The following is a 576,716-nucleotide window of genomic DNA, read 5'->3' as shown; positions in this document are numbered from 1 at the left end:
TTAATTGAGTTGAGAAAGACAGGAAGGGTGAGAGAGAGAGAGAGAGAAACCTCGATCAATTCATGGCCTCCCCTACACACACTGACCACGGATCAAACCTGCAACCTAGGCAGGTGCCCTGACAAGAGATCAAACCTGCAACCTGTTGGTGTTTGAGATGACACTCCAATCAACCTAGCAACTGGGCCAGGGGACTCCTTTAATTCTGTTCTTTGTCTCATCATCAGTGATACCACCTCAAGGCCAATATGAAAATATATTGATAGGTCCAGAACTGCACTAATATGGTAGCCAAGTGGCCAGTGAGCAGTTGAAAGGTTGTGCTCTAAGTGTAAATTACATATAGGATTTCAAAGTTTTAGTACAAATTTTAAAAAGTAAAATATCTCAGCGTTTAATATATTTAAGTTAAGCAAAATACAGGGTCTGGCAGAAGTAATGCCTTCTTGAGAGTGGTTGGTAGGGTAATAATTTGGGTATAATAATTTATAGTTTTAAATCAAACATTTTACCTAAAATGTAATATGGTGTGCTTCAGTGTGATTTTGTTATATTACAGAATTACATGCTTATGATTTTGTAACAAAAGATTTTATAATAAAAATCTTTTATTTAGGGTGTTATTTGTGCCAGCCACTGTATATTGTTAAAATTAATTTCACTTGCTAGGAAACAAAGTTACATATGCGGCTCACATTTCTGACTCACATTTGATTTCTATTGGGTGGTGGTGGTCTAGGAGACTGAGGCAAAAAAGTTTGTTTTCCTCTCAAGCCTTGGTATATAGAGGCAAAATGAGTGCTTGGTGTTCATACGTCTATAGTTCTGCTCAAATCACCAGGACCAGGGATTTCACATTTGGGGCCAGAGCTCTAGGCAAACAAACACCGTTCGTGCCTTGGCATGCCTCCCTAGGGAGACAGCAGTTGGCAGCTGGCTGCAGTCTGGGGCCTTGAGTCCAGGTCATTTCTGTATCTGCCACCAGAAGCAAGGCTAAAGCCACTCACATGATTTATATGTTACAGAAGGATAAGACAAAGGAAGTTCACAGTAGGTACCATTTCCAAGAGATACAAGGAAAGCTACAAATTCTGCTAGGCATTACGGTGGGCACTAAGGCAATGTCCTTGATCTAATCTCAGATTAGGAAATAGTATTTTTCATAAGATACCTACAAAGAAGTTTTCACTTTTCAGGCTGCTATTCGAGTAAGAGTAAGTCAGTAAAGAGGGTACTAAAACATAGACCCGGAGGAAGGATGGAAACTCTACCATGAAAATGACAAAATAGGATTATGAGATCCCGTGCAGTGGTTCGGGTTGAGCAGAACTGTACAAACTCTGTCTTGCATCTCATTCATCAGACCTCCAGATGCGTTAGGTCAATGCTCTCTCTTCTTAATTCTCTAAACATATTTATGTACTTTGAGAGAAATTTTATCCATGTGTTTCTGATTCATTTATACTTAACTAATCAAAATGCTGTTTTGTAAGAGCCATTTGCTGTCCAAAAATACTCTTGATCCTCATTGATAGTCCTTTTTCAACCTGAACGGCCTGTTGTGTCTACACAAAAACCTGGATTCAGGTCTAAGGCAGAACCCATCCAGTGCAAGTAGTTTTACAATTTGGCAAGATGAATTTTACTGATTTGGTTTTCAAGAGGTGTGCCACAATCCACACCTACCTGCTCATTCTTTTGGGTCTCACCTGCCTGGGTATATTGATCTTTGGTCTCACCAGCCTGGGCCATGTGTATGGATCTTTGCTGATTTTTGTTGTAGTTGTTCTTGTTAGTATCATCTTCATTCAGCGTCTCTCTTCCTTTGGCAATTAATTCCCTCTCTGTGTTTAAACCTTCTGTCTGCAGGCCCTCAGGCCCTCACTTCTGCTTTCAGTGTCCAAAGCTCTTGTTCTCTGCAACACCCGCCTCTCATCAAATTCAGCGTTCATTTCAAGTTGAACTCCCACTTGTAAACCTCTGCCATCATCCCAGGGTAGCTTTCCTTCTGCCTTGTTTTGTTGCCCAATGTTTTGCAAGTGTCTGTCAAGCTGTTCTTCCTTTCATTGCCCTCCATTCTATCCATGGTACTTCTGGGATGGAAACTCTACATAGGGTATCACTCACCTGTAACAGTTGGCACCCCTGCAGAAAGGGCTACGTGTTATTAGAAGTAGAGATGGTCTTGGACACATGATCACTGGACCCCACCGCAGAGCCAGCCTCTGACAACAACATCACTGCGGTTCAGGAGACAGGCAGCACCATTTCTTCAGGGTTCCAGTGAAGGACGTTGATTCTGGTTACTTCTCTACCCAGCTCAGGCCTGGTGCCAGGTCAGTTGCCAGTGACTAGCATAGGAAAGTGAATATTTGTGAGATAAATACAATACATGAATAGATGAATCCAATGGCACAAAGTCAACAGAAAGTCTAAGGCTAAAGCCAGTGATCCCAGCTTGATAACCACGCTGAGAGGAGATAGGGTGTAACCCAGGATGAGAGCTGACTAGGAAAGACACCATGCAATTGAATTCTAGATTCTCACCAGCCAAAAACCTTGAGATCCTCATGATGAAAAGAAAGAAGATGAGAGGACCAAAACAATCAGTGGGACCTGTGTATAGGTCAGACTAGGTGAAGTATCTCCTGGTTGTAAGACCAGAAGAAGCCAATGGCATTTAATCCATTCCACCTTCTCTTCCCAACAGGCTCCCCTGGGTGCCTTCCTTGTCCTGTTTGGAGCATTTTCCCTTGTCACTCTCATCCACAGGTCACGTGAACAAAGGGAGGCAAGTAAGAGAATCCCCCAGACCACTGGCTCTCCGAGCTTTAAGAAAATACCACTGCCCATATCCCACCCAAAATTTAGATTTAATTGGTCTGGGGGGACCTCGGCCACTGGTATTTTTTACAAGCTCCCCAGCTCATTTTAAAGTACAGCTAGGCCTGAGAGCCATCCTGGTCAAACATTAAACCCTCACTCTCCTCCAGAACGTCCCTACTTCTACACGTGCGTAGTTTTGGTGTCCATGAGCTGTCTTTTTTCCCTCCTTTGGGAAAGCTCAAGGGTTATGTTCTCGCTCACCCTACTCACCTTAAAGGATTGCAGGAGATTGCCTATCCAGAATGACTGAGGTCTGTCTTAATTGCTACTAAGGATTTGCCTGGGGTTTAGATAGCATAACTTCAAAAGAACTGTGATTTTACAATGATATTTTTGTGTCATTTTTTTTACACAGTTGTAAGTTAATGGTTTAAACCAGGTATTACTCTCCTCCCCAAACATAAACAGCAGCAAATAATAAGTGCCCAACACTAAAAAACAAAACAGCAAAAACTCACAAGGTTATCAGTGAGACGGCTGAGGCCTCACGGTGGAGTCAGCCACGACCCCCCCTGACCAGCCCAGAGATCACACTTTCATCCCACACCGCATCTGGCGTCAAATCATCCCTCAGTTATTTCAGTGGTGCGATTGTTTCGTACATGGTTGAACTCTTTAGAAATCCTATTAGAATAATTCTGTGGTTTGCATGTTTGGGGCATTTAGATTCTCAGAACTTACGTTGGTTTTCAAGGCAAGTTGAGAAAGTGGGGAGGAGGCTCTTTCTCCTGAGCAGTGAGAAAAAACCAACATTGATTAAGATACTTCCAGATCTTTTTGTGTAATTATCTTCCCACTGTGCCTTCATTTTCCCAAAATGAACAGCCTGCAGTCTTTTAGTTCATTAAAAACCTCTCATGTGCAGTTGTGTCATCCTTGAAGATCTTCCCTAAATTGTTAAATAGAGGAAGATCAAGTGGTAGGCTTTTTAAATTAGCATTTCCAAATAATACAGCCAAATTCTAAACATACACCTAAAGCAAGAAATGTGTACCCACATGAGAAACACAAAACTGATTGACCCAGGAAATTCTGGATGGGTTTATTCAAAAGATATAAGATGGAGAAAACATTCATCTTCTTTTGTAGCTGCAGATCCTGACTGTGTTCCTTGATGTAATATTTTTAGATGAGAGAGGGTTTGTTCAGAGAACACAACCTCCCTCGAGTGCATTTAGTAAAAGCTGGAGATCCACGGCTGGCCTCCAGGCCCTGCCTGGTTCACGGCTTCTTTGCCCATCTCTGTGTCCCACCTGCAAGATCAGTGCAGGGACAAGACTGAATGAGCCAACACCCCCCGGTACAACATTCAGTAGCATCACATTCCTCTTGTGACTGAATTATAATAATCATAGTTCTGCTTTGGTCCTCTTTATCTGAGTGTTGCCGAGATTGACCAACAAATCTGTTTCTTCTTCATCCTGGACACATCTAGATTTGCTGAGTAAATGTGGCTGTGTCATCAATTCCTGACCAATGGATTATAGGCAGAATAAGTGCAGCTTTCGGGCCTCGTGCAAGACAAGCCTCTCATGTGATTCCTTATGCTTTCTCACTCCTATCAGCGACCTTAAAAGTCACATTTAATGATGGAAGAGCCACAAGTTGGGTGGTGCATGGATCGCTGAGTCACTACTTGGAGGAGAGCTGCCTAAACAGGGGAGAATACTCAGTTTGAAATTTATTTGAGCAACAGAGAAACGTGCACAAGTTGAGGCACTATACTTGGGGGTTTTTCTATTACAGCAGCAAGAATTATCCTAACATTACATTCAATACTTTTTGCTACTCTACTGGATTTCTCCAAGTTCCTGAGGACTAGAGTCCTATGCTGCTCTTAGCAGTTGTCCCCTTGGGCTTAGAGCCCTTCCCTGCCCCCAGCTGGGTGTCTGGGGCCTTGATATCTTCTGTCTCCATGCTCTGCTCCTGCCTGGCCTGCCCTGAACTTCTTCCTTTGGATTTCCTCATCACTGGATTGAGCTGCTTTGGCAGATGTGGTATCTCAGTGTTTGTTCTCTTTCTTTTTGCTTCTCCGCTCCATCACGCTACGTATAAACCTGACGTCCCTTGTTTCCCTTGTTAGAGTCCCTTGGTGCATCTAACTCCAGGCTCCAACATTTCCCATCCTGCTTCCTTTGACTACTGACGGGCATTACCTGCCCAAGCTTTAGTCCAGTGGTTCTCAAAGTGTGGTCAGTATCAGCATCGCCTTGGGACTTGGTAAAAATCCAAATTCTCAGCCCCATCCCAGATCTGCTGAATAAGAAACTACAAAGGTGGGGCCCACAGTCTGGGTGTTAACCAGCTCTAGAGCCTTTACAGTCTGTGGCGCGGCCTTTACTCCCCTCCGCCACGAGCAGTGTTATGAAAAGGCTGCACTGTCAGGTTTTTACCAGCAGGCGAACATGTCTGGAGTTGATCCAGATAATCCTGGCCTTTTCATTCAGCGGGGATCTTTAGATATCTCTTTGGTATGAAACTTACAGTCTCTTGTACTAAAAGCATTTCAACTAAGTACATGGCCACAAGTTGAAGTGTTTTCCCAGTATGAAACAAGACTCTTAAAATCCTGTGTGTGTGCATGTGTGTGTGTTTTAATATAGCTGTCAGAATTAGATCACTGCTAGAAAGCCAAGAACAAGATGCACATTTTCTGGAACAATATGCTGAACTTAAATCTCAGTAGGTTGCCGATGAAGTCACTTTCCATCTCTAAAGGAGATTTGATGCTAAATAAAAAATGATGTTTAAGGTTGCAGAACTGACCCCGAAAACACCAATTTTCCTTTTTAAAATGTTTCGTCAAACAGTGGTCCCTGGGGATAACAATTCAATGATGAATATCTTGGTCCCTTCAAAAGGTCAGCATAGTAAAAACTGTAATGGGTTGTCTTTGAGACAAGTTTTCTTACAAGGGAGGTGACAACTGGGTAAAGATGAGATTCTACAAGTGAAATTGTTCTTCTCTCACAGTCTTAATTACCATGCAATGAATTTATTCAGAGTGCCTGCAAAATTAGAAGCTTGGGGAAAATGACATGTGAAAGCTAGCTAATCTTTGAAAGCAAGCTAAAAAGAAACTAAAAGCAAACATTTTTAAATATATGAAAAAAAATTGACAGTGTCAAAAGGGAGAAAACAATCCCACACTCTCACACATGTGGCAATAGTTGAGAGTTTTCAATTTGTATTTTAATGTTTGATTATAATTTCTAAAAGTTTCTAAAATTCAACAAGGCACAGAGCAACTGTTGCTGTGTTGTTCTGTGGGTTACAGCTAAGGTCCAAAGGGTAGCCAGCGCCTCCCCATGGAAGGTACAGCTCCGAACAAGCCCCAGCGCCCCCAGCCCCAGACACTGTCACTGCCAGCCTTTGTGGCTGGGGCAGCACTCGGCACGCAGGGATTTATAGCGTGTTTGGCCCTCGTTTCCAGGCTCTAACTGGATGATGAGAGCTGAGAAGTAAATATGTTTAGACCTGAGGGTGGGGTTCTTTTTTTCTGCACATGTTGGAGTGATGATACAGACTCATATGAAAAGAAATCAAATAAACAATAAAAATAAATAAAAGGAAAGGCAGATATTCAACTTCTTTAAGACCTGCTCAGAAGTCTCAACCAGCCTCTTTAGATTTCTTTTTGGACAAGAGCAAGATGCTAGTACTTATTTACATAATTATCTTCTAGCCTGTCCAAATGTGTTTATCTCCAAGAAGTGTTCAGATTTCTCAAAGTAAAAGATTGAAATCATCATCGTCAGCAGCATCATTGCCAATCAATTGGGATGTTTATACTCTTTTCTAGCTCAGTTGATCCCTTGGAAAGTGTGACCAAGTGTTTTCTTACTTTGTGCTTCTTTTGTCTGTTTCCAAAATGTCCACATGTCCTGAAGTAAGAAACTCTGGCAGTGAAGCAATCCTGCAACCTCTACGCTGTTCAAAGGCCAACTCAGTATCTGTCACTGAAGTGGCTGGTAAATTGTCTTCATCATACAAATTTGTTTTTTAAACTCCCTATTTGCATGAAGCTCTGTGCTATAAAATAGACAACCAAATTAGCAGACACAGTTTCATGAGGTCTGTCCAGAAGGTATCCAGCCATGTAATATGAAAAATAGAGACATTTATTGAAGATTTATTGTACATAGAACAATGACACCTCAATCACCTTCAAAATAGGCACCTTGGGACCTCACACAGTTCTCCCAATTGCTACCAGCTGCCCCACAGTATTTTCTTGAATCTCACTGAAGGTCTGAAATCTCTTCCCTCTCAAAGGTGATTTTAGTTTTGGGAAAAGCCAGAAGTTGCAGGGCGCCAAATCTGGGCTGTAGGGGGGCTGAGTCACCTGGGTGATTTGATGTTTCACCAAAAAACTCTGCAAGAGACGTGATGCATGAGCAGGCCCGTTGTTGTGATGAAGCTGCCAATCACCAGTTGCCCGTAGCTGTAGCCTCCTAAATCATCTGAACAATTTCCATGGAGGAATGTTCAAGCTTAATGCAAAATTTGATGTAGAATCATTGCCCTACTCACCCAGTCATTTTGAATGCGATAGCCACACAGTACACGTGCACACTCAACGGTGTCTACTGCCCCCACTGACTAGTATAGTGAAGTCATCAGTGTTCATGCATGTGTACTCCAGTCCACTCTCCTTGACTGCCAGGTTACATCAATGTCACACAAACTGTTCTCATTATATTAACTATGGCTGGACTTTTTCCGGGCAGACTTCATATTTCTAAAATCTTAAAACTTGAGATAGCACTCAAAAGAATGGGCATTAAAGAAGTATATACTGTTAGTCTAATCATATTTGGACACAAATGTAAATGAAACAAGCATTTCTACAGAATATTAATGTTATAAACAAGCAAAAGTTGTACATGATGTGGTATAAGCAGCAGTGGTAGGTATTACAAGCTTCAAAGGCACGACCCCTTTAATACACATACACACACACCTGGTCTTAGCACCACATGGACACCTTCTTTATAGGGGGGAAGGCTGCCCAAATGTTCCACATTTTTCCCCAGGAGGCTGGTCCTCACAGATACACTGCTCCCTTTCTAGTTCAAAGTCCAAGCAGAAAGCTTTTTTTCAACCAATGGGTAAAGGGTCCTCTCATGTGTGGAGCTTCAAGATGGTACCAAAGCAAAGGTGTTAATTTTTGCAAAACCACCATGAGCCCTTGAATTAGAGAAACAGACAGCTAACTAACTATATCGCTGGGTAACAGCCAAAATTTTGCAGAACATATTAGAAACAAAATCTGTAGAAATCAATTCACAAAGACATAGCTTCAAAACCTGCATTCAGACAAATTATAAGCCGAAAGTAAAATTTAATAATGAGGGCACTGAAGCAAGAAGCAGGCATTCGTACAGATGAGACTGCTTGATTCAAGATCACCATGGAGCATCTAAGAGGCTGCAGACCAGACTGACCCAGAGATGGCTCCTTTTAGCCTCATGGGTTAAGGGCTGTCTTGGCTTCAGTGAGAAAGGGTTCGAGGCTGATATGGAACTCAAGGCGTAGCTTTTATTAATTACCAGTAGTTAATATATAAATTATGTTGGTTTGTACTTCAGAGTATCTGTCCAATCACTCTCATCACATCCTTTTATTGTCTTCATAAAGTTCTAAGTTAAAGAAATAATTACTTATTTAACTATTTAAATTGTTACGGTGAGGTATGGCTCAGTTGGTTGGGAGTTGTCCTGAAAGGTGAAAGGTTGCTGGTTTGATTCCCAGTCAGGGGACACACCTGGGTTGTTGGTTGAATCCCAGTCCCTGGTTTGGGTGCACAGAAGAGGAAATTGATCAATGTTTCTTTCTCATATCGATGTTTCTCTCCCTCTCTTTCTCCCTCCCTTCCAGTCTCTAAAAACAAATAACTAAAATCTCTTAAAAAATGGTTACAGTAAGTATCCACCTACATAATTTTAAAAATTGAAAAAACAGTCTTAATCATAAACAAAAGAAGGGAAAAATTTAAAGAAATATCAAGGTTTAGGGGCCGCTTGACTACTACAATGAAGTTATGTGCCTCAGGGAAGACTTGAAGGTTTGGTGCACCATGTTAGTCAATGAGAATACATATGAAAAAATACAGATAAAACAAAATAGTGTCTTTTCAAGAAATACTGTTCAAATGACTGAACATCCACATACAAAGTAGTGAATCTAGACCCAAACCTTATACCTTTCATAAAAAGTAACTCAAAGTAAATCAAAGACATAAATGTCAAATGCAGAACTATAAAAATCCTAGAAAATAACATTGGAGAAAAACTATAAGACCTTGGGCATTGCAATGACTTTTTAGATATATCACGAAAGCACAAACTGTGAAAGAAATAAACTGGACATCATTAAACTGAAAAATTCTGCTTTGTGAAAAACAAAAGAAAGAAAATGAAAGAGCGAGCTATAGCCTGGTGGAAAATATTTGCAAAGGACTATTATCCAAAATATACAAAGAACTCATAAAACACAACAATAAAAAGCAAACAACCTTATTAAAAAATAGAACAAAGAATGTAAGATGTCTCACTTAAAAAGAGATACGGAAGGCAAATACACATATAAAAAGATGCTCCACATCATGTGTCAGCCAGGGAAATGCAAAGTAGAAGAGCAATGAGATACAACTGTACCTATTAGAACGGCCCAAATCTGAAACATTGACAACAGTAAATGCTAGAGAGGTGTGGGGCAGCAAGAACCCTCAGTCATCGCTGGAGGGAATGCAAAATGGCACAACCGCTTTGGAAGACAGTTTGGCAGCTTCTTATAAAACAAAACATACTCTTACCACATGATCCAGCAATTGAGCTATTTGGTATTTACCTAAAGAAGTTAAAAACATATGACCACACAAAACCTGCACATGGATGTTTATAGAAGCATTATTCATAACTGCTAAAATTTAAAAGCAACTAACACGTCCTTCAGTAGGATAAACAACCTGTGGTATATCCAGGCAATTGGGATGTTACTTAACATCAAAAGAAAATGAGCTAGCAATCCATGAAAAGGCATGCATATTAAATGCATTTTACAAAGCAAGAGAAGCCAACCTGAAAAAGATTACATACTATATGATTCCAACTTTATGACATCGCACAATAGAAAGGGTAAAACTATAGAGACAGTAAAAAGATCACTGGTTACCAAAGATTGTTATAGCTCAAACAGAGGCAATAGTTTCTTAATCCATTAAAGACTGATTAGACAAGAAAGCTGATGAACATAGAGAGGTTGGGAGATGGTCCAGGTGAAAATTCCCTGTGACCTTGACAAGTCACTCTTAGTCATTTTCTAATGTAATACACACAACAGATGGCATTCATAATGTGCTCTGACCAGGTACATATGACAGGATTAATTGTAACAGGAAACTCAAAGTAACAATAGCTTACAAAGACCTCTTTATCTCCATTTTGATCTATTCAATAGATCTCTATGTCTATTTCTGTAATTCAGGGCTAGAATGAAACTCCATGTTCATCATTAACCAAGAGTCCATCTACCTTTATACTCTACCGTCCCAGAATGTGTCTTCTACTCTAACGTCACCTCATGATCCCAAATGGCTTCTGGAGATCCAAACATTGCAGGCAATAGGAAGAAGAAATCCAAAGTAAGACTCAAGGTTCCTTCCCATTCATGTCAATTCCCTTTAAGCAACCTTTCTGGAAGTCCCAGGCCCTACTTCTCCTTCTATTTCATTAGCCAGAACTTAGTCATATGGCCATACTTAGCTGGAAGAAAGGCTGGGCATATTGCCACCCCAAATAAAAGAGAACTTTTGCTTGAAGGAGAGAGGTGGTCAGGGGAAGCAGCTAGGTTTGTTTCTGCCAGGGCCATATATTCCCAGCGCACTAACCCCTACTCCACCTCTTTCCCTCCCCCTCAGGTAAGTATATGAATCTGAGAGGGACAGCATTATAGGGCCAGCTTTGAAACTACTTTACTTGACTCTTTAAATATAATAAACCATTTGCGAACTTCGGGGTTTAAATGTACTCTTATCTGGACATACATCAATGCCCACTGTAATTTACCAAGGTGTTATGACATTAAGACTGAGAACACTACAGCTGTAAATGAGGTAGCTGCATCTATAAACAGAAAGAAGGGGCTGAGAAGACATGAGGGAAAAAGTGACAGGATGTTTTAGACATGAACAGAAATGAGAGTAAAAAATTATGTAGAGGCTTCTTCTAGGAATGTCAGCAATATGGTTGTGGTGGTTGTAGTGGAGAGCCTTCAGCTAACTACGTTTGGTTTTGGAGCCTCTCGCACATGTGAAACAGCCCCAGCCATGGGAGTTGGTTACTTTCTAGCCTCCAAGGGGCCATGCCTCCTGAAATTCATGCCTTTGGGCAGTCCCCTCCCTTGAATCTGCGCTGCCCTCAGACCACGTTAGCCAGAAGTGAGGCTGGGCTAGTGCCAGACTAGTTTTCAAAAGGACTGGCAGTTTCTATTTTTGCTTCTTGATGATCCTGCGCTGCCATGTAAGAAGTCTGGCTACTCTGCTGGCAAAACCACATGGAGAGATGCGGTGGAGAGGCCACACAGAGAAGGAGAAGCCCTGAGACGACATGGAGAGAAAGAGAGAGAGTGAGTCTGGAATCCTAGTACTCAGCAAAGTCCAGACCCCAGCCTCTCTGCCATCTGAATGCAGACACATGCTGACCATTGGCCAGCCTATGCATATTGAACAATCATGAACAAACTAAATGGTTGTTGTCTGCAACCACCATGTTTTGGGGTGGTTTGTACCTAGAAAAAAATAATCAAAAACACTACCATCCCCTGAAATGTGTCTATGGGCTTGAGCTGGGACCCTGGCTCATGTGGCTGCTGCGAAGCGCCAAGGAAGTCCGTGACCTCTGGATCACTCCATAACCCCACGGCCCCGAAGTTTACCCTCTTCCAGAGCCCTCCTCCTGACTCAGGCAGGCCTACTGGAAAGATTCCTGACAGGAGCACCCCTGGCCCTTCCTCCTCATTCCATCTTCCAACGGGAATTTGTGCCATCCCCTCCCTGCCCCTGGAACCCCATCAAGAAAGGCAGGCCAGTGTGTGTTTGTGTGTGTTTGGGTGCACACACAGGGGGAGTCCTAACCGCAAATGGGTCAAGTCCTGTCCTGGAACTGTGGCCAGAAAAATGAGTTGCTGGCATCTTCAGTTGGAATCTGGAACACATTTTCCCATAAAAGCAATTATTATAGATGATTTCAGTACTATTAGAACTATAGTTTGGTGACATTGCTGGTAAAATAGACATTTAGGGGCTACCCTGGGAACGTAATTACCTTTTATAACATGGTCCTAATGAGAAACAAGATCCAAACAACTGACTTAAGAATGAACTTTTGCAAACAACCTGATTATAATTTAGAAACTCTCATCCTATATGGAGCACCAATTATATAGTAGATGCTGTGGGCTAAACAGAAGAAACAAATAAGATTGTGGCCTCTTGCCAAGAAGTTATAGTTTGTTTGGGAGACAAAAATCCACAAGAAACAACCAGCAGGCAAGGCAGTCTATAAGTCAGTCCGAACTTGTGTAAGACTGACTGGTAAGTGCCTCCCAGTTGCAAAACGAAGCCAATAAGTAATCTTTTCCACTTAATATTCACATCAGCTTCCAGACACCTGTTGTGAGAGGTCTTGGGGACACACACTCTTCACAATTGCCCACATGCTGCTTCCTGTTCACGGAAAGGGCTGGGCAGGTGTAGGAGGCATCTGTGTTCACCTGGCTGTATAGTAACAAGAATAGGTGGGTTCCGGGGCTTAGAACTAACTACAGGTGTCTGGGGACAAACTCAGGATCCTTATCACTGGCGTCCTGGAGGGCCACCCAAGAGGCCCTACCACTGCGTTTCTCAACATGTTGTGTGGCAACACCCGGATCAGAAAGCACTGACTCTGGGCTTCACCCCACATCTTGGGGTGAGGCTTGGGACTCTGCATTGCTTATAGACTAGCCAGCTGATTCTTATGCTGTGAGAGTTTGAAATGACCATCCCAGGGATGGCAGAGTCCTGCTACAATACTCGAGTGCAATTTCCCCCAGAAAACTCTCAGGGGCCCAGACACAGGTCTTAGCCCCTTACACACTGCACTTTGGTAAGCATGCTGCCGCCAGCCAAGTTTCTAGGAGAAAACAAACATGTTCAAAGAGCCTGGCGTGGAGCAGAGGCTTTCACTCACTCTCCCAACACTTTTTGGCTCTGTTTCCATTCCAGCCAGAGCACCGTGCATGCACTGCAAACATGTCCGAGGCATCTGGACTGAAACCCAGCATCTGCTGTAAGAAAAATGAGGTTTTCAAGCAGGGCCTCTTTGGAGTGGGATGCCAAGCGGGATGGGGCCTCCCAGGTAGACTGCACCACGTGGAAATGTCCGAGCGAATTTCCCCAGGACTAGAAAATGTGCTCTGAGCCAGATTCCAGCACTCAAGGGAAGATAATGTTGCGCAGCTTGCCTGGGTGCCTTGCCTCTCAGACTCCTGCCATCAGGGCCACCAGCTCCCTCCAGCGCAGTGGGCTCCTTGCCACTGACCCCAGGCACTCAAGTTCAAGCATCATGGCAGCCTGGGCAGGGCACTGGTCTTACCACATGGGGTGAAATACTTGAGAACTAGTTTCCAGAGTGAAGTGTCCATGCCCACGTGGCAGGATAAATGTGCAGTACTAGTTGTTGCTCTGGGCTGTCCCACATTAATCCACCTTCACACCAGTTTGAGCACCTGGGCATTTTGTCTCTGTTGCCTATGGGAAGGGATGCTGTTGCCTAAGCAAGGAGGACAAAGGCATTAAACTCTTGGCTTCTCTCCATCAGAGGCGTAGGCCCAGGGCACAAAGAAATGATTGAGATAAACTTGTAACAAGTTAGAACTATTTTCCATTCTCTACAGTGCCACCCCTGATCCCTAGACTAGTGAGAAAGGTCATCCAGACCAAGGGAAAAAAAGTAACCAAGTCAGTGGTCACTGCTGGGGGTCCCTTCGCAATCACCTGTCAAGCCCCAGCTGAGTCTGAGGAATCTCAGTGGAGGTGGGACCTGTGCCTGGTCCAGTCCAGAGATAAGCAAAGGAAATAATGACAGGCCTTGAGCTGCCCCGCAATCTCCTCAGGCCCCCAAATATTGTGGGAGAACAGCCAAGTATTTCCAGGAGCAGGAAATGGCTAAGTAAACTGTTTGGATGGATGTAACATGTTTGGATGGGACAACAGAAAATGTCAGCCCGAGAAGATGACTCAGACTCACTCCTCCCCTCTCCCTGGGCCTTAGGGCCGTGTAATCACCTGGGGCTTGGATGCGATGCTGGGAAAGGGGGTCAGAAAACCTCAGCCGACTGAGATTTGGGTTTTTCCACTCAGTAAAAGAGGGGCTCAAAATGGAAATGGAGCTCAGTAGGTTCAAAAAGGTTCAAAAAACCCACCTTTCTTGCATACCTACATTTCTGTTATATTTTTTACTAGCTTTAGACGGTTTCTAAATGGTACTAGGTCATGCTGAAAAGTATTTAGGGCCAAAGCGCTGAGGTTGGAAAGCCCTCCCAGTTCAGAGCCCTCACCTGCCATTTCGCTTCTTAGAAGAGTCCAGAGAAGGAGCCGGACAGGCCCTCCCAGATTCCCGATGACATGTCACACGGTGGCAGGGCTGATTTGCCGAACTGTGGATGAGCTGAGTACCTATTTTGCCATGTATAATGCGCACCCACATTTTCAGCCTAAACTTTCAGGAAAAAAAATCTCATTTTAATTTTTTAATTCATTTTTTATTTATTTATATTTAGATACTTGTTTTTTGTATTTAGCATTTATTTTTGAACATATTATGGTGTAAGAAATTTTATGTAACAAATAATTACAAAACATGAGAAAAGATACAAGGTACTTTCAGGTACTACCCATGTATAATGAACACCCTTATTTTTCCCTCAAAAATTTGGGCAAAAAAGTGCTCATTATACATGGCAAAATACAGTAACTCTTCTACCCCTTCTCCCATCGGAAAAGGACTTACAGAACCTTGCTAAGATGAATATGGAAGGGCTTCATCCTACACCAACAATATATTTTTTTAAGATTTTATTTATTTATTTTTAGAGAGAGGGGAAGGAAGGGAGAAGGAGAGTGAGAGAAACATCAATATGCAAGAGAATCATTGATCAGTGCCTCTTGCACACCCCCAACTGGGGACCTGGCCCACAACACAGGCATGTGCCCTGACTAGGAATCGAACCAGCAAACTTTCGTTTTACAGGCCGGCACTCAGTCCACTGAGCCACACCAGCCAGGGCAAGGACATTTTGATTACTGCCTGAAGAACAGCATAGCATAAAAGGCCTTTTAAAATAGAAAACATTTATATATGTGCTATCAAGTGACTTACTGGAGTGTGATGTGGTAATCTCAGGATTCCAAAGCTACTTGCCAATCAAAGCCTAGGATTTCCTGTTGAAATTCAAGGTTTTGATCATGATATTCACATTGATTCTAAGATCTAAATATGTACATTGTCAAAACACATTCCAACCAGACATGAATACTCTAAAACTTGCCACGTATTTATAAAAAATATGGTTGGTTTATATTTTGATGAGATGACTTTAAAGTTGTGTATTATGTTTGCATTTTCCTTTTCTTTCATTGTTTTACTTGTATCTTTTTCAGTTTCACTGTGTATGTGATTTCTCTTTTCCTCTTATTTTCTCTCATTTTCTCTTCTTTTCCTATGTTTCCTACAGTTCCTTTTATGCCTATGTTACTTCTCTTCACATGAATCCTATTCTTCCTCACTTTCTTTTCATTCTCTTAACGGTCCCCTATATTTTTCATATTTAAAAATATATTTATATTTTCTTCTTCCCCTTTTGTTCATCCTTAATCCTATTGCTCCATAGTGGTAGCAGTTAGCCTCTGCTGGGAACTCAGTATATGCCATGCTCTCCGCAAAACACTTGTATCATGGTACCGTATTTTAAAACAGGAAAATGAGACTCAGAGAAATTGAACGATTTGCCCAAAGCTCATGGCTAGGAATAGGGGAGCCAGGGCTCAGATGGAAGCGTCTGCTTCCAGAGCCCAGGCGCCCCCATCTGTATCTCTTCCAATCACATCCCGGTCCTGTGTTCCACCTCCTACTTCCTGACCTCCATCAGCTGGGTTATCCCTGCCGGTACCCCCACCTCTCTCCTCTCACCCACCCCTTATGCCCCCCTACACATCTATTGTAGCCCTCCTCTGTCAAGGGTGTGGCTGAAAAAAATGACATACATCTCAGCTTTCTCATTCTCTTACCTCATATCTATCTAGGAAACATGCGCAGATGCCCCCTTTCAGGTCATTCTCTGGGCCAGCGACCTTCCTTTCTTCCCATGCTCTAGCAATTCAGAGCCAATTTGACTTCCAACGGTTATACATTTTGCACAGTGGTTTTCTGATCTTTCTCTCCTCCTCTGTGTATGATTGTGTGTGTGTGGGCGTGTGTGGTATTTCAGAAGCCTTCTCTGGAAGAAAATCATCACTTTGATTCTGGCTAAGTCTATTAAAACTGAGTGACTTCCACGGGCTCATTGTGCTGCTTGGCAGTTGTAATCTTTCCCCCTGGTCCTTTCATTCTCCGAGAGAATACACTCCTTCGCCATCCTCACCCTCAGCTGATGACCTTGCTTCTTAAGTAACTGAGCAAAGGGAAGCTCACAGAATAGAACTTCCAAGACCCTCACCACCACGTGCACCCACCACCTGCATCTGTCCTGCTCTGGCTCGGCAGCCCCCACCTCTGGGCACTTCATCCCACCTTCCCCACCTACTCAGCGACATTGCTCCCGCAAGCTGCTTTTCTTTCCTGAATTCTCACTTTCCTCCTCTGCACTGGATCAGTTCCAACGTCATGAAAATATGCTATTATAGCTCCCTTCTTTAAAAACAACAACAACAAAAAGCAGCTCTTTTTTAACTCCACCTCCCCTCTCCAGACACTGCCAGTTTTTTTCCTTACCATTGAGGCAAAACTCCTCCAGAGACCTATTTTCATGGTCTTGAATCCCCCTCAATTCCCCCCCATGAACATCATAGAGTCATCTAGTCAGGCGGTGTCCACACGTGACTTCAACAACACTTCACCTGCAGGCAACACCAATGGCCTCACATTGTTTGAGCCGCTGGACGGTGTTCAGGAGCTTGTGAGGAGTCACTTGTTTTGCACGTGACACTGGCGTGGTTTCCCACACACTGCCCCCTCGGCTCTGCTTCTCCATTCTGGTTGGTCCTTATCAGCCTCCTCTTATCTTCTTAATTTCTAAACGGGTGGTTCTCAGCATTTAGTAGGCAAAAGAATCACTCGTTAAAACCCGCAGTAAAGGGCCTTCTGCAGGAGTTTCCCATCCAACAGGTGGAGGTGGGCCCAAGCAGTTGCATATCTAACAAGTTCCCAGGTGATGCTGCTGTCGATCAGTGGATCGCATTTTGAGCAGCACTACCTACATTTTTCTATCATTATTCATTTTAGTGATGATAGTATGTACTTTCAGTTTCAAATATTTCTACATGCTGAAAACTACCAAATTTACATCTCCGGGCAGGGCTTCTGCCGTGATTTCCAGAGTCATACGTCTAACTGCCTAATTTACCTACTTGTTCAGATAGCTAAGAGCAACTCAGTGTTCATGTACTCAACCTTGAGCTCCTGAGAGTCCCTCCCAAAGTTTGCCCCTTCACGGTTTTCTCTTTCTCAATCAAGGGCAACTTCAAACTTTTGATTGCTCAGGTCCAAAACCTGGGACTCATTCAGGATTTCTCTTTTATTTTTATACCCCACTTCAACACTTCAAATAATCCTATTGACTTTAACATCAAAATGTATCTAGAAATCAACCACTTCTCATCATCTCCAATGTGGCCACCTTGGTCCAAGACAGCATTATAATAACCATTTCTTAACTAGTCTCTTACCTTCTACATTCTCTAGAATGCATTCCTTTTATTTTATTGTTTTATGTTTTTATTGCTCTATTACAGTTGTCCTAATTTTCCACAGGTGCCCTCCCCCACCCACCCCACCCCCACGTCCCCACCCACTGTCCACATCCATGGGTCATTTATACTTGTTCTTTTACTAGGCCCTTCCCCTTCTTCCCTCCCTTATCCCTCTCTACAACGCAGTCTTAATAAAGCAGTTGGTGGCCCCAAGCCCTTTCACAACATCATCCAAGGGCGCTCCTGACATGGGAGGAGGTACTTCCTGGTGCCTGGTGCCACAGCAGGAAACCTTATGTTCTGGCTTTAGCTTTTGCTGCCACTCTATTTGCATACAGCATTTTGTTTTTTTCAAAAAAAGAAAAGTGCCCAGTACATGAATAATGTATTAAGTATATAGAGGTAACACGCTTTACTGTAAAAAGACCAAAAGACCATCAAAGCACGATTCTTATGTCATTGTGGCTGGGAATACTCTTTAAATGAAACTTCTCCACCATCATAGAGTTTGAACTTGGGCCTCGTAGTTAAGACAGTGCACTCTGAAGACCACTGGAGGGTTCGAGTTTCTACTCTGCCGTCACCTTGGGAATGTTATTCTCAACTAGATTTCTCATCTGTTTGTGAGGTTGTGGGTTAATTCATTTAAAGGCCTTAGATAGTGGCTGGCACATAACAGGTATTGCTCAACCACAGTTGTGATGGTTAGCCATTGGTCAGTTCAGGATACTACAGAACGGCTTCTGCAGTTTTTACACTCACTGTTCTGCAGACCAGAAATTATTTGGCCTCCTTTAGTCATAAGGGATACTTGTAGTTGAACTGAATTAGGAAAAATGTCAGCTCAACAGACTGAGTTTACAGGGACAGAAAATTATTTTTAAGTGAGCTATTGGGGTTGGGAAAGGAAAGGTCTTTCCTCCTATCTGATGCCGTTTCCTATGTGTTTTCTAATGTTTCTTGATGTTTCACAGATTTTCTTCTCTGACAGTCCCTTTTATGCCTCCCTGCTTTCTGGACGTGGCAGGGCATCTTTCTGTCTGAGTGATAAGCAGTCACTTTACATCCTGGGCCAAACGTTCAAAAAGCCTTTGCAAACATACTCAGCACAGTCATGACCATGTGTGTATATATCTGTGTGCACAAAAAGGAGGGATAAAGCTTTCAAAGTGAACACCGCTGCCTAAATGACCCACATCTTCTTAGATGTGTTTAGAAGGAGCATGAACTCACTTTCACAGGCTAATGGGAAGCCGGACTCCATTAAAGCAGGACCTCAAAGTCCAGGGGCTTGGTGGTGCCTGGCTGGCACCTCACCTGGGGTCACTGCTTTTAGCAAAAATTTGATTCATAGCTACTGCCAAGATGGTTTGTACCCAGGTATATGTTTGCTGCATAGGTTAGCTGTTCAAAGTCACTTCACCCAGCACTGTCAAATGAAGCTGTAGAAATGATCAAGAAGATGCTGAACAGGCTTTGTTCAATCCCATGATGACTAGGCCTTCTTCTTATCACTGTTTTAAAAGAGTGACCAGAGGCTAAACTGAATTTAGCAGCTGACTTTTGATAACTCATTTTTCTCTACCTAAAATCTATACAGCTTCATTGGCATTTCCAAATCATACTAAACAATTGCAAATACCTGACTGACTGGTTGTTGTGTTGGCTCAGTCTGAGGCCATAGGCCTAGTGCTGGGATTGGTCAACAGCTCTCTGGGAAATGGAGTCACATCCTCCTAGGACTGAGCATTCTTTTAATTGTTACATTCTCAGACACCAATACATCCACATTCATAAACATGCCTGAGATATGTAATATATATTCCATTCCATACAGACCACTCAAATAATGATAAAAACAACTTATTTTGTTGGCTCTGTCTACTTCAGGCATTACCTCGAGGGCTGGCTCCTGGGTCCGCCACCAGGACAGTTATACAGGGTCCCTTGCTCAGAAGAGCACTGTTCTCGGGGTTTAATAATGTACAGTTCTTTGAAATTCTTAATAACTTTAAGTTTACATCTTTTGAGGTCAAATGAACAATGGAGCCTGCGCCAGGGTCTCCAAGTCCCATCTGAAATGTCTTTCTGCTCTTCCTCCTCGTCCACAGGTTCTCAGCCACTCACTGCTCTGTGCCCTGGTGCCCAGAACAATGTTTGGTCTCCCCACCCCCATACAACAGCCACTGAGGCCTCCACCTCTGGGCATGAGGAGGCGAGCCGTCAAGTGCGTGTGCCCATGGTGCCTTGGGGTAGGGCATGGCATGGCAGTAACTGTCCCCCTGGTCGGCAGGCAGCCCCACAAGCATTCATGTGCTGGGGAGAGTTTCTTGCCCACTCCTGATGCAGGTACTGAGTCCTTTTGAAGAGGTTACAATCTGTCTGCTATGGGTTGGACAGAGGCCCATGAGAAACAGAGATAACTAGTTTGATTTTGTTGCCTCCAGCTGACAGCTTGCAGGAGGGACAACCTGACAGCCAGGGGCCACGCTCAGGTGCCAAGTCACAGGGAGAGGCCCTCAGGCATCTGTGAGAGCACAGTCAGTCACCCAGCAAATATCCTGTACTCAAAACCACAGCAGAAAGAAACATTGTTTATATTTTAGTACCCTTAGTAGCACTTTTTTCCCTGCTTTTTGAATAAGGGATCCTGCATTTTCATTTTGCATGGAGCCCTACAAATTTTGTAGCCAGCCATGTTCCTTTTAATTTAATGTGATTCGTGGTCACAAAGCCACCAGTGATGGGGGTGATATTCAAACCCACATAGGTCCAGGGGGAACCTGCTGTTAATGACGCTGCGACCCCGCTTTCAAGTCAAGGCTTATCAGGTTTTACAATAGTCCCCTCAGTTGTCTTAACCCTGACTCTTTGCACAACTTGAAGTGTCTTCTCATTTATACACCACATAAAATCTATTCATGTATCCCTTGTAAATGGAGACTGGTTGAAGTGAGTATTTGGCAAGGTGGGAAAAGAAATAACACAACATTTAAGCCATAGGGATAGATGGGAGAATAATCAGAAAGGCACCATGATGTGCAGAAAGCAAGAGAGAAAGCTGCTTGGAAGTCGTGGGTCTTTCAAATTGCACCCAAGTGCATTGCCAACTGTCAGCAGCACTGCCTGAGCAGATGGGCAGGTGCAAAATCATGATGGTGAGGGACATAATGACAGCACCGCGCCAGCCATATTTTTCTCACAAAGTGCCTTATTCATCTGTTAAATAGCTATGCACTTTTATTAAGCATTTTAGAGATTTTCTAATCTATTTAAAGCATTAAGGTTTTACATTTCTGAACAGATGGGAAAAACATGGAGTGAATGTGTATGTTGCAGGGTATGTGTGGGGAGGCAGGACGCGGGGTGATGAAGCAAAGGAGATTTCATGATTTGAGCGCAAGAATGAGAGGGTGCATCAATGAATGACCAGCTTTTCTTACTCATCTCTGGCTTCAGTTATTCTTTAGCCGCATCTCTTTTTTTCAGCTTAGTGAAATACACATGAAGCATAAAAATCTGAGCTCTAAAAGTGGATTCACAAGACTATTAAATTCTCACTCTGTAGAACTGCTGAGGGAGGCAGGAATCCATGTCCTCTGGGTGCATGGCTTTCTGCTCCTTCACTGGGAAAGTGTGGGGTAGAAGGAAGGACAGGAGGCGGAAGGACTTGCTTGGTCTGTGCTATTTCATGGCAAGAATGTGAGGTTACTCTTGGGGAGATTTTGTGAAATTGGACAAAACTAAGTTAATAGGTATACTAGGTTCTTTCAGAAAGGAAAAATTCAGCGTGCTTTATTTTATAAACATGCTTATATTTATATGGGCTTCTGTTTATAAGTATTTAACAAAATTTGACATCTCTTTATAACCAAGCCTCTTAGCAAACTAAGAATAGAAGGAAATTTCCTCAACCTGATAAAGAGATCTACAAAATAATCTAGGATTAACATCAAACTTAAGGATGACATATAGTGAACGCTTCCTTCTAAGACCAAAACCAAGGCTATCCATCTTCATGACTTCATTCAAAATTGTACTAGAAAGCCTAGCCAATACAGAAGAAATAAAATACACATAGATCAGAAGAGAAAAAGTAAATCTCTCTTTCTTTTCAGATTACGTCATTGTTTCCATAGAAAAGCCAAAGATATTTATGAAACACCTACTAGAACTAAAAGGTGAATTTATCAGATTACAGACTATAAGATCAAAATGCAAGAATCAATTACATTTCTATGTAATAACAACAAACAAATGGAAAATGACATCTAATGGAATTATATTTATGATAGGTTCAAAACATTAAATATTAGTAAAAATTTAACAAAAGATATATAATACCTTTATGTAGAAAAGTATAAAATATGACTACAGAAAAATAAAGAAGACCTAAATTAATGGAGAGATTTAATATTTTCATGGATTGGAAGAATCAATAATTTAAGATATTTTTTCTCATATTATTCTATAATTCAATACAACCCAAGTCAAAATCCTGCAAGACTTTTGTAAAAATGGAAATGTTCTTTCTAAAGAGCAAAAGACCTAAAATAGCTAAAACTACCTTGAAGAAGACAAACAAAATTGAAGGGCTCACACTACATGATTTCCAGACTTACTACAAAGCTACAGTGATCAGGATATTCTAGTACTGACTTAAGGACAATCCAGAGATTAACTAAACAGAAGAAAAGATTTAGAATTAGACCCTCATATATATGGTCAATTGATTTTTACAAAATTAAGAAAGGAAGTATATGGGTAAAGATAAGGGTTTGGTTTTTTTTCCAACAAATATTACCGGGAAAACTGGATAAATATATGGAAAAAATAAAACATTTACTCCAACCTTATACCATCTTTCAAATTAATACAAGCTGAGTCACAGACTAAACCATAAAATTGAAATTATAAAACTTTTATAAGAAAATATTGGTGAGTATCTTCATGACTTAGGAGATCAGAAAATATTTATTACATGGACTGAAAAAGCACTAAATACTGATAAATTAGATTTTATCTCAAGTAACACTCCTGTTCATTGAAAACATAGCATGGACTTCTGGCCAAGATGGAGGCATAGGTAGATATGCTTTGCTTCCTCACACAACCAAAGAAGGACAACAACAAATTCAAAAATAAACAACAATCAGGACTGCCAGAAAATTGAATTTTATGGAAGCCTGACAACCAAGGAGTTAAAGAAAAAGCATTCATCCAGACCGTAGGAGCAGCAGAGATGGGCAGCTGGGATGGAGAGGATATGCAGCAAGGCGGAGGACTGGGCAGGCAAGGCGGCAGCTGGCAGACCAGCGGTCCCAGATTCATGTGCAGATAAACTGGGAGGAATGGCTGGGAAGCTAGACAGACTGCATAACCCAGGACTCCAGCGCAGGAAACTAAAGCCTCAAAACCCCTGGCTAAAAAATCTGTGGGGGTTGCAGGGGCAGGAGAAACTCTCAGCCTCACAGGAGAGTTTCTTGGAGAGACCCATGGGGTCCTAGAATGTACGTAAACCCACCCAGTCAGGGATCAGCACCAAAAGGGCCCAACTTACTTGTGGGTAGCAGAGAAAGTAACTGAAGGTGCAGTGAGAGCCGAGCAAGAGGTATTGTTCTCTCTCTGAACCCTCCCCAACAAACAGCACCATAACTCAGCAAAGCTAGTTGCTCTGTCCTGGAGAATACCTAAGGTTCTACCCCTTACAATGTACCAGGTACACAGAGACAAGGAAATATGGCCCATATCAAAGAACAGATCAAAATTCCAAAAATAGACTAAGCAACGAAGAGATAGGCAACATATCAGATGCAGAGTTCAAAACACTGGTACTCAGGATGCTCACAGAAATGGTGGAGTACAGATGCAAAATACAGGAAAAAATGAAGACTATGCAAAGTGAAATAAAGAAAAATATACAGGGAACCAACAGTGAAGGGAAGGAAACCAGGACTCAAGTCAATTATTTGGAACAGAAAGAAGAAATAAACATTCAACCAGAACAGAATGAAGAAACAAGAATTCAAAAAAATGAGGAGAGGCTTAGGGACCTCTGGGACAACATTAAACATTCTAACATCTGAATCATAGGGGTGGCAGAAGGAGAAGAGGAAGAGCAGGATATTGAAAACTTATTTGAAAAAATAATGAAGGAAAACTTCCTCAATCTGGAAAATGAAATAGGCTTCCAGGAAGCTCAGAGAGTCCAAACAAATTGGACCCAAGGAGGAACACACCAAAACACATCATAATTAAATGACCCAAGATTAAAGATAAGGAGAGAATCTTAAAAGCAGCACGAAAAAAGGAGACAGTTACCTACAAAGGAGTTCCCATAAGACTATTGTTGATTTCTCAAAAGAAACCTTGCAGGCAAGCAAGGGCTTGAAAGAAGTATTCAAAGTCATGAAAGGCAAGGACCTGCATTCAAGATTACTCTATCCACCAAAGCTATCATTTAGAATGGAAGGGCAGATAAAGTGCTTCCCAGATAAGGTTAAGTTAAAGGAGTTCATCGTCACCAACCCCTTATTATATGCAATGTTAAAGGGACTTATCTAAGAAAAAGAAGTAGATCAAAACTATGAACAGACCAAGGTCAGAGTGCCAATATGGGTAGGGTCTGGTGAGAACCCACTTTTGGGTTGCAGACTACTATTCTCATTGTATCTTCACATAGTGCAAAGAAAGTGAGAAAGGTCTTTTGAGGTCTTTTCTTACAAGGACACTAGTTGCATTTATGAGAGCTCTACCCTCATGACCTAACTACCTCTTAAAAGTCCTGTCTCTAATATCATTACATGGATTTCAACATATGACTTTGGGGGGACACAAATATTCAATGCATTGTATCACACAAGCACAGCCATAAACTGAGGTATGCCTTAACAACTCTTCAGAAAAATAAATAGAGGACACTTGCCCAAATGCCAGTCTAGGATCTATTTTCCAAGCCTGCTTTCTTGCAGTGCTAAGAAGAGATTGTGACTCTGAAATTCTATCTCTGTTGTTCCAGTATTGAAAGGGTAAATGCCTTTGACATTTTGGTTAGTAAGACTTTGTTTACACTATTCTAATAATTAACTAATTTATTTGTCCTGTTTCAAACAAGAAATTCATTCTAGGTCCAGAATGGGACTTTGATTTGGAATCAGGGTTGACTTCAGCCAATACTCAATGGAATACTTAAATGGAAGATTCTCTAGTAATTACCCTCTTCACTTGGCTCTCAGAAGAAAGTTTCCAAGTTAGTGACCCACTGACTTCAGAGGCATCACAGTCAAGCTACCCCAAGAAAATCAATGAACGGGAAATAGATATCATGTTAAAGATTCCGTCTATTGAATTAGACATGCACCTATAATAAACAATAATATCTAAAAGAATTCAGCATCCACTTTCTGCTTAGAAATAAAGTATCATACTCCAAAAAGGGAGAAAAGTTATTTAAAATCCTGCCTGCAATGTCATTGTGAACACTCTGTTACCTTACATGAGCATTGTATGTTTTATCTGAAATCATAAAGAGAGCCCCAACCTCTGCTAGTAAATATGAGATACACAATTAATACATAAATGTAAAAGCCAAAAATATTCAAAGGCAACATCAACTGTAAAAATGAGAGCTTATTAATACTAATTAATTATGAATTATGTAAATGTAACACAATTAACTTCTTTCCTGATAATAGATATTAGCTCAAGGTTCTCTGGAACACATAAGACTTTTTAAATATGTAAATTATAGTGTTCTATGTAATTATGATATGAGTTAACAAAATTATTTTTTAACCTGTATCAGGAAAGTTATGATTATTTGTATGAACAAAATAATAATAATATACTTTGAGTTTCTTTAAAGAGGAACTTGGTATAGAATTGCAAAAGATGATAAGAAAAAAAGCTGAAAAGAAAAGCACTATAAGCTTTTTAAGAAGAGACAGAATGAAAAAAGAAAGGAAGGGAGGGAGGGAGGGAGGGAGGAAGGAAGGGAGAGAGGGAAAAAAAAATAAAGAACCAAGTGCCAAAGGCAAGAATGGCTCAGTCATCTATAGAAATAGTAAACATCATTTTAAAAGCATTTGTTCAGACTTCCGGTCAAGATGGTGGCATAGGTAAACACAGCTTGCCTCCTCACAAAACCACATCAAAATTACAACTAAAATATAGAACAACCATTACTCATAACTGTCAGAAATGGAGCTGAATGGAAGTGTGACAACTACGGAATTAAATAAACCACATCCATCCAGACTGATAGGAGGGGCAAAGACGCGGAACAGACTGGTTCCACATCCACATGTGGTGGATTAAAATTCAGGGGGGATATCTCAGGAGGAAGGAGTCTAAGCCCCACACCAGGCCTCCAAGCCCAGGGTTCCAAGATAAGTCCCCATAACTTCTGGCTGCAAAAATCAGTGGAGGTTGAGTAAGTGGAAGAAAGTTCTGGAGCCCCAAGCAGTTCCCCTTAAAGAACCCACAAACAGACTTTTTCAGGTTTACTTTCTCTGTGGTCCAGCATTAGGGTAGCAGCTTAAAAGTAACCAGTGGCATACAGAGAGGAAATGAAGTGTCTGGCATCAAGGTGGGACCTGGGGAATAGCTTTCTCTCAAGCAGAAAGGTGGGCAGAGGCCATTGTCCCTTTTCTGAGCCCTCCCCCTACAGAGCCACAGAGTTGGCAGGCAGATGCCATATCTTAGATTCCATCAACCCGGCTAACACTGTTTGTCCCACCCTGGAGATCCCCTGAAACTCCATCCCACCCACTTACAGGCCCACCCAAACTGTTAATGGTGACTTTTCCATATGAATGACTGGTCTTAGCTCTTGCTTCACAACTTCCTAAATTCTATCAAAGAAACAACAGCCATCCTCAGTGAGTCCTCAGTCCCCATACCTCTTGCTCAATGGCCCCAGGCAGCAGCCAGCCTAGATTCGCAACTTGGCTTCACCTGGGAATCTCCAAGCCCAGCACAAGTAGCAACCATCTCAGATTGCTTCATAGCTCATGCAGGGTGGCCCCAGGCAGAACACAGGTGGGGGCTGACCTGGGCCTGCACCACCTGGGAAACTTCAGAGCCTGCATACACAGTGGACAGTTACAGACCACATAAGAGCACCACCACCTGCCCCTGCCCAGCTGATCTTCCATGGAGGGTGGAGGTTGGTGGTCAGTGGCCACAGCCAGTCCTTGCACCTGACTGGCTTAGGTAAATCCCTCCCATAGACCTACTAACAGCTATCAGGCTGAACTACAAGAGGAGGGTGTACTCAGCCCACACAAAGGGCACATCTCAAGTAGTCAGCTTGGGTGATAGGGGAGGCTGTGCCACTGGACCCTACAGGACACCTACTACAGTAAGCCATGATACCAAGACAGGGAGTCATAGCAGCTCTACCTAATATACAGATACAAACTCAGGGAGGCTGCCAAAAATAAGGAGACAAAGAAACATGAACTAAATGAAAGAATAGAACAAAACTCCAGAAAAATAACTAAACAAAATGGAGATAAGCAATCTGTCATATACAGAGTTCAAACACTGGTTATAAGGATGCTTGAGTAATTTAGTGAAGACCTCAGCAGCATAAAAAAGACCCAGTCAGAAACGAAGGATATACTCATTGAAATAAAGAACAATTTACAGGGAAACAACAGTAGAATGGATGAAGCCAAGAATCAAATCAATGATTTGGAACTTAAGGAAGCAAAAAACAATCAGAAAAAGAAGAAGAAAAAAGAATCCAAAAAAATGAGAATAGTATCAACAGCCCCTGGGACAACATCAAGAGGTCCAACATTTGCATCACAGGGGTGCCAGGAAAAGAAGAGAAAGAACAAGAAATTGGAAATCTATTTGAAAAAATAATGAAAGAAAATTTCCCTAATTTGGTGAAGGAGATAGAAATGCAAGTCCAGGAAGCACAGAGAGTCCCAAATAAGATGGATGCAAAAGCTGCACTCCAAGACACATCATAATTAAAATATCAAATGTTAAAGATAAAGACAGAATACTACATACAGCCAGAGAAAAGCAGTTAGTTACTTACAGGGGAGTGCCCATAAGTTTATCAGCTGATTTCTCAAAATAAACTTTGTAGGCTAGAAGTGACTGGCAAGAAATATTCAAAGTCACGCAGAGACCTACAGCCAAGATTGCTCTACTCAGCAAAGCTATCATTTAGAAACAAAGCACAGATAAAGAGCTTTTCAGACAAGAAAAAACTAAAGGAGTTCATCATCACCAAACCATTCTTATAAGAAATGTTAAAGGGACTTATTTATGTAAAAGAAGAAGATCAAAACTATGAACAATCAAATGGCAATAAATACATATCTATCAACAATTGAATCTAAAAACAAAGTAAGCAAACAAGAAGAACAGAAACAAAATCATGGATACAGAGAGCATTTTAATGGTATGGGAGGGGGTTGTGGGGGAATGGGTGAAGAAGTGGGGGGATTCAGAAGAACAAATAGGTAGTTACAGAATAGCCATGGGGATGTAAAGGACAGTATGGTAAATGGAGTGAGTAGCCAAAGAACTTATATGCATGACCCATGGACATGAACAGTGGTGTGGGGATGGCCTGAGGGAGTAGGAGGTGCTGGGTGGAGCAGGACAAAGGGGGAAAATTTGGACAACTGTGATAGCATGATCAACAAAAAATAATTTTAAAAAATAAAAACATTTGTTAAATACAATGCATAATTTGTAGATGTGTCTTGTTACGATCATAACAGTAGATAAACTGAAAATCTGGTTGGGCTAGGCAGAAGCTCTGCATAATGCCAGTTGTCCTTCCCAAGGAGATGCTCAGGGAAATAGTGAGATAGTGAATGGGTGCCCCAGTGAAATGGAAAGCAGTGGATGGAGCACTAGATTGGTACAGTTCTATGCAAAGTGAGTAGCTTAGTAGGTGCTTCCACAGGCATTATTTCATGTAGCTTTCACAGGAAGCATTAGCACTGGGTATTATTCTTATTTTTATGTGAGGTCTGGAGAAGTCGAGACTTGCAGACTCAAACAAGTGGCTCCACACGATTTGAACCCAGGTCTCTAGGACTCCAAAGTCCATGTTCCTTATAATGTTTCCATGCTACCTTTGCATTTGTTCCTTCATTCAATGTGTATTTGTTGGATACTAGAGGCACAACCCATAGAGTCTGTGCAGGGCTGGAGGCTGAGTTTGCAGTGAGGGAAAGCCCTCAACAAACATGCTGGGAGTGTGGAGTTCAACCTTGTATTTCCACGGAGTGGGATGTGTGGGATCATTATCTTGACCCAGAGCCTTTCTCCCAGGACCTCTTCGCCTGTTGTCCCTGGGGGCCCTGGGGATCTGCAAGTCAAATGCTCACCGGATCCCCACAAAAACTGCATCCTCAGGCCCCTGTTTCTGTGGCTGCTCTCATCACCCTCCCAGTTAACCAGAGCCAGGTTTGGCTCCTTCCTTTTCCAGCCCCAGGTACAGTTAGCCCCCCAGGTGCCTCCATTCCCCTTCACAAATGCCTCGCCTGCCTGCAGAGGAGGACAAATGAAATAGATTCTGACAGCTAAGCTATCTTTTCATTCAAGTGGGTACTTCCTCCCTGACAGCATTTCCTCTCTTCAGTGAAAATTCTATATCACCCTTAGGGAATATTCCCCTCTTATCAGTGCTTAAAGGGTGCAAAGATGGGAGCTAGGGGGTGCAGATGGGAAAGTGTTGAAACTTTGAACTTGAGCATCCAAGTTTACTGATGATGCCAGGGTTCAAATACGGGAGCAAAGCTTTTTCCACCCCGCCCTGGTCTGCCACAAGCTGGGCAGGATTTCCTTCACCTTGCTGACTCACTTTGGGCTGAGAAGAGCCACAGGTGCATTAGCATCAGTCTCCTCAAGCTTCGACACTCCTGGGCCTAACTCATATCCGGTGGGACTGGAGACCCCTGTCCTGCCATTTGATAAAAGGTTGGCCCAGATAAAAGATATATTGCCCAAATTCAGAACTGGTATTTGTCTTTGACACCTGAATTGTGTTTGTAGAGAAGTTGTGGACTCTTTCTCTTTTTAAGCCTTCAGAGGAAAAAGTCTCGTATCTTGTACTACGAAGTCTTATGGATTCAAAGGCCAGCTGGGAGTGGGGGCAGGGAGGGGGCGGTGGTCTTCCCATCCCTCCTGACAAGCTGTGAGTGCTGCTCAGCAACTTAGGTGCTGAAGAAAGAAAATAGGATCCCATGATTCCCCTCCCCTTGCCTTTCCATAATTAAAACCGTACATTCTCAGATTGTAGGATTACACTACATACTTTCTGGGAGGGAGGGGAACTGGTCATTTTTAATTACTTACAGGTAAATGGTTTAGAGAAATAGAACGTCATTTCTGGTGTGTGAGTGCCTTTACTTTTGACTCACTTTTTAGAGGTTCTGCTCACTTTCAAGACCTTCGATTTCATTTCAGTTTCTGTCTGAAGTCAACAATGTCTCCTTAAAGAGAACAACAACAACAAATCCAGTTTCTTCCATGGATGCAGAGTTGCCAAGAGGGTCTGAAAACCAGAGAGTACTTCTCTAAAAAAAGTGCGGCACGTCCAAAGTTTCCTGGTTGGAGTCCTTCTATGGAAATTCTGGCTCCGCTTTCTCTACACGTGTTGGAGGACAATTTATGGCAGTCAGTAAGGCAGCCAGGAAAAGATTCAGGCTTTCTCTCTCCCATGCCTGATCACTTGGATTAACTGAAGATTTTTTTTTCCTTTTGGCCAAACTTGAAGACATGAGAAAACCAAACAGATGAAAAAAAAAATCAGTGACCAAATCAGCAAAGAAAAACAGCCTTCAGGTGGCAGGTTGGCAAGCTGCCCTCTCCTGGGCTCTCTATATGTAGGGAGGGACCAGGTGGCAGCTGCCAGGCTGTTCCTCAACATGGGGAAAGGGTAAGGTTTTGGTCTGGGGGTCTGACTCTTCTCTCAGCTGAGCACAGGCATAGTTGGAGTGGAACTGGAAGGAGCCATTTCATTCTTTAACGTGTGTGCATTTTGATTCCATTTTGGAATTAATGCTCAGTACCAAACCAACTCAGAATGCACCAGCGGAGCAGGCTCCACGGTGCACCTCTTTTTATCATACATCCCACGAGTTCCGGTGACTATTAAGCAAAAAGTGAATAAGACATCATGTAATGTATCACTGTCCTTTTTCCATCGGGCAAGGGAGGGGAATGGTCCTCTCACAAAGCAAATTCATCTGAATCAAGTACAATGGCATTTATGCCAAAGGCACTGTCTCAAATGTTGGACCATCTGGCACACTGCTGAGAAACCAGAAGTCAGGGTTTTCAGTACCTAACAATTCGTATTAGGTAGCACATGCACTGAACTTCATGAGATGAGTCATGGACTAGACCCTTCCACCCTTGGTCAGAGCTTGTTTCCTCATGTTATAAAAACAATTCCATTTAGTTTTAAGGTCTGTTGGTTTGGAAGATGAGAAGAGGGCATGGAAAGGAGAGAAGACAGAGGAAGACAGGCAGGCATTAGCTGTCAGAATATGCACTCATGAGGGCAAAGCCTTGGTCTGTTTCATTCACTGCCAAGGTTTCAGTACCTAAAATAGTCCTGGGCTTAAAGTCAGTGCTAAATAACTATTGCTCAATTAATTAATGACAACAATGGAAAGTATTGGCTTTTAAGGACAGTCTGCTAGGGCAGTGATTTTCAACCTTTTTCATCTCATGGCACACATAAACTGATTACTAAAATTCTGCGGCACGCCAAAAAAATATGTATTTCTGGCTGATCTGACAAGAAAAATAGGTATAATTTTTATTCATTCACACTGGACAGCTATTGTTGTGCTGGTTATTGTAATTTTTTTAGTTGACAGTCTAAGGAAGAAGAGGTCAGTGCCCCTGACTAAATAGTCAGGTATTGCATGTTTTAAAAATTCTTATGGCATACCCGTTGAAAACTGCTGTGCTAGGGAATAGCAGGAAGAAGAAGAAGGGGAAGGGGAAAAAGAAGAAGGAAGAGAAGGAAGAAGAAGTGGGGGGAGAGGGAGGGAGGAAGGGAATGAGGGAAGAAGGGAGAAAATAGAAGGAGGGAACCTCACAGAGCACACTCACTGGTCTAAGATCAGTTCAAGGCATCATCAAACAACACTTTGAAAGTTCTTGAGAACATTGCTGTCTTATAGTTTTGATGATGGTGATGATATAATGGCTGTTTATCATGATAACCTTAAATCATTAAGACATCGAAATAAATAGAAATTAAAATATGCAGGAAAAAACTCAAAACATCTGGAAAATATTTTCCAATAATACAATTGTACTTGTTTTAAATTTTTTCTAAATTTTAAATTTCTACATTCAGAAATGTAGAATACAATTTACCCCAATGACAGCAGAATAACAAAGTTAATAGGAAAGTTACTAAGGCACACAGAGTATCTGTTACTCTCCTTCCATCTACTTGCACATAGCTAAAAGGATCACATGCTCTGACATCCACACACCCTGGTATTTTCTGATACATATTTATAATATGTTGATACAGCTCAACATAATATGACTGACCTCTAAGAGAGGTGAACAGCAATGTGTCCCACATGGGATTGAAGATTTCTCTGAATTTTGCATGTATAGAGAAACTCCCTGAATTTCTTTTAACCAAAATGAGAAATCATGTGGTTTCAAAGGCCATAGCCTTAAAAATGGGGGAGTCTACCCAAAGTTAAGCCGCAGGTTTGGCTGGTTTTATGATTGCTTTGGGCTCTGCTTGCTGAAAAATGCTGGGATATTTGCTTTCTGAGAAATGCTGAGATACTTAAAAGGAATTTTGAGGGAAAACTTTCAATGTTAAAAAGAATCTATGAATAATTTTGAGGTCCTGAAAAGAGTAAGTGGAAGCTGGAAACTAAGAAAAACCAGGATCTTTCATAGAACAGAAAAAGGCAGACACCACAAGTGTCTCTTGTCCTCTGTTTACCAACAAGCCTCTGTTGACACACTCTCTCCAGTGACTCTCTTCTGGGGAGTCAGCAACTAGTTTGGTGTCTCATAGAGTCACAGGGCAAAGTGAGGGAGAAGAGGCAGTATTTAAAAATTTCCTAAATAGCTAATCTCTTCTTAACTCTGTGTTCAGTGGCCTCATGTTGGGAGCTCCAAATCTGCCAGGATAAGAGTAAAAATTGCAAATGCTACAAATTAGGGCTTAATTTATTGCTTTGTCCATTATTTAGACTTAAGGATGTAATGAAAATATTAATAATGCTAATTAAACTTAAAAGTGTGTTGTGTCTGTGGCTATTACATTGTGAATAGCTAAAAAAAAAAAATCGGAAAGTGACCACTTGATTCAGCAAAAAAGTCCCTCATATCATTGACCAGAGTGAAGTTCTAATACATCGCTCTTGTTTGACTTTCATCATACTCAAATTCATGGGCTTATCGCCCAACATTCATGTAGGGCCCATTCTTATTTGTTAATTGCAACAATTAAAAAAAATGGTTATCACCGTAGGTTGACAGCAGATTTAATGAAAGCTCAGCAAAACTAAAAAGCCCTATGAGTGAACTGGCCTTATAAATTTAGAAAAAAAGAAGATTGCATGTTTTATTCTCCTCCTTAAATTCTATGCTACATATCCTTTATACCAGTGAAATTTAGAATAAACTTAAGAATATTGACACACACACGCATTCTTTCTGGAGAGCTGGTTGTTAACCACTGACCAGCGCACTGCTGGGGGCGGGATGCGGTGCCCTTCCCCAGCAGGCTCTCCACAGGGCCGGCAAAGGGAAAGGAGGCTGCTCACAAAGGGAGCTCCATTTCTGCCCAGCAGGAGTGAGTGTTTTTGCAGAAAAAGAACATGAAAGTACTTCCAATGCCTATATGAAAACCAGGATAGGTGAGAGACCTCAATGAATGCAGGACTAATTGCAGTAAAGGTTTGCCCCCTCTCCCCACCCCTAACGTTTGCATATTCCCCATCCTGTAGATTTTTCCTTTGTGCTTTTAATTCAAGTCACATGTGTAACTTGAGAACCTATAAATTACAAAATGTCTTTCAAACAATGTTAGTATGTAAATATAAAATATAACATTAAATTGCCGTCATTAATATTGAAGAGTAAGTCAATATTTGATAAAAATTGCCTCAGGGGAATGTGCCTTTCTGCCTGGTTTTATGCCTCGCAGACTTATTCAATTATTATTTAATTACCCGGTTAAATGTCATGGCTTACAAAGCAGGGATTATATTAATAATAACATGAGGTTTGTTTTAAACCAGCCCAAACATTAGATAGAGCTGATTTTCTTTTACCGTCTCACAGAGCACAGAATTGACATTATTCTTCTGCACCTGGTTTTGAAAAAAATTGATTCTGTTTAAGCTTTTCCCCTGTTCTCTTCCTTTTCAGAAAAAATCATCTTCCTATGCTTGCTTTATTTTCCCAGTCTTTTAGCTGTTCTCCACCCCACCTCTCCTCCCACCCTGGGAGTCTTAATTCCATAGTAAATCAAATACCTGAACAAAAGATTGCGTCTGAAACACTGTAACACCAAATAGATGCTGGGTCACAGAGAACAACCTACTTTCAAAAGAAGGTGGTGCCTCACGCAGAGCAGTTTCCGAGCCAACACCTTCCAACCGGTTTGCTGGTTAATTCGTGGCTACACAGTTGCTATAGCAACCGTTCTGTCAGAAGGATTTGTTGGCACCTAGATGGACTTTATTTCTCTGACATTTGAAGAGGAGGGTGAAGACAAAGTCTAATGAGAGCACTGAGTGACATTCAGTGGCTCCCCTTTCAGCTTGCCCACATTCGGGGCGTTCAGAGCATGGCCCTTTGTCGGTCTGAGGGAGGGAGAGAGGTGCGGGGCTCTCTGGAGAGCAGGCGTACAGGAGGGGGGCAGGGCGCGGACCCCCGAGGGCTGGGGAGGAGGATGGAGGCACAGCTGAAACGTGGTGGGCCACGCAGGCCTTTTGTTCTCCGCCATCTGTGTGCTGCGGTTTTGGGAGTGCAGCCAAAGGAGCGTTACCTGTATTGTGCCTCCCAGAGGTGGGGCGCGGCCGCCGGGCCTGCCTCAAACACAGGGCCTCGCACACGGTGACAGCGCCACAATAGCCTGGCACAGAAACTATTTGAACATTTGGCTTTATGAATATTGAGCAAAATTCTTCAAATAAATTATGAAAATGACATCTGAATCCCATTGCAAGCCTAGGGCCACTGATTTGTAATGCTAAGTATGATAATAATTGTATAAATGAGGTATACTTTTCAAAAGAACTGGTGAGCTTCAAAAACTGGGACGCTAGGGAAGTGCTAATTCTTATTGCTGTTAGAGAACGGCAGCGCCTAGGACGTCTAGCTCTGCAGGCATATTTGATAGAATGGAAACAATAACGTACTGCTGAGGAAAAAACAGATTACAAAGGAATAGGTATGGCTGGTTCCATTTTTAAGAACATATATACACTTAAAAACTGTTGAGATAGAATAAAATATTGATGGCTGTTATCTTCATGCAGTAGAATTACAGGTAATTTTATTATATTTATTATCCTTACTTACGTTTTTTGGCTTTTCAACAATGAATATGTTTTCCCGCTGCACTAAAACAAAGAAAATGGACTCTTGTTACATTTCTGTCCATTAATCACTTATGTAATTCTTACCCACGTTATTTTAGAAGGAGAAGGAAAATTCTAGCCAGACGCTCCAGCCCACGTGTCCCGCTAAGTTCACATCCACTCTGGGAATTAATGGGACACAGATGCCCAGGTTCCCCGGGATGCAGGGGGCGGTGGTAGCAGACCTCTGCGGTGGTAAGTCTCGGCCCTGAGATCGGTTCAGGGACTTCCCTGTTTTCTAGGAGGACCAAGTGGCTTGAAGCAGTGAGTTGGGAAGGGTCAGGGAGAAATGGGGGTGTTTCTACAAACAGGGCAGAGAATGACATAAATATAGTGCTAGGACAAAATAAGAAAATTGGTTCTATAGCTAGCTTGTAGAAAATAGCCTCTCCTATTTTATAGTCACACCTAATACAGTCCTGAAAGAGCCTACTGAAACCCCACAGGGCCTCACCTTGGGGCAGAAAGGTTCCTGAGAACTAGCTTCCTTCCCCTCTTTCATCCCCAGGAGCCGAGAATATTGCAAGGGATGTCGGTCTCACTGCCCTCCCATCTCAGCATAGGCGGTCCCTGACAGTCACTTGGAGTTTGCAAGAGAGCTGGGGCCGTTGTGCCATTCCTGACCACATTGAATTTTCCTGAATAACATTACAAAGGGCTGTATTTTTAATTTATCAGCCTTGCTCTCTAGTGTGACAAATATAATTCATAGACTCTGGAACACCTTTACAAGTCAGATGTTTAACACACACACACAAAATCAGTGCATCCATTGTATTTATTGTTCTCAGAACAAAAAGTCACATAATATGTTTATCCTCACTTCCTTCAACCCCTAAATAAGGAATGTAATACGTATCAAGCATTTTTAGTGGTTGCTATAGTGTGTTATACGTGCTTGTATTAACCTTGGCTGCACTTGCATAAACTTTACATTAATAGAATTACATGAATTTGACTTTAGAAAAAATAATCTATCCTTGGAAGGAGAGTGTCATCACCTCTAGGTACACGGTGTTCCTCTGTAAACAATGCCCTTCATTTTGGCAATGTGTCTTTCCTGCCATCTGCCTCACAAAGCACTTGCCAGAGTTGCAATAATAATTGAGTTACAGGGGGAATTAGGTGTAATGGAGGGGAAGAAAATTGATTGCTTAATTTTTATTAACAGAACGGGAGAAAATTGTGGTGCCCTGCTGTGCTCCAAAATGAAACAAAGGGAAGATACAGAGAGGTGACTCCAGGTGGCAGGGATGTTCCTGCACAAACAGTAGCCGTCCCATGGGGAGGCTCAGAAGAAGGGGACCAAACGGGCACCCGTGGCTCAAGGCTGAAATGGGGTGGCTCCACACACCAAGGAAGGGCCACAGTCACCTGGGGGACCACGTGCGTCTGCTGACTAGCTTAACTCTGACTGCACTCTGCCTGTGAGCACGTCAAGGATACACACCGTGGCCCAGTTGAGGTTAGAACTGGGGTGTGTGGAGGCCTGTGTGCAGAATAAGTGACTTCCGATTGTTGTCCTTCCCAGAGGCCGCTGTGCCTATACAGCATTGGGCAAGTTCATGGGGGTCAGTCAGACCTCATCGGGACTGGCCTGCACCCTCTGAGCGACCGTTCTGCACAGTCTGCCTGAGAGGAGTTGCGTTCCCTTCTCATCCTAGACAGAGGCATAGGCCAATTCCCCGAGAAGTCCGTTTCCTTCCTCTCGGGGGCAGCTGCTGGGCTGCTAACCTGCCCAGGACTCCCTGGAACTAACTCTCATCTGGGTATCAGTTTCACATGTTTGGGCTGCAGGCTGCGGGAAGGAAGTGGACCTCCTGGATGCTGGGTGAGAGGAGCGATGGGCTTGGGGAGAGAAGCTCAGATGATAATCGCATGCTATCGCTGTAGGTAATGCATTAGTCTGCTCCGTGCTCTCGCACGCTGTCAGCTGCACATACGACGTGGCGGTGTTCAGTTTCTCCTGTGAGCGATGCTCAGGAGAGTGGCATTGCATCCGGCCCCTCTGGATACCAACCCGCGATCTCCCTCCTGGCTGACAGCTTGACTCTGGGTAGCAAGTTCATGGGCTTTTTAACTGAGAATTCTGGCAAATAGATCTCACTATGATTGTGAGCAGATATGTTTGCTAAAGGAAAAGCCGCAAATTACAATTTTGCCCCCCTCAGAGAAAAGAAGAGAGTACACAGTCACATTTTAGACTAACTAATAAGAATAATTTTCATAGGTGTAAATTGGGAGAATCTAACTGATAAAGTGGAAACCGGAAAGCGGCAAGTTAGGTAATATTATCACCCATAATATGGGATGGGAAGAAGTTAAATACATTGGACACAGCCATATGATAAACACAAATTTTCAAGTCAGTTTAAATGGTATGTGAAGATATTCACCATCTAAAAGTAAGTTATAAAGAGGATTTAAATGACTATTACACAGTATAAACCCAAATTACAGATGCTCCTCAACTTAGGATAGAGTTATGCCCCAATAAGCCAATCATAAATTGAAAATCTCGTAAGTTGAAAATGTCTTCAATATCTATAAGCTCCTGAACATTACACCTTAGCCTCGCCCACCCTAAACATGCCCAGAACTCTTCCACCCGGCAGCGGCTGGGCGCGCCCGTCTCGCGGCCACAGCCACACCGCAGAGAGGGCTGTGGGGCCTATCACCAGCCTGGGAAGAGGTCAAAATTCAAAATTCAAACTATGGTTTCTCCTGAATGTGTGTCACTTTCACATCATCGAAAAGTTGAAAAATCGTAAGTCAAATTGTCATTAGACAGGGATCATATGTATAGACTCAGTGAGAGAGAGAGAGAGAGAGAGAGAGAGAAATGAAAAGTAAGACAACTGTGAAAAAGTTGCCAAAATGTTAAGAGGCTAACTGTAGAGGACAGGATTATGGTGTTTTTTACTTTCCTTTTTATACATTACTTATGATCCAATTTTGCTAAAATGATAATGTGCGACTTAAAAGTCAGAAGACAAAATTTTAATCCCATTAGGTCAGAGAAATTTTATATATATTACCAGTTTTATGAAAAGCAGTGTGGGGACAAGGAAAGAAAGGAAAAATTAACTTACGGAATGGCCAGAACTTCTGCTCCCGACAGCGGCACGGTGCAGAGCAAGCGGGCACCCTGGAGCCTCCGTTTATGGGGCTGGCCCCATGCGCTGTCTGCTGGGGTCAGGTCCTCTGGCTCCACTGGTTTCATTCTGCTTTTCTGAACACAGTCAGGTATGTGACTGGATATTTTCCAAAGACTAATGACCTTTAGAACATCTTTTGTTTATGTAGTTCTTTCTTGCAAAGCTATGCCATAACTTAAAATATGTAGTTTAAAATGCTGGTCATTCAAGGTTGCCTGCAGTCCAGCCTTCCCTGAAATGTTTACTGCAGAGAACAACACTGAATTTGTGGTCACAGAATCTTACCTCAATGTAATCTACAGACCCCAAGATCCCCATCCTCTAACTGTGTCATGAAATTTGAGTGATCTAGGCCAATAATTATAATGTTCCTAATTGTCTGAAAGACTTTTGGTTGTAACACAGTCTTCTCTGTGGTACAGAGAAGAGACCAGCAAGAATCTTTGGCACCAGAAGACCTTGGACTCCCACACTATATTTGGTAGCATCTCAGGACATGAGCTAACAACCCATATTCCTACCCACCTAGGATTGTTCATGCAGTAACTGCTTAAAATAAACTTGGCACTGTAGGCTTCCCAGTACTCGCTGACTCCCAGTACCTGCGAACCTCAAGCATCCAGGAAGCTAAATTGAGGGCATGAGTGATCATTCCAGAATCCTAATTACTCAGCACCTAAGGTGAGGCTTTACCAAATCCTTTTTTAAAATTAAGGCATGCCCTGGCTGGTGTGGCTCAGTGGATTGAGTGCCAGCCTGTGAACCAAAGGGTCGCTGGTTCAATTTCCAGTCAAGGCACATGACTGGGTTGTGGCCTGGGTCCCCAGTGGAGAGCATGCAGTAGGCAACCACAAATTGATGTTTCTCTCCCTCTCTCCTTCCCTTCCCCTCTCTCTCTTAAAAAAAAACAAAAAAAACAACTCCCCTTAAAAATTAAGGCATATGACTACCCACAACAGTCCCCAAAATGGAAACTCCAAAGTACATCAGCTTAAGAATGGATAAATAAATTGCTATATTCACACAATGAAACACTTCAATGGAATACTTGGTAGCAATGAGAATGAATGACATGCAACTTCATGCAACACTATGGGTGAACCTCACAAACACAGTGATGAGCAGGAGAAATCAGACATAAAGGAGCACCCATGTATTAATCTCCATATATCCTTAGAGTGCACTGACAAATTGCAAAAACAACCAACATTGTTCTATGGTGACGGAAGGCAGGATAGTGGTTATCTTTGTGGATGGGGTAGCAAATAGGGGTTTCTGAGGTGTTACTAACGTTCTGTTTCTCAGGCTGGGTGCTGAGAACAAGGGCATTCAGTTCGTTAACAAAGTCATCAAGCTGCTTACTTAGGGTGTGCACTTTTGCATATATATTATATATAATACTTTAGTTAAAAGCTACTTTAAAAAAATATGAAGACCAATGGGAAAATTTAAGACAGAGAAAGCAGAGTAGGGTAGCGAGCAGAGTAGGGTAAACGCTGTTTAACTCCTTCACAGGGCACTAGGCCCCAGCTCTGCAGGGGCTTTTTGCAGCCCCCTATTGGGGTATATTTGGATAACAGGGGAGCCCTTCCTACAGAAGAGAGGCGGCTTCGTTTGCAGGCCCCTTTCTTCTCCAGCCCTGGGCAGGGTTTAGCGGCCCTCACGTTACCCCAAATGGCAGCTCGATGAGTGCTTCCCGAGGTGAGTGCCCAGGGGAGCGAACAAGCAGTGTAGGGCACGGCCACATGCCCATGTAAGACAGCAGCTGTCCGTGAAAGACGACCCTCTGTGGTCCTTCTGGCTGCGGGGGTTGTTTGCTGAGTAAGCACCAGCCCCCGTCACTGGTACCTTTCCTTTTGGCTTTTGAGCTAGAGGTACCCTCGTTCAAATTTCAGGATTGCCACTTATGAGCTTTGTGGTCTTGCGAAAGGCATTCCTCCAGGTCTCTAGTTTTCTGATCCTTATAAATGATGATAACAACAGGCAAGTTTGACACATAAGATGCTCAACACACAAGATGCTCAAATAATAGTATTTTTATTGTTATTTCCATTCTCATTCCCTTTTCCCATCAGAAATTGATATATCCAGCTTGAATAGCTAAGTACATGGCCTCATAGGAGAGCTGGCTATTGGGAGGTCAGGAAAGTTGGAGTTTACTGGCCTTTGTAGGGGACTAAGAGGGATAAAGACCCAACCTTTAAAATCTCTGCAGAATTAGCCAGAGACTCCTCCTCAGAAACTCCAAGCACAAGGAAAGCAGAAGTTGGGACAATGGACCCAGACTTTCCATTTACTCCTTGGAGTATCTCCCTTATGGGTGTATTCATGGGAATGGTGGCACGTTACCCAAGCAACTCCAAGAGACAACCACGGGCACTGTCGGGGGTTAAGAGGATAGAAATGAGCCCCCATCATTTTCCAAGAACAGTGGAGTCGTTTTACAACATACAGTTAGATGCTACCTAAGCCAGCTGTACATTTGCCTGAGAGAGAAATGGAGGGAGGCCTTTGCTGAAAAGAACACTTGGAGCCAAACACTGGGCCAGGCGTCTATGCCATGAGCTCACTGGCTTTGGCAACTCTCAGACACAGGGCTCCCAGAGTAGCCACTGACAGGAAGCTCTGCAGAAAGCACTGCCCACAGCACCTGGATAAAGCGAAGAGGGTCAGGGTGGGCCCGGGATGGGATGCTCAGCCTTAACGCAGTTGAGACTTCCTCTTCTTGTTTGCCTTGTACTTCCTTTGGGTCTAAAGATGCCCAGAGCAGTACTCTGCTGTCATTTGCAGAGTTCAAAACTTATGTACTATTATTTAATAACAAAGAAGAAGATTGTGAAATTAAAATCTATTCTAATTTACTAAGATTTTAGGATCCTTATAAGGGGCCATGTCCTCTCTCCAAAAGCTTGAACCATGGAGTGTTCACACTGGAAAAAACTTCAAGATCGGCTCCGTGTAGCCCTGCATTGCACAGACATGGGGACGAGGGCTGGAAAGTTACGTGATTCTTAGTTCCCGTTCATGGGGGCGGGGGGGCGGGCATGGAAGGGACTAAAAGCCAAAGCTGAGTACCGGTCCAGTTTATGCTCTATGATTCCTCCAATGCTTCTTTCTCACTTAGCAAATAACATGCCTACAATGAAAACATTGACTTTAGGGAGCAGAAGTCTTCAGTGCAAGTGAAACCTCCAAGCGTGGTGGGCCACAGGGAGAAACCGCTGACTCGGCCACTCCCTCTCGGTCCCAGGTGAGGCACGTTATTTCACCTCTCGGGGCCTCCACTGGAAAGCAAATATGCCCTTGAACCGTAGAGGAATAACTGGAGGATTAATAAGCTCATGCAGAGGGCGATGAACGCTGCTGCGTGGTGTGTGGCTTTGTAAGTGAGCTAAATCAACATCAGCAGGCACTGCAACCGCAGAACAAGAACCCTGATGAGATAATTTCCTTCTTCACGGAGAAGGCCCTTCCACCTAATGAAAAGCTATATATCCCTCTTGGAGACAGCAGAGTCCACAAAAATGCTACAGCACTTATAAAATTTGTAGTGACTGTACACATTTACTGAGAACATTCCTTCTCCACCCCCGCCCACCACTCTGTTCAGAACAGCATGTCATATTTATTAAGCGCTATTATGTGTCAGGCGCTGCCCTAAGGGATTTACATGCATTATCTCATCTAATCCTCCCAACAGTCCTGCTAGGGAGGTAGTAGTTTTATGGCGATGTACAAATAGTGCAGTGGAAGGTCAGGAGGCAGAAGCAAATTCCCAAGGTCACTGAGCTGCTAAGTGGCAGCACCTGAATGCGGGCTCTCACCCCTGACTCTCCACTTCCTGTTGTCCGCCTCGCTGAGGATGGGTGACGCAGACAATGGAGCAGAAGCCCCACCGCATCTCATTTCTCCCCTGAGGGATGACCGCCAGGCAGAAAGGCTGAGGCCGCAAGTCCAATGGCAGGGGTTCGCAAATGACCTTTTATATTTGTAAAAAGCTTAAATGGGGGGGGTCAAAAGAGAAGACCAACTACATAAAATAATAACAGAACATGAGGACATGGGAGTTTTGAAATTTATGTCCTGTTTAAAGTCAATGCACTTCAAGCATATTTTGTGGTATTAAAGTTATAGGACATAAAATTCAATCACTGTTGTGGACAATTGAATGAAATGAACACAAACACAGCAAATTCCCTGAACAAACATTCCCCACATGGTGTGGTTCCTGTGGAAACAATAAAAATAATCCAATTCGGTTACGCAGGGTTCACCTTCCCCTGCCTGTAATTAGTGCCCCTACGATGCAGGAGACCGGGGTTGGGGGTGGGGACTGGATAAACTGCTGATACAGACTTACATGGAGTCCCCAATGGGGACCAACTCTCTGTCTTACCTTCCACTTCCAAATTGTCTTATGCAGATATTTACCCTCTGTCGCAGCTAACTAACCCTTTGATTCTTTTATCATCTTTGTTTCATAGTCTAGTGTGTGACGTAGGTGCTGACCTTTGTTTATTTGCCCATCAGGTAATTCATAGGAGGACTCTGTCTGGGAATAATGGCTGAGGCACCTCCATGCAGGTTCCACTAGTAGCTGGCGGAACGAGCCCTGCTGGCCCCAGTCAAGTGTCCCTCAGAGCCCATATAAAGGACCTGGGAAGGGAGAGAGTTGCTAGAAACCTAAACTGGGGCGGAAGGGGCATGGGTGTTTGACAGAGGCATCATTTCCCTTCCTTAATCCAAGGGGTGTGAGGGGAAGCCCCAAGAGCATTATCTGTAAAGACGTTGGAGCACCTACAAGGAGGGGTCACTGACATTTCATGTCCCAGACCGGACATCGACTTAGCCAGTGGGCCGAATGCCCTGTCCCTGTGCCATCGTGAGAGGGATGGCAAGGTGGGAGGAAGGAGCATTGCTGGAGCTCTGTGCACTCCCACCTGCGAAGTTCCTGGGGTCCTGGGCTTGACCTGCGCTGTCAATTTCTCATCTCTGAGGACTGTGTGCTCTCTAGGTGTTCTGGCAGCAAAAGGCTGACAGGCAGGATGCTGGTGTTGAGAGCTGGAGGAGGTGGAAGTGCTCAGCGTGGAGCTGGATCTTTCATGTCCTACAAAGGCCTCCCAGGCTTCCATGGAACTCGCTGTGCAGCTCCATGATGGAGCCAGCCTCTGGGCGCTGGCCATGGAGAGGATCGGTGGCAAACCTGTTGCTTCGTCTCCACCCCAGCTGAGGTGTATTACCGCCCAATTCTGCGACCAGCCACCCGCAGGTGTAAGGGCATGGTCCCCAATAAGACTGCCCTCACTTCTGGTACTACCAGCTGTATGTGGGGTCTCCAAGCCACCTACAATTCTTACTGATGGGCTGCAAATTCAGTGGTTCCCACAACCGCTTCAGGTTCAATAATTCATTAGCATGACTCACAGTATTCAAGAAAGCACTGTAATTATGACTATAGTTCTATATAAAGGGTACACACAGGGTGGGGCCTGGGAGGGAATGCGGAGATTTAGGTCCTCTCTGCATGGAAGCAGGACACACAACCCCGCCAGCACATCAGTGTATTCACCAATCACAAAGCTCCACTGAGCATTGGTGCCCTGAGTTCCTCCTGGGCTTTCACTGAACAGCCACGATTGATTGAATCATTGCCACATACTTTAACTCAATCTCCAGTTCCTCCCTCCTCCTCAGAAGTCAGGCTGGACAAAAGCCCCTGCTCTCTAATCATGTGATGGGTATTTCTGGTGACCAGCCTCCACCCTGAAGCTGTCTAGGAACCCACCAGAGTGACCTCTCTAGCAAACCAAAGATATTCCTAATATTCAGGACATTCCAAGGGTTTCTGAGGCTCTGTGCCAGGCTCTAGGGACAGAGATCAGATACATTCCTCATTATACCTCACCAGTGAGAGCTGGCAAAGCAGCCACCAACCAACAGGGGATGATTCTGAGCTCATATAACTTGACTAGCAAGATATTTAAAAACTCCTATCCCTCTTTTCTGTCCCCAAACCAGACCTACACAAGGGAAGAGAGAGTGGTCTGTAGAGAAGACCACATGCCTCTCTGCTCCAAGCCTCTTAAGCCACAAGACTCCTCTGGACGGAGGAAAAAGAGCTCTGAATCAGAAAGAGACTGAAATTTTAAAATGAGCCAAACTAAATTTTAAGAACTGAAAAGGACCTGAAAGTTACAGGATTTTCCCAAGGTACCAATAAGGGATGAGAAAGTTGGGTCTGACAGCATGATTTGAAAGTAGAGGCTAGAAGAATAAAATTGCTTAATGTTTAAACCACACTGAGCTTAACACTCATTTATAGCCATTTATAGCCACTAGGATGGCAAAGATGAAAACAATGGAAAATATCAGGTGTCAGCAAGGATGTGGAGCCATCAGAACTCTCATATACTTCTCAGGGGTGTAAATTGCTGCAGGCGCTTTGGAAAAATGTTTGGCAGCACCTATGAAAGCTAAGTACAAGCATACTATGTGACCCGGCCATTCCACCCAACAGAAATTTCAGTCATACATCTATCAGAATACATGTACCATAGAGTTCACAGCAACACTATCCATAATAACCTGAAACTAAAGATTACTCAAATGGCCATCAACAGTAGAACGGGTAAAAACTAACTTGTGGAATGTTCATAAATGGAATACTACACAGCAATGAGGGTAAATAATCTAGAACGACCTGCAACAATGTGGATGAATCTCACAAACATAATATCGGTATAGAGATCACTCAGCCTCAGAAGGTAGAGATAATGTCTCCCTCTGGGGCAAGGAGCACATTTGTTGGCAGCCCACTATAGGGATCCAGGTTTCCTAAGCTCAAGATTCCACTCCTGCAGAACAACCCACGGCACGTGCATGTAACTCGGGCCTCCACCTCTCACCCCTGGGTAACGTGGAGCTCAGGGAACTGACACAAGGAAATGATGACCCCCTAGATACAGCTTTTTCTCTAAGTAGTGTCTTTTGTCCTCTGCCACCCTTTATGAAACTGACAGGCTAACTCGATAGCTTATAAATAGGGCAAAATCTCAGACTCTTCACAGTTCTTGGCGTCATCATGCTTCCATGTGCGTCCATTAGAAGAATCATGCTTTTCGATTCAATCTATAGATAACATGGCGGGGGAGGGAGCGCTAACTACGGAGGTGCAAAAACCTCATTTATCAGCCTTCTTTACCCTGGCCCAGGTATACCCATGCATTTTCAATTTTCTCTGAATAAAAATACCTTAGATATTTGATCGTGTCAGTTGCTTTCATCTGATCACCCCCAGGTGAGGCCTGAACAGCCAAGCTAGTTTCCCCCCTCTGCCCCGTCCTTGCAGCAGCCCCCAGGGCACGCAACAGGGTTCACACGTGTCCGCCCGGCTCTCAGGCCTCCCTCAGGGCCCCGCCCACTGCTGCTCAGCTGGGAATCTGATTATCTTCATTAATGCTCTACAATTTGCCTCTTTGTCTCCTCAATTTACTGGTTTCAGCGTCCTGCTCTAATTCATCAGACTTAAGCTAGAGTTAACCTTTTCTTCCACTGTACAAGTCTCTCTCTTTCCAGCTAACTTCAGCGTCTCCGTGGGTTCTTTTCCCAGTTAGAGTTCTTGTTGTTTGCCATGACACTAACTGGGCTTTTGTAGGCTGCCATTTAATTCTCCTTTCCAGTTAATACCATATCACTACTGTCTTCCTGATCAGTTTTAACAGTCTTATTTCCTTATGAAGTTGTCAAAAGAACAAAGAGCCACCTTTACAATTCACATGATAGCTTGTATGAAATTGTACCAATGGAAAGTAGTTGATGTTTCCCCCCAAATCCCTGATCCTATTTTGCTGACCCTACTTTTTCTATACCACTTCCTAACAGCAATGTTTTAAATTATTTTTAAGGTGTCTTGCTGGTTATCAAGGTTCTTTTCAATGTAATTTTTTTCTGTTCCCACTATAATTTTACTCTTGAATTTCCCACTATACAAAAAGGTAACAAAATCAGGATGGTGACTTAGTTTCCCCTCAATAAAACAAGTGATTAATCTAACTATAATTCATACGAACTGACCTAATGCTTCTAAAAAAGTTTGAGGTTGAACTTTTTTTAGGCTGAGTCAGATAAATATAATTCTTCCCTTTAATAGCCTTTTCCAATACACAGAAAATATTTAATGTTAATTTCTGAGTTTTAGACATGAGTTATACCCTGTAGGTGTTAAAGAAATATGTACTTATAAAATTATAAATTATATCAGACTTCTATAAAAGATACAGCCCTTCCTCTTGCCTACCATCTCAGTAGCATTTCACTTGTATTTATTACATAACCCCATCCTTTTGAAATTCTCTTTTCAGGAAGTTAGTTTAATTAGCTGGTGGGCTTAAGAGACCTGGCTGCAGTGCATGGAGGGGTTCGGGCAAGCCAAGTCTGGGCTGCGCTCTGGAGTCCTGCAGCCAGTATACAGAACTAATTTATACCCAAGGGTAAAAACTGTCTAGCTCTTGGTGGCTGGCCAGACTATGCACAGGGTTAATCCTTCGGATGTGGATTGCAAAGCTGAAATATGCATAATGTGTTCTTCCTCTTCATGCTGTGTGGTATGGAAATTGCTTTCAGGGCCTCTCACCTGCACATTTGTCTCAACTGTGCTAATCATGTGACATTTTAAGCAAAAAGTATGATTATGAAAACAAGTATAAGTGACTATTGCGTTTGAGGTCCAAATTAATAGATACTTATTTATCCACTCAGTTACACAGGTCAATATACTGTGTATCTCATTTCTCTGTAAGGTTTATCTTTAACCAAAGTCACCAGTAGTTAGCTTTCACTATAACCTGATGGTACATCAGATCCCATGACAACATACTGAATCTCAAAGTAATCAAGCATCCAGCCTGAAAAAAGGGTGGAAGAATTTTCTTCTCTCATGCTTCTCCTAGTCTTTCTTGAGTCCAAGTTTCCGTTGCCCAACATCTCCTACACTATTCTTATCTCTTCATGTGAACTTGAGTAGGAGGAGGGTCCCCTGCAAGATATCTTTTTTTGGAAAGTCCTCTGGGTGCCCAAAGAGGCTCATTAAAGTCATGCTTCGTAGACCTGGATTATGAAGAGGTAGAGCCACATACACCAGCATGATGCGGTGATGTCCCTGTCATGTGGGAACATCATTACAGCAGCGCTGCGATTCCTTACCTGACTCACTGATAGCTGAACTAGTTGAAACCTCCTGCAACTCTGGACAACTATGGTGGCTACTGAGGCAACCCGGAGAGCTGACGAGGAAAACCCCATCTCGAAGATATGCCCAGCCTGCATATCAAAAATTTGTAATAACAACAAGAAACAAATTTGCTTATCGAAGAGGAACAAAGTATTAAAAATAACAAATGAATTAGCTCCTTTTCTTATTATGGGACAAGATACCCGCCAAAAATATTCCTATTAAATGGTTTCAACTCATTTGAAGGAAAAATAAAAGGGCATCCCAGTGGTGATTTGGTTACTATCCATGATATATAGTCTTGCAAAGTGTTTTCAGGAACAGAAAATAATTAATTAGTAATATTAATAGATATGCTGTAAGTAGGAAAATTTTGATGTTATGAAAAAGTATTCAGCCATGTAATATGAAAAATAGAGGCATTTATTGAGGAAGAGACAAGATACAAGAAAGATTGTACACAGGACAATGATGTCTCAGTCCCCTTCAGAAAAGGCATCTGGGGACCTCACACAGTTCCAATTGCCATCAGCTGCCATGTCATATTTTCCTGAATCTCATCAATAGTCTGAAATCTCTTCCCTTTCAAAGGTTGATTTTAGTTTTGGGAAAAGCCAGAAGTCACAGGGTGCCCAATCTGGACTGTAGGGGGGCTGAGTCACCTGGGTGATTTGATGTTTCACCAAAAAACCCCGCACGAGACGTGATACATGAGTAGGTACATTGTCGTGACGATGCTGCCAGTCACCAGTTATTCATAGTGTGGCCTTCCGAATCATCTGAATAGTTTCTGCAGAGGAATATTCAAGCTGCATGCAAAGTTTGATGAAGATTTGTTGTTCTACTTGCTCAGTCATTATGAATGCAACTTCCACACAGTACACATGCTCACTCAATGGCATCTACCACCCCCACCCACTAGTACAGTGAAGTCATCATTGTTTGTGCATGTGCACTCCAGTCCACACTCCTTGGCTGCCAGGTTACATCAATGTTGCGCAAACCATTCTCGTTATATTAACAATGGCTGGACTTTTTCCAGGTAGACCATATCATTATGTAGAAGATCATATACTACCAAGAGTTGCAGAGTGAGGGTTTCATTTTCCACAACTGGAAATATTGAGAAATAGCTGCTAACTAATTTATATGTCATGGCTATGAGTTATATCTGGCATGGAATGTATAGTCAATAAATATTTGTTGAATAAATCTAGAATAGGGAAACAAACAGAGGTCATCAAATATGGTAACAAATTACAACTACTGGTCTCCTCAGGGACTAACTTCCACATCAAACTTTTTTCCCTGCCCCCAAGAGTCTCACTGAGAGAGGACACCAAGGACTGCCTCTTAGCCGAGCTTCACACAATGGAGAAAAGAAGCAATTCTGAAGAATTTTTTTGAGGAGCAATAGTAGTAAGATATGAACACAAGAAAGATCAAGATCTTTCTGCATAACTAGAGCATATAATTGTATCATTGCAGGGTGGTGCTGATGGTGAATTTTTTCTGCATATATCTGAGTTGGAGAAGAAGGAATTTGTGACAAAACTGGCAGAGGAATTCCAAAATATACACTGAAATTGTCTTATGGTACTAGTACTACATCAAATAAAGATACAGAAATTTTTAAATGTGAGAAATAAAACTTCAGACATGATTCATGTTGCATACAGTACTGGACTGGATGATTTTAAATCTGCCATATATTTTTGTCAATATGTATATTCTCTGTAACTACATTATTTCTAACCATAATCTTTTACGTAGACTTAAATTTCTTACACTTAGTAGTATTACTCATTAATTGGAATTTTCTTCTGCCTGATTCTGTCCATTTTCTCCAACAGGAAATTGTAACTATTGGATTGACTCTTCTTTAAATTCTTTGTAGCTGTTGTTAAGAAAGCACTTGCTAGTAGAAACTGAGCTTTTCTGTACTCCATTGTGTGTTACCTAATTTTTATCTGCTGGTGGCTCTGACCATCATCATGCCAGGAAGGTGAATCTTGGCAAACTTTAGGCATTGACTTTTGTTTTCCAGCTTTGATTTCTACTGAAATCACATGTCAGCTTGACTTAAGTGCCCTAAATCTTAACCCTGAGGTTGTGGTACTCTTCTGCTTCATGGACCCATTCTAGGATGCAATTAGTGGCTATCAAATGAGTTATAGATGGACATATTGCATAGCTTTAGCTATTTTACTGGTTAGGAAGCAAATGTGAATAAGATAACCCTATTCTGAAATGACACCTTTTGCTTACAAATGTTACTTATTTGTGATGATGGGTTTGTACAGTGATTCAGGTATGCCTTCTAATCTCTTCTTATAATGAGCAGTTTATTTATGCAAGGTGGTTGGTTTGATTGCAAGAGTGTTTCCTGTGGTCAAACTATGTAACTGGTCCAGGTAATATTTGCTCTCATTATCTTGTCCTCCATAGGACAATGTCTAAGCCAGCCACAATTTTGGTCCAAAAGAACCAATTGCTACCTGTGTCCACCAAAAAGTCCAGGTAATAATTAAATACACCAATGAAATATGTAGCTCCCAATTCTCAGTGGCTGAAGATAGAACTTGGAGAAATAATTGTCACAGTTAATTCTATAATTTGATTTTAGTTTTCAATGGTCACCTTTTTCATCAGCTGAATCAAGAGCTGAAGTATTGAGCAGGATGTGGCTCCCTCTGGCTCTCCTGCCCCTTTGATGAAGGATCTATGAGCTACAAACGGAGAGCTGGGATCAAATGCTGGTAAGGCCAAGAACTTGCCTTTGAGAATTATTTAAACCTTGAATAATCCAGAGTTGATTTTTCATTTGAAGGACATAGAGCAGAAATGCTCCATATCTTTCTCGAGAAGAATGCAGTTTCAAAGGGTGTTATATTCTACGTCTATCCTTCAGTATGGATCACGGGTTCAAGGTCCGGGGTGGGGACAGGTGATGTGACCATTGAAAGGCCTCAAGAGGGGCTGGGCAAACTGGAGGTCTTGCTGTCCGCAGAAGCAGATCGGCCTTAGCTCCTGCTCAGGTCTTGCCGTGCAGCAGCTGCAGCCACTGCAGCCAGATTTTCTACTTGTCAAGAGAAACTAGAAATCTTTACTTTCTGATCACATCAACTGATGTTTAAATACTGGCAAATAATTCAAAGGCATTTGGAGTGTTCTCTGGGCCAAATAAAACACAAGTACTGAAGAGATTCAGCCATGGGCCATGAGCTTGCAACCTCCACCTTGACATGCCCTTGTAGTTTCTGCTGACACCCACATTTCACATTTTTTACTTTTCAGAGTTGCTATAATGTTGCTTTTAGTGCAAGAAAATGAAATCTATTGTTACCAGGGTAGCATTTTCAATAAGGAATAGAGATGGTTTGTATTTAAACACTGTTGGCTAATATGGAATTCTATGAGTTAAAAATATATAAAATTACTATGTTTTAGAAAAAGCAAACTATTCTGCTTTAATCTTATCCTGCACAGAATCAGCCTTAGAAACATTTTTGATTCAATAAAGTCAGAAACTCTATCTGTAAGCATTTTCCCTTTAATTTAAAACCCTGTGTACTTCTAAAGGAAACACAATATATCCATTTCTGGTTCATTTACATTAAATCATTAAAATTTTGTTTCATATAACCCTTTTGATGTCTAAGATGCTTTTGGAAGTCATTCAAAAAATGTTCTAATCCTTTTCCCCCTGTAGTCACATTTTTGACCAAAATAAGCAAGTTCAAACACCAGACGATTGATTCTACTTCTAGGCTAGAACCCAAAACCTGCATGTTCTGCAAATTCTACACAGAGAAAAATGAATAATTCTTTCCTTAATTACCCCTATCTCTATTTATTCCACCTGATAGAAATGATGAAATAAGAAACTCATCGAGCGAAGAATTCCAATTTACAATTGCTAGACATAGAATCTATCCATTTAGATAGGACTATGAGCTGAGGTCAAACGCTTAGATTCTTAAAATCACATGATCTTGGTCATGCAGCTCAAAGCTATTGCTTGTGAGTCCTCCAAATGCACACAACACAGGCTGAAAAGATGTGTCATATGAGAGAAGAATGTATACTTACATGATGATTCTTTATGCAGAGAGGACATATATTGCTTTGCACTTACATTCAAGCAGACAAAATAGATCTTCTGTGAAAGATAGAGCTATCCCCACATTACCAAGAGCTGTCACTTAGAATACAACTTTGATTAATATCATTTGCAAAGAGCACACTGACTCGGTTCCTTTCCTTCCAACAGGAAATACAGACCTGTAGGGATACAGGCAGAGAACATATGTAAACTCTTGGGAATGGACAATGATGAAATGACCCAAAACATGATTATTCCTTGCTACTTCCTGAAATCTGTTCCTCAAATCCCCAAACTAACAGTTCTCTGAATTTATGGTTCACAAAAGTGTTCAAGAGTTTTCAGACCCCTCACGCAACTCCGCAGGAAAAGTGCGGAAGGGAGGGATTTCAAAGATGTGCACAAGTAGGTCAGCCAGAGTTCATTCCTTGAGATCTTCCAGATATTTATTAGGAGTCCATGGGAGGCGATGTTCATTCCGTAGACACAGGATGGATTTTCCAAAACAAAAGGTGCAGGTACTTTTAAGTCTGCGGCTAGACTGAGATAAGCTTGTCTGCAGCTGAGGGGATTGCTCAAATGTAGCAGGTCTAGTTTACCCAGAGGCTGCCAAGCAGAGGAGGAAGGGAAGGGAAAGGCCCCTTAGGAAGCTCTAAATTGGAGGGACTTTCCCAGGCAAGAGAGGCAACAACCTGGCGAACCCCTCGTCCTTGTAAGGAGGGCGGCCTGACCAACATGAAGCTGAGCACTAAACTGAGAGAGAGGAGCTAACCTGAGCCCAGAACATGGCTCTGCACTGAATGGAGTAGTCAAACTCTAGGAGGTCTGTGAAACAAGCATGTGCACCTTCACACAGTTGTGCCCTTGGTTCCTTTGGCTTTAACAGAGTCAATCTGTTTATAAAGACTCAGTTAAAAGGTAGCAAATGTTTGTTTGCTATTGTATGTGTAAAGTACTATCTTGGGCACTGGGGCTCTACAGGGCAGTCTGACTGGGTTGTTTTTCTTTCTGCCTTGCACCACCTAGCCTGGTACATATATACGAGTATGTCTCTCCAGGTGTAGCAAAACAAGGGCAAATGTGGACTCTCTTTTATAGACTCCCTTACTTGTGGCCCTTCTCCCAGTCAGTCAGGGGTATACACATTTCTTGGAGAAGAATTAAAATTGTTATAAGAAAAAAAAAGAGACAGGAATATTTGATGTTTATCTTTTAAATATGTCAAATAGGCTCTTTTTCCATTCTTATTAAGTTAAGGGTGTAACATACCAACTTAAGTAAACTCATCTCAAGTACATGATTCAGTAGATTTTTACAAATGTATATAACCATATCAGGACATAATCATTCCCTCAAACTCCAGAAGCTTCCTTGGCCCCTTCCCAGTCAACACCTACCCTCACCTACTCTCAGGAAGATAACTTCTGTACTAACCTCTATCACCATAGACTTGTTTTCCTGTTTCTGAATTTTATATAAATGCAGTCTTAGAGTATATACTCTTTTTGTTGGCTTCTCACCCTCAATCTTATCTTATCTGTGTCATTTGGTAGAGCAATAGTTCATTTTTTAAATTGTTGTGTAGTATTTACCCTGTCATTAAAAATGTTTTATATGCACAACTGATGTCTTGTGAGATATATATATATATATATATCTCCTATCTATCCATTCTGTTTTGGGTATTTGAGTTATTTCCAGTTTCTGACTGTTACGAATAAAGAGTCTGTGGAACTTGTGCATGTTTATGCTGGATGTAAATATTTATTTCTCTTGATCGTATGTCTAGGAAAACAATGTATGTTTATCTTAAGTAGACATTTCCAAGTAGTTTCCAAAGTGATCACACCATTTCATACTCCCAGAAAAATGTATGAAAGTTCCACATGCTCACAGGCTTGCCAACACTTGGTTTTGTCCATCTTCTAAAAATCTTAGTATTCTGACAGGTGTGCAATGATATTACATTGTGGCTTTAATTTGTATTATCCTGATAACTAATATTATTGAATACCTTTCCATGTGGTTATTGACCCTCTGTATATTGCTTTCATATAGTGCCTGCTCAAGTCTCTCTTTATATTTTTAAACTCAGCTATTTTTCTTCATTGATTCATAGGAATTCTTTATATATTGCGGATGTCAATCTTTTGTCAGACATATGTATTGCACCCATCTTCTTTAACCTGCAGCTTACATTTTCACTCTCTTATTAGTGCTTTTGAAGAATATACGTTCTTAATTAAATGAAGTCCAACTTTGTAGCTTTTTCTTTTGTGGTTAGTCTTTTTTGTCCTGATTTTTAGGTATTTAAAAATTGTTGTCTGTGCCAAGGTCATGAAGATACTCTCCCATGTTTCTCTTATGCTATTTATTAATTTATTTCACACTTAAAGCTATTGTTCCTCCTGAATTAATATTTTAATGTGAGGTGGGAGTCAAGGTTAATTTTTTTCTTATAGGTATGTAGCTGTTCCAACATGACTTATGAAAAAAATAATCCTTTCCTCATTAAAATGTGCCTCTGTCATAAATCAAGTGGCTATAAATTGTGGGTCTTTTTCTAAAAATGTTTTTAGATAGAAATATTTGATGTGCAGTTTTGACTTCCAAAGTAAGCTTGTGCAGCCCATACCAAAAATAATTATTTTGAAAGCTAGCGATTTTTATTTGTCAGAGCCAGGTTTTGCTAAGAGAGAAAAAGCCCTAAGAACTGAAAGGAAGTTTGAAATTGGAAAGAAGATAGAGAGTCCCAGGCTAATGCCCCTATCTCTAGAGGTTTACATTGGACTGGGGGTGGGAGGAGGGAGGAGAGTGGGAATGTGCACATGCACATGACGACTGGGGGGCTGGACCAGAGCACCTGGGAGGGAGGAAAAAATTGGCATGAAGAGAGATCAGCACAAATTGCATGGGGTCTGGTGCCATTCCCAGGACTACAACCCGCCACCAGGGCTGAAGCCACATGAACAGGGCACAGTGTGAGGACTTTCCCTGGACTGCTACTCATAAATCACTCATGTATTTATCTGACACACATAGCAACATCCCAAACCCCAAGACCTTTTGAGAGTCAGATGGACATGCTCCATTCTATGGGCCCAACTATCCAAAAGCAGTATCCTCAAACAGCATCTGTGGGAGTTTTAATGCAGTAAGATGATGAGAAAGGGAAAATGTTCAGTTGGGTGGGACTAAATAATGGTGACACCCATCCTCATTAAACAACATTTAGTCTCCTGGATCTGAAGAAATGAACCATTGTCATCATTAGGCATTTTCCAAATCAATGGGAGGAATGCTGTGTAGCATGTATTGATACTCAGCACGATCCTTGCTCTTCTAAGTGTATTCCCTGTATCACAGAGCTGGAAGTTCAGAACCTACATTTGCCAGATTCCTTTGCCAATCGAGTCTTATTCAGATACAGCCAATGAAAGACACTGGTGTGAGATTTCTATGGCAGAAGAGGATCAGCCTTCATTACCACCGCTCTGGAAGCTGTAGGTAAACTTGTGGAGAGATACAAGTGAGCTTTGCAGTGACTTCCAGGTGAATTCCTGCGATGTGCCTGTTGTAGAACTACTAGAGGCACTTTGTAGTTTCCTAAAAGCAGGAGAGAATCTCTGTGACTTTTGCTCCCTTAGCCCTTCTAATAGTTTTATAGGCACAGAGTTCCTTGAATGAAATCCCTTCCTCCTAAAATGTTTAGAATAATTTTATAATTTTCTGACCAAACCCTAACTGATTTAGGTCACCTTCTTACAATTTTTTCTTTAAATAGTAAGTTGATTGAATCCATTATTCAACTTATGACAATTAAATTTTAAATATATGAAGTGTACAACTCTTGGGTAAATGGCTGTGATTTAGTTTGTCTCAAGTCTTTTTGCTGGTGGCTCTTTCTTCATCACACCCAATGTCACCTGTTTCAGTACCAAGTCAGTACTCAGCAAATATTGATTGAAGAGATCAATAAAAATTGAGGCAGCTACATATAATAGAAAGTGTATTAAATTTGGAGCAAAAGTCCTGAAATTTAAGTTTTCACTCTGTATTTACAAACTTTGTGATCTTAGACAAGTTATTAAATCTCTCTGAGTATCCTCTATTAGGTATAACAAAAACCTCTGCTTTGTCTATGTCAGAGGATTTCATGAAATTTTTGGATATACTGCCTTAAAATTGCACAGTGTTTAGCAAATGTTAACTATTGTTAAAAGCCCTCTCTTAGGAATGATGGAATTTAAATTGTGGTATAGATCACTGCAATGGAATGAATATCTTTCCAGTAATAACATTGTAATAGGTAACACATTATAGATCAAGCATTATTCTAAGTTCTTTATGTATATGAATTTATTTAAGTCCCATAATCTTACGATGGGATAAGTACTATTACTACTCCATTTTATTAGATAAGAAAACTGAGGCACAGAGAGGTTATGTAATTTGCCTAATGTTCATATAGCTTATAACATGGTGGAGATAAGATTTGAACTCACATAGTCTGCTCTCAAACTCTAAGAGAAATTTGGAAGTTGAAAGAATAATATATTTTTTAAAGTTAGGATAGTTCGGCTGCCCCCTAATACATTCCATTCAACAAAAATACAAAGACCCAGTCATTTTCAGCTGTCAGTCTACATTCCTGCTCTTGACATTGGCATGGAAAGAGCCCATGGAAACAGGCTGTGTGCAGCAGCAGCTGCAGCCTCCCGCTTGGGGGTACATGGGTGGGAGAAGCAAAGCATGGCCTGGAGAAGACCAGGCAGCAGAGAGCATGCTCAGACTTCAATAGAATGTGCTCTGGGCCAGCCAACTACAGTATCAGACCTGAGCCAGGTCATGAGCAAAATCCCAAGATGGACACTGCAGCAGCTGTGCACGGTGACATCATCTGCATTCTTAGCGCCCATCTGCATGTGGCCATGGTGTCTGGAAACACTGCATCACATCCAGGAGAGGTACCACACCCACGCCTTTCTCCCCTGGGATGCTGGGAATGTGGGCACAACGGCTTGAGACTGCTGACCTCATTCCGAAATGGCATCTGGTGCTGGAATCCTTGCCCCCTCAACTCATCACCTCGGCCAACGGAGGTGGCAGCTTCCTTCTTTCACACTTCCTCCTACAGCCACCATGTCCCTCTGCTTGCCACTCAGCTTTGTTTCTTCCTTCAGAAAAGCACTAGGATGAATGGAAATACTTCTACCTCAGTGACAGGGGGGGAAAGTTTTTTAAAAAGTCTCCCAGTTCTTTGAAAATGTTTTCATACAGTTACGAAAATTACAAAATAGAATGATAGACTGAAATGGACAAGTCTGGAAATAGATCTAGTTTGGGGAAAAAAAGAAATGAGTGAATTTGGCTTTAGACCTTGTGCTTTACACGAAGGGGGAAAGGACTGCTCAGGAGAGTTGCTATTCAGGGTTCGGTGCAGGTCAGGGCTGGGGACACACACCAAGGCAGCATTTTTGTGTGGGCGATAGTTGAAAACACAGGAGAAGATAAAACTTAAGGGCAAGATTGTAGCTGGCAAAACCAAAGAATCAAAGATAAAGTCTGGGTAACGCTTTCCATAGTTCCCTAAGCATAGAGAAAAGCTTTCTTTGAGGGGGAAGAGAGAGGGGTAGAGGAGAGGCTCAAAGACTTCAACTTAAAATGTTCTAGTCTCTCACTAATTATTTTTCTGTAATTAGTAATATAACATAATATTTATTACAATATTAACATAATATATAATATATTTTCTATAGCTCTCTTAGAATACTCTAAATACATATTTGGAAAATTGGAACAAACTTGGAATTAAGAGCCTTTAGAAAAATACAAAGAAACAAATTGTATTATTGTATTATTTTACATAATATATTACTCACTTTTTGGCCTTTGGAACTATTTGTACTAAACAGTAATCTCATATGAAAGTGTCATTTCTCATCATTTTCAATTTAAAAAAATATCCTCACTGTCTTAATAGAAAATATACACCTTACTTTTTCAAAATATTATCCTAATACACTTTGATTTTCTCTATTCATGCTCCTAGATTAGAAGTTTCTAAGTAGTTGAACTTATGAAGTACATGACCTCACCAATATAAACCAATTGATAAAAACACTAAAGTGAATCTATATATAACAAGAGCCTCGGCTGGCCAAAATCTGATACTGTTAAATATGTATTTGATTGTGGGATGTGCTGGATATCACCCCACCTTTTTTGTTCCCCCCATTTCATCCCCCCACCCCGCCAAACCTACTTGTAACAACTGATTAACATGTCGGGGTGGGGAGAGTTGCTGCCTGAACCGTATCTTACATGGGGCTCAAACGTGGACATATTTGAAGGGGAGATGACGGGGATGGGGGGGGGGCGGTGAGAAGAAGGCTCCTCAAAGGAGAATGTGCTACATGGAATAAAAAGATAAATATGGCCTGGCCAGCCAGACCCAGCAACAGGGTCTGCCGGCAGTTCAGCATGGCATACGTGTTCTTAGAACATGCAGCATGATATCTCGGTATGGAGTCCCCCCATCCTTGCTGCCCTGGTGGCATTTGTCCATTCCTTGAAGAATGGGAGTTGGATGTGTAAACAGGTGTTGCAATAAACCTGGTAATAACCCGAGGCCCAAGGAACCGTGCTGTGGGACCCCCCATCTGAAGGTGACGTGGAGGAAGTGACTGTTTTCCTTTCTAATTTACAGGAGACTGTGAAGCTGTCATGGACCTGTGGTGACTGATCACCCTGGTGGTGGCCAGGCTGAATTAGTTGGGCCTTGGCCGGGCAGAGGTCTGTTGGGAAAGATTCAGGTCAAAGGCAGGAATGTGACTCTGGAAGGCAGGTGTGCAGGCAGTGCAGCTGCAAGTGGCACAGGCCAAGGCGGGGTGGCTGGGGCCCAGGCCGGGGGCAGCGGGGCCTGGAGGCTGAGTGGGGGTAGCAGAGGCAGCGAGAGGCAATGTCTCTAAGCCAATTCACAGGTGGATAGAAGTCGCTCTTTGGCAAGTTCCACATACATGTCGGGGGGACTACGCAAGGTACTCTATGAGCAATTGGTTGCTTGAAGTTTCTAAGACATGAAGAGTAGCAGTCAAGTAATGTCATGTTTTGCTGAGAGTGTTTGAAATATAAATGAAACATGTGGGTCATAGAACAGTTAAAAAGCAGCTGCTTCTGTATTACAGCTATATATACAAATACACATACTTATATATATAGGTCAACAAAGCATGGCCTGGTAGAATAGGTATGATACGTTTGCAATTAATTTAAATTACTGAAGTATGAATGGATGTTTTTAAGATGATCGAACTCAGTTTGTCCACAGGCATTTTAACATTTAAACCACTCCTTGCCTGCCTCTAATCTTATTTGCACTGTTCATTTGCTTAGCAAATATTCTCTAGCTAATGTCATGTTTGTAAGTGCCCCTGACTTACGTAACTGTGGGAACTCAAGCTCTGCTCCAGGGTAAATACCAGACACCTGGAGACCAGAGGAGCAGGGCCATCTGGCCCCATGAAGGTCACAGTTTCTTAAAAGAAATAGAACGTTCATCTGCTAGAGACTGCCAAGGCACTTGGTTAAATGGGAACACAGCTCCTTTCGGAATGAGACCATTCTGAGCATCCAAGAGCCTTACTCTGTAGTTTGCAACCCTGATCATACATCAAAATCACTGTACAGCGTTAATATGTCTGGTCCTGTGTCAGGAACCCTGTGACATGCTGCTAGGTTAGCTGCAACATTACAATGCTTCCTTCTGTGAGCATGCAGCCTTGGTAACCTGCCATCAGAAGCACATGGTACTGCCAGCTTGGACCATTCTATGTGCAGTAGATCATTTAAATGTGGTGGGAAAAGGTGAAGAAATGAAATTATCACATGTTCTTCACTCTTTACATATTTAACCTCATGATAATTCTGGCATGCTGGCTCCTTTGTAATATTTCTGTTTATGAAAAGAGGAAGCCTGCCTCTCAGTGCCAAATGGAAAGAAAAGAGTTGTAATTGAGTGTCATTTCTGTCAGTCATCTTCATTATTGATAATGGAGGCTAGCCACCTTGCAGAGCAAGAAATTGTGCTGAGATTGGGTCCACAGAGCATTGGCCTTAAATGACTTATTTCCTGAAAACCTCCTTAGGAAGGAGGATTCTCCATTTCTGCCCAGAACTTTGAAATTTTTCAAAAAGAGGTGTTCCACCAACAGAACACAGCAATTTTACTGAATGGTGTCCTGAATAGAAATGCAATGGAAGAGAGTTTGCTGAAATTCATTCAGCCTAATCCCTGTTTCTTCGAATTCTGAATCTTTTCCATTTGTTACCTAATAAGAATCTGTTAGTTAATTTGGGGTCCAGTAAGGAGCAGGGAGTGTCTCCTGATCTTTGTTCAGGGTTTCTTTTACATCAGGTTCCTACCCTTGTTTCAGAACGTCTGGTATGATTCACTGCCCTAAGATGTGAAAGTGCAGTTAAAAGAATCAACAAAGGGGCATACTGTGTTTTAGATCTGAAACTGTCTGAAGCACTTACTCTATGTGAAATACCGTGTTACTGAGTTACCTGTGTATCTCCTTTGATTACCTAACAACTCCATTTTACCAACTGGAAAACAGCAACAGGGTAGTTTGCAACCCGCCCAAGGTCACGCAAGGCACTTAACCGGAGTCAAGCTAGGAGGCTGCTGCCCCTCCTGAGGTCGGGCTGTAACCACTCCTGAACTGCCTCCCTCAGCTACAGTCGCTCCCTGAGCCCACTCTCCTCCCATTGCACAGGTATTAGGCAACAGCCGTGTTTCAAACACTGTGCTGGGCATTTCCAAAACACTTGTCCTTTCCATTCTTAGAGAAATCTCCTGTGGGGATTACTAATCCCACTGTAAAGGTGAGAAAAGTGAAGCAAAGCTGTCCCTCAAATCCAGGTCTTTGTGACTCCAGGATCTGAAGTAACAACTGTGCTCAAAGTCAGGGCACCGCAGGCGCCCACCACACTCACAGTGCTGTCGTCCTCTCCGTCTGTGTTAGACCACTGCGCCTCGGCTTGTGATGGCGTAACTGGAGGAAACCTATAGGAGAGTGTAGGTCAGCAGAAGTAACTCCTTCCAGAGACACTCATGGGAGCCTCAGAAGACTCTCATAAATTCATACTGATGGGACAGGACAAAAATTAGCAATATTATCAAGATACATGTATTTATATCTATATATCTCTATTATATGTCAACTTAACTGGACCACAGGGTACCAGGCATTTGTTCAAACATTACTCTGGGTTTGTCTGTCAGGCTGTTTCTGGATGAGATCAATATTTAAATTAGTAACTGAGTAAAGCTGATTGTCCTTTCTAATGGGGGTGGGCCTCAACCAATCAGATGAAGGCCTAAATAGAACAAATGGCTGAATAAGAGGAGAATCCTCCCACCTGACTGTTGAGCTGAAACACTGGTCTTTTCTTGCCTTTGGACTTGAACAGAAAAATCAGCTCTTCTTGCATCTTGAGCATCTTGAGCCTTCCAGCTCTATGATTAGACTTACACCATCAGTTCTCCTAGCTTTCAGGCCTTGGGACTCAGACTAAACTTACATTGACTCTCCTGTGTCTCCAGATATCATAATGTAAATATTGGGACTTCTCAGCCTCCATAACTACATGAGACAATACCTCATTATCTATCTATCTATCTACCTATCTATACACACATATACATACTGGCCTTGTTCTTAAAGATTCTTATCTCTTGCTCACTTCAAGAAAAATTATTCTCAGGAAGGCTGGTTGTTTGTTTTTGTTTTTGTTTTTGTTTTTTGGCCTTTTATGACACAAAGTTGAAAGTAACTGGGGAGAAATACAAAAGGCCTCAGGGTTAAGGCTGGTGGAGGAATTGAGCGCATTTGCATCAAGAGAAGGAAGGAATGGGTATATATATGAACGAATGGGTATGTATACGTCCAGAAGGTATCCAGCCATGTAGTATGAAAAATAGAGACATTTACTGAAGAGAATACAAGATACAAGAAACATTGTACATAGGACAATGATGCCTCAGTCCCCTTCAAAGTAGGCACCTTGAGACCCCACACAGTTCTCCAAATCATCATCAGCTGCCCTGTTGTATTTTCCTGAATCTCATCAAGAGTCTGACATCTCTTCCTTTTCAAAGGTGATTTTAGTTTTGGGAAAAGCCAAAAGTCACAGGGCGCCAAATCTGGGCTGTAGGGGGATTGAATCACGTGGGTGATTTGGTGTTTAACAAAAAAACTCTGCATGAGATGTGAAACATGAGTGGGCACACTGTCATGATGAAGCTGCCAATCACCAGCTGCTCATAGCTGCAGTCTTTTGAGTCATCCAAATATTTTCTGTGGAGGAATGTTCAAGCTTAATGCAAAATTTGATGCAAATTTGTTGTTTTACTTGCTCAGTCATTTTGAATGTGACAGCCACACAGAACACATGCTCACTTGATGGTGTCTACCACCCCCACTGACTAGTACAGTGAAGTCATCATTGTTCATGCATGTGCATTCCAGTCCACTCTCCTTGGCTGTCAGGCTACATCGATGTCACACAGACCTTTCTCATCATGTTGAAAATGGCTGGACTTTTTCTGGACAGACATTGACAAAAGTTTTGTTTGTTTTCTTTTTCAAATATCGTTGTATTCTATTATCTCTTTCATGATGTTCAAGGAATTTAGGTACAGACCTTGAGTACATTTGGATGGCTGGACTGTGCTATATTGGCTGCAACTCTGTGTTAAGACTTGTCCACTAGAGCTGAAAAGCTCCTCTGAATATCCTCCAACTAAATACTCCATGCATTTTATAATTTTCTGTTTTCCAACAAGTTATTTAGTTAGCCCTCAAAGAGGGCTATAAAGTGCAAGCAATCATTTTAGATTCCTCTTTTCATGAAAGGGATGAAAGGAGAAGGAGGGAAGGAAGAAAGAGATGAAGACAGAGAGAAATCCAACTGTGAGATTTTTACTTCCCTTAGTCCCCAAAATAAGAAAGTAACACAACCAGCTATAACTCAGGACACTGGAAAAGAGTTAAGCCAGAATTTCTAAAGCATTCATTGTATGTAATTAATAAGCTTTATCTTTTATGCATCTAGTTTAGCACTAAGTATGTACCGCCTTTGGGAGAATTGGGAAAATAGTCAGACAAGTTATTTTCTGTGTTCTGTGGTTCAGATGAGAAATATTGTTGAGAAAGCCTAAATGAGAGTTTCTGGAAAGTGGTAATATTATCAGCTTGGGCTGGATAATTCTTTGTTGTGCAGGCTCTTCTGTGCATGATAAGATGTGTTGCAGCATCCCTGGTCTGAATCTATTAGATGCCAGTAGTAATCCCCCAGTCATAAAAACCAAAAATGTTTCTAGTCATTGCCAAATGTCCTCGGACAGCAAAATCAACCCCCAGTTAAGACCCACCAGTTTAGATCCTTGTTATTCAATGCATAGCAACATAAGCATCACTTGCAAGCTTGTTGAAACTGCAGAATCTCAGGACCCACTTAGATCTTCTTACTCACATTGTGTTTTAAAAAGATCCCCAGGTGATTTGCATGCACACCAAGATCTAAGAAGCTTAATCAGAGCATTATTGAACATATAACATGAGCAAGACATCATTTCTTGCCCTGGGAATAAACTGACAAATAACATAGGCATAATCCCAGGTTCACTGAGCACCGAGTCTACACCTATTTGGCTAAGCTAAATGTATTATACAATTATCTTTATTCATGTCTATATGATAGAATAAGATACAGCCAAAAATTATGATGCCAATCTGTATTTATTTACATATATTGATGTACATATCTTAAGTAAAAAAGCAAATAACAGAATAGTATATACCATATGGTATGATCTCAGTTTTGCAGACATAAAATAATTTAAATTATATGCACAAAAGAAATCTATCAGAGTACATGAACAAAAAAATTTTAGCATCTCTTAGGAAGAGAGATCATGGGTAGTTTTTATGTTCTTCCTTAAAATATTTTTGGCATTTTTCTGAATTTTTATAATTTACACATAATTTTATAATTAGAAAAGACAAGAATCCTTTTTCAGTTGTGTAAAAGATGATCTTAACAGCTACATCTGTTCAGCTTCACAGTCTGTCCTTGTAATTCAGGAGGTCCAAGATTCATAAAATATGTTTGGACTATGCCTCTTCTGACCAAAATTCATCCAATCATTCCCCTGGGGTGCAGGATTAGTATGGAGGGTAGATATGATTTTATTACAGTTCCTGTTCTGGAGGCCCTTATGATCTCTAGAGAGTGAGAATGAGGGATGCTACAAAGCTAAGTGTGAGGACTAGAGCTGAGGTGGCACAGAGACTAGCTCACGAGTCACAGTTCCATTTTCTCTTCCTCCTCTGTGGTTCTTTGTGGTTTAACTTAGTCTTATGACTAAAGCAATGTGAACAGATGTGGTATATGATGCTCCAGGCCCAACTCCCAAACATGTCCCAGATGTGATTTGTCATGCTCTTTCTTCTTGTCCTGGGTTAATACACAGGGCCTTGTGAGACAGATGACAGAGCCACCCTGGGCCTCTGTGTCGCATATAGAAGAAGTGCATGCTACAAATTGGGAACATAGCTTGGACTTTATTGAAGCAAGAAATAATAACCCTTCATCACATTGGAGCCATTATACAATTTGGGGTTGGTTTGTTACAGCATCTTTATGGTTGGTTTTGAATGAAATACTGTTAGTGTAACTGGACAACCTGGTTGAAAGGGATAAATTCCTAGAAACGTACAACCTTCCAAAACTAAATCAGAAAGAATCAGAGAATCTGAATAGACAGATTACACCTAGTGAAATTGAAGCAGTAATCAAAAAACTCCCAACAAACAAAAGCCCGGGACCAGATGGCTTCACAGGCAAACTTCACCGAACATTCTGAGAAAATCTATCACCTCTCTTTCTCAAACTATTTCATAAAATTCAAGAGGAGGGAGGACTCCCGAACTCTTTGTACAAGGCCAGGACTATCCTAATTCCAAAGCCTGATAAAGACACTACAAAGAAAATTATAGACCAATATCCCTGATGAACATAGATGCTAAGATCCTCAACAAAATATTAGCAAACTGAATACATCAATGCATCAAAAAGATCAAACACCACAATCAAGTGGGATTAATTCTAGGAATGCAAGTTTGGTACAACATTCACAAATCAATAAATGTGATTCACCACATAAACAAAATGAAAGATTAAAAACAATATGGTCATATCAATAGATGCTGAAAAAGCATTTGATAAAATCTAGCACCATTAAATGATTAATGATGCATGATTAAAACTCTCAGCAAAATGGGAAGAGAAGGAACATACCTAAACATAATAAAGACTATATACGACAAACCCAATGCCAGCATCATACTCAACACACAAAAACTATGAGCATTCCCCTTAATATTGGGAACAAGACAGGGATGTCCACTTTCACCTCTCTTATTCAACATGGTACTAGAAGTCCTAGCCAGAGTAATTGGACAAGAAGAAGAAATAAAAAGCATCCAAATTGGAAAGAAAGTAGTAAAACTGTCTTTATTTGCAGGTGACATGATACTGTACGTACAGAACCCCAAAGATTCCACCAAGAAACTATTACAACTGATAAATGAATTCAGCAAAGTAGCAGGATACAAAATTAATATCCAGAAATCAGTTGTATTTTTATATGCCAATAATGAACTAATAGAAACAGAAATTAAGAAAACAATGCCATTCACAATTGCTTCAAAAAGGATAAAATACCTAGGAATAAACCTAATCAAAGATGTAAAAGACCAGTATTCAGAAAATTATAATACACTGAAAAAGAAATTGAAGAAGGATACAAATAAGTGGGAGCACATACTATGCTCATGGATGGGAAGAATTAACATCATTAAAATGTCCATAATACCCAAGGCAATATATAGATTCAGTGTAATTCCTATCAAGATTCCAATGAAATATTTCACACAGCCAGAACAAATATTTCAAAAATGTATATGGAACACAAAAGGCCCCACATGGCAACAACAATTCTGAGAAAGAAGAACAAAGTTGAAGGAATCACACTACCTAATATCAAACCATACTATAAGGCTATAGTAATCAAAACAGCATGGTATTGGCATAAAAACAGATATGCAGATCAATGGGACAGAATAGAAAACCCAGAAATAAACCTACACCTTTATAGTCAATTAATATTCAACAAAGGTAGAGAGCACCTACAGTGGGCTAAATATAATTTATTCAACAAATGGTGTTGGGAAAATTGGACAGATACTGCAGAAAAATGAAACTAGACCACCTTCTTTCACCATACACAAGATGCTTCAAAATAGCCCTGGCTGGTGTGCCTTAGTGGATTGAGCACTAGCCTGAGAACCAAAGGGTCACTAGTTAGATTCCCAATGATGGCACATGCCTGGATTGCAGGCCAGGTCCCTAGTAGGGGCCACTAGAGGCAACCACACATTGATTCTTCTCTCCTTCTCTTTCTCCCTCCCTTCCCCTCTGTCTAAAAATAAATAAATAAAATCTTTTTTAAAAAAAGAATAAACTCAAAATGGATCAAAGCCTTAAATGTTAGACCTGAAACCATAAAAATTATAGAAGAAAACAGGCAGCAAAATCTCAGATATTGCTTATAGCAATATTTTATTTGGGTATATCTCCCCAGGCAAGGGAAACAAAATAAAAAATAAACAAAAGTGACTACATCAAATGAAAAAGTTTTTACATAGCAAGGGAAATCATCAACAAAATAAAGAGACAACACACAGAATGGGAGAATGTATTCACCAATAATCTGATAAGGGGTTAATATCCAAAATTTAGAAAGCACTTAAAAACTCAACACCAAAAAAAACCAAAAACAACCCAATTAAAAAATGGGCAAAGGACCTGAATAGACACTTCTACAAGGAAGACATACAGGGCCAATAGATATGAAAAGATGTTCAACATCACTAATCATCAGAGAAATGCAAAGTAAAACTACAATAAGATACCATCTCACACCTGTCAGAATGGCCATCCTCAATAAATTAACTAACAAGTGATGGCAAGGATGTGGAGAAAGGGCAACCCTTTTGCACTGTTCTTGGGAATGCAAATTGATGTAATCACTGTGGAAAGCAGTATGAAGATACCTCAAAAAATTAAAAATGGATCTGCCTTTTGACCCAGTGATCTCACTTCTGGGAATATATACAAAGAAAACCAAAACACTAATTTGAAAGAACATAAGCACCTTTATGTTCATTGTGGTGTTATTTACAATTGCCAAGAATATGGAAGCAGCTCAAGTGTCCATCAATAGATGAGTGGATAAAACAACTATAAGACATTTGCACAATGGAATACTACTTGGCTGTAAAAAAGAAGAAAATTTTACCCTTTGTGACAGTATGGATGGACCAGGAGAACAGTGTGCTAAGTGAAATAAGCCAGTCAGAGAAAGACAAACGTCATTAAGATTTCACTCATATGTGGAATATAATGAACAAACTGAACTAATAAGGAAAATGGGGACAGATTCACAGATGGAGACCATGATGATTAGGGGATGGAGGGATTAAGCAAAAAGGAAAAAGGACCCATGGACATGGAAAACAGTGCGGTGACTGCTGGAGGAGAGGGGTGTAAGGGGACTCAATGGTAATGGAAAAATACAATAAAGATTAAATTTTTAAAAAAAGAAATACTGTTGGTGTGCAGAGAAAAAAGAAGCAGAAGGAATTCGTATGGGAGCAAGAGCCCTCTGAAGGGCTTTACTGCTGTTGGCTTGAGCCTTATATCGGGCTATGGGAGCATTTATTGGCATAGATGATATAAATGGATGGGGCTGGCTATTTGGGCCCTGCCTGATGACTAACTGATGAGGAGTGAATTAAAGGTGATCTCTCTTCTCTAGGAGAATGGTGTGTAGCAGGAATCTGAGTTAATTGGTCACTAAGCAGAGCTATACCGTCATTATTGCAGCAAGTTGTGGGTGAAGGGCTATCAAGCAATTCCATTAGAAGCCTGAGTCGTCTAGCTTGCTTAAACATAATAGCTTACACATTTGAAATTGCATTAGGTTAAAATTTGGTACTAGGTTTGTCAGCTGAGATGTGAAATTTTATCGTCGAACAAACAGTCCACAAATTAAACAGGTTCCAGGGATCTCAGGTTGTTGTGGTTTAAGAGTTCTTTCACTGGAAAAATTGAGTCAATAGATAGAAACTTCCACTTGAATGTAAAATTTTACAGAGTTACTATATTAAAAAATATATGACTCTGTGTATACTCTTTAACAGCCAATAACATAAGAAAACAAATGTGCTTATTAATAAACTATTTGGGTGGCCGTGTGTGTTCTTTTCCTGTCTCACCACTAAAACAAAACCTTGATGTTGAATAACAAACTTTGACCTACAAATACTTTTTTCATTTTTCATTGTCCTTTTTTGGCCTTTTACTAGGCAAGAAAGTAGTACAGCCTGGATAATATCTTGATAACAACACCTGCCTTTAGAGGAGAAAAACAACTGTTATTAAAAGAGGAGAAACTTCTGAACAATGTCTCACCCAGGAACAGGGCTGAAATTCAGCATCACAGGATATATGTTAACTCAACGTCTGGATGAACCAGAGAAGCTAACATTTAGGAGTAAATGGCTTCTTTGACAGAACAAGAGAACACTCGGGCCACCTAATACCTTCAACAAGTTAGCATCGTGAAAACGAGGCACAGGGTGGGCATGGACAATGTCACGTGGGAAACAATTAGAATGGCATTAGATTCTGGCAAACCATGAGAAGATAGAGCATAAGTAAATTATAAATCCCTCCTGGAGCATAAGCAGAGACAAAGCTCTTGACGAAGCATGACTACTCCAGGAGACCAACCCACAGGCCCCTGGAAATCCACAGCAGACAACCAGGGAGGCCTGGACCACCCCTGGAGGGCCACTGAGCCGGCGGGTAACTCGGGGAGCACAAAGGCAACACTCTCTGTGGCCACAGCTCCTTTTATTGCCTAAAAGATACAATGCTACTTACAACCCGTTCTGGGAGTCTGTAGGGCTTAATAAGTTCATGTGCATAGCCACTGAGAAGCTGGAGAAAAGACTGAAATTATATTATTTCTGGCTGGGAACATTCTCTTTAAAATACCTTATAATTACAGTGCTACCCTTATAGACACAGGCCACTGTGAGGTCCTGAGCTGTATCATAAACTTATTCCCACCTAATAAACCTCCCCTCTTGGCATTTTCCTCCCTAAAGCATTTGCTCTCCCCCCCAAGCCTTCTCTGCCCTGGCCTACCAACCTCAGTGGGAATCTCAGAAGGCTAAACCTGGGTGAGGACCAACAAAGCTTCAAGTCTAATCACTCTGTGTTACAGAGGAAGAACTGAGCTCAGAGGAACAATGGTGCATGGATCTGGGGCTGCAAATAGCACTCAAGAGCTCACCTGAAGGACCTGGGGGTTCAGCCATTTTCTAGTGCTTTCAGACCCTGCTCCTTCAAAACACTGGTATGTCATGGACTGTGCCCACCACACATGAGCATGTCTGTAACATGGCCATTTTTTCAAAAACTGTCTCTCTCTCATACACACTTATACACACATATACGCATGCATACGCGCACAAATACAGTTAGCGAACTGAATTTCCTCCATTGTAAGGAGGGAAACATTCATGTATTTGATCAACAATATTTATTTAGACCAACAATGGATCAGGTACTGGAGATAAAATGATCACTAAAAAGACAAAGTCCCTTCACTTATAGAGTTTATTATCTCGTAGAATGCAGGAAACAGTGTATAAAAAAACACGTTAACACAGTATTTTGGAATAAAAGGTACTGAATAGACCCTTTTATCAGTAGTTTCCATTGCTAGTATTCCCATTAAGGCCATGAAGGACCTTAATTTCCATTAAGGCTCCGTGGACAGGAGCTCCATGACAGCAGGGCCCTGCATTTATTTTGCGCATTGCTAAATAGCACAGAGTGGGCAACCAAGAAACATTTGCTGAATGAACTAGTCCAAATATTTCTCATAGCCTTTAACAATCTTTCTTAACTCCTGCATAAGTAAACATGTTTTGAATTGCAAATGCATATATTTCCCCATATGCTGTAAAGGGCTGATTTTGTTAAAATGATATTTGCCTCTGAAATATTTTCCTTGAAACATTTACATACACATTAACACCTATTTACATATTCACACCTAACACTCCAGTTTAGTAATTGTTAATATACATTTTCCCTGCTCTCCAAGGACCAGAGTAAGCTCCACAACTAGGCAGAACCCACAGCGCAGGCTTCCACCTGCTCTCAGGGAGGAACATGTGCTCTCCCTTGGGCTCCATAGCTGCGAGTACTCTGCAGTACGTGTTGTTTGCTCCGCTGTGACACCCGTCAGCCACGCACCTTGTGTTCCGAGGACAGTTTCGATCCCAGATGGCTGACAGAAGATGCACAAGTCCTGGAGCTATAACAGACAAATGGCGGCAGAGAGTGTTCCACTGGGTGGTAAACTGCAGGTTTTATGGAAGCCCAAGGTGCCTTCAAGGCAATGGTGGTGGAAGTGGGAAGAAAGAGCAGAAGGCTGCTGGGGCCCGGTAGAAATCCTTAGACATTTACAAGGGAAATATCACAGCAGATGGAAGGCCTGACAAGGTGCTGTAGAGCTGGCAGCTTCAGAGACCATGGCCAGAGGCATGCCATGCCTGGAAGAGACTTGGAAGAAGGGAACAGCCAATATCAACAATGAGAAAGTGTCTTTCCATAGGGAGGGTATTCTAGTGGGCAATGTAGTGAGGATTCCCTAGTGTCCCCGCCACCTGGAATGTAACTGCCGAGGGTGTACAGAGAGTTGATAAATGTTTTAGAGTAGCTTACACCAGGAAAGAACTTATCCAACAGTGTTTCCAAAACCTCAAGGGAAGCATGCAGCAGGCATCCAAATAAACTAGAACCCGAGGTACAAAAGCCATTAAAGAACTACCTTTCCATCTCTTCCTCATGGTAAGTCCACTTTCTTCTCTCTGTTTAAACCCTGGTTTTCTCTGCTTCTGTGGGCAGCACCATTGAAAACGTAACCAATAATGGTATCTGTCTACCTGGGAAAGACAACTCTCCACTTCATTCCTAAAAAGATGTTTCCGTTGGCCCAGCCTGAGCCTGGTGCCTACTCTTTGACCTGTGGCTGGGGGTTGATTCATATCTAAGAACGTGGTCACCGACAACCATGATGGGGCGATCCGTAAGAATAGGGGGAGGGGATAGTTCCTAAAAAAGGCTGGGGTGAAATAGGGGTGACTTGCTGGACATACAACCCAATAGGTTTCCATGACAGTTCCTGATTTAGAACGTGGCCTATAAATATACCAATTTGTAGTTTGAAATTGGGTCATAGGTTCGTTGTTGGATATAGGATGAAGTAAATGGAAGTTGGCCTCACGGTTGGAGACCTGGGTTCTTATTTCTGCTTTGTGGCCTAGGACAAGTTCCGTCTTTTGGAAATTAGTTTCTTCTTTCTAAAAATAAAGAAATAACATTAGGCCAGTTCTACATAAATACTTATATCAAAAATATATTTGAAATTCTAATGTTTATTATCCATTGACAATAAGGCCGCTTGGCTTAAACTTTATATTAGAATGGCTTTACCATTTACCAGAGTTACAGCAACTGATTTCTCAGATGAGAAGTTTTGATGTTAGAGAGGGCAACTACATTACTAATTCATAAATGCAGTTTTCATTGGCAAACTCCTCCAAAATTGAATCCATTCAGGGGTGGATAATAATAACAAGAATAGCTACAATCTTCCTAGCTAATAATAATGTTTTCTGTTTGCCAGACTCTGTGCTAAGACTTGATTTGGTATTTCTTTGAGTTGCCACACTATCACTATGAGGTAGCACAATTTTTAATCCTCATGGTACAGATAAAGAGCCTGAGCTCCGGCCTAAAGAGGCTACCCAGTGTGAATGTGGCAGAGCCACGTTTCAAACCCACTTCTTCTGTAAAAGATTGAAAGCTGTTGCATTAGCTGATCTCTGCTCCTTAAATTAAAATTAAGTAAAATGTGGTAGGATTAATAAATTATAAAATTATTCAATATGATGTGTGTATTATATATCTTGTATGATCCCTTTCACCTCTGATATCCCACACTCCAGTGCAAGTGTCACAAAGGCATAGGTGCACGTGAGTATTTACATAGAACCTACTCCCTCATCTGAAAGGCATGGCAGCGTTTCGATCACAGAATCAAGCACATGGGGGATACTTTGTAAGCACAAGCTCAACTATACGAGGGCGCAAAGTTAAGTTTTTATTGGTCTGGGTAGAAAGATTCAAGCCTTGATGTTTTACTGCTCAGGCCATGTGGTTTGGGAGGTGCTGTTGCAGGGTGTGTGGGTTTGTGATTGCTCACGTGTGTGACTGCACGTGTGTGTGCATGGCTGGGTGTTTTCCAGAGTGGAACAAGAAGGATTAACTTTCAGCATTTGGCTCTCCCTAACCGATAGCAGATGGGCACTGGCTTTAAGTTCTCATAAAGTTAACCCCTGGAGACTTGTTAAATAATTTATCCTCAACTTTGGAAGAGCAAAGGAGTAAGGTGATTAAGAAAAAATGGAAAGCCACATGATAATGTGCCATTGATGGAGTGGGGTTGTCTTTCACTGGGGTACATGGTGGGCGTGGCAGTGACTGGATTTGAAAGGTCGGGGGAGCAGAGTGTTTGTTAGGGCTTGGATGGCGGAGCCCTCAGAGCGGACAGCTTCTGACCTTATCGCCAGCAGCTGCATCAGAGAAAGTGAGAAAAGCCTCCATTCTCTACTCACAGAATAGCCCCAACTTTAAAACATACAGACTCATGCTAATTTTAAGGTCTCCCAATATAACTATTTTATTTCATCCAGCTGTGGGGCCTGACTTTTGGCTAGAAAAGAGCCAGAGAGACAGGGAGGGCAGAGCTGGAAAAGTAAATCCACAGGATGCCTGTCAATACCTGTTTTTAAGTTGAGGATGTGGAAGCCATAGCATAGTCACGTGGGTGATTTAACATAGACCACCACCCCCTGCTGGCTTTAAGTGACCTCTCCTGTCCCTATTGCCAGCAGCTAGAGACGCAGATGTCCTTCAAGCCTCAGTCATGAAGCCCTCACACTCTCACTTCCTTTCATAAGATACCTTGGGCACAGCTCACTCCTTAAATGCTCACCTATCCATTCAAACAACTTGAAGGAGACTGGGCTAGTCAGGATTTGTGGGTGCAAACCACAGAAACTACTTCTAGCTTACTCAAACAGAAAAGGAGTTTATTGGAAGGAGATTGGATAACTCACAAAATTGATGAGAGGGCCGCCTGGAAAACTAGGCTTGGGCTACGTACAGGTGATAGAACACAGCCAGGGTCAGGCCACAGAAGAGGCTGGCTATTACAGCAGCTGCCCCCAAGATCCCCAGCATTAAGCAACCCGTAATGTTTCCGATACTGCCAGCATTCATCTTTACCCTGCCTTTCTCTGCAGCACTCACTCCAGACTTCAACGCGAGGACAATCGCATCCCACTCCGTACGCCAGCGGCCAGGTTGCTGAGGGGGGAACTATCAGACCTGCTCCTGCTTGGAGGTGGGAGACAAGCCCTGCCTCCAACATGTCTTGGGGGATTCAGGACCTGGGGAGGCAAAATTGCCAGGTATTTACAACAGGGCTTTCTCTAAAATTGAGAATTCCCTCTTCCCAGAGAGGGATAAAGAATGAGGAATTCCCAACATCATATGAGCCCACAGACTGGTGTAGATGGTTTGCATTTTGTACCTTCCAGAAGAAGGTTTATATTTCTCTGACCTGGGTTCCAATAAGAATCAGTTTTGAGGTTGTCTGTCCAGGAAAGTTAACATGAAGGTCCTCTGGCGCCTATAGGTATGGCCCCTGTTTCTATGACACCCTTTGAAGCAGAAAAGGGAACATGCATTAGAGAAGTTACATGCCTATAAAATGATAGTCCCCTCTTTACAAGTAGCCTGAGTGATTCGATCCTATGAAGAAAATCAAAAGCAAGTGTTTGTTTCTTTGAGCTCATCACCAGACATGGCATGTGTTAGGCTAGAGTTTTAAAAACAGAGCCCAGGGTGTGGTCTGCTTGGCGTCTCTGCTCAGCAAGTATTTATACTGAATCCGTGGCAGGCAAGAAAGGCCCCATAACCACTCCTTCCACCACTTTGGGATGGGGGGGGGCGCGGATATTTTCCAGCTGTTGGTCTTCTTTCTCTGTTACCATCTCTTGGGAAGCGCTGAGGATCTAGGGGAAAGAAAACTGCTCTAGGAATTGAAGAGTGTTCCCCTGATGAGCAGTGTGGTGGTAGGTGTATCACCAGACCGTTCAGAGTCTGGTTTGAGGAGTGGGAGGAGAGAAAAGCCTTTCTACTGTTAAAATTAACCAAAGAATGGAGCTTTAAGATACAGAGTAGATTCCACAATGGCTAAAAACTTCGGTAGCTTTAAAGGGAAAAAATGTAAACCCTAGGAGCATTGCCCTCTCGAGGCCTAAGGTTTCCCATCGGCAGGATGAACACACATTTGTTCTCAATTGCTGAAGTGTGTCTGACATGGCAAGTTCCCCCTGCGCTGCTCATTTGGAGCTAATTAATTCTGTGGGGGCATTTCTTCTCCTCCAGCCGAAATATTCGCAGGAGACGGTGCGTGTGCAATCAGCACACCCAGTGTGGCCCTGATTTAATAATAAAGATGAAAATCCAGTGAGGGAAGTAATAAGAAGAACTCACTGAGACAAGCGAGCTTCCCGTGTGACTAGGTGTAAGAGGAAGGTAAAGGAAGCACAGCCCAGCGGTCAGCCGAGGGCAGCAAACGGTGAACGAGGCAGCTCTCCTTCCCCACCATCCACTCCCCGCCCCCCGCCCCCAACCACCGCCGCCGCCTCCAGGCCTCCCAAAGCCAATCTACCTGCTTGTTCAGGAATACACCTGGGACTGACTGAATGGATATGATTCAGTTGAGAACATTCGCTGCCACCTCTCCATGTTTAGAAATGGGACCAAATAGCTGGCTGTTTGACTCAAGTGTTCAATTTTTGTGTCCTTGGGCAAGAGCCAATTTCTCCAAGTTCTTTATTAGCCTGTTATACGAAAAGAGAGTGGCAGGAAAACTTATCATTCGAATGCTTAATGTGCTTTGCAGAGCCTGTCCCTGGAGGCACTCAAGGCCTTGGCAGGGACCTTCCCCAGAGCAAGATCAGGGATTCCGTCTGCCCCTGCCCCTGCCCCTGCCCTGCCCTGCCCTCCCCTTTGGAGACTGTTTGACTGACGGTGACTCACAGAGGCGTGGCTGGGAAGGTGATGGGGAGTTTCGCTCTCCGGACAACAGTCTCCTCAGCCGGGGATCAAGAGGAGCCAGGCCTGCTGGCAGGGGGGCCTGTCTCCCCTGTGGTCACGGACCTCCTAGACCAGTTCTTATTGTTAATGCTCTGTCCCCTGAACTCATAAGAAACGTGCAGTTCTCCGTTCTGACTTCTAATGTGAAGACTGGGGCCACTGACCCATTCAGGTGGAAGGTTTTTTCTTTTTTTTTCCTTTTCCTTTTTTCATGTTAGTTGTTAACTAGGTTTTACTTGGTGGGGGTTCTGTTTCTGCCAATTAGCAGACTACATATTCTAAAAACTCCTCCTATTACATTACAAATACCTATAAATGTTTGGATAACATAACAAGCAAGAGAGTCAAGAAAATCCCTAGGGGCCAAAAATGAAGAGAGGGGTCTAGAGCCCATAGGGGGCTGCAGGCCTCAAGGCAGGTGGTGCTGAGGGTGTTGCACAATTTTGAATGCCCTTGGGTTTTAATGACAATGCAAAGGGCAGGATCTGTCAGGGAAGGGGGTGGAACTGAGACTCCTCTCAAAATCTGGAACTTCCAAAGTCAAAGTGTAGATTAAGGGGGAAATGGTATATAGGCCAAGGGGGATGAAAAGGAAATACACAGGACTTGATTTGGGTTTTGAGTGGTGAAAAAGAGATTTCAGGAAAATCTGCAGCTTGTGTTTGTCATTCTGTGGGTTGGGGGTTGGAGTGTATGCTACCTGCATGGTTGAAAACACCCTAAATTAATCTGAAGGTTTTCCAAATGAGGAACTCTCTCGAACATTTGGTTGGAACCAATGCAAATCCTTTGTGGAGAACGGCATCTCCCGTAGGCCTTAGAAGAATGTCATGAAAACAAAACCCAAAATAAACACTATTAATGTTAGTGAAAGCAAGGGACACAGAGTATCCTTTGGCCTGGTCTATGAGCCACCCCCACCTCCCACACAACACACATCCTCCCTAGGGTGCCCTTGATGTTTGAGGAACAATCATTCCTTGTTGTTCTTTGAGAAAACAAAATGTTGCAATTTTACAGGTAGCAAAACTTTAGTTAAGTCCTCCTCTCTAAGGAAGATCAAACTAGTTCTAATGGTCATTTGACAAGTTGGTGGTCTGGTTTAGAGCTGGGCTCCAGAGTCAGATAGATCTCATTCAAATTCTGGCTCATGCAGGCCACATGACCCTCTAGCCTCACAGAAATGAGAGTAATAATAGTATCTACTTTATACTACTGCAAAGAGTTTTAAATAAGTTAATACATGCCAAGTGTTTAGCATGATTTCCTGACACATAGTAAATACAATATTCACAAACATTTAAGTATTACAATTTCATAGTTGTTTATTTTTTTAATTTATTAATTTTTTAGACAGAGAGGGAGAAAGAGAGAGAAACATCATTGTGAGAGAGATACATCAAACATTTGCCTCTCGTATGTGCCCCGACTGGGGACCAAATCTGCAACCTAGGTATGTGGCCTGACCAGGAATTGAACTGGCTACCTTTCACTTTGCAGGACCACGCCCAACCAACTGAGCCACACCAGCCAGGGCATAACTGCTTATTTTTGTAATTGTATTCATTTTTATATTTTTATTCTGAGGCTAGTGAGCTAGTATTACAAAAGCCTGCACTATGAGTACAAAGACTTGCTTTACATAGAATAGCCAGGATCATACTTTTCTTTGCTCAAGTTTCGCTTAGATAATGATACCTAATAAGAGTGTGTGAGGAGCACTACACTATCTATAAAGCCCCTTTACATCCACTATCCCATTTTGCTCCATTACTTCACTAGTAAGATGGATAAATCAAAACCATTTTTGCTTTAAAAAAAAAAAAAGAATTTAGAGAAACTTAGTGTCGAGCCCATTGATAAACGGTAACGTGGGAATTCTGCGTGTCTTTTAAGTCTCAGTCCAGGGACCTTTCCAATATGGCAGCCCACTTCATTCCTAGACAAGACACCTTACTGAGCTCTCCTAAATTCAGGCTGCGGGCTGGGAACACTGGGCCACTGAGGGTGCAGTCTGCAACATCAAGAAGCTCACAGTGCCACAGGAAGGTCATACAAGAAAAAGGCAGGGGGATGAGCCGGAGGACTAAGAAGGAGGCCCTCTGAGGGCGTGTGGGAGGGACACCTAACCCAGAACTGGCGGAGTCAGAAAAGGCTTCCCAAGACCCAGAGCTCTCACACTGACCTCTGCTGACCTTAAGCCACAGCAGTCCTCCAGGTCTCTCCTCCAAAGCCTCACAGCCCAAAACTGACCTCTTCACTCCCCCAACACAATCACATCCCCACTGATTTTGACCCTTGCACAGGAAATCCAGTGATCTGATTTCACTGCTGCCTGAATCTCCAAAACGGATGGTAGACAGGAGTAGGAGGAGGAAAGGATTTTGAAGAGTAAGGCTGGGGGCTGGGGGGGAGGACAACTATGCACCCCCCCCCTTTCTCTCCTTCCCACATCAGCCTCTCTAGGAGCACAAGCTGCCATGGGGTCGGGGTGCGATCTGCTCTCTGATGGGAGAAGGGGTTGTTGAAAGACTTTTGGAATAAATGGAATCTGTGTGGAATGCTTTTTTCTTTCTCTCTGAACCTTGTCCTGCCCCGTAGCACCCCATCCCACCCAGCACACCCAAGTGGGGATATGTTGCAGGCAGATGGAGACAGATTAGGGCCATCATAGAGAACTAGAGAGTCTAAGGGGGTGGAGGATACAGAAAGTTAAAGGAGAGGTGTAGGGCCCATTATTTTCCCACCCACCCAGCCACTCCCAGCAAATCCCAGAAGCCCTCTCCATCCAGCTTCTGTGACCCCCAGTCCCTCCCAGAGCTTACCTCTGGGAGAACTAGGTAAGTGACTACGAACTGTAATTGTTTACTTTGTGATTCAGAGATGTAAAATGATATATACTGCAATTTCATTAAGGTGTAATTTTTGAGTAAATATTTTTAATAAAGGTCTTTAAATCTATAATATTTCAGTGTTTGGGTTTAAACCATCTCTTAAACTGAATATACATGATAAATTATAGTCACAAGTCCCTCAATTTTCCATAAGCCAAATGCTTCTAGCTACAGGGTTTTAAGTTACAGGACATTTTCGGCACTGGTTGGAGTTGGAATGCAATTTCATTTTACAGCTTGAGAAACATTTCTTATAGTAAATAATCTTCAAATATATGGGATGAATGAATGCTAGAAAAGCAAGGAGAGTTTTAAAAGGCAAGTGTGGTAGGGCGGGGGGAGAGATTTCTGGGGCTATCTGGGGAAGTGAGGGGAAGCTGGTGGGACAGACAGCCTTAATCTATCTGGGATGCTACAACAGAATACCATAGACATGTAGCTTAAACAACAGACATTGGTTCTTCACTTGTGGAGTTTTGTGCCAGCAGACCTACTGTCCTGCTTCGTAGATGGCCATCTTCTCAGTGTATCCTGGCGTGGCAGAAAGTGGGAAGAGCAATCAGGCGTGGTGTCTCTCTTTATAAGGGCACTAATCCCATTCCTGGGGAGTCCACCCTCATGACCTAATCACTTCCTAAAGGCCTCACCTCCTAATATCATCACGTTGGGTGTTGGGATTTCAACAGATGAATTTGTGGGCACCACAGCCGCAGGAGTCCAAGTCTCCCGAGAGAGAGAAGCCTTGAAGAAAGAAGTCAGGTACAGCCAGTGGGACCGGAGGCAAAGCCTCAGCTATCAAGAGGGAAGGGTATTCTGTGCACATGGGCGCCATCACTTAGTTTTGCTCCTAGTGTAGCGCTACTGGATTCTAGGTGGGACTCAATGGAGAGCAGCATGGGCAAGAAATACGATTTTTCTCTCAAACTCTGGAAATATAGGGCTGTTTTGCTGTGAATGCTCCAGCTGAGCATGATGCATATGGGAAGTAAGAGAAAACGTGGTGTGCAACTATGTTGTGCGTGTGGTGTCCAGGGCCTGACCTGGCGGAGGACAAAGGTGGTACCCAGGGAGGCGGCGGAGGCGTGGCAATACCCATTGACACAGACCAAAACACTGGAGGGGCATTTAACAGGAACCAGGCTCTTCAGGGACAAGTGGGATCAGGAAGTGGTGAACTCGGACAATTTTGCTGATGTGCCGTAGGCTTGCTAAACTGGACGCCAAGCTCCCGTCCCCAGCGCCCTATTTTCATTCTTTTCTCTCCCATACCCAAGAGCTATTGCTCAAGCTGATTTTACTTATCAGAATCACACACACAAAAGCTTATGAATATACAGACCATAAATTCATTCAAACTGAGAGCTCTTTGAGGTTGAGGATTATGTATTAACAATGCCCTTAAAAATGAGGACAGATCACAACTGCATGGAGCTTTGCAGTGGTTTTAAACGCCATTATACATGTCTCATTTGGTCTACATAACAAGCCGGTGAGGTAAGCACTGAGTGAGAGAGTTTGAAGTAAAACCAAACATAAGTATAGCCATGTAGTTGAAAATCTCTCCGTTCAGGGGTCTCAGCCTCCTGCTAGCAACTACCAGCTTCTTAACAAAACAAGGTCTAGGCTCCTCTTATGAGGCAGGCTGCTGTGGTTATTTGAGATCTTATCAGTTCTGGAAGGGGGAGAAGTGAAATTCATGTGGCCTTCTGGAAAGGATCAAGCACTTTTTTCTTCTACCTGGAGATTCGATTCTTCTTGACAAGGGAATAGACTTGATGAGCTAATGTAAGGAACTAGTTCTTACAGACTTGGTTTGTTTTGAATCGTATTTGTGAGGTTTGTTTTAAGATGTGTCTACCTGTCACAATGACATATGCCAGTGCATATGTGCTGAAGCAGCCCTTTTAAGAACCTCCCCCACCCAAAAACAGCCTGAAACTTTGTAATTAACCTCTGCCCTTACAGCTGGAGGTACTCCTCACTGTGCACCTCCAGCCCCGCCACCAACCACTGTCGCCCTGACTTTTTAATACGGGTGGCACAGTGTCCCAGAAGAATATTATCCTCTAGTCCCTGGAAGCCTCCTGAGCCCTCTGGGTCTAAATTTCCCACTTCTAAAGTGAATCCCATGATTTATAATGCCCCTTCCTCACACATTAATTCTGTCATTCAAGGGAGCTGGGTCTTAACCAGATTTCTAAGGAAAGGTCCCTTTGGGCAAAGGAGATGCTGAAAATCTCAGGAAGCCCAGAGATTTATGCACTTATCTGTGGTGGTCACCTGAATTCCTCCTGTTTTAGCACTTTTAGTAAATGTCTTTGTGTGTCAATCAGACCCATTTTGTGGTTTTGGACCTGTATTTGTGACTTCAATTCACAGGTTTAGCTACATCTCTTATTATTCATTCATTCATTTATTGGCTCAGTTCACACTTCTTTGAATAATTGTGTTCCACACACCATCTACTATTCACTAGATACTAATATTTACCATGTACTGTTAAGTGGCAGCTACTATGCTGAGCATTTTACCGATGTCATCCCATACTCCTCCTAACAAACTCTGCAGCAATGCCTATTACTATCCCCTTTTTATAGGTGAGAAAATAGAGGCTGAGGGAAGTTAGAAGAAGCACTAGAGCAGGTATCCCACGTTAGACGGTCTGACTCCAGAGACCAAGACCTTGATCAGGATACTGTACAGCCTCCAGGAACTTCAAAGGTGAGTCACGCATGGCCCATACCCTCATGAGCTCACAGTTCAGAAGAGGAAGAAGGATTGTAAAATAGGCACGATAAAAAATAAATGTTATCCTAAAACAGCATGGGAGCAAGAAGCATCTCAGTCCCACCTGGTCAAGAAGATGGGAATCAGGAGGATCCTGGGGAGGTAGATGGAAAACAAGCATTCAAGTTGAGATACAGACTTAAATTGCACTCAAAATTCCTCCAATAAAAGAAAAAGAAAAGTTGAAATCATTGTTAACAGGCCCGCATCTGTTGTGGAATAGGTCGGCCCTCATTGGCAAAAGAGTCATGAGCTGCTTGCTCCCTAAGAATTTGTAAATGAGAAAAACCTTCCCTCTGAGAGTTAAAGTGTCAGATATAAGTACCTGAATAGTGTCTCAGTCGATCTGGGCTGCTATAACAAAATTCCATGGGCGAAGTGGCTTATAAACAATGGAAATTTATTTCTCACTGTTCAGGAGCATGGGAAGTCAAGATTAAGGTGCCGGGAGACTGGGTGTCTGGTGAAGGCCCATTTCCTGGTTTATAGATGACAATCTTTTTGCCATAACGTCATATGCTGAAAGGGGCAAGGAAGCTCTTGGGGTGGGGGTGTCTCCTTTTTTTTTTCTTTTTAGAGAGAGGGTAAGGGAGGAAGAAAGAGAGGGAGAGGAACATCAATGTGTGGTGGCCTCTCACGTGCCCCCTACTGGGAACCTGGCCCACAACCCAGACATGTGCCCTGACTAGGAATCAAACCAGCAACACTTTGTTTTGCAGGCCACCACTCAATCAACTTGGTTTGAGCCACACCAGCCAGGACTGGGGCCGGGGGGAGGGGTGTCTCTTTTATAAGGGTACTAATCTTATTCATTGGGGCTCCACCCTCATGACCTAATCACTTACCAAAGGCCCCACCTCCTAAGACCATCACATTGGGGGTTAGTATTTCAACATATAAATTTAGGGGGACATAAACATTCAGTCTAAAACAAATAAAAATATACAATGTCCACGCAGCTCTAGTTCCCTTGCAGGACCAACCTATCTGAAAGTGTTAACATAGATAAATAAGGAGCACACTAACCTGGAAGACTGATCAGCCCTGTTTAATGATCTTAGACAAGAAGAGATTCAGAACTAAAGATTGGCATGACCTTTCTAGGCATTTTTAAGAAACAGTCTACCCTTTCCAGCCAAAGCTAGCGTCCCAGTGTGTCCACCCCCATCTGGCCGTCAATTCCTGAATACCACAGTAGAATCGACTCCCCTATTTCTAATCTTGCAATTTTGCTTCCCCAGGATCTTGTCTGTAAGGAGCAAGTGCTTTGGCCTGACGATTTGTATACCTGCTTGGGTTTGACAATAATATTTCTCAGTGTAAAATAATAAATAAGTCTTCTGACCTCAGTATAAAATAACTAGTTAGGTTTCTATGTCAACTAGTTGAGAAAACTGAGGCACAGAGAGGTACTACATACTCTTTGTCGCCCTTTTTTAATTAACATCATCAAAGTAAGATATTACCACAGGCGGGGCATTCCCGAGAATGCACTGTGTCCTTATGCACATAAACAATTGATAAAAGATATATTGCAAAATGCACAGATTCAAGTGAGGTACAGTAATTTATCAATGGAGATTCAGAATAATAGAAAAGAGGTTCTTATGCATTTGTTTATTGTTCAATAAATGAACATAAAGTTTCTTTATAATCTCCAAGCACCTACTCTTCCTGTTGAAACCCAAGAAGTAAACTATCTCTTTGTGTTCCTATTGTCAAATGCACTGCTTCCAGCTAATTTCTTACCTGGCACCACAAGAAAATGTTAGCAAGTCTGTTATTACTAACGATGCCGTGGCTCTCGAGAGCCTGTTTATATTGCAACAGTTTAGATCTGCTCCCCTCTGCCATTCCTATGACTACTGACTTCGTGCCAGTGACATCTTCATTCATGACACTGAATCACTCATTCCACTATTTGTGAATATTGGCTGCCCGTGACACTGTCGAATACTGTTGCTGGACTTCATTGATGATGACAATAAATGCAAGTCTTCCCTAGAGGGATTGGTAGGAATAAGTGAACAATAACTCTCTTTCTGGTCACATTGTTTACCATTTAGAATTTTATACTATCAACGTACAACAGCACGTCTTCCAAGTACTTCTCCTCTTGAACTCTAAAGGCCACAAGCAGTGACTTTATAGATTGTGATCTCTTCAGTGTGGACTGCACTCCTGCCTCCCACACGCCATCAGTAGGGAGGTTGGGTGTGGGGCTGGGGCAGCTAGAACACTGGTCCCATTCACACAAAGAAAGTCTACCATTTAACTGGCAGGGATTAAAACCTACCAGGGAGAGCATGAGGTCATTAGTTGGAAAGGTCTGTTGGCATCATAGAGCACGAGACTTGAAAGCCCTTATGGACACAGGTGTGACCACCCTGAAGAACCACCTGACCTGTGGCACAGAGTCTTTGGAGGAGTGGAGTGACTGCCCTGGGTGTCAGTAAAAAGTTGGCTGCCAACCCACAACCTCTGAGCGCTGCAGAACAGAGGCAACACCATGGTCAGAACACAGATGGTTGACAGCAGAAGCACGAGGGTTGATGGTGTACCTGTGGTAGCCCAGAGGGTGGAGCCCTCATGAATGGGATTAGTGCCCTTATACAAAGACACACAAGAGCTTGCTCTTGCTCTCTGCTCTACACCACATGAGGAAACAAGAAGACAGTCATCTACAAACCATGACGTGTCCCCTCACCAGACATCAGATATGCTGATGCCTTGACGCTGGGTTTTTCTAGCTTCCAGAAATGTGAGGAATAAATTTCCATTGTTTAAGCCACTACATCTAGTGTGTTATAGCAGCCCGACTAAGGCAGTTATGTTACATAAATGTAAACCTTAAGGATCTTAAAAAGATTTTGGTTCCTAAGTGTATTATGTAGCCTCTGGCCTAGGAGTCAGGAGTCCTGATTTTTTTTATGTTATACTACATTTTATTTTGTTTTAAATTTACAGAAAAGTGACAAAAACAGTACATAGAACTCTGTATACCCTTTATACAAGTTTGGCAATTGTTTGTATTTTGCCTCATTTGCTTATCATTTTATCCATCTATCTATAATATGTAGTATATATTATATAAATGCATTGTATATAAATACATATACATATTAATATGTATACATATACATATAAATGCATGTGTATATCTATACAGACACATATATATATTCTCCCCTAAACCATTTGAAAATGAATGGAGACATTATACCCCTAAATACTTTAATATGTATTTCCTAAGAAAAAAGATATTCTTACATTCATTCAATTATCAACATTGTTAAAAAGATTAATAGTGATAGAACACAAGTATCTAAACCACAGTCCATTTAAAGTTTTGTCAGTTTTCTCAACAACATCCTTTTTCACATTAATATCTTCTAAGAATACAAACGAGTTACTTTCTTGAGTGTCCCTCAGTTTGGGTTTGTCTGATGATTCCTTATACTTAGATTTTGGTTGTGCATTTTTGGCAGGAATGCCACAAAAGCAATATTATGTTCTTCTCAGTGGCTCAGATCAGGTGGAACATGATGTCAGTTCCTCCCAATATTGGTGATATTCATATTTGATATTTATTCCAACTTTAGTTATATGGTTATTGGTGCTCGCTAAGTTTCTTCATTATAAAATTACTTTTTCCCTTCATAATTAATAAGTAATTTATTGTGAAATCTTCTTAGGCTATGTAGATACTGTGTTCTCATCAAGACTTTCATTTTCTAATTTTAGCATCCATTGATAATTTTATAAACCAATCATTTTGTCTATTTTATTTTTTGTCATTCTAGCTAAAGAAGAAATTTTCCTTTTCATTTATTGTGTGTGTGTGTGCATATAAAATCAGGATTTTTATTTTATTCAATGGGTTATAAGGTAGTATGATCACTTATTTTGATATTCAACTTCTCCCAAATTTAGGAAACATGGAATTAATAACACGTCTGATGCTAAGAAGCTACGTGTATGTGAACTGGGGCAAGTTGCTTTGCTTTTTGAGTTCCAATTTCTCATTTTGCATAACAAGGGAACTACACTAGAAAACCTATAATTTCTTCTTCTTTGTTTAGGCTTAAAGAACCAAAAAACATAGTTTTCCTTTTCTTCCTTTTGAAAGGCCTTTTCTTTTTTATGATTGCTTTTGTTTTGAGAGTATTTTTTACTCAACTGCATTTTAAAAATCATTTAAATAGCCATAATAGTGGTTAATCAGTCCGAAGCAACGCATGGTTAGTTCATTCATTTATTCCATAGCATGATGGAGAAGGAGGAGTAGAGTATGGCCTTTTATATCAAAAAGGATGGAATAAATTGAAGACCTCTGACCCTCAGCAGGAAACATTTTCCACTTCCTCTGACAATGGCAGTTCTTCTCAGATGGGGCATTGTTCTTGGAACTAATGGCCAGAGAATTCTCACCCACCTCTTCAGCTTCCCTCACTCCCCCACCATTTCCCTGCCCACTGAGATGCCTAACACCTAAAGCCCTACTGTTCTCTCTCCCTTACTTGCTTTTATGACCAGGGTGGATTTGGTTTTATTAATGAGAATTGGGAAGGTGATTTGGAAAGGAAGAAGGTGCACATGAGGTCCATTTTGGGTTCTCCTATAACTATTACATATAACATAGGCAAGCAGGCCTATGACTCTGTTCACAACTGTATGGTTAAGGTGTCATGTAAGTTATATGTGTTTACAGACATGCTCATACACATACTCTGCAAGAAACACCAATTAATAACTAATTTTTAATTTGTTTTCAAAATTCTTAGATATTGTGGCATGTAATTTAATCGAATTATAATTTTATTCTTTCTTTGCAATGTTGATTAAACTATTAGGAACATTTTTAAATTAGAATTAAAGCCAAAGGAACAAAGGTTAAAAAAAAATGAGGAGTATCTATTTGGTCCTTTTAAAAATGTTCCTTTTGGTCATTTCCTATCAAGGATTTCTGGCAGTTTTGCATTGTCACTTTTGTATCTTGCATCCAGACCAATAATGAAGAAGACCAAATGGGAAGGGTTTCTTTCTTTCTCTCTGAAATATTCTTACCAGCTTCCTAGTGCAATGTCAATCTCATTATCAAAACAGCTTTTACCTTATCTCTTCAAAGACTATGATTTGGTGAAGGGAAGAAAGAACAATTATTTATAGACCTTTAACAATATTTCCAGACAAAAATAAGCCCAGTACAAATTTTCCTTCCACTAGATTTCTAGTTATTTGGAAATACAGACTTTCTGTTCTTTGAGGAATTCCATGGTAAAATCTATGTGAATCTAAATATCAATTGTATACAAGAGTTTAGGCTAATCTAAATCAGAAACTAACTACAAATGAGAAACCAAACAAAATCTCAAAAGGTTAAGAATAGGGCAAACACAGTTTTTATTCCATTCACTCAGCAGATTAGTGTAGCAGATCTTTTGACTGTGCAAGCAATCTGCAGAGGCCTTTATGAATGGAGAAACTTCTAGAGTAAAATGACTCTGAGGAAATGAGTTATTCTTGTTATCAATTGGAGACAGTTGCCATTCATTCTAGAAAAGAAAGCAGACCTATTGCAGAGCATGAAATTAAATTTTCCAGGTAGCAGCAAGTAATTGATACCGTGGGTGACCTTTGCCCACAGCAGCCAATTTCAATCTGCAGAGAACAGTGATAGGGCCAGCTACCAGGTTTGACCCCCACAAGCTAAGCTTGAAAAACAAGACACCCGAGTAACTTCGATTTCTTTCTCATAAATGCTCCCCATTTTTATTAGCTGTATTCCCTCTGTCTTTGTTCTAATTCAAATTTTCCTTATGGCCGTATTAATTTTTTATGAAATTATTAATTCACCCACCTGAGACACTGAGTGAGAAGCAGATCTATCCATTTACTCTGTGGTTCAGGTTTTTTTTGGTTTTTCTTTTTGTGTTTTTATTTTAGAGGTTTTTCAGAGGGAGAAGTTTGCAACCCAACATTAATTTTGGGAGGTTTTCAAATTCTACCTTTAAAAAATGTATTATCAGAAAGGTTTATGGAAAATAGAAAAAGGTAAGCCTAGAAAAGTTATATCACCTTTTTTACTTCCTGAATACTCACTTATATATTCAAAATTAATCAGTTTCTTCTGGATTGTAGCAGAGCATCTATCAACTAGAATTAGTGTTAGGAAGAGCATTGAATTTATTTAAATAACAAGTTAGGAGAAAAAAGGCAACCAACAACAAAGAAATTGTGTGCCTGTCTTTTGGAATTGCTCCAAAATTAAATGATTTTGGAAAATCACTCCATAAACTACTGCTAGTCTTGAGATTCTTGACATTGGGTATGCAATTGCTCCCAAATTAGGATTATTTGGTTCAAAGCTCCAGAACTTTTTAAACCCCTTAGGTAAGGAAAATGGACTTAAAGCACTAATGTAGCAATTTGGGTCATAAATTATGTAAGTGCAAGGAGCAGACCAGAAGATCATAGCTCCTTGGGGCAATTTAATTTTAATCAGATTTTTCGCTCCAAATTAAAGTGTTTGACTTAGAAAAATGGCTATTAGAAAAACTGACTGCCAGTAAAGCAAAAAAGAAAAGTTAATTGGAAAAAAATGTACCCTAACTTCTATGAAGATTCATAGCATATGCTAGGAAAGGGAGCAGAAGAATGCTTTAATGAACTATTATAACATATAATACTATTTCTCTCTTTTGTCTAGAGACATATGAAAAAAATGTATGTCATGTTTTTCTACTTCTATGCTGACTTAAGTAAAAATAACAAAAAATTCCTCTTTAAAAAAAAATTTTAAATCTAATGTCACCGTCTAACAGCCTATAGCTTTTCATTAATTTCTTCTGCCAGGTTTGGTTAGGCTCATTTCTGTAGCAATGAATCAATCAGCCAATATTTGTTGAGTCTTTGCTGGCCTGGGCACTAGGAGGATTACTGAAGAAGTATTAAACATGGTTCCTGCTCTTGGTTAGAAATCTTGTAGTGTTATTGAGGAGAGATGGGAAGAACCTAAGGCAATCAGATTCCAAGCCTAAGAAACTGGATGGCACATCTCTCATGCTTACAAACACCGAGATAAGGATTCATCTGTCTGGTTAAACAACTTGACTAGCATCTATGAAGCAGGACATTGAATGATGGACAGGATTTGGAGAGGTGCAGAGGTGTTCTAATTACTCCAATGCAAGGAACAGTTGAGCAGGCTCAGGCCAGAGAGAGGAACCATGTCTCAGCAGAATGGAGAGTTTGTACGGGCAAGGAAAGAGACAGGAGCTAGGCTGACCTAGACCCTGACTACCAGACAAAGACATTTACATCAGATATCATATATTTAACATTTATTCAGTGTCATTATTATTCTCTGTCTGAGTTTCATGAATTTATATTATTTCTATGCTCCACCACTTCTTTTCTATAGGTGCTGGAGATCTAGGCAAGAGAGGATGCCATTCTAAAAAGAGCAGCCGGTGGTTTATGCAGATTGCACTGTCAGAAGAAGACTGCAGCAGGGAGGCTAAGAGGCCACTGTCCCGTCCCGGGCTGAGATGGGCCTGTCTGGACTCAGGTAGATGCAACAATAATGGATGCAAAAAGGAGAGCGCAAACCACCTTCATCCAGCAAACATTGTTAAACACTTCCTATGGGACCATCTTGGGGATTAAAAAAAGAAAAAATCAGTAAGACTTGGTGGAGGAAGGGGAAACTCACAGTATCCAACTAACAAGAACACAGTGCCAGTACTCTAGGAAGCACGGATGCGGGCTCTATCACGTCTGGATGGAGGTAGCACAGGCAGGCACGGCAGGTGTGGGCAGAAGTGGGAGGAAGGCTTCACCCAGAAGACATTTGCCTGGGCTTGGCAGGGTAAGTCGCATTTTTTTCAAGTGGAGAAAAAAGAAAACACAAAGGCAGAGGATCAAAATTAATTAGAAAATTAGCCTAGCAAATTCAAGACAGAAATGCAAAAATTGAATTAAAGAGCTGCCATCATCTTCTTTAGTCTCATACATTTCATCTTTGGGATTTTCTGAAGAGAAAAAAAGAAGCAGCAGCGATCTCATACTTTGACAAACATCAAAACATTTACGGATGAAGAGGCAGAACACGTGGACCTGTGGGCCGAGGTGTGAGTGCTCATGCTTCCCTGGGAAGTACAACACAGGAAGCAAAACTGAGGAAAAGGCCATGAGGCCATGCATTACAGCATCAGCTGCTGTGTCACAGTAAGCCAAGAAGTGACACGCCAGTGGCTTGACAGGTACGGGATATCTCTGGACAAACCATGTGAAAAACTGCCCTCAGATGATACATCAGAGGGAGGGACAGAAAGTCCTGCTGCTGACTCCCTGCTGTCGACTCCCTGCTGTCTCTTCTTTTTCCCATTCATCAAAATGTGCCCCATGGGAAGTTCACCCCCGAATATTTCTGAGTTGGATCATCTGGCCTCTACTGGGGAAGCAGATCTTGTAATGGTGAGACGTTTCCTGGCTTCAGAAGTGGGGGAGGAGCTGACAACACAGGGGAGCCATGAGGCCCTGCATGGAGTTCTCTCCCTAAGCTGTCAGTCTAGGAGGTAAGGGTCCAGGCTACAGGGGAGGACGGAAGAATTTGACAAGGCCTATATGCTGCATCCTACACCAGATGTTATTATCATACATATATCTCATTATAATTGTGACCATTTCTTTCTTTATGCCAAGAAATTTCCAGACCCATTGCTTTTTTGATCTCTCCATTCTGTATCCTTACTGTGCCCAATTATTTAGATATTCTACAAGAGTAGCGTGAGGAAAGCAGAAGCAAAACCCATGTTGGCTAATGGTTTAAGTTAGATGCTCACGGGCGAAACTGGTTAAGCACGATGGAGATGAGTGAGGACAGATGGCATTAAATTGAGGGGTGAGGGGAAGTAAGTTTCTGAAATAGTTTGCTTAAGATTGGTTTTCAGCAAAATTTTTTCTTTTTTTTTAAATTGAGAGGATAGGGGACTGAATGTGTCCATTTCCTTAAAACTTGATCCTCTTCTCAGGGGAGGAGCAGGAAGAGAAGGATGAAGAGGCGCACAGGCACATAGGCACACACGTCCGCCGTCAGTGTCATCGGGAAGCCAGGCCCAAGGCTGCCCTGACACGAGTAGAACTGGAATTGGCAACGACCGCCCTCGCAGCCCGATCTGGCATATTCATAAACTTGAAAACTATTTTTGGACAAACATTTTAAAACAAAAGAGACGATAACAAAAAAAACGACGTATTAAGTTCATATACATAAATGGTCTAGATGGCATCCAGCCCATGGAAACAATCAAAGCCTTCCCTGGAAGGTTGCCATTAAAGTTGAACAAGATATTATCTGCAACTGACCCGAAGATGTGGGTCCATCTGAACCATGGCTCTGCTGGTTCCCCTAAACGGCCTCCGTGTAAGTCAGCGGGGGGCCTACACCTGTGCGTCTGTTGCCTCAGGCTTTCTGCTGACTAGAGCTAATCCTCACAGTGCTCTGCAAAGAATGAAAAGGAAAAGCTTAGCTGTACCTGAAGCTACAAAGGAGAAGGCTATGTGGGTAGAAGAAGAGAAAGTGCTGTTTTTCCCTCTCTGTTCGAGGCCGTTTTTTAAGCTGTCCAGTGCAACTAATTACCAGAGGGAATTCTGAATGCACCTTCTTGTCACACCTATAGTCAAACAACCAATTTAATATTTTTTGTCTAAGTACATTTGGTATTATGCAAAAATTTTACCTGACATCTAACACCTTTTTTTAAAAATTCACTCATTTTCATGCCATCTTTACCATTTTGCTGTGTGTCTGGGTCACTTCTAAATTGGCCGCCTTTGAAAAAAGCTGCTTTAGCCTTATCTAAACAACAATATTTGAAATTCCCATTTTGATGTGCTTTGTGTGTGTTTGTGCATATATCATTTTTAAAATGTATAGTCTCATCCAAATTTTCTAGGGAAAAACAAAGTATGGATGTGGTACTCTTTAATTAGAGCACTGAAACAATAAAATGGGAAGAAAACCAGTATCAGAGACCTTCTATCTTCCTGGAAATGTGTGAGTCTAAACTGATGTGCTTACTTGTTTCTGAAAGGAAAATATTGCAATATTTGCTACCTGTGTATTAAGAAGAATTCTCTCTATAAATCTATACCTATATTCACATTTGTTCCTCTTTTTATATAAATTTTTTCTAGTAAACCTATAAGTAGCCAAACAAAAAAAATATTAGTCATGGGTTGTATAAAACCACCCCATGTTCTATAATTAGTAAAAATGGTCTATTAATTTAGGTTAATTTGGAGGGAGTAGGGGAGAGCTCTTTGACAGCTGACTGTCAAAAGGGTTGCCAGCCTTCCTGCTGTTCCCTGGAGTTCGGTGGCTGAACAGGGCACAGCAGCAAGACTGTGCAGATAAGGCAGAGCCAGCCGGGTCGACTGCAGAACTTGGAGTCAGACCTCCTATCACTTTCTTTCTGTATGGAGTGTGGCCCCTGTTCACTTTTCTTAGAGACTGTCATATAGCAAATCTGGATTCATATCAAGATAGGGACTTTTAACACCCGGAAGTTCGTGAAAATAAAGACTTTTAACACCAGGAGCTCCATGGAGTCATTCTCCAGCAAAACATAACTAGGAAAATCTATTTTAAAAACTCCCTGGAAATCATCCTAAGGACAAACAGCAAATTTAGAAACATTTATTCAAGAAACTCTACTAAATCTGGGTAAAAACAGTAACAGTCTGTAGCACGTGAGCCACGAGCCCTGCTCCCCTCCTCCTGTGTTCCAGAAGCTCAGAGAGATGGAAACTCCCCTCTGGGATGATGTGGCCAAGAAAAAGGAAATTCCTCTTTCCTTCTCTGCCAGGCAAGGGATATAGTATCTCACTGGGAGGAAAGGGCCACTAGCATCTCTTACTTCCTTCAGCTCTGACTTGTCGGAAATAAGTTCCTGACAAGGGTGGCTAAACTGTTGCTTCCTTCCTTCCCCGAATCCTCCACCCATAAAGGAGAGGTCGTAACTCAGCAAGGCAGTCCAAGAATGTTACGTTCCCCGCTGTTCGAATTACTCCAGGACACAGGACTTTTCGCAAGCGCTTTATTAGTTGGCCAAATGAACCTGCGCAGGGGCAGACCCTCCATCTACGAAGGGCGCGCCGCTGCTAAGGCACTAGGGTTTTTATACATAAGCGGAGCAAGCAAGCAGGATACAAGGGTGAGAAGTGGCAGTTAGCGATAGGCTACTTTAGGCAGCTTCTTTTCTGCTGATTGGGTTCAAGGCTGTTACTGGGCCCCCCTACTCTGTCTTTCTCTGGTCAGGATGTTTATCTGAGGCAAGGCTCAACCGTTGCCCTATGCCTCCTCCTCATTCTTGTCAACTCTGGCCCAGCTGCATGGGGGCTGCACCCTGATATGTTTTTCTTGGTATTAGTTCCTCCCTTATCCTCAGCTTTGACCCTGCTCTCACGGCTCCCTCAAAGAACACTAGAGCCCCAACTACCCTTGCCTCAGCTTGCTGTGGAGGTTCCATGCTGTGGAGGAACAAACCAAGAATTCCAAAAGCTACCTCCCTGCCCAGCACCCTGCTCTTTAGGCAGGGGCATCACTCTCTTCCCAGCAGAGGCTCAGAGGTTTTGCCAGGGGGTAATGCAGACCACAAGAACAGAGAGCTCTGAATCTCCTCCCAAAGGAACTGACTTTCTATGAAACAGAGTGTGGGAAGTTCAAGCCTAAGGAGGTTCTCAAAAACACTGGAGGTGTTGGTGGCCGGTAGCTCCCTGAGAGCGACAAACTAAACTGTAGGTCAGCTTAGTTTACCAGAGAGAACAGGGGAAAGAGGTAGCCAAGAAAAGCTCACCTGGGGTCAGAACAAACTTCAAATGCTGGCTGGGCAAATGGGGGTGGATTTAATAGGATCAGAATAGGAGCAATTCATGCCCCAGGCAAAAAACAATAGTTCAATAAGCAGGCAATTAGAGGAAACTGTCATGGGAGTGGGACATCAAGTGAGACACAAATCTTTACAGATAAACCAAGGTGGGGGTGGGAGGGAGACACACTCAAAAAGAGTCCTGCTTAAACCCCTGTCATCCCAGGGTGAAGGTGTGCTGCTGAGCAAGTCCCCACCCGCTAAGAAGCAACATATTAAGTCTTACTGTGGAAGAAATAGACATCACTATAGTGGTCCAGCCAAATAAACAAGTAAATAACATCAAACACAGAGTGGGGAAAGAGATCAGTATCCAGAATTGCTACAATTATGTTTCCTAAAAATGTTCAGTTGTCAATAAAAAATTATGAGACATGGAAGGAAAACTGAAAGTAGGACCCATACACAGAGAACAAAGTAAGAAACAAAGTGAGAGAGCACAGATACTTGATTTAATACTCAAAGACCTCAAAACAGGAAACTGCACTTTTAAAAAGGAGAGAAAGCTACAGTGACAATGTCTCATCAATAGACAATATTAATAAATTATTTGGAATTCTTTTGCAATAAAGCTTAGTCTTTTCTCCTCAATTATGTATTTCATCATGTATTTACTTTTATATTGGTATGAATTCATGGGTATTTATTTTATTTTATACTTAGAGTTATAATCCAATACATCTTCATTTTGTCGCTCAAATTGTTTCAGCTTTGTTTATGGGGAGCTCTTTCCGTTGGCTCCCTTTGACGTGCCCCATGAATATAGTGTGGATGAAAAAGGGGGCACATACTACACCTGACAAGCTCAGAAGAGGCCTGCATGGTGGGCCTTACAAACTCGGGGACCGAAGGTAACCACGTAGGATGGTCTGAAATGAAAACTTCCTAACTAAAAGTGAGTCATGGCAGGTAGTCTTGTGTAGGCTAGTATCTTCCCTGACAAAGGTCAATCTTTACTTTCACTGAGCCTGTCTATTGTCTTTTTGCATTTATAATAACCTACCTTTGGAATGTCAGAGTAAGCCTCTTTTTTTCCAGACCCCTCAGGGCACACTCTCTCACCAGAGCACAAGAGGAGGAACCCCCAGAACCCCTCATTGTTACCTTGTTGCCCAAATAGCATGTCTATGAGGTCTGTACAGAGAGTATCCAGCCACATAGTATGAAAAATAAAGACATTTATTGAAGAAGATCCAAGATACAAAAAACATTGTACGTAGGACAATGATGCCTCAGTCCCCTTCAAAGTAGGCGCTTTGGGCCTCACATAGTTCTCCCAGCATCTCTTCCACTATTCAAAACACTCTGCAAAATCCTTTGCTGAAATTGCCATCAGCTGCCCAGTCATATTTTCCTAAATCTCATCGATGGTCTGAAATCTCTTACCTTTCAAAGGTGATTTTAGTTTTGGGAAAGGCCAAAAGTCGCAGGGCACCAAAAACTCTGCACAAGATGTGATGTATGAGCAGGCACATTTTCACAATGAAGCTGCCAATCACCAGTTGCCCATAGCTGTGACTGTTTTGGCCATACTGCACCTCTCAACTGATGAAGAACACTAAAGTAGTACTCCTTGTTAATTGTTTGGCCTGGAGGGGCATACTTGTGATGGAAAACACATTCCCAATCAAAAAACACAGTTAACGTGGTCTTGTTCTTGCTTCGACTTTTCCATGCCTTCTTCAGGAACGGAGAACCAGGTGCCAGGCAACTTCTGTTGGGATAACTGGATGTCTGTTTCCTGATCATAGCCGTAAACCCATGATTCATCACTGGTCATGACTTTTTTGAAGAAATCTGGTTCATTGGTAGCGGTTTGAATCAAGTCATGAGCAACTGCAGTATGATGTCTCTTCTGCTCTGGTAGCACAAGCCACGGAATGAATTTTGCCACGACATGTTTCATGCCAAGATCCTGCATCAAAATCTCAGACACAGTAATTTTTGGAATCCCCAGATCAGCTCCTAGTTCTCATGCTCTTAGTCGCCGATCTTTGTTGATTGCAACCCATACATGTTCAATGTTCTCAGGTGTTCTGCTTGTTGCAGGCCTTCCAGAACGTGGATCACTTTCAACAGATTCTTGACCATCTTTGGAGCGTTTGTGCCACACTTTTATTTGTGCTGCACTCATTGCATCGTCCCCGAAAGCCTTTGAATCATTCGAATAGTTTCTGCTGAGGAATATTCAAGCTTCAGCCAAAATTTGATGCCGATTCGTTGCTCTACTTACTCAGTCATTTTGAATGTGACGGCCACAGAGTACACATGCCCACTCAATGGTGTCTACTGCACCCATGGACTAGTACAAGGAGGCTGTCGTTGTTCACATATGCACATTCCAGTCCGTTCTGGTTGGCTGCTAGGTTACCTCGATGTCATGCAAACCATTCTTGTTATATTAACAATGGCTGGACTTTTTCCAGACAGACCTCATATGTGCTGTAAAGGCTAACTATCCTGTACTCACCAGTATAAAACAAGTATGTGTCTCTCCGTTTCACTTTTTATCCAATCTCAGAGGTCTCACCAGTTCACTTTCTTCTGCCTCCCTATCCTACCACCAATGGGTTTCATGCAACTGCCTTTATGTCTTCTGCTTTGATTCTGATGTATAAAATAAACCGTAAAACTGCCATTCTCCTCTGACCATTTTCTCAGTCGATTGAGATTTTGCTTCCAGGCAACTGTTGTCAGTTTGGCTCAAATAAACTCATAAAAATTCTCTACAGTTTTGGAGGTTTTGTACATTGACAATAGGATTTTATGGGTTTAAATATTTTGTTTTCTTTGTTTGTCTGCTTGTCTGTTTTACCACTTCTTTTCATTTGGGCCCTACAAGATGCTCCAGATTCATCTTCTGTATCTCCTGCCCAGTCCTAGAATCAGCCACTTTTCCCAAGGTTCCTTTTATGGCAGAATGGTGTTAGAAAACACAATCTGGGTCCTAGGTTTTGTTTTATTTTGTGTTTCAGAGTAATGAAGATGTTCTAAAATTGATTGGGGCGATGGTTGTACAACTTTGTGAATATGCTAAAAATCATTCAATTATATACTTTAAATGGGTGAATCAGAATAAAGCTCTCATTAAAATAGAAAAAAATATTCTGGGGAAGTACTCTTTCATAAAGCAAAGGAGAACTATATACACAAAATATACTGTACATAATAAATCCATTGCCAAGCAGAAGCAAACATGTGTCCTCAGGAAGGGAAAGAGTACATTTGGAATATCACCTACACATCAGGAATTACTACCAATAAGAAAGTCTTAAAAACTTGTGAGCACTATTTAAAGAAAATTAGACCATCCCAAGTCAAATTACCTCTTTCTTAAGGCCTTGGGGAATATTACATGTGGCATTGTTTAATTAGACCTCTGAAACAGTATTTTGGGGAAAAAACAGCACCCAAAACTCCTACATTCCTATAAATATTAGGGAGTCTAAACTAGCTTATTTGTCTTTAATGGGAAACATTGTAGTAGTTTCTACACAGCTGCCATGAACTTTTAATGCATTCTGGCTAGTAAGAAGTTCCCTCCACCCACCATACTCAAAACAAAGAATTATGGCCATATTTGTATATTGAGAGCTATCAGTAAACATAAGCCTAAATAGGTTGCTTATTTTTTGAACATATTCAGAAGCCCCCGGGCTCTCTTATTCCATATATGGGGGACTATTTATTGGTATGGAAAAGAGTAGGAGAAAGAAGAGGAGATGAGAATTCAGACTCAGCAGTTGAATAGCCACCTCTGGTGTTTGTTATCACAGCTCCCAGAGTGATGCCCTGTTGACCTCCTTTCTTGTCTTCACTTTGCAATTTGTTCAAGAGACAATGCATACTCTTGACTGTATGAGCACATGTGTAGATATAAGTACAGATATATAAAAAGTTAGATAAGAAAATATACACATACATATATGAAAATATGTGATAAAAGACTATAATGTAATGGTTAGGGTGCCTCTCTTGGGTGAGACTTGGTGGGTCCAAACTCTGGCTCTCTCATTTACAGCCAAGGCCATGAGGCTCCATGTGTGCCTTAGTTTCCTCATCTGTAAATGGGGGAGAAAATAATACCTCTGCAATCACTGTAATAATTAGATAATAAACAGGGTGTCATATTGCAAACACATATCTTAAATATTAATATCATAAATACATTATGTATGTGTCCTTAACATTCATTGGTGGTAGAATCAGCAGTGTCCAATTTCAAACGTGGACACTATGCCCAGAGGAAAACACTTCCAAGATGATTTTTAATTTCTTCTTAATACTTTCTTATTTTGTGATCTTACTCTTATTTGAAAATTTTTTAAAATATTTCTGGATTACAAAAAGTCATTCATGCTCAATAAGGGCATTTGGAAATAAAAGGATTAGAGAGAAACTAAAAATCACCATTATTTCATCATTCAGATGTAAGCAATAAAAATTCACATTTTTATATTTTCTTTCCTATATTTTTCTATCCATTATAACATGCTTGAAATCACACTATTGCTACAGCTTATCGGTCTTTTTTATACTAAGCATTATAAAATCATTAGCAAAATTACTTATAGACTTCTCATTAAATATGGCATATTGGCTACCTGTGTTTATATCATCTCCATTCCAAAACCCATTGAAAACAAGAGTAAAAGAATTTTATTTTTTAAATAGATTTTATTTATTTATTTTTAGAGAGGGGAAGGGAGGGAGAAAGAGAGGGAGAGAAACATCAATGTGTGGTTGCCTCTTGAACACCCCCTGCTGAGGACCTTGCCTGCAACCCAGGCATGTGCCCTGACTGGGAATCAAACTGGCAACCCTTTGGTTCACAGCCTAGCACTCAATTCATTGAGCCACATCAGCCAGAGCAAGAGTAACAGAATTTTAGAAGTATGCAATTATAGTGATAAAGAGGATGAGAGCTAGACAAGAACAAATAAGAGACTGAAACAAAATTTTTGGAGGATAGCAGATACAGAAGCAACGTAATGAATTTTCAGAGCCATAGGAGGCTACAAACCCAAGGACTGCTGTGGTAAATATCCCAAAGACCATTTACACTGCAAAACACAGGCAGGCCTGGACTCTGTGCCAGCAGGTATTACTGAAGGGCAGAGTGAGAGGCAGAGCTGGAAGCAGGAGGATTGATTGAGGTCTTAGCATGGAACTGTTGGATTCTCAGCTGTGCCTCTCAGCTTCTCCTCACTGCTACAAGCAAGCTGAGGTTTAGTCTCTGGATAAATTGAACCAGAGAATCTTGACTCAAGGATATCAGACACAGAATGGGTGGGAGTGAAGTATGAACATCAATTCAGGAGAATTAGTGAAATTCTGGGTATGAATTGTGAGAAGCCCCAAGCTGTCTTTTCCTTCTGCTTCAAAATGTGAATAACCAGGCATACATCCCCAAAGATAAGAATGAAGGATTCCTTCCTGCAAAACAAACTCCTGCCTCAGTGGTAAACAGCCTCAGACACTGATAGTTGAGGTTTCCCCAACAAGAAGGCCCGCTAGCTACTACATCATCTTCAGTTAAGAAAGGGCCTGTCTTGCCTCCACATAGAGAGCTTGCAGCAATTTTTTCAGTGCTTCACTATTAAAAATGAACAGAGAACCAGAGATCATCAGACAAAAAGGAAATCCTCTGTGAAAGAGGCTGCCAACATCCTCCTCTCTTCCTGGACATCCTGCTAGATTGCATTGTCCAGCTTCTTGCATCTCATGGAGCCCCATGACTAGTTTTTCCCAATGGAATGTGAGCAGAATAGCTGGTGTTGCTACCAAGCAAACCAGGGCTTGGCCACTTGGCTCCTTTACATATGACCCAGCAATTAGTGTAAAAGAAAACAAGTTTTTATTAACAGGGTTCTAACCTTGCAAGGGGGGCAAGAGCGTTCCTGCTCAGAGCCCTCCTTTCCCACAAGACTCAGAGCCTCCCTTGCTCCCCAAAAGGCTACAAACCAAAACCATGCCCAGGAGTTCCCCATATCCTCATCTATCCTTAAGCCAGCCACACAAACAGGTCTCCATCCCCTCTAGAATGTGCACTTGTGGGTCTCAAGAGTCACCATCCCCTTGCAGCCGCGTCCTCCTTCAGCATCTAGGGTGTGCTGTTCTCAACCTCCATGCAGTGGGTCAGGAAAATATGTGCTGTGTTTCACCGGATCATGGTGTAGTCCAGGGGGACACATGTCCCAAGAGAGTGGCTTCTCTTCCTTCAGAGAAGCCGAATTACTTCCTCTCTGACTTCGGACCATGTTGCTTCTCCTTCTCTTTCAGCCCGCACCCATTTAAATGCTTGGCCCAGAACTTTCTGTGTGACCTCATATCCAGCCCCTCCTATGATGTGCCATTTTTCTAGTTCCCCCCACATCTTTTACCTTCTTTTGTCTGCCGTCTTAAGTCAGGGCAAAAGTCCCCAGTGACGCATGGACATCTGGGGTGGGCATCCGCCCCCTGCCTCTCAAGCAGGTGCTAAGTGAGTTCCCCAGGCTATGGCATGAGTCACTGAGCATTCCCTCAGTCACGTACACAATTCACCCTGGGCGGCTGCCCTCTTCCCTTCAGACAGGCACAGATATTAACTTGCCATTGTTATGCAATGTATCTCAAACACTGTATCAGTCACTCCCCACTCCCCCGAATCAAGGATTGTGGGCATTGTTCTATTTTCAGGGGACCCTTGTTCTGCACCCCATTACAGTGTCACCTCCAAGCCTAAGAGTTAAAAGAGCCCCACATCAAGAAGATATGGCATCAGCAATCAGACAAGAGACAAGGGAAAGAGCAATCAAAGAACAAGTCTTGGAAATTAGAAATAGGAGAGCTGAAATGTAAAATTCAATAGAAGGGTTATACAATGAAGTGAAGACAACTGTTATGGGCTGAACATTTGTGTCACCACCTGCCCCCCAAAGTCCTATGTTGAAGTTCTAACACCCAATGTGATGTTATTAGGAGGTGGGGAATTTAGGAGGTAATTAGGGTTACATGTGGTCACAAGGAAGGAGCCCCCAGGATGGAATTAGTGCTCTTATAAGAAAAGGAAGAGGCATCCCAGTTTCCTCTCTCTGCCACATGAGGATACAGTGAGGAAGTAGCCAGTCATGTGCAAGCCAGGGATAGGGCCTTTGCCAGGGGCCTGAATAAGCTAGTACCTTAATCATGGACTTCTCAGCTTCTAGAACTGTGAGAAATAAGTTCCTATTATTTAAGCCACCTAGCTTATGGTATTTTGTGGTGGCTGCCTGAGCTAAGACAAGAATTTCCCAGAAATTTGCATTAAAAGGTGAATAAGCTGAAGAGGAGAGAAAGGAAGGAAGAAACGAACGAAAAAAAGAAGGAAGGAAGGAAGGAAGGAAGGAAGGAAGGGAGGGAGGGAGGGAGGGAGGGAGGGAGGGAGGGAGGAAGGAAGAAAGGAAGGAAAGAAAGAAAGAAAGAAAGAAAGAAAGAAAGAAAGAAAGAAAGAAAGAAAGAAAGAAAGAAAGAAAGAAAGAAAGAAAAAATTATAGCATCAACCTATGAGTTACAATGCTTAATTAGTCATATATTCAGAAAGATTAGTAAACCATACAGGTTGGGAGAATGTTCAAAGAAGGAAGTCTCCCAGGGGAAAAATGAACTAATATCAAATATTTGGGATGTTTGGAAAATAAAGTAATATTTGACAGATTGTTGAAATTTTAATTTTTAAAATATAGACATGGAAAACTAGGCAAAAGAAAAGCAATAAAATAACTAACTCAGAAAAAAGTTTCATGAATTCATAAATAAGGAAATGTTCACTGTAACTTTACAAAGAACTTAACAACTGAGAATAACAAGAATCAACTATTTTTAAATAATGTATTGTTTGATTTGGGCTTTAGAAAAATGGCATTGAACAGTATACAGTCTTATAAAACTTATTTTTTTCTTCTGCTTCACTCAATATTATTTGTGAGAGTCTGCATAATGTATATAGTTCTAATGCATTTATTTTCACTGCTCTAGAATACTCTACAATCACTATCTATTCTTAAATTTGCCTGTTGATGAACTTTTGGGTTGTTTGGGTAGCTTTTGTTTACAAATAGTGTGCTATGACCATTCTTGTAGATATGCCAGAAATTACTTAGGGGATACATCCAGGAAAAGACTTACCAGGTGAGTCAATAAAGCCTAATCTTTTCCAGTGTTGTGGTATCAACGTACACACGCTCCAGAGCGTATAAGCAATCCTGCCATCTGTATCCGCATCAGCACTTGATGTAGTCAGGCTTCTCAACTGTTTGCCAATCTGATGAGTATAAAATAGGTTTCCGTTTGGGTTTAATTTACATTTCCTGCCTACTTGTGAAATTGAGCATTTTTTCCTGTGTATGTCCATCATTCATGTTTCCCTTACCATAAGATGTCTATTTCTGTCACTGACCTAGTTTTTCTATTGGGTTATTTATTTTTCTTTTGTGGTTTCATGCCTTTTAATTCTTTATCTATTGTTGATACTAAACATTTGTTGGTTTACATTGGAAATCTCTTCTGTAAGTTTGGATCTTATCTCTTTGCTTTCTTTATTTCCATGGTCCCAGCTCTTTATTTCCGTTCTGTCTTTTCTGCATCATTACAACACAGAAATGACAACATAGACCAGTATTTCCATGACTGCGGCTCCCTGGGAGCAAACTACAGATAGCCCTCTGGTGGGAACACCATCCCAGCCTCAGTGCTGAGAGGGAAGGAGAACTTACTTGGCCCCATTTTACCAGAACAACAGAAAAACAGATTTCATTTTTAAATCAGATTAGCAAACCCAGCTGTGTAGCTACCTTTAAGGACCCCTCCCCTCCCAACCCCATCCTGTGTTAATCACCTAATTCTGCTTCCCCGGACTGGCTTTCTCATTCAGATTGCCCCCTGCCTCTCTCTGCCTGTGTGCCCACTCCCTCCAATCTTTTTCTTAGGGCTTTACTGATGAGAAATAAATCTGGTGAATCCAGCTCTTTTCACTTTTTAAAGTTCTTTATCATTGTTATGCCCATAAGCTTGTCACCATTAAGTTTTTCAGTGCTGAGGAAAAGGGCAACATTCTTTTTCACACTTAGGTAATCATAATTTACAGGCATTCTTCATATGTATGTGTTAAAAGGGGAAATTAGATTATTTTTCCACGTACCTGGTTTAAGGTTTTCCTAGAATTTATAAGCAAGCTGCCCTAAAAGAGAATTAAAAAGAGTTGGAGAGGTAGACAGGACAGAGGGAAGGATACCTGGGGCGGGGGAGGCACAGAGGCCCTTTACTTGTTATGATTCATCTCTTCCCATTTAATGGGGCTTATTAAGGCAGTTGTGGAAGCTGGTTTACGACCATTCCTCATACCTGGCAGATAGTTACTGTCTTCACAAAGGTGTGCAGACGAGTGTGTAAAATAGACTGAGAAAGTCCCTTAGTATTCCTGGACTTCAGTGGTTTGGAAAGATTTGTACATAGTACCAAGGACGTGGAGGAAGAAAAAGAACAAGTTCACCTTCTGGAAGAAAACCTGCTATCTGAGAGGGTGCTCCTTTTCGGGCTGGTTGGTGAGTCTGTGTATTTAGAGGCACAGCCCCTGTTTTGCAGAAGAATGAACCATCCCTAGTCCTCTAATAGCCTCTTATGTTGGGAACTCTTCTTTATGGTCTGATGTGTTGAAACAATAAACATGGGTGTGTGGCTGGAACTGTGAGTCGGGGGCGGGGCACGGAGGCCAGGAAAGGGGTTTCCCAGCCTTGTGTGAGAAGTGAAAATGAGGTGGCAGCTTTAGCAGACTCATTCTGGGCCCTCTTCTTCCTGCCAGAATGCAAGTGCCAGCTGAGGCCCAGACACCTTATTTTATTGTGTGAAGACAGGAAAGAAATCTCTCAATTATCTTCAAATTAACTGCCTCTTGCCATTATCTGTTCCCTGAGGACCAATCACAGAGTGGGTTAGAAAAAGCTGGGAGTCAGCCTATCACTTCACCCACTCTCTGGGATCTCTTCCCACCGGCCCCCTCCCATACGAACACCCAGCCAAAATCATCTGCGGCTGCCATTTTTCATGACAAACTTTAAAGCTTTAATTAGGAAGCATCTGCGTGTCCACTCTTCACAAACACCATATGGTGCTCAGTACAAAATATGTTTCATTTTCATGAAGCCAAAGCCTTAGGAAAGGGCAGCATTTTGAATATCAATTGTTGTTCTCGCATTGGGTGAAGAATAAATTTACTGTGCTTCAAAAGAGACTCCAGTGTTTGAAAGAATGAAGGGGTTTGTTCTCTACCTGGCAAAACTTGGAGGAAAGGATGTCTTATGTTAGAATAAAGCAGAATTCTACTTTGAAGCCTCAGAAATCGAAAGCCCTTTAGAAGTATATTCCAAGAATCTCTAAACGGTCTGAAGATTTAAGAAAAAGATGTCTTGTACTAACATTTCACATTTTAAACAGAATGGTAAAATTGCCATCTCTTACATGTCCAATCTAGAAAATCTGAGACCCAGTCTAAGAATGTTGAAAAGGCACCCACTCTCCAAGGCACCCTGCCTATCCTGCTCAGGAAAATGGCTTTTCAAGAACATGCTACATGGGGAAAATCAACTACTTTGCTTCTTTGACAGCCATGGACTGACTTGGGAAATATGGCCCAATGGGATACGGTCTTTGGGTTTGTTTTCCTTTGTAATAGTGTGTTCTTGAAATAACAAATCTAAGCTTTCCAAAGTTCACATTTCTTTAAAATTCAAGAGCTTAAATGAGGCCAAGTTTTGAGATCTTTTCTCCAGTGAGGATCAGGGGAGAAAAGGGCCAAATTCCAACATGGGCCTTTTCCTGCTTTTATGCAAATCACTCAGCATGCAAATGATTAAATAATTAAACTATTATGGTATTTAAATAAGCCATTTATATTTTCTTCATTGCCCAGGTCAGCTACCATTCTTTTATTGGAAGGCAATAGGAAAGGGTTAGGGAAAGTCCCTCTGGAGGATGAAGGATTGGACTGGAAGGGCTATAATTACTCATTTTTGTTTTAAAATAAATAAAGCAATGGAGGCTGCAGAGTGAACACCATCCCCCTGTTCCCAAACGAGCGACTGGTTTCTTTCTTTCTTGTCACCAGGGCTCCAGTCCTCACTCCAGCACGGGTGTCAGTCACCTCAGTTTCCTCTTAGACTCTACTACATAATTATGAGCTACCACATGTGGCTTCTGAGACACAACTTTAATTATCCAAACTCAGAGCACACAACAGACTCTGAACTGACTGAACAAAAGCCTATTAGAAGGTGATCCCCTGTGGTCGCATTGTAATTATTGTCAGGGGTGATGGCGGCTATGGAATTATTTCTGTAATATCTCGATAACCTTCTATCCTTGAGTCACGTGAATGTTGATCTGTGCCATAATCTCATTTCCTTTTATGATGCGACAGAGAAAATAAACGGGGAGGAGGGTTGCCTGACTCTGGCCTGAAACGCAATTCAGAAGGCCACCGCAGATGTGCAAACACAACACCTCCAGCAATTACTGCTATGATAGCCTCTATCTTTATACCCCGTGAGCCCGGAGCAGGAAACTGGGGGGTGTTTACCGCTCACAGTTAGTCACCGAGACACCCAGCCAGAGCAGCAGAAGGTCCCTGTAAATTGAAATAAATAGGAACCACCCAGCAAAGTGGTTCAATGCATTTTTTCCAAAGAAGATTTTCATAGAAACACAAAGAGTTACTCCACTGCAATGGGAAGTCTTGGAATAAAGGGCATTAATGTGATGTTCATGGGTGATTTCTTTCCTGTAACTAAGAATGCTTTGGCCCCATGAGCAGCTCATGTTTTATCCTTTGAATCTCTTGAGTAATTTTAATGCAATTCAGCAGATTTTTCACTTCTAACAGTATGAACTATAGACTGTTCAGCTTCTGTTCAAAAACCTCAGGTCAGCTTGATCATATAACTTTTAATGTAACATATAAAGAAAAAGCAAAGTTCAAAAGCTACTGTTATTTTCATTGCTTATTTAACAAAACTGCTTTAATGGTGTTCTTTGCATTTTATTGGCAGTACAGATAGTGATTTAAACATGGTAGAGACTTCTAGATTACAAACATAAGGAAATTCTGATTCCTCATCACAGAACTTAATGATAAATTATATCATCATATTATCACAAGTCCTTTTCTCTTTCCTGCACTTCCAATCTTTTCCTTAGACCAATTATGCTTTTGGAAGATATGCTGACACAAACCGATCTCACGGCTCCCACCCCAAGCCAGTTTCTCCCTGGATTTGTCTGTGTCTGTTATCACTTCCAAATGAGCAAATCCAGGCATTCAAGGATGCCCATAATGTGGACCCAGGCTGCGAAACTTGTTTCTTTTCCCTTACTCACATACACAGGCCATTTAAGTTATCAAAAATCAAACTCTTTATTCATAGTTTCCCTCCCACTTCGTTGTGTTCCTTCACTCTGTTCCCTCAAGCTGGGATGTCTTGGCTTATTCCCCATCCCTCTCCTGATTACCACATTCTATCCATCCTTTCTGGACAGTCTCAAGGACCGCTGACCTCTGATCATTTTCCCAGGAGTTGCGTTCTCACCTAAAACTATATAGCACTTTTTTTTAGTATATTGATCTCTAAGGGTCCTTCCTTCACTCCACCATGCATTACAATCATTTGTGTGCTCTATGCCTCTCTGTAGAATATAATCACCTTAAGAGCTATGATTAGGAATTACTCATCTATTGTCATTTATTCATTCATTCGACCACCTATCTATTCAATAATTATTGGTCCATTAATGACTCAATAACACTATTGAGCACCTACTAGATGCTGGATGACTGACTGTTTTAGGCTTTGAAACTATAAGGATAAGAGAGATTAAAACACAGTTCTCTCAGTCCCTATCATAAAGGAAATTCGAGTCTTGCAGATAGAGAGATGGGAACATCCTGCATATCAGTGTTCCCACAGGAGTGACCCTCAGAGCGTGCCTACTACAGTGCCAAATATAGGGCAGTTGCTCAAATTATATTCATTGAAAGTCAGTAGTTAACTGAGTAAACCCAATTCCCACTGAATGCATTTGAGAGCAAGGATAGCTTTCCCTAAATATGCTAAGATATATTATCCATGATGATTCTTAAACTATATATCTTTAGAAATACATAGCTCCCTTCCAATAATTCAAAAGGAAAAGGGCCCAATGCAAACTCTTCATGCATAAAACCTTCAGAAGGCCTTTCTGAAAGCACATTAGCTAACACAGATGGGGGTAGCAAGAAGCGAGGGAGGGAAAGCTACAATTGCTCCTTGAATGTTCACATCCCTTTCCCTCTTTCAGCTGGCATTTGAGTATCTCTTAGTGCAAGGCAATGCAATGTGGAAAGTGTTAGAGAGGTTTGTTCTCCAGTGTTACAACAGTAAGTACTGTGTAAGATGGGGAAGGCTTCAAAAGGAAGTGGTCTTTGATCTGACTTGAATAATAAAAGTTCATCTATGTGTCCGTGTGGGGAAGGTGAGTTCCTAGGTTGATGTCATCACTTTGTCTCTTGAGTCCTTCATTCCTATCACTCTTCCCTCCAAGATAGGCGTTATCTTGTTTTTTAAATAAAGATCAAAAGATGTTTTGATACGTTGATTTTTACACAGTTCTTCCTTCTGAGATTTTTATAAAAAATCAATGTAAATTCTGGAGTTTAGTTAATAGTAATGTACCAATGTGGATTCCATAGCTTTGACAAATGTACCTTGGTTACATAAGGGGAATTGGGTTAGGGTGTGTGAGAATTCTGTGTATTATATTTGCAACTCTTGATGTAAGAAACATCCAAACCTGTAAAGAATTTTTATGAGTTTATTTGGGCCAAACTGACAACAATTGCCGGAAGCAAAATCTCAACAGATTGAGAAAATGCTCCAGAAAATGGCAGTTATACCTCTTATTTTATTTATCAGGATCAAAGGGGAAGACGTAAGGGGATTTACATGAAATGGACTGGTGATAGATTAGGGAGGTGGGAAAAATCAAAGCAGGGAAATCTCTGAGACTGAATTAAAAGTAAAACAGACACATAGTTAACACTTAACATTTACAGCACACAGGTGATATGACAGAGCAAGATAACAATGAGGGATTCTGTGGTCTCCTGTTCTGGGGAGAGACTCTGCCCTGAGGGGTTTGGAAAAAGGGGATTACTCTGACATTCAGAAGGTATTTCTGTTATTGTAGACACAAAAGATAATATGCAGGCTCGGTGAAGGTAAAGATTGACCCTTGTCAAGGAAGATACTGGCCTAGAACATGGCTACCCGCCATGGCTCACTTTTTGTTAGAAAGTTTTCATTTCAGTCCATCCTATGTGGTTACCTTTGGTCCCTGAGTTTGTAAGGACCACCGGGCAGGCCTCCCATGATGCCCCCTTTTTCGTCCACACAACGCTTCTCTAACTCTAAAAGTATTCCAGAATAAAAATATATTTAAACAACAAACAAACAAATATGCCTCCTTAAAGTAATCAATGACCCAGAAAAATATCATTTGGAAGCTTCGCCCTGGCCCATATCAATCACCATTTATGCTCTCAAACATGCTTTTCTTATGCTGACATGATGATGCAAAGCGTGGACCCACTCACCCCATCTGTAACCTCTTGAGCTCTTGAACTCTCTGAATCCAATTATAGGTCAATGTCTTCTTGACTGGATTGGCTGCCATGGCCAGAGTGACATTTTGCCTTGAGGCTCTAATGGTGACACGGGCTGTCCCTGGGGTTCTGACCACAGCTCTGTCATTAGCCAGTGACCATTGTTTTGTTAATCTAATGAATGGTTCCATAGGAAATAACAGAGTAAAGGCTTATTAAAGGTGAAGGCTTCATCCATTAAAATGCCCTTTGTCCTTAATGAAGGTCAGTGGAAGACTGATTGCAGGAGGAAATCTTGCTTTAGCTCACCCATATGTCTCAATTAATCACCAGGGCAAGCAAGTCTTCAGACTGGATTTGTGTTTGCCTTTATTCTTTAAAAAATTGTCAAAGAGGGTAATGTTGAGACAATCTTAGTCTGTTCTGTCATCAGAAAACTGTGTGCGACATACAGTATTCTCCAAATTGCTTGGGTTTATTTTCTGAGATAAAATGTTTTCAAGTATATAATTTCCTTTTAATACTTAATTTCACTAAAACTTTTAGATTTGCAATATCTCATAAATTAACCACTAGTTACATGTAGTTACTGAGCACTTAAACTGTGGCTAGAATAAACTCAAATGTGCTATAAATGCAAAATTTACAGACTGGATTCCAGAGACTTAGTTAAAAAAAAAAAAAAGTAAAAGATCTCATTGATAATTTTTATATTGACTACATGTTGAAATGATATTTTTAATTATTGAGTTAAATAAAATATATTATTAAATTTTATTTCTCCTGCTTTTTCCTTTTTTAATGTGTCCAGTAGGAAATTGAAAAGTGCATATTTGGCTCAAATTGCATTTCTATCAGGTAGTGCTGCCTTAGAGAAGCAAAAAAAAAAAGGGGTTCAGTGAATGTCTGAGCCTACCTTCTCAAGTATATTTTAGATCTGACCTCCAGACAATGGTAAGGTGATGAAAATGTGATTTTCCTTGATATAATAAATTAATCAATTTAGGCCTAGCTGCTCTACTTTGCTTACAAATGAATTTTACATGTAATTGGAAATTTCCTGTCACTAAACTCTAACCAAGGACCAGGAACTGCCTGTAGGCATTAGGAATATACACATAAGATACCATCTTTGCTATGTAGTCAATTTGTTCCTGTCCCTGCTTGATCCTTTCTTCCTCTGTGAGGTCTGCTTGGAAATCCCACCCCCAACAGTTAATCACCATCCGCTTTGACAGTTGCTTCCTAGGCCTTTCCCTATTATCTTTATCTTTTAAAAAAGAGCCTCTGCAGCTTAAATGAAGCTCCCTGAGAACAAGACTCAATTTACTAATTGCCCTGCCTCATAGCTTCCTTAGCACTAGGCACACAGTATCTGCTCCATCAATACATACCTAATGAATAATAACCATAATAACTGCATTGTTTATTGAACACTGATAATATGCCTGATTCTTTTTCTAAGTGCTTTTCCCGTATTCTCTCATGGAACCCTCTCAGCAATCCTATGAGATAAATACCAAAATTACCTATAATTTACAGATGTGTGAAACCAAGACATAGAGGGGCCTAAAAACTTACTAGTTCTTATACAGATAGTAAGTGATAGAGGTAGATTGAAATCCAGGCAGCCACTGTGCAATCAGAGGGAGGTGGCATCAAGCAGTTTAAAAACTGACTAAGGCTGAAGATATGCTCAGCCTGAAGCGACAGTGTATAAACAGTGAAACCGACTGTGGAGTCTCCTCCTGATAAGAGCGCTAGATCCTAGAACAAAAAGTCACGTTCTAGCGTCTCCACCTGCTACTCTGACTCTGGGAAGATGGCCTGACGAACACTAAGTTATTCTGATTTGGATAACAGTCTCTCCCATACATCTACATCTCAGAAAACACACAGGAGTTGCTATCACGCTGTAGTGGAACCTCATGCTCTGTGGTGAGGACAGGCAGAGGCTCCACCCATGTTTGTGCCCAAAGTGCTAATTGGCCAGGTCGCTCATCGATCATCGTGACAGGAGAGCATCAAGACATTGTCCTTCAGGGAGTATAAGGACTTGGGCCTTTCTTTGCAGCTATAGGTTAATGCTTCCACAATTCATTTGGCACCGTAGAAGAACGTTTGGATAAGAGATACCTGGCATATTTTCTCTTTATTTTAAAGAGTTACAGGCAAAAAGTGGGTAGTGATGAAGGGTGGAACAGATTAATAAAAAGTCAGGATGAAAGGCAGGCAAAGCACATCAGGTGTAATGGAAAAACACCTAGCTGGTGTCCCAGGTGACTCTGATTCTAACTCTGTCGCTGATATTACTAGTTTTATGACCTTAGACAATTCACCTTACCTCTGGGCCGAGTCTGTTCATCATTAAAATGAGTAAGGTGATTTTGTCCCTAGTGCTTATCAAACAAAACATACTGGTATATTAAATGATATTGTAAACATATTTCCATTTTTTTAAAGGGCAAATGCATAAAATAAATTCACCTCTGCCAACCCCCCTCCCTAGAAATGATACACGGAGCAAGTAATTGCCAGGTAAAGTAACTGGAAGTTTAGAACAAGTAGTGTATACACGTTTATACTTCATCAACTGTCATAAGACACTAACACAGTGGCTGGTTCAATGTTCTCGAAAGGAGAAACGGTTTCCTGGTTGTGTTTAGTTATAGTGTGAAACAGTCTGCTAAATGATTCTGGGTCTCTGAGAGCTTGGCTTATCATTCACAAGACATACTAGCTTTTGAAAATTTCTTTCTCCAGTTCTGCAACTAAATCTTATGCTGCATCTTTTATGAGATATTTTCTTTTCATAGACAAATCCTACTAACCACAGAATGCAAAATGACCTTACTTGTCATGAGATCTGAAATAATGCAAGGCAGTTGTCCCAAACTTTAAAAAAATTGCTTGTAATTGGCATTTATACAACATTTCTTTCCCGTCTACATAAAGTTTTAATGTGAATTTTCTGGAAGAGTATACATTTCTAGGTCTCATGGGAGTAAAGATAAGTTTGGAGAATATGAAGCACTACATCTGACTTGTCTGGAGTAGTCAGTTCTTTCACAAAACATTGCTATTATTAGATGTTTGCATCTGTCTAACTTTAGACTTGTCTGTCTAATTTTTAAATAGTAAGCCCTTTAGACATCAACCATGACTAATTGTATGTTTTGAAGAGTACTTAGCACATGGTTGGTGCTCAATAAATGTTAAATAACTGAAAATGTTAACAATAATCATATTTGTAAGCACATTGAGCAAGATTGTTCCTAAATATGTTTCAGTGGAGAGCTCAGTGCATTGTTGGCAGGCAAACACCGCAGAATGATAATAACACCAAATGGTCCTCTTGTTTTTTTCCAGAAAATAAAAGGGAAATTTAGTGACAAACTGATTTTAGTACACAGAATAATGACCCCTTAAGACGTTGGTGTCCTAATTCGTGGAACCTGTAATTATGTGAGGTTACAACAGGAATTAAGGTTGCAGATGAAATTAAGGTTGCTCATCAGCTGGCCTTGATGGGCTGGAGATTATCCTAGGTTATCCAGGTAGGCCCAGTGAAATCACAAAGGGGGGGTTACATTTTCATTTCCTAATAAATGGAAAGAAAGAAGGGTGGGCAGGGAGAGAGGAACCAGAGTCAGAGGTTTGAAGATGCTACATTGCTGGCTTTGAAGATAAAGGAAGGGGCCATGAATCAAAGACTGCTGGTCGACTCTAGAAGCAAGAAAGAGATTCCTCCAGAAGGAATGCAGTCTTCCCAGCACCATGATCTTAGGACTCCTGGCATCCAAAACAGTAAAATAATTAAAAAATTTTAAGTCATGAATTTTGTGACAGTTTGTTATAGCAGCAAAATAAAACTAATACAGAGTCTCGTTAGTACAAACATTTGGGCTGACCATTGGTGATAAGTGGTTTGCATGTGCTCCTGGAATATTATCCAATATTACCTCAAAAAGATAACAACATGGAAAAAAAGGCAAAACACAAATCAGATCGTGTTCTCTATCTGCACTAATATGTTAGTCACAGTGAGCCACATGTGGCTATTGAGCACTTGTAGCTAATTGATGGGGAAGTAAATTTAACACTGTATTTAATTTAGTTTTAATTAATTTAAATTTAAATAGCCACTGGTGGCTAGTGGCTACCATATTTGACAGTGCAGATTTAAAGCCTTATAGATACAGGGAATAAGACAAATTTTCAATTCATATACATATTTTTCTGGTGGAAGAGTACAATGGAAAAATCAATAAAAGACTTAATACATTTTTATATAAAAATATTACATTTGAATAAAATCTTTGTGGGCAGTAGAATGGATATATAGAATCAAGGGGTGGAGGCAGGGAGATAAAATTTCCAAATGCTAAAGTAGATCTTGCTCATCTATATCTTTTAACTGGACCATGGTGAATATCCTATCCTTATAGTACTTCAATTCCTTAAATACATTTATAAGAAGAAGGTAGCACTTTATTTTTAAATGTCAATATCTACGATATGTAAAGTATTACATATGTGCTTGGTAATAACAGCATTTCAATAACTCTAAGAGACTACTTTTTTCACATTTTTCACACATCTGAAATTGGGGTGCATCTTACAATGGTGGCAGATCACAATTTGACAACATTTTACTTCCTTAGCTGTAGATAACATAAAGCAATAAGTATGATGCAGAACATCTTGCAATCAATTTACTTTTAGATTTTAGGGTATATCATATTGTGGGGCTTCAGAACAAACAACCCCAAGACGTGCCTCAGTAGTGTGAGGATTATTTTGAGGTCAAGGCAACCGAGACCCTGCAGGCTCAAGAGAAGTTTTTCTCTCCTCTTAACTATCTAGAGGACTTTAAATTAGAACCTTGGCCCTTGATGAGTGAAAATCAGAAATGACTTTTTACCTATCTGTATGGTAGGGCGAAGTAATAATTATCGAACCAGTGCTCTCTCCACACTCCACAATTACCTTCTGAAGCCCCAAGGTGCCTCATCCCTAGCTCAGAATGTCTTATACACCCATTTTCCCTTTCTGTCTCTGAACCTCCCATATACAATGCATACTGGGTCTCTGTTTTATGCATGCAGGGTTCCCATACATATCTATGTATTGAGTTTGGTAATTTTCTCTTATTAATCTGTTTCATGTCTATTTGATTATTCGAGCAACCCTGAGGGAAGAGGGAAGTTTCTTCCTCCCCAACAAAATAAAGATAAAACTTTTAAGATATCAACTTGAAAATGTATGGGGATACATAGGTTTACAGAATTCTGCAAGTACGTGAGCAAACATGTTTGTAGACCACTAATGTAGACCACTTCCTGCTGAAGTCCAGTGTTTTAATCGCAGCTTCACAGACAGCAACACGAAATAAAACAAAACACAAATCAGATAGTGTTCTTTATCTGCACTAATGTGGTAGTCTCGAGCCACACATGGCTACTGAGCACTTGTGGCTAATATGACAGGGATGGCTTAAACTCGTCAAAGCAGGGGTTGAGAATTGGAGGGTGACAGAGTAGGAATCTGGAGCGCTCACAGACGTTCAAGCACAGAATATTCAGCAGAGGCTGAGCTTAGGAACTCCAAGTCATTGAGAATTCTCATCATTTCTCATGGGTAATAGAATTTCTCCTCTCTGTTTTTTTCTCATCTGCCTCATTTTTCCACCTCTCTTAGCAGAAAAGTTTTTTCTATCCACCCACGAGGGCTTGGATAATGGCCTCAGACCTTTCAGGTCAGCAACCCATTGCTCACTGTTCCCAAACCAAGGAGAGGGTTGTGATAAGATGTCCACTCCTGATACTAACAACTGTGACTTGGAAGGATGATCCATTTATGTAATACAAACATCACTGGGAATAGAAGAAGTAGTGTGTGAAAGCAATTCCTAAAGATGGGGGCTGTGAATAGGCAGGCAGCCGCAAATGCATCATCTAGAATCAGCAATAATAACAACTAACACTTCCATAGTTCTTACCATTGCCAAGACCATGATAATTGCTTCAAGTACATTAACTCATTTAATCCTCAATGTAATGCTAGGGGGTAGGTATTGACATCTGTATTTTATAGGTGAGGAAACGAAGGCACAGAGAGTTTAAGTGAATTGTACAAGATCACACATTTGATAACTGGTACAGCCTGGATTCAAATCCATTGAACTAAACTGTCTGAGCAATTTCATCTCTTTGTGTCTAGACTTGCTGATGGCTGCACTAAACACTGAATTTCTGCATCAGGAATTTGCAACTAATAGGTAAATGGTAACAACTGATATCACATGACTAAAAATCATTGGATATTTTGGGAATTAGGTGACAAGGAAAGGGGAACTAAGGATTTTTAATACCTACTTCCTTCCAGGTACTTTGTATACATTATGATATTTTATACACACTGTAAACCAAAGAAGTAAGTATTAAAACCTCATTTTACTGTTAGAGAAAGGAGTTCAGAATATTGCATAACTTCCCCCAAGTCTCACCACGAGGAGGTGGCAAAGCCAGAGTCCTGACCCAGGCCTGACTCCTGGGCCTCTGGTCTTTCCTCAACGTCCCTCTGCCAAGTAAGTGTCAAAACAAATAAGGCAACGTGCAAGGTAGAGAACAATTCAGTCAGTCATGAAACAAACCGTAAGAGTCAACTCCCTTAAAGCAAAGTCATTTTTCAAAATTCACCTACAGATATGTGTCTGATTAATCTGATTAGATATATTTACTCTCTATTTCCATTTGCCTATACAAGCATTAATTTAGCTGTCCCCTAATTGTCTGTTGCAGGTATTAAAGTTTCTACTGAAACAAGGGAAAGTTCTGGCCAATTCTTTGCCTAAGATACATATGCATGATAAAGCTTATTTTTGTTCTGTTCTTCCTTGTAGCTATTTTTTTTTGCTTGCTGACTTAAAATGAATTCTCAGGAGCTCACAAAATAAGTATTTTAACTCTCCAAAAGCAGGAACACATCTTTATATTAGTTAACATTGATACACGGTAGAAGTTTGACATGACAAGTAGGTCCTATTAGGCCCCTTTCAGGGCTAAGAAACCACCTAGTAAAATTCAGCCCAGTAGCAACGGCAGAAATAACATGTCATCCTTGAAGGGGATAAGTACAAACCATCTGAACTCAAGATAATCTGAAAGCATCTCTGAAGTTTAGTTACATGTTGTTTGGTTTTTTTGTTCAGTTTTGCATTCACCCAGCTCATAGTACAACTACAATTGAGGCGATGTCTCACCAATAAAGGCAGGATGGAGATTCAAACATTGGGTTTTAATGTAAAATAAGAAAATGATTGGGCCCATCTGTTATAAAGAACCAAATGGCTCCTGACCCCCTGGACTCTTTCTGAACCAACTGCTTTAATGGAATTGCCTTAAAGTGGGGAGGGGGCTTATGTGTTCTGGGGCTTCCTGTGTGCCAGGGGCCATGCAAGGGTCTTTAGCTATGTCGTCTCATTCCAATGCCCTCTCTTAGCCATTGCTGAGGAAGCCTTATTATGCCACATGTTCCAGAGGAGCAAACTGAAACTGAGAAAATGAAGAATATTCTGTAGGGAGCAACACACCTAGGAAGTGACCTAGCTAAAAGTCAAAGCCAATCCTGAACTCCAAAACCCACATCCCTTTAAAAAAAAAAAAAATTATATTTTATTGATTAGACTATTACAGTTATCCTAATTTTTCCCTTTGCCCACCTCCACCAAGGCCCTTCTCCCCAGAATCCCCACACCATTGTCCATGTCCATGGGTCATAGATATATGTTCTCTGGTTACTCCATTTCTTATGATGTACTTTACATCCCCATGACTATTCTACAACTACCAATTTGTATTTCTTAATCCCTTCACCCCTTTTGCCCACCTATAACGCCCCCTCCCATCTGGCAATCATCAAAATGTTCCCTGCATATATGATTCTCTTTCTATTCTGTTTGTTAATTTTTTTAGATTCAATTATTGTTAGATATGTGCTTGTTGTCATTTTATTGTTCATATATTTTTTCTTCTTCTTAAAAAAGACCCATTAACATTTCATATAATACTGGTTTGGTGGTGATGAGCTCCTTTAGCTTTTTCTTGTTTGGAAAGCTCTTTATCTGCCCTTCAATTCTAAATGATAGCTCCGCTGGGTAGAGTAATTGTGGTTGTAGGTCCTTGCCTTTCATTACTTTGAATATTTCTTGCCAATCCCTTCGAGTCTGCAAAGTTTCTTTAGAGAAATCAGCTGACAGTCTTATGGGGGCTCCCTTGTAGGTAACTAACTGCTTTTCTCTTGCTGTTTTAAAGATTCTCTCTTTGTCTTTAACCTGTAGCATTTTAATTATGTGTCTTGGTGTGGGCCTTTTGGGTTCCTCTTATTTGGGACTCTCTGTGCTTCCTGGACTTGTATGTCTATCTTCTTCACCAAGTTAGGGAAGTTTTCTCTCATTATTTTTTCAAATAGGTTTCCAATTTCTTGCTCTTCCTCTTCTGGTAACTCCGTGATGTGAATGTTGGTGCACTTGAAGTTCTTCCAGAGGCTCCTTACATTATGCTCCTTTTTGGGGGGTGGGGGAGGGTATTTTTTTTTCTTCTTGCTGTTCTGGCTGGTTGTTTTTGCTTCCTTATATTCCAAATTGCTGATTTGATTCTTAGCTTCATCCACTCTACTGTTGATTCCCTATAAATTGTTCTTTATTTTAATTACAGTATCCTTCATTTCTGACTGGATCTTTTTTATGCAGTTGAGGTTCTTACTAAGTTCCTTGAGCATCCTTATACTCAGTGTTGTGAACTCTGCCTCTAATAGATTGCTATTGTCCAACTTATTTAGCTCTTTTTCTGAAGTGTAGATCTGTTCTTTAATTTGGGCCATGTTACTTAGTCTCCTCATTTTGGCAGACTCCCTGTGTTTGTTTCTACATATTAGGTAGAGCTACTAAAATATAATTTTGTGTCCTGGGCTTGGTAGAGTGGCCTAATATTGTAGGTGTCCTGTAATGTACAGTGGCACAGCCTTCCCTATCATCCAAGTTGGGTACCCAAGGTATGCCTACTATGTGGGCTGTGTATGCCCTCCTCTTATAGTTGAGCCTTGATTGCTGTTGGCATGCCCAAGGTCAGTTACCACCCATGTTCTGTCCGGGGTCACAGAGCATAAGCTACAAATCAATCTGCAGATGGCTGTTATTTGCGCTGGACTTGGAGGTACCCAGGTGAGGCCAAGCTCTGAACCAAGCTGGATGTTCCTAGTGCAGGGCATGAGGCTCGCTGAAGCCACATATTGCTTGCTTAAGAGAATTTAGGAAAGTCTGAAGCATGGGCCAAGATAACCCATTTGTATGGAAAAGCCACTGGAAATAGCTTGGGTGGGTCCAAAAGTTGGGTGGGGTAGGGGTGCAGGGAATCACCAGGGTGGGGCAAATAGTGTGGGTCAGGTTGATGGAGCCTCAGATACAGCACCTACCTGCTGGCTCTGAGGCTCTGTGGGGAGGCCAGCACTTCTGTCTGGAAGAACGCTGCCCGCTAGCTCTTGCCCTGATGCTAAACAATTCAATATCCCTGTATGTCTCTGATGCTTTTCAGTTTGCTGCCCTGGTGCTAGGGCTCAGAGGGAGTGAGTCTAAGTAAGTCTGTGAGCAGACTCTTTAAGAGGAACTGCCATGGATTCCCGCAGTTTCTGTCTTCCACAGCTTCAATCCCCACTGGTTTTTACTGCCCAAGGTTATGCAGACTTCTCTTCCTGGCACTGGAACTCTGTGCTGAAACCCACATCCCCTTTACTTCACCATGAGACTTTTACCAATGCAACCCTGATGAGCTGAACCGACTAACAAGCAAACAGGAGTTATTAATGAGGGCTTTCCAAAAGAACCCATTTATGATGTGTTAAATTGTATCTCACTAACTGAGATGCAAATCATTCTGACCCACGCCTAGATTCTCAAACTCATCTTGTACACAGTTGCTAGAGTATTCTTCCCAAAATGCCATTGTCACTGAGTTACTCTCCTAGAAAGACCCAGTCACCTATGATAGTATTCTAGAGCCTTATCCTACATAGGAGAGGAATGAGAATGAGTAGGCTTGAGAGAGAATCATTGAGTACAAGGATCTGTCAAGAAGGGTCAGGTCAAAAGTACAGGAAGGAAATCAACCTGAGAAAAGAGAAGGGGACTTTCTTTCTCTGAGATATGAAGGAAAGATAAGAAAATGAGTTTAAAGCTGGACTTTTGGAGGTGGAATGTTCTTAGAAGGGAATCTCATATGAGAGATAACATATGTGGAAACCTTTCAAAAAGATCCTCCACAGACATAGGATCTTTGGGCATCTTCCAAGAGTCATAAAAGGAAATCTGGCTCGAGAGATGAAAGTAACATTCTGCAATAATGAGAATACTCTGCCTGCTGGGCTCCTGTGCTGCCAAAACACTCATTTTGAAGTAATGTTCATGCGAGGACACTATGATATACCACCCAGATCTCCCTGAGATAAAAGACCTGCTGCCCCAGCTTCTGGGAGTCTGTCGGTGGACAGCCTTCAGCTGTCAGCCCCAAGGGAATGCCTCAGCTGCAGTGAGCCATCTCATCCAAGGTCATGTCCCCTCCTGGGCAGCTCATACCTGGTGTCTGAGCCATGATGGAGTATAAAGACCTGACCGTCTGGCTCAACTTGGGGCAACCTGAAAGACCATCTTAGCTCAACAGCTCCCCATGGGGCTGGCCAAGGCTTTCACAGGCTCTGCATTATGTCTCCACTTCTTCTTCCACCCAGGCCGGCTGCAGCCCCCTCCCTTTCACAGGTGTGGATAGCAAAGATACTCCTTCATAAATATCCTGCACACTAAGTACAATCTCAGAGTCTGCTTCTGCAGCAATCCAACCTGCGATAGAATATTTATGAGCAAGGAGCCAAAAACAAAACAGAAAATTGTTGTTTCTTTTGCCATACCCCAAATCCATTCATATGATCACACAATAGCATAGAACCTCTCATCTTGGGCCTTGGGTAACTGCTTAAGCAGATCTGTGGGTTGGCTGAATTAGTACAAAAACAACCTCCTGTGTTGGAATTTTCTTATTTTCAAAAAACTCACAATGATTTATTCTTATTCATAAAGCTTTGTATGGTTAGACACCTTCTTCTTCAGCATACACATATTCACTCAGATCAAGATTTATTAAACACCTATCCAGGCACTGTACTAGAAGCTGGAGATACAAAAATGAAACAAAGTTCTAGCCCATGCACGTGAGTAGAGGTCGCATCCTCTGAAATACTGGGCAGAGGGCTACTGGGGAGGCACAAACGCAATCCTATTCCAGTCCAGATGAGGATAAGATTGGAGTCTCAAAATGGCTGAAAGAGGAGTAGCTAGAACACATGGGAACTGTTGCCTTTATCATAGGGAGTCAACCTTGGTAGTGGGGAATGCAGACCCTGGAGTCAGACTTTGCAGGTTTTAATCCTGTCATTGTCTTTCTCGTTCTTACTAGATAAGTTACTTAACCTCTCTTGCTTTCAGTTTCCTCCTCTATAAAATGCTGATTGTGTTCATAAGCTCAGGCAGCCATAATAAAAATACCTTGGAGTGTGTGGCTTAAACAACAGGAATTCATTTCTCACAGTTCTAGAGGCTGGGATGTCCCAGATGAAGATGCTGGCCAATTTGATTTGCTGGCAAGGACTCTCCTTCTGGCTTGCAGATGATCACCTACCCTCTGTGCTCTCACAAGGTTGCAGTGGGTCGGGGAGAGGTGGTGTCTCTTCTTATAAAGACATTAATCCCATCATGAGGACACCACTCTCATGACCTCTAAATCTAATTACTTTCCAAAGGCCCCATTTCTAAATACTATCACATTGGGGGTTTGGGTTTCAATACCCGATTTGGGGGGGGGCACATAATTCAGTCCATAGCAACAACAGAAACAGTGATTTCCTCACGGGACTGTTGTGAGGATTAAATGAGCCAATATAGACAGTGTGTCTAGACCAGTGACTGCTTTATATTAAATGCTCTGTTTGTAAGGTCTAGCTGTTATTATTAAAGTCACAAAAGATGGGAAATGTCTAATGCATCGGGGCTCTCCTTCCTGGAGCTCAATTCCTTTGGTCATAATGTCTCTCAAAGGAAAAGAGAAAATGAGCTTATTCTTGGGAATTAAGAATGGCCTATTTTCATGCAAATATTGGTTCTGAGAGCCCTTAGCAATCAATTATTACTAAGGTGAAAATCTCCAACCTCTCTATTTTCTTCACTTTCATACCTCCCTCTCCTTTCTCTTCTTTTTTCTTTGTGCTCAAATGCCTAACAATCTCAGAAACATGTCCACTCAGGGGATTACTCTTGTTAAAGAGTATTTAGCTTTTAATCCCACAGGGTACAAGCAGGTTGAAATATAAGACATCATAGAAAAAGAAGAATTGAGCAGGGTTAATCTAGAGGTGAGAGGTGAAAAGGGGTGAAATGGAAGCCAAAGTAAACCCATCTTGATGAAAATGCCAGTTAACTTTAAAAGAGAAAGGCAATGGGTAGTTTTTCTGCCTATCAGTAGCTCTGGAATTGTGTTCAAAAATAGTTTTTATATGGCTTCCATACTTTCTTTATCTCCATAGGGTTTCAGTATATTTTCTACCAGAGCTGGATTAGGTTCTGCTTCTGAAGGTGTGGCATTAATGTTCTTAAGTAAGCAAAAGGAGATTTCAAAATCCTTTTGGCTGAGGGAAATGGGTTTTTCATACCTTTTTGGAATTTTTAAGGGAATCCTTAGATCCCTTTAGCTCTTCCTGTTTATTTCCTGCTTGGCCCTCCTTCTTTTATAATTAGAATGAATGGCAAAAAAAGTATGAACACAGACTGTCAAGGGTAAGGGGGAAATGAGTACCCTTATATTTAAAAAAAAATAACAGATTTATTGAGATATAATTCACATATCACATAAAATTCACTCTTTTAAAGTGTGCAACTCAGTGGGTTTTAATATATTTAAGTTGTGCAACGATCACCACTATCTAAGTTCAGAACATTTTCATCACTCCAAGAAGAAGAAATCTTATATCCATTAGCAGTAACTCCTTATTGTTACCTACCTCCAGCCCTGGCAATAACTAATCTACTTTCTATCTCTAAGGGTTTCCCTATTCTGGATATTTTAATATAAATGGAATTATATAATATGTGGCCTTTTAGTGACCTGTTTCTTTCATTTAACATAATATTTTCAAGGTCTTATGCATTCTTTTTTTAAAAAAGAAAAGATTATTTATTTATTTATTTTTAGACAAAGAGGAAGGGAGGGAGAAAGAAACATGAATGTGTGGTTGCCTATCACACCTCCCCCTACTGGGGACCTGGTCTGCAATCCAGGCATGTGTCCTGACTGGGATTCAAACCAGCAACCTTTTGGTTCACAGGTCAGCACTCAATCCACTGAGCCACACCAGCCAAGGAAGGCTCATACATTCTTGATAAGGTATAAATTGGCTCAGGATTTGGAGGAAAATGTGTCAACATCAATTAAAATAAAAAATGCATATATTCTGGCTCAGAAGTATTACATCCACAAATAATCCCTCAGAAATATTCCCATATAAAGATAGTTGTACTAAGATGTTTGTTGCAAAGTTGGGGAAAAACTAAAGCCAGTCAATTAGGGGCCTGGGTGGACACACTGTGGTTCAACCCTGTAGTGGAGTATTGTGCAGTCATTCACAGAGTGAGTCGAGTTCTGTATAGAATAATGTGGAAAGGTTCCAGAATCTATTGATAAGTGAGCATAAGAGAGCACGGCCGAGATAGAGAACAGTTGACTTTCACCTGTGTAAAAAAGTGTACATCTATCTTACATATTTACATATTTATATGTACACATACGTGTGTTTTATATACCAGGGTTAAAGGGAGAAGGAGAAGGAGAGAAGATCTATTTCTAGTAGAATGTCTAAAAAATAACTAACAGTGGTGGTCTCCAGGGAGGCAAATGGAAAAAGGGGGTCTAGGAGACAGAGAGGGGAAAAGAAAATGCCTTGCTCCTCATTTTCTACCTTTTGTTGTTGTTTGACTTATTTACCAAGTACATATACAAGGTCTGTCCAGAAGGTGTCCAGCCATACAATATGAAAAATAGAGACATTTATTGAAGATACAAGATACAAGAAACATTATATGCAGGACAATGATACCTCAGTCCTTTTCAAAGCAGGCATCTTGGGGCCTCACACAGTTCTCCCAATTGCCACCAGCTGTTCCATCATATTTTCCTGAATCTCATTGATGGTCTGAAATCACTTCCCTTTCAAAGGGGATTTTAGTTTTGGGAAAAGCTAGAAGTTGCACAGTGTGAAATTTTGGCTATAGCAGGGCTGACTCACCTGGGTGATTTGATGTTTCACCAAAAAACTCTTCATGAGATATGATGCACGAGCGGGTGCATTGTCTTAATAAAGCTGCCAATCACCAGTTGCCCATAGCTGCAGCCTTCTGAATCATCTGAGTAGTTTCTGTGGAGGAATGTCCAAGCTTCAGGCAATATTTGATGCAGATTCGTTACTCTGCTTTCTCAGTCATTTTGAATGATAGCCACACAGTACACATACTCACTCAATGGTGTCTACCACTCCCACAGACTAGTACAGTGAGGTTGTCATTGTTCACACACAAGCATTCCAGTCCACTCTCCTTGGCTGCCAGGTTACATTGATGTCCTGTAAAACATTCTTATTATATTAAGAATGGCTGGACTTTTTCTGGACAGACCTCATATCCTTAGGAATTAAAATGGAAATGATATCGAAAAAGTTTATTAAGTCACAGCATGGGCATATTAGGGTCTGTGGACCATACAGGGAATTCCACAGCCTCTATCCTCAGAGTTTTAGGGTCAGTTGCAGCTGGGACTGACACCCAGGTACAGGGGACCAGTTCGAGTGAAGCTTGTAGATCAGTGATTCGAAGAAACTCAGCAATTTCTGTTATGTTCCCAGAGGCCTGTTGTCACCTGCACTGCACTTTTACCTGCCAATTAGGTCAGATAAATGCACTTTGATGTTGAAGACCAGCTGGAAGGATAATTTCAGAGCTGTTCACCAAACGTCCCCGCCCCTCCTCACATTGTCTCTTTCCTAAATGCTCCTGACCTCACGGTGCCTTTTGGAACTGTTCTGAGTCCATATTTGCACCCCTGATCTCCTTTGAAGAGGGCTGTCAGCATTGGGTCTGGGATGCAGCCCGTTATCTTAATGCTCCCTTGACCTTTGGTGGAAGCACTGACACTTCCCATGCTGTTTCCCCAGCTTCTCTCGCATCTACTGAAACACTGACCCCAAGCGGGAGAGAAAATATAGTCAAGTTCCCCCCCTCCACACTGTTGCTTTGTGCAAAGTCAAGTCATTTAAAATTTGATTCCTACCAGAGCTCATTTACAACCACTTGCGCCGGGATAAAAGTCAAAGTTGAAGAGAAAGACAGAGTGTGTAACTTCTATTTTTAAAGAGGGTGTTTAATTATGGACGGCATGGCTAATATTTTAATACTGTTTATAATGGCTTTCATTTATTTTTTCAGCCAATAAGAAGGAAGAAACCCTGTCGCCATAGCCAGAATCTGATATAATTTCTCCCCAGTTACACAAAAGTCTCTCTGTTGCTGTATAGAGTAAAAATATCAATGCACACCATGTATTAAAATTCACCTGTATTTACTTGACAACTTTTAAGATATCTCTCCAAATTGCCTCAGTAACTTCTTCCATCAAAGACTGGTGAGAATATGTAGAGTTTTCCTTCCTGTTGAGTAACACCTATTAAGAAGGGTAGTAATTAAAAGAAAATCATAATTTTTAAAACTTAAGGGAAGCTGTTGCTGGAAACATTCAGTTATTGGCATGCGAGCCAACACCTCCATACACTACAATTAGTAATGAAACAGCAAACTCCAAAGAGCTTTAAAACAAAACTAAGAAAAATCGTCATATAAGCAACTGTCCCGTTCACACATGTACGTGAAATGTTGCCCTTTCTCTGCACTGTTCTAGCACTCTGCTTTGCCAGCACTACTGAGTGCTGACTGCTTCCAGGGCATGGGTGACTTGTTCCTGCAACCTGTGAGGTGAATGGGTGCAGTCCCAGTGCCACACGCCAGCTGCAGCTTGGCCCAGAGAGACCAATAGAGGTATTTTCCAGTGCCCTTGCATTCCTCAGCTAGCCACTTGACCTTGAAAGCTACACAGAATGAAAGGAAACCTGCTAAAGCTAGCTTCGTGGGTGTCTTAAGATTAAATCCTTTTCAGAGATCCCACCCACGAAACATCAAATCCTCTTCTCCTTTCCAACTGCCACTGCCCTAGAGCGGCGATTTTCAGCTGGTGTGCTGCAAGAATTTTTAAAACATGCAATACCTGACTATTCAGTCTGGGGTGCTGACCTCTTTTCCCTTAGACTGTCAAATTAATAAATGACAATAGCCAGCACAATAGCCATCTGGTGTGTATGAATGAAAATTATACCTTTTTTCTGTCCGATTGGCAAAAACCATATTTTTTGGTCTGCCAGAGAATTTCAGTAGTTTATGAGTGCCAAGAGATGAAAAAGGTTGAAAGTAGCTGCCCTGGGGTGCAGTGGTCTTATTTCTGGCTGCACATGTCAGTCACCTGGGGAGGGCAGGGGCGAAGGTGGGCGCACAGAGTTAAAATGCACCAGTGTCAAGGCCCACTCTAGAGACTCTAAATTAATTAGTTTGTATTATGCCTTGGGATTAGTATTTTTAATACTTCCCCCGGTGACTCTAAAGCACAGCCAGCGTGGGGAACCACTGGAGTCCAATACAATCCTTTCTCATTTTTCACCTGGGACAGCAAAGGCCTCCTAAGTAAGTGCACCAGAGATAGTCATCTTCATGTGTGGCAACAGTGATTTATTTCCTCTATTAATCTATGTTTGGTAAAAAAAAAAAAAAGAAATGAGAAAATAAATTTGGGCAGAATTTTAAAACATATCAATTAAAATCAGAAATAATAGCATTGGTTATTTTCTTTCCTGCCAGATTTTTTTTTATGCATGTGTACATAAAACATGTATTTACAAAAATAAGTTCCTGCCACAATTGTCCTCTATAATCTTCTATTCTTCTTTAACAATATATTGTGGGCAAATGTTCTTATCAGTAAATACAGAGCCATGTCCTTTCTCTTGGCTAAATGGCATCTAAGTAGCTGTGCCACTGTGTTTTTAAATAATCCTTTATTTAAAGGGTGGAGTGTTTACACTGTTTCCTCGATGGTTTTTGTTGTTGTTGCTGTTTGGGGTTTTTGTCTTGTTTTGTTTTGCTATTATAAACAACTTTGGAATGAACCAAAGATTTTTGTGAATTGACCTATTTTCTTAGAATATATTTCTACAAGTAAATTTGTTGAGTCAGTGTAGCTATCCATTCTGATACATATTATTAATTGCTCTCCTAAACCACATTTACATACCTGGTGCCTAATAGTGTCTGTCCTCTAGCTCTTCACTGACATTGGGCAGTAGCATTTTTTTAAAAAAAATCTTTGTTCAGTTTGGTAAATGAAAAATGATACATACTTATTATAATTTGTTTAGATTACTTGTGCAATTGAACATATTTTATCTTTTTAATTGGGTATTTGAATTCCTTCTTTTGCCCATTTTATAAAGGTGTTTTTTTTTCTTATTTATGTATATGAGCCATTTATATATCAAGGTTATTAAATTTTCCCCAATTTGTCTTTTTTAACTTCTTAAAAGCTTTTAAAAAACTTTTGTCTTTTTAACTTTTAATAGTTGTTTGGTGGTATACAACTTTTAAATCTTTACATTTTTAAATTTATTAGTTTTTTTCTATATAGTTTTAACTTTTTCACATTACATATGGAAAATTTTTCTCCAAGTCAAAATTATATAAATATTTACTTACGTATTTCTAGTACTTTTACGGTACCTTCTTTTTAAAATATATTATTAAATCTTTGTGGCTAATTAACTTTGAAAGTACAAATCTGATCATGCCACTCCCCTCCTTAAATCCTTCCTCATCTCTCCATTGCCTATAGGATTAAGCTCAAGTTCAAGTTCCTTCATGCTTCTCATATTATCTGGTCATTCTTTAGCTTCTATGCCCCTTTCATCTTTGCTTACAGCGTTCTTTTTTTTCTCTAGAATATACTTTAGGCATTCCTCTTTCCCTCTATACATAGCCTCTTACTTCAGCTTCCATGAGAATAAGGACCAAGATTGTTTTGATCACTCCAGCACGCAACCCAATGCCTGGAGAAAACAGACATTTATTAACTATTTGTTGAAAAATAAATAAATAAAAAGTTAGTTTTCCTGGGAATCCTCCTCCATGCCTCTGGGCAGAATTCTTCTATTATATTCCTAAAACACATTGCTCTGATCACTGTCCTAGTATATTATATTTTGTCATTATATTGTATTATAAGTCAATGGACCCACACCTATCTATCAATCAGGCTCAATTCACATCTTATTTCTTGCTCCTTGGCAAGGGTGGGGCATGCAGTAGGTACTCAATATATACTGTTGAAGTCAGATAAATGAATTCTAATGAGGTCTCCCTGGCTTGCAGTTCTGCCTTCAGTATGCCCAGACATGCCCTGTATTTAGAGGTAAAGACCTGGACAGTCTCTAAAGGCCACTCAATTATTAGGTGGCAACATATGCACCCAGGTAAAAGCTGTGACCATCAATATGGGTCAAAATAGTGCACCATGAAGATGGTGTCTCAGAATAATGGTGAAGCCATGGCAGAAATGTCTTCGAGCACCTTCTCTTTCCACCGCCTACTTCTCTGCGTGCCTCCCCTTCCCACCCCCTCCCAAGTCATTAAGGGTCAGAGCACCATTGCTGGCCCAGAGCCTTTCCCTGGGTGAATTAAAAAACAAAGAAGCAAAAACTCTAGAATCGGTGGGGAATGATAATAAACTAACCAACTAACTTTTCTCCAAGAATGTTGTCCCTGAAGAATTAGTATGTTTAAATAGATAATGAGAAATGAGTTACTCCTACTATTCCCTTTAGCTGCCTTTAACGAAGAAGTCTGATATAACTAGTCCCTGTTCTTTTACATATTTTTTTTATACTGTAATAGCTTTATTATATGCCTTCATTTCATTACAAGCCCCTGCAAATCCCTTAAGGCAAGTAGCAGAGTGCCCGTTATAAATAATAATTTTTAGAAAACCTTCCTCTGCTTCACTCCTTTTGCCCAAAGGGCTCCACGCATGAAAAACACATACTGAGGCTTTTTACCAAGATGTAGCCTTGAAGACCTTTAAGAAAGCTACATTACAAATTGGTTCCACTTAGTAGCTTGAAACAGAATTGGAATTTTCTTTGGATGACATCCATGATCATCATCTCTTTCATTTGACTGACCTTGGGCATGTCACTTTATCATTCCAAGGTTCAGTTTTCTTATCAGCAAAGCAACAGTGCGGGTGGGTCTATATGATCTCTAAGATTGCTTCCCACCCCAGAATTGTATCTAATCATCTTGTCTAGGAAGATAGGAACAAAGCTTTAGACCACCCAGGCAGAGAAGGAAGAGCATTTTCTCCTTCTGTCTGGCCCTGTAACCCTACCTTCTGTCAGTCACCCTGCTACAGATAAGAGATAGGAGAGTAAATTCCCAGCCCAGCCATACAAACACCCCAGGACTGCTGAGGGCACCTGGATTGTGCAGTCCCCTGCCTTCCCCCAGCAGAGAAGCCAGACTTCAAGCCAACTGGACTAAGTGTCGGCTAACTGGATAAACAGAGCGCCAGACTGCCTTTGAACAGCATTGTGCTTTCATTTATATGCTTAAGCCACTATTAGTGATGGGTTAATTTGATGCTTCTACAAAGTCTTTTTTTAACTTTTCCTTTAAAACCCCTTCTTTGGTTTTCATTGTTAATATGAGGTTTTTAAAGCACAAATGTTTTGGAGCTGGGGACCTCTCTTATCCAAGGGGACTGTGGACGCAAACTGGATCCTACCAAAGACAATATTTTATTCCTAAGAGATATTGCATGCCCTCCAGTCTTCACAAGCGCCTGGATACCACAGGTGCACCAAAACAACAAAAAAGAGCATGCTAACAGGACTAGGACCACACTACTCCGGACTTCCTCTGAGAAAGCATAAGCTGGGACCAAGGAGAGGTTGTTGGGTGGGGTGAGTGGGTGAAAGGGGAGCATGGTGGGTGTAGAGGAGGCTTCTCTCCCCTCCGCACCTGGCCAACACAAACAGCCCAGATGAGGAAAGAATGGAGCGAGCACCCCAGGGATTACTCAGCCTCAATTTCCACCTTCTAGATAAGACATGCCGCCTGTCACAGGTCTCACATCCTAGATTCTGAAGCTTTCTTATAGCTCCAGAAACCAGCCTACCCTACCATGTTGTACTGGGGGCAAAGGACATCGCCCAACAAGGGCTCTTAAGCAGACATAAGACAAATAGAGAAGCAGTTGGCCTCATGGCTAAAAGCACAGGCTACGGACCTACACTGCCTGGTTTTATAGCCTGGATGTGAACCTGGGTAGATTGCGTAACCTTTCCCTGCCTGTCTCCTCATCAGAGAAATGCGGATTCAGTGATGATGAGTAAATACAGAGTGTAGGGAACAGTGTCTGGCACAGAATTAGCCTTCTAAAAGTTAGCTACTTTAGACACATCAAATAAGCCCATATCACCATCACCTTTGTCCACCTAGATGAAGCTCATAGAACAATTCATATGATATTCATGTTTAATCCTTTGAATCTCTGTCCTCGTTTCAAAACTTCCTTTGGTAGTGTTGATTTTGATGTTATCTACTAGAATAATAATGCTGGTGATAGGTGGGGTTGGGAAAGCAGGTGGTAAAAGAGGGAAACATATCATCCATTAACTCCCTAAGAGACACCTTTGAAAGAACATACGGATATTGCACAATGAGCATGTTTTACTCATAAAATGCACATAATATGGCTTCATATCCTTTCTTACATCAAGGCAAGGTAGACTTAGTCATCAGGTTTGAGAGTAAACTCATTATCAGAAAATGAAGACTGTTAAGATTTGGGGGGGTTGTTTGCTTATATTTGCATAGATCTGACCCAACTCTTGTCTTATTTAAAATGATGGGAAACCTACATATAAATTAAATAACATCAATATATGAAACTGATGCATTCTTTTTTTTTCTAGGGGGAACAGTGTTTCCCAAAACAGGTCCATTGATAGTCCCAACCCAATTTTATTTTTTAAATCAAGAAATTTGTATAAACTTGGTGATTTGGAAGGGTTGACACATAACGCAGTTATGCTTAACTAGGTGTTGAACAATGAATGCATGAACTTTAATTTACAAGCCTATCTCTCCATAGCTAGCCATGCTTCAGGATGTTACGCAGGTTGAGTAAAGCCCCTCACTAATAAGGAGGAAAGGCTTTTACGAGAGCCTAATAATTAGTTGATTAGCCACTGAAGGGCTCTTCATCACATTCAGTCTGGGATATTAATATCCATTCACACAGATGCTTACTCTACAGCTGCTCTGTCCAACATATATATGTGGGTATTGAGCACTAAAAATATAACCAGAGCTACCCGAAAATTTAATTTGATTTACTTTTAATTAGTGTAAGTTCATATACATGTGGTTATTGGCTACCCTATTAAACAGATATAAGAAAGTTTCTACTGAAATCTCTGCAATGATATAAAAGGCTGTAACTAACCTTTATTAAATAAAAGTCAAAACTTGCAAATACAGGTCAATATTCCTGCCACAAACCTTTATCAGATTTCTTTTAATAGGCAGCAAGCATATCACTCAAGATAGTTAGTTTTCAACCTTTTCTTCAAGGCCATAAACATATTGAGGAAAGAGATAAGCTTAGGAGAGAATTTTCCCTTTATTTTCAAGGGCCTATAGTTCTCCGATATTAGACTGACTTCCTCCATGGACTGGTTTTTAGATCAAACTGTCCAAAAATGAATATGCAAGTACACTGTCGGTGATTTCAATTCAGGAAGAAGCTGCAAAAGAATCTCCTAACTCTAAATGACACAGATGAATCCTTTTACTCGTTGGCCGTTCCATATCTTACTCTTCTGTAAGAACTGCGAATCCCATTAACAGATTTTTCTTCAGTCGTCTGAACAATCTATGAGGGACTCACCATTTTGAACATATTGTTGCTGAGCTCTTTGAAGGGCAGAAAATGGGACTATGGCAAGGATGGGCTAAAGATGGGATGAATAGCTAATATGTGCCTCGTTTGCAACTTTTCATTTCAGCAGTTTAAAAACCAATTAAGGAAAGCAATGAAGGTCCTGACTAGATAGAATTCAATTCCCCTCTTTTAATGGATTCAGAGCATGAAGAAACATAAGGGTAATCCATCATTGCATTACTGCCATCATCAGAGTTGTTTGTATTTCAGAGAGTGTTCATTTCCTTCACCCGGAGGACACAGACCTCTGTGTGCTGATTTGGGTGTCAAGATATATAAAAAAGATGAAAGAAGAGAATTGGAAGCAGCAGCATTCAGATCAGCACTGAAAATATCTGCTGTGTAATCTATGGGCCTCTGCTTCTTGTGAGTCCAGACACCTGTCATTAGACTATGAGGCAGTGGGTGGCCCTATTTGTAGGATTTCTAAGCTCATTTGACCCTAGATAAACCTTGGCTTTCTAAGGGCCAGCTTAGGTGCTAGACTAAATAGTGAAAAATTGCTTTTTAACTAATTAATGAGCCAAGGGTCCTTTGATGTTAGACTGTGGTTGGAGCTTAATGCGGCTGGATCATGAGGAACACTGTATCAATGGAATGTGGCAGACCACTTATAAAATTGATTACAGAGAGGCAACGCATCAATAATGAGATGGTTTTGGTAACTGAGGTTATGAGTCATTAATGCCAGGTAGAGGCCAGGGCTGGACCCTCAATGGCATGGATATAAAGAATGTGTTATTTATAAGCATGGATTTTTGGATGAGTCTACAAAATAACTGTAATCATTTATTGAGGACTTGGTGAGTTTTGCACACATTATCTCCAGTCCTCACTGCAACTGCTTTTGATGGGCTCCATTGTTTCCCCTCTTTCCCATATAAAGGACTCGAGGCCCAGAGATGATAAAAACCTCAGCCAAGATGACAGATAGAAAGCGACTAAGCTAAGTTGGAACTTGAGTCTTTCTGGCTTTTCCTTGTGTTTTCTCTGTTTCCCCAAGACAGATCACAGAGAGCTGCATATCCCAGCTCTGTTTCCCACTACGATGTGTCTAACGGCAAGAAGAAGAACTTCAAAAATATGTCCAACTTCCTGGCCTTAAAACCTGTACAGAAAAGATAGAGATCTAAAGGCCAGTGGTAAGAAAGCGCCATGGAGCCATTGCTACATTGGGTGGTCACGGGCCAGTCTGGTACTTGATAAGAGTAACTCAGTTGGAGTCTTTGTCAGCTGAGTGTGAATTTGGCAAATCAACTATTAAAATATGACATGAGGGATGAGAGTGCTTGTGTCTTGTTTTGGCCTCAACAAAATTTCTGGTGACCATCTACAAAAATATGCATATACACACATATGTAATTTTTTCCTCAGCAATTCTACTTTCAGCAATTTAACCTACACATATACTTGTATAAGTGCTAACAGGTGAATGTACAAGGTTACTCTTTGCAGCATTTTGTAATAGTGAAAAAATAGGGAACAACCCAAATTTTCATCAGTATAGAATTGATTCAATAACTTAGAGGACATCCATATAACAGAATTCTATACAACTGTAAAAAAGAATAAGGAAGCTCCCTATAAAGTGATATAGAAAGGTCCTTAACATATAGTTAATTGGAAAAAAGGAAGATGGTAAGTGATGTTTATAATATGTTTTTGTGTGAAAGCAAAAGAAGAAAATAATCTAATATTTTCCTCATAGAACATGAAGAGTCTATGGAAGAATATGTCAGAGACTTATACCAGTGGGTACCTGTGGGGCTGGGAAGGAAGAGCCTGGCAGATGAGGGACAAAGATGGTAGGGAGAGTTTATTCTTTTGGGGGTTTCATACATGTGAATATATTAGTAATCAAGGAACAAAGACAAAAACGGCATGTCTTATGCTAAAACACACACTCTCAGAACATATTTACAGCGCAGCTGTGCTCTTTTCTCTAATAAAGAAGAACAGACTCTCAGGCAAAGGACCAGGGTTCAAATGCTGACTTTCCCACTTTCTAACTGGGTTAACTTTTCTCATTTAAAATAAAAAAGGGAGGAAATAACACTATCACAGTGTTGAAGGTTAACCAAGATCATGTATAAGAGTGAAAGGTTAACTTTATGACAGTCCCCACATGAAGCAGTTGTTGCTGTTCCGGAGCAGTGAACTCTGAACACCTGGACCGTGGGCCTGGCTGAGTGGCGTGACCATGACGAGTTCCAGAGCACCCTCTTCCCCGCTCTTTTGGCTTAGAATTCTACCTTCTCTAAGAAGTCCCACCAGAATGGCCTTGGGACACTTAGGAGTGCTTGCTCTGTATCTCCCATCCCAATGAAGCTGCCAGCCTTACCATCCTCCCTCCAGATAAACCCATCTTTACTCCTGGCCGTTGCTTTTACTTTGTCATGTGAGTGATCCTGATACTAAAGCAAATGAGTATCAGATCCTAAGTCCCAGGAAGCCAGGTTTTTACCTACACACTGGTGTCTCAAACTTACCTGCTGTAAATGATATGGGTGATAGTGACACATCTTCCAGGAGAAAAACTATTGAAATGGATGTTATGCAATTGCAAGTTGAGGCACAGGTCTCTGATATTCTGACCATGAGATGCTAAATAGCAGAGAGCTTCTTCAAGATTGCATTTGGATTGACGAAGCTGAAATTCCCAGGCTCAGCTGCCTGTTTGGACTGTCACTTCTGAAACTCGCTGCCACCTCTGACTTGTGGCATAGCTCTGCAGAGGGGCTGTGCTCCTGCCATAGCCCCCTTAGCTCTTTGCAATGACTTCCCCTTCGGCAGCACATTCCAAGAGAGAATAATGTCTGCCTTTCAGTGAATTTCAGTCTAGCAGTTAAGTAATTCTTTACTGAGAATTCACTCTCTGTCCACTGTCCTAAATCTAGAGAATTCCTTTTCTCCCCTGCTATGTAAGAGGGGTCCAGCTTGCTGACAGCTTAAGCTCCTTCTTCTCCTCTCCTTCTCTCCTTGCTCTTTCTTTCTTCCCAATTCTGAGAGGAGGTTCTTCTGCCTTGATGATTTGAACAAAACAATACCTCATGTCTGGTTACCCCAAACAACTGAGCCCCAGAGTTCAAACCCATCCCTTGTCTCTCAATAAATGAACAAGAACAGGACCATTTCTCCTTCCAAGTCATCACCGCTTTGCCTCTTCTCCTGCTATGTTCTTCTCCACAGTGACAGCCCTCGGACCCTGGAACCTCGGACACCTGAGACTCTGCTTCCCCATCAGGGATGGAGTTGGACATGCCACGCATGCCCCAGTTGTGCTTGTGCACCTTCAGTCCTTGCCCTGACCACTCCCTGATACCTCTTCCACTTGCCTATTTTAGGCACTCAAGCACAGCCATTAAAAGAAACAATTTAAAAATAATTGATTGGAAGCACTTATTTTTTAGTTCTCATGACAAATTTGTGGGTTATTTGGTTTTAAACAATAAACTATCCTCCAGTTCATACACCTGATTTAGACCCCACAAAAATGTGATTAATTTCAGTCCCTAATAATTGCTAATGTTTAGTGAATGAATACTAAGTGCCAAGTACTCTCTGAAGTAGTGGTCTCTGGTTGAGTTCCCTAGCACAGCCTGAGACGGGGATTCCTGTGCAAGCCTGGGAGGACTGTCACTGAGGAGAAAGAAGAAGAGGACTGAGAGAAGCAGGGCAGGACAAGGGAAGAAGCCCGGCAGAGTGTGTCTTCTAGAGAAGTCTGGCCTCAGCCTGAGACCATGGGATCTGTGCACGGTGAATTGTACCCCAGCAGTGATTCCTTCCAGAAGCAGCAGTGCTAGGTGCTGGCTTTTATATCCCTGACCAGCAGGTCATTAGCTATGGGCCACCCCAAATGGGCTAGGGTGGGTAGAGTACATAACAAGCATCACCAGCAAGACAGCTCCTAGCAGTTAAGGGCAAGTTTCTCAGGAAGGATGTAGGTGCGTGCTGTTAAGTATCTCAAACCTACAGCAGGTGGAGATGGGTGTGAGTGTCTGTGAAAGGGATCGGTGTGGAGTAGGAACGGCATCTATTACAGCACTTGACAGACAGTAATTTATTCTCCACAACATTTGAGAGAAGGTTCTATTATTGCTATCCCTATTTTACAGAAAAGGAATCTGAGGCACACAGAATAACTAATTTGAGGAAGGTCACAGCAGAAACATGATGACAATGGAGACTTTACTCGCTATGCTTAGCCTCCATGCAGAACTGCTCTTCACATGGGAAGGCTGGGAGCAGCATAAATGAGCAGGTTCTTCTCCCTACCTACTCACTAAGTTATTCAGGTTAGCATCCACTTAGGCAAAATGACTACAATAGTTCATGAAGAGATAAATATTTTTCATTATTGCAACATAAAGATTGACTAAGACCAACACTTCCAACAACAGAATAAACACTAGTAACGCTATTGTACCAGAAGCATACATATCACATGCAATAATATATGTTGCTTACTCCACTTTTAATTTCACAGCACAGCTCCTTATATTTCACTAAATCTCTATTTCTCATAACTTTAATCCATATCTTAGTTTTAAAGCCTAAAAAAAAAGTTAAAGACAGTAGAAAATAAACTTCTCATATGTGTGTTAAAACAACAGTTTTTAAATGTCCTAGAGCAGAAGTTCATGTCCCACTTGCCACTTGTAATCATGTTCCGCCATTTTCTTTTTCCTGACGCTTTCAATTTAACATGAAAGCAGAGACAGAGTTACAATTTCCAGTGCTATAGTTGTGTAAATGCTGTGGAACAGAACTCGATGTTCAAGAAAACATTTTAAGAACATGGATTAATGTACTCCCATGAAGGGTGCGGAGCATGTTTCTGTCACTCAAACCAATGGCATGCCCCTATCAAATCATTAGCATGTGGAGCAAGGCCAAGGCTGGTCAGCCACTCCCTCCAGGCAAACAAAAGGGTGAAATGCCTTTGGTAATATTATTTTGTCAAACTGCTCCTTGCTTGCCTCATAATTAATAATGCTATAATAACACTAACTCTAAGAAATTTCTGAAAATAACACTAACTCTAAGAAATAGATGCATTTCCCATAATTCTCATGCTTATTTAAAATTCTCCCCCACCCCCAAAAATTTAGGAAAAGAGAGCTTTCTAAAATAAAACCCTAAAGCCTCCTCTTGCAGACAGCTTTGTAGTCTGTCTGTTTAGCATTATTCTTTGAGATCTAGAAACTCTCTCTGGGAACCCCAGCCCATGTGTTTCCTGCAGTGTCTTGGCTGAGCTCAGCAAAGCCTAGGGTTTCACTAGGTGTTAGGTAGTAAGATCTACTGTGACAGTGTGGACTTCCCCTCTGGGACCTATTAGTAGGTCAGAATACCTAGCAAACCTTCCTAAAAATGGTCCGAGAGGGGCCAAGAAGGTTAACCCCGAGTCATTGTGGCTATGAGGGACCAGCTGAAATAAATCAGCTGAAAGCTCCTGTGGGGCCCTTAGTTTAGATAAGCAAAAGCTAGGAAGGGAAGGGGTAAAACAAGGTCTATTTTCTGACCCTCAGAGGGGAAAGAGGAAGTTGGTTAATTAAATTTGGGAATCCAGGTGAGGATAAAGAGTCCATGATTTGGCTAACCCGGGAAGGAAATAAATTTGTTGGAAAATTAGAATACTGAAACTCTAATTTAACCTTTGGTCGTCTCTGAATGCTTGAAAGTGGAGAGATTGGTCTTGGGAAAAAGCAGACACCTCTGTATTTGAGGTTCTCAGGGCTGCCTTGGTGCTTGCTTTAGCAAAGGGAAAGTCTCACTTGGAGACCATCCAAGGTAGTCTAATTGCCTAAACACCCAGCGGACCTTCTTATAAAGTGGCCCTTTGTCCCAGGGCTTTCTGTCCCACCCTCTCATCTCCTCTCAGACCCTGCAGCATCAATCATCTCCTCTCTTTTATCTCTTTAATCTTCCTCTTTCCACTGGCTCCTTACCCTTGGCCTACACACTTACTCTGGTCCCCCACATCCTAAAACAACGACCAAGCCCTCCCATGAACATGTTTCCCTCTCAAGTTTCTGTCCCATTTTCTTCCTGTCACCACTCAACACCCGCTTCTTCTACTTCCCTGACTCCTATTTTTCTCTTGACTCTCTGCAGCCTGGAGCCTGCCCCACCTTGGAAAGTATATTCTTGAAGGCCCCAGTTGACACAGCTATAGCCTCTCCTGATCAGCTTCTCTAGCAGTTAACACTATGAGTCACTCCCTTCCTAGAATCTTCTTCATTATCTTTCAATGCTTTCATTAACAGCATTCAACCGCCTCTCCAGACCACAGTCTCTGAATCTTCTTTGCTGGCACTTGGTATAGACATTCCCTAAGGTTCCCTTGCTTGCATCTTCATCACCTCCACTCCATGTGTTCAGTCTTGATGAAGTCATCTATTTTCCTAGCTTCCACAATCCTCTGTATGTTCTACACCAATATAAATGCCCACGCCCAGCCTCTCTTCCAAACCCAGGCTTGCATAGCAAACTAACAGATAACTTGTAGGCACCTCAAATCCAACAGGTACAAAACCAAAGTCATTACCTTCCTCGTTAAATCTTTCTTTTTTCCTTAAACCCATAACTCTTCTACTGGCATCAGTACTCAGCCTGCATTCCTGAGGACCATCTTTAACTTGTTCTTCTCCCTTGTCTACCACGTGCAATTTAATTTGAAAATTCTGATGATATTCCCTCTGTTTTGTCTTTCATGTCCCAATTCCCTTTTCTACTCCCCCTGGCCTTGTGCAGGCTTCCAGACTGCCTCCATAGCACTTACGGAATTCTAAAAATGTTAGCTAGCCAGCTCGCTTCCCATTTCTCCTCACCTCTCTTAATCCATCTCATCCACCAACATAAAGCATCAGGTCATTAAATTAATGACATTATCCTCAAAAACATATGGTGGTTCCCTATTATTTACAAAATAATCCAACCTCCTCAGCCTGAATACCCAGGTCTTCTAGAAACCAATGTCCAACACTTCCTACTATTACCCTCCCTACCCCAACACTCTTCAGCTTGCTGAATATACTCTGCATTTTTTTTCTGACTTTTTAGAATTTCTCTACGTGAAAACACTTCCTTTAACTGCAGCTTGCTCAGGTCCTACCCATCCATACTTCTAGGCTTTGCTGAAGTACTGCTCCTTTCATAAAGTCACTCCAGATAGTACCCTTTCCTACCCCACCCTCAAAATAATTCATTACTCCCTCTCTCCTTTATAAATAACCTCATCACTTTTTGATTTCTATTATAACAAAGCTATTCAGAATGGTCCATAAAACAGCAAAATCAGCATCACCTGGGAATTTGTTAAAATGTAATCCATGAAATTACATTTACAATTACAATTACAATCATAATTACAATTATATGGGCATGATCCCTGACCTATTGAATCAAAATCATTGGTGGTGGAGGCCAGGACTTTTGTTTTAACAAGCTTGCCATATGATTCTGAGACAGGCTAGTTCAAGCACAATTGCCTTAGAGCCCTGGCCCTAGTGCCAATGTTATGTGTTTGAATGTGTCTCCCACCTAGACTATGAACTTCCTGAGGACAGGGCTTGCCATATGGCAGCTTAATGCAAGCTTGTTGACTGGCCACCAGTTGTATCTTGGCTTGCTCAAGTATGATTCTGTAAATAAGTTGCTGCATATCAGCAAAAGAATCAACCCTTAGCTAAAAGGAGCAATGTGGTCTGGAGAGGCGGTTGAGGCTGAAGGTCCCGCTCTGAGGCATCACAATAAATCACCTCTGTGGTTTTATGCCTACTAACTAGGTCTGGGCTTTTCATGGAAGCCAGGAGATACTCTAGTGGGTCTCATGAGATCATTCAATTTCTCAACCTAGTTATGAAACCAAGTTTTACTGTGCCCTGGCTTTGCTTCTGCTCTTCTCAAGTGCTGAAAATTCCAAGGCTACAATAGCATTTTTCTTGCCAGTTTTTAGTAGACTCAAGGTCAAGGCAATTATCACCTGGGCAGAGCCTCCCTCCTGTCTTTAGACAGTAGTGAGTGAAGATGGTCCTAACACCCATTAAAACCCGCCTGGGAGCGCTCTGAGTCACAGGTGCTATGAGTCATGGAGCCCTCTGAGTCGGAGCAGGCAACAGGGCCATTGGTTTTTATGGCAACATACTCAGTACTCTCAAGGTATTGTTAATTAGCCTTTTAAGGCCCTGGAAATCTCGGTTTTGGCATGGGGATGGTTATTCACAATTGTCCCCTAGATAGAGACTGATTTTGGACAAAGCTTGTGGTCTGGAAGGCTCTGCCTGCAGGAGCATATGCTTAACACACTGAGGGTGTGCCCCTGTCTAAAGTTCTGGGTCTGGTTTTATAGCCTTAGATTTGACAACTCAAAAAAAAAAAAAAAAAGGATCAGACTTTCAGTTCTCCCATGGGCTTTTCTCAGGCACCGGTTTACCAGAGAACCAGGGCAAACACATGTGTTTGGAAACCTGAAGCTCAGCAAACTGGCTTGGACCTTGCACGAGTCCCAGGTTACCTTTTACTGTGGGGGAGGGGGAGGAGAAGACAGAGGGGGAGGGGAGTAGGAGAATTACCCTACTTTAGCACATATTCCCATTCAGTATCCAGAAAAAAAGGCTCTTTTCTTGCTTGGCAAGAAATCTTGTGAGCATTCTTACCATAGTATTTGAATAGAAAGGTAACAGAAAAACTTCCTTCCTTCCTTCCCTCCTTCCCTCCTTCCCTCCTTCCCTCCTTCCTTCCTTCCCTCCTTCCCTCCTTCCTTCCTTCCTTCCTTCCTTCCTTCCTTCCTTCCTTCCTTCACAACACCTGATGCTCAGTAAGGTGTGAGACCTCCCCTGTGGACACACAAACTACAGTGTTGTTCCTATTCCACTTCAAGGTAGGAGTGAGGTTTTGGGCTGAGGAAAGGACCAGCAGACCCCAAATGTCATGGTCCACATGTAACCACGTGGAAACTCCATTTCTTTAACATGACTCTCCTTTCTGTTCGTCCACGCCCTTCCGTAATCATTAAGTCCTTAGGACATCAGATTCTGGTCGGTAACAGACTTTCTTGAGAACAAAGCCTCCGGTCTGTTGATCACAGAAACAGTTTTGGTCAAGCTAAAGGTAACATCAGCCCCAGGCCCATGACCCTATGAACCACACCCTCATACAACCGGACAGAACAACGCCATGGCTAACACCAGGACTTGACGCAAAGATCAGCTAGTCCCTGCCCTGGCCCCAAACAACTAGTAGAAGCCATGACCCCAGCTCCTTCAGCCACCATGATGAATGATTTCTCCTCTGTGTAACCCATCCCCTGGAAGCCATCAGGGAGCCAGGTGTCTTAGCATTGCTCATCTGTGACTCTGGACTTGGCACCATTTCCTCAACTAAAAATCCTCTACTTTCTTTGCTTCAAACTCCTGTTTGTGTTTGATAAAACTTCGACCTATACAGGTGAATGGACCCCTTTAGTCCAGTAACACATGGGGAAATCAGCCGTGCATGCAAGCAGGGAGCTCAGGTAAAAGCTCTGTCCTAATAGGCAAGTTCAGATCTTAAGGATGGGAAGGAAAAACCCTTAGAAATACTTGAGGTGACATCAGAGGAGGTAAGCAAAGTGGGGTACCCACAGCTGTGGGGCCTAGGGAACAAGTAAGGTTTCAATAGAAACAAGAATAATTGCCTCTCAAAAATGAGGGGGATAGGAAGATGGGAGTCAAAACTCCTATTTACTACTGGATCTCTTTCCTAGGAAATAGCAGCTGCAGTCATTTTTGCTATCCATCCTTATTTCTAATCTGCCCAGACTTCAGTAAGTTTTTCACTCCATATAAGTACTGCCAAACTACTTTAAACTATGTCAACTTTTTGCAGATATAGATGGCATCCAATTTACTTTCTTCTCTATAATATAATATCATTCAGTTAACTGTACTGGTTTTTCTCTTCCATCTTCCCTCCCCAGATCCAACTCCACCTCTATCCCCTGACTCTGAGCTAGGGTCCAGGGAGCAATTCTTATGGTCTTCGTTCCATTGCCTCTGGCTTTCATTTGGTGAGTCCATGGGAGGCACCACGAGGAGACTGGAGGGCAGAAGGAGTGAGATCAATGTTATTTTTTCCTGTGCGCCTGTCTTCAGCACCATTGTTATGGTGATGCCTGCAGACTTTCAGAACTAGAGCTCCTATTGGGCAGCCCCTCTTCTGGGCCCCAGCCTTCAACATGGCTGGGGAATGGTTTCATCCCTGTACTTTCTAAGACCTAGAGAATAATGGGTCCCTGGAGTTGCCTCAAGTTCCCTTATTTACGCCCTTCATTCTGCACACATTTCTGTAAGTAGTCCTAATCTCAGCTCAGGGTGCCTCTTGCTCCTTGCCAGGATCCTGTCCAATATGCCCATATTTTATGCATACATGCTTCTGGCCCAACAATAGTGCCATCCAATAGCTAATCTAGTTTTCTAATTAGATATTTGGTAGGGGATTTGAGAGCTTACATTGTAAAGAAGAAGAATCTGACTAGATCTTAAGTGTGGTATTTTTATTGGTTCTTGAGAAAAGAGGCTAGAAAATACAATGTGTGTGTGGCAGGGGGAGCCAAAAACATCTGTGTAAAAATAGTACTAATTTATTATTATTTTTCTTTTTTTCATAAAGAATTTATGTGCTGGTAACTGTGCTAGGAACTGGGATGTATAGATGAATAAGATACAATCTCTGCCATTGATGATGATGATGATGATGATGATGATGATGATGATGATGATGGAGCATACTAAGAACTATGTCACAGACATTCACTAGTCTGAGACAAATACAGAAGAGAGCACCTAACCAGAGATTTTAGGGAAGTCTTTCTGGAGGAGGTAACCTCAAATCTAAGCCTTATCGGGAAGTAGGAATTAGTTAGGAGAGGTGTATGGAGGATAATTTCTAAACAGGGGTACTCCAGGCAGAGCTTTACAGATCCCCATGGGCTTTCACACTCATCCTCACCTTAGGTGGGACTCAGGATCTGTCCCAGGATTCTCACACTGGAAGTGTGCATGCTGGAATCGCTTGGGGAGTTTTAATAACATGCTGATGCCTGGACAACTCTAGACTTACTCTGAAGCAGTGAAGTCAACCTTCAGGGTCACTTACTTGCACACGACCCATCCCAAGGTCCTGGGATGGGAGGGATCCCAGCAATGTGTTGATAAGGTCACACTTTTGCAAAATTTACACAAGTAAGGTATTGTTTTATTCTCCTTATTAACCAGAGCTCTCAAACTGTATGCACTTCAGGACCCACAAACCTAGCTCCACCCCTGTATTTAGGTCCCACCCAACCCAATTCAATCAGATCTATGGAATGTGATCTGGGCATCAACTGGCATGGTTTCAAACCTGCCCAGGTAAATTTAATGTGCAACCAGAGTTGAAAACATTGTACATTTTAAAAGCTATAAGAGATCTTAGAGTTCCTGGTAAAATTCCCTCACTTCAAAGCTATAACCATAACCCAGGGAGGGGCTGAAAGCCTGTAGCTCATCACTGGGGAGCAATTTTCTTTTTTTTAATCTTTACTGTATTTTTTACATTACCTTTTAGTCCCCTTATGCTCCCCACCCCAACAATCACCACACTGTTGCACATGTCCATGAGTCCTTTTTCGTTACTGCCCAGTCTGTCTACCACCTAACTTCCCCCGCTGTACCAGCTGTCATCTACTCTCCGTCTATGAATCTGTCCCCATTTTCCTTGTTAGTTCAATTTGTTCATTAGATTCCACATGTGAGTGAAATCATATGGTATTTGTCTTCCTCTGATTGGCTTATTTCACTTAGCATAATGTTCTCCACAAAACTCAACACCAAAAAAACAGCCCAGTGAAAAAATGGGTAAAGGACCTGAAGAGACACTTCTCCAAAGAGGACATACAGATGGCCAATAGACATATGGAAAAGATGCTCAATGTCACTAATAATCAGAGAAATATAAATTAAAACAACAAAGAGATATCGTCTCACACCTGTCAGCATCACTATCATCAATAAATCAACAAACAAGTGCTGGTGAGGATGTGGAGAAAGGGGAACCCTTTTGAACTGTTGGTGGGAATGCAGACTGGTGCAGCCACTGTGGAAAGCAGTATGGAGACACCTCAAAAAATTAAAAATGGACCTGCCTTTTGACCCAGTGATCCCACTTCTGGGAATATATCCAAAGGAAACCAAAACACTAATTCAAAAGAACATAAGCACCCCTATGTTCATTGTGGCTTTATTGATAATGTCAAGATATGGAAGCAGACCAAGTATCCATCAATAGATGAGTGGATAAAACAACTATGGGACATTTACACAATGGAATTCTACTTGGCCATAAAAAAGAAGAAAATTTTAGCCTTTGCAACAGAATGGATGGACCTGGAGAGCAATTTTCAAACCTAATTCCCGCAGCTGTAAATCATGCCCCTCATGATTAAATATCTGGCTATCTCCAGACACAAGGACCAGGTACCAAAAGACACATGCTTGCCCTCCCTTCCTTTAAAATCTGGATTTCAGAGCCTCAGGATGAGTAGCATGTTGTGGGGCTCGATGATTCAAGGAGGCCCAGGACAATTGCAGCAGTGGAAGCAGAGAGGGCAGGGGAGTGGGACTGGGGTGGCGGAACTGAGCTGGTGATGACAAGGCCCCTCAAACGCTGCAATCCACAGGCAATACCTGTGACTAACCCAGTTAAAAGTCCCCGGGTCAGAGAGAAGAGGCACCAAATGTAGCTGTTCTAAATAAAACATCCTGTGAGAGGCTTTTCTGGAGCCAGTTTTTACCAAATTGACAGACTATGCAATTATCAGTTGGGCAGAGCCTTCCCTTCTCAGACAACCCTGTATTGTGAGAAGTGCATGAAACCAACTGATACATGCCCAGGGGCCCTACTGAGTCATGCACAACATTTTTCCTCAGGTCTGTAAGACCGTTCATTTCATAACAGTGCACTTCCCTATGTGTTCATAATTACTCTTTATAAGGCCTTCAAAACGACTGTTAAAAAGTACTCTTGTATTTTAAAAGTAAAATCTCCAGGGAGCTGGAAACCATGAGACAATTTTGGGAACGAGGATAACTCCATCTTGCTGGGCAGGGTAGTAGCCCCTGGGCATTTTCAGATGGGAGACGACAGGAAAGATGAAACTCCTAATCTGTGAGGTGGAAGAGGTGGCCACTGAGGCTCCGGCCTTCACAAGAAGGCTATTTTTTAAAAGCCTGTCTATTCATGCAGTAGGTAGATGAGTTGTTGAGTTGCTGCAAAAGAGGCAGCACACCATCAGGAGGAGTGAGGAGCAGAAATGCACATGCCTGTACGCATATAATAAAAGGCATTTCCCATCACCCTCCAACAGGAGGAAAACTGCGAGATGTTGGACGCGTCTCTTGGCGGATAATTTACTCTTTAAAAGATTAAATTGGTATGATTTCTACAATGTTAATATGACATGGATATCTAATAATTATGCCTTCAAGTGCCTGGGCCTTCTACTCATTCCCGCCCACACATCCGTGCACCCCCTTCCTGCTCAGGAGTCATGTGGCTGGTCGGGGCAGTGCCAAGGTGCTTGGATTCAGGCAGGCATGCTCCACAGGTCAGGGCTCCAGCCTTGCATCTCTCACTCCCATCACTTGAGACCCGTATTCAGGAGGAAAGCTGTTTACTTGTGTACATGGGGAAAGAGGAGAAGCTATGTCCTTGAAGACACATTTTATAGGTATTTGCTACCAACTGAAAACTCAATCTAAATTTTAAAGAAGAAAGGGCGTTGGTCATGGAGTGTTAGTTAGCCTCCTACCACAGGTGGCTGATTTGGTATGTGCTTACGGAACAAGTGATACGGAGCCTAATGCTGGCATCCAAGCAGGTGGAGTTGGGGAAAACTATTGAGTACCTTGGCTTCAGAAAATCAAGGGCATCCATTCTCCATTAGTGCAGAAATTGATCAGGCTCAGGGACATCTAAGGTACATGTTTTCGTTGTTATAACTAACAAAATGTATGTATACATGTCTATAAGAAGATTAAAACACAGTGTCAGGCTTTAAGAAACATCTCATCCAGGCAGAGAAAAAAATAAACTTACAGGAATACACCAAAAAAAACCACACACAGACAGTGTATACTTGGACAAATGTCCACAAAGCAGATGAATTCTGAGAACAGGAGATTTGTGCTCTTCCTTTTACAGGTTAAAAAAAAGCAAGACAATAAAATGAATTTAGGGCAATATGATCAACTGAAAGTTATTTTTTCAATTTTAAGTTTCTCATTCTCACTTTCTGTTTAAGAATGGAATTTACAAATACACGCATTGATGTTTAGCAGATTTCCAAAATTACTCACAATGACCGTTTATTTCTCCTTCTACTATTATTTTCTTAAAAGATTTTATTTATTTATTTATTTATTTTTAGAGAGAGGAAAAGGGAAGAAGAGGGGGAAACATCAATGGGTGGTTGCCTCCTGCACACCCCCTACTGGGGACCTGGCCCACAACCTGGGCATGTACCCTGCCTGGGAATCGAACCTGTGGCCCTTTGGTTCACAGGCTAGCACTCGATCCACTGAGCCACACCAGCCAGGGCTCTCCTTCTGCTATTATAATTGAAGTTAGTTCATGAAAATTCTGTCAAATAGAATGAATATTTATATTTTGAATTCTATGAGAAGGGAATGCAATGTGCCATAAAATATTTTGGGTTGAGGGTTTCAAATATCCCACTTCAAATTTTAAAAGAAGATGATATTTTTTGAATAACTGACATCTATTAAAGGTTTACTATGTGCCAGCCACTCAAAAAGTATTCCCTTTTTTAACCTTCACCATGACTCCATTAGGTAATGACTATTATTAGGCCTTCACCACAGACACACGCACATACTTTACAATTGAGGAAACTGAGGCACAGAGATGGTAAGAAAATTACCACTGTCAGAACCAGGCTTTGAACCAAATACATCTGTTCCCAGAAGTGGTAAGACGGACTCCATGCCCATGAATGTTATGAGGCTATACCTTCCAAATTTCTCATCAAGGAAGGATGTGGCGCCCAGCTGGAGGAGTGTGGTCCACACTCTAGCTTTCAGCATCTCCTGGGACTGCCTCGGTTGCACTGAGCCACCCCTCCTGAGGAAGCCATCCTTGCTGTCGCGGTACAATAGCCAGCCATTTCGACCCAATGCTGGACAATTCTGAAGGGTGCCACTCACCTCAGACTACCCCAGGCTCAGTCAGGCCTGAATCACAGCACGCCTTTTTCCTCTTCCAGGTCCCACTTCCTCCAGTTTCCTGTCACAAGTGTTGATCCCTAATAAACATCTTACAAACACCATCTCAGTGTCTCCTTCTGGAGAACCCAGCCTGCAGCACTGCCATTCTTCCTCCCCATGACTTCGTGTCCAGGCAAATAGACACAGTATCTTATGTCTCAGGCTATAGCATCCTCACAAAATCTCAGAAACTTTCAGTTCAATTTCTCTGGCTGTTTATGGCAGGCAGTAGCAGAGCTTAATGGTCAAGAGAGCATGAATTTGAGGGTCAAACTTGGCTTGACATCACAGTCCTACTGTCATTTACAAGGGTCAAATGTGACAATGTGCATAATCATCTTACACAGTGCCCAATGTAAATCTTCAAAAAATGAAAGCTACTGTTACTGTCATCCAAAGTTTCCTGGACTAGAGTCTAGGCCAAACATGCACTAACAAACCATGTCTTCCTCTCATCGTGGGACAATCTCTACTCCCAGCTCCTTCTTCTCTCTCTCTGCTGATCTACAAAGGATGATTCAACTTTCCCCCTTACAAAACAAAACAAAATGAACCCTAGTTCAAACTTCCATTATAATTTCCTTTGCCTGTTGCAGTAGCTTCCAAACTGGTTTCCTGCCTGCTGGGTTCAATTCTCCATTTACAATCCATTCTCCATTTTACCCAGAATGTGGTGTTACTAAAATGCAGATATGGTCTGCTTTAAAACCTTGAGTAATTTCTATTTCTTGCAAAAAGAAAAATTATGTAAAGTATATAAGCTACTGAACATGACTCCTGCCTTCTCTCTGACTACTCCGTGTTCTATCATCACTAACAAAAACACGGTGCAGTTCCTAGACTTGCCCTGCTCTAAGCTGTTTTGGTTCCTCAGCTTTGAATACTAATCCCTCAGCCTGCACTCTCCACCCTGCAAGCCCAGATCTCTTGAGAATATCTCATTTATTCTTCAAACTCCTTACTCTGGACTGAGTGTTTGTGTTCCTCAAAAATTGCTATGTTGGCGCCCTAATCCCCAAAGTCACGGTATTTGGAGGAGGGGCCTATGAGAGGTAATTAGGTTTAGATGAGGTAATAAGGGTGGAGCTTCATGATTGCTGTCCTTATAACAAAAGACACCTCTCTCTCTCTCTCTCTCTCTCTCTGCCTCTGTCTCTGTCTCTCTGTCTCTCTCTCTGTTACACAAGGACACAACAAGAAGGCAGCCATCTGCAAACCAGAAAGAGGGCTCTCACCAGACTTTAAATCTGCCAGTTATTTGATATTGGACTTCCTAGCCTCTAGAACCAAAAGAAATAAATGTGTTTTTAAGCCACCCAGTCTATAGTATTTTATTAAAGTAGCTCAAACTAAGATACTCTTCCTAGGCAACATCTTCTTGATGCTATTCACCATTCATTCGTTCATTAATTCATTTACTCTGCAGTCAACTGAGCACCAAGCATGTAGCAAAGCTTTTGCTACATCTTAGGGATACAAAATCATCTCTGCCCTCAAGACACATTTCATCTAGATGGAGAGACAGACAAATAAACTGACAATTTCAATGGAATCTGCATGAGGGGCTGTCAGAGCACAGATGAGGGGCATATAACCCAGATTAGAGGTTTAGGGAAAGCCCTCCATAAGGGTGATGCATGAGTTCAGCCTTCCTTATCCTATTAGGTAGTTCCTAGCCCCACACCATAAGACATAATCACTCACTTTACTGTAAGGCTTCCGCGATCTTGTACACGATTTTATTATCACTTATTGTCTAGTTGAACTATAACTTAATTTCATTATCTGTCTTCCACCTAGAATGAACAGTTAAAGACAAGAACATTGTCTTATTCATCTCATTATTCCCAAATACTTTTAGAGTATTTAGAATATTTTATAGTGTCTGATACATTGTAGACACTCAAGTACTGCTTGATGAATAAATGGACCAGTGGATGGATGCATAAATGGGTGCTCAATAAACAAGTATTCAATGCTTTTATTATCTGAGCATAACCAATACTGGAGAAAGAATCCTTGAAGAAAACTGACTTAATATAAATGGCAAAGAAAAACATTTACTTAAGGTATATGTTAAAATAAAACTTAAATTATTTAAATAATTTCTTATAAAAAACTTAGATTATATGTTAAATAGGTACTATTTTTTTAGAGCTAATTATTGGGGGTGAGAATTTTCAAAAAACTGACAGCATCTAGGAAAACATAATTTCAAATTGAACCACTGTGCCATAAATAAAAGGACCATTTTAGAAAAAAATTCAAGATCTTATTATTTTTCACCAGGGTCTCCCTGATATTTTGATGTGTAATTCATTATATTTAAGCACTCATTGTGTTCATTTCCCTTGGTCAGTTGATAACTGACCAAACTCTCTCACACCTTTATTTGTCAGTAGTTATGTGTATGTTTATACACATAGCACAATATCACTCTCATCAATGTCATAAAATTGTAAATGCTGGAAAGATACAGAGTTTCACTCTACATTTACATAGACTGAATTTTTATTTTCTTTTAAACAATAGGCAGAGGTAGTGGTCCAGCAATGAGATTGTTAAATGGGTATGAATCAATCTAGTGGTTCACTGGTAAATATTTAACAACTGGTTCTCAGAAAAACAAAAAAGTCTGATTTAGACTGTTTTCCAATTGCCTAGTGTAAATACTCCACCACAACCAATTCTGAATGACCAATGTCATTGAATGGAGAGTTGGGAAGAGATGTGTACACTCTGAGAGCCTGTACAAGCCAATTCCAACACATCACCGGATAGAGAACAGTGTAAGGCAGAAGTGATATTTGAGTGGTCACTGATTTTTCAAATTGGTTAGTTTTTAGTGAACATTTCTTTTCTATGAGGACTTTTGTTTTCCTAGTAAACTTTGTAACCTGTAGGATTCAATAATTAAGAATCCCATATCATCATTTAAAGCACCCTAGAGATGCCCTAAGAAAGTAAATAAAGCCGTAGTATTCCATAGTTCACTGTCCCCTTCCTGTGCCTTGGCGAGCTCTCTTTTTCCCAAAGATAACATTTCTTCCAAACCCACCACCATCCAGGAGTTGAATAGCAAGCCCTATGCACCTTTTTAGCAGCGTTCTTCCTACAAGCATTGTGAGGCCTGAAACTAAGTCTAAATTCTTCTGTATTTCTCCCACCTTCCCTCCAAAGCAAAGGAACCCTCTTTCAAATTGTTAGGACTGAATTTTGCTCCCCATGCATATGTTGAAGCCCTAGGCCCCACTATCACTGTATTTGGAGACAGAATCCTTAAAGAGGTTAAGTAAGGTTAAATGAGGTCATAAATGTGGAGCCTTAATCCAATATGAGTAATGTCCTTATGAAAAAAGGAAGAGGTGCCAGGGAAGCACACACAGAGAGAAAAGGCCATGTGAGGACACAGCAAGAAGATGTCTGCAAGTTAGGAAGAAAGGCCACACCAGATACCAGTTCTGTTGGCACCACGATCTTGTATTTCCTCCAAAACTGTAAGAAAATAAGTGTCTGTTGTTTAAGCCTTCCAGCCTGTGGTATTTTGTTATGGCAGCGCTGGCATTCTAAAACACAAATGGCTGAAATAACCTTAAACGTCTCCTAGTTCTTCATGGTAAATGGCCCTGGGATAGGTGTGAATATGTTTGTATGCATAAATGTATGTATTACTTTGACTTCTTATTTTCGTACATAGGTTACTGACTTAAAGGTTGTTGAGAAGGTTGATATTGGACAATCTGAAGATTATTATATTTGGTCTGCCAAACAAAATATAACTGTCAGTTTCATTCAAAAATATTTATTCACTTCAGGAATTGCTATGAGTAGTAGAAAATGTTCTTGCACATCTTTGTATAGACTCAGCATAATCAAAGACATGCAGGCTATTAAAAAGAACTTCAAAGTTGATTTAAGTAAACCTGGAGTTTCAGATAACCCTATATCTACTTTGATCTATCTGCTTCTGAAGCAGGATGATGGAGAAAGCACCCAAATTATAGTCTTTTTATTTTTTAATAAAATGGGCCAGAAATAAATGAAACTTCATTGTACGTTGGGAGTATTATTTGGCCCAAATAGACATTACAGACCAGGGGCTGACTAATCGCAGACCTGACCAACACAGCTCTATTTGCCAAAACCCCACAGTCACTTCCACAAGGTGGGAATAAATCGGAGTGCTGGCTACCACCTGCACGCACACACAAGGCAGCTCACTGTTGGAAGGGACTGTGAACAGCATTTGGTTCATGGAGTTCAATTACACCTCTGTTGGCTGCTAAGAAAAATCTAGTTAGTTTATGTGCTGGGTTAGGTAATAGGCTCTCTCTGGCTTTCAAAGAACTTTGGCTTAGCTTCTCCATCCCATTCCATCCCTCCCCTTGTTCCACGGCCTCTTTGCACACAGAGCACCTTTCTGGAACAAAAATCTGAACTGTTTGACTGGCCTCTCCACCCTCAGTGCTAACTCAGATCCTGTGAGTGACCTTTGAAACTATTGAAAATAAGATAAAGACCATGAACACTAAAACCCACTAAGAGGAAATGTGAAGGGCTGATAGAAATAAAAGTACATTGCATTTCAATGATGATTAAAAGAATGGCATGTTATAACATACTATTTGCCATTTATCAAACTGAGACAGTTTTAGTACAAGACTGGTTAGTCATTGAAGATACATAAACTTGATTCAACTGCTCTACCATTTATGGACTGATGTTACCAGAAAGCAATTTGGCAATATGTATGAAAACACCTTTAAAATGTTAATGTACCTTTTGCTTACAGCCAAGATGGAATAAAAGGTATCATATTTACTCTTCTGCCTGAATTTACCAAAAAGAATTAGGAAAAGAAACTAAAGAAATGTATTAAACAATGGTTTTCAAGATAATTTCTGAAAGACAAGAAACAAATGAAGTGAGCCCTATGAGATGCTTCAGCTGACCCCCTGGAGAGCTCCCAGACAATGATGCAGGCAGACAGAGGGAGCAGAGCCCACGCGGTCCCTGGGCCGAGGAGAGGGAGCTAAGATTCTGGGGACCCCAAGGCAACTACCTTTCTCAGAATGAAGCACTGGAGAGATAGGAGCTTCACAGAGAGAACAGCAGAAGGTCTCCCTTAAGTATTCAGCTGATCAGTGATCAGCATGTGCATATGAGGAAACTACTCACAGAGAGGAAAGACCACTGAACAGGGTTAGAGGCAACAGTGCTCAGCATTCCCATGGAGCTGGATGCAGGGTACATTCCCACAGGCAATTCATTAGCTAGGTACACAAAAGGATTAGTCTCACTGTGGGGAGTGAGCCCAGGACTGAGCACCATTCCAGTCTTGCCCAAAATATTTTAAAGGCAAGACTAAAAAGGATCAAACTATCTCTAACTAACCTAACTGCCTACAGAACAAAGCTCATGAATACAAACAGGGTTCCAAGTATATTCGGTACCCAACAAAGTAAAATTCACAATGTCTGAAATATAATAAAAAAAAATAAACTGTAATGCAAAGAAGCAGAAAAATATGATCCATGATGAGGAGGATAATCAATCAATCAAAACTGAACTAAAACTGACACAAACTTAAGATTTATCAGGAAATGACATGAAAACAGTTAATATAACTATATTCCATATGTTCAGAAGTAGAAACATGAAAGATTTTTCCCCCATTTTTATTGAGAGACTAGAAGATTTTTAAAAAACCAAAATCAAACTTTTGAAGATAAAACCTACAATATGTTAAATGAAAAATATACTTAATAGTATTAATGACAGAGAAGACATGGCAGAAGAAAAATTAGTAGATTTGAAGATGTGGCAACAGAAACTATTGAGGGAAAATAGTTTTATAAAAAATGAACAAAGCACCAGTGAGCTGTGGGACAACTTCAAGGAATCTGAGATAGATAGATATATATATATATATATATATATATATATATATATATATATATATAAAATCGGTCCCCAAAGAATGAGAGGGGTATGCAGAAAAAAAAAATGTTTGAAGAAACAACGGCCGAAATTTTACCACAGGCTTGATAAACTCCAAGCACAAGAATCAAATAAGCACAAATAGGCAAAACCAGTGACAGTAAAACTCTACAAAACAGCAAGAGAAAAAGGACACATTACCAACAGAGCAACAAGAATAAGGATGACATCACAGGAAAATACAAGAGTGGAGCAACATCTTTTAGGTACTAGAAGAAAAAAAGCTGTCAAACTTGAATTCTATATCTGGGGGAAATATCTTTGAAAAAACAAATTAAGACAAATGCTTTTTCAGATGTACAAAAGCTAAAAGAATTTATCACCATCAAATCCCCACTGGAAGAATATTAAAGTATATTAATCAGGGGAAAAGGAAAATAATATCAGATATGGATCTACACAAAGGAAATAAAAGAACCAGAAGTGGTAACTACATTGGATAAATATATGATTATTTTCTTATTAGTAAAATATCATGAAATGATAATTTACTGTTTAAATAAAACTAGTAAAAATGAAGTATAGGGTTATAACAGATGTACAAGTAAATTGTATGGCAATAATATTACAAAGTTTAGGAGAGAAGACATGAAAGAAAATACTATTGTAAGATTCTAACACTTCTATGACTACATGTGAAGTCATACAATATCACCTGAAGGTACAGTGCAGTAAGTTAAAGATGCACACAATATCCTCTAAGGCAATCACTTAAATAACAAAACAAAAGGTTATAATTACTGAGGAGGAGATTAAATAGAATTATTAAAAATATTCAATCAATCCAAAATAAGACATAAAAAAAAGAGGAAAAAAGGGACCCAGAACAAATGGAACAAATGCAACACATTGCTGAGATGCATTAAAGATCTAAATAAATGGAGAGATATGAGGTCTGTCCAGAAGGTATCCAGCCATGTACTATGAAAAATAGAGACATTTACTGAAGAAGATAACAAGAGACAAGAAACACTGTACATAGGACAATGACGCTTCAACCCCTTTCAAAGTAGGCACCTTGGGACCTCACACAGTTCTCCCAATCGCCATCAGCTGCCCCGTCGTATCATCTTGAATCTCACTGATGTTCTGAAATCTCTTCCCTTTGAAAAGTGATTTTAATTTTGGGAAAAGCCAGAAGTCGCAGGGCGCCAAATCTGGGCTATAGGGGGCGCTGAGTCACCTGGGTGACTTCATGTTTTGCAAAAGAAACTCTGCATGAGACATGCTGCGTGAGTGGGTGCATTGTCATGATGAAAGTTGCCACTCACCAGTTGCCCATAGATGCGGCTTTCTGAGTCACCTGAATAGTTTCTGTGGAATAATGTTCAAGCTTAATGCAAAATTTGATGCAGATTCATTGCTCTACTCACTCAGTCATTATGAATGCAATGGTCACACAGTACATATGCTTACTCAACTGTATCTTCCACCCCCACTGACTAGTACAGTGAAGTCATCATTGCTCACACATGCGCATTTCAGTCCACTCTCCTTGGCGCAAGCCATTCTCATTATATTAATGAGATCTTTTCTGGACAGACCTTGTGTATTATGCTCATGAGTCATAAGATTTAATATTATTAGCCTGTCAACACTCCCCAGATTGGTCTGTATAGACTCAATTCAATCCCAATCAAAACCCCAGCACCATTTCTTATAAATTCACATGGAAATATAAAGGACCTAGAATAGCCTAAACAACTTTGAAAAGTAAAGAGTAAAGTTGGCAGACTAACACTAACTGATTTCAAGACTTAAAGAGCTACACTAACCATTACAATGAGGGACTGGCATCAAGCTGGACCAGTGATCAAGAATAAGAGTCCAGAAATAGATATCCACATACTAAGACAACTGATTTTCAACAAATGTGTGAAGGCAATTCAGTAGAGAAAGTATAGTATTTTCAATAAATATGATGGAACCATTGGATGTCCATATGCAAAAAACAAAAACAAAAAAAAAAAAACAACTTTGATCTATACCTTTCATCACATCCAAAAATTTACTCAAAATATCCAAAAATTAATCCAAACTAGATCACAGAGGAAGCTAAAGTTAGTTAAGGCCAGGAGTCGTTACGTCATTGATTTGTGTGAGATGATTTGCATTAAAACTAAAGGGCTAGGAAAAGCTGTTTTTGAGCACATGGACCTCCCAGAAAGAGATCAGAATGCAGAACCTACAAAAGCATGGGGTGAAGAAAGGGCCATCATACTCCTGAGCAGGCCATAGGGAGGGCTAAGGAGGCCCAGGACGCTCCAGATTCTCTTGAAACCATGAATATTTTGTATACGGGACCCTGAGCTACCTCAGGGTACATCCAAAAATGATTGCAGGAGAGATTGAGACAGCACTGGAGATCTCACAGAAAGCCAGAAAATGTATTTTTATTTTTTTATTATTTTTTTAAAAATATATATTTTATTTATTATGCTATTACAGTTGTCCCATTTTTTCTCCCCTTTATTCCCCTCTGCCCTGCAGCCCCCTCTCACCAGCACTCCCACACTTTAGTTCCTGTCCATGGGTCATACATATAAGTTATTTGGCTTTTCCATTTCCTATGCTATTCTTAACCTCCCCCTGTCTATTTTGTATCTACTATTTATGCTTCTTATTCCCTGTACCTTTTCCCCCATTCTCTCCCCACTCCCTCCCCTCTGATCTCCATTTCTGTGATTTTGTTCCTGTTCTAGTTGTTTGCTTAGTTGTTTTTTGTTTTGTTTTAGGTTCAGTTGTTGATAGTTGTGAGTTTGTTGTCATTTTATTGTTCATAGTTTTTGATCTTCATCTTTTTTTAGATAAGTCCCTCTAACATTTCATATAATATGGGCTTGGTGATGATGCACTCCTTTAATTTTACCTTATCTGGGAAGCACTTTATCTGCCCTTCCATTCTAAATGATAGCTTTGCTGGACAGAGTCATCTTGGATGTAGGTCCTTGGCTTTCATGACTTTGAATACTTCTTTCCAGCTCCTTCTTGCTTGAAAGGTTTCTTTTGAGAAGTCAGCTGATCGTCTTATGGGAACTCCTTTGTAGGTAACTGTCTCCTTTTCGCTTGTTGCTTTTAAGATTCTCTCCTTTTCTTTAATCTTGGGTAACTTAATCATGATGTGCCTTGGTGTGTGCTTCCTTGGGTCCAACTTCTTTGGGACTCTGAGCTTCCTGGATCTCTGGGAAGTCTATTTCCTTCACCAGATTGGGGAAGCTCTCCTTCATTAATTTTTCAAATAAGTTTTTAATTTCTTGGTCTTCCTCATCTCCGTCTGGCACCCCTATCATTCAGATGTTAGAATGTTTAAAGCTGTCCCAGTGGTTCCTAAGCCTCTCATTTTTTTTGAATTCTTGTTTCTTCATTCTGTTTTGGTTGAATGTTTGTCTCTTTCTTCTGATCCAGATCATTGATCTGAGTCCTCATTTCCTTCCCTTTATTGTTGGTTCCCCGTGTATTTTTTTTCTTTCACCTTGCCTAGCCTTCACTCTTTTGTCCATTTTGTGACCATACTCAACCAATTCTGTAAGCAACCTGATCACCAGTGTTTTGAACTGTGCATCTGATAGGTTGGCTATTTGTTCCTCACTTAGTTCTATTTTTGGAGCTTTGATCTGTTCTTTAACTTGGGCCATATTTCTTTGTCTCAGCACACCTGTTATGTTGGAAGGGGCGGAGCCTCGGGTATTCACCAGGGCAGGGCAACCCAGGTCGTTGCATTGTGACACTGTACGTGGGGAACAATGCCACTTGCTCGGCTCTCTGCTGGCTTTCAGTCACCTCCCTCGCTCCCACAAGCAAATTGGGCCATTCTGGTGCTGACTCCCAGGTGGGTGGGTTTGTGTGTATTCTAGGATCCTGTGGATCTCTTCAGTGAACTATTCTGTGAGGCTGAGAGTTTCTCTTGCTGCCACAACCCCCACAGGTTTTTACAGCCAGAGTTTGTGAGGGTTTCTTTTCCTGTACTAGAACCCTGGATTACACAGTCTATCTCAATCCCCAGCTGTGCCTCCCAGTTTATCAGCATGCAAATGTGGGACCACCTGGACTGGCAGCTGCTGCCTTGCCACGCATGCTTTCTGCCCCAGCTGTCCATCTCTGCCTCTCCTACCAGCCTGGATGAATGTTTCTTCTTTAACTCCTTGGTTGTTGGACTTCCATACAGTTTGATGTTCTGGCAGTTCTGGTTATTTTTTGTTTTTATATTTGTTGTTGTCCTTCTTTTGGTTGTGCAAGGAGGTAATATGTATCTACCTACACCTCCATCTTGGCCAGAAGTCTAGAAAATGTATTAATTTTTTAAAGACTTCATATGAACCCACAAGTTGGTGAGGCAGGGGGACTTTCGGAAAAAAGAGTGCCACAGGAAAAAACTCTGGAAGAAAATAAATCAATATTGTCGGTTATTAATGGATGGTGGGACTCCAGGTGATTCTTATTTTCTTTGTGATAATTTCTATATTGTCTGCATGTTTTACAATGAACACGTGTTTCTTTTATAGTCACAAGAAAGCAATAAAGCTATTTTTAATTTATTTAAAATTCCAAAACAAAATCAGAATTTAAAAATGGATAGTATGATCCCATTTAGTGATGTACAAACTCAATATAAACATATAGAAAAGGACAAGAGGTAATACACTCAAATATTAATGGAACAACAATCTAAGGGGTAGAATTGTGAATTGGTTTTTTTTTTTTTCACTTTGCTTTTCTGGGTTTTTTTTCTCATTTCACTGCAATAAATACCTGTCGCTTTTATAATCAGAAAGACTATAAAATTATGATTATTTTTAAAATCTTGTGAATAGAAATGAAGGCTGGCTGGACAAGTAACTGTGTACAAACCTATCCGGCTCTCTGGGATCTCTCTTATGAAATGAGGAGGTTGAACTAGATGGATTTTTAAAGCCTTTTTCACTATGAAAATTAATCTATTAAATTTTAAGAGATTACATGTGAAGAACTTTGGTACTCTTATGTTTAAGCTTAAAAATAAAAATAACTAATAAGAGAGGTTTTTAATTTACCCAAAAGCTTTCCCTTTCCTTAGATCATCAGCTTAGCTGGGCACTCTGCCCTAGATTTTCTTCTTTGAAACTGAGTCCCTTATTGCTTCACATGAGATTAATTCTAAAGTTCAAGGTTACTAGGCCTTCATGTTTATTTATAAGCTCCTTACTGAGGCACATAGCTCATACAAAAACTGATGCAGACTTTTCTGTGCCATACTTGCCCATAAATTATCCAAATACCAAGTTTCCAGATTGATTTCTTTTCTTTCCCTCCCCCATTAAATCATCGTATTAATCACTCCAACATTTTCCTTCATTGAGGATGCTGATGAATGGGAAGTAAATTATCTGTCAATTGCATATTCACCGAAGTATGTAAGATTATTCTAGACTTCTTAAAAAGTAACTATCCAAAACTGCCCACTAGAAATACCAGGAGACTGATTTCTTTTGAGTTACAACAGCAGATGTGCTAGACTCCCCCCGGAAAGGCTAACGCTCAAGTAATCACATTGGTGCACATGAATTTGATTTTATTAGTTGCCATTATTATTTATGGTTTGTTAGGGTGCAGTGATGCATAGCTCTTTGTGGGCTTACATCTTAGCTCACTTACTGTGGAAATACTGGACCCAGGATATATTTTTTTCTTCTACTAGTATCTCATCCTTAAAGGCATCCGTTCACAAACTCAAAATTGAAATGAAGACATGGAGCAACTGTAGTATGAGATGTATTTCCCTACCCTCTTACAGCTGGTGACCTCCTTTGGAGGGACACATTTTTATTGCTAGAGGCTATAGGGACATACCACTCATTAATGTGGGAGACAGATGGCATTACGGTTACAAGTTTGAGCTGTAGAGCCACACAGATCTGCATTAAATCCTGGCTTTTCCACTTATTAGCTACCATCTTCATTAAGTTACTTAACCTGTCAGGACTTCTCTTTGCTAACTGCAAAATGGGAAAATAATAATGCCCACCCCATTAGGTTATTCATGAGAATTAAAAAAGATAGGACATTGTAGGCCCCTTAGGAAAGTGCTGAGAGCACAGATAATATCCAATAAATTTTAGCAAATATGATTGAGAATATGAAGACTATGGGCTGCCGCACAGGTTCACAGTAAATTACAATTTTCTTTTACCTGTTCCAGAGAGGCACTCAGACTTCCCGGGCAGCCACTTCAATATTTTGTGTCCCCTGAGTTTCTTTTTTCCTAGGCAGACCATTTTTGTTCCTGACTGTGTTTTCTGCTATTGTTTGGACAAAGATCTCATGTGTTCCTTTGTGTTGTGTTCTTACTGCCTGCTGAATCCTTCTTTATGTTGATAACTTTCTGGACACAAGTTATGCTGGTGAGCTAATGACTGAATGGTCTGGCTTAACACAATAAGCCTTTAATGCAACACTTCCACTTCCAAACATTTTGAAGCCAAGAAAGAAAGAGAGAGAGAGAAAAAGAAAGAAAGTGAGAAAGAGAGAGGGAGGGAGGGAGGGAGGGAGAGAAAAGTCTATTTCACTTGTGTTAGTGATAGGGGAAAAATCTGAGCACCTTCATGGCTGAAAAGAAAACCACAATGATGATAGCTTGCATTTTCCCTGCCAAACATTTTGCAAAAATTATTTTCATTTATTTTTGTAGAAAACCAAGGAGATGGGCAGAAGCATAATACTTTAAACTTGTTCTTTATCAACTATGAGGTAAAGGCCAAAAGGAGGTTAAGCAACATGTTCCTGCTGGAACCACTGGCTCATGGTACCGTGAATCACCTTCTCATTTAATATCCTCCTCTTCTTCGGGGAGACCAGAGGCTTCCACTTGCAGTTAGTAAACTCTGATTGTCATCATCATCATAGCAATAATAACAACAATGGCTAACATTACTGTACCCTTATTATATATCTGATGCTGTTTTTTTACATGTATTAACTCAACCCTTCAACAGCCCTATGAGATAGGTACAATAATTGCTCCCATTACTAGCAATGAGGAAAATGTGGCACTCATCAGAGGACACACACTGATATGTAGCATATAGTATCATGGTCAAGAGCCTGGGATTGGCTGAGTTAACTTTGATGAGCAGCATCTCTGGACCTGCTTCTCCTCTTTTCACATCTTTGCATCCATGCTCCTCTGCTAGTGTGAACAGGCATGGCACTCTCCCAAAGGCAACAAAGTCATGGTCTGTGAGTTGACTAACACTTTTTTAAGTCGGAGAAATGTAAGAAGAAAGTTTGATAAAATCCTACCATTTGTAAGAACATAAATGAAACTAGAGGGTATTACTCTAAGTGAAATAAGTCAGTCAGAGAAAAACAAATACCATATGACTTCACTTATATGTCGAATGTAAAGAACAAATAAACAAACAAATGAAACATAAACAGACTCGATACAGAGAACAGGCTGATGGCTGCTAGAGGGATGGGGAGTTGGGGGCCTGGGTGAAAGAGGTGAAGGGATTAAGAAGCACAGTTTGATAGTTACAAACTGGTCATGAGGCTGTAAAGTAACAGCATAGGGAGCGTAGTCAATAATATTGTAATCACTACTATGGGTGGTGCCAGGCGGGCGCTGGAACTACCTGGGGGAACATTTTCTAAAGTATATGATTGTCTAACCGCTATGTTGCACACCTTATACTAATACAAAATAATATTGAATATAAACTGTAACTTAAAAATAAAATTTAAAAAATACTTTAAAAAAAGAAAAGAAAAGAAAAGAAAAGAAAGCTTGGGACATTGGGCCACACCTCAATTTCTTTTTCAAATTTCCACATTTCTTATCTTTAGTTCTGGGTGATTAGAAGAAAAAAGAGGGAATATGAATAATGTTATTGTCAATTTGAATGATGAAAGAAACAACATTTAGGAAACTATTCAATCCAACACAAACTGCACTAGCAATACTATCCCTAACATGCCAAACACTCATATCATATCCAGCCTTAGAATGTCCTCAGTCCTCATCACCACGTGGACATGTTTGATGCCTTAGAGCTGTGCCGAGATCATCCCAACTATGCGGCGTCCCATTCCTATGAGGAGATCAACCTTCCACAAACTCATGCCAAGCTGAAAGCAGGGAGAGAGAATGACTCTATGCCATTGATACTCACAGGCTGGGAATGGTTAAAATCATGACTCATTATGAAACCTCAAAACCTGACATCCATTTGTCAAATAAGGTCCCTTCGAGAAGGGCTCCTTTAAACCTCTTGAGATGGAGAACATCACGTTCTGACCTGGAAAAAATAAAACCTGTAAATAAAAGACTTGCCTTGGAAAAAATTCTCAGCCAAATGATGAACTTACTCACTGATTAATGCAGAAAGCAGAGGAAGAAGGACACTTGAAGTCTCCTTTATCTTGAGGTCAGACAGAGGGTCCACTGTGACCTCAAATCTTGTTTTAAGCAGGAGAAAAAATAGGTTGGTGGGAGAGTGTCCAAGCAGGTGGGGACAGTGTCACCATGAGGAAGAGGGCTGTCCACGAGCATCTTCTGTACCTTAGGGCCATAGAGGAGCCTGCCGTTGTATAAGCTCTATATCCCCTTCCTGGAGTATGTATCCTGTGGTACATAAAGGACATGGAAAGAATAAACTGAGGCAAAGAGGCTGACTTCAAAGTTTGCTAAGGATTTGGGTTTACTTGGGGAAGCCATTCAAGCATGAGCTTCTGCTATGTCAAACAGATGGGTTGTTCATAGTGCTCCTCTCCTGTGAGGATTTTACATTCATGTGAAGACATGAGAAAGAGAAGAGAAATAAGAGGAAAATTCTAATACCTAAACAAAACAGTTGAGCATTAGGTGTGTCCCACGTCTGCAGAAACAGAATATATTTTGCCCTGCAAGAGTCCTGCACCCCCACAGAGTCCAGAACAACCACTCCAACAAGTCATGATGAGCTCAGAGAGACAGAAGGCAGCTGGCACGAGGGGGAAGATGTCACAACTGGCACAATGGCTGGGCAGAGAGAAGACCTGGGGCTCTGCCTGGCATCTGGCGGGTGTTCCAGGTTGCTCACACATGTTGCATACCCTATTACTGGCCCCACGGTTTTAACATCATTCCTATGCTTACGAACAATTAGGTACTCTCCTGGCATTTCCTTACTCATTTCAAACATACTAAGATCCTAGAATGTAAATGAAAAAATTATAAAAGAGAAAATATAATTAAGTTAAAAATTGTAAAATGCAACTTTCAAAAATTCAAATTAAAGCCACAGGAAATAGGGTTTTTTTTTTCACTTCCAGAATTAGCAAAGTTTTAAATTATAATACTCAGTTTGGCAACAATGTTATAAAAGGGATCTTATCCTGATGATGATGATGATGATGATGATGATTTCTGTTTTGTAAGATCCTATCTGCTCTAGAATAGTTTCTTTACCATTGACAAACAACTTCAGTGTAAATGACCTTGTCTCTCTCCACCTTGAAAATTCTCCTTGGCCCTGGTGGAAAATGTGATGAGTTTTGCAATGGACTTGAAGTTCAAAGTGTGATTCATGTTCTTTGAGAGCAATCTGTCAGGAGAGCTTTCAACAGTATAAAATGTTCTTTCCAGGAAGACTGGTTAGAATGTTAGTTTAACGCAAACCCATTTGGTTCTATAAATACATAAGTAAGCCACAGAAGTGGTAGCGGGTTACCACTATTTGTTCACCTTGGGGGGTCTTTCATTGGCAGTGGGTTGGCTCTCCCCAAAAAGAGCCCTCAGGACACAATTTGGGTCAAAAATGGATGAATGGGAAGAAATGATCACACAGGAAGCATAGGATCCTAGAACCGTTAAAACTAACTCATTCTTATTACAGATGAGAAAACCGAGGCGAGCGAGATTAAATAAATGTCCAAAGTTAAACAGCCAGAATTGGAGGCCAAAAAACTAATTCCCAGTCCTGGTTTTTTTCCACCTGACCAATGTCACAGAATATTTCATGCAGCACCAGTTCTGAAAGACTTTCTAGGGCACTCTCTGGCAGAAGGTGGTTTTGTGGTGAGATAAGCTTTTGGAGCAGTCTACATATACTATTTCCACCTGGGCTCCTCCCATCCCCTTCCACCTGGAGGTTCACAGTGCACCTCAGCATTTAAAAGGCCACGAGAAGACACACAGCAAGGAAAGTTTTTAGGATTGTTTAAATCAATGTTCCCAAGTTCGTATGATCGCATTTCTATTACATTTAATGACAAGTCTACAGAATTTTAGTCCTCAGAGCACTTTCAGAAATGCTGCACTATAACTTTCACAAGTCTTTCCTTGCCTGAAACCAACCTCAAACAGATGATGAAAATTACTGCTATGTCAAAGATGGGACCTTAGAAATAAATATCTATTTTCCCCCCAGGAACCCTCCTGGCTTGGAACATTGGAAGGGACTAACAAATCTTCCTTTCTATTTGTATTCCTAAACCCTTAATCCTTCAGATGTGCTGTGAACGCTGCCCATCTCTTGCCTAGACTCTAAGGTTTACTAGCATTGTAGTTATTCCATCTCCAGCTGCACCGAAGTGCCGTACTCCCAGCCTGGGTAGGGCTGTCTCGGTGTGTGTCTTCCCCACAGCCCCCGTCCAGAAAAGTAGTTCTTCTCAGTAAAGTACTACAGTACTTAGTTGTTTTTTTTAAAAAATGCTTTCTCTTCAAATAATCAGAACAAGTGTTTGCATTTTTTATATTAAAGAATTTTCCTTTAGCTTTAACTCAAACATAAATAATTCCGTAACTTTCCAATGTCACTTTATCAGTAGCAGCTATCACGGAACAAGAGTTTAAACCCCCAAAATGATTTCTTTCAAGAGCAGAGATTTAGAGGGCTTTTTCTTAGGCAACCCATTTCAGAGTTCAAGATGTACTTGCTAAAGTCATTGGCCTTTGCTAGACCTTATCCTTCGATTCTTTTTTAAGATTCCAGAAAGCATTTTCGCTCTTTGTTTCATTAAGAAGCACTGGATTAGGTATGGCTCACTCCTTCTTTCAAGCCCAATCACTTCCCACTCTGGGGTGTCCCCTGGTAGGTCCTTATCAAGCTAGCCACGAGGTTTTGCGGCCCATGACTGTCTCTGCTCTGTGTGATCAGCTTGAACAGCTCTGAAAGGGACACTTAGACCTGAGCATGATCGTAAATGGAGCATTGAGGGGTTTTTGTCCCTGCCTCGGAGACGCACACTTAGGGCATGGCTTCTACAAAGAGGGATGGGATGGGTAGCTGGGGGTAAGCACAGCTTGCACATCAGAAAGGGTTCAGCGGCTCCTCTCAGGGGAACTGAAGTACAGAATGTGAACACGAAGCTTAGCATAGTGGGTAAAGAGGAGGCAGGGGCAGAGCACGTGTGAGTGCACGGGTGATTTCTGTCCCAAGCACATTCTCCAAAAGTAATAACCTCTCCTAACTATTTTAAGGTAAGATATATATGTGTAGTTAATAAGATGCAATCTGCCATGAAATGAGTGATGAAATCACCAGTGGATGGATCTTGGGACAGAGAAACTTAAAACTGTGGTGTCTTTGTCACGTGCTCTTTCTCTACCAATCACAGAGCCCCTCCCGCTCCAGCGGCCTTGGACAGGTTTCTCAGACATTAGGACCCAGAGAAGCCTCTGTGTGAAAAAGCCTAGAGGGCTTTTTCTTTGTTGCCTGCCCACTCAGAATGGAAATGTCTCTTTTGAGTTGAAAGGGCACTTGAGTGTATCTAAAGTAGCAGGAGGAAGTCCTCTGCTCGTAAAAGCGTTCCGATCCATTTCTGATAGAGACCACACTATGTGGGACCCCCACACAATCTGGGAGCAAACCTGGACAGTCCTGCCCTCCACCCTGGGCACCTGAGAGACTTGTTGAAGAAAGAGGTTGATAGATTAGACTGGAAAAGAAAGAGGCATTGAGTGATTTATAAGAAAGATTAAAGCAGTCAAAAGATAGTTTGGCTAAGGCACTATTAAGATTAGAGAGGAAGGTTAAAAAGTCCATAAACATTTGCATCATGAAAAATTTTCTGTCACACACATGTACATGCACGCACACATACACCAACACCCCAGAGATGGGGTTAAATGCCTGCCCTTTAAGGGGTTTAAAATACAAACACTGGTGGACGATTTATTGCACTACTGGCTCCTTGCAGGGGAACTGAACCACAGAATTCGAAGCAGAAGGTTAGCCTGGCAGAGGCAGAAGCGAATTAGGGATGAGAAGGGGTGATACTTCTGTCCCAAGGACATTCTCCAAAAGTGGTATCCTCCTTTGTGGGCTGATGTGCTGGCACGGAGAGCACTGTAGGTGAACTTTGGGGTATATAATGATCTCTCCTCACCGTAATTTGTTGCTTTTTGTGCAGTCAGACATGGAAAAAGTCAGATAAAACAATAAATTGCTGTCACTCCTGTGTGCCTTGAGATAATGACCTGTTGGCTGCCATTCCTGCACGCCATTATGAAGCCAGAAGACTCAGTGTGTATACACGTCATTGTTTCTTTTGAGATTTACAAACCAGTACAAAAAGGGCTTCTGGTAACTTTGTTGTGTGCCCACCTTAGAATACAGTGACTGGCTGCCATTCTTGCTCATAGTTTTATATTCCTCAGAAAATCAAGTAGCATTCCAAGACATTCTCCTGAGGTACATGAACCCTCCCAACATGGGAGGAATTTTGATGAGAAAGATGAGGCCTGCAAGTTTGTCCAAATCAGAAGACAAGTTCTTCTCAGCGTTCCCTAAGGACACTATGGAAGCCATGACTGGCAGGATGAAGTTAAATATAATCTGCGAAATAATCAAATAGACTGGAACTGAGCAGAGGAACACTAATCAAAACACTGCTGCCCCCAAACCATGTTTTATCGCCCATCTTTCTGAGGAATAATGAGATGCTTATTTCATAAGTAACATATTCTCAGTGGGGGGGAGTAGGAAACACACTTAAGTTGTGGTGGATTGCATTATAGTTCCCAACGTCACCACTCTCTGTATCCATGCCTATTGCCATGACTTTGCAGATCCTTCCACTAGAAACAGTCTATTTCCTTCCCCTGTTGATTTAAGCTTGGCTATGCGGGCAGGACCAACAGTGTGCCAGCTCTAAACCAAAGTCAGAAGAAATATGTGTTTCCACTTGCTCCCTTGAACCTTTGTCATTGCCATGAAAAGAACACGCTGTGCTTAGCCCACTGGTCTAACAAGATGAAATACACAGAGTGAACCTGGACCCAACCTGCAGTTTGAAATCCATGCCTAGCCAATCTGGGCTCAGCCCCTACTGGCGGGCATAGAGACACATGGTTGTGAGACTAAAAAAGAAGAAAAAGAAAAGAAAAAAGATTGTTGGCTTAAGGTACTGAGTTTGGAATGGTTTGTTACATGGCATTACTGTGGCAAAAGCTAAGTACTATAGGTATAAAGGGAAAAATAAAAACACATAACCCCAACATCCAGAGATAATCACCTTTTGGTGTATATTTTCCCCTAGCATTTATTAGTAATATGTACAAGGTCTGTCCAGAAAGTATCCAGCCATGTACTATGAAAACTAGAGACATATATTGAAGAAGATACAAGAAACATAGTGCATAGGACAATGATGCCTCAGTCCCCTTCAAAGTAGGCACCTTGGGACCTCACACAGTTCTCCCAGTCGCCGTCAGCTGCCCCATTGTATTGTCCTGAATCTCACTGAGGGTCTGAAATCTCTTCCCTTTGAAAAGTGATTTTAAAAAAGTGATTTTTAAAAGTCAGAAGTCACAAGGTGCCAAATCTGGGCAATAGTGGGGCTGAGTCACCTGGGTGACTTCATGTTTCACCAAAAAACTCTGCACAAGACATGATGCAAGAGTGGGTGCATTGTCATGATGAAGCTGCCAATCACCAGATGCCCATAGCTGCAGCCTTTTGAATCATCCAAATACTTCCTGTGGAGGAATGTTCAAGCTTAATGAAAAATTTGATGCAGATTCATTGCTCTACTCACTCAAGTCATTTTGAATGTGATGGTCACACAATACACATGCTTGCTCAATGGCATATACCACCCCCACTGACTGGTATAGTAAAGTCATCATTGTTCATACATGCGCATTACAGTCCATTCTTTGTAGCTGCCAGATTACATTGATGTCAAACAAACGGTTCTCATTATGTTAACAATGGTTGGACTTTTCCTGGACAGGCCTTGTCATATACATATGTGTTTGCACTATGTATGCTAACATATATATTACATATTTCTTTGAAACTTTTTTTCACTTAATTGGGAAATTTCTTCCAAACCAATATATTTTACAAAATATTTTAACATAATTTAGTGAACATGTAGTGTTCTCCAATATTGATGTAGCACAAATATTTTTTAATTTAGTTGATGAGTTTGAGTAGTCACTAAATATATTTCCTCATAAGTAATACGAAAGTATACAGACTAAAATCTAAGTTCTCCTTTAACATATACCCTCCCAATGTATTTCTCTCCACTCCCCAGAGAAAATCATCACTAAAAGTTTGATTTGTCTCCATTCAGGCCTCTTTTTTATGCTTCTATTGCTTGTACAAATATACCTATGCATGTATAAGATTTAATGGCAGTATAATAATTTCATGGTCTGCAACTTTTCTTTTTTACTAAACAGCTTCTTTTAACATTGTTGCATGCATGTAGATTTACCTCATGGTGTGAGAATGCTGAATAATATACCACGTTATGGATATGTCAAAATTTACCGAAGTACACCATCATTAGTAGATATGAGTAGTATCCAAGTTTTTGGAATGAATGTTCAGTGAACATCCTACTTCATGTCTCTTTGATTATATATTCAAGTGTTTCTCCAGGATCAGTACCCTGAGGTGAAATTAACAACTTTAATAGACACTGTTAAAGTGCTCTTTAAAAGGCGGTATCCAATTTATTCTCCACCAACAACACATCAGAAGACCCATCCTCACTAACCAAGACCTCTGCATTCATTTACAACTAACTTTGCAGCTTATCACAGAATTTCAGCTTCTTAGTCTTTAAAATGGCCATGATAATTCTTACCTTATGTTACTGATGGAAAACACTTATCACTATTAGTAGTAGCAGCATTGCTTTCATTTTTCTTATTATTATCTCCTAGTATTCTTCCATGTGAACATTTGATTTCCTTTATCCCAGCCCACTTTTTCTCACCCCAAGCTTGGTTCATACATTCCCCTGGGACTCCCCCATTCTTCCTCATTCTCAAAATCAGATTCTCTCTATCTTTCAAGGTTAATTGCAGGTCTCTCCTTCATCATGGGATTCACTGGCCACTCTTTTGAATTCCCACACATGTCCTTGCTGTGCTACTTTTTTACTTTTTTCACTTAATCACCAGCCATTTAATAATATTTAAATGGCAGCTATTTATTGATTCTTAACTCTGTATGAGCCACCATATCAAATGGTTTTGTAAACATTATCTCATTTATCATCACTACACTGTTATTATTCTCATTTTACAAAAGAAAATCCAGAGGCTCAAAGAGTTTAAACAATGTGCTCAAGGCCACAGCTAAGTGACAGAGCAGGGATTCAAAGCCACATCTGCCTGGTGCACATCCTGTCATCAGCCACTCTGCAGTAGGATCCTTTCCCCCTCAAGGACACTGGAAGTTTCTGAAGGCAGGGGCAGAACCCTGCCTTTCTTTGCCTGGTTTTCACAACATAATGCCCTATGCATGGAAGGCACTCAATTATTGCGAGGACTGTTTGGGTCTCTTCCTTTCCAGTCCCACATCCCAGGCATGAAGAATCAATCATTCCTCAGTGGCACATCCTATAATCTGAGTCCTAGGAAGGTGGCTAAGATTTTGTTGAGTAACCATTATGTAGCCACCGCTTATGCAAGAGCTATTTGGACTAACTCAAGAAATAGATTTCATAGTCCGTTGGCTTAAGGAACTTCCGTTCCATATTTAAAGAATAAAACCTAGACAATTGGAAGCAATTGTTTTGAATTGCAATGCCCCGTAACACCTACCAAGAAAAAAAAGACCTGGACCAAATCAAGAATGACATGGTATACAAGAAGTGGTTGGGAAGAGAAATGCTCCATGAACTTGAGGTCACATGAAATGTCCTTCGAAGAATGGGTGAAATGGGCAGGTAGGAGGACATTGCCAAGGTGAGAAATAGCCAGAATGAGGTCATGGTCCAGATTTCCAACTCCTCCTTCTTTCCCATGCTGCAGGCTTCCCTACTCCTCATTTCCTTCTCTATAAAAAGTAGGGATAATAATATAGCACATCATTCATACTTAACAAAAATAATAAAATTATGCCATGCTTGTAAAGCATTTGAACTCCATTAAAGAAGAAAAGTGACTACAAAGAGGAAAGATATTATTAGTGTGAATATGAGATAGCCCCCCCCTTTTTTTTTTTTTAAACCAGAGCAATTCTCCTCCCATAATTAATTTTAGTCCTAGAAAGCAGTGGCCTTGCAGATCCCTGCATAGAAAACCTTCTCTATTTCTAGGTTTCAGACAAAGACATTAAACTGAAAATAACAATTCCACCTTGAAAATGGAAACAGTCAAAAATGATCAGGTTTCATTAGTATCTGAATGGGTAAAAGACTCACACATAGGAGACAAGCCAAGTGATAAGTGATTCAGCTGGGAGCCTGAATGGTGGCCAGTCTGGCCTTGGGCTAGCTAGAATCACCAAATCTCATACTTAAGCCCATTAGAACATGTTCGCACAAAACTGTTAAGCAATGCTATTGTTTATGTCCAAAAAACAGTCCACACAATAAGTGCATTGTTCTTCGCATAATACTAAAACATGTCTTCCAGGATTGGAGCATTTTTTCTCTATGAAACAAATTTTGAAAACAATAAAATTGCCAACTGTATAAACAATGGGGTTAGGAGCTATCTCCCTCTTGTGGGAGAGGGCATGGCAATGCTCCCTTTTGCCTAGTGGTGCGACTGCAGTCAATTTGTAGATGTGATTAGAGGGAGGCAGATTTCAGAGTTACCCAGAATGGAATTTGTAACACTTACAGCTAGTGCAGAACGGTATGGACTTCCTCTTGAGGTAGCAAGCACCCCAACACTGGAGTTATTCAAATGACAAGAGAGACTAGAGAAAGCATTCCCACAACAGAGAAAACTGAACTAGGTGACTTATAGTTGCCTATTTAAGCCTATGATCAGGTGTTTCTTCATAACCCAAGGTGGCTCTGCTGAGTATAAAATGAATCTGCACCCAAGGACGGGGTGGGGACCAATTAAAAGTCCCCACAGCAAAATGTTCTCCAGCTGTAAATTATTCAACATCAACTGTTAAGCAATGAACACAGTCCTGGCTTCTACATTTCTTTAATAAAAATTAGGAGAGTTTGAGGTTTGAGGGTCTTTTCTCCTTTTTTCAAAAAAAAAAAAATCTTTAAGAAAACAAGTGTACCATGATCCGACAAGAAATACAATATCCTCTGCTCTTAATGGCATCTTTTTCCAGGATCCTGTTAATCCCAGCACCATGATTGCCCAAGGAGCTCAAGGGATGCCCCTTGCAAAGACACTTCAGAAAGGAATACTAATATAACAACAACAATAAGGATAATAATAAGAGCAACAAAACAACTACCACTGAGAGTAGTATATCCACTGATCTTAATGCTATTCTAACTAGATTAACTTCTTTAAACCCATTTTCTAGATAAGTAGAGGCAAGATTTGGAAGTAGGCAGTTTGGCTCCCTCTCCAGGCATGTAACCATTATGCTACAATCTTGACATTTTTAATTTCTTTTTCTATCTAAATTCATTTGTTTTATGTGCTCTGTCTCCAACATCTTCTCTTTGCCCTCTTTAGAATGTGTGCTCTTGGAGTCCATTACAAAAGCCCTGGTGTCAGGCCAATCAAGCCCTATTATCACTCATCTCTGTCACTTACCAGAGGTGTAACTTTCTCATTCTCATGAAGCCTTCTCTCATATCTATAAATCACTGGTCATAATGTCTACCTCTCATGTTTATTGTGAGGGTGAAGAATGGCCATGTCTGTGCTGCCCCTAGCACGATGGCTAGCACAGAGGGAGCGCTCGAGACATGAGATATATCACAAAGGAACACCCCGGAACTCCTGTCACGTGTTTCCAAATGTGGAATTTTCACAGGGTATCATGTTGACAATGAAGGTGGCTAATCTGGCCTGTGACTACAGGTCACTTGCCAATATCTGGGCCTTCAGGAGACCAGCCCCAGGCTGGGCAGGCAGGGCCCACCAGAAATTTGTAGTCTGATTCAATACTTGAAACATGTCAGAGCAGAGACCAGTCTCCTGGTATTTACTGCAAAAGCTGCCAAACATGCTCAGTGAGCAGGAATGACGGCCTCCCTCTCTCCATAGACAGATTCCAGAGCCCGTGGGAAGTCAGAAGCAAGTGAGATTCCATGAAATCCAGTCAGGATGCTCACAGTGGGTGGGTGCTTCTAAAAGTTATACATTAATTTGGGTAAATTCGGAGTTATCTTGCATCGCTTGTAAATTGTTGGGAATCGGACTCACAGGGCACTTTAAAGAGCTCTGATAATCTTCAGGTGTTGGGAATTATTTACTAAAAGGCAACAGGAGAAAACAAGGTTATCAGCAAGACATTTCTCAAATAACAGGGCCAGGGAATGACTCAGAGCCAGAGTGGTGCTTGAATCTTTACGGACAATAGTTAGGCTCTGCACCAAAGTGCAAAGCAAAGGGAACGCAGGCCGTGAAAGCAGATACGTGCATTTGTTCTGCTAGAATTCAAAGGGAATGGGATGTGTGTTTCCATGTAAGAGCCATGCGATTTTCCAGTGTTGTCTAAAGAAAAATTTTGCTCAAAATCCATTTCCTATGGACAGAGGTTGTTATTTGAGAACTGTTGTCTTTACTTAACACGTGTGGTATGTTAGGGTGACCAACAGACCCAGTTTGCTGGATCTGAATGGTTTGCTAGGACACAGGATTTTCAGTTTTAAAATCAGGACAGTCCATACCAAACTGGGATGAGTTGGTTTACCCCTTGGTGCTTCCTGACTCTTTAGATTATGGCCCTCTCCTCCCCTGGTCTTCTCCTTCCCCCACCATTCTAAATCAGTAGTTCTCCAGCCTGGCTACACATTAGATCCATCCGGGGAACTCTGGAAGCTCCCAGTGCCCAGGCCACACCTCAGATCCACTGCACCACAAGCTCTGGGTTAAGGACCCAGGCATTGAGCATCAGGGTTTAGAATCACTGCTCCAAGTAAGTACCAAGTTAGCAATTGGTAAATGAAGGATGGGGCTGCTAAGACCCCTTCCTATTTAAAAAACAAAAATCCTTCTGTAGACCAAAATCCTCATGACAAGAATAATCTCAGGTTAATTAATTTGATAATTTTGTATTTTTCTCTCAATTTTTTTCTAAGTGTTTACAAAATTTATTGATTATGCTATTACGGTTGTCCCAATGTTCCCCCTCTGTCCCCCTCTGCCCAGTTCCCCTCTTCCCTCCTGCAATCCCCACCTTAGTTGGTGTTTATGTGTCTCTCAATGTCTTTTCAAAACAAGGCCCACCAGCAGATGCTCATGGGTGGGCAGTTATCATCTCTGAGCATTTTGAAAAATAATTGACATTTATAGTTTACAGTCAAGTAAGCCTGAACAAGAACAAAATGAATTGGACTTGGATATTACTAAAAGGCACTTATAATGGACAGTGTTAGCAATCTTCATAGCTCTTAAAGTACTTCCCTTAACCTGGTCCATTACTGAGTTTCAAGTCATGAAGGACAAAGGAACCATGGGCACTGAAGGCAGGCAGACCAGGGTCTGACTCTCTCCTCTGCCATTTGCTCCCTATGGGAAGGGCAAGTCACTGCACCTCCCTGAACCTCAGGGAAAGGTAAAATAATAGAATTAATGTGTTGAGTTTCACTCAGTGCCTAGCACCTAGTGAGCACTCAAAAAAAGGGAATATCTTTACCCACCTACATGGAAAATGAAATGAGTGTGTACCTACCTGATAAATGATTGCTGATTGTGTGGGAAAACCAATATCTGGAAAAAAAAAAAAAAAGGCTTTGAAACTGAGGGTTCCTTTTCTGAACCAAAAGAATCCTTCATTCAGAACAACAGACAACTGAAATCCTTCCCAGCCCATTTCCACATAGCTCTTCCCAGTTCTCTGGAAGATACTATATTACAATTTGAGCCACAGGCTTTGGTCAGTGCCTCTCTGGGCTGCTGCTCATTTGATGCGGGCTTAGGATGTTAGTCATTGCGCATAAAGCTCCCTTCACCAGCAGAGATAAGAAGGAAAGGAGCATGAGCTCTGGGCAAGGAATTGGCTCTGAGCTTAACTCAGTTTGGTACAGAGAGATGGAGATGGGGAGAGCGGGGAGCATCTGGGTGCAGATTAAATCTTCCAAGAGAACACATGGCATATGGGACCAGCCAGAAAGAAGGAAGTACTTATACCATCTACTCCAAGGGGGAGCCTAGCATCCAGCCATGCTCACCCTGAGCCCTCACTCACACTCCAATTCTGCACATTGGAGGGGTTCTGAGTTCATCCTGTCTACCCACTACTCTGGTTTTACAGAATGTGAGGTCATAGTCCCAAGTCTTCTGATCTATTCACAGGTACACAAATTGGGTCTCTATTGTCTGATGTCCCCCTAAAAAAGGGGGACAGTCTCCATATGTTGTCACCTTACCAAAGAGTGTGTGCATACCACTGGTTCATTTCATTTTACTCTCCTTCATTACAGGGAAGTTGAGGGGGTCAGATGGTCTAGATGAAGGTAATGTTCAGCTATACACTGTTTACAACATTAGTTTTCAATTAGTTCCTTAGAGAAACAGAGATTCCGATGTAAACCAGTGGCTCTCAATCTGGATAATTATCAGAAACAACAGGAGTGCTTTATAAAAATCCTGATTCATGAACTGCACCCAGATCTACTAACTCTGAATCTCACAGATAATATGAGTGAGGAATCTCCAGGTAAGTAGTGTCAGAATTGAATTAAGGGACTTCTGGCCAAGATGGCAGCATAGGTAAATATGGCTCACTTCTCACACAACCACATAAAGTTACAACTAAAATATAAGACAACCATCACTCAGAACCATCAAATCGAGTTGAAGGAAACCTGAAAACTACAGAATTAAAGAAACCAAATCCATACAGACTGGTAGAGGGCATGGAGATGTAGAACAGGCTGGTGCCACATCCATGTGTAGTGGATAAAAATTCAGGAGGGGTATCTCAGGAGTGAGGAGTCCCAGTCCCACACCAGGCCCCCCAGCCCAGGGTTCCTGTACCAGGAAGATAAGTCCCCATAACTTTTGGCTGTAAAAACCAGCAGGGATTGAGTTGGTAGAAGGAAATTCTGGAGCGCCAAGCAGTTCCCCTTAAAGAACCCACACATGAACTTACTCAGACTCACTCCCTCTGAACTCTAACACCAGGGTATAGCAGCTTGAAAGGCACCAGTGGCATATAGGGAGGAACTGAAATGTCTGGCATAAAGGTGAGACCTGGGGAGTAGCTTTCTCCCAAAAAGAAAGGTGGGCAGAGGCCACTGTCCCTTTTCTGAGCCCTTCTCCTAGAGAACCACAGACCTGGTAAGTGGGTGCCATATCTGAGACTCCATCAACCTAGCTAACAGGAATTTTCTGGAGATCCCCTGAGACTCTGTCCCACCCAACTTACGAGACCAAGCAAACTGTTAACTGACTTTTCCATACGAATAGCTGCTCTTGGCTCATACTTCACAGCTTCCTAAATCTTATCAATTGCACCATTCTGGAGATCCCCTGAGACTGTCCCACCCAACTTATGAGACCAGGCAAACTGTTAACTGACTTTTCCATATGAATAGCTGGTCTTGGCTCGTACTTCACAGCTTCCTAAATCTTATCACATAAGCAACAGCTGGCCTCAGTGAGCACCCCCAGTCCCCATATCTCTTGCTAAGTGGCCCCAGGCACAGCACTGGCAGCAGCCAGCCTAAATTCACAGCTTGGCTTCACCTGGGAATCTCTAAGCCCAGCACAAGTAGCAGCCATCTCTGATTGCTTCATAGCTCATGCAGGGTGGCCCCAGGCAGAACACAGGTGGGGGCTGACTTAGTGTGCACCACCTGGAAAACCCCAGAGCTTGCACACCCAGTGGACAGCTGTAGACATATCAGAGCACAACCACCCTGCCCCTGCACAGTTGATCCTTCATGGAGGATGTAGGTTGGTGGTCAGTGGTCACAGCCAGTCCTTGCACGTGACTGGCCTGAGTAAATCCCTCCCATTGTCTTGCCAACAGCAATCAAGGCTCAACTACAAGAGGAGGGTATACTTAGCCCACACAAAGGGTACACCTCGAGCACCCAGCCTGGGCGATAGGGGAGGCTGTGCCACTGGACCCTACAGGACACCTACTACATTAGGTCATGCTACCAAGACAGGGAGTCATAGCAGCTCTACCTAATACACAGAAACAAACACAGGGAGGCTGCAAAAATAAAGGGAGAAAGAAACATGGCCCAAATAAAAGAGCAGATCAAAACTCCAGAAAAAGAACTAAACAAAATGGAGATAAGCAATCTATCAGATGCAGAATTCAAAACACTGGTTATAAGGATGCTCAAGGAACTTAGTGAGGACCTCAACAGCATAAAAAAGATGCAGTCAGAAATGAAGGATATACTAATTGAAATAAAGAACAACTTACAGGGAAATAACAGTAGAGTAGATGAAGCTGAGAATCAGATCAGTGATTTAGAACATAAGGAAACAAAAAACAACAAATTAGAACAAGAAGAAGAAGAAAGAATCCAAAAAAACAGGATAGTGTAATCAGCCTCTGGAACAACTTCAAGAGGTCCAACATTCCAATCATAGGGGTACCAGAAGGAGAAGAAGAAGAGCAAGAAATTAGAAACATATTTGAAAAAATAATGAAAGAAAATTTGCCTAATTTGGTGAAGGAAATAAACATGCAAGCAAAGAGAGTCCCAAACAAGATGGATGCTAAGAGGTCCACTCCAAGATACGTCATAATTAAAATGCTAAAGGTTAAATACAAAGAGAGAATCTTAAAAGCAGCAAGAGAAAGGTAGTTAGTTACCTACAGGGGAGTTCCCATAAGTCTGCCAACTTATTTCATAAAAGAAATTTTGCAGGCTAGAGGTGGCTGGCAAGAAATATTCAAAGTCATGAAAAGTGGCGACCTACAGCCAAAATTGCTCTACTCAGCAAAGCTATCATTTAGAATCGAAAGGCAGATAAAGACCTTTCCGGACAAGAAAATTAAACTAAAGGAGTTCATCATCACCAAGCCATTATTATATGAAATGTTAAAGAGACTTATTCAAGTAAAAGAAGATCAAAACTATGAACAATAAAATGGCAATAAGTACATATCTATCAACAATTGAATCTAAAAAACAGAGTAAGCAAACAAGAACAGAAGCAGAATCATGGATATAGAGAGCGTTTTGATGGTTGCCAGATGGGGTTTGGAGGAAAGGGTGAAGAGGTGAGGGGATTAAGAAATACAAATAGGCCTGACTGGTGTTGTTCAGTCGACTGAGTGCCGGCCTGTGAACCAAAGGGTCACCAGTTCAATTACTAATCAGGGCACAAGTCTGGGTTGTGGGCCAGGTCCCCAGTTGGGGGCGTGCAAGAAGCGACCACACATTGATGTTTCTGTCTCTCTCTTTCTCTCTTTATTCCCCTATCTCTAAAAATAAAAATAAATGAAATTCTTTTTTTAAAAAAAAGAAGTACAAATAGGTAGTTACAGAAGAGTCTTGGAGATGTAAAGCACAGTATAGGAAATGGAGTAGCCAAAGAATTTATATGCATGACATGAACAATGGTGTGGACTGCCTGAGGGAGTGAGGGATGCTGGGTAGAGGGGGACCAAGGGGGAAAAATAGGGACAACTATAACAGCATAATCAATAAAATAAAATTTTAAAAACATTAAAAAGTGAAATAAAAAATAAAAACAAAGAATTGAATTGAATAATAGGACACCTAGTTAGTGTCTCTGAGAATTGATTGGGGAATGTGTGTGTATGTATTGTGGAGGGAAAACCATACGGTTGGGGATTAGAAATGTCAGAAGTGAAGTGTTCCATGTGAGCAGCAAAGGAGACAGACAGGAGAAGTGAGCTTTCCCTTTACAGTTGTACTCAGTGGAAAGCCAGAGATAATCATGCCCATTTTTCTCCCTAGGTGATAGGTTTCCCAGGTCAGGCACACGGCTACATGCCCAGACTGCCTGCGCAGTCTCCCTCAGACTTATCTTAAGCCATCAGCAGACCTGTATTTTGGCTTTTCCTTCTGGCCCCTGTAAAAACTGGTCTTTTGCAAAAGACTGGCTTTTTTTTTTTGGCCTCTTTGTGCTGAAATGCCTTTTCCAAGCGAATGAAATCAACTGACTTCTTTCATGATACACCTAATGGTTTCTTTTGAAATTGACTTTTGAACTTAGCTTTTAGCTATACATCATTGTTTTGGGACCTTGGGAGACTACAAGAATCAGAAAGTAGTAATTTTCATCTCTAGGGGAAATACCTAATAAACTGTGTTTTTGGTTGGTCAAATAGAGCCTTTTTGTAATGATATCATGATCCTGAAAGAACAACGAACTTTTCCAACTAGTTTTAAATTCCCTCAAAAGTCATTCAGAATCCCCTCCATTGCCAAGGACGAAAAATGTGGGCACCTTAAAAATACATTTTCTGGACACACTTCTACAACAGTATGTATCTCAATATGCACAGACATATTGGAATGGGGACAGAACATGAAGGAACCCTTAACTCCGAAAAGGACAGAGGGGGCAGTGATACCCATGAGGTGGTATCTCGATTCTGGAGGCAAATCCACCTTTACTGCCTTCTAATGTTTCATTTGTTTGATTGAACAAATGAAACATTAAATGAAACAAATGAAACATTGTTTTGGTTTTGCTCAATCCAGTTTCTTCTGAATAATAGGGGTAGTAATAATGAGAGTTAATATTTTTTGAGGAGTTACCATGTGCCTGGCGCTGCCAAGGCTTTCAGATGGGTGCTGTCACATGGACTTGCGACAGAGGTCTGTGTGGTAAGTAAGCACTATTATAATCCTCCCTCCCAATGTTATAAATGAGAAAGTTGAGGCAAAGAGAGGCTTACTAAATTGTCTGAGGCCATAGGTAGCAAGCCAGGGGACTACACTGTCAACAACTTTCCCAGGCCTGTTGACATATGTATAGAAAAGGATCCCCTTCCCTCTCCACCCCATTCTCTTCAGCGTCATTGTCACTCCTATTGCACCCAAGAGATGGCTCATGGATTCTCTTCAAACGTCATCACCCAGTTATTCCTGAATCTTCTAATTGTCTTTTCACACCACCTTGTTCCCAGTGCCAGACATAACATGTGGACATAACATCTGGGACACACCGCTTCCTGCCTGGTCCCACCACTCCTTGGTCTCCCACATGCTGGAATCCTACCATGGGACACAAATCAGAGCTGCTATAAACAGCACTTACACTGAAAAGACCATATTTTTCATGTTTCACTCTCATTTTAATAGCAATGATATAGCAGGAGTAGTAGAGGTGGCAGCAGCAGGACCCATTAATGAGCACTTTCTACGAGCCATGCACTGTGCTAATTGAATCACTGCCTTAATTTAATCTCTTTAAACACCTTGCAAGGTTGATATTACCATCTCCATCTTAGAAATGAGAAAACAGATCCAGGGAGATTTTTTTACCCAATTTAATAGATAAGGTAACTGAGCTGAGAATTGAAAAAAGTGTATGTGATTCCAAATCCATTTTGTCAGCTTCTGCCTTTTGAAACTCATGATGTCAAGAAGGGTCTTGAGTTCCTACCTAGTGCAAATCACTGTGCTGTGCTTCTGTTCACTAGGAAGTTTTCTGTTTCCTCACTTACCATCTAATTTCTGAAAGCCAACTGAGAAAAAGTTGAAAGAGCATCCTGGAGTGACATCTGAGGCTCCAGGATTGAATGGTTTTCTTATCCAAAGGGTCATAACAACATCTCACAGATGATGCATGTTCTTCATCAACGCCATCTCCCTCTCTGCCTGTAGCTAATCTCCTTTCTGATCTCTCCTACTCCCTGCCTCCACACTTTGGCTATCTATTTATCTGAGAAGGGTAAAGTGTTGTAGCATCTACCTGGGGCTATCAAAAATTATCTTACTTGGTCTTGGAAACAAGGTAAAGTTTACTTGAAAAAATGAGGGACTGATGTTGAAGGCATTTGAGTACTTTGCCCTGTGTTGAAGCAGTGGTACCTGGCAGAATTAAGACTCAGCAAAGCACTTTGATGTCAAATCCATTAGAAATGCAACCTAGCTAGTGAAGGCTGATCGGGTCCTTCTGCCTGCCAGGGCCTTCTCTTCACACAGACACACACACACACACACACACACAACCTTGGGCCATGTCAGTGCCTTTCCCTCACCACTCAGACAACATTATGGGGCGAGGACAGTACAGCCTTTGGGGCCTGAAAGATTTTGGGTTTGACCCTTGATTTAACTTCTCACTGGTAACTTCTGAGCCTCAATTTCTTAATCTGCTAAAAGAAGGTGATAACAGCCCGCTGCAGTGTTTTTTGAGGATTCGATGAGGTAGTGTTGAGAAAGGCACCTTGCACATGCCTGGTACATAACAGGTGTTTATCTGGTATGTGTATCTTCTGAGCTGTTTCCCTCCTCAAGTTATAATGCCCTCCTAGTGAAACAGACAAACAAGAACCCACAGGTTCTTTTTCCTTTTACGTCATGTTAGAATTTCTTGACTGTAATGTCACAGCACATAAGCTGAGAGCTGAGTTGCCAGCAATAAAATGGGAAAATGGTACAGATGAGATACTAAAATTGAGGGGCTACAGTTCAGCAGGTAGAGTGGTAAGAAGTAGCCCTGAACTGACAGCCAGCAAGAAAGTGGGGCTCTTGGCCTAACAACTACATGGAACTGAATTCAGCTGACAACACTGTAAGTTTTTTAAGCTTGGAAGAGAATCCAGAGATCCAGAAAGAAATGCAGCCCACCAACACCCTGATGACACCCTTGTGAGATTGTAAGGACAGGACCCACGGAAATGCTGAGATAACAAATATGTGTTGTTCTAAGCCACTGCGTTTGTGGTCGTTTGTTATGCAGCAATAAAAAATGAATAGGCACTGCCTTCGCCATCATACAGGTTCACAAACTGGACTTGACAAAGCTGGATAATACCAGAAGATTAAAAAACAAACCTTTGAACTAATCTAACTCCTTAATTTAGCATAAAAGGATGTCTTCCAGGCATTAAATTAAAAATATAAAAGAAGAAATACAAAGAGAGTAGAACTTAAATGTTCTCACCAAGGAAAAACAAACAGATAAATATGTGAGGTGATGGATAGGTTCATTAATAACATGGGGGGAAAGTGTCCTTTAACAATGTATACATATATCAATTCACCATGATGTGCACTTTAGATATCTTACAATTTTACATGTCAGTTATACCTCAATAAAGTTGAAATTAAAAGGAGGAGAAGAAGAAATACAGGCAGATTCCCTAAATAGGACAGATAGATAGATGATAGATAGATAGATAGATGAATATTTATATAAATATATATAGGATATATATATATAAATACATATAGGAGATACAGAGAGAGACAGAGTGAGTGAGTGTGTGTGTGTGTGTGTGTGTGTGTGTGTGTGTGTGTGTGTGTGTATCAATAGAGAGATGTTTCTTCCCTTTGAATTAATCTTTTCCCAACTGGACATTTTCCTTCTTTTGCAAGGATGTAGACTCAAAGAGCAGAGTGTCTCAGAAGTCTTTCTCGTTCATTCTCCTGGCTCCAGGCAGGGCCCGACTTAAAGCAAATTTAATGAAGAGGTGTCTGCTCTTAAACTTCTCCCTTGACATTCCAGTGACTTAAAACCTTCAACTTCAGAAATTTCCTTCTGCCCACTGGAAGGTCTCCTTCCTAAGCCCGCTTTGTTTTGGCCCCTTCTCAGAGGGCTGGAGAGCAGTCTGCCTGCATTGTACACACAGTAACACTTCATATATTTGAAGGTAGATAAATCCCTCTTAATGCTTGTCTTCCTGAGGCCAAAATCCCCTCACTCCCACCCTATCTCTCCAGTTCCCTGATGTGTCTTGCAATGGCTTCCTGTGTCTCTCTCTTATTAGAGTATACGAAAACCTAAACACATGAGTCACAATTCTCAATTGGGGGGCGGGGGGCGGTGGCGCAGATCACAGATCCGATTTGACCACAATATAGCTGAAGAGAGCCCCATGGATTATATGGGGGTAAAAAGGTCAGGAACAAGAAACAGGGAAGTATTAAGGACTCAGGAGCTGGTGAAAATTCTTCTTAGGGAATTAAGCAGGTGCTGGCAGAAGCAAGTAGGAATTATTCCAGAAATAAAATTTAACATGGACATTGTAAGGAGAAGTAGGAGTTGAAGAAAAGGGAGATCTGGTTAAATTTGATCAGTGGTTCTCAAAGTGTGATTCCAGGGCCAGCAACACCAGCATCTCTGGCATATTAGTTTCCTAGGGCTCCCAAAATGAATTATCACAAACTAATGGCTTAAAACAAGAGAAATTTATTCTCTCACTGTTCTGGAGGTGAGAAGTCCAATACTGAGGTGTAGGCAGGACCATGCTCCCTCTAAAGTCAGTAGGGAACGGCCTATCCCATGCCGTCCCCTTAGTTTGTGGTGTTGCTGTCAGTCACTGGAGGTCCTTGTCTTGTAGACGCATCCCCCCAGTCTGTGCCTCTGTTGTCACATGATTTTCTCCCCTGTGTCTCAGTCTCTGGGTCTCTTCTCCTTTTCATATAAATACACCAGTCAAACTGGGTTGATTGTTGACCGTACTCCAGTATAACCACACCTAACTAATTACATCTGTAATGACCCTATTCTCAAATAAGATCCCATTCTGAGGCCCCAGGAAGGACATAAATTTGGCCGGGGCTGGGGGGCGGGGGGCAGGGACGATCCAGTCCCTTATACCCAGGAACTAATTATAAATGCAAATTCTTGGGCTTACCCTAAGACCTACTCAATCAGAAATTCTGGGGGATGGGTCCAGCAAGCCATTCTAACAAGCTGTCCAGGTGATTTGATGCTTATACATTTTGAGACCCACTGATTTTTATACAACTGAGGCATTTTCCAAAATGCACCAAAGTGACCTTGACTCTAAATTCAGAAATTCATAGAAATAGCAGAGGATCCTCACTGACATGCAAAGTGAGCCGCTGCCTTTGAAAGCAGGTCTATGAGTTTATTTTGGTAAGGAAACATTTTGCTATGAATATAGTGAGAGGACGTCTGCATTCAAGGATCAGAAGACAATGTGTGACTGTTTTGGGTCATCATGCACTCAGGGACAGTCCAAGAAAGCCCTGAATGGAAAAAGGATTCTGATCTCAGATCACAGTTCATAAATGGACCTTTGCCCTTGATGCAAGGACTCATCCTTGCCCTTGATAGTACAAAAGATCCTGTGGGAAGTGACCTCCAGAATCCAAACGCAGCTCCAAAGCTTGTTTGAGATCCAGAAGTGGCAAAGCCAGGGAGCAAGGCGGTCTGGGAGGAAAACACACCAGCTCTTAGTGCACAGGAAGAAGAGAAGCCATCCTCAAAGGAAACATTTCCAGCTTCCCCTTTGCTAAATAAACACACCTGCCCGGGATGCTAGATGAAGCTCCTGAATTTTAGTGCCGTCAGCAGAACTTCCTGGCCATCTGGGAAGCTTCATGCTGTATCCTTCAAACTAGCTGGGGTTTTATTGCAGAGTGTGTCCTGGAGACTTTGACTGTCTCTGGGGGTGCAGTAAATGAAGGGACATGAAAAGAAAGTAAGATAGCATTCAAAATTGCCCCTTGCTCAATGTGTAATGGAAAATAATCACACTGAAAATAAATGGCAATGTGTCCTTTGGGGACTCTGTGCTGCTGCCTTGTGCCTGGGTTTCTATTCTTCTGGAAGGAATTATGCGGTGATGGTGGCTTCTGAACAAGCTGTGGGCTCAAGTTTCCCAGACAATATCCTGACTTTGGATGCATGTGTCTCAGCAAGATATATGTCCGTCGGCTTGGGAGAATATAATAGCTGCTTGGTTGCTTGTTAGAGGAGTGAATATATTAAGCAAGGCAGCAGTTTTTATTTTTAAAATTCAGGCTCTTTCTGACTCAAATATGCCTGGAGGAATAATACTGCTTACAACCTTGATTTTATGTAGCCTTACTCCGCCTAAAAGCTTAAAAGCTTCTTAAGAGAGAAATCAGGCCATTTAGATCATCAAGTATTGCTCAGATTCTGCATCTATATGCTACAGTGTGCTTTGAGATTTGAGGAATTCACACACCACGTGCGTTCTATATCTGAATAATATGGATGCCACTGGTTAGCTGCCACGTCTGCAGGCATGCTTTAGGGAAGCGTGCATGGGGGAAGCCCCCACGCACCACACACACCAGAGTTGAGAACCAGGAGATGAGACAAAACCTTCTGTAGGTGAAGTCTATAACCCTCTCTACAGACCATTCACCGTGTAGGCCTCCTTTCACTCCACCACCTTCCCATCAACCCCACCACCCCTTCCCCAACCCCCATTTACTTACCTCTCCTCCCTCACCAGTCCCAACCGACACACCAAGGGGGTCAGTCAGGGACTGCCCAGGGTTTTGTACTCCACTTGTCCCATGACCGGTGCTCATGGGCAATGCTATTTGTTGCTAGCAGAGTCACAAGTTTTATTTCCAGTAGGTGAGCACACATAGAGATAAAAGGAGAGGCTCCTCTCCCCAACTCACTCCATCCCTCACTCCTCACAGGAAGAAAGGACACTCAGCAGTCCCCAGAGCACCAAAGAAGGAAACGAAGCCCAACAGGAGAGGTGTTTTTTGGAAAGTAAACAAACCCCCTGAAGACAGCCTTGCTTTGCCACACCTACATATTCCAAGTATTTCTGCCTGTCCCAGCCCACTCTAGGGTGGACTGCCCAAGCTGCTGTGCGTTAAAACACAGGAGAAGGTTTTCCTGGGGAAAATTCACTAAATCCATGGGTTCTGCGATGCCTGGAGTATCTAGTTAGTGAGAGATTAGCCATCACTAACCAATCAAAACCAAGCAAAAGAGAAAAAAGGGAGGGAGGGAGACAGAGAGAAAAAGAGAAAGTGGGAGAGAGAGACAAAGAGACAGAGAGAAAGATCCCTAAAAGAGCTCAGTACCAGCAGAATATTCAGCGGAAGTGGATATGGGATTGGAGGGACTGGGAGTAACAGAGGAAGTGTAGCTTCGTTAGGGGGTTATGTTGTGTCTGTTTTTTAATCAGCTTCATTAATGAGCAGATTTACTTAGATGCCACTAAATTATGGTGTAACACAAGTATCATGCAAACAGACTATGAAGCACCTGAAATCTTTCTGGTAACACTGCCAAATGCTTTCATAACGCTGTCAACAGTGCAACAGCGGAAGCACTCTCATAGGTATCGTGTTGAAGATAAGGAATTCCCCTCCTGGCTTTCATACACAGCGTGATGAATCTTTTTAATTTGAAAATCTGAAATATAATGCAGAATGTCCCAAAGAAGGTCCCACCTGAGGCAATATTATGTGTAGACTTCTTTTTTAAAGATCTTTTTTGAGTCTCATGCTGGTTTTTTGCTGTTTTTATGTATAATTATTTAACATCTCTTTATTGTTCCAGTCCTGCAAACTTTTTGTGTGTGTATGTGTGCTTTTTTTATGGGCTTGTTTCTCTTTCTCCCATTTCCTGTCATGGAGTAGGGGGATACATTTTTATTTTGTAATAAGGTTGCTTAAATCGCTTCCTCAATCTCTCTCTGGAGAACAGGATTTCAATAAAAAACATTTCATGGGCCCTTAGATTGTCTTTCCTTTGTTGCTCACTGCTTGGGAGATGGGGAGAAAATGGAAACTATTGTCATGGATTCGGGCCTGGCAATGAAAGAACATACCCATCTAGAGAGATTAAGTACACTTTCAACAGGCCGCCTGCCTCCCCCCTCCCTGGGGGCAAACAGGAAAGCGGGGTGTTAGGTTGCCTTCCCACACTCTCTTGCTGGCAGCTTTGCTCCCTCCCAGGGACCATTTGTGTGCTGGTGGGTAGAGATAAAGTAACTGCTTTTATCCCGCCTGAAAATATTTATGGCTAAACATTGGAAATTGCCCTGGGAAGTGGCCCTATAAATTTCCTCCTGACCCTGACCTTCCCCTATCTCGAAACTCAAGATGAATCAACCCTAGAGTGAAAAAAGGGAGGAAAAACTTCCAAGGGTGAAATCTGATAGCAATTCCTTATCTTATTGGCAACTCCCTGGGTCTACAGGAGCCACTTTGTTTGGTGGGGGTGACTGACCGTTGGCTGCGAATCACAGTTCCCGCGGGGAGGTTCCAAGCCTGAGCTGCCTATGACTCAGGGACACTCGACCTGCTTTGAGAAAGAGTGACACCTCATTCTGTAGGCGGATGTGCCTGCAAGCGTGGCAGGACAGGAGGTCACCCTCTCCAAAATGCTCTGAGGCAAGAAGTGAACATTGGGAGACTCAGTGGGGCCTTAGGGGTTTTGTTGGAATTCAGCGGCAAGGCCTCCTTTGCCATGGGTGTCCCTTCTAAGAGACTCCATCCCATCAGACCCACACCAGGGTACTAAATGTCATGTAAGATAAAGAATCAGGTGTGGCGCTGCGGGAGTTCAGAGCTAGTCACCCCAAGATGCGCTTCTGTAGTATATGGACTATTTTGAGCTATGGGCAACTTTAGCTGCAGGTTCAGGAAAGCTTTCTACCCCGCCCTTGACCAGCTGGAAGAACTTGAATTAGGAGCCTTGCCCATTATGAGAGATTATCAAAGATAACTTCTTTTGACCTATATGTAGGACAGGACAGATGTCTATTTACTAAACATCTGCTCTTGTTACCATCCTGCAATAACCCTTTGAAGTCCCCAAGTGGACCACCTCATCCCTAGCTCAGGATGTCTTCGATATTCATGTTCCCTTTCTATCTATGAATCTCTTATGCATGTAGGGTTCCCATACACATGCATATATTAAACTCGGTTATTTTCTCTTGTTAATCTGAATTTGCCTCATGTCTACTTGAGTATTACACCAGCCGGAAGAACCGTGAGGGCAGAGGAAAGTTTGCTTCTCCCCTACAGCACTCAGGCAGGACTGAGCTTCACAGAGTGGCTTCCACAGTTCATGGTGTCCTTATGGCTTGGCTTCTCACACAGCCTGGTGCTTCCTGTGGAGTCACATGCACCTGCCTTTGCCTTCTGGCTCTGCCTCTCATCACTTGTGTGATTCTGGTGTCCTTTTCTTTGTCTGTAAAATTAAAATAATAATTGACCTTATAGGGTAATTGTGAGAATTAAATAGGGCAATGTCTATAATCTTTTGCACAGTATCAGGCCCAGAGTGAGCCCAAATGAAAAGCCAGTGACCACGTCATTGGTATGATGATGACACTGTGATGGTCTCCCAGTGCCTCTGGGCTGTTGGCGATTGTGATTTTTCTCGCAGGCTGAGAGAGTCTGTGCTTACGGCAGGGCCTGCTCCTGGCGCCTAATGCAGACCCGAGGATGGGCCAGGCGCCCTGCTGTCAGGATATTTAGTCCATTCTGATATACAAAGCACTAAAGTCTCCTCAACAATGTTCTCTTAAAAGTATTTACATCACAGACAAAATGTCTCTGACATATAAGAAACACACATCGAGCACATAAATAACAGCCTTTTTACTGGAACCAAGTAATACTTGGGTAGTCTCACTCTATCAAGTGCTATACATGAGGGACCCTCACTGCACACCCTAGTCATGAGGAATAAGGGATGAGCAGTCTACTGTAATTGGCCTGACTTTCACACAATAAAACTGCAGTTTCCATTTTATTTTCTTGTTTTCCTAGTTCATCAGGACATAAAAACAGTGTTTGGAGTGACTGTTTTCCTGATTCTGGAGATATTTCAAAAAATGATGAAAGTCAGACAGTGCTTTCAAAATTTGAGACTTGTAACTGCTCCCACTGTCTCCAAGGCCAACTGGGCAGGGCTTCCCAGGCTCCATTCCTCACGTCTTCTCAGACAGCAAGTGGAATTTCTTGATTACCTTTAAGGGCCTTGTGGTTCATTTCTACCTGACTCTACAAAAGCTTCTATACGCATGCCGTGGGAGGGGCCTGCATTCCCCAAGAAGGATCCTGAACATTCTGTACCTCCTTCCTTTCCTACTCACCCAGGCCATCCCAGCTCACCAGAAAGACCAGTGCCTCATTCTTCTCCATGCAACTTAAGGCATCCAGAGCATTCTGTAGTGCCAACTGTCTTGGCCACCAGGCACCGTGGTCAGTGTTTACAACCTGCAGACCTGATCAGGTCCTCATTCATTCACTCCCAGATCTTGCAGGTGCTCCCTCCACAACTGGTGACAATGTCCTCGGCCTCACTGCAGCCCTGGGAGATGTTCTGATGGGTGAACAGGAAAGCTGTGAGTTTGGTGACCTGAAGCAAAGTCCTGGTGCTGCCTACAGCACGAGCAATGCAAGTGCCTTGGGTACTGTGGGGCAGCCTGTTGGGAAGTGAGAATGGAAACCAGCAGCGCAGCAGGCTCGGGCTTTTTGCTCCTCTGCTGAAACCCTCAGCCTGCAGGACCCTGGCTTTTTGTAAATGAATATAGGTCAGTAAATTCTGGGGAATTTTTTCCCCCAATTTCCCACCCCTGCCCATGATTCCAGTGGAGTAACAGTGAAAGGCTCTCCTTTGTATTTTAAGGTCCTGGAACCCATAATTAAATCATACATGATCAAAGAACATTACTCATATTACCGCCAAAATACACAATTTCTATATTCCTAGGCAGAGCAATCATCAATTACTAGAAAAACAATGCCCTTAAGCAATTGGGACAATCATTTCAATCTTCCAAATTGGCTTTGGCTTCCTTTAGTTCACGTATAGGCCTTACCCAGGCTGCACATTATACTGTGAAACATTCTTATTCATGGATTTCTGCACAAAGTTAGGATTCTGTTAGGAAGAAATAGGAGCATGGGATGAATATTAGGTAGGCAACCAACAGTTGGGGCAACCAGAACACTGATGTTATCTTTACTCAGTGCTTATCAAATCCCTATAAAGTGGAGAAAAATATGGGTGTCTGCTAATTCCAGGAGAAAAATACTACATGGAAATTACTTACAATAAATTTCAAAGTAAATTCACAACAAAAGACCAAAACACTGCCCTGCCTTCTATTCCGCACTTCCTACTTGGCTTAAATAAGCTCTCACTGGATGTAAAACCTCACACTCTCCACTTGTCTTCCATAACCTGAGGAACCTCTTCTGCCTAAGCCTCCTCCAGCTTCCTTGAGGAGAGACTTGATGCCCGTAAATTAAGCACATTTCCTTTCATTGTGCATATTTGTCCTGCAGATGTTCCTTTAGAGACAGCAAAGATGAAGTTGAAAGGATTGCAGGTAAAAAGGAAGACAAGCTTATCTCAGCATTATGTGGCTGATTGGCTGAAGAGCTTGAGGATTCGGATGTAAAGGATTAAGGGGAGGGGGGCGGGGGGGCGGGGGGGCATAAATTGGGACAACTGCAATAGCATAGTCGATAAAATATAATTTAAAAAAAGATATAAAGGGCTGTGCACACTTCAGCTTCCCTGACACTTCTGTCAGTTGCAAAGTGGTAATCCTATTTTGCCTGTCTCTGCTCAAGAATGACTACACTGTGATTTTGAGTAAGAACTCAATCAGTTGACAATTCAGTTGCCTTAAACTAAAAAGAAGATTGATCGTCTTATCTAAGTGAAAAAAGTAGGGAGATCAGTGATGAGATGTGGTTCATGCAAGATCCTAGCTCTTCACTATGTAATTCTCTTGGCTATGAATAGGTATGAAAACTCCATGTATAATTTCCACTGTTAAGCTATAGGAGTTCTGGACCTCACATTTGTGAATAACAACTTCTATCCTAACATTCCAGGCAGAAGTTGTGAGATTCTTCCTAACTGAATTATGTTGGTCACATGCCTTCCTCCTGAAAAGATGACCATAATGGGAAAATGGAATGTGTTAATTGTCTTCCTTAATTTAAGATTAACTAGGAATGACCCTGGAATGTTAGGTTGAACCATCTGAAACTGCTAATAGTCAATGATATTTGACTTGTAAAAACAATAATTTCATCTTGCTCGACCTAACACAAGGGATGTGTGTGGAAAGGGATGAAGCCAAAATGAAAACCCAAGTATGTAGTTAAGAAAGCGAGTAGGAAACCAACATGCCCAAAGTATGATCATTGAGGGGAGTGTTGGCAATATTTCTCTAACTGGCTTTACAGTGTACTAGCTATGTGAACTTAATTATATTTTTAAATTTCTCTTTGCCTTGGTTTCCACATTTACAGAACATAGATTATAATAAGCACCTACCTCAAAGTGTTGTTGTGAAGTTTCAGTGAGTTAATACACAAACATTTTAGCATAGTACCTAACTCTCAGCTGATGACACGCTATTATTATTATAATTATGGTTGTTGTCTTATTATTTCTAGGCAAATGCACTGGCCTCCGTTTGCCATCACCATGGTGCCTCATGCAAACATGGGTAATGTGCTATTTTGTAGCCAATAGCAATAGCTGCACTCCCAGAGTGCTAATGTTCTGGGGGTTATTAAAAATTGGAGTCATCATTCGATTACATTGCATCACACTGAGAGAAGGTTGTTTTCATTTGTGTGCTTACCCACAGCGACTCTGCAATCACCACACTCTCAAAGCCGATTAGAGTCAGTGAATTACCCAAAGATATAAACTTAATGAAATTTTCTGACATAACTGTCTTCTAGAAAACACAGAGTGGCTAGAGAGGCACAGACTCAAATGAGATGGATTGTTTCATGTGATTCTCAGTCCTAAGGGAAACGCCAGCTTGCTCATTCTTCCTCATGCTCTAAAAGGAGGTTAGTTAGTTTCTTTTTAAATCCAGGGCCTCAGTGTTAACAGTAACATCCTTGAGAAATCATCTTGGTTTATCCTTTTACCTCTAGCCAGAATTTTATCAAAATCATCCAAGGCTAGATGGGCAGCCACACTACCCCAAGTAACAGCTTGACCCCTACAAGAAGCCTACCCTCCCCCATTTTCTCTGCTCAGTCCTCAGTGGGATCTAGGGCTTCACTGACGGAGCAGTGGCAAGGGGAATGTTGGATGATGGAGGTGGGGAGGGAAGGTTCAGGCAAAGGAACTATTCTGAAAGAAGAGCAGCACAGCCAACCATTCCCCAGGCTGCCGCTCCTGCCATCTCTGCTGTGCACGTTAGAGCATGAGTGGAGGGGTGTAGATGTCTTCTTCCATAAAATGAGGTGTTTAGACTAAATGCCCTTTCATCATGCTTAGCTACAAACTTCTAGGAGTCCAGGGTTTGGAAGCTCTGGTGACATGCCTCCTAATCAGTTCTAGTCTAAATTCCCAGGGGCACAATCTGTAAACACACTTTACCTAGGGGCAGACACAGTGCTAGGCTCCAAAGATACAAGACCGCAGCAGGCCATGGGCTATTTTGCATACATCAAGCAGAAGCTTCAGCAGAAATATTTTCACAACGCAATCAAAGGTATTATTTGAGCCAAATGTGTTTTATATCTACTTCCGTGGATATATGCAAGGCTGTTATGTAAGAATCACCTTTAATTGATTTAGCCTTTTGCATAATGCCAAACTGTTATTGCTACAAAAATACCAGCCAGCCTTTAATATGTGTGGATTCTATACAGGGCAACTAAGCTCTTTGCCTGCATTATCTTATGGAATTCTCTCAATAACCCTCTGGGATAAGATGTAATAGCCCCATATTACATATGAGGACACTGAGGTTAGGTTCCAAGGGGTTAAGTAACATGCCCAAGGCATACAGCTAATATATGATGTGATGGAGGTGTGACTTGAACTAGGTATCTGCTTTCATAGAGAATCTTCTTAATTTTAAAATGCCTGTGCTAAAGGCTGCTTGGGAACACAGACCACTTACATTTCTTTGGGCCCCTCACAGGTCCCAACACAGAGCTGTAGACCGACTGAAACCTCACAAACCTCTTTGATTTGCCTTCTCTACCTATTGAGGTCAGCTAAACACTTCAAACTTCTAACAGCTGTCCTGTCCATTTCTGGCTTCCACTGCATCTTGTCATATCATCCATGACTACTGTGCACCATACAAAAGCAAGAACTATTAGTTTTGGAAGCCTTCACAGGTATGACATGAATTCAGAAAATTTGGCACTCAGCCTGCTGAAACTTGAGGAATCAAGCAAGCACATGTTGTTGGTCAAGTTTGGGGATTTTTCTAAAGATGTGTGTGGCTCTCTTAGCTTTCGTTCCACGTTCTTTGGGTGTTTGGCTGGTTGTTCGATGTACAGCATTAAATTTAACTTCCCCAGCCCTGATAACATCCTAGTGTTGTTAAATGCACCAAGGTACTTGGTAATTCATCTTACTTGAAATTTTCACAGCTCGGTAAGCATGCATTCATCATCACAGAAATCACTTTAATGTTTAACAAACATATCTGGCATACTCTCAGCATTCACATTTTCGATTTTCACCTAACTTGTCATGAAACATGCTGTGTGTATACAAATAAACAACTCATGCAGAGGTGATTTTTCATTCTGTCTAAGAAAAGACATTCAAATTTCAGGTTCTCTTGAGAGAGAGGTTTCTCATTTCTCACAGGCTCTGTGTTTTGACACTAAATAGCTATCTCCCCAGTGTGGTAGGTCCTCCTTCTCTTTAAGACCCAGTTTAAGATTCAACCCCTGCATGAAGGTTTCCCTGAGTAAAAAACACATCTACCTCTCACTGTCTCAGGATACATGTATGCAATTTGTGCAACACTCCCTGTTCTGAGTTGACAGTCTTTGGGTTACTAGGTCACATGAGTGTAGTCTCTTCCATTAGACTGCAGGGATTCATCACAGTTTCTTCTATTTCTCTTTTGTTTCTCCCACACTCTTTTGTGTTTCTCATGGTGTTGTGTCCTCTGTTAACACTCTATAAATGTATGTCAATGTTGGGCACCAGGATATTATATTTCTTTGAAAATATCCTACAAAGACCCACCAGCCACAGGGAGGGTGTCCCAAGGAATATGAAAAAAATATAGCCTGCTCCTTTCTTTTAGATCGCTCATGATTGAGTTGGAGAGATATTTTATAGATAAAATAATAAACACTGTAAGTTAGCAGGGTAGACTCTTGGTATTCTCCAATATGCAACGTTAATGAGCTTCCCCATGACAGAAGATACCAACTGGCAACCAGCCAAATTGTCCAAGCACACATGTATAGCTTGTTCCACATGTTATTGGTTTACAGAGTATTTACAAATTTGTAAATTAGCTGACAAAATTTTTTTTTTTAAAAATAGGACAAATATTGTCACAAATATCTATATTTCTAGTTTCTCTTAAAAAAAAAAAGTATGTTTCTCCTTTGGAAAACAGGCAATGCTGGATCCTTATTCCCATTCCAAGATCCTTTTGGATGGTTGTGAATCTTCCATTTTTCCATAGTGCTCATCATATCCTACTTTTTCGCTAGCACTGAGTCAGGGGTCAGCTAACACTTATTCATCGTTTCTCTTTTTAAAAAAATCCTGGAGTTCTTCTCTTCAGAAAAACAGGGAAAAGAAATAGACTGAGAGGACTGCGTGTTGTTGTTGTTTTTTCAAAGATGCGAGGATGGGGATGGCAACAGTTCTTGTGGAAAAGAAGACTATGACCACATAGTATGTTTGAATGGAAGAACACAGCTTAATGTTTCATTATGAAATAAAACATGATAAACACTACAATCCGTGAACTGGTCAGGAACACATTCAGCTGCAAGTAATAGAAAACTCGAGAACATTGGCTCAAATAAGTATGAGGGGTCAGCAGCTTCACCACGTTGTCAGAAACACAGACTCCTTCCATCTTTCCACTTTACCATCTTTCATGTGGTTTTCATGCTCATGAGAGAAAAGCAGTTTGTGTATCTCAGGCAGAATGAAAGCAAATGGATGAAAGGCAGCCCTCCCCAGGATCGCTGCCTGTGTCGCACTGGCCAGGACTCTGTCATGTGTCTATTCCTAGTTGCAAGGAAACTGGGGAATCAAGTTCTGGACTTTGGACATGAGAAAGACAAAGAGAAAGGGGGTTTAAGTGACATTTGAGTGTGCCCTTCAGTGTTATCGCCACAATCAGAAAGCTATGTTTGGAATAGATAAGAGCTGAAATAATAGAATACATTCATGAACCTTTCCTCTTCACTCATCCACGTGGCCCTGTACGCATCTGAGGTTGCAATCCTTGGTCCATGACCTATTGTGATTTTTGTGAATGTAAATTTGAATCATTCAAGGTGGGAACCTGGTATGTACAAGGAACCACTTAGCTGAATGTTGGATTCAGTGTAACTCACAGCATCCCCCTCAAAACGGGGCTTTGCTTCCCTCTGTCAAGGCCCATGCGGTAATGTTGGTAAAATAATAAAATTTTATTTCTTTGTAAGAAATGGCCTAAAATGAGAGCCAACCAGCTTTATAAGTAACTTAAGTTGTATATTTATAGGGTCATTAAAAGTCAAAGGAACACTTAAATTTTTCCACCACATTTTATTGCATTGTGTGTGAGATATTATTGTATTATAATAATATTTGCAATTTGGGGGATTCACTAGGGCTTTATAATGTATCTCCAGTGAATTCCAGGGGTCTACCATGTGTAATAAAATACTAAGTGTGTGGCAGAGATCAAAGTGATAGACCCTTAGGGAATCAAGAAAGGAATTAATGTGGGCGGACTAATGAGGAAGATTTACACCATTCACTCTAGGAACTAACAGACACATAGACAGACTAAGTTAAAGCGATAGATTCTTTTTTTCAAGATTACGGCAACATCTCAGTTATCTGGAATTCAGACATCTTGTAATTTCCCCTATCTAGAACACCAAGCACAAAAGACTATTAAAATAGCCCAAAGAGATCTCACAAAGCCCATGTACTGAAATGGAAATGTTTTATTCCTAAAAAACCTCATTCAGAAACCATTTACTCTTGCTTCATTTAAAGGTTCACTAAGATTGGTTTCTCAGTCTCATGGTCCAAAGTTAAGTAGACATGGCTGATTTAAGCAGAAAGTATAAAAGCAGACCTAGTGATAGAAGCAAGGAAGATACACCAACAGAATGACAGCAAGGAAAAATACAAAAAATATTCTACAAACCAGAATTCTAAAGACATGGTCACCCAGGGCCATCTAATGAAGGGACTTCATAACACTTAGGCAGGTCTTGGATCAGTACAATGATGAGGGTTTTAACCCTCATTCTGACTGATCTAGAAAGTTTAACTTATGTTAAGAATCACTGTTTAGGGAGTCAGAGAAATATGTTTTAGAATTCAAAAAAAATATTTTCATTTAAATGATTAAAATAAATATGTTCTTACTTTTAAAGGAAATAAGTTTCTGTTATCTGGAAAATTCTTGTGGAGAACTTAAATCCCTAATAATGCTGGAGAGATTGTGACAGTTGTATCCACAGAGGTTAAGATGTGTATATGTTCAGTCTGTAAAAACATAAGAAAGTAATCAATGTTCAGAAGATAACCATCCTTTAACTATCATCCAAGTCAAGCTATAAATATTGCCATCCTTGAATACAGAATGAAATAAACATGTTCAAGGATATTTACTGACCCACTCTAACTCCTTCAGTCAATTTGATTCCAATACAAATCGCCTCCAAAGCACTCCCAACCACCTTCCCCTCCCTTTTGCGTATGACGCAGGCAATATTGGACATTACAAGACAGAAAACAGAACAACTAAAGCGGCATAATGTTCATTAACCACAAGCATATGGAATGCTTGAGCATGTTTAATGAGTGTGATTCAACTGAAGCACAGTACTGAGATGCATCACTTCCAGTAAATGTACACTAAATATTTTTCCATCAAAGGCATGTCAAGTAACAGTCTCAAAATCAGGCCCTTCTAAATTACTCTTCTGCTCAATCCCTCTGCTGCCTAAAAGGGTATACAGTCTATGGTGTTTGATACCTCAACAGGAAATAATATAGAGCTAATCTTCAGTTGGTTCTTCTCCTATCACCTTGATAGTCAGAGTGTGTCTCCTCGTCCAACTCAAATGGAAGAAAAGGGTGGACTTTACTGAGTGCCTTCTCTCAGGTGTTTCTGGTCAGGTCAGGCAGCACCATGTGCCCCAGGAGTGGGATAAACAGCAAGGGAAAGAACCCTGCCCTGGAGGCCATGTGAAAAAGAAGAAATGAGCACCTTAACTGCATCTATGAATCTAATGTGAGGCTCACCATCAGCAAGAAAGCCAATGTTTTAAGAGAGCATCTAGAAATCAAAAGGTTACATATAGATAGGTAAAGGTTTCTGAGGTTGAAAACGAAAGCATCTCTTTTTTTGCTATCAACCTGACTCTCAAACTAGGAGTCATCATCATGATCATAATCATCATGCTTATTACATCATCTATCTTTTTTTTCCAGGATTTCATATGAATGAAGCTTTATGCCAAGCATTTTACATGGATACATGCTCTTATTGAATCCAGTGAAGTATCTATACTTCCCCATTTTAATTATTAGGGAAACAGAAAAGTATAAAGAGACTTGCTTAAATGGTAGAAAGTGGTAGAATCATGATTTCAAGCCAGGCATGTGAGTTACTGATCAATGTTCTTATGCTCACCAAAGTAACCACATTACCCTATAACCTCCTCCATAGAATCAGGCTCAAGGAAACTCTCCCAGTCCTGCTTGGAGGAAGGGCTCAGTCTAAGAAGGGTGTCAGTGTAGAGGTGAAGGTGTTTAAACCCTCTGGGGCTCTCATGGGCAGGCTCAGACTCTGGCCTTTGTTGCTCTTTGATCCCCTGCACCTCCCTATTAATATTTCTACCTGCTATTATCCTCTAAGTCTCCTTTCACTGTCATGCCCAAGTTTTGTGTGACTACAACCCATCCATGTAGTTATACCCCAGAGAGCGTACGCATGATTGACCTGTAGAGAAAAGGCTTTCCTCATTGCATTGATCTTTAAACATATATAAGATGGATTGTCTCATCTTAGAGCTGCCAGGTATTAAAAAGCCCTAGGTAAGTTTACACATCATTTTGTGGTTTCCTATTAGCCACCTCCCAGTCATCCCAAACATAACTACTATGATCTTTTCCATTTTTCCATAAAGCCGATTGGCTTCTCTCTGCTAAAATCTTTCAGAATTATTTTCCTCTGGGTCATTGTTCCTAGATCTTTAAAATTTTTCATCCCTTTAATTAGTGGGCCCATGGAGATAAAGCCAAATGGTAGGCTAGCAAAGAGGAAGAAATGTTCCATAAGGAAGGGAAGAGGCAAAACAGTTACCTCTGTTTCTGCATGCCATTCTGTCCCACAGTCACTACTTTTGCTTAGAGAAAAAGGAAGACCTGACACATTTTCCTTTGTAATTAAATAGTGGGAATCAGCTTCTTCCTCCTTCCTCCAAGCTACTTCTCCAAGCCTCCTTAGAGACATCATCTGCATGTTTCTTCTTCCTGGTTGTTGGCTTCCTCTGAGAACTAAGCTTTTAAGTGATTTGCATGATTGGGTAGCCAACAGAACCTAAATCCTGTGTAATTTCCCCCTTTTTCCCCACCTACCACTATACTCTTTTACCATAGTTGCCACTGGCTTCTCAAGGTCTTTGCGAGGGTTGCCCACTCTCTGAAGAACTTTCTACTCATGGAAACCAAACTAAGCTAGCTCACTTTCCTACTGCCTCCATTTATCATCAACACCTTCAAAGTCTGTCCTGACCCAGGCCATACACTGGGTTGGAGGAAAAGGAGGGAAGTTGAATCAGCTGGAGTAAAAAGTGGCTGGTGAGGAAAATGGGGAACTAAGGGAACATCAAGGTCAGTCCCAGGGTGAACAGCTGCCCAGGCAGGACTAGGCAGAGCACAGAGGGTTAAATTGAGAGCAACAATACAGAGGCTTAGAGTGAGGCAAGAGGTGGGAACTAAGAGAGGAGATGAGTCACATGGGGCAACCTAATGCCTAGGTCCAATCCAGAGGAGGAGCCAGGTCTAAGCAAGTCATGCCAGGACAAGCATGAGTCTGAGGTGAATCCAAGGGCAGGAATCAAGAGGCAGAAACAGGGCAGAACTGAAAGGAAGCAGAAAGAATCAAGTGTAAAACAAGAAGATCGGAGAGAAGAATGTGGTTTGATATCCAAGAGTTGAGTTTAAATTCCACCACGTAAGACACATTCCAACCAACTTTTTGTGTCTGTTCTTTCTAGAAGCATATGTAGGTCTGTGCACTATAAAACCACCACATGTGGTCTCTAATGGTTTACTGTGCCCTGATCTAAGGCATTGCTTTCTAATGGATAACAAAGACAAGTGAATCTAACTTCACCACATAGACTATTCCTTCGCTAGTTAGGTGGCAGACCCTGGACTCAAGTCCGAGTGTTACTAGTTAAAATGAAGTTGACCTACAGTTGATTGGTTCTGACTCACAAAATGGCAATTTCATATGCTTTGACCTAATATCACCTGAGCTTGGACAGGTTATGCTACTTCTCCAAGCCTCAGTTTTCTTTCCTGTAAAATGGAGTTAATAACACCAACCACACTGATGAAGTCACATATTTTAAGGCACTTTGAATAATGTCTCACACCTAGTAAAAATGCTCAATAAATTTAGCTAATATAATACCTAGTTTTCATGGATAATAAACATTTTGGAATTAAATTTGATGGTAAAACACTAACAATGCCCTCTGAGCAGGGAGCCTTAGCCAGACATCAAATGCTCGGGTACTCTGTATACAAGAGCCACAGTGAGCTGTTTTATATACATCTAACTCAAGTGCCAGTGGAGCATATGCTTAAAACCACACTTGGGTTTTGGAGTCAGCCAGACAACAGGTGAATGAAGCCTAGCTTCACCACTGAATGCCCTCAAGCCGATCACTCAAACTTTCTGAGCCTCAGCCTCCTCCTCAGTGATCTGAGTTTAATACTAGTACCTGCAAAGATACTGCCTATGATGTGTCCGCACAACACATGAAATGTTGTGAGTGCTCAGTGGATGGTAGTCCTTACATGCGGACCAGACCTTGATTCTGACCCTGGCCTGGTCACTAATTTCACCTCCCAGCATGAAGTCACATTGAATTTTCTATAGGAAGAAGAATGTTAAGCAAACGTTCCTATCCTTTGTCTGTTTATCCACGTCCCACCCAGTTCTAGGACTTGTCATGCCTGGAGGTCCTGGATTTACTGTGCTGCCTGCAATTGACCAGTTTTGTTAGGTGGTTGGTGGTTTTATCTCAGGCAAATGTGGGAGGTGGTTTGGCTTAGGCTTGGAACAACCCTCAGCTTACTTTGCTTGTGGTTTTTGAGTTTCAGGTTGGAAAAGAATTCTTGGCAGGTGGAAACTTTCTCATTAAAAATGAAACAGCTTGGTTTTTTTTTTAAAGATTCATTAGGTTTCTGGAAAATCAAATGGCTCTTATGAAGGAGAATATTAATTGGTTTAGCAGAAGGGTCATTGAGAAGCAGAGTGAGAACATTTCCTTCTACATGCAGATGGATTTCAGAACTTGGTGCAAACAGCCAGCAAAGACACACTGGGTGCAGTTGAGGCCGAAATGTCTGCAGGCATTTGGCTGAGCTTGATCTGCCTGCTGCTTTTCCCAGTGGGAAGCTGAGCAATAGTAACAGCACTGAAGCCAGATTACATGTTGCTACTGGGAACCATGTCATGTCATCTCATAGAAAAAAATCTGCACAAACATGCCAACTTTCTTCGGTAAAATCAAAGGCCCACTCCTCTCTTTCATCTTCCAGCCCTACACCTCCCAGGCTCCCAAGTGGCTCCATGTGGCTCACGCTTTGCATTAGGATCAGCAGAGTTTATCAGCTCTCCTCAAGTAGGGTGAAGAAGCCATGCTGCATAAACAAACCACAAAGGTAACATGGACATGGCTAACGTACCTAAGTATACATCATCATAACCACAATGGGCAGAAGTAACAAGGGCCATGAGACAACTTCATTTTGGTTCAAGAGAATGAGATCTATGAATGCCGTAACATAAAAGAATGGTTCTGTTGGAATTACCAGCTTATGAAAAGGTACAGGTTCAATTAATGAGTCAATGAAGCTTCTTTTGTCCTTTTATCCCTTTTAATAGTGTATAACTTATGGATTCAAGATGGTCTTCTTTATGGATCCCGTAGAAACAAGTTTAAGCCCAAGAAGAAAATTAAAGCTGGACAGTTAGCCTCTATTCCAGCTTCAGGGGGTTTTGTGCCATATTCAGCAACACATCATAGTGGGCCCAACAAATTGTACCTGAGAATCCACTGGGTCAGAAGACAAAACCAATAGGAATTCCTATGAGACATACAGAAGCCCCTACCCTTAGGAAATGACTCCTTTCTCTCCAAGTCTGTAATGGGATAAATTAATCTTCAAGCAGGGAAAGAGGGTGAAACTGAAATAGTCTGGGGAATGTTGTATATCAAGTAGCCAGTGTCCATCTCCTGTTGATTACATGTAATATACAGGGACAAAAAGGACATATTCCTACTAAAATTAGCATCTTGCCTGAGAGGTAGCTTTTCCCAAAGCACTAACAAATGGGATTTCCTTTTGTTCAATAGGTTTTTGTGTTAACTCTAGCAGCAGTTCCTGAGTGGAAAACCGAAAAAGTCATTTACTAGTCCCCCTTATCCGTGGTTTCTCTTTCTGCAGTTTCAGTTACCTGTGGTTAACCTGGGTCTGAAAATATTAAATGGAAAATTACAGAAATAAATAATTCATAAGTTTTAAATTGCATGATATTCTGAGCAGCATGATGAAATCTTGTGCTGTTCCGTTTCATCCCGCCTGGGATGTGAATCATCCCTTTGTTCAGTGTATCCACGCTGCATATGCTCCCCACCCATCAGTCATTTAGTAGCTGGCTGGGTTCTCAGATCAACTGTCTTGGCATCGCAGTGTTTGTGTTCAAGTAAGTCTCATTTTACTTAATAATGACCCCAAAGTGCAAGAGTGGTGATGCTGGCAATTAGGATATGCCAAAGAGAAGCTGTATACAGTACAATAAGGTATTTTGAGAGGAAGAGACCACATTTACATCAATTTTATTACAGTACATTATTATAATTGTTCTGTTTTATTTATTTATTTTTAGAGATGGGGAAGGGAGGGAAAAAGAGGAGAGAAACATTGACATGTGAGAGAGATATCAATCAGTTGCCTCTCACATGCTACCAACTGGGGACCTGGCCCACAACCCAGGTATGTGCCCTGATTGGGAATCGAACCAGCAACCTTTCAGTTCCCAGGCCAGCTCTCAATCTACTGAGTCACACCAGCCAGGGCTGTTCTATATTATTATTATCATTGTTAATCTCTTATTGTGTTAATTTATAAATTAAGCTTTACCAAGGGTAAAGGAAAATATGTATAAGGAAAAACATAGTATTGGGTTGGCCAAAGAGCCTGCTTAGTTTTTTCCATAAAATAAAAGACATATTTTCATTTTCACCAATAATGAATATTGTTGACTTGGATATTTTGACTATGTTGGCTACCTCGTGCTATTGGCTATTAGTGGGTAGAGTCCAGGGGTGCTACTTAACATCTTCCATAAGACAGCCCCACAGCAAAGAAGTATTTGGCCAAAATGTCAATAGTACCAAGAAACTTCACAAACCACTTTTGACATGTTCTATCTGTCACAGCACCTTCTCCATATACTGCACAAATCTTTTTTTTTTTTGCATTTCAGTTGCATTTTTACCTTTCTTGAAATAATAAAGCATAATACACTGAAAATGTTGCTTATTTTCTTCCATCTGCAATATTAAAATGACTGCACAAAAATTCACCAATTTTGATAAGTGTTTTTGAAATGCACATTGGTATGATAGCTGTCACAATACAATTGAACAAAATTGTTTAGAATGAAGTTAAAGACAACTAAGCACTACTAGAGCCATCATACAGAAAAAACTCAACGAACCTTTTGGCCAACCCAATATATATATAGGGTTCGGTGCCATCTACAGTCTCAGGCATCCACTGCATGTACTGGAACATGTCCGTTGTAGATAGAGGGGACTATTGTGTTTAAGTATCTCTAAAGTAATGACAACTTGAGGCTCTCTTCATTCTCTTCCCTTTATCCTTCCTTCCTGGGGGTGGTAAATTAGCCATCAGCACTTCCCAGGTGAAATCACTAAGTTCATGAAACATGGTGAAAAGAGAACCATGACAGGCCAGAGAACTGGTAAGCAGAAGATGATCTAGGTCCTCGCAGCATCTTTCTCCATCTCTGACAGTAATGCTGTTAGGAGAACCTCTTTTCCACTGTGGGAAATTGGCTTATACTTGTTCTCTTATCTACTTCTTGATGATATTATGAGAATTAACAAGAGGTCTGCAATCCACTTCTAACTTCTCTGGTGAAGGGACCTCTCTGAATCATCATTTATTTCAAGGGAGTGGAGGGGATGGTGAATGCCATCATATAAATGTAGTATCTGAAAGTAAGTTCTAATAATGGCTATTAATATAGTCATAGAGAATTACTGAGAGTTTTCCATGTACCAGGTAAAGCTAAGAGCTTTATATATACCTCAAAATCACCTTATGAGTTCGGCAATATTATTATCCCCAACTGACGGATGAAAAACTGAGGCACAGAGAGATTAAGTAATAACCCATTTAAGGTCATGTAAGTAGTAACCAGTAGCCCTGGGCTTCAATTCCAGGTCACAGAACCCAGGCTCATAACCAACGCATTTTGCAAATTTACCTGAGATCTGTAAACGGGGGTTTCTACTGTATCCTATTTAAGTTATGTCTATGAAGTAGAGAAAATGATGTAAATTTCTTTCTGCAAGCCTAGGGTTCTCTCTGGCACATTGCAGCTGATGTAATGACTTTGGGATGAGTTAACCATAAATTCCTTCTCTTCTGCACCCCCAGCGCTTAGCTGGTACCTTCAGATTGCTCCCCCTGGAGGCGTACTTCGGGACTTCAATATAAGCGCAGTTGAACATACTGGAGGCGAAATGCCTCCACAAGCAGTATAAACCCTAACACTGTACATGGCCAAGGCCAGCAGTGAAGTGCTCTGCTCACTGGAATTATGTCATGCATTCCTAGATGCTAATTTGTAACCTGCTGTTGCCAAGATGAGTCCCTCAGCAGGCTTGTCAGTCACAGTTGTTAGAATTCCACAGTCCCCCTAACGTCCTTTCCCCCTTTGTAATCAGAGTTGGAGCAGAGTGGACAGTTGTGCCCCAGTAGGCTACACCAGATTGCCAACCAGCACACGGAGGCTCTGGCAAATATCACAGTTCCCCCAGTTCTTTAAACAATGTTGATGGACCCTTGTCTTTCATTCAGCTGCCTGAAAGTCAACCTCTTGGTGAATTCCACAGAGAAAATCAAGGAGAGTTTATTTTTCAGATACAGTTTAATAGCAACCAACTTAGAAGTACCTGAAAAAATGATAATAAAGACTTCCCCAAGTAGCAAATTAATATAAATACCCCAAGAGCTATTCTGCATTGATCTGTTTAGAAAAAGTCCAATTAGGATAATATGCATCACATTTCAAGGACCAAAAGGACTGTTTTGTTTCACTCCTTTTTTGCCATTGTTGATACTCCAGATTTCTAAGGGAACGATGATTTTCTACATGTACAGGAGCACCACATCCTCTCTAGGGAAATACCAGGAGCTCTATTTGGTGGCAGAATATCTTGCTTGCACTCTGATTTTGAGAGGCACCAGCTTCTTAACAAGAGTCAAAACTGAAGTTATTTTGGACCAATGAACAGAACCTAATAAAAAGGACAAACTTCATTGTGACCAAATTATGTGTCTATTGATGACTCTTAGAACAGTCTACTTGTGCTTTTATCTCCATTTGACAAACAATATGAGCATTTAGTTTTTCTCAAAGAAAATTAAGGGTTCTCTTGTCCTGTTAATTTTTATTGGGCTTCCAGAAGGCCTTTGTCAACCTGGCTTCTGGGTACATGTCCCCTAGTGGTCTCTTTCCAAAGAATTTAAAAGTATTTGGGGTTGACCCTTAAGTTAAAGTCCTTTACAAGTCTCACTTCATTAATCTTCAGTGAGAGGGTGAACTTTACTATTAGACCATTTTATGGATGGGGAATCTGAAGTATGAGAGTTTTGTGGCAAAAAGCAAGGGCTCAAGCCCTGCGCTCAGTCATTGTGTCTTCCTACTCACGGCCCTCTGATTATGTTGCCCCTCATGACGATGCAGAGTCAGCACTCTTCTCAAAAGAGATGATAAAGTTCCAAGTGAAGGTGAATTGGTCTAGCTTTCTGACCTGAGCTTTTTGAACCTCTCACATTTGGCAGGTCAAGGCAGGACCAACCCACTTATAAAACCGATTTTGTCTTGTGTGTCTAGAAGGCTGGTATGTCTAAAGCAAATTGGGAAACTTAAGAAAGCAATCATTCGTGTCTTTGACACATGAAATGCCTACTAGGGTCTTTTTCCTGTTCATTATCAAGATTAATATGAAAATATGCTACTGTGAGCAGAAAAAAAGCAGTATTTCAATGACTTTTAGTCTCAATGCAATGCAAATTTTGGTAGTTCAAATGCAGAAAGTGCCTCATCTTCTTTGCTTTTGGCCAGGAATAGATCATTTATTACCCCTCACCATGAAGAGCATGGCAGAGCCCTCATTATCTCATATCCATGCTTTCCAAATCAATCAGCTCTCTGCTACACTGCTGGGCTTTTTAATTTAAATCAGCTGAAGTTAGAATGTGTTTTATAAAAATGTCAGAGCCTCATTATCTGCTGTTTTGTGTTGGTCTTGTCTATCATTTTTTGGTTGACAATGTTAAGGAAATTATTTCTCTAAGAATGCTTACACTAAGATTCCTCTTTAAATTTTTATGAAGCTCTTCTTAGAAATTTGAACGCTGGTTAAAAATCAAGACGCTCCAAATTACTAGCATCTATAAGTAGTCACTTTCAGAATGTATGCAAGGTTTCTAAATGCTTCCCTGCCTTTGAATTCACGTGGTAAATAAATAAGATATTCTAAAACCTGGAACTTGACCAGTGTTTCTCAGAGGGCTTTTGGAGTGTGACAACTGTTCTTGGACAGGACTGTCCCACCCAATGCAGGATCTTTAGCTTCCCTGCTCCTCCTTTCCACTAAATGCCAGTAATTCTTCTCAGTTGTTATGATAACCAAAAACCCTCCACACATTTCCAAACATCTCCTGAGGCCTGGTCTGCCCCTGTTGAGATAAGATTAAAACAAGAATTTCAAAATCTTCACACTGGGCCAAAAGCTAAACAAATTACTTGCTAGCCACAAAGTCTGTCCTCACTCTCACAGTTCTCCCACTTACTTTGACTCCTAAACTGTATGCTTGCCTGCTCATTTCATTGTTGGGCTTTCCCACTTGGCAGTGCTGCTTGAACTATATTACTCTTTCACTGCTGATAGAGGTCTTGACTGGCTCCATAAATGGTGACCTTCTTGAGGATGGATATCTTAGGATAGGCATCTTGTTGTGCCCCCTCATCAAGCAGAGTCCTGGCAAATATTCACTGACTTTATACTGAATAAATGGTTGATGAATGGATGAATAGGAGGACCTAAATTCTGGACCACTGGCCAATGGCTTAAGAAGGAAAACAGTCCATTCTGCCTCTGTGCTTCTTAATTGTCTTCAGGGCTTGCTGGGGCTGTGGATTGTGACTACAGCATGGTGACTACTGGGTTCTTTGGGCCTCATACGAACACATGGAAGGACAAAACAGAAGGACAATAGTAAAGTTTGTTGCTGGAGCAGCAGGTATGCAGGGTCGGACAAAAGTAGGTTTAAAGTTATAAATATGTGAAACACAGAGTTTATTCTTATAATATTATTTATTATTATATTATTTTCCATATGAACAACTATATACCTGCTTTTGCCCCACCCTGTATTAAAGTGACCACAAATCTGTATGTGTACACATACATATGCAGACATACACAGAGAAAGAAGACACACTGACATTTAAAAGGAACAAAATCCTTCCTCAAAATTTGATGATTTAGGGGTAAAGAAGGTTTTCCTCTTGAACTCACTCCCTAATGTATCTCTATTTTTATTCATTTGTTTTGTGGTTTCCATCATTGCTCTTTTACTAAGACACTTTAACAGATGTCCCTGTAAAGGCATCAAACCACTGTTTTTTTCCTAGCACTTCAATCTCTTTTTCAGTATTCATGAAAATAATTTTCACAAATTATCCAGAATATATTTTCCCCTTTATCTAAACATGCTTGGCAGAAGAAAAAGGCAGAATTACATTTTTTAAAAGATAATTTTCTTACTAATGACTAGGGAGATAGAAATAAACTGCCATTGATTCAAAAGGCAAATACTAATACTTTCTATTTCTGTAGCCTCAGTAAGGGCTTTCTCCCATGAGACAAATGGAGATTATCCTCAAATAAGAGGAAAGGTGGAAAAGACAACAGACTTAACTAACAATCAAGTTTGAGGGTGAGTGAACTACAGGTCACATCTCGAGAAAACTGCAAAAATGAAGATGCATATCTGAGCTTTTTCCCCAGATGGTGATAAATTCACACTGATCCAATTTGTTCCTTTCTCCCTATCTCTATAGCTCCCAATAGCACACAAGTGTAAGGTGTCTGACCTCTAAGATGTAAGAAGAGTGCCACATATAGCTTTCACCTCCTGGATGGATGGATGGATGGAAGGAAGAAAGGAAGGAAGGAAGGAATTGCCCCGTTCATAGATTGATCCAGGCGGTAATCAGTAGCATGGCAAGACTGGGCAAATGTTTTGGGGAATGGGGGAAGGTGCCTAGCTCTTTAGGGGCATATGTGTACGATTAAACACCAAGTTTTGGTTGAGATAGCTTTGTCAGTCTGTCTTCCTGTTTCTATCTCTGTCTCTGTCTCTATCTCTTATCTCTCTCCCCCACAGGTCATGCAATTCCTCACTACATCATTCAATCCTGACTCACCTCCATGGTCTGAGGGTGGGAAGAGGCTGACTGAGGCCACTAGGACACTGTCCCCAGGAAACTAAGTACCTCTGTCGTGCATTCTGATTCTTCATTTTCAGACAACACTGCCTCCACAGATGAGAGACAAAGAAAAATGATCATGCTTCAAAAGCTACCAGTTCTGGTCAAACTGCTGCCAGTCCAGCAGAAAAGTCTTAGGATGATTTCAATCCATTAACCCTTCCTGCCTATCAGGAGGAGGCAGCATGGAGACACTACTCATTGTGGCCACTAAGCAGAGGTCAAACGGAACCTAATTTGCTGAACTTGGACCTAAACCTAATATTAATATCATTCAAGTAAAAATAGAAATATAGCACTTTAAAAGTCAACAGATTTGGTTCAAACTAAAACAATCAAAAATCCTCCATCCAAATTAAATATGGTCTAGATTGATATGTCACTTTTTTCTAATTTCTGTGATCATTTCTTTATAGTATTGGGCAGCCAATTTCTATGTTGGCTACCAATTCAATGATGACAATACCCCCAGCAGGTTGGACAATGAATATAGCTCCAGTCTGCAAACTTGGTCTCCTTGCCAGGTAGTTTAAAAACCATTCACACAGTTCAGTTTGGTTTTTGAGTGTTCAGGCAATCCACTGATCCAAGAACATGCTTTTGTATATCCCTCTGCTACTATAAATCAGACCAAAAAGGGCAGAATGAATGGACTGCTTGGCCATTTCAAGCAATCCTGCTGTCTGCCATGGGCGGAGGGGAAAATGAAGCAGTGTCAGAGAGTTATCAGCAGTTGTTTTTACTGGGGGAAATATTACGTGTTCAGTGCCAAGCACATCTGTCTGACTGCTTTGTCTCTGATTGTCTCCATTTTTTTTCTCCTCTCTCACATACACACGTACCCTCTTTAATTACTAGCAGAAAACAGTGCATTCTGCACACTTTACAACATCTGTTCAGGCCTTAATTAATCCAACTTTCACACAGTCTCCATAGCAACAATGCTTAAGAGGCTCAGTCTCTGCATTTGAAAATCTTCCTCAAAGCAAGGGACTGAAAATATGGCCATTACCAAAATATGTTTACATTAATTCTAATGTCGGATATAATGAGAACTTTGCACAGAGGGTGCTTTCATGGAAAGACCAAGCTATGAGATCACATTCAGCATCACCATAGTAAAACCAACTGCCTCAAACCAGGAATACATGTTAATGCTAATTTTTTAAGGTATTGACAAAAAAAACACAAAAATTCTATTACTACCTTTAAGTTACAAGAAATTTCTGTGTTACAGAAGATTAATGGCCACAGTTACCTGATGGAGCGTACAATGATTGTTTGTAAGGAAGTTAGAAGAAATGCCAGTATTAAAAAGAAACTCATCAGGAGGTTGCTTCCTGACTTCTGACTCTCCAGACCTTAATTAAAAGCCTATTGTCCTTTGCTGGCACCTGTCAACTTCTTACCCAAATTAGAGCTAGCCCGCAGCAGAAAACAGGACTAGGCTTTCCAAGGAGGCCATGAACACTGCCAAGGGAAATGTCAAGCACATTTCTGAGAGTCTGTTTTAGCTCCATGGCCTATATAGATGCTCTCCTTGATGCAGGCTATGTTTGGGTTTATATTTGAAGCTGTTCTGCTAGAGGTTATAAAAATAAGCACTGACAACTATCTGGAAAACCTGCTCAGATGTTATACATGGTGTTGGGGTAGCTGGGGGGCGTAGTGGTCAAGAAGGCATAAAAAAAATGAAGCCAGGCATTTACCCCCAAATGGTATTTCAGGCCATACTGGCTTCTGTCATTAAATGTTTAACTTAGGTTGCTAACAAGAAGTAAACCATTCATCAGAGTTCCAGCTCCTTTTCCCTTCACAGCTTCCTTCTTTGAATAGGCAAACAACCCAAAACCAGCTGAGAAAGGAGCAGAAAAGAACTTAAGACAAACTCTTAAGTAAAAACATATATTAGTAGAAAAATTAGATCCCTTTCATGATATAAAATGGAACACTCAGTTGTGTCTCTGAACAAGGAGAGGGCCTTCCCAACCCTTCTTCAGTGACTAGAATTCTGTGGAGCCTTGGGAGCATTGGGCCCGCGGACAGTTCATTCCCCGATTGCCTAGGGACAGAGCCAAGTTGAGCCAGGAACTTGTAGGTGTCCCCAGGCTTATGAACAAAAGAGGGACCTTTGGAGGAGGGGGACTGGGGGTTCTTACAGAAATAAGGGCCAGTGCTTTAATGTAACTATAATGTCTAGTAAAATTACAAAGAAAGTATAGTCCTATTTTCTTACCAAGTTCATTCTTTGTCCTCGAGCAACTGTCTGTATGAGATTCTTGGCTGCTGGCAGTAATATTTAAAACTTCTGACTTCCTGCTTTTCAAAGAGTTTTATTGGTAGGCACATAGCTAGGATTCAATTAATGGCATGATGAAGTTTCTCAGCCATAAACTTCTACAGAACTACTGAACCATGGTCCCCTTTCAAGGTACTTCACCCAAAATGATATTCAATCATCACCTTGAAGTGATTGCTTTGAACTCACAAGCATGTATGTAATGGCAAAGAATGTAATGGAAACAAGAACAGGGTTCTAGTTCTAGTTCTGTCACCTCTTTGATCTCAGACTTTCAAAGACTCTTGTTCATCCATTCTTCCCCTCATTAAAAAAAAAAATCATGAAGCTCTTACTCTCAGCACAGCAGCATGATAGGTTTTGACGTCAGGTGTCTCTCAGGGCAAGGAAAATGGGCTGTGAACAACTAAAGTAGCGATGCCCCAGCTATTGGGATGGTCAAAGTGTCCATTTAGTTTTTTCCATAAAATAAAAGACACAATCTTCACTTTCACCAATAACTTTATTGATTTGGATATTTTGACTATGTTGGCTAGCTCCTGCTATTGGCTATTAGTGGTTAGAGGCCAGGGGTGCTGCTAAACATCTTCCAGTGCATAAGACAGCCCCAGAGCAAAGAATTATTTGGTCAAAATGTTGATAGTACCAAGAAACTTTGCAAACCACTTGACACATTCCATCAGTCACAGCACCTCCTCCATACACTGCACAAATATTTTTTGTGTTTCAGTTGTGTTTTTACTTTTCTTGAAATAATAAAGCATTAACATGCCAAAAATGTGTATCTTCATCCATCTTCAATATTAAAATGGCTCCACAAAAATCTACCAGTTTTGATATTTTTTAAAAATGTAAGCTGATATAACATCTGTCACAATACACTCTAACAAAATTGTTTAGAATGAAGTTAAAGACAACTAAGCCCTACTAGAGCCATCTTATGGAAAAAACCAAATGAACTTTTTGGCCAACCCAATATTTTAGTTCTTGACCAAGTCCAAGCTCACCTTCTTCCTACCCCTACCGCCAGCATATAACAGCTGCTATCATTTTTAGTGTGGTTACTGTGTGGCATTGACTGTATGGGCCTTAATTCATTAAGTTTTCACCCTGTAAAGCACAGCTACCCTTAGCCCCATTTCATAGATAAGCAAACCTAGCTCTTCAGAAGCAAGGTTGCAGGATCGTATAACTCCAAGAGATTCTACTCAAACTGGATTCTACAAACAGGGGTGCTCGGTGGAGCCCAGCTCCATACAACGCATACCCAGCTTTGTGGAGGGTGGGGGTTAGCGAGCAAAGCCCGACTCTTACACTAGGTTTATGAGAAGCAGTTAGGAAAAAACCATGGAGAACTCTTGGAGTTAATCACAAGATTATTCCTGAATCTTCCTTCTGTGTGTCCCCCGTACTCCTTTTAAATGTTTTTTCTTTTCCATTCTCTCCAAAGCCCTAAGTGGTAGGTTGAAATATATTAGGGTGCGCATCAACGTTAGTAAAGGAAATAAAGCGGGCGCAATCCAAGATGGCGACATGGGAAGACTTCCCCCCCCCCCCCGCGGCCATATCCTCTCTTCCTGTGAACACACTAAATCTACAGCGACAGAGAGAACAACAATGTCTTCAGGGAGAGACCTGAAAACCAGCTGAGCAGCTGCTTCACCCCAGCAAACAGCAAATGAGGAAAGAGCCGCATCTAGGCATCTAGGCGCATAGGAGAAGCTGAGAAGCAGCCTTGCCACCCCACCCCACCCCCAAACTCCGCCTGGCGCCGTGACTCACAGGTCGCAGGGTGAGGGGCGGGGGATACTCACAGACCTGGAGTTTCTTCCGGAAGAGTGAAAGTTTCGTTCCCACAACTTTTAAGACCTCAACTTTTAAGACCTGCACCTGAGAGCCGAGCCCCCAAAACACTAGGCTTTGGAAACCAACGGTGTAAGCTTCCAGCAGATCGAAAGGGCCATAGGGAACTGAGAGAAACGGCTCTTAAAGCGCAGCACACACTCATTCCCCCAGCCCAGCACAGAAGCGGCTGTTTACAAAGCACTAGGACGTTGTGTCAGAGATTCATTTGCTGCATTTAAAGCATTGGCCCGAGAGGCCGGGGTCTGCTGAAATCCTCTGTAGGAGCGCTGGCAGGGGCCATCTTTACCTTCCAATGCTCAGGAGCCATTGTTGCGCGCGCTCGCCCTACATCAAGCTGCCAGCGCCATAGTTCCCCCCCTCAGATGGCACCATTTCCATGCGCTCTCCCTACTACCCTGCTATACTGCTCAGGCATCTCCTGGACGGGAACTCTGACACTTCTCTGGTGCCCCAGTTTTTGCAGCTGCCGCCCAGGGGACAGGCTGGCTCTGGGTCCCACGGACTGTAGCAATCCGAGAGATGGTTCAGTTCGGGGAAGGCTACCACCCCTAGGACACTGCGCAGACTGCAGGCCTGTTTGCTGGTCCCGGAGCTTTGGCCGGAGGGGCCGGCTTCCGGTGTGGCACACACACAATTAGGGACTTGTGAAGGGGCATTTGGGGAACTAAACTGGGGGCACCTTCTAGCACTCTCTCCGCCTTGCTTGCGGGTCATGGGTATGTCCCGGAAAGGAAATCACAGTCTGGAGCCCCGATTTCTGCGGCTGTCTTCCAAGAGATACTTCCAGATCTCCTGGTCTCGTTTAAAAGCTGTCTGAGGCTCTGGCTTCCAATCTGCCTGAATCTAGACGCTGAGATCATCTCCATAGGGACGCTGACAGGTCTTTGCACACACACGCTACTGGGAGCCCCTAAAAATTAAAAGAGGCTGCTTGGACTATCACAAAGGTTGAAGAGACAACCAAGAGCTAGGATGGGAGTGACAGGAAGGATCGTCTCCTACATGAGGCCATTCCTTCAAGTCTGGGAGAGGTGGCTGTTTCATGCAATACATAGAGATCAACAGAGTGCAGCAGAATGAGGAAATAGAAATATATTCTACCCCACCCCCAAAACCATAATGAAACGGAGGTAAGAAAATAAAGCAGAAGAGCAAAGTGGGGCTGTATCTTTTTTTCTTTTTTCCCCCCATTTAAAACTCTGCTTCGACTCATATAAGTCATCAGTTTGTCCCACAGGAGCACCCTGAGGAATCCCTGTGGACCCCTCTGTTCTAACAGCACCTTGATGTTGTTCCAGGGATTTCTTTACTCTTGCTTTCTTGCGGCTTGGGATCAAGCAGGCAGATACCCAGTTGGCCATCTGACTGGAACCCAGTTACTCTATGGTGGAGGTGGGTGTGGAAGGGTGAGGGAATGATGAGGGGACATATTTCTCCATAGCCTGGCTTTACTTTGAACCCAATCAGTTACCAAGTTGAGAGGCAGAAAAAGAGAAACTTCTGTGTTCCTTACAGCTTGTACAAGAGTGCATGAATGAGGCAAAAACAGGAGTTTCCCACAGGGCACCTTAACCCAGAGGGAGGAACTCATCTTGCCGTACCTCCCCATGTGTGCTCCAGTGTCTCGTCTTTTTTTTCGTGCCTCTAGACTTCTGTTTGGGTTGCTCTCCTTGCTCAGAATATTTTTTTCCCTTCCCTCTGACTTTCTACTTATCTTTCAAGCCTCAGGCCTCTGCTCCTTTAGGATGACTCCCTCCGTTTGTCTATTACTGGTCCCAACATGCTCTCCCTATGAGCTCTCATAGCAACTGTACTTTGTTCATGTGTTTGTCTTTTCCAACAATGTGCAAAGCTTAATTCATCTTTACTTCATTCCTAACAGATTGTTTAGCTTTTAGCAGACAATAAAAAAAATGTTTGTTGAATAAATAACTTGAGTGGAGGTTTAGAGATGCCAATAAGTTGAAAGCTAACCTTAAGAAACCTTAGTCCAGTCTTACGACTAGCCACGTCCAGGCATTTGACTTCTCTATTCATTGTTTCTGGCTGTGCAGATGCCATTTGCCTACGGGCTGGGACCAGGCTGAGCAATTATGAAGGGATTATTTTAATGATATGATACTAGCCAGCATATATTGAGTGTTTACTCTGTCCCAAGTGCTATTCTAAGCATACTGCATATATTAATAATTTAATTCTCACAACAGTTCTGTAAGGTAACCATCTCTGTTGTATAGATAAGGAAACTGAGACCTAAAGAGTTTAAGTGAAATACCAAGGACACACAGCAAGTTGAAGATCAGGCTCCAGAACTCATACCCCCAATTGCAATGCCTCTCAATGAGAAAGACAGAGATGGTTGAACCTTAATAATCTCAGGTTGATTCTGAGTTGGAAATGTGGACCTGGATCATGGTGAAGAGTACATACTCCTGTTTCTTTATCTGTCACACCATGACTTAATTATGCCCACCTTCGCCTTGCATAAAACTCTTACACATACACGCCCGGCCACCACCACCACCTCTTCGGCAAATATTTTTACTTTACCCTTTTCTGAATGAACAGGGTTCCAGCTGTAAGTTGGCTGGAAATTGTTGCATAACTCCAGTAATTTATGCAGTCCCGATGAAATGCAGAGGAGCTTGGACTATAAAATTAGATGGCACATAAATTCATGAAGCCTGGAAGGGACAAAACTATTGCTTGCTTTTCTTTCCACAACAAATCTCTAAATTAGCTGTCTCCTTTAAGCTCTTCAGTTCATAGGAAGAGTAGTTCCTTTGGGGGAAACTTATCTATTACGCTGGGAAATAGGGTGGTCTTCTCTGAAGGTTAGTTGGAGTTTCTGTTGGAGCCACAGAGTGACCACTATTGAGCTCTGAGCTCCTTACATAGTGAAGCCAAAGTAAAAAGGAAGAACATATCACAAAAGCTTTGAAACTTAGTTATATTTAGTTGAAAAATTATAAAATTAACGAGGAACCCATGAATATAGGCATCTCAAAAAAAATGTTAAGGCTTCCCAGGGAGGCTACATGAATACCCTTATTTTGCAGATCTTAAAAATGAACCAAGCACACATATTTTTAAAGAACTCCATGGAGATTTTGAACATTTTTACACATTTTCACATATGGATATTTCCATAACTACTGTCAGGAAAAAAAGGGAAGATATTTACACAATAGTTATGGTAGCAAGCATTTAGACTGAAATATCTATGGATTTTATTTCAGGGACATAGGATCCTGGAATAGACTTTAGTGGAGAGAGAGGGAAGACAGGTTTTTTCTGTAGACATCTTTAGGAATGGAAGATGCATCTCATAATTTAGTAGGAGTTCAGTTTGGAGGTGAAGTGACTGACTAAAATTTTAATAAACTATGCATTCTCTGAGGATTAGTCTGAATTTAATATGATTGTGACCAAAATGGCCAAAAGCAACAAATCAGAAAAAGAGTGCCCTCCAAAAGGATTTTTTAAAAAAATTAAAATTTAACTTGCCTATGTGAAAAATATCAAGTAGGTATTCAACTGGCAACTTTAAGTGGGGTGGGGGGGGGCAGGCGGGAAACAAGCAAATAGTGGAATGTGGGTGAATTTTTCCCCTTCCTATCATAGCTCCCTTCTGGTAAGCATTGCAATTCTGGGTGATTTACTACTTCCTTATTTTCACTTTCATAAGATGAGATTGTGTTTGTATGAGAAATGTGTATTTTACTATGGTCCTACATGACATTAAAATTTCGAAGTAAAATAGACAGGTAAAAAGATATTTATTGACACCGACCAAAACATATATGAGTATATCCGAAGAACAAGCTGAAAACATTTTCTGGTTTGTTTCTCACACAGAGACACATATTACTCTGAAGACAGAAGGTGCCAGCTTTCTGCTGTGGGAAAGTACGTAACTGGCAGCGAGCTTTGCCGAGAGAGCAGATTTTGTCCTTAAAGAACTGCAGGGCAGAGATGCTCATAGTGAGTGGGAGCTGGTGCTCCCAGAGACAGGGCGGGATGAGAGAAATGAGGGCACTACTGGGGTTTCACCGTTTACATCAAAATTGACCGTGCTGGGGCTTTGCCTCTGGGCTCTCTTGAAAGATGTGGCTTGAAAAACAACCATCATTAAGACTAAGAAAGTGCATCTGCAAAGCATGTGGCCCAGGTCAAAGAGTCCAAATGGTGTCCGTAGTAGAGTGGCCTCCTGCTCTGAATAGTGTCCAGACAGTGCACATTGGCTGCATGGTGACTTGCACAATGACTGTGACAGATCACCACCAGCAGCAACCGCTTTGATGTTCCAGAGAAATTAGCACGTGAAAACTCACCAAGAAAAGACCTTTCCCACACCCTCCTCTGCCTTTTGGGGGCACTGGAGCTACTTCCGTAATCATCTGCTGTGATTGTGAAAGTTTGCCCATCATGAATATCATTCTTTTCATTCAAATTGCTTCATCTAGGTCTGAAAAGGCATTTCAAAAACCAGATGATTCAGTAGAAAATGCAATATGGAATTTTAGTCCAGAATCATAACTTTGAAAATATTTCTGCTTATTTAATTTCTCCTCCAGAAATCTGAAATTAGGTGTGGTGAGTTAACAATTATACAAACAGAGCTGCTTTCAATAATTTAATTATTAGATTCATGCCCCAAAAGGGAACTTGCATGAAATATTAACTATTACTCTTAAAGCAATTTGGACACAGTCACACACACATTAGGAAAGGAAAAAAAATTCTCTCCAAAATGCCAGTGTTTTCTTGTTTGGAAAAATAACGACAGCACAATTAGAGGTAAACAATATTTTCTTCGGCTCCATCTCCGTTTTCCCCCTCTTGTCTGGTCACTGTCTGTAGATTTAGCTTTGCTTCTGCTGTAAACGTCTGCAGCTCAGGGCCATGTGGATCTGAGTCAGGAGGAGCTGGGAACTCGGTCTCAGAGACGTCCCAATCTGCAACAGACAGCACAGGTCACAGGAGAGTCAGCTAGACACCCACCAGGCAGGTGAACTATGAAGCCGGCCATGGAGAGAATGGTGGAGTCCAGAGAGAAAGAAACAAAATGGGTATCGGATGATTTAATCAGTATCATTAAGATATATTTGGTTGTGTGTACAAATGTCTCCTGCAGCTAAAAATAACCTTTATAAAATAGTCCTAGGGAACTGTCTAATAAACAGAGACTTGTCACCATTTGTGGGCTGTGAAAATGCTGCTACTTCAGAGGAAGTGGTACCCATTTTTAAAAATGGGTTCAAAATCTCAGAAATACAGTATATACTCTAGCTACATGCAATTAACTATATTTTCATCTGCCTAGCACCTTCTCTCAATTATCTCAAAGTCAAGAATTAACCTCAAGACAAATAATGTATCTGGATTTTGTAGATGTGGGGAAGGGGTGGGGAGAAAGGAGTTGAAGGTTGGAGACCCTTTAGCCTCACCATTATGCAAATCTGTTAACACTACACAAATCACTTAGCAAGAGTAGCCAGGTTATTAGAGAAAATTGCTCCAATATCAACTATGACTGGGTTTTCTTTTCTGTCACCTAGCAACAGCAGGGCATAGTCTGTTCTTTCCTCCCGGTAAACCCTCTAATATACAGGTTAAAGGGGAGGCAAAAGAGGGGTTTGAGATGAAGAAAAAAAGTCTCTTGCTATAAACCATCTTCTCTGCACTTGTTCCATTGACCATCCTCCCTGAAGCTCAGCTATACAGCAAAATTACAAATAACCAGCTCCAGCTGGAGGAGACGGCAGAGTAGTCATGGAAACACAGGTGGGGAAGATGTATGACCCGGAGGCCCACCTGCTCCATTTTTCAATCATTAACAAGAAGTCATTATAACCCTTGCCACATTTCATTCAAAGCCTCTATTATTTAGATGGAAGCACATAACTGCTGGCATTCTAAAGACAAAAATGCTTGTGACTTTCACCCTCTTTACAGGGATCTTTGGCTGTTAGAGAAAGCAGGAAGCAAGACCTTGGCAAGAATGAGAAGCAGAATGTCCTCACAAGGGTCCGTTGTAGGAGATATGGCACTCTCTGCTACACCTCCTTTTATCGCCTCTTCCCATAGGAGGTAGGGCGATGGGAGAGGGGCAGCCAGGGCCACAGGAAGTAGACCGGGTCATCTGGAGTGGCTCACCTGTGTCTCTGAAGCTGAGGAAGACTCCAGGGAAAGGGGAGAGAAAGAGGAAATGAGGAGGAGAGACTGCACTCCGCAGCTCAGCTCAAAGTTCAGGTCCTCCATGACTCTGGATGCCAATGGGGCACAAAATAGTCCATTTACATTGGGGGGACTTGATTTTACTGACCTCGATTCCAAACCCTGTATCTCATATACCGGGAACCCATTAACCACTGAAAACTTATCTACTGAAGATGCCTCTAATGACCACCATGTGTAGCGTGCCTTCTCCAGAAGTGTTCTGGGTCTTGCCACCCTCATTTACTCAGGTAAACACAAACCCTCCCAGGCCATAATCTCAAAATCAGGGCAATATAAATCAACCTAGAATGTTCTATGTCCTATTTCACCACATTCAGAGACAAAGTATGCCTGTGTGGTCACAACATACTTCCATTCCACAATTTCAACTCTTTTTCCCAGCCATTGAATGAATAGGCCATTTCACCTCTAAAAACAAATATTTCCCGTTAAACTACTGATGTTAAATATTACACAATACAAAAAAAAAACCCACACAAACCTCAAAATTTCCATCTAGCTGACGCTGGCAGGTTGGAGGAGAGTCCACCTAGGACTAGAGCACTGCCTGTGCCAGCAAGAGGTCCGGCCTGGGCACAAGAAACACTGTATAGAGAATGAGCAATCATCACAGAATGTGGCAGTTGGGAGGTGACTCCTGACAAATGTGACAATGCCAAGCACAGTGGGAGCCCTTGATCCATGTCAGTTTCCTTCCTCTGAGTGTGAGACCTTTGGCAAAGAATCTAAAATACTGGTGAGTCTAGGTATCTGGGAAGTCCCTTTAATAGTTTCAAGAAAAGACTTGTTCAAAAAGAGCCAAAGAACCAAATATGTACCAGAAAGAATTCTTTTATCTGAAGTTACATTGTAGGCCCTAGTTCAGGAAGATAGAAAACCAAGAATGAATTGGGGGTGGCGGTAATCTTTGTGTGCATATGTGTGTATAAGGGGATATATAAGTTTAACCTGAATTTTTCAAGTAAGAATGAAAGTACATCTGTAGACAAGAGCTTGCTGGCCCCCAGGGTGAACGGCCCACTCTGCAATCCCAGATGTATTCATGGGGGGGTTGTGGTGTGTGTCACCTGGAGGGGAACTCAATTTCCTTCGCCGTGTTCCTTCTTGGTTTCTACCTGAACTATTTAGGCAAGGTCAGACAGCCTGTCTTTGAAATTAAAAACCGTTTGGTGATTTCTGATTTTATTACTCCACTTCAACCCTGAAAGAACTCCAGCACAGCAATTGTATATTTCTCAAGGTCAGCCACCTTTTTCCACACATTTTACCCTAGAGAGTGGGATCGTTACACAGAACCCTAAGCTCAAAAAACCATTTGTTAAAATAAAACCTCACTGATTCAGAAAGCAGGATTCTTGGGAAATAAAATGAACCATCCAATTTGATTTGTGATCAAAATGCCTGCAAATTTGCTGGATGTAGAAATAGAATACCTCATTTTTTAAATAAGCAAATAAATATTAATGCAATCATAATTTGGCCAACTAAAAACCAAATGTGAATAACATTACAAACTACAGAGAACTTTTCAGTCTAGTGTCTCAACACAACTTTCGCTCTTAGGTGACATAAAAGGAAAATGAAACCATTCCTCTGGAGATGAAAACAAGTGAGCATTGTTGACCTTAAAATAAGGACAAATAAGACAAAACACATAAAAGCTCCGAAGCCTGATGAAACCAAATGGAGAGGTGGAATCTTGGTGCAGGGTTTGGTGGGTTTTTTTTTTCTAGTTAACTGAACTTTTATTCGTATCCTAACACTTCATCCTTCGTGAGAAATTTCCTAACTTAGACCCGCTATGCAGTCTAAGTCTTCTGAAACCTTCTGCACTGACAGCCAGAGACAGCCCCCCTTAAACCTTCCTGTTTCCAGCCCTTAGCTGCAACCTGTTGGTTGACACTTGTATTTACCATTTTCACACTCTTCTCTGCTCACCAGTTGTTGGAACATCAAACTACCACAGGAGCGAACTTGGGGTCTGGGACGACATACAACCCTGGAAATCAGCTCCCGAAAAGCTGACATTAGCAGGAAGTAAAACTGATCTTCCCTTCGTTGGCTCACCTTCGCCCTTACTCTTTTGAGCCAACTGAATCATTGGTTACTTCCAAGACCAGACTCTAAATTCAAGGTGTAAAATGCAACCATGTGCCATATTAAAAATGAACAAAGTGTCTCCTACACTGAGAAGTGAGTGAAATCTTTTAAATCACAAGGTAAAATGGACACAGGCAACTCATTTCTCTTCCTCGGGCTTCAGTTCACGGAGGATCCAACTGAAGCCATCATACAGGTCTCTTAAACTTCTTACACTGTTCAAGAATTTTTACATCTGTGTTTTGGCTCAGTGACTCACCAAACAATATTCAAGAGGTGCCATAAATGCCTGCATTTTTTAACTGCTTTATGTTCAAGAAATTCACATTTATTACCTTCAGTTGCATTTAAAATAATGTTTTTAGAGTAATTTCCAGACATGTGTCCAATCCCTCTACCTTCAGTCTTCCCAAAAACATATATTTGAGTTGAGCCCACGTACAGCTCTCAAGCGTAGGATTTGCAAAGCTGCCTAATGAGAGGAAGACCATGTCCACTGTCCAGACCTGTACTCGATCTTACCTTCTATGAACAGCCTTCTTAAGGGTAACTTGTCATAAAGAACAAATCTGTGAAGTCAGAAAATTTTGTCTATCATATAAAAATATTTAATTAATGTAGCTTTTGCCTTAATCTGCATTTTCTGAAGAGAAAATCATTTTAAATCACGATAATTTTTAAACAAAAGCTTTATTGAAATTTAAAAGCACTGGTATAATTTTCACTATGAAGATCAACTCCCGAGGTCTGAACTTAGCTCCATAGTGTGCCCAAGTGACCAGGCACCCAGCAGCCCAGTGTGACAAAAAGTATGCTGAGGGCACTGTTGAGATTATTAGTGATGCCTTGTCCAGTCACGTCTTATCCTGTTCCATTCTCCTCAAGAAAACTCACAAAACAGAGGTTTGTGTCTTCTGGGTCTTGGCTCTGTTCTTGTTTATTTTAATGAAGGGTTCTGACTTGTGCTCATTATTATATCCCTTGTGCATGTTCCTAAATCAAAATTCACACTCTCCTAAAATAACTCTACCTCCAAAAAATTTTGTCATTAATGTTCCAAGCCTGCAAAATAGGTTGTATTCCCTATTTAATGATTGATTCATGGTTATGCTGCGAAACATGTTAAAAATCGTTTCCTGATGGCATTACTGGCAATCACTGTTTTTCCTCGGGAGCATTAATGCACAGCATTTTCCTTCTAATGGAAAACACTTATTGTACAAAGCCCGCGGTGTCTTCAGAGCAAAAGAAAATTGGTTTCTGTCCCTTATTTCGCTCGACTCCATTTTCCATAGTGAGCCACAAACAGGATGTGAGCCTCTGGCATAAAAACCATGCTGGAGCTGGTATGTGCAGCCAGTGATCTCCATGAGAGCTAAGATTCCCTTTACTATTCCTCATGTACCAGTACTGCTCCTGGAACAAAATAACCAAAGTGTGCTCTGGCGGGGGGGCGGGGGGGAAGGTCTGTGTGTGGGCACACGTGTGTGTGGTGTACATGTGTACATTTGTAATATAAGAAATAAAACTATTATTTTTTAAGTTGTGACTATTAGAGTTGGACTTTACTTTCTTATCAGTAACTAACGTATTTGGAATAACCTATGTTGATTATATAGGTAATGCTGACAAGAAATACAACTATTGAAGCAATCAGTATAATGAAGATGTGATTATATTAACACAAGACATCCTACGATATGTCAATTTTCTCTGTTGCCTGAACTTTAATTCATTCTCACATTCTTCTTTCTCCCCAAAGGGTGCCAGTGTTAGGGAGTCACGGGGCAATTGCTTCTACCTTCCTCTCTTCTTTGAGATACATTTCAAAAACTGTGTTTCTCTTTTTATAAAAAAAAAAAAAAAAAGTGCATTTCTCTAAGCAGGATGCTTCCATGGTAGTACTAATAAAAGAACAGTGTGGTCAAGTGAATTGGGGAAAATCTGGATAAGTCAAGTTTCTTTATTGACAGAGTTCTCAGAACTTTGACAGGCTCACCTGTATTATAAATTTCAGAGGCAAAAACAGTATGTGCCATTTCCCAGACTCGGCAAGATGTCATCATAGTATATTTTGCAGTGTTGTGTTCCATGTAGCATATTTTGGGGAATACTGCACTAGAGGATGAGAAACCTATGATAGACTAAGAAAGAGACTATAAATAACCAAGATGACAGAATAAACCATGAGTGGGAAGCTGGAAATAGGTGAGGTTTCCTGAATTCAGAAACACTTAATTCTGTATATAGTGCCTATAGAAGACCCAGGCAATGATCAGCAATGGCTGCTGAAATCTTTAGAAGAGCTGACGGGAAACTTTATAATGGGATGGATCAAGGGGGTAACATCTGAACCCACAGATCAACCTTAGTAACACAAAAAGAAACACAGACATGGTAAGCCTCCTAATGAGATGCAAATAGGGAATATACAATATATACAATACAGGAAATATATAATACCATCTATGAAGATTTTTTTCATGCAAAAAATAATTGCTGTATCTAGTCAAACCTCAAACATATTCCCAACTTTCAGTTTACAGGAAATACAGGGGGAAAAGAATATGTTAAATGACACCACAGGGACACAATCAGCAAAATCCAGAGTATAAGAAATTTTTCAGAAAATAATTTTCCCCCCAAAAAAGTCTTTTAAATAAACAACCCAGATTTTTCCAACAAACTGTAAGATTTAAAAAGGTAGGGGGGGACAGGAAAACTTTAGATTAAAAGAGACGTAAAAGATATACAAACCAAATGCAATATATGAAATTATTTGGATCCCAGTTCAAACAAACCAAAGGGGAAAAATTGAGAAAATCACAAAAATTCATGTATTGACAGTGTGATTTCTGGTTAAAATTGCTAATTTTTTGGTGTAATAATGCTATTGTGTTGATGTTAAAAAAACAGTTCATATATTTTAGAGAAAAATACTAAGGTATTTTTGGATGAAATGACAGGACATTTTGGCTTTGCTTTAAGATAACACAATCTAAGAGGAGAGAGAATCGGGCATTGATGAACTAGAATTGACTGTGTGTTGGTGATCGTTAGGCTTGGAGTTCATTAAACGATTCTCCCTGGTTTTGTATATGTTTGAAGTGTTCCATGATAAATTTTTTAAAGTCCATAGTTGGACTATAACATTAAAAAGGGTCCTCTGTTATTACAGCAGCATAGTTTCTCTATATCTGACATAAACGGAACACTGTAGAAATAAATTAGAGGTCTCCTCTGGGTGCTGAGCATGTTTAGGTCAATTTTAATGTAACCATATGACAAGTCATTGGCAAGAGCCATGCATGGGTTTATATCTATTTGGAAAAATACACAATTTGTATGAACCTATTCCATAAAATAGATGAGGTTCATTTGAGTTTATAGTTACCCATAAAAAATGATACAGATTCAGGTATAGTCACTGCTCTTTCCTAGAAAAAATAAAAATCTAACATCTCCTATGTGACATATAATTCAGGAAAGATCTCATTTTATAGCTAGGGCAAATTTGTCCATGGTAATGAATTAATAAGATTCTCCTGGAATTTGGATCCCTATTCTTTAGCTTTTTGAGTTTACTTAAAACTAAAATGTAACACTTAAGAAACAGGAAGTGTTATGTCTAGTCCAACAATATCAAAGTAACTTTCAATATGTATTGCCAAAAGGATGAATGAATTAGTGAGTACCTGATTCAAAAATTCTACCTACTCTAAGTGGAGTACTAGAAATCACCAATTTGAAATTCTTATGTTTAGCAAATACCTTAAAGTGTTTAGTCTAATTCCTGTCTTCTCAGGAGAGTTAAACTGAAATTCAAGATAGGATTGCTTTCTGGGGCTTCTCTCCCTAAGCCACGGACATTATTTGCCCTTTGCTCTTGAGTCAAACATTCAGTTCAATCCTCAAACCAATCCCCGTGGCAGGTAACTCTGGAATATGAAAGAGCCTACAACCCACACAGAGACAAGCCTAACCCGGGAGCAGAGCACAACCTGAAAACACAGGAAGCTGAAGAACACTTCCAAAACACAATCAATATCTTCGAAGAGATTATTTAAAAGATATCCCAGCCATAACACAAGAACAAGGTTCCATAAAATAGAAACTATAAGAGAACAAGATATATCACCTGGAAATGAGAAATATGCTAACTGAATTTTTTTAAATCATTGCAATAGTAGGAGGTTAAAGATAAGGAAATCTCCCAAAAAGTAGAACAAAAACATGAAGAAATTGAAATAGAAGAAAAGAAAAACCAAAAACAAAAATTAGAGGCCACAAGAGAACCAACTTATAACCAGAAAACAGTTCCAATAAGATAAAACTAAAGAGAAGAAATTTTATAAGAAAAAAAATTTTCCCAGAAGCAGAAGAAATATGCCTCTAGATTGAAAGAGCCTAATGAATAACCAGTTAAGATGATTTTAACAAAAGACCACACTAAAGTGTATTATAAAATTCATCCAGAAAGGGATAAAAAGATAATTCTAAATGCTTCCAAAAAGTAACAACAGGTTACAAAGGGTTAGGAATCAGAATGGCAACAAACTTCTCAACAGCAATTTTGGGAAGCAGAACAATCAACTCTTTCAAAATTCTGAAGAAAAATCATTTTTATCTGGAATTCTAAGCCAGATATATTCTAAAAACCAAGTGTAAAAATAGCAAAAGTAACTAAATGAAATGAAAAGGACATTTTAATACATTCTGAAAAAAAAATCGCTCTCATCACATTTTCTTAGGGGACTTGGAGATACGATTCACTACCTAGAGAAATATGTGACCGCAGAGGAAGGGTGGCCCTGAGGACATGGGGTCCGATGCCAGAGGGAGGTGAAAGGGTGTCCCAAGGGGAGGCGGGGACAGCCACATAGCGGGCCTGGAGGGCAACAAGGGCATATGGGAGCAGGGGGACAGAGGATCGTGAAAGGGAAATTTCTAGGGAAAAAACGAAGCTGATAGATACTCGATGTGTTTAGTGTGCGTGAAATATCGCTGATCAGTTACCAAGAGAAGTATAGGAGCTTTAGAGGAAAACATAGTGGGAGATAGGAATAAAGTAAGCAAATGAAAAAACATCAGGCAGGTGGTTAAAATCTCCATACAACAGAACAGAATAGTCAACAACAACTTATTTTAAGTAACGTCTGCCCGTGCAATTGATTTTTTTCCTTCCTTGAAAAACCTCAGCTCTCGCAAATTTTTTCTTAATCTTCAAGGAACTACATGTAACTTGTACATATGATTTCTCTGAAAACTACTTCTCAAAGTACAAATTACATTGAGCTCATTCAAAAAGAATCAACATGTCTGTATAATTAAGAGTAGACATTTTTGAAATTCTAAAATCTGCTGTGGGACAAAAACTTTTATGAACAGGCAATTTAGAGAAGAGGAAACCTAAAAAGCAAATAAAAACAAAAAGGTACTAAATCTCACTGGCAGTTAGTGAAGTATAAACTGAAAGAATGAGTTAATATTTCATGCAAAAATTTAGAAGTACTGATGTTGGGGAGTATATGAGGAAACTGGAACTCTCATACTTGCATAAAGCTGCTCAAAGTGATATTACACAACTTGAGAGAGAAATCAGTCACACCCAGCAACACCGAAGGCATCCCTACCTCTTGTAGGTGCTATAATCTAAACAAACTCTCGTTCATGTGCACAAGGAGATGTGTATAAAAAGATCTATAATGGGGATCACTTGTAATAGAAAAAATTTGGAAACATCCCAAATGCTCATTAGTAAGGTATTGAATATGCTGTTGTTTATCCACATGATAAAATAGTATACAGCAATTAAAAATGAACTATTCATACTGCATGTATGAATATGTACAATAGGTGGGAAAAAAGTTGCAAAAGACACACCTAATCCATATGTGTGTATGTACACACACATATACACATATATACATATATACACATATATACGTATGTATATATTGACATAGAGGGAGGGAAGGAAGGGAAGGAAAGAGGAAAGGGTTGGAGGGGAGGACAGAAGAAAGAGGGGAACAGGAGGTGGGAGAAGAGGGATAGGCTATTTAAGTGTTAAAAACAAGACATTATTTATGATACATACATATGTGGTGATAGCACAAAAACATACTGTGGAAATGATATACACCAATGACAGAATATTGGCTAACTCTAAAATAGGAAAAAAAGATAAGGTGAAGGAACTTCATATCTGTAACATGTCTTTTTTAAAAAGGCAAAGAAACATCTAAAGCAAATATGGCAGAATGTTAATATTTGTTAAATGCATGCCTGATACACACTTTCTATACTTTTCTGTAAGTTTGAAAAGTTTCAATATTAAACTTTTATATTAAAAATTCATTAAAATACACAGCAACCAAGTGCAATCTGTGGTCTTTATTTGGATCTCGAGTCAAGAAAAAAACCAAACTGGAAAAAGTACACACACACATATTTATAAAACAACTGAAAATTTAAATACTGATTATATGTTGATATTATGGAATTTTTGTTAATTTTTTCCATGGTGTGATAATAATTTAAAAATAGAGCCTTATCTTTTAGAGATATATAACTGAAATGTTATGGGTCAATAAGTACTTACACATCATTTTTAGATATTGCTTCAAAATAATATAGGGCGGGGGGTAGGAGTCTGGCTAAAAGATGACTGGCCTAAGAGCCTCAATTTCTGACGTTGGGTGGTTGTTATACATCTCTGTTTAGTTTTGTACATGTCTGAAATTGTCCATAATACATTCAAGTAGACAAAAGTATGCCCAGTTCAATTTTTAGATCAAAACAAATTAAGATATTCAAATCTTGGAGTACCTGCCAAAAATCAGGGACAGCTTTGTAAGAGTGCACTGAATAAAATGACATGTAAGTCTCCAGCTACCAGGGCAGGGCAGTATTTTCATGGCACACCCCTGAAGGATGTGGCGACCAGGGACTTCCAAGTACCAAGCAAGTGAAGCGGACTTTCTGGAAACTGCCTGCGGCATGACCCTGCTTGCCCTCACCGAAAGAGTTATGCCTCTCATTTTGCTGAGAAAAGAAAAATTGAATTCATTTCTCTGCCAGGTGAATAATGCAGGAAATCAACCTAGGAATTTTAATGCTGCATTTACTTCTTACTGGTTCAGTAGAGGGAAAAGCAGCTGTTCAAATTCTTAAGCATACAAAATCCAGTGTTTTTCTCTAAACCTGAAGGCAGCAAGCAATTAGGCCAAACACACCCAAGCTAATTAGTTCTCCCTACTTCTTAATAATTATGTTATTACCAGACGTTAAAAAAAAAAAAGGCACGCAATTTTTGAAAGGTCTACGAAGGAGGGTATTTTTCTCTTGATCTCCTATAAAACTAGGAGATGTCAAAAAACTTAAAGTGCTTTTTCTGTTCTGAGAAGCTGATATTTAAAGTTTTCAGAGCAACATAAAATTCTTTTTCAAAATGGGAACATTAATTTTATAGTTCTTATTTGTTTGAAATAACATTTGCCAAGAATCCAAACCCTGAAATATCTTTTCCTACTGCATCCTTGAGTTTGTGTCACTCAGAAATGATTGTAATATTAAAAGTACAACATAACACATAGAAAATGTTTTGTTGAATGCAGATTTTCACACCCTTTGGCATTCTTTTCACATGTGTGTTTGTTATCAGACTAAAGATACTATATTATATTTCTGAAAATTAAATTAAAAATAAGTATTTTTAAATAAATTATACGATTAAAGAAACAGGCACTTTGCAGAGCAGAGGCAAAATTAGGCCTTTAAACTAAGAAAAGAGCAATCAAAAGAGAACATAGATATCACACGACAAAATGCTCTATTCCTTAGAGCTATCTCTCCCAATTTTAAATTGTCTTATGCATACAAATGCCCTATGAAGCTCCCCTACTTATTAATATGTGTGCTTTCCGACATGTGACCTGTGACTAACACTGGAGCCTAAAGAAGCCTGGTAATTTTGTCTTAACTACCAGCAGACAGGCACCCCAAGTTGGCACAACATCCTCCTCATTTTAGACAGACCTCTTTCTTTCATCAGCAACTCTTCTCAAAAAGGAACCATAGCATTATCGTATAATTTAACTTTTCTTTGGTGGAATCAGCCACCAAAGGAAAGGATCATGGAGAGTAGCCTCAGCTACTCCCTTAGTCACTAGTAGCTTCCATTCCTTCCAGACCGCCAAGGAATGTACCTTACATTCCTTTTGTGACCGCCAAGGGCCACAAAGCTCGCTGCCCTGAAAAGGCATATTCCCTCACAGAGTAAGATGATGTGAACCCAGATAACTGCAATAAAGGCAGGACCTCCTGCTCAATGGCTAATGAATACTACCCACAGCTGGACACCATATCAGGGACCCTCCAGAGGGAGAGCTTCCAGATGTGGTGGCCAGGACAGACTTCAGAGAGACAGCGTTTGAACTGAGCCTTGAAAGCTGACCGGGATGTCTGCTTCGATGGCCTCCTGCACAGGTATTCCAGGTGGAGTGTGCTACTCCTGCAAGGGGAGGAAATGCTAGATGCTGTAGGAAAAAAGGAGTTGTCAAGTTTGGCTGGAACATGAGTGAAGTAGAATAAAGGTGGGTGAGTGCTGGACAAGTAGGTTGCGGAGGATCTTGAAGAGGAGAGTTGGGAGTTTTAACTCAAGGGGCTAAGCTTGGCAGCTACTAGTGACCCGGACCCTTCTATGGTCCCCTATCAATCGACATACTTGGCTTCATGTGCACGCACTGTTGCGCTGAAACGGGAGATCCAGTTCCAGGAGCAGGGAGAAGGGAGCTGTGCTGCCCCTGATTTTTGCCTGCCTGGAATGAGTCCCTATTTAGCCAATTAAGTTTTCAGTCCTTTCATGGATAAAGCCTTCATTCTTTGTCAATTAGTAGAAGGTATGTCAAAATAAAGTGATTTGAGCTTATCCACTCATCCTTCAGTAAGCACTGAGCCCAGCGTGTGCCCTGTACTAGGCCGGACACCAGGGAAACTGTGTTGAACAAAATCTCGTCCCTGTACCCAGGAAGTTCATAGTCCCTTTGATCACTTCAAAAGCAGTTTCAGTTTCTTAAAAGGTAAGGAGGTATCTATTCTAGGAGCTCCTGTACTCCTAGATATTTATCTAAGAGAAATGAAAACATAATTCACAAATAGCCTGTACAAGAATGATCACAGTAGCTTTACTCACAATAACAAAACACTAGAAATAAGACATGTGGCCATCAAAAGAAGAATGGATGAGTAAATGGTAAGTTTATCAATGCAAAGTTATTCAGTAATAAAAGGGAACCAACTGTGGATTCATGCAGCAGCATAGATGAATCTCAATAATAATATGCTGAATGGAAAAAAAAATGTACACGAAAAGGTACAGTGTCTGATTCCATTCCATTCCAGAATGAGCAAAAGGAACTTGTGGAGATGGAAAGCAGATGAGTCTTTGATTCTCGGGGTGGGGTTGGTGGGAGAGAGGGATGAGGGAGCTTTCTGGAGGCATGGAAACATTCTGTGCCTTGATATTCTTTCCATAGAACTGATTGAATAACAGAGTTAATCCCTAAGCACTTCACTGCATGCCAATTATATCTCAATAAATAAACTATATAAAGCATCTTGGAGACTGAAAGGGGAAAAAGTGACAAAATATGGTAGAAGGTGTAATAAGAGTGTCTATGGGGCACTTCAGGGTCACACACAGGAGAGGCTCCTAACCCGGATGAAGGTCTGGATGAAGCCTAGAAGAAAGTGACCTGGAGCTAAGTCTTGAAAGATGAGTAAGAATTAACCAGGTTGGGAATAAGGATGGAGGAGAGGATATTCCCCACAGAAGAAATATATGTACAGGATGTAGGGGGCCTGCCCTTTTGCTTGACCGAGGGAACATCACATGGTTGGACCAAGGGGTAAGAATGGAAGGAACAGTATGAGACTGAGGTGAGAGACGGAAGGCCACATCGGTCCTCCAGGCCCAAACCACAGCCTCCGGTGCCCCCTCAGGGTTGACCGCCTTCAGCACATGGCACGTTTGAATAAGCCCAAGAAAGCTGACCCAGGCAAGCCCTAAGAGAACTGGATGTGAACCCTTATCCGCAGGCCCAAATGCTGGCCTGGGGACTAAACAAAGCTCTGTCTGAAATCCATCACGTTGAATTTTGTTCTCAAAAGACAACTCGTGTGATAAATTGTGTTAGGATGTCGCTTGGATTTGAACTGTTCCCAAGGGAGAAAAAAATGTATTTGAAGGGTGTGTCACAGGAAAGAATTTATTTCCACATCCACTTACATCAGTGCCTTTGCCAGTGCATTGCAGGTAACAGGAGCCCTGCAAGGTGCTGGGACACAGATCGGGGTGCTGTGATTAAATAGGTTTGGGAAGTGCCACTTCTGGGGATTCACGGTATGGATGACGCAAGGAAAACTCAGAAGAAGTTGAGCATTCCTCAAATCGGCAATTCTTCCTACTATCTGATCATGGGAACTTTTTATCATGTAAAACCTAGTAAGAGCCAGGAGAGTTGTGGGACATTTTTTTTGAGGTGTGCCTTCTCAGATAATACCCAAAAGAAACAGAGTAAGTCTCTCAGGTCACCAGAGCCAAGCTTGTGGGAGCAGTCCAAGGGCTCAAGGGACCCAATGCACTCCCTCCTGGTCTACCCTTTGCCTTAACACCAGGTACGGTAGTAACGGTGATAACAGCTATGTCTCCTGAGTACTTCCAAAGTTCTAAGTAGTTTATGTTTTGTCTCATGTAATTCTCCTACCACCTACAAAGTAGGTTAGTACTATCAGAAGTCTAACTTTATAGATGGGAAAACAGATACCAGACACACCAAGGAAGTTTAAACACTGGTTTAAAATTTCATAGGTAATAAATGACAGCTGGAATATGAACCCACACATAATTTCCAAGCCTTGTATATTAATCACTATGCCAGTCGACCACCTCTACTGTTCAATATTAATCAACTGCATTCCTTCACACATTCATTTCTTCCTTCGTTCGACTCCCTCACTTAAAAGTACCAAAAATTCATGTTAAGCTTATTATACTGGAAAAGTATGTGTTTAGTCTATTTTTGATGAAACTTGGTTTAGGAGGTAGGTAGGAGAAAGTGGATTCTTTATCTTCTCACCTTTGAATGGCAGAGAAATATCACATCACCTACTTTCCTCACAGGAACATGTTTCATTTTGGTCGTTTTGATGAAAAATAGTATTTGCCAAGCAGGCTCCAACCTTAGTGGATTTTCTGGGTTAGTCTTGTTTCAGTTATGTAATCAAGCCTTTGATGAAACATACTTTCTGAATTTTCATGAACCATACATTCTCAAAGTTAGCCAATAGTCTCTCTAAAAAAAGAACTTTGAAAATAACCACCTCATAAAAAACTGAAAATCTTCACCAATAACCATCATAGAAGTACTGTACATTTGCAGAACTATGTATTCATAGAAGTATTATAAATGTTTCAGAAAATAAATATTTTGCCTTTAAGCCCACTTTGATTTATAAAAATAAAAATTTAATTGTGTCCCTATGTGGGCGGGTGGGTGTGTCTGGGTGTGGGCGGGTATCTGAATATCTTAAGCAGTGCAGTAGGCAAGAGACTGAATCTGACAAACACACCTGTCCTATCTCTACATATCAGTACATCCACATCTCTTATCTGACAAATATAAAGGTGAAATATTTTAATTTACTGGCAGCAGCATTTATAAAAATGCTTCCATATTCTTACTCGGGGCAATGATAACTACTTTCAATAGGATAATTTTAGTGATTTTCCCCAGTACTTCCTTGGCTTGTAGGCTCACGCAGTTCAGGTTTAGGTCCCCCTCCACCCTATATTCCTTGAGACCTCTCAGAGCAGAGGGAACTCATAAAAGACAAACTTAGTATCTGATCTTTCACAATGCTTTATCTTGGGCTGCTGTTCAGCATAAAATAACTTTAAAATGTTTTAAATTTAGGCAGGTAGTCGGGTACCCTAAGGTGAGTTGAGTACACCATCCCCTTGTGGTATTGCTGCTTTCTCCCTTCTAGGGAGAGGTGTATGATTCTAGCATTTAGTCCCCAGAGAGACATCAGTGTGCACCTGCACTTTCTCCCACTGGAGTCTGAATGCAGAACAGGATCTCATGACTACACACAGACCAACAGACCATTGCATTTTGGCCAGAATTGTTCCTTGTGCTTTCTCCCTCCAACCTATGTGCCAATGAGTAGTAGTCTGCAATATGAAAAACTCTGTGCGGCTATTTAAAAGCTCATGCTGAACAGAAGCATCAAGCAACTAAAAATATAGGATGAGCTACTTGCGCGTAATCCGTCATGCAAATCTGGATAAATGAACAAGTAATCAAAAATTGCACAATTCTGGTAGGAATAAATTCATCAAAAGTCAGAAGTTTAACTGACTCATTGGAAGTAATATCAGCTTTGAAAGCCTTTAGTTTCTTAAAAGAAGGTTCAATTTTAATCAAATGGAATATACACTAAGCTTCCATATTGTTGTTATAAGAGCATCCCCCAAAGTAGAAGCATATGGAAGCGAGGAAAGACAACACAATTTCATACACTTAAGTTTATATAATTTTAGGAATATGTAATAGCTCCACATTTACTATGCTGAAATAAGAAGAAGAAATTCAGCATAGCTAGACAGTTAACTTCAACTTCGAGGGCACATCTGAAATGACGAGAATACAAGCTCAGATCCTAAACACGCAGATTCCAGAAGCTTTTGGCCAAGCCAGGCATGTGAAGTCTCCTGGACTTCTAGTATTGCACCATCCCATCTTCCGCCATCTGCCTCTACCAAATGTCCGTGTATTCCCGGGATGGAAACATGGTTCCTTTCTGAGTCATCCTTACAAAGACAGCCAAAAATATGGCCTACTGCAGTGGAACATGACTGCCCTGAATTTGGGGGGGAAACCAAAGCCATAGCCTTCTTCCAATAATCCAGAAGAATCAAGAATTTTCTCATCTAAATGACCAGTGTCTAAATTGAATGGGGCAAACAGACTCCTACACTGACAGCCCAGGAGAGGGCCAAGCTGTCCTTGAGAAATGGGAATTTCAAAACTCAGAATCTGTAAGAAAGTGTCCATGCTTCTGAGGACATGTTAGAAAACAGAGTGTTAACATCACCTTCTTATTCAAGGTTTCACATGCAGAAGGCTCTGGGCACATGATTCCTGTTTTTGTTGCTGGTGGATTTATGAGGCTCAGAGTGCAATGCCCTTATTGCAGTCTTACAACATTCTGTATGATTAATTGATTGCAAATCACTGCACAGGGTGCCAAGATCACTGGTAGGAAGCAGGTCATTAAATAAAATTAACTCTGCCAATGTTTTGCTTGTAAATGTTGCTTCCAAAGCCTTACAGCACCATTCCTTCCAAAATGGCCTCAATTCACCAGTGAAGCAGTCTCCTTCATTTCTGCAGGGATGATCCACATATTCTATATTTAATCCAAGCATTCTGCATGTTGTGCTATAGGGAGAAGAAGCAGTAGTGTGACGAAATTTGCACAAAGAGAATTGTGGAAAATAGTCACCATGAAAATAACTTTGTACAGCCTTACTGTGAAATTGTTCAGCAAAGGCTCAGAGTCCTAGCCTGCATAACTGGAAACTTTGTAAGACTACATTTTTCCTTAGTAAATTTTCAAACCAAGCATTAACATATCAAATTAAATTGAATTAATATCTCATCCAGAAAGAGGATAGATACCCTGGCCCCTTATCCAAGGAAACCCAACAGGGATTTATCACGGCAAATTAACGTCTCCACAGATCAAAACTCAGGCACAGGCTTATTTATCATCTGGCTCGAAGTCTGAGCAGAACAACAGGACAAGACTTCTCCCCTCAGCCAGCTGTCTGGGAACTGACCAACTGAGAACACACGGTGCCTTTCAGTCCGTCTGGGGTAAAGCAAAGGGATACATTTCTTAAGATGCCACCACACTTAATTTTAAAGTTTGCTATAATGAATATGTGATATTTCAGGCAATATTTTAAAGCTGACAAGTAAAATGTCCTGCCAGGGAAACTGGCTCACATTCTAAGAGCGTATTTAACTAAACAAATACTAATTGTTTTCCCTGGGGAGATACACTGGTCTGTTAAATAGGATTTAACAGAAGAAAAAGGGTTTACGAAAGTCTTTCATTGATGTTGAGCTAACTACCCATGTTTAATTTACTGGTGTTTGAGCTACTGTATTGTTAAAAAACACCCCAGTGAACAGATAGGTTGACTAATAGTTACTGATACAACAATTAAATGCTAAATTGCTTATGCGTCATCTTCCTAAAATGACAGCAATGGATGCATTTCTACTTGTTTAGAATAAATTAAAGCATTTTATGGAGAACACATTTAAGTTTTTATTTGCTACACATGGCCATACAGGACTACATGTGCAATGATCTAAATGGAAAATTAACTCCATTTTCCATTTGTATCTAAAAGTAATACAGAAAGATACTCTCTTGAGTTGTACACAGATTACCTGTATCAAACTGATAAACAGGACTGTACCTCAGTAAACAAACTTACTTCAACATTAATGAGAAAGAAAAGTTGGTCATTGTTAAAGTCTGCTACCTAGAATCCACTAAGGTATTAAAGGCAAACAATCTTGCACCTACCTTGCCATTTTAAGAATGTCATCTAGTATAGGCTCAGTGAAATAAGTAGGACAGAGAAAGACAAATATCATATGATTTTACTTATATGTGAAATCTAAAGAACAAAACAAACAAAACAGAAACAAACTCATAGGTAGAACAAACTGAGAGTTTCCAGATAGGAAGGGGGTTGGGGTACTGGGTAAAAACGGTGAAGGGACTAAGAAGTACAAGTTTGGAGTTACAGAATAATCACAGGATGTGAAGTACAGCATAGGGAATATAGTCAATAATACAGTAATAACTATGTATGTGTCAAAGGGTATTAGAATTATCAGGGGGATTACTTCAAAAATTATATAATTGTCTGGCCCCTATACTGTATCCCTGAAACTAACATAAAATAGTGTAGAATGCCGAAGATAAATAAACAAAAAAAATGCCATCACACTATGCCCACCTTACCTGAGTTTTGAAACTCTCTCAAGCCATTAGCTAGCCTGCCGCGCTCGCCGGGCTGCCCGTGTTAGCCTCCCTCCCACTTCATAGCTCCCCTAGCTTTTCTCAACCCCTCTTAGCGCCTCAGTGGAGTCAAGCTGCCTGGCGCACGCTCACAGTTGCTTTCATTTCTGCTAAAGAGTGCAAACCTTAACACCTTCGTTCATGTCATAAATATTTATCAAATGTTCACTGTATACCAAACACTGTGCTTGGTGCTTGTCTTAGAGCAATTAAAGAAGATACATGTAGTTCTCTACCCCCATGAAGCTTATTCTATTGTGGGGCACACAGACATTACGTAAATTATTACACATGTAATTAATTTCAATTATGATAGGTGCTAATAAGAGATGTTTCCTGGCGATTCTGAACCTTACTATTTTTTAATCAGTTTATCCAGGACTAACAAGGACAGATTGATTCAGGATAACCAAACTCAAAAAAGAGATTAAGGTCATAAACCAAAACAAAACTTTAGAATTTAAAGTGAGAAATTGTTTAAGACAAAGTACTCCTATTGGCTGTTCTCAACTTTTTCTTTCTAGTAGGAAAGACTACTCAAAGAACCGACATACCATTAGAAGGTTTCCTGGGGGGCTATATTGATATAATGCAATCAATGAGGGTTGGGTGTTCTGTATTTATAGATGCTCTACATCCCAAATTGAGATACACAAATAAGAAATAAGAAATTTCTTGTTGTCACAAATTTCTCACATTTGGTGCAGAAAACATGGTGGACTGAGGCAACTTCTTCCCCCATAGAGAGGAACAAATGGAAGAAAATGCTCTGCTTTCAGTCCTTCCTCCCCCGAACAGTTCTGGTGATACGCTAACAAACGCCTCCAACACGGAAGGGCAGTTACCCTTTATATTCTAATACATTTCCATTCTGAGTAAAATATCCCCCAATTTATAGTTGCCTTTTTAAAATCATATTCTAAACTACTGGCTTCCTGCTGACATTTAGGAGATACTCTCATTTTTATCAGCAGGCCACCCCTGAATCACAATTAAAATGAATTATTTCCAGAAGGTACAAAGGAAAAAAGCCAATGTTCATTGGTTCCTGGGACATGCTAGGCTTTTTTTTTCTTTTTCTTTTTCTTTAGTTCTTTTAACCCTCTCTTCTCTTTTGCACAGATGGGAAATTAAGGCCTAGGCCTCAGGCAGCCATAAGAGCCTGAGTGAGTGTTTGAACTGAGGTTCTCTAATATCAACTTCGGGTTGGTGGTGCAGGGAGAGGTGCTGGCTGCTTCAGAATCCCCTAAGGAGCATGTCAGGCATAGACATCTGCAGGTTTTTGCCAAGCCCTACCAGATCAGAAGCTCTGAACAGAGGAGGTCATACTTTCACTGCACTCTCCTGAAGGCCCTGCTGCCTCGCACGTTCTAGCAACTGACCCCACCTCCCGTATCTTCTTGCTAGCCTCCTGGTTGGAGGGTGCCCTCCACAACGCCATCACAGGATGCAGGGGTCTGGAGTCAGGGGGAAGTCTTTCCAAGTTTTAAGCCATGAGCCTTTAAACTCTACCCAGTACATTTAATTCCATTTTTCTAGATACAATTTTTTTTTTTCAGAGACTAAATAAAAGGTGGAAGAAAAAAGCTGCCTTATTTGAAAAACAGAGACAATAAACATGGTCTCACAGGACTGTTGTAAAGAGCAAATGCAAACATGAATTCAATGTGTTTTTGAATGACGTGAAGTGCCATATAAACATTATACTAGTAATTCACCTTTGGGTAGCTAAGTAGGTAAATTCACCTTTGGGTGAATTACTAATGTAATAATACAATAAAAGGGCTGACATTTCTAAACCAGAAGGAGTATAACCTCCTCAATTTAAGAGGAGAAAAAAATGTAAGATCATCTCTTTTTATTAATAAATTTTACCAGAACACAGCGAATCTCATTCTTTATGCATTGCCTATGGTTGCTTTCAAGCTATAGGGGCAGAGTTGACTATATTCCACAAAGACCCGATGGCTCAAAAAGGCTGAAATATTCGCTTTGTGGTCCTTTAAGAAAAAGTTTGCCAGCCACTGAACCAGATGGTCGTAGTCTTCATAGGGAAACAAAATAACACTCCTCATTCTTTGAGTACAAAATAACAGTCCTTAGCTGAACACTCCACATTTTAACCAAGTCCCCAAATCAGAATCTCCCTGGTTGGCTGGACATAACGACAAGGAAGGAGACTGTCCCCACATTTTGATGTGCGGACAGGGCGGTGCTTCCATTGCCAGTTTCGAATCATTATCCCACGAGTCATTGAGACTGAAAGACGCAAGCCTTATCCTTTAGGTATGTTTGGTATGTAAATAGTTACAAACTTCCCTTCCAAACCCAACCCTTAATCACATTGAGAATAAAAGCCACACTGTACTAGAGCAGTCCAATATGTGGCCCATAGACCACATATGTGTGTGTATATGTACATGTATATATATACATGTTTTTCATGTTTTAAGCTAAGGATAAAACCCAAGGCCAGGCCTAACCTCTGGAATCTTTTGTCCTGAGTGGACTCCTACTTCAGCAGCTTGTTCACACCAAACTGGAGCCCAGGGTGGGGATGAACAGGCAGCCACACGGCTGGCTGGCTGCCTCCGAATCCACCCACCTGCCGGTTCTGCTCCCCTGCTGTGTACTGGGCTCAGTGCGCTAAGGCGGGATGGCCCTGGCCCAGTTGGCTCGCGCAGTCAATCTGCCCCCAGAGAACTATGCAATCAGGAAGTTGGCAGGCAGCACCCGTGGCTCACCAAGCTATACAAGCAAATGGCATGTTTCCCTTTCCTGGTACAAAATCTGCAAAAGGAGAAAGTCAATCATCTACACTAGTCAGTGAGAAAGATTAAAATTAAGCCTCTGAGCCCAATCCTTTATACTCTTGTCAAGATGTAGATTACTGAGAGCAAGCAATATTACGGTTTCTTTTAAAATGTTACCCAAAGTGCTAGTCAAGATTCTAGATGATGAAGAGTTACCCAATGATTTCCCAATTTTGACATCTAAAAACTCCCATAAATATATCTGAATAATAATTTGATGTCATAACAAATGTTCCCAACCCTTCAGCTTTGGTTTCATTTAAGCAATCCAATATACAGGCATCTAATATCCTTCCCAATCATAAAGAGAGCTCAGTATTCCCAAAGCTCCCAATTAAGGCCTAGGTTTGGAAATATAGCCTAATGAATCTCCAGACTCAGTATTTTCTGCGATAATTTCTATGAGTTGGCATAGGCTTGATGACAGACACCTATGTCTATAAACATACAGGTGTATATATTTATCACAATATTACTGTTACGCCATTTTTTAACAAAGTTTAATTCACTTTCCTAAACAAGTTAAAAACAGCTCACAACGTAGGTAAATTATGGTTTAACTTTGGTATATGTATACAAAAAATTAAAGCCTTCATGACACCTAAAAATATTGCAATGAGAAAAATAATCATTCTATCCTGTGCTAAGAGTTAAACTATGCCCCGCGCCCAATACCCATATTGAAAGCCTAGCTCCCATTACCTTGAAATGTATTTGGAGATAGAGCCTTCAAAGGGCTAATTAAGTGAGGTCAGTAGGGTAGGCCCTAATCCAATATGAATGGTATCTGTAGAAGGTAGAATTAGGACACAGACATACCCCGGGAAGACCACTTGAAGACAGACAGAAGGCAAGCCTCTACACACCAGGAAAAGAGACCCTTGGAAAAACCAACCCTACCAACACCTCCCTCGCAGACTTTAGCCTTCAGGACTGAGGAAATGAATTTCTGTTGCTTAAGCCACCCAGCCTGTGGTTCATTATTATGGAAGCCCTAGCAGACTAATACATTCCCCTTTCCAAATACACCTTTGTCACTGAAGTTTATAGTATCTAATGCCAGTTTCAGTTTTATGGGAAACTGCCTAAAGGTCTTTGGCAAAGCTTCTTTCCACACAGATTACACAAATAAGGAGCCAGTTCTGAATTATGGAATATTTGTAAAACATTAGAAATTATCATATACTCACTTCTTAAAAGACTTACTTAAATACTAACTACAGCATTGCTTTTCATTTGGGAATTTTCTATTCTGTTTCCATATGTAAAGAAAAAAAATGTCATTTAAAGTTTAACACAGTTGTCTATATGTATTTTTTAAAATCATTGCCAAGATAAAATATTCTGAATACAATACTTTGAATTTTGAAATTATTTTGGTGGGCACCAGGTTCTAATATGTAATAAAGAGAAACAGTCTTTTGGAACTCAAACATAATAAAGTTATTATCTTTTTCTAATATCTACATGACTAACTCATAAGATTTGGCTCTTGATTTAAATTTTATCACATGCATGGTGAAACCATAATGCTTTAACTACACTAAAGAGAAATTTTTTAAGGTAACCTGCAAATATTGAGGCGCAGATAGAAATATAACTGAAAAAGGGACTAAGAAGATTTCGGGTTACTTTTCATAGCTAGGGGTGTTCAACCTTTTGGCATCTCTGGGCCACCCTGGAAAAAGAAGAGTTATCTTGGGCCACATATTAAATACACAAACACTAACAAAAACTGGTGAGCAATAAAAGGTTTTAGGTAAATTCTTGATTTTGTTTTGGGCCGCATGCAGCCCGTGGGCTCTGGGTTGGACACCCTTATAAGAGTTTATTCTGTTGATTAATGAAAAACTCAAACATTATAAACAAATGGATGCATTGACTAAATAGTTCGAGAATTCTAAAGCCAGAAGAAAAAAAAAACTCATAGGAATAAAGTGTTTATTTGTTTTTTGTTTTGCCTTTAAGAAAAGTAATGCAATTGAACATTTCATGGGGCCAGTTACATAGCAATTTCCCTACAGGGACTACATTGTTTAAAAAAATTTACATTTTCTGTACTCTTCACTCATGTCCCTCGGAGGAGTACAGGTTAAGTTCTTAAACCAACCACCTCTTCCTCTGTACATAAAACCAAACATCAATTTGGATTTAATATTCAAATATCCAATAATTTTGTTCAAGAAACAACTTCCAAAACTGGAGAGTAAAGTTCTTTAAAGTGCTACCTCAAAAATTATTTACAAATAACATGGGGCTATGATTAGGCATCACTGGAGACACTATCCTTAAGACAAAGTGTCTCTGGGGAGAGCGAAGCTCAAGGGCATTCGTGGTATCTGCAGATACTTCAGGACCTGTGTAACCATTGCCCACTGGAACCCAAAAGACTGAGGAATGTTTTCCAAATGGGAATATTAAAGGAAGGGAGGGAAAGGAAACAACCATCATCCCAGCTCTTAATCGTGAACATCCTGCTAGGCATTAAACAGGATTTATTTTATTTCTACTCCAACTTCTTTAAAAAGTATAACTCGAAACAGCTTCTAGAAATCAGCAGTTCATGGTGTAATGGTTAAGAGCATGGACTCCAGAGCCGTGTTCCCCACCCCCTGCTCTGGCTCTGCTGCTTAGCAGCTGTGTGACCTTGGACAAGTCTCTGAACCTCTCCGCACCTCAGTTCCCCTCTCAAGTGGAGGAAATAACGGAACCATGTCAGTGTGTTGTTGCATTAAGTGAGTCTCTCCATGCAAAGCCCTAGTGCGCACTTGAAATTTGGTGAGTGTCATGTAATTGCGGGTGGAAGCCGTGGTGATAGAGCAGTTCAAACACCAATTACAGCCAGAGCCCAAGGAGCTCAGCAAAACGTCTGGTGAGGATGGGTGGAACAAACCGATGAAAATTCCAGTCGAGGTGACAGCTAAACGCATTTGAGAATTTTATTTACAGACAATTTTTTCCATCTGGCTTAGGCTGTTCCAGAAATTCACATTCCCACTGATCTGAGCTGGTCCCGTGCAGCCCGTACTGGACCAGAGGACGGAACAAGCCAGTCTGTAAGGAGCTGCCTGAAGACAGCTGACCTTAGGGCTGCCCAGCAGGTGAAATCTTCAGTGCAGCATTAATGTATGCGGGGGGCATACTTTAACTCCTGGTTAAACGCACATTTAACAAAACACCAACCAAGAATATTAGAAGCAAAGGGGGATAAGTGGTAATGGAAGAAAATACAATCAAAAATAATTTAAAGAAAAAGAATATTAGGGACAGATCGTATTAGCTAGAATATTGTGACATATGGGTCCTCAGTAGTGGCCCCCGATGACCACTCACCCAAAGATTCAGCAGCCTCGTGTGAAAGCAGGGGGCGGCGGCCCCGCACGGCCCTTGACCCCAGCACATGGACTGTCCCCGCCACCAGCACACCCGAGGCCTGCTTCCCCCAGCCCAGTGCCCACCCGAACATGATGCAGCGAGAGCACTGGCAGGGTCTTGCTAGGGTTTCCATAATAATGAATCACAGGCTGGGTGGCTTAAGCAACAGAAATTCATGCTACTTTCAATTATATGAGCTGCGAAGGCATGGCATGGTTTGAACAATTTTATCTGGCCCTGACAAGCCTCTTAAAAATATATATCCAATTTTCATTCCACTTCCCTATCACCTCCTAATCTCTGACTTTCTTTTCTCTTCTCCAGGAAGCGCTTATCACGCTTAAGTAAACAAACAGAAATAGGGTTTTTTGACTAGTTGCAAAACTCCAGTGCTTAACAGCACACACTGACTGCATTTCTGATCTAATCCCTCCTTACACCCACCAGGATGTTCCTGAGAGATTTCGGCCAAAGTTGATTTTCCTCTCCTCTGTCAATGCCCCGAGTGTCCTTGGCCTACGCTGGACACACATTGTCTGAAGCGTAAGTACTTTTTCTCAGCATTTTGCTGGGCTAGATCTAACTCCTTACATGTGGAGAGACTGATTTTGTCTATAATCAACTGTTTATTTCTTTAGTACATTCTCTATCTCCTGCAAATGTGCTGCCAAATGTTTAAAGCCTTCTAGTTTGAAGCACAAGGCAACAGAAAGAGATGGGAGATATACAAAAAGTATGAGAGAAATACTCTTTTTAAACAAAAACTGAATGTGGTTTAACTCAAAGTGAGTTTTTGAATTATACCACAGCCAGTATGCAAAAGCTCACTGACAACAACGTCTGAGGCGCTGGAAATAGCAAGGTAATGAATCAAAACAGCAAAGCAACTTGTACCTAGAAAAAGCATTCTGCAGAGGGATTTCCTTTATGCTAAAGTTGCAAAACAGTGTTACAGTGGTTACATTTTATAAATTCGTCCTGACTCTTCATTTTATTTAATCCCAAAGAAATATTCCATTGTATCTTTTTTATTTAAAGAATATTTGAAATGATATCCTAAAGTACCATTTCATTCTCTCCTATATGCTGACAGGAAATAAGAAAGTGGAGCAGTAACGATAAAGAATTACCCACTGCTACATATCCACATCTTTTGGATTAGTAATAATTTGTCGAAGCTGAATACCTTTAAAACTTTCCACTGCTGAAAAATTATCTCACTGACAAACTAAGAATATATATCAAGCATGGAAGCAAATCTGTGCATAGTTCTGAAGATTTCCGTACTGCTGCTTGTTTTATGTTTCTGAAACATTTTGCTGTTGGTGATTTATTTCACATCCATGTGGCCAGCCATTTGTTTATTCTATTGCATGCCATCTGTTTTTTGGTAGAGAGGTTTCAAGTTCTTCTCATTCCCTACCTCATACCCCATGGAAAACAATTTATAATAGACTTAAATTTAAATCATTTGGATGCATGTGGAGTTGGTAACATGAGCTGCCTTTCACTGATATTTGGCAAATGCTTTAATGGGATTAGCAAATTGTGTTATTACGAGGTACTTATGGAGACACAACACTTTCTTTTACAATGACAAATGATGTTAACAGTTTCATTGTGGGTGTTTAATAGCAGCACAGGTTTTACTAATGTTATGGGAAATTGCCCTGATAGACAATAAAGTCCTACCACAAAGCCTGTCCATATCTTTTATTTCTGAGGGTCAACAAATATGTGTATCTGGATGTAGCAGGGTCTACTGTGAGGAATAAATATCAAGTTGCTTCACTTTTAAGAGAAAGTTCTCATGTGACCCACAGGCCTGGAAACCCTGTCTGGTCCTAACACGCTGGCCTCCTGTAGGCCCCCAGCCATGGTCTAGCTCAGCTCGCTACTCACGAATGATGGTGGTCCCCAGACTGCCCCAAAGAAAAGTTTATGCCACAAACTCTGGCTCATCAGCACCCATTTATTCCCATTCTAGGGCCCACTTTGATTCACTCTAAAGAAGAGCCAACCATTCAGAGACACAGCTTCTTGCTGAAACTATACAGATGATGCTTAAAGTGTTAATTACCATTTTTACAAGAATCCTCGCTGCCTTGGTGGAGAGGGGATATCTGATGACAGGACTCAGCGGCTGTCCACAGTTCATGGTTGACATCCAAGGGCTGAGAAACGTCCGTCTTGAGGTCTACTTGATTTGTACTAGTCCTTGCCAAGTCAGAATTAGATATATTGAGGGGGTGAGTGGTATCCTGGTGGATGGCTGATGGAGTTGGTTTGTTGAAAGTGTTGAATGACATTTGTACTAAAGCTTCATTGATGAAGAATGAATTTTCATAACGTAAACTCTCAGATCGATTAAGTTCCATTACCTGTGTAAGAAAATTAAAAAAATAATAATAATAATTTCTCCAGGCTTTTGAACAAGTTTTATAAAGTATTTATTCCTAATAGAATTTAACAGTCAGCATTTTAATAAGAATGAAGTCAAGAAGAATATTACCATTGACTCCTCCCTTCCATCCCCTTTTTGATAAGCTAGGACCAAAACCTTCAATTTGCTGTGCACAGCATAGCTTTAAAAAAAAAAACACACACACACACACACACAATAAAACAATCAGTAGTTCTTCTGACATTCGAATGTTTCCACTTTTTGAGAGAGCAGCATTTTTATTTAACTTTTGCTAAATAAAAAAGCTGAAAACATATTCGTGCATGTATGTATTTGCATGAGGTATAATTTAGCCCACTTGAAAGGCAAATTAGATATCACAGATCTTTAAAAAAAAAAAGCCTCACCCAAGGATATGTTTATTGAATTTAGAGAGAGAGAAAGGAAGAAGGAGAGGGATGGGGTGGGGAGAGAAAGAGAGAGAGTGAGTCATCCGTCTGAGAGGCAAACATGATGGGCTGCCTCCCTCACACACCCTGACTGGGGATCAAACTCAACACCTAAGTATTTGCCCTGATGGGGATCAAACCCGCAACCTTTTGATGTACAGGATGATGCTCCAACCAGCTGAGTCACCTGGCCAGGGCTCAACAAATCCTTCTTACAAGCTTATCAACTTTTACGACTTTATGTATTTATCAATAAGAAGCATATATGTGCATAAAGCACAGCAAAGTAAACTCCTGGGACAAATGGAATTGTCAAGTATGGTTAGAGAACACAGAATCTTCTGAAAGGTTTTAGTCCTTAATTAGTATATGCATGTTAACCATTATTAGTAAAAGGGGATTTTGAATTTACTATGTCAAATTGACCAAAAGAGCATAAGCTTGATAAATTCAGGACCTGTACTGCACATTAGCAGCTAACTGACCTACTAAGAGGTGCACCTGTACACAAGTCTAAGACCAGATGGTGTAGAGAGGGCCTTCAATTACAGGAGGGACAATGTCCTCACGGTGAGTGAACCTCCAGGACAAGCTTGGTCTCACTGGGACAGCTCGATTCTGGCCGCCTTCTCTTGGGTAAGGGCGTCTCAGTCCACCATGAGCCCATGATCCATCAGGGTCTAGGCCTTTCCAGTTTCCATATTTCAAATCAAAATGCATATGCATTGCCTCTGAACGATCCCCTCCTCTGCTACCTGCCTACTGAGTAACTCCTGTGAGCACGTTCACAAGAAGCAAAGAGACAGGATGGGCACGAGTGAACCCGTCTTTGAAGAAGCTGCCCTGGACTCTGCTTTGGCGCGCACGGGAAATCAGGAGATCGTACCTCCGTGCTTCCCGGAGGGAGCTCGGCGGGAAGGCTGCTCTGCCGGCAGTGCTTCCAGCCGCACAGGAGGCTCTGCTGGGCGCGCACCCGCTCCCGCTCCCTCTCCACCTGGCGCTGGCCTTCCCGCAGCCGCTGCAGGTCCTGCTGGTAGTCCTGCAGCTGCTGGTCCAGCTCCCCGCGGCTCCTCCGCAGCAGCTGCTCCTGTGACTCGCACTCCCTCTCACGCTCCTGCAGCCGGCTCTCCCTGGCCTCCTGTTCCCTCCGCTGCAGGTCACACCGGCGGTGCCAGCGCCGCTGGTCCTGCTGGAATTGGTGCTGCAGCTTGGGGATGTTAGCCAGCTCCTCACGCCGCTTCTCCAGGGTGCGGGACTTGTCCTGGTCCAGGAAGGGGCTGCCTCGCAGAGAGGGGCCGGGGGACAGGCCCTCCTGCTGCTGCAGAACCAGCCTGTGGACCTCAATGTGGCTGTCCTGAATGGTCAAGGCGGCCTGGCAGAGCAGAGGGGAAAAAGGGAAAGGCTTCCATGTTGTTCCCACTTCAGGTTGGAATTACCTCTCAATGCAAAAAATCATGACCAGATTTTTTTCTCTTGCTGCCCTTTCTCTAAGTTACCCCAAAAACCAGCCTCCGCACTTCCCAGGGGTTTGTCTATGAAATTTCCCTGTGGTATAGCCTGGGAATTTATATCCAAAAGAAATAAAGCAATACCCCCTCCCCTACTTTTGGAAATGGGGTTTGTTGCTGGGTTTTGGATATTATGTAAGCAAACTTTCTGAATAAGAATTCGGTACATAAATTCACAAGACTCTGCATTCCTGTTCTATGTCTCATGCTCTTTCAGAATTCATGAGAAGTTAAGACTATACAAACTGGTAGTCTCCTTTATTTGCATTTCAAACCAGAAATTACTTAAGCTACATTACATATATGAAGACACAAAAATAAAAGTCAACCACTTGTAGACTTTCAGTAAATAACCTTTTTATAGTACAATGCCCAGGAATAGCAGCTAATATCTTATTTAGGTGCTATGACCTGGCTTGTAAGCATTATGTAAGTGGTAAAGCTAGTATTCTTACTGTTATTTCTTTGTATTATAGTAGGAGGGTCCTGCATGAAACACTAAGCTGAAATTCATTTAATGGATTGCTAACAGGAGGCAGGAATGATTAAGGAAACACAGATACTCTCAAGCCCAGAGGACATTACCAACTAGATTAAAAAAACATTTTGAGTTACGGTATCTGCCTATGAAAACTTTGGCAGCATCACAGGAAATAATTGCCAAGATTTGGAAGGATTCCACAAAATAGAGCAAAACAAAAAAAAAAAAATCTCTGTGAATGCCCTTGGAAGCTTTTAATTTTAAAAGTTCCCACTTAAAGTGCAAAGAAGCACAGAGGGACAAATTGAAAATGGCCACATACTGGGTATATGTGCATGTGTTTTGACTCATTATGAGAAATTATTACTCTCCTAGGGATAAATTCACATTTTTCTTTCCTAAGAGTTTTAAAAACTGTCCATGCAACAGATGCTGGAAAGATGGGGATTTGACTATTATTAGTTCTTTGTGAAATCAGCAGCTCCCTAACTTTTGAAAGTTAAAAAACTAAGGTATACTCATATTTTAAATTGGTAATTGTCTTGGGACAAGATTCAAAAATGTATTTACTGGAGCCTTTTGAAATAAAATTCATATTTTTAAACTTGAAAGGAATTCTTGAAATTTCAAATTCACATAAACATTTAATTAATATCTTTTAGAAGTTATTATAAAGAGAACAATGGTCATTGAGAATAAGTACTAATTACTTTTCATTTTTAAGATTTTATTTACTTTTAGAGAGACAGGAAGGGAGAAAGAGAAATAGCGATGCTGAGAGAGACATCCATCGGTCACATCTCATGCGCCCCCAGCTGGGGACCTGGCCACAACCCAGGCGTGTGCCCTCACCGGGAACCGACCCAGCAACCAAACCGACAAGAAGCTTTTGGTTCACAGGCCAGCACTCGATCCACGGAACCACACCAGCCAGGGTACATACTAATTACTTTGATCTTTAAATATGAAATAATAAGCCATTCAGGACTCTAAGGACCTGGTAAGTAAACTGTAGACTATACATCACCATTTAATTCTAGCAAATCTTAAGGACATCAGTATAGTAAAACAAAAATCCAATATTTTACTTGTCGAAACTATCATAGGCCATGACAGTGCTCATGTAAGGGTCACAGTTAACCTAAGTGCTACCATACTTAGTATTTGGGATAAGACCACTCTCTTCTTCGCATAGAGGTGGAATTTTAAGATTGCATAGTATTTATTTTCACACTTAACCTTGATTGTTAGAACAGAGAATAACATTTGCTTCTCAAGTTTAGGGAAATACCCAATTCATTCTCTCTTAACTATTCTTTGCTGGAGTAACTCTGTGGCCTTTCCTTTCTGCTTTGCCCGTACCTCATCTCTAACTCTGCTTTCCTCATGTAGGGATCAAATTTCATTTTCATCTGATTCAAAAATGTTTATGTAAAAACTCCAATCATGCATAAGAAATTCAGCTTCAGAAAAGATGACAGCCACGAACAGAAATCTCTCAGAGCCCATATCCTTAGACCAGCTCAAAACTTTAAGAGAATCCCATGTTGCTTCGATCTAATGAGTTGCAAAAGTTAGGTCATTTAGGTAGGTCACCTGACTTTTCTGAAACTTGAGTCCACATAGGGCTGCATTCAAAGTTGAAAAGAAAACACAGGACTTTGTGAGTGTTTTCATCGGGCAACACAGGCTGGGATGCTCAATGTTTTCATCTCCCCAAAGTTAATGAGCTGTACTCAAACCGTATCCCCTCTCAGAATTGAAAGGAAAGAATATTTGTTTTACATGATACATCCAGTCTCTAAGAACATCTACCCCAGATCAGCATGTCTAATGTAAAGCAGTAAAGGCATTGCCACTAAATCTTGAACAAGACAAGGATGCTTACTATCACCACTGTTATTTAATATATTTTCAGAAGTTCTAGCCATAGCAGTAAGCCAAGAAAATAAAACTGATAAAATTGTTGAAAAATAGTAAAAATAACATTATTTTCAAATTTTTACTTTCTATCTGATATATGCCAAAGAATCAATAGAAAAACTATTAAAACAAGAAATAAAATTCAACAAGTGGCCAGTTACAAAATAAACATTTAAAAATCAATACCCTTATTATCAACAACCACTATTGGGGAAACATAGTAAAAAGTACTCCATTTGCAATAGGAACAAAGAAACAAATATCTAGGAATAAACTTAGAAAAAAACAAAATAAACCAAAACAAAACACAGTACCTACATGAAGATAATCACAAAGTTTCCCAGCAGAGCATAAAATAAGAGATGACTAACAACATGTTCTCAGAAAAGAGGACTAATTATTGCAAAAGTGCCAATTCTCCCCAATTGAATTCATAAATACAGGGTGGGGCAAAAGTAGGTTTACAGTTGTTCATGTGAAAAACAATGCAATCATTGATAAATAATAATGTAAGAATAAACTCTATGTTTTGCATACTCATAACTGTAAACCTATTTTTGCCCCACCCCGCATAATGAGACTTTACTAGACTTGGCAGAAAAGCAAGAAACTTGTCAGTAAGTCAAAAGCTCTTATGAAAGATTATACAGATAAGCACAGAAAAGTAATGAGAGGAAACCAGTAGCACTGTCATATATGCACACGTAATCTATAACTTTAAAAATTAAGATAGTGGTACCGGAGCAAGAACAGGCAGAAGATGACCAACAGAACGAGGGGAGAGAGGCCTGATGCAGTGAAGCACAAACAAGAAAGCATCAAATGTAACAGGACTCGGTGTTTTTCTGGCGAAAACTTAAAATCAGACTTTATTTTAGTTTCTTTTACTATTCAACAGGTATGAAATAGGAAGTATGACTGGTAATAAACCAGTAAGGAAAAAGTTTAATATTAACAGCGATCCAAAAACTTTAAGATAATCTAGATACCTTGACCAATTTTCAAACTCAGAAATAGAAAGGGGTGTTGATTATTTTGGCAATGTCTACTAAAAACCTAAAGAAAAAATTCTGGTAATTGATCCTAAGCAAACATAGATATGTTCAAAGAAATTAGTGTGTTAAGGAGATCACTAGAGTGTTATTAATACAAAAGGATAAACTATGAGGAATTGGATAAAGTCCATAGACTGGAACCTTATATAAGCATTAAAACTTGTACTATAGAGTAACGGCTGATGACACAGGAAGGTACGTTTTACAAGGCTACATGTAAAATGATTCTAAAACACAGGAGGGAGGTACAGCAACATGACAATAACTCTCTCTACAGAATCACAAGTCATTTTATTTTATGGATTTGTATCCTCAGATTTTTCTACAAATTTGTCTACTACACAACCATGGCTTTGGTACCTCTTAAAAATATTTTTAATCCAAAAATTAAGCAATTAGATGTATTCAGCCTTTCTTGTGTTTGGCCGCAGGGATCATCCAAACCTATAATCTTAAATGCAAGGGTGATGTCTATGCCTGTCTTTGCTTGACAGACATCAAGTCATTTGACAGCAGGCTTTGTGTCCTCTGCCTTTGTATGCTCATCCCTCTGCACAGTACCCAGACAGAGAGAGCACTCAGTAAATGTTGGGTGGGTGAACAAACAAAAGAATGAAGGAGCATATGAATTATTTAACTGCTCTAAAGGCCTAAAGCCAACATATGGAAGTGAAAAAAGTTTAGGCGTGAATTTGAGTTTTCACCAGAAAATGTGAAGTCATGCTACACTCACCTAAGGGTTTCATTGTAAACTTCAAGCCAGGTCATAGTCACCAGTATTTTTTAAAGATATGAACTGTTTTATGGTTTCAGAAGAGATTGGTATAAAATGTAGTAGTGGTATTGCCTCATGATGACAAAACCAGGTGACGTTCAACACATCTCACTGAGTCACAGTGGGGGCTGGCACTACACTGCCTTGCAAGTGTTCTAATTTTTAAAGTCTTGGAATCATCAAATAAAGTGAACTACATTAAGAAAAAGGTTCACAAGGTCAAAAATTAGAGGAGTGTAGTTACCTGAAGGCTATATAAAAGACGGGTTAAATTCTGTATTGCTTGTATAATCTGAAAAACAAGATCCTAAGTGTCAAATTCTTGAAAAAGCATTTATTATGCACAAATAGAGGATGGCGGTATAGGTAAGGTATGCTTAGCTCACCTCTGATTGTGAAGAACCTGGAAAACTTCTATATTCCACCTAAAATGCATAAAAACATAAGAAAATGAATAATCATTCTACTTTTGAAAAGCTGCACTCTAGTGTTCCCAAAAGTATGAGCTCAGGTAAATCACTTTACTGTCTCCAAACTCTTCTACAGTGAGTCTGTCCCCCCAAGACATCAAAGCCTACAGGACTGAACGATTACTTAATGAAAGGCCCTCTGTGCAAACTCGGTATTTGAGAAGCATGGCTTCTTTTCACCCAGCCATTCCTTAAAACAACATGAGATGATGGTAAGGAAACGCTGCACACTCTCAGTAAGTGACAATATTTACCTTGCACAAACCACACTGTAAACTGAGCTCTCTTGGGCCCAGGTTGAAGTTGTCTCCCAGGCCAGATTTGGAAGCTAGAGAACATCATGCTGACTCTCCAGCTCCCTGTCTCAATGTTTGAGATTCACAAAGTCCAAATAGCCAGTGGTGGGCAGAAGAAACCGGACTCAGAGGCAGCCCAAAGGGGAGCATTAAGCTGACCGGCTCCAGATCCTACCTCTCAGAGTTAACTTGCCCCTCCATGATTGCCTTATAGACCCACCACTGGCAGAGGCCCCAAATGAGGCAACCAGGGACCTTCTGCTCCTGGGGGACAGGGTCTCTCTACACACACAGTAAGGGCACATGTGGATAGTGAAGGTTTCCAGTTTCCAAGTTGAAGTGAACATTTGTCTATTCATTTATTGGCTGTCTTTTCTCACTAGGATGTAAGCCAATGAATAGCAGGATTTCATCTGTGTCATCAGTGCTCTATCCACAAACCCGCCTGGCAGGGAATGGACACTCATTCCCTTCTATAAATAAATATCAGGCACCCAGTGTGTGTTCTACACCCTATGCTGGGGAAGGTCATCAGACTCCTTGCCCTCCAAGAGCCTCAAGTCTCCTATTGCTCTTGCCTGAGCGCTTTCAATGGAAACCACAGCTGTTAGTGCTCAGGTAACCCTGGACTTATTAAATTCAATTAGTTCAAACTGACGACGATGTCTTGCTGACCTAGACAGATCCCTTCCCCTACATTGCCAATTAATTTCATTATTAGCCAGCACCTCTAATAGAGGAAGGATAAAGGCTGGAAAAAGAAAATGAAATTTAGAGTCTTTAGATCTGTTCCCAACCCTCCGGAAGGAAGATAAACAGGGGCTAAGGACCGCCATTCCGTAGTTAATTTTGGAATTTTCTCTGCATTTCTGGTTCTGTTCTTGCTCCACACTCCATGGTTTTTGTAATAAAAAGATCGTTTGATATATAGTTTTTATATTGTATAAAAATTGGAAACATGGAAATGAATTGAGTTATGCTACTACGTATGGTTGCTTATTTCCAAGAACCACACCATGTTTGATACAGGACAGGAGTTTAACATCATCTTTTTAATGGAGTTGATCTGCCACCTGGTGGTCAGTTTTCAGAGCTACAGTTGGTGATTTACACACAGGATATTTCGCCATTTGGGTCACAAATGTAATTTTTAAAATTTTTAAGAATTTTTTTTCTTTAAAAACCTCACCTTATTAAAGACTTTAATTACAAAATATCCATTATATATTTTTGAAAGTTTAATTGTAAGTGATCTTGCCCTGTCAGTTCATTTAGTTTACCAAAACGCCTTATTAATGGCAAATTTTCCAAATAGTTCATCCAACAAGTAACCTGGACACTTCATCTCACTTACCTGTGACTGAATCATGGAAGGAAAAGACTTTAGGGGTGGGAGGCAGCTTTCCATCAAGAGAAAACTATTAGTAAGCAACCCACTCCCCTTCCTCTCTCTAATAAGGTAGAAGCAGTTGGAAGCTACAAACTTCAAAGTGAAGTCTCCACTGAAAAGGATGGAAAGCAGGAACATTTTTAAAAGAAATAAGTTAGAAGGCATATGGTCAGAAGAAGTGGAGTAAAATATTGAATTCCTATTTTCATTTTGGCCTATGAAATTTTAAACACTCAATCACAGCCACCTTTTACTATGGACTTAAAAAATATCTTTGGAGTTGGTTTCTCAGTCATTTACATATTTATACAAAAATACACATAAGATGTTACATATACAAAGTCCTGACATATGTCATTCCCCACATTAACACATGTTGGTATTTGGCAATATACCTAATTCGATTTTAGATAAAATTGAGCCCAGATAATCCTGGGGAGGCCCACTAGTCACCTCCCAGAATCGTGTTCTTATTCCCTCTCTATTTCTGACATTTTGGTTTCATTTGAGGTTAATAGGAAGTCTCGCACATTTAATTTTTAAAAGAGAGTGTTAAAACTAACATGGATAGAATGTCAAAAAAGAAGAGGCCCCAAGGAAGAAGGAAGGAAGGGAGGGAGGGAGGGAGGGAGGGAGGGAGGGAGGAAAGCAAGCAATATTCCAAGGTCAAAATTATTTCTGCCGCTTCTGGGCCGCTTGGATGCTTAACGGCCCCCATGCCCAGGGCCACCCCTTGGCCAAGCGCCACTGAGTGCAGGGGGTGAAAGCTAGAGCTTCAGCATGGAAAGTGAAAGTGAGACCAGCAGAGAGAGCAGACACACAAATAAACACTGAGTTTTAAATCTTTTTAATAACGTTTCAAGTGTTTCTTCGTTTACACCTACATGATATAGGGAGAGCAAGAACATTTTAAGAAGAAATAAGTCAGAAGGTATAAATATGAATATTGAACTTGAGGACAATTCAGGAAAACACATCTCTACTCCCGTTGGCCACGGACAGACCAGGACGTGAGGTTATTTCATTACGCAAAGCAACCGGTGCCAGTTACTAACAAATCAGTTCACAATACCTTCTCCCCTGCATCAGAGACCGCCAAGTCAGCTCCCACACCCTGGGTCCCGGGATCCACATCCCAACAGCCTCTTCCTGCTGTCCCTTCTGTGACTAGTGCTGGAAGCACACCGTTGAGACAGAAACAAAAAGGACATCATCACACATCAGCCAGTGGATGGGGGGTCTTTTGTACACAGCTGACCCATATTTCCAAATAACGAACACCATAAAATCACATGTATCAAATACTCCCCTATGAGGTGCTAAAGTAGCACAGAGAAACGCTGAGACCCTGCCCCCAGGGAGCTTACACGCTAATAGATACCAGACTGACAAACGGCATCAATTATCGCCCATCTTTTTATTTTTCTTCTTCTCTTGCCGAGAGGTGTTCGTGTGATGGTGGTGATACCGAGAGGGTAGACTCTCCATCTCACTTTCACCTAATAGGAAAAAGCCGCCCGGGGAGGGTGAAATTGAAAACAGGCCCCACAGAGCACAGCAAGGGCTGGCAGGCCCCGACCCAAGCACGCAGGTCTGCGAAAGGCCCCCTGGTGGCCGGTACGAGACAGCCAACCACAAACAAGGTTCCGCAGGAAGGAATCAGGAGCGGAGCATCATTCTGAGCAGGTGGAGGTGGCTCACATTTTATGACCTCACCTGTCCCTATCTCCAACTAACTGATTTTTTTAAAAACAATTTCCAAGTGGATTTTTTTCCTCACAATTCCTGTTAATGCTCTGAATTTACCACATTGTAATTGTGATATATTTAACCTATAAAAACACAGAAATACTTCTAGTCCAGAAATATTGTTAAGTACCACCTACAGATTTCACTCCATTCATTAAATCTCTGTTGGTGGGATTTATTTCTTTACCCATGAGAACTCGGTAAACTTACACTATGCTCACCTTACAATGATTATAACTAGACCTTCTAAAGCCCTTTCACACAGAGAATTTCATTGGAACCAGGTCCAGTCAGGAACCTGATGAAATAGATATTCACATGGTGACACTGTTTATCATTTTTCCCCCAGTGCCATCTTGAAACTTTATTTCTGATAAAAAGAAACACTTTTTTTCCTCTTTGTTTAAATGAGAGACCTCTGTCACAAAGAACTTCTTGTTTAAGCAGAAACAACTTCAAACTATATTAGCTAAAAATTAAGTTCATTTTGTCTAAGTTCGTCAAAGCTTGTTCATTTAGAATGAAGGGATATTTTATAGAGATTTTTTCTGTCACTAAAAAATTGGTCCCACGATTGGGTACTATTCTTAACTCTTAGAGAGATGCCAAAAGCATTGCCAAAAACATTACCAAAAGAATTAGCCGTTCTCCTCCCGTCCCGCCACCCCATAGAAACGAGGACCATCAAATGGGAAAGGCAGCTGACGGTGGGTCCAAGGAGGGCAGAGGAATGAAATATAGGTCATGTCCCTCCATTCTTGTTTTCAATTTCAGAGTGGACGACAGGGTCTCCAGAATTTTATAGGGAGTCAACTACACTCATCTACCTGATTAGGTGCATGGCGTACGAAAACCAGAGGGTTTTGCTTGGTCTCTAACCTCCCATTGACAGGGGCCTGACTTACAAGGACACTGTCCTCAAAGTCAAACCCAGAACAGACCCTTCAGGCATAGACCCTCCCTTAGGAATGGTATTTTTGTCCCCATCAAATTATAAGGAGAATCCAACTCATGTAGCACCACGTTGCAGTCCAGCCCAGAGCTGAATAGGTGTTTAGGGTACAGGACCCCGCTAATGTGACCCTGCCCCTCCTGTACATGAACCCTGATAGGAGGCCACTGTAAACAGCCCCTTCAGATCTGGCAGATGTCATGGGTGTCCCTGGGAACTCTCGCAAGTCATGGGAGATGTGGATCCCGACTGGGACAGCCTTCACGGCCAGGTCTGCGGGGAGGGAAGGTGCAGCCACGGGCTCTGAGCAGCTGCGGCAGCCACGCAGCCCCTCCCAGCTGTCGGGGGTGAGTCCGAGAGCAGCAGGGCCCTGCGTGTATTTTTAGATAGAACTTCCTCAACGGCATAATGAGGCTCTTCTTTAAAAAGGAAATCACCCAGGGCAGTACAACTCCCCTGATGAATCGGGGCTGTGTTGAAATGAAAAACATATGTGCACATTCTGAAAATAGAAACCCAGGATTAGATAAAGCAGTCTTAAGAGGGGAAAATAATAAAAACTGCACTGCTTCCATATATCTTAATTAACCAAGGGATGTTCGTAGAGAAATTCTAAGACATTTAATCCTCCAATCTCTAGCTACTAAAAACATATAAGACCTGGTGGGAGTATGGTTTTTACCACCCAAACATAATCTAAAAATATAGTTTTAAGTATCTTTTTAGTGCTCTTATCTCAGTAACCATTCGGGAATTAAATAGTTAGCTTTCCACCGTACATATAACAGTACAATTAGGTTCAGAGAATGACCTATATCAATTTTCTACATTCTATTTTTCTGTACTTAAAAAATATTGAAACTGTTTTAATAACTGAATTCTGATCTGAACTGAGGTTATGACAACACTGACCAAGAAGCTTTTAGCCCTTCTGCTTTTTTTTTTTTTTTTCAGTTTTCTTTTGAAGGTTTTTTTAAATTGAATTTATTGGGGTGACATTGGTTAATAAAATTATATAGGTTTGAGGGGTACAATTCTATAATCCATCATCTGTATATTGTATTGTGTTCACCATCCCAAGTCAATTCCCCCCCATCACCATTCATCCCCTCTTGCCCTCTTCTGTCTGCCCCACCACACTTTCCCTCTGGCCATCACCCTACTGCTGTCTATGTCTATGAGTTTTGTCGTTTTGGGGTTTTTTTTTGCTTAATCCTTTCATCGTCTCACCCAGCCCTCCAACCTCCCTCCCCTCTGACACCTGTCACTCTGTTCTCTGTATCTATGAGTCTCTTGCTAATTTGTTTGTTAGTTTATTTATTTATCCACATATAAGTGAGCTCATATGGCACTTGTCTTTCTCTGACTGGCTTACGTCATTTAGCATAATGCTCTCCAGGTCCATCCACTGCTTGTACCCACACAACCAAACCTTTTGGGGGGGTGTGTGTATGTGTTTCTACTTCTTTGAGTTATGCTTTCTCCATTGATGCACAGAGAGTAAGTTAAAGGACTTGTTCTCTAAAGAACTGCAGGGATCCTTTCTTAAAAAAACAAAAAAAGTTGAAAACTTCTTTCAAAACTGTATTCAGTAAGTTCTATCAAAAATGAGACAGTAAGTTTGGAGGAACGTACAAAGCTTGCCTGGGCAACAGAGCTGTATAACCCACCAACTAACTATTTTTTAAGTCCTTGTCCTTGGTACAATAGTGCCATTATTACATGTAAAGGAGGCTAATGTATTTATTCTCAGTTTTCAAAATTTAAAAAACACATTAAGTCCCATTCAAATAGGAACAGAGTCATTGCCTTCATTTTACGTAAAAACTACACACTCCAGGGACTGCGTGCAGGTTCATCGCAAAGACACTGTCACTTACAAGCAGCAGGTGATCCTGGTGCATCATGAGAAATGGGCACATCTGTCAGCACGGACTCTCCACACCCTTCCTCAGATGACTGACAGGCATCGCCCACCTGGGAGGCCTTCACTGCAAGTTGTAGGCTCTCAGCTAAGAAGTAGGGAAACAAAAGTAAATTAAAAAATAAATATAGATATACAGGGTGGGCAAAAGTAGTTTATAGTTGTTCATATGGAAAACAATACAATAATTAATAAATAATATAAGAATAAACTCTGTGTTTTGCATACTTACAACTATAATCCTACTTTTGCCCCACCCTGTGTGTATATACATATATATGTATACATATTAAATCTAGACCAGGAGTTGGCAAACTATATTTGGCCTGTGTCTTTTTATATGGCCCAGCAACAAAAAATGGTCTTTACATTTTTAAAGAGTTGTCAAAATATATACACATGTAGACACAACTAATGTGTCCCAGAAACTCTATGTGGCCTGCAAAGCCTAAAATATTAACTGTGTAGCACTTCACAGGAAAAGTTCGCCAACCTGCAACCTAGACCAATACTTCAAGCATCATTTTATGACAGAGAATTCAATTTTAAAAAAACTTGTATAAAAATACCTCCAGTGCAATTTTTCAGTAAATTAGTATGCTGAAAAATTCAATTAGTTTGAATATGGCACCGGGCATTAGAATTTTAAGACTTGCTACTCTGAAATGTTAGCTACTCTTCAAAGGGGTATTTCTCCAAGCATGCCCTTAAAAAGAGATACATATGCCTCACAGGAGATCTACTGGATCAGGTGGTCCAGGGGAGAAAACAAGGGATTTGCACTTTAAACAAGCACCAAAGGCTACTCTTAAAACTTACTAAGATTGTAAGTGGAGTTTTTTATTTACAATAAAAGGTTTTCAACTAGCATGTGGAATAGTATTATTTTGAGGCCCCTATAAATATTTCTAAAACAGTGTCCCATGATTTCAGTTAGCAAATTGATAACCTACTCTGTTCTAGGAACAACTGGGCATATGATAACCAGTAAGGAGAGTCAGCAGATTGGAGGAGGAAAGAGACACAGACAACTAACAGAACTGCAAGGTAGCACGTGTTCTGTGCTAAGTTCTACCATGCAGGCATTAGAGCACCATAAAATGACGCAAACCCACAGAGATGGAGAACAGACTGATGATTACCAGACGGGAGGGGTGGTGGGAAGCCGGTAAAAAAGGGGAAGGAATTAAGAAGTACAAATTGCCAGTTATAAAAACAGGATGTACTACATAAGTACAGCATGGGGAATATAATCAATAATATACTATTGTAACAACTATATATGATGCCAGATGGGCACTAGATTTATCAGTGTGATCACTTTGTAAACTATTGAAATGTCTAATCATTATGTTGTACACCTGAAATTAATATAATATGTATGTCAACTGTTATTGAAAAATAAAAAATTATTTTAAAAATGCTCCAGTAGCTTAGAAGAGCAGGAGGGTTACATTAGCCAGTGGGATTAGGAAAAAGTTCTTATAGAAGGTGAACACTGAGCAGAGCCTTGGAGGATGGATGGAACTCAGGAGGCAGAGACAAGGGGAGAAAGGAGGGAAGGAAAGCAGGCTCACAGAGCGAAGACCTAGGGAGACAATTTGAAGTGTGTGATGAACCTGTCCTTTTTTCCAAAGATAACTACCTCACCCTGCTAAGAATTCCTGCTAAATCTCAGTCTGGGTGTTGCTGGCCAACAACTGGGATGGATTATCTAGCCTGTGGCTCAGGCAGAACCTCAGTTGCCCTGGGTTCTCTTGAGCAGCTGGGTCCACTTGCCGCTCCCACACCTCCGTCCCATCATGGGCCAGAGAATGAAAGCAGAACAACTTAACACTGGAGCGTTAGTGACAGTTTCAGTGTGTGTGGGGGCGGGGCCGGGAAGGAGGGAGGGAAGGCCACAGGGTAAAATTGAGAGCAGGCGACTTTTTTAATAAAGACATTAGCAAAGATAATGAGAGGGTCAACAGTGTTTCTCAACCCACTTGAAAGTCCTTTTGGCTTTCTTTTAAACTAGGTATTGCATCTGTCCACTTCCTTCTTGCACTCTCTTCCGGCCTACTTCAGCCAACTCCCAGTTACACCCTAGACCTTGTCATTCTCCACACAGCAGTCAGGGAGTTCCTTTTAAAACACAAATCAGATCACTACTCTACTCCAAACTCTATAAAGCTTCCCATCTCACTTAGAATGAAAATCAAAGTCCTTACCTCCATCCAGGTAACCTGAGTCCTACTTAACGCTGGCTCATCTCCTGCCACTCCCCGCCCCTTACTTCACCTAACCTGCACTGTCCTTGCTGTTCCTCAGATCGGACACGCACCTGCCTCAGGGCCTTTGTATCTGCTGTTCCCTATGTCTGGAACATTCTTTTCCCAAATATATATATTTGGCTTTCTCAATTCCTTGTGTCTGCTTATGTATCACTATATAAAAGAGGCCTTCACTGTCCGCCCTATCCAAAACAGAGCTCCTCAACTCCATTACTCTCTATCCCCGCTACCCTGCTCATCTTTCTTTATAGCACTTCACATAACCTGATACATTTATTTCCTTATAATTTGCTGCCAGGAATATGAACTCCAGGACTTTGTCTTATTCTGCTGCATCCTCAGCACCAAGGCCACAGTACATGGCTCATAGTAGGTAATCAATAAATATTTTCTGAATTTGTCAACCAAATCCTTTTGGAAGCACCTTACCTTCTTTCAGTGCCGCAGCCAGTAATGAGGCAGCCTGGGGGGGCTCTCCGGGGTCGGGTTTAATGAGGAGGTGGGGCTCCAGGTGGACATCCTCAAATCCACTCAGTTCTCCAAGTTCAGCATAGATATTCAGCTTCTCCTCCAAATATGTACAGATTTGTTGGTCTTGATTACAGAGTATTTCTATGAGATAGTATTTACCACAGATGGTTATCCTATGACTACAACAACTATTATGAAAATACAAGTTACAAGACAAAGAAGTTGCTGATTAACAAGCCGTGTGATCCAACAGCTAAAATAAAGTTGTTGGGTGGGACAAATCCAAGTTCAAATCCCAGCTATCCCAAGCGGTTACTGCAGACTCTAGCAAATGGTTTAGTTCTCTCAGTTTTCACTGTATTTTCTATAAATAAGGTACTGAATAAATGTCCATCTCCCTTCCCATTCCCCTTACCCCAGAAAAACTTGCAAGATTTTCCTCGGTGGCTGTTTTCTATCATGACTCAGCATTGGGCTCAGGAATGAAACTGAGGTCGCTAACCCATAATGAGTGAGACCCACACGGGAAAACAACGCCAAGGCCTGAAAGTGCTCAGTCTTCAGCCAGCCTTGGTCAAAACCAAACACGATGGTTTATGTTTTTACTTCTAAACACCCAATTTCTTTGACCATCTCCTCATGCATCATTTTCCTCTGACTTCAACATGTCACAGGATTCTTCAAGTTTAAAGGGAGCTTAACCAGTGCCTAATCCAGGGGTTCTCAGTCTTCTCTGCCTCAGAATCACCTGGAGAAAGTCTAAAATACTAATGTCTGCACCCCACCTGACCGATTCTGACTGACTTGGTTGAGGGTGGGGGCCTGGGCATCAGAACTTTTAGAGACCTCCCCCAAGTGATTCTAACATCCAGTCAGAGACAAGAGCCATTGAGCTAACCTAACTTCCATGTTTTTCAGAGTTGGGAACTGAGGGCCAGAGCTCTTATGTTCCTTTCTCACTGTCATACAACTATGATCTAACAGTGCTAGGCCTTAAAATTAAACCACTGAAGCCCTGGCCAGGTGGCTCAGTTGGTTGGAGCATCACCCTGTGCATCAAAATGTTGCAAGTTTGATTCCATCAGGGTACATACCTAGGTGGCATGTTTGATCCCAGGTCAGGGTGTGTATGGGAGGCAACTGATTGTTCCTCTCTCTCCCCCCACCCAAAACAATGAAAACATATTCTCAGGTGATGATTAAAAAAGATTACAAATTAAACCATTGGATAGCAGCTCTAAGGCTCATCTCTGCCACACTGCCCATAGTTACTGTTTCATACATGTTAGGTACAGAATTTTAAAAATATATTCTTTTGTAACATTTAATATTATTGTGTACTAGTTTCAGGTGTATAACATAGTGATTAGATAATCTTATACTTTACAAAGCGTTCCTCTGATATTTCCAGCACCCACCTGGCACCATACATGGTTATTACAATATTACTGACTGTGTTCCCTATGCTGTACTTCACATCCCCATGACTATTCTGTAACTACCAATTTGTACTTCTTAATGCTTTCACCTTTTTCACACAGTCCACCGCCTCCCTCCCCTCTGGCAACCATAAAAATGTTCTCTATGAGTCTGTTTCTGTTTTGTTTGTTCATTTATATTGTTCTTTAGATTCCACATATAGGTGAAATCATATACATATAGTATTTGTCTTTCTCTGACTGACTTATTTCACTTAGCACAATACCCTTTTGTCCATCCATGCTGTAGCAAATGGTAAGATTTCCTTCTTTTTCATAGCTGAGAATATTCCATTGTATATATGTACCACAGCTTTAATATGTATCTATTTAATCACAAAGGAGGAAGGAGGGAGAAGTACATCTTATTTAAGCACTTCTAGTACCAGTAGTTGTTTTACTTATTTTTTTAATTTTTTTTTTTGCAAGTCGTTAGGGTGGGCCTTGCATGCACAGAATTAAATTAATCAGCCAGTCATAACTTCCCATTCATAACATCTGGGCTTTCTCAACATCCACAAACACACATAACAATCAGGGAACCAGAGGTCCCAGCACTGACCTTGACATTGCTGAATTTTGGCCACTCTGGCTTCCGCCTTCCGCCTCTCTTCATCGGATTCACTTGTCCTTCCCCCTTCTTCTTCTGGGCAACTTTAAAAGACAACAGTCAAGTAAGACAACTGAAACCAAATCCAAGTATCTTGAGGTTCATTGAAAAGACATGGGAACTGGCAATAGAATTACTTTTAAAAAATTCACCATAAAGAGAATTCATGCTCCTGGCCAAGAGATTTGGTTTTCTTGAATATATAAAGGACCTTGTATAATATTACATAGCTTTCAAAGTTAGCCACATAGGATGACTCAAATTTCCCAATAAACTCACATACATAAACATTCACTCATGTATGTACACATGAATGCACACACACACAATACCAACACCATCATTATATACAATTAAAATAATAATTTTTGCTTTCTACCACTTTGGGGCAGCTCTATGAATGGGGGAGAGGAGGAGCTGCAGGGAGTGGGGGAGAGGAGGAGCTGCAGGGCGCCATGTGGGTTGGGGTGCAGCGGCGATGGAGAAATCTTACGTAATGTCACTCCACACCTACAAATCCAATTACTGTCAAGAATGATTACCCCCAACCTCCCTCTCCCATTTATAAAAACTGCCTTTGCGCAATAATCAGGAGTACATTGACTTAGAACACTTAGATCCACTCATCTAAAAATGTTTATTGAATGATTCTTTGGAATTTGGCACACAGAAAAACATAAGACAGGGTCCCTGCCCTCAAGGAGCTTCCAACCTAACAGGTAGAGGCATACAACAAATGATACCAGCTAGAAGGCAGCGCACGACAAGCACCGAACGGATGCTTCAGACAGTAAGCGTTAAAGGATGTCAGGGAAGAAAGAGACCACTGGAGCCAAAGGGGTCTTCACGAAGGCAGTGAGCATGAGCTGCCCCAAGATGGGCAGGGCTGCACAGGCAGCGGGGTGTGGGGGTTACATGCAGGGCGGCGCGGAGGACAACGCTGAGGAGGAGGGGCTATCCCAGGCAGGCGCAGGGGATCAGGCCACTCCGGCTGAGGCGAAGTTTTCATGCAAAGGAGACACAGTTAGAACATTGCCCCCCAACTGAACAAGCCCACTTCATAGGTTATGGACAGAGGGAACTGTTACCTCTCCACGGCCTGCTGGATCCGTCTCATCCAGTTATTCCGTTCCTCCTTGGAATTGGTATGAATCTCGTACATCTCAGGACCAGCAGAAGAAGCACTGATCAGAAACATGCCTCTCTCCTCATTAGCAACTTCTCGAGCAATAAGCTTCTGAAGGGAAATAACGGATGGCTTCTGGTCCTACATAAAATAGAAGGACGTGCAGATGAAACAGCATCCTAGCTAAAGTGTGGGTGGCTCAGAACACATTACCGCAGGGAGGCAATGGTGTTAGGGAAGTCTTAATATCACTCCAATGTGTTCCCAAGAGCTGTGGATGTTGGTAAGATCTCCATGGAAAGGGCATAGTGAAGAGAGGATGGGGGCGGGGGGGTGGGGGAGAGATAAAAGAGAATGGCTGTCCTTAAGAATTGGTGGTTGAAGGAACAACTTTTAAAGAAAACAACATGTCATTGGCCATAGTGTATACAGGCGCTGGCTAAGCTTCCCTTTGGGGAAGCAGAGCTTTGGATATGAATCTCCTGTCTCAGACACTTGCTGCAAGTAAATAAAACTACTTTGCAACAAAAAATAAATGAACAGGACAACTTTTAAAAAGAGAGAACAATCAGAGCATGAAGAAAAATACCAAAATGCCATAGACAGGGTTGGGGGGATTTTTCTAGAAGGCCATGGGATAGGAAATAGTATATCAAGTGTTGCAAAGAGACCTAGAGAGCTGGAAGCCCTGGGGAGCCCACTGGATTTGGCACTTTCCAGCAATACTGTTTCCATAAGGTGATGGATACAGAATCCCAGCACTAACAGATGGGATGTGAAGATGAAAGGCAAGAATGAGGAGGCAAGGCTTGGATTCCCCTGGCACAACCAGGATCTGCTGCTATTGTAGAAGCACGGCAACACACCTTCTATGGTTCTGCCTGCAAATTCCTCCTCTTTCCACCAACCAGGGAAGCCCCTGGTGGGCAGGAATGTTTCTAATTCACCTACCTTTGTCTGACACAGTGCTTCACATAGAGCAGGCATTCAGTAAATGTCCGCAGAACTAGATTTAGCTTAATTCCATCAGAGGGGAATAGGAAGAAAGTCTAAAATGTGGCATCCAAGTCATGATTGAATCACCTCTCCTCCCAACATTGACTGTGACCAGTGTTCCCTTCTAAGTCCTGGGGATTCAAAGAATCCTACTGATTACAGTAATGTACAGTAGGTAGGCAGCTGTAGTTGAAAGAATAGACAAAAGAATGCCTGCTACAGTTTTGGGGGTAAATAGGAAGAATCTCTTTTGGTCTGTGGCTTCCACCGCTGTTTACAGGGTCGGCTGCAGTATGTGGTTTTGCTTCTCCCTCAGAGACTGAGAGACGCCTTTACCCATAACATGCCACTCTATCCCTCACTGCTGACTCCTCTGTGCTGGCTTTACTTCCCCAGCTGGCTTTACATCCCCAGAGGCTCTGCCACCTCTGAAGGTGTGTGCAGGGGTTTACCCAGAATATCTCTTCATCCCATCTCTCTTAGAGCAGAAAAAGTAAAAATTTTAAAAAAAGAAAAAAGAAAAAAAGGGACAGACCACTGGTCTACCCAGTCCCGTGCTCAGCCTCTGCAAATGGAAGCAAAAGCAGCTGTGTGGCAGTGCTTTAGGAGTCCAGCCCTCTCTAGCTAGGGAGAGCTCCTGGGCACTGGGACTAGCCCTCATTCGACCATAGATCTACTGTGTAAGACCCTATCTCCCTTCCTTCTTTCAATGCACAGTTTTGGCAGCCTCGGCTTACAATGTAACAGCTTCTGTCGATAAAGAGGCAGAGTAGGTTGAATTGCTTACGACATAAGCAAGAGGGGAATTATTTGAACCAGTTGATTAGTGTTGTAGAAGGAGGGGAGGTGGTGGGGTCAGATATTTTAAGAATGAAAAGTAGGTAAGTGGGTAGAAAGTAGCATTAATTACATCACCATCAGACCAGGAGGCATCGGGGATCTGTCCATCCTCATTCACACTAAGCACACACAGACACCAGAGATGATCAGAAATTCTGGGTAAATCTCCAGGAATGGAGGTGAAAAATCCACTTTGGAGATAAGATGTGTCAAAACCTGATGTGCAAAGGCCTAACCCAGGCTGCAGAGATGTTTTGTTCATGCCGCAGCATTTTAAAAGCAGATTATTTTTTCTGAATAGTTGTCAACATTTAAAAACTGGGGGGGGGGGTCCCATGTTGAAAAATTATAGATTTCTGAGTTTGTGGGAAAGCAGAAGATTGGCAATCCTGGGCCCATATCCTCATTTAAAAACGCGCGAGAGCTGCGTAACCGCTGCCCTCAGTGCGATGGGGCATGTACTCGCCAGTTCACCATGGTCCCTACCCATCTCTATCGCTCCGTGACACCACGCCTGGCCTAGTTTGCTCATCCACATCCCTGCCCAGCCCCTGTAGATGCTGGATTGAAGACCTCTGCCACAGAGAAGAGGGAAGGAGCTGCTACCTTTAGCTGCATTGTTATACTATATCTTTTGTGAGTCCACAAAGTGGCCCATTCCACCAGTGGGGAATTCTATCGGTGATTCCACTGTGATAACAAGACCTTAAGGTCACTTCCTAGTTTGAACTTGCATTTGCACATCTATATGGTCACTTTGTCTGTTTTATTGGTCATTCATTTTGAAATTACCTTTTTTGATATTTAAGACAACGTCCTAGACTCAGTATTCCAGCATTTAGTAAACACATCTACTTTTTCCTACTCATTTACTATATTTGGGTCCTTCTGCCATTTCCAGCTGAGTCCTCTTTAAAAACAAAATTATCTCTTAGGGAAGCTACTCCATCCTCTTGCTCCTTTCAGCTGCTTATCTTCTGACCATTTCTAAAGTCATCACATCTTCTGTGACATGTGGCAAGCATTTACTTAAGAAGTTTTTTCTAATAGCACAAGGGACAGAGAATCTCGCTGTGGGTATTAGCATGAAGATAACTGTCTAAAGCACTCAGGTGAGAACTAGGAAATCCATATATTTGTATACCCCCAGCCGATGCATCAGTTCCCACAACATAGTAACTACAAGATACTTATGACACCTGGGCTGTGTCAACTCAATGTGTAGGATGAAACTAAAAAAGCATATGATTTAACGATAGGGTGCACTTGACTCTTTAAGGGTAATGGTTTCTTTTCTGCTTCTTGACATCAGCAAGGGCTTAGCTGGCCTTGACAAATGCAACTACATGTCAGACTAACATTTTCAGGGAAGAGTATCAGCATCATATTATTGTCATCCATTGCCAAACACATTTACCAAGAGAAGCTGAGTTGTGGCTGCCTTCAATGGGGCATTGGTGGATGGCACCCCTAAAGTTCCATTTAAGGGTAAATGTGATCTATGGGTGACATAGATGACTCTTCAAGAGGCCAAGTAAGAGGGATGGATCCATATTTTAAGTCATACTGTAAGTTAAGTATCACAGTTTGATCTGAATCCATGTGCTCTGGTGTCCTAGAAAACAAAATAGTCATGTATATGCTGTGCCTAATTCTTGCTCCATCATTGAGTTATTTGACCAATAATATCACCCAAGAAGCAGAATTTACTTCTCCTTTAGGTCTTTGGTTTTGAAGAACCCTTGTTTCTATAGAGATGTGGTGTAAATTTGTTTTTTCTTCCAGTTGAGCCCTCAACAACCCACAGGTCAAATGAAATGGTCCCACCTTCCCACTTATTTACTCTGTGTTCTTTCAGAGCATCCCAGATAACAGCAGAGGAGGGTTGCTGGACAAATCAGTAGGTTGTCATGAAATTTGTAATATATACAGTTTAAATGGATCAGGGACAGGGGGACTTGTTTAAGGTCTCTTGTATTCCTCTGGTGTAGCTTTGTGGAAGAATCTCTGACCTTTGTACAACCTGCATCTCTGTGCTGATAAGACACAAAGTGCTGAACAGGGTGAAGAAGCCGACTGCGCCAACCTGACAGGCATGGGCAGTCTGGTGAGGCACTGTTCCAGCCTCTTCCTCCCCAGAACCCGTCGCCGGGGCAGGCATGCTTCTTGTTTACTCTGAGCAGCATAACAGAAAATTCATTAAGCTTTGCATTTGCCAAAACCAGTTGGAAGTGATTTCTGCTAATGATACCTGAACATCCTAGCAGTCAATAGATGGCATCACTAGCGTTTTAGAGAGACACCATTATGTTGTCCACATTGGTACTGCATCTTAGATTCTTTCCTCTGACAGGGCCTGATGCTCCATGCTGCTGACAAGGAGTTCATTGATGACATCTTCCTTCTTTAAGCGAGTCATTTTGGACCACAAGATGCGGTGTAAGAAATGTTATAAAACTCTGGTTTTACTGCTAATATAAGTCTAACTCTGTTGGCAAGATTAACAGAACATACTATAGAGGTAACTGTTACATGAATAGCCTTAGTAATTAGTAACCATTATCGTAGAAATAAGAAAGAATCTTTAAACTTTAGGTGCCAGGATGGTGTTTTCTTGTTAGAAGAAACATCATGACAGTTGTGAACGGGGTTAGCAACAGGCAGAGCCGGCACCATCCAGTGGGAACAGGCAGCAAGGCACCAGCAGTGACCAGCACTGACATCTGAGTTGCTGCAAAGTCAAGGTGCAGGATAACCAGATGGCGGAGGGTCACTTCGGGGTGCCTATTCACCAACCAGTACCAAATTACTTCAATATTTTCACAGTTGCTTAAACTGCTGAACGAACTAACTACCTGTTCTGGTTGTTAACACACACCATGCCAGTTAAACCCAATCAGATGCTTGTTACTAAGCACTGCAATCACTAATTACAATGCAAATATAAGAGGGGCATATTCTTGCCAATGACTGTTTAATGTCACTAGGAATTTCAGGCATTTTTCAAGGAGATGTGGGATTAAACCATTTAAAATATACATCACATGGTGATATACTTACAACTGCTGCAAAGATGTATTTCTGGTCTTTTTCTTGTAAAAAGAGCAGCACATCAGTTAGAAGTAGAGCTAGGATATCTTCAAAGAAAAAAAGCATTATTAGGATTAATGAAGCAAACCACAGTTCAAACGCCATCATTAAACATTGTGATTTCATGTTTGAAATTTAAATAAATTTATTAGAAATCAAAAGACTAAGATTTAGTCTAATTGTAAACTTTTATAAAAATGCCTGTATTATGCTAGCCAAAGATATTTTTATAGATACAGATAAGCTGTGTTTGGTATGCATGTTTATATGTGTAACTAAAAGTATTGCTAAATCTCCAACAAAATTTAATGCTGTAGCTTATAAAAAGGGAGAAAAATATCCAATTAAAAAAAGGTTTTAATAGACTGAAGCAAGCCCTTACCTTTATGGGGAATAAAAGGTGTATAATCAAAAAATGTTAGAAAGCAGCTTCTACCTTGAATTATATATAAAAATCTGCTATTTTGTTCCATCTAGTTCTGAGGGAACTTTGAGATCCTATACGTCCCTTACAAATTGTGCACAAAAACCCATCTTCACGATACCATTAACCATTCTGACACAGCTACCAAACTAGTGATTCTGTGAAATGGATAAAGAGCAAGCGACTTGGACATATAGGATCTACAGGTTGTGCTTAATATTTTACTTTGGTTAACATTCTAACTGAGATAACGTTTAGTTGCAGCATGGCAAGTTGCTGATCAACAAATCCCATTTCAGCCATTAGCGGCAACCACCACCGAAACTTGACCATCCTCCAAAGGATGCAACGCCCTCTCAGTGCTTACCTAAGGGCGTTAAGGTGTGTTAAAAACAAGAACAGACCAAAGTTCTTAACCTGGCTGCACAGCAGACTCAGGTGGGAGCTTTTAAGCATCCTTATACTTGAGCTTCATCCCCAGACCGATACACTCAGAATTTCTGGGAGGAGACAAGCAGTTGTAAATTTCTAAGCTCCAGAGGTGATTCTAGAGTGTGGTCAGGGTTGAGAAAGCCTAGATCAAACAAGATACTAGCTGCAGAATCAGCCCTTAAGAATCTGAATAAACTGTTTTGGACCCAGAGTCACATTAATGCCCATTAGCAAACAATAGCACTGAGGAAGCATTTACACCAGTGTAAACATGTCTACACAGTGTATTACTCAGGAACAAAGGTGACATCCAGAGCCCATTTCTCCCCTCAGTGGTCCGCCAGTCTGGAGCCGGGGTGGCACACAACAGCCTCCAGGTGTGCGGGTGCACTGCATTTGCCAGATTAGCACTTCTGTGCCAACAATTAGCAGAATTTTCAGTTCCTTTGATTCCAACATCATGAACTTGTGCATTCATAAAATACGTATGACGGCTTTTGGCTTAGAGCAGCAAACCCCGACCAAAGATTTGTTGCATTGGCCACACTGTCTATGGAAGTTCACACCTCAATCCTACAGGAATTTTTCCACTGACCCAGGGTTTGTGTGTGTGGGTACATCTCTGAAACACTTTTCTTTCAAAAATCTTCCCTTTGTTAAATGAATAACATGTGTAGAAAAAAAAATAGAGAGAGAAATTGGTCTGTTGGAGTTACAGTACCTTTGAAACGGCCCGTAGCAGTTTTCCAAAAAACAAGGCCATCGTACAACAGAGTCCTTTCCTTGCTTATCAGTGCCTGCTTCCTAAACACATGGCCGTTTTTGAGCTTTGTATATGTTTTATTTTCAATCTTACTTAGGATCTCAAGCCATTTTTGGTTTTTCTCATATTCGCTGACTTTTAAATCCACTGCTGCAATCATGTCTTTAATTAAGCAAAGAGCTTTGCATAAGTCTTTATGTTCTTCTGTTTTTTCTGCATGGGGGAAAAAAAAAAAAAGAAAGAACATTATACAATAAGCCAGAGTGCTAAGGGAGACACTTTTTTTCTATAGTTTTAAATACAGTTAAATGTATCGTCCAAATAGCAAAAATCTCATAACAAAAATGTTGGATTAAACTCAAATACCACATTAGCACCATGTACCCCTCCTCCTCCACAAAGAACTGTTAAAAGATTTAATTATAAAAGATTTGCTTATCAGATGTGCTTCAGCTGAAACTCTGTGAAAATAGGATGTCTGGTTTCTAGGGACTGGTTTGACCTTCCCTTAGAGCAGAGAATGTCTTATATACAGGGCGGGGCAAAAGCAGGTTTACAGTTGTTCATTCATATGGAAGGAATACAATAATTACTAAATAATAGTACAATAAACTCTGTTTCACATACAACTGTAAACCTAACTTTGCCCCACCATGTATACTGTCTTAGGCCTTCCTTCCACCTTGCCCGACACAGGTAACCAAGTAATCGCCACACCAGGTTTCTCAGGACTCAAGCCACAGGCCCACATTAGAGTCCTTTCAGAAACTGGAACTTCAGGTTGCCTCGAGTGGGCCCGGGCTCAGTTGCTTTCCTGGATCTCTTCCTCCATAAAAATAATACTCAATATTATATTTTACAATGGCATTAGCATGGAGATAAATATATCAATAATACATATTAAACATTTTTCAAACTAAAAATTGGACCAAGGCACTGTGCCTAGTGACTCATGCCAACAGAGCAGATAATCACCAATTCCAGTTATTATTCTTTTTATTTTATTTACTTATTTTTTAGAGAGAATGGAAGAGAGTGAGAAAGAGGGAGAGAGACATTGATATGCGAGAGAGATGTTAACTAGCTGCCTTTTGCACACTCCCAACTGGGGACCTGGTTCTCAACCCAGGCATGTGCCCTGACCGGGAATTGAACTGGCAACCCTCAGGTCTGTAGACTGGTACTCAATCCACTGAGCCGCACCAGCCAGGGCCAGTTGTTATTCTTTAAAACATTGACCACTTCCTCTTACCTTTGGATTATCTTAAGCAAAACCTATAGAGGGCTTTCTGTAACAGCCTTCTGAAACTTTGGATGAAATTGAGTATAGCTATTTTCTATATTTGAGGATTTGAAAACCACCTAGTTGATGTTTATTGAGGCAAATGGAACTGAAGGGAAAAGTTTCAGGAGATTAGAAGGTGCTAAAATATGAGAGAGAAAATTGGCAGAGAAAATAAAAGGTTCTCCAGAGCCTAAAGCAGCAGAAATAAACATGTAAGAACAGAAGTCAAGTGGAATGAGAACAAGTCCTCCAAAGGGTCCAAACAATTCACATTCGAAATGTCTTAAATAGATATAAGGGGATCTGTCAGAAAATCTCAAGGGACAGAAACATACATTCATCTTTACCAAGGACAATTCCTTCTCATGAAAGAATATCCTCTTGCCCGTGAAAGAATACTATTTTACTACACCTGCTGCCCACTAAGCAGCCCCTGCCTCCACAAAATTCTTCATTCTAAAGAGCATATTGCACGAAGAGGAAAGCTGAGTACAGAAAGTCAATGTTGAGTTACAAGGTGACTTGGGGTAAGGCCAAGAAAAGGCTCAACGTTGAAAGAAACAGAACTTTTCAGAGACAAATTACTGTCTTTCAATAGCTTGTTGCTCAAAGTATAGGAGCATTAGCCCCACCTGGGAATATTGTTAAAAATGCTTCCCTTAGATTCTACCTCAGACCTACTAAATCAGAATCTACACATAAACAAGATCCCCAGGTGAAGGGTAATTCTTAAGAAAGTTTGAGAAGCACTGCCATAATAGAGTCATGTGCACCAATGTTCCCAGGAGCCAGAGAGAACCGATCACTGGTAAAGTCTGAGGAGGTGGTGTCCAGAGCCACTATGACAGCTGTATGTGAGGAGTCAAATGCATAATTATCATGTCTGACAGACACACAGTAGGCAACTGTTATTCATTCTAGCAGGAAATTGGCATGGAATGATTCTTGGAGCTGACTTAATACAACCTAACAAATTTTAGTCTTTGAAGTATTGTATTAAGCTTAAGAGAATATGAAAATAATACAGTCTGAAAGTCTTGATTTTGTTTTCATTCTTTTTGCTTAAAACAAAATTTGAGGCTTTTCTCTGTGTATGGTGCTTTCATTTTCTTTTATGTTATATTATAAGGAGCAAAAAGAATGGGACACAGGGAACAGATGGTACTCAGACTCCTCAAAAAAAGGATGTTAGAAGTTGACTGTTTTAGAGTTGGCATATGAGATCTCATTGATCTTACATGGTATCTTAAAGAAAATGCTGTCTTTTTCATTATTTCTCAGCCAACTGATCCTAACAAAGATAATGAAAACAGTTCCCACTTACCAAGCACCTTGTGTTCGGAGGCAATGTCTGCACTAGGCATTTTCTGAGACAGTCTCACTTAATCCTCACAACAATTCCACAAGACAAGGATTATGATTCTTACTTGGTACTGGGGAAAACTGAGGCTCATTTAATGAACTTGTCTGACCAATGAGCATCAGGAAAAAGTATATGCAGCAGCAATGCAAGTTTACACAATTCCAAAGCCAGGTCCTTGTTAATATAACACACTAGCCCCCAATCATAATAAACTTGAGATCAATAAGCTAGATTGAGGAACAAGCATTTTCATTTATTCATTCATTGCAGTGACATGTGTGTGTTTATTGATTAGGCTATTCTATACCAGCCATAGCACGAGGCATTGAAGACCAACTAGTGAACTGGACAAAAGCCTTCCACATCCCTCCAAGAGCCTACAATCCAGCCACATGCATTAATAGCTCCTTAAAGGATGCCCAGATGTTACTCCCTGGAAATTAATGAACTGATAGGGTCAAAAATAGCTCCTGCATAAAGCATTCTCAATCTAATAATTCACTGCTTTGGAGAGTTGACATTTGTTGCTAGGATCAATCACATGTGTTTCATCAGACTGCTTGGGAGGTAGTAGGAAGATGAGGATGAGGAGGCATTGAGAAGGTCTGTATATGAAAGAACTATAGACAAGAAAGGCAAGGTCAAAGTCTGAAGAAGTCTGACTGGTTTGGGCTGCTTGGAGGACTTCAGGCTATTGGCCAAGCCACATTATAAAAGATAACTTTTCAAAATAGATAAATCCTAAGGCTTTAACTGTTTTTTCATAATAAAAAATTTTTATGAATCAGAGGCCACAAGCATTTATCGCTGTTTACAACAGCTCAGGCATGTTTCAAACTAACGAAAGAGGCACATGATTGTCCCAGAAGCCATCACTCACCTTTTGTGTACTGCAATATTCTCTCCACCAAGACAGGGTATTTCGTGATGCGCTGAGTGACTAACAGGATGCACTCGGGAATTCCTCGACGTCGAGCCAAAAGATTACTATTTCGGAGCTTAAAAAATATAGATAGGTTTTTATATTCACAAACTCTACATGTATTTTCTTTTTGTTTTTGTTTTTGGAACATTTATGTTATAATGTAAAGCATATATAGAAAATGACACAAATGTATGACCTAATGTCCATCACAAGATGAACATCCCAATGTCCAGAGAAAGAAACAGAACTTTGCCAACGACACCGAAGTCCCTCTGTTGGCCCCGTCACCATCACAGCTCCTTCACTTCCCACAGAAGTAACCACTATCTGCCTGTTATCGTCGCATTTTCTCATTTATAATTTCTACATATGATATAAGCCCCGGAAGACAGTTATTATTATTCCATTAAACTATAATAATCTTTAGAAATTTTTTGTATACTTTTTTATTGTTGTTCAATTACAGTGGTCCCAAATTTTGCCCCATTCCTCTCCCCTGCCCTGCCCACTCTCCGCCTCCCACATTCAATCCTCCCCACCGCGCTGTCTTTGCCCACGGGTCCTTTATACATGTTCCTTGACTTGACCCTTCCCCTTCTTTATAGGTGTGAATACAAATAACCTGCAACAGCATATTTCTATTCAGACACAACACAATATACATTATCATTGAAACTTGATGCATTGATTGTCATGAAATTATACACTTTGTCATTAATTTCAATAACCCCGATCTCCAAGATTTCAAGAAGTTTTAAGTTCCTCTTATGTACTTGTAGTTAATTCCAAAAGCAAGTATGTTCTAATATGTATAAGTGATAAGATTCATGAACAGCAAGTTTTAAAAAATGCTCAGAAATCAAAGTTAGATTTTGAGTATGAGTTTGCAGCTGTGTTTTTCCAACAACTCTTCCTCTTTATGTGCTATTATTCATCATAGAACTTAAAGTTTCCTCTAATCAGGGCAACTTTTTTCTAGAAATTTCTAAGTACTATTTAAGTTTTCAAGCTCTCAATATACAATACATGTATGTGGGAGAGAAAAAAGGAGTTGTATCTGTTAGAATTTTTTAAATGGTAGATTAAAAAAATTAGAATCCATGAAATGCTAAAGGGCAAATTTCTTCTTAAAATAAATAAGATGCAAAAAAGTAAAGGAGAACATTTAAATTAAAAGAGATTTAAAAGATGTAACCCCCTTATATAATTGTGAACCTTGGTCAGATCCTGATTTAAACAATTCAATTTTATGAAATAATTGGGGAAATTCAAATACTGGCTAACTGTTGGAAAATATTAAAGAATTAGTTTTAATTCATCTAAGTGTGATAATGTCATTGTAATTTTTAAAAAGATATCACATTGTTTAGAGAGATGCACAGGAAATGAGGTAAGCTATGGATCTGTTTCAAACCAAGCTTGTGGGGGTGGAGGGTTCCTGTCTTTATTTTTACTGCTTCTTCTGATTTATAATTTGTCAGGGCATGAAATAGTTTCACAGGATATTACAAAGATATTCATAAACTTGGGGGTCACGATTTCACACATATAAGCTCCAAAAGAAAATGATTTAGAAGAAATAATTTACTAACACAGAAAAAAAGACTTTCCATTTTGGCCACAAAATTATTAGTACTAACTTCCTTCTCCTTCCCCTGAAAAACAGCACCCGCACCTAAAACCGAACCTTAGATCACATAAGAAATAAGCATGAGCCATTTTCCCATCCTGGTTTACCACTGTGTAATAGAGTTTTAAAATACTTGCCTTAATAAAATTCTGAAACTTTTTATTCTGCTGGAGTTCTTTAAATAGGCTAACGGCTTCTTTGTGATGGCTACAGAATTCTCCATATATTTTCTTCATTTTATTTGCATTTTCTTCTGAGAACTGAAAATAACATTTCAATGATGATTTATAAATTGAGTCATTTCTAAAGACTAAAGGAAAAATGCAATTTTCATATATTTCCATACTTTTTTTGCAAATAAAGAATAAACATCATGGTTTCCAAAGCTCAATACTGATGAACATATGTTAAGACAATTGCCTATTTATTAATCTACTAATAGACAATAATATTTGCATGTTCTGTCTATTAATGGGCCCACTTCTTAGCAATATTATAAGTGTTTTATAAAAGCTCATGTTACTTTTCTGGTCTTTTCATGGCATTTGAGTAAAGTAACTGTTTACAGTACAAAAAGAAAGAATAAACATCATGGAACTTCTGAACACAATCGCTTCTCTTCCCCAAATACTTTTTAAATTAAAATAAAGGAACGTAGTCAAGAGCTAAGGGGAAGACAGCAACCTAATGTGATTATATTATATCAAACTAACTCAATTATCAAATAGCCAAATGAAAAACATTTGATATACTTTATTCTTTTTTAGTTTTTGTGCAACTTCATCATTTCACTTTACAGCCTGAACACTTCCACAGACTGAAGAAAAGGCCATGTAGCAGCACGCGGGGGCGCTCAGCAAGGGCGCTCTCGCCGGCGGGCATTCACACCGGCTCCCTGATCACGCCCAAGGACTCAGCGCCCAGCTGGGACTTTGACTGCCTGAGCACGTCACAAATGGATCAAGAGGCAGGGAATCATTAGCCAAGATGAAAGAGGAACGTGAATAACTAAGATGCCAATTAATTAACTGATGGAGAGAAGTAGAGATGCGCGGTATATTTCAATAAGCTTGACATACAGAAAAATCTCTGTCTCCCAGGCATGAACTCTAGGGCTGTAATGATACTAGATCTGCCCACTCTTCCCAAATCGAGCCAGTGCTTGTCTTGGAGATGCTGGTAAGACTATTACTGCCCTGCTGGGGGAGCCATATTACTGGAGAGCCATCACAGTAAGAACTTAAGGTAGAACTGTCATAAATGGATTTATTTCTGGCTGTGACTTCCAGTTGAGGCAGCGCTAGGGCAATGATCCAGTCAAGTCCTGTGACACAGAAGAGCCAGTCAATGACTAGTAAAAGCTCTCGGGCATCAGTCGTACAAACCAACATCAAATAAAAGAAAACCAGCCCAAACCATCTGTCAATCAAAATGAACGCAATTCCAGATCTCCCTAAGCTTTTAACACTATAGAGAGTCTGCACACCTTTCGGTTTTTGAGGTTAGGGCCTTTAAACATCTCTTACCTGTTGTACTAGAATGTCTCCAATTCGGTTAATGACAAAATTCCTGTCATTGTCTGCACAGGATTCCTGCCTCCGCTCCTTCATGCTATAGAAGAAATGTCTATGAATCTCGAGTAACTCATCTAAACAGGGGAAGATTTTATCCACAGTGCTGTGGTCGAGCTGCAGCTCCTCTTTCATCCCTTTCCTGAAGATCTCAGACATGATGAACAGGGTCTGGATGTGATGCATTTCTGTTTGCATTAGCTCTGAAAACACGTGAGCAGAAACAAGCTTTTAAAATCTAGTATCCCTACTGACTTAAATTAGTAGCTAAACACTACAGGTTGCGCAATTTAAAAAGAAGAAATGTTTAAAAATAACCTTCTTCCATTATAAAAGCATCAATTAAACATTAATGTAAGCTTAAGTTGACATTGTTTTTCCAGATATGAGGATACACATAAGTCAAGTCCAATACATAAGAATCCAATGTATCTGAAACTCTCATAACACAACTAGCTAGCATCTTTATGTAGCTTCAGCTAGGAACCAGGTCTTATTCTCCCTTGAGTGCTCTATACAATAAATCTTATTTTGTCTGTTTTGCTTATTGGATTGTTGGGTTTGTTTTTTCTTTTTTGTATTGAGTAGGAATACAATTAATTTGGTGAATTAAATTGAATGAAATACAATAAAGTCCCCCAAAGCAGACAATAGTAGGCCATTTCTATTCTGGATCTGTCTCTAAAATTACACTTTATCCAGGGGAAAACAATGTCTCATGATCAAGGGACATCATTGAGAAAATGATGGAATGGGAGAAAATATTTACAAATCATATATCCAGCAAGGGATTTGTGTCTAGAATATATAACGATCTCTCACAACAACAACAACAACAACAACCCATTTCAAAAATAGGCAAAATATTTGAATAGATGTTTCCTCAAAGGGATATACAAGTGGCCAATATCCACATCATTGGCTATCAAGGAAACGCAACCAAAACCAAAGTGAGAAAACCACTTCACATACCCTAGAATAACTGTAATAAAAAGATGGACAATGAGGAAGCGCTGGTGAGGCGAGGAGGTGGAAAACGGAATGTGCATACATTGTCAATGGGTATGTAAAATGGCGCAGCTGCTTTGGAAAATAGCCTGGTAGTTCCTCAAAAGTTACCATATGACTCCAAAAGTGGAAAAAGCCCAAAATATCCATCAACTAATGATTAGATGAACAGAATATGGTATATTTATACAATGAAATATTTAGCCATCGAAGAAACCGAGACTGATATATACTACCACATTGATGAATCTTGAAAACATCATGCTAAGTGAAAGAAGTCAGTCACAAAGAACCTCATAGTGTATGACTCCATTTATATATAACATGTTCAGAATAAGCAAATCTATAGAAACTGACAGTAGGTTAGTGGTTGCCAGGGGCTAATTGGGAGGGGGAAATGGGGAATGACTACTAATGGATGCAGTTTCTTTTTGGAGTGATGAAAATTCTCTGGAATTAGATAGCATTTGATGGCTGCACAACTTTAAGAATATACTAAAAACCACTAGGTTCACTATAAAGGAGTAAACTTAATGACATGTGAATTAAATCTTAATTTTAAAAATGCGTTGTGAGAGAAAATAATAATTCACAACTTGTGGGAGCACCAGGAGTCCTAGATAAGTAGTTCCAAACTCACATGTTTTCAGAAAGAATCTAAAATAGTAGCCAGGGAGGGCAAACAAATCTAGATATAACTTTTTTTATCATAAACAAAAATCTCTTTAATTGGGAACCCACTAACTTCAAATTCTTACCATGATTTAGTGCTAAACACATATCCATATCATTTCATTTAATCCTCTAATCCATTTATCTATTAAGAACCCCCCCCAAATCAAATAGAAATGCTTTCCTTTACCTTTAAAAGTGAGACAAAAAGAAAGGTGAGGGAATTTCCCCATAACCCAAGACTTTCTGACACAAAAGCCCACGCAGTGAAGTACCCTACCTGATAAATTCATACAAAATGGGTTAGTTTTAATAATACATGAAATCAAAAGACAAATGAAGAAAAATTACAACATAATATAAACTGCATGAGGAATACTAAAGGGGACAGCACCTTCCTTTCCAAAGTAACTCCCACTGACACAGCTCTGGACAGATTTCAAAGCATGTTTGCATATCATCTCACCTGACCTGCATAGCCACCACCCAGCCCAGGTGAGAGGGGGGTCTTCATTTGCCAATGGATTTTTTTGGCCATATTTGTGTATAGGCATTCCTCATTTTATTGTATGTGTATTAGAGATTGAAGGCAAGACCCTCCACAAGCAAAAAAAATAGAAATAAAAATTATGAGTCACTTTATTGCGATACTCACTGTTTTGTGGGGGCCTGGAACTGAACCTGACATATCTCCAAGCTCTGTCTATACTCAGGATCAGTTAAAACTAAGAGCTAGTCTTATCTTCCAAATAGGGTGTCTTCTTGGAACCAGTATTTAGCATCTACTTTGTATTTGAAAAACTTTTAAACCTCATTTTTTTCCAAATAGTGCATAATTGAACTTCCCCTGAATCAGACTGCCTCCACCCCAAGCGGCATGAAACAGGAAAACATCACCAGAGTTGACCTCCATGTGCAGGAGCACAGCATACCGTCACGCATTGCCCTGACCCGGGTGCTGCCAGTCCCATTCCAGTCTACATGAATGGCAGCCTCTGGTGTGTGCGGGCAAATTACAGGGTCATTTATGCATCAGCCTGTCCATCCAACATCAACCTATGTGAAATGTTACTGTGATTCTTTTAATAGCAGAGCCAGAAGTGTATAGGTCATGCCTAAGTAAACTTGAAAAAGGTGTGAGAAAATCTGCTTTGTACGAGGTGTATACAATGCCCCACTTAATTCTCACAACATTTTAAACCCAAGTATCATCATGCCCACTTTACAGAGAGAGAAACTGAGGTCCAGGTGAGTTAAACAACTTGCCGAGATCAAGTAGCTAGAAAATGGTAGAAATGGGATTTGAACCCAGGTCTAAATGGTTTCAAATTCTAGGTTTCTTCCTCTACATGCCGTTGCTTCATCCCAAGGGGCATATCTGAAAGACTTACCGAAAATGACATCCTGTCTTTTGATGACATCCTTCTCCTGCCGACTACAAAACGAGGGGTCCACCACAAGACTCCAAGATTCTGCTTCGAACTCCTGGGCATCGCTGCTGAGGTCGCTCCACAGAGAAGAATCCATGACATCTAAAGTGTTTTTAGAAGAATCCAAAGGAGAGGAACACGTGAAACACAAACAGACCTATGCGAGCACCCATGTTTATGGATTCATCACACTAAATAAACATGCTACAAACATAGAAACAATGAAGCCAAAATACTGTTGATATGGAGTTGAAATATCCGAAAACCAAGACTGCTCTCATGAAAGCAAAGAAGAATCATATATTAATACAGTGATTGTGTATATGCCAAAAAAGGATATTTGAAGATTCTTTTGCTTGTTTGTTTTGGTGTGCTTGCTCTATTTTAGTTTTAATTTTGGTAACCTTCAACGTCTACAATGTGCCTGCAGAATCTTGAACACACTGATTTCTTTTGCCCTGGGCTATTCTGCATTCTTTACGCAAATCTGAATTTTGTACTTGTCCACTTGATTTGCTCTTTATTTGGCTTGCTGTCCTTAATATAAACATGAAGCACAGTGAGGACTCAAGTCACATGTGAGTACAGATTTTTCTGACAGAATTTGACAACACACACATACACACACTCACACCCTCTTCAGGAAAACTAAATTCTATTTGTCCAAACAGTACTCCTGAGAGTGATTCCAGCTCAGAGCAATAATGATGATATGACAATGAATTTAAAGGTTTAAGTTTAAAATAAAGGAAAGAGATTCCTGGGGCAAAGTTCCCTCCTTTCTCTTGTCACTACCCTCCTGTCATTCGGTCTCCTTTCGCTTATTGCTCTAAGTTGGATACAATAAGCAATTCCCCAGATTAAGTCCTAGCCTACAAAATATGCTCTTTAAAAAAATGCTTTTATTCCACTAGAAGTAGGAGGCAACAGATGGGGATAAATATCTCAGAGTTCCAAGTAAGTCCTTTTTTAACTAACTGAAATATATATATATTTTTAATATGTAATCCTATTTCAATTCATTAACAGGTGTAAAAATTTTTGAAAGTATAACAAACATATTGTGCCTATCATCTCTTCATTATGTTTATGACATATGTCCATTTAAAAAAATACATATTTCCTTTGTCACTCTATGGAAGTCTTCTTTGGGCTGAATTTTCTTTTTTCTTTTTTTTTTTAATCAGAAGAACCCACACCACAGAGACACCATGAAACAGAATTCTTCTAAAAATAACAAGGAATATTTTTCAATCTTATAGCTTTCAGAAAGTATTCCATTTGACAAATGCTCACAGAAACACAAGGACATGCAAATGCATCTTTTTCTCACCTTCCATTAAGAAAGACTCCGTGGAGGGAGATGATCCCATGGACTGTAAAAGCTCATCAGAATGAGACCTGCTTCTCCAGGGGTTCCCGTCAGTCTCTGACTCCAAGGAGGTCCCTGACTTCCTGAAGCTGGAGGGAAGGAGAAGAGTTAGCCCAGCAGCGAGTGGCTCTGAGACGTGAGAATGTGAAACCACACTGAGCCTTACCTGTCCAAGGTGGCGCCTGGAACGCTTCTGGACAGCGAATGGACCTGCCCCGCAGTGTCCTTCTTCCCAGTGGGCAATCCGATCGGCATGGAGGAAGAAGGGTGCAAGGAGAGACCAGGCAAGGGGATGTCTCTAAGTGAAGAATCTGGAAATCAGAATGGATGCTTCATGCATGTTCACAGATGGCAGTGACAACAAGTACAGGACGTCGCCTAAAAGCCAGAAAGCTGAACACTCAAATGGCCTCTTCTAATGTATCGCATGCTCAGCCTTGAAACCGGTCTCCCTGCCACTTCCCAATATGTGCTTCAAATGTCCCTTCTATTTCACACCCTCTCCTGAGAGCCAGGCTGCAGGCCTACTCCGGCATATCCACTTGGAGACTGTGGGTGGCTGGGTTACACACACAAACAAGAAAATGGAACAGGGAAACACTGGGACAGCTTTCTCATAAACCACTGCTTGTGCTCCTTAGAGCCGGCTTCACATAGGTGCAACGTGTTATTAGCACCATTACTGCAATGCATCTTGTGTGTATAAACAAGCACATGCACTCACAGAGCAGGTCAATGGATTGGAATGATGCTGGGGAGCCTGTTTCTTTATGGCCTAAGAATTTCAGGCAAATAAAGCCTTCAAACCAAGCTGGACTGTCTCTCACACATACTGAAAACTAAACAGTGCTTCAGTACCTCTTTGGTCAGTTCTAAAATTCAATGGGCATAGATGCCTTTACATTTGGTGTGTACTATCAGTAACTCTCAGAAAATACTTCTGTCTTATTATATGGAAATACTTAGATGGAACTCCAGGATATTACTAGGAATTTGATATGTATGCTTTAACTGTATTCTCATAACTCCCAAGTAAAGAGAGGGAGTAGATGGCATTACATTAATTCTAAGATGCTTTTTACTTTCATGCTTAACCTTATGAAATTGAGAAGTAACTTACAACTGAGGTCAAAGGGACTTCTGGTGTCATAGCAGCGGAGTAAACGGTGTCACATTTGTATGGAGAGCACAGGCTCAACCTTGTGTAGCATACCACCCAACCTCATTCACCATGGATCTGCATACCTCATTGTCCCCTAATGCAAGTGGTTTTAAAAACACTGGTCACACTTTGTTACAGCCTTGAAATGAAAAGGACCACAAACTTAAAATGCCTGCCACATGGCAAACAGTGCAATTTGAGCCAGAGGAAACTGCAGAACCTCTCACAACAAATTAAAGGATTTCGATCTAGGACTGGTTCTTGCACGCAATGTAAAGAACTGTCAAAGGCTGCAATTATGTTCAAGAGAAATGTTTAAACTTCAGCCATATATAACTCAAGAAAAAACAGAGCCATGAAATCTAACAATATGCAAACAAAACTTAGATATGCCCTGAAATTTCACTACCATTCTAGAGGAGCTAATGAGATCATAGCTTCAAGCACAACTAATAAAAAGTATGAGGTTTTCATGAAAATGGACAGCAGGGAATGATAAGAATCCATGGATTCCAAACTTGAAGATTTCTTGCCCTGAACTTTGTGATTCTTAAGAAATGTGTGGTGTGTACTTGTGTGGATAAATATGTATTACAGCTAGGAAAACATAAAATTATGTACATTTAATGTAGTGTTTCTCTTCTCCCCTAAAAGGTCATTAAATCAGTAGTGCATATTATACCAGATCACATCTTAGAATTGAGGCAAAATCATAATACCTCCTCCATATAATCCTCCCTAATATGAAAGATCATAACAACTATGCTGTACACCTGAAACTAATAGATAATAATATTGAATGTAAACTATAATATAAAATTCTTAAAAAGATCATATAGTAATATAGTACAAGGGCTATTAGGTTGCCACAGAAGTTTATGACATTCTTGACCTCTTTGTATAACTAGTAATTATGCCAAGCATATGTTATGAAAAAAGAAATAATTGGGCAAATGAGAAAACAAAAGGAAGGAGTATTTTACATTGGAAAAATCTGTGGTATGTATGAAACTGAAAAAATTCTTGTTTTCCACATCACTTACTTCCAAGGATGGTCTGCGGTTTGTTCTTGTTATATTTCTCTTGGAATTTCTGGTAAAGAACATTAGAAACACATAAAATAAGATCAAAGCTCCAATGGGCTACAAGAATGTCCACACAATACACAGAATAGGATTCTTATCTTCATCATTTTCATTGCTATTTTATTTCAGAGAGGAATTCAAAGCAAAAGGCATTAAATGCAACAAAGAAAAATGCTATGATAATGAGATGCACAAGTTATAATGAACATGTGTGTGTCTCCTGAAAACGTCTCATGAATGTCCCAGCTTTATTAAAAGCCAAGAGGAACTAGGAGTCTCTAGCTTGCGTGCAGGCTGAAAGGGGAGTTCCTGTTAGCTCTGTCTTTCTCCTGCTTGTTTCTCTCTACTCCTGGCTATTCTTCCTGCTTACGGGACACAGCTTTGAGCATTGAAACATCACCCCCAACTCTGTGACCTGACACAGTGTATGTTGCAGTTAACGGTCATCACACTTACTTACATGCATTTCTGACATGCCTTTAGAGTGGGAAAGAAAGGAATAGAATGACAGATGCCTTCATCTACTTAGCCCACCCCAAACACAGAGAACATTGTTCTAGTCCCAAGAGCCTCACATTATAGTCCCCAGGACCAGCTGCATCTCCAAGGAACTTGTTAAACATGCAAAATCTCAGGCCCCACCCAGAGCTACTGGGTCAGAAATTCTGAAAGTGGAGCCCAGAAATCTGTGTTCGAACAAGTCCTGCAGGTGAATCTGATGTGTTCTGATGCTTGAGAGTTAGTGCTGTAGCCTTCATTCACATACATTGAGGGTTTGCACCGATAAGCCAAGTAGGTTCCAACAGAAAGGCCACCCCACCCACACTGCGTAACACAGGTGGCCAGCCTGAAGCCTTCCCTCTGGTTCTGAGAGCACATAGTTAAGGGAATAACTATACACTGGGAGCATGAGTTATTTTATCACTACAGTGATCATTTTAGAAATAAATTTATACACTAATGGAAGAGTAACAACCTACACATCCAAGCTAGACACAAATATGTATATTCACAAGTAACAGAAGTTACCTTGGGACAGGGAGGTGCAGTGTCTTTACAACCTTTATGTACATTCGCATTACAGTCTGAAACAAAAGGAAAAGATAGAAAAGCATGTCTTAAGTTATTCAGAAATGAGTAAGACTACATCAAGGTTTTTACTGGTCATTATAAAAATAGCACATTCACATAAAAATATTTAGAAAATTTAAAGAAACAATATTAAATCACATGTAACCCCACCACTCAAGCACAAGCGCACTGTTAATGGTATAATTTCCTTGGAGATGTTGTTCCCGTTTTGCACAGGGAGTTACCAATTACGACTCCTGGAATTAAGCATCGCGTACACTGCTGTCTGCCTGAGAACTCATTTACTACTACAGGCCTAGATTGTAAGGAATTTCTGACATCTGGCTGGTAGCAACTGCCACTCCTACACCGGTAAAGTGCCTATGGAAATGGAAAGAAAGAAAAACAACACTACTGGGAAAAAAGTATTATCTGGTTCCAACAGGAATTCTTACTAACTAAAGGTAGCCAAGTTAAAAGGGAAGAGTTAGTGGCTTGCTTGTGTTTTATTTCATGAAACAATGTGGCCTCATCTCACTGGAAGAAGTAAGCGAGCACTCGACTTGCCCCTTTCTGTCTGCTGGCTCAGAGACCCAAGTTGTCATCACAGAAAACTGCCCCTGTGTGGGGAGTGTTTTCTGCCAGGCCGCTGTCTTCCTGTCCTCTCTCTCCTCCCACTCAGCAGGACCACCCCATCCTACCCATCCTCATGCTGTGTGTGAATGGAGGAAGCTTCAGCTTATCAGAAGCTTCATTAGAAAGAATTCTTCCACAGGGGTAAACAGTCCCATTTAGGTCCATCAAAGCCACACCAAAAAAGTGCCCATTGCCCTGGCCAGGTGGCTCAGTTGGTTGGAGCATCATCCATGCCAAAAGGTTGTAGGTTCGATTCCTGGTCAGGGCACAGGCCTAGGTTGCGGGTTCAATCCCTGGACTGGGGTGTGTATGGGAGGCAACCAATCAAGGTTTTTCTTTTTCTTTCTCTCTCTCTCTCTCTCTCTCTTGCAAATCAATTTTTTGAGGGGAGGGGATGGGAAAGAAAAGTGCCCATAAGCCCCTGGGCAGAGAGCTGAACCCAACCACCATCCCACTTGTAGGTGTGCAGAGGCCTTTTAGCCAACACCTCAATGGCCCGTGAAGAGAGCCCAGGCTGACCCACAAGTTGGCCCTGCTGGCAACCATGGAAATCAGACAGCTCTTTTCTCATTCCAGAACAAGCAAATAAGTTAAAAAGAAAAAAAGGAGCTATGAGCTACCACGGAATGAAGTTATACTGTAAACAAACAGGGAGAGTGAGCCACAGAGTACTATTAAATCCAGAAATAGAGAAAAACTTAGGTATTTTAAATGTATTCTCCCAAAGAGACACAAAATATACATAAGGTAGGGCCAAACAGCCATGAAGGGAGAAACGATGTGACAGCAGGCCACCAGGATGAGAGGAACACGGAGCTTTGTGAGCTGAGAGAGGACGGCGAGGCGGGAAAAGGTCAGGAGCAGAACTTAAACCAGAGTGTGAAGAATCAATGTGACAAAAACATCAAAGCAGCACTTTGATTAAACTTGAAAGGTTTCCTCCAGAATGTGGAGAAAAAGAAGGGTATAATTATAAAATAAAAGCATATACAAAAAAGATAACAGAGCTCACACTTCTTCAAGGATAAAATCTGAAAAATTAGATCAGAAGCAATAGTCAAAGTGACAACTGACAAAGCTAACAAACCTAACAAAGAACCCCCCAAAAAAGCAGATCAAAAGATCTCACTATTTCCTAGGAAAAAATAATTAAATGGCACCTATTCTATAAAAATGATATCCATATGATTAACAAATTAGAAGTCCTCAAGCAGAAAAAGCAGACAAAGCAGACTAGCAACAAAGGAACAAGGTCAGGCAGGCACCGACTCCTCTACTCTGATATTAATGCTCAGATAGAATAGACCAATGTTGACAGAACATCAAGAGGAAAACTTTTGACCTAAGAACGTGGCCAGATACATTGATTTTCTTGTGTGAAAGAAGCAAAGATATACCCTTATACAAGATTTCAGAAAACAGATGATTCCAATAACCTTAAAAAAAGGTATTAAGATATTAAGACCAGAGTCAAAAGTAAGAGTTTAGAAATAAATCAGATTGTTTTTAAAAAGAAAAAATAAGCACTGGAACCAGCTAGACAAAGAACCATATCTTAAAAATTATATGTAGAGACATGGAGCTGAATACAAATATTGAATTATTCTTGAAATAGAAAACTACTTTTGAAATATTATACATATAATATGAAAATAATAATTTAATGATGAATTTAGTATACTAACAGAAGCTGGGGGGGAAAGGGTAAATATAAAGGAATTAAAAGAGTATGTAATTATAAGCCTTACAGGGCCTTAAAGTTATTATTAATAGATAATAAAAGAGCATATCATCTTGCCAAATCTCTGAAGGAGATAAAAGCAAATAGCTAAACCAGACATCAAGGAAAATAGCATAGAACTATAAAAGACAGTTGACTGCAATAAAGTTAAATGTATATTAGGAAAAAATAATTTAAAACAAGGCCTCTCAGTTACACTACAAAGCACCTATAACCTTAATTGAAGAAACACACCCCAAATCAAAAACACAGAATAAGTAAAGGGAAAGACAAAGAAAAGGAAAAAAGAGAGGAATATTAATTTTAAACACAGTAAAATTCAATGCAAAAGGCATTTCATGACATTAAAAGGGTAATTTTATGTTGATGAAAGTTAAACATGCAATGAAGGTGTGATCTGTGAACTGCAGGGCACCAACTAATGTAACATCAAAATATAAGCAGTGAAATCTATTTATAAACAAGGAAATCTCACAGGAATACAATTTCCTTGAAGAACTAGCAACTCAAGCTTTAACGAAGAAAAATACAGACACTAGGATTTTGAATATTTACATCATGTTTTGTTTCATATCATATTTTTAAGATTAGAAATATTAACTTTCACAATTAGAAACAAAAATACATCAATGAAACAGGATTCTGTATTAAAAACAGTAGAGATTGGACATGTCATATTCTCTTATCCAGCGTAAGAAAAATTAATGTTAATATCAAGTTTAAGGTGAAAGGATTAGCCAAAAAACATACGTGCATGGCCCATGGACGAGGACAACAGTATGGGGGTTGCCTGAGGTGACAGAGGCTGGGTGGAGGGGGGCAAAGGGGAAAAAATGGGACAACTGGAATAGCATAAACAATAAAATGTAATTTAAAATTTTTTTTAAAATATGAAGTTTAAAACTACAACACTCCCCTATTCCCCAAAACTGTAACTCTTAAAACTTCTTCTAAAAAATCTGGTTTAAAACGGAAATCAAATGTATATTCACATGGATTCTAGAATTTAATCTAAGGCAATAATCAATAATCAATAATGTGCGCAGTCATATGGGCAAAAGAATTCCCATTGCAACATTATGCTGGGAGAAACATAAATGTACATTAAGGGATAATTAAACACATGTGACAGCATCATCAAATAAGACATGAGCATAACAAGTTGACTTTTTTTTAATTAGAAGGAACTCCTTCAAAACATTAATAGCAATATTCTCTAGGTGGTAAAGTTTTGGATAATCTTAAGGTTCTCCTTAAACCTTGTATCTTCTATGAATCCTATTACATTTTTTTAAAAGTTACTGACTACTTTAAAATCTAAACATACCCTATGTACTTCCAGCAATTTCCATTTTCCACGACCAACTCAGTATAAACCAATATATTCTATATTACAAAATTTCACTTTTCAGTGGGCCCCAACTCCCTAAGCTACATTAACTACATATGAGTATCTAACTACATATTATTAATCACCTATTAACTACATATGAGTGTCTAAGGGCCCAGCTTGGTGATAGCTGCTATAGGGGATACAAAAGAATTGTGTGATTATTGTCCTTAAAGAAACTAAAGTTTATTTTAGTAATTAAAAAAAAAAACAAAAAAGGTTATACATAAACCAGTATTACACAGAATAAGAAAAATAGATCATTAACACCATGTGCAGAAGTTAGGACACAGTGGTCAGGAAGACCTCCCACAAGGAGAAACGCGGACTGATGCAGAGAAGAAAAAACTAAAAGAAGGGAGACTGTTATCATAAGTGAAGGACCAGAGGCAGGAAAACCCACACGGAGGGGGAAGAGCACAGCAGGCTCCGCACGCCCCGCAGGCCCTCTGGCTGTAAGGCTGAGAGGGGGACTAACTGTAAGGCAGGGCACAGCCAGCAGGACACAGATGGAGAACCGAGTGCATCTGAAGAGCTTGGGCTTAGTCCAGTAAATAAAAACGAGGCAAGTCCTAAAGTGCATGTGGGCTGATGAAAGTGGTGTTTTACAAGACTGATGTAGTAAATGTGTTCAGAGTAAATTGTAAGTGAAAGTACCTGGAGAGACAAACTAGTGCAATTTGCACCCAAGTGGTTCCAGTGTGACAGGAACTGCAGGAGTGACCAAACAACACTCGCGGGGGACCAAAGGTAAGAGGAGTCAAGGTGCCCACGGTCAGAGCATGCACCATTAGTGCGGCAAGAAGGGCAACCTTTTGCATGTAGATTTTGAGGACGGTTTTAGCCACACTGGTCTGGGAGACACGAAATCTCTGGATGGTGATATCCACAATGACGGTCACTCAGAGTAAGTGTGACTGGGACAGTCTTGGTTGATTGCCCCTGTAGTTCTTCCATATTCTCAAAAGTGGCCACAAATGTTATGATTGTTCAGCCTCTGTAGGCAACTGGAAATATGGAGGTAGAAAGTGAGGGATAAAGACATTAACCTAGGGAGAATAGGTCTATATACAGCATTTTATAGCAAAAGATTGTACAATTACTAACTTAGAATCAATAAAGGGGAAAAGACTGAATGTATAAGCACTCAGTTGGGAAAAAGGAGACAATACAAGGGCTGGACCAGGAGAGCAGCATGCCATGGAAAAGGGAATGTTCACCTAAATGAAAGGGCTAGCCACATGAAAACGGGAACAACATCAACATCTGAATAATGAGCGAAGACTCTCAGACTAGACTAGAAAGTATTGTCGCGTTTCCTTCAAAAGCAGGACTTTTGTTGCAGATGGTTAAGGACGAAGTGGTGGGGTAGACATTAGCACGGTGAGTGGAGATCACTCCACCTGAGTTTATCGTAAAACGAGGGGAGAGAAAGGTCATGGGGTAACTGAGGGAACAGTTGCAGGGATTTAGCCAGAAACAACCCATAACAACACTTACAGCAAATCTCTAAGAAATTAGCAAATTAAATCACATCCAAACTGCTTGATGCTATTCCAGATCCCACAAAAGAAAGAAATCAAGTCTCCAAGGAAAGTAAAGTTCAAGCACACATAGAGCATAGAGCTGGTGTCATTAAAGAGAGTGTCAACTATGAGAAGAAAATGTAATGTGCCTTTAATGCCCAATGTGGATTATATTTTCGTGAGATGTACAACTATGGACACAGTTCAATTTTAACTGAATCATTTCCTAGCAGTTGAAAGAGGAGTTTATATGCAACCTTCCTCTCTCTTCTTTTCCCTTTGTGCTCTCATCCCAACCCCCAGTAAGCCCCCTAATTCTGCCCACCAACCAATATATAAAATGCATTTCACCTGCCTGGGCCTGAGTTCTTTTGCTCTGAATTATCCTTTCACTTCACAAATATTTACTAAGCCCCTGCTGTGCACAAGGCATTGGTTCTGGGCACTGCAGATACAGCAGAGAACAAAATCAACAGACAAAAATCCAAGCCTCGTAGAATTATACACTGGTGAAGGCGACAGACAGTAAAATCAACACATAAAACATATAGTAAGTCAATGGTGTTAAATGCTACAGTGGGGAAAAGGAGGAAATGAGGAGGGCATGAGGCAAACACAGGACGTTCAGGGAAGGCCTGGCCGAGACGCTTTGCCGGAGCAGACCTGAGGGAGGCGAGGGGCAACCCTTACAGCCCTCTGGGGGAAGAACGCTGCAGGCAGAAGGAGCGGCCTATGGCAAGAGCATGCCTGACATGTCTGAGGAACGGCAAAGAACTCCAAGGACCCGGCGCCAAGGGAGCAAGGGGGAGAGAAGACAAGGGGACAGACTGTGAAGGCCTTGCAACCATTGGCAGCGCACTGGCTTTTACTCGGGGGGATGGTAGGAAGCCACTGGAGGGTTTGGAACACAGGGTTAGATGCCCTACCAAGCTCACGTAGGCCGATGCTTCAAGAACAGACTTTAGGGGTAAAAGCACAGGGAAGGGAAACCAATTACAAACTATCGAAATACGGGCTTTAGGCAAGGATGACAGCAGTGACAGAAGTGAGAAGTGGCTGGCTTTTATACATATTTTCAAGATAGAGCCAAAAGGTTTGCTGCAGAATTGGATGTGGAGTATGAGAAAGACATACGTAAACCTTCCAAGACTTTTGGCCCCAGGGTCTGGCTGGAATGATGGGGACATCATTAAACAGGAGGATCAGCTTATAGGGGGGCCCAGACAGGGGAGGGCCAAGATCCGTTTTGGACATGCAACATCTGAGAACTTTCTAGACACCCATGTGGAGATATTACGTGGGCAATGAGGTACACAAGTCTGGGTTCTGGGAGGTTGTGGATAAAAAATACCGACTTGAACCATCATGGGTCATGGCTTGGTAAGTTGTTAAAATGTGTGTTTAGCACTAAAACAATGCTTAGCAGTGGCCCTATTCTCGAGGATCTTACTGTCTGGGAAGGCAAAGCACAAAGGCGACACACACACAAGATCCAAGAACTTACTGGAACACTGAAATGACTCTTTCCCCAGGAGTGTTTTGTCACAAACCAAACACTGTAGAACCCCAGAGACTGTTCCAGGGACAAACTGATGTCGACTCAGTTTCTCCTTGTCTTTGGCATCCTTGCTTTTTGTCTTCAGAAGGATCCGCAGCAGAAAAATGGAGAGAAACAAGAAGAGAGAAATGCTGAGAGCCAACCATCATAAAGAAATCACACAAAGTCTCTACATTCCCTGTCAGAACATAAGGACCGCACACCAAGGGGCAAGACAATGCCAGAATGTACTATGACTCAGATTTAGTTGTCCTAGTGTTGCTGATGCTTAGGCCAGTGATTTTCAACCAGTGTGCTGCAAGAATTTTTAAAACATACAAAACCTGACTATTTAGTGAGGGTCTCTGACCTGTTTTCCCTTAGGCTGTCAAATTAAAAAATGGCAACAGCCAACACAATAGCCGTCCATTCTGAATGAATCAAAATTATACCTATTTTTTGCCAGATCGGCAAAAAAAAAAGTTTTTTGGTGTGCCGCAGACTTTTAGTAACTAGTTATGTGTGCCATGAGATGAAAAAGTTGAAAATTGCTGAGTTAGACAATACTCCATAGAAAACACAGATTTTCAAATACGTATGTATAAAATCTGAGGTAAATGGTTTTAAAAGAGGAGGGGGAGCTACACTAATTGCTGAGGAACTGAGCCCACCCACATTTTATGGACAACAGGCACGAAACCTTAACTACCTTAGATTTATTCCGAGGACTTGTCATCCTGTTCATGATGAAGCTGAAAGTTCGGCTCACTTTGTACTTTTCGGAATCCGATTTGGCAGGAATGATGTATTTATCCCATTCTTCTTCTGGAATTCTACAAGAAAAGAATCTGTTATCATGGTTTCTAGGACTTAAAGAGGGAGCAAAATGCAGCATATTCAAGAATACATACGGTTTTACATGTATATTTATACATACATTTTTATACATATACATTTACACACATTTTTCAGGTATTAATGGTTATTCTAAAGATAGAAACTATTAAAAATATATCTTATAGATGGCTAGGTAGTTAGATAAAGCAACTATCTCACAATTTTAACAATTACAGAATATAAGCGGTAGAGGTAGGTATTCAGTATATAATTTTTTTCAACTTTTCCATATACTTTAAAATGTTTCATAATGAAATATTGGAGAAGTACAGGATAACTCAGACTTATCATTTTATTCTGAAAACATTCATGTCCCTGTTTATTATACTAACAGAATTTTCCTCGGGCACAGAGAAGCCAGATAACCAACAATATAACACTGGGTTTTATTGGTTCCTGGAACGCAGAGACAGTAGTCAGCAGACACACATTCCCTTGGTCAATGCGGCCTGAGAGACAGGCGGCCTGCCTCCTGGCTCAGTCTCTCCCCTTCAGTCAGGCTCTTTGCAACCCGAGACTCTTTAGACTGTGAAGGAGAGAGGCTGTGGATACTCCCCTCAAATAAGAGGCAAGATAAAGGCAATTGTACCCAATCCCTGAACACACTGAACATTATTTATTTTCCTCTAATCCATTTAATAATTTTTTAAGAAAAAAAGTAACTCCTGGCTATGAGAAGCTGTATTTCCCCTAGAACTTCCTCTGAGAGTCATATTTCTAATAGTATAATAGAAAAAGAGGAAATATATTAAATATCAACCTAAGTATCCATATGTATGTCAAACCAGATAATAATTCTGTAAACTACTTCCAAAATAAACATTTTATAATAGAAGTCTCTCCTACCTGCTCCCCACACAAAAAAAAAACAAACAAAAAAAACAACTTCTCATTTGTCGGAATTACTGGCTAACACATTCATCTCTGGGTAATACTTTTCAAAAGCAATCATATTATTTATATGCACCAAAATATATATTATTACTTTGGTGAAAATGAATTCAACTTTCTAGGGCTGTAGTTTGTCTCATCTGATCAATGACAGGCTTAGACTAAATTATTTGTGAGGGTTCTTCTCACACTTAAATATAATATGTATTTACCTGGTACATATTAAACAAAACTTTAAGTTATTTAACCTCTATACTAGATAATCGAGAGTTCAGACCTATAAATGCATCTAGGAAGAAGAATAATAAATGGCTCGAGAGCTGCCTCGCGGTCATGCAGATCTGAGGGCGTGGCCCAGACAGTGCGCGGCCTGCTTTCCGAATCCTGCACACTAAGTCAAGTCGGGTTTGCTACTTAGAGAAAACAGATAAAAAAGTCAGGAGGAAAGATGGTGAACAGAAGTGAATGTATCCTACAACTACTCAGAGCAATACAAAGGAACTCAGACCCTCTTATTTTCTTTCTGTTTCCATAGCCACCTCCTTAGATAACAGACCGATTAATACAGTCTATAAATTTTCATGCCTCTTATGTCTTAGGCATCCTAAGTTTGAAAACTCATGGCATAATATTCAGCAGACTCACTTTGAGAGTGGGGGAAAAACACATCTGAGTCACAAAAGGTACCATTCAATGTCTAGGGGAACAGCTGCAGGGTGAGGAGAGTAAATCTCAGAATGAAAGAATGGTCAGGTCACTGTGCATTCGAGGTCAAGAGGTCCTCTCCCCTACTTTCCAGCAGGAATGCAACTAAACTCTCTCAAATAAAAGAAAATTATTTACCCAACTCTACCCCAAATCCCCGATGAAACAGGGGACAATACCAAGAACAATGTTTCAGTTTTGATTTAAAATGTATACACACCACAATTTACTATGTATTCTATATACTTCTACAAAATTACATAAAATTATAGCACTAACTTTTAAGTTCAATGGCTGATAATGTCTGAGACATGATCAACAAAATAATACTGAAACATTAGATATTAAATCAGAATAACCATCCAACCTTGTATAAATGTGAATATCATAGACATGATCCACTGTCATATTGGGAGAATGGGAAACAGTGTATCCTTTGGGCAAAGGTAGGTTGGTTGATCCATGTTGCAAATATAATTTAACTATGTGGTATTAACCTATATAACAAGTAGGTACTCTAGTGAAGAACTGACAAGGGAAAAAATCCTCAACTGATTACATAACAGAATTTAAATAGCTTTTCAGTTTATAAGAATTTGGAAAAAAATAATTTAAACTCTTTTCAATATTCCAGAATGAGAATGCCTAAGCTCTATTACCAATTTGATGACCAATGGAATCACCCACAGTAAAGTTTTAAAAGTCCTGTTCTTCAGAAACTCTCTTGACATTGCCTTTTTAATAGGCAAAATGATATTTAAAATAACTTAAGAATATGTACCCTCAATACCTTAATCCTTAATTTATTATATCTATAACCTATTTTTTTTTTAAAGACTGGGCATCTAAACGTTAAAAAAAGAAATTCCCACTATCCAAATTGAAAATTGGCATGTGAGACTTCTTTGAAGACTCAGATCCTCAAAATATTCTTTAACAGAAGATAACAGATGCAGTAAATTTAAGACAGATGGCAGCAATAAAATAACTGAGCTGTGCCATGCAATATTTAAGAAGGTGGGATAGGTAGACTGTCTGCTTTGCAGAAATGGGCCTGCAAGGTCTGGAGTGAGCTCCCCTTTCACCTGGCTGCTTTCCTTTCTGGAAACTAAGTGATTAATATAAATAATAATCCCAATGTAGATAGACCCTCAAGTCAATACACACAACATGACCAAAGCAAGGCATAGGCATGCCCAGGGCTCTTCCTGGCATAGCCAACAAGGTCTCACAACTAGAACAGGTGAGGTGGAAGATCTCCTCTACCAGATACACCAGGGGACATGACTGAGAAGGTCAGATGCTTTCAGGATGACATTGGTCCTCCTAGTCTTACAACCTTCAGCTAATGGAAAATAAATATTTTTGTATTAAAAAAAAATCTTGACAGTCTATGACTTCTCCAATTGTGAGAAAGGTGGCAGAGAGAAGATGCTAATCAAAATGATGACTGGGATAAGGCACAAACTCCAGAACTAGTCAGTAAATGGCTTAAATGAAGTCATAAATGTAAGCAGCTCAAAACAGAGCAAACCACATGAAACACCCAGTAATGGCCAGTTACTCCTGCCCGGTCAGCTGCCATCATTGTCACGGTCACAATGTCACCGGCATCATCCTATTCTAAAAGGAAATTCTTAGTCTTACTCTGGTTTTTGCATTTCAAAGTTTTTATTCTGGCCTCAAAATAGAAGAATAAACAGAAGGAGGCTTTTTCTTGTTAATACTTTTTTTTTCAAGAAATAGAAGATATTTAATTTATAAAATAAGAATCCAACATTATCAAAAGGAATAGGCAGAGAACAGGAAACCAGTACTTAAAGGTTAAAAATATGCTTATGAAATGAAATTGTTAACTTTTTAACAAAATCTTCTTGAATTTAAAAAACAAAAACCACAGACATGGAAAATATGGCCAACATTCTTTTACATAGCCAATATTCATATGACCTATTTATTGATTTTTAATTAAATTTATTGGGGTTACATTGTTTAATAAGAATATATACGTTTCAGTGTAGATTTCTATGATATATGATCTGTATATTGCCTTGTGTGCTCACCACCCAAAGTCAAATCATCTTTTGTCACCATATATTATCTTATTACTATTTTTATTCCAAGATTTAAAGCATAACAATCCACCTTGATCTATATATTAAAAGGTTTTGGAGTTTTGGTATTAATATCACCAAAATTAAAACCATTTTTCTCTTTTTTACATGGCCTCTTAAAGCCCAGCATTTCTGCCATTTCTGACATAACCCCAAGGCTATTTCACAGTGTGACTCTGGAGTGGTTGGTTAGTGAAGACCAAGAGACCTAACCCAGCAGTCTCGCTTGCTCTCCAGTCAGCTTCCCAAACATTACTCCAGTGACAGCTTTACCTTCCTGGGAAATGACATGCTTAGACATAAAGCTTTCAAATCTGCACATCAATCAGAAAACTGATAATGCTTAAGCACATTTTGCATCATTTACTCTTTGTTTCAAACTTAACCCTTCTAAACAATACTCCATACAGACAGGTAACAGATGTTTAAGCATTTTGATAACTGACTACTCAGTGGCCTGCTGACATAGTAAAGCTCCTTGCCATTTGCAGACAGACCTAGCCTGACCCCGATGCCCTTCTAAAGCAGGTGGTCCCCACGCTGCTCCCCTTGGTCCTGCATGTTGGGAGTGTTTGGCTTTGACACTAACCCAGAACAGAATATTCTGTCCCCAGCCCAGAGGCCTCTTCTTCTGGGGACTGAGAGGAGCAGCCGGCCAACCTATGCTGATGTTGATTACAAAGGAAGGAAAGGATTCAGCAGGTTCATTACATAGAAACCTCACAAACTATTAAACAAATATCCCAAGTGATTTGCACACATTTCCAAAGATGGACCAAGCAGGAAATTTGGAACAGTTAAAATACCTTTTTTCTCCTGGTGACTCCGGTAAACTGTAAGCTCTTTGCTGCTCTACAAGACACAGAACAATAAAATGAAAACAAAGGCAGACAAACTAGCAGCCATGTTGTTAGTCTGAAATGCACATGCTCAATCATATTTTTTCATTATATACACCACCCATTTTGAAAAAATACATCACTTTATATAAGTAGGGCATTGCTTTAGAAATCTTTATTACTCTCCCTAGTTTGGAGAGAATGGAGAAGAGGCCAAAACACAACAACATTTAATGGTTTTATGAACTAAGTTAGCATAAGCAAGGGACAGCAAATATTTTCAGAAGTACAGAAAATTAGTTCTGTCTTTTAGGATATTTCTCACCAGAGCCTCATACCGTATTCCTAACACTAATTCCCCTACATAGAGAATCCATAAATATCTTAGCTGCTTTTTAAGCAAAGCTCAAAAGAAAAGTCTTGAAATCCAGCCTAAGGCAGCATCTATTTTCATACAGCAGCAATGCCTGAATAAAACCCTAGCAGCAGCCGGTTCAGAGATGTGCTTTGTGACTCATGGGAAAGGGAGGGCCACCTGTCCCATTGGACTTCCAGGAAGCAGAAGGGGCAGGCTCAAGCAGGCAGCTTAGCGCTGTCTTGTTTCAGGAAGGAACTGGGGTACTTACTACAGGATGGAGCAGAGACACTGATTTAGACAATGAGGGAGGCTGAAGGAGGGAACAGCCGCTGTGGAGCACGCCATCCACAGAGCAGGGACAAATCCTTTACCATTACAATCCAGAAGCGTGAAGAGGCAAAACTAAGTTGCAGAGGAAGATGGGACAGATATATAAGGGGGAAAACTAATAAATACATATCCCCTGAAATGTGTAAACATCAATGTTGAACCTAATACTATCTTATAGGTAACAGAAAATCTAATTTGAAGAATTTGAAGGCTTTGTTTTATTGCTATTACGTGTTCCACAAGTGAAGTCATGGGCAGAAGCAGTATCCTTATTGTAAATAGGCTGAGGTTCAAGAGGTACCACGAGAACAAAGCCTCTTGTCCAAAATAATCAAGCTAGTAAGGTAATAGAGCCAGGCTCAGGCAATGGGACAATCTAATAGAATTCCATCCATCAGTGTGCAATAATTTTCAAAAGTACATCAACTTCACTCCCCAGGTTCTTAAATACAGAACATTTTGTCCATCTTGGTGAGGTTATAATTACCACCTCAATATCAACCATGTCTCTTTCTCTCTAAACCCATGATGTACCAAAGGAAAATATATAGAGAGTTGGATTTTGTTTTATATATATAAGCACTAAATAATAAAGTTGCCACCATTGTACTGTTGGCTCCAAAAAAAAAGAAAACCCAAAAAGAATAAGACATGACAGTAAGTAACCCTTTGGAAGTGACAAGTAAGAAAGGTCACAAATAAGAATAAAAAGGACAGAAAGACCATCCTATCTTTATATATCTGCATTGCAGCTCATATACTGGAGTTTTTCACTGGGGCAAAAGGAGACTTGGAGTCTATACAAATAGAGAAAATGTTTAGGACCATCCAAAACTCATTGAGAGAGGATTTCCAACACCATGAATATCAATTTACCTCTTATTAATCTACACAAACTGAACAATGAAACATTAGAATACATCTTTGAACTAGTCAAGCTTTCATACCTGTGCTTTGACCGCACATAGTTAAAATTATTCCTTCTTTCTTAAAAGTTAATTTATTCTTCATAGTCCAATCGTTTTGACTATGATGAATGGTTTCAATCCAAACATTTACAACTATACAGATATATCTGTTGGAACCTGTACATTTAGCATGTAACCTCAATCTAAATCACCTGTTTGTAATTCTTACTTTTTGGAGAATAACAAACTTCATCCAAATGGCACTGTTTTAAAATATACTGTCTAGCCCTGGCGAGGTTGCTCAGTTGGTTAGAGCATTGTCTCAGTCCACCAAGGCTGCAGGTTCAGTACCCAGTCAGGGCACAGACAAGAATCAACCAATGATGTATAAATAAGTGGGAAAACAAATCAATGTCTCTCTCTCTCTCTCTCTCTCTCAAGTCAATAAATAAAAACTTTAAAAAGTAATTTAAAATATACTGTCTAAAGAAAAGCTTTTATTCATAGAAAAAACAAAGGATGTCAGTTTTTATTTTTTCTAGTTCAAATGCATAGAGTTAAGGATTGTATGTTAGGCAAAGATACCCTTCCTTATTCATTAAAGAATTCATAAGTGAGGGCTCTTTTCCCTTATAAACAATCAACTTCCTCTTAGTCATCTGCTCAACAATTTCAAATTTCAGAACTGTCTGACTTGAAAAATCAGAGATATTACAAATTTAAAGGCAAGTTCACCATTTTGCACATTTCACAGGAGACTTAAAAGTGTTTTCCAAATAGTTACAATATACAGTTAATTCATTGTATAGGACTGTGAGTGAAAAGGTGTCCAGCGGCCATTAAAAGGACTCCCAACCTCAAATAAGATTAGGGAGCGCTGGGGATCTGAGGAATACTTACAATATGAAAAAAAAAATCCAGGGAAAATTTAATCCATCTTCTTTTCCTGTCCTCTAAAAGGTTTCTGTATCCTTTCTTTCTCTAGTCCTGTTCTCTATTTTCCCATTCCAAAAATTAAGATTGACACATATGTAGTCTTGTTTTCTCCTCTTCCAAAAGACTTCGCAGATAGGGCACAGGGTGGGGCAGGGAGAGGGGCACACCAGATAGCACTCATTTTTTATTTAATGTATCTGGACTACAATATTTGTTCAACAAATATTTATTGAGTATCTCCCATACACAAGTCACGGTTTAGGATGGGAGCTCCAAGCACAAAGGTTATACTTTCAATGTTGTTCCACATAGCATAAAAATGCAAAGTAACAAGGTGATAAAGCATGAATTTTAAAAAGAAAAGAACAAGTGAAAAATAATCCTATTTTAAATATTCTACACTGAGAAATTGAGAACACCTAAGCACATCTCATGTTTTCTGAGTCTTTTAAGACTCTTAAGGATGATAGACCAAAAAAATTACCTAATCCATTGACAAAAGTTTTATTATAATGCTGTATATTACAGAGTAGCACAAATACTTCCAACTATGCCTTGAAATGCAATGATCACATAATATAGTATGTGAAGAAAGTATGAAATAATTACATTTCAAAGTGAAGTTGAAAATGGGGGCAGTGGCCGAGGGGGGCTCCCAGGGCAGCTCTGCGTTGCCCATAATTGTTCCAGCTCTTGATCTGAATTTTCACTTTTAAAAATTCATCAAACTATGTGCTCATAATCTGCACCCCTTTCTGTAGGTCTACTATATTTAAGTTAAAATTTTATTGCATAAGTTTACATTTCTGAATGCCTGCATTGCCACAAAAAGTGTTCATTTTTTTATTCATGTTTCAGATAGTTCTCTTATTTCAACTTTCTTAAACCCGTTGATAAATAAAGAAAATCTAGTTCGCAGGGGTCTGCCTGTGAGGAGTTAGATTATTTTGGCAATTTACATATAGAAGAAAAGTAATGTTTATACTTTATTTAAATAAAATCCTCTAAAACCCTCACAATAACTAGCCTAGAATAAACTCTAGCTTACGCCTTCCTTGAGGAAAACATTGTATTCAAAGAATAAAGCAACAGAGATGGGTGTACAAATTTGTAATTTCATCAAAACCAAATCTTGTGTGATATCTAAGAGAAAAAGATTTTGCTAAGCTTAGAAAAAATCAATCGTGAAAATAAAACTGAAAACTCTTGCCTGCTGCTCTTGTGTATTTTGCATACTTTTACTAAATGAAACAGAATGCCTTCAGAGACCAATGGTAAATAATACTCACCTTCGCTTGAATTGCACACTGTAAAATCACGCACCAACCGAGTTCTTCCTAAAGAAATTTTGGGTGATGAGCAGGAATAAGAACGTGAGCGAACTCCAGAAAGCAAGGATTCCTAAAGGAGATCAGAATAATGTGTTTTTTAAAAATGTTACATAAGACTTGAAAGTATACATTCACCGTGAATGTTACTAAATCAGCATCTTTGTAAAAGTATTCAACCTGAACATTTCTGATATAATCTCGTTGTTTCTCTTTGCTTCTCACAACTTAAAATTTTATTGTCTCTTCAATGCTTTTGGGACTAGTTCCTATATATACTTTAGGATGCAATTATGACATTCCAACCAAGTTCGTTAAAATTGAACAATTAAGTCAAAAGAGTTTTTCTCTGTATATTTTACAATGAGTTTGGCTTGTTTTCATCTGAGCTGTCAGTTATTTTTATTTTACACTGTAGCATTCAAGCAAAATTCCGTACTAATATATATTTCTATGCTTAATGATTATTAAAAGTTAGAGGGATAGTCATTTGTAATGATGAGTTTTTAAAATTTCTAAACAGCTGTTTAAGTTTACAATGCTCGCTGCAGCCTCTAGGGAAGTACACATCAGGACTATACAGATCTTCCTAGGCTGTGCTCATCTTTTAACAGACTTTCCATCCAGCCCTTCCTGGGATGATGTTTGAATATCACTGATTTATGTACCTTCGTCCTTTTTAAATGACCTGCCATTTTTGTTCCTGTTTTTCCAATTACATACTATTTTTGTTATAATATTTGCAGCATATATGAACATGCAAGATGGCAAGATAATTAAAGCATGGTTTTCTTACACAATCTAGAAAATTTAAATGAATATGCAATAGAACACTATTAAAGCCACTTACGGTACCCAACTGCCATCCACTAGACAGAGGCCTAGTGGCCTGAGGATTCATCCCACCCATCCATTTGTAAGATAGCACTGAAAGTTAGGGCTAAAATAAAGTAATGCAAAATTTATTACTAAAATTAAGCCATCAGCAACTGTCCTTCACAGTGCTGGTCTCTTCAGTTCCCCCTAAGTAAAAACACATGCCTTCCCAAAGTTGACTGGTACAAAGAGCCTGGAGGAAAGTTGAAAACAGATGCCTGACCCTGCTTCAAAGGGCCCTGGGCTATGGCTGCCCTGACGGACTTATTAGGGAGATCCCTCTGGGTCTGCATATCAGGAAGGCCAGCCCGCACTACCCTATAACCCTAACAGTGAGCTGGCCACAAAGGGCCCTAGCCAAATGCCATCCTCTGCACTGAAATCATATATGGCAATAATTTTGTACAAAAATGAGACTTCGAAAGTCATCCAGAACCCTCAGGTAAAAAGTTACACAGGACTACAAAAGCAAGGCAAGGTATATTTTAAAGGACAGATCCTTCTCAAAAGTGGGCAACACTGAACTGCTTCACAGAGGTTGGACTATTTTTCATCCCAAGTAATGATGAGTGTTTCATAACTGCATCCAAAATGCAAAGCTAAGAAGGATCAACGTCAACAAACATATTATCCAGAAACATCCCAGGATCTTCAGGTTCAAAAGACTGTGACAGTTCCACAGGCTTCCAAGCTGAGGGAAAGGAAGGATTCAGGACCTGTGGTTAGAAGGCCTGGATCTGAGTTCTGACTATTCACCAAGCTGGAGTAACAGGGAAGACATCTCATCTCTGCAGAACCTCATCGCTCAAAAATCAACATAAAAGCACTACTTATGTCCTAGGTGAGTTATGATAAAATTATATATGTTGTACACACAAAAAACATGTTTTGGGTATTGCAGATTATACTACAAAATCCAAGCACTATCATAACAGCCATGTGTTCATGGTAAGAGCTGTTTGGGCATAGCACACATTATGTTATAGTAATAAACTCAATTTAAGAAGAAAAAAGGAGACAGTAATACAAATCAAAAAGGAAGAAAACATATCCAAATACAAAAGGGCTTTCTCTGCAAAACTGGAAGGGTTTAATCTTTAAAACACACACACACACACACACAGCAAAATGACGTCACATTTGAGAGTGCCAGTGAGAGGAAATCTGTCTCCTATGGAAAAACTGACAAAGTTTATGGTATTCAAGATTAGTTCATGCAGCCAGGAAGGCTAAACAAACATCACCTCTGCCTTACTAATATGATTTACCTTAGCACCCAGGCCAAATAAAATTTTATGTGAGCAAAACAAGTTTGATCATTACACCCACTGACTACTACCAGTTTTTCTCCTTTTGCTTAAGGGATGATGGGAGAAATTATTGTGTAAAATAGTAAAATTTTCCAAGTATGTAAAAGATTATACATACTGGTAGTGAATTAATGAAAACAAATCAGCCCTTGTAAGGAAGGAATATACAAATTAGAGTAGGCAAGAATCAAAAGACAGACTCTATCAGTCAGCTCATGGGTCCCCAAAAGAAAAAAAAGTTTATACACGTGAATAAAACATTATTTGTCTTTCAGATATGGATAGATTTAGACGACGCATTTTCCCCACTTAGAATACACCACATCAATACCAATAAGAATACCTTTGACTGCAGGTTACTTGATAGAGAAAGTGACTCAGTCCTGGCAATATTAAAATCTGGGTCAGTGTTGGTCTCAAAAGAATCTAATTCATCCCCACTAGGAACCCCAGTTCCTGAGAGACTCTGAGACGCTGGCGTATAGCACGTGTGTGACTGCTCCGAAGGCCCGTCCCCTTCACTGTCGGCATCCAGGGCATCAAGGCTGGAGCTGAAGCACAAAGTGAGCGAAGAAGTAAATAATCCAGGAAGAAAACAGAGTCATTGGTTTCCATTCCTCTGAATTCAAATCCTTCATTAGTGTGAGGTATAATGGGTACTCATTTAATTTCTAATGCAATTTATATTTAAGTAGTTTGTACTGGTTTTTCTTCCCCTAAGTATCCTCTTTTTCAACACAATTGTGTTTCCCCAAGTGAACATTTCTACCCTAGCAAAAGCCATTTCAGGCGCCCTAAGAAACAGAGGCCGGTTCGAGTGAGTATTATCCAATTTCTGTTTTGTAAATGTAATTATTACAAGCCCTAAGTAGTTACCCTTCAAATATTAAAAACACAGACAAAATAGAGCCACGGAGCTGTCGGGGAGGGGTGTCTGCATGTGACAACAGGCAGTGTGACACTCTCTCTGTTTCCACTGGGCCAGGAAGCGCAGGAGGGCAGCGGCGCAGACAAGGGGACATGCAGAGGTCTCGCCCCAGAGTTGGTGTCACGACACAGGCCAGCCAGGAATCAGGCGAGGTCCCAAGTATGTCATATTAGATTATAATTTTCAGAAAATTTAAAAAAATCATCCCATGAGAAGTCCATCTCAGAAGCAGGTAGTAATTCTGCTTGACCACTAATGCTTTTCTTTCCTTATTTAACTGTGATAACCATAAAATTTAAAGGAAAGAATTTGACCTTCCACATTCCTGGCTCATTCCTTAATATTTACATTTTAAACCACTCACACTTTGAGGCCAACAGCTTTCATAGGCATGTTAATTGCACAGTGAATTTTTAAATTAAGTTTATTGGGGTAAAATTGGTTAATAACATCATATAAATTTCAGGTGTCCAACTTTATAATATATCTTTATACTCTATTGCATGCTCACAGCCAAAGTCTAGTCTCCTTCTGTCACCGTATATTTTGACCCCTTTACCCTCTTTGTCCTCCCCCAACTCCCTTCCCCCTCCAGTAACTACTATTCTGTTGTCTATATATAAAACAAAAAGCAACGAATGAACAAACAATGCATTTTTAACTGTCTTTTTCTTTGGTTGTTAGAGTTCTGAAGTTAAAATTTAAAAAAAAATAATGAAACCACCTTGATTATGAAATGTAGAGAACCCAAAAAATAAAACTTCAGAAGGGAAGGGGCAAGTCAAGGAACACAGAGCAAGGACTCATGGACAAACCCAAAGGGGAAGGGTTGAGGGAGGGAGGGGGCAAGGGAAAGCGGTGGGGGGAAGGCAGAGACAAATGTATTTGAAAAAATAAATACATAAATTTTTTAAAAAACCCCAACAAACTCTAAATGATGCATTTGGATTATTTTTCTTGAAAAAAACCATAGGCTATTTGATGGTCACTGAAGGCCATGTTAGTAAATGACAGGACACTTAGTCCTTATATGTGTCTCTAATCCAAACACTTAGATTAGCCTGTGATCCTCAGATTTCTCCACAGCAAACCTGTCAGGAAGGAAAGACCAGGACTGGCACCACCGAGGTCTCTGAAGTGCAGTTTTCTCCTTAAAGAACATGCTGACAGCCTTCGCCTTGGCATGGAGGAGGGAAGGACAAGCTGGAGGTGGACTTCACATTTTTCTTTAATTCCACACTCACACATGTTGGAATATGTAAAATTGTTTCTCATGAGAAACTAAAGCTTAGTGTTAAGAAAACCTTTCCGGTAAATGTTGGTGCTTTGAACAGTACAGTTAATTTAATTACAGATAATTTACAGTGCTATATAGTTTTATTAATTCATTGTTAATCTGAGGGTAGGAAGAGATCTGGGGTTGGGGTGGGAGGTCAAAGGTTTGCTGGTATCTTGTGCCTCTGTGTTTGTCTTTCACTTGTAATCTCTGTACTAATGAGAATTAGTTCCAACAGTTGGCTGCCCGCAAGAATACCCTATTTTATCACAAGAGTTTCCGGTTCTATACACCATTTCTCCATCACTATGAATACATGCTGGAAGTATTAGTGAGTATTATTTTACTTTGCATACTCTAAAACATTTCTTTTTCTGTTAATTTAAATTGGGCTACACTTTTTTTGTTATTAACCTAGATATTCAATACTATAGACAATATTTTTCAGAATTACCCCTAGGTTCTCATTTTATAATACCATTTTTCAAAATCCCATTAGTGGGATATGAAACAGATTCAATACGTTGTAACTAGAATTTTCTATTAAAATAGTATAGAGTAAAAAATATCAGAATACATTCCACATGTTATTACATAAAATGTTTAAATTTTATGTGCATGGGAAGGGGAGGTAGGGACTGGTTCATAGTGTGACAAGCATTTCTTACTGTGGAAAAACAAAAAAAGGGTTTAAAGATATATTTTAGAACAGAACAAACACACCTCCTATCCACTAAATTTCTGCTGTGTAGTTTGTTAAAATAAATGTTGCATTGTTTATTTTCCCCCTTGTAACTTATTAAAATAGCTATTAAGTTTAAATAACATAATGGTTACATATTGGACATACAATTTTACTTTCACCAAAACATTGTTTTAAAACTTAGAAAACTTAGGACATAAGTCCTAGTCAGCCTTGTCCCTGTATTAACCTTAGTTTTTACTGGGCGCTCCCAAATCTCTCCCTCATTAGAAGTTCCTAGCCTCTCAGGCTATGATTTGCTTATTTAAAAATTGGGTGCACTTCACTTCAGGTTCATTATCATTCGTGTTACATACTCCCACCATCACACGGCTGAGGGGAGGGTCCTATGGTCACCTCAGGGTCAACACGGGGCTTTCTAGGGATCACAAGTGCTTTCCTCTCATGCCACATTTTTCAGAGGAGACAGAATGTGCAGGAGGTGAGGCTGGCTTGCAGGCCTGGCTGGAAGATTTGTTTCCTTTTAGGACACCTTCCTCTCCTTGTCACCCACCCTGTCCCTATCAGCTGTGATATTTTCCCAGAAGCTTCTAATTACCTTTATGGAAACTGGATAACTTTTCTTATATTTTAATATGGCAAAATTCTAGCTACAGCCATGAGATGTTTAAACATCCCAGAACAAGACCATTGTCAGAAAGTATAATTTAGAATGCCTGTGGATATTTGCATTAAGAGAACAGAGAGACCATGTGTGCCTTTTTTTCCCTCTATTCCTAAAGAACTCATTCACCTCTTGAGACCTGGGTCACAAACAGAACAGATCATGAAGGCCCTACCAGAATGCACTAATAACACACAATGAAATCTGTTTTTGCAGAACTGTATAGACTCTTGCCTTGACTGACAGTCTCTGGTCCCAAGCAGAGAGGTACAGAGCTCAAAATGTCCCATCAATTTAACGTACAGCCATGGCCACTCAGCATCTTTTAAACCATAATTTAAAAAAATACAAATCTAAAGAAAGCCTTTCATTATTTTATGTATCAGACATTACCCTTGGTACCAATACCTGTTAATAAGGTGTTAGAGCCTCAAGGGGTTGTATATCCATGTAAAGTGATTGGCACCCAGCAATTGCTGCCTCTCCTCCCTCTCTCTCCTTTCTGACCAATTAAATCTCTGCTGAACACTTATTTACCTATGTGGATGTTCATTCATAGATGGATAATTATATAGCTACACGTGAGTGTATTCTACATTCATTTTGATTCAGATTTTATGCATGAAAATGAGCATATATCAGAGGTCTTGGGCCTTGGGGAGAAAAATAAGCTATTACCTAAGGAAAGTGGACAGCCGAATAAAATGAAAGTAGCAGAAATTGATCTTTTTCCTAAAGAAAATAGACAATCGGATGGATAAGAAATAGATACAAAACCACAAACATATACACACATGCATATGCATACACACATAAATATATACATCATCTATACATAGACATATAGACATATGCATATGCATATATACATCATCTATACATGTACATATATACCTACCCATATACTGTTATTTTAATAACACTTTTGGATACGTAAGAAAATATGTGCAAGGTAACTAAGTTACAGAGTATAAAAATAAAACTAACACCCACGATCCTACCCAACTTGAAATGTGAATAACTGCCACACCATTGAAACCCTTTATGTTCCTTTCCATTCTCATTTCCTACTGTCCCCACTAGACATAATAACTATCTCTAATTTGGGGATTTTCTTCCTCTTTGCTATCTTGTTTTATTTTTTTAATAGCTTAAAGCTCATCTGTGTCTGCCCTATAATAATAAATTGTTTGATTTTGTTTTACATTTTATAAAAATGAAATATAACTAAAGTACTTTGTGCCTTACTTTTTTGTTCCACTTCATGTTTCTGTGATACATATTATTTATGCAGAGGTAGTTCATTCATTTTCACTACTGTATATCACTTCTTTGTGTAAGTATAGTGTAATTTATTCATTCCTTATTTGGGTTATTTCCTGCTCTATAACTATTCATGTATATGTATCCTAAAACACAGAAGTAAAACAGCTGGGTCATAAAATGCATATCCAAATTATTTTCCAAAGCTATGGTACAATTTTCTCTCCTTTCAACAGTAATAGGAGTTTCCAGTTTGCATTTTCATTCAAATACGGCATTGCCAAAGTATCTCATCGTGGTTTTCCTCTATTATGTTTTTGTCAGTTTTCTTAACTGTTTTACTTTCAAATCAAGGAATACAGAAACCTAAAAAGGAGCAACATTTTTATGTAGAGATAAAAATGATGAGGACAATAGAAAATAAAATAGAATTTTCCAATTTCCGCTACAAGTTTCAAATTTTCTACATTTCAAGGCTACCAGGTTTCATTCTCTACATTTTTCCTCTAAAATATAGCATCTTACCTTCTTTTCTTTAGGTGACTTTGTTCCTTTTCAAATCCGTGAAGACCAAAAGAAAGATTTAAGTTGGAAGCATATGAGCTAGATGGTGATGTGCAAGACTGCTGGGCTTCAGTATTTGATGTCACTTCCTTGTTCTCACTCGCTGGGTACATGCCAGGGCTGGTTTCAGCGGCAGGGGTATGTGTGCAGCTCTGAGGTCCCAGGGAAGAGCCCATGGAGTCAGGGCAGGTGTTTGCTGTGATCCCCTCTACGTTTATATAGTTAATATCCATATCACCAACCTGGGAGTCAAAAGGAAAAATATTTGCTAAGCAAAAGCAGGACAGATTGGCCTAGCTAAGAATAAAACTTTCCTAATTTAAAAACCTCTCCACTTTATCTTTTTTTTGTTTTGTTTGTTCTTGCTTTTGTTTTGTTTTATGTAAGCAGAGAATTCTTTCATGATATGTTTTTGTTCAGCTGGCTGCTATCCCAAAATTCACAAAGGAAAAGGACCAACTGAGCGTTTTAACATTTTATGAACCACTGACTCAAAATGAGAGGAAATGCTTTAAATACTTGAGAAACGAACTAAAGAGCAGGCAGCTTTATTTTAAAAGTAGTGTATAGGAATTTGGGTAAACAAGGTAGTGGTGGTCACATAAATCTGAGTCCCCCAAGAAACACTTCAAACAAAAATAAGAATAAAACTACCTAAGATGAATGGACTTAGCATACCTAGAAGACAGAAAATGCCCTAAACTTTAAATTACCTGGAAATAATAAAACAAACACCAAATCTCAGAAAACAACCCATCATACTCTTGGCATAAACCTTTGCAGAGAGAACGGGAAGTCTGCAAAACTCTGCATAGCAGAGACAATGGGGGTGGCGGGTGGGAGTAGAAGACCTAAGGCTGGTCTAAAGATTATCATGGGAAGAAAAAGTCCACGTGTGAAAGAGGGTTCCAGCTGACCAAAGCACTTGCCTAAGGAAGGGGCTTAAAACTACAGGTGAGCCGAGGTGGCAGGCATCAAAAGGCATCCCTTCTGGGAGAGAAGACAGGAAAAAGAATGAGAATGGCACCATTTAGAGATATAGGGGGGTGAACGGGGAATGAAACAAGACAAAAATTTAGGGTCCTAAATCAACCATCACAATGATAGCTTACTAGGGCAAAAACAATCAAGGAGCGCTCAGACTGGTGGGTGCGAGTCAAATGAGTAATAGGGTACTTAGAATGACTCAAACCACCTCCCACAAATATTTAAAGATTGTTATTTACATCACCAGTAAAATTATCAATGCCATGAAAGATGACTAAGGAACAGTCCCAGGTTAAAGGAGACTAAAAAGGCCTGACAACGAAATGCAACACAGATCATTGAATTTACTCTTCTGCTGCAGAGAACTATGAGACAACTGGTTAAAATTGAATCAAGTCTGTACACTGCTAACAGTACTGTATTGGTGACGATTTGCTGATTTTGATTACTATACATGCTTATGTGAAAAAAAGAAAATGTCCATGTTTTTAGGAAAATACACCATGACTGGTTGAGGAGTACAAGTGTACCATATTTTCAGTTTGCTCTCAAATGGTATATGTAATATACATACACAATATATTATATACAATATATATTTTAAGCATTTGCATGCATGTAAACATACTTAGAGGATAACAAAGTAAAATATTAACATTTGGGGAGTTTTGATAAAGAGTATACAGGGATTCTTTGTATTGAATTATGTGGGCTTGGAATGATGACCAAAAAGCATTTTTTTCCCCAAAGTAGTTTATGTGACAGAGTCATTTTCACAGTAGTTTTATCATGTGAATTTCCGCATCAGATACGTTGATAACCTTGAGAATTCATGGGGAACAGTATTGCAAACAATCTAGCAATCTTTTTTAGGTTTCTGTGCCATGTGGAAGGAAATTAGATAAGATTTTTTTTCCAGATACTGCTAGAAATTATTTTAAATATTCAGAATTTGGACTCTTTGTCCTTGCTATTCAAATGGACATAGGGACAGTAAGGAAAACAATATGATAACTATACCACAGTGATAGAATGAACTTTATAATTTGCATCTATATTTTCCGTTTTATTTCTGTTTTCATTGCACACATTTGGCAATCTGCTGCTATATTTCAGGTTGTCAATCGCCTGTTTGAGTTCTCTTTAAATGTATGTTTCACATTATTAAAGCAATACTTCTCTCACTCAAAACATTCCCAAATTACATCCTAACTTCATCTTTAGTTTGTAAAGTTTTGTGCTTTTAATGTATCTTAGAACACATAAAGACATGGTTTCCCCCCTCCATCATATCCAGTCACACAGAATTTTAGCTACTTAAGTGAAAATGTTACAGTATCCACTGAGGCTCAGAACAAAAATAAGAAGGACTCAAGAAGTATTAACACTTAGAAAATATGGCAACAGAATAAAAGCATTAAAATCAGAACATGGCTAAGACCACACACAGTCCAATTAGCCTGTATCTTCAAAGGATGTCCCCAGAACTCCCACTTCGTCCTAAACTCTGTGCCTCATCCTGGATTTCATAACTAAGGTTCACATTCAGCTGCTTTATGCCAAAAAGCATACTGGTTACTTATAGACTGATGTCCATGTCCTGGTGTTCATTCCTCTGCCATTTTGAGTATCATCCCAACCTATGCCTTTATACAATGCATTTGAGGTAACAGTTTAATAAAACACATAAAGAAAAAGCAGAAGTATTCAACTAAGGGGATGAAACTGAGATGTACTGGACAGGAAAAAGTTTATACCACAGCAAACACCTATAAGTAATAGGATATAATACATGTATCCAAACAAAAACAAAATAAGGGTAAAATACCTTATTTGCTAAATGAGCATATATATGGTGCATTTATATGGAGACTGGGTTTTAAAGTCAGTGGATAAGACAGAAATTGCATTGTCCAAATTATCCTTGAATCCCTTAAATCTCTTATAAATTAGAGTGTGCAGCAATCTGCAGATCTAAACCTACATTTTAATTTTTATAAATATTGTATTAAAATGTAAAGGTCACTAGCTAGAGAAAAGAACAACGGATGAATCTATACGTAGATGCACAACCACCTGCCTTTATAAGATCTGACTCACAAATCCCTATCAGGCAATGGGTGGGGCATTCTAAAGGATTCCAACTTCCCTGTAACATGACACCATTATGTTTTAATATTAAAGCTCTACAACCTTATTACATGTTAATAGGTGCGTTGTAAAGATTAAGCAAGTAATTTATGTGACAGCATCATATGGGGTTGCAATCAAACTCTTATTCATCCAGCTCTTGCTACATTTGAATACAAATACTGCTAAAGCAGATCGTACACACATTATTTTTTTTTTAAACTGTAGAAAGGAAACTGGACTCCCAATTATCATTTCCTATTCTGACCGCACTGAAGAGCTCTCATGTGCCTCTCATCCGGCGGTGTCAGAAGCCCCCTCCCCCGTGGTGTGCCTTGGTGGGGTATGGTGGGCTGCTCTCTGAAGGGAGGACCTCAGCTAAATGCTCACATGATGAGATCCCACTGCAGCATCACTGGGGCTGCACTTCGGTTAAAATTTTCAGAGGAGCACAACAATGCTGAACGTATTTCTCGTGTGCTCAGGCTTTGGAAGGAGGGCAGGCCGCCCTGTAACGTCATTCCTGCCTTACCTGATCTATGACCATGCAGTTAGCGTAGACTTCATCACCACCGTTCAGCATGTCAGAAAGCTGGCCTGCAGCAGGGGACGTGGGGCGCTGCTTGGATTTTTTGAGGACATCGAAAGAGCGATCTAGAGGAAAAATGAAAAAACAGGAGAAGTAAAGTGGAATGGATTTATTTTACAGTCAACCTTTACCTTCTTAATCAAACTATAAGGGAAAACAATCAAGGTTGCATTTTTTTTTTTAAGGTGGCATCATGTTATCTTCACTCATTCAGAACTACATGCAAATATTTTATTTTCTACATCTAAACTACCTCGGTTAACTACAATCATCGTAAAGAATGCATGGATCTAGATAAGTATATGCCCATTTCAGGTACTATTTTTCCAATTATGACAGATTCTTATACAATCAATGAGATTCTTGCTTTTAGTTCCTAACAGATTAAACCAAAATTCACTTTATGAATCACCTGGAAGCATTAGTGATTGCATGTGATCCTTAGGTGCCATTGACGTGTTCAGGCGCCAGGCCCTTTCCTAAAGGACCCAAGGTAGGACAGAGTCTAGCAGCTCTGGTTCTGTCCTGTCTGCTGAGTGCGCATACGCTCATACAGAGAGAGTTTTGCTTCTATTTCAATTACAGAAATGTTTTTGCTTGCTTCCATGTTCTCAGCTTGGTTCCAAAGGGATGAGTCTGCTCAAAGTTAAGTCCCAGGGAATTCAGATGTTACTATATTTGTAGGGAACATAAAGATGAAGGCAATAAAACACAGTCAAGCCAGAACGCTTCATTTCCTGTGCATTTGGCTAAATGACTTAATCTCCGGATACCTTTACAGGGTTTCCTCATCTGTAAAAGTAGATTGTTAATATGCTTCCTCATTGTATAGTTATGAGGATTAAATTAATCTAGACATGTAAAGCACTTAACACATGCCTAATTACCATAGTTTGCCATGTATAATGCACTCCCATGTATAATGCATACCCCACATTTTTGTATGCATTATACATGGGATTATTATACCCATGGTATGTAATCATTATACCCATGTATAATGTGCATCCTTATTTTTCCCTCAAAAATGTGGACAAAAGGTGTGCATTATACATGGCAAAATACAATACTTAGTGCTTGATAAACATAGTCACTATTACTATATTTTGTAACTAATAGTAGTTATTTTAATCATATTCAATGTGTGGTACAAAGTTATTAATACTAATCATAGGGTGTTATCATAATAAATTATCAATATCTGTGAATGACTTTAATAGGATTCAAAGTTACAACGCATCCATGGCAAATGTCACCCTCACTGACAGTCCGTGACATTCTCTTGAGTGAGCACAGAAGGAACAGTGTCGCCTCTCTTCCATCAGCAGTCACTTACCCAGCCACCTGTCTCACCTCTGTCATAAAACCCAGGTAAGCCCATGGAAGTGAATCAAAAATCTTTTTAAAAAATTAATAACTGTTGGGCTGATGTGCTAGGAATAAAACATTCTATCTTTTTATAGAAGTTACTGGATGACATTATAGAAGGTACAAAGATCTAGGAATTGTATGAGCCAAATGGCCCTGGCTTCAGATTCTACATCTAAATCTCTCTCTTCTCCACAGAACATCCAACTGAGATTTTTATTAAACCCCTTGAGGAAATAGACGATGTACATGTAAAATATTATCTTCTTATATCTATCATGTCTTCTTTTATCAATTTAAATAGCAAGCAATATAACATACAAAGCCCATAAATACTTTATGATCAATTACTACACATTTTCATTCTAATTACACAAAATAAAAGCGTGTTCCAAAGGTTATAAATCAAGAACCTGACAAAACCCTTACAATGTGTTCTGAAGTTGGAAAATACTTGCTCATTTGTCATTTTACGGAATGTTTGAAAAACAATCATAAATAACTCAACATGGCCCTCTGCAGTGTAATCAATCCAGCCTAACTGCTCTCATGTCAGGAGTTCACAGACTGTAAAACACCTGGCACGTCTGCCATCACACGTGGGAGTCTGGTTGTGCCCTTTTTAACCACTTCCATCACTGCCAAATTAAAACTTCATTGATCACTACGCTAAGGAACTAGCAAGATATTTAATAAAACAATTGCAAATAATTTACGGGTTTCATTTTTACAACACAGAACCAAATGAAATACTACCCCATACGGTCTGGCGCCCGTGAATGCATTGCCCTGCCATCCAACACCCACGTCCCGAACGTCCAACAGAGCGAGCTCTGTGTTCGAATCTCTGTTCAAGGATGAGCAGAACCAGGAACTACTCCTTTTTTCACATGTGCAAGTTGAAGTTATTTGGATTCACCTTTTCTTTCACAAACATATCTACCTGGCCATATGCAGCAGGTCAGTATCTACAGGAGACCATAGACAAGTGGTAAAAATCAACTCAAAGATGGCAGAGTTACTTTGACCAAGCTGGAATATAATTTGTTTCCTACATGATTAATTTGACCAATGTGTTTTTTTTTAAATGATGAATTTATTTACAAAAACAGGTCCAAAATCTCTTATCTGCAATTCTAATATCCAGAAATCTCTAAAAATCAAATCTTTCTCGCCTAAGTTTGGTTCTAAAGCACATGTGGTGGCAAAGTCTAAGCTGAGCTCACACAAGGCCATGCACAGTCCCTGTTTACCCCCATTCAGTGTGAGCGTTCACACATCCTGCTGTGGAATTACTATTAGGCTTGATGGCGGCATCGCCCCAGTGTTCCCTGTGGGCGTCATATCCTACACACTATAGGAACTATACCAAAAAATCTCAACAGTCCTAATTCCAAAACAAATCTGGTCCCAAGAGTTTCAAAGAAGGAATTGTGGACCTCCACAAAATTAACCACAGAAGATATTAGACCAAGATTTTGTCATTCCCCTACCCAATTCATGATTTCCATGTCTACATCTCACCTGTATTATTATATTCTCTACTACTTGTCTTTAGATTGACTCACCTTTTTCTCTTTTAATAAATCTAATTTTCAAAGAAATAACCTATCTCCAACATAAACAGAAAGCCAGTATTCCCTGTCAAATACAGAAGGCAATTATACATATTAAAATAATAAAAATAAAACAAACTACATTCTAAATACAGTCACCTATGAAAGCTGAGCAACTACAATGCCTGGTCTTTATCATAGAGGGAGATTCTGAAGGATTCAAGAGATGTCAAGATGCAGTGGTGCCACACTGACTTCCTCCTTGAAAAAGCAGGAAGAAGGTCAAGAGAAATGTAAAAAAGAAGCATTGCCTTTACTATGTAATTTGATGTCATCTAATTTTAGGTTGGGATATCATCTCCAAGATTGATGGTCCCCAGAAGAATTTACCTTACACTTTGGAAAACTTGCCTAGATATGTAATCATCCTGTTAATTAGGTAGTGATGATGCCACTGAGACAGTAAGTCTTGAGGAGGTGAAGGGGGGGGTACATGACTATATCGCAGTAAGAAGGGGAAATCCGTCTCCTCTCTAGATTTGTCACCCATTACCTGCCATGTAGATTTGCTGGGTTACTCATTGCAACTATTTATAAAATTGGCCCAAAAGTTCTTTTCATTATAACTCTCTGGGGCAGCTGTAGCTCCCACTTGTCAAAGGACACTGACAGATAATAGGATCTAGAAGTGAACAGACACTGACAAATCAGAATGACAGACTTATAAGACCTCCACTCTTTTATTAACTACAGCAATAATCACTGCAAATAATGGGCTAGAGATTAGCAGAATAGGATTCATTGTGAAAAAGTCTCTAACAGTACTTTCAAATGAACATCAGCTACCTATATTAAAATGGCTAGTTGCTGCACTGTTTCAGCCCATAACAAAGACAAAGCTACAATGTTTCATTTTTTTTAAGAAACCCGATCTTTTCAAGATTTTCAAGATATGATTTTATTGCTTCCATATGTAACCACTTTAGTAGTAATTAAGTGAAAAATTATTGCCAAAAAAGTCTTTCGGGTTCTTTTTCCAATGAGCCTGTAGAAATAATTCATAGTAAGAATGAGGTTTCTGTCTTAAATTAATGCTGTTTTTTTTGACTTGGGGTGGGGAACATGCAACACAATATTCAGGTGATGTAGTATAAAATTGTACAGCTGAAACCTATACAGTTCTATTAATCAATGCCACCCCAATAAATTCAATAAAAAAATTAAATTAAATTAATGCTATCTTGTAAACAGTTAACTCAATTCCCATCCAAATAGCTGCAAACTTTAAATTAGTGAAGAGCAAAGCATTGTGGTAGTGAAGAGCAGATTTAAGGCCCCACTCCATCATCCATTAGCTGCAAGACCTTGGGCATATTACCTAACCTTCTGTACCTCCACCTCCTATCTGCAAATTGGGGATGATACTATGTCTACCTCTTAGCATTGTCTTAAGGATTAAATGCTTCATATTTCAAGTGATTAGAACGTAATCTGACACAAAGAAAGCACTAGGTAAATGCTTGATACTACCATACACATAAATGAGGTTGTATTGTTTTAATACTTTATGTAGTTTTAATTCTGTAAAAAAATGATTTCAGCCATGGTTATAACTTTACATGTTTAAAACCAACCCAAGGCAACTGGAATTCACAAAATGTTCCATTTACTACACAAAGAGCTTTAAAAGTCTTGTAACTCTTTTAGTTCTGGCTTAGCTCATGTTAAGAAAAGACCGTCCTGAACGTGGTAACTGAAAAACAGAAGTCAAACTACACATTGAGTTACCTGCAATGACTCAAGGGTGAGGTCTAACAAAACAGGAGATACTCTAACAGCTGAACAGACAAAGTATAAAGTCCAACCCTCAGTGACAGCGTTTCTCAGGAATAAAGGGAGGATGTCAGAAACTACTGTGTTCTGACATGAGGAGGTGGACCTGGGCCAGGATCTCCCTGCAGAGTGCCTAGAGGATAAACAGTAACTCGAGGGGATCCCCAGCTTGCCCCTCTCCCATTATTCTCAGTGCTTTGTAATGTGATCTGTGGAATTCGACAACAATTTCCCGAAGCAGCATTTTTTTCATTAGCACTTGCTTGCTGGACTAGAGGCTCTAGTTAGATGACACCAGAGAGACAACTGAAAGGAAGCATATTTCACACATAGAAGGAAGGCAAATTGGCACTAGTAAAGGGGGTGAGAGAAAGGCAGGTGCAGGTGCCTCCCTTTCTCTGACATCTACAACTACCCTGAATCTGGCAGGAAACAGTTAAGAGCACAGACCAGCCTAGGGCCTCTGCAACCTGACTTGCGATGAAATCCAACTCTCCCTCAAGAAGCTAAGAGCCTTGTAGCTAAAGGAAAATGTGGCCTACTTGCATGGTTATGTAAGAGACCAACACCCAGACATAAACAAACCCAGCTAGGACAGCCTTCTGCAAATCTGCTGCTGACCTGGTTTGGCCCACTCTGGGAGCCAGGCTCCTGCCTGCGACACTCAAGAGAGGGCCTCTCAGTCCAGATATCTCTTAAGAATGGCTAGGAAGCTTCATTTCATTCATTCATTCATTCATTCATTCATTCACTCATTCAGTTTTGTTTTAAACCTAGAAGTTTATAAACACAGCAGGATTTGGTCTTATCCACCACAAAAGGGGTAAAACATTTTATTTTTAGTCTTATTTTTTATGTTTTACTTTTTTTCATCTGCAGTTTACATTCAGTATTATTTTGTATTAGTTTCAGGTGTACGGCGTAGTGGTTGGACAATCATATACTTTACACAGTGTTCCCTCTGATATTTCCAGTTCCCACCTGACACCATACATAGTTATGACAATATTATTGACTATATTTCTCATGCTCTACTTTACATCCCCATGGCTATTTTGTAACTACCAGTCTGTTTTCCTTAAACCCTTCACCTTTTTCATTCAGTTCCTTAGCTCCCCTTCCCTCTGACAATTGTTAGTCTGTTCTCTGTATCTGAGTCTGTTTGTTTATTTTTATCGTTCTTTACTTCCACATATGGTGAAATCATATGGTATTTGTGGGTAAGACTTATTTTAGAGTTCATTTCCCAGCATTCCACTAAAAGTGTCTATCACAGTCACCAGTGACCTTGCTATTACAGAATTTGGTGGCCAGTTCTCAGGTCTCACCTCATGTGACCTACAGCAGCATTTGATATAGTCGGTTGCTCCTTTTTCCCCTTGGCCCCCAGGATACCACTCTCTCTCTTTCCAGCCTTTCTTTCCCCGTCTTCTTCAACTTCTAGATTTGGGCAGGCAGCAGTGCTCTAGGGCCAACCCTCAAACCCCTTTCTCTCCCCACTCATTCCGTGGGTCCTCTAACAGCACGGCATCATACACCATTACATAACACTTCCTCATCTCCTACCCAGGCCTCTCTCCTGGATTCCAACGCTCTCCTTGATATTGACACTGAGTGGTCCAGCAGCCACATCAAGCATGACAGATACAAAACAGAACTCTTGATTGTCCCTCCTACACCTACTTGCTCCTCCCAGTAAATAGCAGCTCTGTTTCTCCTTGGGGTCACCTTGACTGATCTCTTTCACAGTCAAAGAGATCCAGCATCTGACCTTTTCTCATCATCTCCACGGTCACTCCAGCGCAAGCCACCACTATGCCCTGCCTAGACTACTGCAAGATTACTGTCTCCTAAGTGGTCTCCCTGCCTCTGCTCTTCTGCCCTCCATGGCCTATTCTCTACAATGTAGATAAAGCAGTCCTCTTACAAAGGAAATCAGATCACGGCATGGCTCTGTAAAATTCTCCAATGGCTTTCCACCTCATTCAGAGTAAAAGCCAAACTTTACCACACTCTACAGTGCTTTACTCAGGTGGCTCTGGGACCCAGTTCCTCTGTGTGTGTGTGTGTGTGTGTGTGTGTGTGTGTGTGTGTGTGTGTTGCACGTTAGTAGAGGTCAGGTAGGGGAGTTCCCACACATCTAAGCAGTTCTTGTACATCAGCTAAGTGTCCTACTATTCAACTCAGTGGTGACACTATCTGGACATAGCATCCCATTCCATGAGTTAAGGGGGTTTGGTCCTACAAAATGCCTCCCCCACCCCTCAACTTCATATACCAATTACAAGTCTAGGCTTTCACCTGTGCTTGTGAATGGCTACACGCTGGAGGTTCCCACAACCCACTCCTTGGATTCCAAGATGTAAATCACAAGTCCAGGTTGCTATCTGTACTTCTGACCTATTATAAATCAGAGGTTCCCACAACACCCTCCTTGGGTTCCATTAATTTGCTAACAGCGCACGGACCTCAGAGAAACATTTGACTAACTGGAGTACCAGTTTATTATAAAAGGGTATAACTCAGGAACGACTGGATAGAAAAGATGCATAGGGAAGCGTGTGTGGGGAGGAGCGTGTAGTATCCACGCTCTGAACACACCGAGCTCCCAGTACCTCCCTGTGTTCATCAACCAGAAGTTCTCTGGGTCGTATCCTCTTGGGTTTTCAATAGAGGCATTATTACATAGGCAGGCTTGGTTAAATCTTTACCTGTAGGTCACTCAACTCAATCCTCAGCCCCTATCCTTTCTCTGGGGGCTGGGGGCGGGACAGAAAATTCCAACCCTCTAAACACAAGGCTGGTTCTCCTGACAACTAACTCCTTTCTTGAGGTCCAAAAGTCACCTCATTAACATAACAAAAGACACCATTACCACCCTCATCACCTAGGACATTTTAAGGGTTTTAAGAGCTGTGTGCCAGAAATGGGAACAAAGACCAAATATGTATTTCTTATCATAAATCACAGTATCACACTAAACATAACCTGCCCTCCTGTACCCTCCTCACCCAGCCTCTGTAAAGCTGCTCATTACTCTAGACCCCCTGGCCTGCTGTTCCATGTCTTGGGCCATTTGTACTTGCTGTTCTCCCTACCAGGACAGCTCTTCTGCTGGATATCCAGACGTCTTCCCTTCTTCACTTCAGCTCTCTACTCAAATGTTACCTTATCAAAGAGTCTTCCTATGACCACTATATATATATATATATATATATATATATATAAAATAGCAACCTCCTAAGCCCTGCTTTACTTTCCCTTATACTATATATCATCACCTTGCATATTGTATCCATGGTATATTATCTGTTCCCTTCCATTAGAATGTTAGCTCCATGAGAAGAGCAACTTTGAATGCCTTGTTCACTGTATCCTCTGTACCTAGAACCATGTCACATAGTAAATACTCAACAAATATGAAGGAGTGAATTCTTTCTCATCAAGAAAAGAATCTCCTTATGCCAGGCACAACGAAGAGACTAACCTTTTCTGGTCTCGTAATTTCCCCAGATTCTGAATGGGCTTTTATGGACTGTCCAGCTATTCTTACTTTACCCCAGGTTGTGATGGGAGTATCCATTTCTTATTTCTCTCTTCCATTTACCCATTCATTCTATTTTTCAATAGGTACTGAGTATCTACTGACTGCCAGGCACTGTGCTACCTGTTGGGCCCTGCCCAGGGCCCTCAGCCTCTATCTATGACTCTAAAAATTCCCCAAACCACAGTAATTATGGGCTATTCCCCAGAAAATCCCCTGACAAGTCCCTAAACAGCCCCGAGGCTGTCACCCCCCTCTGAGCTGCCTGTCCCCTCTGTCCTGTCCTGTGTCTTTGGCACACTTAGACAATAAGGGAGTTTGACTTGCCCTTCTGGTAGGAAAGGTAACTTCTTAGTCAGGGTCTGAACTGAAAACACACCCTCCCATAGTGCAGAACACCACAGATGCTAAGCGCTTCCTGTGCGACACCATCTGGATGCCTTCTGGTAGCAGTAGCCCAAGAATATACTCTTTCATCACTTAAAAATATCAGTTAGGTTACTCTTTCACTAAAGGAATAATAAGATGATCCAGTAGATTTGCAAAGTAAAGGTACTGGGAAGAAGATGATGCGGGGGGGGGGGGGAGCATTAAATGGGAGAGAGTAGAAGCAAAATATTAGGTACCGCAAAAGTAAGTATCTACTGAACATCTGTTCCATGTTGGGTAATTATATTGGGTTAATACCCCTATTATACCTAAGATGAATCCAGCACTTACTATGAACCAGACACTGTCTAATTTATAGACACGAACTCATTTGATCCCCAGATCAACCCTTTGAAGCTACAATATTTACTATTTCCACTTTACAGAACTGTGCTGCTATTTCACTAACTTTCCAAGGTCATGCAACTAGGAAATGCCAGCTCTAGGTAGGCACTCTGCTAGGGAGTTCAAAGTACTTTATTTAATCATTGGGGTTACTCAGTATCCTATTTTGAGCCAAAGAAAATGGTATTTGAGCAATGTCTGGTATTTTCCCATGAGGAAGTTTCATTAATGTGTTACAGTATGACTTGTGCCCAGGTGCGTTTGTTCACTTCCTGGGCCTGTGTTACCCACTGCAGGAGGTTTCCTACTGGAATATGACAGTGTGAGTCTTGCTGAGAGAACTCTCCTAGAATGGTAAATATGTGACTTAATTTTGTTCAACCACACAACAACACACATAACGGTCAAGAGAAAAGACTGGAAAGATAAATCAAAATGTTAACTGCTCTCTCTAGGTGATGAACTACAAGTGCTTTATTCTTAACTCTTTACTCTCTGTAATTTCTAGATTTCCAACAATAACCATTTTTTACATCTAAAATAAGAGGGGGGGAAAGGCTCGTGTTTAAAACTTTCCTCCTATGTAAAAGAACAGCCATAGAATCTCATGCAAAATAGTAGATTATGGATAAAAACTGTATCATATAATATGTATGTAGGTGTATTAGCTGGAAATGTTCTACCCAAGAATACATAGTATTGATTTTACCTGTTTGCCAACCCTACTCCTCATAACCACATCGCGTATTATCACGTTCATTCTGTAGACAAGGAAGCAGAGTGATGAGCCTGCCAACGCTATTAAGTGACGGAACCAGAATGCAGACACAGTGCTGACAGGGACATCCTTTCTCACCGCAGCACGCACTCTCCCGAGTCCGCACAGTCAAAGGAAACTCTGCCACATTCTCAAACGTACACTTAGTCCTTTTTACCAGTGCTGAGTGCGCTCCAAAAGGAAGAAAAAAACCCACCCTCCCAGGTAAGAGGGAACATTTTCAGGAGATAAACTGTTGTTTATCTCCTTGCCTATTCTTCTCAAAGTTTCTGTTAGGTTTTTCCTGATATCGGCCGTGGCCTAGAAAATCTCTTGGCTTCACTCTTCTGAACTGGAGTTGAGGTTATCATTCAAATTCCAAAATTACCCTCAGCCTGGGAATTCCCTGTGGGTCACATATAAGCTAAAGTGACTTGGAGTATTTTAGTCCACCCCATGATGAGCCTGGGAGAACCCAGGGAATCTTTTGTCTCCCAAGCTAGAGAGTCTCTAACATCAGTCCAACGGTCCAATTCACCCTCAGACCTTACCTCTCCCTCCTGCGGTCCTGTCAAAGGGCAAATGGGCCCTGGGACGAGGTCGGCCAGCCTCCTGACCAGTCCCGTTACCGACAGCAATGGCCAAGGCCGGACGGAAGGGATTCCATAGGTGCCGGAGGAGCGCTGTTTGTCCAGCCGTCTCCCATAGAGCAGCAGTGTAAAACTCCTTCTACTAACAACTCACGACTTGGTACTCTAAAATCAGGTCCTGGAGGAAGTCCTGTTCTGCTATTTTGAAATACCTAATTATCAAAATTATTGAAAAAGAAAACAAGCCTTTCCCCTTGTAATGCACTAAAGAAGAAAAAAAGAGGTGGGGATAGGAGAGAAGGGAAAGGAGGAAGAAAATACAGTCCTCAGAGGACAGCAATTTTCTCCCAAATCTTTCCAAATTCTCATTCCTAATTATGGTAGCACAACATAGCCTTCAAGGGGATATATGTTTATGTTTGAAAAAGAAGGACTCTTAAATATATAAATCACTTTTTTTCTGCCCTTGCCTCCCCCAAGCTATCAAGATGTTCAGTCATGTGTGGTGTGTAGACTTTGGTGTGATTAGGTTTAATCAGCAATTCCTTTCCTTCTGGATGCAGTTCTCCAAGGCCAAAAGCAAATTAATCCACAGAAAGGGGAAATGGGCAAATTGAGGGGAAGAAAACTAACATTATACAAACACCAGGACAGAAGTGAAAAACCTCAAATAAAGTGGCAGGACTTTGACGAGACCACTTCAGGGGATTCTAAATAAAAACAAACAAACAAACTGTATGTCACCATTACAAGAAATCCGATGAATAATTTAAATCCTGCATAACCTTATGGAAAGACTCAGGCATATAAAAATAATTTTGTCCACTTCAAAAGTCACGAGGAGCTCTAACCCTCTAGCACCTATCTCTAGAGACATGTGTAGTTTCACCGCCCCCTTAATATCCTTAACAGAACTGAGTTCTACTACAAACAAGAAATTAGCAAAATAAAGAACTCTCCATTTAAACATAAGTTCTCTCACTTGGGTGTTTTTTTTTTTTTTAACTGAGGTATAACTGAAAGAACATATTAGTTTTAGGCATCCAACATGATAATTCAATATTTGTATATTGCAAAATGATCACAGTAAGCCTAATTAACATCCCTCATTATACATAGCTACCATTTTTTTCTTGTACTGAGAACTTTTAAGATCTGTTCTCTCGGCAACTTCCAAATCACTTTCATTTATTTTTTTGGTCCTCAAAACATTTTGAATGACCGAACAAATGAATGAATGAACAATGAAAGCCAAGCAATGCAGGCACTCCTCCAAATTCTTCTGGGGTTCTCCTGGGTTGGAAACTCTGCTTGGTTCCTAAACTTTGTTCTATTATCCTGAGCAACTCTGGGCACCTCTAAGTAGGTTAGTATGAATAAGAGCTGGATAAGAGATTCATTACAATTCATAAGCAGAGTTTTCACTGGTACGGAGAAGGAGATCAAAGAAGACGAGTGGTTCCCCTGCCTGTGGGGAACAGGGAGAAATAAGCCAGGGGCTACTCTGAGGGTGAGTGGGCTTTTCTCACTTCCGCTGGGGCTCCTAAGGTGCTCACCTCGCAGGCAGCCTCACACCAGCAGGAGAACAGCCACTGCCAAGCACCTTCAGCAGCAGAGCAGGCTCAGGCAGCAGGGCCAGGCCCAGCTCTCCTGGGCTGCTCCTAGGTGTCCCAGTGTGAGAATGGATCCCTCAGATGCCACAGGCCTCTGAGAGGAGCAGGAAATGGCTGAGCCAAGTACATGTGTCCTGCCATGGGGCTCACCACAGTGCGAAGGAAGGGACCCTGCAGAAGAAGTTTTTCAGGAAGCACCTGAGCCAGTGGCCGGGGCAGAGTCAAGATTTCCGCAGTATAAGAGCCAGGGTAAGGCCATGTCTGTGCAGAAAAATCACCAGGTCCTGACCGACACCAAGGAGAGGATACGACTATAGGACCCTGGTCATAGATGTCAGAAGCCCCAGGAATAAGGCAATCGTGGCTGAGGGAAGAGCCCAGCCAGGAGCTCTGCCTCGGAGAACAGCAGGACCCAAGAGCGTTCAAAGGCAGGCTCACCTCCTCCCTCCCCTCCATCCTCACTAGGAAATCACATTCAGTGCCAGCTTGGCAAGGAAGATGAGGAGGAAGACGAAATCTGAGAGACTGGACAGTTTACTTAAAGAGACTGAGCAGTTACAGAAAATGACTATTTTCATTATTGCATAGGACCAAATTTTCTCTTAGACTAAAATACACACTTTTCCCTTCCTACTGCCTAGAGGGTAGCACTTCATAACAAAAATCAGATCTATTATAGACAAAATAAAGAAATAAGGACAAAATAAGAAGAGTCTGAGTGTAGTGTAAGCAAATCACAATCCTCACACTACACTTTCAATAATTACTGCCTACTTTCTGCCATCCAGGCACTGGAGGTGTGAAGATGGGTAGGCAGGCCTCCATCTTCAAGGAATTCAGTGTCTTAGGGTGAGAGAAATTAAATAATAGCTGCAATACAGTAATGAGAGGGCTAGTACAAAATTGCACACAAGTCAGCACAAGGGATATACAGAAGGGATAAAACAATGAACTCTTGAGAGAATTCACGGAAGGCTTCCAGACCACGGACCCTCAAGCTACATCTTTAAGAAAAAGTTGGAGATTTCTAGCTGGAAGAAATATTCACCAGGATTTGCTAAAACAAAAATTAAATTGGGGAGGGGTCAGATTTGCTGGAGATATGTGAGGGCAGCCCACAGAACTGAAGGAATTTAACATCTAAACCTTGAGAGGGAGGCACCTGGACAGCAAGAGAGCCCCATGGAATAGAACAAGGGCCTGAAGTCTAGCAGGACCCTATCTCAGGATGCCTTCTCTTTCCATGATTGTGGGATTTTCCAGCTAATAGTTTCCACTCCAACCTTTCCAGCACGGCCACCCAAAAAGGAAGATATCACCTCCAAACTCCAGCTGGGAGAATCTCAAGGAAGGATTCTGGTTGGTCAAGTTTGGGTCATGTGCCTACCGTGGACCAATAGGTGTAGCCAGGCAGCTTGGGTGCTGTGATTGGCCCACCTGGGGGGGACACCCAGCCCACTGCATCCAGGAAGGCAAGGTCACATGAGAAGTTGACAGCAGCACTTGGGCCCATGGCCAGAGCAGTGGAAGGACCACCCGCAAACGAATGTGAGAGCTGTTCAATGAAGGGACAGAAGGTGCTAGGCAGAGAAAACTAGCCACCCAGGCCACTCTACATTTCTGTACCACCATGAGCCCACAGTGCTCAGCTGGGCTATTTACCATCGCTTTAACGTACGCTATGTATGCTTCTCCCCATCTGCTTGGAGGGACCACCTGCCTGTTCATCTGTTTCAAGATACCCTCAGGTTGATCTAGTCTCTTTACCCTGAACTTCAACAGTAATCTGTCCTGACCTCTCCTGTGGGATTTATCACTTCCTGCTTTAATGTGCCCAAAAAACAACAACTGGTCATTCCCCCAAACAGGAGGGTAGGGAGGAGTCTTCTGAACATGAGGTAATAAATGGGAATGGTGCCTCCCTTCCATTTGCAGGGATTAAGGTAGAAATATACCTTGCCTAAGAATCTGAACTAGCCCAAAATAAAGGGTAAAAACTGTTTCAAATATTTGGCAAAGTATTTGTTTAACTAAAGGAATACATAGCTATGTGGTTTGGCAACAAGCTTACAATGGGCCTCCTTCCCTCTGCTGACAAAGGTAGGCCGCCAGGCAAAGAATGAAATTGAAACTGTTTCATGTGAGGTTAGACACTATCTTCATTGTGAGCCAATGCAATCTTAGCGGGTTATGTCACCTTTTTAAAAATGTTTCTCTTCCTTAATAAGGATTTCTGTGGCAACTTATTCCTCCTATGGTACTCAGGCATCCTTTAGGGAATTTCTAAACTGAATATGCGTAAGCACATGGAAGCACATAAGAGTAGTCAATGAACTTAATGGGAGGAAGGAAGGGAAAGCAAGAAAAGAGGAAGACAACAAATTCATGAGATAAAAGTAGCTCACCTTTAAAAATTATCATTAAACCTTCTCAAATGTCATCATACCTTTAATACCTTCCATGTCAGGGATTATTTTTCAGACTGTGTACATGCTCTCCAAACACTCAGTGAACCCATGAAAAAGGCCCAAACAGTGGTCTCATGATTCCCATCTCCATTCCCAGCGCACTCAGTCCCGCTAACTACCTCTCTGTCTGGGACTAGGCTGCGAACCTGCCAGGAGACACTGGGAGCGCTCCCATCCCATCCTTTCCTCAACTCGTCCTCAGCCAACTATCCAGTGCCCCAGTCATCCGTCCCGCTCTTCCTACCCAAACCAATGATGTGTGTCATCGGTACATGAAAATGGTGCGTGTGTGCATATCAAGAGGTAGGAACAGCACTCCCATTTTGCTCCTCCAGAGTTTCCACTGCCTCCTCTAATCTTAGTCAAAGGTTCACCAGACAGGGAAAAGCTAAAATGGTGAGACAAGTTGGTACCTTTTGAACATAAGGTAGCTGGCTACCCACTGAAGTTTATCCTCCCTCACCCCTAAGAGGTGGTGAAATATAGTGGGAAAAATAAAATTTCTGAACTCAATGTCCCTGTTGTAGGCCTGACTCTACCATTTATTAGCCCTGATCTTAGGCAACTCATTTCTCCACTCTGAGCCTCAGAGCCCCCCGGTAATAAATGAAGGTGACACCCACATCTAACATACAGGTCTCTTACAACATAACATGTGAAAAACTCAGTACACACGCATCACTCATTCATTCATTTCCTTCCTTATTCTACCATGAGTACTGTTCCCTGAATTTCCTGGTATGGATTTAATTATAACTATAAAACTCTCTAAGACTCAGTTTTCTCACCTGTAAAACAGAGATAGTATCTGTCTTCCACAGCTATTTTGAGAATCATATATCATTTATGTAAAGTAAGTACCATAGCCTAGTAAACAGCCGTTGTTATGATTAATACCATATACATATTAATTATTTTGACTATGACTACAGAAAACTTGGCACTTCAAGGTCGTTAAGTTTCTGATAGGCAGTCTTCCTTTGGCAACCACAGACTAGTTCCGCACCAGCAAAGAAGTAAAAAATAATTATATCTTAATTATTTTTTGTTAAAGAACAAACAAAAATATATTAAGAGTGTCTAATGACATTCTTTCACACTGAGTGTCATTAGCGAGGCAAATGATCGGAGCTGGAGGGGGGACAATGAGAGAAGCCACGCAAGCAGGTGAACGGCACAAAGAACAGTTCGACATTCCCTGGGCCAGGTGATTTATATTAAAGAATTCATCTTAAAGGCTGAATGATAATAACGGGAAACTTAGATAAGGTCTAATCCTGATATTTGATATTTTTAAATCTTCGATTAATATACATTGCATTTCTTGGTGGAATCTCCTACTGAAAGCAGAGCCTCCAACAACAACACCACCAGCACCGCCACCCGGCACTCCTGGAGCCCTTGAAGCAGAGCAGCCGTGGATGTGCCCACTTCTGTCACTGACTCGCCCCCGGAACAGCCTGTCCCAGGGCTGCCTGTGAGATGACAAGGGGCGGCCCTGAGAGCCCTGGAGTACGTTTCAGGCAGCTTGGTCTCCACTGCTTTCATCCTCTGCTTGTATCTCTTTCTCCTCTAGACATTGGCCATTTCCAATGGCGCTGCTTCTGAGTGACACCCTTTTTTCTTTTCTTCTGGTGACACAAGAGTAAGAATGTACTAGACGCACTTTTTAGCTGATATGTAAGTGCTGGGGGGTTTCTCTTTATCTAGTTCTCCTTTTATTACCAACCTCTCTAAATTCCCATGTCTTTCTAAACAAGCCAGTTATGGGTATGAGTATGTGTGTCCATCAAAAAACAGTGATAATAAGAACAGAAGGGTTATTAAAAGAAAGATAATATAACAAGGAGGGTCAGGACAGAGAAAGAGTAATAGAAAATAGAAGAGAATATTTCTGACCAAATATGAGAGGTTTGTTCATAACCTCTCCCTAAATTAGAAATTCCAAGCCTACAAAACCTCCCTCATGATTTCGCAGGTGACTAGAACCTACATACTGAGAATGATGTTGATAATGATTAGAAAGAAGGAAAGGAAAGAATGAGAAAGAAATTCAAGTCACCTTAGTTTTAACAATTAAAATAATTAGATCATCCTCTAAGAGGCAAGAGGCAATAGTTCTTCACAAACTAACCACTGCACTGAAAAAAATCCGCTTTCTTGGTGTTTCTTCCTCCACATGGAGGTGGCATGTCTGGGTCTTGGGAGGGATGAGACCCATCCCCAGTGCCAAGACCCCTGTAAACAAGGACAGTGCCCATCGGGCTCCCACTTTGCCTCACCCTCCGGGACAGTGCCCGGCACTCAGGAAATGCTTGTGGAACATGTGAACAATCCCCCTTAGGGCCCCATCACCCTCATCCGTAAAATGCAGGGGCGAACCAGGTCACCTCTGAGACCTATGGTTCTGGGACCCTGTCCAGCTAACATGACAGCATGGCCAGTTCCCCTCTTCACAACTAGGCCGTGACCGCTGAAGGAAGAATGGAAGCACAGGACACTGTCTGACGGTCCCCAACTCACTGCAACCAACCTTACTTGCACTTGTCTTCTGTGTATCAGCAGCTAATAGTTAACCATTCTCATATTCTGGTACCTGCTTTCACTTGAATCGAGTTTAATTTACACATAGCTATGTTATGAGTTTCTGTTGTAGCTCAAAGTGGCTGGGCTCCAACTTTGGATTTCAAAGGAGAGCATGATTAATGCATTCCCTCCAACTCCACTAGACTCTTAAGGTTCTTCATTGGCCTCCTAATCATTAACCCCACGTCTCTCCAGTTGTTAGGCTACCCAGGCCCCCAACAACATAGGCATCCAGCCAGCCAGCCAGGCAGAGTAAATACAAAAATATATTAAGCAGATTACCCCCCTCACCCCCTACCAATTTAAATGGGTTAGAATTTACAAAAAAAAGTAGCAGTCTTACAGAAGTGATACCTGCCCTCAAGAAGTTCTCAAGGCACCCAAACTAATAATACTTCCTCTAAAATATCACTGACTCAATGTAGCTCCTCCTCAGAAGTAATTTAAAAGTTCTTAAAAGTTTTATAATTTATAAATAGTTCCAAACTTACAGAGAGGCTGAAAGAATATGAAAAGCACAAGGAACACCCATATATCACCTTTTCCCAGATTTACCTATTGTTAACACTTAACTCAATTTTCTATATGTGTTCAAACTTGCCTTTACACACACAGGTTTTTGCTCTCTCATAGGTATATTTTTCCCTCAGAACCATTTAATGGCAAATTGCATACATCATGCCCCTTTATCTCAAAAAAGACAATTAAATTTTTAAACAGCATAACAGGAAAATAGAATATTGTACAAATTTTTTAAGTCCCCCATGATAGAACTTCAAGGATAGCAGCTGAGCAGCATGGGAGATTTGTTCAGGCTGAGGCTTTCTACCACCCGTGGATGTTCAACCCATCTTATTCCTGGGGCTGGCCTTGATCCCAGCCAAAGAACAAACACACATACACACCCCTCTATTTTAGGAGAAGGAAAAAAAGATCCTTGAAGAGAACCAGGTGTCTTGACAACTGCCAGCCTCCATTTTCCTCGGGGAAAAGTATGGGGTGATGCAGTAGGTCATTCTGCTCCCCAAAAACAATAACACCCACTTTCAGAAACACCTCTTCTGCTTGTAAGCTCATGAAAGGGTTCCTTTCTCCTTAAAAACAACCACATAAGCCCCTGCACAAGACAAGAGATAGGAAGGGTTTACTGACTACCTTTCTTGTTTTGGTAAATCTCAGAAGGCAACAATCACATATTGCTGAGCCCAGCGAGGATGGTTGGCAGATTCTCGGGCACCTTCGTTGTAGCCGAACACCAACGGGTCCCTTGGTTTCCAAGGCCTGCACCACAAGAGCGGGTGGCAGGTAAGGAAAAACAGCTGGTGCAAACCTACTCCATGATTAATCAGACGGTAAAGGATTTTGCATACTTGGTAATTATTGTTAATAAACTTTGTAATATATGACTGTATCCCCTGGAGATATACAAGCTTTCTTTTTGAAATTACTTTCATAGAGTCCCTTCCTTAGAGGATCTATAAAATCAATAAAATAGTACACAAATATATTTTTAAGTTGCAAAATATTTTTAAAAATAATTAACACCCACTTGAGAACTAAAACACAAAAGACGCTGAAACTGGATATCGAACGCATGTGTAATTTTCTTATCCCACAACAGCCAGGCACATTTAAATCAGCAGCACTCTTTATTGTTAAGGTAACTCTGATTAAGTGAATCTAAAACATTTGTCTTGTACTAAACTGCCCTTTTTAAAAAAAAAAAAGAGAGAGAGAGAGAGAATTGCACAATCACAATATAGCAGAAAGGTAGATTCAAAGCGAAAGAAACATAAGAAGGAGTAGGGTTACCTCAGGAGCCTACATGTAAAGTATTTACATAGTGAGAGTTTTATAAAGACATGTATAAACTCGCACTTCATCAACAAACAGTCTGGCAAAGGAATAAGGAAGAAAAAGGTAAGAATACGAAGATGTCTGGCTTGGTTCTAGAGGAAGTAAAGGAGCCCCGTGCTCTACCTCGTTTGGACGCCCTCCGTCGGATCTTCATTTTGGGGAAGGAAGGCCACGAGTAGTTAAAAGGTGAGTCTGAGTCAGAATCCATCTTTTTATTTTGGTGAAATCAACAGATTCAACAGTAGAGACTCAGGAAGAACTCGGGCGTCCCAGCCAGGAGGCGAGTCTCCCATGTGATGTAAAAGGAAGGAATGGGGCTGAGTGAAAAGCTGGCGAACACGGGGAGGGAGAGGCAATAAATGTTTTGCTTCCTTCAGGCGTTCAGGCATGTAGACTGAGAAGGAGGCTGTAAATATTAAAGCCAAACTAGGGAAGTAAAAGGAAGAGAGAGAGGGAGCTAAGAGTCGCACTGGTACATCACAGTTCAGTTATTCAAAAGGTCGTTGGGAGCCAATGAATCATTAACTCCCCTCTTCTGGTTGCTGGAAGTGGAAATGAAGAAGAAAGGTAACTGGGAATTGAAAGAGCTGCTTGTGATTCAAGAAAAGCTTCCAAAAGCAGGGGATTGTTTTGATCTGGAGCTCGAGTGTCACGTCTCAGAAAAGCCATCTTGTGCAGAATTAGATAAAGCTTGAGGTTTATAAGTGTGGACATCCAGAAAGAGCCATTCACAGGCAAATGAAAGCCATCACACTCAGACAAGGATTTTTCCAGAGCAATCTATTCTTTCATACCATTGGCAGTTTTGGCAGCTTTTCAGATCTAAGAGCCAAAGCAGCTCTGATCATTCATTTAACATCCAGTCTCCCTACCTTTTAATCCCAAAGTGGTTAAGAGCTTTACATTTTATACAGAATTGTACTCCTCTCATTAAATTCAGGCAAAGTCATCTACTACTATTTAGCACAACTGAGGTATTTTCTTAAGTTGTCACCAAGCTTGGCTGTCGATCATAAGGATTTGGGCGCCTGTGTAGCTCTGCTCTAAACTTGCATTTTGTTTCAGTAGAGCTGGTGACTAATTTACCACAGACCAGCAGCTCTTACGCAGTCTCCCTGAACAATTCTCCAGTAATTAGCATTCAGGAGAAGCCCATTACTACCTCCCCATAAATTGCGACACTGTTCAAACGTACTTCCCTACTCCCTACAAGCATACAGATACGCGTGCCCCAAATAAGCTCAAGCATAGCAACCAAGACCTGCAGTGGAAAAAATATATATCCCAAGTCTCATAGGGGAGTCTCTTTTAAGCAATTTTTTTAATGGCAGTAATAGCAAGAAGCATTGCATTTTGTTTTGCGAGGTCACCGGACACCCAAATAAACTAAAGGAGAGTGAAAATAATATGAGGATCTTTTCAATCCTGCAGATTTGGAACATGACAATATATGCCTTAATTAACATTCATCTCTTTACTTCAATTATTTCTCAAATTGTTGGCACTATCGTGCAAAGCTGTGGAAGGTAATAGATGCATAACATGCTTCATAATCCTGTCTATTGGGTAGGTGTTGGATGAGAGCCACAGACAGAAGTGGAGAAAGGGAGAAGCCACTTAATTTCAAGTTTAAATCAAAATCACAATTACGAAAATCACCACTGTGTTTAATATGGTTTTATATGTTTTTATATTTATGTGTAAACATACTATATAACTAAAACAAAATACAACTAGAAAACAGTTGCAAGCATTACAACTAAGTGAAAATAAACATTAACACATTTTTATTTTGTGGCTTTTGATTTGAATAATTCTGTATTATTTCCTATTCATCATCTAACTGTAAGGGTAAACTACTCTCAACCCTTACATTAGGTAACAGAGTTTTAGTCCATATGGATCTTTAATGAGAAAACAGATAAAATCTTACAGATGGGCATTTCCATTCATTCTCAGTTTTAGGGTGTAGAACAGTGCCAGAAACATTGCAGGCATATGCTGCTGGCTGGCTGGCTGGCTGGATGGATGGATGACTTACACTTAGTCTCAACTGGTGGGTGAGAATCTACCTAACAGGTGTAGTATTTTTGATATCCTCTTACTATAAACATTTACTTGACAAAAAGCTACACGAACTCTTATAAAGTGTTTAAATGTATATGTGTATTTTATTCATCACAACGGTATCTATATTTGAAAAAAAGAACAGTACTATGGGTGGAGAAAACCCATATTTCTTTAAGGTTCCAGGCAATGCTTGGGGTGTGCATAGGTCCATACCTCAGATATGCCCTCAGACCAAAGTAAGGGAACCTCCACCTTACAATCACCAAAATGAAATGCAAGTGTTGGACCAGGAGATACTATTGTCTTTCTCTCATTCTCATGCAAGGTGAAGTTTTAGAGCCGCTTAACCAGGATAAATGCCAGGTCAACAAACTACTGGAGCAGGCTGCTCCTCTCTTGACCATCAGTAATAGATAAGAACTTCAGGACAGTGCAGACAAAGAACTATGAAAGGACACTGTAGCACACATTTCTATTATCTGAGATTCCGGGTAGATAGATTCATCTTAATATAATTTTTCCCAAAGCATAGCCCTTGTTGATCAATTGCATATTAATTGATTGATACAAAAATTATTCTGACAATAAAACCACCCCACCAATACATGTGAAAAGCCTGGCAATAAATTTTCTAATCTCATTTGTCTTATTATTTATTAACATCTTTTAAAAAATGAAATGATTTCCACTAACAAGTCACACAGTTAACACACAGATTGAAGTATGCAGAGAAAATAATTGTATATGCACAGCGCTTTTTTTTTAGGGCCAACCCATTTTTTCTTGCTCATCCCAAAATTTATCCTGACTACAGGTCATTTATCCTCATTTTCTATAGAAATAGGGTATTTTTTCCATTGTGCCAATATTTAAATTAATTCAAGATGTTATTTACATCTCATTCATATTCAATAAGTTAATTTCTTTGCTTTTTCTGGCTGATTGCAATTGCAGTTGGCAGAGTTCAATGATATATCCCCAAGGCCACTCTCTCACCAAATATCAAACAGCCATTACAATGCAAGTGTGAATGATTCCATCAGCCTTACCGTGCCTCTTTCATTAGAAAATCCTTTACTTAGAAAATAACCTCCGTACCGTTCCAACCCACCCAGGGTAGATGCTGCTGCCTTGATGGCTCGGCTTTCCAAAAGAGCCATGAAGAAGGGAAACTTCCTTTGATTCTCCTCATCTAGAGAACAGGTCACCCACTTTTCAACCCTGATAAAATTAAATCTCCTAAGAGCATTATTTATATTTTGATTTGATGTTAGAGTATTTTCACAATTTTCTTATCCTCCAATGGGGCCTCAAATTCCTGGAGGGCTAGAATGGTGTCATAAATCATATTTTTAAGGAGCCACGAGCCAAAAAGAAAAACCATGGATTTCTGAAGCCATATTTATAGCTGGGCTCAAATGCTGGCTCTGTGTCACACAAAGTGGGACCATAGTATCTATGCTTCAAAGGTTTGTGAGGATCCAATGAGGTAAGAGTAAAGAACATAAGTAAGTTTTCAATAAGTTTTAGCTTAAAAAGTTTCTCTTTCATTACATTTCTCTTCTACAATATAGACACTGGCCTCTTCCTATCTTAACCTCAGAATAGCTTGATTTTTAAAACTGAGAGACGGCAATTGTGCAAAGAAGTTCTAAAAATACCATACCAGGCAGAAGGAGGAGGAAGAGTGTTTGCTTCTCTTCTCTGTTCCCTTGTTTGACCACCACAGACCACAGTTTGTAACACTGCTCGACACTATCCTTGAAAAAGTCATAGTAAGTACAGACCAGAGGAGGCAAGATCCCGAATTCCAGGATAAACCTGTCCTGAATAACTTCAGCCGGTCTGGTGACAATTAAAAGCAGCCTCAGTTTCTAGCATTAGGTGAAAATCAGAGAGGGTCAAAATCTTCTCAAAAATCTGTTAGAAGGACACCATGTCATCGAAGTTCAACATAAGCAATTCTTTGTAGAATAGCATCGCTTTGGCTGGGCACCTGATGAACTGGTTGGCTTTCATTGACAGGCCATGTTATACAGAAAATGAGGCTCTTTACAAGCACGACTCACATCCACATGGTAAGATGTGCTCACTTAATGAGAAGCACGGTGGGAACAGCACATTCATATCTCCAGTGTCACCCTCATTCAGGGACACTAGACTCACTGAGTGCAAACAAGGGTGGAGCCAACCAAACAAACAAATTATTGTTTTCCCTACCTCCCCATCCTGTTTTATATTTTTAACAGAGCCCATAAAATTGAATTCACGTATATTACACATGAATCGGGAGCTTGGTGCAACCGCTGTCATCATAAATTAAAATGCTAGCATTCCACCATTCATAATATCAACTTTTATTTTTTTATGAGTTCAAATTTTTTAAATTAAATTTATTAGGGTGACACTGGTTAATAAGATTGTTTAGGTTTCAAGTGTGCATTTCTATGATATGTGGTCTGCTCATTGCACTGCGTGCCCACCGCTCAGTCAGGTCATCTCCCATCACCATGTATTTGGCCCCCTTTGCCCTTCACTATGCCCCCACCTCTTTCTTCTGCTAACTATATGTACACTGTTGTCTGTGTCTGAGTTTTTGTTTGTTTTTCCTTGTTGGTTCATTTGTTGCTTTATATCCCACATAGGAATGAAATAATATAGTTCTTAACTTTTTCTCTCTGACAAACAATCCAATTAAAAAATGGGCAGAGGACCTGAACAGACATTTCTCCCAAGAAGACATACAAATGGCCAACAGATATATGAAAAGATGCTCAATTTTACTAGCTTTTAGGGAAGTGCAAATCACAATAATGACGTATCTCCTCACACCTCTTAGAATGACTATTATCAACAAGACAAGTAAAAAGTTGGAGAGGTTGTGGAAAAAAGGAATCCTCATTCACCTTACTTTTAAAATAAGAATTTTTTTAAATTTCTCATCTACCTTTGTTACCTTGATTTATTTCAACAAATAACCTGCATTAGCTTCAGAGGCTCTGATATACCTCCTTATATCTCTCCATTGTCTAAAAAAAAAATAGATAAGATCTAGAAATCCAACAAGAGGACATTACTTGTATTATGATATAGCCACATGTAGTAAAAGAAGGAAATACCTAAAACACTTCAGGCCAGGAAAATACCAGATTTTCTGACTGAAGCAACATATTAAAGAATTATATTGTCAAAGCTTCCACCAGCATTTTTTATTGCTATAGATATTGGCTCTACTCAGATGATTCTCTTAAGAGAAAAAGACCCTTGTAAATATCATTTTGTTTTAGACGCTGAAGTTCCTGGGCATAATCTGAAAGAAAAAAATTAGGACAAGTTGGCTAAGTTTTTCTGAACAATACATTATGAGGAATTTTCCCTTTATCTTGGAGAGGGAGCCGTGGGGAGGGGAGGGAAGGGGACGGCGGAGGGAGAAGCACGGGCACGAGCGGTGGCCTGGACAGAGACAGGGCTGGAGGGCCGGCACGGCACCTTGCTGTCGTCTAAGGAGAAAAAAATCCCTTATGGTAGGAAGAGCCGAGACACTTAGGGACGGCAACATCTTCAGTTACATTTTAGGTTTATCTGACAATATTCCAATTCCAATTTTCCCAAACATGCCAAAAAATTTCTAACGTTTCACATACTTATTTGGAAACTTATTTTTATTGGTTTTAACATTCAAGGTTCAACTTGTTCTATAGCCTTTCATATGGTTACTCACATGTAAATAAGTTAACAACAGGTATAAAATGAGCGAAGGGTTTAAATAATGAGTTTAACAAACTCTAAACTGCCAGTGACACAGTTCTGAAACCAAAATTCACACAAAATGTAATGGATGGCTCATCTTGTATATGTTACTGGATGGAACGGCGTGGCTTCTAGGTCCTCTCAACTAACAGGACAGGGGAATATATGTGTGTATATACACGTATCTACAAATATTCCTCTATACAACCATGCATACCTATATTAACTAATCATGAGTGCATACTGAGGCCTACAACTCTAATTCATTAGCATATGAATCATTCTGGTCTCCTCCCCTTCCTTATCTATAAACTCCCACTCCAAGAATGAGAAACTTGGCACCTACTATCTGTAATTCACTTACTTGATTGTTCATGTCCTGTACACATTGATAGTGGATCAGAATTGTTAACCTGTACCCCATGGGAAACAACCCTACCACCTAGAAGACAGTGCATATGTACAGTTTCTCTTGCCTCATTCTTACAGACTCCACTCATTTCCAAAGGTACTGAGGTCTGCATCCCTCAGCTCCCTACAGTAAGGTATTTCACACATTTTTAGTAGTTAGATTCCTTTATCACATTCTGCACTTCATCACAGGATCCTCCAACTTCTTAGTCTTTTTTTATTTGCACACATTAACCTTTACTGCGTCCATACATCCTATGGGTTTTGACAAGTGCAGTGTCATGTATCAGCAGTACAGTATCATAAAGAACACTTTCACCCTAAACCAAAACCCTCAATGACAGGAATATGTAGAAAAGACACAGAAGCCAACTGAAAGAGTCCCCACTGCCAAAGCTAGAACACTATGAACAACAAATAAAGTAGTCCTAGATTATTGCCCAAAGTATAAAATAAATATCCATGAAACCATACTGACATAAATAATTGAAAAAAAAATAAGTAGGAGGATACAAGTCTCCCATATAGAATTCCAAATAACTTCTGTAGCTATTTACTTACAAAGAAGGATATATTATAGGTAACTTCCTACTCATCCAGTATGACACACATCGTTACTTCTTTCCGAAGAATATAGTATGGAAAGAGCAGCGGGAAAGAGCAATTTTACCACAGAAGAACCTGACAACCCTCTATGTACCAGGTAATCAAGGTCATCATGAACTTGTATGCATACCATTGATATGATGTGATGAAAATGGCACTTTACCTCTGTGGACTTCCTCTCAGAATCCTGGTTTAATGATGGAAAAAATATCAGAAAAATATCATTTGAGAGACATTCTACAAAATCCCTGAGCAATACTCCTAAAACTGTCAAGATCGTCTGAAACAAGGCAAGTCTGAGAAACTCTCACAGCCAAGAGAAGGCACAGGAAACATGACAACTAAATATAATATGGTATCCTGGGACAGAAAAGGCGATTACATAAAAATTTTAAAAAGTCTAAATATAGACTTCAGTCAATAATAATGCATCAATGCTGGTTTATTGTCAACAAATATTAATAACAGGAGAAACCAAGGAAGTGGAGAAATGGGCATATGGGGACTCATATTATTTTTATAACTTTTCTGTAAATCTAAAACTTTTCTAAAAAGTAAAGCTTAAAAATTTTAAAGGATGGATACAAAAAGTACAGAATCTATGTTGATTAAATGTTTGGAATTCATGTTAAAAGAATGTTTGCATCACTTATTCAGATGTATAGAATTTAAGTACAGCATAAAATTTCATTTCCTTTTGCTTAACTTATTAAGTGAAGTTACCATGTAACTGTGAAGGAACTAATTAGACATTAAAAATTATATGCTGAAAATTAGACATTAAAAATTATATGCTGAAAATAACTGTAATTTTTTAGAAACAAATAGTGTCTCTTTGGGGTTAATAGTTCCCAAGAGTTAATCCCCATGATAAGCTCCCATGTGGTACCAGTGGGCAGGTGAGTCTATCCCAGTGCGATCAGCAGAAATCCTCTTGGCAGACGAATCTCAAGAACCTAGCTGAAGTTTTCACTTAAAACTTCACTTAAAGTTTTCTTCTCAAGGTCTAGATACCTTTAACTTCACCCTTTATTCTGATTTTTTATTTGTGATTTTAAATATTATAAAGAAACAACAGATTGTTTACTCTTGGGTCTCCTATTTGACCTCTAATTGCATCACTGCTCTATATTTTAGCTACACATATTCTTCATCAGAATCTCATATAGAGAATACATTCTGTTGGCTTTCTTGCCCATGCCTGAAGTAAGGGGCTGTGTTTCATAAAAATGCCTTCTAAATTAGCGACTCTAAAAGTTAAGGCAAATTGTCCCAATAAATTTGGAGAGCTTGTACTGTCTGGCATGAGAGCTAACCAGAATCTTAATTGCCCTAATGACCCTTCCAGGGGATTAACCACTGGCACTCAGTACAAAGCAGGTCTGAATGTACATAAACACACTTACACTGCAATCAAGCCCACAGCCCAGGATTCCTCTATGAGGGTGGTGCCTTCATTAAGTGTCTGTACACCCAGGTTTTCTGAAAGGTTGCAACACAAGCAGAAGGGAAGCAATTCCTGAGTGGAATTTTGACTTTCCATATAAAAATTTTATGAATGTTATTTCCAGAATATAGTTCATATTTTTCATTTGTTTCATAATTAGCTGTTGTTTCCTGAAATGTAATAGTTGCTTAAAGTTGATAAGCTCATCATTTGATTTAAACATCAACACAGAATCTTTAGAAATGGAACCTATGGAATTAACTTATTCACTAAGCTCCTTTATTTGAGGGTGAAGATATTATTTTGGAGATTAAAAAATTTAGAAATCAGAGGAAAAAATGCCATCTCCCCTCCCTCAATTACATTTTAGGAATTGAGGTGGTTTGTGAAATGAAAAAGGTGATTTAGATTATACTACATGTACCAATGCCAAAAGCATCAGGCATCAATCACAATGCCCTTAGAACATCAGTGTAAACCCAACTTCCCTTTATCCCAATTGGCGCACCTCCAAGTCAATCATCTCATTAAGGTTCAAGTAGTTAGGAACTTTCCTCAATAATTTTTCCCTAAAGTCTTCACATTTCCCACAGATCTACAATAATATCAATGGTGATAATCATTAAAAGTTTGCAAACCTGATATGAATTGGCTTCCATTAATTGCTTTTATAATCTAAATTCCAAAAATATGGAAAACCCAGGGGTGATGTCAGAAGAGCAAAGTTCCCTTAAGTTAATGAACTTTGTCCATGGTTGTCAACTTGGGCCGCGCCTAAGGATCACCTGGGGTGCCTTTAAAACAATTGAAATGCAGGCTACAGTCCAGAGCAATTAAATTAGTCTTTAGGAGTGGATCCAGTCTCCAGCATTGTTACAGCTCCAAGGTAATTCCAATGAAATTAAAACTCTGAAGAGTTTAGAACCATAAGATAACTGAGTGCTTAGATTAGCAACTCTTAACCTTGGCTCACTTTCATTTTGCTTTTTTTTTTTTTTTTAAACCTTAGTAAGCAAACATTAAGTAGGACATTAGATCCATCACTGCTTCCTCGACTTGGAAATTGTAATTTAAGGTAGGTTTTTTTTTAAATCAGAAAAGACAATATGATAGACTATACACTTCCAGTAAGGCTTTAGTTTCTTCATGTTCCCTAGTCTATAGTATATATTAACCTGAAAAATCCCAAAATTCTTTCTTCTAATTTATGGGATAAAAGTCAGCCAATAAATATTCCAATTGTCTCATTTAATTTAAAAAATGCTTTACTTGCATTCCACAAGGGGAATTTTATCCAAACAATGAAGTCACAAATATCAAAGGCAGGACATTCGTGATAAGAGAACAAAATTGCACTTGTAATACTCAACAGAATTCCTGTAAATCAGGAATTTCTTCTACCAAACACAATTTTTAAAACTCCAACAACTGCAATAAAAAAATTTTCACTGAAGTTAACAAAAGGAATAAAATTTGAGACAATTTTTACAAATAACTTTGCATTCCCAATGGACTTCTTAGGATACTTTTCCACCCCAGAACCTTGACTTCTTTGTTTCCTTCTTTCTTTCTTCTCTCCTTTCTCTCTCTCTCTCTCTCTCTCTCTCTCTCTCTCTCTCTCTATGTTCCCTAGCCTATAGTATGTAATACATGTATGTGTATACATATCTATATATGTGTGTGTATATTTCTTTCACTTTAGCTTTTTACTTTTATTTATTTAGTTAGTTTTAATTGAATTTATTGGGTTGACAGTGGTTCACAAAACCATACAGGTTTCAAGTGTAAAACTCAACAAAACATCATCTGCACACTGCATCGTGTGCTCACCAGCCCAAGCAAAGTCTCTTTCAGTCTCTATTTTCCCCCCATTTGCCTACTTCCACCTACTCCCTACCCCCTTCCCCTCTGGCTAGCACCACACTGTTGTTGGTGTGAGATATATATATATAAAAGTGGAATATATATATATATATATATATATATATATATATTCCACCCAATTTATTTTGTTCATTAGATTCCATATCTAAGTGAAATTATATGATATTTGTCTTTCTCTGACTGGCTTATTCAATAGCATAATAATCTCCAGGCCCATCCATGCTGTCACAAAAGATAAGATTTCCTTCTTTTTTAATAGCCAAGTAGTAGTCCATCATGTAATATATCACAGCTTTTTTATCCACTCATCTACTGATGGGCACTTGGGCCTGGCCCCTTGATTTCAAAATCAAATCACTGGTAAGTTTTGGCTTATAGTAGAGACATGACCACCCCTTCCCGCTCCCCCCAAAAATGAAAGAAATAAAAGGAGTCCATAGACTTTTCTGTAGCTTAGGGCACAGAGAGACATCTGCCAAAAATCAGGCTTTAAAACTTGTTTTTCCGAAGGGTAGGAGTTTTGCTAAGGTTTCCTCTCCCTTTTTTACTTTATTTTTTTCATGTTTCATGCACCATCCTTGAGATCTCAACATAGATACATGTGTTACCAAATAATAGCCAATAGGGGGCCAGCTCCTAGAGCTTAAGATTCCACTCTTAAGATCTTGTTGGGCACCACTGCAAAACTTTTCACAAACAACTTAAAAGTACTGTTTTATAAGCTTTTATGGTTTAAGAGCATTAATTCCATTTCAAAACTTTTAGTTAACATAAGAAGAAAGGAAATAGTAACCTAATCAGGACTATTGATTGCACTTCTCCACCCAGCTCACCACTAAAACCCAAGGGCCTGGAGCTCCCCAAGACAGATCCATAAATGGACGTCTGGGAGAGAGTCTGCCTACAACCAATGTTCTGTTCTAGAGCAGCTGTTTCTTCGCATCTTCCAGTCATTTCCTTCCAGTTTCCTTTTGCTGACATTTTCCTAAGCTTCCTGTGTGGGGCCTTTGTTTCTCCTTCTTGGTCTTGTCTGGAGTTACAGGAGGTCTGCGTCACATAGGGTGAGCAGTCTGAAGCACCTCACTTCCTAATGTTTGTTTCTGTCTCTTTCTGCTTCCTTCTCTTCCAATTGGTCTGGATGTGGTTTGGGGTATCAAGTCAGGCTTCCTTCCACATCCCACTTTGGTTAACTTGTCAGCCCTGCACCCACCCTCCCAGCCCCAGCACCACTGAGAGGCTTTCTATTGCTCATGCCTCACAGAAGTATCAAACAACAATAGCAATGAAGTGACCCGAAGTGTTAAAGAATAATTGGGTTTGAGCCTCAGCATGCACGAACAACCAGGCCATTCCATAAAATCAAATAATACATACTATTTTTTAAAAGGGGTGGTTCTAGCCCACAAAAATTAAATATACTTCTCAGAAGACTCTATTTTTCCCTTTCTTCCTAGAAAAGTAATTCATATTTTTCATAGAAAAAAATGTACAGAATCATTTTAAGCTACCTTCTGAAATGGATCATATTTACAGTATATAATGTTTAATGGACAAAGCAGGACAGAAAATTTTATTGTTTACATGATCACAACTATGTAAACAATAGATGCACAGGAAAAAATACTGGTAGGACATATACCAAATTTTAATATTAGCTGCTTTGGAGTGGGAAAATTATAGGGATATTTTTCTTTTTTTCTACTTGTTCTAAAACTTCTGGTTTTTCTACTATGAGCATTTATTACTTCTACAATTTAAAAAAAAATAATTGTTTCTCGAAAAGCTGTTTAGTGAGATATTGTTTAAAATCTTTTGTGGTACTTGTGCCAAGCCCACTGTCTGCCAGCCAAAGCTGGCGCAGCAGATACGGCACGGCCTCAGGCCCAGAGCACCAAGGGACCGGGGCTTTCCAAGCAAAAATGGTGATGCCAACCATAGCTATCACCATCCTCCCTAGGACCCCTCCCTATCTCCCTTTCATCCTCCCCCCATGAGGAAAGTTAAAATATACTCACATGCCCTGGCCAGGTAGCTCCATTGGTTAGAGCATCATCCCAATATGCCAGGGCTGTGGGTCCCATTTCCAGTCAGGGCACCAGGGCACACACAAGAATCAGCCCATGAATGCATCAATGAGTGGAAGAACAAACCAATGCCTCTCTCTCTCTACCCCATCCCTTTCTTTCTCCTGTCCTCTAAAATCAATCAATAAAGTAAAAATTTTTTTAAATGCTCACATAGTTCTTGCTTTAATAAGTCAGCTTCACGTCCTTTTTTCCTTCATCCAAATAGTCATACAACATAGTTTTAGCCAAGTAAGTTTCAAATAACCTTTAGTTAACACAGTCATGGCTGATAAATTATTGCAGGAAAATCAGCCTCAGTATGAGGGCCACTAAATCTGGCTGTCACACACAGCCTCGCTCACGTGCTTGGACATCACTTGCCGAGAGAGACAGAGTCACCTTCCAGGAGCTCCCGTCATTCACCTGAGATACCAGCACTCTTGTTTCACAGTCCTCGGCATGAACTTAACTTTTAATTGGACATCCTAATTTCTAACCAGGCACATATTTTTATTTTTTCAGATCCAACCCTTTAAAAGTAAAGTTTGCAAGAGAACAACAAATCAAGCCGCTCACAGCTTTGCTGATCTGGTGATCATTTAGGCATCCTGGTTTGCACTTGGGATTCCAGCAGGGCAGCTGAGACTTGGCCATCCCACTGCATTCCCACAGGTGTCTACTTGCCCCGGCCAGATGTGCACTTCCCTTCTCCCAAAATTTGCTGCTGCCCACTATTGACATTCTATTCTTAAATGATATTTAGTCCCCTCTATTTCTATACTTCTCTCAGGGACTAAATGGACCCTTGAACCAAATGGACCCTGCCTTCCTTCTTAATTTCTGTATTGATCCATTTCATCCACCTTGTCTTTTTCCATTTCCTCCAAATCCTGTGTCCTCTCCTTCCATTCTACCTGCCAAGAATATGAAGGAACTGCCCACTGAGGCATCCCACTCTGCACTGTGACAGCAACAGAATCAGATCCCAGTCCTACAACTGGCATTTGCCCTTTGAGCAAAACACCAAGTCCACACAGCATCCACAGAGAGTGGGGCCGTGACTCCTGACTCACCATAAATGTATTGCAATCTTATTATCAGTACCCGACGAGGTGGTTGGGGGCACTGGCTTGGATGAGCTTCCTAAATGTTATCCACCCAAGATCTCATCCCTCCAACCAACATTTCTGGTGTATAAACTAATAGCCAGTATGATTCTTGATGCTTTGACGGGTTAATGACAAAAACACAAAGTTAACATTCAGTGAAATTTAGAAGTCAATTCCTCAGTCACACTAGTCACACATCACACATTCTATAAACATATGTGGCTACTGGAGACCATAGTGAACAGTGCAGATATAGAACGTGTTCATCGTCACAGAAAGTTCTATTGAAGCAGCACTGATGCAGTTTCTGAGATCACGGCACACTCCCATCACACCATCTTAAATAATGCAAGTCAGCAAAGACATATACTTTGATCCCACATGTGTCAGCCTTTCCCTAGAGACCGAGCAGAATATGAGCACTTATAAAAGAGCAAAAGAGTTTGGAAATGGCCTTCGGGACAAGCTCTTTTCAGTTGTAGACTCCAGCTTATCATCTGACTATTGCTCACTGCCTATTGCCTCTTTTTCTGTCTCAGAGGTTCTTTTAAAAATCAATTATCATTTTCTTTGCATAAAGTCGGGTGACTTTCATTAATCCAAAAAAGTTCAAATTAACAAAAAAGCAAATGCTAGCATAAGGAACAAAGGTATTACTGACAAAACACTTGGATTAGGTCAGGCTATTATAATATCCTTCATACGTGTCTTCTTTACCCAGCAAGTACACAGTTTGAGAATGAAGTGAGTTTTTAAAGCCTAAAATTGAAATAATCCTGGTATTTCATAGTTTTAACACCCAACACTCCTCCCCCACCAAGAATCTGTCTTGGTAAAACATTCTTCAGAGCTAACATTCCTGGGAGCACGATGCAGTTTATGGATGAACATCTTCTATATCCTCCTAGCTTTGGTGGCTGCGACACTCATCCATACGGAGATGTTGGCTTTCATTTCTCCTTCCTCTCCCCCCTTCCAAAAGTCAATTATTCCTCTTACCTTATATAGCAGAAATATTAAAGGTGTGCGTATTGCCGGGTATGGACTAAGTTTCTGTTCCAGTTTCAGTAGCACCTCACGCAAGGAGCTCCAGCAAATCCCTGCTGGCTTGTGGCCAAGCTACCAGCAGCGCAGCCAGTCACCCCTGAGGGTGCTTCCTCCTCGCCCAGCTTCATTCCCCATGATTTCCCAATTGTTGTAACTGCTCTGTCCGGTGTCTGCCAAACGTGTCCATAACACGCCATGGGCCTCCAGGAAGCGCCCTGACCACTAGGCTCTGCAGGCCCACCCACTGTTGTTACTTAACACACCCTGGGCATTGTTTTGGTTTTCCCGGATTTCACATCAGCCTGAGCATTTTGTTGCCACTGCCACTGCCACCACCACCGCCACCTCACTCTCTGCAACTCCTAAGACTGCTTTGCCCTTGTGCTTTACAGGTATGTAAACTACCTCGGCTTTGCTGAGCCTGCAGAAACCAACCAGGAGAGTCCATGCTTATCTGCCTCCCACTTAGCCCAGACGCCTTCACGGACCCTCCAGGTGCCCTGGTGAGCTCACATCCAACGGCTTCATCAGGCTCCAACTCAAAAGAGGAGTCTAGGGCCCCCATGAGCCCTGAAGAATTAGAAAATGTGTGGGGAAGAGATTTGGGAAGTGTCCTCAGGCAGTTGTGAACAAGAATGTATGTGAGCAGATGAGAATTTCCAGGCCCATGGGAAGAACCACCTTCACTTCACCAAAGGAGCCCCTGGTCGCTTTGAAGGGCACTCACACCACAGCCACACGCCAGGAAAAGCTTCTGGTCTTTTCCTGAGGCCAGGGCATAAGATCCTAGAGGCTCAGCTCCAGAGGGGCCCCGCAGGGTATCAGAATGGGATATCGGTGAGCTTGGGGATTCTCGGGCCAGGCTGAAGCTGTGAGTCTCGATTCCACCACTCACTACACACCAGTGGAGTCGCCTCACTTGGTGCTGCCAGCGCCTACTTCATAGGACTAACAAGGTAACATGCGACAAGGCTCAAGCCAGAGCTGACTCAGAGTAAAATTGCTCAGGAGAAGCTTTCATTGCTTTGTTTGGATTGTTTTGCTTTTTAAATTATACATGGAGAGTCAACTCCTGAAGTCATAGTATTATAACTGATGTGGCAAAGAAATTTTATCTGAGTGGGTTTCGAGAAACATACAAGGCTCCCAGGGAGGAAGGGAAGACTTTCTTTTTAAAATATATTTTCTTCTTGTCCTCTGTATACCTGGGACTGTGGTACCCCTATGAGTGCAAAGGAAAGCGAGAGTTTGGAACCTACCCAACTCTAGTCTGTCCTGGTCTTCATGTTCATTCAGTTGAATCACCAGGCTTTTCACACACTGGAAAAGATAAAGTCAAGTTGTTGTTGTTGTTGTTTTTAATTACTATGTGCCACATTAATGTTTTATTATTTTTGTAAACTATAAAAACAACCTCAGAGAACACCAGTAGAGACATGTTCCATGTATCACCATACATGAACAGAAAACTAGCCTTGTCCTTAACTGATATTATTTAAAACCTAACAATAAGAGAAGGATCTGTCCCAAGCTGAAAAATGACTGCAAGCTATTCATAGGTTATTTTATTCTAAGAGACTCTCTCCCAGGTTTACTCTAGCAATCACAAGTACTGGCAAACATCTGCAGTTATCAATCCTCAAGTACAAATTTGTTTTGGAAAATGTATTAAGTCATCTTGCGTATAAAATACCAACCTAGAAAGATAGCTATGTATAGTCTTAAACAGTAGAGATAGAAAATTCAATAAAGAAAACTGAATTTCAAGTTATCCTGAATGTGATTTGGGGATTTTTTTCTTTTGTTTTGTTTTTTTTTTTAAATTTACGACCACTAGATCTTCATGTCTACTCCAACTCTGGAGAGAAGAACAGAGAAGAGACGGCAAGGAGGGCAGGGAATCATTACCTTCACATCCTCCTGCTCAGGCGATGATCTGCTGGACACCAAACTCTTAACCTCTGCAAAAGAAATAATTTTCATCAGGATCTGCTGATAGTAGCTTTTGTTTTTTATTTTTAAAAAAAGGAGCAAAAAAGAGAAACTAGGTGACAAATATAAATGAATTGCCCAGAAGCCGTCTGCATGGAGCTAGGTTTTTACATTAAGCTTGTCAAAAATCAACTCTCCGCCGAGCACAGTATCTCATAACCCTGCTGCCCACACTCCGGTATTATTCATGTGGACCAAGATGTAAACAAGCCCGGGAGCTCTCACAGGAAATCCTGAGGGGAAAAAAATGATCATTAAGTAAATAAATGCCCTTGATTCAGAAGGAAGGCTGCTCACCGATGGAAGTCTCTTCAACATAGCACTGATTCTAAGGACATGACTTATACCCACCTGAGGAAATCCCAGACATCTATTCCTCAAATACAGAAGATTTCATGTTTTTCAAAAGAGCGTCATTCATTCTGGCTGAAGTCTGGCCTTCCCTCGGGCATGGGTCAAAGCCGAGACCATCAGCACAGCCGTTAGACTCCAACCTCGGAAAGGGGCAGGCTCAGCATTGACAAGCCGCAGTCACGCTGGGTGCCCTCTCTCTGAATCAAGTCTTTCCAGGAAACCTCAGTGGTCAGGATGTTCTGGGATGTACAGGAAGGTTCACTTAAGGGGTATTTTTCTCTGTGCCTTGACTGATTGGTTCTCTTTCCAAACACTCAGTTGCCGGTAAACAAGAGCTACTGTTGTTAAATAACCACCAGCAGCGAGGTTGGGCCCAGGGAAAATAAAAGGGCTGGACAGTGCTAGCAAGGGCAGACAGCTAAGAATCTGTGCCCTGAATTCATATTAACATGTACCATTGCGGGCCCCAAGGCTCTGCTCTGGACCCTCAGCTGCCCTGCCCCCATGGCCCTGCTTGAGGCCGATGCCAGGAAACCGCACTGGTTTTCCCAGCAGGTGCATTAACTAATGCATCCCTTACTCCACTTTGCCACGCCTATTAATTTAAGTCACCTGAGAACTCAAACCCTGAGCAGATTTTTTTCAAGCTCTTCACACCACCTGGCCACAGTGTCAAGAGTTCTCACCCATATCTCTAGTTATAAAAGGTACAAGAGATTCATTTATACCTTAGGACAAGGATGGATCAGAGAAGTCAACTTTCTCACTGGAATGTTTTTAAAAAGTTACATAACAGAACTTTGAATTTGCTTTATATCAAACAAGTTATAAGATATTTACACTGCACAATAGTGTACTGTCCTTGATTTATATTAGCTCTGCAAGGAAAAATGAAAAAGGAATAGCCTCAATGTTGTGTGGTCATGTCAACTGACCTCAACAGGGAATAGGACAAAGCAGTAGCAGAAGAAGAGTCTGGGCAGATTTTGTTCCCGGCATCCCCGCCTACCTTTAAATGCACACCCCACACAAGGCCTCCAGGTGGCAGCAGAGTAACACCTGCAGGGCAGCATAATCAGCAGGGCATGCCAACTGGGCCAGCTTCACCCTTCAAAAGCCTGCTGTTTATGCTCCTTAATCCAAAGCTTTTCACCCCCACTGCACAGATGCAGAAAGTTGATGTGAAGCACCTACTATGTTGTTTACCACATTATATTAACATAGTAGGGGTTTTATTAAAAATTGGGTAAGTGGGAAAGACACCGCTGTGTTAAAAAGGAAGGGGAGGGTAACCAGCACCAAGGTTTCAACAGACAGATTTACACAGACATCAGGAGTCACACACATTTTTATTTTATCTGTTATAAAATATTCCTTTAAAGCCATTTCAGTCCATGCTCTTAAATTATGATGGTTCCACATTTCTAAAGAATTCTATACCTACATTAGTGGTTCAGAAGAACAGTACAAATATTGTTCAAGACTGCTAATGAAGAAGGCTATATTGTGGTAATCCAGCTTGCGATAACAAAGCACGTGCATTCTTCTGGCAGTACATTCACACTCCAGCTTCCTGCCCCTCCCAGAAAGCTAGTCTTTGTACATTGTCAGTCTATGGTTTTCCTTACCATCTAATATAATCTTGTGGCATTTGCAAACAAACTATATTTAAATAGACAAGTCTTCATAAAATTTGTACTCCAGCATGTAAAGATTAACTTACAAAGTTATAAAAACCTTTATCCTAAAATCATTAAGATATTTGTGACAGTGTATACATTCAGGATAATAATGTATCTTTAATTGATCTAGGTTTATACAGAACTACATCTTAGAGCTTTCAAAGAATTTGGCACTCATTCTACTGGGGTTTAATTAAATTGCTCCAGGAGAGTTTCTGCTAAATTACTAGGATCCTTTTACACTCACCCACCGTACCACCAACTGCACAGTGCAATCAAACCACTCATTGCTATAGCAACCTTCAGTAGATAATGATATCAGTAACTCCAAGCTATTCTGTTTTAAAGACCTATTAATCTTGCCTTCAAGGCCCACCCAGAAGTAAGGATTACCCCCTCTAAATCACACTTATCAACTCCATAAACATACTTTTTATTGCCAAACTACAATATAATGGAATGAGAAATACTCTCTAATAATCATGTTTACCAGTGACACTGCTCTAGAGAACAGGGTTTTCGAAACAGGATTAAGTAGCTATAAGATTAACATCAATATCTTAAGAAACAGATTGGCCTAACAGATCTCAACTCTGTGCACAAACCTGTCTCCTCGTGAAAAATAGGGTCACAGAGGCTAGACTCATGCAAAAGGAAAAAAAAAAAGCTTACATTGAAAATATAGAATGCGTAGTATTCTCCTTTAACTGCCATTTGCTGTGCCACCTGACTCGCCCCCAAGGAGGAGGCAAGAAGAACCATGACCAGAGCCAGCCACACAACTACGGCCATTTCATCCCTCCCCTCGGGTTCAACTGTCCCTGGCTGGGTTAGACTTGCAGGACAGCAGCAAAAGCACAACTGGAAACAAGGGCCACGCTCTCAGCTTGTTCTACCCTCTCCACAAATGCCCATAGGAACCCCGAGGGTAGTTCATAGTCTTCTGAATCCTCTTCTCCCAATAGACTGTGAGTTCTGGAAAAGGTGGGTCCAAATCGATTTTCGTCCAACACCTGGTATCTCCAGCGCCAAGCAGAATGCCTAGCACATTACAGGTACTGACTAAACGCTTCTCTCCTCCACCTAGATATGGCCCAAAACAGCTAAAGAGATGTGGTAGATCACTAGGCAAGCTAAGGGTCAGCCAGGGACAGGAAAGTTGAATTACTACCTCAAACACTTCCAATACTAGCACTATTTTATCACAGCTTCTGCACTGCCAGATTGATCGGACAGATGAATGCTTTTCCCCTTGCTTCCTCTCACCCCTCTACCTCTGTGAGACCAAATCCACCCTTTCCTCTCCATTTGTGCATTCCTGTTTCACTTACAATGACTTCACTTGCATGTATCACTTTAATGCGTTAGCCTTGTGTGCATGTCTGATTCACAACTGTCAGAGAATCAAAATGGTGAAGGGAACAAATCTGATAAACTATCTAGCCCTCCTAAGAGGATACCACAACACTCTGACCTCTGGTTTCAGTATCCCAAATGATATTTTTCCCTAAAAGTGGGATACAAACAAGAATAAATACGGACTGGGAGAAACAATGAGGCACTTCTCTACAGACATACCCATGTGAGCCCTGTCAGTCCACAAGCCCCAACATTCCATTTGAGTCAACAAGCTGAACCAGGTCCCACAGAGCCACAGCATCGGCAGCCCAGGAGGGCACGTCAAGGTGAGAGAAGAAATTCCTGCCCTCCGGCAACTCAAACACGTGTTCCTTTACAATATAACTTTTGTATTTGTACTCTGCATTCTTTCAGAAAGAATTTAAGATATCCTTTTGGAAATAACATTGTTTAAAATTATTTGTGACATTTTTGAGCCAAAGAAAATAACTGTTTAAGAAAATTTGAAAAGGACTACGAAAGAGTAATCAACAAAAGCATTGTTAATGTTTTAGTATATATTCCTTCTTCCCCATGCATATATTTTTGTCTGAGCTTTATTGAGGTATAAGCCAATACTATGGAATTCATCCACTTAAAGTGTACAGTTCAATGATTTTTAATATACTTGAAGTTGTACAATCATCACCACAATCACTTCTGGAACATTTTTATTGCCCCAACTTGAAACTCCCTACCCATCAGCACTGACTCCCCATTCCTCCTCAGCCGCCCTCTCTCACCCTGGTCCTGGGTAACCGCTAGTCTACGTTTCATTTGCAGAGATTTGCTATTCTGGGTACTTTATATAAATGGAATCACACAATATGTGGTCTTTTGTAACAGGCCTCTTTCACATAGCATCATGTTTTCAAGGTTCATTCATGCTGTAATGTATCAGTACCTTATTCTTTATTGCCAAACACTTCCTTTTGATTACAGATTTGTATACAAAATTGAATACAGTTTTTTAATATTTGTATATTGTATACAGTTTTAAGTATACACCACATTTTACATATCCATTTCACAGCTGATGGGCATTTGGTTTGTTTGCACTTTTTGGCAATTATGAATAATGCTTCGATGAACATTTACATACAAATTTTTCTGGAGATGTTTGTTTTCATTTCTCTTGAGTATATATCTAGGAATGTAATTACTTGGTCATATGATAACTCCATGTTTAGTATGTTTTTATAATACAGATTTCTTTATATCTAGTGCCTAAACACACACACACACACACACACACACACCCCCCCATAAAATCTCAAAGAGTGATGAGTTTATTCATGGAGAAAAAAAAAGATACCCTCAGCCCCAAAATTTGGTTACAGCTGTCAACTAAGCAAAAGCTCTAAATCATTATATCTCAAATTGAAATTAGGACATAATTTTCCTAATTTACTCAATTTCTTGAATAAAATGAGGCAAGTCAGCTTTCAAAGAAAAACAGATTCTGGTTTGTTTTGGGAAGTTTTATGTCCCTAAGACTTGCCACTTAGGGCCTACTTATATTCAGGAAAAAAAAAAACCTTTGCTATATTTTCAACTACAGCTTATTTCAATTATATTAGACCCCTTGGTTGATATGCCTACTTAATGCTTGTCCTTCCACTGAGCCTGCAAATCTGACACAGCTGGGACAAAGCACCCATAGCAGGTATGAAGAGAATCTGTTGTATCTAGGTGAGCTCTGAGGAATCTCCTCAGATTCTTTCCAAATCAAACTATGATTTTTTAATTCTGTGATAAACTAGGGGGAGACAAGAAGGAGAATTTTTCTTTTTTGTGTGAGAAAATACTAATACCATTGTAATAACATTCAAAATAGCATTGTATCAGCTTGACATCCTATTTTTGTCCTTGGGGAAACAATTTTTTTTCCAGTGGGCAGGAGGAGAAAGTGGGTTGGCCAAGTCAATCTCTAAAGAAAGTACAGAGGAGGCTGAGCTGCTTTGTACAATGGATAAAACAATCACACGTCACTTCCCGGAGCTGGGAAGTACCTTCTGAACTGGGTATGATTTGTAATTGTCTTGAAAACTTCAAAATTCCTGACTCTTAGGTGAATGACACTGATGAAGTCCTTGGATGGATATTCCACACTAGGGCTAAGATGCGAGCTGTGCACCCAACTGAGTAATTCCCCCTGCAGAGCAGCCTTCCTCATGCCGTCCTAAATCCCCACCATCCTGGTGTAAAGAGTCTACATCCTGATGAAACCTTGCAAGCACAGGAAGCAGTTCTAAAAAGGCATTGAGTGGAGTATTTTCAATGAAAAATTCTGGAAAGAAAATTGGCACAGATAAAAGCCCTCTTGTTTTCCCAAAAATATCTAACAGGAGATAAAATAAAGTGCACCACGCAACTTCCTCCTCACGTTTCACTCACTCGGAGCACACAGAGAAGTGGTACACCCACAGAGAAGTGGTACACCCCTGTCTAGAGAAGGTTCAAGTAAACAAGATGGTCACCTTGTCACTGCAACGCAAAGAGCTATGTCTGGCTGTCTTAACCCATACATGATCACCCCTACGTCCATGCTAGCCACGTGGTATGGTTTGCACTCGTAATGCCAGAGAGTTGACCAGTTGTCAGATCCTGGTCAAGGTGCCCTATCTTTATTTCCTCATTTAAGCCCTACTAGGAGGGAAGGATTACATGACAGCCCTGCTCTGCCATTTTCTACAAAAGAAAACACAGCCAAGTCACTTGCATAACGCTCAGAAGCCAGTCTGTGGCAGAGCTGAGGTTTTTAGCAGCCTGCTTGCTGCTGGTGTGTGTCGCCAAGACATGTCTGTGCCTGTGGGTCACAAATCTCCTGGCATAAGCACTTCACAAGACAGGCCAGCCATGTGGAAGAGAGCTCATTTCAAGGCAATGGTTTTAAAATTGCCCTTTTCTATCACACAAATGCTGGAGAGATCGATTCCTAGATCACCAGTCCAAAGACTAACTAGGTAAATATCCTGTTAGATAAGGGTGGTGAGCATTCTATAGTATAAGGAGTTTTGGCCACCTGGGCAAGCTGTGCCACCTCAGACAAGTTACATGGCCTCTCTGTGCAGCCACCTCCTCCTGCATACAATGGGGAAAACTGATCCCTGACTGCCAGAAGTGTCCCTCTCCGTGACCGCTGCAGTGCACACTCCGGGAACATACAAACTCCGCTCAGCTCAGAGCTGAAGCCCCCGCACGGAGAGCAGTGCCTGGCACTCAACAAATGCTTAAATGAAATTAAGTGACATTCAACTCCCTGAAGTCAAGATTTTTCTCTTTGCCTTTTCGGTTGCTGCTGTATCACCAGCACCTAGACCAGCGCCTGGCACAAAGTGGGCACTCAGTTAATGTTTACTGAGTGACTAAGAAAAAGAGCCCACAGGACTCCCATCTGTCTGCCCAGACTGTGCCGTGCATTTGGATCCAAGGCCGCTCCCACCTCCCACAAGGATCACAGGGAGGAGATCCTCCAGGCCTGCTTGCAGCTGCCGCCTCAGCCCTGAAGGAAATGACTTTGCCCGCTCGCCTTTGCGACTGGAACTCGTGCTCCAATCCCAACTCTGTTTTCCTTGTTAATGAAAATGTGGAAGATAATGAATGGGGAGAAACTAACAAAGTAGGAAACTGGCAACACAGAAGTTAAGATATTTATATAGAGGTCAATGGTATTGCAATGGTTCTCCTGGTTTTATGGCCCCATAAACTCCAGGCAGATAACAGCTCCCCAACAACACACACACAAAAGAGTGCAGCAGGGCAGGAGGGATCTGAAAATTCAAGATGACCATGAGTCACCCCTGCTTCTGTCCCAGCGCGAGCATCGCTGTACTAATGGATGGAAAGAAACCAAGTAACCATGGGAAAGGAGAAGTGAGGCCTACAAAGGACAGGATCAGTAAAACTGAGAAAGAGCAATATTTCTGAAGTACCTTCCAAAGACCACTTCCATGAGATGCTGAGAACTGTGAAAAAGAGATTCTTAGATTTCTTGACTGCACGACTTACTAGAACCTACAAAACATTAAATGCATTCTCTACCTCCAAGATGGGGAGTTTCATATACAGCCTTTTCTACTTATCTGGCCAAAGAACTTGGATTTTTCAGAACATCTTCCAGGATTGGTGTTCTGTAAAATGCTCAGTGGAACTCCTAGAGTAGGATAATAAGGCACAAAATAAGGACAAAAAGAAGCAAAGGACAACATAGAGTTAGTTGGGGGGTTAACAAATACTAATAATTAGCTTATTCACCTCAGCATATTAAAAATGAGATGACTTTTGAGCCATTTAATTCATTTGTTATAACTTCCCATCATTCTGGAAGTACAGCTAACAATCATAAAATTACAGAAACATAATTGGTTCAGAGACAATAATAAAACCATTTATCACATTACGAAGAACAGCACAGTAAATTTCCAGACTAAAGTTATTACAGTGTTTTAATCGGTGGCAGCTCCAGACACAAGCTTAGAGAGAGCACCCCCCTCTGTCCCCTGCTGCAGGTGGAACAGGGAAATGTGAGCTATTAAGAATCTTTTAGTAGATGTCAATGGGAAAGTTTGCTTTTCGAGTTTAAAGGAAAAGAAGAGCAAGCTCTTACCCTCAGAATGTTTTGTTCTTCCGGTTGAATCAACTCCAGAGTTATAAATGGACAAAAACTGAGTATTTTCACTTTAGTTGAATACTGCCCTCTGCTGGAATGTGCATACAGTTTCTAATGTCCAACAAGTATATACAAAGAAAAGTATTGCCTAGAACATCTATAAAATACACACATTATGTGGAGTTAGAGGGCTTGAGTATCCATCCAAATTATTTTGCTTATTGGCTGAGTGACTTCAATCCAACTAGCAGCCCAGTGTATGAACTTGTCTGTCCCCTAGGCCCATTGAACTCAACCTGTCTAAAACTGAATACATTTTTTGTCATGTTCCTGCTTCCCATAAGGCCTGTCCCACCCAAGGACACACCGGGAATCGCCTCTTCCCCCACCTGACACGCTGTGCCCTCAGGACAGAACCCATCTCTCCCTACCGCTCCAAACTCATTACACTGCTCAGATGCAGGCCTCCTTCTGCATTACCTTCTGCAGCCCCGTGGCCCCTCCAACCCATTCTCCACACTCTCACAATGGCCTTGCTAAAATAGCAATCTAACCTTAATTTACTTCCAGCAGCTCCCCAGAGCTGTCAAGGTGGTTCCAATTCTTTGCCAGCTTGTTTTCCTGCCCCGATCTCAAATTGTTAGCCCCATGAGGGCAAAAGCTTAGAATATAAGTACATATTTAGACTTCACTTTGCTCTAAATTAGTCTGAAGTTGTATTATGAGGGAATAAAAAGATACAAGAAAACATTAAGTAAAAATCAGAAGTTGATTTAAAATGTAAACAACGGAAAAGCAAGGGTGAAGGCGTATGAAATAAAGCCAATGCAAAAATGTATTCAGCAGCACCCTACACGTTTGCAATTGGCTGGCCAGAGCTTTAGCTCCAACTTTTTATCAGCCAACTAGAAGCAAGAAACCTGATCAGTTCCAGTTACAGCAGCAAAGCAAGCCGAATGCTCAGAAGCAGCTAACATTCCTCACATGAGACCAGAAGAGGTTTTCCCTACAGGTCTTCAAAAGACGGTGTGAAGTTGCCTAGCACCTTCTTGGGCAGGCAGGGCGAGCTTCAGCTCCCTCAATGCAGCCTGCCTATCGCTCACAGGAGAAAACAGTGAGGGTGTTTCCACAGGGGCCCAAGCAGGTGCAGCTTGGGTAGCAAGCTCAGCTGGCCACTTAACTCAGCAGTATATGCAATGTGGGTGGATCACGCAGACTTCCAGCAACTCGCCACAAATCTCCCTTCTCCAAGATGACTTTTTAATAAATATGTGGACAAAGAGTTTAAAGTTATACTACCTGACAAATACCTGGACTGCAACTATTCTATGTCACTGATTAGAAGAAGAATCAAAGGTACTAACCAGCTGGCAACAACTGGTAGCTTAGGGACAAGGATCTGGTCCTATTTTTTCTCCCTGACCCTAGCACCTAGCAGGGTGGCCCTCAGCCCTACCAGACTGTTGTCCCTTTACAGTAACAGGTAATTTGTAACGCCCCCTCCACTCTCCTGGATTTACGTAGATAATATACCCTACTTCCAAATGTGTATAACCCTGTCCTCATGTATACTTTCAAAAATAAAAACAATCCTCTAACACATAAAAAGGAAACTGATAAAAGATAATATGTATTTCAATATATAAAACCTTTGTCTAATTACCAATGAGAAGACATAATGATGTCTGATTCTTGAAACTACCATGTTTTAGAAAATAAAAGAAAAACAAACCAAAAAAAATCAGAATCCATTCCATAACAAGTGCAGGACTATTCAAGGACAGAGGTGAGAATGCTCCCTAGAATTGAACTTGTGCTTACCACTAGGACTCACTAACAGATTAGGCTTACCAGCATCTGTAAAGAGGAAGGAACCTGAACTGAAGTAGACCTTGTATGCCCAGGTAAACTGCCAAGTTGGGAGAGCTAAGGAAGTACTGTGTCGGGGCAAATGAGCTGGGTGTTATGTACAAGTGCGGCATCGACAAGATGCCATGTGTTACGACGTGGAGCAGAACGGTGATGATGTGTTATAAAAACTGTACACCCTGTCAGGACTCCCACACCAGTAGACTTGTACCTTCGACCTCTGACACTCCCTCAGGGCTGGGAACCACTGTGTGGGACCCGGGCTGGGCGGGCGGTCTGCACCCTGCAGAACATCCCGCAGCCCCATCCCTTTCCTCTATGTGCCAGGGGTGTCCCCACAATCCTCGTGATATCAAAAAACACCTTCACAGCCCTCATCTTCTTGAGGATCCACCAGCCCAGCACAGAGCAGGGCTCTGCAATGGTGAAACAAACTAAAGAGCAAGCGAGTGATGAAGGACTGAATGGGATAAAGAAACTAAACTTGATACTGAGGGGAATGATCTGTGTCAGGAGAGTGCCCTGGAGATTAAGAGCCAGGGAGGACCTGGCCCAGGACTGGCCAACAGCACTCAGTAAATGTCAATCAAAAAAAAAGTGGAAAACAGTATATTTCATATCATGCTGTCAGAGGACCCATATTGTATCCCAAACCCTGATCTTGCCTCTGATCCCCTTTGTTCTGTCTGTGCTTCACCCACGCACTTCAACCCCAGCAGGCTAGTGAGTCCTGCGCACTTTCTGGGTTCCCTGAGTGGAGAAGGAGCCTGCATACCTTCTTTGGGTTCTGCAGCACTGGAGGGCATATCTGGTCTTTCCTCTGGCCTGGTTTCTTGCTCTTCAAGAGTCTAAGGAAGCAAGAAAAAAAATCACTGAAGACCATTTGAGGCTTCAAATATGTAACAAAGAGATGAAAACCACATTCAAGGATCTCAGAGCTGGGACAGGCCAGAGGTATGGCCTGGGGAGGTTGGGGAAGATGGGCGGCACTCCAGGAAGGTGATGAGACATGTTGGGGGAACCTGGAGGCATGAGTCAAAACTGTCCTTGCAACTAATCCGCTACTGCTTCCCCAGCTCACAACAAGGCTCTCAGGGACAAGATGCATGAACCAAAAAGGGAAACAGAGAACAGAAAATCTTGAAACCAGAAAGAAGAGCCACTGTTTTATGCATCTGCTCACCGAAAGCAGCCCCACCCATGCCCTAAGCCACAGGCGCCTTGGGATGCCAGACAATAGGGTAGGGCCACCCTCCCCTGGAGGACCCAGGATGAGCGTGGGCCTAGGGCTGCAAGCTGACACACACAGGCACAGGCTGTCCCTGGCTGAGACGGCGTTTGTGAGCCTTGGAGAGAAGCTGTCCTCTTGGGAACCCTCTGAGCATTTTCTTTTCAAATGGATTTCCCACAGCCAGTGAATATGTGAAGAAAAACAGGATTATGTACAAATGAGTCAAATGGTAGAACAGCCCAACACCGCAGCCACACATGTTCCAAATCGAACACATGGGCAAACTTGGGCGGGCAACCCTAAAACTGACAGACACCTGAATCCCCCTGGGCATGTGATTAAGCTCAGTGTATCGAGAACTAAATTCTCAGTGCTCTGATTCATAATAAGCTGCTATAGGGAGAGAACTAAAACACAATTAAAATATATAGCTAAGATTTTGTCTGTTATTGAATTTCTTAATATCTATGTTTACAGAGACCTCTGATATTATTTGGATATGTAGTACCAACCTGTCACTGTTTAACATTGAATAATCATTATAAATTATCAGTCCACCAGTATCCGCTATAACAGAATGTTAGAATATGACTCCTTTACAACTCTGAACAAGCATGGCTCTGAACAGAGTTACCTGAGCAGCTCTTGGATGTGGTAAAGCAAACTTGGGTTTCTGCAGCATGGTTTCAGTGTTGTTCTAAAAGGCTGCAGGTAACTGGGCGATGCCCAAACCCTTAGACTCAAGATGCCTCCTGACACTGAGGATATACTGTGGTAAGCTGAGAATGAATTAGTCTCTCAGACCAAGGCAGATATAAAAATAGGATTTTAGACATCTAAGATTTCATAAAGCATGAATACTGTATGACAATATATAATCTCATATTTTTTACCCCAAATTGTAAACTTTTAGTGTGGATAACCTATATAACAATCATCATTGGCTTACATTTAAAATAACATCTAACCAAGCAAGAGGTACACAAAAATTTTTAAATTCGGTGACACCATCAAAACGTTTTGTCAAACAGGTAAGAATTAATGACTCTGGGTGTCCTGAAGAACCTCAGCCTTGTTCCCTTTTGGTCTCCCCACTCCCCACCCAGCCACACAACTCGAGTCAGAAAGAAAAAAGAGGCGCACTAACACCTGGAACACAGGGCCGTTCCGTTTTAACGGATTCTTTTATCCATGTTGTAACATCAATTTCCTCACTATTTTTTGTGAAATGAAAATCTCCAAATAGCTGAAACGCAATTCCTATTTGGTCTTTGTTATTATAAATCTACTTCAAAAGATTATCGACGCATCTACATTTACTCCTTCTAAATCTTCCCCATAGGTGATCGGTGTTATCCTGAATGTGTTATGAGAAATCACAAATCCAAACGAAGAGGTTGGAGGATTTGGTCACGGAAAGAAAGTTCAATGATTTTTGCCAGACACAGAGCTTGCTCCATGCTTCTCCGGAGTTCTGTCACCAGGGGCCGAGCTCCCAGCTGAGACCCCCTTCCAAAGGACACACGCGTTGCCGAGCTGCACCCGGGGGGGGGGGGGGCGGCGCGGAGCAGAGCGCACCCTGAGCAGTGCTGCTCCCCAGGCCAAGCCTCTGCCCGGCTGGAACGGCAACATCTGGGGGCCTGGGTGAGAGGCCCAGGGATGGCTGAAGCCTTAGTATCTTTTTTCCCCCCGTTTCTTTTAGAGAGAGAGGAAGGGAGAGAGAGAAACAGCGATGCAAGAGAGAAGCATCAATTTGTTGCCTCCCACACACATTCAGACCTGAGACTGCAGGTGCCTGGACCAGGTACCGAACCTGCAACCCAGGTATGTGCCCTGACCTGGAATCAGACCCTCCATCTTTCTGCTATGGGACAGCCCTCCAACCACTGAGCCACGCACGCCAGCCAGGAAAGGCTTAGTGTCTTTAACTGACAAGTATCCTTAGGCAAAATGAGGAAACATCACATGCCAGAAAATTATACACTAAATTCACAAAAACCCAAAGAAAGGAGGTAGTAGTTCATGCTCTGAGGATCATGTTTCATTCTAGTTGTTTAAAATAAAACCCTATATGGAATAAGCCAACAATAATCTTTATTTTATATATAGTGTTTGGGGCTAAATCCTTCATATTATGAAGCAAACATTTTACAAAAACCGTGATAAATAACAGTATCAGTTTCCTGACCTGTGTGCTCTGTGAAGCCTGCATAGTCATCAACCCCGCACCTTATTAACAGGTGTGCGGCAGGACACAGGGGTCACGTGATCTGGCGAGCGACTCCGTTACCCACCCCCCTCCCGCCCAGCGCTCTCCACCAGACTGACTCAGCCCTTTCGCTCAAAGTGACGTTTAGCTTAATAATAATTAAAAGATGTAAATATTCTTTATATTCTTCTCAACTCCACAAAAAAAAAAATAAAGAAGACGAAACCTTTTGACCCCCGAGATGGGCACGCTATGATAGCTCTCAGTGCTGGAGTTTGGGTCCTGGTGGGAGGAGGGGAAACCTCTTCCAAAAGGAACCGGTTTCAAGTGACCAGTCCTCATTCAAAAAGAATCTGTACACTGGGACAAATGCTTAGCCACATCTAAGCCATGAGAAACCCCACAAGTAGGCATGATACACGTAAAATAATCCTAAATGCAACTGCTTCAGATAAGAATTATGTCATCAATAAATTAATAGAAAATATCCAATGTTAGAATTTTAAAACCTAACACTGGCAAGGCTGGCTCATAAGAAATAGAAGCAGCAAGAATATTATATAAATTACCATTTTCTACTACCAAAATATTACATCATAATCTTCCTTTTACAGTGTAACACAGTTTCCAATTCCATATCCCCCAAGCTTCCATTAGAAAAGTACCGTCCCCAAAACAAGGAGAGCGCTGCCTACACTCCCCGGCTGTGTGTATTGTATGCTAGAAAAACAGGGCACAAACCTTGATGAGAAAGGCTCTATCCCAAAAGTACTTCCTGAAGAGTTTAATATCTGCCTCCAGCAAATGCTCGGCCGTGTGGTTGAGCGTCAGGGTCAGCGTTTCTGGCGAGTGAATGTACTGCAGGAAGGCATCTTCGCTGAGCTGCACTCGGGAGAAGACTGGGGAACGTCTGCCCTGGAAACTGAACCGTCACAAATCAAAACCCGCAGCTTCGGAAACACCAGCCCCCAAATCCCAGTACCCTCATTGCCCCTGGTATTAAAAATCCAACTGGCAAAAGATCCTCAAAAGCTACCTCCTGACGATAAGATCATGTAAACAAATTCTAATAAAGCCATCTTTCTTTTTCCACCTAGAGGAGACAGCAATTGAAAAGCCATTCACACAATTATATACATTAAAGATTTATAGAAATAATGAAACAGTACTGACTTTTAAACATGGTACTTTGCCTCAATATTTCATTCTCCTTTCCATCTGAAAAGATGCCTCTCCCTTTAGAGGGGCCACACATGGCAGAATAAATTAGCCGGCAGCCACCCGTTTATTAGGTGATTACAGTGGAAAACAGATACGATCTCCAGGGAGCATGGTAAGGTTTGGATGTTACAAACAAGTGACATATTCAAAACACACTGGCTGACTATTGTAAATCATTTTCTCATGCAAATTGAACCATGCATAAATTTGATCATGTTGTATTCTTGAATGCACTCATAAACAAAGAAGCAATATTCCCAAACTAAATTCTTGAATATCAGCTTATTTCCTGTTCTGTTTGAGCTAAGAACAATCACACATTTATTAGCTATATGTAGGCTTCATGGCTAGTGTCACAATATTCTGGATAGTTTATAAGGTCACACAATCCACACAGTGAAGAGGCCTCGGGAGGAAAACGTGAGTGGCTCGCGGATAACCGCTTGCCTCGGCACGTTCTCACACCCCAACAGCTTGCTCCCAGCTTCCTCACCGCTCAGAACCAGCGCTCTGCCTCTTTCCTTTTCGCCCAAGACCTCATTTTGTTAATGAAGGCTCGCTTTACAAAAATATAGTTCCAATCCAATAAATGTTATCTCCAGCATATGGAGTGACAAAAAGGGATCTTCATAAAGGGCACTTATACTCTAAAATTTGGGGCATCTTCCTAAACTCTTGACACTAATTATTGGCAGGGACTCCAGAATCTTCCAGGAAGCAACTTCTTATTCCAATGACAAGCCCAAGGCAAATGGGACTCTAAGCCTGAGCAATCCAATCACTGTCTTTTTTTTTTTAAGTACATAGTGTTTAATATAAGGCACATTTCCAAAAGAAAAACACTACCTAGTCTATAATAAAATTACATTTGTCTTGGGTAAAGTAACAATGCTTACAGTGTAAGAACATTAAGTAGTTGTAGGAAACCTCATATGAGAATTCTATCCTACTGCTATTAGTAACTTCCTCAAGAACTAAGAGTAAATTTTTGCAACGGAACAATTTTTCTTCTTGGAAATGACACTAACAGCAGTAGCGAGAAAACAGAAGCTCTAAATTTTGTTTACAGTCTATTTCTAATCCCATCCATAAATGGATTTATTAGATTTGCAAACTTTTAAAACACATAACTATCTTCTGTTCTTGGACTGAGCAGAAAGAGAAAAGCTACCAAGGATGAAGAAGTCAGCCTCCCAAGATTCCAATGTAACAATGACTAAGTCAAAGGAAGCGGTCCTGCCTTCCCCTTTTAGCCAAGAAAGTGGACTCATGTTAGAGCAAAAATAAAAGGAGGGGACAATTCTCTGCAGATGGACTCTTTCCTTGTTTGGTGACCAAGTGAGAGAAAAAAAAACCAGAAAGCTCTGACTTCTATTCCAATGTCCACTTACGTATCATATAACCATAAATTACACTGAGGTCTATGAACCAAACAAGAAAAACCAGTCCATTAGTACTATAATAACTCTGACAACATTGAATATTTATGTAGCACTTTGTAATTTTTAATATACTCCCCAATTTATCTGGGCTTTTTTTTAAACCACATGTTAAGTGAAGAAAATTACCATATATGAATCCTCCTTTCATAACTTAAGAATGACAGGTCTAAACCATTCTAAATAACAAACAGTACCTTCATTTTTCAATGAAAGCATGGATAGCAACATCAACATAGATAACTTAATAGTTGACAATTTAGTTCTTTTAAATTATTTCACTATGTCCTGATAACCATCCATTGGATTTCTAGTATTTTAGGGTTTGTCTGTTATTCATTGATTCAACAATGAATATTATTTTATATTCTTTCAATAAATATTATGTGCTGAACACTGCAGTAGGTAAAACAGAAATAATTTCAGCCCTCAGATGATTTAGGAGGGAGACATATTTGATAATCATTACATACATAAAATTCTAAATTGTAATTAATATAGTGAATAATTTTAATCACTTTAATCACAATTACTATCATGAATTAATAATTATAAAAGATCATAACACAAAAGGCCCCTCTGAAGAAGTGGCATTTAGGCTAAAACCTGATAGATAAGTAGGGGTTGGAGGGTTATTATTAATTATAGCTCCCTATAAAGACTTTTGAGACTTTTTCTCTAACTCCTCCTCCCCCATAAAGTATCAACACCAAATATATCTGCATATTTGTGTGTATGCTATATAAATATATACACACACACACATATACACATATATGTATACATATATACACACAAACATATACAGGGTCCGGCATGAATAATGCCCCTTTATATTATAAAATCTTTTATTACAAAAATCATAAGCATGTAATTCTGTAACATAACGATATCACATTCAAGCACACCATATGACATTTTAGGTTACATGTTCAAATTGCTGTCTATCTCATGGTACCCTACCAACCACACTCAAGCAGGCATTACTTCTACAGGACCCTGTATATATCTGTACTTTATACATGAGAATTAGTGGTAAAACATAAACCAATATTAGCCTGTGGTTTGATTATTTCAATTTTTCCATAATGTTTGGCAGACTTTATAGAAACAGATTAAGAGAGAAACTACCAACTAGCCAAACTCACTTTGTGATGTCTTCAACCAGCTTGGAGAGTCCACCATTTAAAGCTAAGTCTAATGGCGTGGCACCCTCTTCATTAGGTAAAGCCAAGGCCTGAACTCCCCCTGGGAGACACATGAGAAACTGGGAAAGCTTAGGCAGGCCCCATCTCACAGCGAGGTGTAGAAGAGACTCTCTGTGAAGGCTCCCTGAAAAGAAGACAAACATATGAGTCCCTCTGTTTACAAATTTTGTCTCATACATCTTATCAGAGACCCTGTATTAGACACAATAAGAATAGGGGAAGGACCCATCGAGAGCATCCAATCCAAACACCTCATTTTACAAATGTGGAGAGATCAGTGATTTATCCAAGGTCAGGAAGCTGGTAGGTGCTATGGTCAGGTCCATTCATTGCTGGTACGATGTTCTTTCCGCACACTATGGTGCATGTCTGCATCACCTTTCACTCTCATGCAGTAAAACAAGTGCTAGGAACAGGCCACCGTCTGGAAACAGACAGTCAGGGGAGATGGTGCTACTCCAGCGGGGCAGGCTCTCAGAGGCAATGCTGGAAAGCAGCTTCGCTTCCATCCTCTGTCCCTGGAGGCGCTCTCTCCCAATGAGAAACTGGGACAGAAATGGGTCTCACACGTCCAGAGAAACGGAGACCGTGGTCCCCCTCCAACGTCGTCCATTAGATCTGTAGGATTATTTCAATGCTGCCAAAGCCACCCCAGCTCCTGGTTGATCTGCGTGTCTTGGTTTCATTGTGGTGTTTGCTGCTCTATATTGTGGTGGTTTCCTAACTGTATCATCTTACAGGTTAAGGGGGTCCTCGAAGTTTTGTATTCCTAACATCCAGCATCCAGTTTCGCAAACTGAAGTCATTTGATATTTGTGGAGTTGAATAGCAATTGACTGTCAGAATCTCAAGCATTTGTGTATGTTTAAATTGCCTGATTTGTATAGAGTTTGTACACCTGTTTTTCTACAGCAATGACCCGGTGCCTGGGACACAAGTGGCCCATGATACACATTACATTGGAAATATGTAAAAGAACAAATTTGCATTAAAAAGGCACTTTACATTTTTTTTGAGAAGTTAGGCCTGTGAACTCCATAGACATCAAGACACACCTTAAAACAAGCCTAATCTTAACAAACTAAACACAAAAATTCTAACATTCATGACCTGTTGGATTAAGCATGCTGTAACAATGTGAGTTACACACACCCCACAGGTGAGCAACGTTACTGGCTGTGTTTGTAATCTGAAAGAGATCCAGACAACACTGCATCACACTGGGTGACAGCCCGGAGGGGCAGGGGCTGGTCTGTCTTTTCTCCTAGCACAGTGCCTGGCACACCTTATATGCTCTATAAATATTTGCTTATTGAGTAAATGAATAAATGACTAATGGCTCTTTCCCTGGTGAGCACCCATGGAAGTCAGTTTTTAGTAACTATAGAAGTTTGGACCCACAGCTGCTATTTGGAGCATCTCTCATCCTTAGTTCCGCCTCTGACATCTCTTGACTAAATTCAGAACACAAAATGCATACTACTGCACACAACTTAGACACCGAGGACATAAACCACCTACTTCTCCACACTGCTTACTGTCCACATTACTGTGATGTTACTATCCCATTGTCTCAGTAGCATAACTTTACTACTCCATTTACTTACCCAGGCAAATAACTGACTGTTCCCTCTGGGAACTTCCTTTAAGGCACATCAACTCTTCAACAGATAGTTTCCAAGCCCAAAACCAATGTTCATTATATCATCATCCATACTCAACCCTAACCAGACTCCCCTCCCTGCCCATCACCCCTCCCCAATCAACCCTCCCCTGCACTAAAAGACTCTCATGAAACCAAACTTCAAGTTCTCAGTAAATTCCACTTTTGCCTTACCCACTGGAGACTCTGCTAAGGATCTGTGGAGGCGGAGTTCTCCCTTACCACAGCATGCACCAAACTCAGCACTGTCTTACTAGCAGGTGGTGGGGATGCTACTTGGGAAGCCAGCAGCCAACAAAGCCTTAGAGCGAAACAACCAGGAAATACTTCACTACACATGGATATAAAAGAAAACTGCTTAGCTTACATTTTTAATCCATCTATACTGCTATTTCTATATCCAGATCAGTGAACATAAGGCCTTATATTTTAAATATGTAAATGAGCGCTCCCAGTGAAATGACACTAACTTCACTGTGTATTTGCTCCATCGTCCATCTGTGTGACACAGCACAGTCTCCCCAAGTGAGGCAACCTCTGAAATGACAAAACATCTCAAAACAGAGAAGGTGGTATACCCCCACCAGACATTTTAATGTACTTGATATCTTCAAAAGAGTTATATTGGCTATTAAATAGCTTACCGTTAATTATTTTATCCTTTAAACTTTGAAGGATTTAAGACTATTTTATTGGAAAGTAGGGTTTTTACTCCTAGCAGATTCCCAACAAGGCATGTTTGATAACACTTCCATTTGTTTCCTTCTTAAATAATAACCAGGAAAAGGGTTGTTAGGATCAGGTAACAAAACACACTCACACAGGCACACTCTCCAACGCGGCTGTCGGCATGAGGCTGCAACCAGCCACCGGAGGATGGAATTTCTAAGTCATCAATCCCAGTCTGAATCTGTTGAGAATGTCCCACAGTTATACAGGAGACAAGTTCCTTCCAAGAAAAATATGACCAAAAGGGAACATCTAAACCTTTTGCATTCCCTTTAAACAATACCATTGATAAAGGTAACTATGATGTCAATCATGTCAATGGTAACCCCTGCAGGGCCTGGGACGATGTCCTGAATACCCTCCAACCTCAGGTGCAGTTCACTGGATTCAGGCTGACCCACAGAGGGGGTGTGAGGAGAAGTTGTTTCCTCCACCAGAGTCTCCCAGGCCTGTGCTGCTGGCCCAGCTCCCTGGTCTCCCCTCTCTGGCTCCCGTCCTCACATCTTGTTCAATGGGAGAGAACTGCCCTCTCACCCCCTCCCCCTGACCTCCCTCCTTCCAGAATCTACCCACTTCCTGGTGAGATGGGAAGGCAGGGGAAGGGAGATCTTCTAATGTTTGAAGAAAAAAATAAAAAGCTGGACACAATGTTTTAAGAGTGTGCTTTCTCATTCAGTATAAAAGTTCAGAGTGCAGAATCAGGCAAACAGCTTGAAATAGGAATCATGACATATATAAATTATTCTGCTGGTTACAGAGTTTCTACGTCTTAACAGCAGTCAGGAAACCAAGCTTTGAGAAGGGGTTTTCACAATTTGGCAGAGGTGGAGGTGTTCAATCAAATCTTTTTTTTTCCCCAAATAAATCTCTTCCTCTTTAGCTGGAGTAATTTGAAGAAATTGTCACTACAACAGAATTACAAAGAATTGCTCTAATGGCAAACATTAAAAGGTACAACCTGCAACATCCTGGGAGCAAAACGACCCAGACACAAAGAGAAACTGATCAGGCTGCGTCATTCAGCCTGCATGCCATCGGCCCTACGAAGAGGCTCCTCTGCCCCAGCAGGGAAGGAGGCTCAAGTCTGTGCCCCTCACGCTGCCATTCCTCAGGTTTTCTGACTGGAAAATGAGCTGTCACATCAAAGAACCAAGGTCCTCAGACTGGTCATTCCTGCCCTGGATTTTTCAGGATAAGGATACTTTTCAGCACACACCAAGAGACCTTCCAGAGTGCTCGCGACCCAAGAGCAGACTGGCCACACAATGTGGTTATTACTGAAGGAAAGTGATTTTATTAACTGCTCAGCCCAAATTTAGGGTCATTATCATACCTCTATAAGGTTTGACTATGCCTTTCAATTAGCAAAAAATCAGGTTGGACGATTGGAAAATAAATTACCAAACCCTCATGAACTCACATTCATTACTGGAGATAATATAAACTAGTACAATCAGTTTGGAAAACAGTGCCAGAGGGAAGCAGAGGTGGGGAAGCAGAAGGAGGCAGGGCGGAGATAAACGGTGAGAGAGGAGGCTTGGCTTGGGGGGTGAACACACAGTGCCGCGTACAGGTGACGTGCCGTAGAACTGTACACCTGAAACCTATATAATTTTATTAATCAATGTCACCCCATTGATTATCTGTATATATATAATTTATATATATATAAAGACATATATAAATTATTCTGCTTGTTACAGAGTTTCTGAGTCTTAACAGCGGTCAGGAAAACAAGCTTTGAAAAGGGGTTTAGAAAAGGTTTAAAGAAGAGAGAAACTGATATCTCATGGCTGAGCAATTCCATTCCTACATAAAAAACCTAGTGAGGACTGTATATTTTACACATCAGAAAACATACCCAAAAATGTAAAATGCTTAACAATCAAAGTGCTCTGAATGTCCATCAACAGACTAACTTGTGGTATAATCATACACTAGCATGCTAACAAAAATAAAAATGAATTACAGACTCACATAGAAAGAACTAAGAAATATAATGTTGAAGAGCAAAAGTCATAAAAGAATATACAGAATACATTTCAATTACTATGAAGTTTAAAAAGTGAAAACTAAACCATATTACTTATGTATATATAAGGAGTAAAACAAAAAATAAAGCAAGGACATGGTTACTATAGGAGTCAGCATAATACTTCTGAGCGGGAAAGAGGGAATGTGAGGAGGAAAATATGTGGCGCAGTGGTGCTCCTGGAGCTCAACAGTATCTGTGTGTCTCTTCCCATCAACGCCCCCCGCCCCCAACCAAAACACACAGTTGTGTTCCAGATTCTCCCCAGAACACCTGACACAGAATTTCTGGGGCGGGGTCCAAGCATCAATCTTTTCTGAAGATTCCCAAGTGATTCTTATGCAAAGTCAGGGTTGGGATCCCCTACCTTAAATAAATAAGTGGTTAACAAAATACTCATCTATGCTTTCTTTTTGTACCTCTGTCTTCCCAATCAAAGATCTCTTAAGTAAAAAGTTTCAACAATGAATAAGAACAAAAAAATAATAATGTTTGCAACCTTTCTAATTGATTTTTTAGAGGGGGGGTTAGGGGAGAAAAGAGAGAGACATTGATTTGTTGTTCCACTTATTGATGCATTCATTGGTTGCTTCTTGTATGTGCCCCAAACAGAGATCAAACCCACAACATTGGCATATCAGGACGATACTCTAACCAACTGAGCTACCCAGCCAGGGTTGTTTGTGACTCTTGCAAGTTATTTTAAATTCACATTACTTGCTGCTAAGCCAGAATACAGCCTCAAACATTGAGGAAAATATTAAAAACTATTAATGTATTTAAAAATATAAAAAAATTAAATTAAAATGTGATGGGGACAATAATCTAAAAGCAAATGATATTTTTAAACACAAGTTATTCAGAAGTAGTTCTATTGTACTTTGCAGGGTTTAGTATTATAGCTCCTATATTTAGTTTTATATCTCCTGAGTGAAGTCATTAAAATATGTTCAGCACTATTGCCCTGACCAGTGTGGCTCAGTTGGTTGGACAGTGTCCCTCAAAACGAAGTGTTACCAGTTCAATTCTCAGTAGGGGCACGTGCTTGGGTTGCGGGTTCGGTCCCTGGTCAGAGCGTGTATGAGGGGCAACTGATCAATGTTTCTCTCTCACATCCATGTTCGTCTCCCTGCCTTTCTCCCTCCTTTTCCTACTCTCTCTAAAAAATTAATAAATAAAACCTTTTTCAAAATGTATTTAACACTGTAAGTTGATGAACAATTTTTGTTTAATTCACATAAATCCAGTTCATTAAAATAAGTTCTGCTCTGGTTTCCAAAGCCACATGTATATAACCATGAAGAAGCTCCACTTTTTAACCTGACCCTTTCTCCTTTCTGTCCATCCACCTCATCCTTCATCATTAAGGCTTTAAGACATCAGGTCAAATTTTGGTTAGTATCAAGCTATCTTAGGAAAAAGCCTCAGGTCTGTCGATCGCAGAGACAGAGTTCTGGTCAAGCTAAAGATAACATCAGCCAAAGAACCATGACCCTACAAATCACCCTCATGAAACCAGACAGAGCAATGCTATGGCTGATACCATGACCTGATACAGTGATCAACTACTCCCTAGCCTGCCCCAACCAATCAGTAGAGCTCACAACCCCGGCTCCTTCAGCCCCCATGATGAATGATTTTTCCCCTATATAACCCATCTCCTGGAAGTCATCAGGGAGCCAGGTCTTTAAGCATTAGCTCACCTGTGACTCTGGGCTTGGCACCATTTCCTCAACTAATAAACCTGTGCTTTATTTGCTACAGACTCCTGTTCACATTTAGTTGGGCTTCGGTGCATGTAGGTCCATTAACACTGCATGCCAGGCCCTGTGGACACAGAGATGGACATGATCCTTGTCTTTAAGAAGCACGCAGTCAGCCCACTTTTGTTCAGAGTAAAATTAATTCCTGGCCCATGAAATCACTGCCTGATGACTACAGTTCTAGGCGTGACACAAAGGGAGTGAATTGAAATAAGGAAACCATGTGACTTACAAGAAAGCTGCTCTGCAAGTTAATTCAACCTACATCATGTATCATGATTTCAAATTTTAAAGATGTTTACAAAATACCAAAATGATAAGTAAAAGCAAAGAGAATGAAAAAAATTACCATAATGTACATGGAGAGTTGAAGAGAGAATCTAGCATAAGCATCACACACAATCTCATGTTTTTTCAGAACTCTCAAAGAGAATGGAAGGAGGGGTCACGTCTACAGCAGCTTCCATTTAGATAGTCTAGCTGGGGCCTCGGTGTGTGTATAAACAATCCAGCCTTCCACATGCGACCTGAGGTTGGTGACTCCAGTATAGGAATTACAAATATAAACATACTCATAGGAAAGATATGGAAACAGGACGTCTCGTGGAGCATGACACCAACATGGCAGGTGTGACTGGGTCATAAAGCCGAAAGGTAGAGGATAAGTGAAACCAGCGTAATGGCAGGTTTTAGTTTCCTGAATCTTCTTTTCTGCATTGGATGCATTTGGGACACTCAGATGACAAGCATCCCTGACTGACAAAAGTCTGGGAAGACACCAATCACACTCACAATCATTCCAGAAAACTTGCATTGTGATATACAATGCAGGAAGGCACTTTATGGATTTTACATCTCATGTGGGTCGGTTACCTTTTATTTTACCTTGAAACACTAAAACGTCCTTATCAGAATTCAAAGATGGCAATCTAATTTCTGGCCTTCACATTTCCAGACTGAATTGTAAAATATGGGCATCTACGTGAGATATTGAGAATCCAGACACAGACACAACACTGTGAAGTGCAAAGGGGAAGAGGCTAAAGGGGTGACATGTCTGGATTTGAACACTTACAGAGATGAAGCGTTGAGCAGGCCACTTAGTTCTCAAGTTTTAAGTTGCTTGATCTGTAAAAGGAAGGTGAAATCTGCCTAGCCTTCCACCCGGAATTGTCAGGGGGCTGTAATAAAAATATTGCATGGGACAGAGTTCTCAAGAACTAGGAAAGCCCGTATTGGGAAACTTATCAGTCATATACATTTGCCTGATCTTTTAATATAGAAATATAATGAACAGTCACTAAATTGATATGTAGTATATTTGAAAACAGATTTCCTCTGGTTATAATTGAAAAGCATAATTTAAAGGAACTAGCTGTCTGCTTAGGAGGCACTGTAATTGCATCAGTGTAAAACACCAGATGTGCCATTAAGACAAATGTGCTGCAGCCCATGCCTCCGGCGGCCGTTGGGCGCCATCAGCCGCAATTATGCCATACACCCTTTCCAGACTGTGCAACGAATTTTTTCATTTGTTAATATTTCTTCAAGGCTATGATTTGTATCCACCATTCATGCCTTCATTAGATATTTGCTGACAGCCTAAACACACCAGGCATTCTCTGCTCTCCCCTCATGCCACAGGCACCCGTGACCCACCAGGAGCCTTGTTCTGATTCGGAGACAAATGAAATACAATGCAATCTAATTGTATTATTGACAAGTAGAAAAAGTGTTGATTCCTCATATCTTGGAAATGGCCTTTTGAAATCTGCAGTGTGAATCTAACATCAAGCACAGCCAGGAAACTGGCCACTCACCTACAACTGGGCAAGGTGCGCTCACTGCCTTTGCACTGAAAGCCAGGCTGCAAGTCCAAAGGCTCAGATGGGGGAATATTAAACTCTGTCGAGATGAGCTACAACTTCAGTTGATGGAGGAAAAAGTATCCTCTTCCTTAAGTTCAATTCTTTATTGAGTTCTTTACTGCCAGAAGAGCTTTTCCTTAAAAAAGAAAAGCTAGCCCTGGCTGGTGTGGCTCAGTTGGTTGGAGCATCATCCCGCAGCTGAAGGTTGTGGGTTTGATTCCCAGTCAGGACACATAGCTAAGCTGCAGGTGCACTCCCCAGTCCGGGCACCGATATCCAGTCTGGGAGCACACAGTAGGCAACTGATCAATGCTTCTCTCTTGCAATGATGTTTCTCTCTTTCCCTCCCCTCTCTCTAAAAGCAAGGAAAAAGAAATTCCTTGGGAGAAGATAAAAGAAAGAAAAGCTAAAAAAGGGATGGAAGACAGAGAAAAGATTTTTAAATTAAAGATTTAAAACTTCACAAATGATGCAGATTTGTGTGCATGTGCATGGCTAAGGGCTGTGAAACAATTTTACCAATTTGCCATTGAACCAATTTTAAAGGACAGTCCGTCTATCACTAGCACTTATCCAGTGGGTTACCCTAGCAACTGAAGGAATATAATACCAGTTTGAAATGTCAGAAAAGAAAGTATGGTGATATTTATCCCTTTAGATACTACCCAAAATGATAGAAAGCTAGAAAGTAATACAGAATATATATATACAACTGCTTGAAATATGTCAAGATTTCCAAGAAAAATATAAAACCCTAGAATAGTCAATACCCAAAATGTATTAATTTTAAAACCCCTCAGGAAAAGTTTTTCAAAACCTGGAAATTTGTATTTTGTAATAAATCTGTCCTTTATGGGTTTCCTACCCAGTGGTGTTTCAGCTGATGCTATTTTAAACTTGCTGTCCAGTACAAAGTTTGAGGACAGAAAAACAAAGATGACATTTCACATGGTGTGCGGGCCAAGTCTCATAATTCAATGTGCCATCCTCTGACAAGACCTGGAACACAAAGTCGGGGCCAACCAACTGAGCCGTGTTCCTGGGCTCTATTTTATTTCTATTTCTACAGGCAGCAAATGGTATTCAAGGATAAAAACACCCACCAAGCTCCATTTCAAGCGTTAAAAAAGTTTTGTTTCTTACTAGTTACAGATCTCTCTCCTCTATTCAAAGAAAGATAGACAGATATTTTCCTCGGTCAGACATTGCTGGCCCACACATTCCCTTCTCCTGTTGCCTAGAAAGAAGGTGATGGTTTCGGGTATGTGGCTCGAAACAAGACGTAGATGTCACAGAAATTTGGCAGTTCCCACAGAGTCTTTCGTAATGAACTGTTACTTCTCACTTAATGGCTTTTTCTGCAGATAAGAAGAAATATTATGACTGCTCTTAAACTCCTTAAGAGAACACTAAACCATCAAGACACATTTTAGCAGTTACTGAGTAACCTCTCCTTTTACAAACTTTCTTCTGAAGTCCTTTCAGCCCTCTGCATGGCTTTCCTTTTTTCCGTTCTGAAGGGTAGAAAAACAAACATTCTCCTTCAAAGGGAAATAATGTATGAAGACTCTATTAATTAAAACAAAGCCTCACGCTAACCACCCTTCTTCTTAGTAACTGCATCATATTATATAACCTATACGTTTGGGGTCTGTGACAAGGTTTCTACTTTTCCTTTGAGTTTGCTATTCATTACACCATGACTTGTTTTTGCAAAGATACTCTACTTGGTCTTGCCCTTATCATATGGGTTCTACAACTAAAAAACCATTTCTCTAATTTCTGGATTCAAGTTTAAATCTGTTGTGGTTGCTATAACTCCTTTGATGTTACTTGCACAATATGTGATCTTTGGAATCAGTAATTAAAATCATTAATCCTCTAAGCCACCTTCAGTAAATCCTACTAGTTCCAACAATTAATTTTCCTTGGGGATAGCTCTCCAACCAATCAAACGTTTAAAGAATGAAAAGTTGTCTTTCTAAATACATCAGGTGTGTTTAACTTTATGCCCAAGACAGCCCTGCAGAAAAGTTGCAAAAGCTCAGTTGGCTTACCCTAAATACTTCTTCAATTCATAGAATTAATTATAAAGGCAGGAGGAAAGGTTAACCCCTTAAAATTGATAAAACAATCTAACAAACTTTTCTTTGTTTTACTAAAGGCTTTAACGTTTGCCCTGCAGATTTAATTCATGATACTGCCTTTCTTAAATGTTCTCCCCATGAGAAGAAAATGGTAATGATGAGATGGAGGTGCTAGCTGATGCTATGGTGATAATCACTTTGCAATATGTACATGAATCAAATCAACACATTGTATACCTTGAAATGATACAATGTCATATGCCAATTTTATCTCAAAATATGGACAAAACAGATCTTGTTATGGTTTTATAATTGGTATAATGAAGACTTCCATCTCTTCTACAACAATGAACTTCAGCCTATAAGGAGATTTTTGAACATATGAACCACTTTTACCTAGATAACTGCGAAAAAGTCCACATCAGTTTTTCAAAATAATAGTAATTTACTTTGGCAAAAAAAAAAAAATCTTGAATCTGCAAATCGTTGTTGTATATTGGTTTGTAAGCATAAATATTATGAAGGTCTCCATATGAAATTTTTAAGGGGGTTTTTTCCCCCTTAAATCAGAAAGTATAAACAGGACAAGCTCTACCTCTCCCATTGGGAGAGGAGCTACTATGTTCCCAGAGGCAATGCTATTAGTCCTCCTAGATGTCATCTGGAGACCCTTTGGGCTCTTTCCTCAAGTATCAGCCTCCCCAGTGGAGATGGAAAGTTTGGTGCTTGCCAGCCATGTCAAGCGTCTGGGAACACAAGTGAAGGAAAGTAATTCAGCTGAGCTGGAAGGGAAGGCTTTAACTCAAAAGTTTTCCAAGCACCAATGGACTAAAACAGAATATTTTATCCTAGTTAACCTAATTTTCAAAAGTATGTCAATCTCTGAGAGAAGATTCCTGTCCAAAAAACAAACAAGCAAAAACCCCAAACAAGAACAAGATAAATTATGAAATTTTATTAAATAATTATAAGTATTCAAAGATTTGCTACAAATTTGGGGTCTTGAAACCCCCTGCAAAAGCTTTTATTGTGAAAGCTTCTTTACATAAAAAAAATGGGTTTAATTTTACAAAATAGAAATCCAATTTTATTTATGGCACAAAATTAAATAAAACCCAGGACATTTCCTTCCCTAGAACACATAATGAAGTTGCATTGTGAGTAATGATGGGTAACATGCAGGGCCAAGAGAGGCTCTGCTTTTCTTTAAGAGACACACAGTCCGTCCTGACTCTGGGCTTTCTCCAGGATCTCTGGCCTTCCTGATAACTCTCAGTGACTACACAGGGGGAAACAAAGGACTTATTATAAAATGCACGGATAGACAGTAATGCTTCAGTCAGACTTCCATGTCAAAATCATTACAGAGATCAATATTCATTTATTAACATCCATTTATACTCCACAAAAAAAAGCATAAATAAATAAACAAACGCAAAGAAGTTTTAATAAGTGTGAATAGTGAAGCTTTACATAGCTTTTGGATAAGTATTAGTAGAAATAATTACTGGGAAAAGAAATCTTTTTTCTACTTATGATGTCCTTTCCACTAACATATGACAAATTCCAGAGGGCCCCATGCCTCAGTTTATTTCTTTTTTTGTTACAATAACCCACTTATGTTGAAGATAAGCAACATTAATGAAGTATGTACACTAGAAAAAGATGCATTGAGCATAAAGAGATTCTAAACGGCTTAGAATAAAACTCTACTAAATTAGAGAGATCAAGATGTCAACATTCCCCCTCCCATCAAAGCACCAAATACACAGCTGTACATAGAGAAATTCCCTGAGGGAAAAGCAGAAACTACCCGAATAACTACTATATGTCGGGTAAATGAGAAGATGTGCACATTGAAACAAGTAGGGAAAGCTGAAACACACTTTCATAAACCCCATCCCAGCACAGAACCCACAACTCCTGGATTCTCCCTAAGTAGCAAAGGTTTGGATCGCACATCTAGTACCCCAACTTTTATGGCTCCCAACTGAGGGCAGCCCCCCACCCAATCATTTAGCTCTGAAAGCCAAAGGGGCTGGTATCCATGTGTCCCACAGGACTATCACAAACAAAGAAGCAGTTCTTAATGGTCACACAGGCATGCACAATGGCTGTCTCCCCAGGTCTCAGTGTAGAGGGAGCAGGCAGAAACACCTATCTCCCAGTCTTTCCCTGGAAAGGATTTGACTGCATACAAACCATTGCCTGAGGGTTCAGTTTCTAATTAGCTGCATCTAGGGGCTGGCTGGACCCAGGAGCCAATGGGCACTTCTCCCCTCCTCACTCCAGCTCACTCCAACACTAAAGCAAGATCACCAGCATCTCTCTGGAAGAATCTTGTACACATGTCTGGTGCTACTCAAGGGACAGATTCCCAGATCACCTGGCTCTGATAGTCAATGGGGCTTTCATTCTCAAGGACTGTAGTGGGTAAAACAGCAGCTAATGGGTACACACATGAATACTCGCTAAAGCTACTCCTCCAAAGTTCAGCACAGAAGGGGAAAACAAACAAACAAAAAAAGCCTATCTCCCAGTTTTTCCCTGGAAAGGGTCTGACTGCATACTTTCCCAGCTTCTACCTTCTAATCAGTCCAGATCTAGGTGTTGGCTAAGATCCTCCCCTTTAGGGCACTGATGGGCCTTGGCACATCCTCAAGAACTGCAGGCCACTAAAAACAAAGACAATAACTTGAATAATCAGAAAGGTTTAAGTGGAACCAGGGGCTTGGGCTGATCGATGAGGCTCATCTCCTACACAAGACCAGTCTACTGGGTCTTCAGTCTGTCAAGACTGGGAGAGGTGCCTCCTTTATCTAATGCACAGAAACCAACTGAACATCAAAGAAAATGAAGAAACAGAATATGTTTCAAATAAAAAGACAAATCTCCAGAAACTGATTTTAATGAAATGAAGATAAGTGATTTATTTGATAGAGAGTTCAAAATAATGGTTATAAAGATGCTCACCAAGGTCAGGAGAGCAATGCATAAACAAAGTATTTCAATGGAGAGACAGAAAATATCAAAAAGCACCAAATGGAAATCATAGAGCTGAAGAATATAATCCCTGAAATGAAAAATACAATAGAAGGGTTTAACAGTAGAGTAGATTAGTGGAAGACAGGGTCAGCGAACTTGAAAGCTGTAGTGAAGTTCATCCATTCAAAGGAGCAAAAAGAAAGAGGAGTATTAATCCTATCCCTTAACAGTGGTGGTTCAGAGACGTTCCATTACAAGTCTAGGCTGCAGGCAATGTTACCTCAAATACTACAAGTTGTTCTTACAAGAAGTTTAAAAAAATTCCTAGAAATCTTAAAGGAATTGTTTACAATAATCAGAATTTTACTTCTTTCTCTGTAGCTTTATTTGTCCAGACCAATTGCAATTTGCTTTCCACATAAGTAACAAAATATATTCTCTATACATGAAAATCCATTTGTATACACACACACATCAACTTGTGTTGAGAACTTAGTATATTCAGACATTGTTTAGAAGCTTCACCATACATTATTCAATTTAACCACCACAAAAAACCAATGAAGTATTATTTTGCCTCATTTTAGAAAATACAACTTTGTGGCATCAGAACTAAAATAACTTGCCCGCGAGGTCTCAGCGCCAGGAAGCAGCAGGGCCAGGATTTGAACCTGGCTCCAGAGTACATATTCTTAATGACTGTGACACTAGAATTGTTCTCCCATAGAATACACCTCACCACAAGAAGGAACTGCTCCATTTTCCTCTCATAAAAATACATATACCTATATAAGTATAGCAGAGACATCAGAAAGGACCCCTTTGTGGCATAAGTCACCAAGGATATGGTAAACCAAAAGTCATGATAGATGTAGGCTTGGAAAACAAGAATACATCTCCACACAGCAAGGAAAATGGCAATAAGATGAACTTAACTACTTGAGGGTAACCCAGTGTTCTCTCAACTTACTTGATCACATGTCTCTATAAGCAAAAATAATCAAACATGCACTTCCAGCACCGATTGTGCATGTTATATATGTTGAGTCAGCTCCAAATCCTGGCAACCCTATGACTGAGTGATGTTCACAATGTCCTGTCTTCAATAGCCCTGCTCAGAAAATTGCATGCATGCACTATTGTCAATTCACAGATTAAATATTAGGAAATCTTAATTTATTTCTAAGTTTTGGGATAAAAAATAAATATCGCATATGGATAACATACATCCCGTTTTGGAGACTCTTAGTTTAAGCTCTTCGTGTATATTTATAATGTTCCGTACCTTCAATAATCTGCCACTTTACAAACTGAACCACTGCAGACGCCAAGCTGCTATGCAGAGGGAGTTGCTGGCGAGGGAAGAAGCCCTGGGACTGACCTGCACCTGCCTCTCTGTGAGCCTTTGAGGATCTTTACTTATGGTGAGAAATGACGCCTTTGAGGATCTTTACTTACGGTGAGACATTACGAAAGCTTTGAGTTCTTGTTAAAATGGATCTGCCTTCCAAGTAATAAAATGCCTCAAATATTATTGTTGGAATTTTTTAAAAGCCAGGAAACTTAAGAAAATGAAGCTCTTTAGCCAGAATATCTATAAAATAAGTGGAAAACTGTAACAGTGGGATAGCGTAACCCATCCCACCATTCTTTTGACATTGTTTCTGTAAGTGTTAACTCTGACTAATATGTAGCTGACAGATAAACAGCATGTTTGTATAAGAATCCTAGGAACTAATTTCAAAACACACAGACTCTGTCCTTCAGGCATCCAAGTTCCAGGAAATTTGCTGACCTTTAATTGAAGATCCAGGATGACGTGAAGCCAGGATGACGTGAAGCCAGGATGACGTGAAGCCAGGATGACGTGAAGCCAGGATGACGTGAAGCCAGGACGGCTGCACTAGGAGGACGTGCACCAGGCCATCACTTGCCTTATGGGAATGGACCGTGCACGTCTGCGTGTGGAGAACTTTTCAACCCCCTCCCTTGATCTCTTTGTTCTGGTCTCCTCTCCCTCCTTATAAAAACCTCTGCCTTCACTGAGAGGTGGAGATGGAATTTGTGACATGTAAGTCGCCCATCTTCCCAAGAGACGGGCTTTGTGGCATGAGCCCATCTTCCAGGTTGCTGGCACCTGAAAATGAACCACTTTCCATCATATTAGGACCTGCCTCTTTTGTAGTGGCAGGCAGCAGGATCTACTTTCAGTTACATACATATGCAAATGAATATATGTAAATATACATGTATATAATGAGTTAATATATGAATATATCCATGTATATATATGAATGTACATATGTGCATATAAACATAAATAGTTTCTTTGCCAGGAAACATTTTTTTCTCCTACATACAGGGGTGGGCAAAAGTAGGTTTACAGTTGTAATAAAAAGAAATAATACAATAATTAATAAATAATAATACAAGAATAAACACTGTTTTTCATGTACTCACAACGGTAAGCCTACTTTTGCCCACCCCTGCATGTATATGAAGGTCTAAGGGTACACCTTCATTTTATTCAACAAATAGTGCTTGAGTATCTGCTATGTCCCAAGCCCTTTGCTAGGTCCTTCAGGACAACAGAGAGCAGCACAGACACCACCCACTCCCTCAGGGAGCCACCCCTGCATGCATAGCCATCAGCTACCACCCGGGGCAGCACGCAAGAGTCAGACATGTGTTAAAGCTCAACTAGGCTTGCGATGCCTGTCATACAAGGTCTTAAGAAATAAGAAACATTCTTAAGTATCCAGGAGAATTTCTGTATAACCCTGATTAAAGGAAAGACACAGATCCTCTCTGATTGTAACTATCGTCTTATGGTTCTGTTTACAAAAATCATAACCCTTTACCTAGAGTAGTGCATTTAATGTTATCCATGATCAAATTTAAACCAACCTGTAACCAGATTTTATCACAAAGCAGGAACTCTTGAAAATACCATTATCCAACCACAAAACTAAAGTCATGGGAAGAATACAGAGAAGCAGCAATAGTAAATGTTGTGTTCAGTAAAATACTACAGAGCAACACCTCTGTAGTTTCAATAAAATTATGGAATTTGTATCAAGATAATAAGTATCTATTGAATAGTTTAGCCTCATTCCTAGCTTTTATACAATATCGTCTCCATTCACACAAATTCGAAATGGTTGGCATTTAGAGTCAATTCAGTCTTTTAGTAAACAGGAGGTATCCAGAGGTAACTCGAAAAGTTAGCACCAATAATATAATCTGAATGCTCACAGTGAAACTGATATTGTTAAAGATGTCAACACAATGGTTACATTTCTTTCATGGCCACATTTCTTTTCAACGTTTCCCAGAGTTAGCTGCACGCTCTTCATTGCCCGATGGCTCTCCCTCTTTGGAAACAGGCTGCAATACCCCCAACTCCCAGCAAGAAAACCTGCCAAGGGAAGGGGAGCCACAGCCCAAAGCAGCTGGCTCAAGAGCCTTCCACGAAGAGAAGTCCTTCCCCCCTGAGGCAGCTCTTCACCTCCTGGAAGGGAATAGCATCAACCAGCCCTGCGATGAGTGGCTCAGGACCTTGGGGTAACCAGCCACATCAGAGCGAGGCTTGGGTCAAAAGTGGGGAGGAAAACAAGACAATACATTTTAAGACATATTCTGAACTTGACACAGAGAGGAGACATGCAAATTTTCTGGTGAAGACCCACCTTCAAGTGAAGAACTTCCCAAAACAGTCCACCCCGGAGGCCACTCCAGATGCGTCAGAGCCAGCACGAGTTCCTCGTCCAAGGCAGGCAATGCTCCCACCGTCAGCGCGAACGGGGTCAGCAAGGTCTGATGGCTACTGGCAGTGAGGCGATCGGCCTGCGTGACCAGCAGGCGGGCCAGCCTGCAGGCCATGTTGTCCACGTAGGTCATCGAACAGGTGTCCATGGTCACTGGGGAGTAACCTTCTGAGCAGAGGCACACAGACACTGTCACTGTCTCCTGAAGCCCATGGCCTAGACAACAAGACAGTGAACAGTTCACCCAGAGGCGATAGGAAATGCTCTCATGTGTCCCAAGTGCTAGTGGTCACCCATCTCACTACGCTGCCTAAGCAGACCACATGCCGCAGGAGACAAAGGCAAAACGGAAATGCAGTGAGTCATCTTTAAATGCTGCCACATTAAAGCTGACTCCATCTTCTCCCAGTGACGCCTGATTTTAAAAGCAACATTTATGAGCTCTGAGCATTTCAGTGTCTATTCACCTACGTTTCCTAGGCACTGTTATTTGGCACACCTTCACCTCTTACTTCTACCCAATCCCTGAATTCAAGTTTGTCATCTTAAAGGTCTTTGCCCTTTTCTGCTCTACCATTTCCTCCTGAGTCACATGTTTTTATGTAATTTATCTAGATGATAGTTTTATAAAGTAGCACAACAGTTGCACAAGTTCATCCTAATTCCACAGAGCTTCGCTGAATGTGAGAGAGGGTGGTTGAAGACTACTCAACAGAAATATTTACATATTTCTGTATTCCCCACTTCTGACAAAGGCTTCTCTGTCTTGCAGGTATTAATAATTCTGTTGTGGGTGGTCACCTAATCCTGCTATTTGTTCCTCCTCCTTATGCTTCTCTTCTGTCATCTTGCCAATTTGGTGAATTTCTATTTTTACGCTTCCCTTGGCAGAACTTCCAAAAATTAATGCCGCCAAACCTCTGTATTATGATCATCATAACTGGGCAGGAGAAGGGTTAACATTCAGCCACCACTGGCCCCCAAGCATATGGCTAATGAATGCAAGTCATTCCTGCTCCCCCTCATTCTCCAAAGCCTTTCTCCTAACACAACATGCCCAGGCTTCAAGGAACAAGAGCATCCTAGTTTACTAAACAAGAACTACTGCCACTAACGTGCAGGCACAGAATGGAGCCCTGCCCCCAGCCTACACATGTCCAATATGTAATAGAAAAATCTGTTCTACGTAATTCCAAGAGGTTACCCCAGTAAAGCTGTAACCAGGGAGATTTAAGGTTCAGAGACAGGGACTACCACCTGCCTTAGGAACTCTGTTAAAAATGAAGGTAAAAACCCTCTCTTCTAAACAGGACACAATATAATCAAAAATGCTGTCTTCAAAACACAAGAAGTGGGAAGGAGGTTCACCCTGATATGCAAGTAAAGACAAAACAAAAGTTTCGATATCAGAAGTGGCACTTTAGTTGTTTTTATTCTTTCTCTACAAAGGGCTTCATAAAAGTGTAAACTAAAAAAAGAGGGGGAAGCTCAAGGCAGGAAAAACAAAAATTTAATTCCAAAGCAAACAGGCAGAGACAAAAGACACGTGCAAAGTAACTCTGTGTCATGAATGAGGTTTGCCATTTTTTTTAAAGATGGAAGACATTGAACCAGAGAGAGGAGTGTTTGAAATTGCCCAAAGAACAGATTGATTCAAGCCCAGGTAGCTGAAAGGTGAAACTTATCACCTTTCTACAGATCTAACTATGCCTGTGTTTGCATGTTTACAGTTTACCTTCTTCCCCAAGTAATAGATATACTACAGAAGGACCTAGAAACATTGTTCCTCTAAAATGAGGCCAATCTTACCTATAAGAAAATTTGATGGTTCCCTATATAATACAATTTAAGAGTAATTGAAAGACCCACAGTTAAATAAAAGTTATTAATCAACAAGTGCGAACAACCAAATCCTCCCTCCCTGCCGGTAATGACTGACATCTTAATTACACCTGTAGGCTAGAGCTTGCTGTCTCAATGCACAACCAACACTCAGTGAAAACACAAAACACTTTTATCTGAAACAGGCTAACAGCTTATGATAACTCATTAACGTGATATATTAACTTGTCTTCCATCACCATGGTGATTGAAGAGATTAGCTGGGAGGATTACAGGTTTTTGAACAGGACCATTCTGGTGGTGGAAAGAGAAAATTCTGGAACCTGAGATCCAGCCAGGAAGCATCTGCATGGACAGGGTGCCAGGTAAGGAACCCCAGCCACCAAAAGGGGCAAGTAAGAAGAGGCAGCTCCTGAGCCTGCTGGGCTGGCCACAGGAATGAGGGAGGGAGACTTCAGACAACTGTCAACGTCTGCGCTCTGCCTGAGCCATCCCCAGCAATGGGATCTGGGACTCCAGGAGGGGATCTAAGATACAGTGTCACCTCCATTGGACTACATCCAGAGCACACCCAACCTTGAGTATAAGGCTCGGTTGCTCAGGCAGCTGCAGAGACAGCTGGGAGAACCTCGCACACGCACAACCCACACAGGCATACTCTCACACACCCGTCCCTCCTTGGAGCACTGCCCGCTTTCTCCTCCTGGTTTCCTCCCCAGCCCACATCCTGGGGGAAGGTGCTTACAGACAGAGTTTCCGCGGCGGAGAGCACACCTCACCTGGAACGCTGGACTGGAGAACGTTATCCTCCGTGCGCTCTGCGAGCATGACGTGTCTCTGATGAGATCCATTATAAATAAAGTAAAACTCGGCGTCCTTAGGAAGATAGACATTTTTGCCAAATTTTGCATAGACCGTCATCTGCCCCTGAAAAATGAATAAGTTGGGGCATCAGCACTCTTCCTCATCCTGGCTCTAAGAAACGACAATAAAAAAGACCTGTGTCCCAACCAGGACACTTTGTCACTTTCCCTTCATGTGAGTGAGCTCAAATACTACAAACCCTTCTTTCCAACAATATTTTAGATGACAGGGAGTTGCTTTCTGAGATTCTGAAGTATGAGTGTCAGAACTGGTTTGTTCTGTTTTTAAAGTTGAAGAAGTTTGGAGTGTAGGGAAGACTTTTTCTTTTTCTTTTTTTTAAAGACTTTATTTATTTATTTTTAGAGAGGGGAACGAGAATGAGAAACAGATGGAGAGAAATATCGACATGAGAAAGAAACAATGATCAGTCACTTCTCACACACGCCCCAAGAGGGGACTGAATCCACAACACAGGCTTGTGCCCGGACTGGGAATCCAACCAGCCGCCTTTTGTCCTGAGGGCTGTCACCCAAGCAAGTGAGTCACACAGGTCAGGGCAAAATTTTTTTTTTCCTTAAGAGATGTGAAAATACAATACCTTGTCATTTACTCTGTTTAAATTCCTGCCTGATGAACACCATTGCTTGCATTTTTTCCTCTGAGACACCACCATGGTAAAAGTTCAAAATAATTATTCTTTAGCTCTGGCCTTACCCTGTGTTATATACATATTCACACACATTGCCAAATAAATAGCACCACATGCTCGCAGGCTTGCTGTGCCTTTCCCAGTAGCTATCTGTTCTCTCTGGAGGATATCCTGGTCCTCTTTCTCACCCAACCGAGCCTCACACTTTCTCTTGAGAGCTTCTGATTGGAACAGAGTCCTGCTAAGTACCCCAGTCCCCAGGAGAGGCGCTGCCCAAGTCACCAAGGTACACCCTAAGGAAAGAAGGAATGTGGAGGAAGCAGCAACAGCAGGCTAGTGCGCATGGACACATCACCATCCAGAGGCTGTGCGCAGGGGCGACACCCGCAGTGCTTACAAGGGAGCAGCGGGGATGGAGGAGCCTGCCAGATGATCCTGGGGCCTTGAGGGATTTGGGACACTCCCTCCCCTCAAACATAAAAATGGCAATACAAAGGGGACCTCCAGGGAGAGGGTACATTCCGCCCAGCCTGTGGGAGTGGCAGGGAAATGGAAACTAGGAGTTGGAAGGGGTCGCCCACCTTGGAGGGCCTCCAGAGCTCAGCCCGGCCCAGCCTGGAGGAGCATCTGGGCTGCTGTGTGCTTGCCCAACCAAACAAACGCACCCTCCGAGGATGCCTCACCCTGTGACAGGGGAGAAAAGTGAGCAGAGAGAAGTCTGCACAGTCTCTCCCACAGCTGTTTGCCTTTGATGAATATTAGCATGATATTCTGCAGCATATCAAGAGTTAGGCCAATCGGTATCACAAAAAAAATCGAGGTGGAGCTCCTCTTTCCTGAAACCACCTGCTTATTGCTTCTAAAATTTTAAAAATAAGAAGTCTAGGTTTTCCTAGTGGTTTGTAACCCATGACACACAAGAAACATTACTGTACATTTTGAATTGATATAAATGCAAATTGTGGAGTTCCAAAAAAATGTCTCCAGTTTCCAATTTTGAATTGTCCCTTCTCTGTATGTGAGCTCGTGCCCACATGCACAAACATAATCAATAGAAAGTAACATGCCAAGAAAAATCTACCATACAATAGCTTCAAAAAAAAAAGTTCAGGAAGAGGATCTGAAAAAAAAAAACAATAACAAATGTCTGACATGACTGAGAGAGGAAACTTAGATGAAATTCCATTTCCTAAAAAAGGAAGAACAGCTTGCTTTAGTCATGTTCCTGGTTGCTAAAGGGGACTGTTAATTACTCATGGACAGAATCTGACCTGACCTGTTGATTTTTTTAAAATAGAAAACATATTGCGTATACAGATCAAAGTTTTTCACAGATCACAAGGATACCTAATCTGTATCCATTTAAAACAATGATCATATTACTATTTTATCTGCTCGGGTGAACAAGAACTACAACTTATGAAAGAGTTTAACTGCAACCCTTTTCAGTGCAATCCAAACAGTAGTTTCATAATTCATTTATGCTTCCATTTCAAGACCATACCATATTTTACATTGAGAAAAGAGGATAAACGACAATCAGGTCAGAAATTATATGTGTCCATTAAAGAGCAATGCCCAGAAGTCCTAGCATTAAGGATAATATTCAGCATAAAAGGAGTTTATTATTTGCTAATCACAAAGAGATCAAAAAGATGTAGTGTAATTACAGGAGAAGGAGGGAAGGAGGGTGACAAAGAAACCAAGAGGAAGACCCGATGAGATAGAAGGGGATGGGTGGGAGTTAGGGAGAGAGGTGGCAAGAGAGAAAGGGGAAGACAGGGGAAGAAAATATGAATGCAAAGGTACATTCTCATTCAGAAAAGTTAGATAAAGCTCAAAGAAAGTTTAGATAAAGCTACAAAGGAGATCAGCAGGAAGAAACTGTGCAGAGGAACAAGGTACAACATAATCAACTACAGGTGGCAATTTTTCATTAAGATTGGGTGGGGGTCTTTCTAATCACTGTGGCCACTGAAAATCTGCTATTTTACTTGAAAGGCCACAAATTCTATTAATAGCAAAGATAAATTCGAGTTTACAGAATTCCAGTGTGCCTCCATCATTTCTCCATCTGGATTCAATTGCATACTTTGTTGTAAGCAATTGAGAACTATAAACTTCCCTAAGTGAATTTGTTGGCATCAATATCAGAATCACTCTGCTTCTACACAGAAATAATAGATGTGTTATCACCTCTGTCAATTCGCTATACCCTAAATTTTTAAAAAACCACTCAGCTATTTCACTGAACCTTCTAGAAACAATAAAAGGCATAATAGGCAAGGTTATCTCCCCAAATTAATCGATAAATTTAATGTTCTCTAACCAAACCGAAAGTGAATATTTCAGATGAAACTCAACTAGCTTATTCTAAAGCTCATCTGGAAGAATAAATACACAAGACTACAAACAAACATTTTGAGGAAGAATGATGTTTGAGCTGGGGGTGGGGAAAGATCAGAACTCAACACTCACAAACCAAAACTTACACTAAAACCATAGTAATTGAAACAGTGCAATAGTGGCACAGAGACCACCAAGTACAGAGAGTCCAGAAACATGCATGGAAATTATGTAACAAAGGTAGCATTTCAAATCAGTGAGGAATGTTCTACTCTATAAACGGTTTTGAAACAGTGGCTGCCCATTAGGGGCAAAAATACTCTTCATACCAAATAGTTAAATTCCTAAGACAATATTGAGCATAATTCATAAGCATATAAAATGAGAAGACTGTCTAAAATTTTTCATTATTGCACAAAATAATAGCAATTAAAGATATCTAAATTTCATCTATACTGACACCACCCTAATGTTATCAACAGTTTTTTATTTTTCCTATTTCCTTCCAGTCTTTGTGCAATGCACAGCTAATTACTACACAGCTATATACTCAAGGCATAAATACACAACCCATATGGTTGTACTTTGCTCTCTTCTATGAAAAATATTTTTCCATGTTGTTATAGTCTTTGGCACCATTTTTAATTGCATTCCATCAAGTGTTTGATGCTCTATGATTTAATCACTCCTCTTTTGTTGTACACTAGGGGTATTTCTAGCTTAACATTACAAAAAATACTACAGTAAATGTTTTCATGTACAGGGTTTTTATGCTTTAAATCACTTTCCAGAATAAAATTCCAGAAATGGACTAAGAATGTGAACAATTGTTACAAATTGCGAAACTGCTCTCCAAAATTGTTGCATCAACTTTCATCACCACCTGTCCTGGGCAAGCATATCATTTTCATCCCAACTTTACCAAAACTGTCTTTTTTAGTATTTCCTGAATTAACAGATAATGGACAGTTCCTCAGTGACTTAATTCATATTTTCCATTGCTACTGAAATGTATTGCCCACGTCTATATAAATCTGTTACTAAATGGTGCCATCATTGTTAGTGGTCTGATTAAATTTCAGTTTAAAGAACTCTGGTCTTCTCTCTTCTATTTACCACTGCCTTAGACAAGTAAAAATTTTCACTTTCTCAAGTGAACCGACTGATGTTGAGATCGACATCAAAATCGTTCCCTTTCCCCTCTAAAGAATGGTGTACCTCCAGTTTCCCTTCTCATGCCCAAATGAAACGTACTCAAATATTCCTGCAAAACTTCTGAAGGCCAGGTAACATGAAAACAGGAATGACAAATGTAAACCAGAAAAGCTGAACTAAGTATAATCATATTAAATATATCTCAATATAAGCACAGACCAAAAAACTCAAGTAAATTAAACCAACTTTTTTTTACCGTCAAGCAGCCCCCTAGAGAAATTCTACTTGCAAAACTCATCAAGAATTCTCAAAGACCAAGCCTTCTGCGTGAAATGCTGCAGCATCTAGGAATTTCTTCTCAAAGAAAGAAAAAGATACCAAATGTTTTCGCCACTCTCAACTATTTCATCCAACTTTCCTACTCCTCTCCCAATGGCATTTAAGATGAAAGTGGCCACGGACAGGTATCTGCACATTCTAAGTATTCTTCCATTAATGGGTAACAGTCCCTAATTCAGGATCTCTAATACTCTACATTTCTTGGTGGCTGTATTATGCTAATCACTGGGGATTCTTGTACTAATGTTCTCTCTCCTTTACTCCCTTTCTTTTCTCTCACCTTCTACAGACGATATATCTGTATATAATTATATTGTTAGTAACAATATTATTTGTAGGACAACAGCCTTAACAGTCAAGCTTCTAAAGTGCCTGGCATGAGTAGGCAATAAACAAATACTGTAATTTCATATTGTGACAACGAGAACAAAGTGTACCTCTTTTTATGGTTGCTGGGGGGGAATAGGAAGAGTCCATAAATGAGTTTCAGGTGGTCTGGAAACCTCTTAAAATTATTAGAAAAATTGTTTTTGTATGTATATATGTACCCAATGTTATGAGGAAAGGTTTATGGCTTTCTTTATATTCTCAAAGGCATCCAAAGATTCAAAGAATGTTGTGAACTCTAGCTTTTATAGTAGCAAACAAAAATGGAAACATAAGTGCTTTTTAATGATAATGTCACCTTTTTATATGACAGTAAAACTGGCCCTCTATTTTCTAAGGTATTCTAGTATTCTACAGCTCTATATGGAACAATTTTTAGGATAGAAACACAATAAGGGTAAGTGTTAATTGACATATTAAATATTATAATTAAACTTTACTAATACATGTCATGAAAACCATTATCATAAATATAACTCTCTAAGTGATCAAATTAATTCTTTCTTTTTAATATTTGAAACTTCTTCTGTTTACAGTAAAAAAATAAAGTAGTAATTCTACCGACAGCCTTCCCTGCAGAGCACAGTGTATTGAATGTTGTAAGATCCTTGAAACAAATTTAAAAAAAAAGAAAGAAAGAAAGGAAAGCATTAGCCCATTTTACAGATGAGTTAGAGCACTGGCACTACTACCTACCTCAGGATCCCAGAGCCAAATGAACAGTACTGGGTTTCTTGATTTCTGCCCTAATCTCCAAGTTAGGTTGTCCTCTTCATTATATTCAAGCACAATTCTAGAAAAATTGCTATGGACACAAAGTCTTTTATTTCTAATTACTGTATTTAACTGAAGTACTTCTTAAAAACAAAGTGTGCAAATGCAAAAGTTATTTTTATGTGTGTACATCTATTATATGTAGATATATGTATATCTATATACATATATGTATATATTATCTTTTATGCATAGAGTACTTCACAATTTATAAAGTGCTTTGTGTATTTTCTCACCTTATCCCCACAATAACAGCTGGGAATTATAACCACAGTTCTTATTTTATAAATAAGAGCACTGATAATATCAGGTCCAATGCAAGCAGAGCCATAAATCAAATCTAGATCTTCCTGTTCCAGAAACAGCACACTCCTCCCCAACGTGGTACTGTACAAATAGCAAATGCTCACATATTTATTGACCTAACTGTACCTTTCTGTTTACTCAACATTTATTTTATGTATTTACTACAAGATTCTCATCCTGAAATCCATGGGTAGATATGAAGCAGAGAGAGGAGTTCAAAAAAATGTCCCTTAATCCTCTGAAGACATAGGCACAGTTTTAAGCAATCATTTGGGGAGAGTGTCTGTCTTTTAATCAGCAATTCTTAGCAGGGTACTAGCAGCATATAATTCAAAAAGGTTAAAAGCCACTTATTTAAAGCACATTTAAAGCATCTTGTATAAAAGATCAAGATTAGAATTTATTATCCCAAACAAAAACTAAGTCGAAAAATACAAGTGAATACAAATTTTTTAGATCCAGGAGGAAATATCAGAATGCCTTTTTTTTTTTTTAAGAAAGGTAAACTAAAATGACCTGAAAGACTTCAGACATTTCTTTAGAAATAGCCTTGGGGTAGAAATGGCTTCCATTTTCCAACAGGATGAAATAGAGCATAGTAGGCCAATATTCTTGCTCAAAACAACTAGAAAATATGTGCTGCTTACAAGAGAGACGCTTAAAAATAACACAGAAAGCTTAAAAGTAAAAAGATATACTAAGCTACACGAACCAAAACAAAGCTAATATAGCCAAAATAATATCAGACAGAGTAGTTTTATTTTTTATTAAAGATTTTATTTATTTATTTCTAGAGAGAGGGGAAAGGAGGGCGAAGAAGAGGGAAAGAAACATCAATGTGTGGTTGCTTCTCATGTGCCCTCAACTGGGGACCTGGCCCACAACCCAGGCATGTGCCCTGATTCAGAAGCAAACCGGCACCCCTTTGCTTAGCAGGCCAGCACTCAGTCCACTGAGCCACACCGGCCAGGCCTCAGACAGAGTAGTTTTTAAAGCAAGAGACATATTACAAGGGAAAGAGAAATTATTCATCATGAGAAGTGTCAATTGAACAGGATGCTATCATAGTATTAAATCTATATGTACCTAAAAAGATAGCTTCAAAATATAAAGGAAATATTAACAAATCCAAAAGAGGAAACAGAGAAATCCCTAATCACAATGGGAGATTTTGGCCTGCCTCTCACAATAGCTGATAGATCAAACAGACAAAAACTGACAAGGATACACAATTAACAAAATTACTAACGAAAAGGAATGATTACCATAAATTAAATGTATACAGTAATATTTATTTTAAAAGGTATCCATTATTCAAAACTCTGCATTAAACTCAGTTAAACAAACACAAAAATTCCCAAATGATTTTCACACTTAATGGAATGATTCACCGTGATAGAATTGAAATAGCCATTGCTTCTGTAAGAGCAGAATTGAGTAAAAAAAAAAAAAAAAAAATTATGACAGAGGTCAATAAATGACTCCAGATTCCTCACAACACAGAAGCAGGCTAAAAAGCTCTTTAACTTGCTTACTTTTTAAATCACTGACTTACAGGTTCCATATAAACAAATAACTCCTTAAAAAGTAAAAACAAACATCTGACATTTTAAGCAGATAATAGGAGGAAATATACTGGGTTTCATATAAGTATACTTAAATTATAATCTCTACTCTTGCACTATCTGAATATTTCTTTGGGGAATAAAGGTCCTGCACTTGGTTTCAAAATAATCAGATACAAAAATAAAGAATGAAGCAAAATGCAGTTTAGTAGTTGGCCACCAGCTGGGATTTTAGTCAAAAATCAACTAAGCGTGAGTCATCATTGAGACTGAAAGGTTAATTCTGCTCAACCCTACACTGATGAAAATCTAGTAATTACAGTAAGAATGAGTATGGACAGCTCTTTTCTATACCTATCAGACATGCCTTAGCCATGGAATACTTTAACATAAATACAGACTAAAAAGACAACACGTTGAGAGGAAAATGACAAGGATGCCATAGGGACTCAAAAACCATGTTGTCATATGAGGAACAATTGAAGGAACTGGGACTGTTTTGCCAAAGAAGAAAAGAGTCATGGGTAAACAGTCATGGTTGCAAATATCTGAGGTTCTGTCATGCAGACAAGGGATTAGACATGTCCTGCAGGCCCCAAGGGGAAAGCATAAAACAATGGAGGGAAGGACAGGACACAGTTCGGTCCTCCAGTGAGAGCCTTGTAAGGGATCAGAGATGTCCAAGGATGACAAGGATTGCTTCAGCTTAGGAGGAATAAGCAAGGCCAGGAAATGGCAGCTTTGTTTTTGTTTTAATTATTTGTTTGTTCTCAGAGAGAATGGAACTAATGTCTAGTCTTGAAAGGCTAGAATCTATGATACGTGGTATATACATTAGTAGCTTCCATATTTTAAAAAAATGAGAGGTTCTAAATAATGATGTTTTGGGGTTTTTTAAATTAATTTCTCCTTCATTCTTTTGCTTAGGTTTACTTCCTAGCTCCTTAGGTGAACACTTAGTTTATTTTAATTTTCAGCATTAGTGGTTTTCAAAATGAGATCAGGGAAACCCTAGCTTCTTATGGAAGAATATTAGAGTTCAAATATATCCATGTAAATTTCATTTTGAAAAATATATTCCCCATTATTCTTAATCTAAAAATAATACATTTATTTAAATGTATTATTTACCTAATTTTAATACACTGGAGAAGACCCAAACTGCCAGGTTAAGTCATTGCTCTCATTGACTTAATTAATTCATTAATTAATGTAATAAATTTAAATTTGAAGAATATATTTATAATAAATCAGCTTTATATATTAAAGTTCTCCATACTACTTGGTTTTGAAAAAAAGATTTGTTCTTCCAAAAAAATGTTAAAACACCATCTGCTTACGGTCTGAGGCGCCTGTGACTCTAGGACACACTCTGACCCTCTGCTACTTTATATTGGAAGATAAAGTGCTGTTAGCTCATTTTCTATTTCATATCTCAAACAAGCTTTCTATTTGCAACAGAGTAAAGATTACAATTCATCAATTTCAGACTCAGGTTGAACCCATACAGATACTAATTGTACATGAGTATTACTTAACACTCGGAGTCTATGGATTTATGTCAATCCAAGTGTTGTCTGAAGATCAGTGTGGATCAGCTAGCTGATAGCACTGAATGTGCCAAACCAAGACTATCAGAAACACAAAGAACCCTAAGTTTCCGTGAATTGATCTCTCCTGGGCAAAGACAGTGACACAACTATCTGTAATCTTATGTCAGGGTAGACCACATAGTCCCTGTATTGCACAAGGTGTCCTTCTTATGAGGGTACAAAAGGAGCGAGTCCCTGGAGAAGGAGGAAGGGTTCACTGGGGGGTCAGAGGTTACAGCTCTTCCCACTAATAGCTTCAAGCAGTGAAGAGAGTACTGGCCCTTTGCCCCTCTCATCTGACCAGCATCTGTGCCAAAACACCCCTTTCACACTCTATCCCCAGTATACTCATGCACACCCACTCATACACATGCACACACACAGCAGGCCATTCTTAAGCAAGAGCACTTAAGGTCCTGCCAAGTAATGTCTCATGCAAAATAAAAGAATCAGGAAATCCTCACTAACAGAAGCATAGATTCCAAAATGTATACAATAAAATATAGAGCTGAAAGAAAGCTTAGAGTGCATCTGGATCAAAACTCTTATAAAATCTTTATCTTACAGCAGAAAAACTGAAGGTAACCTGTCCTGGGTCTCATCAGACAGCAGACCTGGGGCCAGAACCTGGTCTTTGCCCTCCATCCAATATTCTTCCTACTGCTTGAAGCTACTAGTTGCAAGAGCTGCAACCTCTGACCCCACAGGGAGCCCCTACTCCTCCTCCACTACTAGAAAGAACCTTTATGGAAACAAGTCAGATTCAGAAGTCAATCAGCTCTCCCCAAGTTCCCCCAGCACCAACCCCCACAACATCAGTAGCCCTCCACTCTCTTTTCTCTTCCTAGACTCCCATCACCTTGGTTAAACCACAGAGCACTTCAAGGCCTGCCACTCTTCTCCTCACTCTTTTTCTTCTCAAATCAGCACAAGAAAGTAAGAAAAGCCAGCTCAGTCACAGCATGGACACCATGAAGCCATAGAAAGAAGAGAAGCAGGGCAATGAAGAACAGGCATCCCCAAACACCAAGGCTGCAGGTTAGATCTGTAGTCAGAGCACATACAAGAATCAACCAATGAATGCATAAATAAGTGGAACAACAAATCCATGTTTTCTCTCTCTCCCTCTCTCTCCACTCCTCCCCGATTCCTCTCTCTGAAAAAAATCAGTTGAAAAAAGATATTATTGGACTTCCAGCCAACATGGAGGCATAAGTAGGTACACTTTGCCTCCTCATACAACCAAAAGAAGGACAACAACAAATTTAAGGACAAAAACAACCAGAACTTCCAGAAAATCAAACTGTATGGAAGTCTGACATCCAGACAGGTAGGAAGGGCAGAGACGGGCAGCTGAGGCAGAGAGGATACATGGAAAGGAAGTGGCTGGAGGACTGGGCAGGTAAAATGGCAGCTGGCGGTCCCACATTTATGTACAGATAAACCAGGAAGAACAACAGGGGAGCGGGATAGACCTGCAACCCAGGGTTCCAGCACAGGAAAAGAAAACCTCAAAACCTCTAGCTGTAAAAACCTGTTTGGGTTGCAGCAGCGGGAAAAACTCCTAGCCTCACAGGAGTGTTCATTGGAGAGACCCACAGGGTCCTAGACTGTACACAAACCCACCCACCTGGGAATCAGCACAAGATTGACCCACCTCGGCAAATCCCTCAGGCTCCACCCCTTACAACATAACAGGAGTTCAGAGACAAAGAAACATGGCCCAAATGAAAGAACAAATAAAAACTTTAAAAAAAGAACTAAGCGACAAAGAGATAGCCAACCTATTAGATGCACAGTTCAAAACACTGGTAATCAGGATGCTCACAGAAATGGTTGAGTATGGTCACAAAATAGAGGAAAAAGTGAAGGCTACGCAAAGTGAAATAAAGAAAAATACACAAGGAACCAACAGTAAAGGGAAGGAGACTGGACTCAGTCAACGATTTGGAGCAGAAGGGAGAAATAAACATTCAACCAGAACAGAATGCAGAAAGAAGAATTCAAAAAAAATGAGGAGAGGCTTAGGAACCTCCAGGACAGCCTTAAATGTTTCAACATCTGAATCATAGGGGTGCCAGAAGGAGAAGAGGAAGAGCAAGAAATCGAAAACTTATTTGAAAAAATAATGAAGGAGAACCTCGCCAATCTGGCCAAGGAAATAGACTTCCAGGAGATCCAGGAAGCTCAGACAGTCCCAAAGAAGTTGGACCCAAGGAAGCACACACCAAGGCACATCATAATTACATTACCCAAGATTAAGGATAAGGAGAGAATCTTACAGCATCAAGAGAAAGGGAAACAGTTACCTACAAAGGAGTGCCCATAAGACTATGAGCTGATTTTGCAAAAGAAACTCTGCAGGCAAGAAGGGGCTGGAAAGAAGTATTCAAAGTCATGAAAGTCAAGGACTTGCATCCAAGATGACTCTATCCAGCAAAGCTACCATTTAGAATGGAAGGGCAAATAAAGTGCTTCCCAGACAAGGTCAAGTTAAAGGAGTTCATCATCACCAAGGTATTATTATATGAAATGTTAAAGGGACTTATCTAAGAAAAAGGTCAAAACTATGAACAGTAAAATGATAACAAACTCATGACTATTAACAATTGAACCTAAAAAACAAACTAAGCAACAGGGAGAGAATCACAGAAATGGAGATCACATGGAGGGTTATCAGTGGGGGAGGGGGAGTGACTAGAATAGGTGAAAAAGTTCAGGGAATAAGAAGCATAAATGGCAGGTACAAAATAGACAGGGGGAGCCTAAGAATAGTATAGGAAGTGGAGAAGCCAAAGAACTTATTTGTACGACCCATGGACACGAACTAATGGGGGAGAGGGGTGCGGGGATGCTGGTGGGAGGGGCTGCAGGGCGGAGGGGAATAAAGGGGAGGAAAAAATGGGACAACTGTAATACTATAATCAATAAAATAAACTTTTAAAAAAAGACATTACAAAAAGAGAGAAAGGGCATCCAGAAGTTCAGTGCAGCCTCGGCTCCTGAAGACTGCCTGGAAAGAAACACAAAGACAGGAGGGTGAGGGCTTGGCGGGGTGGGAAAGACAAAAGCAGCAGTGCGCGGGGGCTAGGGAGCGAAGACAATGACAAGAGGAGAAAGGACTGAAAAAACAAACAGAGCAAGGTGGGATTTAATTGAAACAGGAAAAGGGCAAAAATGATGGAAAATAAATAGATAAATGAAAATAAGCAGGAGAGAAAAATACCCACCCCGCCATTAATCTCAACCTGGAAACGCTTTTGTAAATACAATGGGCATGTGGAGGAAAAGGAGCTAAATTTTGAAGCTAATCAAGAACTTTTCATTTAATTAAAAGCAAAAACTAAGAGCAAACAAAGCAATATGGAATGTATCTTTTTGTGACACATCATAACGGGGAGAGGGTGTTGTTTCAAATTACTGACATCCAACTAATTGTCACTCCCCCGTTCTGGTAAGTCCGTCTTTCCTACGTCATACACGACAGTATAGGGACAAGGCAAGGGCACACTCCATTCCCATTTCATTCTCACTCCAACTTTAGAGTCAGCAATGGCTTTAGAATGCAGGATCCTAGTTTCTTGGGCTGATCCTTTTTTGCTCCTTACTGAGGACTCTGAATGTTCAGGTCAGCTGAATGGGGCCCTCGGACAGTGAAAAACAGGACCTATGTACGGGACCGCCAATGCTGGCTTCACAGCAGTACCATTCAACCAGAAGTCGATTGGAGTCACTCCCCTCAATTCAGCACAAAGCCCAGAAGTACAGGAACCACACTGGTAAGAACAAACACAGAGAACAATCCAAAAAGCCTGAGCATGCCATTGATCTCATTAAGAGTAATACCTTCCTTGGTAGTTACAAGCATGGGAATATAAGGCGAAGCATAAAGAATATAGTTAACAGTACCATAAAAACTACGTATGATGCCAGGTGGGCATTTAAATTTTGGAGGGAACACTTTATAAGCTATATGAATGTCTACCTGCTATGTTGTATACCTGAAACTAACATAAAAAAAAATTTTGATTGTAAACTGTGATAAAAATAAAATGTTTAAAAGAATAATACCATTCATTTCTTAATGCTTCACTGCTCACAAGACACTTCTGCATATGCTATCCTGTTTGCATCTCACAACCCCCAGAGACACAAACAGGTGAGGGACTGGCTCACAGTGCCCCAGGGGCCGGAACCAGCCCTTAAGTCTCCTCATTCATTCACTCACTCCAGACAGGTACTGGGTATCTAGTAGGTGCTATGGTTAAACTACCTGCCCTTATGAAACTGCTGTAGTGGGAAGACATGATAAACAAAGAGTTAAGTTATATGAGGGATTCATAAGAACTGATACAAATATGGTGGGGTAAGGAGAGAGATGGTGTAGATAGGAGAGTTGGAAAAGTGTTCTAATGAGGTGATATTCTAACAGAGACCTGAATACAGTAAGGCAGCGAGCCATATGGATATGAAAAAGCATTTCAGGTTAGACCAGCAAATGCAAAGGCCCTGAACTGACGTGTGCCAGGAGTGTTTGAGAAACAGCCAGGAAACCTGTTGGCTGAAGGAGAAGAGGAGAGAAAGGGAGGCAATGTCGGGGATAAGTAAAGGACATGGTAAGAATGTGGGTGTTAGCTCTGCAATTGGGAAGCCTAGTTTGGAGAGAAAGGTGACACGATCTGGACTTTGTTTTAAAAGGAGTGCTCCGGCTGCTTTGAGACTAGACAATGATGGGACAATAGTGAGACCAGGGAGCCTCACTGCAGAAATCCAGGCAAGAATGACTGGGCATTCTTCCAGGGCGTTTTCTGCCATAGCACAGAGGCTCTCCATGTGATGTTCTCTCTACCAAGGGGAGGCAAATCCACAGGTCTCCTAGGAGATCACATCTTTATTCAGCTCTGCTTATCGTTGGCTGCAGTAGCTCCAGCAACCCTGTGCAAGCAACACCAGAAAGGATGCTATGGGGGTTGGTCTTTCTTTGAGTGTAGTCTCTTTCACAGTACCTACTGCTCTGTAGTTTTTAAAGTGCTGAAAATAACACCAGAAGTTTGAAAAACATTGATCTGGATCATCATGACTACACAAGCAGACAACAGACACGGGTCTAGATTGCCAGTCACATCCTGAGGCTTTAGCAGAAGGAAGGTACAGGTTGAGTGTGAAGCCTCTAGAATTAAATTAGACCTGGGTTCCAATCCCAGCTGCTTCAGTTACCTAAACTGTAAAATGTGGTTAAAAACAGGACCTATCTAAGTGATGGGGTCATTGAGAAAACTAAAGGAAATCAGGGATATTTACACTTGCACAGCCCCTAACACTTTATAAGTGTTTAATAATTTAGTAAATACTAAATTAGCTACCTGCTAATATATTAGTGCTAAAATCAACATCATTATTATTACTGTTCATTGAACAAACATTTATTAAAAACCTAGTGTATGCACTTTCTTAAAATAACAGAGACTGCTTGTACACTATCAGTACTCTCATTTTACAGATGAGGATAATGTGCTCAGAAGGCTGATTTAACCAAAGTTACGATGGCCACCCTCCCCCTAAAAAATCCTCTGGGAGCCAGCAACAAAGAAAGTAAGAGGATTAACACTATACATCCATTAAAAAGACTTTACATTTTATTAGTAAAAACCCTCTCCACCTCAAAAACATTCTTTCCTCCAAATGACAGAAAAAATAACTTAAAGAAAAAAAACTAGAGGGATATATAACCAGAAGATAGTTCACTGTAACAGAGTTTGTAATGATAATCTCAGTTATCACATTCTTCTGGACTGGAATGCTATTACCATCTGTTCAGAACGTCAACAGAAGGCTCTTTTTTTTTCCAGTATCTTAAGCTATCTCAGCTGTGCATCTGATTTTTTCTGGAATAGGAAGTGGTATAAGCAACAGGCCATGAGAGCACTGAGAACAGTTACCAGTGTTATACACTAAATCACCACCTGTAATGCTAAGTAAACTTCTCAAGGACACACGATAATCCTCATTCCTCTTTTATGCACAAGTGCTAGTAGCAATTTGTCTAGAAATACATCCTCTGTCTCCTCTGTCTCTCTGAAGATGCTAAAGTGAAGCCCCCAGGATTTTATACCTTCTCATCATCAGTGAACACTCCGCCCCATCCCTTTTGTTCACCCCAATTCCATATACCCCTTAAGGCCGTCTCTTCCAGACAAGCCTCCACGATACCACCTCTGAACTCCAGGTGAACTTATCTCAGCTTCTCTTATAGTATTTAACTCTTTCTACTTTATAGTCTTTCTTTTCCCTGTGCCCAAAATATGAGCCTCCATTTTTATTTATTTACTGATTTATTTTCCTTTCACCTTATTTTGACCTGGTCACTTAGTAAGGGCAGGCGAGCATAGTGATGAAGCACACAGCCTAGATCCCAATCCTGCCTGTACCACTTATTGCCATTTAGCTTTAAACAAGAGCCTTAATTTCTCTGTGCCTTCATTTCCTTTCCTCATCTGTAAAATGGGATTAACAGTGATATTCTTTCTTTAAGTTTTTGTGAGAGTCAAATGAGGTAATAAATGTCTGCACCTGGCATAAGATAAGAGTTCACAAAGTATTAGTAACTCTTTATTTTTTATTTGTAAACCACCTTTTTTTCAATAATCATGGTGTTAATGAATTATTTCATCCCAAATGTCCCTCAATATCTAACAGACTCTAGGTCCCATGGGACCTTGGCAGCATCTTATGCCCAGAAAGGACTCAAAATGTTAAATTAAAAGAAAAGAACATTTTGTAAACCAAAAAAAAAAAATTGCTTCCTACTCTTTGTGTGTTTTCCACTATGATCTTTCATACAGCACTTTTTTCTTAATTCAAAATAAAATATTCTTTCATATATTTACTCATCAAATATTTATTAAGCCCTTGTTAGTTCTACACAGTGTTCTGAGAATAACAAATGCAGCATGGAAATGAGCAAATCCCTCCTCTCATGGTCTTCTGCTGGGAAGACACAATAAACACAAAATACCAGATAATGATGAGTGCTATACAGAGAATTTAAAATAGGATGCCAAGTACCTAGGGAGCTATCTTATATATATTTTTTTTTTCAATTACAGTTGACATACAATATTATATTAGTTTCAGGTATAACCAGGAAGCTATTTAGACTGAATGGTCAGAGAGCTCTTTGGCCTTTTTTTGTTTTTTATTTTACTCTATTTTATTAATTAAATTCATTGTGGTGATACTAGTTAATAAGATTATATAGGCTTTGAGTGTACATTTCTATGCAAGATCATTGAGAAGCAAGCCATGGAGGTTGAGATCTGAATTACAAGGTTTGCAAGTTTGTTTATTTTTTTAATAGTTTTTTATGTTTCAATTAGAGTTGACATATAATATTACATTAATTTCACAGGTATAACTTAAGAGAAAGAAATGAAATGGAATGAATGGGAGGGAACAAAACAAAAAATGACAAATCCGTGAAGAATCCAGCAAATCTGTTGGAAACAACCAATGAGGGCTATGTCCCCAGGCCCAGACACGGGTATGAAGTGAAGGGAGTAGCCCCAGAGCCTTGAACTGAGCAATAGTGAGGGGGCATAGGAAGGTAACCTGGCTACTGTAGTAGAGAAACGCTGTAAGCTGGCCAGTGTAACACAGTAAGAGCTTGTTTGCTACTCATGTAATATCCCAACGTGCTTATTGACACTAGGGTGACTCTCCACCAAGTATCCTTCCAGAGACCAAGTTTCCTGCCACCTTGTAGTTCTCCCACCTGCAACACTTGGATCCCAAGTTCTCCTGTTCTATTCTCACCAAAAGGAGAAAAGAATACGGATAATCATCATTGTCCAGGCCTGAGCATGGCACCTGCCTCTTCTGCTCCCATTCCATTGGCAAGAATTCACCTACAAAGAGGAAACGTTTCACAACCATGCCCAACAAAAGGCAGGAATGGTTTGGTTATTGGCTCAATCTCTGCCATAGGCTCTGACACAATGAGTGACTCCAGACAAAATCTAAGAGCTAAAAATGTTACTACTCAATTTTTTAAATCAGTTTTTAAAAACTTTTTGTTTACGTCCTGGCTGGTGTGGCTCAGTGGACTGGGCACCACCTGTGAACAGTAAGGTCACTGGTTCAATTCCCAGTCAGGGCACAGGCCTGGGTTTTGGGCCAGGTCCCTCGTTGGAGATGTGTGAGAGGCAGCTAACTGATGTTTCTCACACTGCTGTTTCTCTCCCTCCCTTTATTCCTCTCTTCCCCTCTCTCTGAAAATAAATGAATAAAATCTTTAAAAAAAATTTTTTTTGTTTATTTATTGAAGAGAGAGGGAGGGAGGGAGAGGGAGAGAGGAAAAGGAAGAGAGGGAAGGTGTGGGGGGGGAGAGAGTTTTGTTGTTCCACGTATTTACGCATGCATGGGTTGGTTCCTGTGTGTGTCCTGACTGGGGAAGGAAGCCCCAACCTTGGAGTAGCAGGGCAACATTCTAACCAAACAAGCCACTGGGCCAGGGCCTAAAAACATCACTAAATCTCAAATTTTAGTTTAATCAAAACTGAATAATTCTACACTTCAAAAAAAATGAGAAGGGAGCCAAGAATTAGTGGATTGTGTTGGAAATAATGGTGCAGTGCGCTTGTGTGCTCCCTCGAGCTCGCACCCGCGCTCTCGCTCACTCTCTCTCTCTCACACACACACACACCCTCTCATTCTCACTCTCTCCACAATTTTACCCCAAAAATAGTGCGAGAAGCCATGCTCCTGCAAGTGTCCCTTAATTCAGAAAAGAGAGGAGCTAGGAGAGATCAGCTTTGTCGATAAAGAGTATCTATACAATAAAGAAAAACTGCATTATTTTAAATGTCATTCCTAATGATAAAAGATATTTTTGACAGTGCAGACTTAATTACACCACTCACCCTGGGCCTCTTGAGATTACCCAAAAGTACAGCACACCTAATGAATATTGAAAGTTTTCCACAGGTATGTATGACTTTTATAATTTCCTGATCAGAGAGGCACCTTAATTCTCATTCTGTAACTACCCTATCCCTTCAAAATCCACAGTTCTAAGAGGAGTTTGCTGCCACATGGAACCTAGTGTCTTCTGAAGTAAATGACAATAGAGAAACCTGTCAGCTACCCTGTTAACTGTGCCAGTGTCCTGATTATTTCCTTAAACCTGAATGAGCACTTAATATTACAAAAGACCCATTCTCTTTCAAAAAAATCTTTAATAGCCAAACAAAAGCATTCCCCAAGACTTAGAATAATCTGTGTTTTTAAAGGCATCTAACTGAAGAAATCCTTGAATTATAGTAAGCCCTGAAGTTACCTCATTCCTAACAGGATAGACACAGATTCATATTTCGTTTTTAACTAGTTATACCCTCCTTCCAAACTACGTACCTCCAAAACCTTTTGACTATGTAATATAGCACATGTAACTCCATCCCAAGTCAATGTAAACATGTTACCAATAAGTACAGAAATTAAATCATTCCCACTGAAACCCAATATGCTAAATTGGGAACACATGGAGCACACAGTTGCTAAAAATGAATTTTCTTATCACAGGGAACATCAAGAGCCTTCTACATTTCTGGACAGGAGATTTGAGGTGTTTTGTTTTGCTTTGTTTTGTTTTAAAGTTTAAAGGCAAAAAAAGGGAGAAAATTTAAAGAATTTCAACTGATCATCACAATAAAAATAATCCAGTTCAATGATTCATACTGTCCCAAATACATTCAAGAGCCTGGTCTTCAACTATTTGATTAAAGACACATCACAGATTAAGTAAAAAGACCAAAGGATTCTAAACAGGTGGGTAATCTTTAATGTCACCTTAAGAGTAATTTTTTCTTTTTCAAAACTAAAGTTTTAAACCACTACAGACATCAATCTTTAAAGAAATTGCTCTTCATAGCAAATAGTTTTAACCTGTATTGCTTTCAGGTTGCATCCAAGGAGCACCCTCCTTCTCAGCCTTGCTTGCATGCCTTGTTAACAGGGTGAGAAGCATTTTTATCCTAACTACTACTCTGTAAGAACATACAACACGTCTACCTGGGCTCTTTACTGTTTTAATAACTCTGGATTTAAGGCAAAATTGGGTAGATTTCATTAAATTTTATTTTATAAACTTAAAAGCAGAATTATAAGCTAATATTTTAGAAACTATAAACAGCCGTAAACTATAAATAGTGTGTATATAATATGTATTCATGCTCTCATTTAAACTTAAACCTTAGTAAAACTGATTTTTATCAAGGATTACAGTAGTGATTTTTTTAAAGCTACTTTTCATTTTATACCACTGTATAACACTGTTAGGTAATACATTTAATCCTTACGATAACACTGCAAGGTGAGTTTCATAATCCCCATTTATAAATTAAGAAAGTGGGACTCCGTACATGTTAGAAGGTCATGACTTAAGATTTGAGTTCAGGCCTATCGACTGCTACTATTTCCAGATCAAAATATTTGTTAGTGTGGGACAGAGCTATTGGCAGGCCCCCAAAAGATAAGCCCCAACTTGTGAAGTTCCACTTTAACTAAAAATATAGTCCACAGAATTTTGGTGCAAATAGCTACTTGCTATAATTTGGATACCTACTGAGGAAAGGAAAGTACTTACCTCCATAATATCAAAAAGAATACCTAAATGTGATCAAGGATTAAATAAATGAGATATTTAATATATTTTGATGGTGCATTGAAATAAAGGACAATACAATAATGAGGAATACAAATTAAAGGATTATGATCTAAATGATTTTTAGAAACAGAAAGCCTAGAGTGAGGATTTTTCTACCCTTATTCACAGTGTTGTCCTGCAGACAAGCAGACAAAACTAACTCATCTGAACATTTCAGTCAGTTTGACAGTAGAGACCTACAGTGGATACTGCAGCTCCCGAAACCTCCCACATATCCCAGGGACATCCCCATTATTAGAGCACAGGCAATACTACTATCATCATTTACCAATATGCCAAGCCCAGTTCTAATTGCTCTCAATATATTAACTCATTTAATCCCACAACAATCCTTTGAAGTAGGGGTTCAAATGTAACATCTATTTGACAAATAAGCAAACTGAGAAAAAGGGATGCTTAAATATTTTACCCACAGTCACAAAGCTAGTTAGGAGGCTGAGCCAGGTGGTCTCCTGACCTCTCATAGACAAGTCCTTATACAGATGCAGTTATGCACATTGGCAATCCCTACAGGCTCTCCAAATCCCCTGATGCCAAGACATATCTCTAGCTCTATATACCTCATTGTGAGTCCATATTTCCAGGTTTCAGTGATATTTACAAGGCCCTTCATAATGCTCAGGGCTTTCTATCATTTCCTAATTTTCTGCTCATCTTTATTATCTGTTTCCTTTCAATTGTAGAACTCAGATTTTAAAACCCAGTTTACTAACCTTTGGCCAAACACCATGCATCAAAACTGCTTTTTCAGAATGCAAGGTAAAAGGTGGAAAGAGCAGCCGCAGAAAACAACATGATTTGCAGAGAACACTTAACCCAGGGTCACTTGACAGCTCACTCATAGACTGATCTCATCAGGATTCCCCAAGGGGAACCTTGTCCTTGGCCAGAGCTTTGGGTACCATGTGCCCAGTGTATGGTTTATATTCACTCTCTGTGCCTGAGAATATTCTTTAGCATTCTGAACAAGAGGAAAAAATATTAAACTTTGCATTTGTCTTAACTCTACATGGTAAGTTTATAGAGGGTTTTGTTGTATTATATTTTCTGTACTGTTTTTTATATTTCTAATACTTTGTAATTTAAAAACTTCTTTAAAAGCAGTTTTCAGTAATAGATTTATAAAGCATACCTGACTTGAAAAAAACTGGATTTTCAGACTTGCAAAGCTAACGAGTTAATCCAAGAGCTACAGAGGTACCACAAAGGGAAGCCACCACCTGTGACCCCTGATTCAGTCAGCCACTAGCCCAATCATGTCTTTACTATTTTTTAATAAAAGAAAGAAATCATTGTTTTAAGAATGAGAAGCTGCTCAGCTGGTTAGAGCACTGTCCCTATATGCTAAGGTTGAGGGTTCAGTCCCTAGTCAGGACACATACAAGAAGCAACCAATGGATGCATAAAAAAGTGGAACAACAAATCAATGTTCTCTCTCTCTCTCTTTCTCTCTCTCTCTCTCTCCCCCCCCAAAAAACAATTTTAAAAAAAGAGAGAATGAGAAGCCTTTATTTAAAAAAGCAGGACTCTCCTGTTCTACATGTTTACTAATGGTTTCAATAGGCGTCTTTATCAAATTTATAAATGGCAGGAGCTAAATTAGGAGGGTCGTTATTGTAAATCAAGATTCACAAAGAACAGGGCCAAAACTAACAAGACGAACTTCCCAACTATCAATGAAACTATTGTACTTAAAGAAAACTCAGAAGTTCAGTAGAGGATGGAAGAGGACCAAACAAACACCTTTGATGTGGAAAGTATCTAGAGATTCAAATGGCAGTAACCTTGGGCTGGTCGACAGTATAACACATACGTCCAAAACAAGCTAAGGCCAACCTGAGACTGCAGGGCAGTGTCCAGAACAAGGGAATAGCTCCACTGTCCCTTGCATTGAACATAATTAGTCAGGGTTTTCACCATCTTAACTGGATGGTGAAGGTCACCAATCAGGTTAATGACAGCTCTCAAACCCACATAATGTGATGAAAGACTGTGGAAATCAGGGGTTTACTCTGGCAAAAAGAACACTTAATAGGGTGACATGAAATCGGTTCTCCAACTTTTGAAGGATTAAGTACAAGAAAGAGCAGAATTCCTATACAATGTCTCAGAGGCAAAACTTGAACCAGTCAAGAGAATTACCAGGAAGATTTTAGATTTTAGACCACAATTTACCCAAAATTATTTGTCATAAATAAAACTACCCAAATATGTATGTTCTTCCTTATTGGGTAAAGAGGCTTCTCTCCACCAGTAGGAGTATTTAACGAGAGCCGGCGATCATCTGCTCTTGGGGAACCCCGAGACACAGGAGATTCCATGATGAAAATGACTCAGACTCACACTGAACACACAGGGCTCTCCCCTTTGCTTATATTTAAGAGAATCACAAAAGCACAAAGCAGAAATGGTCACAACAGATCATTTCACGCCTTCCCCTAATTCTGAGCAAAGACACAGCCAAACCCCCTCACAAAGATCACGGTAGAACGTTCTCTTTATATGTCTCCAAAAGGCTATTTCCCCATGTCCTCAGTATTCCCATAGTCCTGGCTTTTCAGGAAGTTCTTCCTGATGTATAATCCAAATTTCTCTTGCTCCAATTACTGCATCAATTATTTTGGTAACCAATAAATGACTGACACAATAACATGTAATAAAGGAAAATACTTGCAAAGAAAAAATATTAAGCAATGAAGTTTTACATGTTTCCAATCCCTAAATGCCAATGTTATTCCAAACAATTCCAAAAACCACTACAAGACTGGTTTACATACTTTCTTCTCTGAGTGCAAACACTGACCTTCTTGTACTAGAGCTCTGCTATTCTTTTCAGACCCAGCTTTCTATCTCCCTGCAAAAAGAACAAGGCTGAAATTTAATGTGTTTAGATTAACATCACTCAAAACCGAGGGGAAACTACAGTTGGGCAGCAGGAATACAGGAAAGCTTTCAAAGGCTAGTGACAACATTAGGTACTTAAAAATGCCTAGTTTGCTTAAAAGGTACCCAAATACAAATTAAATAAAACATGTTGTTCTCTTATTTCCTTAGGAATTAGATAAGTTGCCTGAATACAAAGCCGCCTTGAAATACTGCTTAGCACAGAATTCTGGCTGGCCTTATTCCTAGCAACTTACACTCTGCTTAGTAAATTGATCACATAGCGTGCTGATACACTCCTGCACCAGACTCATTTGCCTGCTTGTGAACCAACCAATTTCCCACTAAAACTCCTTACTTCCCAATTAACTCAAAAGTATATACTAGGTGCTTTTTAAATGTTTCTCTGACTGAAATGAAACAAAACCAAGCTCCAAATCAACTCTTTTTAAAAAAAATTATTTTTTTGTTACTGGTACATCTTGGTTTTAGGTATGTCCATAAGCAAGACAATAAACTAGTATCTACATACATTGAACTGTGTTTAGAGGTTGGCTAACCATACCTAGCAAACACGGAGTTCAGAGCCCAGATGTTCCAAAGGACTTCTTTTCATTCTCAAGGCTGAATACTGGGCTCCTCTATTTTGGGCTGACAGTTAATTTTTTACTCTATCAAGAGGCTCTCTCTCTCTCTCTCTCTCTCTCTCTCTCTCTCTCTCTCTCTCTCTCTCTCTCTCTCTCTCTCCCAGGTTTAAACTCTGAAGCATTTGTCCTTTGCAACCAAGCTCAGTCCAAGGGAGGCAGTAGCTCACATTGTCCAAGTCAGTTATTTTGATTGCTAGCAGCATTCTAGTAATTGATTCTGAGAGCCATTTTATTGTTAATGCTTTCTTAAGAAATTTGTATCGTGAAGTTGAGGCCTGGTAGAAGAAAGGGTTGATGCCTAGGTAAAGAAAGGGTTGCCAGAAATCCAAGTAAGGATCCTCTCAGATCTTTTTCTATTCTTCTTTGTTGCTCAGCCAAAAATTGTTAGTCTATTCTTCAGAGAACCAGGAAAATACAGCTAACATGCCTAGGGCTTTACAAGCCAGGCATGTGAATGTATGTGCTTCTCCTCCTAAGAACATCCCTAGTTTTCCTAAATATCAACAAAAATAGCAAACTTACTATCTCAGTGCAGAGACCTCACTTGAATCAGCACTGCAGGTAGTATGTAAAAAAAGAAACAGGTATTAAGTTATTAGATAATTATTTAATATATGATAATCTCTAACCTTAATTCTACTTAAGAAAAATAGTGCAGGTTCCTTTACAAAAGTGAAGAACAATAATATTCGTATAGTCGCCATTTAAAGCATTGTTAATAGTTATTGAGTTTACCCAAAGGAAAACGATAATAATGTGGAGTAGAACAAAATTCTATTCATATTCATAAGCCTTAAACCCAAAAGGCATATTCACACAGAGGTAGTTGGCCATATCAGTTCTGACTGTTCCTGAATAAACTCACATAATATAGGGCTGTGCAAATACAGCGAGGCATGTGTAAACAGCTACAACTGAGGAATTCGACGTTCCCTTGTACCAAAATATCTCTTGTATTAATTGGCATGATTCATGATACTCCTATCATTACATTTCCTTCTTGGATATTATGAAGTCATTAAACATTATGATAAATAATATTTAATGATAAAGAAAAATATTTCTAAAGTGAAAATGGGTCAGAAAGCAATAGGTAAGTATCAACCATTTTTCTTAAAGTAAATATGCACATACCCAGATGAAAATGAAAGATATATGAGATAAAAACATTTTTTTACCTTGTAGTAAGTTTTCTATATTTTTAAGTTTTCTATAACAAATATGTATCACTTTCATTATTAAAAAATAATAAAATATAAAATAAGTTTAACAAACTACCCTTAGATAAACATAAACTTACCATATCACCCAGCAATCCTACCCTTAGGTATTTATCTAGGCATTGCGTGAACTTATACAGGGTGAGGCAAAGTAGGTTTACAGTTGTGAGCGCATGAAACACAGAATTTACTCTCATATTATTTATTAATTATTGCATTATTTTCCATGAAAACAACTGTAAACATGTCTTTGCCCCACCCTGTATTCACAGAAAACCTATGTACCAATGGCTATAGCAGGTCTATTCATAATCACTAAAATTTGGGAACACCTCAAGTATCCTTCAGTGGGTGAAGAGATGGACTATAGGGCCTCCCCAAATGGAATACTACTCAGCAATACAAAGGAACGAACTAGCGAGACATGCAACAAAAGGATTAGTCTCAAATGCATTATGCTGAATGCTAAAAACCAGATTCAAATGGCTGCATAATGTATGATTCCACTTATATGACATTATGAAAAAGGTAAAACTATAGAGAGGAGAACAGATCAGCAGTTGTTAAAGACTGGGGTTAAAAGAGGCATTGGCTGCAAAAAGAGGCCACACAGGGAATTTGGGGGGCAATGGAAATATTCTGTATCTGGACTGTGGTGTAGGACTGCATATGCATTGGTCAAAACTCAGAAAAGTATATTTAAAAGGTAAATTTTAGTATCTGCACCCCATACCTTAATAAACTTGCCTTTAAAAAACACCCTTTAGAACTGAAAGTCTATTCATGTCCAGAATATGTTTTGTTCTGTACAATTCTTTCCAAAATGTATATATGTTTCAAAAAACAGGTGATTTTTTTTTAGCATTATATAATCATCACCTAGTTGACACAAAATTCTGAAAGATGTGGAACAGAATGAGAATTCTTAATAGGAGTGAGTGGGTTAAATAAGGTTCTGACCCATCCTAATTTAATGCCACTTGGACCTGCCTGTGATGCCCCCTGCAGACCCTGCCGTGGGCACCCTTGTGGGCCACCAGACAACAGCCAAAGAGTTCAACACAGCACTAGAGAGAAAACACTCAAAAGGGAGTGGGACAGAAGATTATGTTTTCCAGCCTAATACTTTCAGGAAGGCGGCCCGCCCCAGTGCAAACTCTGCAATCCACTCCAGAGAGCTGGGGCTCTGGTTGTAGTTGAGCACTTTTAATTTCCCTAATGCTTGTGCTAGAACCATTTCTAGACCGATTAATGCATGACTCAGCAGTCGCCGGGCCAATTTCTTTGCTCAGTTTAGGGCTTAAAATTCCCTCCACACCCCTGGGATATTAGGGAAGTGCTTCTGAGAGGTGGAGAAGGAGATTTAGGATGGCTTATCCTCCTAAACGGATTTGGGAACAAGAACTTTTCTCTTGAGCTTGTTTTTGGTTTGGTTTTGTGCTTTTTCCTTTCTTCATTTAGAAGAGCATACAACTAAGCCTTAGCTGATCCTCCTCATGAGCTTAAAAGGGAATAGTTAGATCACGGATGTAAAAACTGGTTTTTATAAAGTAGGAAATATTGTTCCTAAGAAGCATTCTTTCTCTCCAAAGAAAGAGAGTGACACTCACTTTTCTTGTGTATGAAGAAGAGAGGAAACTGGCCTAAGACAGGTAAAGGAATAATTAATGGACGACACTTACATTAATCTCAGCCTCAGACACTTTAAAAATGTAAAATTTTCTTACATTAAAATGTAGGTTGAAATATATTTTTATACTATATAATAAAGGTTGACTAGCACACCAATGTTCTTAAAGAGAATGATTTGGCTAATTATGAGATTTGATTATTTTAAGGCCTTAAAAGGACTGTCTACATCAAAAAAGAGAGATTATCCTAATTTGTTCATTAAACCAGATCACTAAAGAATGACTACTTTAAAACTTGATTAGCCTTGTTTTTATACACACATAGACATGCACATACACATACACTCACACCCATCTTTGTCTTCATTGCCTGTGAAATTCTGATAATAAGCATTTATCATAACATAGATAACCATGTGTCTGATTGTTTCTCATCGGGGCTTTTCTGGACACTGAACTCACACGGGGAGTAGTACCCCCCATGTTGGGTTTAAATCAGCATCCAAACATCCAACAATAAGTGCAAACAAAATTCACACTCATTATTTTCATGTCCTCCTCAAAGCAAAGGGGGTTTTTCTAAAAGATAAACACAGCATTATCTATTTTGGAAAACACTTGGTGAAATGAGAGACAAAATGGTTTTGTGGAAACTTGCTTCAGGTGCAAGTCAAGAAAGCTGCACCATTCTGCTCCACTCATCCGCTCCACAAACATTTATGGAGTTTTCCCAGTCTGACGGTTCCTGGGTATCTGTTAAATAGCTGCGCAACCTTGGACATATTCATAATCTCTGAGATTTATAGAGGGGAAAAATGCTGAAGAACTGAGTAATTCATGGGAATTTAAAAAATCTTTTAAAGCCAGCACAGTGTCTGGTATATAGTGGATGTTCAAGAATATTTGTTACCTCTTTCCCTCTCTCCCTTCCTTTTGAAAAGCTTTTCTTACATGTTCACAATGAATCTTTTTGTTTAGTCTACTGAGCAGCTTAGCATAGATACAAGCTTTTCTATCTCTAAGCCCATATAGGTCAGATATATTTGTGTGCTACTACTTAATTATTTTTCAAAGAGCAGTGACTAGCAGCAACAGACCATAATTGACCAGCTCTCAGATATGATCATTAGACATTGTGTGCCCAGGTCTGCAGAGAATTTTCCAGGTTAGGGTGGGGCCAGCACCAGGCTCATGTCAGAACTGCTGCTAAGCCTTTTATACCAAGGGCACCTTGGACAAAGGGACATAGTCAGATGAGAGCAAGATTCCTCGATAGTTTCTAGGCAAAAGGCACAGGACTGACAATTATTAACTCCAGGGTCTAAACAAAACAAAACAAAACAAAACAAAACAAAACAAAACAAAACAAAAAAACTGGCACCCATCAATTAAAAAAATAAATACATTTTTAAGTAGGGCAATTCTAATCAAAAGCAACAAGCCTGATATGCCAAATTCAGGCTCATTTTAGACAAGGGCCTCCATAGCATTCAAGCAGAGGCAGCTTCTGGAAGGAAAAAGACCTAAAGTCATTGACGAACAGACCAAGCCACAGGTACTACAGACACTTGAAATTCTTCCCTCTGTACGCATTCAACAGGATCCATTGCTTTTACTTTATATCTCAAAGATTTCATCAACGAGTTTTTTTTCTAGTTTCTACAGGATGAATTGGTAAAAGCAATGACTCAAGAAGACAATCAAAGTGAGAAGGAAGTCTTTGACCAACGGAGGTCCACAAAGCCCTGAAGCAGAAGTTCAGACTAGCGGGAGGCCCCGGATGCCAAGGCAAAGGCATGTGCCTCACCTTCCCGCTCCAGCGGCCTCTCCCTCCCCCGTTTTCCCCGGCACACCCCGCACTGGGGAGAACGGCCTCTGTGGCTTCCCTTGTCCTTCACAGCCAGAGGGGAAAGAAAAAGGAGAAAGGAAAGAATTCCAGATTCAGGAGTTTCCTGCTCTCCACGTTCTCAAAAACAAAGACCTTGGAGAGAATTTAAATGAGGAAATAAATGCTCTAATCTCCAGTTTTAAACTAACGATTAATGTTATCAGTTTGAATTTGTTATGATGAAATTTGAGAATCAGCAAAGAACTTTCAAATTCCCCCAAAGGCTCTTCAAATCTTAAGGGGCTCAGCTAAAATGCCCTGATCCCCGGTCTCTGGGTTTTGGCCCCTGCAGTGGAAAGGGGTGTCAGATAAGTAGTTGCGGGGCACTCCAAGAACGAGCGGCATTTGACCCACTGTAACCTGAGGAGGCTGCTCTTCCTTCAGTTTAGGAGACGGTTAGAGCAGAGTAAACACAGACTTGTGAAGGGGCCAGACAGAGGGAGGCACAGCATTTAGCTTTTCGGCAGCTAAACCTGAGTTCTGGTGTGGTGCGGATGGGACAGAAATTCCTGCGCACCCCTGAGGAGGATGCAGACAGAAGCGAGTTAAGAGGCAGCGGCACTGGCTAGAAGAAAGATGCTCTCACAGCAGAGGTTACAAGGGGGACAACCTAGTCCATAGGCAGGATGATGTGACTCAGACATGAAGGGGTCCGAGAAGAGTGTCAGCAAGGCTGAAAGGAGATGGAGTCAAGGTCCGCTCGGAAGTACCACTGGACCAAACCATGAACGACACAGCTGCAGACTCCATAGGCGGGTTCCAGCTGGACACCCAAGGATGGGCAAGTCTATCGAAGCCGGGGGACCCCCAACCCCCACTCCCTTCCCCAAACACACAGAAACGGAAGCCAAATATCTAGAGCCTAAGTATTTTTCTAAATAAGTGAGCATGCAAAATCTAAGGGAACTCTTTTTATCACTGCATCAGACAGCACGTGCTAGAGTGGACTCATTTTGTTATCTCCTGCTGCCTAGTGGACAGGGGGTCAGGAGGACAAGTCTTTCTTACAAGGAAATGAAAAAAATTACATTTCTTCTGCATGTCTGAATATAGCCTGAAGAGATCGACATTCTTCTTACCTAATATATAGAAGAATTCTATAATAAATACATTCTTTATTTATTATTATAAATTTATTTATTTATTTATTTATTTTTATTTATTTATTTTTAAATATAAATTCTTTAATAAATACAGTCAGTATAACAGTATCATTTCCATGACTAATAGCAACAGTTCTTGGCTGCTTCAATGGATACAAAAATAAATTTACAAACAAGACGCATCATGATTACGGTTTATCTTTCTTCTACCCCATCTAGGCCCAGAAAACTAAGAGCTACTTTTCTTTATGTATTTCCAGCACCTAAGGTGATACCTCACATGTAGTGGGCACTCAAACCTTCAGTGGATAAATGAAAATAGTAATGAATGAATGAACATTCAGTAATAAATGAAAACACAACCGCTTTCTACATTATTATTGGTGTCGTGTTTATATTGCATGCAATCTACAGTATTGTCATCATTCCAGCTTTCCCAAACATGACGTTTATATTCTATAAAGAGATTTCCCAGACAAGACTAGAGACTGGCAGCTAGAGGGAGGAGAGCAGGGAGACAGACCACAATACAAAGAGGACAAGATGAGAGATGAGAAACAAAGGCGTGTGACAATCCAACTGGCATGAGCCATTTCATAGGCAGAGTTCCAGGAAAACACTTGTGACCAAGAAAGGAGGGGCGACAGAAGGACAGAATGCCTCAGGCTGGGGTCTACATGAGGGCAAACCAAACACAGGAAGTAATCTGTCACGTTAGTGTCACAACAGGGCTGCTTCACGGAGCTTGGTGCAACTACCCACTATAACCATGGCAGTATGACGCCCCGTTTACTTACTAATATGAACTAGCTGAGCATAGGCTTAGATGGATTTTTCCGGGATTTCCTTACTTCGTTCTGGATCTTCTGTTTCCACAAATGCTCTAGGTTCACCAACAATTCAAATAAACAATATACTTTATTCTAAGTATGTAAACAGGCCACACTGGTGATAGCAGCAGTGGGCTTTTCATGGTGGAAATTCTCAGCACAGGAGGTATAGAGCGTCTTTCTGTAATGGGATTTATATCCTCAGTGTGAACTTCATAATGTTCAAACATCCTTAGAATGTACAGATATTTTCCTGGCCTTAGAAAATATTCAATATTAATAAAACATTTTCAAAGCCCCATTCGTTTAGCTGAAACAAACATTTTCTCCAAGCCATCAAATAGCCCTTCAAATTACCTTCATCGTGGAGTGGTGATGTGACCACGGATAAGGCTGAAAAACAGACACTCAGAGAAAGTCTAAGGAAGGTAGCTAAGAAGCTATGGTTGGCCGGGTAGGAGAAAAGTGGTGTTTCCACAACAAAGCAAACTGAAACAAACACAGGCCGACTCATCTGATGTTTTGCCCAAATCAGAGTAGTGTAGCTTGCAAGTAAGAGCTCTGACTCATGTAATGGGAGAAATGGTTTCACATAAGTAGTAAGAGATGAGTTATTAACCTCATAAATTAGCATTCACTTTGTATAAGGAGCGATAAGAGTTGTTGGTAAAGATAAAACAATCAGAAACCTCACTTTATAGTTTCCTGCCTAAGTTAAACATTTTTGTGTCTTGCTGAAGTCGCATTTTCTCAATACTAACATGTTACAAAAATAAACATTCAGTTCAAATCTCTTATGCATGAAACTAATTTGTGACAACACAAGTGCAATGTTTACATTTGGGGAGGGCAAGAATTAGGAGGGGCATAAGTGTGTGCTAGAAATGTTCTTCTTAATCGGGCTGATGATGACCCGGGTATATAGTTGTAAAAATTTACCATGTGTACTCTTTAAGATTTGTATACTTGATTGCAATCTAAATAAATAATACTTATTATTTATGCAGCTTATCTAAATAAATAATATATACAGATACATAGGGACATATAGTCCAGAAATTTCTTGATGCAGATACCATCATACTGATGATTTAAAAAACACAAAGAATGTCCTCAAAATAAACTCACACACTGTCTCCCCAACTTTGAATTTTCTTGGGCATTCTATTCTGATGGAAGAAGACTTACCACTCCACACATTTCAAAGCCCCCTGAAGATGGACACATCCAGTCCTAGTTTCACTTCCTTTCACACTTTCAACTTTTTAAGCAAAATTCTCAGCAGGATTCCACCCGTGCAAGTTTAAGTTCTGCACGCCCCACCTTGCTGTACGTAAACTCCGAAATCTAGATGCCCACTCCTTTCTTCCTCAACTCCTGCCCTCATGCATTATTCTCTTACTAAGTGACCCTGATCACTCACTCTCTGGTCCCAGAGGTGACACTTAACTATGTGCCAGTCACTGGTGCAGCCACTTTACGTGGCCATGTACTATTACTCCCATCACTTGACATATGAGGAAACAGGCACGTGGAGGTTAAGTACTTCCTTGAGGTTAAAGTGTGAACACACGAGGACTGACACGACCTGTGTCCCCCTGCTCATCCCTCTTACTTAGATCTAAAATCCTGGATATGCTCAGCCTCTTCCTCTCCCTCATCATCTCTGGTGAGGAACTAATAATTTCTCTTTAAAGACAACCATTTGCCATTTCAAATTCTGCACACACACGCGTGTGCAAGACTAATGATGCCAAATAAGAGAGGGAGGGATACATCAACCCCAAAGCTGTATATATTATTACTCTGCATTCCTTCAAGGTGAGAAGCAAAAATATTTACTGGTAATTTGCCATGAAAATTTGTATGGTCATTCACACCTTATAAAAGTCCATCTTACAAACATAACACACATTCAGATTGATCAAACCCTCCCCTCTCCTCCAAAATACCATCATGTTTCCCTCTCTCCAAACTTCAGAGCAGTGATGTTCACAAACATGTTAAGACCATATCTCAAACAGCTCTGCCAGAAACTTCCGTTTGGTGTGACTGGAAGTCAACATGCCTGGAAAGACACTAGTCACTAGTAGTCCAATTTCCTTCTCCTGTACCCTCTACCCTTCTACTCCCTCAATCTGAGCCAACCCTTACCCGTCCCAAGAGGCAGAGGTAAAGTTGTGTCAGTCAGACAACTGCTGCATCTACGGTTTGACACTTAGCCCTGGGTCCTCCACTCAACAGCAGGTCAGCAGCCTGGTGGGAGTGGGTGTTGGGGAGGGGAGGAGAGTGAAAATGAATGAAAGCAAAGGAGAATTTTTACAAAGCAATTAGCAATTATGAAGAAAGCAAGAGAGACCACGAGGTCCTGGGAGAACGGCTGGATGCATTTGAGAACATATGTCAGCCCTCCAGAGCGTGCCTGGGCAATGGATTTCACCCGTCTGGCCTCCAGGAAATAGAGTTTCCATATTGACTTAAAGAAAGCCCTTTGTAGGGAGGGACTGAGCAAAAAGGAAAAAGGCCTCCTGGACACGGACAACAGTGTGGTGACTGCTGGAGGGAGCGGGGTAAGAAGGGACTAATGGTAATGGAAAAAAATGCAGTAAAGATTAAATTAAAAAAGAATTTTTTCATAATAATATCTGCCTCATCAAATACTACATTTTCATAAAAATTTGATTTTCACATAGTAATTTTACTTCATTTTCTTAGGGCTGTTGCATTTCCTCCACCTGCAAGTAAAAGAGGAAGGAGATATCATTTTATTTGGGAAGCCACAATAAAAAGTAAATAAAGCAACCCCACTCAACAAATGTTCATCGTGTTTATATTTAAATTATTATATTCCATAGATCAAGAAACAAGGTAATGATCTTCAATCCCAGAGCAAACTGTATATCATCATACAACTTATTTCCTTCCATTTTTCCTCCACAAGAGATTGAAAGAAAGGCAGTTTATGAACTAGGTTAAGAGCCTAGAATGCAAGTGGTGGAAATACGCCTCAGTTCTGCTAGTTTAATTAGGACTTTCCTATTGTTCTATGTATAATAGAAGCATGCTGATCATTTCAAGGGGAAAGTTCACTGAACTTTGTGCCTGCTGCAAATATTTATTTCCCATTTCTCCCCACGGATTCACATGCATGCAAAATACTGTGCAAACGGGGCCCTGGCTTGCCGGGGCTTTTAGACACTGCCCCTCGGAGAGGCCCAGCACAGCTGCAGCAGCGAGATGTACGCCAGCGCTGGCCCTGGAGGACACTGCCACACCAAGCCACTTATGGGGAGGAAAGAGCTCATCTCTCCAAGAAGCAGAGAAAGGTGAACAGGGATCAAAAAGAGATCTATACTTCCACTCAGTTGCGACTACCTGTAGTGTCATAGTATTATTTATCATTTTTCCCTCACATTTCATATGAAAAATTCCTAGTCTACACACAAGGAACCTAGTTCTTCAAATGAAAATGGAATTACACTAGTACAAAACCTGAAAAAGATATTTCAAGAGGAGAAAACTACAGACCAGTATTCCTCACAAACATAGGAGCAAAACTCAAAATATTAGCCAATTAAATCCAGCAATACATAAAAAGGGTAATTATATCACAACTAAGTGGGATTCGTACCACAAGTGCAATACTGGTTCAACATTCAAATATCAATGTAATTCACCATAACAGATTAAAGAAATAAAATCATATCATCTCAACAGATGCAGACAAAGTACTCCACCAAATTCAACATCTACTGGTAATAAAAACTACATAGTGATATAAAAAGAAACTACCAATTCATGCAAAAACATAAATAAATCTTAAACGCATTTTGCTAATTGTGAGAAGCCAGGCCCAAAAGCTACATATTGTGTGACTCTCTATATGACATCCTAAAAATGGCAAAACCAAAAGAAAGAACAACAGAATAGCGGCTGCCAGGAAGTGGGGCTGAGGAGAGGGTTTGCCTGCAAGGGGTACCACAGAGAAATTTGAGGGTGATAGGACTGTCCTGAATGGTTCTAAGGTGCTGGATACAAGACTATGTAGTTTCAAAAACTCACAGAACTGTACAGCACAACAAATAAATTTCATTACATGTAGATTTTTTTTAAATCAGGCAGCATTATGATGGATGCAATACAGACTATGGCAATGAATCTAACTGTATTACAAATGTATAGCATAAGCATACTTCGGGGGATTTGAAAAAAAGGAGGTGATCTAAATAGCTTTATAAAACTGTTTTGACTATAAAGCTAAAGACAAAAAAACTACACAAAAATTGTATTCTATTTGGTAAATATCTAGTCTTACAGGGATACAGGTTAAAAATACTATGAAACTACAAGTGTACTAAGTTTGAACAAATAACTAATATATGTACGTAAAAGAACCAAGTTCCTCACTGTCAAACAAAAGGGTTATAAGCAAAGGATGCCTACTGGAGTAAACTTTGGGGTGCTGGATTCAAGTCAAAAGTCAGTATAAACTCATGTTTATTTTAATATATACGGACAGGTAGATACAGAAACGTGGATGTATTTGTACACATGGTATAGTGTACATACATTTCCAAACACTGCCCACTGAGGGGACCTAGAAGTGAGGCCTGTGGCAATGAGCACGCCTAGTACCCAGGTCTTAGTTTCTAAATGCCATTCTTCAATAAAAAAGAACCAGGACTCCTTGGAGAAATGGCTGAATCTAAGGCTGCATCAAGGATAATATGAGATGAGCATGGAGTATCTAATGGTGCCAAAAAGCAAGCAAGTTCTCAACAACAAAAATAGATGGAGGATTTCAAAAAGACACAAGATCTAATTTGAAAAACCTCCAATGTCCAAAGCTGAAATAACTTGAGCAATAAATAACAACAATAGTATTTGATTATAACCCAAAGAATAATGTAAACATCCGTAAGTCCATACTGATCTGGACTACCTTACAGAAGAACTCCAATTAAGAAGTATAAAAGAAATAAGGGAAAAAGAAAGTTGTCATTGGAAAACCACAGTTACAGCTGCTGTAAGAAGATTCATAAATGAACCCTAAAATTAGTGGGCAAAATTTTAAGGAAAAACAAGTATTTGAATAGCCTCAAAAAAACAACATTTTGAACATCCTCAGGGCCAGCCTTCTGCATGTGCAACGTATGCAGATGCACAGGGTCCCGCACTCAGCAGGACTCACTCCTGCTTCCTGCTCTCCGCCTACCATCTTGAAATTCTCCTTTGAACATGGAGTCCCACATTTTCATTTTGTTCTGACCCCCACAAATCATGCAGTCAGTCCTGCCATCACTGCAAAGTCTCTCCCATAAAATATTAATTACTGTAATTGTAACATGTCTATAAATTCTGCACCTAATTCCGCTCCCTTTGAATATGGACTCATCTTAGTAACTCACTTCTAACAAATAAAGTATGGAACAGAAAAAGGTATTAGCTTTACAGTGGAGAATCCTGGCAGACACCACCTTAACCAAGTGATGAAGTTAATATCACCCGTAATAAGATATTTGATATTATGTACCTCCTGATAGCATGCAATGAGATGGGTACTCCACCTCTATGGTATCCTTCTCAAAGATCGATAACCCCAGTCTAATCATGAGAAAACATCAAACAAACCTAAACTGAGGGACATTCTACAAAATACCTAACAACTACTTTTCAGCATCTTTAAGGGCATGAGAAACAAGACAGACTGAAAAGCTTCATAGATTTTGGAGACTAAGAAGACATGATAACTAAATGTGATGTAGTACTCTGGGTGGGATCCTGAAACATAAAAAAGGACATTAGTGGGAAAACTGATGAAATCCAAGTAAAGTCTACAGTTTAGTTAACACTATTGCACCAATTAATTTCATAGTTTTGATAACCATACTATGTTTATATAAGATATTAATATCAGGGGAAGCCTGGTGAAGTTTTTACAAGCACTCAATTCTTCTGTCAAAAATATTTCAAAATAAAAAGTTCTAAAGAAAATAAAAATGGAAACAATATTTTCTGGGATTCCATTTGACCTTTTCCATAAACAATCTACCATATGAAAGCAGTATTTCTAATTGGTAAAATAACCAGGATTTTGTGATAATTTTCTAATATTTTTTGGAATGTTAGCTTCTAAAGGGAGGAAAATACCAGTCCGTTCAGTGAAGCACAGATTAATAAGAGGAAATAATTGACTAGAAGTTCATACTTCAATGATTAGCAATAATTTAATATAATAAAAATAAGTGATTTTCATAGAAAACTCAGCTTTCATGAACGATGTGAGAGATTAAATAGTAATACATGATAAACATGGTCACTGCAGCATGATTCACAATAGCCAAGATATGGAAACAACCTAAGTGTCAGTCACTGGGTGAGTGGATAAAGAAGAGGCGGTGTACACATACAGTGGAATGGCATTCGGCCATGAGAATGAAGGACACCCCACCATTTGCAACAACAGGGATGGACCTTGAGGGCATTATGTAAGGAAATAAGTCAGACAGATAAAGACAGATACTGTATGATGTCACTTACATGTGGAATCTAAAAAAGCCAAACTCACAGAAACAGAGAGTAGAATGGTGGAAAGCACAGGACACAGAACCAGAGCACTCTAGTGTGGTCCCTCACTCCATGAGCTGGATGAGACCCATTCCCTGCTAGATAAGTAAGCACTACCTACATCAGGGGGCTGGGCTAGATGTTTGTTAGAACCTCAGAACTAGCAGGGCCTTAATACAGGTCTATCAAGACAATGCTCATGCCTATTGTCACAGATTATCTTAAGTAAAGCATGAGCCAGCAGAAATATATATATATATTCCTGCTCTATACACACACGCACAGCTGGAACGAGTGGCATTTGACCCACTGTAACCTGAGGAGGCTGCTCTTCCTTCAGCTTAGGAGACGGTTAGAGCAGGTTAGAGCACAGTAAACACAGCCTTGTGAGTGTGTGTGAGTGTGTGTGTGTGTGTATGTGTGTGTGTGTATTTTTAAAGCAGTAGGAGAGATAGATGGAATAATGACACAAGGAAAAGGTGAAGGAGGATGATGTCCCTCATAAAATCAGCAAGTGGAGCAAAAAGGAAAGGTGAGTGAGAGAACAGCTGAGAGAGGAAAATGATCATAGGATCATGGAATATCAGAGCTGGAAAATCCTAGAAGTTATCTCATATGAACCTCTCTCTCATTTACAAGTAGTAAAACTGAGATGAGAAAGTTTAAGAAACTATAAATGTTAAATGGAACAAGGGTCTCACGGTCTGAGTAGTCCTAAATGTTGGTTCTTGCTAAATGTAGCATAGCATTTTGTAGATACAGCTGTATATAGGATAAGCTGAAAAAAAAAGAAAGAAAATCAACAGGTGTGTGTGTGTGTTCGTGTGTGTGTGTGTGTGTGTGTGTGTGTGTGTTGTGTAAGCAATGCTTAAACCTCCCTTGGGATGGCAGAGCTTTGAATATTAATCCCCTGTCTCCTTTACTTGCTGAAAGTAAACAAAACTACCTAGAGACAAAAAAAAAAAACAAAACCCTATTTTAACTATTAATCAACCAACCCAGATAATGGAAGTTGCAATAGAAACTTCTACCTACTCACAACCTATCAGGCAGAATTTTCATTTGCAGGGAATTAGGACAGCTATTCCCACAAATGCAATAGGCCTTAATAATAACAGAGCAGAGAGGGTAGATTTGGAGTCTCTCAATTTTTCTCCCAAGCATATTATTCTAGGATTTTAATTTACTCCCAGCCAGTACAGGATTACTCATCAACTTCTATCTTCCAGAAACACACATACCTATTCATACTAGAAAGTACAAAAATACCTCATACATGCCTTTAATACAGAGTTTGTTTTGTTTGCACTTTTTTTTTAATTAGAAGAGAATCAATGAAATTTCTTTGGTTAATGGAAAGTCACTACCAGGAGACATAATAAAAAATTACACAAGTTTGTTTTAAAACTTTATGAATGAAGAAAATTAATAGAAATTTATGAGCTTGGTCTCTGCATACTGCTCAGGGATGGTTAAATTCAATTGCGCTCTGAGCAGTGTGGCTCAGTTGGTTGGGCATTGTCCCGCAAAGTCAAAGGTCACTAGTTCTATTCCCAGTCTGGGCACATGCCTGGATTGCAGATTCGGTCCCCAGCTAGGGCACAAAAGAGAAGTAATTGATCAATGTTTCTCTCTCATATCCATGTTAATCTCCCTCTCTTTATCCTTCCCTTACTCTCTTCTCAAAGTAGGTAATTAATCAATTAAATTGAACATATGGCTCCATTTAAAATGTATATGATAGTAATTTATATCCACATTATCTGGGCATTACCCAATTTCTGCTCAGATTCGGTACTGAAAAGTAATCTGTTAAGTCTGCTCTTTGGAACTCCCAAGCCAGCCCACTCGGTCAAGCCCTTCTCCTTATCCCTGGCCTGAGATAAGAATGTTTCAGTCAGATGAGAGATAGAATTAATATCCACAGCAACTCAGGGTGGACTAAACATAGCCACCCTCTTATTACTAATTACCGTGTCCTTACATATATACTCTATCACCCTTGCCTCAAAGATAAGTCACCCTCTAGGCATTCAACCTTCTGAATTTGCCTCTCTGCTCTTATCATAGGCATCTACAAGATGAGATCCACCAAGGAGGGCCAGGACCTAGATGGACACTAACTACAAGGTCCAACCCTGGCCAGGTACCCATGTAGGTAGGGCATGTGATGCTGCTCTACTGGGGGATGAGTTGGCAGCCACACATTCCTGCAGGTGTGGGGAGAAGACCTGGGGTCGATGTAGGCATCAGCCTCAGGTACAACAGAAAGCAGCAGGTTTCAGGTGACCAGGTCAGGGTCCTAGGTCTGGTACTCCTAGCTCTGCAGAGACCAAGCATTGCAGGGTTAGGGCTGCTGATCTGAAAACACCCCTCCTAATGGTCCTTTCATTGGCAGACAATCCTATTTGCTGGACATAAAGCAGGAGCAAGAAAAGAGGAGAAAAGAAAGGGAGATGAGAAGAGGACATCTGTCAAAAAAGTGGTCTGGGAAGCTGTTTGTCCTCTAGGCCACCTTAGCTTCCTGTAAAATCATGTCTTGCCTTACCTGGCGCCTTTATATGAACGTCTCCTCTGAGTGAAAGTCAGTCACACACTGGAATTTTTTCTCCAACCCTCTTAGTTGACCTAGAGCTTCCTTAGAAGTCATGAGTTATAAATATAAGACTACATGTCATTTTCCTTTATGTGAGTATCACTCATTCAATGTTTATTGAGCACAGTAGCTGAGACTGCGCAGTGAAAAGCAGAGGCAAAGTCTCCGCTCTCACAGCTCACATTCCAGTGAGAAAATAGACCAGTTGTGATATATGAACTTCAATAGAATCTTTTAAAATGCTGTATGTTTCTCCATGCCACATTTAACTTGGAGGGAGAGAAATGCAAGTCACTGTCAATGCAGTTTTGGTGGCTGGTTGGTTTTTAATGGCCTTCCTTTGAATAGTCTACGTTAAAGACTAAGGACAAGGCTTCACCTGCTTCCTCTCCAGGCTACTCCTGTCATCTGACCAAGGAGCCCTCCTGAAGAGGGCCCTCATGCCTCAGTTCCACTCAGAGCTTCGATGGCCGCTGGACATTCTTTCTGTCTAAGAATTTAAGATTAGTAGTTGTTTTTTTTCCATCCAAGTCAACACCACAAAAAGCAGCCATCATGGGAACACCGGCCAGCATTCCTACAAGCTGGGCCTAAGCAGGCTGCGGACAGCCAGGCACAGGTATGCACTCACATGCCTCAGGAACTAGTAATAAATCACTTTATTCACTGCCAATGTCCTTCCTATTACCAGAGGCCAACATCTGAGGTGACAACATAGTCTATAAAAACATAGTCTTCAAACATCTAGAAGGGTCCGGAAACCACAATCCCTGGAAACCCTGGTCAGATCCTGGACTTCCCGTGGCATGCAGCAGGCACACTAAAACTAGGTTTCCTTCCATGGGCTGCCCTGCACCCCTTTTCCTTTCTCTTCCCCCCCTAGATCAACACAAAGTCAAATGGCCAACTCTCCTTTCAGAAGCATGCCCACTCATGATTTGGAGATAGAGGTTAATCTAACTAGGACAGTGGCCAATAGGTGGTTTCCATTCATAGAAAAACTGGGCAGGGTGATGCTGATCACAGTGTTTATGATATTAGTCTAATCAATAGACATTTCCTGAGTGCTGATTCTGTGCCAGGCGCTGTGTGGTGCTCACCACAAAGGTCACAGAGTTAACCAACGGCTGGAAGGAGAGAGATATCAGGCAGGAAGTGTGCAGTTGGTCAACAAAGAAGGTGGGAGCATTGATTGAGTAAAGAAGGCTGATAATTGAGTCAGAACATAGCAGGGAATGGTATATCTTTGAAGTTTTTTTAAATAAGCCTGACTCAATGGTTGCTTGCCTTCATTGCTTCTGTCCCCATATGCCACTGGCTTTTGATAGGAGATCCTCTGCCTCTCTTTTACATGCTTTATGAAACAAAGCAATTCATAGGGTTAAATGTCACCTAAGCAAAGAGGTCACAAGCCATAAGTAGAAGCATCTCAATTATAAAATGTCTAAGTACCGAATTCCCAAAACATTAAATCCTTCAACACACCCATGAAAGTGTTTTACTTATTCTATCCAAATTGTGTCCGTCAGCCTCCTATCCCCATCCTGCCGCTATTGAACAGAGTGAAACCTCAGTTCCCAAACTTAATTCATTCCAGAAAACCGTTCAAGAAGCGATTTGTTTGAAAACCAAATCTCCTTTGTTTGTTGCCTGAGAAACATGTGACTGATCATACAGGTATCAGCATGAAAGTATGGTGGGGTAGAGAATCAAGACCAAAAGTTTTGTTGTCAGACAACAGAGCCATTTTTCCATGAACGACTTGGTTAAGAAACGAACTGTTTGAGAAGCCAGACATTCAAAAACCAAGGTTTGACTGTATTAACAAACAGTAGGGCAGAAACCTCTAGAAACCACAATACATCAGGATGAAGCCCAGTGAACCATAGTCCGCTACACGCTGCTGGAGGGACTAAGTTAATCTGTGAGTTCTTCTACCAGGCACAGTGACACTGTGATGGTCACTGGACCTGCCGCCTAGTCACAAGTCCCAACCCAAGTGATTGAACAGCTTTGTGGTGGGTGAAACGTGGCCTTCCTGAGGATGCTGACATGCAGTCTTCACTTCAGAGTATCATGTCCTAACAGCACACTTACTGAGCATGTCAGATGGGAACAAAGAAAAACTCAAAGGAAAAAGAAAGTCAAAGTACCTCATGTCTTCTGTCTAAATCAGTCTCCTAATTCAGGCCAAAAATCCTGGCAAATAAAAGTGATCAAATGGCCAGGATAAGAGGCTATACCGTACCTAAAGGAAAACAGAAAGCCTGAGGTAAAAGTGAAAAAGTCAAAACCACTTGCACCACTGGCATTAATGAAGGCTGATTAGCCAAAGCCAGCCCTGGAAGGAGTTATTAAGGTCAATGTGCAGAATGTCCTTCAAGAGAACCCTCCCTTCTCTCAGACCCTAGAGTCATCCTTACACTGTCATAAATCGTTGCTTAAAAATAATGGAGAATTTCTGGTTTTCTAACTATCAGAAACTCTTGAGATCCTACAGCTTTAATAACCTGTGTGGTGCTGACTCTCAAAATTTGAAATTTGTTGTTACAGCATAATATGCTTCTGTTTGTCCCCCATAGTTTCTAAGTTATTTTCACATCCAATTTTTTTCCCTTTTTTTTTATCCTTACCCAAGGACATTCTTATTGTTTTTAGAGAGAGGAGGAGGGAGGGAGGGAGGGAGGGAGAAGAAGAGAAATATCCATGTGAGAGAGAAACAATAATGGGTGTCTCTCGCATGCACCCCTACTAAGGACCAAACCTGAAACCCACGCATATGCCCTGACTGGGAAGCGAACCTGTGACCCTTCAGTTTACAGGATGACATTCCAACCAACTGAGTCATACCAGCCAGGGTTTCCCTTTTTTTTAAATATATTTTACTGATTATGCTATTACAGTTGTCCCAATTTTTCCCCCTTTACCTCTATACATATGCAGGTAATATTTACAACACATACACACTTTTGCAAATAGGTAACAATTTTAAAAGAGTTTTAAATCTTTGAATAAAAGAATGGAAAGAAAAGAGGCAAGATCCATAACCCTACCTCCACCAGTCGCTTGAAGCTAAACACGTGAGCACAACAGACATTCATTTAAGAGTGACTGTCGTGCCCCACCTGCCCTCTTTCCATCCCTGGAGCTGGCCAGGCCCAGGGCCCGAGAACACCCTGAATGCCATCCCTCTCCCTCAGGAAGTTCTGTTCCCACAGGAAACTCCCAAGAGGAAATATACTCTTTCCTACTTCTTCATACTTTAAGGGCTTGCCTTCTAGGAATCAAAGTAAAGAATCAACAGAGGTAGGATCAAACCCCAAAATATCTCTACACTTGAATTCACAAGGCACTATAGAAATTATTGTTCTCTTAAGCTCCATTCAGGCAATTTAACCAAATCTCACCAATTTAACGCAAAATATGTAGTTTCATAAACTGACTGAATGATCTTTTCTTGTTATATTGTCCATGTAACAGTTAACTTTAAAATAGAAATAATCTCCACTCTCTAAACTCACTTTCTGAATTCTGGCTTTCCAGTTGGATCCATACAATGTTTTAGACAAATCTATTGCTATCTGAACTCTCCTTTCTCCTACCCAAACAGATTTAGATGGAGTATTCTTCACTATCTGAACTCACCATACAAACTGTTGCTATCTCAACTCAGCATCCAAGTACATTCAGGTGGTGAGGAATCCCTCTAATTTCAGAGTGAAGCACAAATTAACTTTAATCTCACCCTGAAGTTGAGTGAAGACTGGTTCCACTTTGAAAGGTTTGAAAAACCCTAATCAATGATCCATACTACAGGAACCGCTAAATACACATTTCAAGTATCTCTATCAAACTTGATGCCAGATGACTTCACACCCTTAGGATGACCATTATCGAAAACAGAAAATGAAAATCTTGTGAGGATGGAGAGAAATTGAAATCTCTGTGCTCTGCTTGTAGGAATGTAAAATGGTGCAGCAGAAAGGTTAAACAGTTGCTCAAAAAATTAAACATAGAATTATTGTATGATCCAGCATTCCACTTCTAGATATACTCAAAAGAACTGAAAGTAAGACTCAGATACTTGTACACCAATATTGATAGCAGCATTATTCACAATAGCAAAAGGTGAAAGCCACCGAAATGTCCATTAACAAATGAATGGATAAACAAAAGGTAGTGTGCATACACAGTGGAATCTTATTCAACTTTAAAAAGGAAAAAATTCTGACACATGCCACAACATTGATGAACCTTGAAAAGATTACGCTAAGTGAAATAAGCCAGACACAAAAGGACAAATATTTTATGAGTCCACTTTTATGATGTACCTAGAGTATTCCAATTCATAAAAACAAAATAGAACGGTAGCTGCCTGGGCTGGGGGTGCGGAGAGGAATGGGGGGTTTCAGAGGGACGGGTACAGAGTTTGGCTGCGAAAGTTCTGGAGACCCATGGTGGTAATTGTTGCCTAATGTAAATGCACTTAATATCATTAAACAAATAGTTACAGTGTTAGAATTTGTTATACATATTTCACCAGAATAAAGAAAGAGAAAAATCTGTACCAGAGACCATAACTAGATATCACTACACACCTATTAGAATGGCTAAAATGTAAAAATACTGACAATGCAAAATGTTGACAAGAATGCAGACAATTTAGATCTTCCATAAATGTTGGTGTGAACACAATTTGGTACAATCACTTTGGAAATTATTTTGGCAGTTCCTTTAAAAACTAAACATATATTTTCCATACAATCCAACAATTGTATTCCTGGATATTTATCTCATAAAAATGAAAATTATGTCCACACAGAAACCCATCCACAATTGCTAACAGCAGCTTTATTTATAATAGCCAGCACCTGGAAGCAACCAATGGGTGAATGGAACTCTGGTGCCATGCCATGGGATACTACTTGTCCACAAAAATGGACAAGCTACTAATTCACACAACATGGATAAATCTTCAGGACATTATACTGAGTGGGGGGAAAAAAAGCCAACCTCAAAAGATCACGAGCTGTATGAATCTATTTACATAACTTTGAAATGAAAAAATTATGGAGATGGAGAAGTGACTAGTGAACGGCAGGGGTTAGGGATGGGGGAGGGAGGAGGAAGTTGAGCATATGAATAAACCATGTGTATCTACTCATTGGTGGAAGCTCAAAGTTCTTTCAGTTCTCTGCCATCAAAAATCCTTCAAAATTATCATGTACCCATTCTTTAATAAAAGACTGCACACAATTTAATGGCTAATTGTCCCCAGTTATCCCAGCTTCCACTGAAAGAACAATGGCAGCTACCCACAGAAATTCCACTGACAACTTGTCATCCAGCAACTGATACCCACCACAATTTGGCCTATTTTCTTCCCAGTTTCATTGGGGGTTGCGGGGGAAGCTTACTAGTGAATTCAGTCAGTGGTTTTGACACAATATTAATCTATTCTCATGTCAAATCCTCTACCACCCATGTATAAATATCCCTTTTCAAAATTCAAGAACACACAATGAGGTACAGGGCTCCCAATTCAAACAAATCCAATATATAAAAATCTAAGCGCAACATTTTAGTGTGATTATCAAAAGTGTTCACCATTGGGTTTTATTAAAGGGGGCACTCCCCTCCAAAAATATGATTTTATTCATATGTAACTTTTCCAAAACACCTTTATTACTTATAAAAAATACAGCAAATGTGTAAAGAGCCATAAAGGTCACAATTCAAAATGAAAGGAGACAACTACATTATGATGAAAACTAATCTTAGACCCAAAAAAAGTCATTCAGCTTGTATTTGATGAATTCTCAGGATATTTTTTATATTCTGGTTCACGCAAAATGTTTTCAGTTTCTTGCCAAAATATGCAGTACCCAATTTACACAACATTTTATGAGTTTAAATGGCAAAATGTGTGATTCCTGTTTGACCTACAAATATTCTTAATCTAATTTATGGGTGGTCAAAAATATTCAAATGGATTAATGCTTAAATAATGCAGCTTTATTAAATAATCTGCTGAAAATAAGTACTTCTGTAATCATTTTCTCTTTTTCCCTGTGGATTTATCAATTCTCAAAGGAATACAGGAAGCTATGTTTGCTCTTTCTAGAGAGTCACTTTCAATAACTAAGGCCATATGCTAAACAGTAAACAATTATGTCAATATTTAAATGCATTTTTCAGTTTCAGTGACCTACATTTTCAAATTCCCTGCCATGCTCACCAATTCCCCCACCCCAGGTCACCCGCAGAAACCAGCCCTCATCTATATGCTGCTCCACGTCCTGTTCATTTCAAATTCCAAGTTGGCACAAAAGTCTTTGGGAATCCCACAGAAGATAAACTTAGTTTTTAACATGGTCTACGTGAGCAACTGTTTCTAAATTGCTTCGAACTTTCCCCTTAAATCTCTCTCTCTCTAGTGGATCCACTTCCCTTCCTGTTGGTGGCACTGGAGTGTCTGCAGGCATTTTCAGCATCTGGCTAACAGGAAGCTGAACTGGGAATATTTTTTATGTTTATGGAATTTGTCGGCTTTTTAAAATTTTGTGATTTCTCATTATACTCACTTTTGATCTAATATCGTATTTATAGTTTTATATTCCTTTCCCCAAAGGGAATCCTTCAAATTCATAAGTTTCAGTCGCCACAAAACCTTCACCTGTCCCTGCTGGTGCATCTCACTTAGTACTTGGCATGTAAAATTTGTCACATGAATGGATGCATACATGAATGCTCTCATGGCAAGTCACTTAACATCACTAAGTTCACCTCCTCTGCAAAATAGTAATGTCTAATAAACTAATGTCTAAGAACACTCGTAGAACATAACAAGGTGCTCTAAACAGGTAAGGTAATAGTTCAATGATTTTTTTTTTCTTCCCCAAAGACATGGAGCATAGTAACTATGAGTATTGGGAGACACGAGTAAAGAATGCCAAAAAAGAGGGTAAAAAAAATTCATGTGACACAGTTCACAGATCATCTTTCCTGACTTGGGGACTCTTCAAGCATCTTCTGTTAGAGAAGGTAAGCTTTTCATTCCCCACTATTTTATCAGAACTTCTTCATTGTTAAATTCTAACTTTCAGCTAGGAATTGTCTCCCCCACAAAAACTTCATTAATTTTTACTGCATAATTTGGTTATATTCTATATAGTGCCTTCAAAATTTAGCTAAGATTCAGACCCAGGAACACGTTCCCCCCAAACCTCCCAACATCCTGCCTTCACGACGAGAGCCTCCTCCTGCTGGACCTTCCCTCTGATGCTGGGTCCCCTTAGAGCACACAAAACAGGACTGTGCCCTCCCAGTATAGAGCCAGTCACAAAGCTGCTAGGAAAACACACATGACAGGATGAGCAAACAACAAAACTAGAGTGTGCTCCGGGTTGAACCGGGAACACCATTGACTGAATGGAATGAAATCAGAGCGTGTATTCATTCAACAAGTATTAATTGATCGTGGTACTGAACTGATATTGGAAAGTCAACGAACAGAAAAAATTTAAATCTCTGCTGTCCTGGTGTTCATAAGCTTAAGAGAAGAGACATGAAACAAACCCCCCTCAAAAATGTAAAATGTAGAATGTCTAGAGGACTTTGAGAGGGAAGAAGTCGGACATTTATGAAGAGCCGAGAGGAGGAGGGTCTGGATAGAGCTTATGGAGCAAGGAGGTTATACAGTGTCACAGGCGTGCCCAAGCACCAGCTTTAACTATCACCAAACATTTTGTCCATTGGCCCCTCCCCAACAATGATCACCGCCGCTATCCAGAATGTCCCATGAAGGGTCAGAGAGCGAGCTTGCCTGTCCATCAATGATTCTGCAGAAATTCAATTGGTAAACATTTACTGGAAGTTTACAGTACACTGAACCCTACATTACGTACTTTGATATAACAAAGGGTAACAATCTGTGTCCATGGGACAGTTGTGGTATAATTCAGAACAGCCTGAATTGAGAATAGGATCTGGGGTTCAAATCCAAGTTCCACTGTAATTTAGCTGGATGGCCAAAGCTCACTCAGTTCTGTGCCATTCACAGTTCCTGGCCCAAACAGATAAATGCTGATGAAGGAATACAACCCCCATCCTTTGAAACTCAGCTTTATTATGTATAAATGGAAGATAATTCCTACCTCACAGAGTTTTTATAAAAAGTTAAGTGAGCACTCATTAATGAGTATAATGTACTGTACAGGGTTAAGAAAGTAACAGATTTATTAGAAATGTTTGGATTTTAAGTTGTTTCATTGGACCCAAGCGCTTACTTTAGCTTTGTCCTACTAATATGTAAGTGCTAGTATTATTAAATGGCACTTTAATTTTTAAATTGTAATTTATTTTTCTAAAGCAGGAAGCTGTTGCTCTCTTTGAATTGGCCTTGGCTTTGGAAAGCTCCATCCATTGGGCTATAGGCTGTCCCCAAGGCACCATGGTGTAGCATTACATCCTGATTGTTGCTGAAGTACCCAGGAGGTAGGAAGCAGCTTCCAAAATGGAAACCTAACCCAAGAACATACCAAATGCACAGGCTTCTGGTATCATAACCTGTATCCCATTCCTACCTTAGCCATAGCATCAGTTATGCAACTGAGGCAGCTTGGGGAAAATCCTGCAAATCAGAGAAGAAAGTCCACCAAAGTAGAGAGAGGACATGGCTGCAAGGCAAGAGATGAATACAGGGGGCCGACCGATTTGCAGGGGCGTGGGATAAAGTGTTCCCAGCATCTGAGTACATGGCAACTCTGAGGAGGCTAAAGGTGGCAATCCAAAGATAACTTAGGACACTGGCAGAGGAGAGAAAAGACAGCCATGACCATCAGCACATTTGATGACTGATCAACTACAGAGAATAAAGGAACAGAGCCGTTAGAAAAACACACATTTAAAGCTGGTTGCCTGGGAGAACGATGGTATGGTAACAGACATCAGGAGTGGGAAAGAGGGCTGCTTTAGAAGAGAACTTAGGGAAAAAAATTGTTTTAATTTAACGGTCTTCATTTGAAGCTAAGGCCACATAATTGAATGGAAAGGACAAACAGGCCAGCTGGAAACAGAAGATGTGGCATGGGCTGAGGTCCGGAGGAGAGCCTGCAGGGAGGGGCATGGTTGAACCAGGAGAGATGAGCACGTGGAGAAAGAGAGAAGAACGGTGGGGGCCTTGGGGAACACCCATGTAAACAGAGAAGAAAGCTCAATAGAGAACTTGAAAGAGAACCAGCAGAGTCGGAGGACACCAAGAGTACATTTTTAAACTACAAATCAGATCAAACAGCTTCTCCACCTAGACCTCATCGATGTCTCATTTCATTACCTTGGCCGCCAAAGCTTTCCAGGATCTAGCCCTGCCCACCTCTCTGGCCTGTCTCCTCTCTCATGCTGTGCTGGTCATGTTGGCCTTCTGCTGTCCCTCAAATACCTTAAGTTCATTCCTACTTTAAGGCCTTTGTTTCTCACCCTTCTTCTAGAAGGCTCTCCAGGGATCCCGGCTCCTACTCCATCTAGTCGCTCTCTCCCACACCATTCTCTACCATATCACACTTGGATTATCCTAACACAGGACGCCATCTAAAGTCCCTATGTTTTTATCTGTGTACCTACTTACTGTCCATCTCTCCACTCCCAGCTGGGTTCTGGGAGAACAGGGCCCTGGGGCCTTGTCTGTTTCCGTCTCTGCTCTATCCCTAGTGCCTGGAATAGTCCATTGTACTAAAGGATTTAAAAAGACACCTTAGATTAAGCAAGAATGAAATTACTGACCTTCATGAAATTAGTTTTGTTAAAAAATAATAGGAGCCAGGCTGTATGAAATTATGGAGAAGAAAAGGAGGCAGGAATTAGAAACAAAGTTTTTGACACACACACACACACACACACACACACACACACACACACACACAGCCTTAGGGATAAGCGGAAGAAACTGTTGATAATATATCACTATATATCACACCTTCTGTAAAAGCTTCCTTTCCAGAATGTGTCAATAACACATTTTCACTGGATCACATCTTATTTCGACGGTTCTCCCAGAGAAAAATCTGACCTATACCCATCATGCCTAAAATCCTTGCTTAAGGTAATAATTTTAAAAAATCAAATAGAGCAAATGTCAGCTACTTCAAGTTCTATGTTAAAAAATACAAGACTACTTATTACCCAAAACTGTGGGGGCTGTTGCTGAAATCTGGGAAGTGAGACAATAAGATTTAAGAACACTTGGTACTTATTTACTCACAGCCCCAGCCACAAAGGAATTCCTTCAGAGTTGGGTGTCAGGGCTAATTCTGCCTGCCGTTTCCTGTAGTTGTACATTTTACCTTCAGGCCTTTTGTCAGAAGGCCATGTCTCAGCGGGGACTGTAGAAGGAGCCTGCATAAAGTGCCATTGTGTTGAGAGGAAAGGTGTTGTTTCTTTAAGAATCTGGACAGGGATGAAGCTAATGGAGGATTTATATAACATCTCTAAGTCAGAGGCTTTGCTAAAGTCTGAAAAGTGGTTTTTCCCCTCAGTGCCTGCCAGAACCATCAGGCAATCTCTTGCAACAGCTAAGGAGCTCAAGGCTTCACAGAACTGACATCTTTCTGGCTAGAATACGCTGTTTTGGAGTCTGTTTGCCCTCTCATCAGAAAAACTGGAGAAAAGGCAAAGAGGTAAGAGCACAACCAGGCAGAGCAGGTAGAAAAAGGTCAAGCTAAGTTATTAGAAAGCAAGAGCCGCCAAGGAGAGCGACTTATGCCAGCCCAGTTCAAACAAGGGACACCATCCAGCAGGTAGCAATCAGCTGAGATGCATGTGCTGCTGTTTTAAAGTCAAGACACAGGTAATGTTAATATATAATTTGCTAAAAACAAGTTGGCACAAAGTAAACTTGTGATTTAGAAGTTGATTTCAGGCAAAAGCTCCGATTCCATTCTCAAAACCAGAATTATCTACAATGACATGTTGGGGCGGGGGGACAAAAAACAAAAACCTCCCCCCGCACCCTGGGACACCTGAGCTAATGAAATTTCTATTAACTTGAGCTGGAGAACTTGATGGGGCAAAGGACCACTAAATTATCGGGCCCAGGTTTTTGTGAGCAAATGAGCTTGAGCGGGTCAGGGCTTGCCTAGATTTAGTGGGAGGAAGCACCCTCAGGACAAACTCCGTGAGACAACTGAGCTACTTTAAGGTCCAGGATGGCACCGTTTTTCATGCTGTAAAGGTCAAGGGGGAGAGCAGGGCAGGAGAGGACAGAACAGGGCCATTGAGTGCCTGGCCAATGGGGGAACTGGACTGTGCTCACAGCACGATGGGGAAAGCCATTGTCAGTGACCGGGGAAGATGGGAAAACCCCAGGCGCATTACTGGATTTACTTTCCGGGGGAAAAATCAATGTATGGCTTCTAAAGCTGTATTTAAAAATCCTGAGTGTCACACCAGCTGAGTTAATTTGGTCAAATAAGTCACTCCTTCTAGAAACTTCAATTTCCCCATCTGCAAAGCAAATGCAAAGGTCTCAGAGGTGTTATCACATACTAACATTCCAAGTTGACGGTCACGGGAGGCCAGCCACCGGCGGCTCTTCGGGAGGCACAGTCACAAGCAGAGAAGGGGCAGCATCTGGAGGACAGGATTTCCTTCAACAGGAACCAGAAGCCAGAGGGATTTGCAGGAGCCAGGAAGGAGGCGTCTGCCAGGTGAGCTCAGAACAAAGCCACCAAGTCACTTACCCCCACAATAGGAAGCTGCCTTCCTGGGCTCAGAAACAGGCCCTGGAACCTGTCCTCAGGTCCTCCCTGCAGAAGGCTGGGACCAAGAGGAGTCCACTTGGCCGAGGATTCCAGAAAACTACACCAAGCCCCAGAAATGAAAGAGGTTGAAGGGTGGGGGCGGGTTAGCTCAGCTACTTAAAGTGCTAATCAGATCGCTAAACAGCAGACTGAACTTTCAATTAATATATACAACGAGCCCAGCAGCAACCAATATTCTTGGGAGCAAACAGCAGGAGACTGTGACTCAGAATAAAAGAATAATATAAACATAAAATGCTAAGGGAATAGGGAAGCAGCTTGGATCCAGCTGGCAGCAAGCTACTGCAATGAAAACTCCACTGCCCAGTTACACAATTCGCAACCTCCAGAGGAAGGAATGACCCTACTCTTCTCAGTCACTCACTACGTTTAACACTCCTGAAGAGTGGAAGGGAATGAGAGTCCACACGCAAAGGTTCACAGGCATGCCCTGTGCAGATGTTATAAAAATCTCCATGGAATAAAAACTTACCTTAACCAGAATTTGGGAAACAGCAGAAATGAAGCACCATGGGGGGCAGGGTGGGGATTAAATCAAGCAAGATATTTTTTTGTAACTAGTATGAATAACACAAAATTTAAGAAGCCACCTTTGCACAGTGAAAATGAGAACACAGTCCCCAGTAATTACCAGTTATTAAAGCTAAAGCACTAGATATTAAGTATTTCTCATAGTCACTGAATAAAATATGACCTGCTACCTCTCATTGGCAAAGCAATCCATTAAAATTTGAAATGTTACACCCTTCATCCAGCAATTCCATTCTTGAGAATTTATTTCATCAAGACAAAAGCATCCATATATAAGGACACACGGACAAGAGTCTCTAGTGTCCACACTCATTCATTTAAAAGAATGAAGAATGAGCCTGAGCTACACTTGATGACTTGGAGAGGTTTCCACAAAGTACTGCTGAGTTGGAAAAGAGAAACCTATATAATATGATCCAGATTTGTTCATGATTTTATTACAGCACGTATCTGTATTGTGTATGCACAGGACTGTGTGAGCACAGAAAAGTGGGGAAATACATACGCGGTCAGTGGTCCTCAAACCTTAGCGCACGACATCAGAATGGCCCGAAGGCTGGGTTAAAACACAGGTTGCTGGACCCCACCCCCAGACTGTCAGCAGGTCGGGGGTCAGGTCCGAGAACATGTAGTTCTAACAAGTTTCCAGAGGACACGACTGCTCCTGAGAGCAAGTGTTCTGTGTTGGAAGACAGGGTGGTATTAAGTGGGGGGAGGGGGAATTAATGAGATCTGCCCAAGGTAATAAAAACAGTTTTTCTATGTTTCCTTTTATGGAACCTGTGTGTGTGTGTGTGTGTGTGTGTGTGTGTGTGTACACATAAGGAAAGTTCTTTCAAACACAGAATTTCGGGTGATCTTTATTTTCTTCTTAATAATTTTATTTTTTATAATGAGCAAGTGTCATTTAAGTAATCATTAAATAGAAAACTATTTCTATTGAGAAAAAAGGGGAGGAAAGCCTTTGGAACCAACAATTTCCCAAGAAAGAGCTCTTCTGTTTCAGTCACAGCATGAATTGATATTTTGGGAAGAGTACTGCTAATTGTACTTTATATAAAAACAAAAAATATAATTAATGTGAAAAATGTGAATAGCTAAATAAGCATAACATGTATTTGTTTTCTAGCCTTCCTTCACAAAAATTTAGAGAAAACTCAAATTAAAAAGTAATCGAAAAACATTCACCAGCAAAAACACACAATTTAGCTTGTGAATGCAAAATCTCTTCCTCTTTCAAAATTCAAATACCCAGTCAGCGAAAATCTCTCCTTTCAAGTTCTACTTGCATCATTTCCTATCTCTTCTCATGTACAAACTAGAAAATGGCGAATATAAGACTAAAAGCAACAAACTAAAACAAAATAAAAATAACACATAGGACTTTCAAACTCCCAAGTGATGTCAAAGAGTTTTATGCTATAAACATCTTAGATTGGTTATACTAATTCTAATTTACACTTTTCCAGGCTTTCACTCTCTTGTTAGCTTCATCTTTTCACTAGCTTAAGTTACCATTCAATCTAAAAAGTAAGACTATACCTTTTTTACCCAGTCCCCAACCCCCATCTCTTCTGATAGCCCTCAGTCTGTTCTCATATCTATGAGTCTGTTAAGCAAAGAAAAGGAAAAAAAACTCATAGACACAGGCAACAGAGGGGTGGTTACCAGAGGGAAAAGGGAGTGGGGGAAGTAGAAGAGGTTAAAGGCAGGGTACAAGTGGTGATAGAAGGAGACATGACTTGAGGTGGCGAACACACAGAACGATACACAGATGATGTATTACAGACTTGCATATCTGAAAACTGATAGAATTTTACTAACCAAAGTCACCCCAATGAATTCAATAAAAATAAAAAATAAAAAACCAGGATCTCAAACCAGGCTATAGCTTTTCTATTGTGAATAAGTAGCCTGGCCTTCCAGAACTGCTCCTTTAGTGCCCCTTTAAGTACAGACGCAGGAAGCTGCTCAGAGGCTGAGAATTGGATTTGCAGTGAGCACATCCCTAAGGTTTGCAAGTCGATGCTATACAACTCTTGGCCACTAGTCCTGCCAATCCCTGCTTCTTCCCTAATTTTGTCATAGAGCAGTGCTTCTCTTTTCCTGCAAAGGCAACTCAGTGGACCTCTCTGGTTATTTTCAAAGTTCAAGTGAGTCTGTGGCTGAGTTCAGGAATATCCCTGCATCCCCAATACTAAGATAGAGTCTCCTTCCTGAAGATGAACAAACAGAAGTATTTGTCCAAAATAATGAGAAAAAAGTGTTTGCCAAAAAACTCAAGAACACAAACGGAATCAGAGAGTAAAACTTTCTCTGAAACAGATTCCTGGTAGATACTGAAAAAATATTTTAAGTTCTTGCTCTGTGCTCACAGTAAAATATAAAAGATTATCTCTCTAAAACTACATGGGCATAAGAAGAAACAGACCAAGATTTGAAAATACTGTATAGAAACTAAAAACAATGTAATGGAATCTAAAAATTTGCTGGCAGGAAGAATAGGGGGAAAAAAACTTGACACTACAGAAAACTTAAGTGAAAAATAAAGAAATTCCAGAATTCAGATGCTCCCCTCCCCCGCCCCAAAAAAAGAAAGAATGAAACAGTCCAACCCTGGAATATCAGTTGTTCTACAAGGGGTAAAAACAATAGTAAAAGGCATAAAAGAATAAAACTTTAAAAAAAAAGTTGAAATTTTTCTTCAGTGATCCATACATAATACGAGGGAAGGAAAAAAAGACTTAGATCCATAGATTTTCCTATAGGTGGTAATCAACTCTCCACCACCTTCAGGAGGGATTCTCTATAGTGACCCAAAAAGAGAAACAGAAGGACATTTGACTGTAAGAATGATACAACAGTTCAATCAAGACAGGTTATGATTAAACAAAATATCACCTATAGGATCTACCTGAATGAGATGCTTTTTAAAAAAATACGTTTATTGATTTTAAAGAAAAACAGAAACACTGATGTGAGAGGGAAACATCAGTTGGTTGCCTCCCCTACATGCCCTGATCAGGGATCAAACCCACACTCTAGGTACATGCCCTCAGTGGGAATCGAAACCCCAACCGTTTGGTGTGCGGAACAGCACTCCAACCAACCGAGCCACACCGGCCAAGGCAGAGGTGCTCTTTTTTGAAAGGTAGGGGGGCGGGGTAGAAGCCGAGGAATAATTTCTATCAATTTTTTTACTTCATCATCATTGCTCTATTTATGTGATCTAATTCTCCTTAAGTTAAATCTTGTAATTTATATTTTTAAAGCCTATCTTAATGAGATTTTTCCAGTGTATTAGCATGCAATTATGCTTAGTACTTTTATAATTTCAACGTTATGGATTCTTCACAATTTCTTGTTTTGTTTGGGTTCTATCTAAATTATGGACTTAACAGAGTTATCTTAATTTGTTTTTCCAAAAGAGCCAGTTATAACAACTAAATAGAACTGGTAGAGTACTTGAAAGCATCAAAATTAAGAGATCCAATATATCACAGTCACTAAAATGAAAAGCACATTATCTAAATAAATGCCAAAAGAATCTTTCATAAGTTTCCACAAAAATGTAGGTAAAATTCTGGAAGAAAAAATACAAAAATATCACTAGTGCTTACAATGGATGACCGGTTAAAAATGGTTTTAATTTCTTATTTTTGTTTTTTAATAATATATGAAATATATTATAAATTTTAAAATATTAAGGGTTTAAAAACCAGATTGTAATAAATGAGGAGAAACTAGAAGTGAATATTTATCAAATCTCTGAAGGCAGAAGGGCAGAGAGGAGGCCTGCATCAAGATACAGAAACAAGTTGTGTGCAGCTCTTGTGTCTGCTCTGTTTACATATTGCCTATTTGATGGCATTTGGTTTGAGACTTGTCTTCATTATAATAAACCTCCACTGGCCTTACTGACAAGGCCAAATGGTTAGCCTGGCTTAGGTCAATCTTCAAGAATACTGATATAAAATGTTAAGTGAAAAAAAAGCAGGTTACCATATATATATATAATTAGAATCAGTGATGTATATATGAAATATACATAATTAATACAAGATACCATGTTATACTATGCATTTTATATTCCACTAAAAGAAAAACTGCTGATCATGATGTTAGAATTTTATTTCAACTTATTTATACAGATTTCATCATGTATCATACCACTATTCCCATGTGTGTCTATATACATAGTAACTTTGCCTTTTAATATCAAATCATGGGGAAATAATTTTGAAAGCAATTAATTCATGTTTTACCAGCCCAGTTCATAAGTGCTCCGAAGTGATGGTTGTGACCGAGATCACACGCGTGTGGGGAACGACAGCCCCGTCCTGACTTCGGCCAGGATGCACAGTGTAAGAGCATCTCGACTTCAGAGATGTTAAAATAAGAAAAAAAAACTGTGCTTTAGAATTGGTAAAATATATTAATGTTTGAACAACCTGTTATCATAGGGGGTGAGTTACAGGTGGCTCTCCCCTAATCTAGTCACAGTCTAGCAGGTCCAAGCTCAGTACAGCTGGTAGCTACACCAGCCACAAGTGTGCTGATCAACCACAAGGTTTTATATCACAGTTAGGTTTGTCGATTTATTTTTATACCTTCAATGTTACAGTTCTTCACAATTTCTTGTTTTGTTTGGGTTCTATCTAAATTATGTACTTATCAGAGCTATCTTAATTTCTTTTTCCAAAGATCCAGTTATAACAACTAAATAGGACTGGTAGAGTACTTGAAAGCATCAAAATTACGAGATCCAATATATCACAGTTAGTAAAATAAAAAGCACATTATCTAAATAAATGCCAAAAGAACCTTTGATAAAATTCCATACAAATATAGACAAAATTCCACACAAATATTGATAAAATGTATTTATTTGGTTTGAGGTAGGAAAACAGGGTAGAATGAATAGAGCTGAAGAGGAATAAAGCACAAAAAATAAGTAAATAAAACTTGGGGGTACTTTACAATCTAGTCTTGGGCCAGTCTTTTTTTAATCCTCAATTATGGCTGGTCCAAGCCTAATTGTCTATAAACACACTTTACGACTTTCAAAGCACAACGTAAAGAGAGTTCTACAGACCACTGGGTAACCCACAAGGCATTTTTTAAATTCTAATATCCATTTATTTGATCATTTTCTGCTTCTCCAAGGACTACAGTGGGGCACATGTAAGGGGAGGAGTGAGAGGCCTGCTTGGGTAGTGAAGGCGATAAGAAAAGTGAATTAATACGCTTTAATTGACTGAGGATTCTGAACCCGCTTGTTTCAATTTCTTGATATTGTTCTATTAAGGATCCATCTGAACTGAGGGCATACCCTTTATTCTAGATCCCGTACTCTTGCTGTAGTCCATGAGTGGATAACGCAAAAGCCGCCTGAAACAGCCGTCCTCCTGCACATACCCATACGCCCAGCCCCCATCAACACAGGTGCCAAGAGAAGAGGGTTTGTCTGAAATAAGATGGGACGAGGAAGCCATTTTCCCTTTGACAAGAGGAGACCATCAGTTCACTCCCCTGTTACCCACGATGGGTCCTTAAGAGCACAATCCTCCCTCCAACCCGAAGGCACATAGATTGGGAATCTCAATGGACATCTCTGTCACTCAGTCCCCCACTTGTTCCATATCTATACACCAGCAACTTTCCCTTTGAATTTCTATTTCATGCTTTTAACCAACGCAAGTATCCCAGAACCTTCCCGCTGAAAAGACACACACAGCATGTTCTTGGCGATTATCAGGATATTATCATAAAATAGTGTACTTAAAGCCATATATATGAGTAAGTTCTGAGTCCAGAACTTATACAGTTAAAAAAAAAAAGTTACTCAGGGAAATATAACCCAGACTTTGGAACCAGGAGCCAACCAGTTTTAAAAGGCTTCATGCAAATACTTAAACTAGACAGTAGCGCTGTGTGTTGTTTTTCAAAAGCCTCAATTCAATAGTGAGCACAGCCTTTCTCCCCACTTCAGTCACAAGGGTATTGAGTCTAGGAAAGAGCCACTTCAACCTGAAGCCCGGTGCTTAGGAACTTACATAAAGAGGTACTTCGCTGCAGCTCAGCTCCATGGCTTCTGCATCTGCAAATAATAAGAAGAGCATTTATTGCAGGAGTCCCCGTGTGACCAACCAACAGAGCTATGTCCTGCCCTTCAGTTATCAACATTGTCCAGGAAGGAACAGTAACTCATTAGATAGTAAAATTGCAGAGACAAAATTACAAAAGAATATAGAAATGAGATGCTACCTGTATAAAAAAAATCCCCCTTTCTTATTTCATGTTACTTTCCACACATAAGGAAAAGTTGTCAGTGCTGACATCCCACTGACTACTCCTAGAATAGAAACTATATTTCAGAACAGCAAGAAAAATCAACATAAGGATGTTGAAAGTTCCACCTTAGTTATTCACTTGGATCACAGATTTGTCTCAGGTCAGAATCCACTTTGGCCAAATACGGCAGGAGCCAATGGTGATAAGATCATTCTATTGTAGATCTTAGTCAGGGCCAGACATTTCAGTGTGGGGGAATGCAGGCCGCTATCACACTACCTAACCTACTTCCTCACCAGCTGCATGCATCTCATCAGCCTCTGGGTGTGCCTGGCCCTTTCAAACCCACACCCAGAAACTGGTTTCCAGCTTCAGAGCAAAGAAGCCAGCATCATTCAAAAGGGATTCGTTGAAGGTTGTCAAATAGGCACAAACTTCCAGTTATAAAATAAGTTATAAGGATGTAATGTGCAACATAGTGACCCCAGTTAATAATATCGTATTGCACACTTTAAAGTTGCTAAGAAAATAGATTATAAAAGTTCTCATTACAAAGAAAAATTCTGTCCCTCTGCATGGCGGCAGATGTTAACTAGCCTTATTGTGGCGATCACGTTGCAACATATACAAATATCACATCATTATATGGTACACCTGAAACTAATAAGATGCTGTATGTCAACTATACATCAATAAAAAAATGGGGGAGGAGGGTTCACTGAACACTACCATGAGGCCCAGCCCTCAAGGAGCTCACAGCTGAACAAAAGACCTAAAGATTGGGAGTAAGCAAAGAGGGGGCTGCAGGAGAATTCTGAGAAGGGCAGACGGGGAGACTCACCACCACCCCCTTCCCCGCCCCACAGAGAACAGAAGTGGGACAGGCTAAGCCTGGCTTGGTTCTGGGCCACAGCACAGCTACAGTAGTTTGGGGCTTTCTCATAAGAAGGCAGGCACCCAGCAATCCAAATTGAGACATTTAGTATGGTAATCCCCAGCGGAGAAACTTGGCCAGGAGGAAAATATTAAAAGTCCTACATTTATTTTTTATAAAATATTTAACTTGTTTTATTAATAATTTACATATATGCTGGCACTGGCCCCCTGCTAGGTCACAAGTTACATTTCATCAATCATCCTGAGAGCAGGCAGAGTGCCACAAGCCCAAGGCATTGACATCAGAGCCCTTCCTTGACCCTCATTTTCAACACATTGTGCCCTGTGTGCACCCACTTAAATGAGCTTATGGGTTATCATCATCAATTTTTAATGAAACTAACCTCACATATTAGATGAATAGCTTAAGTAGACTAGGAAAGAACTTCCAATTAAATGTAATACTAACAAGAATATGACAAAACTGTTTCCTAATACTAATTGCTTATCACTATGAAATATAAATAAAGACTAATCCAAGAGCAATGACAAGTAGATACCCCCAGATTAAAAATTATCCAGAAGGCACTTAAAATATGAACGTATATCCACTAGCATGTGCCATGACTCCTTACCCTAAATGCACACTGTCTCAAGACATTAACAATATTTTCACTTACATTTATAGTCATGTCATGCACAATTCCAAACCTTTACATTATACTCAATGTAAAAAATATATACTCAATGTAAATTATACTCAATGTAAAAAGTATAATTTACATTATACTCAACTTGATAAAATTATAAGATCATTCGACATTTTTACTTCATAGTATAAGAAATGCATTCTCTAGTAAATGCAGTGATTTTTTCAAAAGACTGAAATAATATACAGAAAATAATAAGTAACAAACGAAAGCACATTCCTTTGTGAACAAAACTTGGAAGACTTGAAATTTTTAAGAAGTATATTAAAACAAATTAGGTGGCGTGGGGGGCTCACCATGCATTTATAGGATAGCACAGATGTTTTCCACAACTAAGCATGTGATATTTGTTAGATTTTGACTGATAATAAAGTATATCAAAAAGAAACCACTTTTGATCAGAACATGAAGATGTGTTCTGAAGAGTGAAACCCCTGTCAAAATTTCCAAGTTGAGTTGTGAAGAAAACAATTCGGAGCAAGTTACATATATACTTGATAAAATAAGCCTCAAGCTGAAAGATACATTCTCATTTGGATTTTCCCCAAAATTAATTCCTCTTTTATGGTAAAGAGCAGTAAGTCCTGTGCCAGCCTGCAGAGCTGCAGGGCCAAACCTTTCTGTGCCTCCTTTTACAACAGCTTTAATAATTAAACCAGTTGTACCTGCAAGGCAAGTTACAACTGCCTGGATTCTTCACCTCGTAGCTTTCCCCTGTATACATGTCATGTTCTTCACTTCATTTTGTTTCCTAATGCTTGAGTTCTCTATCTATAATTTCAAAATTTCAGATTCAAGTACTTTTTTGCTTTAATCGTATTGCATTTTTCAAAAATGTTTCTTAGGGAGTAAAAGTCAAAACATTTCTAGTCTTGTTGGCAGACATTGGGGGATGGTTTGGGGTCTTGGTACACAGCCACCGTTTTTATGTTTGCTCCAAAATAGGGAAAAGAATCTTATGAAAATAACATCAACATACAATGTTTTAGACATTATGAGGACTAAATATCCCAATATCTTTGATTGGCAGCTAACTCAAAATAAAAAATAGACAATTTTCAACAGATAAAGATATTTTAAGTTAAAGAGGAAAGAAAATATAACATTCAACTTACACAGAAAAAAATCAATTCTTGATTTTATGAAATTCTGGATTTGTTAAGTTTTTGCATCTAAATGAAGTATTCAAAGATTGATTCAACATAAAACCCATGACTCAAATCTTGTCTTCAAACACACAATAATCATTGGGTTGTATGCCTTTTACAAAACCTATTAACAGGTAATGCTCAAAGAATATTTACCAAGACTATTCATAACTACATTTGGAAGAATAATGACATATCAGGCACCACGCTAAGTATTTTACAAATTTCATCTTGGGGAATTCACACAACAGCCTTGAGAGGAACATGTAGGAAGGTCTAGTCATCTGAATCTTCATTTACAAGTTCGTGCAATTACAGGTCACATGAGAAGCAAAAATTTCCTAAACATACATTTTTAAACAAATAAACACCACTTACAGGATTACAAGCAACTGCCGCCCCCATCCGCTCCCCGCCCAGCCTTACTGTTGGCATCCACTCGCCAGCCACCCCATCGTGTACATCACAGATTTTTTGTAGCTATTTTTAACCATATTTTCATTACCAGACGTTGTAAATAAAATACAAATCAATTTAAAACAAAATTGGAAATCTGTTTTAAAAGTCTGAAATAAAGTTAAAGTTGAGAAAGTATTTTTGAGTATTGGGGAACTTCTCAAGCCCTGAAGCTATTGATCCATGAGAATGTGTCAGAAATCCATTAACAAGTAAAAAAGAAAAATCATAATGAGAAAAAGGTTTAAATATAGTAATTTCAGTATTACAGGAATAAGAGCACCTTCTCCTTCCTACACTATGAGAAAGTGGAAGAAGTTCTTGGTACTCCTAATAAAAATGACCCTCAAAATAGCTGTTTGAAAATCAAACATGATAGCAGGAGTATCCTACTGTGCAATTAATTTTGTAAGTAGAAGTCACGACCCCCTCCCCCACTAATCACACACACACACAAAATTCATTTCACGTTCATGCTAAGAATTAGTAGCGTTCAGAACTAAATTTACATTAGGTCACACACAACACAGCAGCTATCCAGCAGCCCGATCCATAGCCTTTACTCCTAACCATGATGTTATGTTGCCTGTTAGCCAAAGAAATAAAACAAGTTTTCTAAAACAAATATGATACTTATTTTCATAATTTTAGTTTCCTTTTCAAAAACTAGAACACCAGGCAAGTCCTTCTCTATCGCTCTTTCCTATGAAATCTTGGTCCCACTTTAAGGAGCTTCCCCCTCTCAAGGCTTTCCCTGATACCGGCTCTCAGGTAAGAGGAACTCAAGTACAGTCTCCACTTCACACATGAGGAAAGAAAAGCTCAGCAAAGTTATGCCACTTGGCTGAGGTCGAGAAGCTAGAAGTGGCTGAACTGGCATGGGATTCCAGCCCCTCTGACCCCAGAGCCCATGCTCTCCTTCGCTTCAGCATGAAGTCCTTTTGTAACATACAGATGGTCTAAGAGACAGCAATATGCTTGGCTAAAAAGAAGCAAATGCCTGACAGTCCATGCTCGGGAACAGGCTGCATTTGAACACCAGCTCTGCCATGTTCTAACTGAGTGACGTTGGGCTGGTTATTTCATCTCCCTAGGCCAATTTGGAACTAGTAACAGTATCTACCATGTAAGATTGTTGCAAGCATTAAGAGATCTCATAGAGCCATGGCCAGGCGGCTCATTTGGGTGGAGCTTCATCCTGTGCATCAAAAATTTGCAGGTTCTAATCCAGTCAGGGTACATGCCTGGGTTGCAGGTTCGATCCCAGGCCAGGGCACATACAGGAGGCAACCAATCAATGTTTCTCTTTCATATCAATGTCTGTCTCTCTCACTCCCTCTCCCCTCCCTCTCCCTCCTCTTTCTATCTCTCCCCCTCCCTCTCCCTTTCTCTCTCAAAATCAATAAACATATCCTTGGGTAAGGATTTTAAAAAGAGATAGATTTGATAGCATAAAAAAATTACCTATCATAAGCACTCAATTCTAGCTGTAATCATTGTATATTTATTATTATTGTACAATAAACATACACAAAGGGGTGTTCTTTTAAAAGCAGTTGAGTCTATTTCAAATGAAATCACTCAGAGCCTGTAAGTTTTAGACTGATTAAAATGAGCAGGAATTGGGGCCAGGTGGGTCTGCAACAAACCTATGTAGTTCAGCCCCACCCTGACAGCTCAGAGGAATCTCTAGGCATCAAGAATTATGAAGAGCACTGAACCAGATACATACAATCATGTAAAGCTCTACAGAACTGTATTTAATTTTATAGAGCTGAATATTCCCTCTACAGTTTGAAAATTCAAAGGGCAGAGTAATTACTATAGGGGCAACCCTATTACCACCTCAGTTTGAAACCTCTGAACTTTGAGAGAAAATGTTGATTCACTGCTCCATATACAAACCTGGGAGTGTAGAATTATAACTGTATTTCACAACTGTTATATTAACTGGAGAAGAAGGAAAAATAGTTCAACGACTTGTAGGTAAGGCCAAGTCTAAGTAAAAACCTTTAATGCTACCACAATGGAAATGCATAAGAGAGCATTTTAGAAATAAACCTGCTATTGAATACACAACAGCGCCTACAGACCTGCTTCAGAATAGAGTTATCTACCTGTGAGTCATGCAGATCTAAGAAGCATTATTTGGTCAACTCAGAGTGTGGGGAGATGTCTGAAGATTAGAAAGGAAACAGCAGTAACTATTCGATAGGATCTCATTAATTCAAACTACTGGGGGTGGTAGGGAGGAAGAAGGGGAGCCAGTCAGTCTGAAATGGTGCAGCCTAAATTAGAGAATGTTTATAAAGTACAAAGAGGAGCGTGAGCTAACTGCTAACAAAATGTTCCACAAAGCTATCACACTCACTTCTTCATAGAATTTATTTGCACACAAACTGATTAAGCCCTTAAGAAGCTTTCTATAAATCAATTGAACATCCTTCTTTATAATCTCATTTATGCTATTACCCATTTAGTGTATCCTTCATAGTCAATACAAATCTCAAGATACAACCTATCAAAGCACCAATTTTCTCAGGTGTAATAGATCTCTAACGTCCTGTGTGTCCAAAAGTCAATTTGCTGTTGCTATGTGCACAGCATACCATGCAGCCGGTCATAGGAGGAATATTAATATATATGAAACACTGCCCCATCATTGATGAGCTCACAGTCTGGTTGGGATAACATCTATATCCATGAAAAGCTAAAGGTTGTAAGAAGTAATAATACCATTGATCTGGCAGGACATGATAGTGTAAGGCAAGCATGAAGTGATAATGAGTTATATAATAGGAACTAGGAGGTAAGCATGAAGAAAAACACAAACACGTACTATTTTTAGACAACACTAAGAAGTCTGATAGTTTGGAATAATAGGTTTGGAAACACAAAGGAATAAAGGTCATCAACCTCCTACTTTTATACCTAATCCATCCCTAAAATAAACTCACTATATCTGTGATAAAAGTGAACAACAGACATATAGGCATCCAGAGTCCTTTGCCAGACACCTGGCAATGGCATTCCTAATTGCAGTTGACCCTCAAACAACATGAGGGTTGGGGCACTGATCCTCTCTGAGAGTCAAAAATCCATGTATAAATTTTGACTCCCCAAAAACTTAACTGAAAGCCTACTGTTGCCCCGAAGCCTTACCAATCAGAGTCAATTAACACATATTTTGTAGGTTACACAAGGTCTGCCAGGAAAAAGTCCAGCCATCGTTAATATAATGAGAACAGTTTGTACGACGTCATGTAATGTGGCAGCCAAGGAGAGTGGACTGGAACGCGCATGCATGAACAATGACGACTTCACTGTACTAGTCAATGGGGGCGGTAGATGCCCTTGAGTGAGCATGTGTACTGTGTGGCCATCGCATTCAAAATGACTGAGCTAGTGGAGCAACGGATCCGCACCAAATTTTGCATTAAGCTTGAACATTCCTCCATGGAAGCTATTCAGATGATTCCGAAGGCTGCAGCTCTGGGCAACTGGTGATTGGCAGCTTCATCACAACAACACATCCACTCATGCATCATCTCTGATGCAGAGTTTTTTGGTAAAACAGCAAATCATTCAGGTGACTCAGCCCCCCTACACCTCAGATTTGGTGCCCTGCAACTTCTGGCTTTTCCCAAAACTAAAATCACCTTTGAAAGGCAAGAGATTTCAGACCATCAATGAGATTTAGGAAAATATGATGGGGCAGGTGAGGGTGATTGGGAGAACTGCGGGAGGCCCCAAGGTGCCCACTTTGAAGAGGACTGAGGCGTCACTGTCCCGTGTGCAATGTTTCTTGTATCTTGTATCTTCTTCAATAAATATCTCTGCTTTTCATATTACATGGCTGGATACCTTCTGGACAGACCTCATCTATGTATTATATACTGTCTTCTTACATTAAAGTAACTAGAGAAAATGTTACTAAAGAACATCATAAGGAAGAGAAAATACATTTGCAGTACTTACTGAAAAAAAGTCCAATTCACATATAGGTAGACCCATGTAGTTCAAACCCATGTTTTTCTTTTTCTTTTTTTTTTATTTTACTGATTTTAGAGAAAAAGATGAAGGGATTATGGGAAGGAGAGAGAGAAGGCAACATCAACTTCCTGTTCCACTTACTTAGCCATCCATTGGTTGATTCTTGTATGTGCCCTGACCAGGGCTGGAACCCACAACCTTGGTGTACTGAGATGACACTCATAAAAAAAAGAAAAGAGCTACCCTGTCAGGACCCAAGCCCCTGTTTTTCAAGGGTCAGCTGTACATGTTACTTTTTAGTCAGATTTTTCAACAAACTATCTTCCAGCTTTTCTATAGTGTGCTTAGTTTTTGCCTTTCATTCAATGGGGGAGCAAATCAAGTCCAAAGACAGCCCAACTGATACTGACAATTCTCTGCATGGGCACAAATAATGATCATATCAAATTTGTAAGACCTCTGCTTCTTTACCAGCATCTCATTTCTTTTATTTTCCACTCGTTTTTATAAAGGAGATAGAGCAAGAAAAATAAGTTATATAAAGACAAGAGAATCATGCTGCTAAAACTGAACTGGCAGTCTGAAAGCCCCCAAGTTCATTCATTGCTGATGCCTAAGTCTGAATTCAGCATAAGAAAAGTTACTTTTTTCCTACAGAAGTTAAAGTAGCAGTCTAGTACTATCTCCCAGAGTCGAGAAATGTATTGCTGAGAAAGGGGCATTTCAGTTAAGTGCTTGGTAAAGTCTGGCAAAGAAGCATGCTCTGATTTTTGTAAGCTGTAAGTTTTCTCATTTTTTACTTTGATAAGAGCAACTCTCTCTGGAGTCTTAATATCGCTGTAAATTAATGCAACAGTGATTAAGCCATGAGTTCATAACATATGGTCCATCAATAGACTTTATACAGTCTGTGAACTCCATGAAATTAGATGCAGAGTTTTGTGTGCATGTGCATTTTTCTGACAAGAGTTTATAGCTTTCATTAGATTCTCAATGGACCATTGAACATGAAAAAGGCCAAGAACTATTTTTCAATCATGCCAGACATCAAAGTTTAAAACTTGCTCTGTGAAAGCCGTGAGAGGAGGATGAACAGACATGCTACAGACTAGGAGAAAATATCTAACAAATAACTAGCATTTAGAATACATAAGTAACTCTCAAACCATCCAATTAGAAACTGGACAAAAGACAAGAAAAGACATTTCACTAAAGAGGAGAGACAGATTGCAAAAAAGCACATGGAAAGATGTCCAACATCATTAACTATTAGGGAAACACAAGTTAAAACCATAATGAGATATAGATACATACCATTCAAACAGCTCAAATAAAAAATAGTGGCAATCTGAAAGGCTGGAGAAGACGAGGAGGAACAATCGCTCATATGCTGCTGGTGGGGATACAAAATGATACAGCCAGTCTGGAAAAGAGTTGGGCAGTTTCTTTTCTTTTCTTTTTTTTTTAAAAATTGATTTTAGAGAGAGAGAGAAGAAATAAAAACATCAATTTGTTGCTCTACTTACTTACGGGTCCATTGGTTGGTTCTTGCACACACCCTGACGGGGATCCTGCAACCTTGGAGTAGCGGGACAACGCTCTAACCAAGCAAGCTACCTTGCCGGAGGCAGCAGTTCCTTAGCTAAACACACGGCGATGCCACTGCTGGGTATTTTCCCCACAGAGAAATAAAAAGTTATGTTTATGCAAAAACGTGTACATGATTGTCCATAGCAGCCTTATTTGTAGTAGCGAGAAATTAGAATTGGCCCAGATGTCTTTTAAGAGGGGAAGGGTGAAATACCAGTGCACATATTCACTCTTATACATGTGCACACCACAGCAATGAACATGGCTCAGCAATAAGTAGGAGCAAACTATTCATACACACAACATGGATCAATCTTCAGAAAATCATGCTGAGTGACAAAAACCAATCCCAAAAGATCACAGACTACATAATCTCATTTACACAATATTTTCTTAAACTTCCCCGAAGGATATGTTTACTGATTTTAGGAAGAGCAAGAGAGAGAGAAAGCGGGTTGGGGGGAGCCAAAAGCGGGGAGGGGTGGAGAGAGGCAGAAAGACAGGGAGAGAGAAACATTGATCAGCTGCCTTCTGTATGCACCGCAACTGGAGATCAAACCTGCAACCTACGTATGTGCCCTGACCAGAGACTGAACCTGCAATCTTTTAGCGTATGGGACAATGCTCCAACCAACTGAGCCACCCAGGCAGGGCCAGTATTTTTGAAATTAAAAAAATAAAATTGTAGAAGTGGAGGATAGATTAGTAGTTGACAAGGGTTAAAAAGAATATTGCAGGGGTGGTGGGGGGAGCAAAATAAAAGGGCAATATGAGGGATCCTTGTGCTTTTAGAACTGTTCAGGTGACAAAATAGTATAGAAATTTAAAGTTACACATGCGAATGCATGTAAGCAAAGCTGGGAAACCTGAACAAGATGGTTGCATTGTATCAATGTCAATACTGATTATTATACTATAGTTTTGTAAAAAGTTACCTTGGGGGAAACTGGGCAGAGAATATAAAGTATCTCTGTATTATTTCTTATAACTAAATGTGAATGTACAATTATCTCAAAATTGTCAATGGAAAATATCATGCTAGAATATATGTGTCCTAAACAATTTTCTCCCTTTTGCGGTGGCTACCCTAGGTGGCTTTTCTCTCTCAATCTCTCCTCTCCCTCTCTCTCTGCATTTTCCAATGATATTGTCATTGCTTATAATATTTTTAGTATTTCTTCCCCAGCTTGTGGCATGTTTAGCTTTTTTCTGCCTGGTGGCAAGGCTTTATCCCTTGAAGCAAATTTGAATTTTTTAAATATCAAGAAATTCAGAACTACCCTAGGGAAGAAATGTGAGTTTTCCCCACCCTAGGGAGAAAAAGTAGGCAATATTATTTATGGATGAAAACAAAGTAACTGCTAAGTCACAAGACAGACTAGTGTTCTATTGTGGAGTCATGGGCTTAATTTAAGGTCCAAGAGAAAAATTCAGATATTTCTGGTTGAAAAACTTTTCCTATAGACAATGCAAAGCCACTGAAGGGTTTGGAGTGAGACCATCACTTACCTAAGGTTGCCTTTTCATGTGATTGATCCAAAGACTGCTGAACAAACTGACTGGAGAGAGAAGAAAGTGGAGGCAGAGAGAGAAGTTGGAAGAACAGGTGCACAGAAAATTATCCTGATACTGGAAGGGTTTCTAACCAGAGCCAGGCCCTCAGACATGAACAAATCTGAGCTGAGGGCACAGCCACCACCCGCTTCGTGGATTCTGCCTGTATTTCAGCCATCAGCTGCGGCCGCGCACCACCTGCCCTGTCCCCAGAACCAACTAGGCTTCACACACTCTTTGTAGGAAAGAGAAAACTCTCCCCCTCATGAAAATTAAGACATTCTTTAACTAGAATAGCCAATGCTAGACTATAAAACTAATGTGGAAAACCTGGAGAAATTCTAGAATGATGCTTTCACATTTAGAGATATAACTTTAAAGCAAAAATTAGAAAAAAAATGAGTTTTAGCCTTAGAAATATGACTAGCCCCTAAATGTTTAATTTAGTTCAGCACGTTTACTTAGAACTTCCTACATGCTTAGTACTGGGTTTTAAAAAATGTTTAAGTATCTATCCCTCTATTTGAAAAGAAAGGGTATACCGATGTGAAATACATAAATAACAAGCTAAAGGAACAGACAACTAAATACCGAACATCATATAAGCATTCACTCTCCTATACAATATGCATCACATATCCATTATATCCTAGGAAGTGGAGATGCAAAGACAAATCCTTTCCTAGAGGATATGCTAGCACAGTGAGAAGGAGAAAAACAATGAGAATATAATATGTGTGTGTGAGGCGGAGAGGGGGGGGGTTCTATGCATGCAAGGAGGCAGAAATACTCCAGTCCAGTCAGCAGCTACGGTATCAGGCACAGCTCCCTGGAAAAGAGATGAGGCCTAAACTGACTCTTAAAGAATAGAGTTGTTTTTTGTTAGATGCATTCCTACCCAGGAAGGCCTTTGGAAGTAGGGGGTGGGCATCGTTTTTAGTTCTTACATGAACGGGTTGGTGGGCTAGGGAGGAGCAGAAGGGGTAAGGAAGCTACCCCTGGCATTCAGCACCTGGGAACCACGGGCGCTAAGTGTCTTATAACACCCAACTCATCCTGCACAAAGAACTGTCCTCCCCAAATGCCAATGGAGATTCCCGTTGAAAACCACTGATGCAGACAGTAGATGTTCACCAGGTAGATTATGAAATGGGAGGGCATTTCAGGCAGAAGAAATAAGCACAGCTGCATGGAAGCATAAAAGAAAGGGTTGTTTGTGAAGCTACAAACACCTTCAGGGCTCCTGAAAAGGCGTGTGGGGCGTACTGGTAGGAGAGAAGGGTGGGAACTTCTTCCCTACCCCAATGGTATGTCATGCTAAGGAATGTGAACTTCAAGTCAGTGAGTGGCGTTAAGTGGAGTGTTTTAAAAAGCTCACTGTGGCAGCAGGCGGATAGTGGATTAGAAGGCGAGAGAAGGCAAAGTCGTGGAAACCAAGTAAGAGGCCTCAGCTATAGTTCCAGGGAAGGACATTGAGAGCCTGATTGGAAGCAACGTCACAAGGAGGGCAAAGATACAGTTAAGAAAGTAAAGGACAAATAGACAGGCCTTGGTGCTTAACTAGATGCAGGGGAGAAGGGCCAGGAGGAATCTAGTGTGGCTCCTTGGTCCCTAGTTTGGGAAGCCACGTAGCTAGTGCCATTGACAAAGTGAGGAAAGTGGAAGGAGGAGCAGATGAGCTTGAAAAGAAAAAAAAATGAGTATCATCCATAATGAGTTTGAGATGTGGTGATGGGCATCGGAGGCAGGTCAAAAACACAGATCTGGAGCTCAAGAAAGTAATCTTAGCTAGAGAGAAAGATTTTGAGGATATGGTACCATAAAGTCACTGGGAGTAAATGTGATGCTCAAGGGAGTAGATACACACGAATTCAAAAGGCTTAGAAGAAAATCTTGGAGAACTCCGAGAGAAAGGTGGAGGAAGAAGAGCTCACCAAATAAATAAATAAATAAACAAACAAACACACACACAAAAACCATTGAGAAATAATAGAGAAATAATAATCAGGGTTGACATTTATAGAGCACTAATTATCATGTCAAACAATATTCTGAATTCATCTAATCCTCAAAACTATACAGAATATTATCCACATTTTACAGATAGAAAAAGTGAGGCATAGAGAGTTTGAGCACCTTGCCCAAGGTAACACATCTAGTAAGTGGCTGAACCAGGATTCAAACCCAGGCAGTCTGGTTCCAGATCCCACGCTCACCAACCATCTGACTCTACTGCTGCTACATTAGAAATTTAGAAGGAGAGTAATGTGACAAACTCCAAAAGAGATGGACAAGGCAGCAAATGCTATGGATAACTGACGCAAAGCAAGATGAGGACTGAGAAGGGCCCACTGGAGCCTTGATTTGAGAGCTTTGGTGCCTCCCTTGGCCACAACCACATTGGTGTAAGGACACAGCCTGATGAGGGTGGCCGGAGTAGTAACCAGGAGGTAAGCAGTGGGGATAATTATGTTAAACAGTAAGTGCTGTACGAGTTAAGGAAAAAGGCAGCTTTGTAGCTGAAGTTATCAGGAAAGACTTCACTGAGAAAAGGGACCATGAGCTGTGTCTTGAAGAAAGGAACAAAGTGAGAACTAGTGTTTGAATGGCCTCCTGGAGAAAGTCAAGTCAAAAATTGTTTTGTTATTGTGAATGAAACCCTGCTATATTCCAGGCCTCCTGCAATCTGAATAAATGTGACCTACATATGCTAAGAATAATAACCACAAATTTCTATCACATACAAAACAAAGACTTGTGAGATTCAGCATTTGGGAATCAAGATTAAAACAAAAGAAAAGTTTTCTATATAATAAATATTAAAACACTGCAATGAGTTACAAAAAAGTCTTCAACAAATTATTTATTTAAAACATTGTCCTGAATATTAATGTGGGCACAGGTAAGTGTAAGATAATGCCCTCTAGAAGTTTACAAAGACAAATCCAAACACACAATGGTTTAGCCACAATTCAAGAGCTTACACAGTAGTTCAATAATAATATACAATGCTTAGAGCTTACAAAGGACTGCAGTGAAGTCAAGAAGAATGAGGACTTGGAAGGGGCAAGTGTCTTTGGAAATAAGGAGGTCGCTACTTAGCATTTCAAGTGCAGTGGAGAGAAAAATGAAATCTTATCATTTGCAACAACACAGATAGACCTAGCGGGCATCATGCTAAATGAAGTAAGTCATGCAGAGAAAGACAAAAACCATATGACTTCACTTATATGTGGAATCTAAAGAACAAAATAAATGAACAAACGAAACAGAAACAGACTCATAGATGCAGAGAACAAACTGATGGTCACCAGATGGGAGGGGGTTTGGGAGTCTGCGTTAAAGAGCTGAAGGGATTAAGAAATACAAATTGGTAGTTACAGAATACTCATGGGGATGTAAAGTACAGAATAGGGAATATAATCAACAATATCGTAATAACTGTACAGTGCCAGGGGCATCACTTTGTAAATTATCTAATTGTCTAACCACTATGCTATACACCTGAAAGTAATATAAAATAATATCAAAAGTCAAAAAATAAACAAAGGGCCTTCGCCAGGTGGTTCAGGTGGTTGGAACATCATCCTATACACCAAAAAGTGCAGGTTCAATCCCCAGTCAGGGCACATCCCTAGATTGTGGGTTTTGATCCCAAATTCAATCTCTCTCTCTCTCTCTCTCTCCCCCCCCCATCCCCCACTCCCCACCCACTTTCTTAATCAATAAACATATTCTCAGGTGAGGATTTACATACAGACAGACAGACATAAATGGAATGGTGTTTCTTTTTTAAAAAATGAAAGGGCTTTTGTTTTGTCTGTTTTTCTATTGGTGAGTCCTAGGTATGCTCACAAGAATGGGGAAAGAAATGAGGTGCCAGATGTTGGGGAGAACAGACCCTTGGAGCTTAGCACCCAGGAATGTTCAGTGTACTGCAACAGAGATAGTCCTAAACACTGAAAAACTGTCCCATGTCCTTTGAAATTTTGGATAGATTGTCATTTTGCTTCTGATGGCTTAGGTGTGCTTTTTCCTCAAAGAGAAAGGCTAGCTGGCCTCAAAATGTCTCCTCCAGAAAAGGGATTCCTCACAGGCTAGTTTCTACATTCTAGAAAGTCATACTAATCAACTACAAAATACTGTCTTTGGTGTAACCCCCAGGAAACTAGCATATACAATTTTTTATATCATTAGAATTGTTACATATTTTAATTTAAATTAGAATTCAATAACCCAACTCATACTTCATAATATATTACTATTCATTTACAATAAAAAATTTAAATAGAATACTAGTCTTAATTCAATATATCAAAAGTATTATAAAAAGTATTTTAATATCTAAATCTGCACAGATTCCGTTGGAGTGAATGGTTTCATTTTATGGCACGAAATTTCCTTGTTGATATTCCTCACCAAAAGAAACCAAAGAATAAGGCTCTGTCTTTCTAGGCAATCTGAACTTGGACAAGTGGGTGACTCTTAAGATTGGATGTTCTCCAAACAATGCAATACCTGTTGTGAGGCAGGTAGAACTTGGGCCTTTTCCATCTCTGCAGTATTTATTCAAGTCCTCAGGAAAACTAAAAGTCCCCTTCTCAGGTCATGCTTTCTATGGCTCTTGTGTAACAGTATGTTTCCTAAAGCAAAATTGAGCTCAACGTTTTGAAAAATGCACTATTAACAAAGGAACTAGGACTAAAAGTGACACTTTGCAGAACCTAAGGCCATAAATGCCAAATCAAGGCAGATCTTCGCCTGCCATAAACTGAACTACTCTCTGCCTGCTTTGGAAAAGAAATGCAACCTGAAAAACTACCATTAGCAGCAACAGAATACATAGGTGTTTGCACGCCTGCTATGGCCTGAGTGTTTGTGTCCGCCTCCAAAATTTATATATGAAATGCTAATCCTCAAGGTTAGAAGGTAGAGCCTTTGGGAGATGTTTAGGTCATGAGGGTGGAACCCCAACGAATGGCATCAGTGTCTTGATAAAAAACACCCCACAGAGCTCCCTAGCCCCTACCACCATGTGAGAAAGCAAGAAGTCTGCAACCTTGAAGAGGGACCTCGCCTGACCATGCTGGCAGCCTGATCTGACACTTCCACCCTCCAGAACTATGAGAAGTAAAATGTCCCATGGAAATCTTCAATTGAAAATTAATACCCAAAATAGCACCAGACTTGTAATGATGCATTTGGGGTTAACTCAGAATTACAAGACTCCCACAGTTTAATTCTCATTGGTCATAGATTCACAAGTCAAAATTATAAAACACTCAGCAAAACTATCCATCATGAAAAAAACAGTACACACACCAGGATTAGACCCTCAGAACTGCAAATACTAGACTCACTGAATATTCTATAATATAAATGTGCTTAAATAAAGATGTTTAAAAAATAAATGAAAACATAAGAAAGAATCAGAAGACTATCTTAAAAGACCGGGCTAACTTGACAACCAACCAAATAGAATCTTTGACAATAAAAGGTATAGTGCTTGAAACTTCATTGGACAGACTAAATAGCAAAGAAAGAAAATGAAGAGATAATCTGTGAATGGGCTCACGCACCTACTAGCTCCATGACCTCGGACTACCTCACTCGTCTCCAATACCTGTTGTGAGGACCAAATGGAATGCAGGAGGCACACACCTGTAGTAGTACAGACACTCAGGATCAGATTCTAACACTCTCCCTTCCACCATGTTCCCAATAACCATCCCTACATCTTTTATTTATCCTATAATCTAACAAGTAGTTATATATCTCAGCACTTTTTGATCATCGTTTCAATGTGTTTGTCTTAGCTCCCCAGTGAAATCATTTCTCTTGCATCTTCCTCCATGCTCCGTACATACCAAAATTTAATTAGGAGACTAAGTCCAATCAGTATATTTTTTTGACTAAGGCTGGAGGGCAAAAGTTACTGTTTTGAAAACACTGAATATTCATTCAACAATATTTGAGCATCTACTGGGCACCAAGATATTATTTGCTGAGGAGATACAGATGGTCCCCAACTTATGATGGTTCGACTTAATGATTTCTCAACATAACTATGGTCAAAATTATACACACTTAGCAGAAACCATATGCCAAATTTCAAATTTTTATCTTTTCCTGGGCTAGTGATATGCAATATGATACTCTCTTGTGATGCTGGACAGTGGCAAGCAAGACGATTTTTGTCCAACTACAGGCTAATGTAAGTGTTCTAAGCATGTTTAAGGTAGGTTAAGCATATTAAATCTATTTTTGACTTAGGATACTTCCAACTAATAATGGGTTTATCGGGAGGTAACCCCACTGTTAGTGGAGGAGCATCTGTATAATTAAACGAAAGGAACTAAAATCCCAGCCCTTCTGAAACTTACAACATAATTTATTTAGGCAATAAAGAAAATTTTATAGTACACTTGAAAGTGATATGTGCTATTTAGAAAATGAAACAAATGAGGAAAGAGTGGCAGAAGTAAATGGTGAGGTCCAATTTTAAATACAATGGTCAGGAAAGACCTGGTTATAACATCTGAGCGAAGACAAAAGATACAGAAGAGAGAGCCAGGCTAATGTCTGGACTACAGGTCTCAAGCAGTGGAAGAAGAGAGTGGGAAGTGCTGAAGCAAGGTGAGAACACGTGTGGGCATCATCAAGGAACGGCAAGGAGGCAGAATGAGTGAAAAGGAAAGGAATAAAAGACGAGGCCAGAGAAAAAAAGGAAGGACTGATCATATAATGCCTTCTAGGTCATCATGTGCTCTTTGGTTTCTCTTCTCAGTATGAAGAAGACTTGTCTGAGGGTTCTCTGCTGACAAGAGACATGATCTGACATACCAGGTCTGTCCAAAAAGTATCCATCCATGGACTATGGAAAATAGAGACATTTACTGAAGAAGAGACAAAATACAAGGAACATTGTACACAGGACAATGACGCTCCACTCGCCTTAAAAATAAGCACCTTGGGACCTCACACAGTTCTTCCAATCACCATCCGTTGCCCCATCATATTTTCCCAAATCTTATCGACGGTCTGAAATCTTTTCCCTTTCAAAGGTGATTTTAGTTTAGGGAAAAGCCAGAAGCCACAGGGCACCAAATCTGGGCTGTATGGGGGCTGAGTCACCTGGGTGATTTGGTGTTTTACAAAAAAACTCTGCATGAAATGTGATGCATGAGCAGGTGCTCTGCTGTGATGAAGCTGCCAATCACCAGTTGCCCATAGCTTCAGCCTCCTGAATCATCTGAATAGTTTCCACAAAGGATGTTCAAGCTTAATGCAAAATTTGACACAGATTCGTTGCTCTGCTTGCTCAGTCATTTGGAATGCAACAGCCACACAGTACACATGCTCGCTCCATAGTGTCTACCGCCCCCACTGACTAGCCCAGTGAAGTCGTCATTGTTCATGCATGCACACTCCAGTCCACTCTCCTTGGCTGCCAGGTTACATCGATGTGGTACCATTCTCATTATATTACCAATAGTTGGACTTTTTCCAGACAGACCTTGTATATATACCCGCAGTGTCATTCCAACTACTACGCTTTGCACTGACTGACAGGGGCCAAGGGCAGTGCAGGGGCCTTGCTAGCAGCCACCACAATAATCCAAGCAACAGGTGATGGCGGGTAAGAACAGAGAGGTAGCAAGTCAGAGGTGGAGCGGTAACTGGATTCTGAACATATTCTGAAGGTACAGCCAACAGGATTTCTTGATAAACTGGAAATAGGATATGAGAACTGTCATGTAAGCCCTGAGATACCAAGTCTGCAGTTTATTCTGTCCACCAACTCCTTTTAGAGATGGTTCCCTGCCCTTGGGAAAGTGGAAATGTGAGAAAAGAATAAGTAAGACCTTTCTGCCAGCTATGGCACAGGGTAGGCTGGCCCAACAGAGGCCGCCTTACTCTAACACTTGGAAAGTCATCAATATAGAAATGAGATGGGTACATCTTAGATGTAGTTTTAGACACAAAACACACCACCATGTTGCTCATGTGGGTTCCAGCTATGGTCAAATGCGTGACAACAACACAAGAAAATGAAAACACATCAACTATTTTGTGATAAACACCACCCCCACACTCTTCCCTCTTACAGTTCCATTCTCCAGGTAGAATTTGGTATACAGGGCCATTTTCCTTGGAAATAATGATTATTTTCCAAAGGAAAAATGAGTTCAGGTTCTATAATGGTCAGGGAAGAGGACCAGACTGAGAACTGGGCAGCCCAAGCGCCCCTGGCTCCCGTCCGCAGGCCCCACCCTGCCTTTGCCCCATGATTTGGTTTCTCGGTGTGTAAATACTGCAGCAGGGAAAAATGTTTTCCACTGCCTACACACAGGGCTTTTGTGAGGATTAATGAATTAATGTGTATAAAACACTATGAGCTACTTAAATAAAGGGACAATGAACTCTATTTGTGAGTTTTTGAGGTCCAGACAGAGCAAAGTCTTTTCCTACAAACCCCACTGAAAATTAACTTAAGATATCAGAAGTTATCCCGGATGGGCCTGAAGAAACAAAATGAGATAATGTGTGAATGTTTGTTGCAAAGTACAATTCCGATGTGAGAATATCTAGAAATGATCCCTCAAGATAAAAATGCAATATTAAACAGGTTAAAAAAATCATTCAAAACCAATGAAAAACTGTAGCTCTAGTAAAGCTCCACTTTGGGATTCAATGTGTTGGCCTGTGAACGACAGTGAGGCCAAACTCCTAGTTGCTGCTAGAAGCATGACAAGACTCGAGGAGAAAATATGGATTTTTTTTCTAAGAGCCGGAGAACCAAGAGCCATCCATGAAAAGATCTTTGTTGAAGGCGTTTTCCCTTATTTTCTAAATGCTGTTTAACTCCACTCAAATGGGCACAATTAACATAGAAGTGAATAGGCCACTGTATAGATTCTGTTCATAATCCAAATAGATGGTTTTCCCTGCCCACTGTGACTTTACATCAGTATTCAGACAACCTTTAACTTTGTCCCATTCCTGGCTCAGAATGTGCCAACGGCCAGATGAACACACAATCGGGAGGTGAAAGCTTTCCCTAGCAAAGCAAGGACGTGCTCCCATTACTGTGAATGTCAGGTTTTCACACACCTCAACTTTTCGTTTCAGAAAAAGAAAAATGAATGGTGGCTAGAAAAGTATCATACACACAGAGTACAAACAAGCTACAAGCCAAAAATGTCTCCATGATTAACCTGAATCTGGACCAAAAAATTTTGATGAGTTCATCCCCACCCTGTTTCCCTGAGTGGGCCAGCAAAATCACCCGGCTGTGGACACCTGAGGCAAGGAAAGTCTGATGACTTGCCCAAGGTCAGCGAGTTCTAATCCCTCATGACTCACGGTAAATTCCCTATTTTCAGTTCTGTGTTTCCTGCACACGGACCAGTCTCCCAACTGGTCTCCCTCCTTTGAGCCCTAGCTCTCTCCAGTCCATGGGGCCCACGACCAAAGATTCGACTTCTTAAAACACTGCTGGGGGGAAGGGTAACCCCCTTCGCCCACTCGAAACCTCTGCCCGGAGAGGAAAGGCTATCTTACTGTGCCTGCCAGTCAAGGCTGCTCTGTGGGAATCCCTCCCACTGCCTCACACAACATTTCCTTTCTTCCCTAGGACAGACATTTGTAGATTCTTATTGTCTGGCCTCCTTCCTTTTTTTCTTCCTTTTGCACCTGGACTTTCCCCACATCTTTGACAAGAAGTAGAATCACACTGTCCTTATAGAAACCAATGGGAATGCATCATCCCTCTCCCTGCCCCAGTGCCGTGGACGAGGGTGCATGGCTAGGGTGCTTAAACAGGGGTACATTCATAAGCCATTAATGACATGGAGGCAGTTAAGGTCGTATTTAGGCATTAAAGTCCGTTTTTATTATTGGCGCCCAAGAACTAGGGCTGAGGCACTCTCCACTTATTTCAATGTCCCTTTACAAACCAACCATTCTACCAGAATGGCCTATTCAGTATCTCCCCACCCCAAATACTGCATGTACAAGTTCACCCCATGCCATCTTTCTGGAAGTAAACACAGGGCAGGTACACCACACCCGCTCCTGGAGCGGGGCATGTGGCGTCTTGAAGGCATGCATACAAGTTAATTAGAGGAAAGGGAAGGACAGAAAGATGCATTTCAGCATAAGCACTGAGGACACAGAACATAAACTATGTGTAGCACTTGAAGTTCCTTCTCTAGAGCTGTGTGCAAGCCAGCAAGGAGGACTACAGACATAAGCAGAGTTCCACTCGCTCGGCACCTTATGACACAAGTCTCTATCCTGAAGGTGAAAGCGTGGCTAAGAAGAAGTACAAGTATAAATCCCCAAAAGCCTGAAAGAGATCAAAATCCTACATTTATCCTAATTAGCTTTTTGAAATTCCTAATATTTACTCTTAATATACACATTCACCATCATAAAATACAGCATAATATTAAGCCAAGACACATGCTTTAGTTCAACTCATTCCAAAATAATTTAGTTTTCTATATATAATCCCCTGAAAAATCAACCCTATCACATTCCTAAGCAAAGCAGGAAATAAAAGTAGCTGCAACGTGTCCAAGTGTCAAGATACTGGAAAAAACCAAGGCAGTAAAGTGGCACGCGCCCCTGGAGGAGGGCTCCCAATCTGCCGCTAACCAGATGTGCAGCTTTGGGCAACATGCTTAACCTCTTCAAACCTGAATTCCAGCATCTGTAAAACGCAGCTGCAAGGCTGTTAGGGTGATAGGCTCGAATGTATGGAAAGTACCTGAAATACACCAGCTACACACTGTCACCCTCCTTTTCTTTCCTAGAAACAGTTTCCCCAACAAAGACCTAAGTGTCTAGAAGACACGGCCCTTGCACCCTGACATATCACTGGAAAAACAATGGGTCAAGCGTGAGGAGATCTGCCCTTTCCTAACTACGTGATTGTGAGGGGCCACCCACTCCTTGGGAGCTCCAGTCCCTGTCTGGAAAATGGGGACAGCAATCGTTGCCCACTCCTACACATGTAGAAACTCAATGAGATTTGTGGGAACTTTTCAGGATACCAGATATGTAAAGTAGCATTATTACCAAGTACTTGCGTACTTACAAGTGGCCTTCTCAGACAGATTTCTGACACCACCTTTGAATTTCCAGTTCCACCACTTTCCTCATGCCACTCAAGAACCTACAGACTCTTTACGGCTTATTATGCCTCTTTGGAATTGTTTGCCTTACAACTCTCTTTACTGGGGCCCTGCCCTACCTGGCTAATTCTATTTCCTTGTGTTCCCCCAGATTTGCACACTGTCCCTGCTATGGTCCACACTCAGCCTCACTCCTGCACTTTTACTGATACTGGCTCTCCTGCCTAAAGCACCCGTCCCTCACCCCCTCTATCTACCTAAATGGTAGATAATGAGTAAATCCTAAAATCCAACTCATTTTACCTGCTCCACTACACCTTTGATTACCCCAGCAGTAAGGATTCCCTCTCCTACTTCTGAGCTCCTAACCAGACTTCCAGTTCATATGATTTCTACTAAATTTTAACTCTTCCTTTCTGCTGGTGTTCTCTCTTCAACTAGACAGTTAACTTCTTGAGAGAAAAGTTCATATCTTTTTTATACCCACTGCCCATTCCCTAAAACTTCAGAACAGTCAGCAGAAGGAAGAAGAAAAGCATAGACTGGAGCTTCGCAAAACTCTCTTCACCAAAACTCCTCTATGTTCACTTCCATAGCCTTTCACAAGGACCTATTCTGTGCCTGATGGCAAAGAAATCAATGTGAGAAGAGCAAGTTCCTGGGTCTTATATGCTCAAGAGCAAGCAGGTCAATGACAATGGAGCATAGAAAGCTGGGTCCCGGGACGGTTGAAGCACCTGATTTCAACTCAGGCTGGGTTTGTTTTTGTTTGTTTGTTTTTCCTTTTTTTCCCCCAGACAGCTCCTGCCTCAGGTTTATTTGTACAAATAGCCCAGGAGGACACCAACCTCATGCTGACAGAAGCCCAGGCGTCACACCAGCCCTTCTGTCCTCACATGCGCAGTCCAAGGCCTCTACTCTGGAGCCTTCGTGGGGACCTGGGCGCCTCTGGGAGCCTGAGCTGGAGCCTGAGCTGGAGCCTGAGCCAGAACAAGAGCTTCAGGAACAGCCTGGGGCTTGGTCTGAGCCCTGGCCTTGGCCTTGGCCTTTGACCAGCAGAGCCCAACACCCTTGGTAATGCAGGCACGGGCACATTTCCCGTGCTTGGGGTGAGCAATGCAGGCGAGTCAACTGAGCTTGCAGCTGCCACCCTCTGGGATTGAGAGCTTGACCCCCTTGGGCTTTATGAGGGCCTTGATAGCCTCAGCACACACGCTCATGGCCTTGGCATTGTTGGCCCGCCTCTTCTTCAGGCCATTCTTGTTGTGCTTCTTGGAAAAGTGTGTGCTCCTCAGGAAACAGGGGTCTACCCGCTTAAGAGATTCGTATATTCGCAATCAGGGTTTCTTGACACTGTTTCTGTGCCATTTTGGGGACTGGTTGTACATGGGGTAGTTCTTGGACTTGGCCATGTCTGCACCACCCCTGCCTCACAGCCTCTACTCCCCACAGCCAGGCCGCCAGTCTCCCTGTCTTCCCTGGCACTTGTGCAGCCACACGGGAGTCGCGGACGGCTTCGGGTGCTGCACAGCCACTGCTCACTGGAGCCGCAACTCAGGCTTCCAACTTAAAACCACAGTACAAACATAAAATGGCTTCTTCCCTCGTAGACACTGAGCCATAGATATAGACAAAGATGCACTTCATGTATTGAGATGAACAAAATGTTGGCAATAACCCAAAAGCCCGACACTGAGAATAGTACAATAACAGAGAATTTTATACCATCACTAAAAATGATGACTTCTGAGGAATATTTAATAACAAAAACATTCAAAGTATAAAAAGTGAAAAATAAGGGATGTCTGTGTATATGCCATGTGATCTCGATTGTTACTTTTTGGCTGCGGGTTTACTGTACACCAGATCCTGTCGGCCAGCACTTCCCATAGTGACAGCTACAAGGATAGCTTGGGTGAGACCTTTAACATCCCCCGCTTCCCCCAAATAACAACCTAAGTGAAATGATGTGCATACTTTCAAGACAAAAAGCCTTCTAGGGAAAGCCTTCTAGTTCAATGGCTTTCCCTCTATTCCTGCTAGGCAGGAAAGCTGGAGCTGCCTCTTATCACATGTTAATCACTTATTCTGCACAGTAGTACACAAAGTGGTGTTTTTTTCCCATCTTATGGATGAGAAAACAGGCTGAGGGGTCATAATCACCAGCTTAAGAAAAAACAAACAAACCTGATAGAGCTGGGAATCAAACCCACCTTTATCTCATTCAGATCTCATTATTTGGACCACAAGGCCAAGAGCATTTCAACCTCCTTCTAAGGCCCAAACTCAGCAGGCTGTCAGAGCCTCAACAGATGAGAGCAGGCCAGGGCTGAACTCCTGTGAAATCTTACCCCATTCAAGCTCACATCTTAACTCGCCTAAACATATTAGACCTAACTGTTTTGAGTAGTTGTCTTGCAAAAGTATTTAGGTCTTCCTGAGTTGTAATGTTTCCAAGTGTCTATTTTTTCCTCATGCACTAATTATTATGCAACTTTGACATAGACAAGGTTTTCATTTGGGTAGCGCAGAACCCTATGTATGAGTATAGAGGTAGATTCAATCTCAGGTTATCAAGGGGCCAGACTCAAAGGCTCACAAGTGCATTGTTTGTAGCTCCAGAACAATCCCACATACCATGGGGGCTAGACATGCAGACCAGCCCACAAGACCCATTTTATCTCAGATACCAGCCTGTGGGTGTTGCCCTAAGCATCATATTTACCCACGTTTTCATAAGACCATCAGAGTTCCCATCTAGAATTCCCAAAACATACTTCCTCCTGCTACAACCCTGGTGGTGAGATCAGACACTTCTCCCTTCTGCAATCCATCGAAGTGGAGACAGCCCAACCCGTGCGAGAAACCGGGCCTGCGCGAAGGTTGCAGGCGGTGGAGAGGCAGGCGCTCTGAAGGCCCCACGCAAGTCGTCTGTGACAGGCCTCCTTGACTGCAGAGGGGCTCAGGGGCTCACGCACCGGCTCCTCGCCGCCACCGCCCACTATGCTGCCCCGCCCTTTGCCTGCGGCTTTGGGTAGCTGAGGAACACATTTCTCCCCGAGCTTCTCCATGACCCTGCTATTATTTCTGAAGCAAGTACACACTCCCTTCTTATATTTTCAGGCACTTCTTCTACTGGTAACAAACAAAAACACAGAACAGACTCTACACCAGGAAGATAATCCAATTAAAAAATGGGCCAAGGGCCTGAAAAGACACTTCTTCAAGGAGGACATACAGAGGGCCCAGAGACCCAGGAAAGAATGCTCAGCATCACTAGCCATTAGAGAGATGCACATTAAAACCACAATGAGATACCACTTCACACCAGTCAGAATGGCCATTGTTAATAAATCAACCAACAAGTGCTGACGAGGTTGTGGAGAAAAGGGAGCCCTAGCACACTGTTGGTGGGAACGCAGACTGATGCAGCCACTGTGGAAAATAGTATGGAATTTCCTCAAAAAACTAAAAATGAAACTACCTTTTGACCCAACAATTCCACTGCTGGGATCATACCCTAAGAATCCTGAAACACCAATTCAAAAGAACCTATGCATCCCAATGTTCATAGCAGAGTTATTTACAACAGCCAAGTGCTGGGAACAGTCTAAGTGCCAATCAGTAAATGAGTGGATCAAAGAACTGTGCTACATTTACACAATGGAATACTACGCAGCAGAAAGAAAGAAGGAGCTCCCACCTTACCTTTCGTGACAGCATGGATGGAACTGGAGAGCATTATGCTAAGTGAAATAAGCCAGGCAGTGAAAGACAAATACCACATGATCTCACCTATAAGTGGAACCTAATCAACAAAACAAACAAGCGAGCAAAACAGAACTGGAGACTTGGAAATAAAGAACAAACTGACAGTGACCAGAGGCGTGAAGGGGATGATGGGGAAAACAGGGGAAAGAAGGGGAAGGGCCAAGCAAAAGAACACGAATAGCGGACTCGCTGGCACAGACAATGCAGCGGGGTGTTGATGGGCTGGGGGTGGGTACTGGGTAGGGGAGAGCAATGGGGAAAAAGGTGAGACAACTGTAACTGAACAACAATAAATAAGGAAAAGAAATAGCAAACAAGGGTTGGTTACAAAGTTCTAAAATGTAGCACTAAAACGGTGTAACTAAATAAAATTCACTTGGAATCGAGAAGCAAGTTCAAGTCTGCAGTCCTTGCTTTATTCACCAGAAACATGCCCTGCAGCAGGTAATTTCATGTCCCTAGCTCCGGTTTCCTGATCAATAAAACAAGAGGGCTGAACTACCTTATGGTTACAGCTCCTTAAACATACAGTTTCACAATGAAAGCTCCCCCAATACTCAGAATGGGAGTGTGATATTTCTGGCTCCTCCTTACTCTAGCAACAAATCATCCTTGTTACAAAAACCTCATTCAAATCCCCCTCAACTTTTTCTATTCTAGATCAGGTGTTCCCGGGCGCCTCTCATCCCATCCTCTCCACCCAATACCACCACCACCAGAAACATATCAAACAGGGGAAAAAAACCCACATAAATGATATTTAGGAGGCAGGATCATATAATGGTTAAAGGCTCTTGATTTATATTCAGATATGGGTATCAACCCAGTTTGGCAACTTGTAAGCTTCTGACTCAAGGCAAATCACTTAGTCTGAGCCTGTTTCCTCATCTATAAAAATGAATATCATAATAATGCCTATTTCATAAGGTTGTTATAAAAAAAAATGAGTAACACACAGAGCCCCAAGCCAGAGCTTGGCACATGCGTGCACTGTAATGTCGTTACCATGATGGTGGCAGAGATGACTGGTGCTATAAATGCTATTTCCCTGAAAGATTCTTCCCTAAAGCATGACTAGCCTAGAAAACTCATCAAGAACCACCTCTGGGGTAGGGAGCAGATGCTCCCGTTTGCAGGGGCTGGTGGCTGAGAGATGGGGTAAAGGGTGAGGGCTGCTATTAATGACACGTGGAGGAGGAGACCCCGTCCTGTGCACTTCCCCTTCGTCTCACGGCCCTCCATTCCTGTAGGAGAAGGGCGTGACAGCTCAGGGGTCAGCCCCGAGCAGGCAGGCGTGCCTGCAGCCACCTGACTCTGAGAGATGCGCGACAGGCTTGTGTGAAGGGGGAACAGCCTGTAACATCCAGAACTTAACTTGTTTATGGAACAGCCAGTCCTCCGTTTCATTTAATGAGAAGCTGCATACATGTTTCACTTACTTCTAGGAATTATTAATAAGTTTTGCTGACTTGCCTTTTTTACATGTAAAATATTATCCTCGTCCTCTGTCTTCTAGTAGCAAATATTATTTATAATACTTCCCGGAAATGGCATATTTCCCCAAGGACTGAACAGGGACTCTCTGTGGATGGGGTTCCGTGCAAACACCCCCATCCTGTTCCCTCACAGCACACAGGCACCCTTGGCAGAAGATTCATGATTTCAAGGAAAATTAATTTTCCGGTCACTGGACAAATTTTCCCAACATAATTCATAAAAGCAGAGAACCTGCCATTATATCAGAATGTCGATGTCAAACAAACGCATCTCTGGATGTGAGTTCACGGCCAATGTACCAAAAAAATTGAAAGTAAAATCATCCCAAGAACAATATATCTTGTGATGCACCAGAAAGAGGGTTATCCACATCAGTAAGGAGGCTCGTAAGCATTCATTGAGGAATAATGAAGTAATAGTTGAGGAATTAAATGAAATCCCCATTCACTTTATTCATTCACTTGACAAATCAGGTCATTACAATTTGTTAAATACTAAACTAAGATCTGGAAAAAAAATTCTTCACCCTTAAAATGCTCAATTCAATAGGAACGACAGACTAACAGGTATGTAGAGATATGTACCTCATGTCATGGGCAATGCCAAGTGCTGGCATCAAATCGGAATCGGGGAGCAGAGGCCAGTTAAGAAGAGATACGACAGAGACCAACTACCAGCTGACCCCAGATACCCTCTCTCCCCTTCGCTTCAGTGGTAGGGCCCTGCAACCTGCGCGGGGCCCATGGTCAGCCAGCTAAGACTCCACTGCCCACGACGGTAGCCCGTAGCTTCATGTGCCTACTGAACACTTGAAATGCAGCTATTCATACAGGTGAGGTGACAATACATTAGAGATATTGGGTTAAATATGTTGAGTTAAGTATACTGGGTTGTTTTTACCTGTTTCTTTTATTTTTTAACACGGTTATTAAAGCATTTTTTAATTACATATATGGCTCATAATTATATTAGTGCTGAGCTGAAGACTATTACCCAGCCTCCCCTGAAAGTAGATGTGGGCATATGGGGACGTTTTGGCTAAGGAGATGTGAACAGAAGTAATACACACAATGTCTGAGTCGGGCTTTTCAAAGGAAGGAAGGTGCCCTCCACAGTCTCTTTTCCTGTTCTTACTGGCTGGATGCAGAGAGTGGTGGTGAGCCAGCTGCAGTTATGCCAGTAAGGACAGTGCCCTATGGGTGGCAGAACAAGACAGGAGGAATGTGGTCCCTCGATAACCTCAGAATGAGCCACCCTACTCTGCAGCTTAGACTTTTACATAAGACAAATTCTTGTCTTATTTAAGCCTCTGTTTAAGTCTTTTTAAAGTAGCTCAACTGTATACAGAAGGGCATAAGAAATTTCCAAAAGGGGATCATACCTTTAAAGACCTCCGAAAGAGCAGGAGTGGGCACCAGGGCAAAGAGAGTGCTGAACTGGTCATAAAGGGCAGGAGTTTAAAAAAGAAAAAAAGGTGTTTGGAGCAAAAAGGGAGGGTGTTTTGGGCAAAGGAGACAAGAGAGCCAAGACAGAGAGGCAAGGGTCAGCAGGGTGTGTTCAGTGAGCTCTCAAACAGCAACACACACTTGGAGATGGGCAACATTACCAGATGGAGCCGCAAAGGCAAGTCTTGAATGATGGGTTGAGTACCTTGAACGTTCTTCCCGTAGGATCAGGGAGCTCCTGAACACCCCATCCAAGGAGGTAGTCGATTCTATTTACAGATGGATCATTCTGATGTCAGCGCAGAAAGTGGATTTTCAGGGGGCCGCATCCAAGGAGGGAGCATGGCAGCGCTCCAGATAAGGCACGACCAGGGTCTGACCTACCGCAAAGCAGTGGGCGGATGATGTGCTAGACTGAAGGCCCACGCAAAAGGTAAAGTCACCCCCAGGGAATAAAGAAGGAGGAGAAGTAGAACCAGACTCTCAGGCTTCCGGCTTTGGGGAAGGTGCCAACAACCAGACAGGAGAGGCCTGAGGAGGAGTCATTTTGGGTGAAGTAGGGGAGTGACAGGCTCAGTTTCAAACACTGAGCCTGAGATGTCGGTGTTTGCGCCAGTCATGTCACTAAGCTGCCTTTTGTCCAGGGCTTAAAATTAGTACCAGAAAAAGGATGTAGATTCCAGGTGGGCATATATATATATCACACTCAGCATTCACAGACATCGATGGCCCAAACCAGAGGACAGTAACAGCCAGGAGGATGGAGAAGAGGAGAAGGAAGAGAGGAAAAAATTAATCCAAGTCATAGGAATGTAAGACTGCTGAGACTCCACACTCATCTTGGAAAAATAAGCAGGGAAACAAAAATGCACAAGACTTTTAGGGTAAAATGGAGAATAAGAAGGAGTTGAAGCTATTATAAGGATGTAAGGCCAAACTTTTGTTCAAAATGGCTTGTTGTTAACCTCTATTGTAAATTTTATTGGTAATAATAGTAAATCCCAAATGGCTTAGAATACTTCATTTTCTGTAGTACTTTACCATGTTTTCTGAGGAAGAATCACACAAAGATATTACAATTCCATTTTAAGTTTTGTTAAATATTAAAATTAGTCAAAATGAAATGAAAAGTTCAGTACACTAACACATCGGAGTGTGTCATTTTTGCAAAAGTTGATGTTTACTTTGCTTATTTTTTAGGAAACAACCTGAGAAGAAATTCCATCACTTCTGCATTTTGAAAAAAAGTGATCAGGAACTCTAATAACCTAGTAATGTGATACTTTTTAAAAATAGCATGATACTGGGCAAGTTGCTTAACGTTTCTGAGCTCCAGTTTCTTCATCTTTAAAATTAAATTTGACCCACCTTCCTACCTACCAGAATTGTTGAGGATTAAATGAGAATAGGAGTCCTCTGTAAACTATAACAGGATAAACAAATTTTCTTAAGCAGAAAGGACTCTGCAAGACTACCAAAATCTTTCTCAGACATAGCAGCAAGCTGATGAACAGAGAGAGAGCAATAGCAATAATCAATCATGACTTTCATAAAAAGTTTTCTAGGTAAAAAATTTATACCAATGGAGTTTAATACAGATTCCCATTTACCACTTGCCAACAATTCTAATTTCAGTGGTCTTGGTGCCCAGGAAATTGTATTTCAAAAACTCCCATGAGGTCCTCGTGACCAGCTAGATTTGGGACTCTAAGCTAGAAAATTGTCCCACATCAGAGATCCTTTTGCAAACGCTGTAACTCAGCTGGCTGGAATCTGTAGCTGTCCATCCATGCATTCATACAGCACTTATTTTTTTTTTAACTTTATTTATTTTTAGAGAGAAGGGAAGGGGGAAGAGAGGGATAGAAACATTGATGTAAGAGAGAAACACTAATCAGCTGCCCCTTGTCTGTGTCCCAACCAGGACTAAACCCCCCCCCCCCCAGGTAGGCATGTGTCCTGACCTGGAAGTGAACCGGCAACCTTTCGCTCTGCAGAACAACACCCAACCAACTGAGCCACACTGGTCAGGACCATGCATGCGTTATTGAGAGCACACAGTCTGCCCCAGACACTGAGCTAGGTGCCAGGAGCCTGTAGTCTAGTGGGGGAGATCACAGACAACACATGCACCAGTGGTGACAACATGCGGGAGTAAGTGCTCTGATGGGATGGCCGTAGGTCCTTATGGAGCACACAGGACAATGGGAACTGACCCAGACTCCAGGAAACACAGGAGTCGCCCAGGTTTTTGAGAGAGCGGGGGAGTAGAGAAAAAAGAGAACAGTGCACAGAGGGAAAAGTGCAAAGGCAGAAAAGCAAGGTGTGTTCAGGGAGCTCGCAGAGATCGGTTTGGCAGGAGGGAAGGATGAGAGGGGGATACAGCATCCAGACCATGAAGAGTCATGAGGGCTCGTGAAGGATTCTAGGCAGAGGGCTGACATGTTCAGGCTCGTATTTTAGAAACTTCACTCAGCAGAGTGGAAGAGGAACAGTGTGAGTGAAGGGAGGTAGGAGGATGCAGACAGGCAGAGGGAGCCTGCAGACAGGGACTATCGTTAGGAAACCACCCAGGGAAATGGGAAAACCTGAACCATAGGGAACAGAGCACAGACCACAGGAAGAATTCCACAAAAATTGACTCAGGACCTGCTAGTTTAAATGCTTCTCTATAACCTAGACTCTCGTTAAATTTGCAGATAATATATGATGGGAAGATACAGGAGCAACATTTAGAGAGATCCTCCCAGTGACATACCTAGTATATTTGATACCAAAAGCAGGTCACTTAATATCCCACTCTTCTCTACAACAAACTTTTCAGTAATAGTTTTTAAATCCAATATAATGACCAGAAAAGAAGTGCAGTGAAAATCTTATTTTATTGAAATGCACATATATGATCACACCAGTAAAAAAAAATGCAAATGTAAAAATACAATGGAGGCAACTGCTAAATTGTGATGGTCATATAACTTTTTTCCTCTATCTTTTAGTTGCAAAACCATTTAAAATTTCAATTTGAAAGATATTATTCAAATTCAATAAAATATTTCATATATAAACTTTTATGAAAGAAAAATATTAACACTCACAGCTCTCACTGTTTCACTGCTTTACATTCTAAACACAGAAACTCCAAGGGATGATATAGAACAATAGAATTAAAATAACCCAAGGTTTCCTTTCTGGGGTTTTACCATCACTCTGCTATCATTACTTATAACTATTGTTTAAATGTACTCTTTAATAGTACTACAGACACTGCGCTCTGGCTGGTGTGGCCCAGTGGATTGAGTGCTGACCTGCAAACCGAAGGACTGCAGGTTCAATTCCCAGTCAGGGCACAGGCCTGGGTTGCAAGCCAGGTCCCCAGTTGGGGGTATGTGAGAGGGAACCAATAGATGTTCTCTCACACACATCGCTGTTTCTCTCCTTCTCTTTCTCCCTCTCTTCCCCTCTCTCTAAAAATAAATAAATAAAATCTTTTTTAAAAAATAGAACTACAGATACTGGACAGACAGGCTGGACCTGAAGCAAACTTGAACAATGCCAAATGTTTGTGAATTTACTCTCACAAAAATACTTATGTAGCATGCGTTGTGGACCAACTATAAAACTGGGAATTGTGTGAATTAAATTCCATGGTGAACACATTTATGGAAGGGCAAGTCATTACAATGTACTAATTTGAAGCTTACATAGGCATTAAAATGCAACAGTGACAGCACCAATTATTTAGAACTTAGACCAACATAAAAACATTTTCAGGGAGAAGTAACACTAACAGATTTTGTTTAGAATTCCTAGTGTATGGTGGTAAGACTGACTAAAATTGATTTTAAGTGTTTTTCTGCAGAAAGTGTACCCCTCATTGTCTCCACCATGGCCAGGCCGGAGGAAGAGGGCGTATGGCCACTGCCAACCCCTGGGATGCCACTGGAAACTGAGAAGGCCCAAGGGGACCGAATCGAGGTCAATAAAGAACAAGTGCAGAGTGGTAGAGAACAGAACAAAAGCAAACAGATAAATCCTTGGGAATCACTAAATGAGAAGTCACCTTCAAGTTTAAAATCCAGCTCATTTAAAATGCAAACAGGGTGTTGGAAAGCATAAAAAATCCTGGGAACAGAGCACAGGTATTGAGAGGTTGGAATTCTGGGTCTAGAATACTGTGCCTGGCCTGAAGCTTTTCTCTAAGAAACTGCCATGAACTTGAAGGTCATATTTGACCTATCAGATAGCATATTAAACTATGGAAAGAGATTTTTTTTTATTTCTGTTTTTAATCCTGGAAAGATTTAAGATGACAAGCTATGTAAATCAGGTCCTCCAGCATAGATGAATGTCTTACACAGTTTGTGACAACTGTAAAAGATGAGGCACCTAGTTTCACTGTACAGTCAAACCTGGAAATGCAGAGGCAGTGAAAACTTTTCAGATCAGTTGATTAGACTGTAAGCTCTTCAGTGTCTTTTACATGTGAACAGGCTGGATTTTTCCCCTCTAAGCCTTCTGAGTGAGACCAGGGGGAAGTAAAGAAAGAAAGAAGTTGCTAGACCTAGAAGAGGTTGTTTAACATCTCATATTTCCTTAGTTTTCTCATCTATAAAACAGAGATGATGAGTCATTGTAGGAATTAAAGATAATAAGCGTAGTGCTGAACAAAGGGAAAGCAACTGACAAATAGTTACCATCTTCATTATTATCAAACTCCAGAACCCCAAACCAAATTACATAAAGAGGTCTTCCTATAGCTGATGCAAGTTTCACAAGATATTCCCTGTAATAAGGCCCTCGAATACTACAGGGACTGGTTGGATAGTTGGATAAACCTGGTAAGCTTCACTTTTCCAACTGCAAGAAGACATTGACACGGTGGCTCTATATACTATGACCTAGGGCAATCATGTGCTAATTATTAAGCAAAGTCACCATCTTCTGTACTAGAAATGCTATGCGCTCTCCCTCCAAAAGATCTTTAAGTAAGACTTTTATTTTTAATGTTCAAGATCCAGATTCTTCCCAAACAGGCACTACAACTCAGGGCTCCAGAATAGTCAATGTATGCTTAACCCAAAACATTTCTAGTATGGAGAATCAACTAATAACATATTGCTATTGTCACAATTGAGCATGACTCCAAATCCACATGAAATGAATAAAAACAGCTCTTTACCCTGCCACCATCACCTTTGGACCACCAGTCCAAGAGAGGAAGGTCTTTTTGTCTCTAGCTTTGAAGGATTACAAGAGAAACTTTATTTCTTTTTTTCAATTGACTTGAGAGTGAGAAAGAGAGAGAACATCAATTTGTTGTTCCACTTATTCATGCGTTCACTGGTTGCTGCTTCTATGTGCCCTGATCAGGGATCTAACCCACAACCTCGGTGCATTAGGAGGATGCTCTAAACAACTGAGCAACTGGCCATGACCAAAACTTTATTTCTTCATTAAAAAGTGAACCAAACATTTACAAACCATTTAAATGTATATATTTCCAGGACCAATATGAGAGTAGTATTTACAATAACCTCTTTTGTTGGTACTTTTCCTGAAAGGGGGGGTTCATGGTCTAATAAAATGCATCACTCTTGCTTTTTATCAAATGTCCTTATACTCTAAACAACAGAAGAAAAGAAAAACGGTGGTTTTTACAAGGGTTTATTTTTTGTTTGTGTTTTATTTTTTTGAAAACTCAAGTTCAGAACCAAAATTCCTGCTAGAACATGGCCACTCATTAGCCTTTTCTCATCCAAGGGGCCTCTGAGACTTCCCCCCCTAATTTGAATTGGCTCCACATTTTGCTTCCACATTATTATATGCAGAAGTGCTAAATTAGCAAAAAGCCATAGGAGCTGGCATGGTACCAGCTGATCGCATTCACTGCTCTCCTGTGTGTTTGTTTATAGCAGCAATAGTAAGTTGATGCCCCAAATAACTGTTTGCAAATGGAGATATCACTTTTTAGGGTTTGTTTTTATATTTATATATCATTTAAATTTTCCAAAGTATTTTCATCTATAACTTCATTTGCTTGGCAAAGCCTCCAGTTTTATCTGGAGGGCTGGTATCTCCCCCATCTCAGAGATGAGGAAAAACACTCATCTCAAGTTAAACTAGGTCGGCACCCCATCTCAAGTTTGATTTTAAGAACCTGTGTGAGAACAACTGCATTTTAAGCAAATGTGATCTGTTAATAAATCTTTAGCTAATTTTTTGGTTCCCATTAGTAATACAGAAGAAAGTTCTGCTTAAACAGAGTACATGTTCATTTGACCTCTGCTAGCTGAAATTTTCTTTGGCACTATAAACGTCAAAGCTCTGCCAAACTAATGGATAGTTAAAATAGTTAAATAGCATTCTGATGCAAGGCACACAAAATATATTTAATAAGGCTGTTTAAATTTCTCAGGGGTTTTTTATGTCACACATGTAACTATTTATGTGTTGCTCATAGAATCACAGAACGTGACAGATGAGGAAACTGAGAAGTGGGGTATGAATATCGCTTACGGGCTTGTGGCCAGGTACCTGCCTGATCCCTGCAACAGAAATGCAGGGATAAATCCAAGACACAGAGCTAGGATGAGGGGCAAGAGCTCAGGTAGGCATGTCCCCCACACCCGGCTCACACACCCCCTTGTCACTTGCATATTGTAGCGCTAGGGTCCTACACTTATTTGCTATTTTCAAAAGTCCTAGCTATTTCCTGTATGTGCATCTCACCTTAACCATATTATGGTTTTGACATTCAACCCCACTAATAAGATACAACATAAAAATGGGACACTGACTTTATTGCTACTATTTATTAAACAATTGATTGGGCTCTGGCTGGATAGCTCAATTGGTTAGAGCATCATCCCTATATGCCAAGGTTGTGGGTTTGATCCCCAATCAGCGCACATAAGCACCCAAGCAATAGATAAATAAGTGGAACAACAAATTAATGTTTCTTTCACCCTCTCTCTCTTTCTCTCAGATCAAATTTTTTTTAAAAAACTGGTTTGCTAATAAATAGTATTTTCCCATACAATTTGTTATTCCGAAATCTAAAAAAGAATACAAATGTGCAAAAACAATGTAGAAAACTAGTTTCCTATGCTAGTTTCCTAAGCATAATTAGAAGCTCATACCGATGTGTATAGAAGGACTGCCTGTAGTTGCACAAATGCCAACCCCTCCGAGTATGCCTTCTTAAAAGTCTATTTGTAGTCTTCAGTTTTACATGGGATACACTACAAAATTATATGCCTTTCAATGTCTAGCGATCTAAGTCTCACTGTCTGTACTGTGTAACCCTCCATTACAAGAAAGGGAAGACTTCTAGTGGAAGAAAGCACTGTCATTTTTATTTAAAAGAAATCACCTACTGCATACTTGTGCTTAAAATACAATTCCATTGTATTTTCTTTGTGGTATTCAATATAGAAAAATGGGGAATATAAACCCCATAAAGTTATTCTATCAAAGAAAACAGGCAGTTAATTAATCATGAAAGTTACACATATAAATATAAAACAGACTATAAAAAACGCTATGGCTGATAACTCATTGATAAAAATCAACACAATTTACAAAAGTGTTTTTATTATGTAATGAAATATACATTAAATCACAACTAAATGTATATACATATTTACTAGTCAGAAATGTATTGACCCAATATCCAAAGGCAAACACATGAACAGCTGTTCCCAACAGCTGTATAAATTACTGAACTAAGAATTCTCCTTTGCACATATACATGTAATTTCTTAATTTAGAAAAAGGAGATTTTGCCCTGGCCAAGTGGCTCAGTTGGTTGGAGCATCATCCTGAACACGAAAGGGTTGTAGCTTCCATCCCCAGTCAGGGCACATACTTAAGTTATGGGATCAATCCCAGGTCGGAGCACAAATGCAGGAGGCAACCAATTGATGTCTCTCTAACATCTCCATCTCTCGCCATCTCTCTTGCTTTCTCTCTCTCTAAAGTCAATAAAAACATATCCTTGGGTGAAGATTTTTTTTTAAAGTGGGGGGGTAATTTCTTGCACCTACTTCCACCAGAAGACCCTACAGGCCAAGAAGGGCTGCTTCATACTCAGGCTCTTCTTCCCTTCCAGAGCCCCCAGCTCTGCGCTCCTCGGAGCAATACACCTGCCCCGGCAGCCACCACACAGGCTGCCCGGTGAGGGCTGGCCTGCGTGCCCACATGTCAGTCAGGGGCTGCAGCAAACGTTCACATCCTTCACCTTGCCTTAGATAGCACCTTCCTTACAGCAGAGACCAATATCTTATTTTTCTAATTTGTTTTATTTCAAGGTAGCTCATGCTCATTTTAAAAATTGTGTTCAGTTGCATATATACAAAATAGAAAATGGAAATTCCCTCTAATCTCTCCATAGATGACTGACTGAACGATACTTCGTGTACATCTGGCCTTTGATTGGATATGTCAACAGGCACGTCCTAACACCTCCTTGGTAAAATCCTACAGGCTGGAGCCAAGGAGCTCTTCTCACCAGACGGAGGCATCCTGGCTGGATGTCATCAGTCTCAAAAATAGCTACTCATTCTCTCTGCCCTGTGATAAACCTTAAATTCAATACAAACAAAAGTATACCAACTACTTCAAAGGAAAAGGAACTGTGAAAGTGCACCAGTATGGGAATCAATCACATATTTGGAATTCTATGGGAATACGTTAACAAGAAGAAAACAGGCACCTGGCAGGAAAAAACTTTAAGGAAATTATTGAGACGTGATACACATCCTGTCAAAACAACACGTGAAGTGGTGATTCATTTGATCAGTATCTTCTAAAAATGCTCTGCGACTTTAAATGGTCCATAAGTGTATTAATATTTCATTGTGGCACAGAGGGATTTTTTTTTAGGTACTTAGATATTCAAATGATCCTGTGCCCAAAAATAAATAAATAACTAGCAGAGACTCAGCATATTCACAACAATCCTCTTTAAGGTCACTGAGATAAGGCACTTCTCATTTGCCTCCCCTCGTTTGGTTTTGGCTCACGCTGTGGCATTCAATGTAACCCAAAGTTGTGGAGGGTTTCACCCTGGCTGGAGAGCTGTCCCAACAACAGAGATATTAGAATCGGTTCACCCCTGACAAAACTAGCAGGTGTACCCCGTCACTAGCCAAGAGCTTGGTCAAACCTCTCCAGAATTCTTAAGATTGTTTTCACTTTCAAATGTCTATAGTGAGAAATACACACACACACACACACACACACACACACACACACACACACACACAGAGCTACATTTTTCCATACAAATTTAAGATGTAAATCTTTACAAGCGCATTGCCAAAACAAGTTGAAATATAAAAGAATAGTCTTTTCTGTTGGATGATATCCAAGTTTCCCTCCTTCACCAAATAGTTACTGTAAATGTTTGATTGATTTATAAGCCCAAATTTAAAAGGACTTTTTACATTATTAGCAACAAGGAATTATGTAATTTCAGTAAACAAGTTTTACAGCAAGAGTCTGTGATGGAATTTGACATCTGAAAGACATCCACTCCAATTACATTTACGAACTAAAATGAACTATACAGATTTTTCATTAAAATGTCTATTTCTTAAAGTCACTTGTTTTTATAACATCACTGGAGGGATACACATGGACCATATAGACTGTATTTAGGACACCAGAACAGAAAAAAATACTGGACGATACTTTGATTCCCATTATATTAGGTATGGCTCCCAGGAAAAAAAAAAATGCCTTCACTCAGGCTGCCAAGAATGCTCTGCCCCGCACCGTCTCTACCTGAAAATATATTTATTTGCATTCATGGCTGCTGATTCGGCAGCACGGAGAGCTCCTCAAAAGCTACTCCCCAGCATCATCTCTAAGCCTGCAGTGCCCAGTACATGCCTGTCTCATAGTGATCACTAGCCAAACTGAACTCAGTGAAGGCTCACAACTCAAGCAGAACTCTCAAACTCCCTGGGGTGAAAAAGCTTTGGAGAGATCACCCGGATAAGAGGACCTAGAGCTCCTACATGCAGCACGTAAAAGCCCAAACAAGATAATACCCAATATCCAAATCACCAATATAATGGGAAATCTTTATCCTCAGATTCTATGAGAAGTGGAGGGATGTTACGCCTTAAAATGTCATCTTTTTTATGAGCACAAGTTTGTTTTCTTTCATATTACTAGCCAGGAGCTACATGAAATTCTAGAGGTTTTAGAAATTTGTTACACCTCTTGAATAAAAGTTGTGAAATCTAACAGAAGAGAAATCACCAACTTTCTTAAGAGAAACTGGGGGAGTCAAAGGGGGAGTCAAGAAGAGGAGAAGAGGGAGGGGAGAGAAAAAAGAGAGAACCATTATAAATGTTATTTTAGCTAAATATAGACGGTTATCAAAAATGCCACAAATTGCAGGGCCCATTCTCCACGAGCCTAAATGGAGTTGGGTACATTAAGTTCCATCTGCTAAAATGAAATGAACACCAATTTCCAGTCATCTTTGAGTTCAATTAAAAATAATTACTAGATTATTACTGGCTGATTCCACCTCACTGCTCATGAAGCGCTCAGACAACAACACCACAAGCTGCCGTCACAGGGAAATCTCAGGGTACGAGCAATCACTTCTCCCTGTAAAGATGCTACGCTAAAGCAGCTCCTTCAAACCGAGATTCCTGAACAATTTGGATGTTGCCAGTCAAGTGTCTGAAAGCACTCCTGGAATCAAGCATTATGCTAGTAATCCAAGAAAGAGTTAAGGCACCATCCTTACCGCCACAGAAACACAGAACTGGAGAGACGGGCTGGGCTCAACCCCTCAGGGTTCAGATCAGGTCGCCCGGGCCCAGGGAGGCGACATGGCTCGCCTGGTGTGCATGCCGGTCACAGTGCTAAGATTTCAAACCAAATCCTGCTTCTGGTTCAGCCTTTGCTACACCCAGACTATCTTTTAAAAACCTTCTTATTGCACACAATCTACTATCGTTTTTTAAATGAATGGTGTGTCCAACTCCCGTTTTTAAAAAATTGCTCTTACATTTATTTAAATCCAAACATCTTGTTGGCTTCTACTAATTTCCGCTGTTGTAAATTTTCCACAAAGCTGCCATAACAACCAGCGACCATAAAGCTTTGTGCTATGAATGCAAAAGGGGAAAAATTCTTACTCCTACTTCTAATAAACCAATATCCAAATTACACTTGGCATTCCTATAAAGACAAGATTTTTCTTCAACTGTTCATAGTGAAGTTGAATTGTCTCTAGTACAGTCCCATTTCTGGAAGTAAGCCAACAGAAAAGCTAATTTTGGACTTTCTGCAGATATGGAGATAACCTAGAGCATTCATTTTTATTGCAAAACCACCTAATTTATCTATATGTGAAATCTATTTCACCTGCTTACATAAGATTTTGACATATTTTTATAAGGCTAAAAATCAAAGGACATGAAACCTTTGTCTCATAACCATATCTGTCCAAACTAGCACCTCCCTAACCAAAGATCAAAGAATAATTAGAATTCACATAGCTGACATCTTAAAGATTTTTGACACTCTTCTATTCAGTGAGTAAACTATCAATATTTCTGATTATCAAATGGGAGGAAATACATATAAGTATTTTATATAAAAAACTCTGTGTAACAGGAAACATATGATTTAAGAGTACTTCTATTTTATTTCCCTTATGAACCCATCTATTAAAAAACCTATTAAATCATCAGTTATAGGTCCTGTGTGTTGTCCCTTACTGCCAAGAATGGGGAGTGACCAGCTGCAAACTGGCTAAGTCTCTAGGGACTCTAATAATTGGTATAAAAGCAACTCCAGGAATCCATTTCCTGAGAACTCTTGAGAAGTTGCAAACATGGCAATTCCATGAAAGGAAACATCAAAGTGTTAGATGAGCTGCTCCTTATACATAAAGGTATTCTTCCACCATTCCATCCCATCAAAATTGCACTTCCCCCAAACTTTATTAACAGTCAATGAAATCACTACCTAAAGAAATCATTACTATTTATAAAAATAACCAGGACCTCCCATTTGGAAAGAATAGGAAAAAATGCCAGGATAGGAAAGAATCTGTTGAGATTTCCCAACTATAATCCATCAAGACCTGTGGAGAAAGACAGGATTCAAATATAGGAGACAGGCACGTGTCATTCTAATTTCCAAAAAGGCAGATTCTACATACTATAGACACAAGGAGCTTTATGTTGATTCTAAGCAAGATCCTAGAGCAGAGTATTAAAGGGATGATGTCTGAATGCCTTGTAGAGGAAGCCATGGCCACTTGGATCCAGTATGGGTTTCCCAAGAAGAAGTCACTTGAGAATAACCCCATTCTCTTACGTGGCTACTAAAACAGGTAACTCCTTACAGGAGAGATATAGTATCATAGATTTGGTAGACAATGTATATCCTGATGACAAGATAGACAACTAAGAATCAGATGCCAGTACAAATCAGAATGATTAATTGAACAACGTGACCTGAAATTGATAAACATCAATTTGAAATGAAATTTGTGTAAATGCACCAAATTGCTCTGCCTTAGACCTCAGCATAGTTAAGCCATTAAGGAAATGCATATCATGATCTCACCTATAAGAGGAACCTAACGAACAAAAATAAACTAATGAGCAAAATAGAACCAGAGGCATGGAGACATGGAACAAACTGACAGCAACCAGAGTGGAAAGGGGAGAGAGAAAAAGGTGGAAAGAAGAGGAAGGGACTAGTCAAAGAACATGTGTGAACGACCCGTGGGCGTGGACAACAGTGTGGGATGGACTGTGGGAGCGGCGGTGTACTAGGTGGAGGAGAGCAAAGGGGGAAAAAGGGAACAACTTTAATAGAATAACAATAAAAATTTTTTTAAAAAGAAATGCATATCAAATTTGTGGATAACCTGGAACAAAAATCAGGGTAGTGAACATGATAGATAAACAATCTAAAAGACTTTGAAAGGCTGGAACAAATGGTCACATACAGGAAAATAAATTTAAGAGAGAACTATTACCTCCTGTTCAGGGAAGTAAGAAGCCAATTGCACAAGTCCATGAATGAGCTGGGGCTCAGCAGCAACATGTATAAAAACAAACTTTGGGATTTTGAGATGACTTGAACATCAAAAGTCAATAGCCCTGTTCAGAAGCACCATAGTCGGAAAACCATTGTTTGAGAAATTATTCTATCCCAGGTTCGGTGCTGAGCACTTTACATAGACTATTTTACTGAGTCCTTACATCACCCCTGTAAGAGAAAATAGGTTAAAAACTGAGGCTAACACAAGTGACTTGCCCAAGACAAGGCAGAAAGTAGCAGAGCTGAGTCTCCCCCAAGTCTAGTTGGCAGCTGGGAATCTTAACCTCAAGGCTTCAGGGCTTCCCTCGGGGAAGGGGCCGGGGCTGTCCCGCAGGGCGGGAGTGGTTCGGCTGCGCCCCACGCTGTCAGATGCCAGCTGGAAGAAGGATCACACTTTCAAAAGAATAGAGAACTTTGGAATGTGTTCAGTATTCCAGGGATGAGAGGATTCAAAATCTTATCATTCGACAAAAGCTAAAGAAACACAGATTTTTATATTCCAACTTAAATGAGGCTTAAAGGTAGGATATGCATTTAATTTTCAAAAATGGAAGGTGTGTTCATGTAAGAGAAATTGTTCAGAATGGCCCGCATGCAGAACTATAGTAAACTTAATACAGGAGAGATTGCGTTAAACACCCTAAGGTTTCCAAAAATTCATTCCCCCATCCAAAAAAAAACAACAACAACTAGCAACTACAAACAAAAATAATGCAAGGAAAGATCTGCAGTGCAACAAAGCCGCAGCAGAAACCCTGTGGAGCTCAAAAACTGAGATTGGCTGCATAGAAAAGCACAGGAAGCATTTTAGCTGCACCACTCCCTCCCCCAGTCCAAAGCCAAGAAGGACCCCCTTACAGGAGTTTCACCCAACATGCAAAGGAAAGTACGACAACCCCAGCCACTATGGAAAACATAATGGAGGTTCCTCAGAAAATTAAAAGTAGAACTACCATATGGTCTAGCAATCCCACTCCTGGGTATATATCCTAAGGAGATGAAACAACTATCTCTGAACTATATGCACCCCCCATGCTCACTGCAGCATTATATACAATAGTCATGGAAATAACCTGAGTGCCCATCAACGGATGAATGGATGAAGAAAATGTGGAATATATACATAATGGAATATTATTCAGCCATTAAGAAGGAAACCCTGCTTTTTGCAACAATATGGATGAAACTAGAGGGCATTATGCTATGTGAAATAAATCAGACATAAAAAGACAAGTATCGTCTTCTATAAAATACAGTGTCAGTAATGTGTGGAACCTTTTAAAAAGCCAATTTCACAGAAACAGATAATAGAATGATAGTTGCCAGGGCCTGGGGGCATGAGGAAATGGGGAAACATAGGTCAAAAGGTATAAACATTCGGTTATAAGTTCTGAAGATCTAAGGCACAGCACGGTGACTATAGTGGCATTGCATACTGGAAAGTTGCTGAGAGTAGATCTTAAGGGTACTCACAAAAAAAAAAAAGAGTTAACAATATGAGATGATGGATATGTTAATTATCTGGATCTTGATAATTATTCCACAATGTACACGTACATATTTAATGTATGCATGATGATTTGGTATACAATTATATTTTTAAATTATTCCTCAATAGTGTTGAGGAAAAGAACATAGACTGGGGTATTGTTATGGTTATTAGTACCCCACTGCAATGTATTAAAGGACAGTATGCAAATGGGAAACCATTTGGAGATATGCTTATCCAGGGGAAGTATGCATCTGCTAGAAATGAGGGGAAAATATTTAGGTTTCTTTCAATACAAAGACTGATCCTAATCTAGAACTCCATTCATTTCCCCAAACGGAATGCACAGTTTTCTAAGAGAGGCCTGGGGAGTCTCCCATTTGTATCTGAGAAGGACTAGCCATCTAACTTCCTGAGCAAACTTTATCTCCCTTCCCTACATCCTAATGTTTTCCAATGTAAACCCACACATGATACACAAGAAAACATCACTATGAGCCTTTTCAGGGATGCTGTAAACCGGAAGGACTTGTCGTGACAGTTAGCAAAATAACTAACCAACTGACATATGAACATTTTACTTTGAGCACCCTACAAAGTAGCTTAAATCAGGGTCCCTGCTCACAGTCAGGGTTGGAAAGTTGAGAAACACAGGAGCATATAAGGAACCCAGGAGCAGGTGGAAAGTGATAAATGAGAGATACCAGCAATGGGATAACAAAGGTTCAGAAAGAGCTCAGCTGCTACTAAGTTGGTCAAAGGTGTCAGAGAGAAGGTGGTTTGAGCCCGCTTTGAGGACTGCAGTACAAGCAAGCCTCATTTTGTTGTGCCTCACAGAAGAGTTTTTTACAATTTGAAGGCTAGACTCTCCAGCAGCAAAAATGATTACAACTCACTTTGCTGCGATGACTGGAATTGAACCCACAATATCTCCCAGGTCTGCCCATGCATTTTGGCTAGAGAAGAGGAACCCACAATGAACCAAGTTAATGAAGTTGGAAAGTACACAGTATATCCCCTTAGGCAATTACCAGTCCTGGCTGATGAAAGTGGACAGTTCACAAGAGGAAACAGGTGACATGGCCACAGCATAAAAGAAACACCATAAGAAAATGCCCTTTCCTGGATACTTTCAGATACAGAATGCCAGAAACACCTAAAGGTTATGCAAGTAGCTAGCAAACCCAACTGTATCACCTTTTTGAAAAATTAGGTCAGGTCAACCTGAGAGATTCTGAACCCAGGTGATTCCAATGAACAACCAGGCTTGGAATCCTGGTTTAGAGGTTCAAATAATCCATAATCTCATTAATCACTGAGCACCCCCTACCATTTGAAACTCTAACACCTGGTCATTCAGCAAATCATGAGGCTGGTAGAGCAAGAAAAGAAGGAAGACTATTGACAAAGAACCAAATGACAATGCACAGACCATAATAAACAAGGATCATTAGGAGAGGAAGAAATTTGCCTAGAAGGACTCTGCCTGAACCATTCAGTCCAATGAAAATCTCTTGATCTTCACAGATACTCAGAAGTCCGAGACCTCCTTCACTTCAAGTCCTGGTGTACAGCGTCCCTGCAAAAGCTAATGGTGATGTTTTCCTGTGTATCAGCTGTGGAAATTTTTATCATGAAACTCAGAAACAATCAGCCCACTCATCTGTCATCTTCCCAGAGCTACCCTGCACCTCTTCCCAATGGTGGAGCCAGAAGAGAGGGAGAAAGGTAGCCTATGACCTGCACACATGGGATCCAGGCTTCCATGTCTGAAATTTCTCTGGACTAAGTCCAGAAAGATATCTCAGTCACTGCAACCTGATGACTGTCTGGTGATCAAGGTGAGGCATGTTCAGAGCAGTGAGTTCAACCCTTCAAATGCTTGCTGACCACCCACTGAGAGCACAGTGCTGGTCCTTCTGCGGACGGTACATTCCTGGTAGTGTTGCCCAAGACACAAAGGCTGAATTGACCAATGCCCTCCTCGCTTTGAAATTTCATGATGTTAGAACTCGCAGATTCTTAGAAACCATCAAGTCTACTCCTTTCCATTCCACCAGATGAGGAAATTGAGGCCCAGAGACAGCTCCTACTCACCTAACAACACACAATTGAGAGGTCCCAGCTGTCTCTGTCCCTGCCTTGATCTCGAAGCCTAGGGTGCTCTCTCAAGGTCACACTGACATCTCACTGCCTTCGGAAATCTGGGAAACCTGCTAAAGCTACTTTTTTAAAAATGTGTTTTCCATTTGTTTCAGATATAACCACCAACATTTTCTGTCACTTCCTTCTGACAAGCACTACTAGAAGGGCTCTCTGTAAATTTATTCATTGTATTCTCACAATCATCCAAGGGGACAGGTTACAATGATTATCCCCATTTCAAAAAGGGAAAACAGGAAGTATAGAGAAGTCACCCAGCAGGGACAGAGCCAGGGCTGCCTAACAAGACAGTCTGGCTCCAGAGTCCCCACTCTTAACCACTTTGTTGTGGTTCATGAAAGATAATTTCTTTAAATTATAAAATGATGGAAAAGAAAGAACAAGCCTTAAGCACAAAATGTTTGATAATGAATTTAAGAGCTAGACCATAAATTCCATTTATATATGTAATATATGATCATCTATTTATTAAGTTAAAGGAAAATCTATGTGTATGCCATGAGGAAATATAGAAAGCATATTAACATCTTCAGCTTTTCAAAAAAAATTTTATTGATTGATTTTAGAAAGATAGAGGAAAAGAGAGACAGAGAACATCAATCTGTTGTTCCACTTACTTACGCATTCATTGGTTGCTTCTTATACATGCCCTGACTGGGGATCAAACCACAATCTTGTCCTAAGGAGAGGACGCTCAACCTTGGCGTATCCAAACGAGCTCTAACCAACTGAGTTACACAGCCAGCGCCCATTTTAAGCATATTTTAAAAGGTGGACTGATTGTGTACATACCACTCAAACGAAACCTGCCACTTGAAAATAGGCAGAAATGTTCTTGAGTGCTGATTTTAGAAGAGTCTCTTCGGGACCTGCCAGGAAGAGTGAAGGTGTTGCCGCCAAGCTCTCCTGGGCTGGTCTCCGCTCACGGATACAAGATGTCTTCTCTACTATTAAGAGAACATTACTTTTACATTAACTTTCTAAAGAAATCCAACCTCGAGTTGATAATTAAGAAAAAGATTAAACTAAAATAAGAGAAGATACCTCTGAAGACAAATTAAAATATATCTGATAAAAGTGTTCAAAGCCAAGATCTCTGAAACAAATACCCAATATTCAGTTATATTAACTTTTTAACTTTCATATTAAAAATGATGTCAAATCTCATTATCTTGGTTATCCAGGAGAAGAAGTCCAGGAGCAGCAATTGAAGAAATAAACAAATTACAATTGTGCCTAAGATCAAATTTCAAAGGAAAAACTGCAGTCAATTAAGAAGATGTACTATCACATTAAAAAAAAAAAGTTACACGAAATTTTACCAGACAAACATCTTAGTGTCAAGTGTGCAAAAGCCCACTCAAAATGCAACAGATCCTAAAAACTCTAAAACCAGAGAAGTATTACCTTAAACATGAAATCCACAGTCCAGGGAATTAAAGCGAAGTACAGAGTCAGGCACATGGTAGACCCTCAAATATTTGGTGAATGAATATAACTGAAGAAAATGGTCACAGAAAGAAGAGCATGAAAGGGACTGTCAAAATGGCTAAACAGCAGAATGACACCACTCTAAGCTTTTGAATACTAGGATAATAATAAAAGAACTAAGGATTATAGGTACTGGACAAAATGACAGACTACCATCCAATCAGGGCCAAAATGCTTAGTCATATAGGACCTGCACTTCTTGAGAGAAATATCACCAAGCCTAGCTTTGCCTGAGTAAGGGATCCGACCTCAGGTCCCACAGGGTAGCGTAATATTTACAGTATAATTCTAACAGGGCAAAATTCCCTGAATTCGGTGCATTTCAAATACCACACAGTTTCCAATTTAGAGCTCTCAATAGGAGTTGCCCAGCTTGATCCTTCTCTTCATAACAAAATCTTATTTAAGGTCACAGGGGAAAAAAATATCCTATAGCTTTTCTGCTCCACTAAGGCAACATAAATACAAATGCAATTAGACAAAACCTACATAAACCAGATCTGTTGTATCTGATCAGTAAATTAGAGCATAATAAAATTCCAGTCAGGCTGGGAGTTAAGAGTAATTGGGGATCTGTGCAGTACCATCCCAGCCATGCCCCAGTCATGAAGGATTTTCCAGCATTTATGTAATAAATCTTTTCTAGGGAGTCAGTACTTGGTCATAAATTTTGGCAGGACTTAAAGTTACAGCTTATGTACCAGTATAGTGGTTACCAGTTTTGTACAGAATGTTTAATATAAGAGTAATAGTATATTCCACTATTTACTTTAATACCTATTTAAAACATTTCCTCTTCTCACATGGCATACACTAAAGGGAGAGCACATATCAGAGCTCACCTGAAATTCCTACCCAATTTAAGTCTTAGCCACAACAGTAGTTTCTATTACAGGACAATGGGAAAATATTCCAAACTCTACTGCAGTATTCACATGATTAATATAAAAAAGGTGCGAGACCCCTGATGAAATTTCATAAAGCCTTGGTTACCAACTACAGGCATACCTCATTTTATTACACTTCAGTTTATTGCATATCACAGATGTTGCTTTTTTTCTTTTTTTAACGAATGAAGACAGACCCTCACCAGCAAAAAAAGTTGCAACTTGCTCTATTGTGATACCCTCTTTATTGTGGGGGTCTGGAATCAAACCCAAAATATCTCGGAGCTATGCCTGTACTGTTTTCCTCTTGGATTGTTTCTGAACCACTTAAAGGACAGGACAGGTTCTTCCAAGGAAAGTCTAATGGCACACCTGTTGCATAACTTGCTCTTGGTTAGTCAGGTTTTTATAAGGAAGAAAACATAGTCAAAAGCAGGAAAAACACTGATTCTCTGTTCTCCATTCTCCCCTTAGCCAGGACATTGTCCTGAGCCACACGCCCATTAGCTAGCTGTGCCTCAGTTTCCCTAACTGCTAATATGAGGTCTGATGCTATCCAAATTCATATTTGACCAAAGTGAATGAGCACACTCACATAAGAAGTCCACATCAGAACATCACATTGAAATACTGTGTTGTATAAATTCCAAAGACTTTCGCAGTATTCATTTCTTTTCCTCCAAAGACTCCAAAAGGTTAGCTTGGCCATTAATTAAAACCAGGCAAATACCTATATGCTTTAAGAACGTGTGTACAAAAACGCAGGACGGATACAAAGAGCAACCCACAGAACATAACGAGGACAGATCTTTTATTTTGCTTTTGTTGTGAGAACAGGATTTTGCTTCCCCTGACACCTCCAAGCCTTAGGAACATATGATGACAAATCAGAAAACTGGAGACTCCATGGGACCTCAAATGATCAGTTCTTTCTGAACGTCATACTTGTCCGTATTTCTTACCCAGTTGGCACTGATCTGGTGGTTAACCTCCATCATAACTCTGGATCTGCGGATATTTGTCGAGACCCAGACAGGGGTCAAGGAGGGAGACGCTGTGCAAATACAAATACAGATGTTGCTGCCTTTCCTTGACCCGCCTAGCTGTAACCAATGGGGGGACGCTATGCGTTCCTAGGAAGGCAGATGGATTCTGTCTTGGAAATCTAATTGGTGCCTGGGAAACCAGAGCTGGGTTTCCAAGGCGGCCTGAGCGCCCGGCTTCCACGCAGCCCTGGACAGGCGAAGATGCCTCCTTGGCCAAGCACAGGCCCACCGTTATGACCCCTGTGGAAGCTCTAAGCATGAGCAGGTTAGGGCACCACCACGCATACCCCAGGTGTTCGAGGGGCAAACGAATCTATAAAATAAGCATATGTAAATCCGACAGAATTCTGACCTCCTCTCCTAGCCAAGGTAACTGTAGATATCTTTTAAGATACAGCAGGTGTTCCCACACGAAAGAAATGTTAGGGTCTCTGTCCTGAGCTTTTGCTTGGTATGCTCCCTGGAGACCTGGCTCCCCCAAGCACCCTCAAACTGCAGCCGAGGCACCGATGGGGAGAAGAGACCCCAGCTTTCAAGGATCTCCCTTCTTCACCGCAGAAGTGACATTTATTTCCCAAGCAATCGAAGGGCATTGCCCGGGCTTCCACCCACCCATCTCCGGTGGCGAGGCAGGGTTGAGAGGGGCCGCCGCCACCTTCTCGCTGCGCTCTCGACTGCGCCGCGAAGCAACCTCACGCTCCGCAGCTGCCGACGCTGCGCCAGACTGTGCAGCCCTTTGCACTTGTTGCCGTTCCCGAGGGACCAGGAGGCGGCGGCCATCCCTTGGGCTGCCGAGCCTACAGCAGCACCCCCTCTCCACCTCGGCTGACCCTCGCGTCCCCAGGGATCCTGGAGAAAGTAGCTCCGCAGCTGGGAACTCAGGTAATGTAGCCCAAGTTTTCCGTCCAGGGCTGCAGAGACGCGGAGGATGGAGCCCAAAGAGCGCTTACCTGGAGCTGTGGCCCCCGCAGCCTCAGCAGCCTGAGCGAGGCGCTTTCCTCCGCGCCCTGCCCGAGGGCGCCCAGAGCCGGGAAGGCTCTCCCGAAGCTGCCAACTCCCGGCGGCGGCCCGGCGGCGGCCCGCGCGAAGGGGGCGGAGCCGCGGGCGCGTTCCCAGGCCGGGCTGGTGCCGCCCGCCTCTGGTGCCGCCCCCGCTCCTTCCGCCACTGCCTGCCGGCTGCCACAGTATCCCCGGCCTGCCCACCGCCCGGCCCGGCATCACATGGCCAGGCCCGCCCGCCGCCGCGCCCGACACCGGCTCCAGGAGGAAACCTGAAACCCCGACTGCGCTGTCTCCGCCAGCACCCTCCCGCCGCGGGGCGGTGGCCGGCTCTCCTTGGCTCCCCTTCTCGGCCGGACTGGGATCGCCGAGGCGGAGGTTGCTACGACCCTACCCGGCCAGAGGAGGGCGACGTTGTGCCCCGGTGGCGGCGCCCGTGAGCCCCACACTCCAGGGGCCTCCTCGCCCTGGCGCTGCCTGAGGAAGGCATTGGCCTGCCCGCTGCTGAAATGAGCTGTGCCAGGCCCGAGGGAGGCTTAGGCTGCCCGCAGCGCAAAGCCACCACACCTGTAACATAACATGGCCCATTACTTTAAAATCTGAGGCTCAGGTTCCTCTGGGCCAAAGCTTGACAAGCTGCAATTCCCTTGATGTTCTTCATACACGCAAGTGGCTCCATTGCAAATCTTTCTAATTCAAAAATTCTCATGAAAACCGTAACCTGCTTTTACAGTGTAAGAGGGACTCCCTCACCATCCAACGTGCTTTTCCAATTAGAACCGTCACAACCCCACGCGGAGAAGCCTTTCCATCAGCCAGGCCTTCCTGAAACACACTTAAGGCGATCATAGCACCTTTAAAAGCAAAAATCCCAATTTGAATTTTCTTGTAATTACCGTGAATCTCTGCTTTGTTTTTCCTGCGAAGCTCTGCCGCCCACAGAACCAGGGCAGGGATGTGGCTCGAGGAAGCTGGCCACCGAGGCACAGAGCCAGAGGGAGCATCTCTCCCCAGTCGTCACCAACTCCTTTCCTGGTCGGTTCAGCCTCCCTTCTCATCCTCACCTTGTCCAGCCCACCTTGCTGATACAGGTCCTGAGGACGAGAGAAAGGCTGAAGAAGGTAACAAGGATACACTGTGGCGTGTCTGCAGTCCTTAGCCCTGCTCCAAAGCAAAGGTGGGGCATTCCGCCTTAATAAAAGGATCCAAACTGGCATTGCACTCCTGAATCCCAGCTGACTGGGCTTTACGGAGCCCATGAATCCAAGGCCTGGCCTCATGTGCTGCCTTTTAAAGAAAAAAAGAAGTTTCTGTCCATTGCCAGAATTTCATGGTACTCAAAATAAAAATAATATCCTTTTCAAAAATATTTCTAACCCTTAACTGTCTACTGAAGATTAACTGAATCAACACACCAGACAAAAATGGTTTCCAGAGTCTGGTGAGCAAAAACATTGATGTGTTAGTAGCTTTTGTTGTTATTCTCCCTTTTTTACGTCACTAGTATTGAATCACTGTGCATTTTCTTTTCTTTCTTCTCTCCACCCTCCACCTCGACCTTTTTTTTCTCTTCATTAATTCTGTCAGATATGTATATTTAAAAAAAAAGAAAGAAAATGTGGGAGGAGAAACAACTATTCTAGAAGTTGCCCCAAAATTCCTTCCCCATGAAAAAGAAACAGGCAAAACTAGTCATTGTGAAACCCTCGCCAGCTGAGGACATACAATCATGCTATCTGCAGTTTTCTTGCCTTCTCTCAAGCACAGAGCTTGATCAATATTTAAATAAGTACTTGGCTCTCAACTTCTCTACGTTCAAATATTAAGCAAAGTGTACTCTAGCAACCTTAAAAGAAGCCGGAGAAAGTATGAGTCAGGAAGCTATCAGTTGTGTAAATACCCCTTCGCATCTGATTGATTTTGCTGCATATAAGTCACTCAGGACACTGAGATAGAGCTATGCTTGGCTGGGACAGTGTTTAGAACTCAAAGACTCGTATTCTCTCAGTCCCCAGACAAGGGACATTCAGCCAACAAGAAACTAGGTTGGCAATTCAATGGGGAAAATTCTAACTTCTTAGTGAGTCTTATGCCAGCGTCCCAACTGAGCACTGTCTTTTCTACTTACTCAGTCTCCATTCATCCTTACAGATTTCAGACAGGACTCCTCCATAAAGCCTTTGTTTATTGCCCGGGTTTCTGCCAGCCTTTGAACTTTAAGGAAGTTGAAGGACCTCATTACACAATTTAGCACCTGCTTATATTCGCTATCATATGCTGGACTGTTACAGGTTCCAGTCCTCTCTTCAACTTCTCATTTCAAGGACAAAGACTGTTTCTTATGCCAGTAATCTCCATAGTCCTAACACAGGGCACCTCTAGAGTATTTAACATTTGTATAAAAACCCGAGCTCTGGAGTCTTTATTTGTTTTGTTTTTCTAATTCTCACTGAGGATATATGTTTTAATTGATTTGAGAGAGAGAGAGAGAGAGAGAGAGAGAGAGAGAGGATCATCGATGCAAGTGAGAAACATCAATCAGTTGCCTCCTGTACACACCCCAACCAGGGGTCGAATCCACAACCTACATATATGCCCTGAGCAGGGATCAAACCCACAACCTTTTGGTGTACAAGACAACACTCCAACCAACTGAGCCACCTGGCCAGGGCTTTATTATTTGTTTTTTAAGTGAACTATCACATCAGTTATGTGGGAAAGAAAATGTATATCACAATTTTCAAACTTTTCTTGGATAGATTATAAGCACTCCAAATTCTACTACCTACGTAATTCTTTCCTGCTCTTCATTCTATTTCCTTTGCCAATAATTCTCAGAGATTAAATAGTTGTAAATCTCATGTCTGGCCATATGAGTTAGGAAATCAGTGTTTTCCTAAATAAAAGCATCATATTAGAAGATGATAGATTGGAGGAGGGGTCAAATTTTGGAGTTAGAAATAGGATGACATTGGGAAGATTCAGCCTCACTAAACCTCCATTTCCTCATCTGTAAAATGGGCACAAGAATAGTATTTGCTGTCATTGTGAAGATTAAATTGTTGAAGGTGATATGAGACATAGCAAGAAATGATGGCAATTAATATTTCAGAGTATGGATATTTTAGGAAAACACTACAGACCTTTGAGATAGTTAATAGAGCATGTCAAAACTAGATCTGGAGTATGTACTTCCTTGGTGAGGTTGAGAAGGTTGAGGAATGCAGAGAACAATAGCCGACATGATCAAAACCAGGGGTCAAATCTTGTCAGGGATTTGCTCATAGTCGTCTGGGAAGTTTAAAAAACAAACAAACAAAAGTTTTTGATTCCCACAATCCCACCCCTGACCAATTATTTCAGAATCTCCTGAGGATGGGTTCTTTTTTTTTAAAGGTCCCCCAGTTGATTCCAGTGGTCCACCAAAGTTGGGAACAGCTGGACTAAAGGAACTGACTTTATTGCCACTGGAGGGGTGAGAGCCAACCATCAATTATAGAAGGTTAAAGGAATCATCTCTTCCACTTGTACTAATGATGAACAATTCTGTTTAGATTGCAGGCCAGAATGCTTCAGTGTAATGTGCATATGAATCACCTGGAGATCTTGTCAGAATGCAAATTCTACCTCAGGATCAGATGGAGGCCAATACTCTGCATTTCTGACAACCTCCAGGTGGTGCCAGTGTTGGTCGCCTGTGGATCCAAAATGGACATTAAGACAAAAAGGAGAGAAATATTCACATTGTTTAAGAGAACTCTTGATATCTCTAAATATTTTTAATCGATTGATATTTATTGTGCACAAAATTTATTTTTGCAATCTGTTAAGTAAAGACAAGGCCACTTCTGGCCAGTTTCAAGTGTGAGGTCTTCCGTAAAGAAGCAGTACAGCCTCTTGAGCAGGGCTGATCCCTCTGCTGGGCACAGCAGGCTCCGTGCCCAGGGGCCCCAAATCTGTTAGGACCCAGTGAAAATGTTTTAATTTATTTTAAAACCTGAAGAAAAAAGAAGGACATTTCAGTCAAAAAAAAAGTTTTGACATATAATATTTGCATATTTGTCTTTATAACAGTGGAATCATAAAATGTATTGATTTTATTTTATCTTTAATGGAGGAAGGGACCCATGAAGGCAAAAGTATCTAGGGCCCGCGAAAGACATCGATGTGGCTGTGCGCGCTCAAAGTCCATTTTAGTCCCAGGTATCTTTAGGAAAGGAGGTGAAGCCTATTGTGGCTGATATTTGCATATTGACATTTACATGTTAACAGGAAGATATTGGGGAAGATGTAAATGACCTCTTGAGCAGAGCTGGCCCTGTAAATGTACAGAGTTCAATACTTCTCACTTGTGATTTGAGGAACATTGGGTATAGTCCATTGACAAAAAGAGTTGTTCCTCTTTAGCTGATTCTTGAGGCTCTAAAATTCTACCATTAGAGATGTATTCCACCTCCAGAGCCTGTCTTTTAAGATTCATACTGTCTACAGCCTGTTCTTTTGTAACACTGCCATTCTTTCAGGCCTAATTCTTTTTATCCTCCAGCTTTGGGCCCACATGTCAGGAACTTGTCAGGGGATTTTCTTCAAAAAGAAGAAAACAGGAACATATAGCAAGGACTCATGGACAAAACCAAAGGGGAAGAGCTGAGGGAGCGAAGGAGGGAGGGGGCAAGGGAAAGTGGTGAGCGGTAGGCAGAGACAAATGTATTTGAAAAAATAAAATAAAAAAAAGAGGAATAACAAAACTTGTAAGAGTAATAGTGACTACATTAATCACCTACACTCACATTTTCAATAAATAATATATAGAGAGTTTATAATTATTTACTTTTTATTGTATGTTTTACCTATTTTGGATACATTTATTAAACTGTAATTTTATGACTGCATCTAATAAAACAATTAGAGCACGCACACACACACACACACACACACACACACAAAGCCAGTCTGACTTAGGGATGCCCTTGAGGAATCAGTAAAAATAATCAATTTTATTAAAAAAAAAAAAAGAAGAAGAAGAAAACATAATAATGAGGTTCCATTTTAAAGAAAACACCAATTCGGCCCTGGCTGGTGTGGCTCAGTGAGTGCCAGCCTGCAAACGAAAGGGTCGCCGGTTCAATTCCCAGTCAGGGCACATGCCCGGGTTGCAGGCCAGGTCCCCGGTAGGGGGCACAGAAGAGGCAACCACACACTGATGTTTCCTCTCCCTCTCTTTCTTCCTCCCTTCCCCTCTCTCTAAAAATAAATCAATTAAATCTTCTTAAAAAGAGAAAAGAAAAAAAAAACACACCAATTCTAACCAATTCCTAAAAATTGACAGACAGCCATTCATGTCTAAATAGCATCGCTTTCATCAGTATTATTCAATATAGTAATCTCAACCAAAATTACAGTTTTACAGTCTACTACAATAGCTGTTATCCACATGTAGCTATTTAAATTCAAACTTACTAAAATTAAATAAAATTTGAAAAGCAGCCCCTCATTGCCATATCTCAGGTGCTCAAGAGCCACACGATTCTAATGGACAGCACAGAGAGGGGACATTTCCATCAACGCAGAGAGTTCGATTGGACAGGGCCGTTTCAAAAGGCTTTGAGGAAAGTAGGGAGCACCCTTCATGGGTCCTCTAAAATACAAGACCAGTGTGGGAATTATGTAGACTCTAGCTCAGTACAACTTTAGATAATCAGTTCCTCTGCTCTTTTCTACACCTTCCAAACCAAACTTTGTAGAACACCAACATTTTATTGGTTTCCTACTCCCTGCCCTTCAAGAAAGGCAGATATATAGAAATAAATAAGAGATAGAGATAGAGATATATCTATACGGATATAGATATATAGATATAGATAAACATCCAATAACTTTAACTTTACCTGCTCTCCCCAGGCACTCACCCCCACCCCCTACATACCCGTGCAGGGCACCGGACAGGGAGCAGTAGCTGTCTCCAAGATAGAGTCCATTTAGGAGACAAGGGATGAAGTAGTCTAATACACCAAATTCTGAAATTTGCATGCACTGCACTAGACCTTTTTGACTTGTGAAGGGCCAGTAAATCCTATTCTTGACCCGCTCCAGGAACTGCAGAGGTTTTCCCTAAGATTCAGAGCAGTTTTCATCTCAGAATGTGATTGTTTATTTGCATCACTGATTTGGCTCTTCTTCTTTGTCAAAATGGCTCCAACTGTCCTCAAGTTGTAGTTAATGTCTTACATTTTAAACCAACTCAAAGGTCACTTGTTGCGGTCCGGGGCATAACTGTACCAGGCAAGCCAGCTGGGTAATGCCCCAAATGCATCTGTCTATAAATCGCCCATCCGTCAGCAATTTTGTTTCCAGGGGCACCGCTGGAGTGCACAGGTCTAGGGTGGGAAGCAGAACAACTCAATGCCTAGCATTTCTCCAATCCCCTCACAGCTGCTGAACACTCAAATGAACTTTAAATCCCAACCTGGAGCAAGTTTTTAGTTATATAAAAGCCCTTAAAAAAGCGGAGTTGATAATTGAGATCCTAATACCCTTTTAATTAGGGAGATGCAACTACTAGTCACTGATAATACAGGTGGGAAGTAATGTGTGTGCAACTGTCACAAGAGCTGTAATTATGTGTAAGACTTCAGGTGACACAACAGATGGTGAGAATGAAGCTTCAGTGTTCCACACATGACATCATTTGGGAGCCTCAAAATGCATATATAGCTTTGGGCAGCTATTACTCATTCAAGAGGATCAAGATCCTGTTTTTCTATTTACAAAGAGCAGGCAGAGGAAAGACAGGAAAACATCTAAATAATATGGGTATGAATCAGTTCCCTGCCCCCCCCAAAAAAAAACTTCCATAAAAATATTTTAACTCAGCCTTGTAAAATTCATTCAGACCCATTTGATTTCTCATAAGATATAACTCAAGAGCTAAGTTTGGAACCTTGCCACTAAAGGATCCAAGAATGTCTTTTAATTGTCCTAAGTTAAATATCCAGCAATTTCTAAATTCAGCTCAAAGACTAGGTAGTCAATGCTAACTTCAATGCATGGGAACTGTTTTGTTATTGTTTGTTCATTTTAACTCTGGAAGACCCCATTTCCATTCTCCCCTGGCCTTGGACATCTTGGCAGAGCTTTTCCTACCTTAGCACTGCAAGGAGGCACATAGCAGCAAAGCTCACAGAGGCCTTAACGGTCTAACTCACATGGAGAAACTTAAGAATTATACATTAGGTACAGGGGAATATTGAAAGACTTGGGGGAAACGGAGAGTCTAGAAATAATTATTGTTTAAAAAAAAATTGCCCTACTCAGAGCCCCCCCCATAAAAGGCAGTTCATGCTCCTCTATCAAAGAAAATGTTTTTAAACTATCACTCTCTGATATTATTTCATAGCACAAATAATTAGTTGTTTTTCATTTTTAAAAATAATTTCAGCCAGATGGGCTCGATGAGCATGGGAAGCAGCCACGGCAGAAGTGTGGACGCGCTCAGAGAGCTTGCATGGCAGCCTCCGCCTTCTCCCTCAAGAGCAGGGGTCAGCAGCTGTTATCTGTAAAGGGCCAGAAAATAATTTTTTAAGCTTCGTGGGTTATATGCTCTTTGTCACAACCACTCAAGTATGCCGTTATAGTACAAAAGCAGTGATTGACAATATGTAAACAAATGACCTTGTCTGTGTTTTTAAAGAGTGAAAATTATTTACAAAAATAGGCAGTGGGCCAGATTTGACCAACAGGCTACAGCGTGCCTACCCACTGCTCTAGACCACTGAAATAACATGTGGAGCTTTAAGAACCAAAAATGCCCGGATACTACCTCAAATGTGGACAGCTAGTCATGTAGAAAGCCACAGCATTACAGAAACAGTCCAAAACTAAGCTATAGCATTAAACTATAGAAATTAAGAATTAAGCTATAGCAAAAATAAAACAGAGATAGTGCAAGGAAGGAAAGAGAATTCTTCACAAGTTCTTATTAATATACTCCAGAGGTATAAAAGAAAAGAATGTATCTACCAAATAGGAACAAACTGCTGTGAAAAGGGAACAAAGGACAAGAAAGTAAACTTGCAAATTAAAAATATAAGATAGTAAAGTTTAAAAATTCAACAGAGGGTTGAAGATAAAGTTGAGAAAATATTCCTGCAGTGTAAGAAAAGACAAATACACAGAAAATATACAATCAGAAATAAAAGTTTTTTTAGGATTAATCTCACATAGTCAACATCCCAGTAAAAAGAGTTCCAAGAGAGGAAAAGAGAAAAAAGAAGAAATTAAGATACATTTTTTTAGGCTCAGAACTTAAAAGTCTACTTCTAAAAATGTATGCTAAAGATATATACAGGAGCAAGGATATACATACACAGCTATCCTCAGTGCAACGTTCTAGCAAAAATTGGAAACAACCTAATCATTCATATGGTTATGTGGTTAGATAAATTAATGGAACACATAACAATGTGGCTGTGAATGTACTAACATGGAAAGAGACCCAGGATATGCTGCTAAGTTTAAAAAGCCAGTTGAAGAACAGCTGGGAGCCCACCTTTATTTAAAAATATAAATAAAATGTTCATAGGTTAATATATGTTTACAAATACATTATAGCAGGTTTAGAAAGGTACTCAAGAAGCTGTTAATAGTGGCTGCCTCTTGGGAGAGGGTTGAGATTGGGGGGTTAGTGAACAGCCCTTTGACATTACTTTTTTTTACAATATACATGGCTTTCTTCTGTAATATCTAATAATTAAAAAACAAAAAGTAAATTATTTATTATATTATAGAGAGGGGAAAAAATGTCCTTTACAATATCTATGGGAAGAAACAGCAGAAGATTATCCGGGGTTAGGATGAAAAGAAAATGAAATTCCTGATTAAAGAAAGACCATGGACCCAGACAAGGAACACAAGCAGAGAAAGGCACTGTCTGGCCTTTCAGGAGCTTACATTAGAGTTGAGAAGAGACTCACAAGGATGGCAAACAGTGAGCAGGGCTCGGGTATACTCTCCTGCCAAATTGAACAGTGTGTCAAAGCCAGTGAGCTCAGAGGACAGAGACCAACAAACATGCCTTATGGGGGAAATGAGCCTTGAAGGATGTCAAAGGCAGAAGGGAGAACACTGTAAGCCAGACAACCAGCAAGCGTGAAGACAGGGATTCTCATGAGCATGCAGCATTCATGCAAAGGTCAGTAGCACTTCTAAATTAGAGGTATCCTGTTTGTTAGCATTAAGTTTGGCTGCATATAACAGAAAACTCAAATATCAGTGGCTTAACTAAGATAGAGGTTTACTTTTCTTTCATGTCAAAGGAGTCGAGAGGTATACAATCCTAGGCTATTTCCATCACTTTGTCATCAGGGCTAAGATTCCTTCTTTCCTTTTTCACCATCTTTAGCACTGGCTTCCATCCTCATAATTGCAAGATGGCTGCTCCAGCACCATCCATCATATCTTTGCTCCACACAATAGAAAGGAGGAAGGATCAAGGGCTAAGAGGCATATCTCTTTTTAATTAACCTCTTTTGAAGATTCTCCTTGGAATTCCCACCCAACAACTTCTACTTGTACTCATTGGCTACCCGTATCAGTTACAGGAGGCTGGAAACAGGATGATTTTTCAAGGCAGGCACATTGCTGTTCCTATTAACACAATTCTTCCAGGAGTAAAGAAGGACTGTTAATCACCTCTGCCAAATAATTAGGTAAGACTGTGAAGGTTTTTGAAAACAAGGCAGAATAAAGAAAGCTGAAAGGAGGAGAAAGAAATTAGCAAAGTATCTCTCATTCATAAAGAACGATGTAGAGAAATCAATAAACCTAGAGTTTTAAAAACATTGAAATAAAATTTAAAAATAAATGAGAAAACCCCTATAGCTGCTTACTTCTAAAATTAGCTAACTGGCTGCACAAGAAAGTGAATATACTTAATACTACTTAACTGTACACTTAAAAATAGTTAAGATAGTAAATTTTGTTGTGAACATTTTTACCACAAATTTTTTATTGTAAATAGTGAATTTATAATTTTCACAGTTACATATCTGAACTTATGAAAACATATGGTCCTGCTCCCTTTGGAAACTTTCAACCTTATACAATTTTCTGGAGAGATTAGTAACATTCAACTATGTACCCTAACACTACCAGTACTGAGTAGACTTTGGGTCTGCATCTGACGATAGCAGTCAGCCTTTCTCCTTGTCATCCACATGCCCACGGTGCTTTGAAGACACGACCATAATAATAAATGTCACGTTGTGCTTTAGTTGGTTGTTTATCATTTTGCTGGTTAAGATGCAATGTAGTTGAGTGGGAAGAGCAACAAGAACTTTGTCATCAGACAGACCCAACCTTCCACGTGCTGTTTTGCTCCAGCAAGTTGCTTTAACTCACTAGGATGTGCTTGTCTCACCATTTAGGTGAAGACCACAGAATGAATCTTACATGCATTTTTAAGGTTGCAGTGAGGATTGGAGCCTAGTATTGAACAAGAACTCAGGAAATGGTAGCCTTCATCATTATTGATGTCTTCCCTGCTGGATTCCAAGGTCTTTAAAGGCAGGGCATGTCTCGCTGATCTTTTGTGAACCCCCAGTGTCTAACACAATACTGGACACCCTGACAAGAGTCATTTCAGCAAGTAAAAGGTCACCAATCAGGCCTTCAGGAGAGTTCCGCGACAGCAACACGCAGGCCAGCCCATGCCGGTGGCATTAACGTCACTGGCCCATCGCAGTACCCCAGAGCCAGCAGGGAAGCTGTAGGGACTAAATCTCCCCAGAGATGATAAGTGATATTGTAAACACTCCTTGTGGGACATTTGAAATTCTAACATCCTAGACACCTAGTTTAATTGTTGCTTCTTTTCCTTTTTATGTGTCAGAGTTTAGTAAGTATGTGATACATTGGAGGAGCTTCCCTTAGGTGCACTGTGGCCAGTCTGCCTGTTTTAGAATGTTCCCTGACAAACACCCACAGAGGACAGTCCCTTTCAGGATCAGATGTGGAGGTGCACTGAGGCCAGGCCAGGCTCATTGGTGCCTCCTCCTCCAGGGAGTGCAGCTGCGTCAATGCGTCCTGGGTAGTTGTGATGTCAGAAGCACAAAGGTTCTGCAAAAGCTCCTCAAACCATCTCCTGTTTTGTCTGTCAGATTTCTAAAGCACAGGGCACTCTGTCTTAACCTCTTTGGTTGCAAAGCTCTTCTGCTGCTCCTATCCCTTTATCTTTTGCCTCTGCCTGTCTCTTGACATTTGCATTTTGGAGCATCAAATTGCAGGATGGAAAGGGAAACGATCTGATTTCTTCCCTGCATTCAGGAAAACTACCCTGCAACACATTGTGCTTGGCACATATCTGCTCTAAATGTATCCCTTGTTGAGTCATTATCCCAAGGTTAAGCCAAGCCATCCGTGTTCTTGAGGCTGGAGGCCTGGGCAGGCATATCACCTGGAAACCTTTTTCCATTACTCATGCCCAGGCCTCAGCCCTGGAGTTTCTGATTCAGTATTTCTGGGACATGTCCTGGATATATACACTTTCAAATGCTTCCCAGGTAACTCTTGTTAAGTTCCTCCCTGACTCTGCCCTTGGGAAACACCAATGTAAATTGTGCTCTTTCAGAAGAGCTGCTCTTGGCAACAGTTTCCAGAAAGCCACTCTCTCATTGGCCACTGGTCTGGGTCCCCAGTGCTGCTAAGAATTGCACTGCGGATCACACGTAACACTTAATTCTTAACATATACCAGGCACTGTGCTAAGCCCCTTACTTATATTAACTCATTTAATCCTTACAACACTATGAGATACTAGTGGTATCTTCTTTTTACCAAGGAGGGAATTAATAAGTGATGAAGCCCAGATTTAAACCCAGCTCATACTCACAATCAATACCCTATATGGCCTTGTGCAGTGAGTTTCAGAGGACATCAGGAGCCACAAATTTCTTTATGGTCCAGCTAATCCCAATCACCATGCTGACCACTCCTACCCTGGACCATCGGGCTCCACCACCCATGCCAGCCCTCCTATCTGCTCAGCCACACAAATTCTGAATACAGTATCGCAGATCTCAGTGCTTGTCTACGGATCTTCTAAGCCTTCGTTCGGTGTCTCCTTCCAGAAGACTTTCCCTAGCACCCCCACCCTCCATGCCAAGCTGGGTTAGGTGCTTTATCTACATTTCCTTCTACTTTATGCATTTTTTTTAAATCCGCCCCCAAGGATATAGTTTTTTTGTTTTGTTTTGTTTCTTATTTTTGAGAGACAGAGAAACATTGACGTGAGAGAGAAACATCAGTTGCTTGCCTCCCATAGGCTCCCTGATTGGGCATGGAATCTGCAGCCTAGGTATGTGTCCTGACAGGGAATCGAATCCGCAAAATTTTGGTGTATAGGACATCAACTGAGCCACCTGGCCAGGGCTACTTTGTGCATTTCTTGATCATCAAACTTACTGTGTAGTACCTTGATTGTCTGTGTCTACTTCCAGCTCCCTCAGTTGAGAGTTCACTAAGGTCAGGAGTAAGTTTCAATCATCTTTGATTTCCTGACACCTAGTACAAGATCTGGCAGAAAGAACACGTAACTGTTGGTTGAATAAAAAACATCGGCATCAATGGTACCTTCACCCCTCACCTCACAGGAGGGACTTACTAATTTAGCTCTGGGGCAAGAAGGAACATCTTCCAACTGGCCTCTATCAAGACTTTATCTCTAGAAACTACAAGCTCATATTCCTTGCATCTTTTTCCTGTCCCTTCTGAACCCCATCTCAGTATACTTACATTCTTTTTCTACAGCTGAGGAGCCAGGGACACAGCAGTATTGCTTAATCTGCAAAAGATCTGTCCCCATTCAAACTCCAACTCTTCTAAAAGTCCTTTATCACCCTTAACTCCTCTCCACCCCACGACCCCCGACGTAGACTAATTAGTGGGGGACCTGCTGCAACAGGTGAAATGGGGTCTTAGGAATTCTGGATGGAGGCTCCAAAGAACAGACGTGTGGCATATTGAAACACTTCATAGTTGTTTACAACATAAAGGTTGTGAAGGCAAATTCCCTTACCTTTAAACTTTTAAAATTTGAGGTCTTCAGAATTAGTTACACGTTGTGAAGTGCAAGGAGATACAGAAAAAAAGATGAGCAGGAACTGCCAATGGAATCACACAGTGGCCAAGGAGATAAATAAGCCGAGTGAGGAGAAACACAGAATGGCTTTACTGCCTACAATTCTCTGTAATACTTTGTGTTTGGCTTTATAGATAGCAAATATTCTCTTATAATTTCTTTATTTTTTATTTATTGATTTTACAGGGAGAGAGAGAATGACAAACGTCGGTTGGTTGTTCCACTTACTTACACATTCTTGGGTCCCTTCTTGTATGTGCCCTGCCTGGGGATGAAACCCCCAACCGTGGCGTGTCAGGACGGCGCTCTAACCAGCTGAGCGCCTCAGCCAGGGCTTTCTTATCATTTCTATTAGGACTTTGATCAATCATTTCCATTCCTTCCCTTGAACACTCATGACATACTCCAAGATTCCCAACGTGCTCTCAGCAGACCTCCTCGGCTGTCACCCTCACGTGGCCCCTCTGTCTCTGTCACCCTGGTGCAACTCAGAATCTGTTTTGCCAATCGTGTCCGCGCCGCTAAAATGTGCCACTAAAATGACTTTGATGACAAATACAAAATTAAGTTCTTAAAAATCTTCCTCAGAATAAAGTATTGCATTCTTTTTTCATATAACATAGGCTGCATTAAGTGTTTAAGAGAGGAATGGGACTAGTGTTTCATAAAACCTTGAACATACTGCAGTTTGACTTTCACCTTCGATACTGGCTGCATGACAGATTGGATAAGCCATAATAAGTAAACATCACACCACAAGGTTAAAGCCCCAAGTGCGAAAGTACCATTAATCATACCAAACACATATTTGCTTTTCTGTTGGCATGAAAATTTGTGTCTCTATAATTTAGAATTGTTTCTCTGTAAGTTAAACATACCTCATGGTACAATGCTGATCCAAATCTGTGTACTTGGCAACATAAAAGGGAAACTTATCTTTCATCCATTGTATGGACATGTTATTCTCCAACCAAAATGATCAACTTGAATTAAAGTTTACTCTGTTCTTCTCTATAAATGTTGCCATAGCCAGCACTTTACATTGGAATAAGAAAAAAGAATGAGCTATGCTTCTCCACTAGGTTGATTAAAAGCATACAGCTTTGGTGGAGGGGAGTGTGGTCAAACATATTTGAAAATCTGAAAAAAGCCAGATATTCACCCCAATATAATATACATTCACTCATATTCACCAAAATGTGAATTTACTTTTCAGGAAGTTCTTAGCCACCCCAAATCCCGTTCATGGTCCAGGTTAAGAACTTACACATTCAGACAAAAAACCTTTATAGGGTACAGAAATAAAATCACTTGCATTTTTTGGTAGCAATAGCATACATAAGTGGAGCAGCCACTTAATTCTCACCATTTATGAAATAATGTGTCTTTTTGTTAAATAAGCATTATATTACCTAATACTTAGAATAATAATATATTTTTTAAATCTTCACTGGAGAATATGTTTATTGATTTTAGCAAGAGAGGAAGGGAAAGAGAGAGAAAAGAGGAGAGAGAGAAAGATACATCAATGTGACAGAGAAACACTGATCGGCTACCTTCTGTATGCGCCCTGACCAGGGATTGAATTTACAACCTAGGTATGTGCCCTGACCAGGGATCGAACCTTCAACCTTTTTTTTCTTTTTGTGTGTGTGTTGCGGGGGGGGAGCGTTGTGTATGGGATGCTCCAACCAACTGAGCCACCCAGTCAGGGTGACTTAAAATAAAACTGTATTTTGAAGAAAGAGTTAATAAGCTTTTAGAAAGTTTTTATTCTTTCTCTACTGGTCCCTCATAGCTTGTCCATAAATATTTGCAAACCATCTATCTGATACGGGTTGGTTTAAAATAGGAGCTCATACAACTCAACAGCAAAAGAAATAAATAATGCAATTTAAAAGTGCACAGACAACCTGAATAGACATATTTCCAAAGAAGATATACAAATGGCTGAAAAGTGTATGAAAAGGTGCTCAACACCACTATCAGGGAAATGCAAATGAAAACTACAATTAGTAGGTGTAATTCGTAGGCAAAATTTTTAGCCAAACCATGATATTTGCATTCTCAAAGTATCTTCCCTAAGTATTTCTCAATTAGAAAGAGAAAAGTAATAACTTACTGGTGGAGAAACCTGGCCTACAATGCCTTAACTAAGGGTTCAAAGATAACATAACCAGTGATAAGGCATACTGACATCGTGTACACCCGGTAGGAGACTCTGAGAGAAGCATTGATTGGTTGCCTCCTGTACACACCCTGACCAGGGATTGAACTGTAGCCTAGGTATGTGCCCTGACCGGGAATTGAACCCGCAACCTTCTGATATATGGGACAATGCTCCAGTCAACTAAGCCACCTGGCCCAGGCAACTTACAGGTATTTGAAGACCATGAAGCCTTCAAATCTTTAACTCTTTATTGATACTGACATAAGAGATTGGAGGAGGAAGGGGACAAAAATACACATTTTACAAATTAATCCATGTTACCTATTCTTTAGAGGAGAGTATGCACACATAAAGTGGGAAATCTCCAAGTCTTCAGTGGGGAACCGACTTACCTATTTAGAGGTCTTACTAGGGGATATATTATTCTTACAATGAATGCCTGAAATCTTTTTCTCATTAATTGAAGGTTTTAACATTGGCATTCATAAGTAAATATAGTTTATAGTTTTATTTTGTGGGGAATAGGAATGTATTAATCAGGGTAGGCTAGGTTATACTGTGATCATGAGAAATCTCCACACCTCAGTAGCTTTGAGCATCAAAGGTTTACTTCTCACTCATATGTCCACTGTGTCTCTTCTCCAAATCGCCTTCCTCCTGGGATGAAGTGAATAAAGCAGCTTACCTGGCATGTTGCTGGTCACCATGGCCCGAGAAAAGAGAGATCTGGTGAACCATGAACAGGGTTTTAAAACTTCTACTTCTAAGTGGCAGTGTCAACTCTGCCCTTATTTTATAGGCCAAGGCAAATTACAAGACACCAGGCGGAGATCTGTCATCCTGCTAACGGGAGGAATGCCTCAAGCCCTATAGGCAAGCCAGGTGTCCCTGGGGTGAAGAACTATAAGCTGTCCCCAAGGAAGGTCAGCAGACACTTTGAACAATAGTACAACCTACCAAAAAGAGGTGTGTCAAGTCAATATTCATGCTATGCTGGCTTCAGAAAATGTTAAAAACTTTCTCCTCTAAGTTCTAGATTAGTTTAAATACATTAGAATTTTCTATTCCTTGAGAGTTTCAAAGTATTCACTAGTAAAGAATTTGAGTCCAGAGTTTCTCAGATTACCTTCTCAATTTCTTTCCAGGTCAGTGATCTGTTTCAATTTTCTGTCTCTTTGGGGCCTATTCTGTTCATTTATATTTTAAAGAAAAGCATCCATGTAACCCAGCTTTTAAAATATATTTGTACGAACTTTTGTCTATACTCTTGGTTATTTTTTTAAGTGGCTCATTCTTTTTTCCCAGCTTTATTGAGCTATAATTGGCAAATAAAAGTTGTATATGTTTAAAGAGTACAACATGATGATTTAATGTACACATGCAATGAATTGACTACAACCAAGCTATCAATAATTAACGCATCCATGATTTCAGTTTCCACCTTGTTTCTAATCATTTAATTTGTATTAACTTTACACAATAAACATGTATTTACAAAAAAAAAAAAAAGTAATTTTGATGGAGATAGTAATAGTACCTACCTGAGAATTGTGAACCTTAAATATATGTATATTGATGAGAATACAAAGGTCTGTCTAGAAAAAGTCCAGTCATTGTTAATATAACAAGAATGGTTTGCATAACATCCATGCAGTCTGGCAGCCAAGGAGTGTTGACTGGAATGCGCATGTGTGAACAATGATGACGTCACTGTACGAGTCAGCAGGGCAGTAGGCACTGTTGAGTGGGCATGTGTACCTTGTGGTCATCGCATTCAAAATGAGTGAGTAGAAAACAAATCTGCATCACATTTTGTATTAAGCTTAACATTTCTCCACAGAAACTATTCTGATGTTTCAGAACACTTTTGGGGATGGTGTGATGAGTACAGTGCAAAAAAAAGTGTGGCACAAACACTTCAAAGAGGGTCGAGAATCTTTTGAAAGTGATACATGTTCTGGAAAGCCTGCAACAAGCAGAACACCTGAGAATGTGGAACATGTACAGGCTGCAATCAATGAAGATCAGTCACCGACAGTGTGAGATCTAGAAGCTGATCTGGGGGTTCAATGTTTTATAGTAATGTTTACAGAAAACTGGCAACCCTCATTAACAGTTCATAGAGAACTAGAAGCTGATCTGGGGGTTCCAAAAGCTACTGTGTCCAAGATTTTGACACAGGATTTTGGCATGAAATGAGTTGTGGCAAAATCAGTTCTGCAGCTTCTACTACCAGAGCAGAAGGAACATCATGCTGCAGTTGCTAATGACTCCAGGAGAACAGTGTGAGGTCCCAAGGTGCTTACTTTGAAGGGGACTGAGGCATCATTGTCCTATGTACAATGTTTCTTGTGTCTTCTTTAATAAATCTCTCTATTTTTATAGGACATTGCTGGATACTTTCTGGACAGACCTGCTGTGCCCTGGTAAGCATGTTAGGCTATTTGGCCATCATTATTATTGTCCATAATTTTCCAGTTTTGATCACTTTTATGGTTAAAGCAGAATTCTATATAATCCTGTTTATAAGTTGACCATAGAGTTTATCATTAATAATGTACTAAGTTATAATACCTTAAATAACTTGTACTCACAAGTAAATATAACTGCTTGGTTATGTTTAAGTTTAAATGATCTTATGGTAGAAAACCATGTGTATAAACTCTTGGTATTCTCTTAGAAATTATAGAGTAACTAAATTCATATATGCTACTGTCGATAAATTTCACTGCAATTGTCAATTTTCTTCTTTCTCAATTCTATTACTATCTAAATCTTTTCCCACTGGATGATAAGAATAGGTTCAGCAGGTGAGCCTCAAAATCTTTTATCCTGAAGTAGACAATAAAAGAAAAAAATCTAACCACTCATTTTTACTTGTTTCCTATGAGTAAACTGTTTCTGATGCAGAGATCATTTTTCTTTTCATTGGGAGCACTTTACTAGTATAATGTCTGTCAATTATATCCCAATTTTTTAAAAACCTTGAAAAAATACTCCTTTTTATGAATCCAATGTTTTATAGTAATGTTTACAGAAAACTGGCAACCCTCATTAACAGTTCATATTTTTAATCTTTTGGTCAACAAAGTCAGTCTTCGCACAGTCTGAGATAATATACCATAGTTAAGCTTGAGCAAACGAAAGTCTGAGTTAATAAATACACTTAAAGACCAAAAAAATTCTATTTGTAATTTCTACTACCACACTGATTCAGTTTCATAAGTGGTTACTCACTTTCGTAACTTTTGTTACACCCCTCATTTTATAGTTTATATGATTTATTTACAAAACACCCTCAATAATAGTATAAAACTTCAACTCAATCCTTATTTTTGTGAACTAAGAATAATATTAATAATCAGGGAAGCTAAGAAAAAGCTCCAAATTGGTGTAGGACAAGGTAGCGTTTCCATAATCACAAACATGTAAAAAACCACAGTAAGGCAGGTAAGACACTTTCCGTGTATCATTGCGTTTACTGTGTTTATTCACAATCCTGCGAGGGAGGTGATATTAGCCCACTTGACAGACATGGAAGCTGAGTCCCCAGAGCAGCTTGGACTTGCCCAGGATCATAAAGCTCATGTTCTTTCCATTATTCTACATTGTTGAAAAATTTAATCTTTAATTCAAAGAAGGCCTTGGTTAGATTTATTTCCATATTTCTAGTTAGTATCTAATAATTACAGATGGCTTTTGAACCCACTTTATCAACATAGCAATAACCAAATACCTTGGTTGTTTTCTGAGAGAACTCAACTTACTCCTCAGGAAAACCAACCTGATTCTGAGAAAGGGCTATGGAAAAGCAGGTTTATCTTATTTTTGAAGTAATACTGCCACCTTGTGGACAAATGGTGAGCTACGTTGTTACCTTAAGGAAGGTTTTCGTTTCGAGTAAAATTTTCAGGGGGTGTTAAGGAATGCTTCCAGAAACATTAAGTTGTAGCCCTCAGAACAATGGTAACATAATTTCCGGTCGTACACAGTAACCAAACTGCTGTTTTCATGTGAATTGCCAAGCTAGATCCGATAAGCATTTGCTCATTTTGGTCATTCAGCATGTATTTACTAAGCACCGGCTTTGAATTGTGAAAAGTCAAGAATATAATGAATAAGGACATATTCCACATTTCTAGAAAATAAGATGCTATTCCTGTAGTGGTTAAGACTCTGTACTCTTGTCAGATTGCCTGAATTCAAATCCAAGATCTGCCACTAACCTACTGCATGACTTTGGACAAGCCACCTAAACTTGGTCACTTCAGTGTCACCACGCGCAGACCGGGAATATTAGTCCCACCCGTAATTATGAAGCAGCCTGTGGAATACCAAGTACCCTATCTGAGAAGTTCTTCAAGGGATACAGGCTGGAAGTGATACGGGTGAGCTGTCTTTGGTGGAAAGGCGGATAGCATTTCCTTAGGTGAAGATGAGCAGCAGGGCTGAGACATTACCAAACAGAAGCTGGGGTGGGAAACAAAGACTCGATCCCTAGGATCAGAATTCATATTCATTTGTCCCAGTAAACACTCCTTGAAATGCACAAAAATTTAAGTAAAAGCTTGCTTAGTGCAGAGCTGCTTGACTGTAAAATATAAACTATCTAATTGTCCATGGATAGGAAGCTGGTTAAATCGACTATGGCACATCTATACAGTAATATAGCAGACCAGCAAATACAATGAAGCTGAGCTGGATGTACTAATAGGGAGCAATCTCTAATAAACAATTAAGTGGAAAACTGACATGCAGAATAGCATCTACAAACGGCAGCTCACAGTGAAGTTTGTTAACGGGAATGAGTACTTTCAGCCCCAGCAGGCAGACCATTCAGAGCACTGGGATGGGGAACCTCCGTTTGGGGAGCTGAGGGGTGAATTGACTACTGTAGCTAATTCAATATTAAATGAGAATATCAAGCTTGAATGGTTGTAGTGAGAATCAAATAATGTATGGGAAACTCTTGTCACAGGTTATACACTTTATGGCAACTAGTTTTGGATAGAATTAACTTCTCATTTTTATTAGTATACATACTTAAGAAGTTCAATTTTTAAAAACTTTTAAATACAAAATTTATTTATATAAATTAACCCTTCTCAACATGAACAATTTATGAGCATGGCTAATCTCGTAATTACATGAGGAAGCAAACTCCTGGTTTCTTACAAGCCATTGTATTGTATGGCTGCTTGAATCAATTCATGAAAGGGAACCTAGACCCCTTTTTTGAGCCTATGTCCTTACCAGACACAGAAATATTTTTTTTCTACTTAAAAAAAAGAAATCAGAATTCACAGAACTAAAGTCTTAAGAGGAGATTCCCATTACAAAAACTTCCTTTAACTTAAGGTTTTTATAGCCCAAGGTGTATTTCCTTACAGATAATTAACTACTTGGGGTGGGACAGGAATTGGGGGAAGGTGAGAGAGGTAGCAAGTGTGAAAACAGCCAACAGGAATGGGTACATCTCAGAAAACAAAGAAAGAGGAATCTCATTAAAAAATGTAATTTATACTGAACTTTTTAAAAAATACAGCTTTTTCCCCAAAGCCAGCTACTCAGGCTTGGGATTCTGAAACACAAGATGACTGTGTAAAGGAAAAAAGTCTAAATACAGGTCAGAGAAAATGGTCTCGAGAGAGGTAGGTAGCTACATATAAGTTCCAAATATATGTATAAAAGGCTGAAAGGCTATTTCTTACAAGAGAAATGGCAAATTTTCATTGGTAGAAAGACTGCCTATCAAGAGGAAGGAAAAAAGAAAACAACAGCGTGGTCCAATAAGGACTACGTATAGACCTTGTTCTGATAATGGTAGTCAAGATCAAAGAAATAAAAAGAAAACCTGGGTGGCGAGCACAATATTTAAGCATCAAATCTGCCTCATCACTCTCCTGAACACATGTCTAACTGGCACCAGTTACTCAGAGTGGGCCAGTGACTTGCCACACGTAGAACAGCTGTAGTCCTGTTACCAGCAGAGGCAGAACATGTGACCCAGGATAAGGGATGATGTCCAGGAGAGGGGCGGGGAGCTCAGCTGGCCTCTGGAAATCCCAGGAGCACTGATTAGAGACTTTGTGTTGCCATTTGTTCTGTTTTCCACCGGGCAGAAGAAGATTAAAAAATAAAGGCCTGTTCCTTTGGCAGGATTCCCAGTTGAATCTCTCTCTCCAGCTTTGAATGCCTACCCAAATGCTGATACAGAACTTAGCTGTATTAAAACTAACATCAACTTGTCCAAGGTGGACATGCACTATGACCAAGACAATTAAGGTCTTCTAGCCAAAAATGCCGTGAAATAATTCCAACTATTACATGGGAAAACATGTCATAAAACAGCTACTTATTTTCTTTCCAATTATAGGTATCCAGTTTCTTCCAAAGATTGCTTCTGTAAGTAACTTTTTAAAATGTGTCAAAGAGCTTCTCTTTCATACAGTTAACAGAATCAAATCTACCTCAAGTTAGTAATTCTTATGTGTCTTATGAAGCAAGCACTATGAGTCTACTTTCTTGTTCTCTGGAAGTTCAGATGTACGCTGTAACATAGAAGTGCTTTCTTTCCTTGTCATGGTAGCAAAAAGCATATCCATCATCCCCAAGGTTTCTAGTAGTTCTTTTTGATAATCAATCTCTTTTTCTACAAGTCCTTGAAGTAACAGAAACTTTTTATCAACTACAGGTGACTGACCGATCACAGGCAAATATATATCTAGAAACAGAGAGAGAAAACATATTATCTAAAAATATCTTTGTAAATAATAAATGAACAGCAATATTTAGAAAAAGCACAAAACTATTAAATATTAAGACATTGAAAAATCTGTACTTATTTTACAATTTATGGTTTATAGAAAGTAAAAATTCAACTAAATATGTGTGTTTCAAAAAGAAATAATTATAAAAAGTATGGCATGGAAGTTCTGACTTATTTTCATTTTCCTGCTAGAAAATGGTCATGGTCACTGTAGATGTTTAAGAAAAAAATTTTTTTGCCCTGGCTGGTGTGCGCAGTAGATTGCATGCCAGCCTGCAAACCAAAGGGTCATGGGTTCAATTTCTAGTCAGGGCACACGCCTAGGTTGTGGGCCAGGTCCCCACTAGAGGGTGCATGAGAGGCAACCACACAACTGATGTTTGTCTCCCCTCTTTCTTCCTCCCTTCCCCTCTCTCTAAAACTAAATAAATAAAATCTTTTAAAAAATTTTTAATTATAATAACCCTAGTCTGTGCAATTCAACATCAAACCACTGTACACATTTTACTCCATTTTAAAATGCAGATTGTTTTCTCCATAAAAATCTTCACTGAAGAGTTGATAAAAACAAGATATTTTGATTTGAGTTCCAAATTTAATTTCATATTTTGACATCTCAATTTTGCAAGCATGCTAGGATTTTTTGAGTTTTAACAACTACTTACCAATAATTATTTCAGCAGCATTGATCAAAACAGAAGCAAATCTTGGCTGGGAGAGATTCCTAAAAAGCAAAAATTGCATATTGAAACTTTTTTTTAAATCATAAAACAGATTTACTGAGTTGTTCTGTTAACTCTACAAAGAACAAATTAAAAAGTGAATGTCTCTCATTTGGAGATAAAGAATTTTAGATGCACAATTATGTGTGTTTCATAGACATAAAACATACCTTATCAAAAAATTAAGGACACGACTGATTTCTTTTTCATCCCGACCGGCAAGGGCATTTGCAAGGACTCCTCTTCGATTTAGCTCCTTTATGATGGACACTGTAATCTCAGGTGTCTTTATTGTACAAGTGGGCTAGAAAAATTTTCAGAGTCAACATGAGCAAACACAGCACAAGAAAAAGTATAGTCTTGGAAATTCCTAGCAATTGCCAAATTTAAATAAGTTTTTATCTTCACAGTTTTGAATCATGGTAAGGTTAGTTATAAAATGATTCTTTTAAATGTGCCCTGTCAGTTCACCAATTATAATAATTGATCAATTGTTTAACGGGGAGGCTATAATGAACCCTGTAGGTTCATCAACTGTAGTAATTGATCAGTTGTTAATGGGAAAGGCTACGCATGTTGGGGGTCCAGGGATATATGGAAACTCTCTGTACCTCCCCCTCAATTTGGCTGTGAAGCTAAAACTGCTCTAAAAAATTAAAGTCTTAATAAAAATATATATTTTACACACACAAACACACACACATCTCATTCCTCACTCACCTCAAGAACTCTGTCAAGTGCTTTGGAGATCCGGAAATTTTTCAGATCCCTGTCATACAATTCTAAGTGTTTTTTTGTCGGCCTATTAATCAAAATGTCATCCTGCATTGAAAAGTAAATTTATAGAGAAAAATCAACACCTGTACAGAGTTCCATTCAAAATAAACTTTTTCGTCCTGACCAAGAAGCTCAGCTGGTTAGAGCACTGTTGTGCTCACTGTTGTTGTATACACTGTTGTGTACACTGTTTTGTACACCAAGGTTGTGGTTCAATCACTGGTCAGGCACATACAAGAATCAACCAATGAACGCATAAATAATTGGACCAGCAAATTGATGTATTTTGTCTCTCTCTAAAAATCGATTTAAAAAATTTCAAAAATAAGGAAATTTAAAAATAAATAAAAAAATAAACTTTTTCATAGTGGTATTTTTTATACCAGGTGCCCCTACCCTACTTTATGAATAATGGTCATATGCCCATAACACAGATAAAATGAAAATGAAATAACCTGTCACATTAATATGTTTTTATACTCCTATTATTTTAACTTACAATACTACACAATACCTCGATTCTGGGAAAATATTACTGATTTCAATTCTCTTCATATGGCAGGCAATGTAATTTAGCAGAAAGAGAAAATAAGATTCAGAGAAATAGCGACGTAGTCAACAATTCTTGTTACCAGTAATGAAATTCTGGATCAATCACAACTTTTTCATATGTCTCTCCATCTTCTCACATGCAAAATGGGGATATTAAAGACTCTACTACTTTTCAGGATTGTTTAAAAAAATCAGTGTGTGAAAGACACTGCTTTGAAAAATATAAAGTATTATAACATTTTTATGATTCAGGATATGAAATAAAGTAGTCCATATTCTCCACTACTTATTAGTAATGTCCCCAATCTAGCAATCTGGAGATAAATCTGATGTAGAAAAAAGCAAAATAAAGTTGAATGCCATATAAACTATACTTTCCAGTAATTTGCAGGGAAAGATTTGGCCATGCTAACAAATTTCACCTTAAAAAAGGAAGAAGAAGAAATATACAACTACCCGTTGCTTCATGTAATTTTTCCCTTTAATAAAAGTTCGATACGCAGGCCTTCTTCTTCTGGGAAGAGAATCCTTCTTTGGTTCAGATTTCCGATGTTTAACACTCAGTATTCCATTGGTCATTCCTACAACAATTGTCTCATCTTCATGCTAACAGCAATTAGAAAAATACATTAGTCTATTCCAAATTCATCCTACCTTTTCTTTAAAATACCATTTATAACATGTTTGCTGCTTACCAATACTTTCACCAAAAGTTCCATTCAGATAGATATTCTGCCTAACAATGATCTATGCAAAAAGTTAGAGCTAAATCATTTTCTCCTCTAGGATACCATTATATTGACAGAATGTATACATCTTATAAACTACCACCGGCAGTTTGTATTATAATACACAGTTAATGATATCTTAAAAAATCCTAAAATTTTTTTATGCATCCTTTTACTAGAAAAAAGGATTATGTAGTGCCATGATTTCCTATACTCCTGCTAAGAAAATACTTGATTTTCCTCTCCCAATTTACATTTCTATATAATGTATTCAAATATCCTCCTCCTCAATGGCTCATGAGACTTGACAGTGGACATTCCACAAAGAGCAGTCATCAAAAAGGAGATACTTAATTTTGTTGCCCCCCCCTTTTTTTTTTTTTGGCTCAGAGAGTCAAATTCACTTTCTAAAGTACTTAACCCTTGAGTTAAATGTTTTGAAGAACAATTTATCAATCTCCCAGGTCTTGCCTGTAGTGTTGACAATGCCTAGAGCACTGTACTTATTAGAACCTATGAAGTAAGTGGGACCTAAATTGGAATGCATGCCAAGTTACAGGGACAAGTCATATATTCTAGTAATTGTCTTCATTCAATTCTCCAATGTGGCAAGAATAAGACTTATTAAAATATAAAGATAACCCTAACATTCCATTTTAGTTTCATTTAACAGGCAAAGTTAGTGAAAACTTTAAAAGGAACTAAAAGTACTTACTGCAAGGGCAAGACTCAAAATTGAAGCTGCATAATCAAAACTGTGGACTACTTTGTAGGAAGTTGTGCTATATACTTTCACCTTCCTAATAAAAAAGAAAGCTTTGTCACAAATCATCTTGGAAATGAGTATAAAATGCATTTCTATTTTTGGAAAATTCAATGCATGAATATTAAAATTTACACAATAAAGATAAACAATGATTGGTAACATTAATTACAAACTAATTTGCCACTGAATCTCTCTTTTAAAAATTTAACCATTTATTAGGACTATCCGTAAACTTTGCATAAAGACTCTGACTAGCCGCCAGAAGGGCAGACCATGAACCACAGTTGCCTGAAGATAAAACTTGAGAGTAAAGAAGTATCAATGAAAGTGCACTGGAAGTCAACGGAGCAGGCTGTCTCACCTGCAGTACTACTGACGTGTAGGGCCAGATAACTGCTGTGGGGGTTGCTCTGTGCGTTGGAGGATGTTTAGCAGCATCTGGCCTCTACTCACACTTGGCCAGCAGCACTCTGCCCCCAGGTTGTGAAAACAACTAAAATGTCTCCAGGTATTGCCAAATATCCCTTGGGGGACAAAAGTCACTCTGGGCTGAGAACTACTGAAGACAGAGCCAACTTACTTAGCTTGTGAGGGACACATCTAAAAATTAAGTCCCAAAATGCCTATAACACCATTAGAGAATCTACAATATATTTATATAATAAATTCCTTTATATTAGAAATGTTTTCTAGCTTTAAAATATGTATACTTTTTAATAAACAGGCTGAAAAAAACAAGTCAATAACAGGGAAAAAAACATAATGGAACTAAAATGACCAACAGATGAATGTAAGTAAATTCTACAACTGTGCCGTCGTTCTAGCCACATGTGACTTCTGAGCACTTGAAATGTGGCTAGTGAAAAGGAAGAACTGAATTCTTTTATTTTACTTAATTTTAATTGGCTTAAATTTAAATTTTAGGGCTGAGTCCATGTGAACAGTAAACAGTTTTCTTTCTGTTAAACACAGTATGTCTCATTCTCACTGCTGTAAAATGTTATGATTATCGTAGAACATGTATTACCTGCTCAAATTATTTCTGGCCTCTCAATTTTTACATTGATTACACACTGAAATATTTTAGATGCATTGGATTACATCAATTTTACCAAGTTAAATTAATTTTACCTAGTTATTTTTACCTTTTTAATGTGGCTACTGAAACATTTTAAATGACATATAGTTCACATTATATTTCTACTAGACAGCATTGTTCTAGAACATTAACTAATAGAATACTAATACTTATTTAAAATAGTAATAATTGGACCACAGAAATTTTTACATTAATTTTACATAAATTGTAAAGAATAAGCCAGAATATATACATATACTCATGATTTGAAAATATACAAATATACAATAATGATTTTAAAAGAAACTCTAGAGTATAGATTGTTTTAAAAGATCAATGTTTAGTTCAATAAAATTCCTTAAGTATATAAATTAAAGCAATAAAGTATATCAAAAAAGATATGAGTTTGCTCTATGTAAATAAAAGGCCCAAACTATTTTCAACTCAACAGATTTTTTTTCATGGAAATTATTTGGCAGAATATTTAACACAAATACTGCAGAAATAACTCATTTCCACAAGCAGTTAATACTTGTATATTAATAATGATGAAGAAAGGAAATTAAAATGCTAACCTATCCAATGAACCAGAGAGTAACCTCTGCCCGGAGCTGCTCAGATATAAACATGTCACAGTTTTATGATGATTCTTCAAAGATACTAGCAATTGTCCTCCTTTTAGCATGTCCCAGACTTTAACATAACGACCTCCTATAAAAAGAAATAATCATTAGTTTGATATTCCACCTACAAGTTAAAAATATGAACGATCTGAACAGCACTCTTCACCCGACACCCCACAGCACGCAGGTAAAGCGAAGGATTCCAGAGCCAGGCTGCCTGGCCTCGAAGCCGACTCGACCATTTACTGCCTGGGTGTGTAAATGATAGCAACAGTTCTACCTCACAGAACTGTTATGACAATTAAATAATTCCACAGTTGTTAAGTACACAGAACTACCTGGTAATATAAAAAGTGAACAAAGATTTTAAGAAAATTATAATTAAATTTTGCAAATCCCGCCCTGGCTGGTGTGGCTCATTGGACTGAGTCCCCGCGTGGGAACCAAAGAGTCCTCAGCTGGATGCCCAGTCAGGGCACATGCCTGGGGCGCAGGCCAGGTTCCCAGCAGGGGGCGTGCGAGAGGAAGCCACACATGGATGTTTCTCTCCCTCTCTTCCTCTCTATCTAAAAATAAGTAAATAAGATCTTTAAAATAAAATAAAATTTTTGTGAATCCCAATTAAACCGAGAAACTTCCCTATAACTATTTTTTACCCTCAGAGTTGGAAGGATCCTAAAAGGCAATTTAATCCAGTGGTTTAAAAGAATTTTTTAACACCGCATCTTTTCTTTCAATGAAATGATAAGCAAAAGTCTAACAGGTAAAATAGAATAAGGGGTTGAGACAGCGGGGCAAGTTTATTACCTATCCTGACTGGGCAACAAGGCCTGGACCCTAATTCACAGTCCCTGTCTCCTCACATGTGGCAACTCATGAGAGAGATTACACTCTGAAACCACTGGTCTAGCCCAACCGCTTATTTTCAAGATCTATAGAAGTTAAGGAATTGCTCAAGGTCACATAACTAGAGACAAAGAGATTAGCATATAGGTACCTAATGTCCCTGTTCATCTTGACCTTTTCATTTCTCAAAATAATAGCAAGACCAATAGATATATCTGACAATGTTATCAAGTTATTTGAAATCAAATAGGTCCTGGGGAAGAGTATAAAACAGGATAATTTCAGAATTAAGAAAAGAGAAAGGCTACACACAGCCATGTGTATGCTATTAGAGTATGTATACCACCTATGTATTCTTCTAAGGTCAACACATTAATTTCGACGTGACAAATGAACAGCTAATTTACTTCTTCCATTATAATTTTGAAAATGCACTATGACCAACATAACAAAAAATACCTCAGTTCCAAAGAGATGAAAAATGTACCAAGGCCTCTTTTGACTTCACATTATCTCCTCCACCACCATTATCAGCTATTTGCTGGGTAAGGCCATTTTAATCAAGGGTCACATGAAAAGAGACAAGCCTGATTCTAGATCCTAAAAACACTGTTTTTATTTTTTAAAGATTTTTGATTATTTATTTATTTTTAGAGAAAGCAGGAATGGGAAAGAGAGGGAGAGAAACATCAATGTGTGGTTGCCTCTCATGTGCCCCCTAATGGGGACATGGCCCACAACCCACGCATGTGCCCTCACTAGGAATCGAACCAGCAACGCTTTGGTTTGCAGGCCCGCACTCAATCCACTGAGCCACACCAGCCAGGGCAAAAACACTGTGTTTTCAATTGCTGCCACAGATCTCTTAGGTAAGAGTAACAAGCAGCTGTACAACCTTTTTGAGTTAAGGAAATAAGCAGGCTCTCAAGTTCTGGGATTTCAGATCTTCCACTTTGCCTTAAACAAATTAGTTAAAACTTAAATTTCCTGAGTTGCAAAATAGAAAGAAAACTAACTACCTTGTAGGCTCATCTAGGGCAATAGATACATATAAATAGCACAATGTCTGGTACATACTAGGTACTCAATAAATGATAACAGCTTGCCTATCCTACTTATTCATTGCGCAAAAACCTAGATAGACCATTCAAATGCACACTGATAAATTACAAAAAGTAACTGATAAAGTATCTGACCCAAGACCAACAATACTGGTGAAAGAAATTTTTGAAAGAAATACCTGCTGATACCAGAAGACCTCCAGAGGGAAAAAGCAGGACACTCTCCACTGGCTGCCCATGCTCAACAGAGATAACACTCTTGTTTGTTCGCGTATCAAACATCTTCACAGTGTGATCGTAGGACCCTGAAATGTCAATTTTTGTATTATGTGAGTTTCACTACTCAAAAACAACAAAAACTATGTATGCTTGTACATGCCTGTATTTGTATTCAAACATCAATTTTAAAAGGAGAAAAGCTTAAATGAAATTTTTAAAAGACATGTAAATTCATAAAGATATAATAACTGCAAACTCTTTCATACCACTGTCTTTTTCTGAAGAAGAGTGGTTTTATCTTAGAATCTTCAACTAGTCCTATCTCAGGCTACTGTCACTAATGAATCATCTGAGAATCTTGCTCAGGCACCCACAACGACTGAACTGCATTGTCTTTGTTTATTGGCTGCTGGGGGCTCAGCGGCAGTCAGAGTACTAAACCCATTCCAGTTCTGACTTACGCTTTCAAGGCAACCTGATGTTCCCAAATACATATGGAGGACAATACGAACAATCACCAAAAGAAGAAAAAGACAATAAAACAAATAGGTACCCAGAAACATATCTCTCTATAAAGTTTTTTAAGCTCCTCTTTCCTAAGAGTCCCAAAGCATATTAAAATCTAGCATAATAAATTTATCAACTTCAGGAGAAAAAAAAGTTTACCAACCTGTTACAAAGAGATCTGGGTTCAGTTTGCTAGCACATCCACACCTCACATAATCAGAATGTTCTTTCAATGTCAGAATTTCTTTGGAGTTTGGAATATCCCATAATTTAACTGTATAATCATCAGCCCCAGAGACCACATGATATTTGTCAGCTGTAAAATCTACTGTATGAACTGCTCTGAAAGATCAAGGATCAGTATATTAAAAAAAAAAGGGAAAATTATATTCCTGGCACCTTCTAACATAAAACACTCCTTTTCCCTAAATACCCAAAAGGAAAAAAAAAAAAAGCAGTTCACTTTCAAGGAGTAACTGCAGGGTGAAATCATGAGAGAAAACAAAATCTTTAAAAAAAGGCATTTGTCCTCAAGCTAATTTAAAATTTTAAATACCCATGCATTATGCAGTTAATAAGAATAGTAAACAATAGCATTTAAACTTTCTAATATGTTAACAATTCTACCTAGCTGCTCAATGAAAGTAAATATCCTAAATGTTGTTACAAAAATACTCTAATTTAAACAATTTCAAAATAGATACTTAAAAAATTCTAAGATTTGCCACTAAGTAGGATTATGTTAAGTGAATTTGTTATATTTTAAATGTTTCACTGACCATCCTGATAAAAACAAAACAAAAAAACACTCAAGATTTTACATTGATAGGAACTTACAGCAATGACATTGGTAATCATGAAACAAAGTTAAAATATAAAATTGCAGGGACAAAATACTAAATCCAAGAAGAAAGAAAATCCACCTTCTGACTTGATTTCAAAATGAGAATTTCTGATACAGCCCAAGTTTATGAAGGTCTCATTAACTGTGAGGCTGCCTTTAGATCAGTGGTTTATGCTCTCCACCGGGTCACGCACTCACTGAGGAATCAATGAGCACTAAGGGGTGTCTGCCGAGACATCCGTTTCCTCAAATGTCGTATACAATTCTTAAGAACTCATAAGCCTCATGAAACTAGACCTTAGGACTGAACCAGAATACAGGCTTTGTCTCAGAACAACAAGGCAATAAAGTATATAAAGGGATATTATCTTCTCTATGTTTTTATTCAAAGCCCAGAAAACAAACTGACCTTAGAAAACAAATAGAGCTTAAAAAACGAAACAAAAAAAGAACACATAAAAACCAACTGTCCATAACTGTATAGTGAAAAAAATTAGACTTACTGTGATAATTTTGCAATATATACATATATCGAATCACTATGTTGTACACCTGAAGCTGTTGTAATATAATGCATGTTAACTGTACCTCAATTAAAAAACAATTTTTTCAAACTGTCTCTTACTTAGTATGGCCTTCAAACTGCCTGAGGGGAGCCCTCCCAGTTATGTCAAAAAGCTGAACTCCACCATCTTCACTGCCCGCCACAAGTAATCTACCATCCTGTCGAAAAGTAGCACAGTATGCTGTGTCTTTAAATCGGGAAAAGGTTTTTATAGGTTCCTGGGAGTATCGGCCATAAATGTGAATCTAAAAGATAAAAAAAAAAAAATTTCACCAGATGGCTCGCAATCAGTGGTAAATATAAACTATACAAAAGAAAAATAAATTTAATGTTATAGTTACCCTTGAAGAAGCTGTGACAGCATAATTATATGGAGGCTGTGGAGAAAAGTCTACTTTTGACACTGCACCAAACTCCTTGATCTGAACAGGAGTCTTAATAAAAAAAAATACAGAATATTAACAGAATTACAACTGGTAATCCCTATTTAAGCACTATATAATTTCTCACTGACAATTTTTTTTTGTTCTTAGTAACATTTACAAGGTTGTATTTAATACAGAAGTATGAAAAAATACAAAAGGTCCAAATCCCAGCACCCTATCCGATCCTGTTGCTATTAAATTAAGTAACTATACGATTGGAAAGCCATACTCCACTCTTTCTCTTCAGCTGTGGAGTTTTCTGTGATTATTACTGGGGAAAAAGTTATGCCTACAGCAGCATAGATTGGGCAGAGTATTTAACTGACACAAAGACCATTCCATGCAGGCAGTTCTGCACCCTGCTTGTTTTTTACTTAACACCACATCTTAGCTAACTATTAATATAAGCAATAGATTTATCATCCATTAGAGAATACATCATAATTTACCAGTTCACTACTAACGGACACAGGTTTTTCCAAGATTTCTAATATTATAAATAATAATTCAATGAACATCTTTATCCATATAGCTTAGTAAAATTTGAGTAAGTTCCAAGCTGTGGAATTTACAAGGCTGAAGGGTATTTTTATCATGTTAGATAATGCTAAATTGCCCTCCAGAAAGTTTGTACCAATTTCTCTCCATCAAGTAGTAATGATCAAAATTTTTCACTTGTGCCAATACAAAAGATAAAAAATAGTAACTAAATTATTGTTCTAATTTGCATGTCTTTAATTATGAGTGAAGAAGATATTCACATTTATTGGCCATTTAAATTTCTCCTATGCTCTCCTCAGGAGCCCATATAGTAAATTTCTATTTCCATTAACCTCCCCCTCCCAATCATTTTTCATTTTCTATTTAGTTATTTATTTTTTTAAAAAGGAATCACTAGTAAGCCTATATGGTCTAGAATAATTAATTGTGCATTACTTCCTACTTAGATTCAGGCAAAAAAAATCTTCTTGCATATGGCATTCAAATTCTAAAATTTAATTCATTCATCATTGATATAAACTAAAATCATCTATTGATTATAAATCATTGATTTAAAACTAAAATCATCCATTCTGTGCTAGGCATTTGTGATCAAACTGATTAAGCAGCATGGACTTTTACAAAAAATTCCAAAAATATATCTGATATCAAATTTTCTGCCTAAACTACAAGCTGCTGATAGATTATTTTTAGTTAATTAGTTCTCTAGGAGAGCATCCAAAGTAAAACACATGCTTGACAAATTGGCATAAATACTTACCTTATAGTTATTCCAGTACAGTGTATCTTGGGTGATTTTTTCACCAAGTATAGGATATGTCTGAATAGCTACAGGCTTATAACCAGCCATAATTTCATATGATTGGACTCTTATCCAAAAGTAAGTAGTTTGAAACTGGTGTTAGAAATGATTATAGTGACTCTGCCTTATTTCTGAAAAAGAAAGTATTTTATATAGATGTTATTCATAAACCTGTATATATAGTTATGATTTTCACTCTGCATCCTTTCAAAAGGCTGTGTAGTAGCTTAGAGATCAATAAGCCATTTAATTATAACACAAAAGGAATAATCTAAAGGAAGCAGAAAGAATACAGATAGGGATACCATACTGCAATTCTAAAATTAAATTCTAAATTAAAGTGAGAGAATAGGATAAAAATTAATTAAAACTTTTAACTGACAGGTAATTAAGCCAAAATGTCTTTCCAGAACTATTCAATTGCAAAAGAGATTCAATTTATCAGGGGAATGATACAAAGGGGAATGATACCTGCGGTACAACTCATCATCCATTCCAGAAAATCTGAAAATAGTGCATCAACACCACCAAAATATATAAGTGCAACATATTTTAAAGGCTGTTTTGATGAGACATAGTAACCAATGGTTAAAAGGGGGGAAAACTTTTCTGTTCATTCAAGCACTTACAATGTGTAGGACACTGTTCTAGGTACTAGAGACAGTGATGACTGGAAAACACGGTGTGTACCCTCACACACCCCAGTATTCTCCATTTCAGCTGGTGACTGGTACCAGCTGGGAATCTGGAAACAGCCTTGTCTCATCCTTCCTTCTCACTTCTAACATCCTCAAAGATCTGCTGGTTTTACCTCCCAAAACTGTCTAAACGTCATCATGTTCACTCCACCTAGTTCCCCTGCCCGAATTCAGAACTCTCATCTACGGAAATAGTGCAACAGAAAGTCCCCCTAATTCCCTCATCCATTTTTCAAATAGCCATCAGGGTTATCAGACTACAACGCAAATCTGGCTTTCGCTACAAAGTCCAATAATGCCCAGAAAAGGAGGTCCAAGTTGCTTAAATGGCATGGGAGACACTCCGTGTTGTGGCCCTTGCTCACCTTTCCAGCTTCACCTCTTGTGCTCGTTAACATGTCATGCTCTTTCTTCTCTCAATGTCTTCGCTCATTTGTCCTCTCTGCCAGGAATGACCTCTTCCTATCGACTTCCTACGTATCATTTAAAGCTCAACTTGAGGATCACATCCCCCAGGTAAACTTTTCTACACTGAGTCAGGTCCTGTCTTCTATAATCCTAATTGACTGCATATTTTTGTTGATGCACATAAACCCAGACATGATTAAACTAAACTTTTTTTAAAGTAAACATTTTGTGTCTGGAAGATTCTTTTTATTTAAGTGTTCAAAGAATATGGAATGAAAGAAGGGAAGCAATGTACTGGCTTCCATGAGAAAACACAAAACTAAAATCACAAGTGGTGTCTATAAGATGAACATTGCTATAGAAAGGAGCTGATAAACTTTTTCTGTAAAGGGCCAGATGATAAATATTTTAGGATTTGAGGCCCACGGGCAAAATAGAACATATTATATAGTTACTTAAAAAGTAACTTCCATTTCTTTTTTACTAATGAAACCCCCAAAATAGTTGTGAGTACAATTTTTTTATTTATGAATGAAAATAGGATTCTTTGGAGGAAGAGAATATTTCACTTACTTTAGGTTCAAAGTTACTGCTTCACATCATTAAAAAAACCTGCAAATGTGCATCTGTAAAAATCATTCTTGGCTCACTGGCTACCCCCAAACAGGCACCAGCTCACATCTAGCCTGCAGAGCTTTGCCCGTACTAGAGTATAGGCAAAGGAGCACACAACTTTGTCGTGAGAGAAACAGTTTAAAAACCTTTAGAAGGAAGAACTGAGGAGCAGCCGCAGTGGTTTACCAGATTAAAGGGAGAAACGGCACTGGCAGGGGAGGGAACACAACATAATGCAAACGCACAGAGGCACGAAGTGATGTAAAAATTAAAAGGAAAAATATGATCGGGCAGAGATCAGAGCCTGAGAAACTGGAACTACATGAGTAATAAAAACTACACTATAATGCAGAATATCAAATATATTCTCTAAGTACAGAGTCCTGAGAGCTCAGAAGAGATTTTTGATTCTAACCGGGAAGCTCCGAGAAATATTCAAAGTGTGCATTTCAGCTGGGCTTTGAAGTTTGATATTAAAATATCTTGACCACTTCAGATGGGCGCAAAGGCGGGGGCGGAGAAGAAAGCATGTAAAACTGAGGGACTCTCACAAGCACAGACAGAAACTTGCCACTGCCTTGCAGGGGGAGGACTGCTCCGGGCACGAATAACGGTGGACAGTGTGAAAGGATGCGATCGTAAAGGAACAAAATCCGGGGAGAAGCGAAATGGAAGGGATCCTCATGGGCTGGCTACGGAGTCTGGCCACTCTGCGGTGACTGGGAAGCCCCAGAAGAGCATGCCAGGTACCGAGGAAGGCCCGACATGAGTCTGGGCTACCCCTCTCCGAAACCTCCTTCACCTACCTCCGATGGGCCCCGAGGGTCCGCGGAGGCACCCGGGCTCCAAGGAGAATTTCTTGGATTTCGCCAGTCCTCTCCCGGGACTATCCAGAATCACTTGAAGAAAACCACATGCAACCCGCAAGAGAATCGCCGAGACACAGAACTAGAAAGGCCGGGCCCGTCGCCTGATGATGACGCAACGGCCCAGACTCGCGCGCGCGGTCGTAGGAAAGGAAAGGCAGTGGGTGGGGCGATGAAGAGGAGGCGTAACCCCAGGGCGAGACCTCGGCCTTGCTCTAGTTTCTCGGAGTGGTCCTCTGACGGGGCCCCCTCTCTGTAGTACCCTGGTGTTTAGCGCCGTGAAGCGCAGCGGCGACGAAAGACCTGGAAATCCTGTCGGGTGTCGTGATGCGGAACGTTTTCTGTCCAGAAAGCGGAAGAAGAAATAGGAAGTGACGTCGCGGTCAAAACAAGTGAATCTGAGGCCGCAGATGGAAAGGCCCGACCCGCTGTCGGCTGTCGAAGGTGGTCGCGAGACCCTGCTCTCCCACCCCGTCGGCCTCAGGCCCCCGTCCCCCGGACCCGCCCGCTGCGGGTGAGCCAGAGTTTCCACCTGCCGTACCTGAGCCGCGCTGGGACTTTTCGGGCAGAGCTGGCGGGTGGCGACAGGGCGGACTTCCCACAACAGTCTCCCCTCTAGCGGGCTCTTGTCCTGGGACGCCGGGACACCTGTCGCCTGTGAGGCATCATTCATTTTCATAGCAACTTCCTTTCCTTGCAGGACAACTCCAGGATTAGGAAGAAGCGGGGGGCACCTATTATTAGCGTCCATTGGGGACTAGCACAGTTGCCCACTTTATCTCGTTAGGTTCTCTCTCTTCACCCTGGGCTCTGATAGATCGAGGTGATCATAGCTATTCTTGGCCTTAACTCTCTCACCGCCTCCTCTTCCCGATCATCTTTTTTTCCCCTCCTGTTCTTCAAAATTTGGCCTACCCAATCACTTCGCTCCTCCTCTGTAGAGTACCGCCAAGATAAGAGTTCTGTTTCTGCTCCTTCCTCCTGCAGGTGCATTTACACTCCTCCCTTCAAAGACCTGTAGTTCCATCTATAAACCCTAATTTATAACATGGACGATGTTCAGAGCTGGAAAAACGATTAGACATTTAAAAACCGTCTTTATAAATGAATAAAATAAGTTTCAGAAGACTTACATAATTTGCCTGTCCAGGGTTGCACAGCTAGTTAGTAGTGACGTTGGGAATGGAACGCTGAGCATCATGCAGGATCATTTCAGGATAGGAAAGAATATACCACGTTAAAATTTAGATTAGAAAACATTTATGGAGCACCTGATACGGCCAAGCACTGTTTTTTGTGCAACGATTAGTAAGTGCAGTACCCATCCTAGAGGAGTTTTAAGTTTATTGGGAATTGAAATGGAAATGCTCAAGAGAATAATAAATGCTAAATTAGAGGTATATTCAGGGTACCGAGAGAGCTCAGGGGAGTTTCACTTAGGCCACCTCAGGGTAGGAGTCTGTAGTATTGGCTCTTACCCGAGGAAACACCTCACATCTTGCAATACCCTTTTAAAGACCTCTGCATTGCACCTGCATCTCCATTTGAATCACGACTCATTTTCTGCAGTGGTTTCCTTCGCTAAAGTGTATTGACTTTGTTATCTGTTACTTTCTTTTTTTTATTATTATTACAATTTGTTATTTCTTCAACTCTCTCTCCCTTGGAAACTTTACATTAGTTTAGTGCTGCCGCTCATATTAGCAGGCAGGGTAATAGAGTCAGAACAGCTGGATAGGTTCCTCATGATTCATGAGCTCCCATTTTCTCTTCTCTATGATGTGTATGATTGCCTGCCCTGACTACTCAACGGATTGTTACAAGAATCAGTGTTGCAAAATGTTTATCAGTAAATGTATAGTTTGCCAGTCTCCGCTTCATTGTGTTCCTAATGCATTCTTCAATTTTAAATACCCTGTACCATCTCAGAGTTTCTAAGAGACAGTAAACTCTAACATGAAAAAGTTAACTGGATGTCATTGTCTTCATGTCCCAGTGATTATTTATTTAGGAAAATTATATATCTTGGATTTCTTCATTTTTTTAGAATCATTTTTAGGTACAATAGTGAAATTTCTCTTAAAATTATATTAAGGTCCATAGGGAAGTGCCAGTGATCACTGAAAACTAATTTTAAAATAATAGTAAGTGATTCAATAACAGGTGTGCTTATAATCTATCCTTTGAGAGTAAGCAGTTTTTGAGTTCATGTCTTGACGGTCTATATTTAGGAAAAAAGTAATTCTTAATACTTAAAGATTGAGATCCAAAAATTCTGCTTTGATCCTAATGTCCTAGAGATGCTAAAGCAAAGGAAGCCAATTTATAATCTCCACACTTTATTTTTGTAAAAACACATATTAAGTTGGTAACATGTGATCTGAACAAAAACTGATAAAGAAATATATCTTCAGTTAATCATAACCAAAGCTTTATAAAGTCTTTCACTATCCAGGAATCGCGGGTGCTGAAGATGCCAGTTGACTTGGGTACAACATGAGTTCTATCTTAAATTCAAACTGAGAGCCACTTATAAACAGAGCACACTAAAAAATGAACCTAACGTGAGAAGTTCAAGTTTTTACATAAAAGTTTATTTTTTATTGTTAACCTGATCTTTTGGCCATTTGGCAATGTTCAAAAATAGAAAAGAAGATAAAAAGATAACTAAAATTTGCTGGAACCTAGTGATGAAGATGAAAATGTTACTGTATTTCATTTGGTCTACCAGCATACTGTGAGGTTAATGTTGGTATCCCCATTTTACAAGTGAGGCTGAGGCTTAGAGTTTGAGTAACTTGTACAGGTTCGCACAGATAGTAAGAAGCTTGGCTTTATATGCAGGGTTCTCTACCTATGAACTTTGCATGCTTCCTGTTATTAATAGGTGCTTATTAACACTGCTTATTAACAGTGTTTGCATACTTGATTGAAAACAATTATTTTGTGTACTTTTACCAAGTTGATATCATACTTTTAATTTTTTCCTTCCAGATTTTTTTAATATCCAAATTTCAAGAATACACTGGATAGCACTCTTAAAAAACCAAGAGGAAATTATGAAGAAATGTTTTAATTATTGAAACTACAGTTGAAATCATGGCTACATCAGCAAATCTGGATCTCGGAGCCCAGCTAATAGTGGAGGAGTGTCCCAGCGCTTACAGTCTAACTGGCATGCCAGACATTAAAATAGAACATCAGCTGGACTCAAATGCTGAAGAAGGGTCGGCTCAGGGTGTCGCCATGGGAATGAAATTCATATTGCCTAACCGATTTGATATGAACGTGTGTTCTCGATTTGTGAAGTCCTTAAATGAAGAGGATAGTAAAAATATTCAAGATCAGGTTAACTCTGACCTGGAGGTGGCATCTGTCCTATTTAAAGGTTGAAAGTTATGGTATAAATATCTGCATTTGTTTGTTTTTGTTATTTGGTGTTTTTTTTCCTTTGCCGTCTGACCATGAGATTTTGAGTTTGGGAAGAAAGTTTGGAAGTCACCTTTTAATATGATTTCCTAGAATCTCACAGAAACCAAAATTAAATAACTTCATGTTATATAATGCCCATAAGTACATGTTGATTTTTTTCATATTTCTTGCTTTACCTTTGTTTATTTAGAAATTCTTTTATATAATTCCTTATTGTACCTTTTTAAATCATATAAGAAAAATAGTATTGATGCCTTTTACAAATGAATTAGCTTAATATTCCCTATTCTATGAATATTTGATCATTATTAGCTTCCTATGGTTTAATTCAGTGAAATCTGTCATCATATTATAGATTTACTTTTATAATAACCTATTGAATAAAAATACTAATCCTGGAATAAAATTGCTCAACATTAATACAGATTTTTTTTCTGAAACTTTCACTATGGTAGCACAGACTTTATGGCAGAAAATAATTTAACATCACTTGAGAAACAGTTGAAGATATACCTCATGTATTTATTGCTTTTTTAATGTAAACATCAGCATAGAACTTTGAAATGCTTTGTCATTAAAGTATTGTTTCAATGTGTTTAATTTATTTTACTTAGCTGAATGCAATATCCATACATCTCCTTCTCCGGGAATCCAAGTAAGGCACGTCTACACTCCCTCTACAACAAAGCACTTCTCACCCATAAAACAGTCGACTACCTTAACCAACAAACACAGAGGAAATGAGGTCTCAACCACGCCTCTGTTAGCAAACTGTAAGTATTCCCCACTGATGTCTTAAACTGTTCTTGTTATTAATATAATGGTTTCAAGAGTTTGGCTTTGAAACATTAATTTCATTAAATGCATATTCCATTTTGGAAAACTGAAGTTATATGCTCATAGTTCTAGTAATTTAAAATTTTTTCACCTATTACTGCATATTCAAATTGTTCATATTTTATGTTTCTCTATTTAAAACACAGATTGAAATATTCTTAAAACCCTTATAGTTTACTATAAAAATAATAAGTTATTCTAAACTTTGTGCAAAGTAATACTTTTTGTTTTGTGTTCTTGGAGCATAAGACTTTATATTTTGCCCATGAACTAGATCACTGATCCACAAGTTATTTGTAGTAAAAGCTGAGTGATTTCTATTGTAATTTTGAATTTGAATATAATAATATAAATTTGAAACTACCTTTTGGAAAACTTTGAGTCCACAGTTTTTTTTAAGTGTATAATCATTCTAAAAGAAATAAAATGAGGTTTTTCTATATACCATATTCTGTATAGCAGAAAGAATATACCAAAACCAGTTAGCAGTTGGATGTTAGGAACTATATGTGAAAAATATAATATAAATACACCTATATTCTAATGCATGGTGAAATATATTTCTTTACTTTGGAAACACTATATCCCTCCTGATTTTGAATCATGTACTGTAGCATATGACTCACTCCACCTATTGGCCATTTCTGTTTTACTTGTATAAATTTGCATGTGCCTCCCAATTGCTTTCCTTTCTGTATTAAGGCCATCCAACCATATCACTGCAGTCAAAGATCAAGTGATACTAATTTTTAAAATGAACTATCATAGAACAGTGCCTGTTTATCATTGTTTAAAATAGAGATTGTCTTAGATTATTCCAACTGTAGAATTTTTGAGCTCAAAACATTTAGAGATCATATGGTTCACATACCTCATATTACAGACAAAAAGGTTTAATCAGTTATCTAAGGACACACACCAAATTAGCCACACCTTGGTCTGCACTCAAAAATTCACTCTCAAGGTCAGTTGTCCATTTACTACCTCACTCCGCCTAAATTTAAGAAGGACCCATGGAGTCTTGAAATAATGATATTTAGGACTTCAATGGAGTTATGAAAATGAAAAGATGAAAGGTATGTCTTTGTCTGTTAGACCCAACTTCCTTACAAGTTAGGATAAAGAGATGGAATTTTAAAAGTTAAACACCCAATCTGTTTCTTTGATTGATAAGATCAGTAACAATTTGCATTGCTAGTAATTGATTGTAACAATTTGCATATTTATTGATAATAACACTTTGCAGATGTCAGAATTACCTTGAACATAGAAGAGTCAATTCTCAGACACAGTATGACCACTTGCATTGTTAGGGTATATTTTAGTTAGATTTTTTAAACAATAGAATGATAGTTTTTGTTTTGGGAAAGAAAATTACTGCACAAAAATGAACAATGGGATGATGAATGTGTACCCTATGTATATACATGAAGCTTTTTATGTTATTGTTTCAGCTTTATCTGTTCACCAGTTAGCTGCTCAGGGAGAGATGCTCTACCTGGCTACTCGGATTGAACAAGGTAATAGCCTATTTTTTAAAACGTATTTAAAACAAACTTAATAGAATTTATTGAATTTGTTATTTTTTCTTTTTATACAGGAAAGTATAAAGAAAAAAATGGTTGTATTATCTCCCCAGGCAAATAATAGTTTTTAAAAAAATACTCTAAAGTATAAAAGTTATAGCTTCTCTTATAAGCCTAGGCTTTTCCCCCAAAGAAAACATAAGTTTTTTATATTTTCAGAAAACTCTTCTGAAAAACATTTCTGTTTATATTTGGAGTTGTATGTGAGAATGTGGATATGCTTTTTCTTATTTACACAAAAGGAAAAATTATGCACTTTATTTTTTTCACTTAATATTTGGATATCTTTCCATATAAGCACATAAGGATCTAGTCCATTCTTTTTAATAGGCCCATGATTTTTCATTGCATTATACGTATACTTTGGTGTTTTTTTATTTTTTAACTAGTCCCCCTGGTGGTGGTGGTTGATTCATTTGTTGCTATTAAGTAACAATATTGGCATTCTTTTTAAGTATATTCATAGGGTAAATTCCTTCAAGAATATTTTTTAGGTGAAAAGGTATATGAATTTTTATATTTATTGCCAGATGTTTGTCCTGTCTTCACACCAGAGTTAGAGATTCTGTTTCTCCCTACCCTCACTGGCACAGGGTGTTATCAGACTGATCTAAAAACAGTATCTCATACTGGTTTTGTTTACAGTTTTTAAATTATGGTTTATTTGAATTTCCTTTGTTTTTTCTGTGAACCCATATCAAAATTAAAGAAATTTACTTTTTGTTGCTTATGTTGCATATTTTTTTCAAGTTTGTCATTTTTCCTTTGACTTTATGATGTTTATCAAACAAATGCTTAATATTTTTAAGCAGTAAATTTACTTTTTTCCTTGTGACTTCTGAGTTTTATGGCATGCTTAGAAAGGATTTTGTACTCTAAGATTATAAATGGATTTATTCATACCTTATTGTAGAACTTCTGTGGTTTCCTTTTAACATTTCAGTCTTTGACACATATGAAATATGTTTTGGTGTAATGAGATAAAGATCAAGCTCTACATTTATTTTTCTTTTCCAAAAAGTTAGTTAGTTGTCCCAACTTTATTGGTTGAATACAGTGTGCGTGATAAAAGATGTTTATTTTTTTAATCTGTTATTTTTTTATAAGAAAGACTTACTTCATCATTATATTTCTGTTTGTTTATAAATATTTGAAGGTTTCATTCTCAAGCTACTAAATAAATGTCAAGGAAAAACTGTGGACTTTAAAACTAGTAGACTAAATCTGGGGAACAAAATGGGGTTCAAGGTAGAATTTTATGGTACTGCCTTTCAAATTATTCATTCTTCATTCATATTTATTATTGTAGCAAACCATCAAGAATATGAAATTCAAAGGCGGCAATGTTAGCTATATACTAGAACATAGATTTAACAAGATTTTGGAGTTTTTATAACAATATATATTTATGTAATGCTAAGTGTTATTATATAAGCTATTTTTATTGTAATCCTCCCAACTACACATCGAGGTAAGCAAGGTATTATTCTGTGTATTGGAGAAATTAAGTGGCCCAGAACCACTCTTTTAGAAAGTGACAGAGCCAGAATTCAAACTCTGGTCTCCTCATTCCGAGCCCATTGTTCTGTAGATTACCTTGTACCTAGCATGATATCATATCTTGTAGTTTATACTTTAAATAATATGCTACTTGAATTCAGTTGTATACATTGAGGCACGTTTTAATACAGTCACGACAAATTGCAACAACACATAATACGTCTTCAGTGAACAAAAGCACAAAGTCATCCTCATTGAGTAACCAACTTTCTAGAATGCCAGTATTTTCATAGTGATGTTAATATGTGGTTGTTAAATTAGATCACAAAAATTGCTTTTCTTTTAAATAGAAAATGTTATCAATCACACGGATGAAGAAGGATTTACTCCTCTGATGTGGGCTGCAGCACACGGGCAAATAGCTGTGGTAGAGTTTCTACTTCAGAATGTAAGGAAAATGCCTCAGAAAATGTATATGTACAGTTACTTAAGTTCAGTTAAGTCTTTAGTAAAGTTTTGTTGTCTCCAGCCAACTAGATGTCATGGTAGGGGATCCAAAAAATTTTTAAATGCTTTTCACATTTTTTGGGGCAAAAAAGACTAATCGTACATGAAATAGTGAGAGGTAATTTAAAGCCCAGGCCCCTCTGAGTGCAGTGGGAACAAAAGTACTGTCTGCCTTGTAGGAGAAGCTTCATGGAGGTGATGTAATTTGACTCCAGAGTGAAAGGATAGTTAGGACTGAGATGGAGGAAGGAAGCATCCAGACAACCTTGATAACAAGAGCATCCATGCATAGAAGTTGCATTATTTCTTTATTAACCCCAGAACATTTCCTGACCTGAGTGTTGAACTGTAATTATTGTTGACAGAAATAACAATATTCTTGTTTACATGAATTGAAAAGTCTATTATCTCCACTTCCCACACCAGGGTGCTGATCCCCAGCTTTTAGGAAAAGGTCGAGAAAGTGCACTGTCTCTGGCCTGTAGTAAAGGCTACACCGATATCGTCAAAATGCTGCTTGATTGCGGAGTTGATGTAAATGAATACGATTGGGTGAGTCTATGACACTGATTTTTAAACTGCTGTAACAAACTCAAGGATTTATTTGGCTTGGGGAGACATAATAAATTGTATTAAATGATGGAAGAATAATTAATAACTTAGTTAATTAAACACCGAGAAGAAAAAGTTAATGACATATACTCAGTAATTCTGATTGAAGTATTCTTCACAAAATATTAAAATTACCTTAAACTACTTTTACATGCCTAATTCGTAGTAAAACTTCTCACAGCAACATTAAATTCTTCAAATCTTGCTCACCTTGAAAAACTAAATCCCCTTTTCCTTTTATAGAATGGAGGCACACCTTTGCTTTATGCTGTACATGGAAATCATGTGAAATGTGTAAAAATGCTCTTGGGTAAGCAGATAAAAATGAAAACATTTAGGAAATGCCATAAGGACTTCATTTTACTTTTTACACGCTGGCCTCCCTTAGTATTGCTCAGCAGAATCATTAATTATTGTTAAATGCCTCAATCCTGCTGCTACCCGCCATGGAGCGCCTGCTGCCCCAGCGTTGCCCAGGGGGAAGCAGCCCCACACACAGCATGCCTGCAATTGGAGCGTTTGTCGTGGTTGCTTTCCTTTTGGAGATCACGGGTGAATCCACGGTTGTTTTCTCTGTCTGCAGAATCTTCATGCATAAGTTCGGTCTCTAGTTGTTTGTGAGTTTCAGCTGCTCTAGAAGATGCTTGTTTGTTTGAAATGTCTTCCCTTCAACCCACCAAAGGGAATTCTGTGCACTCTTTGCACCATGTACTTTGTCAGATCACCCTAAAGATACTCTCCAAATTTGTTGAATATCTGTCTTGCTATTTGTACACAAGTCAGTAATAGACAAACATATCCACATTTTCACTTATTTATGTAGATTTTTCTCTTTCGGTATAGAAAACGGAGCTGACCCAACAATTGAAACTGACTCTGGATATAATTCGATGGATTTAGCTGTAGCCTTGGGCTATAGAAGTGGTAAGTGTTTTACTGTAGAAGGCTCGGGTTTCATTTTAGTAAAGCTCTGTAAATAGTATGAACCGGTGACCCAAATCATTTCCATTGCTATAGTCATAGAACATTGCATGTTATCCTAACTCCTGACTATGGGAAAAATCAAAAAATTTCTACAAAGTCTAGAAATGAGTTTGTTACTATTACTTTTCACCAACTCAGATAATTAGTTGCTGGAAGATCATAGCTATTTACAAGATGTGTTTAACATTTTCATAGCAAACTATAAAATACTTTTATAGTTGCTCTTTTCTGTTCCTTAGAACAACCTTGTACTCTGGACTCTCCTTCAATTTCAAAATTTAGAAGCAAAAAACAAAATTCAGTAATTTAGGCAATTAATAAGTCAATGATAGGCTAAATTTTAAGTCTATTTAAGTATCATAATGCCCACAGAATATGAGTATATCCAACTTAGAAAAAACTTTATTTTAGGAAATAGTTGGGGATGTGAGGCTGAATTTAGTAGTTCTTTTTAAAATTTTTAAATCATCATGTTTGATCTTGATCACCTGTCTGTTCTAGTTCAACAGGTAATTGAGTCACATTTATTGAAGCTGCTTCAAAATATCAGAGAGTAGACTGAGTCATCAAAAAGGATTGTCTACCCTTGCATTTACTTGTTGGCCCTTATAAATGATAGTTTTGTTTACTTATAAGTTTTTACCTCAGTTGCAATATTTACTGATTTTTACTGTTTTAATAAATATTCCTCTAATTCACTGGTTTATAATAAAATTAATGTTGATGCTTTTTTATAAATGTGTTTTATGGCATATTTAAAATTATAAATTAATGTTTTGTGGCATGTAAATTTTTATGGTACATAGTTATCTTTGTATCAAGTGCTGTAATTTAACATTTTCAGAAATTATTCTATCCTATTCATCTTTAATCTTATATTAACTCATTGACTTTATATAGGGTTTGCTATAAATCCATAGAAAAAAATTTGTTATTATTGAATTAAAATGCACAGTGTGATTGTTTACAAAATGTTATAAATAAATAAAGTACATTTTCTGTTAATTTGCATTCTAGCTTTATTTTTAATTAAATAAGATTAGTAAGGGATTCTTTTAAGATTTTTAGTTTAACCCTACTGTCCTGCAAGGATACTTCATTAGGTCAAACAATCTAATTAAAATTAAATGTAAGTCAGTCAACAAAGATTTATTGATTGTCATTTCTAGAAGGATATTTAGAATATTTTTCTCTTGTAAGTAAATTTTCCAGTAGGAAAAGTCTTTCTGAAGAAGTCAATTCTTCAACAAAAGTCAGATGCTCTTTAATTCTACTAAAGGAACACTGTAAACTCGTGTGATAGCAGAATCTAGAAGAGAGCCATAGGCTAGATGTTGACTTGACCACTGAGCATGGGACTTGGGTTAAATCACTTCATCTGGAAAATGGATGTTTTATCAGTTATGATACTTCGGTTGTAAACCACAGAAACCATCTAGCTCATTTAAGCAAAAAGGAATTAATGAAAAGATACAGAATGGAAAGAAAAGCTGAAGCAGCAGGCAATACCAAGAAATGAAACTAGGCCAGGGATCCCAATCAGGAAATCCTAGCCAGTCATTTTGGATGCTGCTGTGGTAATGTTTAGCTTATGTGCCCGTGTTTATCATTCTGTTCATTATTTAAATTCCCAGGAGGCAGAAATTTGTCTATCATGGGGTATAAATGTACCACTATATGGAGTTGGGGGACAGAAGGGGATGTGTGGTTAACAATCCACCGTTGTCCCCAGACCACCTGAACTGTAGGAGGCAAAGGTGCCTAAAGGAAAACCACAGGGAGAGAAAAACAAAATATGTTCACTCCAAAGGCAATCTAACCAGTATGTGAAAATACTACTAGTGTTTCACTCATTGTCAGTCAGGCAACGGTTTTCTAGCACTTCTGAGCGATTTACCTAAAACCATTCACCTTTTCATTTGGTTCCTTTTCTCATTAATGACACATACCCATGAAGCATTAGTTCCTGTTCATATTATAAGGTAACAAAATCCAGGGATCCATGGGGGCCCATCACTCTGGGTATTGCTTGCATGGCTTTCTGCAACTGAAGGGCAGCCGAGTGACCTGTGCTGAGACTGTCTCTGAAATAACGACTTCTCTCCTAGTCCTGACAACCGACAGATCTCAGAGAATATCTTAAAGAAAGTTTCCCTTTCCAATTCTATCATCTTTTGCCCCAAGGTCCCTGGTAACAAAACTCAGAAAAGTTCCTTTAAGAAGCAAACACTAATACAAGTTAATGAAAACAACATGAGTGATACATTACAGGCCAGTTGTAAAATTTGTCTTTTAAAAATCCAATACCTTCTAGGTAGTGTCTACTGACTGCACAAATATTTATTCGGATCTTATGTACCGGACGCCCTCCTTGATGTTAGCATAGCTGACTGAGCAAAAGCGGACCACAGCCCTCCCATCAGGGCACTCCTGGGTCAGGGCTCACCATTACCACAGTATGAAATACACTGATGATAATTTTTTTAAGGATAAAAACTATTATTCTATATGTAACTGCTATATGAACACCTGTCAAGGATTATATTCAACTCATTCATTAGTAAGAAAATGAGTAATGTTAAAACTAATTCCAAGAGCTAGATATTTTAGGTAATGTCAGTGTAAGATTGCTGAGCTAGAAGCAAATCTGGTTAATGTCCAACAAGACCTTAAACCACAACCTTTGAGGCTACCTTTTCTGTTGGACAGAAATTACTTACATCTCTACCAGACACAAATCTGTGAGATAACACGTGACTTCACTAAGTCTGATACCTTTAATCAGTAATAAACAGTGAGTTAAACTAAGTGGTTTCCCCTGGAGTAACGTTCTCAAACTTTAGTGTATTATCAGAATCACTAAGGGCTTGTTCACATACAAACTGCTGGATCCCACCCCAGAATTTCTGATGCAGCCCATCTGGGGTGGAACCCAAGAATTCTCCCTAGTATGAGGGAGGATGTGCCTCCCTTGTTTCTTTATTTCCAAGTTTCAGATGATTTTTCTGTCTCCCGTGTTGGAATCATAAATAATATTTATAGATTATTCTTGATCACAAAAAGGCTGATCTTCTTAGGTTTGCCCTGATCATCTACACACGCAGCGGTTTAATTGCATAGGCCTCAAATTTTCTCTGCAAAACTAGAGCCTTAGATTACTGCGCAACTAATTAAGCCAAAAAAAGAAAAAAGAAACCCAAAAAACTACCTTCTGTTTAGAAGCCTTCACAAGAGATCGCAGACTTTTTAACAGCCTCAATTATTCACTCCCCCATTCCAAGGCTATGGGATTAAGTCTGAGAAGGTTTTTCCTTCTGATTTCACTTACAGTATCACTAACTAGGGGTAAATTCCTCCGTTCCTGAAGTCTGCAAAATTTGCTAAAGTCCTGGGCTTTCCAGGAAGTGACCTTCCTCACTAGCAATATGATCAGGATGTGGAGGCAGATACCAGGTTACTTTTGGGAGGAAGGCTTTGCTGGCATTAGCACCACAGATAAAGTGAATCCTTTATTCCTTAATATGGACTTCTTATGCCAAAGAGCATTACTCTCAAATATAACCCTCTAGGTATGGCTTTGGTTGAACAATCCATACAATTATATCTTGGTAAAAAGGATAGATTCTTATTGAATCTATGCCAATAACTATTTTGTCATGAAAGGTAAGAGGCTCATCGAAAGTATTTGTTTCTGAATTCTGAGGATATCAGAGAGAATCAGAAACCATTTTTAAAAGTTCCATTTCAGTTTACTGATGCATGGTTGACTAAATTGAAGGTTAGAGATAACTTAACGAGAAAAAGAAATGGGTTCTGTATGAAGTCAGAAAAATAAAAATATCAAAAATAGTACAACAATGTTCCATACAAATGACCACAATTAAAATTTCCCTCATCAGCTCATATAGCCCTATGTAATTCTTATTTCCCAGGATCTTGGGCCAAGCAATGGACTTTCATGAAGTAAGTCTAGATTGAGAAGAATCTTTGGAATCTTAGAATCTAGACATCCTGACTCAGTCCACTTGTATAGTCTGAAAGGTGTTAAAATGATGCAAGCACGAAGCTTGTACTCAAGAGCCTATTCTTTGTGGTAGCAGTAGTTAAGAGTATTTAGTACCCTTGGTACTTTCCTATGAGGCTTTCTATGAGGCTCCGACATTTATAGGCTCTGAGGTTAGAGCAGAACCTTCAGAAAAATATCCAGCAAAAGCAGAAATGATCACGAGACTGCGTGATCATGATTAGCTCTTTATACTAACAATATCAGAATAAAGAGAATAAAATTCTCTGCTGTGGTATTCTACATAACTATTTCATTAAAAAGTTGGTCAGTATTTTCCCTGAGGGTAAGGATACACTAGTAAGGGCATTAACAAATCTCCAGGGCATTTCCATAAAATGTATAATATCTGAAATATTTATATTTATAACATTTACCCATACAAACAACTTAGAGAAGGCTTAACATCATTTCTGATTTGACAGTCCTTCCTATGCCGCTCTTACAATAATATTGAGCTAATTAAGAAATATGGAAAGTATCAAAGAAATCTGATTGTTTGTAGCATCACTCTTTTTATAAAGTAAAGTAGCAAATCTTGGTGATCTTCCAGAGGCCCTCTGGGAAATCTCAAAGGTAATTTTAAGTTTACAAGACACCCTGGAAATATTTTCTTTCTAAATTTAGAATCTGATCTTGGAAAGGCAAACTCGAAAAAATTTATCAAAGAAGATGTAGACACTTTATGTAAGTAGCAGCACGGGTGTTAAGAAACAACAGATGGTTCCCTTTAACCAAAATGATAATAAAATAGTTTGAGATAAACGTAGAAAGTAAAACAGTTGTAACAAACTTAGCTCTTTTACAACCGAGGGAACTGCACTTTGTGTCTTAATTTTTAAATAAGTCATGCACTGCCTAACGATAGGGAAACTGAGAAATTGTCGTCACGTGATTTTGTTGTTGTTCAGACGTTCCCTAGAGTGCACTCACACAAACCTGGGGGGCCCACCTGGCCCGTGCGGTACAGCCTATCTCTCCTCCTTGGCTACAAGCCTGTACGGTATGTCACTGTCCTGAGTAGTGTAGACAATTGTAACACAACAGTAAGTATTTGTGTATCTAAACAGAAAAGGTACAGTAAAAACATGATATAAAAGATAAAAAATGATACGCTTGCATAGGGCACTCACCATGAATGGAGCTCGCAGGGCTAGAAGTTGCTCTGGTGAGTCGGTGAGTGAGTGGTAAGTGAACATGACCTAGAACATTACTGTACATGACTGTAGACTTTACAAACACTTTATGCTTAAGCTATACCAAATTTAGAAGACAACACGAGATTAAATCAAGCGCAAGAGAACATGGTGCATTCAAGAGATGTGGTAAACACAAGATACATGAGACTGCTGCTGCATAACACAACATATGGCTTTACAACAAATCTTTTTTATAAGTAAAAGAGTACACTCTAAAATGACAATGTATCATGGCAAATATGTAAGCCAGTAACAGTCGTTTATGATTATCAAGTATCATGCACCAGACATAATAGCATGTGCTATACCTTTACATGCCTGGCAACACAGTGGTTTGTTTACACCAGCATCACCACAAACACGTGAACAATGTGTTGCACAGCAACATCACTAGTGGATAGGAATTTTTCAGCTCCATTATAATCAATCTCATAGGACCACCATTGTATATATGGTCCCGCATTAATGTGTCTCATGTTGCACATGACTGATGCAGAATGAAATAAAATCACACGAAGCAGAGAAATTATTCTGGTAACATCTGAAATTTTTACTATCTGTGCAGATGACATGAAAGGTGAAGAATAACCCTTCACTGCCACTAGTTAAAAGCTCTAAGGCCAATTTATCATTTAATAGCAAGAAAACCAAAATTATAATTTTGCATTAATGTAAAATTTGTTAGTAAATATTTTGTTGTCTCCTTTATTTTCCCTTACATCATCTTGTACATAAGACCATCAAAACAGCAAGAAATTTGCCAAAGTTCTAACATATTTGCATAGCTTCTTTACAGACTGCAGTTTTATAAACCAAGAGAAATAAAATTCCCTTCCCTCATCCTTCTTTACTTGGTTATCTATACCCATGTTTTATCTTTCCTATGCTATTTGATGTTCTGGAACAAACTGACACTTTAGGTCAAAACCATTGTCTTTTTTTCTTGAGAAACAAAGGAACATCCACAGTTGCATTTCTCTGCCATTACTAATTCTAATATAGTCTCAATCAGCTGTATTAATTACAAATTTTAACCAAATTAATAATTCTATCTTATGGAGGAAACTGGGAAGTAAGTTATGGAGAGTTACCTGTCCTTTACAAGCATTTTAGCAGAGCAGAACAGCTCATGAATATACAACTTTCTATATCCACGTACAGGTCTTTTATACTTTCTTAACATGGTAAAAATGAACAGATTTATTAATGTGTCCCACAGATAAAGCCAATTCATAGCAAATAAAAACAAGAAGCAAAAGTATATAAACTTAAATATGTTTATTAATCAATGTTTCAATATTCTATATTACTTGGAAATTACTTAGGTATCTAATAATTATTCATTAATGACAATTTATTAGTCCAAATTTTAAGTTGCTTATGTAGTTTAGAAATTAAGTTGACAAACTATAAAACACAATTACTGATGATATTATAAGTTTGTCAAATTCATGACTTAATTTGGTTGTATAAAAATTTACACTTTTATAATCTTAAACATTAGGTAGTGGTATTAAACCAATATAAAAAGTTCAGAATATTCAGATTAACTAGTCTTTTCCTGAGATAGCAAACCCAAACCTTATTTTTAAAAGTTAAAGGTAAGCTTGTATCATACTCCATATTGATAAACTCATGGTAAGGACATATAAGTATTATTTTTTAAAACCAAATTTATTAAACCAAGATAAATTGTTCAAAAACTCATCTTCATTATGTGAATTTTTATTGTTAAAGTGTTCCTGAGCTAACAATATCTCTAAGAATAATTTTTTTCTTAAAAGTCTAGCACATTTAAAAGACTAGAGGTTCAGTATCTTTATTTTCTTGGGTTTGTGGGAACATTTGAGTCATATAAATGATTGTACTATAAGCCAATCAGAATAATGCTTCTTTAATTTAAGAGATAAGGTAATCCAGAGTTAGGAAAATATTTCATCCTTACACACGCAAGAGGTAAAGGCCTTTCTTAGTTATAGACTTGTGGACACTCAAATGCATGGAGAGTGTATAGCTTCAGATCTATGGCAAAGCCACAGTCAAAAGAAAATCTGAAACAAAAACTTAAGAGTTCTTTTTCTTTTCCAGTGAGCACAAATGATTCTTAATTGATTTGAGTTTACAAATAGACAAATAGATTTTTTTTTTTTAAAAAAAAGGCAGAACAAAAAGACTAATAAATTGGATTCTCTGTCATTTTCTGCCCAACAGAGTTTAGGCCTTCATTAGACCTAAGGTCTCTCCGGGAAAAGTCCAGCCATTGTTAATATAAGGAGAACAGTTTACGTAACATCATAGTAACCTGGCAGCCAAGGAGAGCGGACTGGAATGCGCATGCGTGAACAGTGACAACTTCCCTGTATTAGTGAGTGTGGGTGGTAGACGCCCTTGAGTGAGCATGTGTACTGTGTGGCTGTTGCATTAAAAATGACTGAACGAGTAGAGCAATGAATTTGCATCAAATTTGCGTTAAGCTTAAGCATTCCTCTGCGGAAACTATTCCGATGATTCAGAAGGCTGCAGATATGGGCAACTGGTGGTTGGCAGCTTCATCACAACAATGCACCTGCTCATACCTCATATTTTGTGCAGTTTTTTGGCAAAACTTCAGATCACCCAGGTAACTCAGCCTCACTACAGCCCAGATTTAGTGCCCTGTGACTTCTGGCATTTTTTCAAAACTAAAATCACCCTTGAAAGCAAAGAGATTTCAGAGCATCAATGAGATTCGGAAAAATACGATAGGGCAGCTAAGGGCAATTAGGAGAACCGTATGAGGTCCCAAGGTGTCTACTCGGAAGAGGTCTGAGGTATCATTGTCCTATGTGCAATGTTTCTTGTATCTCCTTCAGTCTCTTTTTCACAATATGTGGCTGGATACCTTCTGGACAGACCTCATACATCCAAAAGACATCACCAAATAGACCATAAAAAACGCCATCAGTGGTCGTTGCCACCGATGCTGACTAACTCCTTGAAGGTGTACAGACCAGAAATAAAAACAAGTGCATAATAGCAGTAGAAAGGGAAAAAATAACTAGAGAGTCAGAAAAGTTAAAGTTCTGTTACCATTCAAAATTCAGGGCAGAAGCCAAGAAAAGATGTTTGGGCAAATGAGGGGATTTTTGTGCCTCCACCAGGTTAATCCTCTGAAATCCACTCAACCGTCTCACTGCATGACCTTCAAAACTGACAAAAGGTAATTTTCAAAAGATTATATGACTCTCTCATACAATAAAAGGAACATGTGACAAAGACTTTATTCAGCTTATTGTTGTAAGATACGAAACCTGGCTCCAAGAGCACCTGAGAAGCTGGGTATCTTTGGCAACACCAGGGTAAGGTTGCCGGGCTGAGCACAAACCTGGCTCATGTCCAACGGGTACCTAAATTGTCAACTGGGGGGTCTTTTCCACAAGTCAGAAATTATTTTATTTCTAGAAGCCAGAAATTAGCAGACAGAAACCTCCAAATTATCATGTAACTTCACTGAGTCTGAGACCTTTAATAAACAGTAAATAGCAAATCAAATTACATGTCTCAGAACCTTCGGGTAGCTTTCCTCTCACAGGACATTAAAAAGACATGTGACCGTGACCTTTTTTGATGCTTCAGTGAAAGCCAGCCTGCAGGTAAGGTAATCGCCTTGTAACCACCCTTCTTCCAGCAGCTGGGGAGCCAACTAACCGAGGTGTCCTCACGTCGGTGACAACGCTGCTCTTACCTCAGCCTCCTGACTAGACGATGTGATTCACTCCATGGTGAAAAAAGCTGCGACCTGGAGCTCTGAATGAAAAAGGTTAATAATTTTAATATTCTTGAACTTTAAAAATACATTGCCAATAGCTTTAAAAATGTATATTTTTAAAGGAAAATGTAGCAGATGATGATAGCCATGAAACTATAAAGATTTTTAAAGTTGGTAGCTTTTACTTTTATTTAAAATGCCGGTAGCCTATTGATTTTTAGAAATCACTGTGTTATACCTTTTTATCTTTATACATACAAAATGTTAAAAGCTTAAGTTTTTCATTACAGCAAACTGGCTATGTATACATACATTCTATATATTTAGATATTTTCTGCAAGTTATATCATTAGATATTTAAATTTCTAGTGGGTGGCATTGAATGTATTCATTTATGTTGTGTGAGCTCCTATGTAATAAACAATATGTTTACAGATCTGATAGTTGTAAAGTGAGTAAAAATAGCATGAAAAGCAGAACAAACTCTGGCTATTATAAAATTCTTAAACTAAGTGTTCATTCCTTTACCATTCAGATTGTTTTCAGTGACAGGCCTTCTCATACTAGTATTGCTAGTAAGAGCTTCAAAAGGGACCACCTGACTCCTTTATAGTGGATACTACTGATAAAACTCAAAATGGCAACAGCAAAATTTCACATGTTTGACTTTTTAGAAAGTTTTACAATATGTGTAATTGGTTTTTAAATAACAATGAAGGTATGAAAATGGACTTTAACATGATTTAAATTTTGGGGGTATGCATTTTGACAGTAAATACAATTATTTAAGAAAAAGGGTACAACCCAACAAATTTGTGTAAATGTTCTTTGAGAAAAGTAAACTTCAAAGATTTATTCTACCATTTGTACAGATGTTCCTCCTCAGACAGCAAAGCCTTTTCTGTTAGAGTGAGGGCTGCGTGATACTAGTGTGTACACAGGAGCTAAATCCCCTGCATTATTACCCTACCAATGCCTGGAAGCAAGAACTTACTTATTGGTGGTTTTATGCTCTATGGATTGAAATCACAGTAAGACACATAATTATTCCACTGGGAACAGACCACTGCAAACTCCTTGCTTGCTGAGTTCTCCTCTCTGTGAAATGGAGTACAGGCCACTATAGATACCCTTACCCTACATTTTTTTTTAAATTCACAAATTCAGTGAAATTGCTCTCCATGCAGACAGATTCACTCATGTGACTGTACGAGCCTGGAAAGCATCTTAAATTTTTATGTATTTCTGTTCATTTCCTTTCTCACATCTGCTGAGAATAGTCAGGTATATTTCATATTCTAAAATCAATTTTTGGAAAACATCACAAGTATCTTTCTGGTGCTCGGTGGATCTTTTGTCCGCCATCTCTTCTCCAAAAGGTTAAATGTTTGAGACAAGAAATTTCCCCTAAGAGCCATTCAGTCCTTCAACACACAGTTACTGAGCCCGTACCCTGTCCCAGATTTGGCCTGGTCCCTGCAAATGTAGGGGACACCACACAGATCTGGTGCCCTGCCCTGCACTGGCCTGCCCTGCAAGACCTCACAGAGTGAACCTGCCTCCAGGGCGAGTTTGGCCTTGCTCAAAAGTATTTCCCCTCTTCCTATACATCCTGAGGACAAACTAAAAATGGCATATGCTAACTATGGTATGTTCAAACCTCTAATATGCCTATTGCTGGGCTTCTCATATGCAAATGTTCTTCTGTGTTGAACATCATCCTCTATTCACACATCAGAAACCTGTATGTCATGAGGAGAATCAGAGAGCTGAGGAGCTTGCAGAGGTGAAAGTACCCCTCCCCCAAGGTCAATCGGTTTTCACACCGGGATGCACAACGGAATCACCTACAGAGGTCTAGAAACACTGAGACCTGGGTCTGTGCCCCAGAGTCTGATGTATTAGTCCAGGATGCCACGTGCAGGTCGGGTAACAGCTTCCCAGGTAATTCTAGTGTACAGTCAAGGCTAAGAACCACAGCTCTAGGGGCAATTAGCTCCTGGCCCGCAGAACCAGTACATCACAAAGCACATTTTAGCATCTGCCTCTCAGATGGCCAATTTATCTACAAACCAAGTTCTTATGAAAGAACCTAGTTTACCTCTTTTCTCTGACTTGTTAGTACCTGCCATGATTCTTTTGTAAAGATAAACATATTACACTTTAAGCCTACGTGACAAAGAATTTCAAAATACTAATCTTACCTACTGTGAGTGATTCACCTTTTGTCATTCAATGAGATGTCAGTTGTGACCGCCCATCCTTTATTAATCTGTGTTCTGAAAGAGCTCACTTCTGATGTCTCACAACTGTTTACTTTCCTTGCTTACCTTTTGGATAAAAAGGAGTCCTGAGCATCCAGGACAACAGTTTGTACCAACCAATGCTGCAGAGGTTTCTTGCTATTCCTTTGTTCCAGGATTTCCTTGGGGACCCAGGTTGACAGAAGCCCTGGCCTTCTGACACTCATGCCAGCTACCAGAGTTCATCCACAGAGCCAGGTAGCCTGCCCTCCACAGTGTGTGTTTGCTAGGAAAACTCTTCTCTCCCCTCCCCTGGCCGTCCCCGTGTTTGCCCTGCTGCCAAAGAGACTGTCAACAAGAATGCAGCCAGTTGTATGTGCCCATGTCTTAGAGGCCCCTCAGCTGCTTCAGGTCATGAGTATCTAAGGAAGAGCCTGCTCCCCGGCTGAGCCACAGTTTGGCCTCTCAGCCCTCTCCTGAGGGTAAACTCCTCTCTCTGCCATTGCTGGTCTTTCTTTAAAAGACAGTGTTGCCTTGCCTGTGTTGGCAAGACGTTAAAGGGCCTTCCCTGAGAGAGCGCTGTGTGCTTGGTCAGCTTTCACGCAGCCTCCTAGTTGGGAAGAAATTAAAAATATCAACCACTGTTGTCTTTTGAGAAAGCTGAGCCCAAATGTCAAGGTTTGGGCTACATGCTAGAGTCATGGCCGCCACGCCACAGGGTCTCATCAGGGAGAGAACAGAGTAAAAGCTAAGTGGCCACAGAGTACAATGAGGCAAGAGATAACAAAGTTAATGTCAAGGAAGAGATAACAAAACTTAATGTTGAAAGAGTGAATTTGAGGAGGAAGATTATTTCTGTGGCTTCAGGAAGCCAAGGTCAGAATTCCCAAAACTTTGGCATTTTGAAAAATTTATCTTACTTTTCTGAATATAAAAGCGATGTGTACTTTTTGTATCTCTTAGATTGCTTTTAGCTATAAAATAAAATCCCCTTAGAATTACTTAAACACGCACATTAGTGTATTGGCCCATAAAAGAAGAGGTGCAGAGTTAGGTGAACTTCAAGGCTGGCTGACAGAACAGCTCAGTGGTGTTAAGTAAGATTCAGGTTTCTTCAGTCTCAGCGCTCTGCTGGCCACGGTTCAGCTTTATCCTAAGCCTGGTTCCCCTTGGCATCATAGCGCGGCTTCCAGTAACAGCAGGGGCCGAATGTTCCTTTGTTTCTGTCCATTCCAGCCAGTGAAAGAGGCTCCCCTACCCTTGCCGAAGAGTAAGGAAGAACATCCACAAAAGCTCCCAGAAAGCCTTTCCTTTAGTCTCACTTACCGCCTTTGGGTCACATGCTCATTCCCGAAGCAGCTGCGGAGGCTGAGGCCACCTGGCACCCACCAGTCCATCCACTGAGGGCCCGCATCTTCTGCAGCACCTGCACTGAGTGAGAGAGGGAGCATTGGCATTTCATTAAGAAGGAAAAGAAGAACCAATGCAAAAGATATGAAATTTGCACCGGAGAGCCCTGACCAGGCACCTAAAGTAGATACGCAAAAGAATGGTATATAACAAAAAACTAATAGAAAAGATAAAATAGGAGATTTAAAAAATGCTGGATTCATTCAAAGGAAGGCAGAACTAAAAGACGCAGCAAACAAACTGATGGTTGCCAGATGGGAAGCGGGTGGGCGCCTGGATGAAAAAGGTGAGGAGATTGAGAAGTTCAAGTTGGTAGTTAAAAATAGTCACGGAGGTGTAAAGTACAGCATAGAAACACAGTCAATAATACTGTAACAACTATGTTCAGCTTCAGCTACACTGTCTTCCAAAGGCATTATACCATTCTGCTTTCCTACCAGCAATGAGTGAGAGTCCCCGCTGCTCCACATCCTCGCCAGCATTCGGTGTTATCAGTATGCCAGATTTTGGCTATTCTTGTAGGTGTTTAGTGGTATCTTATAGGTGTTTTAATTTGCATTGCCCTGATGATATCTTTTCACATGCTTATTAGCCATCTACACATCTTATTTAGTGATGTGTCTATTAAGGCCTTTGGCTCATTTTTTTAAACATTGAGTTGTTTTCTTTTTTCTGTGTTTGTTTTTAGGACTTAATGATATATTGCTTTTTTTTTTTTTGCTTTACTTTCTTTTTTTCAATTACAGGTTACATTCAACATTATTTTCTATCAGTGTCAGGTGTACAGCACACTGATCAAATAATCATATACTTTACAAAGTGCTTCCCCCAATATTTCCAGTACCCACTGGCACCATACATAGCTAGGGCTCTTCATTTTCTTTTCTTCTTCCTCCTCGTCCTCATCTTCTTCTTGAGGTTTTCTTTTTGTTATTATATTACAATTGTCCCAATTTCCCCCTCTTTGCCCTCTTCTGCCCCACCCACGCCCTGCCCTGTTGTTTGTTTTTTTATCATTGGGTTTTAAAAGATAATAGTCCTTTGTCAGAGACGTCTTTTGCAAATATTTTCTTCCAAGCTGGAGCTTGTCTTTTCACTCTCTTGCAGGAATACCTTTTGTACTAAGAAATACTTACATACAAAGAAATACTGTGTTGCATATGTTTTCCCAGGGTACAAATTAAAAATAAGTCTAGTTGCAAAAACTAGAACCCAATTCATTTACATAATAGAAAACATGTATTGGCTTACATAACTGAAACATCCACAAGTGGTCACCGCTTTAGGGAGCGCCTGATCCAACACCTGAAACAATGCCATCAAGGGCCCCACTTCTTTATGTCTTTTTCTCTGTCTTCCACAAGGTTAGCTTCATCCAGAGACTCCAGCAACTCTAGACCTTACACTCCCACTCTCGGCTTGTCAGAGACAGAGAGACAGAGACTCTGCCCAAATCCTGGGATCTGTCTGTCTCTCTGTCTCTGTCTCCATCTCTCTCTCTCTCCCTCTCTCTCTCTCTCTCTCAATCTTCCTCTTCCTCCCACCCCCCCCCCCCTCTTTCTGACTGGGTCTTATTCCCATTCCTAATTCAGTTGGTTGGCTCAAGTTGAGAGTATTTGGTGACTAGTCTAAGTTCATTAGGACCCACACCCACCCAAAATATATAGATGAAAATGGGGAATAGGAAATTCCCCAAAGAAATGTCAGCCTATATGGATAACCTGGGCAGAAAGCGGTTATGGGCATCATTACATACAGGCCAAATAGTATAGCCACAGATTCTCTTACTGGTATTTTATCAAGTCTAGGTTCCTTTAAGCCTTGCACTTACAGACTCAGTTCTTGCAAATAGAGTTCTATACCTTGAAAAAGCAAACCCTATTAATGGCAGATAATAGAAAAAAGAGTTACTGATGCCAGTAAAAAAGATAAAATTGCTAAGCCATAATTAAAAAAATAATTTTAGATAAATTTGGAAGCTGAAACATTTACAAGAATGATACCTATTTTAGATTAAGTAACCACAAAAGTTTCCTTGTGAGGTTGTCTGTAAAAAGTCCTTTTCTGAGATATTTGGCTTTCAAAGTTTGATGTACTTCCTGCAAAACCTAGTTTTTAATCTCTAAAGGCCTTGTAAACTGACTGACTGTCATGAATAACTATTGACATGGAGATTTGTAACTTTAGAAGATGTAAACTTCCATCCAATTCTTCTTTGTTAAAAATAATAGTCTTAGGACTCTTTCTCACTCTTCTCCTTTTGTGCATAAAGCTAAGTAAATAGATGACTGGTTGATTCATCATCTTAAACAAGGCATTCCAGGAAGTTTATTCCAACAACCAATTTGTCACTTGGCTTTATGCTCATTGCTTTCAGAGCAAGCATGCATTACTTTTGTGTAGTTAAGTCAGCAGTTCACAGCTGTTCCCAAAACAATGTCTCACATCACCTCCCTGTAAGAAGGACAAGAAGTCCAGGTGCTTTCTTTCCTGGCCTCTCCTTTACCCACCCTGCCCTTCCAGCCTCCTTTGCAGCTAGAGTGCAAGTAAATGATGGAGGTTTGACCAATCAGATGCTCTCACCCCAGATTTTTGAGTTGACAGCTACTGACTGAAAGCAGTAAGAATGGTAGAGTCCATAGCAGTGACAGTGTCAACCACACCATTATTCAGTTTCTGGGAGCAGTAGATGCTGTAACAAGGCATGATGGCCTATCTCACCGGCAAGACGTGGGCTGTGGACCTGCAGCTCCCCGGCCTCCCTTGTTCCTGGCCCTTGTCCTGCCTGCTTCTCGAGACTTTTTTCAACAGCATTTCAGTCAATTCCTTTTCTATATAAACAGAATTAAAGAGAACAGAAATAAAGAGAACATCCCTTTCCCAGGCTCTGTGTCCCACTTCTGCCACGTGAGGGCAAGGAGTCCTTCATGAAAACAGGCCCTTTAGTCCCAGTCATGCTTCCAGTCCCGAACCCTCGCCACCCCTCCTTTTTCCCCACTCCCTGCCCTCTCCAGGGCTCAGTATGATTTCAGATCCCAGGGGACCAGCATCAGAGACAGTCACCACCTCTCCCTCCATCTCTCACTGCCTCAGCCTCCTCCACACAGCTTCCCTGAGAAGAGCCTCCACCCCACACAATGCAGCTCCCCTGAATAGGCAAGTCTGACTTGTCAGGCTAGGACACCGCTTGTGTCTATGATACAACCCCTACATACCAACAAATCAGTTACTTTGGGAAATACATTGTCCTCTTTCTTAAAAGATCTTTCTAGGCTATCTTAAGCAGGACCAAATTATTCCTGCTCAGCCTGACACCTTCTTCTTAAAGACTCGAACCCTGGCAATTGCCTTTCCCCTGCCTATCTCTCTTCAAAGCACTCGCTGAGCACTTCCTCAGAATGAGACAGAATGAGAGAGCTCAGCTCAGCCCCTGCCCCTCAAGGAAGTCTCACTTCATCCAGCATGTTCTGTAACTCCCGATAAGTCACTGTGCATCAGTGTAGTCAAAGCTGTTCCTTCTCTTGTAGGGGACAGAAGTCTCTTCTCTTTCCAGTGCAAAGGAAGTCCCTTCAGATCTGGATCATAAAAAAGGTGATGTTTCTAGTTTAAAAAAAAAAGTATTTAAATAAAATGATCTTCCAAATAAGAATCAAGTTCCAGGACATCAGCCATGCCCCCTTCTCTGTGTGTCAGCTGATGGCTTCAAGGCACCTCAAATATTAATAGGGGTTTCCTAGAATCTGGCTCCTGGGAGGCTTTAACGGGGTGGTGCAGGGCAGAGGCAGGTAAATCCTGAGTGACTGAGCTGGTGGGAGTAATCCTGGCTGCCTGTGTCATACGCAGACCTTCAAGGTTTCCAGGGGCTAAAGATTATGCCCAAGAATTGCTCAGTTATGTTCACTGACAATCCTTTTCAACAACCAACTTTCCACGAATGTCATGATGCTTACTCTGATACATACATATAACTATAACTATAACTATATATATATTTATATATAGTTATATATATATGAGCACATGTAACAGTTTCATTATGAAAACATTTAAGCAAAATTATTGACACACATAAACATAATCTCCACTTAAAATAAATATATGGTTGAACTGTTTAAAAATTTTGCCCCATTTTCATTGCTGCTGAAGGAACTTTCATTCCTGCTGAAGACGGCTCTCCACGCTGGTGGCCTGACGGATTGCTCCCAAGCCGCAGGACCCTCAGGGTCCGATTTTCTGCACCTCCAGGTGTCAGGGTCACACACACAACCGCTGTCAGAGATTATGCCAAATCACGTCCATTGAGAGGAAAGGGAGAGGGGGATTCCCCGGTGACCAGCCCGCAGAAGAGTCCGGGAAAGCCTCCGCCTGCACCTGCTCTGAGTAGACAGGTCCGCTCCCAAGGAGCCCCCAAGGCGCGGGCCACCCCTCGGCCTCCCGAGCGCTCCTGTGGGAGACAGCCTGGGTTCTAAGGGCTTGGCTGCCTGAAGCTCCGCGAGGGGTTCATGCCCCAGCTCAGAAGGTCCCCACTTGCCAGGTAAACGTGCACCTGGGAGAAAGTTGAGGCTGCTATTGGGGTGGGACTTCCCAGCAACCCATGCACCAAACTTGTGTCCCCTCCCTGAGCAGGACTTTAACATCATCCCCAGGGGCCGTCCCATAGGATAACAATATGCCATCATTTTTAAACCCTAAAAATAGGCTAAATTCTTTGCAGAACACAGATTTTGATCCAATCCTCTGATTTTGTTCCAAATTATTTTAAGAGCCAAAAAAATAAACCAAAAAGTTGTCTTTCTACTATGGCAGCACTTGCCAAACCACTCTCCAAATATTTTGGCAGTGACTCCTGTTGTACATTGCTATAAAGTTACCAAAATAGCTACCTCGTTTGGTTTGCCCAGGAGTCCCTTGGAGTTGGAAGGACTGGGGGACAGCTCCATTTGACAACCAAGGAAACCAAGGCCCAGAGAGGCATACGGTTTTCTCAGCCAGTAAACAGTAAAGGGCTCAGGCCTCCCACACTTGTGCGCTGAACATGCCTAAGATAGGACCAGACAGAGGACTATACGTTGGCATTTTCCAGGCTGAAATACTGAGGCTCAAAACCCATTAAACCTATCTTATGAGATATACTAGTAATTTTTTTATTTGAAAGAGAAGATGCTGACTGTAAATAATTTTCTGTTATCTATATTTTGCAAAAGGAAAAAGAGAAAAAGAAAGATTATGAGGACTAAATTATGTGCTGACATGAACATTTCCTTTTGGCAGGAGAAAGGCAGGCAACAAGCATAGCTTGTCCATACGGCTGTCACCTACTTTGTGAAACAGAGATATTCCATCAACATTGTGCATTAACTAGGATTGAGCAAGCAAAATTATATTTTAAAGGACCAGAGTCATTGAGGGACTACTAGGGAAAATTTATGCAAAATGAAGGAGTAGCCCCTAATTTTTCTTTTAGGCAAATATACCCCATTCCAGCCATTTTAAAGTGCACTCTTTGTTTTCTCATTTTAACCTCTCTAAATTCAGCGTGCATCCCTGAAAGCAGGATGCAGCTGGCATGTCATACAATAGCTTTCCACCTGGTGGCAGTCATGGTGAAGTAATGTGAAATCTTCCATTGGCACGGAGGGTTAGGATCAAGAAATCCTCAGCCTCAAAGAATCTAAGTTTTGATGAAATATTACATATAGCCGCTTGCTTGAAACAAGAAACAGTTACAAGAGTTGATTTTAAGTGGGGATCAGATAATAATACTAGAACCATATACATTATATTTTAGTCCTAGTTTTAGTATTCACCAGTAGTGAGTGCCTTGACTGGTGTGGCTCAGTGGATTGGGCATCGTCCTGCAAACAAAAGGTCACAGGATGCGGGTGTGCAAGAGGCAACCTATCCACACTTCTCTTCCTCCCATCCCCTCTCTCCAAAAATAGATAAATAAAATCTTTTTTTAAAAATAATTCACCAGTAGTGAACCCATGAAACCCTAGGCACCCCCACCTCAACAAATGCAGAACCCTAGGTCCCTAGAGACTTGCAGGAGTGTGTGTGTGTGTGTGTGTGTGTGTGTGTGTGTGTGTGTGTGTGTCCTTGTGACCTTGATTTGTGGCCCTAGATGTGCCATGTACTCTCTAGGACTTACTTGTGAGTAACAAGCCTTGTTTTTCAAAGTTCCCTGGTAGTTGCTACTGAGGTACATTTTGCAATCACAATAAGAATCACAAGGGCAAATTCAGGCACAACACTGGTCAGGAAATGTCTGTGAAGGCTGCACAATTAGTACCACTCCACTTGTATGCTCCCAAGCATCCCTACCTCATAGCACCACTATTGCTAGGCTGAGACCAGGCACAAAACAACTATGTTATCTTAAATAGTTTACATCATTGTTCTGTGACCTTTTATAGTTTGTGGCATACATGGAAAATTGCAAGTATACACTTGTACCAGGCAGATAATTATTTCCTTCTCCTCTGCTCCAGCCTTCTGTCCATCTGTCCTCACTGCATATTTTATAAACACACAAATCAGTATGATAAAAATGCCCCTAAAAAGGAAGCCAATCCTCAAAGAAGCTACTAATACATGACCTATATCATGAAAAGAAAAAAAGAAGGTGGTTCAAAAACAACTAAAATGTCAACTTGGTTTGAAAGAAGCCAATTAGCAATGCAGATAGAAAGATGCTACCCTTATGATAAGCTTGGTTAACAAAACAATGAAGCCTATTAGAAAATTTTTAACAAAACATTCTGGTGTTGAAAGCTTATTTTTGATGAGCTGGAAAAACAAAGAAAAATAATCCTGAACCATATTGCAGGGTAGAAAGATTTTGTTTGTTCTTCCTGGCTAGACTCGGAGCCAACAAATTCTGATGGTTTGGATTAGCACTTAACATTTCTAGCCATTTGAGGATTCAAATCATGTGCAGTTCTGGGAACAGGCTCTATCACCCCATGGAAGTCACAAGCCTTTTCTCTCTCTCTCCTTTCTCCACTCTGACCAGTGGCCTTTAGTCATAAATCAGCACAGGCAAGTCAATGACCCCAGGACTTCGACACAGCAAGGCCACAGCACGAAGCCCCAGTTTCTCCATGTGGAAAACAAGGTTATTGGACTGGATTAACATCTTTGAACTTTTCCCAAGGAAAGCCTAGTGATGGGTACAGAAGCTAAGGGTGACGTTACAGTAAGAGAAGAGTGGGGGCTGATATTGCTGAAGAAGAAAGAGCAAGGAAAGGGATGCACCTGCCCAAGCAGCTGGCAGGGGTGAGCTGCCCTGGAGCGGGAAGGGGGCGCAGCGAGGCTGCCAGGAGGAGCCAGGACAGCATCCTCTGGAGCAGGTCCCTTGAGCTCAAATGTTTAATGAACCCCTTTACATTCTTGGGAAATTATTGCAGGCCCCTCACCGTGTTCCTATCCTTTTGATTTTCTTGTAATGTTATTTCAACATGTACAACCATAAAACAATAGTATAAACTATATGTTTATAGGTTACTATATGATTGCAGAACAAAATTATAATCAAATACCATAAAGGTAATAAACTTCAAATTTGTGATATTAATTTAATATAATAGATAAATGGATCATATCATCTTTCAGAAACTCAATTGCCAATTTGAGGTTAATGGTAGAAAAATGTTAGCTCAGGTCTAGTCATAAATTTAATCTCTTCCTATATTATAAGTTTGAAAATATATCTCCAGAGAACGTCTATTTGCATATGAAATAGGAGTGTTAATATATTCCAGCCTTGGTGTGTAGTTTAGGAGAAGCAAACCTTTCACTTAGCCAATACCCTGTCAGTGAGCAAGACAAGTGTCACTTGGTAACTCTGTCAAGTTCTCTCTTTTATTTGAATCTACTAGTCTGCATTCAGCAGTCAATTAATCTAATTATTTTTGCACTCCAGGACTGAACCATTCTTCAAGGCATACTTACTACTAAAATTATTGGTAATGGAATGGTTGAAAGTTGCTGTATTCAATGACTGAGACCATAGTGCACATCTACCAGAAGTGTGTACATCGTTACGGGGCAAGTTCCTTTTCAGCCTGTGTTTTGTGTGCCCTGGGATGACCCAATTCTCCCATCACAGCTCCTTGTTCAACCTGCTGCAAAATCTCTCAGTGGCAGAGTGCACCACAAGGTTACCTGGATTTCACTTGGTGTGAACTCCAAGATAAACACAAATCGAAGGGTAAACATTAAGCGTTCTGATAATACCTATACCACTCCTCAGTTCTGGCCACTCAAATATTCAGGACGTGCTGAGGGTATCTGTCACAGACTATCATCACAGTGAAAGCCAAAATTTAGATCCTCATAGAGCGCCTGCAGATCCTTGAAAAACTTTCCAAGAACTCTGAGAAAAAGCTAGTTTAGCTGGGAAATATAAATTCCATTTGCTCTCAGAAGACTCTTGTCTAAGTCCAGCTCTGCCACTAACAAACCATGGCAGGTTGGGCAAGTGTCCACATGTTTGGGAATCTGTTTCCTCAGCTAGAAAATGTTCCCACAGATCCCGTTTACCTCGTGGCCTCCCTCTGAAAGGGAATGAGACAGTGTGTTTGACGGTGCTTAGACAATCCTCCTGCTGCTTACACATGGAAAACACAATCACAATAGCTGGGGCGAGTGGCTGCATTCCCTTCAAGTGCTTTAAAATGTCCTGGCCAGTCATTCCTAAATTGCATGGGACAGGGACAGACATGAGTCTCTCCTGGCCCTTCCAGTTTCTCTTCTCCCTGCCTCTCCTGGGCCAGCAAGGGTGATAATTACAGGTTAGAGGGCAGAAAGGATCCCAAGGGGGAATTTAGAACCCTTCTGTTGCTCTCTGCTGACCTCCTCAGTACAGAAATTGGCATCCAGCAGGGTCTCAGCAGCAGGTGAGGAAATGCTGTTGTGCAGACCCAAGGCTTCTGGAAACCTCTGCTCAACATTCCAGCCCCAAGGCCCTCAGAATCACACGGCCCTGGGCTGGCCCTGGGCGGCTGCAGCCCCTCGGGCCTCCAGGTTCTGTGTAAGCGCCTCTGTTCATCTGGCTGCCTGCACAACTCCTTCTCCCTCCTCCTTGGTTGCTGTGGCTTAGTTAAGATGGATTTTAGGGTCCAGAGACCCTGTAAAGTCTCTTCATTTTCCTTTAGACTAGAGAAGAAATTTTCAAATGAACTACACAGGGTGCACAGGAGGATTCAGTGGGGTCAAGGAAGAAAAGAGAGAACCTTTATTTTTAAATAGTATATTTAATTTCATTCTTCTTAAATGTCAGCTTTGGACAATGTTTTACAATATAAATAATACATTTATTAGTGGACTAGTACAAGCATGGATTTATACATAAATATTCATATAGTATGAGGGAATGCTAATTTTATTTCATTTATTTATTTGGTTACTGAAGGGATATACAATCATAAAAGTCTGAAAACCTCTTTTGTGGAAGAGTTTCTATCATACTAGCTAAGGGAGCATTTTTGTTTTAATCCTCACTCAAGGATATGCTTATTAACCTTAGAGAGAGAGGAAAAAAAATTGATGGGAGAGAGAAAGATCCATCTGTTGCCTCCTGCATGTCCCTGACTGGGGATCAAACCCGCAACCTAAGTATGTGTCCTGACCCGCAATTGAACCTGTAATGTTTTGGGGGTATGGGATGACGCTCCAACCAATTGAGCCACCTGGCCAGGAATAAGGGAGTGTTTTTGTTTGTTTGTTCGTTTTTAATTATTACGCCCCCAACTGCATCCCAGACTCAGTGAACCGTAGGCTTCAGGAATGAAGCATGGAGTGGATTTGTAAAAAGCACCCATGTGATTCTGATGCAACTACCACCACCTGCAAAAAACCACATTGTTCTCCAGACTGTAAGCTCGCCAAGGGCAGACTATGTTCATCTTTTTCACCAGTATATCTACAGAGCCTACTACACTGCCAGGCACAGATGTTCCACAAATATTCACTGAAAAATTGAATGAATACATGACCCACAATCCAGAGACATCTACTGCTAACTCTCTCAGTTTTTGAAATCATGCTTAATGATTTTATACAATTGTGTTATATGTTCGAGAATCCATCATATATAAAACAGAGCAAATTTTTTATCACTTTTAATAAGCAGGTGTTTAATATTTAAAATGACTGCTTTAGCACTGTTTAGCATTTTCTATTATAAATTGCACTATGTAAAAAATCATTCTACATATAGCTTTCATCTATACATCCAATTAATTACATGCATAGGATAGAGTTCCATACGTGGGACTTCTAAATCAAAGATTAAGATTTTAAAGGTTATGGCTACTATGGGAAAAACAAATTAAAGACAAATCACCACTGACCCCGGGAGTAGAAGGCTCTGGATTGAGGAGCAAAGGCTTACAAGGGCTGTGATCCAGCCGAGTGAGAGTCTTCAGGGCAGCTGTGGGTGTGGCGAAAGGACTGGGAGTGTCTGACTGAGTTCTAGTCTCTGCTTCTCCTACTTATTGGCTGTGACATTGAACTTTTTAAGCCTAAGTGTCTTCATATTGGCAGCTCCATGACAGGGCTGCTGATTCTGAAGCTCGATTAGCTATTAGAGGTAAGAGAATTAATTTTCATAGTTAATATCATTCCAAAGGCATAAAAGCATTAGAGTCTAGGAGTGCTTTCTATGAAAAGAAGCCATCCTGTCTCTCTTCTTTTAAAATGGACTGCTCACTCACAAGTGGTTTGAATGCCAGTTCCTTCCGTGGGGCCATCCCACAACTGCAGGCTTCGGCTCTTGAAGGTTTCAGAGATGTTTCGGAAACCCAGCCAGTGGGTAGCCTCAGAAGTATCACGGTGAGTGTCACTGTTCACAAAAGGCAGTACTGACAAAAACGATCGGGAACAGAACAAGCACTGTTTTTCTCTTCACGGTGAGCCAATAGAACCAGTCAGGCAAGCTCCCATGGTGCCAAGCCACTCTAGAGAGAAGCAGCTCCCCTGTCCTGCTCTTCCAGGGCTGCTTGCCTCCAGCAACCTCCAAGCAATGCTCTTTAGAAAGTTTGGTTGGAACCCAACACCAAAATCTGCACTTCATCTTTGCTACAGGGCTGTAGCCTTCAAACTTCGGTGTGTGTAAGTGCTGAAAAAACATGCAGATCCCCTGCATCAGCCCCTAGAGATTCTGATTCTGTGGGTCTGAGGCGGAGCCCAGGAATCTGCATTCCCTTCCGTGATTCTGATGTAGGCCGCCTGAGAACCAGGTCTGCTGGAACCCTGGCGTAGTAGCCAGCCCTGGTCGGGGACCTGGCAGACCCGGGTGTGAGGTGAGATAGATCCACTGAAATCTGCTTAAGCCCCAGAAGCCATGTCACCTCACCGGCCCTGATTTTTCACTTTAAAGCTTCCTTTTCATAACTGGGGGAGAACACCCATTCATTGTAAGGCTGGTAAACAGGGAATTGGAAACTGTAAGCAGGAAAAGCACCACTATTACAGCACATGTTTACAGTCCTGTAATTTTGGCTCCTGCCCTTCACACTGAGGTAACCAGGAACACCTGGCTAGTTAACACAGTGCCCCCAACACGAGCTTCTGCCCTGAGATGAAGACATGCTCTCCTTTGTGCAGTGTGTTTTGCTGTGACAGAGCAATGCTGGCCCCCCACCAAGCAGTGCCTCTGGATTTCCTGCATGGCATTCCTTGTGCTCGGAGTTCTGGCTGCCGTGACTGGCCTTGGGATTACCTTTGGGATGCCTGGAAAACCTGCAAGTATGTGCCTAGGAGATGGATATGTCTTATGCCACCAATGAGAGCATATTTATCCCCCATATTATTTCCAAAATGGGTGAGTCTGCCCTGGTAGGGTAGCTCAGTTAGTGAGAGCATCGTCGCAATACACCAAGGCTGTGGGTTTGATCCCTGGTCAGGGCACATACAAGAATCAACCAATGAATGTATAAATAACTAGAGCCACAAATCAATGCCTCTCTATCTCTCTCTCCCCCCTCCTCCCCTTTCTCAAATCAATAAATTAAAAAATCTTTTAATGGGTGAGTCTTCTGATGATGGGCGGTTGGCCCCTGGTATGGGCCGCCACTGCTCTAGACACCGCACACATCTTATCTTTATTTCACTCATTTCAACAGAGTGATGAGGTAGCTGCTGTTATCACCATTATGAACTCAGACTCTGGGAAGTTGGGTGACTTGCCCAAGGTCCTAGAGCTGGTTGACGGACAAGCCAAAGTTCCAATTTAGGTCTGCCTAACTCCAAAGGCTACACAGGACATGGTTTCCACCTTCAAAGACTTTTTGCTGTAATAAGGGAGACTAGGGAAACAGTGATGAACAGTACAGAAGAGTATGTAATTTGGTATTAAATTAGGTGGGGTGGGGCGTTAAATATTGTTAGTAATTTGAGAAAAATCAGTCATAATCACAATGTCAAGCACCTCATGAATTAAAGGATATAAACTGTGGGTCACCTGCCTCTTAATTATCAACCTGGTCCCAAAAACAAAACTTTTAAGATGCAAAATGCACTTTTACCCACTGCTCACCAATGCTAAACCAGCCTGTTTACTACTCCACACACCAAACTAGAATTTTCTGGAAATACATTATTTTAGGTGAAAGTACGTTTGAGATATAAGTGCCATCAATCTGTTATTTACATATTAACTTCCATCAAATTTAAAAAATGTTTTCCCTCACCCAAGGATATGTTTATTGATGAGAGAGACAGAGAGATTGATTGGTTGTCTTCTGTAAGCAACCCCCAGCCAGGGATTGTACGTGCCTAGGCCAGGGATCTAATGGCAACATAGGCACGTGCCCTGACCTGGAACAGAATCCACAACCTTTTGGTGTAGGGGACAATGCCCCCAACCAACTGAACCACCCGGCTAGGACACCATCAAAATTGTATAGTACTTAAACATTTTTAAAAATACCATCACTTAGTTTGACAAACTCCCATTCATTTTTGTGTGTGCAAATTCATTGCATTTAAACAGTGATCTCAATTTAACTCACAATGTCCCCTAAAGGTTGGTGTAGCAAGTTATCTGTAGCTATTTCTAGCTAAGAAACTAAGGAGGGGGCTCCATGGAACCAGCCCACAGCAAAGCTCACACCAGAGCCGGGACTGGTTGACTCCCGTCGCCAGACACCTTCAGTTCCTTCTCAGGCAGGAGTGAGCTCACACTTGTTTTCCCAAATGCCAGTGCTATGGCAAGAAATGCAAGCTAAGTAGACCTAGAGCGTTTTGGAACAAAAGGGGAGAAAAAAGAAATGGAGAAAAAATAACAAAAAAAAGGAACAATGGAAAGCAGCAGAAGTGGGAAGGAGGAAGCAGATTGTTACATTATCAAAGGTTGATGTTCAGGGTTGTAGATGCATGCGTCAACATTCCGTACTTGTCTTATAAATCTTCCAGACTGGCCATACCGCCAGTGCAAAACAGCTTCACAGCACCTTGGCTTCCTGTGTGAGGACCTCACGACTTGCTTGCCGCCCTCCCTGCTTTGTAACGGCAAGCTGGACTGCAGTCATGGCGAAGATGAATCTGCCGCCTACTGTGGTGAGGGGGACAAATAATTGAAACGACAGAACAGGCACCAGCAAGGAATAATTAAAATTTAGAGTTATAATTAAAGCATTACCATGCACAAATGATTTCTATGAGAAATAATACCTTTGTTTAACTTAGGCCAAGTGCCCAGCAGTCTCCCACAAAACCTGATATTCAAGTGTCCCAACCAGGAGACATGGACGTATGTGGACAAGGTGTGTGACACAAGAAATGACTGTGGCGATTGTTCAGATGAATCAGGTAAAAATGAAAATATGTGATTCATATTTTAATGGGTTCAATGATATCAATTAACACATACTTAGAAAACTTCCTAAGTATATTTAAATTCACAATTAAGCAACTGTCATTTCTAGTAGCTTACCTATTTTTTATTATAAAGATTTAATCACGTGAAGACTTTTCTTAAAAATAAGTCTGTATTATTCTTGAGTTTAAAAATAATTCACATGTCAGAAAGAAGTAGCGATTTCTAGAAATGACTAGCATAAACTAAAAGCAGTTTTGGCTAGGACACAGAGTACTAGGCAAGGCATCTTGGAATTAGTACAGGAGGAAAAAAGGATAATAGCTTACATTTATTGAATATTAATTATATCTCTAGCTAAAAAGCAAATAAAACCAGATTTGCAAAGATTAACAAAGGAAAATACTAATCTTGATGGACTCTTTTCTGCTGTGAAATTCTTTTTGGATGTCTTTGGAAATTTTGGTAAAGATCAAAGAAGAGGCGTTTGAATGCTTTGGCTCTCAAAGATTTTTTTGTTTATTTAACCTTTGTTACTCCTTTGCTTCTCCTCCTTCTCCCACTCTCCTTTCTGCCGCCCAGCGTTCTCCAAGGTGGTTTAACCCTGTCCAGCACCCTTGATGGTTTGCAATCTGGCAAGGTGGGATTATTAGAACCACGGCCCTAGAGGCAGTTCCAGTATCTCATGACCTTAATCAGTATATACAAAGTTTATCAGAAATATAATACCCTACAGAGATCATTTCTTGCCTTTTGCCTGGTCTTCATGGAAAGCAGAAAAAGAAACGCTGCCTGGGCAGTGCATGTTATCTAACAATGTGTTGGCAACAAAAAGCTAAAAGTATAAACAGATTCTTTTCTTCTTGCCAGCTACCAATTAGCAAATACTGATTTTCTTCCCCACTTACTGAACATACTCACATGGACCCTTCTTTGTTTACGGAGCAAGTCGATGTGCTCATTTGCAAGCAGATGGAGAGAGGTGGCATTCTTCTGGGCTTTCAAAGTATGAATTCTTCCACCCAAATGTGTAGAATCTTTAATATTAGCATCTACAATTTTCCCCTCGGACAATTTTCACTAATATTTTTAAGACCCAAAGGGCCATTTCATTTCCAATAGCATCTTTTGGAGCCCACCTTGATATTTTAAATTATGCTTTTAAAAATAAATAAAACTTTCTAGTTTTACAGTGCCCAGAGTGTCCAGGCTGGAGATGTGAAACTGTTTTCTTTGCCGACTGTGCCTGCATTCCCAGAACTCGCTGCAAAAACGGCATCCAAGACTGTGCTGATTGGAGTGATGAAAAATTATGTGACTAGAAGACTTTTCTAATCATTATATTGGAAAAGCTAAAAACTGTTATTCATTCTCTTAAGAATTTTCTCCAAAAAAAAGAAAGCTAAAAAGAGAGAGAAAGAAGAAAAAAAGAAAAAGAGGTAGCCCTGGCTGGTGTCGCTCAGTGGATTGAGTGCCCACATGCGGACCAAAAGGCTGCCTGTTTGATTCCCAGCCAGGGCACGTGCCTGGGTTAGGGGCCAGGCCTCCAGTTGGGGGGGGGGGCATGCGAGAGGCAACTGATATATTTCTCATATATTGATGTTTCTCTCCCTCTCTTCTTCCCTTCTCTCCATAACAGTAAACAAGTATCTTTTAAAAAATGACATTATCTTTGGGGGAGAGGGATAATCTACTAAAGAATCCAGTGTTATGTAATGGAGAAAAATGATTAATAATTAAATCCAAACTTTAGTGATCTTGAGCCCATTTCTAAATTTGTTTCTAAAAATTTAGAATATAGCTTTCTGCCCTGTGCACACATGGCTGTTACAGGGATGGCCCAAATATACTCCAGTTTATTTCAAAAAAGGGTATTAATCGAGTTCTTAGATCAAAATTGATGTCTGTCTCTTCATTAGGGTAGCCCTTGTTCCAATCCAGCTGAAAGCTAGTTTGGCCCAGGGTTAGTCTTAATATTGGGCAATAGCCAAAAGTTCAGCCAGATCAGAATCATCTGCTTCTGCAGCCTGCCAGGGCCCAAAATTCTAAGTAGGTCCAGAGCAGACCTGGGTTTCAGTCTCATCCTGCCACTTAAGGGGCTATGTGACCTCGCAAGAGCAATTTCACCTTTTAAAGATGGCTTCCTTATCTGTACAATGTAGCTCTTTTCGGGGGACTGTTATAAGCAATGAGATAGAACACAAGTGGTACAGTGCTTAACATGCATGTAACAGTCACAGCAATTGTGGACCATTACAGAAAAATAATAATATGGCAGATTGTATTAAAAAACGAGCTGCTGTACTGCTCTAGGGAGGGATTATGCTTGCCCAGTTCTTTGGCTATCAGACTTGACTTGTATGACCTGCTCTGGCTGGTGAAATTTGGTTAATAATGATGAGCATCACTTCCCAACGTAAGTTTGAAGAGCCAGCCAGTTGTTTGCTATTTCTTTTCACTGTCCTGAGACTGCCAAGGTTCGGATCAGAAGCTGCTCCTGGGGGAAGAGTGGGGCCAATCCACTAACATCATGGGTGACAAACCTTTGTAAGCAACTAAAATTTTTAGTCATTTGTAATTGTAACATAATAACCCTGCCTCTCTGGATATTGAAGGTATTACAAGAAAATCCTTGATTAATTCATAGCCTCTGACACATACCAAATTATTTAAATGGACTAAAGAAATATTTTCAGAGGTGGTTGGAAAATACAGGCAAACAGGATTAACCAGAGCTGGCCTTTGCTGCAAGCAAGTTGCCCTGGGATAGGCCTGGCCTGGAAATCTATTGCAATGTTTACTTATACAGATCCAGGGTAAACCACCGGATATTCAGTGGCATCGTTCACGTGCTCAAGTCAGCCCGTCAGTCACCCAGTGAAAATCTGTGCTACTCAAAGGACGGCCACAGGACCTGCAGCATCGGCATCACCTGAAAGTTCACCAAAAATGCAAACCTTCAGGCCCCGCTCCAGATCTTCCCAGTCCTCTGCCCTCACTGATCCATTCCAAATGCTTTGGTTGGTTACATGCAAGTGACAATTCTAATAGCTTTAAGAACCAACACATGACCTACCATCCCCTGCCTCTGCCAGGAAGCTGAGTGCTCCAGATGCTGCTCCATTAGTCTGGGGCCTGGAGTGAGTATATACTGGATCGTAACCTAACCCACAGGTCTGGAAACATGTAATTGTTTAACTTTTTAAACCATTGAGGTTTGGGAGTCCTTGTTACTGCAGCAGTATACTTTAACAGAACTGTTACACATACTTACAAAAAATACAATGTAAAGATATGTGAATACCATTTATGTTTCATTTTTGGTAGGTAATATTTAATATTGCTTTTTAGATATAGCTATACAGGACCTTCAAAAGGTATCTGCAAGTTGGTATGAAAATTTAAAATGAATTCTTGCCCTGGCTGGTGTGGCTCAGAGAGCTGGGCATTGGTCCACAAAGCAAAAGGTTACCTCTTCAATTCTGGGTCAGGGGTTGGGGGTGCCTTGGAGCTCATGTGAGAGGCCAGATTGATGTTTCTCCCCCCTTCTTCCTCCCTTCCCCTTTCTAAAAATAAATTTTAAAAGTATCAATAAAATGAATTCCTATTGTTGAAACAGAAACTGAGACAATTTTCTTCTGGCCTTAGTACAGATGACACATAATTAATTCTCATTTGTAAAAATTTTTAAGTACTTTCATGGTTATAATTGCTAATTCAATTTTTTAAAAAGTGGTCCTACTTTTTGAGGGAAACCTCAGTATCTGAAGTAGCCCTAATATTGAGGGAACTTTCTGGGGTGATAAAACTGTTCAGTATCTTGATTATGGCGGCAGTTACATGTGTTGTGTGTTAAAATTCTTACAACTGCACACACATCAATTTTACTCTATGTTAATTTTAAAAAAAGAAAAAAGTAGCCCTATTTAGTGTTATCACTTAGGAGAAAGTCATGATGACTTTCTACTTTTCCCCCAGATATCTCCTACATAGAAGGGGTTAACTACTTTTACTTCTTTGGAGTAACTTTTGGTTACATCTACAAAATGGAGCAACTAGTTCCTATTTCATAGATTGAGGATTAAATGAGAGAAAATTAAGTGTGAATTTACATATAAGGCACTCAAGTATGTTACGATATAGACAATATTGAGAGAAAAAAACCCTTGCATGCCCATGAAAAAATATTCTATTCCCATCTTATATTTATACCCATCATATAAACCACAGAACCCCTGAGGGCTAATGGAGAAGTTTTCAAACATGAGAACTTTATACCACCTGTGTTCTGTTATACTATCATGTTAAATCTTTAATAATAAAATTCCATCAAAGATTATCTGTCATATTACATGCCATGATTAGCTTTCTACAAACAGCTTTGCTTTCTGTGTACAAATCAGTGTCAATGAAATTTAAAAAAAAAAAACTATACTAGGCAAAGAACTTTATTAACCTTGGTTTCAAACTTTATTCCCAGGCTTCTTCAGCTTAATTAGCTGCAAAAAAATGATCTGTGTATAAGCAAAAACTGAAAAGAGCTGCAGTGTCCAAGGGGCTAGGGCTTAAAAATATTAGAGATCTAGATTTTATCAGATCCATAAACAAAATTTGAAAAAGCAGTCATAATACAAAATAGCAGCTCCCAGTAACTTCTTCAAGTTTATCTTCTTCAGAAGTTGACTCAATTCAGTTTGCTTCATTCTTGGAAGCCTCATCAAAATTCTCCACAAGATCTAGAAAAAGATTTAAAAGGTAGAAACTCAGAAAAAAAACGCAAATCTACAAATACAGATCTTAGGAGGTGATAAGTAAATGCTCTCAAAATATATCTTACAGATAAATCAGGATATAAATTTAAACACTGTTTATTTCCAATGAGACAGACCACTACCCATCTGGCACATTTTGAGTATATATTTTGGCATATAATTAAAAGAAGAGAAACAGGGGAAGTTATTAATTTGCCAATGACATAAACACTGTGCTCAAAGAATATGCAGATACTCTTCCCATTCCCATCCCACCCCAAGAATTAAACGTAAGCAATACAATATATCAGTCAATGTGGAGGGCAGAGCCAGAGTACCATGACACACAATTCTGAAGTTTTCCTGGATTCCTAAGGACACCTGTCCAGGCGGAGTGGAATTATTTATGATCGAATGATTCTACTGCCCCATATATAATTGTTTTATGACACAAAAAAATTATTCAGTAACAGTTAACATAGAAAATGCCTCATGATTGCCAAAGAAGTTTTTCTGACTTTAGATTGGTTGTATCCCCAGATAACTAAATAACTTCTCCATGCCTTCTTATATGTATCTCATAGTAGGAAACAAAGGTCATTTGTAATCTGTAAGTAGTTACTGAATTTAAGTAACAATATACTTATTTATTCATTCAATACTTAAGGTTCTGTACCCTCCAACTACTTGGGATCCCAAACAGAAAAAGGCAGCCAAGTCCAAAAATACAACTCCCAGGGACATTCATGTCCCCCATCACCACGTCCCCGCCGCCCTGCCTCCTCACTTTATATCACCTCCCTCTAGGTAGTCTTTTTTACAGAGTAAGATTCTTTATTCTCCCTTGAACTAAATTCTCCAGTTTAACCACAAGTGAAGGTTCCTACCTGGAACTTCATCATCATCATCCTCTCCTGTAGCAAGTGGTGCTTTTCCATCCACAGCTATAAAAGGAAAGTGTAAACGTTACCCACAAATTTGTCTAAGTCTTCAACAAACATTAACCAAAAGAACAGATAAAATGTTTATATTCATGATGTGACATTTGGGATTCCATCTACAGCACTAACAATAACATGATATTCTACAAATAAGCAAGAACACCAGGTAAGAGACAACAAACCAAATTCCAAGCCCACCCTTTCAATCCCTCTGGCTCACCACAGACACTGAGGTAGCATGAGAATACGGAGACCACAGGGTACAGGTAAACCCACATACCAAATTACGGTAAGATTTATTTTGGGAGGCAAATTAAGACACTGTTTTCTCAAATACTGTTGTGCTATGCATGGTATAAGGGAGATGCTCAACAAACCTTTACTGAAATAATAATAAAAAATTCAGTGTTTTTGAGTGTAAGCATCCAATTTCCTTTTATTACATAGGAAAGTGAACTACATGAGTTGGGACCTCACAGTAACAGTCCCATGATTTTCAGTGGGCTGCTTTAATGCCTAGTTCAGCTCTGAAAGGCGAAGACTTTCCAGAAACTCTTAGGCCACTCAATGTGCGGGGGTTGGGGGGACAACGACACCCCCCCCCATCCAAACTAAAGCAGAGTTAAATGAGTGCCTAGAAAAACAGATAATTAAGTGACTAATAAGCCTGTCTTGCTTCTACATTCCTAGTCTTCAAAATTTTAACCAGAAGGCTTCTGCATAAAGTAGCCATACCCATGATGTACACTTGAATTCAACTACAGTATTTTCTGCCCTGACCTAAGTCCTTATCATACTATAATTACAAGCACCAGAATAGTGGCTGGCCAATTCTTACAAATTATTGGTAATATCAGTTGTAGATATACAACTGACAAAATCTGGTAACTTATATCTTTAATTAATTTTAAATTGCCAGTTATCAAAAAAGCCCAAAATTAACATTTTCATCATTTCCAGCTAATAAAGGGAAACATTTTAAAGCCTCTCATCCAAAGCAAGAAAGCTAGTAGGAAAAAAACACGTATAATGATCACCGCATACTATAAATTATTGCATACACTAAGAATACTTAATTAAAATCAGTGTAAAAATGGTTATTTTTTTTTTAGAGGAAAGGTGGCATTTCCAAATTTGAAGATATTCATATCCACTTTGCACCCTGAGATCTTAGAAATCTACTGATAAATAAGTAGCCATGTAAAACTCACATTGTTTGGGCAGAGCTTCAGCTAGTCTCCTTAAACTAGTCAGACTGTCTGCACCAAGCTGATTTAAGATGCTGGGTAGCATTTCTGTCAGCTGCTTTGTCTCAGCGTGGCCTGTAATGGTGAAAGTGTTCGCTGCCAGAGATGCCTGAACTTTAGGGTTGTTAAAGTGGATCACTGTTCCTTGGTTTGTGAACATATTTACCTGTATAGAAAAAAAAAAAAAATTTAAATGAGCAACACCCACCAAAACCCTTTTAAAACCAACATTTTATTAGGCAAAAAATGACATCTGGCTAACTAGTATTTCACTCTGAAGCACAGGTGGAATGGGAAAGTGCATGCAATCTAATGGCTTGCAGGCTTTGCAATCTCCTTGATACTCATTAATAAAATATAAACATCTTAGAGGAATATAAAATATTTTGTTGAAAGTAGAGTAAAAAAAAATCATTTAAAATTTATGAAGAGTAAACCTTTTTTCAGAAAAATCTTGCTTTTATAAAGAAATAAAACTTGACACTTACCTCTTCAATACCAGAGATATTGTTTACCCCTAACTTCTTCAAGGAGAACTGAAGTTTTTTATCATCTGCAGTAGCTGTTCTGTGAACCACCTTCTTCTTTCTACGAGCAGTGCCCTAAATTGCAGAGGACAGGAAAAAAAGCACACATTTACACTTAAATACCAGACATTTTCCAATGGAAACAGTTTCAAATTCCTTTCTGACCTTTGGGTTGGTGTAAGAAAATTACCATGACCACGAACTTTTATGTAGTGAGTAGGCAGGTTAAAGCAATGGTGGGAGCCAAAGGAGGGAAAGGAAAGGAATTATCTACAAATTCTTAATTTCTACAGTTCTAGTTTTGTCAGGTATAAATGATCTTTTCAACGTTCTACTTTTTACATTATCTGCTCTAACGTGATCAAAGAGGTGGCATGTGTCAACCTAAATTAAGCCTCATTTAGAAGCTCAATATCTAGAACTACCAACCTTCTTTGTTTTTACATTAATTAAAACTCATCTTCAGCCAAATAAACCTCTCTGTTACTTAAACAGGCCCAATGCGCTTTCGGACAAAAGCTCTCACCTAGCATCTGCATGGCTTCCTCCCTCACTATAGATCTTTGCTCTTATGTCCCTGTATCAAATAGCAACTCCCACATTCACCCCAGGTTTACTTCTCTTTATAATACCACCAACAGAGATTAAGTGTATTTTATTGTTTGTCCCCCTTCACTAGAATGTAAACTCCTGAGGGCTTCTATTTACTGCTATAAAACTCAGTATCTAGAATAGTATCTGGCTCATTGAAGGTACTCAGTAACTTGAGTGAATGAATATAAATAGGCTTCAGGAAAACTTGCGGTCTCTTGCACATGCTAAGTCTCCAATCTCCCCTTTCTGTAAAATATCCTATAAACTTCCAAAACCAGGAAAATCTGATCACCCATATTCTGCTTAAAGCTCTTTAATAACACTTACAGACTCTCTCATATAAACTAAGCCTTTTACATTGTACTTAAGGCTCTTCATGGAAAGACAACCACCTATCTACCTCACTGTCCCCAACCTCCATACCAATTCTGATCATCCTTTTAAAATCCTGTTCAAGCCATTATCTCTTCTGTTTTCCCTAAACTCTACAATTAACGACCCCACCCAGCCAAATCACTTCCATTTCTATATCTTGAAAATGCTTCTATTGCACTATGTATATTACACTGTGAAATCTTTTTTAAAGATGTCTTTTTCCCCCTACCTGCCTTAAAACCCTCCTATCTACTTTAAACTATCTGAATTTTGTTTGGCCTATATAAACCATGGTTTAATCGAAGAAAATGTCGATAGCTACATAGAATATTGGTTACCAACCACCTGAAAAACCTTTAAAAATAGAAGTGGTCATGTAGACACCTGGTTTCCAAACAATCCTCTCTAAAAGGCATTCTAAGAAACTACTATATAAGATTAAAAAAAAACAAAAACCTAACCAGCATGCTTTCTACAGTTTTCATATACTTCACATATGAAGGGTTCAATTTTCACCAAAATAATTAAGTTATCATCAATGCTCTGATCAGATACTGAAATAAAGAGCTTTTACAACACTTGCAGTTCTCTCTAAGGCAAAACCAACTCGCCTAATTTCACATCCCGTAAGTAGATTTCTTAAATGGTAAAAAAAAAAACATTTCCATCATTACAATGACAGAAATACTTCCTCTATTAACTACTAAGCAAGTAAAATTTAATCTTACATCAGCCTTAAGGATCCTGGAAAACCTCGCCTTTCCTTTACCTAAAATGATTTCTCTCACATGTTAAAGACTAACATTCAAAGTAATAACAAAAAATGGAAACACAAGCACATTATTCAAATTACTCCTGAAACCTGTACCAGAAGGCATGATGGATAAAAACATGAGTATAAGAGCATCCAAACACTGACCCACAAAGAACAAGATGAGTTTTCTCTGGCACTTGAAGGCCACACCTAGGTTATAATAATTGCTAAAAAAGGACAAGAAACACCTACTGAAATAGGTAGGTGCAAATCTGGACTGCTATTTAAGTTTAAGTGCAACTTTTGGCTATTTCACAATAGATTCTACTTGAACGTAAATGCTTAAAGTTGAGAAAAACTAGTAGGTAATAAACTTGCAGTATGGAAGCTTTTACCACACAAGTGAATACCTTACAAGTTTTACCAAGTGAAGACATGCTCTATTCCAACAGGCTATATACCACGCCTTGTTAAATACTAGGAATGTGCTAACAATGCAAGTCATAACCAGGTTTACCTCTGTCTAGAGCACACTTCCTATTTAAGTAAATTACTTAGAAAACAATCTAAAAACTCACGACGTTAAAAAAATAAATCCCCTTGTAAGGGCTCAGTATCCACCAGGAAAAACCAATTAATCAAAAACAGATCATTTAAAACCACACCAGCAAACACTCTCATTCTCTCTGTTTTAGCCTAACTGCAAAGTCAAAATGAAAAGATACCAACTTGGGTTAATATTTTCAAATCCATGGTCACTGCTCTTAAATTACAAAATGTACCTATAAGAAAGATCTTCGCCCTAGAAAATACACAACTACTAAACTGGATTGCATTGGCTAAAGAAGCATTACAAAAAGGCCTCAATTTACAAAAGACACCAACTTCTCATTATTAAGTAGACAACTTGGGCCAAAACAAGACAGAGGCAAAATGGCCACAATGATATGTAACTTAAATGACACATTTTTTAAAACTAATTAGGAAACACTTTCGTTCTACTTAAAACATTGTAACACTGGAAAGTATGTTTACATAAAAAAACAACAATGTTTGTAGCTTAAGTGCTCTTTCATTTCGACTCTCTTGCTTCTTTTCCCCGAGTATGCAACCTGCATGATTCACCGATACACAGTACACTGTGTATACAATTTAATCCTCCGCCCCCTCTCACCACTTTGCTAGCTCTGTGAAAGGCCCTCTACAAAGTGACATGCCATCAATATCAGAAAAGCAAAAGAGGGGGGGAGCCCTAAACCTTAAAACTCAAAAAAAAAAACGAACTATTAAAACTTACTTTCCCACCAATGCGCACTTGTGCCTGCAGTTTGGCGAGTTTCTCTTGGTTCATGATAGTTTCTTTCATCTAGAAAAACAGGAAACCCTCAGCGAGGAAAAGTCTAGTTCACTCTAGCATTCCACGCTCGTTATTTCCCATCACACCAGCAGAGCAAATATCCTACACAGGCCGAGGCCTGGATCCCAAATCCATCCCGCGAATCCCCCAATTTCAGTTTCGAGAGGGCGCAAAGAACACCCAACTTCTTACCCGCTCCCCCCACCCCCAAATTCCCCACCTCTTTACAGGCCCGGGAAGTGGGCTCTAACCCACACCCGGGCAGCACCCCCCACCCCGGCCCCGGCCCGGCCTCGGCCTCGGCCTAGCCAGGGCCTGCCCGGCCCGGCCACTCTCCGAAAGCCTCGCGGTACCTGAGGCTCCTGTCCTCGGGTTCCGCCGCGAGGTGGAGGAAGAGACGGCGTCGCCTCGCCCCCAGGGCAGCCGCCCCTGGCTCGACCTCGACCCCGAGAGTCAGCCTGAGTGGGTGCGCCTGTCCGTCGCATCGCCTTCCTCTCCTCAGCCCTGTCCCTCCCTGTCTCGCTCCTTCCGGGCACTTCCCGCCCCCGTTCCCGTCCTCCTCCCACGCTGGCGTCCACAGCCTTTTTGTACCTTGTTGGAGAGAAAACGGGGCCGCGCGGGGGACTAGGGTTGGCGCTCAGGGGGTCTTTGGCAGACCAGCTGAGAATAAGCGCGCACACGCGGGGACACAAGATGGCAGCTAGAGAGGGGGCCGGAAGTGACGCAAGGCCACTTCCTTGAGAAGTCAGGAAACGAACTTCGCAGCGAGCTTAGCGCCTTGCTGCGCAAGCGCGGCCCCCGGACGCGGGGATTGTGACCGTCGCGCGTGGATACTTCTGCCTTATCCAGCGCTGGCTGGGTGGAGACGACACTGAAGACTGGGCTGGAGGCACCGCGAGTAACCCTAGGAAAGACCATAAAGGGGTCAAAAAGCACAGTTCCATGCACAGTTAGGGTTGAGTAAGTGGGCCCTGTCTCCTTCGAGCTCTGGCCCCCAGTTTCTTTAGTCTCAGAAGAAATAGACTGTTCAGGTTTGCGGTGACGCCTGGGGCGCTCAGCGTGTGCTCCCCTCGTTAGCCGCTCTCAGCTCTCTCTGGACGAGGTAGAGTGGAGCGATCATCTTAATGTTTTAGAATTTCCCCTTCGACTCGAACGATCCTTTATCAAAAACGTTTTGTCAAAACCTTGTCGAAAACAATGAAGCTAATTTTGCTTTCTAAGGTTAGGTGGTTGGTATCGTGCGGGACCACGGTTCGAAATTTCTGGGGAGCGGGTCCGTAAAGCTATTCGGTAGGACTGGGGAGGGGAACGGGTAATCTGCATTTCAGCAAGCGTAGCAGGTGGCTAAATCACCTTAGACCCGTGTACCTGGTTATCTTACTTCTCTTGCCTCTTTAACAGAAAGTTGACTCGGTAACAGTTCTCACGGATTCGACTACTAGCGAGTCACAATTGAACAAACTTTACTTTCCTTAAGTAGTAAGTCAATCAAAGAAGAATTTGTGCCTGGTGTGTTTGGAGAGGCTAAATTGGTATTAGTTGAACGTTTTTAAACGATAGGACAAGTTTTAATACAGTTTTAACAGAAAACGACCGATATTAAAAATGGAAGTTTAAGTCAGAAGGGTATCTGATCAGCTTTTTTGTAGCGTTAGCCATGAAAAGCGTTTGTTTGTATATTCAAAAATGAGCTCGAAATCTTAGCAGGAGAAAATACAGTTTATATAGCAAGAAAATGTGTAGGTGCAGATTTCTCTCCAATGCAAATTAATCTTTTTGGTTTTGAATAGTTTACACATTTAAATGTATTTAATTGTGTCTCTAAGAAGTACATTTTAAAGATAATTGTAACCGTTGATATTTTCTCTATGAACAATATTGTTTCTATTATTAAATATGAGTCAAGTTTAGCACAGAAAAGGCTGTTTGTATTGTTAAGTTACATGGGTCAGTGTCCTAATGATGAAGGCCAAAATGTGCCAACACTATTCAGTGCTATAGAAATGTTACAGAATATATAGAAATACTCCTCTTTTTGAAACTTTATCTTTATTCAGGAACATTTTTCCCTCCTTGTGTTTATACTGGGTGCATTTGAAGCTTCCTGGCCATGTGATGTCTTCTGACTACTTACATAAACACAAGATTCTGATTCACCATTTGTACACCTGTTTTCAGGAAATATTCCAAGTTGCACTTTATTTCCCTTTGGTTCCCACATTTCTATATTGTTCTTTTGGAATGTTTAAGACTTGCTCCATGTTGAAAATCATGCAAGTTTCCCTAATAGTAAGAAAATAATATTTCGATTTTTGGCTCCTTCAGCTGTTCCTGCTTATTTTGTGAGTGCTGATTTTTTTTTTTTTTAGCAGAGTTGCACTTCTGTTAATATTTATAGACCAGTTTTTAGAGAAAATAACAAAGAATTTTTTACTCTATAAAGTAGTTACTAAGTTGCTATCTTAGCTCAGGGATGGCAAAAGAGTAGTTTACATGCTACTCTCTCCTATGTGCTCTCAGTATACATGGCAGATAGGGACAGTGGGCCCATACATTACTGCTGAGCTTGAACAAACCTAAAAAAATCATCTACTCAGCACTCATCACCTCTGTCAACAGAGTAGACAGGAAACAGGAAACCTGCTTTCCCTCCTAGGTTTATAGTTTATGGTCTAATCAAAGTCCATAAATTGTTCTTATGTCTTAGTGGACTTGAGCTTGCTTCAGCAAGAGCTAAGATACTTATATTATGTTCATTTCTTAAGAGCCCCATTCTGACCCACAAGCGGTGTTGGAAATCACTGAGGATGAATGTTACCATACCTTTAGTTGCTTCATGATGTGGCTCTTGATTGATAGCCACAGTGGAATTTTGTTTGCTTGTTTCTAAATGTTTCTCTTTTCTTTTTTTCTAAACCTCCTTAAACTCCTCTAGCACTCAGCTTTGTCACATTAATGTCTACACCTAATTTAGCTTTCAGTTTAAATGTCTCAGGAAAGTCTCCTCTGGCACCCTCAACCCCCTTAAGTTACATTCATTATAGTTATTTTTAGTCATGGTATTTTGTTAAATGCAAAAGGAGAGATTGATAATTTTGTTGAGTTAATGGAGATTTAAACTAGGAGTATTAATAACAGTTTCCCACTATGTTAATATCGAGTGTGTTGGCTCTTTAGTCGTTGGATCCTCAGGAATTATATAAAGTAGTTACTCCCCATGTTACTTGTGAGAATTGAGGCTTAAGAGAGTAAAAGGTGTGGGAATAGGCACAAACAACCTCATCTTCCTTCCACCGAATCTGTCCATCTATATTTATCTGAACCTGTAAATATTGCCTTCATTCCTGTTACACATGAAAGAAATATTTCCTCTACATGTACTTTTGTTTATTTCATTCAGGACCTTGATTCTTCTGTTACTGTTTTCCTCCTGTGTCTCTGTTTTCCTGCTTCCAATTAGATCATTCTACCAGTATACTAAGAGGCCTTAATATCAAGTACCTGAAAAGAGAACAAAAAACTTTTTTCTCTTTTCTCCAGCCCCTACTTAATTTTTGTGCTCCCCTTTAAAGCAAAATTTCTCCAAACAACTGTATAAACTTATGTCTTGACAAATTCAAAAGATAAATTCAGTTCTTATTTTAGCCTTTAGGTAGCATTTGACACACTCAACAACTTCCACATTTTTGAAACATTTTCTTCTCTGGGCTTCCAGAACATCTCACTTCCCGGTTTCCTCTCACCTTATGGCACTTTCTCAGTCTACTTTACTTTATCTATTTTTTTTTTTTTACTTCTAAATACTAGAGTTGCTCACATTTTAGCCCCATTTTCTTTTCTATTGACATTCTCCCTAAATGGTTTCATCCGGTCCCATGGCTTTAAATGTTATCTTTATTTTGATGAGTCCCAAATTTATAATTCCAACCCTAACTATTTGAACACCAAATTGAGTATTCTTTTTACATTATTATGGAAAACTTCAGGCACACAAAAGTAAAAATAATATAATGAACTTAATCCCATCACCTAGTACCATCAATTATTAAATTAACCATAGACTTAATATTTTCAATATATAGTAAGGCGAGAACATTTTTTTTTTAATTACATATTTGCAGACCTTTATTCCATATACATTTTAGGTGTTGTTCCATTTTAAAATTTTGATTGGGATTGATTGTGTAGAATAACTTGGGAAGATTTTATATCTTTACTATTGTATGATTCTGCATTCAGTTGCAGGAAAATAGATCTTGCTATTTTAAATATAGGGATTTAATACAGAAATTAGTACTTAGATATTTGTTTAAAGGGCTGGAAGAGTGGGCTTCAGCATCGGCCATCAGAAATGAATCTCAGGACAATTGTGCAGCACTGGACTGTTAAGAGAGCTGCTACCACTTTTCCAATCCATTAGGACAATGGAGAATCAAGACCCCACAACAGGAGTCACTGATGTTAAGATATACTTCTGCAGCTACAATTCAGGAGTCAAGAAGATACTGTAGCAAAAAGTACTCAATACCCAAGAAGCAATGATTGTGTCCTACAAAGCTGCTGCAGAAAATATATTATCTTCACTACCATGCTTGCCAGCCAAAACACAAAGCAGCAGGAAGAAGGCCTTTGCCTTATGTCTACCTTCCAAATCTTACTTAAATGTACCTGATTAGCAGAAATCATTTACCTGTAGAATCCTAACTGTAAGAATGTCTGGAAAGGTAGTTTTTACCAATATACCTTATCCCCTTGAATTTTCACATCCACAAGTGCATCTATTTTTTTCAAATCTTTTATGTATTTTAATAGATAAAACTTTCTTAAATTTTTCTTTTAAATCCTCACCTGAACACATTTTTTTTCATTGCTTTTAGAGAGAGAAAGAGGAAGTTGGGGGCGGGGAGGACAGGGAGAGATTGGTTGCCTCCTGTATGTACCCTGACTGGGGATCAAACCTGCAACCTGGATATGTGCCCTGAGCAGGAACCAAACCCATAACCTTTCTGTGTGAGGGATGACACTCCAGCCAAGTGAGCTACATAGTCCAGGGCAACAGAGAAAACTTTCCAAAGATCTTGTGCATCCTTTGTTAACTGGATTGCCAGATGTATTACAGTCTTTGTCTTTTTTTTTTTTTTTTGTCTCTCCCATTTTAGATATTACAAATATCCCTCCTGATCTGTTAAATTTGTCTAATATCCTTGTTGAACAGAAATATAATGATTTTTGATCACAAAGTGATGCAGCCATCAATTTACAAGAAAAAAAAAGACAAAAAAAAAAAAGTTAAATTATGCCACAGAATGCAATCAACAAAATTCAGGTTACAGAAAATGACAGGGCAGTTAATCTGGTGTTTCAACAAATAAATTCCAAGGAAAAGAGGAGAAATGGGATTCTTTCAATAAAAAAAGAGCTCTAAGACATATATTAAAAAAAAGAACGAAAATAGATGAAACAATAGTGTTTAGGGATGCAGGCTGAGGTGATAAAACAGAAAAGGAAATGATTGCCGTACACATCAGGATAGCCGTTATTCTTGGGAGGAGAAAGGGGATTGGAGCGGGAGGAGACCTGACAAGTGGAAGGTTGCTAGGGTGGTGAAAAAGGGTTTCCCTTCTGACCTGTGTAGTGGTATGCAGTTTTCCATATTTGCCATATATAATAATAAAAGGTTTTTTAAGGACACAAAACAACATATATGACCTATATATGAGGTATATTTAAGGTCACTTTTCAACGTTAGAGTGGTGTGGTGTAAGGGTGGATACATATTTGGTCTTAGAAACCCCCAGTGTCTAAGCCACAGCTCCTAAAGCCCTTGACTTGTTAAGAGTATCCTTTGTATGCTAATCAATGAGTAGTATGCTCAGGATCCCTAGATAGCTTAGGGATAGGGCAGGTTGCCAAAAGGACCAAGACTTGATTAGAGGGTTGATGGTTGTAATTTTCAGTCCCATCCCCACCCTCACCCCCAAACCTCCAGGGGGTGGAGGGCCTAGAGATTGAGTTCAGTCACTAATGGCCAATAATTTAATCAGTCATGCCTATGTAATGAAACTTTCATAAAAACTCCTAAACAACGGGATTTGGAGGGCTTCCCGTTTGAACATGTCAAGGTGCTAGGAGAGTAGCAAAGCCAAAAGAAGATACAGAGACTCCCCAAATCCTCCCCCTGTGCATCTCTTACATTTAGCTGTTCCTGAGTTGTATCCTTTAGAGAAAACCAGCCAACATATGTATTTTCCTAAGTTCTATAAGCCATTCTAGCAAACTGAACCTGAAAAAAATGGGGCTTAGAAACCCCCATTTATAGCCAGTTGGTGAGAAGTGAGGGTGGCCCAGGACTTGGGACTGGCATCTGAAGTACAGCAGTCTGTGGGATGGAACCTCTTAAACATGTAGGGTACAATGCTGGTTCTAGGTAGACAGTGCCACCATTAAGTTGAATTATTGTACACCTAGCTGGTGTCCAGAGAATCTGTTGTTAGTGTGGGGACCCACTCAGCTGGGTACCTTTGTTGGGGAGAATTCCATGAGAGGACCTTGCAGGCACTGAAGATAACAATGGGCTAATAGTACTTAAGGTTTGTATAGCCTTTACATTGGGCATCGTTCTTAGTGGGCTACATATTTAACTCATTGAATCCTATGAAGTATATATTATTGTTCCCTTCCTAGTGGATCAGAACGTTGGGAACAGAACGTTTAAGTAACTTACTTAAGGCCACAGTGCTGGTAAGTGGCAAAGCTGAAATACGAACCCTGGCATTCTGCTCCACAATCTGTGCCCATAACTTACATTATGCTGCTCACTACTAAGGCGCATGATTATCTCAACTCTCAACAACATATTCACTGCTTTCTCATTATCTCTACCTAGGTGACTAACAGCCATTCCAAATATGCTGCTATTA

At 40.3% G+C, this 576,716-nt stretch overlaps 4 protein-coding genes and 1 pseudogene across 6 annotated transcripts; 1 reads left to right on the top strand and 4 right to left on the bottom strand.

Moving 5' to 3' along the window:
* Positions 1–212,493: 212,493 nt before the first annotated feature.
* On the bottom strand, positions 212,494–487,710 carry ARHGEF28 (Rho guanine nucleotide exchange factor 28). Its single transcript, XM_054578492.1, has 36 exons — positions 487,582–487,710; positions 438,051–438,094; positions 380,365–380,512; positions 377,666–377,959; positions 360,790–360,973; positions 357,723–357,903; positions 354,317–354,389; positions 343,543–343,595; positions 342,894–342,954; positions 308,242–308,363; positions 304,554–304,834; positions 299,538–299,745; positions 296,970–297,081; positions 293,116–293,161; positions 288,412–288,535; positions 287,670–287,802; positions 280,831–280,886; positions 279,760–279,808; positions 277,721–277,865; positions 277,516–277,643; positions 276,144–276,284; positions 273,028–273,275; positions 271,639–271,761; positions 269,827–269,944; positions 266,257–266,511; positions 264,650–264,726; positions 259,716–259,894; positions 258,580–258,671; positions 256,498–256,680; positions 253,752–253,883; positions 250,243–250,343; positions 247,401–247,439; positions 247,259–247,306; positions 242,159–242,644; positions 240,500–240,800; positions 212,494–213,678 (listed from the first exon to the last, which is right to left on the bottom strand). Exons 2-36 carry the CDS (start codon positions 438,081–438,083, stop codon positions 213,515–213,517), a joined length of 5,118 nt encoding a protein of 1,705 aa, XP_054434467.1. The 5' UTR covers positions 438,084–438,094; positions 487,582–487,710; the 3' UTR covers positions 212,494–213,514.
* LOC129074618 (60S ribosomal protein L29-like) lies at positions 460,671–461,241 on the bottom strand (annotated as a pseudogene).
* A 20,231-nt stretch (positions 487,711–507,941) lies between the features above and the next one.
* UTP15 (UTP15 small subunit processome component) lies at positions 507,942–523,408 on the bottom strand. Its single transcript, XM_054578491.1, has 13 exons — positions 523,248–523,408; positions 520,679–520,851; positions 519,334–519,426; positions 519,053–519,237; positions 517,747–517,925; positions 517,037–517,162; positions 514,903–515,038; positions 513,199–513,283; positions 512,212–512,361; positions 511,147–511,248; positions 510,597–510,730; positions 510,370–510,428; positions 507,942–509,659 (listed from the first exon to the last, which is right to left on the bottom strand). Exons 2-13 carry the CDS (start codon positions 520,766–520,768, stop codon positions 509,445–509,447), a joined length of 1,554 nt encoding a protein of 517 aa, XP_054434466.1. The 5' UTR covers positions 520,769–520,851; positions 523,248–523,408; the 3' UTR covers positions 507,942–509,444.
* Positions 523,409–523,477: 69 nt separating this feature from the next.
* ANKRA2 (ankyrin repeat family A member 2) lies at positions 523,478–533,493 on the top strand. Of its 2 annotated transcripts, none has more exons than XM_054578248.1 (9): positions 523,478–523,821; positions 526,302–526,695; positions 527,354–527,512; positions 529,031–529,096; positions 531,013–531,110; positions 531,596–531,721; positions 532,025–532,091; positions 532,625–532,705; positions 533,267–533,493. In XM_054578248.1, exons 2-9 carry the CDS (start codon positions 526,407–526,409, stop codon positions 533,320–533,322), a joined length of 942 nt encoding a protein of 313 aa, XP_054434223.1. In that variant the 5' UTR covers positions 523,478–523,821; positions 526,302–526,406; the 3' UTR covers positions 533,323–533,493. The 2 variants fall into 2 exon arrangements, with proteins under 2 accessions (XP_054434223.1, XP_054434224.1); XM_054578249.1 differs by lacking the exon at positions 523,478–523,821 and adding an exon at positions 523,842–523,964.
* Positions 533,494–563,697: 30,204 nt separating this feature from the next.
* BTF3 (basic transcription factor 3) lies at positions 563,698–570,515 on the bottom strand. Of its 2 annotated transcripts, none has more exons than XM_054578490.1 (6): positions 570,388–570,515; positions 569,737–569,805; positions 566,678–566,791; positions 566,154–566,355; positions 564,889–564,945; positions 563,698–563,986 (listed from the first exon to the last, which is right to left on the bottom strand). In XM_054578490.1, exons 2-6 carry the CDS (start codon positions 569,803–569,805, stop codon positions 563,940–563,942), a joined length of 489 nt encoding a protein of 162 aa, XP_054434465.1. In that variant the 5' UTR covers positions 570,388–570,515; the 3' UTR covers positions 563,698–563,939. The 2 variants fall into 2 exon arrangements, with proteins under 2 accessions (XP_054434465.1, XP_054434464.1); XM_054578489.1 differs by lacking the exon at positions 570,388–570,515 and adding an exon at positions 570,150–570,328.
* Between the last annotated feature and the right edge of the window lie 6,201 nt (positions 570,516–576,716).

The sequence above is a fragment of the Pteronotus mesoamericanus genome, unplaced genomic scaffold (assembly GCF_021234165.1).
Source record: "Pteronotus mesoamericanus isolate MK-2021 breed Mesoamerican mustached bat unplaced genomic scaffold, CSHL_Meso_final contig_50, whole genome shotgun sequence".
Classification (NCBI taxonomy): Eukaryota; Metazoa; Chordata; class Mammalia; order Chiroptera; family Mormoopidae; genus Pteronotus; species Pteronotus mesoamericanus.
Note: the sequence above shows the minus strand (reverse complement) of the source record. Positions and strands in the feature narration are given on the sequence as shown.

Excerpts from the sequence above, each read along its gene's own strand:
- ARHGEF28 (XM_054578492.1), bottom strand. The coding sequence starts at position 438,083 with ATGGAGCTGAGCTGCAGCGAAGTACCTCTTTAT. Across the intron at positions 269,945-271,638 it reads AGTTTCAGAATTTTATTAAG|CTCCGAAATAGTAATCTTTT; the intron begins GCAAGTATTTTA and ends ATATTTTTTAAG. Across the intron at positions 264,727-266,256 it reads TGCTACGGGCCGTTTCAAAG|ATATCCTAGCTCTACTTCTA; the intron begins GTACTGTAACTC and ends TTTTCTTTGAAG.
- UTP15 (XM_054578491.1), bottom strand. The coding sequence starts at position 520,768 with ATGGCTGGTTATAAGCCTGTAGCTATTCAGACATATCCTATACTTGGT. Across the intron at positions 519,427-520,678 it reads TGTACTGGAATAACTATAAG|ACTCCTGTTCAGATCAAGGA; the intron begins GTAAGTATTTAT and ends TTTTTTATTAAG. Across the intron at positions 513,284-514,902 it reads CTCTCTGGTTCATTGGATAG|GAAGGTGAAAGTATATAGCA; the intron begins GTTAGCATTTTA and ends CTTTTTTATTAG.
- ANKRA2 (XM_054578248.1), top strand. The coding sequence starts at position 526,407 with ATGGCTACATCAGCAAATCTGGATCTCGGAGCCCAGCTAATAGTGGAG. Across the intron at positions 531,722-532,024 it reads ATGTAAATGAATACGATTGG|AATGGAGGCACACCTTTGCT; the intron begins GTGAGTCTATGA and ends TTCCTTTTATAG. Across the intron at positions 532,706-533,266 it reads AGCCTTGGGCTATAGAAGTG|TTCAACAGGTAATTGAGTCA; the intron begins GTAAGTGTTTTA and ends TGTCTGTTCTAG.
- BTF3 (XM_054578489.1), bottom strand. The coding sequence starts at position 570,281 with ATGCGACGGACAGGCGCACCCACTCAGGCTGACTCTCGGGGTCGAGGT. Across the intron at positions 569,806-570,149 it reads CCCGAGGACAGGAGCCTCAG|ATGAAAGAAACTATCATGAA; the intron begins GTACCGCGAGGC and ends CTGTTTTTCTAG. Across the intron at positions 566,356-566,677 it reads ATATCTCTGGTATTGAAGAG|GTAAATATGTTCACAAACCA; the intron begins GTAAGTGTCAAG and ends TTTTCTATACAG.